At 44.3% G+C, this 537,346-nt stretch overlaps 6 protein-coding genes across 92 annotated transcripts; 3 read left to right on the forward strand and 3 right to left on the reverse strand.

Moving 5' to 3' along the window:
- Positions 1-2,586: 2,586 nt before the first annotated feature.
- On the reverse strand, positions 2,587-37,067 carry FBXO16 (F-box protein 16). Of its 5 annotated transcripts, none has more exons than XM_015859887.3 (9): positions 37,011-37,067; positions 30,035-30,174; positions 25,381-25,416; positions 18,930-19,136; positions 17,483-17,647; positions 16,424-16,626; positions 10,405-10,510; positions 5,847-6,072; positions 2,587-3,617 (listed from the first exon to the last, which is right to left on the reverse strand). In XM_015859887.3, exons 2-9 carry the CDS (start codon positions 30,128-30,130, stop codon positions 3,469-3,471), a joined length of 1,188 nt encoding a protein of 395 aa, XP_015715373.2. In that variant the 5' UTR covers positions 30,131-30,174; positions 37,011-37,067; the 3' UTR covers positions 2,587-3,468. The 5 variants fall into 5 exon arrangements, with proteins under 5 accessions (XP_015715373.2, XP_085398406.1, XP_015715371.2 ...); XM_085542280.1 differs by having other exon boundaries at positions 16,430-16,626; positions 30,035-30,177; XM_015859885.3 differs by having other exon boundaries at positions 30,035-30,177.
- Positions 37,068-37,225: 158 nt separating this feature from the next.
- Positions 37,226-78,890, forward strand: FZD3 (frizzled class receptor 3). Of its 3 annotated transcripts, none has more exons than XM_015859822.3 (7): positions 37,226-37,324; positions 42,428-42,933; positions 59,480-59,676; positions 60,549-61,566; positions 74,489-74,637; positions 75,336-75,569; positions 75,828-78,890. In XM_015859822.3, exons 2-7 carry the CDS (start codon positions 42,745-42,747, stop codon positions 76,039-76,041), a joined length of 2,001 nt encoding a protein of 666 aa, XP_015715308.1. In that variant the 5' UTR covers positions 37,226-37,324; positions 42,428-42,744; the 3' UTR covers positions 76,042-78,890. The 3 variants fall into 3 exon arrangements, with proteins under 3 accessions (XP_015715308.1, XP_015715309.1, XP_015715310.1); XM_015859823.3 differs by having other exon boundaries at positions 37,226-37,300; XM_015859824.3 differs by having other exon boundaries at positions 37,226-37,274.
- A 2,159-nt stretch (positions 78,891-81,049) lies between these two features.
- EXTL3 (exostosin like glycosyltransferase 3) lies at positions 81,050-184,926 on the forward strand. 21 transcript variants are annotated; one of them, XM_085542282.1, is made up of 11 exons: positions 93,553-93,761; positions 97,867-98,088; positions 98,334-98,444; positions 111,428-111,494; positions 144,086-144,186; positions 158,564-158,687; positions 162,340-164,901; positions 177,454-177,581; positions 180,211-180,355; positions 181,183-181,311; positions 182,318-184,926. In XM_085542282.1, the coding sequence occupies exons 7-11, from the start codon at positions 162,736-162,738 to the stop codon at positions 182,525-182,527; spliced, it is 2,778 nt and encodes a 925-aa protein (XP_085398408.1). In that variant the 5' UTR covers positions 93,553-93,761; positions 97,867-98,088; positions 98,334-98,444; positions 111,428-111,494; positions 144,086-144,186; positions 158,564-158,687; positions 162,340-162,735; the 3' UTR covers positions 182,528-184,926. The 21 variants fall into 21 exon arrangements, with proteins under 21 accessions (XP_085398414.1, XP_015715165.2, XP_085398409.1 ...); XM_085542288.1 differs by lacking the exons at positions 93,553-93,761; positions 144,086-144,186 and adding an exon at positions 81,050-81,109; XM_015859679.3 differs by lacking the exons at positions 93,553-93,761; positions 98,334-98,444 and adding an exon at positions 81,050-81,109.
- A 1,326-nt stretch (positions 184,927-186,252) lies between these two features.
- INTS9 (integrator complex subunit 9) lies at positions 186,253-250,944 on the reverse strand. 3 transcript variants are annotated; one of them, XM_015859691.3, is made up of 17 exons: positions 250,897-250,944; positions 246,080-246,207; positions 241,410-241,470; positions 239,331-239,393; positions 235,996-236,135; positions 234,286-234,372; positions 229,900-230,020; positions 227,764-227,898; positions 222,765-222,876; positions 215,625-215,805; positions 213,791-213,851; positions 206,067-206,238; positions 201,370-201,494; positions 199,917-200,084; positions 190,303-190,401; positions 188,121-188,258; positions 186,253-187,627 (listed from the first exon to the last, which is right to left on the reverse strand). In XM_015859691.3, the coding sequence occupies exons 1-17, from the start codon at positions 250,903-250,905 to the stop codon at positions 187,451-187,453; spliced, it is 1,977 nt and encodes a 658-aa protein (XP_015715177.1). In that variant the 5' UTR covers positions 250,906-250,944; the 3' UTR covers positions 186,253-187,450. The 3 variants fall into 3 exon arrangements, with proteins under 3 accessions (XP_015715177.1, XP_085398420.1, XP_085398421.1); XM_085542294.1 differs by lacking the exon at positions 250,897-250,944 and adding an exon at positions 247,740-247,800; XM_085542295.1 differs by lacking the exon at positions 190,303-190,401.
- A 273-nt stretch (positions 250,945-251,217) lies between these two features.
- On the forward strand, positions 251,218-352,598 carry HMBOX1 (homeobox containing 1). 50 transcript variants are annotated; one of them, XM_085544224.1, is made up of 12 exons: positions 251,218-251,510; positions 293,072-293,155; positions 304,908-305,387; positions 307,342-307,427; positions 315,991-316,101; positions 323,454-323,607; positions 343,702-343,784; positions 345,276-345,371; positions 347,060-347,154; positions 347,360-347,491; positions 348,135-348,215; positions 350,793-351,156. In XM_085544224.1, the coding sequence occupies exons 2-11, from the start codon at positions 293,133-293,135 to the stop codon at positions 348,177-348,179; spliced, it is 1,305 nt and encodes a 434-aa protein (XP_085400350.1). In that variant the 5' UTR covers positions 251,218-251,510; positions 293,072-293,132; the 3' UTR covers positions 348,180-348,215; positions 350,793-351,156. The 50 variants fall into 50 exon arrangements, 49 of the variants coding, with proteins under 49 accessions (XP_085400350.1, XP_085400357.1, XP_085400370.1 ...); XM_085544231.1 differs by having other exon boundaries at positions 347,360-347,461; XM_085544244.1 differs by having other exon boundaries at positions 347,360-347,428.
- A 16,221-nt stretch (positions 352,599-368,819) lies between these two features.
- Positions 368,820-480,868, reverse strand: KIF13B (kinesin family member 13B). 10 transcript variants are annotated; one of them, XM_085544198.1, is made up of 43 exons: positions 480,763-480,868; positions 479,980-480,062; positions 470,634-470,727; positions 439,845-439,860; positions 437,729-437,789; positions 436,283-436,375; positions 435,435-435,615; positions 434,812-434,899; positions 433,578-433,712; positions 432,192-432,304; positions 431,660-431,771; positions 429,494-429,706; positions 426,724-426,834; positions 423,824-423,958; positions 421,973-422,103; positions 420,718-420,804; positions 419,170-419,360; positions 417,970-418,180; positions 416,908-417,070; positions 415,794-415,940; positions 415,167-415,316; positions 414,377-414,505; positions 412,918-413,088; positions 411,671-411,828; positions 410,200-410,332; positions 409,222-409,368; positions 407,693-407,722; positions 405,952-406,051; positions 405,520-405,646; positions 403,843-403,898; positions 402,556-402,680; positions 400,580-400,756; positions 398,940-399,032; positions 397,803-397,955; positions 396,670-396,747; positions 396,022-396,075; positions 395,088-395,108; positions 389,448-389,565; positions 388,474-388,607; positions 383,948-384,016; positions 377,998-378,060; positions 375,450-376,473; positions 368,820-373,196 (listed from the first exon to the last, which is right to left on the reverse strand). In XM_085544198.1, the coding sequence occupies exons 5-43, from the start codon at positions 437,757-437,759 to the stop codon at positions 372,901-372,903; spliced, it is 5,748 nt and encodes a 1,915-aa protein (XP_085400324.1). In that variant the 5' UTR covers positions 437,760-437,789; positions 439,845-439,860; positions 470,634-470,727; positions 479,980-480,062; positions 480,763-480,868; the 3' UTR covers positions 368,820-372,900. The 10 variants fall into 10 exon arrangements, with proteins under 10 accessions (XP_085400324.1, XP_015715198.2, XP_015715197.2 ...); XM_015859712.3 differs by lacking the exon at positions 479,980-480,062 and having other exon boundaries at positions 439,845-439,857; XM_015859711.3 differs by lacking the exon at positions 479,980-480,062.
- Between the last annotated feature and the right edge of the window lie 56,478 nt (positions 480,869-537,346).

Below are 537,346 nucleotides of genomic sequence, written 5' to 3' on the forward strand. Positions count from 1 at the left end.
CATTCTGTGATTCTGTGATTCTGTGACATTTCAGGTGTGATAATGTCGTGAAAGCAAGTCCTTCCTAAAAACTACTTGTTGGTGCACACACTACAGCATTTAGAAGACAGCATAGGATGTCTCTTGTTCAAGAGGCCATGGACACACAACAGGTAGGATGTCTGTGCTATACAAACAGTAAGGTGATCAGCTTAACCATGCTGGCAGGGACAAGGGGATTGATTTCAAACTGACTCTCATAGTCTTCTCCCTTCTGTTAGCTCACAGAGCGACCGACACAACTCCAGCTGCTCACCTCCCCATCCTCTTGGTACGTGGAAGGAGAAGAGGTTTTAAACTAAAAGAAATTAGGTTAATTGTTAGGCGTAAATGTGCACAGGCTGCCCAGAAAACCTGTGGATGACTTGTCCCTGCCAGGCTGGATGGGGTCCTGGGCAGCCTGAGCTGGTATGGGGCAACCAGCCCATGGTAGTGGTTGGGACTGGGTGGGCTTTAAGGTCCCTTCTGACCCTACCACTCTGTGATTCTATGACATGTGAAGGGAGCTGCATTCTGCATCTGATACCAGCTTCATCCACGTATTACAGCAACTTTTAATCATGCCATTACCTGCTATCAGCAGCTGCTTTCCATTCACCCTGAGGTCTCCATGCTTTCTGTAGCCATCTCTCAGCCTGTTAGAGCCCCATTGCTGCTGCTGAGACTCAACTGTCTGGTCATGTTCACTCGTCTTCAGCTTTGGGGTCCACCACACAAATGGGATATTTCCAGAATCCTCAGTTTCAATCTGACTGTGCTCCCACCTGCAGCTCCCATCACTTCCAGCTGCACAGATTCCTCCTCCCAAAAAAAGTTGTTTCTTTATCTCGGATGAGCAAAAATTAGGAAAGCTTTGTTTTGGCAACAAAACCAAACTACAAGTACCAAATGCTGCCATTGCTCCCAGCAAAGAGCATGAGGTTAATTCAGGTGGAGTTTCTGGCAGGAATGGATGGTAAGGCTTGGGTAAGAGGAGGTTGGCATGTTTGGGTTTGTTCCCCACATCTGAGCAGGGCCTAAGGCTCACATTCTGATCTTGCTTATACTGGTGGCATTCAACGCTGATTCATTGGCCTCTAGGGTTTAAAAGGTACTTTCAATTCTTTAATCAAACACTGTGGCTAATAAGAGTGCTACCGGATCTGGAAATACCCATCAGTGCAGGGAAATGTGCATCTACAAGGAAGGGCAGAGGCATAACAGCTTTCCTCTGTTCTTGTTTAGCAATTCTTTATCAGCATATCTTGAAACACATTATAAAGGGGGTAATACCATCTGCCTGTGCAGATCTGCAGCCCAGGGCACGGAAGGTGATGGGGCTGCCTGAGGCCAGGCAGCAGCACAGCCGCACAGGCAGGTGGAGAACGCTTTCTCTTTTCTATCCATGTCAGAACCTCACCTATTCTGCCTCCTCAGGGATGTTTATACAGTATGTTGTAAGTACATACATTGCTTATAGTACATATATGCTTATAGTGAGCACTCAAGATGTGCGACTTGCTGCAGCAATGCTTGAGCATTCAGCTCTAAGACTTGTCAGACCCTGGGAACATTACATTTCCAATGAGTGTGCTCACTGGTGAGAAAAGAAACGCCACTGATGGAGGTTTACATCATTTCCTTGCATGGCCATTTGCCGTTTGTAACAAAGCAACTGCTGCCTTCACAGTGCCTGAGACAAACAGGGAGCTGGTATTACTGTTTGGACTTAAATAGCCATAAACATCTGTGAAGCAGCACATGATTTGGTTTTCTGTGAGAAAAGACTTGTCAGGAGAGATCTGCAATACCAGCAAATGGCTGACGAATGCTTTGGGTGGGATTTACTCCACCTAATATCACATACCCAAAAGTTACCTGTCTGAATCTAAGTTAGGCACTCTGGTCTCTTGCATAATTGATGATATAAGAGCTGATTGCCACCTGCATGTTCATATTTCAGCTAATCATTTCCGAGGTGAAGAGCTTAAACTGAATAAGCTCTTAGGCTGTTGATTTGATTGAGATGAATTGCCTCTTTCAAGCACACAGGGCAAAACTAGAAACACAAAATAACATCAGGGAGAGGGAGATGTGCTAAATTAGCCAATCTGTGACTGGGGATTTTGATCAAGTGCCCCAGTAGGCAGATTCTGTCCCTTCATTTAAACCCTATGGTGCGTGTGCTTGGACGTAACAATGGCCAATGTCTCTTGTGACAAAAACCTTGAAGCCCTCGAGTGACACAGTATGGGATAATCTGTTCACAGAGTGGAAGTCTTCCCCTAATCCTTGTCACAAAGTGGCTGGCATTTTCTCCAGGACATGATTTCTAGTCTATAAATGCTGAGGATTCATGGGTATGCTGTGGCCCTTCCTAATGTGTGTGAAGTTTCAGTTCTGTTTCAGCTCTGCCTGGGTTATGATAAGGCAGTAAGTTACGGTTGGTATGCACTTAGTCCCCTTATTGTTAAAAGCTGTTATTTGCTACATTTCCTTAATTGTGGAAAATAATGCTGTAAATAATTAAACCCAGTTTAATTAATTTAGCCAGTTCCCCACACAGTGCCCTGTGCAATGCTGTAATCCACAGGGTGGGATTGGATTTAATAGAATCATAGAATCACAAGGTTGGAAAGGACCTACAAGATCATCTAATCCAACCACCCTCCCATTATCGTAGCTACAGCAAACCACTAAACCAGGTCTCGTAGCTGTTTCACTCTCACTAACATGACTGAAATGATAGACTTGCCCTGTACACCATAAGAAAGGAGTTCTGACTTCCATACAGCACTGAGTAGCCCAAGCCTCCTTTCTCCTGCATATTAAAGGCTTTTTCCTTGGATGCTGTGGTACTTTCTTCAGTCCAGATGTTTTGGATGGGGCTGCAGGTTACAACTAACTGAGCACATTAATATTAGTTGTAAACCACTCCCTTTGTGAGGGGATACAGTTTACATCACCCAGGTGGCCAGTAGTCCTCACTTGTCCTCCACAATCCCCTCACTGCCCACAGACAGCTTCTGTAATTCACTGAGTGAGCAACACAAAGCAGCTCAGGCCATAGGACGTGCTCCACAATGCCCTGTGACACACATGCAAGCTTCATGTCCAGCAGCTCTAATAGACACCTGCAAAAGGGTTATCAAAGGCCTAGGTGAGTTCTGCAGAAACAACATACCCCAAAGAACATGAGAATTATGGCACCAGCAACATGAAGCCAGGGTGAAAAGCACATCAGGTAAGTATTTGACTTTGCTGCAGCTTGGACTAGGAGACCTAAAGGCAGGCAGGAGTACCAGCTACTGTAGTTCCAAATAAGTGCTAAGCCATTGTTCCAATATCAAAACTGGCAGCAAGGCAGTCAAGTTTTCTTTCGGAGAGATAAGTAAGACTTGCATGTCTATTTGTTTGCATGGTATAGTGAGGTAAATGAAAGTCTATATCTTAGGCTACATTGCTGTTGTCTCCCCCATCCAGGCAGGTAAGCTTCTGCTCCGGTGAGACGTGAGGTGCTCCAGATCCTTCCTTAGCCTGTACCAGATCGTTATTTGATGGAGGAATGAGCGCAGGCTGAGCCTCACGTTGTGGAGTGGCTAGATGAAGGAGAAAAAACATGAGAATCAGTCTTTAATTTAACCATACATTTCAGATCTAAAACATATTTAAGTACACAATCCAAACCTTGGGATTTCAGTAGCATTTAATATCTCAAATACTTCTACAAATCTGGACTGAATGGACTGTTTTCCTTTGTCATCTCATTACAGAGAAAATAATCAGGTCAAAACATCTTTACTTTTCCAGCCCGCCTTTCTGACAACCTGCACATGGGAGAACCTCCTCATATAAACCATTGACCAAGTCCGGGATGAGGAGTGGATCCAGCCACACCTATGCTCCTTACCTCTGTGGTTCAAGGAGTTTAGAAAGAAAGAGGTTCCACTCTAAACTTTGTGACTCAAGGGAAGGGTCTCTGTATATGTGTTTAACTCTTCCCTCTGTGCAGTCAATAATCAAATGTAACCAGCCATCTCAAGTCTTGTTGCTATTAAATCACTATATTGTATCTATATAATATCAATAAATATATTCCTGTTTCTCCCTTATGAGTGAAGTGTAAAATGTAGCCATTTCTATCCGCAACTAGTATGGCCTAACAAATTCTTTGTAATCCAATGCAATCCCTCAGGTTCATTTACCCCAGTAGTGTCTATACTACAACAATGGTGTTTATTAAGGAGCTTGCATTTTTGCCTGCTCCCTAATACCCAAAGCCCTTCCCTCATGCCCAGTTTTAACATTTCTTATCACATAGAAGACACAGAGATCAGGCAGGATGCCGCACATCCCTACGTGCTCCGTTCTCCACTCATCTGGAATCCTTAAGAATCACTGGGTAGCCACATCCCTGAAGCAGTTCCCCATACTTCATGCCCCACATCCTTTCTGACAACAGTAAACCACATCTTAGCAGTTGCAGATACCCTCCTGGAATGCAGGGTAGAAGCCAATAACACAGCCAAGGCCCAGACCTATGCTTAGCTCTTAACTTGCCCCCAGTCCTGTGTGAAGTCTTCCTAAGGCTCTGTTCATGCAGTACTACTTCAGGATGAAGGGTCTGAAGACCCTAGTTAATATGAAAGTTGTATTGCTATGGAAGCTTCATACGAGGGACTGCAACATTCTAGCCTAAGCTTTATGAGTTCTTCCCTATATGGAGATGCTGGGTATATTGAAAGATGAGGTCTCAGCAAATAACTGCCCAAGTGAAACCTAGACTGAAATGGCATGAAACTCGTTTTGACAGTGTCAGTGTGCCTCCTTATTTTTGGAAGGCCTTTGTAGACCAGCTGCATTCTCAGCTGTTGTTCCTCTGGAGTTGACTGTTTTATCCCCTAATTTTCTAAATGCTCAGTACCAGTTCTTTTTGGCATCTCTCCAGGGCATGGCAGAGTTCATGGACTCTGTACTGAGCTCACTGCCATTGATGCTGTAAGATCTCTTGCTTTGTTATTGAATATCGGTGAGTTAAACCCATGCGAAGTCAGAGACAGCTCATGTTCAGCAGCATCAACCAACACCCCCAGGTCCCTTTCCTCTTCATAGTCATCCAGCCACTCTACCCCAAGCCCATAGCGCTGCATGGGTTATTGTGGCCAAAGTGCAGGATCCGACACTTGGCCTTGTTGAACCTCACCCCATTAACCTCAGTCCAGAATTCCAGCATATCTAGATCCCTATGAAGGGCCTCCCTACCCTTCATCAACACCATCTCTCAACTTGGTGTCATCTGCAAACTTACTGGTTGTACACTCAATCTCCTCATCTAGGTCATCAATAAAGATATTAAACAAGATGGGCCCCAGTACCAACCCCTGGCAGTCACCACTTGTAACAGGTTGCCAGCTGGACTTAACTCCATTAACCACTTCTCACTGGGCATGACCCTCCAGCCAGTTCCTTACCCAAAGAAGGGTATACTTGTCCAGGCCATGGGCAGCCAGTTTCCCAAGAAGAATAGTGTGAGAGACTGTGTCAAAGGCTTTGCTGAAGTATAGGTAGACTACATCAACTGCCTTTCCCTCATCTATCAGTCTGATCACCCAGTCATAGAAGGAGATGAGGTTGGTCAAGCACGACCTGCCTTTCATGAACCCGTGCTTTCTGGGTCTGATCCCCTGGATGCCACACATGTGCCATGTGAGCTCACCCAAGATGATTTGCTCCATAACTTTCCCTGCTACTGAGATCAGGCTGACAGGCCTGTCCTGTCCTTATCAACCTCTGCAATAGCTTTCACAGAGCACGCATAGCATACTGACATGGAGACATGGTCGTCGTCTCTGTGAAGTCTTTCTTCTCTCTTGCGCGTGGTTTTGTCACTGGAGCTTGAACAGGTGCTGGTCGTATCCTAGCGCTGCACTGGGAGCTCTGGGCGAAGGTCTTTGCTGTTTCTCTGCAGGGCAGGTTCCCGGTGGACTGGGGAGTGTCCCAGCTGGTGCAAGCTGGTGGTTTTTGAGCTGACCCAAGATCTTCAGTAAGTGATAGCTAGGAAGAGAAGACAGAAAGTATCCTAACAGAGGGGCTGAAAACATTGGAGTCTGTTGAAAGCTCTAAACTACAAATGATACTCATAATGATGATACAAGCATAACACTGCAGTGACATGTGTTCTTATCTAAGTTTACCTTCAGGAGAAAAGGATCCGATTAGAAATTGATGCTAGTAAAGCCAAACCTACATTAATTAATTCTCCACATCGACTCGTTTCTTAATGCACAAATTCTGCCTCATGCTTATGGCTGTAACTAATCCCAGTCTTGCTTGCTGTTAGAAGTCTCACAGTGGAAAGGATGAAGTTTATTTTAACATGCTGCTCAATGAGCATTTCACTTAACACTATAAAAGTTAAGCAAAAAAAGAATCTTAGCAACACAGTTATTTTTTCATTGAAAAAGATCCCAAATATTCAAAAACAGTTGCTCAGACCAACAGTTTTGGCTTTTTAGATCTGATACAAATTATTTAGTACTGATAGCAAAACAACAGCAACAAAATCAAATGTTTACACTCAAACTCATTAGAAAGCAATATGCAGTAGTGTAGAGTGAGAACTTAGTGTCCACAGCAAAATGGTTTTAAAATGGAAAAGTTCTGCAGTTCCTGCCCCCCTGTTTCCCCTTTCCACTGTTTGGATTGGCAGCAGCAGCAATACATGGCACTTCATTCCTAATGGTCTGACAATAAATAAACAATCCAGAAACTTTTGGATATCAGCTCAAAGAAAGACAGGTATACAACTGTCTAAGGTGGCCCAGGTCTCAGCAGTTCTTAATATGTAACAGAGACAGTGTGATACAAACTGCTGCAGTTTTTCTGTCCTAGTGAGGGAAGCACAATACCAAAGAAGCAGTAGCAGTTGCAGCACAGATCTGACCATATCTTGCTATTCAGCTCTTGTGTCCTGTGTGGTTCTGTTTTAGAGTTAAAAGGGATAAATGGACAAAGAGTATCAAAGCCAAGCCATGCCTTCAAATTAGAGTGACATATGTAAGCTGAGCTTCAATTTCCAAAGTATTTTCACACTCAGGAGTAGTAACAAGTGGTACAGCAGGGTTTCTTGGATGAATTAATAACACTTGAAATGAGGTTTGCAGAATACGGCTGATATAAATATACACTGGACAGAACTGTGTCACAGCGCCAAGAGCCCTGGACCTTCATGTGCGATATACCCACATAGCATATACATGTGATCCATCCTCCAAACACCAATTCCCAGTGTATCTGTCATTGGATAATTTATTCCTGACTTCACATGCTGCAATCTTATTACCTCAGGCAGTGAGGCAAGAATGACTGATCCTGTCAAAAAGATGTTATTTTGTAAGCGCTAAAAATAAGTCAGTAATTCAAGAACAGCTGGGAGGGTGGAGCAGTCTCCCAAACAGAAACAAGCAGGCAGCCTGAAAGGCAAAACCAGCCTCTAATTGCTGACATTGCAGTCATTTGCAAAGCTGTCACGAGCATCAATATGATGGATTTTTACCTTCCTAATAAAGTATCTGTGCTTTTTGACATCTAGAGAGGATTTGGCATGACCTGTTTTGCTGAAAGCTGCAGAAAACTCCTTATTGGAAGTCCTTCAGGGAAGAGCCCCTTGCTGTGTAAAGGACACTGACGTGGCAGCAGTGACACCTGTGAGGGGACCTGTAGGGTCAGAGCTGGGGAATCACAGCAGGGCAGCACAGCTCCACATCAGAAAGAACAGGAGGGATGAAACAGTGGCCCCAAAACAAGGGGATCTGGTTTCCATGCCCAGCCTGCCAAAAGCTCAGCTGAGTCACTGAGCCTTTCTTCACTTTGCTTTGTACAATACTGGGCAGTAGCTGCTCAAGGTGGTGTAGACAAGCCACAAAGCCTTGATCCAGCAAAGTGCTGAAAGAGATGATTAACAATGAAACTATACTTGTCTTTCGTGTAAGGCATTTCCCTCCATAAAGATAGAGCAGGCATTCCCCTCCCACTGTAGAGATACAGTGGTTGCATGCATTCTCATAAGAAGGAAAGCAGCCCTTATTTCGGAGACCTAATTAACTTAATTTATTGTAACGCGTTATTTAAAGTAATTTAGATAATTCACTTTAATTTATTGTAAATTAAGTGTGAGCCTGGTCACGTTTTATGCCACCATTTCCATGATTACTAATAAACTCCAAAACACCACAAGTTTACGAGGAGGAGACCTGATTCACACCATGCAAAGTTGGAGCCAGCAGATTCAGGTCATCACTTTAATTACATGTTTCTTCTATTTTAGTGTATTGCTGTTCAGCCTCCTGAGCTCAGCACTCCATATAATGGCCCTTTTCACATCTTCATTGTTGGCTGTAATATACTTTATTCTCATCTGCTTTCTACACTTGAATCATTGATCTATTTAAGAGCTTCGCTTTAATTTGACTTGATGTTTGCTTGCTTGGGGCACTTATTCTTTCATCATATTCTGTTCTTCTTCCAAGGATTTACTAAAAGGTTTGAATATTAAGCTTCTTTATTTGGAATTGATTAACTAAGAGTCTTTTCACAGGTCTTAATTTCAACAAGATTTCCCTAATAATAAATGGAAATTAATTCTGGATGATTCCTAGTGAGCTATATGTTCTTTTTCCTACGCATTAGCCTACTGTAACCTAACCTTTGTTGTCATGTAGCTCTGTAGTCACTAATGGTCAGTGAAACAGCAGGATTATACACTGCAATACCAAAAGAGGATGAGAAACACAGCACTTTTGCTGAAATTTGTACTTCTTGAAACAAGTACAAGTTGATTTTCAATGTAAAGACCTAGGAAAGAGGGACACAGCATGGACCGCCACAGATGTTAACACAAAAAGAAGATAGTGCTACCAAGACTGCTTAATATGAGCACACAGGGCTCTGTTCTGGGTTCATGTCATAGAGCTGTGACCACCAGAGCTGTAGTTAGGCTGTCCTAACTCACTATGAGGCACCAAGGGAGGATGGTGGACCTCGCAGGCCTTGATAGCATGAACGGCTTTAAGAATCTTCCCAGAGCTTTTTGTGGGCAGAGAATTTAATACCCCTACTTAGTGTCAGCTAAACACTTTCTGGTGACTACTTGCTATGGGAGAATTAATGCCTCTAAAGCTATGAAGAGCCAACAGAAAGTGACACGGGCATAAGCACAACTTGACCTTGTACAGCTGCAATTTATAGCAAAAACTGATTATGAGTTTATGAAAGAGGGTTTGCATTTTACGCTGTGACTCCAATAGGTGTTTGTACTTTCTAGCTTTGGTCTGCAGGTTAAGTAACTTAGAACAAGTTCCTAAACTCTAGGGAAAGAAAAAAAAATTAGTCACCTCTTTCTACTCTAAACTAAAATTCTTTCACCTCTGCGCTGACAATAAAACAGCTTTAAATCTGAAACGAGAAGCCACAGAAGAATGAAACTGTAAGGTCTCTCTGATCTAAAAGCTACAGAGGAATCCTTCAAAGCATGGAAATTATAAGACACACGTTGAATAACTTAAATAATATTCCTCTTCTTTAAGCTCACTGAATCTATTTCCTGGCAAACAGGCTGTATTTGGGTCAGGAGAATGCCTCTCAATCTCCAGAGACAATGACTCTTTTTTATGTAAACCTTCTTTGGCTCAACTCAAACGCTGTTCCCTGGCTTTCATTGCTTGGGAAACATGCTTCCAGGTTTGCAAAAAGCCCTGATACGCTTGCAAGCACATCTTTCTACTGGCAGTTTCTTGCTGCCCTATCTACAAAAGCTAAACCCATGATGCTTTCTTGAAGCCTGACTTCCCAAGACTCCTTTCATGTGAGGATGGCCTATTTTACCAGCGATAAGCACAATGAATCCTCAGTATTAAGACCTTAGGGCTGCTTGCCCAGGCTCAATGCAATGAACAAAGCAATAAAAGAACTTCAAACTGCAATAATCAAAAGTTGTGGGAATGGAAGAGCAGCTTTGGGGAAAGATGCAAATGTCATGAGAGAGCTGATCCAGTGGAAACTGGCTGTCAGGATACCATGCAGTGTACAAAGTGAAGGAGGAGCAGATAACAGGATCGCTGTCTACACACAGACTGTTGCTGTCCCCTTTTCCCACTGCAGGCAGATGGGCTATGTCTGGGCTGCAGTGAGAAACTGCCCCTGGAGCAGGCAGATGTGGCATGATTTGTGTCCTCCTTATGGTCTCATTGCTACTGGCCGGATAGGCAGCCTGCTTGTAGTCAGGAGCAAAATTTCACCATTGCCTAAGTTAAGTAAATGCTCTGAGCTAAAATATTCCTGGGTGCAATTGACACTGGACTAACATAATTATAAAACAGTGATACTCACCAGTGATTTTGATTTCTGGAGTTTCTTAGATGCACAACCTGCTTTCTTTTTTTTCTCAGCTGCCTGCCAGCTAAGGTCTGGGGTCTTCCCTCCTCCTTTCTTTCTCCTGCAGAGTAGAATGGAAGATTATTAACAAGAGCTAAGAAGTTGGATCCCTGGGGTGGAGAAGAAGAAAATTCTTTATGATAAGCAACCCGAAATGACATGGTTTGAGCTCATACATTTTATCTTGCACCTGGGGCAGACCAAGGGTACACAATCAGTTCTGTGGCTCAGAAGAGCTTGCTATTTTTTAAATGGTAATAACTTCATAGCATTCAAATGCATGTGCTTGCCTTGATGCTTATGGAGATATAAACACATCACTGGGTAAACACATAACTGGTGCTACACCAGCTTAAGGGAATTCACAGAAAGGGAAGTTTAGCTAAATAACGTTTGCATTTTTGGTTTAGTCCATGTAACTTGCAACATAAATAGGGTCAGCAGAGTTCCCCTTAAACAAGTTATTCATTTTTACTACAGCCAAGTAGACTTCCTTTCAAATACACATGATTTTATTTGCAGTTATAATTAAAGTTAATATGATAGCAAGCAGAACAGGAACATTGCAGAGAGTGAAAATGAAGTGAATATGGCCAGTTGTCACATTGCTCCGATATCAGGATTAAAATTAGTACTACAAGAAGGTTTTTTTCAGGACTGGGACAGGTTCATAAACACATTTGGTCTGCAAATGTTCATTCCCTTTCCACATTCACATTGTGGCACACTCATTGTTACACCTGGGAGTGCTCTAAGAGAATAAGGAGTGGCTCTGACTCCATTCCTTATAGTCCAGTGGCAGCACTGGAATAAGCCCATCCACTAAGAAAACAAACACACTGATCCACTTAGACAAGGAAAAAATACCAATATCCTGTCAAAACTGGGTTTATGGTCTCAAATTAAGGTTTTAAGTTCTACTGCTATATTCTAAAGTCCATGTTCCTGGTGTCAGAGCATCCCTCTGCAGCAGGGCATCGCCATCTCACCCCACAGTAAGGACAAAGAGCAGTGGGGATGGAAAGGAAGATGCTACAAAGGAAGATGGCATCAGAGCCATCTGGCTCCAGTGCTGAACCCTGTGCTTCTCACCCTGCTTTTCTCTCCTGAGGAGTGTTTTAAATTCTCACAAGACTTACAGGCAGGGAGTATAGAGCTGTCTATTCAGAAACATGAAAAGCAGGAGATGGGCATTAGGATGCAGAGGACCAGCGAAATACCATGTCCTTCTCACACAGCCCAGCCCCTTTTTGTCAGAAACTGGGCCTAGGCTGTTGACAGAACAATTACTGAAAGTAATTATTTTCTCACTGGGTAAACACTTCAGCACAATATGCAACTGTTTTTAGAGCCTGCCTATGTCCATAAATTATCTAACTGAAGTAGTGCTAGAAGGCAGGGCTGGCTGGGGGGGAAGGAGCTTTCATTTTGGCTGAACTGTTGTCATGAGAAGTAGCTGGGCTCATTCTAGAGGCACAAGCACACAGCCTTGGCAGGGGTCCAGTGCTCTGCTAGAATCAGGGTTCATTAGTCGTGATAAAGTGGGAGGCAGATCTTTTGATTTATTGGCACCAAGCAGCACCATCACCAGATGCCTTCCAGCAGAACTGCATGAGCACAGCCTGAAAGGAACGCCCCTCCTGCTCAGAATCCCAGGGAAAATTTGCTAATGTGGTCCCGGGTTTTAGATAAAAATGCTTCATTTCACCTTTGTGGTATCGCTTCGTGCTCCCAAAGAGACAACTCCATCCTCGTTGGTCTCTGCGTGCAATTTTAAAAGCTACCTGGATAATTTAGGCAGAAAACAAAACAGACCCAACAGAAATCGCCCTTGTGATATATTGCTCACAGACGTGCAGCAGCACTGAAAGCCACCACTATAATTCTAGCAAGTGATTTTGATAAGGCCTCCAGGCAATTTGTAACTCTACCCCTGTCTGTATCTCTCCTCTATCTCCTCGCCACTCCCTCAACCACGCATCTGCTCATCGCTGCTGTTGATTTCACTGCTCAGGGACTGAGCTTTTCCCACACTTTCCCATCTGAACCAAGAAACATGTACTGATCATACTCCAGGATCACTGTCCCGGCTCCTCTAAAGCTGCAGGGATGTTTGTCACTGAGGTTCTTGGGTGCCCTTTTTGATGCTTTCCTGAGCAAGCAGTAAAAAAAATCAAAGCATCAGAAAAAAAAAAAGAATACAAAACCAAAACAAAACAAACCTGTCAACACTCAATTATCATCCAGATTGCAAATTAACCTCATTCTACCATCTTTCAAGCACAATCTGGCAGCAGCACAGTGTTACAGTTTCTCCTCCCACTGACACGAAGCGCCAGCACTGACCAGGAGAGACTCCCACCAAAGTGTTCTACAGAAATGTGTTTATTTACTTATTCTAAAGTAAATACCCAATTATGGTCTCATAGACCAAAGTCCATGTTTTGTTTTACATCTCTTAGGACTCTGAAAGATTTAGACTAGATACTGGGAAGAAATTCTTTACTGTGAAGGTGGTGAGACACTGAGCAGGTTGCCAACGATGCTGTGGATGCCGCCTCCATGGAAGCACTCAAGGCCAGGCTGGATGGGGCTGTGAGCAACCTGGGCTAGAGGGAGGTGTCCCTGCCTACAGCAGGAGGTTGGAACTACATGAGCTTAAACGTGCCTTCCAACCCAAACCATTCTGTGATTCTATGACTCCCTTTGACTCTACTCAGCTATATGAGTGGGAATTGGCTGCTGCTTGTTGCACTTCCATGTTCAGTTTTTGGCTAAGCAAGGAATTCTCTGCTATGAGTAGTCAGCAGTGTGGTGTGGTGCTAAAACAGAGGAAGAGAGTTCATAGCTAAGGGCTCCTCTGCAAAGACCAACAAAGAAACGGGATGGTTCCGCCATTTAAATGACTATCCTGGATGCAGAGTTGACACCCTGTTATGGTGCCCAGAAGAGTTCTCTCTTCTTTTTGGACCAGAAGCCAAGCATACAGAAGATTTTTTCTCAGTTCCAGGAGTTAGGAAAATCTTTAGGCTTTTTGTTACCTCTTAAATTCTGCAAGATTTAACCCAACATTAGGCAGATTGACTTTGATTTAAAGAAGTAGCCAGTGACTAGTCTCACACACCTCTTTAATGATGGCGTCAGGTGTTCCTTTGATGTAATTTTCTACAAGTTCTGCTTTTCTCAACACAGCAGAACACAGATGGAAAGAATGCTGTATTTGTTCTCCATCACCTCTTTGGCTGTCTGCTGTGTTTCTGCTAGTCCTGCTGCACCTTTTCACCCATGCTTATAATCTGCCTCAAGAAAATACTTGCTTCTCTCTGTATGCATTCAGACTGCAGCAAAACTCATTACCTCTGTCAGACTACCACTGCAAAACCCTGTATTTTAGGAAATCACTCCTATTGTTTTCAGAATCTCATTTTACATAGATTTCATTACTTCTGACATATAGTCTACACAAAGAGTGGATGTTACGCCCCTGAGCTCCAAGCATTCATCTAATCTGAAAAATAACTATACCTAACACAGCCTAGAGGGTCAGAGATCTCTATCTCATTTCTCTGTTCTACATTACAACCGTGTACAGTGGTCAGGCAGGGTCTGTCTGAGCCTGTAGGCTGCAGTATGATAGATCAGCTTGCACAGCACTCACATTACCTTCCCTTGCCCAGGAGTCTAGATGCTCACTGAGTGCAACCTTCATCAGCAGTATAGAACAAAGGCTGGCATAACAGAAAGGCACTGAACACTTTACCATTTTGTGTCTACTTGGATCTCTCACCAAGCTGCCTACTTGCTGTCATTATCGCCATCGTAGGAGGAAAACACAGGCATGGAATGGGGTGTCCCACCAGTTCTGCTGCAGATAAGGAGCAAGTGAGGTGCAGGAGAGCAGGTCCCCATGCAGCAGAAAGGGTGAGGGATGCAATACAGAGCCTTAGTGGGAGGATCTCTGGGAAGGGGCTGCAGAGGGGACACTGTCTGCAGAAACATCATTACATGAGCAGGTAGCTGGGTCAGCACCTGAAACAACACACCTGTATTGCTAAATAAGAGTCATTACAGGCAAGACTACACACTAGCAATTACTTTCAGCTTAAGTGATATTAAAGGAAGATCCTTGAAAAACAAGTAAATCTCTTAGAATTCATTTTTCTCCTTGCTATAATCCTCTGTAATTACGGATAAAAGCCAGATTTGCTAGATCGCTAGGCATTAAAATATCCTCCATTGCACAAATGGATAGAGGCTCGAATCTTACTTAGGAGAAGAAAACAGTCAGTGTGCTTTCTGTATGATTAGCAACTCAAATCATTTGCATCTGGTTGTCAGCTGCATCTACAGCTCAGTGCCGGAACAAGTAACTTCTAAACTCTTTGAACAGGACCTGTCCCATTTTTGACACTGATTCATGACCAGCACATGGGAACCCTAAACCTCACATAAGTCTTTGGAACAGGCTATGTAGGAACGCTTCACAACTGACAAATAATATTGAAACAATTATTTGCAACAAGAGGCATTTTGTCAAAATATTTAGTTAAAAGCATCAGAGAACTCTACCTAAAATGCTAGAATTTGGAAACACACCACAGAAAGAGGGTGAGGTGGAAGCTGGAATGCTCTTTGAAGTAGTGCACTATCCCAGGACTAGGGGACGCGGATTAAAAAATGATTCATAAAAGGCTTTTGCTCAGACACTGAGAACTTTGTGGAACACCCCGGAGGAGCGGTGGGTCCAGCAAAGTTAATCACACTGAGAAAGAACCTATGCAAGTGCGCTTCTGCTTAGCCAAATAATCACTAGGTTAGGGTAATTCATGGCTTGATTGTTCCTATGCACAGTGCTTGTCTCAGCAATATCAGTTATTTAATTAATGTACAACCTGGCTACATTCATTGTGGATTAGGTGGTTCCCAAGGTTTTTGTTGGCAAAGGGAAGAGGAATATCCTCCTTTGTGCACTTTTGGTTGGGTGAGAATGTGCAGTACTTTTCACAGGGACTCACATATGAAGGAGGCAATGGTCAAGTTAGTCAACGACATCTACAGCAGGCTCAGACTAATGATAATGTTACCACAGTTTCACAAGTTACTGCATATCAGCTGAATGGAGGTAACTGCTGAGAGCATGTCCATGAAAAAAAGGAAAGGTGACAGAACCTTAAATGGGAAATGGACAAATTCCTTTACATAACTACTGCAGCCTCCTCGCTATTGCTCCTACCAGTGTTTGCTGAAATCTGACCACAAACCTGAGACTCTGAAAATATCCTATGCCAGATATGTCAAAGGAAAGAAGTCAATGTGCAAGACTTTGCTCTGGGTTGCAGAAATGCTTTCTTTTGTCAGCTGATGACCAGGTAATTCTAGGTGCCTATGAACTGATGAATCTAAGCACTCCATCCCAGGTAGTGTAGACACAAATCTTACTCTTACTTACATATCATATCAAACATATACACACATTCATACTCTAATACCTGCACTCTCATTTGAACATCTAAATCTATTTTCAGCCAGAAGATCTTTGAACTGATAGAACTATATTTCACCATCATTCATTCTTTTTTCTTTTGTGCAGAAATTGCACATTCCTCTCAACTTTGTAGTTTAGAAAACTACAAGCCTATTAAAAAATTCTTGAACAAACTCTTGATCTAATTCTTCCTCTTCCAACTGTGTAAATTCCCCAGGAGCTACAGCCTATTTTATAGGCAGACACTAACAAGATCTACCAATGCACAGTGCTGAAAGGATGCAAAGCAGTGAAGCTGCAACCAGAAGAGGATCAAGACCAATATCAGCAAAGGCAAAAGGGTAGCACAGTGTGCTAGCTTGGGTTTGCAGCCAGGCTGGAGAACTACAAGGCTTCCAGGAAGCATGAAGCACAGGCAGAGGGAACTTGCAAAGGAAACGGACATACTCAGTTAACACAGAAAAAGCAAAAAGGCAGAGAGCCTCTTACGCCTGCCTAGCCTGTTCAATGGGATCGTAGTTGTTGAGGCAGTTGAATCGCATGGTGTCTTTAGGGTGCCTGTCTGATGAACGCCATGGTGGGATTTCTTTTTTCTTCTTTCTAGTCTTCTCTGGTGCTGAAAGCTTTGCCTCTGGAGTGTTGCTTCTCATCTTTTGCACTCTGGTAACTACAGACTCATCCTTCGAATCAGTCTAATGAGAGACATTAAAAGAAGAAAATTAATTTCTTAAAAGATTAATTTTATCCTTCAGTGAAAATTTGACTCATTTTACCTAACCTCAGATTTGTAAGAACTAGGTATTAACTTAATGGACAGAAAAAGGCACTCTGGCAATGCAAGTCCCATTGCGCAGTGCACTTAGATGAGCTGAGTTGCATTGGCTTCATGCACTGGCCTCAGACAGCCTATGAGAGAGTTTGGCTAGATTTAGAGGCCTGAGTTTTGAATTCAAGGCAGAAGATTCTCGCCTTCACAGTCCCACAAACAAGGGATCTGGATCAGTGAATCTCAAGACAAACCGGTTGCTTTGGAGTAATGCTCCACTTCCCAAAATGGCCCTGCCACTTTTGAAGAAGACAGAATGAGATAACACCAAGGCCTATAAAAGGCAGAATGTGTGAGTTTCTTTTAGCTTTCTACCAGCTAGACTGACTCTGAAACTTCAGCAGGGTCAATGCTGGGCTCCCCACTCCTGCTTATCAGATAGAGGCAGGCTATCATATTCCCTGTGACCTGGAGAAGAGAGGGGAACAGTCCGGAGTTCTGAAGAGAGAAATTTAGAGGATTATTCCAGAATCTGAAGAGAGGATGGGAGGAGAGGGAGACCTTGGTGGCTGCTTCCCTCCTAACCTCTGAGATTTTCATTCCCCTTCACCCCTACCAGGGATGGATGAGGGAAAGCAGACCACACAGCAACACATGAGTTTAAAATTACATATATTCCTTCTTATTAGTGGGAGAACATAGTTAGTTTACAAGTTAGGGACTCTACTAGCCCAGACTATTATAACTGGCATAGAACATTTCCAGAGGTGTTAGGTATATACCTTTGGTCTTGTAACATGGAGCTCATTCACCATTTCAATGTAATGTCTCTTCCAGATTCCTTGCTCAAAGGGGGTTGGAACGAAGTTGATGTACCAGCCAAAACGCAGGCACTTCTTCATCCAGAGCTGATCCAGTTCAGACAGGTTCTTCCAGTGCCAGCTCACCTGTGGATGACCAGTAAACCACATATAAGAGTAGATCAACATCTTGGGGTTTCAGATATCTCAGGTTACAGCTGGAGGTTTATCTCCCGTGGATGCAGTTCCCCTACGTCCTTAAACTAACACAGTACTTCAGCGCTGTTTGCACTCCACATAAACCCAAATTTCCTCATGATTTGCTCATTGTTTGTTGGCTGATCTCCAGTGCAGGGTGAAATGCTCTAAAAATCACTAGCCAAAAGGAAAGACTTCAGCTTATTGAGGGCAATGTCCTACATTTCTACCCAGTAAGTGCATAGGAGTTGGAATAAACCCTTTATTTCATTTTGATGTCAAAAACAGGAAAATAACCCCTCCTGGTCTGATAGACATATTCTGTTTTCTCCCTACTCATGTTCTGCTTTTATAGTCCATTGCACAGTCACCTTGCATACAATACTTCTTCCAGCCTAAGGGCAAGCATAATTAGTTTGCACAGTTGTGCTTGTAACAGCAACTATTCAAAGATATGACAGAAGTAGCACTGTAAGGACCTTCCTTTCTCATATCCTAATCTATTTTCTCTCTGTCTGTGCATGAATATCTGTGGATCATCTACATAAAAAATGAACTGTTGGAGATACTAGAGAAAGCTTTAAACAACCTGAGATTTTGATGTATTAGCAGTAATATACGGAGTACTATGTTTGTAAGTGCAGTAATCGTGTCACCCATATTTGAGTTTATTCATTCAGAAGTAGCTTTGGGATCACTTCAAGCCATAAAAACATATCAGCAGACTGAATCCTTAGACAGTGTGCTCAAAAACACATCGATAACTTCTCTGCTTCTGCACATCCAGCACTTCTTCTTTTTTTTTTTCTTATTTTTCTATTCTATTTTTCTTAAAGCAATGTATGCGCTTCTTTGCAACTACCATGGGCTGATACGTCTTAAAGCAATTAATGATTCTGCATGTTGTACAAGGTACTTCAAAGAACATGGTTTTCAGAAAGCACCAGGCCTCCTTCTTGAGAACAGTCAGCCTTGTAAAGTGTCACTTGTTAAATGGCTTAGAGCAGAGCTCCCAGAGTTACTCTTTGCTTTCATAAACATTGACTTGATTTGATTTAATTTAGGATCTAGGGAAGTGTTGTGTTCTATCTCATACAAGTGTCACTAACCATATAGCACCAGGGTGCCAGGTCAGAAGGCATTCTTGCTTTTCTTCAACTTTATCGTAACCTACTGCTATTTCCTTTTTTTCCTTTCTTGACCTGACTTTGAATCTAGTTGTTGTTTTCACCTGTGCACATCGACAGAGGCTCCGTGGGTCCAGGAAGGAGAAGATGTATAAGGTCAGCACTCTAGGAAGCTTCATGGTAAAATCTAGAGCTTCGATGGGAATTCGATCCTGTAGCTGCTTGGCACAGAACTTCTGCAGTGACAGGGAGCAAAGATCCAACTGGTCCACCAGGATCTTCTGCCTCTGACCATCTGTCCACTTGATAAACTGAAGAAAAGAGTTCCAGGTTTTGAGAAACCAGAGATTCAGCTTGCTAAAATAAATCACACACGCAAGGCAAGGGAAAGTGCCCAAACAGCAGCTTTTGGTGACTCACTCAATACCAAAGCACGTAGGAACTGGGAACAAATGGAGAGGCTACATTAAAAGAAACTCTGAAGCCACATAATATATGATTTATAATCCTCAAAGGATCCAGGATGACCTTGTCCAGGACACAGTCATCCTCACAAGACTCTCAGAACCTAGGATCAGTTTGGAAACGTGGCTTCAGTCATGAAAAGGAAACTCAGGTGTGTGTTTACAGGATTAAGTCCTAAATTGACTGCTGCTTCCTCACCTACCCTGACCCATATATGGCCCCCAAAACTGCAGTGTTTGAGTGCCTCACAGTTTGTGAAGTATTTATTCCCAAGATCTGCACAAGAGAGAAATCCCCATTGCCTTGCAAAGAAGCAAAGAGAAACTACATCAGTTGCCTGCATCTCCCAAGGAAAATGTGACACAGATCTGGCAGCACAGTCACAGATTTTTCATGGCAATTCAGTGCTTATGACAGATATCTAAAGAGGAGGAGGAAAACAGTTGGACCTCACTGTGGGAAGAAATGAGCACTTAACCACATAAGCACTTATCGCTTGATAAAACAGCAACAACAGCGCTGCACTGAGCAGAGTTGGGGAGAGCTGTGTAAACAGGGTGGGAGCAATGCGGCCGTACCTGGTGTTTAGCCTGTGTTGATAGCAGGGAATGGAAAGGGCCCTGTCAGCAGGAATCTCCTGGGAGGAGACTGACCTCATCGCCACAATCTGTGCAATCTGTCTCAAAACCTGCAGGAGCAGTCCTGGCTGCGAGGGCAGCACGGAGTGCCAGCAGGGAGGACGTGGCAGAGGACCATTTAGTCAGCGCCAACAGGAATCCCCAGTGGGAACCGCTGGCAGCAGAATGGTACAGAGAATGGTGGACTTCAAGAGGCAGAGTGCAGATTCCTAGCACAGCGAGAGCAGCTGTGAAACCAATTCCCCTTCCTTACAAAGGGCAAGTTCTTAAAGAACTGGGTCTGTCTGGGGAATGTTGCCTCCCCCTGCTTCTTTCTTTCTCACGCATTGGCCATACCTTTAACACACGTTCCTCTTTCTGTTTCCTAAAGTCAGCTTTCTATAGATGACAACTTGCCCTCCATGGGTCAAATCACAGCAGAGTTATTTCTGCATTTAACCCCAGGGGCATTTGAAGAACTTATTTAAACATGGTCTCCACAAATTAAAATCAGCTGTAAGAAAAAAACCCGTACAACTCTTCATATATATACATACACACACACATATGTATGCATTTTCATATATAGATGCACATATATAGAATCATAGAATCAGAAGTATAGAATCATATACATGTGTTTATGAAGAGCTGGGTAGATGCAATGCCCAATTCCCTTCCTTTCCCTTCTCTTTCAAAATAAAATGGATTACAAATTTAATCTTCTTTTTCTCTCTGTTTCCACACCAAAAAATGATGGTGAACTGGAGGACCAGCAGAATTATGGTCTAAAATAGACTGTGCAGATGAGCTGTAACTGAGAGGTAATTTCTTCATAGATCACCTTACAGAACTTTTTGTTTCTTTCTTTATTTTTACCCAGATGCATTTAATTCCAGAATAGGACAATAAGCCGCGAGCAGTAAATAGGTCTGCTCCTTCTTACAGACACCTTTACAAGACCTTCATGTAGGTCAGCAAGGACAAGAAGGGCTGGAACCATTCCTGAGAACCCAGACAAAAAGCCAAAGAAAGCTCCCAAATGTCCCAGTCTTTTCATACACAAACAGACAGCGAATTAAGGAATACACCCTTTCCCTCCCCTCCCTACTTTGCATACAACTTTCACCTGTAATGGAGTTTAGCAATAAGCAAAAACTGAAGCAGGACTTTGGCAGTCAGCACTTAGAAATGTGTGCTCTAAGAATCCAGATTCAGGTGAAGATGCACTGCAGGGGGGCAGAGGAGTTTTTGCCTGTGACTTCCTCACTTTCAGTTTGATGTCAAAGGTTTTTTTCTGTCTTGTGGTTGAGAGGGAAGAGCTTCTGCTGCACAGACTCCTTATTCATGATCACAGCTGCATCCTTTTCTCATTAAAACGATCTGCAATCATCTATTAAATAAGGTAAATTTCTCTCAAGTTCCAGAGACAAGGGAGTAACTGGCTCCTTCCCTTCCACACCAAGAGACTGAGTGAACTGATCAAAGGAAAAACAGATTCTCTTTCAGAGAGACAGAATATTTGAGTCCATTTAACTCTTCCCATTCTGCCACAGCTTTGCAATGGAGCAATTCCTTCCAGCATCCTCAGCCTGAGCTTACACCGCATGGGAGACTCCACTAAATCAGTGTCATCCTTTCAGGAGCATGGGAACACATAGCTTCTTCTCCACTGCATTCAGCAGCAGCCAAGTATTTAAGTAGGCATAATTTGTCTCTTTTCCAGTATTAACAAGCATGTCCCCATCCCACATTTGGCCGCCTTTCTTCGCAGTTCCTCCCCTTGCATGTGATTACAGCAACCCAACCAGTCAGACCGGATTCCCCTTTTCAAGGGACTGCACCTTCTCAATCCGCAGCCAGGAACATTTTTCCTTTTCAGTGTCTTTCCCCAAGCCCTGGAGAACAATGTCTCCCCGGGGACTGTGTGACATAAGGCTACCGACTGTTGCACCAGGGAATGCAGAGTGCCCAGCCTGTACTGCGATCAGTTTACGATTAATCCATGAGTGCACACACACAAATAATGCAGCCTGACACCAAGGGGAGAGCCCAGGACCTCAGTGCTGAAGAACAGAAGCTCTGCCGCTTAACCTAAAGAGGCCCCTCTCCGCTCTAACAGGCAGGTTGTTTTACTAACTTCAACTAGCCACTGAATTGGGACATAATCCTCGCCTCCAGCCCAGCATATTGACGTGAGTTCAAAGGGTTACAATCACACGCAGGCAGCCCTGTGCTCTGCAAACATAGCACAGAACTCCCAAGTCAATACTGCCCTTCTGGAACATATTAAGGTAGAATAACTTGCAAGTAGATGGATGGTTCAGCTCAGTAGAAGCAATTTTTGCCTCCTCAACCACCTTCTCCCAGCCCCAAAGCAGTGATCTACTTGGAAGCATGAGTTAGAAGAGAAGGGATGAAGGAGGCAGCACCTGATGTCCATACATAGAATCACAGAATTGTTTGAGTTGGAGGGCACCTTTAAAGGCCACCTGTCCCATCCCTGCAATGAGCAGGGAAACTCACAGCTCCATCGGTGCTCACAGCCCCATCCAGCCTGATGTGGGTATGTCCAAGGATGCCACCTCTCTGGCAATCCATTCCAGTGCTTCATTGCCTCTTATCAAAAAAGACCTTCTCCTCATATGAAATCTAAATCTCCCCTCTTTTATTTCAAAACCATTTTCCCCTTATCCTATCACAACAGATGCTGCTAAAGAGCCTGTCCCCTTCCTTCTTACAGGCCCCTTTAGTACTGAAAGGCCACTCTCAGGTCTCCCCAGAGCCTTGGCTCCTCTCAAGTGGTTTCTTGCCATGAATTAACTGGAACCCCGACAAGATGTAACCCATGAGATGAGCTGAATCATTGTTTGGGTTCCCTGATTTGTCCACATCTCATTTGGCTACAGCAGAATCTGAGACGCTCTGATCACATGGAAACACTTGTGTCTTAATAGACAAGTTCAACCCTAGCTTCATTGATTCCTTACTAACCTGCATGTCAGCATGATGGCATTGAGTGTTAAGGTAAAGCAAAATGATTTTGTGTTTTTTAGATTAATGGGAGGAATTTTTGGCTTGCAGTATTGAGAACACATCAGAAAGGGAAGCTGAGAGGGAGTACATCAAGGTATCTGCCCCAGGTGCAATATAGAATAGCAACTAGAAGAAAACAAAGAGAAACTGAGAAATGTTAACCCTTTCCCAGGAGTGTTTCACCTGAAAGACAGCAGCAGAGTTTATCTTATGTATGTATTCATGTATGTATGTTCCACCCCTTAGCCTCCAAGGCAAGCTATCGCAGCAGTGAATTAGCTGTAAATTTTACTGGTGTCTAAATTGTATCTCCATAATTGAGATACAAGCCCATTATTTCTTATCCCATCCAACATGAACACAGAGATCAGATCATTCCCTTCTTTTTGGTGTGCTTTAATCTGTTATTGTAAAGATGTTATGACACCTTTTCTTCGTCTTCCATAGAGTAAACAGATGGTTTTCAAATTTCCTGGACCTGAGACCATCCTCAGAAGCACCTCACAATGCATGGTACAACACCAGCAATGGCTCTGCCTATGGGATATTTCAGTTTCCCATAGTTTCACAATAAGCCATTTGTAACTACACTCAGTGTGGATTCCCAGCCGTACAAACCCAATCTGCAGCAGTTTCATCTAGTCCATACTTCCTGAGTGCACATTGAGAGGACTGTGTGAATCAGTGTAACAAGCCCTGCCAAAGCACTGCGATTTCTTGATAAAGTTTCTCCCGAACTCAGGGTGCCCTAGGCTTTGCATACCACGTAATTCCAAAGGCTTTGAAGGGAGTTAAGAACAGCTTTTGTGCTTTCCACACCCTTTTCATTGGTATGATGGATGACAGAAGCACAAGGAGAATTAACTCCCAAGGAGCACGATGAGAAGTACTAATCAAGAGTCAGATGAGGGTCAGGTATTTAACCTTTCAGAAGACGATTAAACTCTTGTGTTGTGTTTGGGGGAGGTTATTTCCACATTCTGGCTCTTTCAGCGAGGGTTCCAGCAACATTTTTTACCAGCATACATACCACAGACATATTAAAACACACAGCAGTTTTCAAGCAATAGATTTGCAGTCTATCAGTTACAGGCTCTCATGTTAAAAGGTGAACAATCATCCAGTTATTTTGTTCTCCTGGTTTTTGTTTAAACCCTTGTTATCAAAAGGCACACAAATCAACGAGGTATGGGTGGTGTATTTACTATAAAGATGAATAATCTGCATGAACTTAAAATCAAAATGCTTGTCTGTAAGAAACAGTTCATATGCAAAAAGCTTCCACACAAACGCCCTATTAGGCATAAAGAATAAGCATCATAGTTCACACAAAGTTACTGTGCAAATATCCTTTCTCAAAGAGCATTATTTTCACATTTCATTTTAGCCTGAGTGCCATATGTAACAATGTACCTGGTTCTGTGGTTCCATTTATAAAGATGTGCATAGGGCTCAGCCATACAGTCACTGCTTTAATACATCCACTCATTTATTGCAATAAAATCATTGAGTCTGCACTCCTCTTTGCATAGGAGACTGAGCAGATTACAGCTACTTTCCCATAATTATATAGGTTTTTACTCATAAAAGACTAAGGACAATGTAATATTTCAGGTGTTGTAGATATTTTGCCATCACATGCTGTGCCATCTGCTTCCAGGGTAAGTCACTTAGAGTTGCACTCCTTTAAAGCTGCCAGCTATGACTCCCTTCATAGGCTACAGAAACAGGCATCTCTAGAGGGCTGCTCTTTCATCCTACATTAAGTGAGATGAATTACCCTCTGGAAGCACTGCTTTCTTTCTATTGATTGTACACTGAGCATATGATGACCGGACCAGTCAGGCTGAAATCCCTATGTTTCAGTCATACACACTCAGCCAGAGAAACCCTATCCTGCAAACCTATATTTCAGTCATCTCTGGCTGGGGCACAAAATTCTGTCTTAAGGCTCTATATACCTCATTTTTGCATCAAAAACAGGATGACAGCACTTTCCTGTCTCGTACACAAGTTATGAAGATATTAATGGCATAATACTGTGAGATGTTCAGTGATTACATCATTAGGAGCCCTATGTGTGCTCTCAGTAGATATCATTTATTACCAGCTTTAAAGACTTTCTAGCAGGTAAAGACAATATCTAAACACCCAGTATCCTTTCTGAAGACTTCACAGGCTTTTTGAGGGCTTCTTATCCTATTACAGAACGTTTTGTGAAAAGAATGCAATTACCCAAGTTCAAAACGTACAGACATGAGGCACCAAGAAGAATGTATACCTTTGCCTTCATCAAAAGCAGAGCTCACTTTCACATATCTATCAGGAAGATTAACCCCTTTTTCAAAGTAGGATGTTATACATTCCCATTACAGTAATCTCTTGATAAGTTCAGAAACCCAACTGTATCTAAATACATATAAAAGGAAAAGTTTACCCATTTTTTGAACAGGGCTCTTCTTTCTTCAAATACCTGTAAAACATACACAATTAAAAATGAATACTTTAAGGAGATTCAGTGTTTGCTAAGAAAAAAATATACTTTGAAAAAAAAAAATCTATGAAACCTGGAAAATAGAAACAGTATCACAAAATGGGTGAAGTTGGAATGGAGAATGGTTAAGTCCCAAGTCCCTGGTAGGGTCAACCCAGTATGTTGCTTAGGGCCCCATCCAGCTGGATTTTTAATATCTTCTTGGATGAAAACTCTGCAGTCTCTCTGAGCAACTTGTGTGTGACCACCCTCATGGCAAAAATGCTTTTTTCTTATGGTCAGTGGAATTTCCTGCATTTCGGTTTGCGGCCATTGTCTCTTGGCATTTCCCTGGATTCTAGCAAGAAAAGTCTGGCTCTGTGTTCTTTACCTCCTCCCATCAGGTACCCAAATACACTGAGAAGATCTGTATCTGAGCCTTTCTTTTCCAGGCTGAACAATCCCATACCTCTTAACTCTTCCCTATGTGTCAGATATTCCAATTTCCTGATCATTTCTATGATACTTCACTGGGCTTGTTCCAGTCAGTCTTTGTCTTTCTTGTATGGGGGAGTCCAGAATCAGACACATCCCCAACCAATCCTTCCTTGTTTATAAGAATGAGGACCAGCAGAGCATCTTCCCTTGGTGGCTCCTCAATGACCTGTGTCATCAAAGTGCTCCTTAAGCCTCCTGGGTTGCTTACATTATACTGTGTTGCACTTCATAGATCTTTCTTTATTCTTTCTTTATTTTTTCAATAGGTTTCAGTTCTTCTGAGTTGGAAATACTGGGTAACTGAATGGATACAACATGGGTAGCTATCACAGAGCTCTGGCAATGGCTTAATAAGGCCAGTTGTTGTGGCTCATGCTGTCCCTAGGTTCTTTACAGTGACAACTAACAAGAAGGATGAGTGGTATCGAAATACAGTGGAGGATTTGTGATGTTGACCTTATCCTTAGGGAGCTAGATATGAAAGCACTAGCACGTGGCTTTCCACTACCACAAAACTGCCTTTATGCTCAGGACTGTGACCTGGCAAGTGAGGAAATGCTATAGATGCATTCCTTTTTTGTTTCTTTTTTTCAGAAGATAGATGAAGGAGAAAGCCCAGTTTATAACTGTACATAAAAACAGCTATTAAACACAACTAGGAAAACATGCTTGATCATTATAAACTCCAAACATGTCATTGCTTTGACAGCCTGCAAAGAAGGTTCCTGCAGAGAAAGACATTATCAGTGCTGATGTCTGGTACAGCAGTTGTCAGCATTAGCTCTGTCTCTCTCAGCAGGAGCGTCTCGTGAGGGGTGAAAAGTGACATTTCTTTTATTTGTATGTTGACAGTTATTATTTGCGTTATTTGCATGTGGGACACTTGGCAAAGTGAAAAAAAAACACAAAAGCCCGAACAAGCTGAACTTGGAAAGGGATTTGCCACAAGCAAATGATGAATAGTCAAAGATCTAAGTTTTGAGTTGGATAATTCAAGTGAGGCAGGGAGCTATTTATGTAACTGAATGCAATTTAATGGTCTTTGATCAAAGAAAGACACATATTTGCTTTCAGCATTCTTGGAGATACAACTAAGCCAACTCAGTTAGAAAGTTCTGCCTATTCCAGGCACTTGGAAGCATTAATTAGCAACAAAATAGCCCTAGATTGGAATAATCATCCACTGAGTTAATCAAATCTGTGTTTACTGTCTTATCCTCCAAGGCCTTCAAGTTTTTCCTATCTCCTACCTAGGTTGGCTGGCCTGGGATTCAGCTCAAAGCCGAGGTTGCTTCTGAGAACTGCCATCTCACACCTGTGTTCTTAGATAGTTTTAAACAAGCTCCAGTTCAGGGCCGTCTGGCAAATCCCTCCAGTCTGCTGCAAATGCCACTGGGGCTCTTCCATCCCAGTGCAGAATTCTGACTAACTGAAGGCAAATAATCTCTCGATTTCCAGTCCTTGCTTAAAGGCAGCACCTCCTCTGCTTTTCTGAATGTGAGTATTGCTTAATTCAAGGTTTCCTAATTTTTGCCTTATTATTTTTGGTCTGCTCCTGCTGGAGATTCTGGATTCAAAGCAAATGACTGCCCATGGCCCAGTGGTAACATCACAGATGAGTTCTGACAGCTGCAGGGAGGGCAAAACAATAAAGATGAAGGCTACAAGATTCAGGATATACAATGAGCAGGAGGCATCTTGAGTCCCGACATCAATGCAGACAAGTGCATTCGTGAGCATATGTGAAAATACAGGGAAATCTGCAGGAACCACAAAAGGAGGAAGTAACAGCCTGAGCGTAGGAAGGCCCTACAGAGGACAGGCAGGATAGCCGGGCTTAGGCCAGTGGGATGAAGCAAGTACTGCACTCTGGCCACCACAACCCCAGGCAATGCTACAGCTGTGGGGCAGAATGGCTGGAAGACTGTGCAGAGAAAAAGTATCTGAGGGTGTCTGTTGACACTTGGCTGAGAAAGACAAGACATTAAGGCCCTGGAGCATGTCCAGAGAAGAGCAATGCAGCTGTGAGGGCTCTGAAGCACATGTGTTATGGGGAGCAGCTGGGGAAACTCCAGTTTTTCAGCCTGGAGGAGGCTCTGGGGAGTCCTCATCGCTTCCTACAACTGCCAGGAAGAAGGTTGTAGTGAGATGGGGGTTGGCCTCTTCTTCCAGGTAACTAGCAAAGGGAAAAGAAGAGGTGGCCTCAGGTCAAACCAGGGGTAGTTCAGGATGGATATTAGGAAACATTTCTGCTCTGAAAGAGTGCTGATGCATTGGAACAGTCTGTCCAGGGTGGAGTCACAATCCCTGGAGGTGTTTAAGGAAAGGGTAGATGTAGTAATTAGGGACATGATGCAGAGGGCAATACTGGTGGTAGGTGGACAGTTGGACTAGATGATATTTGAGGTCTTTCCCGACCTTGGTGATTCTATGATTCTATGATCCTAAGGGCAAGAGTACACAACTGTCCAATTTGAGCTCCTACGAGTTTTGCTGTAGCACAATGCAGCATCACATTGCCCGAAGAGTGGAGGAGTAAAAAGATGAGGAAGGTTTTTTTTTTACCCACTCACTGCTAGTCAGATCACACTTTATTACCGAGTGATGTGTGTCTGTAAAAATGTGTTATAAAGAGTGTAGGAAGCAGACATTAAAATGATGCAAAGGCTGGAGAATCTGCCAAACTGAAAGAACTTCAAAGGGCTCAATCTGTTTAGTTTATCAAAAAAAAAGATCAAGTGTTGGCTTGAAGCAGAGTAAAAGTACTTCCACGATGAAAAAAATAACCCTTATTACAAAAGAGTTTAATAAGCTAGCAGAGGAAGATTTAGATGATGGAAGCTAATGCTAGAGGGATTCAGACAAGAGATGAGGTTTAATCTTTTAATGGTGTAGAAGATTAGCCAAGAAAAAAAAAATTGTTAGCAAAGTGATGCAATTTTCATTTCTTGATAATCCCTAAGGAAGTCTGTATGCTTTTGTGGAAGGTACATTATAGCCAAATTCTAGGTACTGAGATCAAGACACAGAGAGCTGTGTGAAACAAGGGCCTGAGAAATCCAGGAAGTCACACGGTGTAATGTAATGGCCCACTCTGGATTAAATTCAATGAATCATCAGTAGATACTTAAACTGAATTCTGAGGGAGGAATGTTCTCCTGATGATGCATGAGATAAAAAAATACCTTCCTTGCGTTAGCAGAACCCAGATTTATCCTGCAGAGTGGGAGACCAGGAAATGCATCTTGTTATTTATAAATACAGTGCATCACTTCAACTAACAAAATATCAACCCAGCCTCACCATGGCCAGGCTTAGCAAAGGAGTCAGGGCATGGGTACCAAGGTCCCTCCTGCAAACTGACGTGGAGCACTGGCCACTCAGAAACTCATACTGACAATGGGTTTGCTCTGGGGCTAAGTCTGCCTTAAAGGCAGGAAAATAATGGCTACTTTCTCTAAGAAATGAATACATATTTTTGTTTTAAAATGGTTTAATTAGCAAAATAAAAATACTTCAACTAGATGCTTATATGCTTTAAACAGCACACGTCAGAACTTTCAGATTTTATGCAACGGATTTTACACATGTATATCTCATAAAGACTATGTGCTTGATATATATACATTTATTCCTAATATTAAACAAATGATCAAAGTTCTGATTCCATTACTCATGACTTACACAGCCAGAAGGATAAGTTATTTTTTTCCTGAAACTTGAGAATTGGTGAAATGAAACTGAGAATTTGCTTTAAGTCTTGTGAATACTCAAAAGCCAACTGGACTGGATCATGAGCAAATCCTCAAGCTGACTTTACCTTGGAGAGTTAGACTAGATTAACACCAGAAGTCCTTTTCAAACCCAACAGTTCCGTGATTCCATGAATTTCACAGAATCACAGAATTATCAAGGTTGGAAAAGACCTAGAAGATCATCCAGTCCAACCATTACCAATACTTCCCAGCTAAATCATATCCCTCAACACAACATCCAAACGTTTCTTGAACACTCCCATGGTCGGTGACTCCACCACCTCCCTGGGCAGTGCATTCCAATGCCTGACTACCCTTTCCAAGTAGAAGTAGCTCCGAATTTAACCCATTTACACAGAACTTACCTTCTCATTCATGAGTTGGTTGCACAGTGGTGTCCATGTGCTCATCTTGACTTGTAGCTTGGGGCTATCCGTGTTTTTAGAAGTTGCAGATGCCATCGATAGGTGAGATGGTGAATCTACCAATGTCTTGTAAGCACCAACTGCTACAACAACCAAACAGAACAAAGACCAGCATTATCTTTGTGCAACTCCATCACTGCGTGTTAGTGAAAAGCAAATCATAGAGTCATAGAATCATAGAATCACAAGGTTGGAAAGGACCTACAAGATCATCTTGTCCAACCATCCTCCCTTTACCATACCTACAGAAAACCCCTAAACCATATCTCCTAGCTCCCTATCCAGATGCTTCTTGAACACTGCCAGGGATGGCGACTCCACCATCTCCCTGGGCAGGCTATAATCGCTGCAGATTGCAATTCAGTGACTTCATAGCATAGCAGTGATACAAGTAAAATTATCAGAAGGTCAGTTAGGGTAAGGCCTTCTTTTTATTTTATGCACTCATAGTAAGTTGACAGCAAAGCCCAGATTTTCCAATGGAAACCTCTGTGTGCCAACAAATTATCAATAATTAATAACTAAGGAAGTCTTTCCCATCACAAATGTTATTGAACGTGCCTTTGATTTTTGCTGCATAAGTAATCACAAGAGGGTATTTGCAGTGAACTAGAAAGCACATGAAATTTCTTCCTGTTTGCTGGCACTGAAAACTGGAGATTGCCTGTGCATCTAGCTAAGTGGCATTAGATAGATTTTTTACAGATTTTGATGGGCATATAATGCCAGGCTTCAAAGGGCCCATTTGTTTCTATCACACTTAACTGAAAGTAATCAAAATGGTTCAGAATCAACTGAAGTTTCTCAGCATCCTGTCTTCAGGCAGATTGGTTTGGATGGTTTATATTGACTGCGCTGCTCTTTGAAACAAACATTCCTACATGAAGTAAACAGGGCATTGAACATAAATTATCCCTTCCCTTTTGTGAGATCCAAAACTGGACTTTGTTCAGGAATTCCATTTCTTCATAGACCTTTGCCCAAAAAGGTCCTTTTTTTTCCTTTATCCTCTATCCCTCAGATGGATTCAGCAGGATAATGTCGCTGCTCACCTCAGAGATCCAATTTCCACACTGAAGCTTTAAACTGCAGCAGCCTGAAAACCAAAGCACTTATTTCTAACATTAAAAAATACATAAATCTCTACTTCTTTCATACAGTTATTAGGTAATGGTTCTGCAAACACTTCAAACTGCTTAGAAGCTTCATGATGGCAAAGTGGACTTTAGGAATGAAAGAAAAGGAAACTCAGCACTAAGTGAATGCAACATCGCGTTGCCAGCCTACCGTGTATCCAAGCACCTCCGACTCCATACAACAAACACCTTTATAGATAATGCAGCTCTAAGGCTCACAAAATACATCTTCCTGAAAGCCCAGTCCTTCTTTCCTTACCGAGACAATGTTCCCGTCTATAATAATGGAAGATTAATCTTTAACAACCCAGCGGTGTGAGTTCTTTCTTTCTTTTGGTAGAGATGCTCAAATAACTTATGATATGCCCAGGAATTTAAACTTCCCACAGAGAAGCTGTTAAAAGGCTTCCAAAGGCTTCAAATCCTCGTATTCAGTAGTTGGCAAATGTTAGAAGCTTCTTGTGCAACTCACTGGTTGCATTATGGATCTGCATTACAATCACTTTCCGTGTTGTTTTGTTTCTCTATAGAGCCCCTGCCCTTTTCAACACACAGAAATACAACATTACGAGTTAGAGAAATAGCTGCTCTGCCAAAAAAAACCAGGTTCTGGCAACCATGTCCTGTTTTTCAGGGACAACCTTCTACATTAGTCACAAAGCCATCAGTTGTCACCGCAGCACACTCCCAAGCCAGGATTCATGCTCCCATTTGCCTCTCCTATGCAGGCAGCGCTTTTTTGGTGTTGGAACAGCTGCAATTCAGAAAACATCTCACCGAGCTGGCACATGAACAAGCCCATAGCCCAAAGAAACAGCAGTGCCTTTGGACCCTCTTGTGCTGCTTATGTGCCAAAAATGTGGCTCTCAACACAATTGGCTGAAGTGACGTCCCCTGCTGTATATGCCATAAACCTGTTTGTTGGAATTGCAGTTGGTATTTGAATCCAATGTGTAAACAGGCCTGCAAAGGCAGGTACCATCAGGCAAAAAGATGAGCATAGCCAAATGGATAACCTATTAGTGCACAGCACACTACCATGCTATCCCTCCTTATCTCCCTTTGTTTTCGAGAGGAAAACCAGTAGCTCTTGTCTTCACCTTAACCCCCCCCCAGCCCTAGTAGGATTAACAGCTAATTCTGCTCCTACAACAGTGTAGAGTAACTCTGAGCAGAGTTAATCTGTGATATGATGCCGAGGTGGCTGCAGCAGGCGGTTCGCTGAGCACAGCAGAGCAGTTGGTGCACTCTGGTTGCAGACCTGTGGGTGTCAAGGTGTTTAGCTCAGGCCCCATGTTTCTTCTGCAATGGTCCTTATCTTTGGACTGGTTGCCCAAAATAACATTCCAGAGATTGTTCTAGCTTGTTCTTCACGTATCCTGGGATGAAATGAATCATGATCAGCTGATCTGGAAATGTCCAACCGGCAAAGGATATGAGATGATGTTAATGAGAAACTAGGCTTTAAATATACGTATGGAAAGTGTTCATTGCCCAGAGAGGGGCAGCTATTGATGCATAAGGTTAAACATACAAAAATCCTTCTAACAAGAAAAGTAAAAAGGCAATGAGGAGTGGGTGGCAGATGTAAGTACCAGTGCAAATGAGATTTGAGGGCAGAAGGACAAAGGACGAAGTTGTGTGAGCATACACAATGTTTTCATGTTGGCTGTGTTTGACTAACTTCACACCACCAGGTTTGGGGATCTCCAGCTGTTGCAAAGTAATTGTGTTGCACAACCTGCAGAAAGCAGGTAAGCCTGGTAGAGCTCAAATGTCAAAAAGGGAGAAGACCTGCAGGAGAAATGAGCATTGGACACCTCATCTCCAACTCCTGAACAAAGCTTCTGAAGCAAATAATTTAACTACAGCCCTATGTAATAAGCAGGGGACCAAGAATCAAGCTTTATTTGTCAAGAAAAACCATGTAAATCAATCTGATCTTCTACTACAATGGGTTAATAAACCCTGAGAGCATGGAAATTAATAATATATCTTAGCTTCTTTAGAGCTTTTGATGAGAATTGAGTGCAGCCCTACCAAAAAGGACTTACAGAAAGGGTAGTTAGGTACTGGAATAGGCTCCCCAGGGGGGTGGTTGAATCGCCATCCCTGGTTGTGTTTAAGAGCCCTTTGGATGTGGTACTCAGGGATATGATTTAGTGTAGAGTTGTTAGAGTTAGGGTACTGGTTAGGCTGCAGTTGGACTTGATGATCTTCAAGGTCTTTTCCAACCTGGGTAGTTCTATGATTCTATGATTCTTATGGGTACTGGTGGAGCTGGCTGGACACAAGGCAGCACTTAAGGGTCCCTTCAAACACAAAAGGTACAATGATTCCATGATAGCTTCACTTGCTGTCTTCACAAGCATGCAAAGAAAACAAGGGTTTGATGATACTTCTTCATGGGTTACTACAGCCGGAGAGTACCTAGGAATGGTTAAAATGCGAGTCTGAATAAAGGGATAAACTGAGAGGGCATCCAAGAGGTTTGTGCTTTTTGTTATGTCTGAAGGTGGCATATATGAGTTTGATAGGGAAGGAAACGTGAGCGGCATTGCCTAAAATAGCCAAATAGTTTCAAGACTGATCAAAATCCAGCTGAAGCCAACAGAAATACTTGCACTGATTTCACTACAAGTTTGGTCAAGCCGTCGATTGAAAAAAGCCTAATTGTATTCAGGAAAGATTAGCAATACATAATGATCATATCATATTAACTAAGGGCATTGGAATCATTCCCTGTAGCAGGATTAACCCTATTGAATGGCATTCCAAAGCTTTGTACAAACCATACTTAAGCCTTTCAGAAGCAGACCCATTTTACTAATGTTTTTGACCACATCTCTATAGCAATAAGCCTTTGGAGTTCAATACAGCCTGGTGCACTCAATGCCTTTCTTATCTAATCACATTAATTGATGTGATGACAATGGTGAAGTTGTATTTAGCTTTGAATACATAGATTTCTGCATGAATCTAAAGCTCAGACAAGTAAGTCATTTTTAATGTAAATTAGTTTATCACCAATAAACAATGCACTGATTAATGTCATGGATAAAATAAGTCTAAAAGGCAGTAACAGAAAGCTGAGCTGGAATACAGGCCAAACCATAGGGATTTCAACACAGAATAAAACTCAAAAGGATAGGCCTGGAGAGAAGAATTAAAGTGAAACAGGTACTTATCTGATGGGGACACAGAGAAGGACGGCAAGAGAAGGGCAGCAGGCTAACTGCTTATTTGCAATGATTTCCAAATGATTTACAATGGAGAGGTTCTCCTTGATCAGCCCCCAAGCCCCTCGTGATCCTTCACACCATTGCCAGCAGGCTTGCTGCATTGCTTTAACTTCCATACCCAATCCCCTCTTTCCCATTCAGCCCAAAGCACTGGTACCTTTCCTGGTCTCTAGTGCTCCAATAAGCTCAGTGATCTCCACTCACTGCTGGCATCTGTATCTGACCGCTTTTCTCTTTGTCTGCATCACAGAGGTCATGGAATGACGTAATCATTCGAGTTGGAAGGGACCCTCCAGGGCCACCTGGTCCAAATCCCTTGCAATAAACTGGGACACCTTCAGCTCCATCAGAAACTCAGAGCCCCATCCAGCCTGACCTGGGTGTCTCCAGAGATGGGGTATCCATCATGAGCCTGGGCAACCTGTGCCAGTGCCTCAACACCCTCACTGTAAAAAACATTAAGACTCTAACATCCAATCTAAATCTCCCTTCTTTTAGTTTGAAACCATTTATTCTCTTCTTATCACAACAGACCCTGCTAAAGAGCCTGTCCCCTTACTTCTTGCAGCCCCCCTCTAGCAATTAAAAGGCCAATTTTAGGTCTCTCAAGCACCTTCTCTTCTCTGGGCTGCACAGCACCAGCTCTCTCAACCTGTCCTGTGTTCCATCCCTGAGATCATTTCTGTGGCTCTCTTCTGGACACACTCCATGAGGCCCATGTCTCTCTTGTACTGAGGACTCCATACCTGGACACAGCACTCCAGGTAAGGCCTCATAGCACAGAGCACTACCCTAACAGGGCAGGATCACCTCCCTCGCCCTACTGGCCACGCTGCTTTGGATGCAGCCCAGGACACAACTGGCCTTCTGAGCTGTGAGGACAGTTGCCATCCACCAGTACCAATAAATCCTTTTTGGCAAGACTGTGCTCACAGCTGGGACTTCCTTGACCGAAGTGCAATGTGCACATGGCCTCATTAAACCCCATCAGCTTTTCATGGGCCCACCTTTAGAGCTTGCCCAGCTCCCTCTGGATGGCATCCTTCATTACTACTGTGTTAACTGCACTATCTGCCAGGTGTCACCTGTGAATGTGCTGAGGGTGCACTCAATCCCACCGTCCATGTCATTGATAAGGGTGTTGAAGAGCACTGGTCCCAAGATCACAGAATCACAGAATTATCAAGGTTGGAAAAGACCTAGAAGATCATCTAGTCCAACCATTCCCAATACTTCCCAGCTAAATCATATTCCTCAACACCACATCCAAGCGTTCCTTGAACACTCCCATGGTCGGTGACTCCACCACCTCCCTGGGCAGTGCATTCCAATGCCTGACTACCCTTTCCAAGAAGTAATACTTCCTAATGTTCAGCCTGAATCTCCCCTGACACAGCTTACAACCATTCCCTCTAGTTCTATCACTGATTACACGAGAGAAGAGGCCAACCCCCAGCTCACTACAACCTCCCCTCAGGAAGTTATAGAGAGCTATAAGGTCTCCCCTGAGCCTCCTCTTCTCCAGGCTGAACAATCCCAGCTCCCTCAGCCGCTCCTCGTAAGGCCTGTGCTCCAGACCCCTCACCAGCTTTGTAGCCCTCCTCTGAACACGTTCCAGGGCCGCAATGTCTTTCTTGCAGTGAGGGGCCCAAAACTGAACACAGAACTCAAGGTGCGGCCGCACCAGTGATGGGTACAGGGGGACAATTACCTCCCTGTTCCTGCTAGTAACACTGTTTTTGATGCAAACCAGGATGCCGTTGGCCTTCTTGGCCACCCGGGCACACTGTCGGCTCATGTTCAGCCGAGCATCAATCAGTACCCCCAGGTCCGTTTCCTCAACACAATCCTCCAGCCACTCTGCCCCAAGCCTATAGCGCTGCCCGGGGTTGTTGTGGCCAAAGTGCAGAACCCGGCATTTGGTCTTGTTGAACCTCATCCCGTTGGCTTCGGCCCAGCTCTCCATCCTATCCAGATCTGTCTGCAGGGTCTCTCTACCCTCAGGCAGATCCACACTCCCTGCCAATTTGGTGTCATCCGCGAACTTACTGAGGGTGCACTCAATGCCCTCATCCAAGTCATCAATAAAGATGTTGAAGAGGACAGGTCCAGCACCAATAGACCCCTGGGGAACACCACTCATGACTGGTCTCCAACTGGATTTAACTCCATTTACCACCACTCTCTGGGCCCGGCCCTCCAGCCAGCTCCTTACCCAGCCGAGAGTGTATCCATCCAAGCCACGGGCTGCCAGATGGATCCCTAAGAGACACCATTAGTGACCAGTGGACACGGCGCCATTACAACACCCCTCTGGATGTGCTCATCCCCCCAATTCTTCACCCACATCCCTTTACACACGACAATTTCTGAGCACTTTGGGACCCAAAAGCATCACACCCCCCATCAGCAGCCCCCATCAGTGTCTCCCTACTATGAGCACCACCACACCCCACAACATTTATCCCCTCATACCCCACTTCATTTACGCACTACTGCCTTCATAGCCACCCCCCACCGCGTTGTACGCTCACTTGCCTCCTCCCCTCCCTCGAGCAGCACCTCCTGCTCCTCCCGCTATGGCAACCGCTGCCCGGGAGGTCATCAGCCAATCACATCCCTCCAACGGGCGGGAGGGGGTGTTTTACCTAGCAACCAGCCTGACTTCGCTCTGATTGGTTCGCGAGGGGGTGAGTGGGCGGGGCCGGGGTTGGGCGTTGCGGCGGAGTCGGGCGGGAGGAGGCGCGGCCGCCACCTGAGGGAGGGAACGAGCGGAGCCGAGCGGCGGGAGCCGGCGCTGAGGTAAAACGGCGGGAGCCGGCGCTGAGGTAACGTTGGGAGCCGGCGCTGAGGTAACAACGGGCTGCAGGGCTGGGCGGAGCGGTTGGGGTTTCTCGTTGAGGATGCGGCGTTTTCTGCCCTTCCATCGCTCGCAAAGGGCAGGGACGCTCGGTAGGGGGGGCTGCCATGAGGCGGAGGGACGAGCTGAGGGGCTGCGTTGGCGCTGCGCATCCCCCGGGGTCGGGAGGTGCTGCTTCATCCCCCGCTTCGAGGGTGGCGGCCCTTGGTTCCCTCAGCGCTGCCCTGAGGAGCAGCAATGGGGGCCACGGCACCTGCCTCTTCCCTTCCCGGCTGTGGAGCCTCGTCCTGTGGTGCAGCGGAGAGACAGAAGGAGGGAGAGCTGCTTGAGTGCGGCAATGCCGGGAGGATGCGTTCTGCCTTCTGCCTTGAGAGCACGGCGAGGATCCGAGCGGATGGATGGAGGATCCCGGCGCTGCAGCACCCCGACCATAGGGTGATAGAATAGCCCAGGCTGGGAGGCACTAGAAGGGTAGAACCGTAGAATGGCATGAGTTGGAAGGGACCCTTAGAGGCCATTTGGTCCCATTCCCTGCACTGAACAGGGACACCCACAGCTCCATCAGTGCTCACAGCTCATCCAGCCTGACCAGCCTGATCCACCACAGAATCACAGAACCACCTCTCTGTGTGGCTTGTTACAGTGCTTCGCTCTCCTCACTGTAAAAAAACCCCTTATATCCCATCTAAATCTCCCCTCTTTTACTTTGAAACCGTTTCCTATATTAGTATAATATCAAAAAATGGAAGGGAGCCCCAAACATCATCACATTCAACACTTGGCTCCCCACAGGTCCACTCATAATAGTGTGAGGGTTGGCCTCTTTTCCCAGCTGACTAGTGATAGGATGAGAGGGGAACCCTGAGCATCATCACGTCCGACTCTTGGCTCCCCACAGGTCCACTCGTAATAGTGTGAGGGTTGACCTCTTTTCCCAGTGATAGGACGAGAGCTTAGACCTGAGAGGTCTTTTCCAACCTGAATGATTTTATGGGCGTTCAGACCCAATGGTTGAGGGCAGGAAGGATTGATTCTGGATCTCAGGGACCAAAGAAACCATGGGGAGAGGTGGCAACACATGTGCCTTGTGGCTTCCTCATTGGAATAGAGGTTGTGGGGATTACGCTGTGTTTCTCCCTTAATCCCTATAACCCAAATGAAACAAGGGGGAGCTCAGTGCTGGAGTTTCCTTCCCGCTGCCTAATTAAAATGGAGTGACGAGCATAATGTATGCAGCTTTTGTGCCTTCATGTGGGTGGGAATGGCTTGGGGAAACTGCCAGTGCTTGTGTGCAATGTGCCGCTTGCTTTTCTATCTTCATGCTCAGAACTGGCTGGGGAATGGCCAGGGTGATGTTTTCTCCTCATCCTCCCATTTGTGCAGGGAAAATCTAGTTTCCTATATGGTCTCACATCTTTAGAAGGGACAACCATTAATGTGTTCACCTACAGCATGTCCTTAGATCTGGTTTATTTTACCCCTCATTGCTCCCCCTTGCTGCCCTCTCTATTCACTCCGAAATGTATTTTGGGGGAGAAAATGTGGTATTCAATCCTTTCACATCGTGACTTTTCACTATCATTATCTTCCCTGCGTGTCTTAATGTATCTTTTACAGCAGGAATTAGATGGCTTTGCATGATTATAAATAATGTATAACTGTGCAACCACACTAACAAACGGGTTATTTCCTTCCCCTTTTGCCCACAGTTTCTTTTGCAGCCCCTTAGGGAATGCCTGCCTTCCTACCCCCCTACTTGGGTGTCACCAAAAGTGTTTTGTTTTGTTTTTATCTACATATAAAAATAACCACAGGATTCCATATGCAGAGACTTAACAAAGAACATACAGATCTGTGGTATTAAATTATCTTAACACTGAAGATTTCTTGTTTCAGCATTCATCTGTCTGCACCAATTAATAGGTCACCTATATGTTCACCTCCTGTTGCAATAACGTGCTGGTCTTTTTTTCTCTATTTCACTTATGTCCCTTGATGGCAAAGAAAGAAGCTGATTAGGCTCTGTAGACTTTCTTTTCAGGCTCTAGTGAAGGTTTTCTTTATGGTAGTATGTGATGGTTGGTGTATGTTGCTTCAGCACCTCTCTTAGGAGCTGTTGTCTTCTGATTGCTGCTGGGTTGGCATCTGAATTATAGGGTCCACACTAGCAGGGCAGTAGTTCATCCTTGCTGTGAGTTCACTCAGCTGAAGTTGTTAGATGGAATCTTCTTCCAGAATCCCCCAGGGGTCTGTACTGGGTCCGGTCTTGTTCAACATCTTCATCAACAACCTTGATGAGGGGATAGTGACCACCCTCAGCAAGTTTGTGATGACACGAAGTTGGGAGGATTGGCTGACACGCCTGAAGGCTGTGCTGCCATTCAGAGAGACCTGGACAGGCTGGAGAGCTGGGCAGTAAGAAACCGGATGAGGTTTAACAAAAGCAAGTGTAGAGTCTTGCACCTGGGTAGAAATAATTGCATGCACCAGTACAGGCTGGGGGAAGAGCTGCTGGAGAGGAGCTCTGCTGAGAGGGACCTGGGCGTCCTGGTGGACACAGATTGATCATGAGCCAGCAGTGTGCCCTTGTAGCCAAAAAAGCCAATGGCATCCTGGGGTGTATTAAAAAGAGAGTGTCCAGCAGGTCGAAGGAGGTGATCCTCCCCCTCTACTCTGCCCTGGTGAGGCCTCATCTGGAATATTGTGTCCAGTTCTGGGCTCCCCAGTACAAAAAAGACAGGGATCTCTTGGAAAGAGTCCAGTGGAGGGACACTAAGATGGTGAAGGGCCTGGAGCATCTCCCCTATGAGGAGAGACTTAGGGAACTAGGTCTGTTTAACCTTGAGAAAAGAAGGCTGAGAGGGGACTTGATCCAGGTTTATAAATACCTGAGGTGTGGGAGCCATAGTGGTGAGGCTGGTCTCTTTTCAGTAGTGCGTGGGGACAGGACAAGGGGTAATGGGATGAAAGCACAGCATAGGAAGTTCCTTTTCACAGTGAGGGTGACGGAGCACTGGAACAGGCTGCCCAGGGAGGTGGTGGAGTCTCCTTCTCTGGAGATATTCAAGACCTGCCTGGATGTCTACCTGTGTGACATGGTGTAGGGAGCTGGTTTGGCAGGGGGTTTGGACTCGATGATCTCTGGAGGTCCCTTCCAACCCCTACAATTCTGTGATTCTTGAGTCGGTGCCCGAAGTCTTGAAACATCCATTTCTTGAAGGTCGGAGGGATGAAGCTTTTCAAGGCCATTTGAGCTTGGAGTTGGGCACCAATGAGGTGTGGTTAGATACAGCACGTCTTAAATACTGTGGTGAATTTTAGTCTTTTAAATTCAGTGTGTTGGCTGCTCTTATATCCATGCTTGCTTTGCTATGAAAGAAGAGACTTTGATCTGAGCTGTGTTGGCTGATTCTCCTCCTTATCTTAGGGTTCAGCTAGTTCACTTTCCAGCTCTTTATTTTTGGTCGTGTTACCTTTTCTGTACTTTGGAACAATTTTACTCTTTGTGTACTTTTACATTCTAAAGTGTGGCTTCCAACACGGATTTCCTGTCAGTAGCTGCAAAGAGAGTAGGCAGCCTGTGGGAGAGAGCTGTCAATGAACTGAATTTCATGCGGTTGTGTTGAACGCTTTGGTCTTTTTACTATTTGCCTGTTTGTTTTGCCGACCTGCCTCGAACAGCTGCAGCCAAACCCATCACCTCACATGATCTCAGAGAGAAGCATTGAATTGTTGAGGTTGGAAGGAACCTCTGGAGACATTATCTAGCCCAGCCCTCAAGGTTTATGAGGTCATATTATTCTGACCATAAGATGGGCCCATGTAAACACATGTACATCTCTACAACTTCTTTTGGCCAGCTGATACCAGCTGAAGGCTGATGCTTAACTCGTATCTCTCACTAAGTTTGCATAGGGAGAAAGGAAAACCTTCTGTCTTTTGGACTTGTTTGGGACGAGCCCTGAATTCTCCATCTGAGAAGAAGATCATTGAGCTCTAGATTGATTTGTGCTCTGATTTGTGATGCCTCCACCCGGGAATGCTGATGCAGCACTTTGGGTTTCCTGGTTCAAACAGTATTTCTAGATTTCTGTTACCTTTCATTACGAACCATAATTCTTTTAAAAGCACTTGGCTGGAGACTGGATATTACAAATCCATCGCTGTAAAACAAAATTGCTCTAAGAAAAAAAGACTTTTATGGCTCTGTCAGCTTTTTCCAAGCTTTAGCCTCCAGTTGCAGCATTTTCCTGCAGCAGATGGATGCAATATGCTGAATCCCTCTTCTGTTTGTTCCACTCCAGCCCCTTAGTGCTGAGAAAATGTGGGCCCAGCCCTGGGAATGAGTGCTGTTTAATTTGGCTCTATGGGCAGAGTGGAGCTGGCAGAACAGCACTATTTAGCTACCTGTGCGTTTTCCATCTCTTGGAGTGTGTGGAGAAAGGGATGGGCACAGAATGCTGTCTACTGGCTGATACGTGGCTGTAATGATGATTTCTGGTGTGCAAGATACAAGAAGTGTGTCTCAGATGGGTTAGAGACCATAAGAGTTGGCAACAGCTGGACTAAAACTACAGCTGTGAGCCCAGCTAACTAAGGTGTGAGTGCAGCTTGTTGGGCAGAGCAGAAGTCCTCAGTAGTGCAGGTTGGGACTTGTGTGTTGGTGGCAGTGACTGTTTTGTTTTTGTTTTGTTATTCAGCAGAAGCTTCGTGGCGGTGCAAGTAAAGATGCTATCGCTGAGAATGTGCTGGTGGAGCTTGAGTCATAAGGAGCTTGGTTTCAGTGTGGTCAGTGCTTGTAGTGCTCACGTGGCTGTAAGTTAAAGCGCAGGGGTTCTCTAAAGGTATTTTATTCCTGGTAAATAGATTTCTGCCTTTCCACCATCATTTTCAAGTGGAGTTTTACAACATGCCTCCTTTCCTTTTCTCCCACCAGAAGGTCTGGAACCAAAGGTTAGAGGATCCCCTGACCAGTTTTAGTCTTTCATGCCAGAATTTTTAAGCAACTTGTCTGCTGGTGTTTTTGAAATTAAAACTGTAGTCAATGAGAGAGCTGTTTTTAATAAATTCTGTTGTGTTTTCTTTTTGTCTTAAGCCACCTGACAGAGGAAGAATGTAACCCGGCTGCTGTTCTATCAGGATGGAGTCAATTGTGTGGGAATGTGGCTAAACATCCTAATACCGTACCCTACCTAATGCATGGTGGTCAAGCAGGATGCCTCATAGGTCTGGCTCAAATGCGTCATCTTCAGGACTGAGTGAACAATGCTGAACACTGAGAGCTTCCCAGTATTGAAGAGCCTACACCAGGACTGCACATACTGCTGTTGAAGCAAAATCAAGAGGCAGGAGAAGAGCTGAAAGAGTTTTCTGGCTGGGCTCAGGAACCGGCCCCATTGACAGCGTGGAAGGATGGCTGTGAGCTGGATGTTGTGCTGCTTTTGGCTATTGGATGTTCTGGTGGGCTGCACAAGAGGGCACAGTTTATTTTCTTGTGAGCCCATCATCCTGAGGATGTGCCAGGATCTGCCTTACAACACCACCTTCATGCCTAACCTTCTGAATCACTACGACCAGCAGACAGCAGCGTTAGCAATGGAGGTAAGGCTACATGTTTTATATCAGCGGATGTGATTTTGGCCTTTAATTTGACAGATGGTTTGTGACACGAACTAAGAAGATACTTACATTAGAATTAAAAGATGAAAAACATCCATACAGTTACATATAGAAACAAACACTACTTGCAAACCATTTATTCTAATATGTACTAAAATATTCTATGACTATGAAGTTTGCTTTTTTGGTATAAATGGAATGAAATAGACCGGATGTGTTATATGTTACTTTAAATGTTTAATCCGAGAATGTGTATTTTGGATGGTCTGCCAGCTAAATTAATGCCAGGGCAATGGTGTGTGAGCAGAATGGAGTTGTGGAGACTTTGAGTTTGTAGAACTTGGCCTTTTCTTACTTGAAATCTGGTGTGAAACAATGAGACCATGAAAATAATGGAAATGGCTGATTTATTAGTTCTGCTTTCTTCAGCGACAAGGAAATCTATTGTCTTCTAGACACTTTAATTAACCTGTTTCTGTTCCGTATCCAGGCAGAGAAGCTTTTCTACTTGCACTTTATGTGTTACAATGGTACCTTACTACTGCTACCATTATCCCCCCAAATCTGTCTTGGGTTTACACTTAATCACTTTCCCTTAAAGAAATAATAACATAAAATTCTCTTTATATTGTCTAACATTTCTTTGGAGAAGTTTCCTGATGAGGCTTCAACCACGTGTTTTCTCTCTTTTTCTCTATGATGTGGTTTATACAAGACTTACAAGTTCACTTCAGTCTGTTCCCTCTGCTGCTGTTGCCTGTGCTTAAGGAGTTTCCTTGTTTGCTGTTCTGTGTAATGGAAAATAGAACCGAAGGGCTTATAGAACGTGAGGCATGTCTTGCTTTCAAACAGCCTATCAAATATAAGGAAAGGAAGTTTAAGGAAGGTAAGGAAGTTTAAAATGGCGTATCACTAGTTGTTGACACTTTGTTAGCAGAGTTCATTTCCTTACTGAAAACTGGAAGTTAGGATGTTAAAGGAGCTGGTGAAACCAAGAGGATCGAGGCCTTCTGAGACTGACTTGTAGTGATGTTGATCTCATTGCAGCCTTTCAATACCTGAAGGGAACCTACACCCAGGAAGGGAGTAAACTCTTGGAAAGGGCTGACAATAGCAGGACTAGGGGAAATGGTTTTAAGTTAAAAGAGGGAAGATTTAGGTTGGATGTTAGGGGGAAGTTCTTCACTAGGAGAGTGGTTAGGCCCTGGAACAGGCTGCCCAGGGAGGTTGAGGATGCCCCGTCCTTGGAGGTGTTCAAGGCCAGGTTGGACGGGGCCAAGGGCAACCTGATCTAGTAAAGGTGTATGTTTGGTGGCCCTGCCAGGCAGGGGGGTTGGAACTACATGATCCTTGAGGTCCCTTCCAACCCGGGTCGTTCTGTGATTCTGTGATGTGCTGATAGTGGGTTTGTGTTGTTGCTGAGTGGTGGTAGAATTACATGGCCACAAGTCAGATAGGAAATAAGCAACAGTATCAACAGGCTGACTTAAAGCTAAACTAGAATGGAGAACTGTGAAGAACTTGATTACATTTGAGCTGCGCTGAGATGCAGAATGGTGGAGGAAATTGAAAGTGATAAGTGTGTACTGGGTGGAAGAACATTCATCACATTAGTGGTGTGGTGGTCAGCTTGTTTTCTTGACTAACAGTGATTTGTGCATTGAAATTTTAGCTGAAAGCCTGTCAGAACAGTAAGGGAGCAAAAAGGGAAATCAGGCAGCTAGAATAATTCAGCAAATAATAGAGCAGCCTCATGGTGGTGGGCTGTGATGCTGTCATTCCCTGATAGCTGGGGTGCTGTGTGAAGTTCAAAATATCACTTTTGCTTTCCCTAATGGTCTCTTTACAGCCACTACTGGAAGTAGAGCAGTAGGTTATAGGGGCCGCACAGGCTGAACCAGAATTGCTGTTGTAATTGCCCTTATCTTCATAAAATAGCTTTCTGCTAAGGAGAATGAAACAGTTGAGAATTGAAAGTTACTTCTCCGCAATCTCCCACTGAAAGCTCAACTTCAGAGCATAAATTAGCTTGAATTAAATACTGTGTTGCAGCAATTCAGATACAATGAATGCCACAGCCATTCTTAAGCTTAGCATGGAGTATTGAGTATTGTGGCTCTGTATAGCACTACATTCTGCCAGTGCTGGAATTCCTTTACTCTTTAGGTGCCGGGTTTTGTTGTTTTGTTTCTTGCTTTCTATAATCAGAGTTTACAAGGACTTCTACTACAGTAACAACTGTTGTCTATGATACTTTCATCATACTTTTCTTCCCTTGCCATCAGTTGCCTTTTGGAGGTTCCTTTCAAACCTTACGGATACTTCTTAAATAAACACAAAAATCAATACCTTTCCTTTTGAAGTCTTTATGCTAATCTGATTCCTTAATTAGAATAAAGATTAAGTCACTCCACGGACTCTTGTTCTATTGCAGCATTACAGGGGATGGAGAGGAGATGATGGTGTGTGTTGGGAGCTGTCCTGCCCCACAGTACTGCATGGCAGGGCTCCATGCAGCCCTTCCTTGTCTGCTCTGTGCTGCCACGTAAGGTGTTGGAAGTTACTCTGACAGCGTTCTGTAATCTGTAAGGCAGTGATTTTCTTCCAGTAGTTATCCAGCACAGTCTGACTGCTGCATAGTAATGATACTATAGAATAGTAAGCTGTATTTTTTTTTAGCTGCGTTAACACAATTTTTTTTGGTGGTCACTTTTTTAATGGAGAGCATGTAACTGTTGGTAATTTGGAAGTTGGGAGTATTTGTTAGCAATGAAAAGAAGCAATTGAATGTGATGATTGCCAGCCACTTTGCAGTTAAATTCACCACCAGCGCTTCCTTCTCCTTAGCCTGATTTTAGGGAGACCTCACAGATACTCCTAGGGATTAAAGAGGCTTTAAAGGATGGAAGCAGATAGAGATGAGGCCTAAATGGGCCCCTGTGGGTGTGTGCAGAAGCTTTGTCTTCTGGGATTATACTGGATGTGGAATGCTCCAGAAGTGCAACGATGCAGTCACCATCTGGGCAGAGGAGATAACACGCTGTTACTTTGTGCTCTCTCACAACTTCCATTCCCATTTTGCATATCAAAAAAGCAGCAGTAGGGGTAGCTTAGGGATGCATTATGGCCGGGCTCACTGGTGTGTGGGTGAGAGGTGCAAGGGGGAAATGGAGAAATAGCAATACTCTGCAGCTGATTCACTTGTCTGCAGTGTGAGGGAGGTAGTCAGAAGGGCAGAGCAATAACACTGAGCAGAGGCTGCCACAAGATTCGCATGCCCTTGCTGGCTGCATTTCTGTTTGTATCACAAAGGGGTTTTTGTGGCAGTATTGTTTTTTATTTGGGTTTTTTCTTTGTGTCTCTTCACTATGATGACATTTGGAGTCCTAGAAATCGTGTTTTTTTGTTGGCTTTTTTTTTCACCTTTGAGAAATAGATCCCAAGAACACCTCAAGTGGAATGAACAGTAGTGGCTGGCTGTGTTCTCATCCTGCTCAGCACCTGGGATAGGAGGGAGCATTCTTCCAGTATATCAAGTTTTCAGTGATTCATTGTATTTCTCAAGTAGTTTTTCTATCAGACATACATTACTACAGAATTCAGGCAGCAGAATTTGGTCTCAACAAGAGCTATTGTCTCTCAGTGTTTGACTTTCATAAGAGCCATAGAGAAGCGTGCAGAATTCACTGTCGTTATATATGTGCCTGATGGCTGCCTGCTCTGAAGCTGAGAGTTAGTGCTGCCCTGTTTCTCTTCTTGCATTTCAGAGTGAATTTTATTTCCCACTAAGCAGCACTGGGAAGAATACTGGGGTCCCCAGTACAGGAAGGACATGGAGCTCTTGCAGCAGGTCCAAAGGAGGCCACTAAGATGATCAAAGGGCTGGAGCACCACTCCTATGAGGAGAGGTGGAGGGAACTGGACCTGTTTAGCTTGGAGAAGAGAAGGCTCTGGGGACACCTCGTTGTGGCCTTCCAGTAATTGAAGAGAGCATATAAACAGGAGGGGGAATGGCTCCTTACAGGAGTGGACAGTGGTAGGACAAAGGGGAATGGTTTTAAACTGAGACAGGGCAGGTTCAGGTTGGAGCTTAGGAGGAAGAGCACTGGAACAGGTTGCCCAAGGAGGCTGTGGATGCCCCATCCCTGCAGGCATTCAAGGCCAGGCTGGATGTGGCTCTGGGCAGCCTGGGCTGCTGGTTGAATAGGATGAATATAGGATGGAAGATCCTTAACATCTTCCCCCCTGAACTCCATCTTTATTCCTTATTTTCTTTTGCCTTGCCCGTGTGCTCTCCCCTCCTAAATCTCAGCGTTTTTCATTAGCTTTCTTTTGTCTTCAGCTCTGCACTCCAAACATGGAGAAGTATAAGAATGCAAAGCTAATGGAAAAGTAGATTTTAATTAGCGACTGTTGTGTAAGCATCCTAATCTTAGACTTTAATTTGCAGAAAGGATTAATCTTCTCTTTAGTGTGTAAGATTATGATGCCTACAGAACAATGGAGTTGTGCATGATCATAAGAAGGCAAGCTGTGCAGCAGTTCATGAAACCCGACTCTTTCATTAACTGTAGATTTTCCTACTCTAGATTTCTACCTTAGAAATAGCCATGTAATTTCAGATTACTGTATTGTTAAGCAAGAATGTTGAGTCTCAAAGATGACCTTGTAGAGTGCAGGCAGAGCGTGTGTTTGGATAGAAGTCCTTTGGGTTTTAGGAACTTGGACACCAGCAGAATCATAGAATCATAGAATCACAAGGTTGGAAAGGACCTATAAGATCATCTAGTCCAACCATCCTCCCTTCATCATACCTACAGAAAACCCCTAAACCATATCTCCTAGCTCCCTATCCAGATGCTTCTTGAACACTGCCAGGGATGTCGTATCCAGAGTAATATTCAGGAGTAGATTTCATTATTCAGGCAAGAGATGGAGGTTTTGCAGTGCTGTGTTTCACAGAGCAGCATGAACAGAGTACCAGAGAGAACTTCCTTTAGTACGAGGGTTAAAGCTTCTGCAGTGCAGTTGATTGGACTGTGATTGATGCTCACACAGCAGAGCCAGGCAGCAGGTGTTACCAACCCTTCCTTTCTTTGCCTGGCTAACAGGCTTTCTCCAGAGAATAATTTCAGAAATGAAGTTTTCTAGTCTTTCATGTTTGTTAATGAGAACAAAATGCCGCGTGATTATTTTCCAAATCTGGACTAATAGAGAGAAAAATAGAGAGTTGTTGTTGTTCCACTGATAAAGTACTGCTTGTGTGTGGCAGATGAGCTCTCCCCATCTTCATGTTTCCTTAACGATGAATTCTGAACAACGATCCAAGCAGAAATATGGAAACAAAGTTTAGCCTTGATAGCTGAATAGAAGCATATTGTAAAATAGCATTATTTCATGTAATGATCCAGTTTAAAGTGAAGGATCTACATTGTAATCAACATGTATTCACAGTGGGCTTGTTGCAGGGTCGTGAAGGCAGATGGCTCTCCGTTGTGGCTAATAATTCTGTAGCATCTGGTGGAGCTTAAAGAGGAATTACCAGGAAGGGCAGAACACATGAATTTAGTTTGGGTAGTTAAACGACAGTGTATTTTGTCTTCAGTTGTAGCTTTGTATCTACAAGTATAAACTCAAACAAAAGAGAGCTGTGCCAGAACGTAAAGGGAATGTTGGTCTTTTCATTCATCACCTCTCTCCAAGTGTAGCCATTCATTTTTCTTAATCAAAATCTACCAGCTGATCCCATGGCACTTGCCTCTAATGGAACAAAACCCATGTTTATATTGTATGCTGTAATAGTACGGGTTAGTAGTTGTTAGTGACAAGATTTAGCCTTACATCTAGTAATATGTGCAGCTCAGACAAGGAGGTCTGTGTTCAAGAAGCATCTGGATAAGGAACTAGGAGATATGGCTTAGGGGTTTTCTGTAGGTATGGTGGAGGGAGGACGGTTGGACTAGATGATCTTATAGGTCCTTTCCAACCTTGTGATTCTGTATGTGTGGTGCATTAGCCCTGCATTAGCTGCCTTGTGTTCTGCATGTGTTGGACTCCATCCCTCATGGGGCAGAGGTTTAACAGTGCCCCCTCTAGAACTGAACCATCGCTTCTGTCTGAGTTCCTAGGAGCTCTTTCCATTCCCCTTTTACATTCTTTGACACTGGGGTTCTTTAGCTGTCTCAAGTCTACGTTGAAAGCTCTTGGGTTTTCTGTCCTTTTGACTCATACAATGCATTTTTCCTGCAAGAAGGTGGCAGTGATTAAAAGTAATTGCAGACTTCTGCCAAGGTAGGCATGTGGTTTGGTGATAGTGTACTCCTTGTTTTACTGGTCACTTGGAAGTGATGCTTTTCTTCTTATTTTCTCCATTTGATGGTGTTCATTCCAACTGTATGACAATTGGATTCTGAAGGAAAGCCACAGCAGACCCATAGGAGAATAAAATAAATGCCAAAGAAACAAGATGAGCATTGTGGTCCTTTACAACCCAGGCCGTTCTATGGTTCTATGAAGGGTTTGTGACTTCTGGAGTGAAACTGCTCTGGTGTGGCACAAAGTAGAGGAGAGAAATGTTCCTGGGCTGCAAACCATCTTTAATGATAGAGGAAAGCAGTGCTGGTGAATTGAGTTTATACTTCGATCTACCAACGTTGTAGGCTTGCAACACAGTAACGGGTTGGTGATATGTCGTTGGAAAGAACGTATTTACTGAAGGAAACAGTCTAGGAAAGGTGAAGTTGGAGGAGGTGGATACATGTGAGAACCTCCACGTGGCCATTGCGACCTTTGGAGACCCGCTCCATCCGCATCCTGCCGTTGTCTCTTCCATCACAGGACACACCGGCACTCCCGGCCGCCTCGGTACCGCAGTGAGTGCCGTCCCAGCAGCTCCCCACGCCGTGCCCCCGGCCCCGCCGTGACAAAGGCTGCATCTGCCGCCCTCCGCCTCCCCCTCCGCGCTCTCGTTCTCGCCTGTCGGCGGCCGGGTACCCATAGCAACGGGGAAGGAAATTTGAAAAGAGGAGTGGGGAGAATGGAAGCACAAAGGATCGGCTCATTTGAATGTGAACGAGGGAGGAAGGCTCCTTCCAGTCCATCTTTGTGCTCCGGAGAAGCCTGAAATGTAGCTTCTGGAAGTTGCTTCCAATTTGTAAACTTGTTTATGTTCATGAATGGCTGTTCATGAGCATGGAAGTGATAAGACAAGGGGGAATGGTTTGAAACTGAGACAGGGGAGGTTTAGGTTGGATCTTAGGAGGAGGTTTTTCACCCAGGGGGTGGTGACGCACTGGAACAGGTTGCCCAAGGAGGCTGTGGATGCCCCATCCCTGCAGGCATTCAAGGCCAGGCTGGATGTGGCTCTGGGCAGCCTGGGCTGCTGGTTGGTGACCCTGCACACAGCAGGGGGTTGGAACCAGATGGTCATTGTGGTCCTTTTCAACCCAGGCCGTTCTATGAGTACGGGTCTGAACTGAAGTTTTTCCTCCAGCTGCGCTTCTACAGAATCCAGCAGCAAAAATGCTGACACACCTTCAGACTCTAAACGACACCCAGATATTTTCCCTATCCTTCCTTTTGAAATCACAGGCACATTTTTCTTGTTGCGTTGTTTTACCTTCATTAAGTGGCATCACAGAAAGGCAACTTAATTCTTTCGATCCATCCGTTACTTTCTCTGACACAATGGGAGGCTGTTGCTTTTGTCTGCAGAGAAGAAGCTTCCAGGCTTTTAAAATTGGGGCTTTGGTACCCCTCCCACTTGGGACTGGTTGCTGTTGGTAGCCAGGGTCACAGAGGGGACTTGGGAAAGGGGGACTGAATGGAAGGCAGGGCTAGAAGAGCCCCGCAGCTGGCTGTTCTCCTGCAGGGACGGCTGATTGCGCTTCTGTAACCTGTTGTGCCCATCAAAGAGGAGTCGGTTTTGATCTGTGTGGTGCCAGGTCTCATTCTGAAGTGGGAGGCAGCAGGGGCCAAGTATGAGTGAAACCAGCACAAAGCTACTGGGCAGAACTCATCATAGGGTACTAACAAATGCATGTACAATAGAAGCTGCTCTCTGCTCTCCTGTCCCTATCCTGCTTCTTTTGAGGTTGAAGGGACAAAGGGATCTGTGAATCCTGCTCTGCCCTATGAACTCTGTGTGGTTCTATGGGGCAGAAATGCCTTCTGACAGCTCTGAGTGCTACCAGGTGAGCCCTGCTGTGGCAAATTGAATGGGGCTCCCCTGCATCATAGCCCCACATCTGGATTTCACTCCAGTCATTTTTTTTACCCATCCTTTTGCATATATTTATTTATAAAAGGCATTTTTGTAGTGTAGGCAATGATTCAAACAGGCAATCAGTGGAAAAACACACTTACCCCCTCTTGTCTCATGCATCAGCCTCAATCGCTCGCATCTCTAAGCAATTTAATGCAGTCTTTCCTATTCATCTAACCTTCTCTTTTATGGCTTGATCCCACTTACTCCATTCTGCCTGTTCTTTAGTTGCAAACATCCCTGCAGTGTGTTCCATGCAGAGCCTGACACATGGAATACATTTCCAGCATGTGTGTGTGTAATTTACTGTTGCAGAGACACCTTTGGAAGGTGCACTTTTCCAGCAGCCACCTGCTGATATTTACCTTTCTTCATTCTATTTCTTTAGCTGACAAAGAGTTCGGGTCTAAACCCCTGTGTCAGGGGCTCATGTGTAGCCACAGAATCTTGTTCTCTTCCCTTGTTTCCTTCCAGCTGTGTCCCCTTTCTCCTCCCACTGTCTCTTGTTAATCCCGCTATTGTGCTGGGACCTGCCCTGCTTGCCTGTAGTGTTTCAAAGACATGCAGCTCAGGAGCAGCAGCGTATCCCAAAAGTACATCAGCAGTACAAAGAACTGGGCACAAACTTCTGTCCTTGCTATGAAGAAACACCTGAACCTTTGAGGGCAAAACATTGTTTAATGTCTTTAAAAAGAAGCGAGCACGCTTTTTAGGATGCCGCCGAAACAAATAAGCAGAGGCACTGTGGGAATTCCTGTCAAATATTTATCTTGTGAATTATTAACTGCAAGGAAGGAAAACCAACTTCAGGAGCTTGGTTTGTTTCTTCATTTGAGAGTTCTGTTGAGTCTTTCCAAACTGGACGTTTGGATGCTTTTTTGTACCAGCTTTTTGTCCAGTAGAAGATTGTGCGAGTGCAATTAGTGTTTTTAATTCTCCTTCCCTGTCCTCCCCCGTGGAGTTCATTTGTGACCTCATTAACACAGCGCTGAATAGGAGGGGCTGGATCCCCTAAAGAATCTTCCATTTTAATTTGCAGCTGCTGCGCTCTGCTATGTTTTCTAAAAAAGTAGTTAATTATTAAAATTAAATTCAGCAACTAATTATCTTAAGCTTTCTATTTTGATCAGAAATCAGTTTTAATATCTCAGAGTACACTGTGAGTTCCTTGGTCCTTCTATCTTACAGTGTGCTGAAGCAAAAGGCCCATTTAGCAGCCCTCGTGCTGTTCTATAGAATCATAGAAGAATCCCCTATGAAGCCTTTCAGCCCACATGCTCAGGATGTGGAGCTGCTGTATGAGGGAGAGGGTGACCCAACAGCTCAGCTGGAGGAGCTTGCTGAGATGGAGCAGAAGCTGCTGCTCTGCTGGCACTGGGATGCTGCAGCCTCATCTGAGTTGGATCCTGTGCTAATAAATGCACGCAGGGGACAGCAGGGCTGTGGGGTTTGTCCATAAAATCCACCCTGCATTATTCATGTATGTGAAACAACCTGCTGAGTTTTACAATTATCTGCATCAAAACCAGGCTTAGTGTTGTACTAGATTAATAGCGTAGCCTTTCTGGAAATTAATCGTGAAGGAGAGAAATAGTTGACAAGTAGTAGACAAGTAACGCTCTGTGAATACCCTCGTTATGAGGCCTGAAGATGCAAATCTCCCCTTCTATTGAACTGGGCATGTGCCTGTGTGCAGGGTCACCAACCAGCAGCCCAGGCTTCCCAGAGCCACATCCAGCCTGGCCTTGAATGCCTGCAGGGATGGGGCATCCACAGCCTCCTTGGGCAACCTGTTCCAGTGCGTCACCACCCTCTGGGTGAAAAACTTCCTCCTAAAATCCAGCCTGAACCTCCCCTGTCTCAGTTTAAAACCATTCCCCCTTGTCCTATCACTGTCCACCCTCACAAACAACCATTCCCCCTCCTGTTTATACGCTCCCTTCAAGTACTGGAAGGCCACAGTGGGTCTCCCCAGAGCCATCTCTTCTCTAAGCTGAACAAGCTCACTTCCGTCAACCCTTCCTCATAGAAGAGGTGCCCAGCAGGGTCTGTTCTTACTTTATTGTGGACCTTCATAGGAGCAAAATGTGGCCATGTAACCTATCCCCAAGGAGATGCTGCTCATAACATCACTAACTGAGGTGTGAGGGATTTTGAATGGCAGTTGCTGCTTTCACAGAGCACTGAGTTCACAGCTCAATCCATAATGTTATTCACAATGAATCTGCTGTTAAATTCTTATATGTGAAACCAGGTGTTTGGCTCGTGAGCGCATTTTCCCAGCAGCCTGGCTTCCAGGGAAGCAGCAAATGGCTTCCTGAATTCATTTGTGTGTTTCCCAAAGGCCTTCTGTCTGCAGAAGGTTGTGCTCCTGGCCTTTAGCAGCTCCATTGTGCATTCTCTGTCCTAGCAAGAAGTCTTTGTCTTCTGTCTTGTGCAGCTAACGCTCTAAAACTCAAGAGTTTGGCTTAAACGTGTGCTTGTAATATATTCTGCATGTGGCTGGCTCCAGGGCTGTCGAATTGTGGCAGGGGTGTTTGCTGAAACTCACTGTAAGCTTACTGGGATGCAACGCCTGCAAAAACCTTAGACAAAATGAATTGACTGACCTTATAAAGTTGTGTGCAGAGCCGACAGGAAGAATATTTAGATTCCGACACTTAAAGGTCACATCATTCAGGATCTTGTCCTGGCTGTTTACGCTGCTGCTGCTCCAAAGCCAGTGCGTGTAGCTTTGCGGTGAGTTTTGTGGATGGTTTAAGTCAGGCTTTAATCCAGACCAATGTGAAGTAAGCTAGTGGCAGGGGAAAGGGCAGGGGCCCATTAACGTAGGCTTGCTGTGAACCTGCAGTCTGAAGTGTCTGAGATGACAACTTAAATTAGTCCTTAATTCACAGTCATACAGGAGACTGACAGTGACAGCTCCACAGCGCACATTCTAAGGGAGGTGACACACTTGTTAATCTGTCAGGATGAAGAAAACATAAGTTTCCCTCCTTTCTCATCCCAGTGGTTTGCACTGCCTTGTAATGTTGAGCTCTTAGGTTTTCTGCTGTGTTAGATGTGTAAGAAACTGTTGCTGTTGGACAAGGAGTAGCCATCAAGGCTGTGTGGGACTAAAGTAGAAGTATTCAATATCCCTTACGTAATATTGTAGAAATCCAACTTGTCTGCTTTTATCCTGCAGGGCGGCATTATGTTGTTTATTATGTGGCAGACGCTGTCATTCTGTCTGATGGAAGGAAAATCAAAAAGGCAAAACTACACTGCTGGGGGTTTTGAAGCTTGGCTGCGTCTTAACCGTATCTTTTCTCATACTTCTTATTTTTAGAAATTCCCTTTTTTTAAGCTCTGTAGAACTTGATCTGGCTGCCGACTCCATCCTGTGCTCTCAAGATAGTGTCAAGTCTTCTAACAAATCTTCACACCAAATGTTTTTCCTCCTTCACTCAAGCAAGATAAGTTTTTGAGCGCTGTGCCAGCAGTGGATTTTTATACTCTTCACTCCTCGTCAAGGAAGACAGACCTCCCTCGAGTTGGCAGAAATAGTCCTCCGGTCCCTGACGCACAGATCAGGCTGCGATGGCGGAGCTGAGGGAAAGGTTGTTATCGCTAACGTTCCACTTCTCTTAATGGGTATCTCTCTCCTTCCCACAGTGACAGCAGCACTTGGAGTGTGTTTCGACAGTAGTCAAAGCATCCGCCGTGCTCGGTTCATACTTGAAAGGTTGTCTTTTTGACCACGGGATATAGAAATGTGTTACTTAAATTAAAATGATGCTTCTGTCAAGACTTACGACTCCTGCTGTGTAGTCTCTTGTTTGTCTGGGCAGGCGTGCTTTACAGTGTCTTAACTTAATGGTGTCTAAAATACCGGCCAAAGGGCTGCGTGTTTATTTCTCTGTAATACCTTGGAATCCTCCCAAGCCCATCACAGCAGGCATATGGAGAGGAAGGAGGAAGTCCAAGCAGTCTCAGCTGTCTTATAAAAACTAACACTTCTCGCGAATGGAATTTGTTACCAGGGCCACCCATCTGCATCCGTCAGTTCTTCAAATGTAAAGATCGTGTTGAGGAAAAGTGCAGTTTGACAGATGGACGCCATCTTCTCAGTGTCTTCCAAGGGAACTTTGGAATTTAAAATGAGGAGGAGACCTCTTTAAAGAACAAGAGCAGATGGCTTTGCCTTTTAGTCATACAGACAGAGATAGATGTCATTTAACGTCTTTTAACTACTTTTATCCTACTTCGCTTCTCCTGTGGTTGAGAAATGATCCCCATCAGATGCCATCGCTTACGTGGCAATGGGGTGCTGTCCAACTCAAGGCACAACTGAAGGATAAGAAAGAGCTTTTGTCACATCCCCTGTGCTTTCTGAAGAGGCAGATGCCCTCACTCACTGCTCCTTGTATGCCGCTGCTCTGTGCTGTTTGTGTGCACCTCTCGTTTTTAGAAAGTACCCGTTAGGTTTGGTCAGGGCTCTGAAGCCGGACCTCACTTGAAGCTGGCATCGGCAGTTTAAGCACTGCAGCCATTGTTCAGCTCAGAGCATCAACTTAGAGCAGCTCACTGCTAATGTCAGGTTACATTTGTGTACCAGCATGACTGCAGGGTAAATGCTCCGGGAAACCCAGCGAGATTGAGGAGCGTTCAGGTCAGAACCATCAGAGAACAAATTGCCACTATCTCAAGAAAACCAATTCTGCCTGAAACAGTCTCGGGAGAGCATTCACAGGAGCTGCTGTGCTGTCAGAGCCGTGCCAGCTCCTCCGGATGAGAAGTGTAGTTACTGAAAGCAGGAGGCAATAGCACGTTTGCTCTCTAACTAGCAGTTATCTGAAGACAGAAATCTAACTGCAGCATCTGTGATTCTCCTGGGGACGTGGCCTGGAAAGCAATGCTGCCTGGGTGCTTTGAGATACGGCTTAAGGCTTTTCCTAATAAACAGCAAGTTGAATTCAAACAACCGGCAGCATGGGCCAGAAGGAGCAGCCGTGTGGCTGGGCTGAGACAGGATGCGCCCCGAGGCACTTGCTTCCACCAGAGGATGCAGCAGTAATTGATAGTCAGAGCATCGCTCCTTTCCCTCCAGCCTGGGGGGAGAAAACTTCCCTTCTTCCTTCTGTGCATTCTGAGAATGCTTCCTGTTTGGTTTTTACACCGAGAGAAAGGAGCATCTAGCCAAAAAGAATGGCGAGAGGTCGCCAGCAGAATTCTGTTTCCAGCTTCCCAGCAAGGCAGCTCAATGGCTACTGCTGTGTAAAATGGAGGGTAGAGTGGGTTATTATCCCTCAGTAATGAGAGAGACCTGAAACTGTGCCACAGCTCTGGGATGCAGTTATAGCTGCCATTGATGCTCTTGCTTTGTAAGCACAAGTGAGAATTTGCTAAATATATAAATTTTGGAGGAAAACCTGACACCCGTCTTTGTGGTTCTGCTTTGCCCTTCATCTCCTCCTGAAAAACAAAAGAAGAAAGGTGGGAGATGGCCATTAGAGCATTGGCAGGGTTTGTCCTTTCAGCAGGTGGGAGCTGTAGGGAGGGAAGGAGCTGGGGCCGCTCCGATGGAGTTGGGGTATTTCTTAAAGCAACTTTGCAAAGAGAATTCTGGGAAGGAGGGAAAGAAGAGATAGATAAGGTTGTAGTGCAAGTTGGGCTGCTCTGAGGAAAGCAGTGATACGTGAATGTGGCATGTTACTTGATACACAACACCTGCATGGCAGTGCACAGGAGGGATGCAAGCGCTGACTCAATCTGAAAGCAGCCCGGCTGGGAGTGCTGTTGTTATCATGGGGCTAGAGGGAATTTGTGTGGTCACAAAGGTTTTTCTCAGACTTAGAAGGTCCACTGAGTGTGCAGCTTCAACTGTGCTGCTCGCTTATGTGACCTGGCGTATTTTAAATGCTTAAGTGCCTTCAGGAGCAGCACAAGTTTTCATCTCATCTTAAACATTAATTTCTTCACTTTCTTGGATTTCCCTGGGCTTGGCCTGAACTGCTGAGATTTGTTTGGCTTTTGCATCTCCTCTTCCATTTTCCTCTGTGTGTTGAGTTGTTCCACGTGCATTCTTCAAAAGCTCGGCTCATTTGAACAGAGAGCCTTTTGTCAGGCACCAAAGCGGGGTAGGGCTGGATGTTACAACTTGCATTGCTTCCCTGGGCAAGATCACATTAAAAATGTCTCTTAATCTTCATGGCTTTATTTTTAACAGTGAAAAACATAATATTTAGTCTGGAAATGACTTTTCATCCTGGGAGCTGCAAAGAAGGAGTAAGATCATTTTAGAGTTAGGCTGCTTACAGACAAGTTGGTATGAGAGAGATCTGGAGCTGCTGAGAAACCTACAGCCAGCTGCAATGGAGCAGTCCAATTAAATTATACCTATTTAGGTAGATTTCATTCATCTTGCTTGGCCTTAGTTTGTCTGTACTGTCTTTTGAGGAGATTGCCAAGACCGTACTCAAAACCAGACTTGTTCTTTGCAGCGATAAAGAACCTTAAGCACAGCTGAAGTACCCTCTAGGGCACAAGGAACTTTGCCAGTGGAGATTCAATTATATCAGTGTTATTTCAGATGTTCTAGTGTCTTCTACCCAACTTCCAGCTGCCTGATGGGAGCAAGTTTCTGCACGGAGCCTGCATGCTGTCTGCTGTGCCCATCAGGGGATGGATCTTGTGTCAGACTGTCCAGGTGCACATGGATGTCCCCACCTTAAGATAGTCTGATAATGACAGGACAGGAGGGAATGGTTTTAAACTGAGACAGGAAAGGTTCAGGTTGGATCTTAGGAGGAAGTTTTTCACCCAGAGGGTGGTGACGCACTGGAACAGGTTGCCCAAGGAGGCTGTGGATGCCCCATCCCTGCAGGCATTCAAGGCCAGGCTGGATGTGGCTCTGGGCAGCCTGGGCTGCTGGTTGGTGACCCTGCACACAGCAGGGGGTTGGAACCAGATGGTCATTGTGGTCCTTTTCAACCCAGACCATTCTATAGTTCTGTGATCTTTTTAAATGGTAGAATTTCATACGTGTCAGCCAAAACCAAACAGGTCTTTTAATGAAGGTGGGGTAATAGAAAAAGAGAAAGCTCCTCAATATCTTACTGTTGTGGAATTTGTGTCAGAGGAGAGTATTAGAGCACTTACCAGAACCTGGAATTTGAGGGTGTTAGTAATAACAGTAAGAAGGGCCATGTGATAGTAAGGAGGTGGCACAGTTTATCAACATGCATCGATTTTCATTATTCTATGAATCCCTGCTCTGTTTCTTTCCTTATATTTCACCTTTCAAAATGCTTAATTACAGCTGCACGTTGGCTAATTGTGATAGATTTTCCCTCAGTGCTTCCAAGGAGCTCTCACCATTATCTCTGCTACTTGAACCTGTTAGCAGACAAAAAGTAGCATAAGATACCCCTTATTTCTCTGATTAGTTTTGTTCAAGCTTTCATTTCCCGATGCTTTCTGGTTAGGTAAAGACAGATATACTTGCTGTAGCTTCACTGTGCTCACAGCTGTATTCTTGATGCCTGTGAGTGTGTGTGACTGAGGGAGCACACACACTGGGGTTGTTTTCTGCCTGCAGATACGCCCTGCTGATAGAAGTGAGATTTTAATAGAAGACAAGATGATGAGGAAAGAATGTAATGGAAGTTTTTCTGTGTTTGCATTTTGGAGAAACAATCAAAATGAAGAGCCTAACCCTCCTGGAAATAATGGAAGAAATAGATGATTTTCAGCTGATCTAATCAGTAAATCGTGTTTTATAAAATCACACTGTTTTATTTCTGTTCTGTGAAGGGGTTTTGCATTATCCAGTATTTCTCAGATTGGGATCTCATCAGTTGGATGTGAGTTCTTCATGTTATCCTTCTAAATAAGCAGCTAACAATTCACGGTACCTCTGTCATTTAAACATACAATGTAAAGAAGTTTGTATGATGTTTATTGGAGAATATTAGCCTAAGCTTGAATCCTCAGAGGTGTTTAGCTATCAGATTCCCATTGATTTTGGTGCAGATTGCATTTGTAAGTGTCCCTTGTGAGTCTTTGCTCTTGTCCCCAGGCTTTTTGATTGCCTGTCTTCCTAAAAAACATAAGTGCTGTGATATGATGATCACATCCTCCGAGAGGCATTGTTCAGGGAAAGAAGGTTATGGTTGTGGTTGTGAAAGCCCTGACACCTCATGAATCAACTTACAGCTTCCTGATGACGTGGTCTATAAAACTGCTATCTGAATCTCCTGAATTCTCCCCTTTCTTTTGCAGCCATTTCATCCGATGGTGAATTTGGAATGTTCCAGAGATTTTCGACCATTTCTTTGTGCCCTCTACGCTCCCGTGTGCATGGAGTATGGCCGTGTCACTTTGCCATGTCGCAGGCTCTGTCAAAGAGCGTACAGTGAATGCTCCAAACTCATGGAGATGTTTGGAGTCTCTTGGCCTGAGGATATGGAGTGTACAAGGTGAGCGAACCTGTTCTTTCACAATCCCGGAGTGAAATTTTAGTACCTTCTGGGATATTTATGATGTGAAACAGATATTGTTCTTTACCAAGAGAGTGGTGAGGTGCTGGAACAGCTGCCCAAAGGGGCTGTGGATGCCCCGTCCATCCCTGGAGGTGTTCAAGACCAGGTTGGATGGGGCCCTGGGCAGCCTGAGCTGCTATTAAATGTGGAGGTTGGTGGCGGGGAGGGGTTTGGAGCTTCGTGATGCTTGATGTCCCTTCCAACTCAGCCAATCTGTGAGGAAACTGGATTCATATTTTTGTCATCTACCCAAGAGATTAATTGAAAATTTAGATAGGCAGTTACTGTAAGCAGTACATACATATTCTCATTCTAATGAATGAATATACCTATTTTCTTCATCATGTATGCAGACCTGGCTTTGTCTGGATTACCAAAGTAGAAAACAAAGTGCTAAATTCTTCTGAGATGCATGCAAAGCTATATATGCATGGAGATGAAGGGTCAGTTTTCAGAGCTGTCTGGTTTCAACGAGCATCTAAAATCTTGGAGCTCTGTTTTCAGAGTCTGCCTCATGTTGTATGGAAAGATGTTTTCAGCTTTGCATTACAGAAATGATGTTATAGCACAGTATTCTATGATGTTCTAATTTTCACACAGATTTTATAGTTTCGACATCCGCTGTAGTCTGGGACAATAAGTTCGAAAGCTTGTTTATGTATGGTGAGGTATTTTGCGGATTGCCTGTTATGTGGATTGTCTCTGTTCTCTTTCAGTTGCTGTGTCTAAAGTCAGACATATAAACAAGGCTAGTAGTCTTTGCACATTACACTTGTATTTCTTGTAAATCATTCTTTCTTACTTTCTAGATTCCCGGATTGTGATGAGCCGTATCCTCGTCTTGTTGACCTCAGTTTGGGTGGGGAGCCCACAGAAGAGGCCCCTATGGCAGTACAGAGGGATTATGGTTTTTGGTGTCCTCGAGAGTTGAAAATAGACCCTGATCTGGGTTACTCTTTCCTGAGGGTACGGGACTGTTCCCCTCCTTGCCCAAATATGTACTTCCGACGTGAAGAGCTCTCCTTTGCTCGCTACTTCATCGGAGTGATCTCCATCGTCTGCCTTTCTGCTACCTTGTTTACTTTTTTAACTTTCCTGATCGATGTCACAAGATTCCGCTATCCCGAAAGACCGATAATATTTTACGCCGTCTGTTACATGATGGTGTCGTTAATCTTCTTCATTGGCTTTCTGCTTGAAGACCGAGTAGCGTGTAATGCATCTAGTCCTGCCCAGTACAAGGCTTCTACGGTGACACAGGGCTCGCACAACAAAGCCTGTACCATGCTTTTCATGGTGCTCTATTTCTTTACCATGGCTGGAAGTGTTTGGTGGGTCATCCTGACCATCACGTGGTTCTTGGCAGCTGTGCCAAAATGGGGCAGCGAAGCAATCGAGAAGAAAGCGTTGCTCTTCCACGCCAGTGCCTGGGGCATTCCAGGAACTCTAACCATCGTCCTCTTAGCAATGAATAAAATTGAAGGTGACAATATTAGCGGCGTATGTTTTGTTGGCCTCTATGATGTGGATGCATTAAGATACTTTGTACTTGCACCCCTCTGCCTGTATGTTGTTGTTGGAGTTTCCCTTCTGCTAGCTGGCATTATCTCTCTCAATCGGGTTCGCATTGAAATCCCATTAGAAAAAGAGAACCAGGACAAGCTAGTGAAGTTCATGATCCGGATTGGCGTGTTCAGTGTTCTGTACCTCGTGCCACTGTTGGTTGTAATTGGCTGCTATTTCTATGAGCAGGCTTATCGAGGTGTGTGGGAGACGACGTGGATTCAAGAACGCTGCAGGGAATATCACATCCCGTGTCCCTACCAGGTGAGGAAATCAATATCAAGTGTTGAAGTGTGTTCAGCAGCGCAGAAACTGGATGTTGCGAGGCTATGTTAACACTTTACTGTCATCCTTAATTGAAAGTGGTGCTGTTCCTACAGGGGAAGTTGTTGCCCTATTCAAGTTACTGGGATAAAGTCTTAGGCCTTCTGGAAGACTAAGTATTATTGGACAACTGGAGCTTTGCACCAGCTGCTTGGTACTTCTTTGTTATAGATAATGCCTTTGGAGTTTCTTGGCTGTATAGAATCTGCACAGGCTCTAAAGATGCTGTCTTAAACCAACTTGACGAACAGATCTTAGTTTATTTTCGGTCTCTGGAGATGTGGTAGGAGTATTGGCATTGAAGCTGAGCTGTAATCAGCCTCCTTACTGCTTTTTCTAGATTGTGTTGGTCTTCCCTAGCAGTTTTGTTGTGTCGATCAGCCGACACGTTCTGTGCTTGTTTTAGAGCAATCCATGCTCATGTCAGAAACAACGATGTAAAATCTGACTTAAAACTTCTCCTGAATAAAACCAGAGCTTACAGCTCTTCAGTTCTGTCTGTACAGAACATTACATGTACCTGCTCGCTGTTTAATTGAGCTATCACAGGGACAGAAGGCAGTTAAGAGCATTAGGTATCAAGCTGTCCACCATTTACTTCATTATTACGCTGTTATAGTTGCAGAGTAAGCATTGTGTTAATTACTCAAATCCTACTTTGCTCTTTTTTGAGCCAAAGTGGTGAATAGGATTTGCAGTGATTTTTCTTCTGCAACTTACTTGAAAGCAGCTGTAATTCAAAGGGGCTGTACAGCAGCCATCTATTACACGGTGGTATAAGTATTTTAAAGAAGGCTGTATTTTGGCTCAAAAGCAGTTGAAACACCAGCTGGATCATCAAAGCTCACATTTTAATGCAGTAAAATATCACTTAGAGGTTTGGCTTAGTTTATGTAGCTCGATAATAATCCTTTTATTACCTTTTAACCCGTTTTCTTGTTTTCTCTGTTACGTTTTATTAGGGTGTGACTCTGCCCTCCCATCCAATGTGTGAGCATTTTTATGGCAGGAAATATCTGTCAGTGGGTGTGTTCAGTTGCATTTGCTTGATTGACTCTTCAGTGCTGCAGCTTTTAATATGTTAAATTGATTAATGCATACAAAGAGAGAAAGAGAGAGACGTGTTTTTCACTCAATTGTTTTCAAATGCCCTTCCACGTGTCTGTCTAAAACGTGTATTGCTTTCTCCTAACACAGGACAAAAACTGTTTTAAACGTTGAATCTTCTGATGTCTCAGGACCTGAATCCTGGCTTGTAGAATGGTGAAAAAACATGGAGTAAAACGCTGCTCAAGTCTCTAGAAAACCATTAACATAATGGCTCAGCAGGAGTCAAAAGAACAATAATGCCTTCATTCATGTCAAATTGGGTTGAAGGACCCATAGACCCTGGGGAGTGTTAGAAAGGCTTTTCTTCTAACCCATTCCACTTTTTTTTCTGAAGCTGAACATGCTTCTCCATTTAAACTATCCAGACACATAACTGAAGCAGACGAACAAAGCAGTGGGGAGAAATCATTTTATACTTAGTTCGTGCAAGAGAAATAAGTTATTAAATTAGAGGAAACTTAAAGCTTTCTAGAGAGCGTCACTCACAAATAAGGTGCTATTTCTTTCAGCTTTAATGTTTCAAATATTTGAATTTCAATTCTTTCATGTTTGAAGAAAAGTTTACCCTAAACTGAGTTGATTCCACAGTAAGTGTAGGGGCTTTTGTGCTTAACTTAGCTGGGTTTGTAGCTGGATTTTGCTGCTTGTGTAGTTGTGCTTTGTCCAACACCGGCAAATCCGAGGTTAAAATTCATTGGTCTGTTCAGCCGTTGCTTCAGCTTTGTCATCACAGGATGATGCCATGGTAAATCACCCTGGAAAACCACTAAATGGGGGGTTGGAATATGCAGCTGATATCAGCACGGCTCTGCTGGGTGGCTGCCTTGTGCAGGAGATAATCGTGCTGCAGATGCTCCTGGCTGCTGCCAAGCCAGAGAGAGGCTCAGTAAATGGGGTTTGAGTGAAAAATGAGCATATTTCTTTGCCTAACTAAAATGGGCAAAATAGTTCCTGAAAGATGCTGAAGTAGAGAAAGCAAATAGAGCCCGTTGATGGTTTTTTTCTGGCTATCTGTGTGCTTCTTGGGTCAAGCTGGCTGCTTATCACTGTTATGTGTAGGATCTAGGAGGCACCTGCTGCTTACCTTGCAAAAAGTTTAGCTCTTCTACCTGCTCTCTGGCCTGACAGAATTCGATCTGTGTCATTCCTGCTATTTCTGTTAATCTGAGCAGTGTAAATCTTGTGCGTATCAGTGAAAGTTGTTTTGGGGGGGTTTTCTTGCCACAAAGGTATGAAAATATTCCAATATTCCATCTCTTTGAGGAGGAGATGCGGGACAAACTGGAGTTAATGTTACCTTAACTTGCCCTCACTCTGCACTCCCAGTTTCTGGGAGAGACAAGGAAGCACCTTGCCCTATGATATGTTTTTATCATATCAGGGGCTTTCTTGACCCAGGTGGAACACCTTGCATGTGGCCTTGTTGAGCCTCATTGTGCACTTAGGCAGGTTTTGGGGAGTGAACCGCTCAGGCAGTTTAGTATCAGCCTGGAGAAATGTCTTAATTTAACTTAAAATACTAAGGCTTCTATAACAGTTCATCCTTCTATCAATATGAATGATGACAAACTGAATAAGCTATTACCAGAAATAATTACTTCATGCTAGAAGGACCATTCACAGTCATCACAGGGATGTAAATGGTTTCCAGTGAGGATCACTCCTCTGAGATACCTCCTTACAGCAGCCTAACAGTGTCTTAACTTGTTCCCCTCCATTCTCAGCATGGCTGGGACGTTCTTCTTGTTCTTGAGGGGCAAACGATGTCTTTGTAATCTACTTTCAACACATCGATATTCAAAGGAGCGGCTGAGTTTTATGCTGATACCACAGTTTCTATTCATGGCCATAAAAAAGGAATATCTGCATGGCCTCAGAAAATAGGTGGATGTTTTTTTCTGGAAGGAGTAGTCATGCAGTGGAATATAGAATTTGTTTGCACAGCCACTGGGCCTCGTACTGCCATCATGACCATGTAGCATTTGAGCTGGGCTGTGTGCATTCATAAATACTGAGGCAAATCTGTCTCCAAGGTTGATTCAACTCTTTGAAAGGGTAGATAACAGCAGGACAAGGGGAAATGGCTTTAAGTTGAAGGAGGGAAGATTTAGGTTGGATATCAGGGGAAAGTTGTTTACTGTGAGAGTGGTGAGGTGCTGGAACAGCTGCCCAGAGAGGCTGTGGATGCCCCGTCCATCCCTGGAGGTGTTCAAGGCCAGGTTGGATGGGGCCCTGGGCAGCCTGGGCTGGTATTAAATGTGGAGGTTGGTGGCCCTGCCTGTGGTGGGGGGTTGTAGCTTCATGATCCTTGAGGTCCCTTCCAACCTGAGTCATTCTGTGATTCTATGATTGGTTGCTATGTATGTTCCTCTCATGAAAAGCCAGCATTCAAATGGTCAGTATGGCTTTGCTCTATTGGAATGGCAGATCATGATGTTAAAAGCTTTTACCTCTTTTGTTACTCCAATAGTTGAACTGTGCAACGTGGTTTATGCCTGAAAAGGTTGATTGGACTGATCCACAACATCAGGTATTCTGCAAAATAGGAAAGGTCTTGAGTTACGTATTCCTGTTAGATCTCAGCATATCCAGACTCCCCACAGCCTTCTCGAATGCCTCAGGGCTGGGCTGGGCACTGTGCTGGTGGGAAAGACATCTAATTTAGATGTTAAAGAGAAGCAAGAGGAAAAAAAACTATTTCAAAGGCATTTGCTATCCCAGTGAGTCTTTGAGCAACGAAACCAAGTGCTATGGATGATCTTTGTTTGTGATCTGATATTCACAACTTGCCCAACCACATGGGCAAAAAATCTCATTGGGTTGAAACACTTTGGTACTTAACTTGCTGAGAGTAAACACAGCGCTCCCTGCTCATCTTATAGCTGTTATTTAGGAGGGTGGAAGGAGGCGTGAGTTGCACATTTGATTCACTGTAGATGGGAAGGACTTGCTGGCAGATAAGTTCAGCATGGACTGCACAGTCTGGTTTTGTATTGGAAACTCACTTTCTTTTTAGTTTTCTATTAGGAACTCGGTTTTGTGCTGGGTGCTGAATATCCAACAGATTTGACCTCAGAGCAGCTTTTAAACGCTTTCTAGATCCTGAAAGAAACTGTTTTTCCACACAAATGATGAGCACAGCACAGCTGTTGTTGCTGGTGTCCTTCAGACCGAGGTGTTGGAGCAGTTCCTGTGCCTTGCCCGTCTCCTGAAGTCTCTTCTATTCTCCTTGTGATCTTAGCTTTAAAAAATTCCAACCACCACCATATTTTTAAGTAATTAACCATTAAGAGAGACGCTTTAAGAAGATGTAAAGCCAGCTGTCATTTCCAGCAGCAACACAAATAGTCCCTCCTGACTTCTTCTTCCCCCTCTGCTTGATCTGTTTCGTTCCCAGCCCCAGCCTTGCTCTGCAGCCCTGTCAGATGGGTTTTTACTGAAGATGGCAATTCTCACTCACTCACTTCTGCTTATTGCTGGTGTCAGGGAGAAAAGAGAGGATTAATGGTGGTTACCTAAGATACCAAGAGCTTAAAAAGAAGGAATGTTTTGTTAAGGGAGCCTCTTCTCTGTCAGTGGCAGTTCTGTGTATTTGGTACAGACACAAAGGAAGCCAAGTACAGGCTTGCTAACAGGTATCTGTTAATATTTAAATCATCCTGCATTATAGATTGTTGCTAATGCATTAATTGACAGTTAACTTCGGAGAGCTGGATTTTAATACTAGCGGTTATCGCAGCTTTAGGATCAGCAATTAGTCGGGTTTCCTTCCCCTTTTTCCTAAATACACTTTTTGATCCGATCCTTTTTGTTTTACTGTGAATTTCCAAGGTGGTTTTAGACATGTCCAAATGAACTCCTGAGATGAGATCAATATCTCTTCTTTTCAGGCTCCTGGTTGGCCAGCAGTTATAAGGTGTTTTACCTGCTTGGTTTGCATCCCTCTGTAGAGCTGCCCACGTAACGGGGGCGGGGGTACCATTTTGAAGTGCTTTTAATTCCCACTTGGCACGGGTTGGTCCTTGCTTTGCTTTCTGCCTGGTGCCCTGAGCACACACTGCAGGAGCGCTGAAACTGGAAGCCATGCTCGGCTTCTTGCAGAACCCTTTCAACACAGGGAAGCTCTCTTACAAGCAGGTGCCAACTGAGAAGCGACGCTGGTGGTAAAGCACTGGTGGGCTGTGAGCCAAGTGATGGGAGTGTGCACCCATCCTCCTTCATTCCCTCGCTGCTGAACGGTGTTCAGCACAGATGTGCTGCTCGACATTTCAGCCCAGGTTTTGCAACCCGTGTTTGGATTTGGTTCTTCCATACACAGCACAGACTTTACCCACCCCGCCCCCCAGAATTACTGTTGGGCATTTGAATGCCTGCTGGGGATTTTAAGCGGTGTGATGGTAAAGCCGAGTTGCGTGCGGCTCCGAAGCGCTCCCGTAGCAGAATGCCTTTTCCCATGGCTGCGCGGTGGGTGCAGGGTAACCCTTGTTGACACAGGCTTTATTTTCACGCACAAGTGCTTGAGGACAATTGCACAGGCAGACCAAAGAGAAGAAAAGATGGGGCTTGCAGGCATCTTAGCAAAAACAGTGACAAGAAGTCATTGTTGAGATGTAGGCTCTGCTTCTTTGGGCGTGCAGATGAAGCTGAGCAGTTTCCCATTAGAGTTTGCAGCAGTACAGTGCATTTTCCGGGTTTTGTTGTTTCCTCCACTGATCGGGGGGGTTTTGCCCTGATATTTTAAATACAAAATCTCAGCTGTTTCACCATCTGTGTTACAATGGGCAGAAACATGCGGGGATTGCACTAAGCTGGATAAAGAAAAGAGGCTTTGTTAAGAGATGTCTTAGAACCGCTTGTGCATGGCACGGGCATAAGGAGAATAGATTTAGAGATGTCTATAAATCTTCATTTCTCCTCCCTCTTTTTCATTAGTTGTTTAGAATTCCTCTTAGAAGAGGTAATGGATTTGCTTCAATCTGCCCTAAGGAACTGCTGCTCGTTGAATCCAATTGTTCTGCCCTCAGAAAAAGGAGGTGAGATAAAAACATCTTTTCCTTATTGCTGTTTACTCAGAAGAGACGGAGCAAATGGGAATGATGAGCTACACTTCTCTTCAAAAACAAATAAATGCCAGCTCTGAAAAGCAGCATTCAGCCCAGTGTTGCTCTGTGTCCTCATGGTGCTTTGAGTAATTCCTCCTGCCTTAAATGCCCAGAAACAATAATATATTCCATCTGATTTCCTGGAGTTCTCTTTAGCTTTAGCAATATCAGTGCTGTCTCTGTGCACATCTAGGACTGATTAATCCTACAGGCTACGCACTGTCTTCTCTTATCTCACCTTCACATGCATATAATTTCCAGCGCATTAACATATTGAGTGAAAGCAATCATTTCATCCATGTGAGTCATTTCTGTCTGGTCTTTTTTCTTCCTAATTGGATTGACTGACCTAGAGACAAAGGGAAGTGCTGATTTCTCAACCATTATCTTTAGGCAGGCAGAGTGGCCCATGTACCTCTGTGTGACTGCTCAAGGTCGCCTTTTCTTCCTGTTTTCTTTTTGTTCCCTACTTTGCTGGAGGTGAATTGTCAAAGGAGGTCAGATCTTGCTATTTTTGAGCTCTCGATTTCACTCCGTTCTCATTTTAATAAGCAGCTTTCATATCTAGAACAGCCTTTCATTCTGATTATCAAGGAAGCACTCTTTTTTTTTCATTGAGTTTTCACTGCTATTAAAAGGATAGGAAAAATGTGGAGATTGGAGCTCTGATTTCACACAACCACAAAATCTTAAGGGATCACGGAGTCCAACCCCCTATGGTGGGTGGCACAGGTTGGTGCCCAGGCATTCACTGATGATTCTGACTCTTTTCACTGCGTTTCCAAGTTGCTTTGAGGTCTTGGGCAGCCATGCCAAAATGGCTGTTGGCCAGCTGGCAAGTATCATAGAACCACAGAATGGCCTGGGTTGAAAAGGACCACAGTGACCATCTGGTTCCAACCCCCTGCTGTGTGCAGGGTCACCAACTACCAGCCCAGGCTGCCCAGAGCCACATCCAGCCTGGCCTTGAATGCCTGCAGGGATGGGGCATCCACAACCCCTGTGGGCTGAATGTCTTTGCTTTGGTGTGCATGTACATTTCTGCCAAAATCTCAGCAAATGCTGAACCCCGGTGTTTGTAACCCTCATTGTTTTGCCTCGCAGTGAGTTCCAGTTGGGTGGCTGTCCTTGTGCTCCATGGTGTTCCTTGACAGTTGTAGGGTTGGTCCTATCAGCTCAGAGATGCTAAGTGGCGTTTCTGCCTTTCTTCCTTTTCTCACTTGTGTTTCCCTGATATTGTTAATTTTAAGGCACTTTTAAAACTTCAGTCTCAGAAGAGTTCTTGCATTGAAGTGGACAGTTCTGATGGTTGCACCACGGACAGCGGCTCCTTTGGCTTTGTGGGAAATTGTAATTCCTGACCCTGTATCTGTGGTGCCACAGGGCACAATGTGTGCAACGACGTCCAGCTCCCACCGTGAGCGCTCTGAGAGGCTGCTTGGTGGTGTCATGGGATGAAGTTCAGGATAGCCTGTAAGTAGAAAGGAACTTAATAGGAAGATAACAGAGATATAGAGAGCTTTCCTAAATCATAGGTGGTGCTTTGTACTCACAGTGTTGCTGCTCACGTCTGAAGTTTGGGACCTGTCTTTCTAAAAATGCATTATTGTGCATGCTCAGCCTGGGCTGCTGGTTGGCGACCCCTGCACACAGCAGAGGGTTGGAACTGGATGATCATTGTGGTCCTTTTCAACCCAGGCCATTCTGTGATTCTCAACTTTAATACACGAAAATACTTTCATCCCTAATCCTGGAGCAGCTGCTTTGAGAGAGAACTCAGGGCAGTTTTTAGGGAGAGGTGTGACATGAATAACTCTGTGTTGCATGCTCTTGTTTGAGCATGGCATCATGTAGCCAAGCCTTGTGGTCAAAGCATGGGGCTTTCCAAAGGAAACCCAAGCAGGATGTATGGGTGTGCATAGCCTGGTAAAGGGTAGGAAGGGATGCAGTTAGTTTTAGAAACGTGTAAGGAACACTGAAAATAGCTGCTAAAGTCTGGGGCAGTGCTGGCAGGTTGGTAATGTGCTCACACATGAAGCACAATTGGAAATGGGAGAGTTATGCAGCAAACTGAAGGCTGAGGCTGGAGCTGCAGGATGGAGCGGGCTCATGTGCCACTGGTGGCTGCTGCAGCAAGGGTTGAATATGTCCAAGAGGAAGAATGTAACGCCAAAGTGGGTGCTAATGCTGCAGAGATTTCAATCCAAACGCGGTGCCAGCAGCGAGGATGACAGGAATCACATTTTCTGATTCATTTGACTTTTTGTTTCTTCTCTGGACTCGCTGTTCAGTGCCAAGTGAAGTGCTGATAGCTGAAGTCGAGGAGCTGTACTTTTCTGGGTGGCAGCAGGAGCTTCTGCTACAAATCAGAACGCAGGCGCTTGCAGTCTCTCTAATTACAACCATTGCTAGTGCTTTAAAAAATCAGTTGCTGCAATTGAACAAACACTGCCTTTCGGTTCAAGGTAAAGCCACCAACTGCGTGAGATTCCAACTGCTTCACTGAGACCCAGCTTTCCCTTGGCCTGTTCTCCCAGCAGTTGTTTCCTGACGCTGCAGATCAGCACGTCCCAGGACTAGCACACAACAGCTGCAGGAACTGGTGCAGGCAGGAGCAGCCAGCAGCGCGCCTGCTAACAGCAGCTCCTGGTTGGCACTGTGAGTAACCGCAGGGCCTGAAGGACGGATGTGTTGGAGATGAGGTGTTAGGCTGCAGCCACGAGTCATGGCCTTTCTGCTTGTCCTGTGGGAGCCCTTTTCAAGGAGGTGGATGATGAGAAGCCTGCAGCCCTGTGGCAGGCTGCTCCGCTGCTGCGTTACCCAAAGCTGTTCTTCTGGCTCCGATGCAGACAAAAGTCTTGTACTGGAAACCACTGCTGATCTTCTGTGAATCACAGAATGGCCTGGGTTGAAAAGGACCACAATGATCATCCAGTTCCAACCCCCTGCTATGTGCAGGGTCACCAACCAGCAGCCCAGGCTGCCCAGAGCCACATCCAGCCTGGCCCTGAATGCCTGCAGGGATGGGGCATCCACAGCCTCCTATGGACTGAATAATTTCATCATTCCAAAGAAACTCAAGTGAAATCCTTCTCAACTGTATTGCATTGTATCTCAGAGGTACTGCAGAGGCAGTTCTCATAAGGATGGATTTCATGGGCAGGCAGTTTGAATTATTGGGTTAAAAAAAGAAGTGCTTTGGATGCATTTGGTGCTGTGAGACAGATGTGCAGTGCTGGAGCCAACACCTGACATCTCTGGAAATGTTTCCTCCAGAGTGGCCTCCAGCCTATCGAGCTGGTCATCTCAATGCTTCTATTGCACTTCTTTATTTATTCTTAGCTCGGGTCAGGTTGGCCCAAGTTGCACAGACTGAACACGCCGCTTGAGTTTCCACTCTGAGCACACAGCAACGGGGTAGTTATTAAGTCATTCTGGAGAATATTTGCTAATGTTTTCTCATAATTGTTCTAACAATTGCTTTTCTGTGGGCAAAGTGAATGGATGGAGCTTTCGTGTCCCTGCAGTAAGCAGGAAAGTGCAACTGAGAGCAAGAAACAAGAGGCATCAGTGTTCTTGTGTGCCAGCTCTCGGCCTTTCTGCCATGCAGGACCTGAATGTTGGTGTTTATTCTGCTCAGCATAGCGTTGCCATGTGGCTTCTGGCAGTTAGAGCCAGAACAGCTTCCTTTCGCTGCTGAAGGATGGGCTGCCTTCTTGACCAGCTCTTACAGCAGGGCTACATTAGGTTGGTCGTTCCCAGCTGTGTGGGTGCTTGGAGTTGCTTGGTTCTTCAGCTTGTGCTGCCCCGCAGCCAGGGAGGTTGCATGGATCCTCCTTTGCTTGTGGAGTAAAACAGGCAAGATTTTAATGAACTGAAAAAACAATTTGATTTTATGGAGAGAAATGTGACTGTGTTTTGCTGGGAGATGAGCAGCACGTGTATAATATTCTAAATTTCATAGCAGTGACAGTGATGGAAATGGTAATGAAAGTGAGACCGGCGGATCAGATTCCCTTTGGTCTTTCCCCGCTTCCTCTGCTTTCAACAAAAGGATGAGTTAATTTGAATTTCATTGCTTTTCATCCGTAGGGAAATATCAGATGATCGGCCTTATTGTGGAACCGTGCCCCCAAGGAGGGGGACAGGTGTTGGGTTTGTGCTTTCACTCCACGTGTGCAGCAAGCTCATTAATTTGTGATTTCATACGTTGCAGCAGGAAGAGGCCGCCGGTCTCTGTCACTAAAAAGCAGCCGTGATTGATCGTTCAGGGGCAGAAGGGGAAGATATCCAGAAATTAGTTATATAAGCATCTTAAATGAACAGTGTGCCTACAAAGAGGCGTTGTTTTTCCCCAGAGGAATGCTGAAATGGATGTTTTTAACCTCCTCGCTGAACACCTGCTACTGTGGGTTCGCACTGATGTCTTTCTGTGCTCAGCAAGGGAAGTGTTTCACACCCTGCACCAGCCCAGCTGCAGCACCAGCCCGGCAGATGGGAGCAGGGGTGGGTTGTGAAGCGTTGCTATCACGTATGCAATCTTTGTAGCTGATAGAACTTGTTTGCTGGTCTTTGCTCGGCAAAGCATTGGTACCTGTGCTGCTGGCGGGACGTGCCTGAGCAGCGCAGAGCAGAATGGAGCAGAGCAGAGCACACCACCTGTACTGCAGCTCCATCTCAGCCCATTCCCCTGCTAGCTGAGTGACTCTGAAGGCCTAGAGCAAACATGGAGGTCCCCTGGATTTCAATAGCAAGAATCCAAGGGTAAGCACAAGGGAGCTGCTGTGTGGTTTTACTGCTATTAAAAACCATGCAATCATTTCTTTGTCTTAATGAAAGAAAATGGCAGCGTTTGGGGTTTGGAATTACATCAGTGCTGCACTTTTTGGAGATGAGCTGGGAGGCTTTAGGTTGGAGCACCTGAGAGTTACAGTTTTATATTCCCAGAGCAGTGATTATGAGTCTTGTTTTTCCTTTGTTAATTGCAATTAATGTCTCCTAATCCATATATATGTTGTTAAAAGCAGGTGCAGTCACTTCAGTGTTAATGATTAGGGAGCCCACCATGTGCTCCTGCTCAGCTCGCTGGCTTCGTGCAATGAAGCTCATGGTTGAGGAATGCACACGCTGATGGTTAACAGCTTGTTTGCCCAGAGAGCAGAGTGCTCCTCTTTTCACACAGAGGTGTTTGGTGAATTGATTTCAACTTTTGCTTGGCATGATTTGCAACACCCCGCAGAAATGTGTGGACCCCAAAGCTTTGATATCAAATGATTCAATGCAGCGTCTCCATGGAAGTGATGTTTGCTCCTCTGTGGGATAAGGATGCGTGCTGTATGCACCACCTCGTTTCTGTTGGCTGTAGCATAAGGCAATCTGACTCAATCCAGGACATAAAAACGCCCTTCCACAGCACCTCATCACACGCTGGGCTTCAGCGCTCCAGCTCTCATTTTGTTTTCAACACCAGAATGGGAATCGCACTCACCTGAGGCAGGCAGCTCTGCCATGAGAGCTGGGCCAGCAGGCAGCACCGGCTGGAAACACAAGGATTTACCCAAGCATTGCCTTCATTAAATGATGAATTTCACCACTTATTCCACTTCATGCCACATTTGCACATAATGAAATGAGGTAATCAGGTTAATTTCTGAGAGCTTAATTTTGCTGGATGGGTTTTTATTGGGTCACCGAATAGAACATATTAATTAATATATTGATTTCTTTTTCTTGGGTGAAACCTCACAGGATGGCTCCAAAGCCACCCAGAAGACTTGTGTTGCATGGTTACATGCATGCGAGGGCTGGGAGGTCTGCAGACTGATGTAAAACACATTGAGCAGTGCTGAGGAGTGAACTCACCTGGGAAGAGCCTCGATCCCATTTCGTGCAGAGATGAACTCTGAGAAGTAGAATTATGTGATGCTTCTAAATTAAATCCTCAGCTCTTCACAAATGGCCCTTGGCAGCTCATATTTTGTGTTGTGTTGTTGACTCCAGAGAGGGCCTCGATGCTTGTTTGTTCTGAAGCGGCATGGCAGACCTATCTGGAAATGACCTCTTTGGATTTTCTTCTAACAGCTCCTTTTTGGATGAACGTTTGCAAAAATACGCACAAATGTGTACAAAAATTCATCTGGTTGAATAAATGCGAGGAGGTCAGAGTTGGCAGTAAGCAGGTCATCATACCTTGGTGATGCCTCGCGTTCCCAAGGGAAGGAGAGCAAGGGCAAAGCCCTCTGTGAATGGCAGGGAATAAGGGGTCAGCGCTGAGCATCCCGTGAAGCCTTTCATTGGGATTTTTCCCAACAGCGAATGTAACACCTGGTTCAATGTCGGTTAGTTCTGTCAAAGAAACGAGTCTTTATAACTTGCAGACTAGAAAATATTTCACAGTTATTCAGGGCGCAGACAAAAGACCAGAAGTACAAATAAAGGCCGGGACCTCACAGCGGTTGGGGCTTTTGTTTTACTCCACAGTGGATCGTGCGTCGCATTCAGTCACGCTCTCCAGAGCTGTGAAACAAAGGAACCCTGTTGATGTTTACTTTGGCTCAAGGCACAGACAGTTATTTTAAATGAGTTAATAAGAGGAGAAGCGAGCTATGATGGTGTGTATGATGTTCTTTTTGGTCTCTTTCTCTCTGCAGGTCACTCAGATGAGTCGTCCAGATCTGATCCTGTTTCTCATGAAATATCTCATGGCTTTGGTAGTTGGGATACCCTCTGTCTTCTGGGTTGGAAGCAAGAAGACCTGTTTTGAGTGGGCCAGCTTCTTCCATGGGCGCAGGAAAAAAGAGTGAGTATTGAGAGAGAGCAACTACTGAGTACTGGAGTGGAACTGAGGGCTATCATTTGTGAAGGTGCCTGCCTGGTATCTAGCCCATGGAATTACATCCTTACATGGAAATTAAACCTGAACTGTTTTCACCACGATTGCAGTTAAAAGCAATTGTCTGTGTTTAATTTTCCCATAGGCTTCTGACCATAAAGCCGAGTGGTCTGATAAAATTACAATAAGATTGTGTTGTGGCTTCCTTTAGGCCAACATTAATTTGGGCTGAGATATGATATAAATGGTTTCGTTACCATAAATATTGTCTCATAAGTGGCTGTTTCAAAATAGATCAGCAAACACAGCAAGCCTTTATGTGACTGCCCCACGGCGTTGGCTCTGCCGTCCATAGCAGAACTGGCCCTCTGCTGAACTTCAAGTAAAATAACTTCTGTAGTTGGAGCAAATGTTGAGCTATCCAAAAGAGAACCTTGTAGGACACAACACATGGCTAACAACACTTAATACATCGGGTACAGGGTGTGATGGAGTCATGAATATGAACTTTGCTGAGATACCCAAATTCTAAATGCTTTAGAATTACGCAAACAAAGCCATTGTAATGTAAGTTCTGCTTGTAAAATACTTGTGGTGCTGTCACCGTGATCATCACATTCCTCTTATTGTAATAATTAACTCTTCAAACCTCGTGCTTTGTTCAGAGTTGTCAACGAGAGCCGTCAGGTGCTGCAAGAGCCGGATTTCGCTCAGTCTCTTCTGCGGGATCCCAACACACCCATCATCCGCAAGTCCAGGGGCACCTCCACCCAGGGCACCTCCACCCACGCCTCCTCCACCCAGCTGGCCATGCTGGACGACCAGAGGAGCAAGGCAGGCAGCGTCCACAGCAAAGTGAGCAGCTACCACGGCAGCCTGCACCGCTCACGCGACGGCCGGTGCGTTTCCTTCTCTTACGTGTTGTGTGTGAAGTGGGCCGGTGGTGGGGTCACCATGCCTGGAGGTGTTCTGGAACCACGGGGATGTGCACTGGGGGATGTGGGCAGCGGGTGTGGGGGGTGGGCTGGGGTTGGACTGGGTGACCTTTGAGGTCTTTTCCAACCTGAATAGCTCCAATTCTGTGCTCTGACCACATGGGAAAACAGAGCTCTCCCAGTCTGCCCTGCTGACAACAATCCGCCCTGTTTGCACACCAGATACACCCCCTGCAGCTACAGAGGCATCGAGGAGAGGCTCCCTCACGGCAGCATGTCCCGGCTCACAGACCACTCCCGGCACAGCAGCTCCCATCGGCTCAATGAGCAGTCACGCCACAGCAGCATCAGGGACCTGAGCAGCAACCCCCTGACACACATCACACACGGCACCAGCATGAACCGCGTCATCGAGGAGGACGGGACCAGTGCGTGACCCGTGCCATGCTGCTCAGTTCTGCCGCGCCTCTGGGCAGCTCCTGCTTTCGTGCATCAGGAAGCCGAGGCCGGCTTCTCTGTGTGAAGCCACCGTTCTCATGCCTGCATCAGAGCTGGCGCTCAGCAAGCTTGAGTCACTGAGCACCAAGCTGCTCGCCTCGTTTGGGCCTCCCTGTAGGTAATTATTTATTTGATAACTGTTACTTACCCATCAGCCATCACTGCTCAATTCCTTACTCTTGAAGAAGAGCCTTCCCCTCCCTCCGATGTGTCTTCACATCAGCAGGTGCCACCACGGACGGCTCGCTGGCAGTCACACCGACGTGTTTTCTAATGGGCATAAGGAAACCCTTGGATATTGAAGGAATCTCTCCATGTCTCTGAGCCCATAACAAAGCGATCCTTGATTTCACAGAGGGAGGGGCCCAGACTCAGTGCTGCACAAAGGACGGCGGGGAGATCGCGGCAGTTTGTAACAGATAACACTGGAAATGCAACAGAGGAACAGCTTTGGGAGCAGGCAGGAGATGGCTGAGGGTCGCCAGCTCCTCCCAGGGCTGCTCAGGCTCAGCTGTGGGGATGGGTGGAGGGGGGAGGAAAGGAGGCAAGGAAGGGCTCTTTTTGTATAACTTGCATTGTCCTTGCTGGTTGGTTTTGTTTTTGTTTTTTTTTTTACAAAATACTATTTAAATTTTCTACTTGTTTACAATTCATGTAGGAAGAGAGGAATTTTAAAAGCAGTTATCTAGATAATATTCAGCCACTTATGTTTAGATTAATGTACAAAAGCTGAGATCGTCCGTTCCCGATCTATTTAAAAAGGGAAAGAGCCGAATTTGTCCCCCCACAGTAGGCTGGGCAGCCTTGTCACCAACAGAACAAACCCCACTGACCGACCCACAGAGCAGCTGAGAGCTGAAATGGCTGCAAGGGCTCCCTCAGGGCTGGGCTGTGTTCCCGGGGCCTGGCTCTGACACTGGGGCACAGCACTGAGCCCAACCCTCCTTGCTGCTGGAGGAGCAGGCAGGTATCCATGCTTTCCCAATCAACCTCTACTCCAGGTTGTTTTCATTCCCTACCATAGGTTCGCAGCAGAGAATTCCCAGTTTGGGCTTTCATGGTGTGTGAATGGTTTGTGGGTACAGCAGGTCTGTGCTGGCACAGCAGGCAGAGGTCAGGGTGCCTTCCTGATGGCACAGCTGATCTTTGGAGGCGTTTGCTGTCAGATCCACTCAGCACGAGCAGCACTGGCTGCACCTAAACCTACCTCAGTAATGACTGCAGATCACTGCTGGGATACCAATGCCTGTTTTTCATTGTCCTTACATAATTCCCTCCTTCTCCTGCTTGAGGCACTTGAAAAGCCTCCATAACATGTTTAGATGGCACAGCCTGGAGGGCAGCAGTAGGGCACCAAGCACAGTGCAGAGATGGAGCAGCGCTGCCATGACTCACCTAATTGCAGCTGATGACACAACAGCAGAGCAGTGGCCGTGCACTCTGTCATGGGCTGCTCTGGGACTCTTGGTGGCTTTTAGAAATACACTTTAACTCCTTGCTTCAAAGGGAGGATGGGTTTTGGAATCCGAATCTGCAAAAGAAGCCAAATATCAGAGTTGTCGTAAACGCTGAACTGCTGAAGGTCAAGTGTTAATGTTGATCTCCTTGGCTGAATTTCCAGTACTCCTTTCTTGTTAATTGCAGCAGTGCTTTGACTTGCTTAGAGGCAGGGAGGGGATTGGGGGAGGTCTGAAGTACCTCCTCCCTTCATAACTGATCTGTGAGGTTGAATCCCCACGTTGTTTCCAGGTATTCAGGCAGTCCCTTGCTCATGTATCACATGCACATGGATGGAGAGTGCTCTCATCACCCAGAAAAGGGACTAAGATGGGAAAACTTGGGCTTTTTGTCACCCTTATCTCTATCACCTTGAGCCCTTTCTTTTATCTTCCTAACCTGCGTCAACCTGTGCAGCATTCCGGGACTCACAGACCTTCTTCCCAACAGCGTGTCAGGGGGAAGATGGCCTCACCCTGGATGCACTCGCAGGGCTGGGGCTGCCAGACCTTTTGCATCTCAGGGAGTGGAAGATTTCTGGGTGACCTGGGCACGTTTAGGTGGCACTTCCTTGCTGGCACCCCCCACTCCCATCATGGAATTGTGAGTCAGTGCTGTGCTTGTGCTGCATGGAAAGGCAGTGTGGATCCCCCGCCCTATTGGGGTAATCCTTTGGGGAGCCTAAAAGCCAAACTGCAGCAGAAAGCCTCAGTTGTCTGTAAAGCCTTCTGCTCTCATGTGCTCTGCATTTTCTTAGCCCCCAGACCTCAGTTTAACAGCACAGGCTTCAGCTGCCGGCTGTACAAACAGGACAGATGAGCAGCACCTGCTGCATCGCTGCCTGTGCTAAACCCAGATGGAAGCAGGGCGTGCAGTGCCAGGGGCTGCAGGAGGAGCCCACAGCTCAGCACCCCAAAGCAGCAGCGATGGGAAGCAGGCACCCGGGCTGCAGAGCATCCCCGCGTGCTTCAGCCCTAAGGACCGAATGTAGACTTGAATGTGAAATTCCCCTCCTATGCCAATGTTTTATGAGCAGATCGGGGTTCGTCGTGGCACACGGCGGGATGTTCTGTGTGCACTGTGCCCACCTTGCTTACATCGGGGCTGTACCTTCATTTCTGCTGCTGTGCTCAGCTCGCCGTGGGCTCGGATCCGGTTGTCCCGTGTCGCTTTGGTAACGTTTGATTTTTAGCACTTTACCTGTGAGTGTACAGACTGGTTCTACTGTAGTGGGTGTACATTTTCATTTTAGACCTTTCCGAGTTTTTAATAAAACCATGTAAAAATCCCGCTCCTCTGGTCCAACACTGCTCCGTGTCTGAACCCCCCCATCCCCAAGGAGGGTCCTGCAGGGGGAGGTGCGGAGCTGAGCTGGGCAGCACCCGAGGAAATGTTTTTAGCGCTCACGACTTCAAATGGGAACTTTTATTTCTTCGTGTTTTCCCTCAGAAGGCACAAAACAGCCTTTGTTCTCCTCCTGCGGGCGTTGCATCCCCCTCGTTCCTGCCCTGTCGGCCCCACCACGCAGCGCAGGGCTCGGCTGTGCTGAGAAATCCCCCCAGGCCCCGCATTGCAGCACAGCCCTGCACATCCCACCTGGAGCTGTCAGCAGCAGCCAGCCCCAACATACCTCCGCCGGCTCCTGCGCTGCCTTCAAAGCTCTCTGCTCTCCCCCGTTCCAGCGCTGCGATCAGATAAGGAGCTGCCTCTGCCAAGAGAAGCCAAACCTCCTGCTCGGCTGCGGGAAAATGGGAGCAGACAGAAGTTAACTTTGCTCGTAGTTTTGATTTGTGGGGAGGCAGCCGCTCCTGGCCCGGTTCACCCTTGGAGGGGGGGGGGGAGATGGAGAGATGGTGCTTTGCCATGAGGAAATGGAGGCTGCTGGCTGGGGTAGTTGGAGGGAGGAAGGGATGTTCAGTGGGCAGGAAGGATGCTGATCTCTTTCACCCAGAGGGTGGTGACGCACTGGAACAGGTTGCCCAAGGAGGCTGTGGATGCCCCATCCCTGCAGGCATTCAAGGCCAGGCTGGATGTGGCTCTGGGCAGCCTGGGCTGCTGGTTGGTGACCCTGCACATAGCGGGGGGTTGGAATCAGGTGATCATTGCGGTCCTTTTCAACCCAGGCCATTCTGAGATTCTTATAAGGAGGGAGGGATGCCCACAGGGATGAATGGAAGCTCATGGGACCGGCAGGGGCTGTGGCAACCGAGAGCACGATCCTTGGTCTGCTCTGATTCCTGACACAACAGCGCCACCCCGTGAGCGGCAGCGCCCGGCAGCGGGGCGAGCCCGGCACCAAGCCGCACTAATTACCCCACCTGCCCTAATTAACCCCCAGTAATTACCCCCACATACACTAACGACACCACTGCGCTAATTACTCCTCCTGGTTGCATTAATTACATCCCCAGCTTCACTAGTTCACCTACACCAATTACCCTACAGCCCTAATTACCCCTACACATGCACTAATTACCCCACTGCACTATTTCCCCCCACAGCATTCATTACTCCAGCTGCATTATTTACCGATCCCAGCTGCAGTTACTGCCCCAGTTGCATTACTTACCACCCCCCCCAATGCACTAATTAATTACCCACCCCACACACCCACATTACCCAACCTCAGCTGCACTAATTTCCTACTCCACATTCCCCTACTGCCCTCTAGCTGCGCTAATTACTCCAATTACCCCCCCAGCTAATTACTCATCTTCAGCAACTACCCCTCAGCTGCATTAATTACCCACCCCACACACCCTTACCACCCCCTGACAAACTAATTACCCCACACGGCCCCTTTACCCACACCACAAGCCCTCACTGCCCCTCAGCCACACTCATTACCCCTCAGCTGCTCTAATTACCCCTCAGCTGCTCTAATTACCCCTCAGCTGCTCTAATTACCCCTCAGCTGCACTACTGACCCTACAGCCCTCACTGCCCCTCAGCCACACTCATTACCCCTCAGCTGCACTAATTACCCCTCAGCTTCTCTAATTACCCCTCAGCTGCTCTAATTACCCCTCAGCTGCACTAATTACCCTCCCACACATCCTTACTGCCCTCAGCCTCACTAATTACTCCTCGGCCACACTAATTACCTCTCAGCCGCACTACTGACCCTACAGCCCTCACTGCCCCTCAGCCACACTCATTACCCCTCCCATATGTCCTCATCGTCCCTCAGCCGCACTAATTACCCCTCGGCCGCACTAATGACCCCCCGTACCCGCTCACCTCTCCGTTCAGCCGCACTGTTACCCCACACACCGCCCTTCCTGCCCGTTATGGGCACTAATTCCCCTCACTCTCACACACTCCATCCTCTCCACAGCCGTTTTCCCGCCCGCCGTTTCCCGCCCACTCTCACAGCTCCCCGTCCCGCCGCCCGGTGTCGCTGCGCTCCCGCCTCAGCCCGCTCCCACAATGCAGTGAGCGCAGCCCCCGCTCCGCCCCGCTCTGGGCAGCGGCCGCGGCAGCGCGGGTCCGGGCCGGGCGCTCCTCAGGTAACGGGGCGGGATGGGGTCGGAGCCGGGAGCCGGGCCGGGCTGTATCACTGCTTCCTTTCCTCACTGTGCGCCTCTCATTGCTTTTTATCATTGATTTTTGTCCCTTCACCCATTAAAACATCTTTTTCTTAAGTTCTGTCTTTTTCTTTTTCCCATTTTATTTTCCCCGCTCCTTCCTCATATTTATCCATTTCTTCCATTTCATTTTCCCTCCCTGACTCCACTCCTTTCCTCCCCCCTCATTCCCTCCCTTCCCCATTACATCCCCCCTCCATCTCCCTTTGCCCCCTCCCCACACCCAGCCCAGCAGCAGCCCCCTCTGGGTTATCCCCCATGTTCCTGGAGCCCTTTAGCGTTTCTTCCTGCCCGTTGGGTTGGAGGCGTTGGGTTTTAAGCCCTAAAAAGGGGGAAGCACCTTTGGTTGCACAGTGATGCTGCGATGTACGGCGGTGCGGAGCGGCTCCTGGAATAGGAGGAGGCGAAAGTTGCAGCTGAGTTCAGTCCATGCAGGGCTGTGGGGATGATGCTGCTGGCACCGTGTGAGCTGAGGCTGTGGTGATATTGGGGTGTGCAGGAGCTCCTGGGATGGGGATGTGGGTGCTGGGATGTGGCATTGGGTGTTGGAGTGAGGATGGTGGGGGATGTGGATGTTATTGGGGGATGCAGATGTTGGGGGTGTCAGTGATGTTGGGATGCGGATGCTGGGGGTGCAGGTGATGTAGGGTTTGAGGTGTTGGGTTGTGTCGGTGTTGGGATGCAGGATGTGGAGGTTATTGGGGGGTGCAGATGATGTTGGGATGCTGATGTTTGGTGTTGGTGAATGCTAATGTTATTAGGGATACAGATGATGTTGGGGTGCTGATGTTGTTGGGGTACAGGTTATGTTGGGGTGAAGATGTGGGGGAATGCGGATGTTGTTTGGGGATGGAGCTGTTGCAGGTTGGCCATGTCGGTGGTGGGGGTGCACATGATGGGGCTGATGTTGGGGTGCAGATATTGGGATGCTCGTCTGCACCGCCGGTATCAACTGCTTGTTTAAATGCAGGGCTTTGCGTACAGCCCTCAGCGCTGAGGAAGTGACTGCTGGAGGGGGGACTGGCTGCAAAAGCAAATCGACAGGTTGGGTCTGAACTTGCCCTGTTTTACTGCAAAATCTTCACCCATTTGGACTGTGCTTTAATGTAAAGGCTTTTGAGATACTGGGGTTTGGAACTGGATGATCTTTAAGGTCGCTTTTAAGCTAAAGCGTTCTACATTATGCTTTCCCCTAAAGGATAGTGTTGGTGTGTGGGACTCTCACCGGGTTGTGCTGATGGCTGGGGGATGGCTCTCTTCGTGTGAGTTAATGAAATGTCTGTCATAGGAAATGAATAGGACAAGGCTCACAGAGATGAAATCAATCAATAGATGCTAACGAGCGCTTGCAGCCCCGTCCCTGGGGCTGTACCTGGGTGAGCTCTGCAGGAGCGGCAGTGAGCGATTCCAGCTCCGTGCAGTGGGTCTGGCCGGGAGGTGGAAGCCAAGAGTGGGAAGGTTCTGTGTATATCTGTGCAAATGAGCCGTGTGTGTGAATGGCCCCAAAGGTGAGTGTGTGTGTGGGGATTCCTGCAGCGAGATGCCACGGACCTGCCTGGGATGCCACAGACCTGCCAGCTGCTCAGGCTGGCTTTGCATCTCCATCAATTGCAGCATATTTTCTCTTACTTGGCTGTTGTTACAGGGAGATTTTGAAGCTGAAAAAGAGAAAACTGGAAGAAAACCAAACCAACACAAAAAAAAAAAACCCTCCAAGCAATTCATTTTCCCCCAGGTTTCATTTTGCAGTTCACCTTTCTTTCTGGACTTGTAATTTCTGCTGGGGCTTCTGGCTTCCTAAAGAAGGCTGGAAAAGTAAAAAAGCAAGCAGGCGTTGAATAATAGATCACAAATGAGATGAAGCAGTAAGTCAGCCCTGCCCCCAAAAAGCAACCAAATAAATTGCAAATTGCCCTGAAAAAGGGGAGTCGAAACAGCGAAGATCAAACCCAATGTTAAGAATAGATGAGGTATTGATATTTTATTTAATGGCTGTACATTGCCACCGTCACCCAAACCATCCTATGGCTCTGTGAAAAGCTGCCCTGCCTTGAATGGCTGTTTGTGATGAATAAAGCAGCAGAGCTGAAGTGGAATGGGTGAGACTCAGCAGGTACTGAGCGCTGCAGGTGGATGCGGTGCTGGTCACTTATGGGTGATGTTGGGTGGCTTCCAAAATGCACAGCACCTCTTGCTGCTGTCTGTCTGATGGTTTTTGAACCACGTTTGGTGGAACAGGAGGGAAGGAAACCCCACAGACTGTGCAGAATGGGCAGAAATGTTGAGTGAGCTCATGGCTGGTTACTCAGCAAAGGAGTCTCTCGGCATGTCTCAGCCTGGAAGAGCGTTCGATCAAGGCAGCTGCGTGATGAGACACGAATCTCCTTGGAAGGGAGGCTTCAGCCTGGCACCAGGTGTTGAGGCCTCCAGCCCCAGGTTTGTTCTTGTTGCTGTGAACCTGCTGGCTCCTCTGGGCCTCGGTTTTTGGACCCTGGTTTTGGTGATGCTGTTGCTGCCTCTTCACTGCCGTTGTCCTGGCTTATTCCAAAGACCTCCAGAGCCCACATGGACAAGGTGCGGGTTGACTATGTGGTCCAAGGGAATCTCATAGGGCTCTCGCACTGTCCCTACAGACAGAAGAAGGAGTTTCATTCTGCTCCAGATTGGCCGTTCCTGAGGTCTTGTTTGCCCCCATAACCAGCAAAATATCATCCAGGACATGAGGTACAGCCAAACCTCTCTGATATCATCCCTGCCAGCACAACGAATGGATTGACATGATGGGGCTGCAGCCAAACATTGGGTTGATGGTTGGACAAGATGATTATAGTGGTCTTTTCTAACCCTAATGATTCTGTGAATCCAGCCTCGGTTCCACCGTGGAGATAAAGATGTTCGTGTACAGCTGTAGAGCTTTTCCTTGCTAAATAGCCCCATATTAAATTCAGATGGTCTCACAGCCCCTGTGGCCAAAGTGGTGGAGCTTTGTCCATCACAGCCGGGGTGGTACAGGTATGGCAGGAGGCAGCTGGGATGTTTTATTAAAGTTGCTTTGCCAACTTTGTGCTGGGCTGAAAACCTCAGCTTGGTGGACGCGGGATGGAGGCAGGGCCGCCCTTCTGTTATCTGTAATCGGTCTGGTTTTACTGCTGATGCCTTGAGGCAAAACAGCAAAGTGAGGCCGTGTTGCCCGCTGTGTGCAGCTTTGAAGAGCTCTCTCCCCCCATATCCCTTTTCCAAGGACAAGATCAGAACAGAAATCCGTGGTTGAGTCAGCAATGCAGATACCATCAAATGGCTGCTTTGTTCCAGTGTATGAATTGGAGGGCTGAGTGTCAGAGCCTCCTCTCCTGCATCACCTGATAACAGTGCACTTACCTCCGAGGGAACAACACATGGAAGAATCCCAAATCCTGGCTGCTGTGAGCACTTATAACTCATTGGCAACAACAGGCCTGATTTTATTGCAACTCTTGCAATAGTGGGTGTGGATTTCTTTTTTAAACCTTGCAGACTGTAGGCAAATTTGCAGAAGTGATCCAGCATGTGTGTGCACACATACATGAGTGTATAAATAGGGCTGTTTTGTGGAGCACACGCCGTTTTTAACCCCTGCTAAACCAGTGAGGGTCACATGTGCCACCAGTGTGGGTACTGACTGCTCATCCTGCGGGCTGTTTAATGTTATGGGGATGAAGAATATTAGTGGGGTTCCCCACCTGTAGATTGGAGGCAGCACCATGTCAAATGCCCTCTGCTACATTACAGATCTCGCTGCAGAGATGCAGAGGGCAGACAGCAGTAATTAGGGATTGCACAACCAAGTGCTGGAATGTCTCACACGTGACTGATGTCTCACACACAGCTGATGCTGTGCACAGATCCGTGTGAAAGTTCTGTGCAGGCTGGAGAAGGTTGCGCTCCCATCTGAGCCTTCATAAGAGAAGAAAGTGGGGAGGAAGAACCATAGAACCATAGAATTACCCAGGTTGGAAAAGACCTTGAAGATCATCAAGTCCAATCGCAGCCTAACGAGTACCCTAACTCTAAAAACCCTACACTAAATCATATCCCTGAGCACCAAAACCATATTGCATCCCAAGAGGCTTTGTATTCTGTAAGGCTCAAACCTGGGGACTGTAAGGTGCCCCCTATTACACAGTGTGTGTATAAGGGAATGATGCACATTAATGGTTATTTTTTCTCTGCTTCCCTCTTCTTCAAAGCCAAGTTGCCTCCTTGGCTCCTCCTAACATGAAAAAGAAGTAAACTGGGCTGTGATGGAGGGTGAGAGATGTCTGTTCCTTGGGGTCTGAGTCCCTGTGGTCTGATGGTCAGAGCTCTGGGCCGTGGGATGATAAATGCCACCTCTCAGCTGCTTGTTCACACTACAGCGAATGCATGCACGGGGTGTAGGCATCTCCCAGGGACAAAGTTCTTACCAGCTCTTAGGTGAATGTTCTGCACTTTTTCAGATGCAGTTAAAAACAGTCGGAGGGCTGGTGGGATTTTGAACAGCCACCTCGGTGGAAATGATGACCTTGGGATCTATTCAATCAAATATTATAAAGATTAAGGGTGAAAATAGCCGAGCTTGTCAGCCACGAGGAATTGTCGTGCAGCCCTGGCTCAGATCCATCACCTGAAATCAGGAGCTGTGGCAGGTGCTCCTCATTCATCAGCAGGAGGCATCGCAGCGACATCATTTCTCTGCAGCTCATCAGTTTGCGCAGCTTGTTGATGGAGCAGGGCTGGGACAGAGGCACAAGGTGGGGAAGGTGCCCAGTAACTGTGCACAGGCAACTGTTGCATGAACACATACAGTTTTCACCCTGCAACTGTTAACAAGGTAGTTTACATGATATTGAATATGATTTTTAAGTGCAGAGTGGTTTATTAGCTGAGTATAGGCTGTGTTTGCTACCGAATTCCACTCCCTTGTTCTGCCTTTGCAATCCGCATCCTTGTTGTTTTCTTACTAAGTTACACTCCATCTCATCCAATCTCAGCACACACGTTTGCACCACCCCTAAACCTGTTGGAAGATTTCAGCCAAGCCTGACAAAGAGAGACAGATTTGCAGGGCTAATTAAGGTTGCACAAGGCAGAGGGACAGCCCAGGTGCTCACTGAGCCTGGTGTGAGCAGACACTGGGCAGGAAGATTCAGCTGGAACCAGGTGTAGCCCCTCGTTGCCTGTGGGTGGTTGGTCTTCATTGACAGCAGAAATTGTTCTGTGTTTCATTGGGGTGGTGGTTTGGAAGAACTGGCCCTAGAAGAAACGTGTGGCTCTGTTGTCTTTTCCAACTCTGATGGTTGTGTGGTTCTCTGATTCTATGACATTAAATTCAAATTGTCTCGTGCTGTCCCTTGCACACGTGCACCAGGCGCCTTCTCCTCATCCACTGTAAACCACGTTGAAAGAGACTATACAAATGGGGATGGAGGGAAATAAAGCTGATGAGTCAGCTGTAATCCTGCCTATCTGCACCCAGGGAGGCCTGCCTGGCTCTCCTGACAGAGCCTTGCAGAGCAGATAATGCATCAGACTGATGACAGCCCTGAGATATACTGCAAGCGGTCTGAAAATTGCCGGTAGGTACTTGAATGTCACTGTCTGCACGGAGTGAATTGTAGGTTGAGTCGCAACAATTTCCCTAAAGCTGTGTATATTAGCATACAAATACCAAAGATGTGTAATCTTTGAATTTTTATCTGTTTCGGCTTGAGAGGCAAATAGGCGCATTATCAAAGTGCCATCCATTTGAGTCAATTGTCATTGCTGCATGGTGAAAAGGATGCAGCTGGGTTTATTGATAACAGCGTTAAGGTGCTTAAAAACATGAGTGTGCTGGGTTTATTCTCCCTTCAGGAACATATTGTTGTACCTAGTGGTTTTTAAAGCCATTTTTTCAGTTCTCATCTCCTCTGTAGCAGGCACGTGCTGCATCTCCACATTGCCTTCCCTCCAAGAATTTGTTGTAAGCCTGAACTTGTTTCATGGCTTTCTTGAAACCTGCAAGGAAATTCCATTTGCTGGAGGACAAACTGGGCTATGGGCTAATGAGGAGGCTCTGCTGCTCTCTGCCTTTTTTATTTTCCCTTGGTTAAAGCCCAGCTGAAATGCAGTGAGTGGCCAAAGCTTTCTGCTGATCTCCGTCGTGCTATCGCTGTGCCCAGTTTATTTCCTGAGCTGCTCTGCCCGTCGGGTTTGTACCCACTTAAGAGTTTAATTTCATAAATGAGGATCTGGGTTTTGGGGGAAATACTTGAGGTTGTGGGCACCTCCCAGCACCAGAGAGCTGCAGAGGAAGCCGTGCCTTGTGACTGAGAGCTCTGCATTCCTGCCTTCTGCCGAGCTGATTTTAAACGTTCCCTTTTAGGAGCTGTGCCCAATGACTTCAGCGTTTTACCTTTGTTCAGATCTTCAAGCAGTCCCTGCGCCCCAGGAGGTAGTTGTGAGGTTTAGTTGTTGGTTTCGGAGCTCTTTGAAGATGGAGAACGGTGTGTAACTGCTCAGTGTTTATTAATAGTGGAGCTTAATATGGTGAGTAGGAAGTTCAGATCTGCAGGGATGGATCCTCAGCCATTGAAATGGGCATTCGCTGGGCTGCCTGGCTGAGCTGTTGGTGCCCCCCAATATCTGCATGTCCGAGTTGCATCCCACCAAAGTCCTGGCTGCTCCTGCAGTGAGCTCTCCTCCTCCTGGCCTCCTGCCACACCATACGCCAAGTTAAATCTGCTTCTGTGTTTTTGGCTTCATTCCTTCTAAATGTTTTCAGTGTTGTTGGCTTTAACTGATCCCAGTGGCGTCTTCATACGATGCTCTGTGTTCTGCTGCTTCTGCTGCTTCAAGTATAATGACTCTTCTAAAGTTTAACCAGATTTTTAATTACCAAAAAAAGGACAGAAAGCACGGTGTTGTTCTATCACACTATTAAAAAAGAAAAGGATTTTCCTTAATCTCGAGCTGGGCTCGCTGATCCCTGTGGGTCCCTTCTGACTCAGGATGTTCTGTGATTTTGTGGTCTTTAAATCTGAATGAATCCAAAATTCAGCATAGTGGTTTGTGAGGAGCATTGCTGTAATTGGAAGGGCAGCTTATTCTTTTTGCTTGCTCGCTTGGGATTCGTATTGATTAAAGAGGAGCGTTGCTGTCTGTTGGGTGATCTCAGGGTTTCTGATGATCTCCGGGCCATAAGACTGCCCCAAAACTGCCCCAAAAGAATCAAGTGCTCCTGCTTTGCCCAGCATTTAAGACAGGAGTGCACTCAGCAGCCCTGCTCTGCCCACCTACCTTTGCTTGCTGGTGCTCTTCCTTTGATCTCTTAACAGAATCGTTGGTAACAACACCCGGTGTGTAACTGGGGGCTGGAAGTGACCAGGGTTAAAAAGAAAGAGTTGAGTGGAAGAGTTTTGGCCATGTTCATTTTATTCTCGGACCAGCTTGTCCTTTGTGCGAGAACTGAAATGAATTTTGTTTCCAGTTCTGAAAACCTGAAGACGCGCTGAATGGATGAAACTGTTTCTGTTTATAGGCTGCAGAATTCCTTTGTACAATAAAAGTGTTCCGGTTTAAACTATGGATTCAGCACATTTAGCTTAATTGTATTTAACTGCAAGTCTTACATGCTGTTTTCCTGCATTCTAATTGTTTTTTTAAGTTTGTGGCATAAATCCTATGTACAATTAAAAAGTCAGGCTGCTCATTAAGAAACTTCACTTAGAATTTTTAACATAAAATGCGTTTACTTGCACAGTTTATTAATTCATACAAATGCCCCGCTGTAGAAGTAGGACAGCTTTCCCGCTATCCAGAGGCCTGATTTACAGAGAAATGAGCCTTTGTTGATCTGTAGCAGCAAAAGGCAGACTTTAATTAAGGGGAAAAAAGATGAAAAATACAAAGCAAGACAAGTGAAATCAATCACTTAGGAGCAAAGTATTGCGTTGCATCCATAAATCTTGTCATCGCGGAGGAAAAGGTAGGATGGCCGAGAAAGGATTGGTGGACAAGTTAGCAGCAGTGTTGCTCAAGGACTGGTCTCAGGACTGCTGGTAAGCATTGTATTAACAAATGGAAGAGCAGAAATGAACATTTTGAGGTTTCATCAAGCCAGGAATGATATGATCATAGACCCTTTAAAGTTGGAAAAGACCTCTGAGATCTCCAAGCCCAACCCCAGCCCATCACACCCACTGCCCACATCCCTCAGTGCCACATCCCCATGGTTCTGGAACCCCTCCATGGATGGTGACCCCACCACCTCCTTGTCAGCTGTGCCACTGCAGCACTGCTCTTTCGGGGCAACTTGTCCTAATATCCAACCTGAGCCTCCTCTGGCACATCTTAAGGCCTTTACTTCTTGTCCTATTACATTACCTGGGAGAACAGACTGACTGCTGCTTCACTACAGTCTCCTTTCAGGGAATTGTAGAGTGAGATACCATGGAAGAAGATGGAATGGCTTCAGGACTATTTGCTTGTAAGGGAAAATAGCGTAAGCTCAGATACAGTGTCAGGTTCCCTATACTGGAATTGGAATTTGTTTCTCAAGCATTGCATGGTTCCTTGGTGACAAGGATGCATGCTAGGATTGTGAGCAGAGAACAGAATGAAAAGGAGCTGGGGTGGTAAGACAGTGGTAAAAACAGGGGAAGAAAAATGATATTCCTGCTCTATAAATACACTGGTGTGAACGCCAGAGAGGGAGAAGAGTTACTTAAGTTAAATGAGAGCTTGGGCACGAGAACAAATGGCTCTGGCTGGAAATGAGCAGAGTGGCTTCAAACCAAGAGATCCTTGATGAGCTTTCTAATGGGCACTGTGTGATGGGTTAACAACCCGATAGCTATGAAGACGAAGCACGATAAAGCGTATTAATGGGGTTACGCAACGTGGTTTACTTCAAAAGCATGGAAGGTTTTCATTTAAAGAAATATTTTCATAATGATTCACCTTTGAGTTGGTTTCTCTATTTCTAACGCACTAACAATGGAACTGCGTGAGCTGTGGAGAGAAGAAAGTTTCCTTTCTGCGCTGAGAAAGGCACAGTTGGCAACCGCTGCCCTATTTTAGTGGTCGATTTTGGCAGCAGGCCTGTACTGCCTGGATATATATAGATCTATAGATATTCCCATTTAAATCATTTTGGTGCATTATAGTATCTTTAGGCCTCGAAATAGATTGTGCTTAAAATGGTGGCAATTACTTATTATTATTTAAGTTTGTAAGGACGCTTTTATAGGAGCCTGCAGCACTTAATGCGCAGTAGCGTTTATTATCGATCTCACCCTTCTCTTTATCGATTCCTGTTTCCCCCCTTTGCTAATAACTCCCCAGATTTTGTGTTGCTTTGCTAAAATCCCAATAAATAAGACTGACTGCCCTTCTGTCAATGGAGACCAGTTATTTTTTCAAAGGCAGGTGCTGAGTTATTTTAACACCATGTAACGTGGATCCGATGGTGCACTTTACACTCTGCATTTCCACACCTGTTATGTTTCAGTTCAAACTCTGGCCTCATGTTCTGCGTGAAGTTGATGCCACGACTTCCCTGAGCGCTGCCTCCTCTCCTGGAGCAGAGATATGCTCCATAGAGTCCTCTGCAATAAGGGAGCTGCTGGTGGAGGTGGGCTGCTGTCGATGGTGTGCTGTGCTGCTGCTGCTTGAGAGTGTCAAACACACATCGGCTCTCTCAAATGCAGGCTGGGGAGGTACATCCCAGCACTTCTTAACTTGTGAATATCATCCCAGCACTTCTAAGCTTGTGAGCAGTTCTGAATTTCAGCTAAGGTTTTGTGTAAAAGAGGAAATCTGTCAGCTATTAAAGCCAGGACTTAGGGCCCCACTGTTACTATTTGGTCTTCCTTCTAGATCTGGAATTTAAGACTCCCTTATGAACCAGCTCCTAGGAGTACGTCTTTCTGTCTCTAGTCCCTTTAAAATGCTCTCTGCACACATTCACATCCAGGTCCGATGGTGTGGTCTCCACTGGACCTCGAGCACAATCTCGGCAGACAGCCTTATACAGCCTGTTCCCAAAGTGACTTTAATCCAGAGCGATGGTTTCATGCGTGCTATCGCTTTGCATTTCCAGCCAGCACAAATGATTCCCTCAGCTCACAGAAAGAATTGCAGAGCGTTGTCCCAAAAGATTATTAAAGTGGAGTTTGGGGAGCGCACATCTGGGGCTGTGTGTGCAGTGTACGTGCTCAGGTCTGCCTTTGGTTTGGGGTTTTGAGGGTGCTTTCTTTTCTAACCATGTGTATATGTGTTTATTAACCTTCTTTAATGTATTCTGACAACAATTTCTAGCCGTTTTTTTCTAGCAGTTGAGTATTATTTGGTATTTTTGGGTGGTCCTGGGTGGAGCCGGGAGTTGGACTCAGTGATCCCTGTGGGTCCCTTCCAACAGGGCTGTTCTATGATGCAGAAAAAAGAAGTGCTTTTGGTAGGCAAGAGTGCCATGGCCGAGCTGCACTGCAGTCACAGTGTGGAGGTGTTTAGGGATTATGTTATATACAAGTGAAATGATTGCTTCTTTTTAACTCCTCGTTTAAATATAGTTCAAATGATGGAATATTTAGTAGAAATAAGCTGTGGCTTGCCAGCTTTTTCATACCAGTGGTTACCAGATGTTTGAAACCTCACCATCTGTTCCAGGGTGGAGTTTGGGGGTATTTGGATGTGTCTTCTTTCTTGGGTGTCTCTGGAAGACTTCAAAGCATCTCCACTGTGATCTGAAATCGCTTTGCTGGTAGTTTTGGGGCTGAGCAGAACCATATTTGGGTCAATAAACTGCTTGTGGAAAGCAGTCAGCGCTAGTAACAGCTTTCAGTCGCTAATGATCTGGGACACGCTGGGGGAGGAGGAAAGCCGCGTGTCTCATTACCCATCCTCAGAGCCATCTGGTCTCACGGTTTATTTGTAACCACTGTCCTAATCTCTCTTAACTACATTGTCGCTGAAATACTGACATAACGTATCGTTCCATAAACAAAGCGTAATGCAATCAGTTAATGAATTTGTCTAGAGTGTTTATTCCCAGTAGAACGTGTGGCAGTGCAGCTTGACTGAGTGTGATCCATAATATTACGTCTTCAAACCTTCTACCCCGTTTCTTTCCTTCTCATGCCTGTGAAATCTGATAGGACTGTCTGAGGTTGGGAGTGTGGTCTGAAAAACATTCCACAAGGTTTGTGGAGTCTGCAGGTGGTCAGGACTTGGTGCTGTGGAAGGGAGGAGAAAGAGCTTAAAAAAAGTTTTGCCAGAGGGACTGTAGCCTTCTGGCAGGGAAAAGATGAAAGTTTGGTCCTCCCCTTAGACTGTTATTGCCTTGAAGAGGAACGGATGTTTTTCTGAGGTTTATTTCAGGCCATGGCAGTACGCCATAGGTGTACATGACTGTTAAAAGAGTGCAGAGAGGTGGAAAAGTGGTTTCTCGCCGTTTTGAAGTTCTCATGTTTTATTAAAGCGGAGATTCCTGGAGATAGGCCACAGTTGCCACCCCCCCCGCTCCTATGGAGATAAACCTGTTTCTTATCTCACATCCCCCATCCTCCACAAGTTGCCAGGTTTTGTGTTTTGGGGTGAGACTTGGTATATGAAGGCCGTTATGGGACCCTAATATATATGTAAAACGAAAGTTCATAAAGTAATAAGAAGTACTGAAGCTGCTGGAGTTGGCTTTCTTGTAGGATGATGGCAGCCACCATTCCCTGCCTTTGTTCTCCCTTTTATTTCCCCATTGCTTTGTTGTTGTTTTTCCTAATTCCTTTGCTTTAATCCCCATCTTTTGCATTCTATGTTTGGTACTTGTCTGCATGAATGTGATGTGGCTGCTCCTACCAGTGCTGTTGGCAATGTCAATGCTGCTAAGAAGTTAACACCAGAAATGGTATTTTACATCACTTTTGTCCAGACTGACAATTTGTAGTATTGATCCAAAATGTCCAGCTTGGATCTTGAAGCAACTTGGTAACGGAATCCCATCTGTGGTGGTGTGGCAGTACTCGTAAGACAACTCGGTGTGCTGTGGCTGTGTTTACCCACACAAGGGCTGTGTGGAGCGCTGACAGGACACAGACCCATCATGGCGGCTCCTCGCTGAGGGGGCTGCATGTGCCCACCTTTAGGCGGGAAAAGCGCCTCCCCGTAGTGCGCATGCGCATTGTCCGGCGGGCCCCTCCGCCTCCCGCGGCACTTCGGCAATTCTCGGTAATTTCCGGAGAGCCGTCTCCTCCTTCGCCGTGCCGTCCCCCGCCCCTTCATCTTTTCGGCTCTTTCCGTCAGCGGTTCGGCTCTTTCCGCTCAACCTTCGGAACGGGCCGTTAAGTTCCGCCGTCACTTCGGCAACTTCCGCCAGTTCGGTCGGAAATGGCCGAAGACGTGAGAGATCCAGCGGTTTAGGGTAGAAAGACCGGCCGGCTTTTGGGAACAAACCAACTGCGCCCGGACCTGGGGGGGGGGGAGCAGGGGAGGGCAGCCGGAGGGGGAGGACAAGGCAGAGGCTGTGGCTCCCCCCCCAGCCACACGCGGCTCCGCCGGGAGGGTGAAGCGAGGGCGCCCAGAGGTAGGATGGATTGTACCACGGGGCGGGGGGAGCTCGGGGGGCCGAGGGGGTGGTACGGCCCGGGGGGAGCCCACTCGGGTTCCATATGGGGGGGAAGGCTGGGTGGGGGCTTTGAATGAGGTGGGGGTCCCGTGGGGGCCGGGACCTCGGTGCTGGGGGGGCTGCGAGGGGCCCTAAAACAGCCCCTGGTCCCGCTGTGCCTCCCAGCAGCTCCCACCCGCTGCCCACGTCCCGTGGTGGGTCTGGGGGCTCGAGGCCTAGCGAGGCTCAGCTCCTCCCCTTGTGTTTATGCTAAAGTTGATCTTTATGCTGCTTTCACCCGCCAATCTAATGTTTTTTCAACGCTCCCCTCTGCTTTCGACCTTAAAAACATTGGCTTCCTTCCTTAAGGAAGCCCACTTCCACTGTGGGTAACACATTAGTGGCCCGACCCCCCGGTTATGCCTTAAAGCCAAACGATTTTACAGCTGGAAGTCATTCAGTGGGTGTTGAGGATGCACAGAGGAGCAGAGCATCCGCTATAGTTACTGCATGTCAGAAGCCAAGCGCTGAGCGCATCTCCCGGCTTGGTTTCTGGTCTCTGGTTGCTTATTCATGCATCTGATAAGTGCCTCGATCCCCTGATGCGATAGCTTGGCTTAAACATCTCTGGGTTTCCGTGTGGCAGGTCTGGTATCTGTAAGAAGGAGATTAAATAACTTTGTTTCCTGAGCCGGGTGTCATCTGATGGGTGTTTCTGCTTCTGTGGAGAAATCTGTGTGAGATGTCGGTGTCTGATGCACGCGTTGCAGATGTGTTTTGGTTGATGCTTCTGTTGTAATGGAGATAATAGAGCTCTTGGCACATCAGGTGTGTTTTCAGGGTTTTCTATGCAAAGGCGGCATCAGAAGTGAACCACAGGCTGGATTTGGGGTGATGGAGAAGCGTTCCTCCCTGTGGCTTCTCATACCATCTGAGGGTCCCGCTGTTACACGTGGCTTTACCCGTGTTCACTTCATGGCTTTGTGAAGTCTCTTTTCATTCCAGAAACCAGAGTTTGCACCAGTTCAGCTCAGCATTAAGAGATTCTGGAGCAGGGTAATGGGCTGCCTTCATCGCAGTGTGGCACAGCCCGATTCTTCTGGCAGCTCAGCTGGGGGCACTGACAGTTCCTGAACTTCTTGTTGTCTCTTTGCAGAAGGGGAATCCAGAACAGTTGTCTGATATTCTCTCGTTTTGCAATTGCAGGCTGTTAGCTCTCGTCTTTGTTTGCACGCGAGGATGGCTTTGGGCAGTTGTTAAATCAGAGCAAGAGCAGCAAATGTGCAAAACAAGAAAGCCGCAGTTGTTGAAATGCTGTTGTTTAGGCTGCTTCTCAGCGGTACGCGGCAACATTGGAAGGTTGGTTGTGTGCTGTTAAGGTGGGATGGGGAAGATCATCTTCCCCTGGGTGTTTGTAGCACGTCGCTGTTCGGACAAGGGTTTGAATGTTGTTTGATGTATCACTAGGGCTTGCTTGCGTGTGGCGAGCCAGAGGCCACCTCAAATCTGCTATCTATGGTTATTAAGCTTTGAAATCCCACAGTATCGTCATCTTAATGTTTTTAGAGTTTACCTTCCTTTTTCCTTCTGACTCTGTGTATTAGTTCTCTCTCCCTCACCGTCTCTGCTGCCTGATTTTCCTCCCTGCTGTTTGACTCCTGTCACCTTCCCCTGTTTCCTCAGGCCATTCCTTCCCCTTCCCATACCAATCCCAGCAGGGTGGGAGGTGCAGCCAACCAGATGTGCCAGCGATTTGAAACCAAGATCATAGTGGTCAAATCTCAATTGGTTCCTGGTCCAGAGGTAGTTTTTCTACTTAGGAAACCCCACGAAACACAGAACTGGGAAGGACCACCCTTCCATCACTGGATACCCATGTGCATACCCATGTGTTAGCTGTACCCCTGCTGGATTGCAGCTGCTGGGGTAGCGTTTGCATGGGATTTGAGGCACACAGACAGTTGTCTGCACAACCCCTGTTGTTCTTGCTGGGCTACGGCTGCCATGTGTGTGTGCTTGCAGCACTGTGGTTGCAATTTAGACCTATCCTCAAAAGCAGAGCCCGCAATTTTCTGCTGGGGTAGACTTTAAAGTGCTGTTTACTGGTGATTGTCGTGGTTGAGTTGGCTCCTGCAGCTGCGATGTCTGATTCTCAGATGTAAATAAGGTGGATGTTGCCTGAGAAGAGGTGCAAAGCCAGTTTGAGGTTTTGGGGTTTGGTAAGAAGGATGAAGACAGGAGCACATAGAGCTCTATGGCTCACAGCTAACTGATCACTATCTGGCCTGGGGTGTAGGAAGCCCTGAGTGCTGGCCGGCCAGTAAATAGGTGTTATTACACAGCAATTACAGGCCCGGTGCTGAAGCCAAAGACTTCCACTAATGACAGTGACCTAATAACCTCGTCCTAATGACTTAGGACAAGGGGGAATGGTTTGAAACTGAGACAGGGGAGGTTGAGGTTGGATCTTAGGAGGAAGTTTTTCACCCAGAGGGTGGTGATGCTCTGGAACAGGTTGCCCAAGGAGGCTGTGGATGCCCCATCCCTGCAGGCATTCAAGGCCAGGCTGGATGTGGCTCTGGGCAGCCTGGGCTGCTGGTTGGTGACCCTGCATGTAACTGTCATACCAAGGGCAGTATGAGAACATGGGGTTAACCCATGAATGCAGGAAACCCTCTCAAGTTCCTTGTAATACAAACTGCTCATAACATTTCTCTCTGTACAGGTAACACTTTTTTTCCTGCATAGTTTCCAGCTGGTTAACCTTTCACCTGTCTCGTTTCATAAAATGCCTTCGCCATGATTCAGAACACTCAGAGGTATCTTCTTATCTGACATTCTTCTCGAGGATGCTGGCAGCACACGTAGCCTGAGGATCGTTCCCTTTCCCATTGCGTTTTGGTGAGAGCAGTGCTGTGCTGGAGCACGTCCTGACATCTGGCTCTGCAGGATGAGCTCTCATATTGCTTTGTACTACTTTGTGTCACATAAAGGGGCTGTGGAGCTGTGTAGTCATTTCAGATCTCCGCCAGTAGGTCGGTCATCTCTGAATTAGTTTGAAAGCGAATTCTATGTGTTGGAATGCCAGAATGTCATCTAGCAGGAAACAAGGCGTTTCGCGTGTGTGTGGTTTCCCTTAGGGGACACTTTATGACAGGTTGAGTAGTTTCTAAGGCCAGGCAAAGAGAAGATGAATTCACTTGGCCACTCAGTGTGGAAACCGGACCCTTTGCTTATATAAAGGCAGCACATTTAAAGCCACCAACACCCTCTGTTACATCATGCCATCAACACATCCCAACTGCTTTGCTTTCCCTCTTCTCATATATGTCTGTACCACGCCTTGGGTCCGGATTTGGATGTGATGGAATAAAACACACCACTGAATGTGGGGAGGATTATCCTCTCCCTCCTTGATTAAATGCCTTCGCATCGTGTGTAATGCCAAAGCGTGTGGGGATGGGATTTGTACTCGTCTTTTAGGGCTTCTGTTATGGGCATGAGGAAGTAATTATACTGCAGGTTTGCTGTATGCAGGCACTTAGTGGGCAGTGATGTGTTCCGGACTGTGTTGGTGCTGCTGTGTAGTACTGCTGACATGCAGATGACTCCTGGAACAGGTTGGCATGAAAGCACTGGAGCTTGTGACAGGAAGAGCTGCCGAACAAGTGGGAGCTGAGAGCTGAGAGCAGAGCCCAGGTCTGTGCAGAGCTGCTCTGTGGGTTCCTTCTGGGGAGTCCATAAGGCCTTTGTGTCTGCAGGGGAACTTGCAGGGGTCTGGAAATAAAACAGACTGAAACTCTTTGGTGTAAGTGGATCAGTAACGTCACAGCCAAGATGTGTGAGCAGCAGGTGGGCAGGAGGCAGCACAATCCTGCCTTCCTCCTTTAGAAGCAAGTTGCTGGCTGGATACCTGCAGTGTGGGTGCCCGTCATCTAGAAATGCACTGTACATCTACTTGATGTCAGCGGACACATTAACGTCTTCCTCAGATTATTAATGAAGATAGCAGTCACATAACAGATGGTTTAAAAAACCAACAAACCAAGCAGGCATTGTTTAGGTAAGATATGTCTTTCTTTAGGCATCTCTTCTGGGAAGCCCTTGGTAAATGAATGTACCGCCTACCTTGTGTGCCTTGATTTTAATGTGGGCATTGAGGAGGAGCCAGCCATCAGAACCGTGGCCAGAGATGGATGTGTTGGGAAGCTGCCACTAATTACTGTGGTGTCTGACAATTCGCTGCTGTTAAACCTTCCCTTGCAAGTTCTCAGCCCTGGAAATAAAGACAGAGGTGTGGAAAAAGGTGAGAGGGAGCCTGGTGGTGGAGGGAGGGAACCTTGCCATGGTCCTGGTGCTTCTTTTGCTGCCCTTCCTAAAATAGGAGCACACAGAACCTCTTGGATTTAACGCTGCTGGGCTGCATTGAAACACACTGCTGTGCGTTGTTATTGATGTAAATCTCAGGGTTATTAACACGAATTAAGACTTGATGCAAATAATAAAAGATGGAAAGGAATCTTGCCACCGCTTTCTCCCGTTTGCCTCCAGGCTTTGCTGACTTTGTTTTTACTTCGTGGCAGTGAAGAATAGCACCGAGTCTCCTGCAAGTGTCTCAAGGGTGCAGTTAGTTGGGAGCAGCCGTTGAGCCGGAGCTGACAGGTATCTCAGGGCTTTTGCACTGAAGCTGACTCTTTTTCCTTAGGAATCAGCCCTGCTTTTATTCTGCAAAAGACTCTTAAAAATACAAGGATGACAGACTTGATTAGAAAGGCCAAAGCATGCAATTATTTCTTCCTCGTGAAAGGAGGTGTCAGGGAGGAAGATGTTTTTCTCTCCGTTGTCTGCCTGCCTTGCTCAGCTCGTGTTTCAGGTGAAGTCACTCAGGCTGCAACGCCCAGAGCATCGTTTGGAGCAGTTCATACAGGTACAGCCTGGGCTCTGCGCTGACATGCAACCTGGTATCATTCCATTGACGTGGAGGAGCGACACGTAATCTCCAGACAGATCTCAAGTCTGTTCTCATATGCATCTCTGATACATAATACATGTGCAGCCGCAGCGATCCTCTGGTTACTGCTGAATGTGGCTTTATTGGGCGGACAAATGTAATGGAGTAGGTTGTATAAAAAGAACCGAAGTGAATTTCCTCTTCCTACAACTGATTGAAGCAGAAGCAGCACCACAAGTACTTCTTGTGAGCTTCGTGCTGCTACGCAGGGCTGTTTGATTTGGATGCATTGCTGTTCCTCTGCCTATTCTTAGCCTGGTTTACCGAAGGCTCGTGTGAGCACATTGAGGCAGCGCAATGCTCAGTTATCATACTGTGTTTGTATTGGCTCTATGCTTGTGTGGGGCCTTCTGGGGCAAGACAGGATCATACCAAACCCTTTTGGCACCTTCCCTTTGTTCCAAGCTTCATTTGGTCAAGAGGTTCTCATTCCCACCACATCCCAGTGCTGGAGTTAGGGAGGTGCTGGGTGGGAGCTGGACTGTTCCTCAAAGGGCACAAAGCTTGAGGCAGCACAGAGATGAGCTGGGTTTGTTTCTCCTTTGCTGCTGAATAGGAGAGTAGAGATGGGTGCCTGGGAGAGCAGTGCCTGTATGTGCTTGGGCTCTTCTGGCAGCAGCAGAAGGATCTGAGCACTGCAAAGCATGGGCAGGTGGAGAACAGGTATTGAGGTCATACTGGTGTCGGGGTTTGCTCCCGGCCTCTTTTATCCTAATTGCAAATCCTGAGCCTGCTCGGAACCACGGAGGGTAATTTAGTGAATCTGTGGGACTCGTTATAAATGAACATGCTGAATGGACAAGAATGGCTCAGTGTTGTGTATGCCGGTGAAGGTCACTGGAATAGGATGCTCATTTTTCAGTTCCTGTGTGCTGCTGGGCAAAAGTTTAGTGCTGACGCACGCAGTCCCTGTTAATGGGGACTGAAATCGCACTGAAAGAAGAAAATGCCCCATTCTGAAGCTGCTTGGCAGGGAGACAGCTGGGAAGACGTGTGCTATTGGTGCACAGCTTTGAGATGTGAGCTCTTCTTTTTATTGCCTGACTTTTTTTATCCCCAAGCCTCCTTACCGTGTCTTCTGCTCTTCTATTATGAGAAGTGAAATTAATAACCTCCGTTATTTCCCATACATGGCAAGGAATGTCTTCGTTCTGGCCTGAGTTTAACAGCGGATCAGATCTGTTTTGGGAACTGCAGTTGGCAAAAGCAGAGGGAGAAGAGGAAGCGAACACTTGTGCAGCCTCCTCACTTTGAAACACAGCTTTAATGGTTCCTGGTATTTGCACAATGACTGAACGTGGCTGCGTAATCCTTGATGTTGTTACTCCTTCCATGTAATAACTAAAGCTGGAAAGATATCTTGTTAAATTGAGAAAAAGCACAGGCATATGTTGCATTTAGTCTCGCGTTGTAGTAATTGTTTGCAGTGACCTTTTGCTATCTCAGAGTGAAAATTTGTTTGCTCGACATTCTCCCAAATCAGCTCCTGGCTCCCTCCATATGGAACAGAGCAGAGTGGTTTTGTTGTTAGTTTCTTCTTTTAATTACATCCTGACAGCAGAGCCCGTTCTCTGTTTATTACAGTTCTGGCTGTTTCAAAGGGTAATTTACCTTTGACAGGACTTCCACAGATGGAGCTTTCCTACACTTTGTTGATTTTTCCTTTCTGTTTTATTCTTTGAGCCCCCATTGCTTGTCCATTATTCAAAATAACCCATTAATAGTTTATAAATCTAAAACAGAATTTCTCACTGTACTCTTGGATACCTAAAGGCACAATGGTGATAGAGCTGTATTCCAAACGCACGCCAGTTTTAGGTAAAGAATCTTTCTTTTACGGAGTTTTGGTTGGTGTAAATTTTGTTCCTTGCTTGGATGCCCTGCCTTGTGGTCACTGGCCAACACAGGTTGGTACAGATGAAAATGCCAAATGTATCAGAGAGCCTCAATCCACACAAGCTGTGTATGTGTGTGTAAAACCTTCTCTTCTGAGGGATCACAGAATCACAGAATGACCCAGGTTGGAAGGGACCTCAAGTATCATGTAGTTCTAACCCCCCTGCCTGGCAGGGCCACCAAACATACACATTTACTAGATCAGGTTGCCCAGGGCCCCGTCCAACCTGGTCTTGAACACCTCCAAGGACGGGGCATCCACAACCTCCCTGGGCAGCCTGTTCCAGGGCCTAACCACTCTCCTAGTGAAGAAAATGGGATGATCCCAATGGTTCCTCCTTGAGCTGTTCTGAAATGCTTTGCCTGCCATTCTTCCACTTTCTGACATCTGACAGTTCTGGAGTTTGAAGAGCTGCATCACCAGCTTGTGTGAAACCTCTCGGATCAACAGGGTGCTTTGGTTTTCCAGTGAGAGCCCATTGCATCATGGTTTCCAAAGCTGCACCGAGTGAGTCTGTGCGAGCCTGGCGCTTCAGATTCGCCAAAGAAAGTTCTGAGAAACAAGTGTTGAAAAGCAGGTGCTGCAAAAATCGGGTTCTGCCAAGTTCTGAGAAACAAGATTGCGCCAACAGATGTGTGGGGATCGAGGGAAAGCAAGTCCACGGGTTGAACAACAAAACAGGCACTGGCGATGCCTCCAGCAGCTCAGTTTGCAGCTGATCCTTCTCTACTTTTCAGTGTGGCCCATTAAGGCGCTGTGGCACCATTGGAATCTGCAGCTGTTATGGTAGGTGGCAGAAAGGGAAGGAAGGATCAGGTGGGTCCCCCCACCACCCATCTCATCACATCGGTGTCGGGCAGAGCTGGGTGAGTTCAGCCCCCAGTCCATGATCCCTGTGGGTCCCATCCAACTCGGGATGTTCTTTGATTCTGTTCTGTGATTCCATTATTTTGCACAGCAGAACTTGGAAAAAAACGGGCTTTTCATCCTTGAATGTGAATAGATGGGCCTGAAGGGGCACTCACTATTTCCTGCTAAATTCTAGATAAAATCTTCCACTGTTTGAACTTGCAGAGCAGTTTCGGTGTGTGCTTCCCTGCAAGGAGCTGGATCCACCCCTTCGTTTTGTTGAGTCTGGTAGGAAGAAACGAAACGATGTTTTTTAAGCTGTGAACACAATAGTTCAGCTTGGGGAAAAAAACAGAAATCCTTTCAAATAGATGATGTAATGCCTCGTATTTCAGCAGTAGCTCATTTGCCACAGGATAAACTGGGTTAAATCTGTCGGCCTTTCCAGTTCCCACATTCAGCAGAGCTTTGCTCTTTGTGCTTTCCAATGCTCCATACGTATGTGTGTGTCCACTGCTGTCACTGTGATTTCCTTCAGCTTCTCCAGCTGCGGTACATCTAGAGGTGCAAGAAAAGTTCTGCTAATTAGTTGCTGTATCCTTTTATATCTCTTGAGGTTTTACACGGTGATGGGGCACAAAGCTGCCTGAACTGCAGCACTACGAAAAGGGGGTTCTTTGGGTTTGGAATTCTTGTGGGTGCATTTATTTTTGCCAGGTGAGCTCAGCTCCCTGCAGCACTGCTGGGTGGGAGGCTGCGTGTGGATGGGCAGACAAATAGGAACCATAGAATGGCCTGGGTTAAAAAGGACCACAATGACCATCTGGTTCCAAACCCCTGCTATGTGCAGGGTCACCAACCAGCAGCCCAGGCTGCCCAGAGCCACATCCAGCCTGGCCTTGAATGCCTGCAGGGATGGGGCATCCACAGCCTCCTTGGGCAACCTGTTCCAGTGCGTCACCACCCTCTGCATGAAAAACTTCCTCCTAAGATCCAACCTCTGCCTCTGGTTGAAATGGCCCCTGACTTCCTAACTTGAGAGCAGTCTCCACTGTTGGAGACAGTTGGAGAGGATCTACAAGCACATGGGTTGTTTTCCAAATGAAGCCGCTAACAAACAGCACAGAAAACCAAACCTGTTACTACAGTTCACTCTTGCTCAGGTTTGTTCCTGTGCTCACATCTGCCCTTCTCCCTGCTTTTTCCTTTCCCTGCTTTGTCAGGGACCTGAGCCTGTTTCCTGTTTATTTACTGGGTGTTTGGACTCCTCTCCCAGACTGTTAAATACAATGCAGGGAATGTTTAGTTCACACACACATCGCTTTGTTTGCAGCCTTCTCTGCTGGTGGCAGCTCTGTCTTGGTGGTGCAGAGAGGGAGGTTTGATCCAAACACTGTTTATTTTTCATTCTTGTCCCCCTGTGATGCTCCGTTTGTTGGGATTTTTCACTGACCTGTTCCTTTTACTCTTCAGTTTTGGCACCGCTCCCAGGGGCTCATGTAAATAAGAACTTTGCCAGCCAGTGGGAAGAGCTCACACATGGAACAGGGTTAGAGAGATCCAGAAGCTTTTGTATTGCTCTTTAACCACAGAGGAAGTGGAGAATTTGCTCTTGGTTCTATTTCATCTACATTTTTATGTTGAAATGGGACGTATGTTGATCTTATTCATATGGAAGCTGATATAATTTGGGGTGAACCTATTTCTTTGCTATGTCGTTAAACCCATTTGGCATGCTGGGTGGTGTCAGCAGTCTTTATTCTGGCCTGTGCTGGCACAAAGCTCAGAGCTGCACCATCTTGCAGAGCAGAGGGGCTGCGAAGGCAATCCAACTAAATGTCTGTCATCTGTACCAGCCTACAGCTTCAACACATCCCATTAATGCCAGCTGTGGGGCAGCTCAGTTCATATCACAGAATCACAGAATGACCCAGGTTGGAAGGGACCTCAAGGATCATGTAGTTCCAACCCCCCTGCCTGGCAGGGCCACCAAACATACACCTTTACTAGATCAGGTTGCCCATGGCCCCGTCCAACCTGGCCTTGAACACCTCCAAGGACGGGGCATCCACAACCTCCCTGGGCAGCCTGTTCCAGGGCCTAACCACTCTCCTAGTGAAGAACTTCCCCCTAACATCCAACCTAAATCTTCCCTCTTTTAACTTAAAACCATTTCCCCGTGTCCTGCTATTGTCAGCCCTTTCCAAGAGTTTACTCCCCTCCTGGGAGTAAGTTCCCTTCAGGTATTGAAAGGCTGCAATGAGGTCACCCCACAACCTTCTCTTCTCTAGGCTGAACAAACCCGACTCCCTCAGCCTGTCCTCATAGAGGAGGTGCTCCAGCCCCCTGATCATCTTCGTGGCCCTCCTCTGGACCATAGACAGTCTTGGTTTTCAACAGAAACTGGGAAAAAAGATGGGATGTCTTTACTCACGCAGAGCATTGCCCCCAGGAAAGCTGGTTGTTCCTCATGAGGTTTGGAAGGCTGAGCTCAGGTCCTGCTTTTCCCTCATCTTCTATTTGGGCCAACATGAGGAATCCAGCTAAAAGAATTCTGTGCTTACAAAGCGGTGAGTTTTTGTCCTCCAGATCCCAAGCAGCGTGTCCTGTTGTCTCTCATCCTCTGCTAAATCCGCTCTTGTGGGCACGATGCGCTGATTTGAAATAAATTCTAGTCCTTGCTAAATATCTGTCAAATATTGACTTAGTCTGTGGTGTGAGCTGACTAAGCTGAAGTTAATGGTGTAATTTGTGCTTGTTTTGCATGTGCGTATAGGCAGCTTCAATGCGGATGAGCAGGAGTGGAAATGAAGATGTTGCCTTGAATCTATTTCAAGGGGTGGAAAGAGGAGCCTGAGGCCTCCAGCGTCAGTAATGGAAGTAGAGAGGTTGCTAGTAAAGGTGTTGTGTGAGGGTGATTAAAAAACCTATCTTCCTAATGAATGAGGCCATGAGACAAAATAGAGGAGAGGCTGTTAATTGTGTGCTATTACAGATGTCTTGAAATGATCTCCTGCACTCTGGTTGGTCGCCATACCCCTGGGATAATCTTTCTTAATCTGCTGAAAATGAGATTGAAAAAACAAGAGACTGGTTGGGATTTCTGTGTATGTCAGCAGACGCAGTGCAGGTATCCGCTGGTTTCATTTATTTTGTGGAAGATAAGAAGATCCAGAAGGGCTCCAAGGCCTCTCCTGCCCATGGGCGTTCCCCAGGTTCTGGAACAGCTCTATGGACAGTGGCCTTTCATTCTAAAACAAGCTGTCCTTGGCACATGCTCTTTGAGATACGGGCTTGGATCCTCCATAGGCCAGTGCAGAGAAGATACTTGTCAGCCATGAGGCGGGCTGGGATCTGCCTGCCTGAAGCTGAAGCCTGAAGATGAAGCATCAGTTGGCAAATGGCTGCAGGACTGCCAGGAACCTTCCCAATGCTTTCAAAGGTGCGTGGCTTTTCAAGCCTTTTCAAGCCTTGCTGAAGGGGCCCTATATGGCACAGCGCACTTCACTGGCCCAGTTGTACACAGTCCTGATGTCTGGCTAGTGTTACTCAGCCAGCTGCTTCTCAGTTCTTTCTCATAATGGAACACAGAATATCTGAAGTTGGAAGGCATCCATGAGGATCCTCAAGTCCAGTGATAATGCCATGGCTTAGGGGAAGTTTAGGTTAGATGTAGGGGAGATTTAAGTTAGATATTAGGAAGTTCTTCACCCAGAGAGTGGTGACGCGCTGGAACAGGTTGCCCAAGGAGGCTGTGGATGCCCCATCCCTGCAGGCATTCAAGGCCAGGCTGGATGTGGCTCTGGGCAGCCTGGGCTGCTGGTTGGTGACCCTGCACACAGCAGGGGGTTGGAACCAGATGGTCATTGTGGTCCTTTTCAACCCAGGCCATTCTGTGGTTCTGTGATTCTATGACTTGAAGCAGCACTTAAATGGCTGAAGAGTGTTTTGGAGATAGGTGTTGTGAATATGGATTAAATGAAGCTGTTTATTATTAATGTTGCATTTCAAGCCTCGCTGTCTGTGCTAGCAGTATTCAAGTCTTCCTGGCTTCTCATGGCATGTGATGAAGTGCTTGCTGCCTGTCTGCCTGTGATCCTCACTGTGGTCGATGGGGACTCATTCATCTGCCAGGCACTGGCTGCTGGCACACACATTTGTCACCTGTGGCCACTCTCCTCACTGCACCCCGAGTTTTGCTCATTGGAGGCGAGCACTGCTCAGCATCACAAGTGAGCTCTCTGCCTGAGTGCCCATTTCAGGCAGCTGCACGAGGTTCAGCAGCTTTGCCACCGTCAGACAGATCTCTAGATAATCCAGCAAATCTCTTCATTACGAGGGTGGGAAATAATGTGCTTTGATTTACAGATGTTGCCGTACAAAAAGTGCTTATGTGCAGTCTCTGAATGGCAGTATCTGGGTGTGTTTGGCATCCTTAATTTGAGTACTTCCCTTTTCTGAACACAGCCTGCATTTCTGTGCACTCTTCTGGACAGAGCCCTCGTTGCATCTGTAATGTGAATGGCCATTTACAGACCAGCAGATGATGGATAATTTTTCAGCAGTGTTTCAGGCCAACTTGAGGGATTTCTCTGGGTGAAGAGTCCTTGGGAAGAAACACAAAACAAGCACTTCATCTCTATGCTGGCTGTATGGTCAGCTGGATCGGTAAATGATTGCATTGAAACTATTGGCAGCAAAGCTTAAATATAACCGTGGTGTGCTGTGTAGGTAAGCCACGCTTTTGCTGGGACAAGTGCAGGGAGGGAGAGAAACGATGATGGAGTAGGAAGGCTCTTGCAGGCTGAGCCTGGTTTGAAGAGCTAATGAACTTAGGGTATTAGTTTCTTTACTGTTTAAGATGAGGAGGGCATTTGAATGGGAGGCATTTAGGTCTTTTGTACAGATGTAGCTGTCTGTAGCTAAGCTGTTTCTTTTCTTTCCCTGAGCTCTGCTTTATAGTCAATGGAGAAAAGCAGCCGTTTGTGCAGGACAATTCATCTTGTCCTAAGTAGACATCTTGAACCAATCAAGTTTTATGTGCCCTAGAAGTGCCTGCTTCTTTTGCCAGCTATAGAGAGCCAGATCAGCTCGTTCACATGCAGCAGTAATTGTTCATGGCCAACCACATCGCACTGAATGAGAAGTGACGTGCACAAGGCCGGGATGGGAAGCTGGAGAGGCTGTGTGAGCTGTTCTGAGCTGCAGCTTCCCCCCTTTGGAAATAACAAAGAGGTGATGTGATGGCTGGATCCAGCTGTGCTGGATGGTGGCAGGTGGGGCTGTATCTTCCCATTTCAAGGAGGATCATGGTACAATGATAGATTGCTGTGAGGAAGTTCAAGGGTTTTTCCCCCAGTCTCCTGATCCTGGAAAGATGGACTGGTTTGCCCAGCTAGGAATGATCCAGCTGGATGGGGAGGTGTCTTTGGATTGCTTAGAAATGGACTTGTACTATCACAGGAGGAAGGGGACGCCATGAAGGGCTTTTCCCAGTGATTTTTGTATCTCTGCTCAGATGTTACTGGAGGAAATCACGCTGCAAATGTTTTAACTCTCTGATTTGAGCTGAGACCGTACAAAGCAAACCCTGTGAGCCTGCAAGGGGGGTTTTGTTACAGGAATCAGGCTTATTGTCAGCTGCGGTGTTCAGACCCTTGGGAAATGGTGACCATTGTCTGAGCTATTATTGCTTAATAAAAGCTTTGCATTTGCTCATTCAGAGGCTCAGAAATCTGCTTCTCTGCTTTCAAAAATAACTCGGTGTGAGCCACAATTGGGAGCATTCGGAGGAAATAAAGCCTTCCTTGAGGTGCTTCTACCAGTCAGCAGAGAGTGACCGTGTCCGAGTTGTGCTTCATTCCCTGGATGAAATGTGGTGAGACCTTGCTTCTGTCCTGCCTGGGGTTGGTTTGCAGCAGCATTGGAGGATTTGCTGGGGAGCCCTGATGCTGGGACAGGTGACAGCAGTGGAAGCCTCCTGCTGGTGGCTGGGTGTCTGCAGGTGATGGGACAGCTGCAACTGGTGCCTTTGGCTTTGAGGCTGCCCCAAGAGGCAAAATCCTGTGCCACGTGGGCACCAAAGGATGTGCAGCACTTAGGGCACCCATTGTGTGGGAATAGTTACATTGCTTGTTTCTTACGCTCTGGTTTTGAAGAGGAGGAAGAACGTATCCAGGCCCAGAATATAAGTGCCCCCCCTTCTCTTTTTTTTATTTAACTCTTGTTTTTTTTTCTTTTTACCACTGGCGTCTAAATACATCCAATAAAAACGCAGCCTGGGGCTCTTTAATGAGGCAATAAGTCATTGCTGCTCCTTCTCTTTTGCAGAAGAAACCACCTCACACACTGGTTTCTCTTTGTGTGAACTCCTGCTTTGCATTTCCACCCATTCATCGTAGCGTGAAGCCTCGCACAAAAGGCAGCAAGAAAAGACTCTGCTGCAAAGCTGAACTCTTGCAAAGGGAAGCGGCGAGTCCATGGGTCGGGGTGAGCGTCTCTGAGTTTTGAACCTTTAATTTCTGGGAGGAAATGGCTCCAGGAACAGCTCTGCTTTTCAAGCGCGCTGCTGTAGCAAATGGGCCGCGGTTGTGGTTTGGTTTGACAGCTGAAGTCAGGAGCTGCCTGTGAAATCAGATGATGGTGGTGGCTGTGCGTGAAATCTCGGGTGGCTGAGCAGCGCTGTCCTCGATGCACCGTGCTCCTGGAGCTGCATTCCCTCAGTGGCTGTGCCTGCTGGCTGCACAGTGCTGCTGCTTTCACCAGGACATCTGTTGCAGGGGTGGGCTGTGGTCTGCAGCACTAAGGTGTGTGAATGGGGGAAGAAGAGATGCGTTTATTTCGGAAGGGCTCTTTCCCTTTTTATTTATTTTTTCCTATTTTTCCTATTCCCCCCCAGCTCGCAGTTGGCACGTGGCAACCTCCTGGGGTTCAACAAAGCCAAGTGCAGAGTCTGCGTATGAAGTCACAGCAGCCCCTGCTATCAATACGAGCTGGGGGTGTAAGGATAGAGAGCAGCCTTGTTGGAAAGGACCTGGGGGTAATGATGGATGGCAGCTGGCTTATGAGCCAGCACTGTGCCCTGGCTGCCCACAATGCCTGCAGTATCCTGGGCTGCATCTAAAGAAGCGTGGCCAGCAGGGCAATGGGGTGATCCTGCCATTCTGTACAGTTCTAGCGAGGCCTGACCTGGATTGCTGCATCCAGATGTGGAGTCCTGAGTACAGGAGAGACACGGAGCTGTTGGAGTGTATCCAGAGGATGGGCCACAAAAATGATCCGTGGAATGGGATGCCTTTTATAGTTTGCAGCCTGGAGAAGAGAAGGCTGTGAGGTGACCTGAGAGCAGCTTTTTGGTACCTGAGAGGGGGTTGTAGGAAAGGAAGGGACAGGCTCTATCAGGGTCTGTTGTGATAGGACAAGGGGAAATAGTTTCAAGCTGAAAGAGAGGAGATTTAGGTTGGATTTAAGGACGAAGATTTTTACAATAGGGGTGGTGAGGCACCGGCCCATGTTGCCCATAGAGGGGGTGGGTGCCTGGTCCCCTGCAGACAGCCAAGGTCAGGCTGGACGGGGCTGTGAGCTGACCCTGCTCATCGCTGGCAGTGGCACAAGATGGTTTTTAGGTGTTCTTTTTAACCCAGACAATTCTGAGATGAGTCTGAGTTGCCCTCAATGGGGTGACAAGCCATAAGCTGGGGCTCCTTTTTCCAAAGCTGGATTGGGAAGCTCTGCTCCTTCTCCATGGCTTTGGAGCAAGAGGAGGAGGGAGCCTTTGCAGCTCTGTGCTGTGATGGAGGACTGAAAGTCTGTGTCGTGTTTTAGTGCAGAATACAATGGGTCTGTGAGTAATTGTTTCACCACGAGCTGTGTCAAAGCAGCTGTGGAAGAAGAGGAGCTGACTGAGCTTTCAGAGATGCCAATCTTCATGAGAAGCTTCTGGGGGCCGGCAGGCAGTGCTGGGGTTTGGAATGTAATACCTCTTTTGATGGGCAGTCAAACCCCAGCAGTCAGATAGAGCTGGGCCGCGCATTTACAGACTGTGCGTTCATTTGTTCGTGCTCATTGAGGCCCGTGGATAAATCATTAACTGCAATAGTAGAGCAGAAGCCAGGTGCCCGCTGAGCCGCTTTCTCTCTCCGCTCCCCAGCGCTGTGTTTCCTCTGGCTGCCTAATCCACAAAATCCAGCTGTTTGCAGAAGCGGCCTCTCAGTTATTAACGTTAATTAGCCAAGTTCTGCTCTACGAATATCCCTGCGATACGCTCTTCCAAAACATACAAAGCACTAAGCCCGTGTAACGAGCACGTCTGGAGCCATCGCTAATTGGCTGCATCCCTCTGAGGACACATCCACCTCTTGGGAATGGGAGCTTTGCTGTTGTGCTGCTGGGAGCTGCTCCCCTCTGGGCCCTCTCACAGACCTTTGCAGTAGTTGTGTTGTTAGATTTCTGGCCTTCGCTTTAATCATTAGTTTCTCTTCTGTGCGTTCTGCTTAATAACCAGCTCCGTTCTTAATGTTATTTATTACCGCATTTGTCATTAGTGCGTTATTGTAATCAGCGCAGACGAAGCGCCGTGTTTGATCTATCCTCCAGGTGGGGGGTTGTGATTTAAGTGCTCTTCTGAAAAGCTTTTATGCCATGAGAGAGGCTCTAAATCTCTGCCTCCCAATCCCCATCCCACAGCACCACCTCCTCCTTCCAGCTCTGTGCCAAGGAGAGTCACTTCCCCTGCAAACAGTGCTCTGTGCTCTGTAGGTAACAGCAGGGCTGCAAAGGAGAATCGACTTAGGCTTGAGTTTTCATGTCTGTTTGGGTTGAAGAAGCAGGTGTTGTGTATGTACGATAAGGAGGGCTGTTCTCCAAGTACATGCTTTGTCCTTAATGTAAAACGTTTGGTCTCATCCAGTAAACTCGTGGTTTTGCCATTTGATTATAATTTGCATTTAGATTGGCTGCCTGAAGGGGAGATGGGGCTGAGTCCTGTGCAGGTCTGACTGAGAGTAATGGCATTTACATAAAAACCATTAGCTCTGTTATTGAGAAACATGAAAAACACCCATTTGGAGTAATTTTCTGATGAGGAGTTTTTAATATAAGCACACAATAGTGCAACATTAGTCCCTCTCCTGCCCCTCATCCCTCCTCACTGACCCCTTGTTGTTTTAAGTTTGGATTGAGATTTTATTGGCAGGGAGATGAGGAGGTTCCTATTTTCCTATTCCATTCCTGTGAAGTCATCTCTGTGCATGGTAGGGAATTATTGAATGCCCATCTTAAGAGGGGTCGATTAATTGAATGTGGATTTAATGTCTCTCTGAAGCACACTTGGTGTGTGAGTGATGTATATTAACGCATATGGCTAGTGATGCGTTTTGCTTTTCTTTGTATCAGAACACCACACCATGGGTAATCTGCTTAATCACAGTGGGGTTAAGCAGCAGTTGAGCAGCTCCTTATTACAGGGGTAAAGTTTGTTGAACCACCGTGTCTGTGTGTGCTGGATCACAGCCCTTCTGATCCTTCTGGGTTGCATCTTGCAAAGGGAATTCTTATTTCCCCATGTAATAGGCAGAGCACACGTGTGATGGTGCTTTTGGTGGTCAATGTGTGTCACAAACAGATGTGGTTCTCTGTAGCAACCAAACTTTGTACCTTTGGTGCTGCTCTATTAAATAAATACCTTGCTTTACGCTAGGATGAGGCTGGGCCTTGTTGAGAGCCTCTGGAGGCAAGCAGTGCCACAGCTGATTTCAGGCATTGCAGCAGTGCCCTGGGCTGTGCCAGCATCTGTAATGTTACAGAGGGTCTGCATGGCTTTCCTCAGCTAATCTACTTCTTGGATCTGTCACTTTGTTTGTACTTAGAGCTTTTTTTCCTCTGTGATAGGATCCAGGTGAATGAGTGGACAGCTGGCTGCAGAGGAGAGACAGATTCTGTTTGATCACCTTCTCCAGTAAGTACCCTTATGTTTCTAGGATGGGACTTATATTGCCTACTGCTGTGACGCTGTGTGATGTCTTCAGGATGACTTCACTGGAGAGGAGCATTAACTCTGCTTATTTGGACAACACTGCCATAGAAATACCAACTCCTTTGGCTTAACTCTTGTTTTGCTTTGGGAGAAGCGGTAATTAATGGGTCTAGCTCCTTTTATCCCAAGTGCTACATTCTGCCCGTGCCCCTCTTCCAGCAGAACAAAGAGCCAATACGGTTGTGCCTTGTACCTGTTGGAGGCTGTGGGAAATCTATGCTGAAGGCGTTGCCACATAATTTAATCATGTGTCATGTGTGGTTTCCTGTGCTGCAGAGCAGAAGAGGCCCTGGGGTCAGGAGAGCAACAGTTCACCTGCTCTGTTCCAGCCTTGCTGAACTCAATGAGGAGGGAGGATGAGGAACCTGCTCAGATGCAGGGGTTACTCTTAGAGGCATGCTGTGAAATCAGTTAAATGAGGCTTGGCTTGACTTATGGGATGGAAAGAGTATGAAGAAAGCACTGGAGAGTGTTGCCTAGAATGGGGTGAGGATGTTTTTTGTTTGTTTGTTTTTTTCTCTCTGGAAGTAAAGGAGAAAATTCATATTTCATGGGGACTTTTTACACATTAAAATATCTTGCACACGCGCTAATGGGCTGGAGTAACAAGCCTGTGCTTTATGAGGTGTCTACAAATAGTGTTAAACTTGTCACTGTGAGGGACTTCAGTTAATACATACTGGTTAAGTGGAACGTCTTGGCCCATCTGGTGCATAGCCAGGCTGAAGGAGTTAACTGCCTCCTGTAGGCATCTGCAGGCTGACCTCAGCTTTGGGATGTAAAATGCAGGCACAGACACAGCAGGTGAGCGTGGGAGCTGCGATGGCTGAGACGGCTGCGCAGTTAATTGCATTCTAATGACCCTGGCAGGCCTCTCACCTCAGGATAACATGAGGAATTTCAGAACTGAAGGTGTTCATGAACCAAAGACAAGGGGAAACTGGATGGACAGGTCTAATCCTGAGCGTGTTTAGAGTCAAATCTGCTGACTTCAGTAGCTAAAATGAGTCAATATCATTGAATTCTCTTTCTCCTTGCGTATCGTAAAGAGAGCACTGTAAGTTGTAGCCTGACAGCTGTGCAATTTGCACAAGGCCACAAGGCTTCCCCAGGGCATGATTTGGCTGCAGAACACTTAGACAGTGCTGTGTGTGGCAGGCTCAGCACTGACCTTCAGAACCAGGTATGCTATTGTGGGCCTGATGAAGAACAGAAGTAGGGGACAAAGGTTTGAGGCCTAAAGTCCCTTTGTAGGGCAGAAGATTGTGATTAAAGCAAGAAGTCTGCATATGTGAATTCAGATCAGCAGGAGGTGGCAGAGGGGTGGAACAGAGGAGATGTTGGAAGCAAGTTCTGTCTTTGATTGCCATAGATCGGAATGGGAAAAGAAACTGTTTCATAGAAGTCCTTAACAAGTCATCGTTTCTTAAGACTGTACCCTAAATGTCTAAATATCTGGGCTGGGGTTGTAGTATTAGGAAGCTTCTCTTCAAGCATCGCATGAGGCTTCGTGACTTGGCAGGAAAGCTACATGCTGGGGGAGGCTGTATTGCAGGGCTCATGCTTTAAATGGATGTGGTTGATGCTTCCAGTATTCCAGACTGACAGATCCAAAGCTGATTCAGCTGTCCTCATTACGGGTGATGTTCAGTGACTTTGACCTCTTGGCTGCTCTTCTGCCTTCTCCTTCTGACAAGAAATCTGGTCGTGGTGCATATCTAGGTTTTCCTCTCTTGAATGTTCTTGAAATCCTACTTGTTAGAAGCCTGAAAGAGCCATTTGGTTTGGGACTCGGGCCTTTAGTTTCAGTGCTGTGTTTATAACCCTGGAAAAGAGGCCAGGAATGTTGTGTGCTCCACATAATAATAAGCCATAGATATGTGGTTGTTTTTTTTTTTTCTAAAAGGCAGAAATTTGTGCCTAATGTAAAGTCTGTATCAGAAAAGCTATGAATAAACCTGATGCATTCCAGTGCACTGAGTCACTAGGACAATATGGTATTTAACAAAGAGCCCTGGCAGATATTGTGTGCCTTTGTGCCGATGCTGTCAGCCGGGATATGTGACGTATCTTTGTATCCTGCAGCAATTTCAGGAAACTAAATGGCTGTTTGCATGCACCACCTCTTCTAAATGGGGACACAAAGTGCTTCGGATGTTAAAGCTTCTCCCACCCTCCATTGGTTAAGAGGGGAAGTTGGATCAAAAAAAGGAGAGTAGTTCTTATCTGGCAAAACACAGAACTGTGTCATCTAACAGGTATTAATCCTGCCAGGGAGAGACACGCTCCTCCATCCCCTGTGCTTTGCATAAGCGCTGTTTATTTTATTAGCGCTGTGACTTCCCCAAAGTAAAACTGAAATACAACACGATTAAACTCTTAGCGTTGTAGTCCCACGTCTGCGATGATGGTCTGCAAACTGACGTGCCTGGGGCTGAGCCAGCTCTGTGGTTTTGTATTTCAGCCCTGACTCACATGTATGGCTTTTGTGCTACTCTACGGTGAATCACAGCTCCCTCGAGTGTGGTTAAGGTCCTGCCCTGTGGTCAGGCTGAGAAGCCAGGTTCTCAAGTCACAGTTTTCTTCCTCAGCACTGAGTCACAGCTCTGTGACTGATCTAGTGAAGTGTTTCCCTGTGTTCAGTGTGAATCTCCACGGCCTTGGGCACCTTGTACATCCCTTGGACAGGGGATGTACATGGCACGAGGAGCAGGAGAGATGCGTATAGAAGCCGTGGGATGATCAGGACTCTGTCACTACTCAAAGTGTTCCAGTGATGGACCCTCAGCCTGAGATTTTACATTCTTTCCTCTCCCTCTTCTTGTATATACCAGTTCTTTCTCATTGTTCTTTATACATATGTGAAGTTACATGCAGCTGGCTCACTAACCTTCAGGCAGCCTACAGTGACAATTTCAGGTATAGTTTAGTAAGATAGTAAATGGAGAGTAATATTTAATGTGGTTAGGATCCAAACAGCCAAATAACTGTTTCTCTTGTAGGGTTCAATGTTATTTTTGGCTAGGAAGTCCTTACAGGGTGCAAGTGTGCCAGACATCCATCTCTACAACAGATCAGCTCTTCCTGGACAGCACTGGAACACTCTATTTGTCCTGGTATAGTACAGTGGCTGAATAACATGGCCAGCATGGCAAGGGCTTGTAACATGCTGAGTTTGCACAGGAAAAAAGCTCACGATGGAGCCACTCCATATAGTTTTAGTCCTCATTCTGCTTGGAGCGAAGGACAGTTTGGTGTGCTTGCTGGGATCCCTGCTCTGAATGGGGAGCTCGAGGAAACTGACTTACACCATCACCCAATTTCTTTTTCGTTTAATACAGCCGCTGAACTTTGGGCTTGAGGCTGCATGGGACAATGCTGTAATGGTGGAGTGGTAACAGGGAGCCTTTGTGCCACATTGACAAAGCCAGCTGTATGTGCTGAAGTGCTTCTGCTTGCTAAGCCTGGAATATCAGTCCCAGTTCTGTTCTCCTCCCTTTCCCTGCAGGAATTGGTTTGTACTTAGGTAGAATAAATCACTGTTTGTGTGTTTATTTCTTTTCTGCTTACAGTTCTCATTGAATCCCACAGTGGGTAAGAGAGGGAGAGCTCAAGTCAGGCTAAAATCATCATGTTATGAACAAATTTGCAGTTCTCCATCCTTCCTATCCTCTTGGCATTAGGTTTTCTTCCCCCAGCATTAAAGCACAATGCTCAGCTCTTCCTCAGTTGTCTTCTTCAGGCTGTTCCCTGGGCTGAGCTGCTCCTGGGGCAGTGTCTGAGCAGGTTCTCCAGCCATATTTGCCGTGCTGTCTCTGCTACAGCTGTGCAGGGATGGTCTCATAGAGAAGAAATGAAGTATGTGAGCATGGATAAATGTGGGATGACACGAGGCTTTCCCTGCAAACTGAAGAATACCTTGGCTCCAGCCTTCATCCTGACCAGGTAAATCAGTCCAGATTACCTCCAGATTTGCCAGAGGGATGTTATGTGTGGGTAATAGATGATCTTGAATGCTGTATGGAGGCCAAGGAGCTGACCCAGCAGTGATCCTCCTTGTAGCTGCTTTGCTTTGCTCTCTTGTCTTCCATAAAGCCCCACAGGAACCGTAGCAGCGACGTATGGTTCTTTGGCTTCCCTCAGTGCCTCCTGAGTGCAATATTACTCATGTATCCAAGACTGATTGGAAGTAATTGAGGTATGTCTGGACTTTGGCACCTGGGATTGGAGCGGTGTTGCAGACTGTTAACAAGACTAGAAAGTACAAAACCTGAAAACAGACCATAACTTGCCTGTGATAGGAGAATGTTCCAGTGGTTATTTAATAACAAAGCTATTTCAGAGTGGTTAAAAAAGTATTAAAGGGGCTCTCCAGGGGTCTCACATTACTATAGGAACAACTGGGAGGCAGGGAACAAGTTAAATAATGTTTGCCAGTGGTACTAATTTGCTTCTGCGAGTAAAATCTATAGACAGCTGGAGGTAAACACTTCATGAATAGCCTCGGACTTGATGAAAGACTGAGCAGTGGAGTTTCAGTTTGGATAAAAGTACATCATCTCGTGTTGTCAGCTGGAGCCATTGCTGCACTGCGGGTTTGCAGGGAAGTTTGGAGCAAGGCCCTAGGAATGATTGGAGAAGCACGAGTGAAATCCTCCTTTTGTGTGACTGAGGATGTTTCCAGTGCAATTTGATCACAGAAGGCCTCAATATGAAAAGGATTTGCTTTGTGGAATTGTTCTGTCATTACTCAGCAGGGTAATTGACTTCTGATGAGGAAGAAAATAAAGCTGAATGTGTGTGTTTGAGGTTATAAAGTCCTCTTCAAAAGGCAGAGCTCTTAAACAGCGACAGCTCAGACAAGAACAGGATGCTTGTGACTCCTTTATGCCGGCGTTGATGGAACAGCTGTTGTTGTTTAAACTTGTTTCTCCTTTCTTCTTGCTCCTTCCTCCTCCTGTTGTAAATCAAAGGATGAAGAGTGGGAATAAATGTTGTTAGCTTATAAAAAGACAAGGTTATGAAATGTTTCACTTTTGGAAATGGTTTTGTCCTGTGAATCATAGAATGGCCTGGGTTAAAAAGGACCACAATGACCATCTGGTTCCAACCCCCTGCTGTGTGCAGGGTCACCAACCAGCAGCCCAGGCTGCCCAGAGCCACATCCAGCCTGGCCTTGAATGCCTGCAGGGATGGGGCATCCACAGCCTCCTTGGGCAACCTGTGCCAGTGCCTCACCACCCTTACTGTAAAGAAACTTCTCCTTACATTCAAACTAAATCTCTGCTCTTTTATTTTGAAATGATTTCCTTTCACCCCATCACAGCAGACTCTGCTAAGGACTCTGTGCCCTTCTTTCTTGTTGCCTCCCTTTACTGAAGTTTCATTTCTGTTTCTATGTGCAAGCTTCAGCCTGGACCTGTTTTAGACATTGCTGCAGGAAAAATTACCTGGAAACCTGAATCTTTAATAGTTGGCACTGAAGAGTCAGGTTATGACCCTGCCTGTTAGTGTTTCCACTTCTGAAAAGAGACAGGATGTGGGTGGCTGACCTGGAATGGGTTCAGCAGCATTGCACAGTGCCTCAACCCTCTGTGCAAACATCCAGCTGTGGCTGCTGCTCTGGATGATGCAGATCTTACAGGTGTACTTCAAGTCTTACAAGGGCACTCTCAGAATAGAGCTTTAAGTTGGGAGAAGTGGAAGATGAACGCTTTGCTGCTTTGAAACCGCCCCTTAGGAGGGGAAAATGCTCTTCTTCCCATTCCTCCTGAATCCTCTGCTTCATCTTGTGCTGATCTGGCTGCTCTCTTTCCCTGTAGATGGGTTTAGTGCCCTTTTAATTCTGCCTAGAGCCCTTACTGTGGGGCAGTGCAGAGCTGATGCCTTTGAGAGGGATAGTAAGCCTACTTTAGGTCTCTGGGGAACTAATTTATAGGATACTCTTGGGTTTGCCATTCAAGCGTGTCTTTGTTGCTGTACGCTTCTACCTTTGAGATGCAGTGAGGTGGTTCATCAGGTCTGCTGCTGGCTGTGGGACTGTAAGCACAGTTCTTGATCTGTCAGATTTTGCTCCTGGTTAACAGTGATAGGACGAGACATATTTGCCTCAAGTTGTGCCAGTGGAGGTTCAGGTTGGATATTAGGATATTATTTCTGCTCTCAAAGGGTGATGATGCAGTGGCACAGCTGCCCAGGGAGGTGGTGGGCTCACCGTCTGTTCCCAAACTGTGGGGATGTGGCACTGAGGGATATGAGCACTGGTGGGTTGGGGTTGGTGGTTGGCCCTGGTGATCTTAGAGGTCTTTTCCAACCCGAATGATTCTATAAATTGACAAAATATTTGTCCTGAAATCGGATGGTTCAGTAATTCTGGTCCAAGTTAGATTTTGTTATTCTTTCTCAGCACATTGTGGATTCAGCCCTCAACCTTTTGACAGAGGAACTTTTATATATTATTAGCAGTAGTTTTATTTTCCAAGTGACACCAACAGACTGGGATGTGTGGGAACAGAGTAACTTTGCTCTTGCCAGCACTGATAGCACTGATGTATTATTGTCTGAAGTTGGATTTTATTTCCATACAGCAAGAAGTCCTTGCATATTTAAAGTGTTTATAGCTGCATATTGTTTTTCAAACTATAGTAAGGAAAAAATAAAGGGACAGAGGTTGGCTTCTTGCTGCTGAAGCAGAATGTCTGAAATAGAAGCGTGTCTGCATCTACCACGAACATGGAGTTCACACGCTCTAGAAACCTCTTAAAGTGGAGCAAAGCCTGAATGGGAAAAGCTCTTTAAAAGCTCTGTGGGAAATCCCAGACCAACAGGGGGTAGATGGAAATATCAACAGGAGGAAGCAGCTATGTCTTCTGCCCACACAGCATAGAGTCTGTGCTCAGAGAGGCTTTCTGCTTGAGGAGAAGGTGAAGATGCAGAGTGGCTGAGGGAGGTGAGTGGTGAAACCCAACGCGTGATGCCGTCACTGAGTGGTACTCATGGGCAAATGGAGGCTGTGCTGCCTGAGATGGATGATAAGTGAATAGGCCGAGAGCAGTGTAGGTCACAACCTGTCAAGTGACTCTTGGAAGCAGTAATGAGCAGCAGCCCGAGCCCAGGTAAAGTCATCTTTAGTTTTTTTCCCTTTCCTCCTAAACCTGTGATCGTTCCTCTCCTCGGGCAACCTGTCCTTCACCACCATTAGCTTTGTCTCCGTTTTTTTCTACCTTCACAAACGGAACCACTTTAATGACAATTGATGTCTGCTCCTGTGGGGTGGAGAGCACTGTGGTGATATCAAAGCATTTATAATAGAATAGCTCGTCCTTGTGTTGGGAGGGGAATAATGGATGTGAGATACGGCTTTATAGTTAGAAAGCTATCTAAATTTAGAGTGCACTTGTGCATTGTAGCTGAACTGATACATTGTCAAGCCAGTGCTGCAAAAGAAGGTTCAGCTCCCAGCGTTGTGCTCCCACTGATCTTTTTGTGCTGCTGTGTGCCTGATTCCTCCCAGCCCAACTCCCCGAATCAGCTCACTGAGGACAGCCTGGAAGCAGGGGAAGACATCTCTTTTCTGCAGCAAGATGGCATTAGATCTGCTGAGCTACGATGCAAAACCACATCCTAAGTGAAGTCCCACATGTTAGTGTTTGAAAGGGATTTGCAGTTGTTCAGCTTCCTCTCACAGAATTGTTATGGTTGGAATAGGCCTCCAAAGTCACTAACGCCAACCCTCAGTCCATCACCACCACTGCCCACATCCCTCAGTGCCACATCTCCATGGATCTGCAACACCTACAGGGTTGGTGATCCCACCACCTCCCCATGAGAAGCGATGTGTGGGGCAACCATCAGAAAAGCAGTGCTTTTGTATTATGGTGCTTTCCCAAATCAGTTGACTCCCCTGGAAATGGTCATGTTCGCTTACAGCCACCTTGCTCCAAAAAACAGTGCAGGAATTGTGGGCAGGTTGTTTATGCAGCATATGCTCTGTGATGTGTTCTGTGCTAGAGCCAACTTGGAAAGAGAATGAAAAAAAAAAAGGTTTTTTTTGCTCGTTCTTGCTGGATACTTAATGGAGCTCATTGGCAGCAGAGTGTTCCCTCCCCAGGGATATTTCTAGAGTCATTAGGCTCAGTGAAGGATGATCTGGAAGAGTCTGCCTGTAAGAAACTGCTGCTTCTCTGAAGTGTGAAACGTTTCCTGGCTGTAGGAGCTGTCAGCCACCCCTGAGCAGCTGCAAAGAGATAACAGAGGAGCTGGGAAGGGCAGGCTGAGAGGTTAGTACCTGTCTGTGAATATATAATATATAGGGGCCAAAAATCCTTCAACTTAAGATAGTGCTGCACCTGCCAAGGGAGGTGGGCAGGAATTTGCTGCTGTATGTTGTGCTGCAGGGTCCTCACAGGGAGATGGATGTCCCAGCTGAGCCCCAAAGCCATAAGCATTCATTGGAAGGACCCCAGGACAGCAGCCAGGTACAGTCAGTGCAGCTGCATCACATTGCAGCGTGTTAAAATGGAGCAGCAGTTCTTGTCTGGAGGTGCCTTGGTTGGAAGGTGTCATCAAGGTGAGGTGTACTGCAAAGGAATAGATTTCTGCAGGACTTGTTTGCTGTGCAGCGGATGCATTTAATAATGTCACAGTATTTACTCATTTATTTAGAAGCCAATGGCATAGGTGAGATTTCAAGCCAAAAAACCATAAAAATAAAAGACACTGTCACTAAAAATGCAGTTGAGATGCATTATCTTAACTCCTGTGTTACCTCCGTCCTCAGTGAGCAGATTGGAGAAGCAGCAGAGAGCTGGATGGCGAAGGAAACAACCTTCAGCACGGGAAGAGCTGGTGTTGGGTCTGGGAGCAATGGTCATATCTGGGTTACCACAAAGGCAGGAGGTCCTCACCTCCTGTGCTGCAGGCAGGGAAACGTGTCTGGAATGATGCTGAACCTGAGTAAAATATTCTAGACGGTGAGACTGGATGGTTTGAATGGCAGCTCGTATCCCTGAGCTCCTATTTCTTGACAGGTATTTTAGTTGGAAGAATGCTTTGACTCTGTGTGCTCACCGCATAGTAAGCCCCATAGGTGCACTGGTAATTGCTGCTGAGCTGGTACGTACAAGGGATTTGAGATGGACTCTGCTTCACCTGGGCATTAGTTGTCTCTATAGCAAGAGCAAGACCTGTGTTTGTCTGGCCTGAGGGCAATGGGCATCACTCAGCAGCTGCTGCATGTGCAGCACTGTAAGGCACGTGGGGGCTTTATCAAGTGTTAAAGAAGAAATTAAAATGAAAACAAGGTTTTAAGCTATATATTTTACACTGTGCTCATTTCCCATCTTCTCCCAGGCTGTGCGTATGTTGAAATGAAATGTTTTAAAAGTAGTTGATTTTATGGCTTTTGCTATCTAAAGTCTTTGGATGTGCTCCACTTATTCTTGGGTTCCCTTTCCATTTGCATCATTAGATGCATTTCCATATGAGATACATATGTAATCAGCCGTCTGAAGGGCATTTTCAGATGGGGAAGAACTCCAAATATTCATATTCTCATGGTAAGACTGCAAGGCTGTGTATTTTAGTTCACACAGTGTGTTTATGCATATTCTTCCCGTCCCTGCAGATGTTCCCAGCTTCCCTTTATAGATCCCAAGCACTGACCCTTCTCTTGAATACAAAATTCTCCATGTCAGTTGAGCTAATAACTGCTTTGGGTTTTGTTAGATGTCAGCTCTATTCTGCAGAAGACGGGAATGTGGGTGTCTCGAATTCTTCATGCCTCTCCTTGATAAATATTTCACCAGCCTTTCTTCCTCCCTGCTCTCACTCAGGACACTGGATGACATTTGCACTAACAGCGTTTTGTTTTATCGTGCTGAAGAGCAGCGCATAGATATCAGCACATGGAATAGGCAGCTCCTTTGGATCGGTGGCAGTTGCTGTTGATGGCTAGGCATAAAGCCACCTTCAGATACTTGGTGTGCCGATACAACGCGTAATTAGAGGGAGGATGGATGAAACTTGTTTGCTGCTGGATTCACAGGCACTTGCCTGGGGCTCAGCGAGGAGGAACTCAGCCAAAGCTGAGGCTCCAGTCCCTGATTGGAGCATCGCGTGGGGGAGATGAGGAAGCATTCCTCCTCTAACAGCACAGCAGAGCTGCTGTGACGACAAGACTGGGCTGACAAGGATATTTTTCCCTCCCTGCTGTGGAGCTCTTGAACTGGTAACGCATGATCTGAGTGTAGGTGAGTGGCCTGAGAGCGTGGGATGGGCTGTGACCGTACGGCGGGTGGCTGGAAAGCAATGCTGGGAAGCAGCAGAATCACAAGGAATGGAGCAGAAGTGAGGGAGGCATTTCACAGCGGGAAGCCCTGTAGTCTCTCAAGGCTGAATCACTGTGATAAAGAAAACTCAAAGGAAGAGCAGTTGCTTGTTGTTGTTGTTGTTTTTAACAAATCATAAAGGGGCGGTATTGCTTTACAGCCCATCTGCAGTATTTGTGTTCACCTCTGCTGTTGATCTGCACAGCCAGAGCTGTCTTGTTACCTTGTGAAGTCAAGATTTCTGCTGGGGGAAAACAGAATCATCATCAGCTCTGCCCTGGCAATATGCTGGGGACAGCTGCTGGTCTGGGAAGGGTGATGTGCGCTTTTGATGCTGTGTGTATCTATGGGGCATTTCATAAGTAGAAAGAGCAGATACCTGATGTGAAAAGCACCAGAGATGTTCATTCCCTTCTGTACAAAATCAGGATAAATACTTCTTGATCTGCCAAAGTGGGCTGTGTGGATTTAATTAACGTTAGCAAAATGCTCGTGGATAGCATCTTTCATCTGAGCATGTAAAGGCAAAATATATTCTAGGCATTCTCACTCAGCTTTGCAATTACTCCTCCAGCTGTCGCGAGCTGTGCCAACAAAAACTACTCTCCTGTCATCAAGGGATTGTTGATGCCTTGTGACTTGTTTTGATTTTGGTGTTCTCTCCCCCAGCTCATTCTCCATGTTCTCTATGCAGAATACAGCATGCTCTCCGAATCTGGGGGAGAGAATAAAGCCTTTTCTGCCACAAACTACTTGTATCTCATGTCTTCCTTGCCCTCCTCCTCTGCTCTCTGCCCTTGGAGAGGATTTCTTTTTCTAATTATTAATTTTTATATTATCAAGTTCCTGTGATAGTTAATCTGGATAATTAAGACCTACAGCTTTGCTCTTCCAAACGCTAAGTTTATTGCTAGCAATACTTTATGAAGGTCGCCCTATAAAAGTCAGTGCTACTCAAATTTAGTTTATTTACGGCTTCCGAGAGAATAACATGAAGCCTATCAGGTTTTAGATTAAGAAATAAGAAGTTCAGCTCAGGTTTCGCCTCAGCTTCCTTGAAGGACCCCGAGCAGATGTAAAATGGGAAGAGCAGAATCATAGAATCGTGAATGTTGGAAAAGCCCACTAAGATAAAGTTCAATTCTCAACCCATCACCGTTGTGCTCGCTAAACCGTGTCCCTCCAATGGAGCACCTCCATTCCCAAATAGGTTCACTGCTGTTGGTCCTTCCTTTGGGACTGGGTCCTTGCGCAGCTTCTCCATCCAGCTGCGTAATGGCCACCTCCATCAGCCCATGTGTTGACGTTGGATCTTGTTGTTTCCTTATTAAACCTTTGCTCCTGTTTGTCCTTCAGACAGAGTATTGTTCTGGGAGAGCAGCCTGTCCCACTGCACACATCTGCTGGGCACTGAGTTCTTATTGGCAGAGGCTTAAGAAACAGAAGAATGAAATACAATGTGATAACTTCATTTTCACTCGTTGGATCCCAAGTGATACACTGCAGAGCACACAGCAGGATGTGGTTGGTTGGTTGCTGATGCTTCTGGCTCGAGGGATTTGATGCTCCAAATTGAACTGAATATCTCTGGCTCGCACTGAGGGGTGTGGGAGCTGTGTGACTTCATGATTTGTGTCCATGTTTGTCCGTGTGAACTTTGTTATGAGCTCAGAGTTGTCCGACTCCCACATAAAACGTAGCTTCTCCTGGGAAGAGAATGCTGAATTCTGCCAAGTGTGTCGGTAATTGTTTGGAAAACAATAAATCTCAGCATGGTGCAAGAGCTTCAGTCCTTGCTGGAATCTGTGATGTTTGTTGGGTGAGGACAGCAGTAGCAGAGGCACAACCCAGCGCTGCCTCCCTGCGCTTTGATGCCTTAAGAGGGAATGGAAGGTTATTGAGTGAACGATAACTTAACAAACAAGTCTGATGAGAACAAGAGATGAGCTCATCCGAGCATCGTAATAATTACTTGCTCCTTTATGCAACTGTGGAGGTTTGAGCTTGTCACCACGTTTCCAGCTGTGCTTGGGCTGCTTATTCTCCATCATGGAAGTGTTGCGCTGAGAGCGATGGTCACAGTGCTGGTAATGTGCTCATGGGTGACATGGGTAAACAGGAGGCTGTCAGGCTGCATCCCTGGGTTAGGAGCTCAGCTCCTCTCCATTGGGCATCATCCTGTGGCTTTAGTGCTGAAAAATGGGACTCCTTCTCCTGATCTCATGGGACTTTTTGATATTCTGGCTGAGTTTCGTTATCTGAAGATGGTTCAAAAGACACAGGGAGCCATCGCCACGTGTTTCTGTCTCTCAGCTGCCTATTAGCTACTTCTAGCTCTGGGGCTCTTCTGTTCCTGGATCAGCAGAGATCACCAAATGAGTTTGTCCTTATTTGTTTCCTTCTGCATGTCTTAATTATGGCATTTAGAAGGGGACTTTGCCCCTTTCTGTCTCGTTTACTTGATCTTGTTGGAGGTCCTCCCTTTTGGCTTGAATGTAATTGCTGAATTGTATCTCAGGAACTTCAGCCACCCCTCGCTTTAAAAGCTGGGTGGAAGTCCATTCCTTCTGCTTGACCTCTGTTGCCTTTTTGATTTCCCCAGCAGATCTGCTTTTCCGAAGCTGTTTTCCCTAAAATGCTGTGCTTCGTTCCATTCTTGCCCTCTGAGCAGCCTTTTTCGCTCGATAGAGTTGATGGCAATGAAACGAACTTGGAAGATTAATTTGTTATTCTCTAATATTTCCCAATAATTCCCCAACCTCCCATTTCTTTTTTTTTTTTAACAGCAACCTCCCACTGAGCTCTTTTGGAAGAGCTTTGTTTCTCAACTTTGCTCTTAAAGGCTGGCTTCTGGGCTACAGCACAAGTATAATAGCCTTAAGTGTCCTATAATGCTTTCCATTTGCAGGCTCTCTGAGCTTTAGACCACTATATGCTCACAAGCTCTAAGGGAATACAGCTGTATGGGAGACTGAAAGATGGTTATCAGATAGAACCATGTGGGTCTCTTCCAACCTTGGTGATTCTGTGATTCTCTGATAGGAAGAAGGCCTTCCAGAGGATGGTTCCCAAATTGGTTTGAAGATCTGGAACACTACTCCCAATAAGGGATGAAACACGTTGGGGGCATTTATCTGTAGGACAGGGGATAAATGGCTTTGAAATAAAAGAGGGTTGGTTTGCACTGGGTATTATAAGGAAATTTTTAACACTGAGAGCAGTGCTGAAGGCCAGGCTGGATGGGGCCGTGGTCAACTTAGAAAACCTTCTTTTATGCTTTTAGGAAATTGCAGTTTTTGTTTCTGTGTCTTCTGAAATCTACGAGGACGGAAAGTGAACGTTTGTATGAATGTAAAGGTTTTGAAGATGCCCCAACAATACTCAGAGCTGAATGAAAGGTTGAGTGCTTCACTATCTGCTTCCTCCTGGAAAATGGCTTTTATTTTGTGAACTGAAGGCTGAGTAATCGTGTTTAGGACTTGGTTCTCAGTTCTCTGGGCAGGTTGGCTTTGAACCTCTTCAATCTCCACGCATCATTCATCCTTCCTGGCGAGTGCTCCCATCTTGGTGCTCCTTGTGAAATCAATAGGTGGAGATAAAGGAGAAAAGCAAGTGCGGGGATCTTTGAGTGAAGGGCAGAGCTGCTGCCTTTGCGAGCACTCGGAAGAAATGAAATTGGAGCAATTTTCCTCTTCTCAAGCTGCTGTTCTTTTTCTCTGTATTGACTTTTAAAATGTTGTTGCTCGTTGTCCTGTTTGTGCTGGGAGGGGAGCACTTGTACTGCAGCTGAACTCCAGCAGATGGCTGTTAGGTAAGTGCGTGATCCTGAGAGACAGACCTACAATTTCACTCAAGCATCACAGATTAAATAACATTTATCTCTATAAAAAGCTCATATGCATTCTCTTAATGTTAGACCTGGTGTATTTGATTGTGAAGCAGTCTCACCTACTGAGACATGTTACAAAACTTTTAACAGATTATCTCCTCAGATTGTGGACGATTGAGCTGAGACTTTCTGTGCCTCTGATCCCTATGGACAACTGTGGTTTGCATCAGGAATTGTTGTCTCAGCATTGGTTTGAGGCAGTGAGTAGATATGTGAAGCTCGTGAGTTGCCTGGCCATTGTATGTGGTTACCAGCTGTCACAGAAGTGATAATGCTCTTTTGTCATGAGGATTAAAATTATTCCGCTCCCTTCCCTAATGAGTTCGTTATTTAATTATTAGATAAAGGTTAAATGAGTGTATTAAATGTGGTTTAATCAGCCTGGTGATTCAGTTTGATCTGAACCCAGCTTTTGAATTGTAAATGTTTCATGTGCTGCACCACGAGCATTTTAAAACAAAGGGACTTAACGTGGTAGATGAGAGGATGGACAGTGTTCTGGTTCCTAATGCTCTGGGTTGGCTTCAGAGCATTTCGGGGAAGAAGAGAAGCATTCACTTCATTTTTTCCCCCTCTTATTTTCTTCAAGCCAGTCCTGTCTAATCCCACAAAGAGCAGTTACTGCCCACAAAGGGAGTGTGTGAAGCAGCTTCTTACTCACTCTTACAGGGAATTTGTGTATTTCTTGTCAGTGTGATGTGAGCAAGTGCTCAAAAAGCTGAAGTGTATTTGGAAGATGGAAGTATTTATCTGCACATCGTCTCCTAGGATGAGAGGTAATGGCCATGGAGTGGCCAAGCATTGGACCAGGCTGCCCAGGGGGTTTGTGGAGTCACTGTCCTGAGAGTTGTTCAAGAACTATGGAGATGTGGGGGACGTGTTTTAGTGATGGGTTGGCAGATGGACTTGGGGATCTTGGAGGTCTTTTCCAACCTTACTGATTTTACAATGCCTCCACTTCCATCCACAGGCACTTCTTGCTGGGCAGTTCACCTGAAAGTCCCTTATATAGGGCTAGCTGAACAGTGGGAAGCTCTATGATCTCTATTGGACAGCCTGAAGGCTGTTCAAGGGCTCTTGCGGGTGAGAAGGGTCATTTCATAGAGTTGTTTGAGTTGGAAGGGACCTTTAATGGTCATCAAGTCCACTTAAAGGTCATAAAGTTCAACTCCATCAGGTCCCCAGCCTGTGCCATTCTCCTCCTCTTATTGTGGGGCTGTCTGGACCAGCTCTGTCCGTTATAGTTTCTCTTGTTGGGTTTATTACAGAGGTACTACTTTGCCTTCCTTCATTAGAAAACTGCTCTGTAACCCGTCTGCAGCCTTAAAACTCTATTTTTGTGTTGGCTTTGCCCATCACAGGGCAGATTCTTTCCCTGTCTACATCTCCAAATATTGATGTAATCCTGGCAAATTCCATCCCTGCATTCTGTGCATAAGGTGAAATGAAAACATGGGGAATCCAAACAGACTGGTTCACCAGAGAACTTAAACTGCAAGTCCTGGTCGTTAGGCAGCCTCAGTGTCTTCATACATTGTGGCTGGAACTTGAAGACTTGACAAAAAATGTTGGTTTTCTGCTTGTTTTGTTGGTTGTGTTTCTTGTTTATGGAGGGAATCTTTTGTTTTTTTACTGTTTTTCTGTCTTTTTCTGTTTGGTTTGGTTTGTTTTTCTGAAGTACGTGACAATGAAACTTGTTCACGTGCCTCAGACATGAATGGCAAACATGTTGTGTTAGCAGAACCAGGCGCAGCTGAGACTAACAGCTAAAACGTGTGAACAGTGAGTATTTTTATTCCCCTTACTGTTGAATAGGAGCTTCCCATGGAAGTCTGGATATTCAGTTTCCATTTGCAAACACGGTTTGATCTCCTTGTTGGCTCAGATCCACATGATAATACAGTATTTCCAGCCTCCACGTGCACCTTTCTTGGATGTGATTTCTTCTTTAACACTGCAGATTGAAAGCAGGTTTGGCTTTACTCCCTTCAATGCTTCTTCATGGTCTGTGCAGTCCGGAGAGCTTCTCTCACTGGCATCTAAATAAAATCAGGAGAGATCTGAGACTTCAGCCTCGTGGTTCTTCTTTGCAACCGCTGGGTGCTTATCGGAGATGTGCACAATGGAAAGGATGTCTCAGATAGCAAAAGTTAAAAGCCACCAGCTTTTATCTGTGTGACCAGCGTGTGCTGATTGCTCGAGGTACTGCGAGTTGCAGAGTTGTGTGAAATTACCAAGAAATTACCATTATTTAGGTCATTTTGATATCTTGGAGTTGCCTTTCATATATGTGCATTTCTTGTTACACCCATAATTAATAAAAAAAACCATCATGGCTGAAGGAGCAAACTGCTACAGACAGCATTTGTGTACCAGGGCCCTGTGGCACTGTGAGGGAGTGACTGCATGGAGCAGCTGTGCATGGAGAGAAGTATTTGTGTGTAATATTCAGCAAGTGTTGTGTGCAGATCTTCTGTCTGTCCTGGCCAGCCCACCCCATTGATTGTCAGTGGAGGTGTTGATACTAAAAACTAAACCCTACCAAAACTCAGTGTTTTGCATAGGAGTCAAGTCATGAGGGTTATTTGTTAGGAATCAAAGTGGAGTCTGGATTTGGATTTGTTGTCCTCAGTTTGGATGAATGTGAAGACTGGGCTTAGACCAAGGAATGGGCCAGTGTGCATCGAACCTGAACAAATGGCTCATTTGCACGGTTAGTTCATGTGTTTGCAAAGTCTATTTCATGCTATAAAGCACTGGGCTTCATTTCTGACGAGCAGGTGTTGTGCACGTGAGGACACATCACACCAACAGCTGGGGCAGAGGAGGAATCTGCTACTGGACTGTTGAATCAGAAGTCATGGCTGGTGTTCGGAAACTTTGCTTTGATGCAATAGGAATTCTGTTGGCAGAGGTTCTTGGCTTGCAAATGGGAAAAGACAACCCTGCTGGGCTTCCTGGGCTTAGAAGTGGTGCTGTGCAGGATCTGTTCCTAGAGAGTTTGTAAATTGTGACAGAGGAATGGTGGGCATCCTGGGCTGCTCTGTACATTAATCAGGTATCACCCAGCCTTTAGCAAAATCTGACTTCATACTGAACTTCTGAATTTGACTCCAAGCCAGAAGTGTTAAAAACAAAACCCAAACAACAGATGAGGGCCGACCTTCACTTCACACCTCCCTTAGATGGGGAGCCAGGTGTTGGGGTGACTTTAGGGATTCCCTAAGCTCCCCCTTGTTCCAGCTCTGCCCTCACCAAATCCAGAGGCAACAATACCAATTATTATTGTAGCAGAAGCTGGGGCGGTCTTGGAAAGCCCCAGCGATGCTGTATTCTTAACAATGAATTTCTCAGAGACATTTCAGAGCTGTGGGAGTTGTACACAGCAGGAGCCCAGGAGGAGATGGTGTCGGATGCTGTACAGCATTGCCAAGTGGTATTTGTGATGCCCTAGAAGCAAAGCATATCTTTGTCTGTTCTCTGACTGCTGCAGTGCTGTGCTCTGCCTTCAGACTGGTGTGTGATGGTTGAAATGAGCACGAAGCATCGCGCTGCTGCCTTTCTTCCAGGGACCTGGCAAAGCTCTGAGGTGTGAATCCTGTAACACAAACATACTGAGTAACTCGTTGGATTGCTGTGCTGCAGGTGGGTTTGGATACATAAAGTGAGATGGGAGCGTATATACTGACAGTGGCTTTCCACTTCTGCTGCATCTTTTCTTTCTAGATTACCTCGAAGATGAGCTAGGAGAAGGTGCCCAGTGCTTGGATATGTTCAACTCTAACAGAATTTCAAATGCCAGAGCTGCATTGCCAGAGTACAAGAAATAAACATCCCTCTCCTCCTTCCTTTTATTCTTTTCTTCTTCTTGAACTGTGCAGTTTGGGTCTGATGGAAGAAGAGAAGCCAGGAGGGTTTCACAAACAGTTCTTGTGTGCTCCTGGCATGTCCCACTTCCACACTCAGGTTTTATTTAGGAGTTTGAAAGCTATGAAACAATTTAAGCCAGACCAGCAAGAGATGCTGGATTATTATTGTTGCTTTTTCATGTCTCCTAAGTCATCAGTTCAGGTTGTCAAGAGAAATAAGTTCCTAAATAAGTTCCGTGATACTGTGGGTCTATGGGCATGGCTTGGCACGAGTGTCTCCTTGAATTCCTATCCAAGTGGGATGGTTGAGGGCACCAGATGGATCAACTCAGTGTAATTAAATCCTTTGGTCTTGTTACAGGCAAATTTGTAAGATGCTTTACATCCTGCTGAACAGGAAGTTGCTCTTGATTGCATTCCTAGGCTCGGTTGCTATTTGTAGCATTCTATTGAGATCCCCTGTGAGTTCCTGAGGAATGCTGCAAACCGGAGCAGATGAAGCGAATTCCCTGAGGTTGTACAGAAGGTCTGAGACACAGCTGGGAATAAAGCCCCGGCCACCCGACACCCCTCGCTGGAACTGCTGCGCAGGAATTTCCTCCTAGTGTGCTTCTAATAGAAACCGCGGGGCCAAAATTAAGTGGGCAGATTGCGATCGCTGCTGCTGAGCTATCCCAGCTGTAGAATTACTGCAGCCCTGTGCTCTTTGCTACTCATTTGGGAAGTTTGCTGGCTTTTTTCCCTCCAGTGCTCCACCTTGCTGCATTCCAGGCTCCTCCTTGTGGGAAAAGAGCTTCAAATGACCATGAAGAGCCCAGATGTTGTGTCTGGGGGGCAGGAAGCACGAGGCAGCTACCCCTGGTTTGCAGAGCTGAGAACAAGGAGAGCATTAATGTCCACCTCCATTCAGCTTGGTGGGCAGATGAAGGGGGCACACAGAGCAGGCAGCTTGCTGGATTTATTTCTCAGTGTTTCCCTTTGTTATTTGCCTTACAGGAGTGCCTGCAGGCCTGAGGGGAGTTCAGGCCCCTGTTAGAACATGGGCTGGGCATGAAGGGAATGTGAGATTCCAGTTGCTATAGGTGAATATGAGATGAAGCTGATATGGGGAGCGATAGGAAGGAAGGCAGCAGCTGTGTGACATAGGCCAGCAATAAACAGTTCTGTGAAGTTGGGATTGTGCCAGGAGTTTTGTTGTTATCTACTCCTGGCACAGTGATTTCAAGTCAGCAGTAGTGAGTGGGAGATCACATGTGGGCTGCTGGGGGGCTGGAGAGTGTCTGGATGCCAATGTCTCTCATTATGGGAGGGTTGGAGAGGGTACAGAACAACATGATCAAAGTACCTTTTGTTCCCTGCAGTGTAGATGATAGTAATGTTGCTATGGTCACAAATCTTCCTCAAATTGCTTCAGCCAATTCATGAATTTCCTTTTTTTATTACATCCTAATGTTGAAAATGAGCCAGGCTGCCAGAAACCTCTCCCAAGGAAAGCTCTGCTGTTGGGGATGTCGAGAGCTGCACCCGAGCTGAGGGCAGGTAATGAGAGTTACTGTGTGAGGGAGATGCTGGAAGGAGAATCTCTTGCTGGTATGATTTTGGGATGCGTTTGAGGCTGAAGTAATTAAATTAATCCTAACTATCTAACTGCTCACTGACATCCCATGACTGCCTATTAATTATTTACTCTTGTCTCCGAGGTATTTGGAATACCAGGATACCTGAGCTGTAGGCACTCTGATCCTGTAAGCGTATCCCGCTCTGCTCTGCTCCCTGCGGTGCTTTCTCCGGAAGCCTTGGGGCCAGGCGGATTCCTCATCCCATGCACAACAGCAGGGTTTCCAGAGCTGGGCTGTGACATCTCTGCCAATGCCTCCTGCTGCCGCAGTGCCTGCAAGGCTTTATTTTATCCTTCTGTCTGCAGCTTTGCTCGCTCACAAAGGAGCTTGTACTGTACAGCATGTCTCAGGCAGCCCGGCCAAACAAGTGACCCTTCAGCAGCCTTCAGTTCTTTGAGACCTGAGCGCCAGGGGGTGAGGGACTTGTGTTTGCTTTTCTGCCTGTTCTCAGTCGACCATTCGTTCCATCTCTCCTGAAATCACTCAGCCAGCAAAACTCCTCCTGGCTGGAAAGGAGCGGGGAGAAAGTTGGCCTTGGCTGCTCCACAGCTTTCCCCACTGGTGGTTTGGAGATGCTCCTGTTTTGGGATGCTGGTGCTTTGTCTGACAGCACCTGAACTCATCTCTGGGGTTGCATTAGGACTTTGAGCTGTAAAGAGACGCCTAAATGTCACCCATTCCCCTGTCACTGACTGCTTCCAGTGGCTCTGGGCAAATGGTTTAGCTCTTTCTTGCCTTAATTTACCTAATTACTGCTTCTTGATATGCAGTGGTTCAGGTAATCTGTGTTGTACATTAAGGTAGTGATGGTGAAGCTCTCTTGTCTTACAGCAAAGTAAACAGCAACACCCCTGTCTGCCATGTTTAATGTGGCAGCTCACAGGTGAGGACTCATCCGTTTCAGCACAGATGCAGCATGTGGTTCTGGTTTAACCATCTTGCCTTGAAATTAAACTATGTCATTTAGGTAAGTTTATCAGTTTGGTGCCCGTTGAAACGTATTCTTGGTGCTTGCTCTCTTCTGAATCACGGTGATGGGAGGGAGAGGACCAAGGCTAGAGCAGCTGCATGAGGAATGGAGGTGGAAGCAGAGGAAGAGGAGGCCAGATGAGGGATGACAGATGAGACAGATTCCATTGTAGGTGGAGGTTGTGTGCCACAATCCATTGCGCTTTCTTTGTTTTTACTTCCTTCTCCTGCTCCTTGTGCTGACATTGTGAGTTAATGGCTAAGAAAAGAAAAAAACAAACCCGACAACTTAAACTGCTTTTGTAGCTTCAAAAGCAGGAAATCCTCGTTAACTGCAGTGCAGCTTTATCAGCCCATTCTCACGCTGGCGGTCTGAGCTTTACCTCCCTTTTTCTTCTCAGAAAGAGGGTCTCTGCATTGGAACAGGCTGCCCAGGGAAGTGATGGAGTCACCATCCCTGGAGGTGTTTAAGAAAGGGCAGATGAGCTACTTAGGGGTGTATTTTAGTGGGTAATACCAGTGGTAGGTGGACAGTTGGACTAGAGGATCTTAGGGGTCTTTTTCAGGCTTATTGGTTCTGTGATTGAATACCTGTTACTGTGTCCCAGCAGGTTGGTCAGCCTTATGGTAACCCCTGGGAGCTGCAGGAGTGGCTGGAAGAGACAAGGCTGTGCTGGGCAGGGTGAGAGCACTCCAGCAGCATCTGGGCTCAGCAGTGCACAGGTCTTTTGTCCCACATCCAGGACGAGTTCTTTCATTCACCCAACAAAGCATTAGCGTTCTACTGGATTTGACAGAGGAAATTTATGTCTGGAAGAAGTCATAAAGAACCCCTTCCCCCACAGCTGACTTCCTAATTGACTTCTCTTTTTCCCCTGCCTGACATTTTTCTTGCCATTATACAAAACTATGCATATGAAGTGTCACAAATGCACGTTGAGAAAGACCACCTCAGCGCCCTGCTGCCACTAAATCATCTTCAGGGCTGCAGCACGTGGTTTTGCTCAGTATTTTTCATAAAGATTTTTTATTCTGTATTTCAACCCTATCACTGTTACCTTGATTGTTCTGAAATAGAAATGATTGGTTTGAAAGGGACCTCGAGGATCGTGAAGCTCCAACCCCCCACCACAGGCAGGGTCACCAACCTCCACATTGAATACCAGCTCAGGCTGCCCAGGGCCCCATCCAACCTGGCCTTGAACACCTCCAGGGATGGACGGGGCATCCACAGCCTCTCTGGGCAGCTGTAATAAACATTTGTAATCACTTTATAAAGAGATCAGTGAGTACAGGGAAGAGAGACCCACCAGGAAGGTGGACCAGGAACACAGGTTTGGAGAGTAATCTGAGGAACAAACAGATGTGGATAAGGTGGTGTTTCTACTTCTGTCTGTGCTGCCTGAAACCCTTTGGAAAAGGGAAAACTTCTCCAGCATGGTGGGTCCTGCTTGTGTTGACAGCACAGTTTTCACTCCATTAGGAGATCTTGTTACAGTGAAAACTATTCTTTTCCCTTCTGGCCTCTCTAGTATGGCCAAGGCGGTTTTCCCTTCCATCAGGCAGAGTGAAAGCTCTTGTAATGGTTACTGACAGTGTCGTGGGCTTTGATGAGCTGTGGCATAACTTGATCCTCCCTTAATGCAAAGCGCAGGCAGTGTTGTAGTGATCAGCTGGAACAGGATCTCTGCACCCAGCAGAAACTCTAATGGAGATTGGGAGTGGGTGTTGGCAATGACACCAAAGAGAAAGGAGGAGGGGGGGGAGAGGGCTTGGGAAGGAGCCAGGAATCAGAGTAAGGGCAGCATTAGGAATAGGATGAGAAGTGCCCGGGGAAGGAACGAGGACAGGTGGCTGTAGCTGCCTGGTGAAGGGAAGGTGACCTGTGAGACCATCCCTGCGGTCCTGTAGGTGAAACTAGTTCTGCATTTGTCCTTAACAAATTAGGAATGTGTGTCATCTCTGCAAGGTACGGAAGGTGCCGATGGAGCCAGGTGCTGGCTGCACTTCTGCCATTGCATGTTCTCAGAAGTAAGCAAAGAACCTGCTTTCATCTCCCATATCTCCTCCAATTCTGTGCATTTGCAAGTGCTTGACTAAAATACTCTGTTCTTTGTTGCCTTTCCAGCACCAGAATAAGCATGAAGGGATGAGCCAGACTATTGTCTGCGTTAAGCATTGATGATGCAAATTAAAAGCTACATTCAAGCTTTAGACATTGCTTCCTGGGAAAAAAGCTGTGACTTGGAAAGTGTATTAGAGCCACGTTACGTCTATATGGGACACTTCAGAACTGCAATAATCAATTTGCAGCAGCAAGCTGTTTAGTTCAGAGTCACTGGATTAGCACACTGTGAGCAAGGGAATACGTTTCCATCCCCAGCTGCCTGTGTAGATGCCTGGAGCTTTGTAAGGAAATTTTCCACAGTCTGATGCACGCATTGTAGAAATAAAGGCAAACTTTGCTGCTGTTCTGAAATGAACTTTTCCTTCTTATTTCAATGTTGGACCAAAAAAAGGTGTCGAGGTTTGTGCCATCACCCCTGAGTCTTCTCTGAGCAGTGCAAGGAGCTGCCAGCCTTTCTGTGGGCTCAGATTTAGAGAAGCTTTACATGTTTTTAACAACAACAGCAACAGAGTATTGTTAAGGTTGAAGTTGCAGCGGTGCAGCTTCCATCTGGGAACTGTTTTAGTTTTAATTTGGAAAAACATACTATAAAACGTCCCATAAAAGCAGATTGGCCTTCGCAATGTACTGGCAAATGATCCTCATCAGCCTCTTCAGGCTCCCTGCTTTCATGTGTTTAAGCTCCGTGGTATGTTCAGGGAGAGAGTTACTGTGGTTTTCAATAGAGGGTCATACATAAATTCCTACAATGGATCACTTGGGGAAGATTAATACGAAGAATGTGTTAATAACAACGAATTGGAAGTCCTTGTAGATCTTGCAGCACTTGCTATGCACAGGTAGCTTAGTGACCGTAAAGTTGCTGTCTGGTTTTGCTTGTAAATGGGATGTACTCAGAGGGCCTCCTTATAACTTGGGAAGCTGTAGATGAGCACAGATGCTCCCACCTTCCTGTGGAAGGGCTGCTGGCACACAAGTGTTGGCCCTGAGCTAACAGGGCTGCAGACTGACTCTCCATCCTCTCTTGCTGTTGCCTTGCAGTTGGAGCTACAGGGCTGTGTGCCAGGAGCTCACCAGTAGCTTGCTGCTGTCCAAATGCATTGGTCAGATTAATGCATGCCAGCTTTTGTTCCCTGATTTTGTTTTGCTGGTCTTCATTGCATCTTCATCTCCTCACAGCACAACTGAGTTTGTGGTAGAGTCAGGACTTAGCACTTCAAGAATTGACCAGGACATTTTCCAAAGGGCATCGTGGATTCCTCAGGCTTTGATTTGATGTTCTTATTCCTGAGCCCTTCAGAGCCCCCACTTCTCCATCACACCTCAGGAAGATCACTTGCTTGAGTCATTTCTTTTGGATGGGACCTCGTGGAGACCCCTGCTGCCAAAAGGAAGGAGCCCAAAGGACCAGCAGTGTCAGGTTGTATCTGCATCCTTCACAGAGCTCTCCATCTCCTCATTATATGCTGCTCTCAGTGTGTTTAGCTCAGCTGGGGTTTGTGCAATATGGGATTTCATGGGCTGTGGATACGGAGCGGCAGATATAGACAGCAAGGTGTCTGGGAGTGTCTCCCTGCTGTTTTTCATCGGCCCCTGAGATACCACAGGGTATCCAGCTGCTTACCATCTCCTTTGTCCCAAGCTGTACCTGTTTTGGGGATTGCTGGAGACTCTGAGGAAAAGAAATGACTGCTTTTGGGCAACATGAAATCCTGATTATGGAAATACCACAGCAAGTGCTTCTGCTCGCTCAGAAATCTTGCTGTGAGGGATCCATGCATGAACACAAGGATGTTTAAAGAGAATTGTGCTTAAATGCACTTGTTGGGATGCTCATGTGAAACTGGTACCTTCGTGGCTAAAATCAGTGGTTTTGCTTGCAAAGCAGCATCTGTGTGCTGAGTAACTACTATGGGTGAGCAAGATGTTGAGGTCTTGATCCAAAGGAACACATGTCCTTAATTAGACAAAGCAATAAAACAAAATGCAGATTACGGTAGGTAATGAGAGAAAGGGGATCAGTGCAGGTTTCATCTGGGAGAGGTAAATGGTGACGTTCCTAAGCATCTTCCAGCCACTATTTCCCTATGGGAATAGATGGTTATTGGTGCAAAACCTCTCTGCAGTTTGACCAGCAGTTCAATGATGGGTGGAAATAGTGGTTATTAAAAGCTTGCCAGGTGCTCTGTGTTTAAAAACCGCATTTTCAGTCGCTTATATTTTGTCAAACTTGGTTTCATTGTCTGCAAAAAGGATGTGCTTGTTGGGAGCGCTCCAGTGAAAACAACTCGGCTGTTGTGGAGAACGAGGCTGAGAAAATACCCAGTTCTTACACTGAAAAAAAGAAAGCTGAGAGCACACTGACCAGTTTTTCCCTTCTGAGCTGCCTTGTCCCCGCTCTTGGGAGCCACAACTTGATGGTTGGCAGATGTTTCTATTGTAATTCCCATGCAAACGCACCAAAGTTGGGCCAATTTGGAAATGTGCTGGGGAATAAGGGCAGGGAGTTGGAGCAGGAGAGAGAAAAGCTGTGTTACTTAAGCATCGCTGAATGCCTCCCTCGAGTTGGATCCTGTCCTTGCTGCTGTTACAATGCATGTGATTTTGGGAAGCTGCTGGAAGCACATTTCAGGAGCATCATCGTCAAAGCACTGTGTGCTTTTTGGAGACCCTGTATCTAGTTGTGCAAGGTTAGTGGGGCTTGTGCTCTGTGTGTATGGGGATATATATATATATATTTGTATGTTGGTGAAGGCAGTAACATGGATATCTATGTGGGTACTGAAGCATCCCTCTGTTAGCAGAAGCTGCTGTTCCCAGTCCTCACATATAAGGCTGAGAGAACCCCTTCTCAAAATCTAACACTTAGATTGGCCACTTTTCTAAGTTAATCTGGTTTGATGGTCAGTAGACAGTCGGATGTATCTTTAAGGATGATTTTCCCACTCAATTCGTTTTTTCGTGGTGAAAAGAAACGGGCTGTAGGATCTTGTGCTTTTAGGTGGGAGTTTGGGTGCTTTCTGTGAACTGGTGGCATATCGCAGCTGTGAACAAGTTCAGTATTGGGTGGCTGGGCCGTGTCAGAGCTGTTGAAGGCAGTGGAAGCCCTCAGCTCTGCTCATTTCTTCACCAGGGTGAGAAATGAAAGTCACATCAAGGCTGTGATAAAGCTGCAGCGCTGCAAATGTGATCGCAGTAGTTCATACTGAGTTTGAACGTAGTAATTCTTAGTGCTAACTTCATCTTGGCTACTCTGGTGATTTTCATCAAGTGCAGAATTGGTGCTGAGAAAATCTGTGGGCTTCAGAAAACCCATGGAGCCATAAAACATTATTAGAATATGATAAATGGCTCGGGGTAATGCAGATGACTTTATGAACCACCACCCCACAAGTGGTATGTGAAGCATTCCAGGACAAAGGCTTTGCCTGGAGAGATGTGGGCACTTGGAAGGGGTTGGGGGCTTGTCCCAGCTCACCAGGCTGCTCCAATTCCCAGAGTGGTGGTACAGCAGTGAGTAATGCCAGCTATGGATGCACAGCTTGGGGATAGGGAGAAAGGATGTTTTTACTGTTTCCATGGGAATACTAGTGAAGTAGCTTACATAGCTCTGATATCCGTACGTTTAAAATAGACGTGGGAAAAGCTAAAGAACTTGTGCAAAGAGCAGCAGGGCAGGGGAAAAGGGGGAGGAACATCTGGACTTGAACTTCTTATATCTCCCACTGGGTCAAGAACAAACAAAACCAAACTCCCTTGCTTGGGTAGAGAGTGCTGGGTACTGCCAGGTCTGCTCCAGGTGATGAGTTTTAAGTCAAAAGAGGGAAGATTTAGGTTGGATGTTAGGGGGAAGTTCTTTACTAGGAGAGTGGTTAGGCCCTGGAACAGGCTGCCCAGGGAGGTTGTGGATGCCCCGTCCTTGGAGGTGTTCAAGGCCAGGTTGGACGGGGCCCTTGGCAACCTGATCTATGGGGTCTCTATGGGGATCTATGGGGTCTCCTGGGCAACCTGATCTAGTAAATGTGTATGTTTGGTGGCCCTGCCAGGCAGGGGGTTGGAACTACATGATCCTTGAGGTCCCTTCCAACCTGGGTCATTCTGTGATTCTGTGTGTCAGTCCAGTGTCACAGCACAGGACATGTCAGGAGGTGGCTTCTGAACATCTTGTGCCAGCACAGTTCTGCACAGTGACACTGCAAAGGCAGTTTCTGTTCCTTTTTTCTGGGGGCAGAATCCCTTTAGCATCGTTTCTGCTGTGAAAGCAAAATGCTGTAGCGAGAGTGATTTTGCACAGGAGAATGCTGGAAGTTCTTGCTTGGACCGCTTCCTTTTGAATAAATTTCCACAGCTGACGGCAAGCTTAGGAAATGTTCTCAAAGGGAAGTGCTGCTCCATCTATGTGCTTTGCTGCATTATCTGTCTGCAGCGCAGGGAAGGACTCATGTGCTGGAACAGGCTCTAATGTGCCTCTTGCTTTTCTTTGAAGCAGTTAATATCCCCCTGCTGAGCATCCCTCTGCTTGCATGCTAATTGTTCATGCCACCCAACTGCTCTAATGTGAAAAGGATGTGTAATATTTCCAACAGGGGGTTGGATGACTTTGGGTAAAGCAGCACAAGCCAACCACAGAGGACTTTCTTTTGAAGGTCCAATATTCATCCCTAAATGTCTTCTTGAACATAAGCAGTGTGTTCAAAATGGCTCCTATCTGCAAGTTCTTTTCTCCTGTGTTACAAAGACATTTTTCCTTGGCTGTGTTTTTCTTCTTCAAAAGTAAATCCTGGCACTGTTTTGCTCCTGATCCGCCTTATTTCTGCATTGAGCATCCTTGTGTTTTGCTCGTACCAAGGCCTACTCTATGCAAAGCTCTCATCATAGCAGCTCAATTGGCTGAGTTGGGGACGTGGAAGGAATGTAGGGATTTTTTGGAGGTCTTTGTCACTGTGGGGTTTCAGCAGTCACTGGGTCATCTAAAGGCACGTGATCAAGGGTTGTCTCCCTGTGCCTCATCATCATCCTGGCATAACAACAGGCATCCCAAATGCTCCCTCATTTCTAGCTCTATTCTACACATTCTTTCCCAAACTATTAATATGCCGGGTAGTCTGCGTGCTCAAACGAGGCATAAACAATTCAGACAGCAAATGCTGTACACCGAGTGTAGCTAATGGACCCAGATGGTGAGGTTGCCTGTTTTATGTGACGTTCCCTGCATTAGCCTGGAAAACTTTCAGCTCTTAAATATCAAAGAGCTCTATTTCATGTTTTGCGTTGTCCAAACTTCCAGTGGACTTTAGCATCTCTTTAATAGCATTTAGTGCAGCAGAAGCTGGAGGATCTGCTGCAGGCTCAACAGAAATATTCATCCACCCGAGTGCAGGAGAATGGGCTTAAATAACCATCCTGAAAGCGGGTTTTAGATACATAATGGCATGTGGGACAATGTGGAAAATAATAATGGTCAGGCAGGTGAGTGAGGTAAAAAAAAAAGCAGCGTGAATGAAAGCCTTGAAAGAAAATAGGGAAGCAAGTGGATGTAATTGTCAGGAGAGGATGAGATGAAAGCACATTGTGATGGTTTTGGTACCGAGGGATAAAAGGAAAAGTTTTTCAGTGGATGCTGAAAGGAGAAGTAAAAGGAAATGGATGCATTTAGCAAAACGCAGAAGATAGGAGGTCAGAGGAGAGCACTGATACATCCAAATATCCCACAGTGCCATTAGGTTTCTGGCTTTGCTTTCCCTGGCTCCTGGTAAGCAGATTGATCACAGCCACCTGGGACTGCAGATTCTCCATCCTCGGTTCCTTCTGGATGGAAGGTGAGCTCAGCTGGGTCTGCATCTGAGGTGCTGGCTTTAATTTGCAGAAGGATGTAGATCTTATTTGTTTGTATTGGAGTTTCCCAACTCCAACACCTGTTACAATCACAAAATCTTAAAGATTTGAAAAGACCTCACAGATCCCCAACCCCAGCCCACAGCCCACGTCCCTCAGTGCCACATCCCCACAGTTCTGAACCACCTCCAGGGATGACCCCACCACCTCCCTGGGCAGCTGTACCACTGCATCACTGCTCTTTGAGGAACTAATTTCTTCCTGATATCAAGCTGTTTGCTTAGCAAAATAAATGAGGATTAAAGACTGAAATGCAGTTTAATTCACATGTATTTTTTTAACAACAAAAACTCGTGTTTCAAGGAATGGGGAGTGGGGGTCGCTATCCATTAAGTGTATATTTCTGTGCAGATTGTTGTTATCTTCAAAGACCTTTAGGAGCTCCAGCTCACCGAAGGCCAGCACATCAAAGAAGCGTCTGTGGGATTTGGAGTACAAACATGCAGTGTACAGATGGCACAGGCGTTCACGAGGCTCTGAGCCCATGGGTAAGGAGCAGATACTGCCTTACTGAGGCACCATCTGACAGCTGCCTCCTTGTAGGTCTCTCTGCATCAAAGGTGACCTGAAGCTCTTACTTTTAATGCAGTAAAAAACAGCTCCGAAGCTTAAAAAATCATGAAATCCCATGTCTGGTTGCAAGAACCATCTCTGCTTAAAGAGCTCATGCTTCACAAAGCACGGTCTGTTTGTTCCCACAGATTTAAAGGCGTGCTTGCCTGGCACAGGGGCATCTTCAGCTCTTGCTCTGGGCAACATAGAGCTCTCTTGGTGCTTTGTCTGCATGTGCAGAGAGTGATATAGAGGGACCTGGTGCAAGCGAGCTGCTGACAAGAAGCCATTTTCCCATAGGCAGCAGCATTGTGGTTGGGGTCATGGTGAGGGGGGTTGGCTGGTTTCATCTTGGAGTTGCTGAAGCTGTTGATGTGGGAATTTCTTGTGGTTGAAAACTGCTGAAGCTTCTGGCTCTGCAGGTGAAGTAAATTATCTATACAACATAGGTTACTGCAGAAAGCTTCACCTTCAAAACAGGGACGCTTTGGAGGCACCAAATAAAGCTGCCTTTTGCCTTAGGATGTGTGTGCAGCAGAGCTGGATAGGGCTGAAGATCAACATCCCTTCCAGCTCCAAGCACTTGAGTTGCTGCATAGCAACAAGTTGAAGGGATAACTGATGCAAATTAAATCATTTCTTGATTGTCAGTAGTGAATAGTCCAGCAGAACCCCCACATGGTGCCTGGACAAAAAGCAGCTGCCTGCTGTCACGGGAATCTTTAAGGCATTTCTGTTTGTGCCAGTGCTGTTTGAGTCCTTCCTGGCCTAGGTCCGAGCCAATCATGCTGTTATCCAGCCCTCCACCCTCTCCTCTGGAGACTGGCAGTCAGGGAAGTGGCATGACCAGCACCTGAGTGATAGGGCAGTAGTGGGCAGGACACAGCAAACCCAATTACAGCCTGGTCCATCCAATGGACAGCCCATCACACCCCTCGGCACATCCCACACTTCATTTGTAGGGCTGCAGAAATCAGTGTTTCCCATGAGCTGTGGAACCACCTCCCCTTATGTCAAGCATCTCGGAAGGCACATCCCACAGGGGGCACATCCCACAGGGGGCACATCCCACAGGGGGCACTTTGGCAGCGATGTGCAGTTGTTGATTCTTGTTCTGTGGGTCCGGCCAGTGCTGTAAAGGTGCTGGTGGCACTTCTTTAGTATTATTTTTATTAAATGGCAGCTTGCTGAGGGCCAGATATTGTGACAGTACCTCTCATGTCCTTAAACTGCTTGAATCACTCCAAGGAACCAAGCAATAAAAGAGCGAGAGGAAAATGTATCCCACAGTGTCCTTCACTTCTGCTGACAACTGCAGTTTAAATTCCTGATGCAACCTTTTAGCATAGTTATCTTGTGAGAACTAATAAAAACTAAAGTGTAGCCGCAACAGCTCCTTGCCACTGCATCTCTGATGGGGAGTAGGGAGAGAAACAGCCTTTCTATTAGGGTGAGCTGGTGATAGTGTAATATTGCTGCTGTTAATATTGGCCTCTGATGGCTGTCGTTAATATATCTTGTAATTTTTACATTGTGTGGTATACGGAGTTTGTTAGAGAAGAGGCATTGCTTTTATTGCGAGGTGCTTCATCCCATGAGCACCTTTGTGTTAGAATCGTGCTCGAAAGACTCAGGAGAGTGATTAGTTTGGATGATGTAAGTCTGAGCATCCCATTGAGCAGTGGGTTACAATGTACTTGCTATTTGTCCTCACTCTGAGGTCCTTCGCTCTAGGAGCTGCATGTCTTGCATTTCATGGACCCAGAATAAACAATGACTTAAAGAATTAACCTATATATATTTTATATTGTGAACTGTATGCATTCAAAGCTTGCACTGAAGCCCTGCCAGCTAGCACAGCGTGCAGATGCTGGGCTTGTGTCCTGTTGCTCATGGGTTTTGCAGTACTTGTTGAAATAAAGTGCTTGTTGAGTAACACCATCACTTGTGGTTTCTGAGGAACTCAGGGAGGAGCTGGGATTGGAGGGGCCGTGGCTATTAGTTCCTATTTCTGCAGACATCTCGTAGTCTTTTGCAGATGGAAACATGCCATCCCTCGCAGCTTGCAAGAGAGAAGAGCTCCCTTTGCAGCGTGTTTATTTCTTCTCAACTCCGAGATTCAGGAGCTCAGGAAGCGTTTTGCCAGCTGAACAGAAGGGGATGGAGGAGCTTTTATAGGCAGCTGCCAACCTTGATGCCAGAGCCCAGCAGCAGCCACCAAAGCTCCATTCTTGTCCCTGACAGCTGAGCTTAGGCGGTGAGCATGGAACGTGTTAGTAACAGTAAGGGTGGGAAGAGGGAGACTTGGGATGTGCTGCTTGTGCTGGCTGCCAGAGCTGTGTAGGAGTACGAAGGCAGGATGGGGATGGCCCTGATCTGCAGCACTTCTGTTCTAAAACAAAAGGGTGTGCCACGTGCAGCACAGACATCGGCTGCTGAGCAGCAGTCCTGCATCCTCAAGCTCTGGTTAGCAAAAGGTACTTTGTTTTGTTTCAGTTTTCTGTATGTTTAAATGATGATTTGCAGCAGAAGTGTGTCTGGAGTGGGCTTTGAGCTAGGGAAAAAGGATGAGGAATTACTGGGTGTTACTGGGCTTGAATGTGGATCTGGTGATACAGTTCTTGGGGTGTTGTGGAACAGGGCAGGGACTTGTGGTGCTCCCCTTGGCACCAAAGGAGTGAAGTAGCTGCCTTTCTTTGGTGGGAAATGGTTGAGTGTGTGTACTCCAAAGCTGCTGGCTGCCAAGTGCTGTCATGGAAGTGTTATATGCTAAGGGAGCTGAGAACACTTTGGATATTAGGAACAGTTTCTTCTCCGAAAGAGTAATAATGCATTGGCACAGGATGCCCAGGGTGGTGGTGTTGGCACCGTCCCTGGAGGTGTTTGCTGCAAGCTGGCTGTGTGCTGATGGAGCACAGAGCTGGTGACCTTCATCTCCTGCCATAGCTATGAAAGGCTTGAAATATCCCTTCTTTCTTGTTAAGAACCTGATATTGGTGAAACGTGCTGGTTGCTTCTCACTGCGTATCTGTGGCTGTTCCTCCTGACCTGGGGCATCGTGGCACGCAAGGTGTCCCTTTGCTGTATTCCTGTTGCCTCCAACCCAGTTCAGCCCTATGGGAGCATTGGTGCTTCACGAATCTCTTTTGGAATGCGTGTTTTTAGCCAACATGCTAATAGACAGCATCTCTTGCACAATGCCTCTAGGCAATGGGTAATGTGTTTCTTAAGTACATATGGTTCTGTTTGTTTTTTGTATTAAAGTGGAGAAGCACCCCTGAGATCAACGCTAAAAGAAAGAAGAAAAGTAGTGAAGGATTGATGTGTGATGCAGGACAGCTCTGAGCCAAGAAGCGGTGCAGCAGGTAAGGCACAGCCAAGCTCTGCACTACCTGTTTGCTCCACACCTGCCATGAAATCGGTGCTTCCTGGCTGGATTTTAACCATCTACCAGAACATCTCTGTGATTTTCCAGCTCTGTTTTCCCTTCTCACCATCCACATTACAGTAATGGTAACAGATGGGGAAAGCTGGACAGCACCACTGCGGTGTCACTCACAGAATCTGAGTCGAGGCCTTTATATGCCTGGCCACCCACTCTTTCATTTAATCACTTGCAATTTGCTGGAAGCCGTAGCCAACTTCACTTGGCAGCGCTGCAGGCGAAGAAATGATGTTTCACAAGATTCTGGTTTCAGCAGTTTAAATCCTGTGTTTTTAAAGAAGCACTGATTGTCATGAACGGGCTGAACTTGCTTGCGTGCTGAGGATCCCAATCCTGGCACACAGCTCTGCAGGGGAGGTTGGGCTTTGAAATGATGTGCGTGATCTGAACATTTCTATCGTACCTCAAGAAACTTCATAGGCAAGGTAGGCTCGCCATGTATGATGAGTCCATGGGCTGCTGATGCACAGCTACTGTGGGGGTGTGTGATTGACGGGAGCATGGGCAATCTCACTGCAGAGGCTGGAGGCTGCTGCCAGCAGCACATTTCTTCTTCCCCAACTTTTCTGTCACTCCTGTAATGAAGGCAAAGGGTGGGAATTTGTGCTCATGGCTGGTGAAACTGCTGGTGAATCTGGGCTTGAACCAGGAGCCAAAGGTGCAAGGGCACTAAAGGGCTGTTGTATCCCAAGCGAATCTGTTGAGGCAGCAGGGGTTTTGTGGTGCAAATAGCACGAGTTGTTACTGGGAACACAGTTATTTAAGGCTGCCAGATCCATCTCCTGCTCCTAGGAAAGCTCTGATGAAATGCAATGGTCTGTGACATAGCAAGAAGCAGACTGGGTGCTCTCGGGGTCCCATCTGCCCTCCAATTCTGCTAATCTCTGAGAAATCACAGCTGCATCTGTAATGCTGCATGAGCAGTTCAAGCCCCTGTTTTGACTTGCTGTCCACAGAGCTGTCCAGGAGTGCTGTGTCCTTGTGTCGAGTTCAGAGCATCTGCTCCACATGCACTCGGGTTGAACTGCTTCCAGCTGACTTAGCAACTGTGCTGGTGACTTCCCCCAGGGAATCCAGGCACGCAGGTAGCGTTTAGCTTACAGGATCATGGCAATCAAGCCATAATGGCACTCCTATAAGTTGTCTTTTCTTGCTTTTTCATTTTTTCCCCCCCTTTTTTTCCCCCTGAACCTACTAACTATCTTCCAATCCCCAGCTGAAAATCTGTACATCTAGGGGATTCTTTTTCTGCCTTGTTTGAGTGAAAGAGTAAATCCTTTTTGATTTATTCCAGAGCAGCCCCTGAGCTCAGCTCCTGTGAGAGCCTGCTGACTTGGAGTTCAAAAGATCTCACTTCTTTGACGAAGGCTGTGGTCCTCCGTCTTGCCTCAAAGTTAAGCTGAAAGAGAAAATTCTTTCTTGTTTTTTTTTGTTTCTTTTTCCTTTAGAAGGAGAGAAAATAAGCATGCTGTGTATGGGAAGCAGTTATACGTGCGGCAGAAGAGAATGGCACTGTGCAGAATTTCAGGTTACAATCCAGTTGTTAGTGTAGGCTTTATTTTCTGGCACCCACCGTGTTGTTCAGTAAGTGTTTTGTTGAGATAAAGGCTTCCTTTTAACGCAGTGCTGTCCGCTGGCTGAGATCCAGCCTGTGATCCTTCATTAAAACATCTTTGGTGTTGAAACCCCTGCATTACATTGGTGGCTGGAAATGGAAGTTCTAGCTCTGATTTCCTGCAGAACTGCTGATACAAGGCTCGGGCTGAATTCTGCACACGCTGACTACCAGATTTCAACTTTACACGCAGCAGTGCTGCTCATAGTCATAACCTTATTGCCTTGTAGGTAAGAACAGCAAAAAGGCCGAGGATGTCTGAGGTGGACATCAGGTCTAACATCTCTCCTAGTCTCTGCATTGTTTATCTTGCTGCTCTGTTGTAGGTCTCTGGAGGTGAAAGCTGAGCTACCCAAACGTGAGCCCTAGCACACACGTGGCTTCTCTTCAATGTGCTTTCTGATGCTTGGCTTCTAATGCCATCCCATGGAGCAATATCAGTTACAGCCAGCAGTTATTTGTATCCGCTGATGTCTTCACACTGCAGAGGGACCTGGGAGGTGTAGGTGCCTTTGGATACCTCTTATGCTGGACTCTGGCTATGAATATGAGTGATGCCCCATGCTGACGATGAGCTGTGCACCTTGAGAGGAGGTGCATACAGCTGTTTGTGGTGTGCATATATAGGTATATATGGGTAGTGCTATGTCAGAGCTGTTATGTGCTAGTTGTTTCCTGTCAGGACCTTCCAGTCTGTATTTATGTGGTTGTTGCTACAGCTGTGTGTTAGGGCGGGGATAATAGATGGAAGATGTTCAATATATGTGGACCTTGCTTTTAAAAAACCAACTTCCCGAGCAAGGTGACCTTGGCTCTGCCTCTAACGTGCAGCCAGCAGTGGAGGGGGAGCTGGTGCTGAGCAATGCAGCAAAGGCTCAGTTGGATGTCAGCAGGAGATAACACAGCTCGGGTTGGTCTGGGGTTTAAGTGCAAGTGAGGGGAGAAAAACAGCTTTCTTGCCTGCCTCCAAGGAACACAGTGATTTGCTGGTTTGTGCCAGAGCAACAGCTAAGCCGGCCTTTGCATGCATAGAGAAAGCCTTGAGTGATGCTTTTCAAGCCATTTTCATCAAAGTTAACATTTTCAGGAACTATTTCCAGGTTCTGCAGTGTGTGGAAGGTAGGAGTGTGTGTGAAAGCACTGCGGTGCTGCTTCTCCCTTTTCAGGACAAAATGCATCTCAAAAGCCAGCTGCATTTGCAGTCACTTTCTGGCATGTTAATATACAGTAAATCTGCTCAGCTTGGGTCGCGGTACAAGGACAGGCAATGGGCTGCCTGACTCTCTCCTTTAGTGCTGTCACCACTTCTCCTGCTCTCACTTCAGCAGAAAAAAACCCCGCATCGACTTTCTCCCACAGACCCGTGCTACGAGCCAGCAGAAGTAGGAAAATGTGTTGTTTTTTTTCCCCCAAATCTAATTTGAAACATGATGACTGGTCCGTTCTTAAACAGCTTCCAACTTAACAATAAAGAAACTTCACCGAGTGCTTGGCAGGAGCCTCTCTATGTAATTTAGATCATAATCAGATGCATTAACACATTTTATATGGATCTCATGGGGGCCAAGAAGACGAGGTGTGCTGGGTAATTTCTTTCCAGATTTCTTTACCTGATTGTTTATTACTCTCAGGGACTTCATTTGTGGTCCAAATGTCACCGGCAGAATCCTACTGCTTCATGTGGCTGCATTTAGAGCAGCCACGGGCAAGGCTTCAAATCACCTCATTGGCATTATCATCACTCTTTCCATCAAAGGGAGGGTGGGGGAGTGAGGGTGGCAGGGGAGCAAAAGCAGGGACCCAGCTCTGCAGGTTGCTGACCCTGAGCTCGGTGGGAGGGCAGGGAGAATGCTCAGCGTGCCTCCTGCTGAGTGCTGTCACCACAGCTGCATAGGGAAAGCTCCCTCCCCACATTTACACTGTAGCTGTTAGATGTAAGTAGCTTCAATTTTATAAAGCTTCTGAAAGCTTTCGGCAGTCTGTGCAAAGAAACAATCATGTATCATTCACGTTGCTTCATTGTTTTGTCAGGAATCCACCCATGCCAAAAGCATCTTTGTTGTGAAATCTTGCCTTTGACAGAAAATTCTGTTGCTGCTTTGATAAATGATGTTTTGCGTTTTCTTTCTGCTCTGTTGGTTCATATTATACTCTCAAGAGGTGGGATGTGAAGTTCCTTGACACTTCAGCATCTCCTTTGTGCATCTTCCCACGTCTTTCATGGGCATGTACTTATGATGAAGGGATGCACTGGTGTGGGCGCAGTACCAGGTGGCACATCCAAACCCACATTGTCCCTCTTCTCCTTTTTTTCCAGTGATGCTGGGAAGTGGGGCCTGGTTGGAGAGTGCTGAGCCGTGGCAGTGACAATTGACCTCTGCTGGCACTGATACAAGCCTCAAAGGGTTTATGCAGCAAGGCAGGCAGGCGTGCATCAGAGGCAGAAAATGCCCCTAGTCCTTGACTATTTGTAGCCAGCTCACAAGCATTCTGCTTGCTTACAGAGCCCAAGTTACTCACTGTGACTGATGTATTCTCCTTAGGTCTGCAGCACACAGTGACCAACTTGTCCCTACAAGTGTAGGGTGATGGGTTCACCTGACACAGCTTGCTGGGCTTCAGCTGAGCAGGATGTGCTCTCTTGGTTGGGCTGCAGAAGGGGATCTGAGCTTGCTGGGGTGATGAAGGAAAATGAGTGCTTTGTTTTCCATTTTCTTAAGATCTCCTTGAGCCGGACTTAAGAATTATTGATTTTCAACCTTTGTACCAGAACACTGTGACTGTTCAAACAATTGCTCAGCTGAAACTATTGGATTACCTCTCGCTAAAGCATAATTTGATTTGGTTTGCTGTTTTGTCAAGGCTCTGAAGATAATAGCTTGCTTTAGCCTTTCATCTCCAGACAGCATGGAAGAAACTGCTGTCTGGGGGGGGCTGCACTGCTGCCTTCTGCAAGTTGTTTGGCACAGGGCCTACATGGCCTTCACTTTCCTTTTTCCTTCATGTCCTGCCTGTATTGCCTAGCTGGGTAAGGTTTGTTTGTTTGTTTGAAGGCATGCTAGGTGCTGATCTGCTTGTACTTCGTTATATTCTGAAATATAAGGTGGAAAGCATTGGTTTTCTGATGGGTGGTTTGCTTGTCAGGCATGGCTGGTCCTCCTGTGTTGTAGAAGAGCAGAACTATTTAGCATGGGGCCTGGAGGAATGTAGATTCTGCAGCCTAATTTCAAGTGAATATACTCTGCATGTCCGTGGGATGCTGCTCAAGTGTCCTGAGGAAGGGCACGGACTTAAATAACACAGGATGGGAAACACTGAAACTCTTCTGATGAATGGGAATGGGAAAAAAAAGTGTATTTTTGTATCTGTATCAGGCAGTGGGATGCTGGCTGTTGTGTACGCGTGTGACTGCCCTCCACTGGTTGAAATGAAGATGACCTTCCTTTATCAGAGCCTTTTATTTTTCCCCCTAAGGTTGGTGTGTGTCTTCAGATTGACTTTAGAGAGAGGTGTGAGCATTCAAGTTGCGGGGCTGAGTCATCCAGAAGTGGTGACTGTGATGGATCACCCTAAGGCAAGAAGGAGCTTTGAGCTGGGAAGGTCTGGCAACCTGTGGGGCACTCGTACCTCAATAAGGAGCAGCACAGGAATCCTTAAAATGGCCTTCAATGCTGATCCAGCCCATTTAAACTCAGTGTCACTGTCATATCACCTCCTACAGGTATTAAGTCTGATCCAAGTCACCACTGAAGCAACTTGAGTTTTAATATGCAAGTGGTGTTTCTGTGTCTTAATTGACTGTGTGCATTCCTCTGTTAACCTTGAGGCAGATGGAGGAGACTTCCTCCCATCTCCAGGTCACCAAATTATAATGAAGAGTTTCTGAAAAGTTTGGTTTTTTTTAAACTATGTGTTGGAGCTTTATCCATTTCATTTACCTCCAGGAATGACTTCCAACTTCCCTTTGATATGTGTCTGAATATAAAACAAAGCACACTGGGAGGGATCTCTGGAGGGCTTTAATCCAGTGTCAAAGTAAAGCTGACCATGAAGGTAGTTGAGGTTGCTTGGGGCTTTGTCTAGTTGAGGTTTGACCCTTGTTGGAGCTGAAGGGTTGGCCGCATCTCAGGCTCCTGTTCCAGTGATTTGGTTTTGACCTATATACCCATTTCTTGGGACGCTATGGCAAAAACCTTGTTGAAGATCAAGGCGGTCGATAGTGTCTCCACTCACCTATCAAGCAGATTGCTTTGTTGTATGGGGCCAGTGAATTGGTGAGGTGCACTTTGCCCATGTACATCTGTGCTGTTCCCAGTTCCCCTTTCAGGCCATGGAAAGGGCTTCCAGGAGGATTCATTGCATCCATCCTTGCCTGCAGGCTTTTGCTTCCATGTAGGGGCTGGACAAGGTGAGTGCAGCAACTTGTATCAGCTAAATGGGCCATAACTCCTGGTGAGCAGTGCTGAGCTCTCCTGCACTGATTTACTGGTGCCAGGCAGTTGTAGCAATTACCCGGGCTCCATATAGAATCAACAGAGAGGGGTTCTAGGGCACGGATACGAGGAGGTGCATCAGGAGTGCCTGCCCTTTAAACACGTTACTGCTTGATTTTATTGATGATTCTGGGTATTTTAACCTTTCCGTGCCTCTGTTTCCCTGCCTATAAATTACTTGTCTTCCTTTTGTGTTATTGAGGATTGCTTAGCCATAATGTTGTCAAGGTGGGGTGCCATGTGAATACAGAACTATTTTATTTTTAGTGCCTTTTGAATTCTTGGACTTTTTTGTTCTCCCTTTTATCTGTTTCTCTTTTTAATCGTACGAAATGGAAAGAAACCCAATCACAGCTGTTGCTGGAGCAGAGTCATTAGGCTCATCCAGCTGGCTCTCCTGGGGCCAATACGGGTTGTGTGGAGTGATGAGGGGTCTTTCACTTCTGACAGCTCTCTTCATTGATCCAAGTAGGAAGGGCTATTTTAGGTAAATGGACATCAGGCGATGCTGAAAGAGAGCTGGGTTATATTTAGAAGCCCATCAGCAACAGTTTTGGCGGGTCCTAATGCAAGTGTTTGCCTCTGGTTGGGCTGTCTCACTTTGTAGGCTCAGTTTCCAAGGACGTGGGGGTGATTTGTTGAGCCGTTCTGAGGTCTGAATCTGGGGGATTAATTCCCAGTAAACCAAGTGGTGACAGAGCTGGAGATCTTGGGGCAGAGGATGAAACTCCACGTGTGGAGTCTGCCTGGAGTTGGGGTAATCCCATAGAGATGCCCTCATGAAGGGATGTGAGAAGACGGTGCTGGTAGTGGCCATGCTGCAGGGTTGAGTGTGCACTACCCCTTCCTTCAGTGGATTGCAGAACCATGATGGCATCTTCTCCGTTTTCCTCAACCTTTTTCTGAAGGGTTTTGGGACAGCTCCTGTCTCATGCTGACTTGGTGCCCAGAGCTTGCCTATGTCATGCAGGTACAGGTGGGAGCATGGGGGGCAATGGCCACGTCTGTGCCTTTGTTACTCAGACAGCTGGAAAAGCCCAAGCAGAAAACACTGTGAATGTGATTTAGTAGCACATTACCTGCCTTCTCTCAGCCTAATTTCAGAGGTCAGAACATGCTCTCACCTGAATTTTCCAGGCCTTTCATACAGCATGTGAAGGCCATTACATGAAATTAGCTTGCTGCTTGGGGAAGGCTGGTATTAGCTCTGTGTTAGGACTCTTTTCAAAGCTCTCAGTGATCATTTACGTGATGGGCTCCTGTTGAAACTCGTGGGTACGAGGTAGAAAATGGAAGCAAATAGCATCTGATGCTGCTTCCTGACAGAGGTGAAAAATCGAGTGGGCTTTTTGGCAGAATTCCTGCTCTCCTGCAGTGTTTTTTTTGGTGATGTTTCTTTTCTTTCCTTACCCTTATGGATCTCTAATGGCACTTTCATAGCTATGGCCACAGAGTGCCTGTAGAGTGGGACCGATGTTTAATTTCCCCAAAGTTCCTGATGATCCAGCGCTGGGAAGAGAAACGTGATTCTGAAGCAGGCTTAAATTGCAAAGCACATTCAGATCTGCTAAGCAACAGCATCGACACGTTTAAATAAATCTGCTGTTGAGTAATACAGAGTGACATATTGAGAGCAATTAGAAAAAAACCAAAACCATCACAAATTTGGGAAACGACTGGAATGGAAACAGAGCATAGAGGACGATGGATAAAGGAGAGAGGGGGCTACTACACAAGAGGAGTGTGATGGAGAACAAGAAGCAGTTGGCAGTTTGAAGCAGCTGCCCCACTCTGCAGTGGATGAACAGCTAAAGCATTTGGACGCTGTATGATTAGATTGAACAAATTGTCTCAAAGCCACAAGATGTTCAGCTGGACGGCTTGTTCGATAACAGTTAATAAGGATTCCTTTGAAAAGGCATTATTGCTTAGCACTGCATTCTTTAATCTTGTTACAGCGTTCTAATAAAATAGGACTTCGCTATCTACTTCTGTGTCTTCCAGGAACTTTTGAACCCATCGACTGTTTTCACTTGGATTAGGAGAATACAGCTCACCAAAGCATTAACTCCTTATAAATGCCCTGGAAACAGGAAAGTGAAGTTCTCTGCAGGTTTTTGGAGAGCCCCATGAAAGCCTGAAGGCGTCAATCAGTAAGAACTGAGGGTCCATTTGTGCTGGTGTTCCCAGAAGAACTTGTTAGGGGCCGCCCTCAGACAACAGATGATCTTTTTTCTCCCAGCGCATTGCTGTGCATTGCAGGATGTGTTAGAAAGTGCCAGAGCACATTAATCATCATTCCAGCTGTTTCTCTAGCAAGCTACCAGAGCACAGTTAGGTTCAGGAGTGCAGCTGGGAAGTTCCTTTGGCCCAGGCTGTATGCGTGGCAGGTTTTGGGTTTCAAAGGCAGAGGATTTAAAAACAAAATCCAAAATCTCACACAAAGAGTCGTGCTTTGGTGCGTTGGCCTGCAAGGCAGCGTCGAAGCTAAAAGCTCCATTAGTGGGTTTCAACTTACCCAGCTTAAATCCTTCCCCGAGGATTGCTCATGTTCTGCAGGGTTTGGCGTGATAATGTTTTCCCCTTCACTTCTTTCTTTTTCACTTTCTTTTTTTCTTTCTTTTTCTCATAGTTTGAACAGTCAAAACAGCAGCAAAGCTTGAGGGCTGGCATGGGAATCACAGCTCTGTTAGAGCAAGTGTGGGCAGTCCCTGGTGCAAGGTGCTCTCACAGGTTAAATATTAAGATGATTCTCCTAAAGAGCAGTGATGCAGCTGCCCAGGGAGGTGCTGGGGTCACTGTCCATGGGGGTGTTCCAGAGCCATGGGGATGTGACATCAAGTGGGGTGGGCTGGGGTTGAACTTGGGGTTCTTAGAGCTCTTTTCCAACCTGAATGATTCTCTGATTCTGTTTAAGAACGTGGTTAGTGGACATGGTGGGTTGATGGTTGGACTCTGGGATCCTGTTGGTGTTTATCAGCCTTCATCATTCTGAAGGGGTGAGTGGTGCTGACAGGCTTTGGAAGCGATGGATGGCAATAGAGGAACGAGGTGCCCTGCGCCTGCCTGCAAGCTGCTGGCTGTTTGCTACCCTGCAGGAAGCTGGAGGTAGGGGCATGGAGGACAGGTGAGCCAAATATATGAGAGTGCTGAGCTGTGTGGGGTGTAGGAGGAGCAGTGGGGAGGCAGAGATTTGAGAGAGGGAACATCAGAGGTGCTGAAGTAGGGAAGGTGGGATCCAGCCAGCAGCAGAGTGAAGGTGGTCGGAGGCAGGCAATGAAAGTGATGTCGGCAGCTGCATTTCGTGCGGCTACTCCTGGATCCTGCAGCTGTTCATTAGAAATTCTGTTTATGCCACAGGGAGTTTTGGAGTCTCTGAAGCTGACACAGTTTTAATAGACAAAGACATTTTGAGTGCAGCACATCTGCTCTGGGATGCTAAGGAACAGCCTTCCATTCTGCAGTGCCATTGGTGGAAGCTTTTCATCATACTGCTTTTATTTTAAGACCTCTCCTCGCTTTTATCCTAAAAAGTAATTTTTGAGGTCAAAAGAAGTGCTGCGTCTGCTCATTAGGTTTGCAGCCTTTCAGCAGTCCTGTCTCACTGCTCCTGATATCCCTGAGTTCCCAGCTTTGAGAGTGTGCAGAATCACCTTCACTCTGAAGGATCCCAAAGCGTTCCAGAGAAGGGGCCCAGCTCAGAGGCACAGGAGTTCGGTAGGGAATGTGTACTGTAATAAATGGGGATGGAGAACATCTCAGTGTGAGTGGGGGATCACATTTGTGCTCCTGGGGTCTGGTGGGGCCTCTTGAGCTCCAGACATAAGCTGGGAGCCACAGGAGTCCAAATAACACATCAGAGTTACGTATGGCAGGAATTAGGTAAAGCTGTTTTACCATTAAGGAGTTGTTTTTTCTTTTTCTCACCAAAACAAAAAAACTTTTCAGTTTCAGGTATGAAGAAAAGCTTAAAGAGCAGCGGGGAAACTGCAGGGAGAAGGGAACCCCACTGGGAACCTCAGCACAGGCTGCAGGGTGCACTGATACAGAGCCGCATTATTAAAAAGGTGGCGAGTTGGTTAGATTTGATTTAGCAATTTATTTCTGGGCAGACTCCATCTAACCTTTAGCTCAACGTTCATGACCTGTGGCTTGCCAAAGCCCATCTCATCTCGTTCAGTGATTGAACCTCGCTGTGCAGGAGTAAAGTTAATTCCTTCCTTCACCTCCAGTGATGGCCAAGTTCCTTCCATCGTTCTTCCCCTGATCTTTCTTAGGCCTTCGTTAGGCAGAACAGCTGCACAACTGGGCTGCAACAGCCCTTACTGCACATGCCCCCCAGTGTTCCTTTTCTTACCTGTACTGTCCATTATGGCAGCAGTCCTTGCTTTTCCCCAAGTGCACAGCAAAGTGGGATGTCTTCCATCCTTCCCCTTTTGGGGTCTGAGTGGTAGCATCCTCCAAACACACAGCTTGATTTGAGACTAGCCTTGCTGCTTGTGCTTCTTGCAAGCAACGCAATGGGCACCACCAACAGACCAGCATGCAGCAGGCATCAAATTAGGCAGCATTACAAACCCAGGCAACAACTCTGTTCTGTAAAAATTTAATTATCGTTCATTCTGCTAGTGCTTTTCTTCCATCGTACACTTTTCTGCTGTTAATAACCTTGTTATACACTCCCACAAGCTTCAGGCACCATGTTTGTTCTTCGCTTATTTTTAACTTTCACATCTGCACATCCTACCCTGGATACGCACTGCCTGGGCTTACACTGGTTGGGCTGTTAACATCTGCTCTGCAGGGATGCAGCAAGCTGAGCGGTGCAGTCGATACATTGGAAGGAAGGGGAGCCATCCAGGGCTTTATTTCAGCCTTTATTTCAGTTGGGGGGTCCATCTGGCATTGCACTGTTTTTACAGCAGGAAGCTGCTTTCAGCCAGCACTTGGGTACCTTGCTCCAGAGGCACGACTGGGGATGTTGCACATCCATTCTCATATCTGAACGAATCTACGTGGGTATTTGTGATCCCAGGTCTACCCATGCAAAAGTTCCACCGGTGTGACAAAGACAGCTCAAGGAGGAAAGGTTTAGATTGGATATCAGAGGGAAGTTCTTTACTGTGAGAATGGTGAGGTGCTGGAACAGATGCCCAGAGAGGCTGTGGATGCCCCATCCATCCCTGGAGGTGTTCAAGGCCAGGTTGGATGGGACCCTGGGCTGCCTGGGCTGGTATTCAATGTGGAGGTTGGTGGCCCTGCCTGTGGCAGCGGTGTTGGAACTTGATGATCCTTGGGTTCCCTTTCAAACCAAGGCATTCTGTGATCCTAAGGCAGCATAGCTGGGATGCTGGCAGAGTTCAAACAAGCCCAGTGGAAGATATCTCACTCCTTGGACCGCTGATTTTGCTGCATTATCCACCTGTGAGCGCAGTAGAAAGACATTTAATGTCCCTTCCTTAATAGGGAATTTGTGACTGGAGCGTCTGGTATTGAGAGACGGGTTTGTTACCCACAGGGACCCTATTTGAATCGAGTTCAAATTAATAGAGTGCTGGCAATAGTTGTGTTTGTGCATCTGAATTTCTCGTTTGCCTTGTAATGAACTGTGTCGGATAAGAATCCGCCTGCTGTATAAATATGGGTGATTACAGCGCGTCGGGTAATTTAGTTATTTGGCATGATTGATCAGGCTGCCTGAAACCGAGCGGCCTCTACTTCGAATGGCAATGAAACATCCTCCACAAAGTGCCTAAGGCTGTCAGCTCACTGCTGGGCTGCCCACCCTGTGCATCAGAGGCCTCTCTGGGAGGAAGGAAAAGCTGCTGTGAGGTGGATATGGTGGCACAGATAGAAGTGGGAAGACCTCCATCAGAGCCCCTCTGTGGAGATGCTGCCTCCAGCCTGAGTGCAAGAAGTTCCCTTTGGGATGGGATGTGGCCCTGCCTGCCAAATGAGGTGATGATAACGCTGCGTTTCTGTGCTGTTCAGGCAATATTGCTGTTCTCTTATAACTTAACCAGGATGAAGAAGTTGAAAATTGTGCTTGATTACAACTGGAAGCATCTGTCTGAGATCAGGAGCCTGAAGTCCTCTGTGTGTTTGTTTGCTGCCAAGGAGGCAGTGCTGGTGGTGTTCAGGGAGGTGAGAGAGGTTTGTATTTTAGCCCTGGGGAAAATAATGTGCCACAGCTACCTGGGGCTCCAAGCCACAGTGAATCCCGAGTGCTGGAGCTGCCTCACAGTCAGCATTGGGAACAGCGGCCCATTCCTCCTGGCTGGAGCTCACCTCTGTGTGCTTCTCTCTGAAGCGCCCGGCTCTTTGCTGTGGTTTTACCTCCAGACGGTTCCTGTTCATTAATTGCTTTAAAGTAAAAGCAGAAATAGGCTTCTTCTCCTCCTACACCTAATTTTTCCCTTTCAGCAGCAAACAAAACAGCAGCCATGCACCTACTCCTCATGCATATTATGCACGTGATGGAGGTAGATAGCTCCATCCAGCTGCTTCCTCAGTTTGCTTCCCAAGCACCCCAAAATCTTTAGGACTATATAAATGGGAGCACAGAGAGCAGTATGACAGCAGCCACTCCGACTGTCTGTCTTTACCAGGTTCCTTGTAAAGCTCTGCCCTGTGATTTCTTGCTCAGAGACTGGGAGGCTGAAGAGCTTTGTGTTCAGGTTGTCGTGCCGTTCAGTGCTGCAGAACATAAAAGGATTCACTTGTAAGCTGCGTGCTTCTTTGTAGAGAGAGGTGCTCGTGTGCAGCCTGCAAGAATAAATAAAACAATGCTCCTGCTTTATTACCGGAAAACAACACTAAATAATAAATTTAAGAACTAAAAGCTCTGTATGTAAAGTAGATTGCAGGATGTATTATGCAAAAAGCAGGAAGGTACTGGAGAAGGAAAGCCCTGGAAGACAACTTATCCCAACTCTCCTTCTCTTCATTTCCTTCCTGTGATGATGAGGCAACTTGACCTTGCGACAGCAATACTTGGTTTTACTTACGTGTCTTGTTCTCTTCTGGGGTTCATTTTCCCCATTCATCCGTCATAAGATCTCAAAAGCAATAGCAGAAGTACAAGCCAAGCTACTTCATGGGGACTTTCCTTGAGGTTAGTTGGCTGTTGATCCTTCTTCCAGATGTCCTTGCCCTTCAGAAACAGAAATTGCTTTTGGAGAAGTCTGATCCTGAGCCTGGAGCTCCACAACCAGCGTCAAGGAGTTCTTTCTATACAGGGTTACAAAGCTGCTCTCTGGTGATTTTTGTCCTTGAGTGCAAATTCTGAACTACTCCAAATACCTCTGTCTAAATCCCTGTGCTTTCTGTGTAGGTTGCATTTCTTTCCCTTATCCAGATCAACTGCAGGGTCTCTTTCTGCCTCCAGACACTGCCACGTCTCCAAACACCCTGTAAGAACCTGGTGAAGTGTCTGAGCTACAATCCAGCATCCAGGAGCCTGTGGTCTGGCTTCCCTTTTGTGAATATAAGAGGAATACAACAAGTTATTACTGATTACTTCCTGGAGAGAGGATGCTGAAGGTGCTCTCTGGGAGTATTTGCCCAGTACCACTTACAGTGAGCATGGCTGGCAGCAGGTTTGGCTCCACACGGAGGCAGGAACTTTTCTTGCATGGGATAAAGGCTTTATAAAGCAGAGGGTGCAGTTTATCCTCTAAACATAGAGATTACAAGATCTTTTACTGGTTATGTGTTGCAGTGCTGATCTTTGCCTAGGAGTATTTCTCTGTACCTGTGAGCTCCGGAGATGCTACAAATCCCCAGTGATGATCCCTTAGGCTGCGGCACGCAAAGCATTTCAGAGTGAATTTTCCATCTGCTGCTTGTAAAGATCTGCTCTCAAACATACCTTAAAGCACACACCTAATAGATTTACTTTCCTTGTTCGATTTCAGGAGGAAAATCCTCTAAATGCTCCTGTTCCAAAAGTGATTGGAGACTTAGAGTGTAATCCTATTCTTTATGAGAATTAGGAAGTTGAAAGTTATCATTGCTGGAGGGCTGTTTTGTGTTCATTTCTTTACCGTTCCACTGCAAACGCTCTTCCTTGTTGCCAAGAAAGGAGGGTGGCAATGTGTTGTATCTTCGTGCTTTAGCAGAAAGATAATGGTTTACCCTTTTTACTGCTGTAAAAAATAAATGTGATTTTTCTTTGATTTCATTTTTAGTGCTGGTGAAAAAGAGATTCGACAATAGGAACTGTCTGCTCAGGACAGAAGAGAGAAGCAAAGAAGCCACTAACACGGCGCCCTGACTTTCACAGTTCATCAGGAGGGAGCCTGCATGACACAGGTGGGTACCGAGGTTCATCCTCAGAGTTCCAGCACAGGAGGATGTTTCTGGTGACAGCGCTGCAGTGATAACTCTGCAAGCTTATCAGCTGGGACAGTAGGAGACTATGGATGGGTAGAGGTTCACACAGAGTCTGGAAGCTCTAATTAAACAGATGTAGGATCCCTGTAGATTTTCCTCCTGCATTGCTCGTTGCAGTCATTTGCACCGATGTCACCATACTCTGCATGGTGATCTACCTCTAAGTATGCTCTGGAGGACCGTGAGTTTAAAGTTTCCACTCTTCTCAGAGATGCCGACAAGGAGACAATACTTCATATTATACGGAGAGATGGACAGACAGGAGGCCTGGCTCTTTCTGCTAGAAATGCAAAAAGCAGGAGAACCCCATGTATTCCTGTAACTATATTGGCACAGAGAACACCCACTGGGGGGAAAGCTGGGAAAATATGCCTGGCTTTGAACAGAGATGTGGCAACGTGCGTGAACAGCAATTTAGTTTTGCAGCCCTGTGCTGTGGGAGAAGGAACTGTAGTGTGTAAGCATGTCATACCAGACAAGTCGGTCAGATTGGCATTTGGGAAGAGGCTGTGGTAATTATTGAGCTTCTCATTTCCCAAGAGTTTTTCTTTGCCTATATTTTATGTGTATGTAATTAGGTCTGTAAGGCAGCAACGTCATGTTAAAATGCCAGCAGGAGTTTCTTAGCGTGGGACTCAGCTGGGACTATGTGGTGCTTGGGGGGGAGAGCCCAGCAACTGATATCTTTCTCTTTGTCCCAAACTTCTTTTTGGGAGCTATTGAAATCAGCAATCTTTTTCACCAGGGCAGCTTATTCCTTTTAAATAAAACACTGAAATCTCCCTTGGTAAAGCAGCAGACTGGGTTTTTACTTTGTTATTAGGACTTAAAAAATTAAAAGCACTGTGTTACAACCTCAGGCTCTGTCTAGTTGATGAGGAATAAAGTCTTAGTAATGAAGAACAGTCAGGAAGAGTGTCTAAAGTGCTTTCTTTATCACCAGCACATATTTCACGCTGATAGTCAATACTTCTAACTGATCCCAAGCCATGCATGTTGCATTTCATACCCCTCCTCAGCCTCCTCCACTCTCCTGTGTGGCTTTTTCTGAGCTACAGCAGAGTTCATTTGTCAGCTTCAGGTTTCCAAGCACACAGATTGTTTTAATTCACAGCCTTCGTTTTTAGGCCAGGAGGATAATGTTTGTTGTATGCTGAAGGAGCAGGAGCAGAGGAGTCACTGGAAGGATTAGATGGCAGAACAGCTGCAGAGGATCATGTGTGGGGCAATGGCCTGGATTTAGCTTTCCAAGGACACCAGTTGCCATTTTAAGGAGTCCACTTTGCCACTTCATCACTGTTTGGAGCTCATAAATAGGCAGAGCTGCTAAACTGGAACAAGGTTTAGATGCAGTCTAAACTGATGGTTTTTAGGGCTGCCTTTACTGCCCGTGGAGCTGCAGTTTTCTCCGGCCAGTCAGAAGCTGCACATGCACACACCACCTCTACCATTTTCTGATCCCATTTGTGTTCCCTTGTTCCCATATAGTCTCAGCACCTTATAGGATTTAACTGTGTTCACCCCAGTGGCATCCCCAAAGAAGAAACAGCAGACCTTGTTTTCCCGTGCTCACCTTGAAGTGGAGCTGTGTCTTAGCTCTGCAGGTGTTCCAGTGAGCATGTGCTTTGGCATTTCTCTCAGAAGCATTAATAGAGCAACTCTTATCTCCTGGCCAGCTGTTTGCAGACAAGTGTTTGCAATTCTAGGATCCTTGTAGCCCCCTGAGACAGCGTTGAAATTGTGGGGACTGACCAACTGTGCATGCACGGACAATACCAGCATGAGCTTCCCTTCCTGTGGGGAGAGCTTAAAAATAAAATACAGGCTTTAAAAGCTTTCTTTTTTTTTCCCTTTGCCTCCCTCAGTCAGCTGCTTTGTACACTGGTGCATGCTAAAACCCTTCTGCTGTATAGCGGCGGTCCCAGCGGCACAATGCAAGCACGCTGCTACTGCCAGGGCTTCCCGTGTCTGACTGACAGCCTCGTGCAGAAGAGCTGGGGATTTACATTCATCACCAGCCTCTCTCAGCCCAGGCAAATGGAGGCTGCTGTACAGAGAAGAGCATTAAAATGTTCTGCCAAGAGATCCCAAGCCTCCCCCATCTGCCCACACTGGCCGTGCTGCCAAGGTCTGAGAAAGCTGATTTTGCCTTTTCCTGACTTTTTAGCCTTTTTATCCTCCTGGCTTTCTGAGATTTACACCGGTGTCATTTGCCAGGCAATCTTGTGAATTTAAAAGCTGCTTTGGTTTTTAAGTGCTGTGCATCTCCCAGTTGCAGGTCCAGTTTTGGGGAGGATTCTCATTTTGTCTACAGCATTACCTTACCACCAACAAATAGCCTTGCAACAGAAGAGACCTAGGAGCTGTGCACTATTACTTCTCTTGCTTCCCTTCAGTTACATATTTTTTTTCTGCTTAAAATCAAATGTTCACTTCATTTTTTTGACATGTTTGTGTACTACACTGAAAGTTACTCATCCTCTGCTCCTTTTAGGTGAGCTCCTGTTTTGCTTTGGCCCTCTTGTAGCTGCAGTCTGCTTCCCCACCTTCTTTATGGCAATGCTCAATGAGTAAATGAGAGGACTATGAAATAGGTTTAGTGAAAAATGAGCATCAGCAGAGTAGATGACTTTCCTCTAATTAAAAATTGAAGCGGAAATGAATAAGCTTCTCGTGAGGAATTGACACTGAGCCCAGGACTGTATTCATTGGTGATGTGGGAAGTCCCATATATGAAAGAATATCCAGAAACGTGGGTACCTTGAATGATGCTAATTAAAAGGCACAGAGAGTTTCTTATAGCAGCATGTGCGTCAGGCTGAGCTCTGAATTTGTCACATCTCTGTGTTTTAAGGCCGTGGTGGGTTTTATGTCCTTGCTGCCAGTTGGGAGCCTTCGCCAGGCACTGTAGACAGGCACCTTTTTCCAGTTTTGGGCAGAAGGTTTCTCCCATGTACAGTGAGGCTACAGAGCTGTCATAGCCAACACCGACCATGTGGTCTTTAAAATTTCTGTTGCAATCCATCAAAATTTTCCTGCAGGAAAGGAAAGGAAAACCATTTGACTAAAAATTCCTTATCAGCTCTAGTCATTAGACCAGAACAAGAGCGATTACTCTCAGTTATGCAGCATGAATCTACATCTCTGCTGTGTCTCAAAATCACAACGTGCCGTTAAAAGGGGGGTGGAGAGAGCAGGGGTGCGTTAATATCACCACTTAGTACAGGGAAAGGGGACAGGGACCTGCAGATGTTAGGCAGCTTCTCCAAGGCTTCACAGCAAGACAGTGGCTGAAATAAGAAACCAGATCCAGGGGCTGTGATTTTCTGGTCTGACCACTGAAGCATGCAACCCTAATGAAAAGCAGAGTGCTCAGAGAAGGCCACGTGTCCGGATCTAATGAATCCCTTCTCTTTCTCAGGTTTACTGCTGTTAGCCCCAGAGGTGCTAAACATGCACAAAGGTTGCTCTTTTGTAGAGAGGACAGCTGGTTTTAAAATCTAGCAGCGTCTCAGGTCACTGCGGGGTCGTTTTGTTTGCATTGTCTGAATATGTGATTGTTCTCTTGTAGGAACAGTGGAGCATCAGCCACACAGCAGCGATGAGCCCGGCGTTGGAACGAGTCTCTTCTGGCTCATTCTCCACAATGGCTGGTGCCTCTGCATATTCACTGGATGATAATGCAGGATGTCGAGAGCAGCGGTAGAGTTTGCCTTGATCCCATCGTGCTTTTCCTCTGCTGGTGGAGTCTTTGAATCGCCATGAGAACGCTGTGACACTTCCAGCAGGTTACCTGCTGTGGGCAGAGTGTGGGCAAGGTCAGGTCCAACCGAGGAGCCATCGTCACAACAAGATGAAATTCCCGTTCTATTGGCTTCTCATTAAGCAGGCACAGTAACGTTTCTTCGTGGAGACTTGCTATACAAACTCTTTTGGTTATGGCTACTGATCCAACGTGACTGGGCGCATGGTGACTGTTGAACTCATGACTGGATATACGATGTTGCGGAATGGGGGAGTGGGGAACGGAGGCCAGCCGTGGTTGTTGAGGTGGTCCAGTCGGATCCGGCTTACCTGGCTGAGTTTCATCCTCTTTGTCATCCTCGTCTTTTTTCCCCTTATTGGGCACTACTACCTGACGACCATCGATGACGCAGACGATGCCGGCAAGCGCATCTTTGGCCCTCGGACTGGCAATGAGCTGTGTGAGGTGAAGCATGTGCAAGACCTGTGCCGCATCCGCGAGTCGGTTAGCGAGGAGCTGCTGCAGCTGGAGGCCAAGCGGCAAGAGCTCAACAGTGAGATTGCCAAGCTCAACTTGAAGATTGAGGCTTGCAAAAAGAGCATCGAGAATGCCAAGCAGGACCTGCTGCAGCTGAAGAACGTTATCAGCCAGACTGAGCATTCCTACAAAGAACTGATGGCTCAGAACCAGCCAAAGCTCTCCTTGCCAATCCGGCTGCTGCCAGACAAAGACGATGCGACCTTCCCCCTGCCAAAATCCAATCGGAACTGCAGGCTGCACAATTGTTTTGACTACTCGCGATGCCCGCTGACATCTGGCTTTCCAGTCTATGTCTACAACAGTGACGATTACCCTTTTGGTAGTTCCTTAGACCCTTTAATTAAACAAGCCTTTGAGGCGACTGTCAGAACTAACGTGTATGTTACTGAGAATGCAAATATTGCTTGTGTGTATATAATTTTAGTGGGGGAAATGCAAGAGCCCGTAATGCCAAAACCTACTGAACTAGAGCAACAGTTGCACTCTTTGCCATATTGGAGGACTGATGGACATAACCATCTCATCATCAATTTGTCAAGGAAATCAGAAACTCAGAACTTTCTTTACAACATCAGCACGGGGCGTGCCATGCTTGCCCAGTCTACGTTTTATGATGTGCAGTATCGACCGGGGTTTGATATTGTGGTATCACCTCTGGTCCATGCTATGTCTGAACCTAACTTCCTAGAAATCCCACCCCAGGTGCCAGTCAAACGTAAATATCTGTTTAGTTTCCAGGGGGAGAAGATTGAGTCTCTCAGATCTAGCTTGCAAGAAGTTCGCTCTTTCGAAGAGGAGATAGAAGGCAATGCCCCGGCTGACTATGATGATCGCATTATCACCACCCTGAAGGCTGTTCAGGACAGTAAGCTGGACTTTGTTTTAGTGGAGTTCACATGTAAGAACCAGCCTAAGGCGAGTCTGCCCACCGAGTGGGCTCTGTGTGGAGAAAGGGACGACAGACTAGAGCTACTGAAGCTATCTACTTTTGCACTGATAATCACCCCCGGGGACACCCGGTTAGTGATCTCTGCTGGGTGTGCCATGAGACTGTTTGAGGCTCTGGAAGTCGGAGCCATCCCGGTGGTTCTTGGAGAGCAAGTCCAGCTACCCTACAACGACGTGATCCGGTGGAACGAGGCAGCCTTAATCATACCAAAGCCACGTATCACAGAAGTGCACTTTCTTCTGAGAAGCATTTCTGACAACGATCTCCTTGCCATGAGGAGGCAGGGCCGCTTCTTGTGGGAGACCTACTTCTCCACCTCCGATAACGTGTTCAGCACAGTCTTAGCTATCATAAGGACTCGAATCCAAATCCCAGCAGCTCCTATCCGAGAGGAAACTGCAGTGGAGATTCCCCATCGATCTGGCAAAGCTGCTGGTACAGACCCCAACATGGCAGACAACGGTGACCTGGACTTGGGGCCTGTGGAAACAGAACCACCCTATGCATCTCCCAAATATCTGCGCAACTTCACCCTCACTGCAATGGACATCTACAGGAATTGGAATTCCGCTCCGGGGCCTTTTCACCTCTTTCCCTATACTCCCTTTGACCCCGTTTTGCCATCAGAAGCGAAGTTTTTAGGGTCTGGGACTGGATTTCGACCAATAGGTGGAGGAGCAGGCGGCTCTGGGAAGGAGTTCCAGGCCGCTTTGGGTGGCAACGTCCCCCGCGAGCAGTTCACAGTGGTGATGCTGACTTATGAGCGGGAGGAAGTGCTGATGAACTCCCTAGAAAGACTCAATGGTCTCCCGTACTTAAATAAAGTTGTGGTAGTGTGGAACTCTCCCAAGCTTCCCTCTGAGGATCTCTTATGGCCAGACATTGGTGTCCCGATCATGGTAAGAAAGATGTTGATATTATGGGCTCGCTTCCTGGTGGGGTTTGTGCATTCACGTTGGCTGTGGCAGCTCTGAAGTGCGTCAGTGCGGCTTAGTCATCTGGGACAGCGTTCATCTCACAGCCTTGGAGATGTCTGTACCTGATCTGGCCTCTTTATCAGTGGCAGAAAACAGGGAGATGAAAGGCGTGACTCATCTGGCCCATTTAGGTGTTTGCATGAGAATGCTTTGGCTTGTCATCTCCACATGCCAGTTTGAAATACAGGTGAGATGAACTGCTGTCATGAGAAATCAGTCTGCAGCCTTCTGCTTGTGCAGTTCGGGAGCTGATAGGTAGGAGTCTACCTGGTAAAAAACCGGGGTCTTTGCAGGTGCTGGGTATGTGGTGCTGCTCTTGAAGCAATCAGTGTGTGAATGGAGCCTGATAGGAATCTCAGGGCTTCAAGCCTTTTTATTGAAAATCTTTGCTTAGGCGTTGAAGTATCACACTGTGAGGACAGGTGGCACCTTATAAATAGCTAAATAAGGACTGTCTCTCTGCTTTTCCTGGTAAATCTTTCATGAAAACAAGAGAAGGACCCACTGAAGCTGTGCTGTGCAGGTGTTAAGGGCCTCAACAGACATCTATCACTTTGTATTACAAGGGGTGGGGGAACACGTAAAGCCAAGGCCAGTGTGACTGTGAGTGTCTGCTCTCTGGAGGCTGCAGTGGCTTTGGGCTGGTTGGGCTGATTGCTTTGCCAGCCACACTGATGAAGCAACAGCTTTAAAGGCTGATGTCCCTCCTGGTGCCCAGCTACTCACTTGCATATTGGTGCTGTTCCTTCCTAATATTAATTTCTTTATTTTAGGGCTTCTCTGTTATCTCAGCATAACTTTCAGCACTGTTATTGGTTGGTATTAAGTGTAAATCTCCAACTGCACTCTGAGACAGAAGCAACATTGTGGTGCTTGAATCCAGTCGTGTTTGGAGGACAAATGGAAGGATAATGCATTAGGAATGAGGGAAGGGAAAAATCAAAGGGGAAGATGGTATTGAAGTATGCAGACCGCATGTGCTTTGTGTGACAGGATGCTGCTAAACTTAATAGCAACGTGAGCTTTGTGCTTCACGCAAAGAGATTCATTGATTTCATATTTTGTTTTATTATTATTGTGATGAATAAATCCTTCCGCTCGCGTTTTAATAACCCTTATGGGCCAGGGACAATGAGGAGAGAAAATTGCTTGGATAATTGCAAAGTAATCTTTCACATTAGTCCTGTTGAATGCTTGAATTCTGTGAAGTCTTTGCTTGCAAACTGCGTGTTCCTTCAGAGCTGAAGCACAGGGATTGTTCTCTTTGGAGGAGCTAATGGGTGCTGTTTGTGAAAGGAAGATATGTTTGGTGATGGACATTAATGCTTTGCTTTTTTTTTTACCCCCTCTGCTCTCATCTGTACATAATAGTGTTGGTGTCCCACTTGATTTTCGGGGACTTGGTCGCACAGAATGGCTGTGTGCTTTGGTTTGTGTGCAGCCAGCAATGGTTCAGTGCTGTTTGGCTCAAGAGAAGGAGATGTCTCCACAAATGTCTATTCTGGGGTTCTGGATGGTAACTGTGCATTTGTTACCAGGTTCTGGGACTTGGCTGGAGCACAGCAAGCTTTGGTCGGGTCCTTACAGAGTGAGCAATATTGCCCTGATGACAGGTGTGTTTTTTCTTCAATTTTTCTAAATGCCAGGTTTTTGGGTCTCTGATAAGAGCTTTGACCCTTTGCAGCTACCAGACATCCATCTCACTGACGTGTATATCCACTTCCAGACTGGCTGCTTAAATCACACTAGGAGCCTGCAAGTACTTACCTAGATGGTGTTGTAGAGTCATGGAATCACAGGGTGGTTTGTACTGGTAGGGGGCTCAGAGCCCACCCAGCCCCAACCCCTGCCATAGGGACACCTCCCATAGACCAGGCTGCTGATGCTGAGAGGAGCTGCAGAGCTGTGGCAGGGAAAAAGTGTCTTTGGATGGGGAATATCCAGTTCTCTCAGATCTTGAAGCAATGCTTCGTCCTTGTGTAACAACTACACACCAGAGATTTCTGGGTGCAAGGAATTGCCCTGAGCTTAATCACAAAGAGAGCTGTTTAGAAGGAAGCCTTGAATGCCTGCAGGGATGGGGCATCCACAGCCTCCTTGGGCAACCTGTTCCAGTGCATTACCACCCTCTGAGTGAAAGATGAGATTATCAGGGCTGCAGAATACATCTGTTCCCTTCAGTTTTACCTTTAATTTAAGTATAGATTTCTTCTGACGACATCAGTTTCTGGGTGAGATTCCTGAGCACGTGGGGAGCCTGTGATTAAAAGATTCTGGCTCTGTACTGGGCTTGAAGTGACAGGGTGCAAATGTAATTTAATGTAAAGATGTGTGTGTAGTCATTCAAGGTTGCCCTTGGAACAGGTGTAGGCGGATTGCCCTCCAATTTGAAGTGCCTTTGTGCTATGCAAATTGTTCCCATCTCATGTTAAACAGCGCCGCAGCAGAAAAACACAAAGGTTCCGAGTGAGTATTCTGTTTGTGCAGGTTTAAAAGCTTCCTTTCTGCAAGTGTTTGCATCCGTAGCACTTCATTAGGAGAACTTAGGCAAACAGAGGAGCCTGCAGAGCATCACCACCACTCAGTTGCCCCTCCTGGCAGCACTGACACCGCAGTGATGTAGTTTGCTTGTCCCTCGAGTTGTCTGCTCATCTGAGACAGTCACAATATCCTCCAGGAATGAAAACCTGCCCATGTCACCTGCTGGGTGGGATGGCAGTGCTGAAGTTGCCGATGTGCACCTTGCCTGGGAGCTGTGTTCCTGGAGCAAGGTAAGAGGGAAAAGGGATTTGCATTAAATCTCTGCTCTGAACGGGTGGAAGGACTGCACTGGGGTCTGGGTGAGATGGTGTGCACACACAGTAATCTCAGAAGGATTTCCAGCAGCAGGACAAAGAACGAGTCATGAAGGAGACCTGGTTCAGGCGTGGGATGGAGACTTCAGCCTCTTCTTTCAGCCTCTCCACGTTCAGGGTTTCTAACTGACCTCCAGGTGATGACAGCAGAACCTCTCTCGTTGCTGTGCTATTCTCTGGCAGCATTTTCACCCACATGAATAAAAGCTAAAGGAAACAAATGAAGCAAAACACCATGTAAGCCACACATCCAGCCCACACACAACAGAAAGCTGCACCCAAGATTCAGACCTTGCTGCGTTCTGCTCTGGTGCTGATGTGCTGATGTTGCAGGGCATCTGCATGTGCTTCTTCACAACTGTAGCACAGCAGTTCACCCAGTCCTGATGCTTAATGGAGCCAGTGCATGGTTGGAGCAGCTCTTAGATCCTCCAGAGGCAGCTCACTGCTTGTCTTCCTGTGGCTCTGAGCAGGACATGGGTTGTGGTAGAGGGACAGGATTCTTGTTTCTGGTCTGATTTTAATCCTACAACCCTAAATCAAAGAGCTGAGGTTGGACAGCCAGAGGTACCTGAAGAGAATTTATTTTAACGTACTTAATATGTATTTCAGAAGGCTACCAGTGCTGCAGGTGTTCAGCAGAGAAAACACAAAGCTCCAGACAGCGAGGTGATTAAACTCTGCAGCATCTTGCACTCAAAACAGCCACGGATTCTCCAATGCAGCAATTAAATTCTCCATTTCCCATTGAGAAACTTGCCTAAAAGCCCCCCAGGACTGCAGCCTGAAGCAGCAAAGCCATTGGAGCACTCCGCCTCCCTTCGCTCTTCCACACATGCTTTTTTCTCCTTGTGTTTCTCACAAAACACAAGGAGGGGATTGGGAAAGAGAGAACTCAGCTCACAAGGGCCCTAAATTTGGTTTTAATTTCAAACAAGCAAGCAAATAAAATAGACTTGGGTCCTGTCTGTGCACCTCCATCCATCCCGCTCCAGCATCTTGGTTTGTGTGTCTCTCAAGCTGAGCGAAGATGCATTTTTAGCACTTTATGTGCTGTCTTCAGTCCATAGGAAGGTCTCTTAGTTTCTCAGCCCTTAGGGAGAGATTTGGGGCTCCAAGGGCTTTGTGCCGTAGTGCAGCCACATGCATCCCTGTTAGCCAAAGGGCTCTGAGCAACCCCAGAAAAGACAGAAGATGAAAGACTTGATGAGGATTATGAGGCTTCATGCATCACTTACAGTAGTGTGTCTGCCACGCACTGTGATTTCCAGGCTGTGTTGCCTTTTATTTCTCTTGTCCTTTTTTGCTCTTGGCTCAGTGCTGACAGTCCTATTCTCATACCCTTTGGTTTGGATGCATAGATGGGAGAGTTGGCAACACCTGGAAGCTTGGGGAGACTCACAGCCTGGGTCTCTGACTTTCATTTTTGTGGTCCATCAGCCATGGAGCCGGGGCTGGAAGAGCCCTGCAGCAGTTTGCTTTCTCCTTTTCCTCGGGGTTAGGAGGTGTGTGCTTGCAGGCATTTATGAGCTATTTGACTGGGTTCACTGCCAAGGCCAGCTACTGTGGCTGTTGGCAATGACTAATCCTTTCCTTAGAGCTTTGTTGCAGAATAAGCAGCAAGCTTTGATCTCTGCAGCCTGTCCCGGTGGCGTCACGTCCTTTTCTGCTGGCTTGGTGGCCGGCTGGGAAAGCTTATTCAATTTAGCAGCTTGTTTAAGAAGGAATAATCTTTGGGAAGAATTCAAATCCAAAAGCATTGATGCCTTGCAGACCTGTTGGGTTGGACTGGCTCTTGAGTTGCCCCAGTGAATCAAGAACTGGGGGGAAATGGTGCCGGGTCCTTTTGCTTCGTGGGAGCTTTGCAACAAGGCTGCAAGGACCCTGTGGGTCCCTTCCTGCTGGTGACCTGCTGTGGCTCTTGCACAGAGCAGACTTGCATGGCAGCTGTGTGGTTGCTGGCTGTGTCTGCGCTGCAGCTGGGCATGTAGCACCACCTGCTGCCTGCCTGAGGAGCCGGGTGAGCCTTCAGATCTCCAGCAGTTTGCTGTCTCCCCTTGTACTTGCACCATATCCCAGCAACAAATGGGCTGCGTAGTTTACCTGTGCTGCTAAAACCCAGATGCTTGTCACTCTGGGGCCGAAGCAGGGAGTGCAGCGAGGCATGACCGTGTGCTGATAATGTAACAAGCAGCTCCGGCTTCTCGGGGATTTGCACACTGAATATTAACTCAGGCAGCTTTGCAGTCTGCCGCTGCTATTGCCTCAACCCAGGGCTTAGCTCTCCTGTGTGCATTTCCATAGACAGAATGTTACAGCAACCTGCCTTGGGATTCCCTTGGTTTAGGATGCAGCAAATGGGGTTGGTAGCCAGGAGAAAGGAGCTGCTTTGGGGCATCAGGAAGGAAAACCAAGGAAGGGAAACATCGCTGGAGATGACTGTGTGTGTAACCGGGTGCTTCTTACATGTGGAGCTTGTCAATGTTATAAAGGAGGTTATAAAGAGTAAGCTGACTCCTGGACACAATGTTAGAGAAAGAGATGAGGAGCAAAAGAGAGGTTTTCATCACTCTGCTTGTTCTTACGTGGCTGTTGTGGGTTGGTGGTGGTGGTTATAGTTGCCTGCATTTATCCCAACCATCTATTTCTAAGTAATGCATTCACAGCCTCTTGATGAAAGCCTTTGTTTCCCCCCTGATTTTCTTTCATGCTTTAATTGAAGTTTAGGGAAGAAGGGGTGGTGCTGCTACTGCCTTCTGCTTGTCTGCACAGGGGCGTGTAGCTGGAGAATCAGCAGCCAGCCCTGCAGATGAGCAAGGGGGGAACCTTCCAAACAAGCATCCTGTTGGCCACAGCTGGCCCTGCCACGTCAGTGAGATAGCACTTGTCTCAGCAATGGCCTAAAAGGGGAGATTGATGTTGGATCTTAGGAGGAAGTTTTTCACCCAGAGGGTGGTGACGCACTGGAACAGGTTGCCCAAGGAGGCTGTGGATGCCCCATCCCTGCAGGCATTCAAGGCCAGGCTGGTTATTGCTCCTAGTAGCCTGGTCTGCTGGTTGGCAACCCTGCACATAGCAGGAGGTTGGAACCAGATGATCATTGTGGTCCTTTTCAACCCAGGCCATTCTATGATTCTGTGACGTGTGAGCTGATGGAAATTGCTTTTGTCCATGAGCTGTGCTCATTCCAGAGAAAAATGAGAGATAAAAATGCTGATGAAGGAATCATGGTACGGATTTGCTAGTTCTTTTCTTCTATCATTGTACGGAAGAGCTCTCACCTCTGGGGACTGCATTTGAGGCTGCCTGCCAGCAGAAAGCTGTCTTTATTTCATCCACAGCCATCAGAACTGATCAGTGAGATCTCAACTTGATAATCTCTGCAGAAGACTTCTCAACAAGTGGAGCTGTGTGACTGAGTGTTCTTCATCCTTCCTGCTCCCACCAGTGTAGCCATAATATGTCCTCTGTCCTTCCCTCATCAAAAATAACCTACCTGAAACTTGATGGTATCGTGCCTTTGCTTATAGACCAAGTTCATATACCAGCATTTTAGTAACTGCTCTCTAAGTTGTGAGTAGTGTGTCCACATTCCCTCCTCCATTAATTGAGATGTAATGTTCACTTTGAGGGCCCAGATAGGAATGTCAGCATTAGAAGCCTTCAAGGATGGGACGCAGCCAGTTCTAAACGCTGAGCAGCATCGTCAAGCACCATTAACCATCGTGTGTTCGAGCTGGCAAGATGTACAGATTTTATTAAATGAAAAAATAATTGCACCTGCTCTTCTGGGCTTCGTTTTTTTTTTACACTGTTGTAACGGAAATCCTGCTTGACAGATTGGTGGAAAGAGAAGGAACCTGCTGAAGAAGTATCTGCACAACTACACTGAAGAAAGTCTCTGTTAATTCCAGCAGCTGAGCTATCGGCCGAAGGGCAGAGTGTGGAAAGATAAGTGCGGCCTCACTTGGTGAAGAGAAAAAAGATGTTTCCAGTAATCCTCCAGGACAGCATCCCTTGTGTTTCCACCACTGTCTTCTTCCACTGGAGATGCTCTGGTTTTCCGTTGTGTACTTATTTATCCTTAAAGTGGCTGTTTCTTTCTTTCCTTCCCTTCAATGCTGATGACCTGATACTGGCATGAAGAGGATCCCTCAAAGCTGGTAACAGCCCTGCCTCATGCATCACTGTGCTGCACGGCTCAATGCCAGGGTCACCGTGATCCCCAAAATGAATGGGAGCCTGATGTGCTTGTGTTGCTTCTTCACTTAATTGGTGCTGTGCTGTCAGGCATTTTGTGAGGTTTGTTGATTTTCATCGCTCAGAGCCTGAAAGGGCAGCATTCCCATTACATAGGACTGACCTTTGAAAATCCCCTTAACAACTTATTTCCATCCAAAGCCCTTTGAGTCGTTAGCAAATGTCCATTGATCTCACGGCTGCCCTGTGAGATTAGGAAAAGATAGACGGTGCAGGCTTGTTGAAACACAGCTTGGTTTGGTATCGTTACAGGGTTTGCCAAGTGAGAGCAAGTTGCTGATGTTTGCCCTGCTTAGAAGAGCACTGATAAAGAAACCATTCACCTGCATGCGGGGACTTCATGCATTCAGATATTGCTGGTTTAGTTGTAAGAATTCAGGATGATGAGTATGGAAACCCAGCAAGGCTTCCCTGCTCCCATGGCTTCATCTCAGTGCAGGGCAGTGATCTGTTAACCTGCAGTCCCAGAAGTGCCCATGGCAGTCAGTTGTAGAGCCTTGCTGTTCCGTGCCCCACAGTTCTTAATGTGAAATACAGGTCAGAGCTTCAGAAAGCTGAGAAAGGAACCAGGTGAAAGCAGGGGAGAATACACAGGAGGTGTCTGAAAGCCTTGACCACAAGTGACAGTGATCCCTACCACAGGGACAGGTATCTCTGTACCCTTCCAGTGAAGCTCTGGTGCCTCTGGAGATGAGTTTGTAAATAGTCTCTAAATCCTTTTCATTCCAATTCTGAAAGCTCCTCCAAAGAAGCTGCAGTGGAGCGTTGGGGCCTGGAGCCTGGCTGGGTGTGGGGCATGGAGGGAGAGCGACTGCTCGGAGGTGAAGAAGAAAGCAGTGAGTCTGGAGCAGCAGGATAATTAATACACAAGAAAGGGGATAATGGTCACTTTGAAATCCATCTTTACAAGAGAAGATTAAAGGGAAGGAAAAAAAGAAATCAAAGATGAAGGCTACTGGAGAAGAATCTTATTGCTGAGCATCACTTCAGAGCCCGTATCTCTGGTGTGAATGCTGCTGAATGGAGCAACAGAGCAGGTGAAAGCACAGGAGGTCAGTGGGAGCTGCTGTGGGAGAGCAGCTGCCTTGTTTTGCTGCACTGGAAAGAAGCTGGGAACCAGCCCAGTTGCAAACTGCATCCCCAAGTTTGTTAAACATCAGTTTGCAGCATGCTGAATCTCCCTTGGACATCCCAGACCTCGTAGTTTCTGTGGCTGCTCAGTGCAAACCTCTTGTGATGGCCACACACCCCCAAAATTACTCAGCTTTGCAAATGCAGAGGAGCAAATGTCAGTCTGATCTGTCATGTTGGCTTCAACAGGGGCAGGGGATGGAGCCAGCCCTGGTAAATAGCTGAGATGTATCCTGCTTGTGTGCTCCCAAATCCTTGCGCACACACAGCACCTATGATAAGGAAGCCCTTTCTGCCTTGTAAATCACCTTCCAACTCAGCATTTGTCATTTGGTCCACCCAGTAGCCAGCAGGTCTTAAGGACTGAGCTGGACACGTTGCTTTATTGGGATATCTGGATTTTGTTCAGTCTGTGGACTGAAAGTAAGAGTCCTGATTACAGAATCATTTCAGGTAAGGACAAAGGGGTTCTACCTACTCCTTGTTGGTCCCTCTCTGCTGGAGTTTGGATCTCCCAAAGTCCACGATTGCTTTCTTTACCTGGGCTAGGGCACTCCTTCCTGCAAACCAGTGACTTGTTTCTCCAGGTCCTACTAAGAACTGCAGGAGATGGTGCCAAGATAGAGGGACTGATAGCGCTGTACATCTGCATTGTCCCCTGAGGCTGTGCTGGCAGGAGCTCTCTGCTTTTCCTTCCAAGTATAGATAGAGGTCAAGTCTTTGGACAGGGCAGGGAGATGTGTTGGGCTCCTGCATCTTCAGCGCTGTCATTTTCAGCTGTGCAGTGCATGGGAGCTTGTGGTGTCCTCAGCCTGGCTCTGGCTGCAATGATATTTCCCCCCATTTGACTTGGCACAGATTTGGGAAGGATGGAAGAGAATCCTTTTCCCTAAGCTTGTTCTTAGTCTCCCCAAATTATTGCAGCTCCCCTAAGGCCGTTCTTTTGTGGGTTGTTTCTCTGTGGGTCTTTTTTCGGATGAAGGCCTGACGTGAGCATGGAGCTCCCCAGTTCTGTGCCCAGTTTGCTCAGTCCAGTCGTTGAGCTGTCGGAATTTCTGCAAGGCCGTAAACATTCTTCATGTTTTCACTGTCAAATTATATGTGACACTTAATTTAAAGCTGCAGCGTCAAGCCTCACCAGTAAGGAGATTGCTGGAAGATATTGATTTTACTGCATCTTTGTATTTATGTATAAAACCGGTGCAGAAATCTTGGTGTTGGTTGGGGCATCGTTGCTGGGCAGGCCATCGATTTATGCTTTGTTTTCTCATGTTTCTAAGATCTGTTTGGCCAACGTGACTGTGAACAGCAGCAGGAGCAAAGGGGTGCATTGAACAGCTTTGCACTGAATGCTGCGGCTTTGTGCTCACGTTGTGCCTTGTGATGAGTCTCACAGAGACAAGTATAGGACCAGAGAATCATAGAATTGCTCAGGTTGGAAAAGACCTTAAAGGTCATTGAGTCCAACCGCAACCTGACCATCACATGCGATGTGTGGGTGCCTCCTGTGGCCTCAGATCCCAGAGATCAGAGCATACTGTGCCTCCTGTGTGTGTATAGAGATGGGCACCACTCGGCACTTTGTGATAAAGTCATAGAAAAACTGTTACATCTCAACCTTATGCCCTATGAAGGTGAGGGTTGAACTTGCTTTATACATGGCTGGTGTAATAACCCTTCTTTTTTCACCCAGCCTAATAAGCCACAGAGTGCTTTTGTGCCCCAAACATCCATTTCATGCCTGACAAATCTGCTGTTTTCTGGGGCCCACTGAAACACAAAAACTTGAGAAGAGTGGTTCAAGTCCTTGATTCAGAGGCTCTCCCCATTGCCCCCAAACTGTTTTTACAAGGTTAGCTGCTTGCATTAAAGAAGAGTTACCCAGAGTTTCACTTCTGTCTTTCTCAAGAATGAGATTTCCTTTCTATTAAGTGATGCCCTTATTTCTATGGCTCAGGTGCAGGGTGTGCGTCCCAGTTCTGCCTGGGGAGCAGCAGCAGGCTCTGCAGTGAGCTCCTAGGAATGAGAGGGAGGATTGGAATCTCAGGCATCTTCATCATCTTCATCATCATCATCATCTCTCACTTATCACTGCCTGCAGGTCCCCAGCTGCTTCCTTGGAGCAGCTGCCCAGCGGTTAGAGGAGGACTTTACAGAAGCAGCTGACTAAAAGTTGGATGGCGATCAGCCGCATCCTGGAAATGCTGTAAGATGGGACAGGTGCTTTGAAAAGGATCCATCAAAGGCGCTTCCTTTACATTGCTTCTACCTTCTGATTGTGCTGATGTAATGATCTGAATGTGCTCATTGTGTCTTGGCATCACCTGGCTGCTCTGTAGCCTGTGTCCCTTTGGGGAAGAGCTTAATTCGATGCTCTGATCTTTCTCTCCCCTCTGGGACCCCAACTTCAGACATTCCAGGATGGATCCACTTCACTTTCTCAATTGGCAATAGCTGCATCTTGGGCAGAGAGTTACAGGAAAGCAAGAAGTCAATCAATAAGGTTTACCAGGTGTTTCCTTGGGGTCCATCGATTTACAAGCTGCTTTAATCTTAAATGCTGCCCATTGAAAGGCAGCACCTTGTTCAGCAGGAGCACACCTATTTTCTGTGCAGAGCACAAAGCGAGCGCTGACTGTGCAGATGTGCAGAGCTTCCCAAAATGCACCCATGGCACCTGGGGCCACTTTTATTTCCTGCCCAGAGCTTTACAGCACAAGAACATGCGATGTCCGGGGTGAAAAACTGAGGTCGTAGGACCTCTCAGCTGGGCATCACGTCTTTACCTCTCCCTTGAGAGCAAATGGCAGCCAGAGCACAGATCTGGCCCTGGGCAGTGGTTGTGGCTGCTCACAGAGCTTGCAAAGTGGCCTGGGAACAGAATCCAGGAGGGTGCTGTCAGCAAAACTTCTTTGTCCATGTATCTTCGGCTGGCTGGGTGTGATCTGCAGGCAGGACCTTGCCTGGAAAGCATTAAATCAGTTTGCAATGGACCGGGTCCAGCTTCTGCTAATCCTGAGTCAGCCACCCACGGGTTTCAATGAGGTCAGGCTTGTTGAGGAAATCCCATTGTAAGAGCAGAGTGTGTGCCCTTAAGCAGGAGAAATGGTGCATCAGTGCTGGCTTTAATACATTTCAAACCTACTAGAGGGCAAGGACAATGAAGGTGGTTGTTCAGGAATCATTGGGCACAGATTTCAGCAGGAGGAACATCCAGCAGCGCTGTGACACCCAGGCAGGACTGAGACCCACGTGGTCACCGTGCTGCACTGATGGCCAGGTCTGCACGTGGGCTGCAGTTTGCTGCAGGGCACCCTGCCCATGTCAGTGGGCACGAAGGTGCTCCAGACCTCCTGGATTTGGGGTTCCTGCCTCTCCCGAATTGCTCTCCCGTGCTGCACCTCCTCATTGCCATTCCCACCCCGACCCACTGTGGCTTAGAGCTGCAGAATTTGTCACCTCCCTACAATAGTGTCCGTGCTTTTGATGGCTCTTCAATGGGATATTTTAATGCATTCTTGTCAAATGCTCCATTTTTTTGTCCCCCAGTAGCTACTGACAGATGAAAGCACTAACACTGGCTTTACACGGGAGTTTAATGGTACCAGCTGTCACGCAGATCCCCAATACAAATATTTTCCGCTGTTAATGGTTTCGGTGTGAGCTTTTTTATGTGATCAAATGTAATCTTATTTAATGGAGTTTTATTGCCACGATGCCTTATTCTTTTCAGCGGGCTGGGCTTTATTTTTAAAGCAAGAGTTGATTGTTCAGCAGAGAGCCAGAAAAGCAGGGCTGAGATGTTCTCAGAGGGAGGTATTGCAAATGGGTCACATCCGAGGGACAAAGCAGGGATGTCTGGTGAAACAGCTCCCTTTGGGGTGAGTTGAAGCAATGCTATGAGGGCTGCTTTGCTGGCAGCTGCTGTGTTTCCCCTCTGGCAGCCGTGTGGTTATGCAGAGCCATGTCACAAAGGCAGCACTTGCAGCTGGTACCCGGTGTGTGGCTCCTGGCAGGCCTGCAGGGCAGGCAGCAGGTAGAAGGCTGGATAGAGCTGGTGCCTTCTGCTTAGAAACCATTGATCTGTCACAGGGGCTGCGATGCAGTGCCAAAATGCGACAGCCAGAACGCGGTAGCCAAAGGACTGCAGCTGGAGCATGTCAGCCTGCCCCTACATCTCTCTATCACCTGTACACACACCGTGACTGCAGTGTTGTTTGTCCTGTAGGTTGTGCGCACAGAGAAGAACAGCCTGAACAACCGCTTCCTGCCGTGGGATGAGATCGAGACGGAAGCCATCCTGTCCATTGACGACGACGCTCACCTCCGCCACGACGAGATCATGTTTGGGTTTCGGTGAGTGGCACGGGGTGCAGTTTATCTGTGCGGTGTGGCCATTGTGGTTAAAACAAGGGCCTGACCAAAGGATGAGCACATCCCTTCCCATGGCTTCACAGTTCAGACTCTTGGAGGAATAGCATGTGTTAATGAATTGTTTAATTCATTACATGTTAATGAGTTGCAGGCAGGTGGGCTGATTCTGGGTTGTCCAGGCAACCTGATTCTCCAATGTCTTAACCTCAGCTCTTTGGCTCTTGCAGTTCTGATAGCGTTCCCTTGATGTTGTTGGCACTATGTGCTTTCCTTGCCTGTTGAGGAAGAAAACTGGAAAACCAACCCAGGGCTTTTGCAGTCCATGTTTTGTGTTCCATCAGCGAGGCCATGACATTCACTGCAGGGCTTCATTGCTCACATGCTCACAGTGGGCTGTTGTCCATCCTCTGTGGGATGTGACAGCTGTTGTAACATCTCTCTCTGCAGAGCATGGAGAAAAGAGATGTTGCACAGAGTGCTGGTTGCTCTCACCCCTACTCTTCTGCTCCAACACCTGCAATTTCCCTCGCTGTTGCCCTGGCACAGAGCTCCCTGATGATGAGCCCAGGGGACAAAGCAGTTCTAGAGGTTGTTTCCCCAGGCTGCTGCTGCTGCTCACCCTCGCTTGGCTGCAGCTTGTCAGCCTGGTGTGGGGCTGACTGCAAACCCAAGAGTTCCTGACAGCTGTCAGGGGGTGGAGGCGGGCAGCATCTCTCCTCTCCCTCCCAGATGGGTTGGCTCTTGCTTCAGAAGACAGAAAGGCACAGAATGCCTGGAAAGCACTCTCCCTGAGGGGTGAGAAATGAGGTGTTAAGTGACTACAGCAGGCACTGGGACTCCTGGCTTCCTTCTGTGCCCCATTGCAGGCTCTTTTTCTTGACTTGGCCATTTTCTCCCCTTCTTTGGTCTCTGTCATTGCTCATCTGCATTGCCTGGCTGAGGTTGCTCTGATCAGCCCCGGAGCACCTTGCATGGAGGTCGTTTGCTGGGAGCAAACCTTTCCAAGGAGTGTGTCCAAAATGCTCTGCTGGAGGAACTCTGGGTTTTGCTGCAGAGCTGGGAAGGAAATGTCACATTCATGTGGATGTGGGAGAAGTGAGTGGCTTCCGCTGCAGCTTTTCAGAACAGTCGTATTGGATTGATAGAAACCCTCAGCACGCAAACAACTTGCTGGGAGGATGGTGCCAGGAAAGCTGTGGGCAGCGCTAATTGCTCGGTTTTCATTACCAGGTTATACTGGAGTTTCCTTAATTTGACTTGAGGATGTAACAGCAAACCTATCTTTGCTGTTTGCAGTGTTAAATAGCATAATGAATTCCCAGAGCCCTCAGGAACTTTGTTTTGTCAGCAGCCCACAGTTGCCCTGCAGCCGTCACTGGTGAAGCTCAGCAGGAAAGAAACTGAGAGAGGAGGAACCAGGAGCTCCATGAGTGCTAGGAAAATAGGAGAAGGCCGCCTGCTGTCTGGTGTGGTGTCTGGGGAGAAGGGAAAAGCCTTCCAGGCTCCCACCTGGGGCTCGTTCCTTGTAGGCACTGAGTGTGGAGGTGCAGCTGGGACCATTAGTGAGATCAGACTGGTGAATCTGAAGGAAGCCATCAGCCCGATGTGGAAGATGGATTTAGTTCCCAGGTTAGACATTTAGCACTGACGTTTCTCTTAATTACTCCTGACAGCATTGCAGCTGTCCTGTGGGATTTCTCTGGAGGAGAGCAAGCTTCAGATGAGAGCAGAATGTTAAATGAGCCCACACTCTCACATGTGAACCCCATGATTAATTCCCTGTGCAACATTTCGAGTGTGCATTGGGGTGAAGGGTGCTGGGGAGGCTGCTGGGTGCAGGTTGGGATGGAAGCGGGCAGGTGACCACTGCAGTGCCTGTAAATAGGGACAGGTAGTGGAGCTTGGTGCCTTGAATCTTGGCCATCTCTGCTGCTTTCCTAAAGGGAGCTGTGTTGTCTTTGCTGTACGGAGAAAGAAACAGAGCTGCTGGGAGATATACACTAGCTTTCCCTGCCTCTTTCTCTGCCTTTTCACCTGAGATCATAGCTTTCCTTGCTCTGTGTAGTTCAGAAATGAATTATGGGCTATCAGCCCATATAGATATTCTTATTTTCTTTTAAACACGCAGCACAACCCTTTTAGTGAGACAAAGCAACTTGAAGAGAACCACCATAAGAAGCCCAGCAGTGCTGCTCTGCACTCACAGCTGCGTGTGGCAGAGCTGAGTAATGGATGCCCTGCTTTACACTCAACACTGAGAACAGGAGAAGCTCAACAAATTCTGTGTCCCTGTCAAAGCCATGATTTCTGCATCCAGCCCCTTCCTGCAGTACAGCGTGGCACTACTCCATCAGCTCACCATCATCAAGACCCATGTGCCAAGTAGTTGCACATTTTCACAATGATTATTCTTCTTGTCAAGCAGCCAGCCATTACCAAGCTTAAATGCTCACGTTTCCATCACGTGCAGCCCTTCCTTGGAGCTGCTCTGTTGGTGTTGAGGCCACAGTCCTACCCTGTGTGTGTGGCTGGGATCAGCCAGAGCTGTGCTGACCTCCAGATGTGCTGCCCAGGTTGGTGTCTGATGGAAAACCTCTGTTTCTGTTTGCAGTGTTTGGAGGGAGGCGAGGGACCGCATCGTTGGCTTCCCAGGGCGCTACCACGCGTGGGACATCCCCCATCAGTCCTGGCTCTACAATTCCAACTACTCTTGTGAGCTCTCGATGGTGCTCACTGGTGCTGCCTTCTTCCATAAGGTGAGATATCATGGGATCACAGAATATCCCAAGTGGGAAGGAGCCCATAAAGATCATCAAGCCCACAGTTGCTCCTCCACAGTCAGCTTGGTGCTTTCCCTTCCTTCCCTGACTAACTGGAGCTCATGTGGTTGTGGGGCATTTAATTGTAAAGAACAAACTGCAGCGCACTGCTCCTTTTCCCTGGCTCCTTCCAAACAGAAGCTCTAACAAAACATGTCCACTGCCCAGAGGCACATAACAGCAAAACACCGATTCTGCAAGCTAGAAACACCCAGATGCCCCCTCATTTGTGGTCGCAGGGATGGGCTGATGGTTGGGTTAGATGATCTTAGTGGTCTTTCCAGCCTTAATGAGCCTATGAATGGGAGGTGTGATTCGGATTCCCTGTGTCATATTTAAAGCTTGAGTCTCCCAGAGCTCTTCTGTGGGAGCTGATAACGACCTTTCTGTAGTGCCTTTAGTATTACAGAGTCCAAGCACTGCAATGTGCAGCTGCAGGGCAAGTCATGTTCTTTTGTAGCTGCCTGGTGTGCAGAGCTTGTGGGAGGTGGGTAGTTTGTGTTGGGAGGGAACAGTGCAGCTCTGTGGCACGTGTTCCTTCCACGAGAAAGCCAATAGGTGGCAAGTGGGCCTCTAGAAACAGACAGGCTCTTTTCCTACAGGGGTTGTCCTGAGCTGTCTCAGCAAGGTGGGAAGGTAATCCACCCGCTGCTGGGGAAGCACTCACTGCACAGCAGCAAAGACAGCAGGAGCTGAGGGGGCTGGGGCAGCACTCGCTGCTTGGGGCCTCCTGAGCATTGTTAGAACTTTCTTTTCCCTGCCAGTACTACGCCTACCTGTACTCCTACGTGATGCCGCAGGCCATCCGCGACATGGTGGATGAGTACATCAACTGCGAGGACATCGCCATGAACTTCCTGGTTTCACACCTCACAAGGAAACCTCCCATCAAGGTAAGGCACCAGGCAGGGCTTGGGTGATTTGATGGATGTCTTAAATGTGCAGCGGTGTGTGGAGCGCAGCTTGGAGGCTGCTTGACTTGGGAAGTCCAGCTGGTGCCCTCCCTCACCACGCTGTGACTGCAGTGCATCTCCAAAGGGCTGTGCTGTGAGCGTGACCTGCTGGGAGCTGCTAACACGTCCCTTGCATCCCCAAGAAGGTGCAGTGTGTGTTCAAAAAGGTGTGAAAGCTCAATACAGCCCTTAGAAGCAGCCACTGTGACAAGCAGGATGAGGAGGGGTTCGACTCACACTGCAGCTCAGAGCAGAGGGTTTCTGGGTGAGCAGAGGCCCTGCAGGGCAGCTGAGTCCCAAAAGCCAAATGTTCTGCTTCTGTGGTGTACAGCACAAGTAGGAGTTATTTCCTCACTGGTTTTGTGTAGCGTTGTGGAGGCATTTGGGCTCACGGGAGGCTGTTGGTGCAAACACTGCGGCCCAGCTGAAGTCTCTCTGCCCCATCGTGACAAAAGACTGTCACAGTTCTGAGCATGAATTTCAGATGTGTATCAGTCTTCTCTATGGCTGCTGGCAGTGCTCATACAGCCCCACATGTGTCTCGCCGTCACAGGCTGCCTGCCCTGGAGATGGGCCTGGGCCACGAATGTGACAGGTGGGCTCTTCTGCATGGTGCTCTTCCCATCTGGAGCTGCTGTAAAGGGGAGGTTGTGGAGCTCAGTGCCCAGTTTGAGAGAATCTGACCCAAATCAGGGGGCATTGCAGTGGGATGGCCACGTCCAGACCAGTGATGGTGTTGAGCAGCTCCTGAAAGCTGGAGCCCCCTCGAAACATCTCTCTCTGGGTGCCTGAAGCATGAGGTGAATTACTCACTCTAAAAATCCACCTGCGGTTCTGCAGCACTGAAACAAATTCATTTTTAAGGTCTCTTAAACCCCAAGCAATGAGAAAGTCAGCAGGAGCCGCTTGTTGTTCCCTTTCTAAGGCTCTGTCCCTCCCTTCACAGGTGACCTCCCGCTGGACTTTCCGCTGCCCTGGCTGCCCCCAGGCGCTTTCACACGACGACTCTCACTTCCACGAGCGGCACAAGTGCATCAATTTCTTTGTCAAGGTGTACGGGTACATGCCCCTGCTCTACACACAGTTCCGAGTGGACTCGGTCCTCTTCAAGACCCGCCTGCCCCACGACAAGACAAAATGCTTCAAATTCATCTAAAAGCAGGAGGGAGCAGAGCACCCCCAGCTACCGAACTCCATGTGGAGGTGGGTGAGGCAGAGGGGGGCTCTGCAGCCGGGCTTCGATGCTTGACGCCTCCTGCCATGGACTCCGTCCTCCTCCCACGGAGCACGAGGGACATCAGGGATCTCATGGTTCTGTAAAGATGCTCCCTAGGATCGTACACTGAGGAATGGAGCGTTGGCTAGTGGATCTGCCCCTTTACTAGCCAAGGGCGACCATTCTTTTTAATTATAATTATTGTTATTTAAAATGAAAGTGTTTTAGATTTGCCGCGTGAGGCTTTTCTTTTTTCCCTACCCACCCCGTTTTCCCCTCTTGATCCATCACAGCGAGGCCAGCTCGGAGCTGCTGGGCTGCACAGGTTTCTCCCTGCATCGAGGCAGCTCAGGTGACCTTGCTGGCCCCATCCCTTCCCACCCGTCTCACACACTGTCTCATCTCACAGCCACAACTGAGGACTCCAGCTTTCATCCATCCAGGAGCACATTGCTGCTGGGCTCACTGTGTGCATCCATCCCAAGAGGGGTGAATGAGGAAGAAGTTGGTCCCATTGGGTCTGTACTTGGCTCCCAGCAGCAGGCCAGGTGCTGCAGTCACTGTGGTCTTATTCCTGGTGCCCTGTGCTGCAACCATAGGGAAACCAAGCTGCCCCGTGTGCTCCCAGCTGGCCTGTTGGTGTTGCTGGAATGGGAGGTGAGGAATCAGTCAATTCGAGATCATTTAATGCTTCACAGGGTGGGGAAAGGAGATGGGCATCCTCCTTTGTGCTGGCCAAGCAGTGCCAAAGCAAAGCACCAGCGCTGGGGTCCCACGCTGTATCATCCCCATTGCAAAGCCACGTGTGTGCCCAGGGTGGATTTACCTGCCTTAAACCCTCATCCTTCCTGCACACACACGTGGCTCTGGGCTGCGTTTGAAGGTTAATCCCACAAAGACCTTCCATTCATGTGGGCTGGGGAGCATAACTGGGGTTGTGGCCACTGAGCCGGGTTTGGAGCTGGTTCCTCCCCTACCCAGCAGATGCCGTCAGCTCAATGCACTGCTCTGCTTGGCTGTGGTCCTGTGGGAGGAGGAAGGACATGGCTGCTCTCCTGAACGTACCTTCAGCAGCACCACAGAGCACAGGGAAATAATGAGAAGCATCCAGTTCTCTGTGTGTTGTTTCTCCTTTATGTTTTAACATCAGGTGCTGGAAACAGAGCACGAAGGTTCAGTCCCTTTAAATAGAGGACTGGAACATGGGCGGCAGCCAGGGTGGGGGCAGCTGTGGATTGCACTTTATATAAATAGAGATACACACTTCCCATCAGCTTATTTTCAGAAGTCTTATGGGGAAATGTTCTTATTTTGGTGAGACTGTAACATATGGAGCTTGGGAGATGCGGACGTGACGTGAAGTGTTTGTGTTGCCATTTGCATTGCGGGGTCCGGTTGCTGAGCCTCTGTGCATGGCAGCGGGCAGACACCCACCTGTACCCAAAACCCAGACCTGTGCAGGCCCTCAGTCCCAAGGCTGGGTGGGCTCTTCCTTCCCATCATGGCTTCTCATTCACAGGCCAGAAAAAACAGTGATGGAAAGTCACGTTGTTCTTCCAAGCTCTCAGCGCTCTCATCCCTTACTCAGCCTGTTGGCTTTTTTGGACGTGCCTGGCACCATGGTTGTTATGGGGCGCCTGTGGGGTGGGATCGAGCTGCAGGGTGGTTTCCTGTTTGCTGAACCCCAAAGGGATTTGGGGTGAGGGTGGGTGGGTGCTGGTGGCAAGGAGGGACGGGGCCATGGGGCCGTGCAGGGCTGTCTGCATCCCCACCCTCAGTTTTCTGTTGCTAGGAAGATTGCCCTGCTCTGCCCAGCAGGCACCAGGACCCTTCCAGAGCTTGGATCTGTGATTCATGCCCAACCTTCTGCTCCAGTGACATCCCGCAGGCTTCCCTTGTTGTAGGGGAGGAGAGAGGGAACCCTGAGAACATCCTGGCCTTTGCCACTGTCCCCATCATCCTCATGACCAGCATCATCTCTGCAGCGGGTTTTGTGACGGTCCCAGGGTAATGCTGAAGCTCAGGTCGGGTTGTGGGGCTCATCTCAGTGAGGGTCCCTCGGTGGCTGCTCCTTTCCCAAGGTGGGGCTTCTTCCCTTTTTGGATGTTTCTGCTGCTTCATCCCAGGCCTGAGGCTGCAGCTGGGTGTGCACTGAGGTTCTGTCCCGTTCACTGTAAATAGCATCGCCAGTGGTGCCGCCCTGCCCTGTGCCAGCTGCCCCGCGGGCACCGGGTTCAAAGAAGAATGGAGGAAAAAAGGAACAGTCCTTCGACACGAGCACAATATTCATATGTTGAGTTTTTTGTAAAAGGATCCAATAAATGGAGAGTTTAACTTGAGCGTGGCTCCGTGCTTTGCTGGGGGCTGTGAGAAAAGGTTTGGGACTGGGATGGGATGCGCAGCAACTTCGTTTTGGGGCACCCCAAAACCAACATCTCCCAGCCCTGCCTTTCCCTGGGCAGAGCCATGAATGGGCTCACAATGGACTGCAGGTGCTGGGCTGCATGTGATGGGTAAATGGGGACCATTCCACATGGCTTAGCTTCCCCAGGGTGAGCCCAGTGCAAATGGACAAAACCAAAGCCCCATTTCATGCCCTTGGTTCATCCTGCCCATGTCCCTGAGGAAGGGACACTGACGTGGCCTTGGGGCTGACCCATGAACCTGGGCACGGTGTGGGAGACAGCAAGCCTGGAATGTAATCACTTGCTCCAGCTGTTTTTATTAAGGCTCTTATTAATAGAATAAAAGCATAATAGACTTCTTTCCACCTCAGAGTATCTGCTACCAGCTGCAAATGTATTAAAGTCACTTGTGCACAGGGCCATGGCACAACAAACATCACACTGTGGGCAGGATGTTTCCCTCCTGGAAGGAAGGTGATACCAAACCCTTTGCTGCCGTCTACCCATTAAAGCGTGTCTCTGGTTAAAATGTATTTGGCATCCATCTAATCCCAGCCCCTCCATTCTCATCCCTCCCAGGCTGCCATGGTTACCTCTGCAGCGCTGACCCAGCCATGAGAAATGCCATTTATTTCTCTTCCTCTGTGCGGAACGAACAAGAGCTGGTTTTGTGAGTTTAATTAAAACCTTTCACTAAAGGATCCCTTTGGTACGTTTAATTTTCCAGCAGACACAACCCGGCTGGTTCTAAGAAAGAAACAAACCGTTCTTCAGATGCTGGACTGGAGCAGTGAGATGTTCTGCCCAAAACAAGAGTTAAAACGTGAACACTTGAACACTTCCCCATTGAATAATCCTTATACAGGTTGAATTGCGATGTGAGATATGCCCAGTTCCTTTATTCTATTTGCTACTGATGATAAAGAAGCTGAACCACCACAGACGCTGGAAAGTCTCATTGGGATTCACGCTTCTGCAACCAGGTTTTTACCTCCCTAAGGACATCGCTGCTCTCAGGCCCCTGATACACACACAGAGCCACGATACAGGTGTACAACCAATCAAGCAGGAGCCCTTAACGTGTAGGAAATATGATGTGCAAACTGCAACAGCAAACAGTTTATATTACAGAGCTGTTCTCCCACCGCCTTCATCTCCCCAAGGCCGTAAACTGGCGCTGCCTTATTTTATAGATATGTATATTTACACACTTGCGGATGTGGAGATGCTTTTATAAACCACTGAATGCTGCTTCTCCTCGCCATTCTTACTACGCTTTTTATTTTTAACACCAAATAAATACAAAACAATCCCATTAAAAAGGAAAAAAAAAAGAAGAAAACAGCAGTAAATCCAAGGAATCGATCAGCTACTTCTAAAAGCAGTGCTGTTAAACTAAGATCAGGCTCCAAATACACAACATAGAAAGGGAAAAGCCCCCCTGGGTCTGCAGTATGGATGGCTTTGTATAAAGGGCTGCTGGAATTTCAACCAACGTGGGGGCTGAAAGATTTTGGGGAGGTAGAAATGAGAGGCACTTAAATCTCAACATGTTTTTCATGAGCAGGGGGAGCTGATCTGCTTTAATGTACTTCAGAAAGTCTCCTGTCCCAGGTGGGCTTCTGAGCGCCAGATTGGTGCTGCTTGGCCTCATGCACCCAATGGACACCCCTGAGATGGGAATGGGGCTGTCTCAGCACCGAGACAACAGACAAATAGGGCACAAAAGGGCACCTAGTCATTCTGCTTGCAATTGCAATCCCTCACGTTGGTACTTCTCCCACTGATGATGGAGGAGCGCAGCATCTCGATGGGCAAATGTGGTCCTTGGAGGTGAGGTGAACATCAGTGCCAACGCTTCACCAAACTCCCTCTGCTCTTGCCGGGAATGAACGGGCTCTGGGCGCTCTGAAGCTATTGGCCATGCCCAGCAGAGCCCCCTTTTTCTATCCTTGTTTTTATGATCTCTGTGTTTCCAGCTCCCCCAGCCCCTCTTTGTACCACACCCAGGGGAACACACACAGCACTGAAGACATGACGGGGAGAAAAAACAACATCTGAGGCCACTGTTCCAATGTTCTCGCAGAGTTTTGTTGGACAAAGGGCTGGGGAACACGCTGCTGACTGACTGCATCACACAGAGAATATCTGCGCCTGTGTGTGGCTTCACCCCCACCTTGTAAATATACACCCTATTTATTTACTCTGCAATCTGTATCTCCTTTAAGATCCCAGAAAGGAATTTTACAGCACAGGAATCCCCTCTGAAGTATATCAAAACTGGCTAAAAATTAAATAAAATATAAATATCTAGATATTAAAAAATACTTCTTTGCTTCTGAACGAAGAACTGGTGGTTTCTGGTCTCTGAATTAAGAAATCCTCTCTCTTTGGGGTCACCCTCTAACAGCTCTTTGCTCTGAGGGCTCTCCCTGCAGAGCAGCGTGATGCCCATGGGCTAAAACTTCTGCAGGAATTTGAGAACCAGGTCACGCAGCTTCACCCTGAGAGGTTCGTCGTTGTCGCAGATGATGTGTGTGGAGTCCTCCTCGATCTGAATGAGGGTTTCTGCCTCCTGGAGGAGCACAATGTGGCCCTTGGCTGTGTCTTCCACCTTCACGTCACTGAAGCCGTGCTGGATATAGCAGTGGGGAGGGAGTAAAAGAGAGAGATGTTACAGCAACGTAAGTAACACTTACCTGGGCTCTACAGAGCAGCAATGTGCAATGCCTGTGAGTTCAGCCACCAGAACCCTGTCCTGCAGCTCTCCAGCAAGTCTCTCCATCATAAGGCAATGGAACCTGATGATCCCTGGGGTCCCTTCCAACCCAAACCATTCTATGAGTCTACAATTCTGTGCCTGGAGGCTTTTCTCCTTAAGCCAGGCTTTCCAGAGGAAACCAGGAGGAAACGACTGACACGAAGCACTTACACCAAGCCATTTTCACGGGGAAATATTTCCTCTGCTCTCACTGCAGGGATACAGACTGTGGCAATACTTTGACGGCTCATTAGCCTCCCTCTATTTCAAGCCACACTAAAATGATTTCCCTCTCTGCTAGTAAAGGAGCAGATTTCTCAGCTCTAGAGAACCCCTTGAACCTGGCTTGCCACCAAAGACTTATTACCTTCTCGAGTGTCTGCACAAACTGATCCACAGGAATGGAGCCACTCAGCAACGGCTTCAGAGCTTTACACTCCGGCACGTCGTCACTCACTCGTTTTCTCTTCTTGCTGGTGGGGGGTTGTGGTGGTTTTGGAGGGAGCTAATGGACAAAAAGGCACAGGATAATGCAGTGAATTACATCAGCGTATTGTAATTTAGATGGAGTAACAGGCACATGAGAGAGAGAAGATGTGGATGCCCCATCAATGGAGGTGTTCGAGGTCAGGTTGGATGGGGCCCTGATCTGGTGCCTGATGTAGTGGGTGGCAGCCCTGTCCATGGCAGGAGGGCTGGAATGAGATGATCTTTAAGTTCCCTTCTCACCCAAACTGTCCTATGATTCTATGAAAATCACAGACTAAAAGCTGCTGTGCTGGGGAACAGGCAAATTCAGAGCAAAGCAGCTACTTGGAGAATGAGGAAAATGGGTTAATTCTCACTGGCCTTGGAAAAATGAGACATTAGGAAAAAAAAACCTGAATCCAGACAGGCACAAGAGATGCTGCATTGCCTGAAAAATCACTGCAGTGTGATGTGGGAATGACTTTGAGGTTCCTCAGGAAGCGATCTGCTTTAACTCATCCCTGAGAGACTCCTCTGTTAACAGAGAGATTGGGGGGGGGGAGGGAAGATAACCTGGCACTGTGTGCTGCTGTGCATGCAGGCATGGAGGATCAGTGCCTTACTGAGCACTGATCATTCTGTGGAGATGAGAAATAGATTCCTGAATAGGAGCAGTGAGGAAATGACTTTGTAAGATAAGTCCACGTGTTATGTTAGTTATGTCGAGGATGTATCAGCACTTGGCTTTCCCAGTGACCCAGCAACTCAGTCCTTAAGAAAAAGGTGATAGAAAAACTTTCTCTATAATGTTGGCAAGATCATCTGCCAAAGAAGTGTCTGTACACCACAGTGAATCTGCCTGAGGCAGCCCTGGTGCCTTTGCTGTGCTCTGTACACTTCAGGTGACAGACTGGGCTCCTCTCAACTCCACATCTCTCCCATTGTGCAGCACCACGTCTGAACCTGCTGTTGCGATTTCCATCTGCTTCTTTCAGCAGGAAAGGAAGGGTGTTTTTCAGCCCTGGGAAAGAAACGCTGCCTGCTCAGGCTGTGGTTCCACAGACAGGGAGTCACTGCACAAGAACAACCACTTACCCTGAAGTCTGATGAACTGAGGTGCAGGCAGGATGTTATTTAAGCACCAGTCACTGGCATGGCTCTGTGCTGATCGATGGAGGTTTTTGGAGCCTGTCAGCACAGGTTCGGTAACTCCGAGAGCTCTCAGGCTCAGATGCTGCTTACCTGAAGTGTGTGCCTACCTCTATGTTAATTTGGCATCAGGAATCAGAGAATCATAGAATCATGGAATTGCTCAGGTTGAAAAAGACCATAAAAATCATCCAGTCCAACCACCACCTGACCATCCCACCCTAACCAACAACCCTCTGCTAAATCACGTCCCTGAGCACCACATCCAAAATGCTTTTGAACACATCCAGGGATGGTGACTCAGCCCTGGGCGAATGAACAGAACATAAAGGAGAAAGCATTAAAAGTGACCGGGCATCTCCTGCTCAACAGCTCCACCAGGCACCATCCTCCTGTACAGCACTAATGCCAGGAACTGCAGTAGCAGTGTAAAGGAGATAGCAGAAAAAGAGGGATTTTCTCCTCACTTAATCTTTGGAGTTCACTCCAAAGGATGTGCTATCTGATTCCTGGGGAACAGGGCAACTTAAAGGACACAGACCCTTCAAGTGTCTAATCTTTCAGATCATCCTTCCTATCTGACCCTCAGCTCTAAGTCTGTGAGAAGCTGAGCGATGCTGATGCTGGTGTACAGGTTATAGAAGACAGCAGCCATGATCTGTAGCCTCTCTTCATGAATAATCTCACTTCCCCTTTTATCTTAGCTGGGCACACGGCCAATGGAAATAGGGTAGGGAGATTTATATGCACCACACTCTCTCCCTCCAAGTGTAATTCCTCACTTGCACATGCCAGGACAAAGCATCTGACAAGAATGCTGCCCTAGTGAGGGAAGTGTTGTTAGAAGGGTTGTCTCGTGAGAACAGCTGGGGCCCCAGATGGCAGGAAACCCTGTGCAAGGAGATTTGTCTCCCTCTCCCATTATACCGTACCTGCAGAACATGCTTGTTGTCTTTAGTATGCAACATGGCAGAAACTGTTGCTAAGGAAATACCAGGCTTAATCTCCAAGGGCACAAGCGAATCTGCAAGCTAAAGCAAAAGAAGGATTTTATTCAGCGAGTGATAATCTCAGAACTTGTATGAATCCAGCTGTGATTTAAATTGGCAGGAGGATATTTTTAAACACGGACTAATGAACTGTAAACACAAACCCACTGGTACAAAGATCGAGGGCTGCTCTTACCTGGTTATCCCTCCTTCTGGATCTCAAGTTACTGAATGTTATCAGAGCAACGAGGGGCTTTCAGCAACTAGGGCAAGTCTCCCACAACAAGGCAATTAGAGAGAAAGCTCATTTAAATAGACCTCAACTGCTTTATTAATAATTCTGAGCAGTAGAACTCAATCCAACTCAGCAGCATTTCTTATTTCTGTTACCTCGATGTACAACATTCATCAGTGCAGTTTCCTTTCAGCTCCTCAGTGCCGCAGCGTTCAGGCTGCACAACAGTTGGAAGAAGAGTTTGTCCTAAAAACACACCGGCTCTGTTGACTGGTTTAACAGTTTTCCCTACAGCACTGCATAAGAACTCTTCCACTGCCTTCTGTATAAAGAAAATTCAGGCTTTGGGTTGTCAATGGCAGCCTTCCAAGATCCTCAGCACTGAGGGGGCTGGCAGTGCATGTGGAGTGGGCAGGATGGCACCTATAGAGATATGCAGAAGTTGGGCAGCTGGGCAGCACCTCTTCCAGTCATTCTTCCTAAGGAACTCTGCAGAAAATGGTGTTCATGAACATGGAAAATGATGTTCTTTTCTTGGAAGGCCTTGTAGTTGAATACTCAGTGGATACCATGTGCCCTGTAGTGCTGGCTATGCAGCCAGGATCTAGTCCTAAACAAACAGTTATCAATCTGCAGGGCCAGCAGCCCAAGCAGTTTCCAAGCATCGCTCCCAGTGAAGCATGCTCCTATTATCTGCAGACCTAAAGTCAAAGACAACTGAAGTGTGCTCTGTGTCTCTGAGGAAACACTGCAGGTGCCTCATGAAACAAAAATGGTTAAGTTGGCTCACACTTTACACCACTTGGGTGGGAGGACTTTTCAGTTGTGAAGACAGTTAACAAGCAAAGAGTGTTGGCTATTCTCCCCAAACCCCCCAGACCATCATCCTACCTCTTGCAGAAAGAGCCTCTACAAGAGACTTTTTGAGAGCACCTCCCTAAAATAGAGCAGCTTAGAATCAAGGGCCTCTTTTGGCCCTGAAATAGTTTGGTATTAACATCTATGCACATCTGAACCACACGGTTAGTAAAGCAGCGACACTTTAACAGTCAAAAAGACAGTAAGACAAGACATCCAATTTTATCTCCTCTAAGCCACTGCCTTATCTCATAGCCCTCTCCATGTTGTGGCCAATCCCTTTGTTATAGAAATTCACTGACCCAAACCAAAAAGGTCATTTAATCACTCCCAGCCATTCACCTACTAACACCAGGCAGCGCTGCTGTACTCCTTTCAACTGATCTCAAATCACAGACCTCTTCCAAAACGCTGGATTAAAGAAACCTTTTTCAGAGAGATAGCAAATCTTGTCTGCGTTCCAAGCAGTGGCAACTCCACCAGTTCCTCTTGCAAGCTGTTCCAAACTTTAATTTTCCTTGCATCCAGGAAACCATGTCTTATTTCAAGGTTGAATTTGTCCAACTTTCAGTAGCTGGCTCTTGTTATGCCGTTGTCTGTAAGACTGAAAAGCCCCCCACTACGCAGGAATAAGTGCTTCTTCATTGCAGTCATCACAAGTCTGATGCCACATACTGGCATCGGGAAAGTCACGAAAGCAGAGCTGCATGGCGCTGAGCACTAACAGCACATTAATCAGTCCATGCATATGGATGAGCACTTGGACTGCCTTCAGATAAACTCGTGCGTTATGTGTATTATGTGTTTCAATTTTTACATCATCTCCTGTTAAGCAAAGATTAAAGCAGAGACAAACCAAAAAGCACAAGTCAATAACACTCACTTGTAAGAAACTGCAAGTGTTGGTCACGAGTTGATCATGAACCTTGGACAGCCAAGGTAAGTTCTCCATGACCAGAGCTCCCCATCTACATCCCTACAGGAAAAACACATTCTTACCATAAACTGCACCTGAAACTTTCCTGTAGGATTACATTACCCACAAGGAAATGAGATCTGATGTGTATTACATGAGACTGAAGACTGCAGCTGGCCAAAGTACGGTTGTTCATACGGAAGGACCACGCACACAGACCAGGTCACACTCTGAAGTCTCTACTAAAGCCTTCCTCAAGGACACCTCCCCCTGGACTGCTGTGCAGGCACCATCTTTGGTCACCAGCTGAAGTCTCCCAACGGCAACGAAGAGGTAACAATGACTGATGACTGGATGTGAAACTCCTACTGTTAAAAACAAATTGAGGCTGAATAGCTGGGAGAGATGAGATGGATCTTCACCCTCCAGAACTACAGCGAAGGGAAATCAGCAGGAACAGCGTTACCAGTAATTAGAATCCCTGCAAGTTTTAAGACTTGAAATGCACCGATGTGTGCAATAGATGATAGCACGCACATTTAGAAAGGGGCACAGCTGATTCTTTTTACGTCAGCATTAAATGAGCTATTTACCAGATCTGCTCTGCATCAGAAGCAGCACCAAGAGTTGCAACTCTGGATCGAAACAGACAAAGACATGAAATAGAGCTGTGATACCACTGGGTGGGACAGACACATTATAAACTCAGTACCCTGCAAATCTTTGGACTTGTTCTTATAAAAGAATAAAGTTGTCATATGTTCCTTGGCTGCAGTTTGCCCCTCACAATGCTCTGGGCAGAGCACTACATAGAACTGTGGATTCCTACAACAGCCCTGAGATGGAGAAAGTTAAAGAAAAGGTATCAACTACTGGGCTGGTGCTGTAACTTCTCAAGGGCCAGTATCCAGCTTTTACTTATGACCTTACTACAGAACAAAGAGAGTGTTCAGTACTTTGCAGAGGGACCCTTCACTGGAAAGAAAGGTGAGGTTATCATAGAGGGAGAGTTGGGTGACCTCAAGAATTCAACTCAGAAAACCAAGATGAAACTCAGTAGCATGAAACGCAAGGCTGTGGTCAAGGCTAATGCAGGGAATTTTGGTTGTGAGCTGTCAGCTGCTGGAAATGACAGAGGTGAAGGGTCCACATTTATTAATGCATCCCAAGAGAACAGAGTCACAGGAGTGACACAGTCATGAAAAAGCAAAAAGCACCTCAGCATTATCAGGTAATATCAGGTAATTCTAACAAGGATGAGCTTTTGTTATTATATTGGACTCAGCAAGATCTCATCTGAACTACTTGTAAATTTCAGGTAATTTAAGCTCAAGCAATGTATACCAAAAAATAGATCAGGACAGGAGAAACTGCTCAGTAAGAAGAAACTAAATGATATCAGTTTGTTTAGCCTAGTTAAGAGAAAATCCAAAAGAAATCCAAAAGCAGAATTTGATTATTGCACATACACACTACAGGGAAAACACCAACAAAAGAGAAAATCCATTTATGCTAAAACATGATGTTGACAGTAAGTAAGTGTAGACCAGCCATGAATATGTGTAGGCTTAGAAATTAGAATGTTTTTAGCCAGCAGAGACTGTGGAGTTTTGAATAGCATTCTAGTGGGAACAGCAGGGGCACAAGTGTTCATAATTGGAAGCTGGTGCCTGCCTTTTCATGAGGTACATCTTAAATACTATTAAAAACTGTAGTTGGGCTCTGGCCACATATCCCATGAAGGTACATCTAGGTGGAAATGGTTGCTTACAATCCTGGAGGTGTGAAGAGATTCCTATCTAGATCACAGTCCCTAAAAAGAATGCAGTTCATACAAGAAAGAAAAGTATCCTTCCAGGAATGGAAAAATCCTTCCAAGGAAAGAAAAAAGCATGGTCTTCATGTTGTCACTCTGTCTTATTTGGAAGGCAGTGTCAGTAAAGGAAGACAATCTACCTCGCCTCCTACCTCTCTGCCTTTTCTTATCCCTTCACGACTGAAGTGCCAGAAGCTCTGCTGTCAAATCACTTGAAACCAGACAGAGAAATGCACAAGAGATTACACTGTGGGCCAGCGTATCACACAGACTCAGCCTTGGTTTTGTACCATCTGCTAAACCAGGCAGAGACTGAGTGCAGGAAGTCTGCAAGTATCAGATCCTGCAGAGGAAACAAAAAGATACCTGGTTTTACACATGCACCAAAGGGGAAAGGTCTAGAGATTTAAATATACCTGTGAACCAGCTGGCATATTAAACAGGGCAACATGCCGTAAGCCACAGGGCAGCAGAACAGAAATTACTTGGGGAATCTTTCTAACAAGACTTAAAGAAACAAGGGCATTTCCAACAAAGAAGAGCAAACATCCTACAACTAATAGCACATCTATGTAATAATTAGTGCGTTATCAGCGTCATGTCTTGTTGAGGTTTCTGCCTCAGATCTTATGCGATTCGAGTGCTTTAAATGAGGTGACTGGGTTGCTAAACTAACCTGAACCCTTTCCATCCTGTGGGTATGCGACAGATCTCTGCAGCACATTGTAAAGTCTCATTAACCTCAATGAATGAAGGATCATGCCATAAATACATAAAGTTGTTGATATTGTTTGCACAAGTCTCTATCTTAGATTTAGCCTTCCATAGAGTCAAAATCTGGTAGAGAAATAAAGTGAAGCTGAAGGGATATTCCTGTGTGTTTGAACAATCAAACAAACCCCCTCCTTTTCCACGTACAAAGACGAGGCAGTTCTCTATCTCTGCTTCTTGCACTTATGCACTATTGGGAAGTCCGACTAATGGACCACGACTCCAGATCAACATGATGAACCCAACTCCCAGGCCACAGAGACAAAAACAGAAAGACACAGACCAACCATTGGGAAACAATCCTGGGTGGGATTGTGGGTATAAAATGTCACAGCATAATAGCTAACCTCCAGCTTTTTGCTTATGCTGCACCAAAAGACAGTTTTAAGGAGGCATTTAAAAAGTATAATGAAGTAGATTTATGGTTGTTTAATGAAGCTCTTCATCAGTATGCTGCATAGGCTGGAAGCAGGCAGGAAACAATTGTCTGAGGCACTTACAAAAGGATAGTAGAAGCTGGAAATATTAGAAGAAGAAATTAGCCCCAAACGTGAATGAAAAATGACATGTAGGCAAGCAAGGATGCAAAATACCTTCAAAGCAAAGGTAAGTAGCTTATAGATGCAAAAGATGAGTCATCTGAAAGATAAAAAAGGGCATCAATCAAAACACTTACAATATAGTAACCAGTTTGTAGGTCAGAATGTGACATTGTTGAAGATTATTGGAAAAAAAGAGGAGAGTACCTCATTAAAAAAGACTGTTACATTACAGCCAGACATCAAAAATGCAGAAACAAACCTAGATATTAATGTGGGCAGGCAAAACCAGGTTGGGAGTAGAAAAGCAGATTTGAGTTTCATTTGATCTAAATAAAACGCTCTGTAGATGAGGGAAAAAGATGCAGTAAAAACAAACAAAAACAAACCAAGGAAATGAGGGACAACATTCAAAGCACATTTACTTATTGTAAGTGAGACTGCAGCATCCTTATACAAGTAGGAAAAGCTGGGGGAAAAGGAATGGAGAGGTCAGGAGACTTGATAAAGTGAGGCCACCAAAACAAGTTGAGGTTTTGCAAAAAGCCAGAAATCAAAGTTTTAAGTGCCTGGAACAGGAAGTTGGAGACGTAAGATGCGCCTGGAACAGGAAGATGGAAGCCATGCTTTCACCACTCATTCTCTTAAATAGGAATTGGCCAGATCGTGTGTGGAAAGAGAAGGCAGGACAGCAGGAGACGGAATGAAAGCTACATAACCACAATGGGCTGCCAAGCGCCTGTTTTCTCTGCAATAGTTCCATGTAATTTCACTTCATGTTGGAATGTGCGTTGCACATTCACTCTCCTGTACTGGCCTGAAGAACTTACAAATAGAATGTTTCAAAAACACAGCCCTCACTGAAGACAGTCTGCTACTGAAATCAAGTGATCCGCACCATTGTTCAGCTCTAATTAACCTGGAGGCACGTTATTTGCTCAAACACTACTGCTTAATTTATCTGTTTGCTCCAGAAGGTGTTTTCTATTTTCCCATAGTTCTCCCATGAACAGACAATACCCACCAATTGCCAGGAAGCAGTCTTTTTCTAAAAAAAACCCTATTTTTTAAAGTGAAAAGCAAATGCTAAGAAGAACAAATTAGTTAAAGTGTAAAGGCTTCTGTAACACCTCTGAGAGCCATTTCAGCCTGGTGCCTTGGGACTGTTAAAACCACTCTCTAAACAAAAGCTGCTCTGAAAGTAAATCTCATTAACACGCAGCAGCCCTGCTTTGACCTGACTGCTCTTTGGTGAAGTCACTGAAACATAGACAAGCTCCAGCCCTATCAGTACATTTACAGGAGTCTGGAAGGCCGGAATCTGAACCACTGAAATAGCTCTGGTAAGGAAATTTCATACTACCGCACTGACGGTCTGCAGTGACTGAAACCATGCTGAGCCAACTGTTTGGTTGGCTCTAAAAACTGAGTCATAGGCTTGAATGCATCTCCATTTCTGAAAAAGGACTGAGGATGTTAGGAGAGGGCCCTGGTCAGCACTTCCACTTTTGGCTTCGATGTTTATGACAAATAACAAACCTTCACAGTATTTGCTGGGAGCCCTGATGTGTCATTTCCAGCCGCCACCTAAGCCTTCACAACCTCAGAGCTGGTGGCAGCCCACGTGAAACAGATGCCCTTTCCTTGCAGTGGAGAAAATCTATGTATTCAGGCACCCTTAAAGAGGTTTTCCTGGATGAAACTACAGAAAAAAAGAACTTAAAGCAGTAAATACACTCCACTGGGGAACATCATTGATCATATTTTCAACCCTGCCTTGCACAACCTGCCCAGCAGATAGGGAAGTTACAGCTAACTTTTTTTGCCACCACTATACAAACCCTGCCTGAAAGTAACAGCCAACCTATATCAGCCTCTAAAAACCAATATCCTAATGATCCCACTGCACAAAGGGACAGACAAACAGGGCCTTTCTGCTGGAAGAGAAAACGAGGCAAGCCTAGCACATGGCACAAAATATTATTCAGGGGGTAGGAATGTACCGCTGTTTGTTTAGGTGGTAAGCATCAAAGATAAAGCAGGCAATGAAAATAGACATCCTTCTCCTTCTCTTGTTAACTTGAAAATCACCAATCCTTTAGGACTGACTGCTGCATAGAATAGGAGAGATTATGTAGTTAAACTTCCCAGCAGTTTTCAGCTATGCTGCTGAGATTGAGACCAAAATGAGAAAGGGTGGGAGACGACATGCCAACCCTCCTCTGCCTTATCAACTCACTGCAGGTCAAGCTGGAAGCAAAAATCAGCCTCAAACAGGGATGTCATGAACACCTGCTGAAAAAAAAGATTGTTCAGGTACAGTCTGTGATCACCACAAATTCGGCATGACTGGTCCTCTAACAAGTTCCCTTGGAAAGAATGACCAAGATCTCTTTTTGAGGATGATCTGCATACCTCGGTGCTGGGGAATGGTATCCTATCAGCAGCCCTGAATCACTGTCTTGCTCTCATCGCAAACATTCTAACTCTCAAAGAACACCCCAAGAGAAGGAAGTACTTCCCTTCCCTTCCTCTGTGCCCCAGTGTGGCAAGACAACAGCCTTCTGATCTATTTTTGTATCATCTTAACCTTTTCAGGAGAGCCATTATACACCAAGCAGCTTGTTGCACTGAGTTGAGAAGACCAGCTTTGGAACCCAGGGAGAATACCTGGATGTGGAAAATCACAAGAGATGTTTCCACTCCCTGAGTGGACAGATAGCTTTGAAACTAGGACTCCTGCATGAATGTATATTTGACAGAGGAGAAAAGAGGCAGTTTCTGTCAATATTCTTACATATGTATCTTTCTGCTTGAACACTCTGAGTTAAAGTGAATGCAGTAGAAACTGCTTTTCTTTTCTGCAGGCTTTTTGATAACCATTCCCAACTTGGTGAATGCCACACTGTCTACCACGCACCCTCCCTCCGACATCCCAGCAGTTTTGGGAAATGCTATTATTTCCACGTACCATTTTTGAAATGAATCCTTTCACTTCAGAGAGATGGCACATAACAGCCAATGGAGATCTGGAGTTGAGAAATTGAAGGCATGTTCTTACTGGTGCCAAATCCACAAAGCCTGCTAAGCCTCAAGTGCAAGGGATCTTGTTGCAAACAGCCAGCCCAGCAAAAGAACCACTGACTCATTTTCTGATGCACTTTAGCCCCATGAGCATAGCAGTGCCTTTGGACTAATAAACTCTGCCCAGAAACTCTGCAGTACTCAGTGCCTTTGTGCTCACCCTTTCCACTTTCAGTTGCATTTTATATTTAGTCTTGTGCAAATCATCAAGGAGGTCTCCAACAGAGCACAAAAGCCATGCACCAGCCTGGCTATGATTGAGACAACCCTCTCCTCTATTAAGAACATCACAATGCATGAGAGTTGGCAAATACTCATTTGTAGCATATGTGCAGATTTGCATTCTGTTTGCAAGAGAAGCTGGTATCCATCCTCTTCACAGGGCTGACAAGGGATAGGCTCACATACAAAGCCTCACTCACAACCTCAGAGTTTAAGGAAAAAACCATGGCTTCAGAGGAAGCAAACCAGCAGGTAGGCTGCATGCTGGCTCTCTGATGAAAAGCACGCTTGTATATTCAATATCCAGAGGGCAGTAACACCTTCTTGGTAAATGCCACTGTCAGCTTTGATCCAAGGACGCCTTTGTGCTGACTGCATTGTTAAAAAAACATATTTAATATCATATCTGCTAGAATATGGATCACTCTTTGTATTACGAGCACATTTGTATAAAATGTATGGGCTTAATAAATTATTAATGAATGGTGCAGCCATAAACAGTCCACATTATAGATGGCTACAAGCAACTCATTACCTGTTGGACTTCAGGAGTCCATAGGAATTAACCATTTATTGAAACTGTTCTAACACAAATGAGCCATTTTACTGCAGCGTCTTTAACATTCTGCTGAATACTGCTCCTGAAGGGAAAGGGTATTTCTCATAGCAGGTACAGCTGGGGAAGGAGAGAGACAAGTCCTGGCTACTAACTTCCAATCTCTCTCAATCCCTTCCATGGCTCTGTACTACTATTTCAAACTGCAGTGCCTCTGCATATTCACATTTAAGGCGGCACTGACTGGTTTTCTTCACAGCTGGCCAGCAGAGATAACTCTTTCTTCTGTAGATGGAGACATGATGTGTCCTTGCAGAGGACAATTAACCTGAAGACACCTTTTACTTGCCCATCACATTCCGCTTTTCTCCAATTCTTGATTTACAGAATGAAATTCCCTTCAAAAATGCTTTCTTAACACTCTATTTGACGAAAACTGATGTGTGTTCATAATCAACAGCAAGTCACAGATGCAGGATATGTCTAGTCAAATTGGCTACTGCAATGCTGCTCGAAGTATGAGCAGAAGCCACATCTTTTCCCCACCTTTTGTTACTTACTTCTGGCATGATTTCAATCTTCTCGTAGCGTCGCTTATAGGGAAGAGTCAGGACCTCAGCTCTGCGGTAGGACATTGGTGGAGGCTGACAGTCTATCATCAAATCTGTCCGGTGAGACTGGGAGGGTGGTGGCTGAGTGTACTGCTCCGGGCAAACTACATGGAGAGGCTGGAAAAGAGGACTATGATGATTTACAGAAATGCCTGGTTGATTCTGCACACTGCCCTACATTGGTAATGGTTGCCATAAGGAGGTCTGTGGATTGACGTTAGCAAGCTAACTTAACTGTATGAAAACAACATCAAAAAGATGAAATCCAGAAGATTCAATCAGGATTGAAACCAACTGTCCAAGGAACAAGCAGTATTTGCTTTGCATACAGATGATGCCCACAGTAACAAGGCCTAAATTTATATCTGTAATCACTACATCAATATCAGCAGTCATGTTAGCTGCCATAAGGAGAGAAATAAATCAAAATGCTCAATAGCATTCTCATCCAAACGCTTGTCATCTAAATTGGAAGCAAATACAGCAGTGGTGCAGACCATCACAAAATGGCACTGAGGCAAACGTGTCAAAACACAAGACTGCAAAAACATTAGCAAAATAGGCAACTCTGAGTTTTCACGACCTGTCAGCAATGCATTAACAAAGCATAAACAAGCTGATTACCACGGGGATCACCACAGGATTTAAGGAAGCCACAGGATATGACAGAGTTTCTGCCAGATGCTTTGGAAACAGCATATTTCAGTAGTTACATGGAGGAAGAAAAACAGGCAATGTAATTTTCACCAGTTGTGCAGTGACAAGCCAGGTCACAGAATGAGCAGATAAGATGATCCAGACATTGTTAAGAGGTTTGGAAGAACATGCATTTCTGCATATGATGAGCTGAAGACAAATCCAAGGGAAAAGCTCAGCCAGAAAAAAATATGGGGTGTTAATTTAATGCTGCCACGAGTCAGAAACCAAATTTCAGTAGAAACAAATAGGATGGATAAGGAGAAGCCACAAAGAAAAAAAAAAAGCCTGAAAGCTCAGCCTTTCTTCCTAGACAAAAAAGGAAAGACTGTGCAAATGGAACGAGGAAAGCTGTCAACTTGCAAGCAATATGTGAGTGGGACTCCAAAGCAGTGAGGCCAGAATCAAGGCAAGGATCAAGTGCAGGATTCAGTTACAGGCGTGGGGGAGATGGTTAAAGCTGAGGGCACAGAGGATGTTCTACACTTGGTACATCTTACATTAAGACTGTATCAGACACAGAGACACTAATTTAAACAAGCAGGGGAAAGAATAACAGGAAAGTGTCATTCTGTGTCTCTCTTACAGAGAAAGAATGTGTGTATTATCTTATTTTGCCATTATTTAATATAACAGTCACAATCAACTTATTTATTTCAGACAAATGTGTGAAGAAAAACAAGAAAAGGCAACGAGAATTCATTACCTGGACTTCTTTGAGCAATTTAGACACCTGAATAAAATTCAGTCTTGTGTCAATGGGGCAGTAAACACATTTCATGGCCAAGGGTTGATAAGGAGCCAGAGCATCCAGATAGGAGAAATCTGGTTCTGAAAAGAGAAATGTTGAAAATACAGAATGCTACTGAGAATAAAGGTGGTCCGGCTCCTCTCTCATTCCACATTCCAGTCTAGACAAGCGATCTTATAGTAAAGTTAATTCTGCTATAGATTTCTTTTCCCTCCTTCCTTCCCCCACCTGGTATTTTCAGTTAATCTGATGAAAATTAACCCCTCAATTAGACTTACCTTAATCAAGCTACAGAGCAATACTATTTCATCTGAACACATTACTGCATGACTTTTATAACAAATTTAATCAAGGCAAAACCATTATCTCTTATTTTTAATCAGAACCTGTAAAAGAAGGCAAGATGTCTAAGTTTTTGGTATTACAAGGTAACCCAAATGTCAGCTTGTTTTTCACTGTGGTAGGGTGCACAGTGCACAGGAACCAGAGGGGCTGTGCACTTGGGGATCTTCCAAAGCCCCTGGTCATGGTGCTGGGCACCCTGCTCTGTGTGGCCTGGTTGGGGCAGGGTGGCAATGAGAGAAGGGCTGACCAAATTTGTCATGCAGACAGCAAAAAATAACGACCTTAACATTTTACTAATGGAAGTAGAGCATCCATCATGGTATTCAACACTCCGTGCTGGAGCTCATTGGACTGGTAAAGCTAATTGCTAGCCTAAAAATCTGATACATCTAAGTATCAGTCATTGGTCATGATGTGGATATCTTGTGAGAACAGAAAATAATATCAGCTAATGATACACATGTTAGGAACTGTCAAGGGGGCGATTTAACTGAGTCTAAAGCAAGTGTCAGTGTAGCTGCCTGGGAATATCTAAGTGAGAAATATTAACAAAAAATGATACTTGTATAAGAATATCTTGTTGGATGCTTCAAAAGTCATGAATTGCCAAACATGAAACAAAACTCACAGTGGGCAAGAAGCCATGCTAGTTAAAAGAACATGTGCCAGTGCCATTGAATCAAAGCCCAGAAACAGTAATGCAAAAAGAGGCAATAAATAGCAATGAATAATTAGAATACTGAGCGAGTAGCTAGTTGAAGAATGATCAGTAGTCAAATAGGATCAAACCAGAGGACATTTTAAAATATGTTGGGGTAAAAAACAAAGAAAACTTAAGTCAACCACTCTGCTAGAGCTGCACAACGAAACTGCACAACAGTAAATTAAAAAGCTATTAGAAGAGATTTTTTCCATCCCATCTGGCCGTGTGGATGACACAGATTTGACTGTTTGTTTCTGAAAATGTCATGAGGATGCAACTACTCAAACTACGTATTTTTGAATCAATAGGTTCATATAATTTACACACACATATATACATGTACATACATATATATACATATACATTACATATATATACACCCACATATATATGTAATCTACACATGTATTTCTTGCTCTAAGTATCCAAAATGGCACCAAATCTACAGCAACTAATGAGGACATAAGTAGGCACAGAAAAGTGAAAAATTCCAATACCCAAATCCTAAGGTTGAAATTGTAAGTCTAAGACAGGACTTCCAACATTTAAAACACGTGAAAATATAACTGAAGCTAGTCTTAACATGAACTTGTGATATAATGCAATTGCTGCGTTGAAGATTCAAAAAAACCCCAGAATTCAACGGCACGATGAAAGACAGTACTCGTCAAGGACTCATTTTCTGAGAGTTACAGGTCTTCAGCTTTTTCCCTAAGACATCTGATTTACAACTGTGTGACACAGTTATAAAATCTTCCACTGTACAGCATGAATGTGGCACGCGTGAACTGTTTTAAGATCTCCTAGGGAGTTAGTTTTTAACACACTGATGTTATTATAGTGAGGGCAAGAAGTGGACTATTTCTACTGTGCTTTCTTCTAGAGCTTCTTTGTGGCTCAGTGGAATTCAATATGTTCAATCAATAATCTATTCAATGCTGCTTCAGTGGTAACATATGCAGATGACACAAGCAAGCAGAGCAGCTCCATACCTCACTCACAGCTGCTGTTCTGTCTTGGCTGCAACTGCTGTGCTAGTCTGTATTCTCTTATAGTTGTTTTTCACATTACAAATCGGAAAGATGGAGACTACCTAGCTCCTCTGGACTAAAGAAGCACTATCATAATTAGTAAGTGTGACTGCCTTGTTGAAAGGTCCTAACTACTAGAAACAATGAGCCTTCAACAGGAAATCTTAGAACACAATCTGCTGTCACATACTTCTTCATTGGACCACATTTCTCCCGTAACTCCAGGCAATCTTACCTGAACAGGAAAAGCTAGATAATTTAATAATAAAAATCCTAGATCTCAATGAAGTGGTCCAGGTTTCTGCTGGAGATACTAAGACCAGGAGAATTTAATCTGCTAGGAATTTCTGTAGACAAAGAAGTATTTGTTCCAGCTGAGACAACCATAATGAAGTAGGAACATTCTGCTGAGTATATAGGCCCGTGGACAGAGACAGACACTGAAGACAAAAAGCCACAAACAAATTAAAGGAACAAACCACAAGAAGTGCCTGGAATCACTGGGTACTCAAAGGTCACTACAACCAACATAAATGCCAATGGGAGATTTACTTGAAGTATAGACTGGGTATGAATTTTAAAGACCATAACCTAAAGTATCCATGAGTCATTATGTCCTCCATTTGGACACCTTAACAACTTGCCAGAGCCAAGTTCTAATAGAAGCCTGTTCTATTTCCTCATTTCGTGCAAGGATTAGCTTGATATGGAAAGATAATTATCTCTTCCTACAAGAAGCCACAGAATGTTTTGCCATTAAAGACCGGTTTCTGACATCCTCACTGACGGTGGGTAGCACTTGCACAACATGATTAATGTCACTGATTTCCTGAAAGTTCACAAAACACAGAACCCAGCAGAGGGTGTACGTGTTCTAATTTTAATTGAAGTCCCAGATGGAGTAAGAATGTCTGTTTCCAAGATAACGTATATCTGTACTGCTTTTTTACTGTTTACTCTAATTAGGGCATATTTCCTGACATTACCCCAAAGGGCAAGAGTGGTGGGTACCATAACATCTATGAAGTTGGTGCTGTTGTATCATGCATCATTTCCCAACATACGCACAGTCTTGAGACTGAAGTTTCTAATCTGCTCAGCAGGGACTCCTTTGTATCTTCCTTCCTATTGCAGGAGGGAAGCATGTACTAATTACATACTGCTTTAAATCTACCACTAACCTTTCCTTTCTAAGCCAGTACAACAGTGTCGTGATATTGTGACATGTTTTCATACCAACACTGTAAAAGAGTCAGAAGGACTTGCCTATCACTAGCCTAAAACCTACAGTTGAGAGAAAAAGATGGAAAGAAAGAACTCTTTTCCAAATCCATTTGCTTTAGGAGGTTACGTGCTTCCCAGCAGTCCTATTCACTAAGAAGAGAGGGAAAATAAGCTTAACAGTGGGACTCCACCATGCACTTGCTGTGGGAGTAGGTTTGATCAATTACTCAGTCTTCTCCTCCCCATTTCTAATTATTTTTTTCCTAGTCCAAAATTCACAACATTTTTATCTGACTGAGAGTTATATTTAACACTTCTCCTATTTGTGATAGAGTTCTTTCCACATAAACCTGCAGCAATGGCTTTAATGATCACGTCTGAACAGTGCCCACTGTAGAGTTCTGTCTGGATGACATATTGGGAATAAAGAGAGGCACTCAGAACGTCAGTTTAAGGGAAGGTGCTGATGTATTACTAAAGAAGATCAAACTGTAGGAGGCAGTTTCCCTTTTGCTAGATCTCCCAGAAGCTTAATGTTCTCTTTTAAATACTTTGTCTTGCCATTAATGACTGGCACAGTCCTGGGATGCAGCTGCCCTCAGGATCAGAGACCACAGTTCACTCTGGGGTAGACAGCACTTGATTCATTAAATCCATTAAAATTAGAAACATACTGGGACAAGTGGAGGAACTTCAAAGGTGGAGCTGTTGTGCCCCTGGCAGCCTGAGTCATTGAGAAACAGCTCCCCAGGTTCTTAGTTGGAACTGTAACTTCAGCTTCAGACACAGATGTGTCCGTCAGCTAAAAGGAGTCTGAAAAACAAAGTTCAACCAAAAGACAGCAGTGGCATAAACCACCGCTGCTAGGTCTGCATGGGGTGAACACTTACTGACCAGCAGACAGTACAGGAATACCTTCAGAAACAGACTGGTTGTATTAAGGAGTCGACTAGCAGTCTGACGTTGTGATGAAAGGGCAGGAGAAGGTGTGAGGAAAGGTTGATGACAATATGGAGACAGGTCTTGCCTGAGCTTAACTTGCAGCCAGCTGCTTTTAATCCAACAATTAATTTCCTGTAGGCATTTTACTGCTGTGCACAACAAAGGTTTTGCTTAGAAATGGCAAGGATCGACTCTGCATGGCAAAGGTTGGCACTGCAGGGCTAAAATGAATTAAATGGCACAATAATTACACTCATCACTACTCTCAATCCTGGGGTCTTAATTTAAAAGAGCTCCTACTGGAGTCAGAAACTTCTGCTCCAGAACAAATGAGTAAAGGATGTAGCCACACTTCACCAGAGCACAACTTATTACTAATTTGGTAATGATAACTGCATTTTACTTACCTGTGAAGATAACAGTGTTCAAGCTAGATTTTCCCCATAACTCCATGAAATGAACCACATCCCCAAATCTTAGAGAGGGATGCCCAGTAAAAATGACACATGGCTGCTTGAAGTCATTGCTGAAGTCTCCATGGATGCTGGGGTAATGTTTTAATTTGTTTGTCTGAATCAGCTGAAACAAAAACAGAAATTCAGACATTACAAACTTCTCTGTGCCCTGTAATTCCAAGTGTTTACTTACATACAATTATAAATATTCTACAGGTTATTTGTATTTCATCATAGAGCCCCTTGCTGCATATTCCTTAGATTTTCCAGTAAATTTAGTCATTACCATCCTAAATGTTATGATGGGGCCAGGTGCCTCCAAGTCCTTGTTCTCATTTCTTTGGTACCAGCAAAGAAACTGAGAGGAAACTGCAAACACTCCCTACTTAGAGTTTCCTGGAGTGAACAGAGTGCTCAGCTGCCAAACTCAAAACAAGCTACTTTTTCCTATTTGCCATGACCTCAGAGTACTGACATTTAACCTGGTGTTCTTGCATCCCAGAAATACCAGGCAGTTTTGCCCTCAGCAGTGCACTGTTGTGAGTTTCATCCATGTAACGGGTTCAAACAAAGCCAAATCCTCTGGAACAGCACAAGAAAGAACAGACCATCTCCTCCTCTCTATCACTGAAATGAGTAATAACAATGAACAGTAGGAAGTACTGGAGGAGGCAAACAGAGTGTAACATACACGCATGCCCTGTGCATGCAGAACAGATTTCTTTATAAGATAAGAAAGTTTAGTTATCCAGGCACTCTCTGAAAGCAAATTTTGCTTTATATCACCTGCTTCTGTTTTCTGATCTGTAAAGCAACTTTTAACATAAAAGCAATACAGTTGAGCAGTGTGTTGTGCACTTCCACATAATATTACTCAAGTATTTTCTTGGCAGACATAAGTTCCCAACCCCATATGAAAATAAAGCACCCATCATCTCTTTCTAGCTCCAACTCTTTCCCTTGAGATGTTTCTCTTCATTGTAACATATTTGGACACAGCCTGTTCTTGTCATGGGGACCCTTCGGTCATTAAGGAGGAAGCTGGGCCACAACACTCTGCAGCTTAGTAGTAAGATCAGAGTAGTATTCAGTCTTCAGAAGGCAAAACTGAAAATACATCCAATAGCTGCTCTGGCAGTTAATATGCACTCCATCTTGCAAACATTCTCGCAATTAAGGCTGGTAAAGATTTCCGATTAACACATCTGGAGTGCGATATTTAGAATCTAAACTTGGCTCCAGTCACAAAAACTGCAGGTTGGCAGACAATGGGCAAAACAACTTTGATGCCACAAAAAGACACTGCCATTTAGAAGAACAGGGAGGAAATGAACCCATGAATTTTTTCCTTTGCCAAAAGGGGAAATCAGAAGTGCCAAATCAAAGTTGCAAAAGCATTTTCAATTGGGTAAAGAAGGGGGCAATTTCTATTCCAAATAACAAATGGGATATGTGACATTCCAGGTCAAATCTTAAGTCAGGGACCAGCAGTGACATGAAAGACATCTTCACAGCTTCCATTTACATAACGTTTCTGAAAGTCTCAAGCTGTTCCTCCAGCATCCTGACCCTCAGCTTCCTCAGCATCACACGTATTTACACACAGCAGCACTCAGATCTTGCTAACACGTGAGACCCACTTCACTGCTGCACCCATACAAATGTCCACTGTATGTTTATAGACACAAAAAGCTGCAGTTACCAAAGCATTGCGGCAGCTTCAAGTTCTTTCCTAATACTTTGACCTAACCATAGTACCCTAACTCTAACAACCCTCTGCTAAATCACATCTCTGAGCACCACATCCAAATGGCTCTTGATCACATCCAGGGATGGCAACTCAACCACCTCGCTGGGGAGCCCATTCCAGTGTTTAACTACCCGATTTTCTTTTATAAGTCTAAGCAATAAAACACTGAGCACAACGTTGTGGTGCCCTGCTTCTAACTGGGGTGCTAAATCCAGAGGAAAAATGGATGTGATGGATCCTTAGCACCACTTCCTGAGGTGAGGTGACTTTTTACCTTTCTTTTAGTGGTTAACCCACTGAAGCTCCATACCATAGCTCACAATCTCCACCTCTCACGGTTGGACACAGCAGGGGTGAAAGGCTACATAAGCAAGTTTAGAGACATACTACTCACTTCAGTGATAAAGCAGCTGGTAGATTTCATTATCGAGAGCAAAATCCTTCCTAATTACCTTATCAAAAAATATATGGAGCTGAACTTGCAAAACAAGTCCAACAAAACTTCACAAATCATTAAGGGGACTAAAACTGTAATGATCCGCATTGGTCTTTTACACCTACAGATGAGACGGGCTGCATAAGCACAACTGTCATTACTGTGCCCCATTCAGAACTCCAACCAAGCCTGGGCCAGGGCCAATATCTGCCATACAGTCAGTCCATATTATTTAAGCAGGACTGGTTTCTGTAAACAACATTCAGAACAGTTTTTTTGTACATAAAGAACATTTATTGACTGAAAGCTTAAGAGATAGAGGATGGTAAAGCACTGAACCGAGACAAAGGACTGCTGTGTTTTTTTTTAATCCCAAATGGTTATTATTCCCTTCAAAGCAGTACGCTTGATTTACAGGGTCAGCAACTGCCGCTATAAACAGGATACATCTCTAGAGCCTTCATGCACCTTTACTGAAGTCAGCCAAAATACACTATTTACTCCGTGTGCTTTTGTGAGTGTGTTCTGTATCCAGAAGTTTGAAGAGATGTGGTTCTTATCAATGAATGAGGGATGTGCGGATGACTTTGTCTCCCTCACTCCCTTCATAAGACCCTTGCCAGAAGGGGCCCAATTCTGTACAGTGCTAAACAAAATAGAATGTATATGATCATTTAGTTCCAGATATTCACTGCTTTGAATGCAATGTGCAGGAACTGGTACATGGAAGAGGGAAGCAAAGACAAAGAAGATAAATGCCAGTATTTAAGACCACAGAATCAATATTACTCTAACTTCCTGGCTCTTTTCAGTCAGAAAAACAGGCTTTTCCTCGCCATTTCTCCTTGATGTTGCAAACAGATGCTAAGTAAGAGGACAGTAAACTCAAACTCTTCCTCTACCAGCAAATTTTGATCAATATAAATCACTTTGCAAATATTTCTGTTGCAGCCATTTAGAGAAGTATTGTTAAGTCTGGATTCACTTATCTCATAGTCTGGAATCAGCTACGTAAACACTGAGCAGTAAGGAAAATGAGTGAAAGCTTCTCACTGTGCCTTGTGAGAACAATTCTGCTATTCACTTATATAGCTTCTGCTTGCACAAAAGGGACAGTGCAGAATGTAAAAACCATGGATCTGCTGTTCCTGTTAAAATGGTCAGGGACGTGGCTAATTCAGTGGACATGGTGGTGACAGATTGATGATCTAGATGATCTTAGCAGTCTTAGCAGTCCAATCTTAATGATCATAGAATTACAGAATGTCCTGGGTTGAAAAGGACCACAATGACCATCTGGTTCCAACCCCCTGCTGTGTGCAGGGTCACCAACCAGCAGCCCAGGCTGCCCAGAGCCACATCCAGCCTGGCCTTGAATGCCTGCAGGGATGGGGCATCCACAGCCTCCTTGGGCAACCTGTTCCAGTGCGTCACCACCCTCTGGGTGAAAAGCTTCCTTCTGATATCCAACCTAAACCTTCCTTGTCATTTCTACGATTCTAATTCCTTATCTGTGTCTATGCTGGGATGGGATATTCCCATGCTCTCCTGGGATGTGGCGAAGCACCATGAGCTGGTTTTGGAATACCAGAATAACATAATAACGTTTCTAAACAAAATAAATTACTGATTTAAGTTCCACTGCACTCCATTCAGGTATTGTGTTAAGTTTGGAGCTCCTCTTCCCCATCATCTGATTATCCCCATCTATGATAATCAATTACTGGAAAAAACTGAACTGCCACTATTTTGTAAGAACAGAGGTGAGCCATCCACAGAGATCCATCTCTTTGACTGTTTTTCCATTATATTTCTTCAGTTTTTCTTCTGAGAAATCACTGGCTGGAATGTAGTTTAACTCCAGATCCTAAAATCCCTCCAACAGCGTCACAGCAAATCCCACCCCAGCGATCACAGGGAAATGCCTTCATAAAGCAGTCCTTTTAGCAGTGCACCAACTAAACTGGCTGCAGCTGAGACTTCAAAAGCTTGTGTGAGAATCCAGATACCCTGTTCATACTAACTTCAATAAGAATTGATGTTCAAATTCCACCTACATCGCTGAAGCACTTTAGCCCACATTCCTTGCTCACTACAGAGGGAAAGCATATTCCCTGTTCACTCAGAATGGATGCTAGGAAACAAATTGCCACCCCAAAGAATCATAAATTTCGCACTGTGATTGTGTGGGAGGAGATATGTTGAACATCTACTACTCCATTAACGAGTAAGTAACCTGGAGGGAATAGAAGTGTTTTGGGTTCTCTGCAGAGTCGAACAGTGTGTCTGGTTTTGTTCACTACAGCAGAACAAGGAATGAGTTCAGAGCAGGTAACATAAATCACAAACCTGGAAATCTTCCATGCAAAGGGAATGAAAAGCTTTAAAAGGCTCAGTACAGAGAGAAGAATAAGATGCTCTTTCATGCTATGCATGAGGCACCACTGGAACTCGTTGCTGCAAAAGACTAACAGCAGCTCGGAGGATTCTTTTCCTTGTTTGCTTTTAAATTTTGTTTGTACATCTAAATAAGAACATCAAATTTCAGGACTAGACAGCATGCTGGGCTGGACCTGTTCCGTGGATAATTAGAAGCCTGTTTCCTGGCCTGTCCCTCTCTGATGCATCATGCCAGACACATTATTAATGCTTGCTAGTAACTGAAAGGCACGTTTGAGTAATTCCTTATTTTCTTCCAACAAGTGAGTAGCAAAGCAAATCTTTTCATGATGGACAATTTCCACAGAGTTTACACAGCACAAGCTCACCATTAATTTGAAAAATGTGAGGCAATTCTGCACTAACAACCTATCCAGTAGACATGATCGCTCACTGTCTCTTTCTGGTACTCATTAAAAATTTCCTTGAGTGTTAGAAATCAAAGCTGATCACTTTGAGTTTGTGGAGTCACAGATTATGAAACGGTGTTTACCTACAACGAAAAGGGCTGACTGCTGGTTCAGCCTCCAGCCTAGTAACAGGAAGCCATGAGTCCAAGCCTTTGCTTCCTCCTAGACTGACGATATGGCCACAGCCATCTCCTTGGAAGCAGTAAGACAGCATTAAACCACTAATGGCTGTGGGTCTCACTGTAATGCAACCTAAAGCACTTGAGAACCAACGGAGGAAAAGGTTGATGGTAGCTGTCCACTGCAGGGCAGCAACAAAGAATCAAAAGCTTCAGGTGAGCACCGCTTACCTGACACGGCCATCTTGGTGCTGCACTGATGAGTAGGGCTGTGTTTGGTGTCAGTCATCTACTATGTATAGTATGTATATCTCACAATGTTTTGACTGCTTAAAACCAACTCGTGCATCTCACAGAACAGAAAGGAGCAATCTGACCCAGTGCTCTCAAGCGTGTCTAAACTTCAGTGATGTATGACCTCAAAATGGAATAGCAGGCTCAGTCCTCCTTTGCCTGGGTATTCACTTCCTTTGCTTTTGCTGCTAGGCAAGTTTCTGGAAGTGTTGCTGTGTGCCTATGGCCACTGCCTGCTAACACACAAACTGGTTTTGCAAAACAAGCAACATGTAACAGGAATGAAAAACTAAGAGAACTATTAGGTCAGTCAGATCATCACAGGGCAGGAGAGGGTCAATGCAGGTTGTTTCACTTTCAAGTGTTTATACAGCAGCTGTAAGCAACCTGTAAGCATGATCAAAATGATAATCTCAGTTGTGTTAGATGACTTGCTGTGAAATGTAGAATACTTCAGACAGCAGCTCAGCACTGAAATGCCAAAGGGTGTGTAATAGTTTAATAATTTAAAGGCATTTAACAGTCGTTTAATTGTTTGGGAGCCACAAGGGTGTGGATGCACACTATTGTGTTGTTTAAGCAAAAATTTAGGAAGCCTTAGGCTGGCTTCCTAGCAATTACACCCATGGTTCCAGATAAAGTTATTTGTGCATTACATACAATCATTGGCCTGGGTTGAAAATGACCATCTGGTTTCAACTCCCCTGTTATATGCAGGGTCACCAACCAGCAGCCCAGGCTGCCCAGAGCCACATCCAGCCTGGCCTTGAATGCCTGCAGGGATGGGGCATCCACAGCCTCCTTGGGTGACCTGTCCCAGTGCGTCACCACCCTCTGGGTGAAAAACTTCCTCCTAAGATCCAACCTCAACATCCCCTGTCTCAGTTTAAAACCATTCCCCCTGTCCACCCTCACAAAATGTCCCTAGCTTTGTGGGTCATAGCATGATTTGGCCTCATCAAGCAAAGCCTGTACAAGTGATAGTCACATTATTCTCTCTATGCACTTTGTTTTATCAGGAGGAAACTGATCCATTATCCACTGCTGTGAGTCCTTTCCTAGATAATTACCACAATATACACGTAGCACTGAGCATTCAGCAGCTAAACAATAATTTGGCAAAATCTCATTATCAAAAAGCCTCAGGAGCACATAAAATGTCCTAAAAATTAAAGGACATAGTTATCACTCTATAAACACAAAGACCCATCATTTAAGATGGCTTAGGGCTTCTCATTTTTGGAAGGATCTTCACTTAAATCTGCCAGTTCCACTGCATACTGTGAATTCAAATTTTGAAGCAGTGTCTTAAGAAAAATGTAGGAGTTAGCAAGCCAAAGACTGTGGATCAGCAAGGATTTCTGAGTTCACACACCCTAAGGGGTTCACTGTCTCACAAGACCAGATAGGAATTAGCTAAAATCCCACCTCTTCCTCACCCAGTTGCTTCTCATTTACTTCAGTCACAAATCTACTTGTTCCCAGTGGATGAAATAGGAGATTTTCTTCCTTGGCAGGTGAGATAAGTGAAGGTATGAGTTGTGCTGTGTTAATTTAAATGTCCATCAAACTATATATTTTGATGCAGAAATGATGTTTCCACAATGTACTGCAGGGAAGATCCTCTTTAAAGACAGGAACCTTACTTCTCTTTTCTTCAGTAAGATGGTAGCTCAGGTAACTTCCCTTAAAAATTGCCAGTAGCAGCACTGCTCAGTGCTACAAGCTTCAACTTTCTTATATCAACTCCCTGTTTCAAGATATCATTTCTCCTGCAGCAGACATCATGGTGCCTGTTTCAGCTGAAAGGGTGGGAGCTGGGATGACTAAGCTGTCTCTGATAACAAGCTCTTAGTTTTACAGACTCAGAAATAAACTGCTTGGACAAAGGGAATATTGGTGGTTGCAGTGTGATAAGAGCAAACATCGATCCATGTGAATGCCACACAGCCTTCTGCGGGCGGAAAAGAGATACAGGCAAGCATACATAAGTCATATGCTGAAATAAATATCATGGTAATTATTTTGAGTTGAGGGAACACCATCATTCATTCCGCCCCCATGCTCCTAAATTAATCACAGAAAGAAGAGAGAAAAAAACTTGGATGAATAAGGACACAAAGCTCAGAAATAACGCTCCCCATAAAAACAACAGCCACGAGAAACTGCGTTCCTGTTACATGCTCACTCTCAGATCTTAACAGACAGTGAAACTATGGTTTACTTACCTCAGCATGAGGAAAAGGAGGTTCTGGAAGATACACCTTTGTTTGTTTGTTATGACACAACCTTCACAAGAAAAGGAAAACGAGCAGGGTTAGAGAGCTGCACACATCCTGCAGTATCTGCTGCCACCTACTGTTTAACTATTGCTGGAGAAAGCCATCTCTCGTCTGTGCCATCAGGAGCAAAGTCACTAATTTGATTTGCTGCTTCCTGTCTTTCTGTTTACATGGCCAACACCTACCGGACACAATGACTCAGTCACAGCCAGATCACTTGGAGAAGGCACAAAGCAGCTGAAAATATTATGCAACAGAGCCCAACTACTGCTGGAAACAAACTTGTAACTAACAGCTAATTTTCCAAAGCCCAATTATACTTCAACAGAGAAATTCCACTTGCCTCGTCCTGCATCTCAGCAATGATTCAGTCCTGTCATTCATTAAAATCTAATTCCCCTATGCATTTTATTATTGCAGATATGATGTTGGCAAAGTGCCCTTCATCCTGGCATAACATGCACTGTTCCCTGCTATTTTCCATCAATCTTTTGTTTTTAAATAGTGAATATTGAAAGTTGTTGAGCAGCTCCAGCCAGAGCCTCAATTCACCCTATTATAGAGGACAAAGATTTCTGTCAGAGGTCTGTGTGATGTTACAATTATCTGCAGTGACACCAGAAGTCCTGGTGACTTTTTCCAGGAAACACTGCCCTTTTCTCATATATTCTTCAATTTATTATAAACTAAATTTAATCAAGACTAAGAGATATTAAGAATGGGAAATTTCTTTTAAATGACTACACAGTAGAATTGAAAGGCTGGAATCCCTGAAAATCAGCCCCTGTTCTGACCTCAAATTGGAGTAATCTCAAGTGGCTGAGTTCTCTTTTTCACAGCTCAGAATCACAGACTAACTGAGATTGGAAGGGATCACTTTGAGATCATCTTTCTAACCTTCTGCTCAACTACATTCAGTTCTTGTCCAGGACTGCAACCAACAAGATCTGCTATCTCCATAAACGGAGATGACACAAATCTCTAAGCAGTCTGTTCTACTGTTTAACCACTCACTGCATGGATCAAAAAAGAGTGTTTCTTTTGTTCAGATGGAATTTCACGTGTTTTAATTCATGTCCGTTACTTCCTCTTCTCTCAGTGGGCACTACTAAGAAGAATACAGCTCCTTAGCTCCCTCCCATCAGGTATTTCTAATCACTGAAAATACTCCTCTGAGCCTTCAGTTCTCCAGACTGAAGAGTCCCAGCTCTCTCAGCCTCTACATATACGAAAGAACACCTTTGTTACCCTGAGGTGGACTCACTCCAGTACAACCATATCTTTTTTGTAGCGAGGAACTCAGAACTAAACACAGCATTCCATAAGTATTCTCATGGGAGCTGAGCAGAGAAGTTATCACCTCTCCTGATCTCCTGGCAATGCTCTGTATAATGCAGCCCGGGATAGTGTTGGCCTTTTTTTACACAGAAACATTAAGTTGGCTCAACAAAATTAAGTTGGAAAAATCTATTTTCCTTATATGAGAGACCATGGTATCATCTTGGGAGTAATGGATGAGACTTGCAACCAGGCACATTTAAAAGTCACTACTGCAAGTACTAAAAAGCACACAGAATTTGAGTTTGCTTGTTCTACATGAAACAAGGCTTCCCTAATTATAGAAGACCTACTCACATGAGCACATACACACTTGTAAACATGTTCACGGTTCTAATGAAGTATAAATTAGAACACGTCAAGTAGACACAATCTACGTGTATCTATTTACCATAGTTATGTGTGTGAACTGAGCCTGATAAAGCAGCCCTTTAATACCTACCACTCAGCAAAGATCTGGGAGAATTCAAGTGAGCTGTTGGCAACAGGTGAGATGAAATAAAAAGGGACATTTGAGAGTCCAGCAGAGTCAATATACTGATACAGGCACTCCAGCAGATCGTATATTACTCCAGAGGGGTAACAAGGAACCAACACATTTCCTCCATTCCGGACAGTCATAGCTAAAGGAGAGAGAAAAACAATTAACAGGGTTCAAATTTAAACTTTGAGGTCCTTTACAACAACATATAGAAAAAGTACCTTTAACATAAAGTATAGAAAAAGAAACTACTGTATAAATTAGCACAACATGTTATGCATATGAACCGAGGGAACACTTCTGATTGCTAAGTACAATTATTTACTGCCTTCTCCAGGCTTAGCAGAGTGAATGATTATAATACTCTGTTAGTGGGGGGCACACACCAAACTGAGCAGATGAAGAACTGACACAAGAGGGCAGACTTGCACTGGTACATGAAGACAAATCGCCACTGTGACATGAAACAACTCACCATCAAAATAAACCCTGCTCCATCTATTACCTGTGCACCAGACGTAAAGGACAACAGTTCACAGGGCTCACCTGAAAGCACTAAAGATTGTAAACTGTTCTGTGCTCAGTTTTCATTGTGCTAGATGAAGGTAGGGGTATTACAAACAGCCCTCAGAGCTGGAAGTGGGTGAGGGGAGGGCTTCACCTTTCTAGAAGTTCTAAGTATTTTCAACATAAGAATAATTTTAAACCCCAATGAGCTGTAGACAGCATTGAGAAAAAGAGAGGAAAAGAAAATCTCTGTAATTGAGATTCATCTACGTATAAATGCAAGTACAGAGCAAATATTTCGGGTTTTAGCAAAATGAATTACAGAAATGCTGCACCTTATGGGAAAGAGGAAATACTTGGTCCAGCAATAGCTGCCTCACTAGATTTCATCTGTGGTCATGGGGCAAAACCATCTACTGATGTTAATTGCATTGCAGCAGCAGGAACATTATGCGTCAAGGCATTACACAAAAAGCTGTGAAAGAGCCTGAAAATGCACATATTAAATCTCACTGTAATCACTTCCTTGATTTCAGTTATTGACAAGCTTTGATGGGGTACGGATCTCGCACATTAAGGGTCTTTTTGCACCACCTATGTGTTCAAAGATGATTTTTATGGCTGAATGTTTAAAGGTTTTATGGAGTCTAGGGAAATGTACAGACTCCAAAGTGAAATTTTTTACATGCATTTAGGTGCTCAACTTCTTTTAGGAGCCAGTGCCTATTACAGGTTGCTCTCAACAACTGTGGCTAAAGTCATCTCCTGTACCGAAGCTGTATTATACAACATTATCTGCAGTGTACTGGATTTATTGCTCGGGTCTTCTCCAAACCACATACAAACTCTACCACCAAAATAATTGTGAATATGAAAAGCCATGCTTTACATTTTCCTAGAACTTGGGAAGTTACAAAACATCCCAGCAATGCGTTATATTATCCCTCTTACATGCGCAAGTCTGAACAATCCCATCTATAAACAGGATGTGAAGAGAGGAATGAGGAGATTAAGAATGATATTTTCAAAGCCATCAGGGCTGAAAGTTAAGCCTCTGGCTCCAGAAGCAGAATTCACATTGCTTCATTACGCACCCAAAAATCCACAAAAGGGAAATATAAGTACCCATATCCGCAGTAGTAAGAACACAGCATGGACAGAAAGGGGATGCAAAGTGATCAGTAGAAAATGCCTATGTTTGCACTTCTGCCCTGAATGAGGATTCTGCCTCAAACAACAAGGTACGTGTATCCTGGGGAGGCACTGGCACAGGCTGCCCAAAGGAGCTGCGGATGCTTCACATCCCCAGAGGTGCTGCATGGGCAGCCTGATTTTGTGATGGGGTAACCAACTCACAACATGAGGTTAAAGAACGAAGACGTGGTGTAGGGAGCCTGCTTTGGCAGGGGGGTTGGACTTGATGATCTCTAGAGGTCCCTTCCAACCCCTACAATTCTGTGATTCTGTGATCTATAAGGTCTCTTCCAACCTAAGTGATTCTATGATGAACCTTGGGGAAGGTACCTTCTACTTTCACTCAGGCACCCATTCACCCAGTTAAGACTTAAGATTTGACCTCCTCAATTTCAATAGGCAGCAGGAAGATTTCATCTAATAATGACCGGTTAAAGAATTTGTGTAGGCTATGAAAAATGTGGGTTTCATTATTAAGCCACAGAGTTTGAATTTGCAGCTCTCCCTTCCCTGCAGCCACTGGTTTGCTATGGGAAACTCAAGTTTCTCCTGCTGAAAACCAGACGTTCAAGATTCCTGGGGCCAAAGAGAAAATAATAGAGGATAAGGCCTTTGAGCAGATGCCAACTTGAACATCAGTTCCCAGGAAAATTACAGATGGTTAGTGTTTTATACCAAACAAAATCACAACCTAGGGAGTAAAATACTCTTCCATCCACAGATGAGCCCACCAACCCAGGCCTGATAGCCCCTTGAATCTCATATTCCTGGCCACATAGCAATGCACTTTTGAAAGTGGCCTGGTGAATGCTCCTAGTCCTCTGGACAGGGGAAGGAAGCAACACAACTCTCCCACACTACCAAGGTTGTGTGCAAACCTTTTGGCTTAATATACTAGTCAGTCCCTTGGTGCAACTTTGTCTTCATTCACCACGGATAGAGGGCACTAATTCTTGAGGGTGTCCCTTGTGGTTTTGTAAAGGGCAACCTTCCAGCTTCTCCAATACAGAGATAACACCTGTACAAGCACACTGCTTTCCATGCAAGCAGCAGGTCCAATCTGGCTCTCTGGACAACTTCCTACAGTTGTCAGTAAGAGGACACGTATATTTGAAAGCTGTTTGAAGCCCAATTTATCTCTGTGACTGATGGATGCAGTCTCTTGAAAGAAGTTGTATAATAATCTTGGCATTTCAAATTTAGTCTCCTTCAGTAGCTCCATAACAAGTTGTTCAATTTACAGCTTACAATGAGATACTTGCTTTTCAAACAGCTGCCACTGCAAGGTCAAGTTGGCACCTAAAAAGCAAACTGTGCTCTTTTCTGCTTTATATAAACATGCACACACACAGAAAGGCATGGCTGAACACACACGCTAAACGTCCTAAAACTGCCCTCACCAATAGTCTGGTAATTTTGCTGATGATGCCCAAAGCAATGTAAAAATACAACTGCTTTTCTCAAGCTGCAGAGTGCTGGTATGGCAGCGCTGTACCATAAAAAGGGGGTTGGGGCTTAAGTTGGTGACAAGACAAAGTGTATTTTGGTGCAGCACACGCAATGTGGAGAGCAGATCATGCATGTGACTCAGTAACAGCGGGATTCAGCTCTACAACTCCACGTGCTGGGATGGAAACAGAGACCAAGGCAAAATTTTCACACTTCCATTTCTGTGCTTAGCAATGCTCACTCACACACCGACATTAATTTAAGATACACATTTTTGGTTAATTTCCAATGACTATCTTTTTAACCAACTGTATTTTGAGCTTCTTGTGAAGTTTCACAAACACTCTGAGAAGGAGAAAACATGAGATCTATGGTGCTCAGCTTGCCTACGCTACTGCTTTTCACAGTAACAGATTGGTTTTTGGACTTCTTGGATGGTGTGAACCAGACAATCTTAAAAGGTCTTGTCCAACCTCAATGGTTCTATGATTCTTTACTCACTTACAAGAAACTGGATCTGCTGTTTTCTTCTCTTGATGTTGGGGTAGATATGTAAGTAGCACTGGGAAGAGACTGCTCTATCACTGCATCCTTCATAGAATTACTACCTGTATTTCTCCGACACCTTTGGCATGGTCCCCCACCACATCCTTCTATTTAAACTGGAGAGATGGATTTGACTATTTGGTAGGTGAGGAATTGTTGGAAGGTCACAGGGTTGTGGTCAACAGCTCTATGTAACGAGCAGCATCCCCTGTCTGGGAACTAGTACTCTATAACATCCTTATCAATAACAGATGATAGGATGTGGAGTGCACCCTCAGCAAGTTTGCTGAGGACTCACCAAGCTGAGCAGTGCAGTTGATACAGCACATGGAAGGGATGCCATCCAAAGACACCTTGGAGTTTATCAAAGGCGGGCACCTGTGAACCTAATGAGGTTCAACACAGCAAAGGACAAAGTCTTGTACTTCAGTTGAGGTAATCCCAATATGCATACAGACTGGGAGAACTCCTTGAGAGCAGCCCTGCTGAGAAGGACTTAGGGGTCCTGGTGGATGAAAAACTTATAATGAGCCAGCAGTGTGTGCTTGCAGCCCAGAAGGCCAGTGGTATCCTGGGCTCCATCAGAAGAGGGGTGACAAGCAGGAAAGATATAGAGCTTTTGGAGAGTCCAGACAGGCTGAAGGAACCAGGCTTGTTCAGCCTAGAAAAGTGGAAGGCTGTAATGAGGTCTCCCCATGGCCTTCAGTATTTAAATGGAGTTTATAACTATGAGGGAAACCAACTCCTTACATGAGTAGATAGTGACAGGACAAAGGGGTATGGTTTTAAACCAAAGGAGTGGAAACTTAGTAAAAAAAAACCAACTTCCCTCAACATCTAACCTGAGAGAGCAGTGAGGTGCTAGAACAGCTTGCCCACACAGGTTGTGGATGCTCCGTCCCCGGAGGCGTTTAAGGCCAGGTTGAATGGGGCCCTGAGCAGTCTAATCTAGTACCTGATCTAGCAATTGGCAACCCTGCCTTTAACAGTGGGGCACAGAACCTGATGATTCTTGAGGTCCATTCCAACCCAGTCATTCTATGATTTCTATGACTACGACTTCTATGACTTCTTCGTGTCAGTGCATTGGTTTTTTTGCAAGTACTACAAATTCTGGATTCTTTTTTAAGCTCTCTTCCTTCCATGTTCAATTGTTTCCTAATTTCTCTGCACTGATCTCTTTCAAGATAGAATTTGGCTCAAAGATACTCCGCAAAATCCTCAAAATAGTTCAGAATGTTTCTGGAAACCAGAACTTGCTTAGATAAAAACCCACCTGTATCTACACATGTAACACACATTTATATGCATTTATCTTTTAGATTTTGCTTTGGCCCAAACTACAGCTTTAATATTTTAAAAGCATTTTAATAAACAACAGCCTCACTATGGTTTACTTAGCAAAACAGCTGCTGCAGTTTAAGGCACTAGTGACCACCAAGCTTTTTGCCAAGACACACAATTTGGTGGATACCTTGCAGAAGAGCTGGCAATAAGGCAAACACTCCTCAGCCTCTCCTGTAGAAAAACTAACACTGATGCTCAGCCTCTCCTTGGTGGTTCAGGACGATAAAAGTGATCATGTTACCATCTGTCAGCGGGACAATAACCCCCATGAAGGTCCAGAAAAGACAGAGAAGCGCAGCACATCTGCATGTAGCACAAGGTCACCAAAGCTTATCTGCCACAGCTTGTAATAAAATTAACAAAGCTTATAAACAATGAGAACACAGCCTCAACGCGCACACGTGTATACATAAACATAGGCATCACTTAGGAGAGGAAGTCACAGGTGTTAAGAATTTACAGAGTTTCAAGACGAGGTCAAACAAGTTCCTGGAAATGAAACCCGCTGAGCATTACTAACTGCACAAAAAGCCATGTCTGATTGAGGAAATTCCTGAAACAAAAATAGTTCAAGGCTAAGAGATCACGAGGGGAATATCATATCATATCATACTTAATCATATCATCACACCTAGTCTTCCACTATTCTCTACATATCTGCTTATAATCCCTGTTGCAGCCAGGATGTTGACAAACAGGGTATCTGGTATAACACAAAATCATCATCTTTATAAAATGCCAAAATGCACCCCAGTAACAGGTATTTATACCACAAGTAACCATCCTGACCCCATCGTTCATTTTTTCCCCACACAAACAAAACCCACATCATTTCACCCTGTACTTCTCACATTAGGACCTGACTTCTGTTTGAATCGAAACAAAACTTAATTAGGGATATTTGATTTTGATTTGGAGAAGGCAGGTGATGGAGTAGGCAGATGACAGAGTAATCAACCACATCCCTTTTATTATTTCCCTTCCACTACTGCGGCAGTCCCATACTGAGCCTCTGATATATTATGATGATATTCAGCACCTGTGAATATGCAGAAGGATTTAAAAACAGAAAAGCAAAGTAACGTGGTCTTTGTTTATTCTCCAAAGGTACATTTAGTTTTTAAAAGATTAAGAACTATTTACACTTCAGCTCATTCTCATCTTTATCCTGTAACCTTGGGTAAGTCATCTAAATTCGACAGCTCAAATTCCTCTCAGTTGTGCTATGGGGACCAGAACACTTGCTTGCAGGGAAGATCGCCTGATTTAGACTTCTAATGCCTTTTAATAATCTTTTTAATAGTTCTCCTGTAGTGGATGTTTTAGTTCTCTTGAGAAAGACAACACATGGCAAGACAGACATGACAAAGTGGCCTTGTGACAGAAGGGTGAGAGCGCGGAAGAACTGAGGGAGGGAAGGGGAGAAAGGGAGAGAACTGAACTGGATGTGACATTCTGAACAGGCTGGAAAATGCTGCCATTCACACTGATATCACAGCTTTGCAATTATCAGCTTTTCCAGCTGTGAAAGCGTCTGATTAGGTTTTGTATTTCTGGAGTCTATAAATATATCTTGATATACTTTTTTAAGCAGAGATTGTGCTATTTGCTTTTGATATATTTAAAAATCAGGTGTAAGAAGGGAAGCAGATGTGCTTGTTTTCAAAACTGAATGTCACAAAAAAGCATGCAAAGCTTTTATACTGTCTGATGCAGAGGAAGGAAATAGCAGTATTTCAGATGGGAACAATCTTCAGTACCTATGTAACTTGCAGTCTGTTAGCAGCTAAGTGACATACTTAGCAAACCAAGAGCAGCAAATGATAAAATCTTGTAATACCTGCTCCATTCCAAAACATTTTAGGTACAACCTGCGTCTCTCTAAGCACTTACTGTATTAATGACATCAGGAGCACATCGTAAAATCTAAACAGCTAGTTTTATGCCAGAAGATATGGCTGGACAACTTATTCATTTCCAGGAATCTGAGAATTATTTCCCACCCAAAGCAATGAGTAAGATGATAAAATACGCACAAGACTTCATTCAATGACCTACCCAAGTTGCTGCAGAACTCTCCTACCATGCCGTCTGGGTTAGCAGTTGGGATTTGTGTAAGACCCGTCAGGATGAGAACATCGCTGTTTTTCAGAGAAGCCTGGTCCATGGGCTGAAACAGAGTACAGTGAAATAAAATAAGTAACGTGACAGTCATCACATAGACTTCTCTGCTTTGCACCAAGAGTAATGCAGTGTGTAACAGATACAGTGATCAGCAAGGAAAAGACACTGAACACTTTAAACCAGCGATCCCTTTATCTGTGAATTTAATAAAAACTGTTTACCTGCATATTTACAGTACAAAAGCAGCAATGGAACTGTAACTGGATTCAAAGCAGTATTCTCTATAGACTAATCATTTCATGGCCTTATGAGTTGAACAACTGAAAAGACAATCATCTGTTGAGGATGTGGCACTGCAGTCAGGAAGGGTTTCACTCTTGTGCTCATATCGTGGCTGCACTAGCTTCCAGTCAGCTTCCTTTTGCTAATCGCAGTGTCAGCTTTGATTTCCAATGCTCACTGTCTTGTTGTGCGCAGCTGTATTTTCCCCAGCAATTCAGTAGATTTCCTTTGAAAGAGGTGAAATGCAAAGGACCTGAAGGCTTGAAGCTCTCCATTTTGCACATCGACCTCAGTTCAGGAAAGGGTCTTCCTCTAACTTTTGAATCCTGCTTTTCCACACACAGCATTACAATCATGCTCATTTAAGACTGTGCAAGCCTTGTCAGAAGATGGCTTTGGTGAAATGGGAAACAGCTACTGCTGGTAGAAACAATACATTGGTTTGTCTCTATGAGAAAACATACACTAAAAGTTCAGAAATTATTCTTGTGTCACCTGATACTGAGTTACATATATTCTTGATTCTCAACATTTTTCAATACTGAAGAGCCAAAATCCACATGCAAAGTATGGCTATGGGGAAAAGTTAAATTTTAGCCTCCCTCTGGGCTGGGATACATCTCCCATAGCTACTATTCAAGCAAAGGAAGGCGACTGCAGCCACCTGCATGGCATTTTATGGTTACCTATTCTTGATGGACTCTCGCTGGTCTCACCAACCAGGAAAGATTTCTACCCTTCTACCAGAAAAGACTGACAAAAATATCCCCTCTGCTGAACTCAAAAGATCACGGCAGTTAGTTGCCTTGCTCATTGTTCCTCAACACCATTCTTAATTAATTAAGATCTTGCTCTCATGAGCATGCAGGGGAACTTCATATCAATTCCAAAGGAATTTTACACTGTGTACCACCTTGCTGGATCAGACCAACTACATAAGATTTATCGCAGTCTTTGACACTCCATAGCGTGTCCATGAAAATGAAATGCCAATAATGCAATAAAAATAATATTGAATCTGCTTGTGATAATGTACATAACGATTATGCCGTATTAGATACACATAATTTCAGCTGCTATTGCACTGAGAGGGCCTGCATCGATTTTTTGTGGGTTAATGTAAAGAATATGCCTTAAAAGGCTTTTAGTGACATGTCTGAACCTGTGCTGTCAACTCCAGTTCTCCACATCGGTGCCAGCAGGCAATGGTGTCAATTCTAGACTCAGCAGACGGCAACACTTCCAATAGAGACCATTTGCCAGAACACAGAAGTAAAGGGAACAATTAATGGTGTCAGACCTAACTCTCAAACACAACATAACTCTGTAGATTATAGATATAATCTATACGTAACTTAAAACTTCAAGAAAACTCTAAGTTGTAATTTATACAAAAAAGGCAATCCCATTCCCCCCCCATGACATCTAATTCCTGCTTGTGCTGCTAACACCAGCATGACAACACTTAAATCCAAGTGCTGGCAAGAGGGAGGACATAGGGGAAGGATGGTGGGGTCCTAGGCTGTTTCCTTCAAGTGAGATTAACCTCATCTGCATACTGATAGAAGGAAATGCTTTCTAGGCTACTACTGCGTATAATAGACAAGGTGTAAGAAGGAAGAAGCTTTGTCCCATTAGAATGCCCAAGTAAGCTGTGTCCTCCCATCCTAAACAAACTACTGATGAAAGCCTGTTCTCATTACACTAATTTTTAATAACTATGGAGGGAGTTCCAGATGACTGGAAATGCGCTAAGACTTCAGTGTTACTCAAAAAGTCAGGATATGTTTTTAATCAGCATGCCTATGTAAAGGGGTATCCTTAAAAAAGCAAAGCTGACAACAAAATGCAGTGACTGCATTCAGACACTCACAGCTCACCATGATTCTATAGAGGTCAGACAAACAACTTTTCATTTTGAGGAAAAACCACTGGATTGGTGAACCCAATTTAGGCTTTGTGCCAACCAAGATAGTGTTATCGCTATATATTATCTGTTAAACATATCAAACTGACAAAGAGCCATTTGGCGTGTCTCAGAAACTACTAGTCATTATAGAATCATCACATTGTAGAAGCTCATAGTGGTGTTTATGGGGATTAACATTAGGTCAAAATCTATCCGCTGTTTTCAATAGCCATCTGGAAGAACATATATAACAACGATACCTGATATGCAAATGATCACGGAATCATCACAGAATCTCAGAATGACCTGGGTTGGAAGGGACCTCAAGGATCATGAAGCTCCAACCCCCCTGCCTGGCATAGAATAGTCTGAGTTGGAAGGAACCCTTCAAGGTTATTTAGTCCAACTCCCCTGCAACGAATAGGGAAATCTGCTAGATTAGATTGCTCAGGGCCCTATCCAACCTACCCTGAATGTCTCCAAGGATGGGGCACCCATCACCTCTCACCACACTTCCTGTATAAAATTTCTTCCTTATATCCAACCTAAATCTTCTCTCTTTAAACCATTTCTCCTTGTCCTACGACAATAGATCCTACTAAAAAGTCTGTTCCCCTCTTTCTTATAGCCCCCCTTTAGGCACTGAAAGGTCACCCTGTCTCCCTACAGCTTTCTTTTCTCTAGGCTGCACAGCCTCTGCTCTTTCAGCCTGTTCTCACAAGGGAGGTGTTCCATCCCTGGATTCATGTCAACCACACCACTCAGCTTTGTGTCATCTGCAAACTTGAGTGCACTTGATCTTACTGTCAATGTCATTGATGAAGATGTTAAAGAGCACTTGCCCCAGTACTGACCCCTGAGGGACACCACTTGTCACTAATGTCTATCTGGACATTGAGCCATTGACCACCACTCTCTGGGTACAAAAGTGATCTGATACCTAATAATACTTGTGATGTGGTGAATAACAAGAAAAGAACAATCTGAATGCACACTCAATAACTTCATAAGCTACTCCTTCAAATTACATGTTAGTAAAAAGTAGTGCAAAATGAAATGGACTGTATGCTAAAAAAAAAGATAATTAAAAAATGAGGCTCTGATCCACCATTTGGTGTAAGAAACAGCATTGGTACAATGAACAGTCCAATCCAAACCACTTCCTACAGAACCACAGAGTCACAGAATCACCAAGGTTGGAAAAGACCTTTAAGATCACCCAGCCCAACCATCCACCTATCACCATTATTTCCCACTAAATCATGTCCCTGTAGCATTGCCTGGAGTTGTTGTGGCCAAAGTCCATGACCCGGCTCTTGGTCTTGTTTAACTTCAGTCCTCAGTCCAGCTATCCAGCCTGTCCAGGTCCCCCTGCAGGGTGCTCCTACCCCCAGGCAGATCGACCCTTCCTCCTGACCTCATCTGCAAATTTACTGAGGATGTACTCAGCACCCTCATCCAGGTCACTGATAAAAACATCGGACAAGACAGGTCTCAATACCAAACCCTGGGGAGCAGCACTTGTGACCACACACCAGCTGGATTTGACTCCACCACCACTCTCTGGGCCCGGCACTCCAGCCAGTCCCTTACCCAGCAAAGGGTGTACTTGTCCAAGCCACAGGCTGCCGCTTCTCCAGCAGAATACTGTGGGAGACAGTGTTGAAGGCTTTGCTGAAGTCCAGGTAGATAATATCAACAGCCTTTCCCTTATCTGCCAGGCAGGTCACTCAGTCATAGGAAGAGATGAGGTTGGTCAAGCAAGACTTGCCCTTCATGAACCCATGCTGGCTGGGCCTGATCCCCTGGTTGTCCCTCAAAGTTACTCCTAACACAAGTGTTACATTCATGCCTCATTAAATATTGCTGGTGTTCCTTCACAAAAGAACGTAATCCAGGCCAGGATGAGGCAGAGGATGTAAAAAAAGAGAGACTCAGACACACTGCATGCAGGTAAGTACAGACACTTTCTATTGTAGTTGTTCAATTCTTGAGATCAAGCTTTTAAACAAAGGATGCTCAGAAGCAATGCTTTTAGAAGATACTCACCTTGGGGGAAGTTACTTACTGATCATGAACCTGACACATTTACTAAATAATTTTTTAACACCTCACGCTAATATTGTTTTCAACTATTTTGACAACTTCTGAAGCACACAGTACTGCAAACTTCAAGCTATTCTTCATGCGAAGAATTTATGGATCTAGAGAGAATTAATTTACTGGAAATTACATCCATAGCACTATAAAGACTTTGCCCTCAGCAGAGCAGGGTGGAAATGTTGGCAGCCAGTAAGCTATCATTTCTCCCAAGGAAGGATGTTTCAGAAGTGATATAGAAGCAGTCTGTGAACTGTCTGTAAAGACTCTCAGTAAAATATGGATTCTTTTTTAAGAAGTCACTAATGGTCTATTGTTTAACTCCGCTGAAATTTTCCTACTTAAGGTGATGGACAGTTTCACAGCAGAGAGTAGGTTAACACCAAGTAATGGATAATAAAGAATTTTAGTTGTTCTTCCCTAGTAACGTGTCCACTTACCAGGGTGGTAAGTCTTCTTAATGCCATTCAAAATCCAGCCAATTACTAACAGAGCTACATCTGTACAGTTTCCACACTATACCTGATCCCAGCTGGGTGAGCCCTTCTGTCCTTCTGTTGGTTTTTCTCTGTTGTTTGTTTGATTTGGTTTGTTTTTTTTGGCAAAGACACCCTTATAGAAGTCCGAACAAAATTGTTGTACCTGAGGATGTGTTGTAAGCAGAGAAGATCCTGAAACATAGGAAACCTTCTCATAGTGTGACTGGATAATCCAATTGGAACTTCCAAGAGCGTAGCCCGAGCTGAGAGGGGTGACCTGCACAGCACCAAACAACTCCTGAAACACACAGGAAGAGAAATTAACTTGGGAGAGCCTGAGAGAAATGAGAATAGGTTGTTTTATCATCAGTGATAACAACTTAAGCTAGTTATGCTATTGAAGGCCTTTATGAAGCTGGTATTTGTCTTATGCCTGCTGTTTTAATTTCCCCAGGTCTAACAGAACACAAGATCTGAGAAAAACTCCTGAGGTAGAGCCTTCATCAGGTCTCTCTTCCATGTTAATCCTCCAGTAGCTGAGTTCACACTGCAACATATTTCTCACTAAAGGAACTAATTGTGGTCCATCTGGCTTTAATATACTGAGGAACTTTGTAGGAGCTTTAGATCTTTGAAAACTCTACACTCCCCTGGGCAAATTTTATCAGTACAGACCAGCAGGAGAGAAGGAAGGACAACACAACAAGTTGTTATGTACTGAAATAAAATTCTGTTTGACTCACAGATTTTGCTGTAGAAAATGTATACTTGAAAGCAAACTCACTTTACAACTTTACCAATCACTTACCTAAAATACTCTTATTTTTTTTAAATGCTATGTACTGGCAATTTAAGAACAACTCTCTTCAAACTCAATCCAAATTTCAGTTTCAGCTCCAAGCACAAGCAACTCATCAGTTGTCTCATTTCCAGCTGTTATTAAAAAGTGTACTGCTTTCTGTATGCAGCAGTGTGTTATAATTGTTTGGAGAAAGGAAAATAAGCCTCCATCTATACCTCACTAATGTTGTACTTTCTGGTTACTGAATAATAGAACACGCATTCATGCAGTACTAATATTTTTCTAGTATCTCAATACATATTTGGATGCCTCTCAAAACAAGGTCTCCATTCCTCTGAGCTCATAAGCGATAGAAAATGAACAACAAACCATTCTTGATGTTTCCACATTTGGGGTGAGCTGACTAATTAAGCTTTCATTGTTTTAAAAGTTGTCTTTGGGAAGAGATGATAGAAGCTCTAGGAATGTCTGTTCCCTCCCCTCCCCCCATCCTTTTCCCAGTAACTATAAAAGAATGATTGGCTCATAGGTACAGACCTAAAACTTGGTGAAGTTCACCTACACTGTGAGGACAATCAAAAGTGAAGAGTAATTACCTACTGATACCAAGGAATTCCAAGTACACTCAACCTGTCTGGTTGCTAGACAAAACTGCAGCTGTTATTTACATCAGCACCCACATTAGTGATAGCTCAAGGTCTTTTTTCACCAGCTGTAATACAGCACTACACAAACCCACAATATTTAGTTCCTAGCTGCACATAAGAAAAGAAAAAGTAAAGTTTTCTGTAAAGAAAAGGAAGTAAACAAATATGGGTATACAACTTATTATAATTCACCTTTTTACCTCTTATGTTGGTGTGCAGCAATAGCAGGCACCATGGCACACACGCTGCCCATAAGAATGTACTGCAAACTACTGAATTGTCGATTCAGTTCATTCTACAAACTACACTGGACTGTATGTAATGGCATCAGATACAACATACCTTAGTTGAGAAACTTGGGGAAGGAGCGTTAGAAGTTCAGGTTGAACCATTAGATTTTGTTTACAATCCCTAATTTGCTCTATAAAAGAAAGCGGAGGCTGAAGCACTCAAAAGATTCCCAGAAGTGAGATACAGTAACTCAGAAGGGGATGTGGCTTACAGACAGAGAGGATACATTCATTTGGTACATCCTCCAGGCTCTCAGTGGGCTAGACTTCAATTCTAAATTCACAGGTATGCCTTAAAATTGGCCTCCCCTGAGGAACAGGAGAGACAAATGGATATTCCTGATTTTCAACAAACAACAACCCTTCCTGGGAGGCAGAACAGGGTGCATTTCAATAATGTACAGTCTTGCCTTACTTTCTCAGGTCAGAGTTTCTAGATCTTACACAGGATCTAGAAGAAAAGCAGAAAAGGAAGGGTATTTCTCAGGCTTTTATAGGGCAAAAGATGGAAAGCAGTGAGCTGTTAATGTTGGCCCGAGGAAAGTTCTGCTGATACTCACAATTTTCTGGGAATATCCCACCAGCTGGATCTTACTGAGAGCAGCATTCACTTCAGGCATGGTGTAGCACTTCCTCCACATTGACACCTCCACTGCATCTTTCAGAGGGGCTGGCAGCAATCTGCAATGGTCAAAAGGGCATTTTCAGAACTTCCTGATGGATCACTATTCCCATTCATATCCTTAGATATTCAATTTTCTCTTTTTCCTCCTTTGTCTTTTAAATACGCTCAATGCTTTAAAGTGAGGAGCAAGACTTTCTGCACGTTGAGAGGTAGAATCACAGTGTCCATTTTGCCTCATCTTAAAGACTGCTTTCCTTCAGCTTCCTTACTGTTGATCCTATCCAGCTTTCTTCAGAACAGATATGGTGAAGGTGTTTTAACAACTCCAGTGTTATTTTTGCCACTAATGAAGGATGTCAACATGAAATGCACTACTAGATTTGGTAGAGATTACTTCCATCAGTGTCTGCTCTGCATAACCCAGTTCTAAAACTCCAAGTTTGAAAATAAAAAGTAAGCTCCAAACTTGTGATTCAAATACCAGTACCAGAGCATGAATGAACACTGGCTCTGCTCTCAGCTCTGACACCACTGTCCTACAGGAGCATGTGTCCCTGCACTTCAAATACTTTGCCTTCAACTCGGATACCCCGCTCACTCTCAGAGTGTACAGGCAACAATACATTAGCTGACAGTGCAGAGCACTTTGAGATCCCCTACACGGAAGTATTTAAGATGTTTTACACCAAAGGAAAAAAATCCATCCATTCTGCTCTTCACAGACACTGCAAGTGAGCCGGACAGCGTTGTCAAGGGAAGAAGTGAACTGTAATGTCACGGGCTGTAAGAGAGATGGCTAACTTCTGGGAAATAAATCTTCCTTAGCAACATGAACTGAGGCAGGAAGCAGCACAGCTGCCAAATGCCTAAGAAGAATAGGATTATTTTTTTTTTTTTGGTATATTAAACCAATGCTAAATCAAAGGCTAATTCCAACTAATTTCCAAAGATTTATGGAAATTGGTGAAGTTTCTTTGATCAATTTGTTTAAAAGAATTTAATTTATTGTTATATCTACCAGGTCACTGAACTCCTCCATAATTTAAGACAGTGAAGAAAGGATTAAGACCAGCTCTTGCCAAGCCCGCTGTACAGGTCTAGTGTGATAAGTGTAATTCCAGCACTTGCTGGCTGAAAGCATACTGCGCTTAAGGAAACAAACAAAGCCCTCAAGGTCTTTTTTGGGAAGTCATAAGCAACAAAAGGCCAAACAACATGGATAGTTGTCCACCACTGCACTGAAGCAAATTGCCTGTAAAAGCCTTTAACCTACCATAAGAAGCATTTAATGCTGGATGCTTTCAGGAGCTTCTCTTCTGGGAAGTGGAGAATATATCTCCAGGTAATGGAGAAAAGTGGGGAATTGTCCTTGGCGATAGAAGCAAGTTCCTATTAGCCTTGACTCTGTGGCTCTACTGTAAATATGCTCTGATTCCTTACAGAGACCAGTGGGACCAGTCTCCAGTTGTTTCATTCTTTCCTGGTTCCTCAGATGTGCCCCTGCTCACATACAACCTGTCACCTCATTTCTAAAACGTATACCCATTCCCAGAGGATATTTTAAAGCAGTGAGTGAAGCTACTAACACTACAGTAACATCCTGTCCAGATCACCTCGTAATAACTGGATGTATGTGTGTAGATTCAGGGACAGTCAACCTACAGCCATGAACAGGGAGGTATTGTGAAGCAGCACAATCTGGTCATTAGTGTAAAAAATGAAATGCATGCTTAAATAGCTCAGGGCCTTGTATTCTTAACTGGGCATCTGCAAAGATCAGAAGAGTGCCCTTGTTGCCTGCTACCCTCTTTCAGTAATACTCTGTTCCAGACACCTATGGAAAGATATAAGAGAATATCAAGCAAGTAGTCACCAAAGTGTCTTTCATAAGGCAAGACTCCTGTTTAGCCCCTTGAATCATAATCAGCACCACAAATAACCTGTCTGAGCATGTCGAAAGCTTCCACCAGACTGCTCATTTCAAACAAAAAACAATGGCAACAGAACTTGCTAAGCAATTAGTTTAGACTGGATCAGATAATGGCTAAATGTAAGCTGCTACAATGAACTTATTATATTTTACACAGCATTTGCATTTAAAATGCTTCAATGCTTAATCTAATGAAGATGATAATACTTTGTGTTTTATACTAACCATTCAGAGTAGAACTAGCTGAACTGTAAAGCAGTAATGATGATTGATCAGCCTGAAAATTCACAGTTAGGCTCAGAAATAATAAGAACTCTGTTCAAACAACAGACAAGAATTAAAAAATACACCAGAGATCACATTTTCTTAAACAATGGATGTCAGTCTAACCCTGCACGTGCAATTAGCCAGGTATTTATTTGTGGATCTGTGGATGTTTGCTCGTGTGCTATAATAGTTAGTTCTATTCACACTTGCACAACACTTGCCACCAGGAATCTCAAAACATCTTGCAAACATTAATGAAGCCCTTGTTAGCCATTATGGTGGGTAGGATGTCCATTTTACAGAGGCACAGGGAGGTGAAGAGGGGAAACTCAAGAGTACAGGCAGGGCTCAAAGGGAAAGAGAATTTAGATCTATCCTGTTCTAGCTCACAGGATCCACTGGTTCATACCAGCCTCAAGGCTGGGTTTAGAACAGGAAGATTTATAGCAGCTGCAGGGCCGCCAGTTACTGTACATTTTACCCCTAAAAGTTAGAGGACCTGACATCGGATGGAGGTTCTCTGCAAGGACATCTACTGTGGGCAGCGCTACGCGATCAGCAGAAGTCCTGTAAGTGGCACAGGATGGTTGGCCCAGTCTCTCCTAGAGGGAGGGCTCTTGTATTTCCTTCCCACCTCAACTGGAACCTCATTATAACAGCTACTTGACAGCAGAAAGGAGGAACTGTGGATGTTAGAGTACTTCCCAAGCAAAGGGAGACTAAAAAAAATACTTCTGCAGCAGCTGAATCAGAACAAAGATCACATCTCCGAGTTCACTTGTGGAATAGTCAACAGCGTGTAAAGTGCTAGCCAGCACTTTTTCTAAAATACGACCACCAGGAAAGTGACATTAAATGAGCTCTAAGATATATGATCCTCCTTTAAGCCATGCATACAAAACACAGGCACTGGTGTGACGAGAATAATGGCTCCAGCCCTCTTTCATCACACAACCGTAAGCCCCAGGAGTCGTTCTACTCAGGCCAGCGGAGTTCAAAATTAAAAGACACCACTCTGATGAGAACAACATACCCCACCCAGCACAAAATCCTCATCAACCTTATCACCTTCAGTTTTGTTTTACATCTTTGTTTGCATTGCCTCCTTCAGGGATGCGAGTTACTCTGCTGAAATACGACTGCTCCTATGCTCAGTAGGGGAGTACACTATATAGCCAAACATGCGTTACTTTGGATTTTTAATTTCCTTGCTTTGTGATATTGAAAGATGACAATGCTGCTTTTACAACTTAGGAAATAATTCATTTTTAGTAAACTCTTAAATCAAGCCACATTAAGACTTAAGAATAGAAAATGAGAGATCATTTAAAATGCACAAAGCAGCATTTAAAAATAACTTTCTTTAACCACGTCTGTACTTAAAATGTGCTAGCAACAAAACTATTTCCTCTGTAGAACATACCGTGCACATAAAGTTATCTCCACTTCCAAGAAAAGCATCAGCTGCTATTAAAAACTATTAGGAAAAGTCTTGGATTACAAACACTTCCATAATTCTAGAGAGAGAATTTTAAACACCTCAAATCTCAATTTTGAGCATCCTGGTTTCATACACAGATGCAGTAACAGAGCTTGAGTTTTCAATTAACCTTTTTTATTAAGCTTCAATTTGTTTCTAAACTTTAAAACAGTGAGGAAAAAAGAAACAGCAACAAAAACCTTTCTGTTGTTCAAGTGTGAAAGAGGCTGCAGTCTGGGAATAAAGATGGCACTGCACTGTGGTTTGCTCCCAGTCACTTCCAATAGTTCCTTGTCCTGACTTCCTTAGTATCATTTTAAATTAATACTATTCCAACACAACACTGCTAAGTTTTACCAGCTTGCTAATTTCATCAACTTTTTATGATGCTCCATTTTTATCTACCATCATGGTGCTACACTATGTGAGGGAAGACAGGGGAGGCACGTGCCTTACAAAGTCTTCTACCAAGAATCAAGATTGTGTTGGTTCTATACACCACTTAATTGTTCTTGCTGCTTAGTGGCATTAGCAAATCAAATCTCAAATGGTGGCAGTTGACCAATCTTTACACTTAATGCTAAAGTTGCTTAGAGTTTTAGTGTTTCAGGACAGTCACCCTTCCCAGATGGCTTGTTCCTTACCTCTGTACCTCCTTGTTCTTCCACATGGAGGCAGACTGAGCCTTTGGCACACGTTCAATGGAATTCACCAGTTCTTCCATGAGAAGCCTGAAAAGACACGATAACTAAGTTATTGGAATGTGGTCTTTCAGGTAAGACATAACCTGGAAAGATTTGTCCCAAATCATTCCAAAATATCACACAAATTATAACGCTGTCAAACTATTTTAAAGAGCTCTTCTTCCTCCAGAAGCATTGCAGCAATTATTAGCGCTACACCTGTTTCCCTGCTGTGTACATCAAATTTCAGCTAGTCCAATTCTAACTGACTGTGACAGTAAAAGGATCTGGCCTGCTGGGTTATGGGATATTGGGAAGGGAGAAGGGCAAGAGGAACTCCCAAATCATTCCTGCTATGCAAGATGATCTCTACATTACTGCCTTCTTGCCATAAGGACTGAGATAAAATATATTAAGAAAACCTGTCAGCTGATGTCTGTCTGTTCACCACTTTGAGAAGTCAAGCACACTGTCAGAGGGAACCTTCCTCATCTGCACATGCACAGTACAGCATTTGATGCAGAAGAATGTCAGTCATTACAAACTGTTAATATAAATTTCCCTGCCCAAAACTAGACAACTGTACGCACACTTTCCTTTGAAGGCGGGAGGAAATGAGAGATTTAACTGCAGCAGAACAGTATCCTGAATTACTTAGGATGGTGAGAGTCATACCAGAGTCTACCCTCCAACAAGACTATGCTTGTTCTCTTCAGCTATGGGCCAGCAGAGCCCAGAGATCTATTACTAGTTCATATTTACATAACTCCTTTCTCTTTCAAGAGCCTTTAGTTTTTGTTTTTAAACAAAGGAAGAATTATTCTTGTGTGGAAAGTTTGTATAGGACCTCTAACAGACAAAGGTTCCTGCCCTAAAGTGCTTACAGCAGAAGTTCAGAAACCACAGCCTAATCTGATTTCTAATTATTGAACATGGCAGCTGCTCTGCATGAGAAATGCACACAGCACAACTCCAGTTAGACACATCCAGGAAGAAACCTACAGCCTTTACTTGCTGGGATTGACCTATTCAATGAACAAACTTCGGAAGAAAGTACTACCAAATTAAATGACCAAATGCTGAGTTTCTGACAGCACTGGAACACCTTACATTTTCTACTTGTTTGTCTCATATTTCTGCCATTTTTCTCTCTGTTTCTCCTTAGCATTAAGAGCTTATGAGAGAATCTCAACTGTCATTTGAAATGAAGCCAGCTCGAATTCCCTTCCACGGCGCGGAGACTGGTTGGAATCTCAAATGCTGAAAAACTGCAAGGCAATAATCTTAAAAGCATTTAATAAAATATTGGTGACTTCTCTTTTGTTTAAGGAGAACAGAGAAGGTCAGGAAAGATCTTTGATTCATGGTTCTTGAAGGTTTGAAGCAGGCTGTACAATAACTGCTGCTCAAAGTATCTCAGCCCACCCAAGATCTACCGTACCACAGCTGCCTGGACACAACACAAAACATCTGCTGTAAATGACAGGCAGTTCCAGAGTTTGGGAAACACTGAGTTAACACCTTTTCAGCGCTAAGGACTTGGCTGGTATTCAGCTACTGCCTAAGAGCCTCTTTGGAGCATTAGACACCACTCCTCTATCCGTATTATCCTTTACACCTTTTCCTTAGCAGTGATGAAAGAAGAGCAGAGAATATCAAGGAGCTTTTTACCTGCCAATTTGAACAGTGGGCTCAGTGGCATACACCGTTCCAGTGAATCCTGTGTACTCTGTGATATAGGGCAGTGCCATCATGCAGTGATAGTTTGAGATCAAGATTACATCCACCGTGGAGAGGTCAAGCAGCTCAGTCTGAAAACAGAGGAAAGAGATAAGCAACGTAGAACTCTTTCACACAGTTTAAGCAATGACAGGAGAACATAGAGAGACTTTTAGTAAATCCAAAATGATTCCCTTTTCAGATCTAAAGAGGAAACCATGTAACAAAATGGCTGCTGCTAGGAGAAGCATCATGACTAGGCTTTTATCAAAGAACTGATGGGTGCACTTCCTTACTGAGGAATGGTGGCTGTCCAACCACTGTCACTTCCAGACTAACAATTAATCAGTGGGTCTCATGCTTTTTATGCTGCATATGGTACAGTACCCCAGGAGAGAAATGAATGTACACTGCATTTATTCATATGCTTACAATAATTTATATATATTTTCCCAGACAAAATGCTTGGCAGCTTCACCATCCCCATTTTTTTTACAGCTAGAGATTAAGCCCACTCATACGATGCCACAAAACAAATGGGTGGGTCCAATCTGTTTTGATGTGGCAGTTAAGACAGCAGTTCAGAGAGTGGAAGGAGAAGATTTCACACATTGTTAAAGGAATTTTAATTAGAAATATTTACTGGTAATGCTATAACACAAATGGTGTCAAGCCAGAAATTTACAAGATATATGACCTCTAACTCAGTTATTATAGAGCAGCTAATGGAATTCAACACTCATCAAGCACATATTATCTGATTACAAGGCTTGGTCCAGCAATTTGAATAAAAATGGCAGGAAAGTAGGTCACTTGTCTTTTCAGAGGGCTGACACTGTGCTGGTGACGAGCTGCTTAACTCACAACTAAGCATTCAAGGTTTCAATCCGTGATCACAGCTGATTTTAGAGCCATGATCTCCAATCTAAGTACAGTAGGTAAACACCGTCCTCCAATTTATTACAGGACACCTTTTATTTTACAGAGCTTGCTGGGCAGAAATACACTACATGGTATCAAAGAGCCTGCTGCTGCCTGCTCCAAGCTGGTCCTTCATGGTTTGGTTTTCAGCTGCATCTAGACTACACAGAATCAAATGGGAGTCACTCCAGGCCTGAGCTGAATCCCAGCCCAGCAAGTCTCGAGGAGGCAGAGGATACAGACTATCATTTTCCAAGCTTAAGTGTTCCACATCTCAGCATCCTAGAAGCATTTACTAATAGGATGAAAAGGGTGTCAAAACCAAAACAAAGTAAAATCTTCCCTGGGATTCACAGCAATCTCAGTCAAAGTGCCTATGAAGAGACTTTTAAAATGTTTCTTGAATGTGAAGTGAGAGAGATCAGAAGGTTGCCAAGCAAAGAAAGGGCAGCACTCTGCACTCTGACATGTGGAAGCACATTCTGCTGCTCAGACAGCCTCTTATCACCTTGTGGCTTCTGGACTATGTTCAAAATTCGGCTTTCTTTGGCAGTGGTGTTCCTGGAAGCGATAGTGTGATTCTGAAACTAACTACTTTTGCAGACAACTTTCTTCAAAAGTAGTGGTGTGGAACGAGAAAGAGACAAAGCCTTTTTCACACAAGCTCCTCCTTATTCTGTGTTGCCCAACACCAGAAACATTTCTATTATACTGATGTGCCTGCAGGCCATGCTCCTGCAGACAAGGGAGCACGTAAAGCTAAAGAAGTGTGCTGTGTATCACTATCTGATCCATTCCCAGTGCTTGAAGAGAAAACTTGGCATCTGCTGGGAACCTGGGGAACTGGAGCATTTGAAAGGATATTTGGACAGCCCCTAGAATGTTCACATGTGCAGCTGGTTGCCATCTTCTGGTTACAAGGACTGCTGGAAAACAGTTACATTCAGTAATGGCACCGGCATAATGGAGCTGCAGCTCCCCAGCAGCCATTTTTGAGCTACAGATGGGGCTATTTTCCAGCCTAATCAAGTAATCAGAAAGGTGAGCTGAAACACTTTGAATCCCAGCAGGTAATTCTGTGTATGGCCTCAATTCCAAAGGGAATTCAGAAACTGCACTCTATCTTCCCAAAGTCTGGAACACAATGGCACGTTCTGCCCACACAGATGCTTCCTAGATTAAAGCTTTTCTCACAGGAACGCAGAACTGAGAGGGCTTCCATCCCCTCTCCCCCAGTTTGTTTCATTTTGGGTTGTTTTAGTGAGTGAATTGTATTTCTTCCTGCTGGGGGAAACAGCAGTTGCACAGAGACCTGCTGATACTGTTCCCCAAAAACAGTATCTGAGTTGCCACCTTACCTTGAAGAATCAAGATTATAAGAGCCAGAAGCTCCAAGAGGTGGGTTTCATGGTATCAATGGGCACAAACAGCACTGCTAGTACCATAGCAAGCTGACAGCAATCTTCCAAGGCAGACTTGCAGTTCATGTCAACAAAACCAGGAAGAAAGGGAAAAAAAAATATCCCTGCCCAAAAGCAATCCCAACATGAAATGAAAGAACCAATGTTATCACAGCCTGAACACAGCTGAGGAAAGAGGATACTATTCTCAGACTATTCACCATCATTCATCCTCCCCACTCTCAGCTCACCTTTCTATTCTTTCAGCTCTCCTGCAGAGAGGTGAACCGAGTTAATTCAAGCACTTTCAATAGCCTTGCTTTTCTTTCCTTTTTCTTTTGGTAAAACGACACATATTCTTGGCCAAACCAACAGAAGCAGCAGCAGCTTGCACAGCTATGTCTACGTGGATATGAAGGTACGGTTCTTTGCCTGAAGTGGCACTGATGAATAGCACAAAATACAGCGGAACTTTGTAACCCAAATTTGGGGCAGGCAGAACAGCAGCACTGAGGGCAGCCCAGCAGCTTCAAACAGCAGCTTAACCACAGGCTCCTCAGGGGAGCTCCATAAGGCAGGCCTTGCTTCTCTGGCTGGAGACTTCCTTGGTCTTCATTCACTGCCCTTATCTAGATCAGCATGTGTTTTCTGACATAATCAGGTCCAGGCACAGTTATACTGCCTTTAAAGGGCAGAAAACAAAGGACAGTTAAGCCTTTCTTTTGTTTTGGTGAGATGTGGATCTGCTCAAGACCTTTCAGATCACACCAAACCACTGTTGAAAAGGGCAGTTTCCATCCTTTTTCCCTTGTCACAGATACCAGTGGTACCTTAACTTGACCACAGGGGTTATAGTATTATCATTTACAGAGCACCAACAAATTAGCAGGAATCTGCTAATAACAATAATTAAGCAAATTTCTCCCACACTGACTGATTTTTAAGTAAGGCTTTGAATTAACTCACCTCTGGCAAACAGAACTCTGGCACAGAATCCACAAACACATGGCCAGAGCACTCCTTCAGCTCCTGTGAGAAAAGCACAGCAACAGAAAAGACAAAAATACAACACAGTGTTACTCCAGTACAGTGAATTATAGACTTCCAAAACCTTCTCTTTATCATAGGCAATTTCCAACCCTTTCCTATACTGTATTTATTCCCCTTCTACACCATCATCCATTGCAAGCAAATCTTCTGCAGTTGGTTTTGTGGGAGATGAATCCCTATCTTAGGGCACTTGATGAAACTCCTACCAACGATCCAAGTTCCACATGGCACTTCTGTTCTATTTGCCTTCATTGGATCTCTAACCCTCTATTTTCTCTTTTTCCAGTGGTGACATTAGCAGCTTTTGTCAAATGAAAAGTGACATTCTTCACCAATATGCATAGAAAAGAGCAAACAAAATTATTCTCAACTCTAATCCTAGCCTACCTCGTGGGGCAGCGACCTCCCACACCATTCTTTCTCTCATAGATGCTTCTTTTGCTTGTCCCAGCGAGTGGTCTAAGCCAGCTTCAGACTGGGAGAATTAAAAACTGAATCCAATTCTCAATAATTACAGTGCACCTGCCAACTAATAACGAATGAGCAATTACATCTAGTGGCAGAAGTCTCCTAACCTCATCTCAAGGGAGTTCAAAATGATTAAAACTAGATCGCAGCAAATTTCAGTGCCTCTCCAAGACGTAAGTTTTATAACTGTCATCCGGGGAGTGCTATAACAGAATGTCCACCCGACATGATAAAACATCCGCCTTTGACTCCTTCCCTTGCCTTTTTCCAGCATGGGTCAAAGTATTTACCATTCCAAGCAGTTACAATAGTCAAGGTGAAGGTAAGAAATGCAGCCTTTGAATTTTTAACACGTTTTCCATTCACACTATGAAGATTCTCCAGAGCACACAATGCAGGAGCACCAAAGAAATGTAAATACCTCACTTACAAAATATACTGATGGCCTGTTTGTTCTTCAGATAGAACAGAATCCAAAGGCTCTGAGACTAAAGATGGAGTTCAGGAGAAGCAAATTTAAACTGGGTAAACTCCATTCCTGCCACAGAGCATCCATAACTCTGTGATTCTCAGCCAGCATATGCTCTGAATAGAACTAATACTGTTTTACTTACAGAAGTACTGCCTATATAGTTTCTTTTGTCCCCAATGAGAAGAAAACTAAGGTCTTAAATCTATGATCTTCAGCTTTCTTGTCTGTAGGAATCAGATCAGCCCAGAAGTCCCCTACAAAAGGAGCTATTATTACCATTTTCCCTTTAATGTTCATGTAGTTGAAGAACAATCTATTAAAAAACTATTTTCTCTACCAGTATCTATTGCTGAACACATCTGAAAAGTATCTGCCTATTTTACTAGCACCTGACATATTGCTGTGTTCATTGTTCCCCTATGGCAGATCCAGCTGGATGCTGCAGTGCCCAGTTTCGGTTGAAGCCCAGAAAAACGCTCATTATAAAACTACTGTAATGAAAAGAAGGGGAGAAAAAATAAATGTCTCTCATAGTTGAGTCAGTTCTGCGTCTTAGAACTAGGAGGCTGGAGATGAAATCCTCCCTGCTACGTCCAGTAGCAGAACACACATGAAGCCAAAGCTCTTCCTCTTAAGAGACCTCCCATAGGCAAACCGTTGTAGTTTTCCTGACTAAAAAAGGGGGATGATATCAACCTCATTTACAAATTAGCTATGAAGTTTTATTGTCATAAAAGCGAGGCTGTCGAATAACTCTCCAAGTTAAAGTAGTGTTATTTATGTAGCTCAGTGAAACAGGAAAACATTCAAACTGATGATTTCTGAATTTTAAAAGGGTATTTTAGGAAGGCAGGCTACCTCTGAAGACTGAAAGCCTCAGAGTTGCAGCTAACATTCTGTTTGAAAATGTTCTGCTCTCCATCATGGCCGGTAACAGTACACACAGAAACCTTGGCGATGAGTCAGCATGATAAGTATTGTTCCTGTAGTGCAATCCCCTGATCTGTCCGTTGGCTTTTTGCATGGCAAGAAAATTCTAACCAGCAGTACAGTACCTTGTCCAGAAACGTGCTTCCATCTTTCAAAACTAATCCAGGAAGTTTGGCCAGCCTGGGGCTGCAGAAGGAGAGAAGAAAATATATTGAAATATGAATTCTTCCATTGTCACTCACTGAGCACAGATCTGCTGTTTGTCGTCAGACAGGAAAAGAACACTGCCTCAGTTTCAGGGAACTAACAACCTCAATAAAACAGTTTCACAGTGTTTAAGTGCTCACTGAAATGACTTTTACAAATCATCATTATGACACTTACACATTAAAAAAAATAAAGCGGATGACACAAGCAGGGAGTTTGATTTCAGTCCTTTATGATGAGAATTTCAAAAAGGCTCAGTGCTATTGAAGTTGCCTTAGGTGAAACGGCTGTATGAATGGAAGAAAGATTAAGGCAGCAGCAAACTTTATGTCTGAAACAGTACAAAAGCACTGTAAAACTGAATCTGCTTTGGGACAGAAGATGACAAATGGTCACACTAGCAATGGAAGGCAAAGATCAACACCAGGGCCTCAGTCACTGATGGACACAGAGGGTGTGATTTTATAGCCCTGTAAACCATGATTTCGTGCCTTGAAGAACCACACCAACATCTGTACAGTGCTTGTATCTGTGTTGGAGGGAGAGAGGAGCAAGCAGACTTGTTGGCTGTCTGTTGCCTGCCAACATAAAACATGCAGTTACAGCAACAGCAGCCCCAGCCACCCCCCTTTTCTTTTTAATATTTGTTGTTTTCAATGCTAATAAGAGAACTTCAAGGATAACAGTGTAATTCTGAGTTCACAGTAGGAATTGCCTCAGCATTCCACACACCCCTGCTTCACAGTTACACCTGGTTTGTGTGAGCCTATAACTTAGTTCTGAAGCTACTGCTGACCCAGATTCAAGAACCTCTACAGAAATCCAGAAAAGCTGAGAGGAGACACTAAAACCTGCCTGGAACCAAGGCCTGCAAAGACCTCAGATTCAGGCAGAACTTGAGAGCCTGGCTGCAGTGAAACGTGCAAGTGCTTAGCACTGAACTGTGAAGAGAGGAATGCTTATGCATTATAAGGGCTTTTGAATTTAAGTTCTTGAAAATAGGAAGTGACTCAATGGTTCAGAGTAATCTTGTGTTTAAACTAACATCAGTATAAAAGAACTGATCCTAACTGGTACTCCAGTAAGGAAAAGGGGGAAATAAAGATTCAAGGAGTCAAGGCAAAAGGTGAGAGGAGAGAGCAGAAGGGTGTCATCAAGAAGCAGTAGGAGAAGCTACACCAGAGAAGCATGACCCCCTTCTGAGGATAAGGAGCAGTGCTGAAGAAGCCTAATGATATAAAAGGTGTCTAAATGTACTCCCAATAGAGCTCCTCAAAAGCACAGATTGAGTTCTGTATTTCAGAGATGGGTGGGGAAAGCTGTGGGGAGAGCAAATGATCCAAAGGGAAAAGCTGGGAGAAAGCAAGAACAAACCACACTGCTAAGCAGCAAATGCAGCAGGTAAGGAAGGAGAGGGCAAAACCATTAGTTGGAGGGACCATGGGCAGGTCTCTCAGAGCCAGCCCTAGACCAGGGCAGTCACAACTTTGTTTTGCTGCAACATGCAAATCCCAGAAGGACAAGATTCCAGAGAGTCTCTGGGAATGGTTTAAAGTGTGAGACTAAGAGAAACTTCATCATTGAGATGCTAATGTCCAATCCAAGGTTCTAAAGTAGCAATCCATGACTACTTGCCCCCCACCCCCAGCACTGTCACCCAAGAAGAGTTTAACCATTCTTTGTACTGTCCTTTCAGGTAGATGAAAGGTAGATGAGTGCTAGGAGCTCCTCCTTCAGCCTCCTTGCTGCTGGATCAAGTAAGCAAACCTTCAACCTCTTGGTACAGTCATGGGCTCTAAAACCCAATCATCTTGGAACCCTCCTTGAAGACCCTCTCAAGTCTCTCAGCACCCTCCTTCAGGTCCAAACTGGGATCCATTTGTGCTTTCTTCAGCATGAGGCCAAGAGGAATAAACTTTTCTTGACCTGCTGGCCATGCCCCTTCTAATTTAGCCTTGTATGTGATTTTGTCTTATTCATGAATGAGCACAAACAACTTGTAAACCTGGCATCCACTGAAGAGAATAGAATCTTGTTAAGAGACAAAATTAGTAGATGGGTCCTGTGTGTGGGGAGGGGGGGGGGACACGGAAGTAAAAGTGGAATAAGCAACGCAGGACAGAAAGGACTTTTACCTTGAAGCCAAGAAGAAACACAGTTCCTGCCGACATAGTTCTGACATTGTAATAGAGTGATTGATTAATCCAAAATAGCTAGAACTGTCACATAAATAATGTGAGCAAGTGTGTCATGGTTAGACAGGAAAGGTTAAGAGCTTCCCACATGTTCACCTTGCAGTTTTGCATTTGACTTTGGTACAGGGGAGAAAATCCCAGTTGACAAACTTCCCTTAAAGAATGGGAACTGGCTTGGAGTGTTTGACAACCGCTGCACTTTGTGCACGCTCCATGTGCTGGTGAGAACAAGGCCTGCCATTTCCAGGGTGGAATCTCCATATCTTTTGATGGGCTGCTTCTGAAGAAGAAAGAACTCTAAAAAATGTCCAGTTCTTTTAAAGAGACAAACACTACAGCACTTTCTCACAGATTAAAGCACAGGCTCTCAAAGTGTTTGCTCAAGGAGGGTCTTGTAAGAGGTAGGACACAGGCTCTAGCTGCATAGCAAAGACCTACTGTAATATCAGAGGTAACTATTAGGGCACTGCTGCAGATCACGTACAAAGACTTGCAGAGCCCAATTGGTTCACAGACCTTACTCCCATGGATCAATGGATCCTACTCTGGCTTAAAGACAGCAGAGAGAGGCATAGCTCCCCTCTGGTCATGGTTTCATGTGGGTCTGTCTCAGCCTAGAGGCAAGAAGCATTCCTAATTGTAAGAGGAAATACAGCTGGTAATAACCTGAGGTCTGACCAACATATTACAAAATTCTGCTCTGCTACAAGCATTATGAAAGATCTCAGTCAGGCCTTCTTATAGTCTGTCATCTGGAAAATGATAATAACGTCAGCTCTCTATCACCTACCCACATTATGCTGATAATACACATTTGAGTTTCAGAGGTATTCAGACATCCTGGTTACGGTGACCAGATATATAATGTTTCTACCTCATTCCCACAACTCCCTGCAGGACATCTGTTTTGTAGAATACTGAAGAGATCAATTACTTGCCCAAGTCCATGTACTTAGGACAATCCTTGCTGTAAGGGGTGTTCAATCACCTTACCGACATGATTGATTGGATTTAAATCCAACTGTTTGCTCGGATTCCTCTGGGCCATCAGGGGTCAAATCTGACATCCTTTCTTATTGAGTTTGAGTCATTTTAGTACAGACATTCTGGAGGTACTTGGGGAATTCCAGGTTGTGACCTGCAATTTGGCTGTTCATTCCCAGGGTCTGCCATCAGTAGACAAAGCTGGCATATCCCAGGGGAGCACTGATGCCTGCAGTTCTAAGAACCTCATAAGCCTTTGTTCAACCACCCAATTTTGCTACTTGTCCCCCTTCCAATTTCTTTATTCTGAAGCTAATGCAAGGCAGTTCTGTCTGGAGCTGAATTCCCCCCCACACCCCTTTAGTTCTTTCAAAATCTACTACTGCTCCTAAACATTGTAGTTAACAAAAATACCACACAGATCTGCCTTTAGGTATCTGCTGCTCACTGCACAGACCTTGGAACTCCACATCCTTGCAGACTAATGTCTATGTTGTCTATGCTTCTCCTCTCCAAGAAATAGCAAATCATACAAAGTGCTGGTCATCTGCTTTAACCTCATTAGGTCACTTACAAAACTCCCTTCCTGGTCATACTCTACCCCTATCAACCCAGCCTCCCCCATCTCACTTCTTCCCTTTTGGACCAAAGTTAAGAAAAGCCTTTTGTGAAAACTCCTGCTAGCTTCACACCACCAGGAGCTCCTCATTCCCACCTTCCCAAACTAGAGTTGTTGTCATCTGTTCCACTTAATACAAGACACAAGTCACAGCGAATGTCCAAATCCATTTGCAAATCCAGGAAAAGGCCACTTTGTGAAGTCAGAGCACGGAAGGAAGAGTCTTGAACTCAGGATTCTCTTCTGAACTACTTTTGCTTCGCTGCTGTTTCATTCCCGTGCGCACTGCACTTTTATTTATTTAAATTTTAAAAGGGAACAATTATGCCATGCAGTCAACTAAGGAGGACGGTTAAGTGCTATTTTTCTTTGCATTAGCCCACGCTCTGACAAAAAGCCTGAGAAGATGGTGGTTAAACAGTACTTGCTGGGCTCCCTGCACTCCATCTTAGTTACCCATTTATCTCATCTTGCATGAAGAAGCCAGAAAGATGACAGATATGTGACCTCACTTGTGCTGAGCAGTTGCAGCAATACCTTACTGAAGCTTAGAATAAATTATCTAGAAAAACCAATCAATAAATCCATAAAATGTCTTCCGTCTACTGAGCCAAAGGACGTTATTTTGATAAAGAGAATTTTTAAGTGAACAAAGTCTATTTATGATATCAGATGATGCAGTTCATTTGTACTCATCCCCTCTCTCCTTCCAATATACCATTTCATGCAGAGCACTCAAACTGCAACCCAAGAAGACACAAACTAAGCGCTCACAGGCTGCAGAACATACCTCTGAACCAGTGGTAACGGCAGGAAATTGAGGGTAGATGTCATATCCAGTCCACAATCCAGCATGATGGTGGTGGACTTGAACTTGAGCACGTTGCATGGTAAGGTTGGATGTCCTGACAGGCAGTACTGAAAGCAGAACATGAAGGTGAGTTCCTCAACACCTTTACCAATAGACTGAAGCCCCCTGAAAATTGACCTTTTCCTCCTCATTTTTAAACACATAGTTTCACGCATGCCAGAATGAAACTCTTGGTTTAACATGAATTATTATCTCAAAACTATCCATCCATTGGGATTTCCCCATGTTAGGGCATTAAGATGCAGATTTTCTTCCCACAAGGTTTTCTGATCACAAAGGACAAATGGATAGAGTAGCACCTCCCCCTAATTTCTGACACATACAGAACCTCTTTCTTCCACAACCACCCAAAGATCCTGGACAGTCGGTGTCCTTAAAACTCAGTCCTACGGGCAAAACTTGGCTGAAACAGGTGTGCAAATGTGAGAATGACTCGAGGGTGGAAACAGAACTCCTGCAGGAGCACAAATCCTATTTCCCTAAGGAACTAAACTCAATAACGAAGCAAGGTGCAGGGCACACCTGGGGCTTCTCAGCACTGCTGGGCAGAGGAAGCTGTAGTGCACTGAGCAGCAGCTCCGGGGCATGCTCTCACCTGCTTTTTGTCTTGCTAAATGCAAACAGGAAACAGTAGGGAACGGACCACCATACCTGAATGGAACAGTTTGTGTACTGAGAAATCACAGTGCTTTGCAGGGTTAATGAGCCAGTAAGCAGGTTATGTACTGGGCACCCCAGCGTCATTGAGATGCAGCCACCTCCTCTATGGGAGTGGCAAACATTTAACAAGGCACAGGAGCAGCTGAAGCTTTGAATAAGGAGAGGTGAATAAAAAATGCTACCTTTAAAAGCGAGATTAGAAACTGAAATGTCTGAATATAGGACAATGGTCCTTCAAAGACTGCAGGAAGAAGAGATGTTGCCGGCATCTCCTAACACAACAACTCTCAGGTGGTCAGGCAGCTTTTAAACTCGAGTTTTGGTCAATGAAGATGAAAAGTATCAACTTGTCGTTCATGCACTACACAAAAAATTAGTCAGTCATTTTCTAAGGTATTTATTCCTTATGCTTGCTTTCCAGAAGTGAAAGGAAGGTATATTAATCATTTCATTCTCTGCCTCCGCTCACAATATGTGAACACAGGACTGCAACTGTTTGAATTAACAACTCCCAAGGAGGCTGTTCACATACATTCATCACAAAACTGTTTTAGGTTATATTTAAATATTAAAACCCGCTAACATTTAAATATTAAATTAACAGCATCACAGCCCGTTCATAAAGTGTTCAGTTCATAAAGTCTTAATTATTAAGGAGCAACGTTATGTTTTGTCTGCTGTTACCAAAGTTTAAGAAAGCTTGATAAACCAAACTGGTGAAAAGCCAGTGTACAAACAAGGAATTCAGATGGCCGTCAACCTGCAGTAAGTGGATCCCTAGGAGCCAATGGACTCTTCTCTATCACATTGACTTAAAGTGACATAAGGCAAAGCAAACTGCACTTACACAGTACAGATATTTGCATGTGATACTTCCAGGGCTGTATCTCTGTTACAGTTTTACATTAGGAATCCATACCTGCACTATTACACCTCTATATGAACTACATTTGATTTCTTCCTCCCAGTCCACACTTCATCCCATCTAAAACAGATCCAGAGACCCCAGTTAATAATATCCCTGACTGGATTGAAGTGTAAGTCCTTTTTTGCTCTTAGATCCATTTCCTTTCATCTCTTTCCCCCTTCTGACCAAAGGTCGAAGCAGCTAATGCAATGGGCTCCTTACCTCTTCATTAGAAACCAGTTATGGAAAAAAACCAACCCAAAACATAAACAAAGGACTACAAGTGTGCCCATCTCAGTGCACAGCTCCCTTGACTTGCTCTGTAAACTGAATGGCAGTTTGGCAGAGCAGGGTGCAGAGATGAAGGCGAGGGGCTGAAGCCCTCACACAGGCTGGCTCTCAGCAGACATCTGGCTCACGCTGAGCGCTCACCAGCTTGGAGAGTTGCTGGTGAGCTCATATATGGCAAAGTGACAGAAAGAGAGACGACATCTCGCTAGCAGCTCCAAAACATTCCAATTTTTGTAAGCTGAACTGAAGCCAACAAATAACTGCAGCGCTTTGTGCCAGTGTTATCACACAGATCCAGTTATCTCAACTGGATTTACCTGGGTTGGAGTACACTGAAGTTGTGGAAGTTTGAGTTTTTCATCGGATTCCAACCCCCCTGCCTGGCAGGGACACCAAACATACACCTTTACTAGATCAGGTTGCCCAGGGCCCCGTCCAACCTGGCCTTGAACACCTCCAAGGTCGGGGCATCCACAACCTGCCTGGGCAGCCTGTTCCAGGGCCTAACCACTCTCCTAGTGAAGAACTTCCCCCTAACATCCAACCTAAATCCTCCCTCTTTCAACTTAAAACCGTTTCCCCTTGTCTTACTATTATCAGCCCTATCAAAGAGTTTACTCCCCTCCTGCATATAGGTTCCCTTCAGGTGCTGAAAGGCTGCAATGAGGTCACCCCCAGCCTACCCTTGTACAACACTCTACAATGAGGATCCCCATATTTCCACCACAGTCTTCATTTAAAGATTTCTCAGTTTGCTTTTCCCCCTGTGCTACAACATCAGCCTCTACGTCCACAAACACTTTCCCAGTTTCTCCAACCAGAAGCATTCAGAAAATCATTCAGGTGGGAAAAGACCTCTGAGATCTCCAAGTCCAACCCACCCCATCACTGTGGTGCCCACTGTGTCCCTCAGTGCCCCATCCCCACAGCTCTGGAACACCTCCATGGATGCTGACCCCACCACCTCTCTGGGCAGCTGTACCAGTGCAAGGCCAAACTTTCTGAGAGGAACCGTTTCCTAATATCCAGGGGATCCTGGATATCCTGGATCAAGTCCCCTCTCATCCTTTTTTTCTCAAGGCTAAACAGACCCAGTTCCCTAAGTCTCTCCTCATAGGGGAGATGCTCCAGGCCCTTCACCATCTTAGTGTCCCTCCGCTGGACTCTTTCCAAGAGATCCCTGTCTTTTTTGTACTGGGGGAGCCCAGAACTGGACACAATATTCCAGATGAGGCCTCAGCAGGGCAGAGTAGAGGGGGAGGATCACCTCCCTCGACCTGCTGGACACACTCTTTTTAATACACCCCAGTATGCCATTGGCTTTTTTGGCTACAAGGGCACACTGCTGGCTCATGGTCAACCTGTCGTCCATCAGGTCCCTCTCAGCAGAGCTCCTCTCCAGCAGCTCATCCATTTGTCCCCCAGACCCTCACAGCTTTTTGCCCCTCTCTGATCACACTCCACAATCCCCATCCACACACTGAGCCTTCACCTCATAACTCCCATCACATGGCACCGAGCTCTTCAGCCACCTGCTGAACTAAGTGCAGTCGAACCAAAAATGTGACGATCTTTAAGCCTCAAAATAAGCCCAGAATCCCAGTGCACTCCCACACAGCCTCAACCCCCTGACTCAACGTTATGCCTGACATTGAGTTGAAGGCACCAGGTGTGTAATAATCACAGACTGACCCAGGTTGGAAGGGACCTCAAGGATCATGTAGTTCCAACCCCCCTGCCTGGCAGGGCAACCAAACATACACATTTACTAGATCAGGTTGCCCAGGAGACCCCATAGATCCCCATAGAGACCCCACAGACCCCCATAGAGACCCCATAGATCAGGTTGCCCAGGGCCCCGTCCAACCTGGCCTTGAACACCTCCAAGGACGGGGCATCCACAACCTCCCTGGGCAGCCTGTTCCAGGGCCTAACCACTCTCCTAGTGAATAACACAGTGCTGTGTCCTCAGCTACGCGTATTAACACTAAAGCAGCAGCTATTTCCACGCCGAACCATTGGGGATGCTCCTATGGGACAGCCCGATGTGCTATGGGCCCAAACCCACCGCCTGCCCCTCACCCAACCCCCGAGGGTGATCCCAGCGCAGGGAACACCACCCAGCTCCCCCCATAGCCCCCCACAGTCCCCCATAGCCCCCAACAGCCTCCCAGCAGCCCCCCATAGCCCCCAGCAACCCCCCAGTAGCCTCCCATACATCCCAATAGCCCCCCATAGCCCCCAACAGCCTCCCATAGCCCCCAACAGCCCCCAGTAGCCTCCCATGGCCCCCAATAGCCTCCCATGGCCCCCCATACATCCCAATAGCCTCCCATAGCCCCCAATAGCCCCCCATAGCCTTCCATGGCCCCCAACAGCCCCCCATACGCCCCCAACAGCCTCCAGCAGCCTCCCATAGCTCCCCGTAGCCCCCAATAGCCTCCCATAGCCCCCCACACACCCCAATAGCCTCCCATGGCCCCCAGTAGCCCCCAGCAGCCTCCCATAGCCCCCCATACATCCCAATAGCCTCCCATAGCCCCCAATAGCCCCCCATAGCCTCCCATGGGCCCCAACAGCTCCCAGCAGCCTCCCATAGCCCCCCATACGCCCCAATAGCCTCCCATAGCCCCCAACAGCTCCCAGTAGCCTCCCATAGCCCCCCATACATCCCAATAGCCTCCCATAGCCCCCCATACATCCCAATAGCCTCCCATGGCCCCCAACAGCCTCTCACAGCCCCCCATGGCCCCCAACAGCCCCCCACACACCCCAATAACCTCCCATGGCCCCCAATAGCCTCCCATGGCCTCCCACAGCCCCCCATACACCCCAATAGCCTCCCATAGCCCCCAATAGCCCCATAGTCCCCACTCACCAGCTTCATGCTGCCCGGCTCTATTTACAGGCACAATCCTGCCCCCCCACTTCCGGCTCGCTCCCCCTTCCCGCCGCAAAGCATCACGGGATTTGTAGTCCCCTCGTGATGACGTCATGCCACCCCCTCCATATCACCTTGCCGTCCCGTTGCATGCTGGGAGCCGTAGTCCGCGCTCCGCTTCGCCCCGCGCTCCCGTGGCGGCGCCGCGCCGCAAGGCACGCTGGGAGTTGTAGTCCACGATCGGCCGAGCTCCCCGTCACCCTGGGGAGGGGGGAACTACAAGTCCCAGGGTCTCACAGCTGCAGCAGGTGGGAGCTCGGATGTTGATATCAACATGGCGCTTGTCAGACAGACAAAGACAGTCGGTCTGGTGTGAGCGAGCCGGGGTGGGGGGGGGAGAAATAAAAACCACCACCACAAAAAAATAAAGCCCAACAGAGAGAAAAGGAGCAGAGGGGGCAGAGAGGGGAGGGGGGGGCTGTTATCCTCGGGGGGCTCCGGCAGCACAGCGCTATTGTTGTCCACGTTCATCTCCCCTCATTGCAGGGGGGGGGTCCCCGGCGGGGGCGGCCCGTTCAATGGTGAAGCGGAGGAACCGCCGGCACCGGGAGGTGAGTGAGTGAGTGGGGGGGGAACGGGGCGGGCGGGTGGGTGGGCTGCCAGGAGGGAGGGTGGGAGGGTGGGTGGGAGGGGGAAGGGCCCCCCCGGCTGTGTCTGAGCCTGGGAGGGATTCGAGGCGTGAGGAGATCCGAGGGTGCGTGAGGAGGGGGACGGAAAGGTGCCCCCGGATAACAGGGAGATCGCTCTGCTGCTGCTGCTGCTTCGGCTTTTTATTCTGTTTTGTGTTTTCACCCCTTCATCCCCCCTCTTCACCCCCCCATCCACTCCCGGGTGTGGGGAGGACGAAGTCGCGGCGGCGGAGTCCCCTCAGGTTGGGTGGGTGCTGGTTCTTTCGTTTATTTCTTTATTCTTCTTTATTTTTCCGCTTGTTTCGGTGCTGGGACCGCGAACCCCGAGCGGAGCTGGGGGGGGCTCCCCTCCCTCATCCCTCTTTCCCCCTTCCCTCCCCATACCCCCCCCCATATCTCTCAGCCCTTTATCCCCCTCTTTTCTCCTCATTCCTTTCCGGGATCCGACCCTTGAGGGAGCGATCACTCATTCCGGGGTGAACCCAACTGTTTTCCTACGGTTATGTGGGGGGAAAAGGGCATTCCGCCTCCCCCCCCGAGCTGTGCCGCTGCCGGGGCTTTGCGGGAGGGCGAAGGCGTCGAACCGAAGGGATTCGTTTGTGCGGGATGGGGTGAAGGAGCCGGCGACAAATCGGTCCTAAAACGTGTGAGGAGGGTTTGGGCGGGGTGTCAGCCGCTTGTTTATTCCCTACTTCACGGGGAGAGAAGCTGCGACGCTTCGCTGTCTGTGCCCGGGTTCGTTCTGGGGACCCTCATGCCCCCTTGAGAGCCCGGCATGGCAGGGGATGCTGCCCACCCACCCTGCCCCGCTCCTGGGCTGACCCTACCCGAGTTCGGTGCTGTTTATCAGCTCAGATCGCACATATGAAGCAGGTTGGGCTGAGTTCTTCCACCTCTGGTGGGTTTTTCAGTTGTTTTGCGAAGTACTTCTTTGGAATGTCGTGTTTTTTGTTGTGGTTTTTATTTTACCCTTTTCGGTGGGTCTGAAAAAAGCTGTGGGTGTTCGGTGATGTGCGGGGGTCAAAATGCTTCTTTGGGGGGGGTGGGGAGGGAAGAAGGAAGAGGAAAATCAAGGCTGTAAGCAGACAGCGGAGTGGGGTGTAGCTTAATTTGTTCTCATTGGGACTGGAGATAAGTGGCTTTAAGTACAGAACAGCACGTGAGCTGGAGCTGGGAAGGTTGAAACTTTGTAGGGAGGAAAGTGTTAACGTGACAGCCAGGGCTTGGCGGTGTGGGAGCGGATCTGCTGGATGCCGTGTGCCCCTGATCCAACTATATAGGGATGGAGGGGAAGGAAACTGGGGGGAAAGCTACAATTTGCCTGTAAGACAGCACGTAAATACAGGGAAGGGGAAACTGGTGGGGAAAGGCTTGGTGCTGTAGTGCCTGCTTGCATCCCAGCTCATTGCTGCAGGGTTCATCAGGTACATTGCTTTCTTCCTGGGATGGTGTGGCTGCTATTTGATTTCTTCCCTGGATGGGAGAGGAGGAGTCCTGTGCAGTTCTTCTCCCCGAGCTGATTGCATTTGCTTTGGCCTTGCTGTACCCTACCTCATTAGTAGGAACTGCATCTATATTTATTTACCATTACATCGGGTCCCTCGGGATGCTGGGTGTAGTTTGGAGTAGGTATATATGGATTTATCGCTCTCAATATGTTTTTTTCCTCTTGTCATGCTACGGCCAAATCGTTCGAGAACAGGGAACGAACTTCATTTCTTTCTGTGTTTAGCATCAACCTTTTTGCCATTTCTCTTCCGAATCGTTAAGAAAACATTTCTGAGGCACAGGTGGGGGAGGAGAGATGGGAGATAGCAGTGCAGGGATGTGTTTGTTAGCTGCCTATTCTGAGACCTCTGAGTGGTGCTTGATGCTATATCAGCTAACGGGGGTTTGGGATTGTTTTTTCCCCCCTATGTGAAGATTATTCCTTAGCCCCATGACCGCCACAACTTTTCTGTATGGTTGATGGGATTGTCTGACGAGCCTGGGCGTGAGATGTGGAACGGAGGAGGAACAAGGAACTTGTGTCTCGTTCAGCTCTGCCTCGTTCTTCCTCCTATCGTTCCTTCAGCACAGCGCAGGCACCCGAACAGCCATCAGCATTTTTACTCCTGTGTCATCCAACTCTGTTCAGAGCAGGTCTAGACGACATTGTGCTATGCAGACTGCCAGCTGTGTTACAGGAATGCTACCAGAGGTGAAACGGCAGGTTATTTAAAGAATGGTAAGGAAGCCTTCAAGGAAATACTGCGTGGATGAGGCCTGCTTATCTCTAGAACTACTTTATTAAGCGGTCTTGAGCAATTCTTTTCTATTTTATTGACCTTTCTAGAAAACACACATCCCTCCAGTGCTGTGATACGGTGATTCAACAGAACTAGGAGCAGTGTCTGCTGCACAAAGCTCACTGCTACTTCTGAGGCTGTTTCTATGCTGGTCTTATGGGTCCCTTTTAAAGTGAAATTAGAAGTTCACGGCAGCCCAGTGTTTGGAAATTGAATGTATAATGAAGCGTTTACTTTATAGTGATGATCCGCGGTTCGTGGAAGTGTTTGATGTGTGTTTTCCTTGGTCTGTGGAGTTGGGAGAATGGGGGCTGCTGACATTGGCTTTTAAAACGGCTTTTATTTTTAATAAAATTAATTTCCATTAAGCGTCAATTTCCAGGTGTTTCCTGTCATGTTGCAGAGGTGGAATTTGGGCTTTTAGGATACGGGGTTTGGGAGAGGAGTTGGAAAATGAATGAAACCAAAGCATGAGCAATAAAAAACCCGGCACTGTCCGCTTCCTTAAGGCATCTCTGAAGGTGTTTGGTTGTGTGCAGTAGGAAATGAACGGATTTGTATCAGACAAACAGCACATTTGAATCTGAAAAAAGCAACTTGTGTTTTACTGTGATGTCTGTGCGGAGCCTTTAAGGGCACTACAGAAACACATGTAGCAGCACTGGAGTCTGTGGCCAGTATTTCTTATCTCATATGAAGTTTAGGATTTCAGTGGAGCTCTTGGAGGGGTGCTGAGGAGCCTGTCTTCCCTTCTCCCCTTCCTTTGTGCAGCTTTGATGCTTCTGAAGTCGATTTCACTTGATGCTGATTTTAATGGAGCAGGAGTTGGATCTGCATGTGAGCCCTCGTGGGATTGCCCCTTTAATTATACCTATGCTGATAATATTATCTTGCGTATGATCAACGGAGTGAGACCAATGGCACGATTATAGTGGGATTTTTAGGAGGTAATGAGGAGAAATGGAATTTTTTTTGGTCAGCTCCCATCCTGAGAGCTGTTTTTATATATGATATTATTAATAAGCTGTATTTTAGCATTCTAGTGTTCCTCTATCAACTAAAACTCCTTTCTGATGTGTACAGAGATTAGAGCAGCTGGGCAGCCAAGTATACTAAGAGTTCACATTTAAGCACTCAGTCATGCAGACTGATTGTGTGTTAGCCATGAATGCTGTTTGTGTTCATGCTAAAGATGAGTGTTGGGACAAGTGCTTATAAATTGGGGGAAACAAAACAAGCAGGAATAACAAGGTATGAAAAGAAAGCGTTAGTTTGGGTTTCACAGGTGACAAACCAGGGCGTAGAGGGATTGAGATGTTCAGGTTCCTGCATGGAGCCTGTGGCTGTGATCAGTCCTCGATCTCCAGAGTTTGTCAGGGTTTTACTTGCAGTGTTTCCTCCTCCCCTGGTTAACTGGCTGACTTCCACCTTTTAAAAATAACGTCTAGAGATTCTTTTCCTTTCTTCCAGTTTCAAACCGTATCGCCTGAAGTTTTGTTCTTTTTCAGCTGAGCCTTGCAAAGAAAGGGTTGGAAAGCTTCGTCTAAAACAGCACCTCCCTGACATCTGATACTATCTCGGAGCAGCCTCTGACAAGTGAACCCTCTCATTGAAATCATGTGAGGAATTTTGTTACTCAACACTGAAGATCTTCTGGGGGAAAGGAGGTTGCAAACTATTAACTATGTGGTCTTCTTTGCAAGCTGGCACAAAAAACGTTCTTATGCATTGAGGCGGTCATGTGGCCCGCAGAGAGGAGCAGAGAATGGGCTCTGTAGTTGCCGGCCAAGTGAAAATTTCATCTTGCCGCTGTGAGAAATGCATTTCTTTCTGTGCTGTGCCTGCTGCAAAGAGATAGAAATGCTTCAATTCTGGTCTTTCTTAAAAAGTGCATTGTTTGATTTCCTTCCCCTCTCCTCCCACTCGGCTAGGTTAGCCTGCGGCCGTGAAAGCAAACGGAGAAGCTTTTATGGCTGAGAACCTTAAGAATCATATATTGTGTTTGGGATGCTTCTGCTCTGCGCTGGTTCAGTCAGGTTGGCCAAAAAGGTCGTCGTTCAGGAGGGCTTCCTGCATAATGTGCTGCTGAGCAAAGTGCTCGTTTCACAGTTATGAAATTGCTGCCATCATAATTACTGCATCGTAAAGCCTAACCTAATCAGAAGGGATCGATTTATGGCCACAACTTGTGCGGTGCACTGCTGGAGGAGGACTCTGATGGCTCAGGTTGGATTCATTGTGGCCGAGCCGCTGTCCTCCTTTACTGCTCCCTGATAAAGTAATACTTTGTACCTTTGTCTGTGAATCGTTACGTACTTTACGAAGGTGCCAGTATTTCAAAAGTAGAGAAACTGAGGCATGAAAGCCAAGTGAGTCACTCAGAGCCACACATTGAGTCCATGACAGCTGTGCACAGCTGCCTCAGCTCCCCAGCTGCTGCACATTGACACCTGTGATACCCTGATATGCTATCAATACATGGAATTCCATGGCCAGTCTTGTAATGCACTCAGTACAAATGCCTGAGCCAGCGAGGTTTATTTATCTATTTTACAGCCACAGGAAAATTTCTCATCTTTTATTGACTTCTGTGGTCTGACACTCGTCATCCTCATTTATCCTCTTAATTTTATTGCTTTTAAAGGTGTTAGGTATTTTTTTTTTCCCTTTCCATCAGAGCAAAAGAACCATTGGGATAAGTTTTCTTATAAGTCTATAAGGGACGTTTGGATGTTGTGTTGATGAATATGATTTAGCTGGGAAGTATTGGTAATGGTTGGACTAGATGATCTTCTAGGTCTTTTCCACCCTTAATAATTCTGTGATTCTGTGATGCACCTTTTTCTTGCGTGGATTTTCTTTTCCTACTTTGTTTAATAGAAATTTTTCAGCATTGGACTTCAGATCTGTTTTAAGAATGCACACGTGTGATTGTTCCAGTTTTGATTCAGCGCCATGTTCACCTGGACACCAAAATATTGCACGGGGTCTGGTTTGATGTGCTTCTAAATGCATTGAATAATGTAGGGCTGGTTATTCTACTTGTCTGTGTGCAGATTTCCCTTTCCCAGTTCTTAACCAAAGCTGCATTTTAAAGTTAAAGACTGCTCTTAAAACTGGGATCTGCTATAGGGGAGTGCTTCTGACAAGGTTAATTCTGCTCCATCTTTCCATACAGCCCCAGAGCGTGTGGAAGGTCGGTTAACTCTTCCTCCTGCAGAATTTCCATAGGTACGTTTACTTCATTTCATGGTGGTTTTAAGTGCAGTTACTGTCCTGAAACATATCAGCAGGTGTAGCTAATCAGGTTTTATATACAGGTATGTACCAAAGGGATTCTGTGGTCAGGCTGGACAGGGACCTAGCTTTGCTTGTGTGTCTGCAGCATGTCAGCACTGCTTTCTTCCAGTGACTATTTGCCTTGTGAGTTGGGCCTTGCTTTCAGATCTATGGAAGAAGTTTTTGCAGCCGGGGGAAAACAGATTTTATTATGTGCTTCATAGATGGAAGGGCTTTCTTTTGTTCTCCATATGTATAAGGAATCTATGGAGGTTAGATTAAATTTATACAAATCCCATTCACTGCTGTGGTCGTAGATGAGGTATTAATATTGGACTAAGGAAGTAATTTGCGAGCCAGGCATGCAAAATATATTAATTATGTTTGGTTCTGAATACTTCCATCTCAGTCTCTCTTGCCTTGAATTCCTGCCTTTGGTTTCCTCTCCACTTTTGAACTTAGTAGTTCAGAAACCTTTTTTTCTTTTCACTTTCTGAAGTTCGTCAATAAAACAACTCCCAGTGAAACAATACTGTGGGCTGTTCTTGCAGTGAGCGTTGTGAGCAGCTGGTTTTATTCTTCTGATAAGCTATGTCCTATCAATTAGGAAGTGTAGCATATAGTCATTTCCTGCATTTGGAACTGCCCGTTTCTTATGCTCTCTGAAGCGAGCTCTGAATCTGCTTTTTGTTCTTCCAGCGGTACTGCAGTACTAATGGAAGCAGAAAGCATTTAGTTAGTTCATAAAACACAAGCGCCGTTTCTACTTGGGTATTTATTCTGACCTTTATTTTGGACACTTTCTCTGCCATGATCAGATTCTCTGGTTACAATGTCAGCGTTCACTAGAGAAGTCTCTTTGTGATTTCGCTGGCGGGGCTTTGGAGTTGGGGCTGCTGGGTGTGCAGCGGCTCTGACATGTAAGTAGTGCTCAAAGGTTGAAAGGGAAAGTTCTTCTGGCAGTGGGATGTCAGCGGGCTCTCTCGTTTCTAGGCTCTGCTGTAATGACGCGGGGTAAACTTCTTGACTCGCCTGTGTACCGCCGTGTAGTATGAATACAATCCTTTCAGGGCTGTTGAGATGTTTGCATGTTCCTAAAGTATTTGAGGATTCTTGGCTGGGTGGTGGTGCGTGCTGCTCTTGGTAATATAAACATGAATGACATAAGTGTATTTACACAGAATAAGAAGTAGTTATTTAAGCTAATACTGATTTTTTTCATGCCACAGATGGGAGAGGTAAGCAGTTGATCACTGGTTTTCTTGGCCCAGTTGTTTTACGTATTGTTTCCAGACCTCACGCTTGTTTTTGCTCTGACTGTTTGCGTTTCGCAGGGGCTCCATCTGCTTGATGGAGCAGTGCTGTGTAGCGATAAGGACAGCGATCTGAAAAAGGAGGAACTTACTGAACTTGAAACTTATCCCTCCCTCTTTCATTTCCTTACCCTTAGAAGTAGAATGATGTTAACATATTGGAGATTCATAAAATTTAAGGTGAGAACAGACAATTAAATCACCTCGATTGATATATTTTATATGCTTTTATGTCACAAGTCTTTAAATTTTAATCACTGACTCTGAAGCTGAGACCAGTAACTGATGTTTGGCAAATAACACACACTTGGACAGCTTTCCAGCCTGGAGTGTCCACCTCCAGTAATTTCAGACTCCTCACTTCTCCTGGTAGCGTGTGCCATCTCACTGCTACAAGTAAGTGGCTGATTCCTAATTTGAATTTGTCTAACTTCTGCTGCTGGTCCTTGTTACTGACTTTCCTGACAAGATTAGAGCCCTTTAGTACCCAGTGCTTTCTTGCCATGGAGGTACTTACACTCTGTAATCACGTTAGTCAATTGATAAGGAAACAGAGTTGAGCTTTTAAGTCTCACTCTGAGGCATTTTCTCCAGCACTCAGATCATCCGGTGATTCTTCATGGTCTCCATTTATTTTTAACATAGTGGAAACGAAACATGGTAAATGTTCCAGTCTGCCTCTTATCCACGCATACTATCAAGGTGCAGTGACCCTTTATACTGTGCAGCTGTTTAAATGGTTTGTAGGACCCCTTTGGCATAGGGAAATCCTGTTCTGACCCTGAGGTTCTTCTTAGCAAGGTCTGCCACTTAGCAGCTATGGTTTGCATTTCTTAGTTTACAGATTTCCCTTTGTTTTCAGATACATTTTGCTTTTCTGGGCACGGTTAAAGCAGATATTCAGATCTCTTTCTTTTGCTGCCCTTTCCTCATAGTGATGCACTGTTCCCATAGGCATGGTTATGGACACAGATCTGCAGTGAAAAATGTTGAACGGCATCAGCCTTTAAATTTAGTGACAAAAAGAACCGATGTGGTGCAGTAGCAGGGAGTACACGAAGAACACTACCAGGCAGCTCTCAGAAAGCACCAGTCAATATGGAGCAGCTGACGTGGTTCTCCACTAGAACCAAAGTACGCTCTGTGCACATAATTCATTCTGTTTGACTACGTTTGTAATCTCGAGGAATGAAGTTAGCCTTTTATCAAGGCATTTTTTCCACTAGTACATGCTGACTGGCATTACTGCTGTCCCTGTTCTCTCATTCTTTAGCAGGATAATCTTTTTTGCTGTTGACTTGCCTGGGCTGGCACACCGCTGGCCACTGCACAGCACTCTGGGTTTGCTCCATCCCCTTTTTGAACATTAGTATAACATGAGCATCCATCCTGAATGCTGGGTTCCAGGGAATCCCTCAGTTAAGAAAACTGGGTTGGTAAGAGGAACATCCTATCATGTTTTATTGCTGGATGTCCACAAGTACAGAGGTGGAGTGCTTTTGGGGAGGCCACGGTGCATCTCTGACAGATTGCACTGCTGGGTGGAAGCTCAGAACTTCCTAACCCTTACAGGTGCCTACACTGGGAGACACTTTTAAATAGCCCTCAGTTCATTCCATGGGCAGAATTCTGTTCAATATTGATGTCACTTTGTCACACTCAATTCTGTTTTCTTCGTAGCTTTGTGCCTTGTTACTTTTTGTTAACAACGCAGCTGCCTTCACTTGGCCGTTCCTTTATATTCCTTCTTCCTATGCCAAACTGATTTAGCCTTTACTCCCTCCATGTTGCAGCTGTAATCAGCCCTGTGCATGAACGTCTCTTTCTGGCAGTATTTATGTTGTTGCTTTTTAGGACAGTGGATCATAAGGGCATCCTGAAACCAAACCTGATTTAAATACCATTGTCAGTAACAAGTGATGTAGGCAGCTTTGTTGTTGTTGGCTTTACTTTTTCTTTTTTCTTTAGAGGTATGTGAAAGGACTTGCTCCATTGAAAAGCAGCTGTTTGGAAACCTGCAGTCCAGTCAGCTAAAACACAGTGAGGTCAGGCACATATATCTGAAGTTTGGGATGGCTGCTTCCTCTCTGGTGATGGGTGGGAAACCTTCCAGAGAGAGAGGATTTGCAAAAAGGTTTGGAAGGGGCACGAGAGAGAGGAGAACTGAGGCACAGCGTTTTGGAGGCTGGAAAAGGTACTTTAAAAGTGCTGTTCTATTGCTTGAAATCTGAGGTGTGGCCCAGTGGAGGTTTAAGACAAGTAACAGAGACTCAAAAATGTGTGCTGTATTGTGGGACATAAATATTTCTTACAGCGCGAGCCACTGAGCTCAGCCAGCGGCTTTCCTGCCTCCTCACTAACTCGCTATCTGATTTTTCTGTTCCTCTGCTGTCTTCTTGCAGGAATTGTTTATTGACTGAAATTGTTTCCATATGGCTGCAATGTAGAGCTTGATTACATTAAACGTGGCGCTTTCCTGTGGCATTGCAGTGCTATGAGAAGCTCATCCCTCTTTTTTTCTCCTTCCAATCTCTCCTCCTTCCATAGAATTTAGTTTCAGGAATGTGGAACTCGCTAGGTGTTATCTCTTCCCTGCTCTGAGGCTTGTATAACTGGAAAGCTGGGATCCAGTTCTTTTTTCGGTCTTCATACTTGATTGCTTAGGTGGGTTAAGCTTGCTCATAAATTGCTGATAAAATACTTAAGTTGAAGATTACAGTGACGTGATTGTGGTTTGAGAGCATTACTGGAGCTGGGCCCTGAGGTGCTAAGCACTGTACAAGTATGCAGACAGGAGATAGCTCTGGAGGTAAAGACTTAGTGCCCATCAAGGCTCTCCATTTAGGTTGTGTTTGCTTACTCTGATGATCGGTTTAAATACTGCTCCAAGAAGGTGTTAAAATTCCAGTGCTCAGACACTTCATGGCCCTGAAGGGCCAAATTCACCACTTATCAGGAGTCTGGAAACTCTGTCTAGTTGGCAGACAGCAGATCCATTTAATAGCAGATGGATGCAGGTATCTTTGATAAGAACGAAAGCAGGTTGTTGGGTAAGTTAGCTAATAGAACTGCAGTTAGCTGAAAAAAAACAGCATCTCCACTCTCTGTAATGTTATTTGCTTTCTTTCAGACTTGTGGTTATAACCTGGATTCAAAATCGTCTTTTTAATTAAAATAATGAAGTATATATATATAAATATATATATATATATATATATTTAAGTACCTTTTCTTAACCACATATATTACTGACATCTAACGTAATGCCTATGTTTCTTGCAGTGGATTTGAACAGCATCTAGGCAGTGTAGTTTTACTTTGGGTATCAGATAAAGTGAAGGCAGTGGCGTGATGGGAGTCACTGTTGGCTGAGCACGTGGAACCAGAATGTGATGAAGCAGTAAGCCACATTTTCACACTAGTATCTTCTCTCGCATGTGCATTGAGAATATTTTCTTCATTTCGGTGTATTCAGATAGTTGAGATCACAGGCTATTTAATTCCATACTGAGAAACCATTTGGGAGCTATAAATGCAAAAATGCTTTTTTCCCTCTCTTAACATAAGGTGGAAAAAGAATTCAGAGTGAGGTTGACTAATACAAAACTCTTTCAGTAGAGGACACAACAAGGTTCAGTTCATTTAATAAAGATAATTCTTGTGTTTTCACTAAAGCATTTTAAAATGCAAACCGTGTTTCTTTAACCTTTTGATGCATCTATTACACGGGGTATCATTCCAAATTATTAAAACTCTTAATACACAAAGGTGACATTTTAAAATTGTTCTGTAAACAAGGTGGCTGATGGCTGAGGGTGCCAGCTGCAGTGCTGCTCCTGCTCCATTTTCAGGTGCTGCAGTGGGAAGTTCTCTCCAACCTTTTCAATTCAATGTAAAATGTGAGTTTCAGGAGGAGAAGCTTTGCTACAAATGGTATCTCAGGTGGGATAGGAGCTTTGAGTGTCTTTGAGACTGGTTCAGGCTTCAGATGATTTAGATATGCCTCGTAAATATGCCTTGCCATTTAGTTTAGTAGCAGGTATAAGAAGGGCAGTGGCCATGAAGCACTCGTGGCTGCCTTCTCTGCTTCTCCTGTTCCTAAAGGACCTGCTGCTTGCAACCTCACTCCAGCAACGGTGTTATAAGCCTTAATACGATGGAGCTGCCTACTTTCAGCCCCACAGAAAGGTGCTTCCATGGAAAGGTGGGTTTAAAGCCTTTAATTCCCCTTTATCTTTCATTTATTCTACTTCAGATGGCTCCCTGTCCAAGATGCTGTTTATGTGGATCCCTTTATCAATGGCTTGTACACACTGTGAGGGAAAGACATTTTCTGAAAGGCCATGGATCTTCCAGCCATTACAGGGTGCCTACAAATCCAGATTTTACTTAAAGGTTTTGCTACCCCTGTGTTTCAGAACAGTGTGGGAAAGGTAGGCAGGACGAAATGTACTAGGAGGTGGGAGCAGGAATGGAGTTTAAGGTGTGTTTAGTTTCCATTGTTGACATTTGCATGGAAAAGGAGACGCAAGAGCTGAAGGGGGGACTGCCACCACCCTCGCCTCTTGTACCTCTTGCACATCAGAACTGTGTCCTGCCTCTTTCCCAATGGATAACAAAATAAAACTTTCCCCTTTAAGGCCCTCCAGTGCCTCCTTCAAGGAGCTCCTTTGCACTAACAAAGGTTAGTAAGCAGTTTACTTTTCTGTGTTAAAACATGAGTTGATGAAGGCTCTCGTGTTTTATGTGAGTTCAGATATTTAAGTGTGAAATAAATAGTGCAGAATACCTTTAATTTCCATTAAGTTTCAGTGCTTTTTTGGTGCGTGAGTCTTTAGAACAAGATATAACACATGTTTAGAGGTAGTAGAAGTGCACTCTGGGTTTCACAATAACTAAACTGGAACTCTATTAAGGAAATTTCCTATTTTAATTAACAAGTGATCACAGAGCTCTAAGACCTTTCATACTTAGTCGTAATTAATTCTCTATTGTTTTTGCTTTTGACAGGCTTACTGTCCACTTTCCAAAGGAGACATTGGCCCTTCCTCCAATTATTTGTTGAAACAATTTACTTTTCAACCTTCCCCACCCCCTCCCTTCATAGTAGGGACTGTTTGGAAATCTGCTTCAGGTGCCCTTTTGGATGCTGCCTCCCAACTCTGCCATATAGTTGCTGTATCTTTGGTATAGAAGACTGCATAGTGCTGGATTGAAATGCTTTTTCTTTTCCTTGCCCTCTTCAGAAATTCAAGTCTGTAGCGTGGACCTTCTTATAAACAGTATGTGTTAAATGTCCTGCAGGCAGCTGTATGAGCAGAATGGTCCTTCGGTCTTCTGATAAGAAATACTTTGAAAAAAGAACACAGGCTCAGGGCCATGCTGTCTTTGCCGTGTTATCAGCACATCTCGCCTGCAAATGCTGTTTAGTTTTTAAATGTTAAAGAGTGGAGCTATGACTTCTGAGGTACGACTTTGTGGAGATGTGACTTGGACAGTCCTGAGCCCTCCTGCTTTGTTTTGGATGTGCTGGGGCTGAGCTCTGTGCATTCAGAGCATTAAGGAGAGTCTTGTCCGTGCCTGGTGTTCACAGAACCCAGTTAAGCTGCAATTAATATTTCTCCTGTTGTATCTTGATTCTTACATACCCCTTTTCCCATCTCCTAAGGACAGTCTTTTTCATACTTGTTCCAGTGCTTTTTGCAGTTACTTTCCAGTATACAAGCAAAGCTCAAAACCCATTTAACTCCTGCTTTCATCAGCCACAGAACAAAATTGATTTAGTGATGTTCTCAGGTTCCTGAAGCCACTAGACCAAAATGTGCATTTCTACCTCATAGTCCTTAGAGAGGTCGTTGTCATAGGGGAAGAAATGTCTTTGTAGTCCATGTGTTGCACCACTACCAACAGAATCCATGTGCATCATTGTGTGCATTCACATTGACTTCTTAGAGCAAGTTGCACTGGAAGATTGCATGGTCAGGGGATGAGGTGCAGTCCAACCTGAGCAGTTCAGTGCTGTGCTGGGGATCTCAGCAAAATGGAGAAATGACTATAATTGTTTTGTATAGATAAACCCTCTCATTTTTCATCCTGTCCCCTATTCTTTCCCTTTTCCTGTTTTGGGCCTTCTGAAATGTATTTGTCCTGCTGATTTAATGCCAGGCACAGGGGAATTAAAGGCAGTTGTTTAAATGGAGTTTTATGTGGCAGATTTCTGTGGATTGTGAGGTTCCTGCTTTGCTGCATTGGTGTGTGCACCTAAAAATAAGGGTATGTGTTGTATGTCTTGAAAATACAGCTTTAAGTTAGACCTTGATCTACAGTAAGGACAGCGCTGTGCTAACTTGAACCTCTGCATATAGGTGCATGAGCATCATAACATTTACTTCAGAGGTGCACGTGACAATGTGGAGTCTAAGCTGGGTTAAAATCAGGTTTAATAAATGGAAGGCAGTGCTGGTCAGGTCAGAAGTTTGCACAGTGCAGCTGTGGATGCTGAGGAAAGACTCTAAGGACAGGGTGAACACTGATACCAGTATATGCTTGAAGATATCCACACAGCCTGGTTCAGGCTTTCAGTATAGCTTTTGTATCCCATCTACTCCAGTCAAAGAAGGGTCTATGCAAGTTAAATCCTTAATAGAGCCTTTGTCTAGACAAGCTGCCATTCCCAGCTGTGACCATAGCAGCGTTCACCTATTCAGTGTTGCATACCTGGAGGCTGGCTACCTTTGTGGAGAGAGATTTTCATAGTTAGTTCTTGTGAGCAAATGCCTTTAAGTCACTTCTTTTTCTTTTCTCTCTGATCTCTCAATTCAGTCCTGTCTTATTCCACCACTTAAAGCATAAACAAATACTGTCTTTTAAGTCACCCCTGCTGGACTGTAAGCAATCTCTCCCCACTTCCCCCCCCTCCTGAAGTTGCCATTCTCACTGGTCTCCTTGTTCACACGAAGTTGGTTGGGATAATACAGACCTGAGCACAGCTTCACGTCTGCTCTGGCCCAGGCAGTTTCTGCCCACAGTGACATGGGCAGCACTCACACAAGCTGCTGCCAGGGCTGCAGGGCTCCTGAGGGGCTGTGGAGAGGTGTGCACAGCCCAGCTTGTCTTTGGCACGTGTGGGTCTAGGGGAGATGCATCTGTCTGTGTTCAAAGGAACAAGAGCGTTACAGAATGACAGCAGCAAGTCTCTGCGTTTTAGGTTATCTGCAAACATCTATAGGACTCTCAGTTACTGTTTAACTCCTGTTCTGTGTACTCTTTGTACGTAAGAACTGAGCCTGCTGTCCTTTAGAAAACAGAGTTTGTTTTCTGACCTGTTGGTGCCTTTTTGTTGTGGTGTGAGTGCTGTTTGTCATTTCCCTCCCTCATAAGCTGTCTGCAGTGTATACACCTTTATACCTTGTTGGATCATGCTCTGTCTCAATACTGTATTTTCTGAAACCCCTTTTTTCTGTAAAAATGCGATGGTGTGAGCCTATTTTCTTGGCTACAGTGGTCTTTCTAAGAGAGTTTCTAGTCTTGAGTAAGGATATTCACCAAGGATATTCACCTTTCCTCCCCTCCCAGTATGTATTTGACAGTCTCAGAGCTTTGGAGCATGGCTGCCTCTCAGTTTACCCAAGGCATCGCTTCTATACAGGATATGTGCAAACACACAGTTTCTAACACAGTACAGCAGTGCTGACTCTTTAACTGAGGGAAAAGGAACCAGAAACTGCTGGGAATTATATTTGCATCCCTGTTTGCGTGAGGCTGCTAACGGTTCTAATAGAAATGTATTGGAAATGGATTTTCTTAACCCAAAATGAGCAGCTTGCTTGAGTTAACTCATAGAATAACTCATAGGATCACACAAGGTTGGTAAGGACCTACAAGATCATCTAGTCCAACCGTCCTCCCTTTCCCATACCTACAGAAAACCACTAAGCCATCTCTCCTAGCTCCCTATCCAGACACTAGAGTTCTGCTACTGCTGCTGATTTCTATCCAAAGGTTTCTGTTTTACAGCTGTGGTATTAAAAATTCATGGGGCAGCTTGAGATCAAAGCAAATATATATTCTCTTTACTGTGTAAGCTGGGACATATGCATTGCACCAATTTGTTTTATGTAGGTGTTGTTCTCCTAGCGGAGGCAGGCAGCCTTTAGGTTATCTGTGACCTGAGATGTGGGGTGTATCCCAGTGGTTGCTGATGGGCTGCTTCTCTGTTGCCTTCCTTAGGTCAAATCTTCAACGCTGCAATTCATGTTTCTTGGTTAGTTTGGTGTGTTTTTTTGCATGCTCCTTCAGTGTGTATGTGTTCCACATAAAAGGAGCTCCCAATGGTGTGCTGGAGCACTGCCTTGCGCTTCAGGTTAGGCCTGAGAACATGGCTATTTTAACCTGCCTTGCAGTTAGGGCTTCAGGCTGGAGGCTGTTTCCAGGAAGGGGATGGTCTGTCTGTGTGTGTTTGCTCATTGCTGAGAACAAAGCAGCCCTGCTCTAGGTATTACAGGAGCAATCTCCTGATAAGGGCCTTCTGTTCATTCATATTTCTTTGCTCAATAACTTCCTCTTGCCTTCCTTTCCCACCTTGCCACACGTACTTCAGAGCACATGAAAGAAAGCAAACTGTCAATACCAGAATCTTCTTTTCAAACCCTTAGGTGTTTTTTTCCTTTCTGTCAGTTTTAAGAATCGTTGGATAATATGTTGATTTCCTTTCCCACCTTGCCAACACAGAGGATCTCACTTTTGCAGAGAAAACCATATGGATGTGAACCTTGACTGCCCTGGTTCAATAACACAGCAAAATACCTTGCAGTCCCATGGTTTCTGAAGGGTGGTGCTTGCTCGATTTGAGGTATCTCTTTGAGATCCATTCATACCAGTTTTATTCCACTTCCAACGTGCCCTGGTGGGCTGGTTTTTATGCGCTCTGTTGCCTTTGGTCTGTGGGGTTTGTGTTGTGCATGTCCTGGGTATAGCTGAGCCCAGTGTGCTGTTACTTTAAACCACTGATAAAAGGAAGGGGGAGGGAGGGGAGGCAAAAATCTGAAAAGCTGCTAGATCTTAAAGATTAATCAGCCCGGCTTAAATAGCAGGCAGGGCTACAATCATTCTTTTCTACACATTGTTTCCTTTCATTCTGCTCTTGCAATGTTGTTTCTCCAGGGGAAGATTTCAAGCTGCATAAGACTGTTCTTGTATTAATGTCAGGATGGAGGCTGAGATTATTTGTGTGAATATGTATGAACAGTTACATTACCTGGAGTTAGTCCCATTCTTTCTTGCTGGGTGGAATTGTGGCTTTATGTGGTACAATTCTTTATCTATTTCTCTGTTTCTACACATCTGTGTGTGTATTTACAGTCTCTTACTTGTGCATTTGAGCTTCCATCCCAAATGAAAGAGTGATAGGGACTCGCTGGCCTGTGTACATGAAAAGAACAGTCCTACTTGTAAATATTCTGGAGAATATGCAATAGTACAGCAAGTCCTTTCCTAATGTTGATGCAGTTATCTAACTGGTTAGCATTGGCTTTTTTTTCCCATGTAAATAGTGTATGTTGCTATGCCCGAGGTCTGCTTCTTACACACTTATAATGCACGAACAACTCCTTCAGCTTTTGCAGCGACAAAAGAAATTATGTGGGTAACCTGGAAGATGGGCAAGGAATAGTGTAAAGAAGAGGCACTTCCTATGGCAGGTCGGTCCCCTGGCAAGGGCTTCACTTGTAGATCTATTTCCTACCAGCTGCTCATCCTCATCTTCACTCTCCGCATGGTTTCCTCTGTTCATGTGCAGTCTTCTTAATATTTTGAATTAAGAATAACTTTTACTGAAAGAGTTAATGGTTTTATGACTCTAAATTCATGCAGGTGGTTGAGGGTTACAAGGTGGCCCATGGTTTTGCCTTGAGAAAGCTGGATTGTTTTATCTTAGGGTTAAGAAAGATGAACTTAAACCATTATAGGCCAAAGGAAAGGCTGTGGATAGCAGGCAGGTTTTGTAGCACTTTGTAGGCAGCTGGCAGATCTCTTTGGGTGCAGCCTTGGTGTCTCTATCTGTAAGGAATGGCTTTTGCCACCACCCAGGGCTGTAATGAGAATTGATAGCTTTCCTTGAGCTCTATTGCTTGGAATAATATATGTGTGACTTGTAACTGAGAATGCGTGTTCATTTATTGAATAGTGTTTGATACCAGATCAGAGCTTTCGTGTAGGGAAGCCAATAGCTTCTTCTTTGTCTTTTTTAATCTCACACCATCAGAAGTGAATGTGGTGAAACGTTGGGGAGGTGAGGAGCAGTGGGTGGAGTTGGTTGGTGGTGTTTGGGGCTTTGTTCAAACAGTTTGACTGCTGGGAAGGGTTCAATTCCTGGTCATTACAAGGTGGTTATTAGATCAACTGCAAAGCAAGGGATGATATGTAAGAAGGAAAAACCTGCTTTTCCAGCATCTACTGTCCTGTTGCTTCCCTAGCTGTGATTTTTGGGGGTACCATTTCTTTCTCTCTCTGTATTTTTGCTGAACAGCTCCAGGCATCATGTGGAACAATTAGTGCTTCTCTTCTCATGCCTAACATCTTAAAGAGACTGTCTTAAAGGCAACAATAAATGCTCTGGTAATAATGCAGACTAAACTGTACTTAAAAGAAGTCTGTATCCATCACTCTGATATACTGAAATAGCAATCTGCTGATTTGATGTCAGGATGATGAATTATGACCTTTTTATTATTTATTTTAAGGTTTGGTTGCAGACTTTATAAAAACAAAGTGTGTCTGGTTCTGGCTGCAAGGTTTATCGAATGGTCGGGAGAAGCATTTTAGATGTGGAGCACAATTGGTGATTTGTGCATATAAATATGCAAACAAATGCATTTACATCTACTTACAATTTATATTTGTCTACATAGGGAACGTACAATGTATAAAATTACTGCCAGGTGTAAATCACTCTTATATCTTATTGATGTGCATGGTACTGGCTGGAGGTCAAGACATGGTTGGCACCTTGTTGTATATGGCAGCTCCTGCAGGTAGAAGGACAAGTTTAAGTTGGTGGGAGGCAATTTGGGTTGCTGGTGGAACAGCACTGGTCATGTCAGCTTGCAGGAACTACAGGTTCATATGGAAGCAGATCTGGATGAGAAAGTTGCACATCACTGGTCATTTGTTTTAAACTAAACTCAGGGAAATGACTCTTTGATTGGCCAAAGTTCGAGTTAGTCATCTGCTCTGTTTGACCCTATGGGTGCTCAATAGCTTTGGTGCTCTAGGTTGGCTTGTGGTGGTGTTGATGGCTTATCTTGGTGTCTTGATTGGCTCAAGGTCTGATATAAAATACCATCAATTGCCTTCTCTTATTCCCCATTCAGGCTAAAACTTCCCGTCACTGAGTAAATGTTTCCCTAAAACTATTGATGCTGCGTTTGCAGCTTCCTAGAATGGCAGTAATCATCTCTGCCTGATCAAAGCCTGGTTTAATTCTTAGAAACAACTTACTAGAACTGGCTGAGCATTTCCTCCATGTCCTGTGTGATACAAGAATGTGGTCTGGTTGTTGTTGTTTGTTCCTTCATAAAGGATGAGTGCTTTTGTTTGTTTGAATTTGTATCTCATAGAAAGAGATTTTAACCTCTGTAAAGCCTTCACTAGGAGAGTGGTTAGGCCCTGGAACAGGCTGCCCAGGGAGGTTGTGGATGCCCCGTCCTTGGAGGTGTTCAAGGCCAGGTTGGATGGGGCCCTGGGCAGCAGGGGCTGGTATTAAATGTGGAGGTTGGTGGCCCTGCCTGTGGCGGGGGGTTGGAGCTTCATGATCTTTGAGGTCCCTTCCAACCTGGGCCATTCTGCGATGAGGCAGGCAGTGCCTTTGTGTTGGAATCCCTGGAGAGTTAATTGTGGCAGACCTGTTGTGTGTAGGTGTAAATATTCATAACCTGTTTGTCTGATCTGTTATGTTCCTCCAAGCCATTGTGCTGCCCTATAAGTGTGTCACACAGGGGTGTATCAACCCAAGGATGGCTTTGAAGGATGCTGTTTGTACCAGTGTGTCAATTGTCACAGCTAGCACTGTGGCACAGGGATCGATTTAAATCAAAGTGGCTTAAATAGCAGGCTGCAAACTTTGGGTTGAATAACTGAACTTAGTTTTGCACATGTATTTCTTGCTTATTGTAAAAGAAGAGTAGAGTTGTGTTGATAACTTCCAGTTCCCTGGCAGGTGTTACAAAAACCCAACCGACTGCATTACCTCCCATACACTTACTACATGCTGAATTAGAAAGCAGTTAGTTCTCCTCATATTTCCCAGCTGACTTTTATGTAGCAATCATGTCAAGTTACATTTGGATGGAAATTGGGGTTCAGTTGACAGCGCAGTTTTGCTTGGCTTTATGGCTATTGTGTCAAAATACAGATTTTCTTTAAAAATCAACTCATTAAATGCAGTGAGTTTTGACTGCGAAAGGTAAATTTCACTTAATTTCTTGTTACCTTGCCCTTCAGAAACACAGAGCTGGCAGAGCTCATCAGCTCGCTTTTAAATGAGGAATAAAAATAAAACGAGAAACTGTTTTTCCTGCTTTTTGAATTCCCAACTGGTGTCTCAACTTTGAAATCTGGGCTCATTGAACTGCGCTAAATAAGCAAAGTTAAAAAGAAAATGTTTGTTCTTTTGTACTCTCAGGCAAGGATACTGCTTGAAAGATGGGCTGGCATTCAATCAAACACTAGTTCTGGTGCTTACCAAGTGACTTCCACCAGTTCACCGGCTTGATATTCCTTTTCCTTTGTGAAATGTTTGCAAAACGTGTATCCTACTCGCTTTGTTAATGCGTTTAATATCGGACTCCTTGGTTACGTGGTGCTGTGCTCCATGGGAGAGGATCTACATCGGGGAGTCTGGTGACTGGGCCAACTGGTAACGGCTTTGAGGGTGGGTTTAGACTAGATATTAAGAAGCAACTCTTCATTATGAGGGCAGTGAGGACTGACTGAAGCTACATGGAGAGCTGTGGGTGCTCCATTGCTGGCAGTGACTGAGGCCGTGGGTGGCCATGGGCTGGGGGAGCTGACCCTGCCCACAGCAGGGGTTGGGACTGGGCAGGATTTGAAGTCCCTTCTAACTCAGTCTGTTCTGGGATTCCATGGTGGATACATCCCCTGTTGTGCGGCATTGTCAGGCCTTTGGGAGAAGGCACTGCACCCAAGGGTTCATATTTGTGACCTAGGAGTTGACCCAGAAAAGAGCACATAACAGGCAACACACTGAGGAGAGTGCTCTTAAGATAGCGTCTATGTGAAGTCCTTCAGCTGTTTTAATGATAGCATTTTGTTTGTTTTCTTCTCTTGTGCCTACCCTGTACGGATGAATGTCAGTGAAGGAACTGCTTAACTTGCCTCTGTGGAAGGTTCATGGCCGGATGCTGGCCGGGGAGCAGGGCTCTCTGCCTGCTATTTTCAGCTTGTTTATCTTTTCAGATAATGCTTGCCCTGGCATCATTCATAGTGCTCCTTTAACTTCTAAAGGCTTTAAATGCAAGGTAAACATAGAGCATCTCCTCCTACTGACTCCTTTCTAGCTCACGTGGGCTATTTAAGATGGCAGCGGTGGATCCTTTTACTGACAAAGCAGTGGGTCTTGAGTGGATGGAGAAGCTGCAGCAAGGAAGTGCTAAAATTGGAACTAGTGCACAGCATAAGAAATGGTTTGAGCTCCGCTGAAGGCAAGATAGGAAAGTCGCCCTGCAATTGCTGGAGCAGGAGCTCAGTTTGCAAAATAAGCATTCTTAACAGATGCAACTTCTGTGCAGAAGTTAAAAATAAATTGGAAGGAATAGGGAGGAAAAAACAACAACACAAATTTGGGCAACAAATCCAGGTATCTGTTTGTGGCGGCTCAGTTTGTGAGTGTGCTGAAGAACGAGGTTCTGAAATGTTGAAGCAGGAAATGTCTATGTGCCACGATAGTTTCATTTTATCTCCTCTTAAAATATTAACTTTTCTACTCCTGTGTCTGGACTGTTTTCCTTCCTAAAATGATTAAGCTTCGTCTGCTTCTTACAATGCTCAGGGTGAAAAATGGCGGTCTGTTATCTACAGGGATTTGAGGGTACACAGATGTAGGGAGAGCTCTGTTTAGTGACTGTGTATTGGGGATATCGCTTAAGCAGTGATACCCAGAACACTGCAGTGTGCTGGTAATGCTGCTAAATCCACTGACTGCTGAGTGGGAGAGCCCACCTGGGGCCCTGCATTCTCAGACGCAGAGCTGTTGTAGAGCTGTGCCATCACACAGAATCACAGAATGACCCGGGTTGGAAGGGACCTTAAGGATCATGTAGTTCCAACCCCCCTGCCTGGCAGGGCCACCAAACATACACCTTTACTAGATCAGGTTGCCTAGGGCCCCGTCCAACCTGGCCTTGAACACCTCCAAGGACGGGGCATCCACAACCTCACTGGGCAGCCTGTTCCAGGGCCTAACCACTCTCCTAGTGATGATCTTTGAAGTGAAGTACTGCAATGTTTGAAGCGAACATATATTGAAATCAGATCAAAATGACCACGTTAGTTATTAGCTTTGGGCTTCACAATGTGGTTTTAAAAGAGTAGTAATCTTCATACTCTGAATATTATCTTGTTTTTCTGTATACACATAGAAAAGCACTCAATGTTTACTCTTCATTTTTGAGAGTTGTATGTTGTGTGAAGCGTTAGGCATGGACAGCATCTTCTGAGTTCTTGGTTGCAGATTGCTCTGCTGTCCCGGCACACTTGATCAGTCTTAAATAGAACTTGTAAATCATGAGATCCAAGTTCCCTGAACGTCCTCATCTCATTCCAGTTTCTCCAACATTTCCTTTTCCTGAATGCGAGGATGCAGGAAGAAGGCGAAAGCATGGAGGTATTTTGAAGGGCAGTTTGCAAGAGAATTGAGGCAGTATCAGAATCACCTGGAAGGTCACATACAGGGGTAGGGGGAAGCGAAGCAAAATTATTGCAGCTGGTGTTGATCTATGAGCATTTTGGACAAAGCTCTCACACACAGGCTGCTTTTTGGGCAGAGCTGTGAGTTGGACTCGGTGATCCTTGAGGGTCTCTTCTATCTCAGGATATCCTGTGACATCAGAAATACTGAGTATAGGCAACGCTGAACTAAGTCAGGTTGAACTGGAGGGTGAAACCTTCCCCGAGCACAGGCACTGGGAGGTGGTAGCTAATGATTCAGTTGCCTTTAGAAAAGGCGGTTTTTCTTTAATGAAGCGGACCCTACGCTATGTTAATCCATGCTTTGCTCCAGTGATCAATGCAGGAAAACAGCATGCTGTGAAAATTTACCACTGTAGATCAATAGCCCCTCGCTACCCAACTGTATTAAAGATAATTGATGGGCTGAGGGGATCTTGTAAACACTTGTTTGTCCTATCAGCAGGTTTGCTTATGTGTTTGACAGGAAGGATGGCTGCAGAGCTGCTGTCAGCTGGAAACGTATGTCTGGTTTTACTGCAGAATGTGCCTTTATTTGTCTTTCAGGCCACTTCGAATGTGATAAGACATCAGTAATGAAATGAAGCAGTTGATAACAGATTTTATATATTTTTTTTTAGAATAAAAACAACCAAAAAAGCCACCCTTATTAATATTGGGTGAATCAAGATTTGAAGAAACATCCAACTGGCTTTGGCTCCAAGATGGTGTTTTAAGGGATAAACGATCAAGGTTATGCAAATGAGTGAATTGATCAAAACTGGTGATTTAAATCACTGATTTACATCTGCGAGAGGGAGCTTTGATTTAAATCATCGATTTTCATCTTGTTTTAGGATTGTACTTTCATTATTTTCCTAAAGACAGGTTGATTTCCATTGGCTGGTAACTATTTGAGGCAGGTTTATTTGCAAACAAGCCAAGCTCTTAAGTTAATTTCTTAATTTTTTGCTTTGGGCAGGAGGGGGAATGCTTGACTAACAGGGTAAGTGGGGCAGGAATGTGTCTTTAGGCAGGAACATAATTGAACTAATCCTTATTTAAGTTCCTAGTTCTTATATTTTCCAGAAATGGCAAACAAACTGTACAGATAAGGATTGACACTGGAAGTGAAAAACCAAACCTCGCTGCTCTGCAATTTGTGTTTAAATGTAGCTGTCTTAAAATGCCAGTTAAAAACAAAAAGGAGGAAAACATCTTAAAAATGTTTAACGCTTTAAAACCGATTCATTAGACAAAGAAAGCATTATGTACAGCTAATGAACTGAACTGTTTCTGGATACTGTGTCCTTCAAGGTTTCAAAGTGAATACAGATATTTTCAGAGCAGTTTTTCATTGGTGAATGCAATCTAGTTTGGTAATTGAGGTGGAAGGTGTGTTAAGCTGCCTTTCAGCATGGAATACAGACTGAATTTCTTTTCCCCCCCACTCTGAAGGACTTCACCTTTTCTATTTTTGTTGTTGTGGGTTGGGTTTGTTTTGTTTCTAATGTAGTGTCTGCCCATTGCAGACAACGGGGGCCCCCAGCACAGGAAGGACACAGAGCTTTTGGAATGGATCCAGAGGAGGGCCACTAAGATGGTCAGAGGGCTGGAGCACCTCTCCTATGAGGAAAGGTTGAGGGAACTGGGATTGTTCAGATTGGAGAAGGCTGTGGGGAGACCTCATTGTGGCCTTCCAGCACTTGAAGGGAGCGTATGAACAGGAGGAGAAATGGCTGTTTATGAGGGTGGGCAGGACAAGGGGGAATAGTTTGAAACTGAGACAGGGGAGGTTTAGGTTGGATCTTAGGAGGAAGTTTTTCCCCCAGAGGGTGGTGACGCACTGGAACAGGTTGCCCAAGGAGGCTGTGGATGCCCCATCCCTGCAGGCATTCAAGGCCAGGCTGAATGTGGCTCTGGGCAGCCTGGGCTGCTGGTTGGAGACCCTGCACACAGCAGGGGGTTGAAAGTGGATGATCATTGTGGTCCTTTTTAACCCATAGAATAATCATTCTATGTGATTCTATGATTCTATGAGAGGCTGAAGTGCTTTTGTCACTGTTGAAGTTCACAAGGTGAAGGATGCAAGCAGACACAGCTTCAGTCTTCTCTGTGACTGCAAACAAAGGGCTTTCACACTTCTGTGTTCTGTCCCTAAGTCAGACGACTTATTATTGAAGCCCTCGAGCAATTATAATGAAGATGAAATAAGAATAGATGAGAGATTCTATTATATTTATTTCATTAAAATTGATGGTACGATGACAGTTTGGTCTCAGTTCTAAAGAGCACCTTAATTCCTTTGGTAATTAACTGTTTGCTTATTGCACTGCATCCTCAGGCACTGCATAAAATTCACGGCTAGGATGAAAGACTGCAGTTGTGAAGCTCCTGATGCCTTCCCATCTTCCTGTGCAGCACCAGGCCTGCTCTGATGCTTCTTACAGAGCAGCACACTTACACTGCTGAAGGACCAGATCCGTGTTTGAAGCTACGGAGCAGGGCCTTGCTTTTTCCTTGGCAAAAATACATTCTTCAGAATGTATTCTCCTTTCGTACCACCTTAAAACAAATGCCTTCCCGTGTTGATTTAGCTGCATTCTGTTGTAAGGTGTGCTGTACTGTAAATCAAGGAGAAAAGTGAAGTCTCAACGTCGTGTCACTCAGTTTTGCCTGAGTTCTGCATTGTCAGGTCATTCATCTGCTGCTGTTGGTGATGCTGTGATAAATACCCTCCATCGTTCAGGTGACTTGCTGCTGGAAGTGAAAAGAATAATACCCTCACCAGGCGTTCCTTACGTGTTAAGCTTTGTTTAATAAGCTAGAAAATACTTGCTGTTTCTGGTGGAATAAATGACATGAGTGCGAAGTGCTGTTGCTGTTTGGTTCTGTAAGGTGGTAGGAGGAAGCAATGGGGTGTATGGTCTTAGGATCAACTGGAAACATCTGTTCCTACATCCTTGGGTACTTCGCTTGCCAAGAGATGTTCAAACCCAATGTGAAAGTTTGCCGTTAGGAGTTCGTTTTCTGTGTGTACTGTAGGGACTACAATCAGTGGTTGAGCTAAATTTCAGCAACAAATGAATGGGAAGCAAGTAATTTCTAGCTGTGCTGGAGTTTTAGAATAACTCTTTTGCAGAGTCTTAATATTCTGGTTGCTCTTCCCTGAGTTGATGTCGGCTTTTCCTGCCAGTAGCTTCATCTCAATGCAGCAATAGTTATCTGTGAGTCAAAGTGATCCTGCAATAAAAGAGCCTTCTTAATCAAAGATGGTAAAGTCGGAGACAGTCAGTGCTTTCAGCGTTGGCATCCTGTTCTGCTAAGGCAATCCCACGTAGGAGGAAGACAGACACAAAAAGTGATTTGGCTGTAATGCAGCAAAACAAATTCTGGCCAAATTGTGGACTTGGAGTTAATGGGTACACAGTGTTACTCTGCAAGCCTCTGTAAGCCTGACTGGAAATCATGGTGAGCATTGTAGTCTGTTAACTACTTAGACTGTTTCGTTATTTCATGTTTGACTTCAGCTAGTGAAAAATGGGGCACTTTCACGTCTTATATTTCAAAAATAAAAACATTTTAAGAATATTAGAAGTAAATCTCGCTAGATTGCTTTAGAGCAGCCATAAGGCTGTGATCTAATCCATTTATATGTATGCATGTGTCATCCCCTCTCTTCCTCAGCCAACTGGATGTTGACTTACGGTGTCAGTTTTCTCCTTGCAGATGTAGAGCTGAGGCTGTTCTGCCGTAACTTGTTTTACAATACATTCACGCGCTCTGCCTCATGGAATGGCCGTACATAAATTGTGCCCAGGCCATTTAAGAACATAATATCCTTGCTGGGTCAGACTGACGGTCAGACCAGCCTGGTATCCGATCTCTGATTACCGTAACAGTGCTGCCTGCAGAAATTCAGCCCATTCCCTGCAGCTGAAGGGGGTTTGATACTGCAGGCAGAACCTGCTCATGGCTTCAGCATTATGGCTTATGACTGATGAAGTTCAGGCTGTCAGATGTCCCATTTCTGCCCTTCCTGCCTCTCTCTCTGGTCTGAGTTTTCTCTCTGAGCCTCCTTTGCCTGACCTGGTTTTCTGCAGCCCATCTGCTGGTCTGCTCTTCTCAGCAAGGCCTCGTGCTGGTTCTGTCACAGCTAAGAGTGGCTCCAAACTCCACGAGTTAGCAGACTCCATACCTAACCAGGTTGGTATTTTTGGTTTGTTCATTTGTGGCCAAGAGAGTTATAATCCTAAGTCCTAGTTTAACGTGTACAAGGCATGAGTAGTCATTGAAAACTAACTGGTGTTTGTTGTTTCCATCCACAAACATACAAAAATAAAAGAAGAATTAGGGTAAGAATTAAACCACAATTTAACGTAGCAAATGAGTTGATTCTGCATTAAGGCTATGGGATACATTTATTCACTTTTCTTTTCTCAGCTTTTCTTCTGCTCTCTATTATTTGACTCGAGGAACTGGAGCTTAAAGAAAAGCAAATGCTAACTGTGACTGTGAGGGCAGTGAGAGGATCGCTGAGATGTTTTACTTTCTGATTTGGCTGCTAAAGAAAGACTTTAAAAGACTCCAAACTGTCAAAGTTATCTCACTTCCATTTTTCTTTTTCACATCCTTAAATGGTTCAGTTGTCACAAGTCTGTGGTGTGAGCTGCAGGGAGTCAACCAGCTCTTAAACTCCTTCTGTGATCCAGGTATTGACCCTGAAGGGAAAAAGCACAACCTCCTTCAACTTCTGGAGGCAGTTTGCTACACACAGCTTTGATAAAGTGTGTAGTGCAGTCCACCAAGTGGGGACAGGGTGACAGTGTGGTCTTCACATTCTGGTCTGGTTATTGGGCTGGCTTTATATATTGAGCTGCACTGATGGAGGGGAAGGACAGCTTCTACTGACACAGTAATATTGCACAGGAGACAGTGTTGACATAGTGAAGTAAGAAATCCTTCTCTGTTCTTGTTCTCCGGTTTCTGTAGAAGTAGCAATAAAAGCACCTTTATGTTACCATAAAGTAACAGGGAGGAGGTTATACTAATATAATATAATGTAATTTTCTAGAGCAAAGAGTCCCGAGTTTGAGGCTTAGGTAACATTGGGCCATAACTTCTCTCACTCCATTTGCTTGCTAAGATCTTAAAAGAGTTTTGTGAGGTTTCCAAATGAGTGTCATCTTATCCCTACTGCTGTCACCGTGTGTGCAGTGTGACATGGTGTGCACTAAGCTCTCTGCTTTGTTGTTTTTAATACAAAGTGAATTCATTTTGATGGCAGATGGTTCATAGCTGCTGCATCCAGTACATTTGCATTCACTTACATCCCAAAAAAGGTTAAGAAAAGTGGAAAGCGAAGAAGACTTGGAGAAGTTCATGGTCTCTAAGCAGCCTCAGAGGCTGCTGATTGGTTTTCTTCTCTAGAGGATCATGCAGCACTTTGCTGCTGGAATTGTGGAAAGCCTTTCAGGAGTTCTTTCAATTATGTGACTAACTCAGTTATGGGAATCTATCCCTTTACAGCGGTAAGCCAGGCTCAAGTGTGGGGTTAAAATGGCTTAAGACATGGTATCCTTGTGCAGACAGAGGCAGGCTTTGATGTAGCTGGTAAGTCTGCAGTACATTATCAACGGGATGTAAAGAATCATGAAGGTTTGCCTAAAAAATTGACATTAAAAGTATTCCTTTATGTAAACCGGTATTTTGGATAATATTCTTAGAACGAACTGTAAAAAGAGAGAAAAAAAAATAATCATCCTACTGTCTCCTGTGCTTGGCAGCAGAATTGTTAGTCAGCAAGAATGTGCAGAACTTTGTGAAAAATTGTTTTTTAGATAATTGCTTGTTGCAGACTGTCTAGAGGAACTCACATTTTATTTTTGGCATATTGCATTAAACAGTAGCTTTTATATTTTAGGACTGATGCGTTGATTTATGTATCCTCCAGTCCTCTGGTGGAGGTCCAATTTTCCAAGCTTGAATGCTCATGTTGAGTAACTTGTTTCCAAACTTCCAGTTCTTAGATGAGAAGATATTACCTTTGCATCTCAAAGCAGAAGGGTAAGATGAGCCTGGGGGGCCTGAAAGCCTTCATCGGAATAGCCCCTCATCTATTGTGAGGCCCCATCTGCAGTACTGAGTCCAGGCCTGGGGCCTGCAGTGCAAGAAAGACACAGAGCTCTTAAAATTGATTCAGAAGAGGCTGGTAAGGTGATCAGAGGGGCTGGAGCAGCTCTACTGTGAGGAAAGCTCGAGGGAATTGGGAGTGTTCAGCTTGGAGAAGAGAAGGCTCTGGGGAGACCTCATTGTGGCCTTCCAGCATTTGAAGGGAGTGTATAAACAGGAGGGGGAACAGCTGTTTGTGAGGTTGGGCAGTGATAGGACAAGGGGGAATGGTTTGAAACTGAGACGGGAGGTTTAGGTTGGATCTTAGGAGGAAGCTTTTCACGCAGAGGGTGGTGACGCACTGGAACAGGTTGCCCAAGGAGGCTGTGGATGCCCCATCCCTGCAGGCATTCAAGGCCAGGCTGGATGTGGCTCTGGGCAGCCTGGGCTGCTGGTTGGTGGCCCTGCACACAGCAGGGGGTTGGAACCAGATGATCATTGTGGTTTTTCAATCATTTCAATCCAGGCCGTTCTATGATTCTGTGAATGACTTAATGTTAATTCCCCTTTGGATTTTGGTGTGTATACCTTTGTGTGGATTAAATTTACATCTGAGGAACACGCGCACTTAGGGAAGGCCATCTAAATTCTCATCATCAAATTCCAAATAATGCGTGAATTAAGAGCCCCTTTTTCTTTTGTTGTTCTTAAAACTATAGGCTAAAAGAGCAGCTTACTGCTGGCGTTGCCATTTGTTGATATCACCAGCACATGGTCAGTCATCTCAGGGGCCTTTCTGAATTTCTACTGTTAGAAACCATCTAAGCAATTCATCTTGCAACAGCCCTTTGCTGAAAGCAGAAGGACAGGAGGGGGAAGGTGTAGTTCCCACCTGTGATAACCAAACTATGCCTCTTAACGCATTTTTGGGAGGGCTCTGCCTCACCATCAGGTGGACCACAGCTGGCAATAGAGAAGGCAGAATTATAACAGAAAATGTTATGACTTTTTTAATCAATAACCACCTGAGCGTTAATTCATGCCTGAATTACACAAGTGTGTGGAGCTGTGAGGATACTGGGTTTGGTTTTTTTTCTAACAGCTCTTTTTTGAGTGGGGGGGCTGAATGGAATGAGGTGAATAGACTCCGTATAGTTCAGGTTTAAAATAACTTGTGTTTACACAAAAATATTTAAATATAAATAAAGGAAACCTCTGGAAATCTGCATGTTGAGTTATAAAGTCTCTGCCCTGATCCTTGAAAATATGGTTGTAGCCTGGAGAGGGAGCAGCAGAAAGAAGCGTCTAGAAATGATGAAAGTCAGGGATGGAATAATTCTTCAGCTGGTTTCTGTTCCTTGTGTTATCGCTGTGCAACAGCGTGGTCTGCAGCTTTGAAGGCAAGTCAGCCCTGCTCTGGGTTAATGCCTTTTGAGCTGCTGTGTGAGCTGGTGGGTGCCTGACCCATTTGGAAGGGAGCGAGTGGATACGTTGAGAGACCATGTGTGTGGGGAGCTGGGTTCAACTCCAAGAAAACACTTGTGTAAATGGTTTAGGAAATAAGTAGTGTTGTGTCAGGTAGCTCTTTAACTAAGGGGGGCTGTAGGTTGACAAGAAAGGATTCACACAAACCGTGGTTGTGCTGTCTGGGGAGCAAAGGAGGGAATGTGAACAGTGAATGAAAGTTTAACCTGCTAGATAGATTTTGCCATTCCATGCTGCTTCCCCTGGCTTCAGACTGGCCACCGGGTTTGGACTAAGAATAACTGTGGCTTGGTTCAGAAACTACAGCAGATTAAACATTTTCTGCTTATTTCTGCAAAAGGAAAAGCTCCACGATCAATCAACTGCAAGAATAAATTGATGGCAACCCTGCCTGTCTTCAATATGATTTCTGTCTGATTCCCCCCACCTCTCTGCTCGCTGTGTCTCTCAGTTAACAAGTTTCCTCCAGAAGTTGCATGTATTCTCTTGCATGATGCTTGAAGAAAGAAGCAAGTGCAAATGGCGTACGTAATGGTAGCCATAACTGCAGCCTTTGCTGCCAGTGACAGCTATAGTTATATATGGGACACATACATTCTAGCAGATGCTTCCCGTTTAAACCACACTGGTTTCAGCACAGACCAAATTTAGGATCTAAGCACGGTGACCATAGCACTCAAAATCTCTAATTCCATCTTCTGCCATTTGCTGTCTTTCTCAAATGCTCAGCGAGACTTTTTTTTTTCTAGTCGTTCTATGGAACAGCTTTGATTTTTCTCACTTTGTGGTTATTTTAAGCTTCAGAAAACAATACGAACGTACTCTTCTTTCCTTCCCCTCCTCTTTCCTCTGCGCTTTTATGGAAGCGGAATCTGTGTAGATAAAGCACAGTTGATCTGTTAGGGATTACTGTTTCTCAGTTATTCTTTTGCTCTTGCATATCACGCCTTTATGTAGAAGAATATTTAAAGGTGCCGTGTAGAACAGTGAGATGAAAGCTGCTTTGTGCATTGAAGAATTCTGGTGTCGCAGGAGTCCACTTGTTCTCCCGTAACTTCTTTTTTTTTTTTTTTAAGCTAAAGTTTATTTAAAGTGAATTTTAGTGCTTATAAAAGCTGCTGGCTTTTGACAGCCTTGAAGGCTGAAAGGCCGTCCCCACAGGTGGCGGCAGCAGCACTGTGCCCTGGTATTCAGGGCACAAGTGTAGGGATCAGAAGATCCACGTTCTGTTCTCATCTTTATCACAGGTGACCTTGAGCCAAGTAGCGTGTTGCTGCGGCTCACTTATCTTGGAGGATATTACCCCAGCTCGTAAGGACGTTGTAAAGATTCGCTTCTCTCTTAGGAAAGATAATACAAGGATAAAAACTTCTTGCTTTGTCATCAAGGCACTGAGCTCGGTTCGAGTCTCCCAGAGGTGAGAGTAAATGGTTTTCATGAGATGATATTACCAGCACCCTGCTGAATGTCTCAGAATAACTGATAGTGCTTTTGACCAAAACTATACTGGAACTGGTTTTATACAGGCCCAAGAGGACCATAGGATGCTCTTGGTGTATCCTACATGAAATCACAGCCACATTCCTGGAGAGTCGAGCTGGGTCTTTCTGGAGACTCACTTAATGTGGGGTTGTATGTCAAGCAGTGGTCAGTATTAGACAATTAACACACCTATCCAACTTGCAAAGCTATTCATGTAATTAAGCACAAGAGGAGTTTTCTTTTTGACCCTTTCAGGCTATCAGCTTGATTCCCAGAAGCTTCAGATTTAATTACCCGTATCATCACAACATGCATAGCCACAGATTTTATTAATGACTCTCAAGTTATCAAATCCTCTTTGAAGCGGAGGCGATTCCCAGCCAGCAGGTCCTTTCACACATCAGCTCCAGGAGCAGCGAATCCCACAGGTTGGTGCTGCACCTCTTGTGTCCTTTTTTTGGATGGCAGGCCTGGCTCATCCATCTTGCTGCACCCAATTTTCCTGCTCATTTACCAGCCTGCAGAAATACTCTGTAGCTCTGTCATCAGATTCAGGTCTTCTTGCCTTTAAGACAGCAGCTGAGCTGAAGTTTTGCCATTCGCTGAGCCTGTTTTTATGACCTTTACACCTGTTTCAGACTCCTCCTGCTCACTGGCTCACTTTGGTTCCTGTCCCTGCAATGTTCTTTAATCCATTTCAGTTCCTTTTCTCTGGATGATGCTTTACGACTTTGTAAATCAGTCTGAGTGATACAAAATCAAATGCTTTCCTGAGATACTGATAACTTATGTCCACTGTTTCACTCTTGTCTAACCTAACGATTTGGTCGTATAATAAAAAGGATTTCAGCAGATTTGTCAGGCATGACCTTCCTTTTATGAATCTGTACTGGATGTCCTCTACTAAATTATGCATTTCTAAATGTTCTGCAATTTTGGCTTTTATCAACACTTCCAATATATCCCCACAGCTGAAGCTGGATTTCCTGCTCTAGGAGAATTCAGCAGAACTGTCACAGCCCAGCAGAGCTGATTCACTTGTCAGTGTTAGATTCTTGGTATTAGATTCTTGATATTGGGACTAGCATTCTGTTTGGTATAGCTCTGCGAACACTGTGCTTTCTGGATATGACCAGCTCCCTGTTTACAGCTCACATGTGAAATGAATTGCCAATTCCCAGCCTGGTCACAGGTAAAGAGGCTTTAGAGCAGTGCCTTGGTCATGATTTGGTTCCAAGCTTGCTGAATAATTTCGTTCAAGATTGTGGAGGTTAGTTCACCTCTCTGTGCACCTGTTTGGTTTTCTGGCCTGTTTCCTAAAGAGTATTTCACATTGCAGGCTTGCATTGTATTTTTGTCTGAATATATATGTGGGGGGAGAAGAGGCAACGAGAAAGAAAGGAGACTCAAATCCTTCAAGTGTTCTTCCTTAAAGCCCTTACGCTTTTTACCTCCTTTGAACGTATAGCTTGCCACTTGGGCTATGGTTCCAAATATGGATTTCTCTTGGAGGTATGTTCTGACCCACCTACTTTGCACTGCAGATATATTTAGAAAAGTTTTGCTGTAATAAACCTACAGAGCTGTCCCAAAGCTTCCTATGTCATCTGTGCTTCTGCCTACCTCCTTCCCAGTTACCTTGCGTGCGTCACCAGCCACCTGCCAGAGTTCTGCATCTGTGGTCAAGGCTTTCTTTCACTGACATGCTTCAGTTTCAGGACTAGGTTGAGCACAGAGGCTAAACGGCCCCGTCTGCACTGTGTGATGCTCTGGTGAGTGCAGCTTGCCTAAACCTGGGTTAATTCCTCTGTGTCTGCAGCAAAGCTCCTGAGTTTCAGGAGAAGATTGCATCAGTTCAATTGGAGACATTCAGGGCCTCAAGGTAAGGGGATTTTGTGTTTTTAAGCAAAATGCACAAGCATCTACATACTGCTTTCCATCAAGCCTGGCTAGTGCCAGACAAAGGTACTTCTCAGCTGGGTTAGATTGAGAGCAGCACAAGAGGTTCCTATGTTGCATTGTGGTGATGCAGCAAACCTTCTTGGGGTATGTCTCAAAGTCCACTTTTTTGACCTAAGCCAAGCCTTGAGTGCAAGAAGTGCCAGGATACTGGTTGGGTATGGGTAAGGGTCTGCCCATATCTGCTGCTTATTGCAGGAGGGAATTGCCAAGCTAAAGGGATGTTTAAGTTACAACAAAATGACTGGAGGTGCTGCGTTTAATGGGCTGGATTTTCTTTAGAAGGCCAGATTCTGTCTCCCTCCTCTGTTCTTCCTGTAAGATGTCATTCAGGATGGCTTCAAAGTGCAAAAAATAAATAAATAAAGCAAGTAAACCTGCGTCGAGTGAATCATTTGCACTAAATTTAAACCACTTATTATGGGGAGGGAAAAAAAAACCTGACATGGATTACAGGTTTAGCAAGCATGAGCACATATTTCAGCATGTATTGCTGTATTTATTGTTGCCAAACTACTGATTTCTTGGAATTCTGCTGTTATCACTGTTAAGCAGCGTTCCAGACAGTCACTCATATAAATCCCTGTTAATGTGTTAAGCAGAAGGAGGTCTTTGCAAAAATAATATTTAACCAACAAATGATCCTAATTTTGGTGATGCTCTCCCAGCTAGGGAGGAAATGTGTTTGCTGCCAGGGTATCCTGCTGGAGCATTGGGCTGATGTTTGCCTGGATGTTGTTGATATGGTCAGTACAAGTATCTGATCAGCAGATAAACTTCTGGTTGCTTTGGTTAGGTTGGCAGCTGGGGTGTAGGTTCTTCAGGTGAATATACAAGCATCTTGCTTTGAGCATTTTATGTATTCCTGTTGGATCCTGTAGTAGCAGTTTTCTGTGCCTGCCAAGCAGATTTGGGCACCTCAGGTTGTCCAATATACCGTGGAGTAATTCATTTCAGCAGGCCCGTGTGCTGGGGTGCTTTGTTGTGGCATTGTTATGGACATTACCATAACCACAGAAGTATGGGCTGCAGGTGAGTGTGGTGAAGAGCCTTGGTAAGCAGAAGCAACTCACACGGGACAATCAGTATCCAGCAATGGAGGGGTCCTTGCACTGTGCAGACATTGCTTGGCAATACAGGAGCTCGTTTAGGTCGGTGTATCCATCGCTACTACATCACTGTGTTCACAGCAGAAATCTGTTAAGGTAATTAGTGTTAACTGAGATCTTTTTTTGAATGAACCCCTTATTTATTGGATGCTTGGCCCAGACTTGGACTTAAATTTGGCAATTCCCCATCCACAGTGTTGTCCAGATTAACGTATATAACTGTATGTATCCAAAGAGTTCAAGATATAATCCGCACTGTTGGCATGCAAGATGCTTTAAATCTTGATTGTACGTTAGGATATGTCTTGCTCACTGGAGATTTATAGGAACTAGCTGGGTTTGGATTGCTCCTGTGCCTCTTTGTTCTTGCTTGCTGCCTTTCACCATGTAGTTACTGATTCTATGACAGCTTCTAATCTGTTGCAGACTGAAAGACCTTGGAACCGTTCTACTGAGAGCTGCCTCTCCTTAAGTTTTTCTGTCTTGATTGACCATCTCACTCATCCTCATCCATTTCAGAGCTCAGTTGAATTGCTCCAAAGGGATCAGTGATCTGTTTGGCCATTGAGACAGCAGTCTTTGTAGCAGCAGTTGGATGTGACAGACATGAGACTGTGGCGTTGTCACTCTCCTGCTATACAGATTGACTCCTCATTGTGACAGCAAGGCCAATTCATTTCTGATCCGTGATTCCAGACAAGTTTTATGATGTGCTTGGAGGGGGTAAAATACAGAAATTCGGTGTAGGTGCGTGGGACAAGAAGTTCTGAAACTCATTTATAAGCAATAATGAAAATGAAACCTGAGGTTCTCTGCTGGAATGTGTCTGGAGATGTATCTTGACACAGTTTCTGTTTCCAGCTGCCACTGAGGACAAAGCAACACTAAACTAGGCCTTTCTGCTGCAACTGCATTGCTTCTAATGCATCTATAAGTATTGTGGAATAGCTCGGGGTCCTTTCCAATGGGATACAGACCAACTCCTCTGTGTTCCTGGCAGCCTTGGGGGTGTTCAGAAAACTGTGGTTTTGTTACTCCAGTCTCTAGGGGGAGAAGATCATTGACTAATTTGCTTTGAAATGGAGCCTGGCCTCCGGCTTGCCATCTAGGCAATCCCACTCTGTTTGGTTAAGGGTTCTTTTCTTATGTGGGATTGGGAAGGGAAAAGGAAAAAGAAATACTGGCCTTTTGTTTTGTGGAGATCAACTACAGGGCATTTTGTGGAAGCAGTGGTTTACTTTCTTTTTTAAGTGCACCAACTGTTGCTTTCTTTATCACAAGATCGAGGCATGTGTTTTCTAAAGGGGAAAAGGCTTGTTTTGGTGGTTTCCCTTCAGTTAGCAGTCTGAGGAAGAAGAGGATCACATCAAAATTCTTTACAGTAAACCGGCACGGTGCTGCTCTTTTCCCTCACCATAATCTCCAAATAGTATTTGCTCTTACATAGCGTAGTGTAAAGGATTTGTTAAACCAACTCAGCCACAATTGCCCAGAGAGGTGGTGGAATTTCTCTTCTTGAAGAGAGAATTCAGAATCCATCTGGGGATGGTCCTGCGCACCCAGCTGTAGGTAGGGCTGCTGGAGCAGGGTAAGGTTGGAGGTGACCTCCTTGAGTCCCTTCCAACCTCAACCATCCTGTGGTTAGAGTGGCACAGGCTGTTCCTTAAGATAATGACTCTGCCATGGCATTTTGTGCCACGTTACTGTGTCAGAAGCCAATGTCCTCTGTGTAAGCTTGCAGCTTGAGGTAACCCAGAAGGAAACTGCAGCAGATGCAGCGGCTGCTGCGTTCAGCAATGGTTCTTGGCCACAGCTAATTGTGCACATACTTCCAGACCTGCCTCAGACTTTGCTCAGGATACAAATGACTGCGCTGACTAATCTAAAGTGATAATATTGAAGTAAATTCGAGCCTAGAGGCCTGAAAGACAACCCTTCATGTTGCAGTGCAGTGACCATGTGAAGCAGAATGCTGCACACTGCCAAGCCACAGTGCACGCTCAGGAGGTGACGGGTCTCAAAGAAGGTTCTTAACCTTGGCTTTCCAGGGCACAAATGTAACACGTCTTTGAGTCATATGGCAGAGTGTATTTTTTTCCTAATAGGCCTATTTTTGGAAAATGGGCTAGAGAGTCCTAGATTAGCTTTAGTATTTTGGATGCTAGTCCTACTTTTGTGCATGCACCCAGATGAATTTTCAGTTTTGATACAAATACGGTACGTGAAGTTTTAAAAGCATTGGATAAACAACAGCCTGTCTGAACATCTCCCAAAAGTAAAGGGCTCAGTGCTAGAAAAAAGGCTTAACAGGAGCTATTATCTGGAATCTGAAGCAATACATGTTCAAAGTAGACATCAAGTGAATGTTATTAATGGAGAGAGTGATGATCAACCATTAGAATGAACTGCTGAGAGCGATGGCTTCTTGGTCTCTTGCTGTCTGTGAGCAAGATGGCAAGTTGACTTTTGGACATAGTGAAGCCAGTAACAAATTTGTTGTTCTTTACACTGGCTTTAGGATAGAGAAAGTGAAGCAACTTGAATGCAATGGTCCATGCTTATAGACACGTATGTATGCATGTGTGCAGACATGTGTGGTAGACCCGACAGTTCCTACTATCTGTCTTCTAAGTAAAGGATTTCAATTTTGACATTTCCTTTTATGTCTAGGTGAGGGATGGTTTGCAACCATACACAGCATTTGGAATCTGCCTTTAGTATGAGCTTAGAAGTGAGGCTGAATTTGCTCCTTTTCTTTCACCATGCGGCAAACCAGGTGTATGAATAGGTTGAAACTGGTTGTCCAGCATTTCAATAGCAGGTAGCACAGTGGCATGGGGCCTGTGTCCTCAGGCAGACATCTCTGATACTATCTGTGGTTGGGAGCCAAGAATTTAGGCCCTCTGCTCATGTTTTATTTGTGACAAAATGGTGGTGTCCCCCTTTCTCAAGGACAGAAAGCTTTTAATTTATTTGTAACGCTCTTTTTAAGAACTTACCAAGGAAGGTATTAGTGAAATACAAAGTGCTGGTGTTATTTTTTACTATGTGACTCACTCCGAAATTAAAAAGGAAAATCAATTGCTTTTCCAAATAGGTTACATGAGCCTCATCTTTACCAAGTGACTTCCTCCTTGCTTCTGCAGAGTGCTGTGGATGAGGGTGAACTGTACTTCAAAACATCTAATTGCATACAGTGAGGAACGAAGAAAACTGAAGTGGATCCCAAGAATATATTAAAAATCTAAACTAAAATGAGAATGATTTCATGTCAAGTGAGACAAATGCAGAGTTGATACTCCACTGCTTCACACATCCACTTGTCCTTGGCACTGAGAAAATGAGATTTTTAATATCTGAAAAACAGAATGCCACTAAGGCTCATCCATTGTAAATTTAAGCTTCCTTTATAGCAACTTAAGCCAGGGACAAGATTGTTCATTACATCTGATTCTACAACTGTGGCCATGATTTCCATATTAATATTGAATTTTTTATTATTTGTTCCAGAAAGGAATGGAACTGGTAGTGTTTTCCCTGTGTTAGCAGATAAATTATTTAATGAATAATGCGAAAAGGGCAAAGGTTTGTGAGTTCTTACTTGCATATCAACTACAGCTTGTGGTGACACCTGTTCTGCTGCTGTGTGTTGTTGCTTTGGTTTGTGCTGAAGGAGGTAAAGAGAGAGTGATAATTTGAAGAACATTGCTTGCAGTTGCCCTGCTCTAGGATGAATTTTTCCCTAAAATTATAGGTGATGGGTTGCTTGTTATTTGTCTGATGAACCCTGAATCAGAAAACCATTTCAGCAATCTTTATGTGGGTGCAGGGGAGGGAGAGTGCTTCAGTGCCACTGAACTTCAGACCAAAGACTGTAACCCTTCTCAGTAGCTGTCATTCTGTTCTGGCATCAGACATAGGAAACACTGGTTTCCTCTCCTCTCTCTTTAACCCCATTTGCTTTCACAACTCCAGCTGCCAAGGCAGACCTTGGGGCTCCCTGACTATAGAATCATAGAATGGTTTGGGTTTGGAAGGAACCTTTAAGTTCATCCAGTTCCAATCCCCTGCTATCGCCAGGGACACCTCCCTCTAGCCCAGGTTGCTCATCCAGCCTGGCCTGGGATGCCTTGAGGGTAGGGGGAGCATCCACAGCCAACTTGTCAAACTGACCTAAATTATAATCTGGCTTTGCTGTGACAATTTGTGATTGCAGCCACACTGTAGCACTGCTGCCTCAAACAAAGCAAAAACTGAGAGTTTCTTTTATTTACTTGTGAACACTCTTATTGTTTATTTCTGCTCTATCATCCCCTTTATCTGCACTTAGAGATCTGGAGTATCTTGGAAAAGTTCCTTCTCCCTCCTCCATTCACATCCCAAATCTGGGCTGCATCCTAAAAGCTTTTCATTTATAACATCTGAAGCCTGCACCACTTTTTTTCCTCTTCCATTAGTATCACTAAAATCATTGTCCTGCCTTTGTCATCTCACACCTGAATTACTGCAGCCTTTTCTTTGGCTCTGTCGTGTTCCAGTTTTAATTCTGCGTTTCATGGTGATGGAAAGTGATCTTTTTTTCCTTTGTGAGTTTTTTTGCCTTTGGTTCTTCCACACTCCTCACCCTCAAAGCGAGTCTTTCTCTGAAGGATTCAGTTCTCTATCGCGAGCCTCTCCGACCTTCAGAAAGTTTGTATCTATTTAAATTTAATTTCTTCCTCTTTGGAAAACAAACCAGTTCTCTCTATTAAACTCAACATTTGGCAATAAGTCAACTGCATGATCTCATATTTTTCTGTGACTGCTTCACAGAAAATGCTTTAAATGCTGCTAAGAGATTTAATGGAGAAGTGTCTAGTGGTGCTGAGCCGTCTTGAAAGGTTTGGGGGTGACTGACTTTAGGGACCTGCCAGTTTGTCTTTTCCATCCATCAATTCTCCAGTAATGTGGTTTCTTTCTGAGGCCGTGCACAGCATGACCTGTGGTCTGCTGGAATTGTCCATCACATCTGATATTGCTCTTGGCATCTTGCTCTTATGGAGGAGGAATAAGGCAACTCAAAACCTAGATGTGGGCCAAGGGAATTGCAGTTGCCACCAAAAAAGGGCAAAGACTATTAGTAATCGGGGACTCCTTCCTGGAAGGCACTGAGGGCCCCATTTTCCACCCAATTAACATCCTAGAGAGGTCTGCTGTCTTCCAAGGGCATGTATCAGAGATGTTAAGAAGACTATCACACCTGATGAAACAAGGTGACTACTGTCTGCTTGTTGTCATTCAGGCAGGGCTATGAGAGACTCCAGTGGGGAAACTACATAATATTAAAAGGGACTTTGCATCCCTTGGAAAAATGCTAAAGAGATTGGGAGCACACGTAGTGTTGTTGTCTGTCCTCTTAACCGGTGGCTGGGTCCTGGTGGTACATTATGGGTTTTGGGTTGAGGGGATGGAGTCGGGATCAAGGTTTTAGGTACTATGATCTGGAGCAGGATGTTGAGAGACCAGATGTGTGGGCATTGGATGGAATGCAGCTGAGTGTTCTGAGGAGCAAGCAGGCTGCATTGATTACTGGAGCTTTAAACTAGATTCAGTGAGGGAAAGGGATGGAGTTTCTTGTGACAGAGCAGGGCCTGGTAATAGCTGCTTTTTTAGTAATCTGTGGAGAAAAGCCTCTCAGTTGTCGAATTGGATCTTGCAAGGACTTCTCAGAGAGGAAATAATTGCCAAAAGCCCAGCTTAAGCCTTCCTGCATCCTCTAGAGATACCTGCATCCTCTGCTTCCCTAAAGTGTTTTATACCAATGCATGCAGCATGGAAATAAACAAAAACAACTAGAGATCTGCACACAGCCATGGGGCTGTGATCTCACTGCGATCTCAGAGACATGGTGGGACAGCTTACATGACTGGAATGCTGTCATGGATGGCCATGGCCTCTTTAGGAAGGACAGGCTGGCGAGGTGAGGTGGTGAAGATGCTCTTTATGTGAGAGAGCAACTAGAATGTATTGAGCTCCACTTGGGGGTGAATCAGGGATCTCCTTGGAGTCCAGTAGAGGGCCACAAAGATGATGAAGGGCCTGGAGCGTCTCCGTGTGAGGGAAGACTGAGTAACCTGGGTCTGTTCAGCATGGGGAAAAGAAGACTGAGGGAGAGATCTGATCATATAAATATCTGAAGGGAGGTGGGAGGCAAATGGATGAGGCCAGGCTTTTCACAGTCTATATTTGTGCAGTGAGCTCTTGTCTAGAATAGGTGCAGATCTTCCCCAAAGCTGTTAGCAAATCGTGTGGTGCGGCAGAGGAAGAGCCATGCTGTAGCATCTAGACCATGCTTAACAATGAGAGCAGCCAACATGTATTCATCCACAAATCCTGGGTGCTGATATTACGGACAATTACAGAGCAGAATAAATTATTCAGTGTACTTCCCCTTATTGCTCAAGTCACTTGCTTTCTATTCCAGCTCACATTCACCTGTAGTCTGAAGTGTAAATATTTTCTCATGTTCTTCCTACGTCTACCTGGATGTAACATCCTCCCTTTTTCTTTCCTAATGGTTAATACTTTGACTTCTGAAGTACTTTTCAGTCTGTTAGTTTATGAAGAAAGACGTCAGCAGCGCTAGCTGAAGAAACTTCTATTAGGTCATTCCTTTTCAGAACATAGTACCTGTCTTCTAAGCTCTTGGCGGATGTTAGCCAAATAATCCTTTTAATAGCTTTTGTGAGTTAAAAGGGTAGGTAACTGTCATAAGGCTAAATGATTGCTCAGATTAATTTACTTGTGGCAAAAAGAAATCAATTGTAATTTAAATTTTTGCCTGTGAACTGATTATGCTACCAGACGTCAACTTTCTCCTTAGGAATCTACCTGCAGTCTGCATTGGAGCGTGTCTGTGATAGTACGGATTATGTGGATCTGAATTAGTTACAGATTATGGAGAGTAATGGGAATCAGCATGTGCAGCTTTTAATCTGTTTGGTATACACAAGCTCAGATTATTCAGCTGATTGGGCTTGTTTAGATCTTTAAAGCATTCATTTATAGCAGAAGTCATCCATGGGGTGCTTGGATGCAAAGGATTATTTCTTAGACTTTAAGTCCTTTACAAACCATGTCAATTCTCTCACTTGAGGCAAAGAGAAGAAAGACGGTGAGGCTTTAACAGGTCACACAATAAAACATAAAAATTGGAAGTGGGTAGAAGAAAACGCAGTAGTTTGAGGGAACATTTTTCTTAGCTGTGATTATATATAGTGATTGATACCCTTCCCTTTTAATAGAGGATGGATTAGGTGCTCAAAAAGAATCCTGAAGGGGCCTGCGTATTTTTCCTAATGGCATGTGGTTTGGGGCTGCTGCCTGGTAAAACTACCAGAATGTTGCCCTTTATAAGCTGGTTGTGTAATTGTAAGCCAGGCAACAAGAAATCAGAATGAATTTGCCTTTCATTAAAATATCTAAAGCTTTTGTTATCTTTTAATTGTGTCTTACAGAATGGTGAATAACACTGAAGACCCCCGAGAGGCTTTATAACGTTCCATCCCCATGTAAAGTATGCTCAGAACTTTTCCAGTAGTGTAAGTACAAGCAAAATAAAAACCAAACAATGACACAGCTACAAAAAGATGCCATCTTGAGCATTGTATTTTTTCTGTTCTACCTGAAAGATGCAGAGAAATGATTACACTGATGACCAACAGTTTGCTAAACTGGGGAGTTCCACTGGTTTGGCATTTGCTAAGCATTTAAACTGGGAAACAGTGGTATATAGTTCTTCTCTTGGTCTGGCTGATAGTGTCTCTGAAAGAGAAATTAATGAAGTGCTTAGAAACAACCTTGATCAGAGGAGGTGTGCTGTTAAAAGCTGGAGTACTCCATACATCCCCATGGCGTAGCAGAAGGATACCACAACTGTAAGTGTTTAGCACCAATGTGGACCTGGTGAAAGGAGATGAGTACACAGAAGTGTAGCACTGTATATCAAAGGCAGAAAACTTAGCATAGCTAACATGGGTAATGAATATGCTGATTCAAGCCACAACTGCTGAATCATGAGTCCCAGCACAAAGGAAAGTTATCTAAATCTTATGTTTGAATTTGAGCCTTTTAGTTTGCTCTTTTAAGTGACCTCAGTTACAAGTCTTCAGTGTAATTGATATCCAGTCTGTTTTCCTCAATAAATGAGCAAATGAATTCAAAGCTTGAAGCTTGTAAGGCTGAAAAGAGTAACTGTCCTGTATTGTGCTGTCCTGCATCCCTCTCAAGGTTCCAGTCCTGTATTAGTGTTCTGTGTACCTCTTGCAGGCATGACCAAACGTCTAATGGCAAACAGATTCTTGAGGTGTTTTGACCCCTGAGCTTCTGATTGTACCTACTGTCTGACCGCATTACAAAGAGAAATCCTGTCCATAGCAGGTTGGAAGTGGGATGCTGTGAACACAGTCAGATTCATCCAAGATAGATTATTTCTGGGTTGAAGATTATTCAGGTAGTGCATGGACACTCATAGCTCAAGTGGCAATGTAAGCACAGACTTCTTTGTAGAGAGTGATAGTAAAGAGTAGCAGCTGACAAGAGAAGCAGCTATGTGTTGGAAATTAAACTACCAATATTCTTCAAATAGGCTTCTTGATAGGACCATTAACTAGTTATTTTCCTTTGGTGTCTTAGTCTTCCATTCAAAACTAATGGTTCTTACCCTTCTGACACTCCCCTGTGTTGCTTCCTGTTCTTTGTTTTAGCTGCAAATATGTTGGATTTCAGTATTAAATAGTCACCACTTGAAATTGCAGAGATCTAGTTCACAGCAGGGAAGAAATCTGGAGTTAAGGCCACGCTGCCCTGTGCATCTTTATTATGCCAGTAATGCAGAGTTTGCAGACTGATCCTACAGTTCTTCTGTGCTTTGTGTGAGCACAAGGACAGCCTGTCAGCCTTAACTTTGAATCAGACTTATAACATAAATTTCCAAGCAGTGAATTATATAGTCTTAATTTCCTGTGCTTCAGCCAGATTTCAGACGTGTCCTGCCTCTGTGCAGTTTTAGTTGGATATCGTGTTCTGCTGCTTCTCGGGATCACTGTGGCATGTTGATGTGTGGTATTAATCAGCTGCCACCCTTCATCACAAAAGCAGTCACTTTTTCCATTGATTCCAGTGTGTGTACAGTTAATACAGTCATTGAGAATACAATAAAATTATAGATGAATGATTTTCGCCTGGGTGAAAGCTGGGATGAAACTATTTAGACAGGGTTAGAGAGCTTTAAATCACAAGAAACAGTCCAAGATGATGCATTGGGTGTAAGGTTTCTGGATTGAACCATAGATAACTTTTTGAATAGGTAAATGGACATCAGAAAGGAAAAGAAGTGAAAAAAAAAACCAGTTCAAAATAATAATAATAATAAAGCAGTTTGACAGCCCACGACCTGAGATTTATTGTGAAATCATGACTCATCTTGTGTGTATGTTTATAATAACTTCTTAAAAATAAGAAGTATGCCTTGACGTACTTCACTGGGCAGGTAAAGAAGGTTGTAAAGCAGTATCTTTATAGTAGCAGTATTCAATTTTCAGGTCAGGATTTTAAAACAAGCTTGAAAGTAAGGTTGGTTTGCGTTAATAAATCTCTTAAAGCTGCCATGGTTAAAGAGTAGTTTGGTTATCCCAGCCATGGGGCAGCATCCTCTGTCTGAAAAGCAAGGGAGGCAATTACCATTTCACGTACCTTAGTTTTATCTGCAGTTAGATGAGAGTGAGTACTTGAGAGGAGTTTTCTGCCTTGTGTGAACACGAGACTTGATTTTGGTGTCACAAGAGTTAGCTGTTTGTCTGAAACCAAGTCCTTCTATAGCCAACATGAATATATATCTACTGGTTTCTTCATAAATATAATGGAAGCAATTACTTGTACTTCACAGGATCGCAATAGTATTGATTAATTAATGTGTGAGGTATGACCATTGGTATTTATGTAGCATTTTCAAACTCTCGGGTATGTTTTTTTATGGAACTGGACAGTTTCAACATTGCCAATTAAGGTTTACCTGAATTACATCAGGTCTGTGTGTATGGATCTAACTGCCAGCTATGACAGAGATGTCTCTGGAGTAAATAAAAGCCTGCTGAGTGGAAAGGAAATCAGTGTGAGTAATGCAGATGGAGAATGAAGACCAAAGTCTTGTTATCATTTATGAAAAACAATGGAAAGAAAGGAAAAAGTATGTGAATGGTACCAGAATCAGCGCATTGAAAAACAGCCATTGGATTATGGCGGCTTGGAAAGTCACCATATGGCTAAGCTGCCTTAACTGTCCAGCTTCCCTGAAATGTGATTCAAAACACTTCAATTGAACCTTGGTGAAGGAGGCTTCAGCTATCGTGTAAATGGCTGGTGGCTGTAGAAATGTTCAGTGGACATTTTAAGCTTTTATAACTGAAGCATTGTCTGAGCCTTTACTTTTACTCTAAAATAAACCAGATGAGTTAATCCATGATTCACAGGTAGTCTAAAGGGGCCTAAAAGAAATCTTGTTCCCTGTGTGCTTCTTGTGCCTTTCTCTGTTTTTAGCCAAATTGGCCTGGCCCATCTGTTGGGCTGGTAATAGCAATGACTGCAGCCTTCTCTAAGCTAACACAGCTCACTAACCCAGGCAAAGCAAAGTAGCTAAGGATGGGTTGGTTTGTTTATTTTCCTGACGTGTTGAACTGAGCTGATTTGTTGGGATTCCCACAGATCTCTACAGGAGGGCAGAAGAGCAGGAAGGACCCAGCCCCAACTGCAGGAATGACAGAGCCATAAAACACCCTGAGTCAAAAGGGATCCTCCACTCTTGTTGTTGGGTGCTCTTAGGTCAGCTCACACACCCTCAGGCATCCTCGCTGCAGGACTTGCATCTCAAATTGTTCTCTCCTTCTACTCTGAGTAGCAAAAAGAGTTTGCATTTACCCCGAGGATGCAAACTGGGTCTTCTCTGTGTCACACAAGAGGAAATCTCCCTAAATGGAATCTAGGCTTCTTGAGACTTGTGTTACTTTAAGAGCATGAATAAGATGTGTATTTCTTTTTGAAATGCTTTTAAATAAAATAAAACTTTAATATGGAAACAGCCCACGTTTTTGCCATTATGATTTATATTCTTCAAGGAGCTCCTGTTATCTATTTTGGAGTTGTTCTCCAGATATAACATCTGTCTTCACCAAGACAGTGTGCCAACAGCACTAGAATAGATCTAATCCCACAGGCTGTTTTCTAGCAGGGGTAAAAAAATTGCTTTCTTCTTGAACATAGAATTGGTGATAGGTACAATTTTGTTACTTGGTGATTTTTGATTTTAGTTTTCTGAACTAACCAATTTCTCCTTTATGAAAGTGGTTACTATTGGTGAGAGAACCTGAGGAAGAATGTAGGTTTCCGTCATGAGTACTAAAGAACACCATTCTCCTTACGTGTGGAAAAGAGGTGGTAGAAATCCCGCTGATGACATCCTACTAAAGCATGTTGTACAATGCCATGCCTGGTGCCGTAGCCTTGTAGGACAGTGAGAAGATGTTCAAATTTTGGTCAAGCAGTTGGTTTCCACACTTTCAAAATGCCTCTGTGGTTCTGAACAAGCCGTATTAGCTTGTTTGAGGGTTAGTCCCTTTCTGTGAGCTCTTAGATTCAAACTTTTCTGCCACACAGGATTGTTCTGTAGAAAGATGTGTTTCCAACATTTAGGTATTCCAGTGAGCAGATGTGGAAATGTTGACCTGAGATTCTGTCTTGATTTTAACTTATAAGGGAGCCTGTAAACATGAGAGGAGTCAATTCTTTGAACATCAGGACAACGGGAAATGGCTTTAAGTTGAAGGAGGGAAGATTTAGGTTGGATGTCAGGGGGAAGGTCTTTAACTATGAAAGTGGTGAGGTGCTGGAACAGCTGCCCTGAGAGGCTGTGGATGCCCCGTCCATCCCTTGAGGTGTTCAAGGCCAGGTTGGATGGGGCCCTGGGCAGCCTGGGCTGGTATTCAATGTGGAGGTTGGTGGCCCTGCCTGTGGTGGAGGGTTGGAGCTTCATGATCCTTGGGGTCCCTTCCAACCTGGGCCATTCTGCAATTCTGTAATTGGTCAAATTCTGCAGCTTTCTAGAGGAAGGAGAAGATAATGTTGTTTGTACCCCTCTAATTTTTACATCTGGAAAAATATGATTGACCCGTTTACGTCTAGGTTAGGCCCATGTCTCCTTTGTTTTTGTCACAATAGCTGTTTCTTTGTGTGGGCTGAGGAAAATATGTCAGTGTGTTGCAGGGACTGGTGTAACTGGAATTCAAACACAGGAATTCTGCCCTGGCTCTGTTACAGACTTTATGTATATGCAGTTTTGTCTTTGGCTCCCAGATAGAAGAGCTCCTCCTTTGCTCTTTTGTCACAGCTTTGGGTCTCAGTTCTGCACTCAGTTGCCACTCTGGTTTTTCTCTTTGTGTCAGTTCTTCTCATTCCTCGCTCTACCCTTGAATCCAGCTTCAGAGTTTGAATTCCTGCCTTGCTGCTGTAGAACTGCAACAACAGTTGGGAGCCCTGATTTTAGGAGTAAGGAACATTAGGGTTAGACAGATAAGGTGTCGGTGTGAATCAGTCTGCGCCTGGAGTAGAATTCAGAAGTACCTGGCTCCCAGCCCTATGCTTAGTCAGAGGTCAGTCTTTTTTGTAAGGCTTGGATTATGGCAATAATTGGCATTTTTATTATATTTTCCCCTTGTAAGATTGATCTTGAGCTCTCTTTCTTTTCCAAAGATGTAAAGTGGATACTATAAAGGGCAGTAAGTTACTCACCGATGTGGAATCAGTGGCAAAACTGCTGGGGTTTGCTTGCTGCCAGTGTGTCAGCACCCAGTAAAAAACTATTGTATCAGCAGTGAAGAATACTGAAAGCTGAGTGGAAAAACAGCTTAAATAGAAAAAGCGAGTCTGGGTTCTTTAACTAGCTGAAAATCTTGAAGCTTCCTGAAGAAATGCGATGTTGATATTCTGCTCTCAGCTTGCCTCCCATAATTTGTGTAGCGGTGAGTATTTGATTACGTTGGATTTATTTTCAGAAGTTTCAGGCTGCTCTTATTAACTGTCACCATTTTGATCGAAAGCATATGGCAGTGTTCTGCATTCATAAGGCGGCGTTTTGCATTCATAAACAGAACTGGTGACGTTTAACCTCGATAGATCAGCTTGTAGTCTGATTCCACTCCTTGCTGCAAAGTGAGCTTTCCGTTTGCCTCGGATGAGAGCAGTCATTATACAAGCATTTCATTTTGTTTGTGAATCAGGATGAATGGGAGTAGAGTCCTCTTTGAAAATCAGAACCAAGAGATGCAAACTGCAGGAGATAATTATGCTAACGTATGGGTGAGGATGGCTCTGTGTTCGTTGACATGATGAGCACTTGAGCCCTGATTTTTTAATTTTTTATATATATTTTTCCCCTCTCCTGAAAACTGGTACAACTCCACCAAAAATACCGGAGTTGCAACTGATGAGCATAAGTGTTGGCTCAGATGAGTCACATCCTTAATCCTCTTTTGCGCTCCAGAATTCATAGCATCAACTACTGTTTTGAAGGCAGCTTTGCTTAATATGGTACAAAGCTTTGGGCGTTTCTGAAGCGCTTAAATTGGCTGTGAATAAAAGGAGATGCACTTGTTAAGCGAGAAAAGAAAAGGCCAGTTGCTTGAATTTCAGACAGCAAGACAGAGCTTTGCCCTTAATGTCCCAGCTGTGTTCCAGCAGGGTCATAAGGCACTTGGTGGTCTCACAGTCGTAGCCTCTGAGCTTGGCATGTGGTGTGCAGTATTTACTTTGTGTGCTGCACGTCAACCATTGTGTTTGCCACCCAAACCCTATGGCTGAGAGCAGTGTCTCAATGCTCCCTGAGCTCCAGCAGCTCCGGGCTGTGCCCCCTGCCCTTGGGAACAGGCCCTTTCTGTAACTCTCCCCCTCGCCCTCCCCTGACACTGCTCAGGGCCCAGCCCTGTCAGCAGCCTGTGCCATATATCAGAGGAGGGTGGAAGTTGATGTCGCTCCCCATCCTGTTTGCCACGGTCAATGCAACTTTATCAGAATCATTGTTAAATCAATTACCAGACCTGGGATCCTGTTCTGAACACTTTGGCTCTAACCCATATCCATATTATGCAAGTTATATCAAAGATAGGTCTCATATTAAAAAGCACAACTGGTTTTGTAAGTGTCTTGAGCTTTCCAGAGGCTATTAGATAAAGCAGTGAATTGTAATGAAGATTTCAAGAGGGATCTCAGCAGAAAAGGATCTATCCAGTGTTGTTGGAGCATTTCCTATTGATATACACCAAGTAGAAGAGAGAAAAACATGATCCCTTCTGATCTTTAAGGAGTCCAGAGCTATTTTCTCAACTGCTAAAGGTGTTAAGGCCAGTGTTCTGGCCTTATTCCCAAATGGGTAATTGAATTACTTCTACAAGTTCAGTTGGACTTAGAGTTCTCCACTTTCTGCTCTTGGTTGTTTTAATGGGATCATTCTGTCGGATTCGATGCCTGCAAAGCTCACGCTGAGTAGATGATTCCTGAATGGGTGTGGGCTTGGGTTGTGGTAGTGGGTGAGGAAAGCCAGTGTGTCTGGTTATGTATCCTATGCTCAAGGTCAGTGCTTTCAAAATGGGGAGAAAGCCCCATATTTACAGGGAGGACTTCATACAAAATAAGCTTGAATATTCTTGGTATGAGAGGGAAAAAGGTACTGAGAATAGTGTCCTAACACAAGCGGCCTTCAGTTCTCAAAGTTGTGTTAGTTGCGTAAATGGGTGATGCTGCATCTGACTGCTTGGGAACTACTGGGTATTTTAGTGGCAAAAGAGCTTTTTTACTTTTTATTTATAGGTCTCCCTTCAGTCTGATATTTAGGCACGTCAGGTTCCTTTTGGATGAGCCACAAAAGATAAGCAGGAAGCTTTAATGCTTTACAGATACCAAGAGGCAGTAAGTGGAATTGGGCCATCTTACATGGGGCATGACTGCCAGCTCAATGTGAGAAATGTAAATAAGTTAGATATTTTGAGCTATATTTTTTTTCCTGTCAGAGTCTAAATAAGCTTGATCCTTTTTAAGGACCGGGTTCACTTGTTAGAAAGTTGGTTAATTTTAGTTTTGACTTTAATTAGTTCTTTATAAAAAGCCTTAATTTTGGATTTCACGGAGATGAACGCATGGCGATTCTTCCTTGGTTGGCACCTTTTCATCGGCTCTCTCTATGGGGAAATCTGTCACCTTGTCAGGGCTGGTGAGAGATTTGGTAAGCCAAGCTATGTCAGTGCTGAGGATATTTTGCTAAGTTGGCAGGAAAGTTTGCTCAAGTTTGATCACAGCAAAGCAGCCCATCACAGTATTATTCTCAGGAACAATATTTGCTGCTTTGATTTTCTTCTGGACACCTCCGGTCATTCTTCTGTCTCTACCTTACTTTGCTTCTTGTTACTTCTGCAGTTGATTGTATTTCCCAAGGAAAGAAGAGGGGGAAAAGAAGCTGAATTAGAGCTAGCTAGAGGAGCTCAGGAGGATACGAGGCTCTTAAAGCAGTATGGGTGGGGAGAGGGGAAAGTAGAGGATATCCATTAATTAATGAGGTGAATGGAATTTTGATGATTCTAAAATGGTTGATTTACTCAACTGTGCTGTAAATCGATCTTCAAACAGCATTAAGTTTATTAAAAATGTTTTGAAAGTGGAAAATAACAGAGGCTTTGTTAGAGCAACATTTCTAAATAATCTTAGCATAGTTATTCATTAAAAGAGGGTAGATAGCTCGTAATGTTGGAACATGTTCAGTAATACGACGTTTTGCAATATTTGTTTTGTGTTTTTAATGGAAAATTCCCAGTTCCTGAAGTTGTTTTCAATACACAAAGCTGACTCAGAAGCATTTCTTCTGAATCTTATGATTATATAGGAAAGCACATGGAAATGTGAATGAGAATTCAGGATCAGTAAGTATCTGTGTCAGATGCAGTATGTGCTGTGTTTGGAGCTATAAGCACAGGAGTTTTTAAATCAGTCTTTGACATGGGTGAGATCAGTGAGATGCTGTGGATGACTTTGGTGTTTATTTGTTGTGTTTTTTTTTCCCCCTGAGTGTTGAGAAGTTACGTAGTGTAGAAATTGTGTAGGTTGGAGGGCTAGAAGAATACCTTGCATGGACATCCTTAGCAGTGACTGTTAATTACAGTATGATGGATTCAGTCTGGCAGCGGATTTGCTGCTCCTCACTTACTTACTGCAGCTGTTTCAGAAGCAGTCCAGAGATTAGCGCTACCCTGTGGGCCTCAAGTTGGATATCATCGAATATATGGCAGAGAATGGCCGTGTCCAGCAGCCCGTGCATCCCTGTGTGCATCACCGTGCCTGCACAGCGAATCCTCCCTGCACCAACACTGGACAAGCTGGAAGCCACATCGCTTTCCTATGTACAGCTTTGTACCACTGAAAGTAAAATATTTATCTAGTTCTAGAAGCTGAGCTCCAACATTTTAGATAAATTAGTGATCGCAGCCAAATTCTAAAGGCGGTGACTGACTGCAGGTGGTGTTAGGTTCTTCATATTACTTGATATTTCTGAAGCCATCTTGTGCTTTTGTCAGATTAGGTTTTTGGTTCATGGGGCTAGAAGAGCAAAAGTTTTGAGTTTCTGGGTCCACGACAAACTGAAGATTAACCTAGATAATCTAAGATATGGTCTAGTATTAAATCTTGAAGAGTCAGTGGAGGAGGAATTTTGAGTGGAGGTAGTTGTGGGAGGAGTCTCAGGTTCATTAAATCCTCCAGTTCAGTAAAGTACTTGAGGACGTGGTGTTGACAGATAAATTCAGGAAATGACGATCTTAGAAATACAGGTAAGAAAAGACAAAGGTGAGTTTATCTCTAACGAAGGGTGAGCTGGCACATCAGATGAAAGCAATCTCAAAGCCAGATGTTTAATTACAGATTTTCCTATTTGAAAAACATGCCACTTAGTGTTGACATTGTGAGCTTTCTTACTGCACAGGAGCTGGTGATGTGAGTCAGGCGGCATAGCACCCTTAGCAAGGTTTGGGCAAAAGGGCTGAGCATCTCTGCTCCCCTAAATACAGAGGGCAGACGTAGAATGCAACGTCAGTTTCCAAGTGCTCTTTGTCAAGTCCAGAACAATTCTAATTGCAGTGTGATTTCCAGATCTTAGTTGTTACAGTTCCAGTCAGACTGGACTACTGCTGCAGCCACACTCCAGGCTACTGCTGCACCGGCTGCTGTGCCCTCCTTTTAATAAAATAGTCCAGGTGCTTGTCTTTTAAAATTGAGAATGGCATTTACATTTTCAGTAATTAATTGTCCCAAAGGACAGAGCATTCCTGTTGGACCGAAGCACTCATATGAATGTAGTCTGTCTTTTCACACAGTCATTTTCTTGGATGGGAGTCATCCCCTTGCATTGTCCTCCTGCTTTCTTTTCCTGCAAACATGCTTCTAATGTTAAAACCATGAAGGAGGTTCAGTATTTGCTGTAGGAAAACAAGGATAGGAGCTTCTTTCCAGCCTGCATGTGCTGCTTTCATGGGTGTATGCATGTTGGTTTGGTATACCTTACCTATGGCTACGCTCTAACTACAGCTCAACTAAACAAAGAAGTTCTCAAGGCTGTTCTTTAGTCCTAAGGCCACTGGGCCACATCCGTTCCACAGGACTAGCCTTGAAAAGTGAGTGGGTAGCTGTATCCAAACTCCTTGCTTGTGGTTTCTGGTCTATGCAAAATCCTGTATAATGTCTGCAAATTGGTCACGACTGTAATAGCTTTGTTGAGCCAAAACTGCCAAAACAGAGCAATGTAATAATCTTGTAGATAACCGTGTGGGTACTGTCGTGCTTCTTCCTTGGCACTGTTTATTTTTACGAGTACTGATATAGCCATACGCTCTGACTTGAGGATATACCTTATCTATTCCCTTACCTAGTCAGATCTGTGTTGGGAGATGTTTCAAGTTTGAATAGATTTTATCACCATACCCCCAAAACCTACTGGCTTTGTTTAGATTTCTGTGATGCATGTACCTGAAGGAAGTCCCTGCAAAGCCTACTGTAATCCCAAAAGCTGTTATTCCTCTTTTGGTTTTCATACGGTCCTTGTAATTCTTGCTTGATTTTTCATCTGCCCTTGTTTGTAGGGATTCTACAATTAGCTCTGCCACATGTCATGGAGTTTGAGTGATTTCTTTACCGTGTTGCCCTGCAGGAATTGTAAAAACTCTTGACTCTTCGAGAAGATTCACAAAAAGGTTGGAAAATACCCTGATCTCTTTGCCGAGCTCTGTCTGCCCTTTATCTGCTGTCCCTTCTCAAGATCCTGAGTTCCGAAGGAGCGATCTTGTCATTTGTATGCCGTTTGGCTCTGCTGTAAGGAGACTTAGGAAGGAAAAGCAATTAAGGGAGCTCACTTTGCTTTTTCCAGTTCCATTCTTTTCTTCGCAGCAAATTCATAGGACAGTCATTGTTCTGGTACCTTTGGAAGTTTAGTAGTTAAAAAAAGCTTTTGATGAGCCACCATGTTGATGGAATTACACCAAAAGGTGCCTTTGGAGGCAAGAAAGCAGCAGACATTTCTTTAAATGAAAGCCTGTAGTAATTGGATGTGCTGCACTTTCCTTCTTAGGGCAGGCGATCTGTGACAACATTCCAGGTTCAAAAGTTGCTAACTTCAGAAATCAGACTTCAGTCAAATCAGCTTTGGTCCCACAGGCCACTAGAATTTCCGCTAGGTATGTTTTTATCTTCTTTTTTTCAAGGTAGCAACAAAAAGTTAGGGCAACTTGTACTGCAGTTGTGATTCATAGATCTTATGTCATAACTGGTTAAAAGTTCTCCACAAAAACTCAACCTCTGGCCTTGAATGAACTGGTCGGTTTGGGAATCTGGGATTTCTGTTTGCTGGATAGTTGGCAATGAGGAACATTTGGTGTGAGTTACTGAACAGCCTTCCTCCCTCTGTAACGGGTTTATCAAAAACAAAAGAGTAGTAACTGCTGGTTCACTGTAGCTGCAGTAAAAGAAGGAGAGAGAAATGCTATTTGAAAAGTTGGTAGAAGATGAGCCTTTCTGCCAGGTAACAAGAGGTGCTGTTCATGAGAGGCTGAATGCTCAGTTTAATTGGAGGTGGAGTGTTGGGCTGCCATCTGTCATAACCATGGCTTAAAGTGTTGGACTAGGATTGATCTTTTCTCTTGCAAGATATTTTCCATGTATCACAGAGAAGTGTTGAACTGAAGTATTTGCTTTTCCATTTCACCTTATTTTCAGCCTGCTGGAAACCATGTCTCACTACACAGACGAACCAAGATTTACTATAGAGCAGATAGACCTGCTTCAGCGCCTGAGACGTACGGGAATGACCAGACATGAAATCCTCCATGCGCTGGAAACCTTGGATCGTCTTGACCAAGAGCATAGTGACAAGTTTGGCAGAAGGTCTAGCTATGGAGGGGGTTCCTACAGCAACAGTACCAACAACGTCCCAGCATCTTCCTCGACAGCCACAGCTTCAACACAGACCCAGCATTCTGGGATGTCCCCATCACCAAGCAACAGTTACGACACCTCCCCACAGCCTTGCACTACTAATCAGAACGGGAGGGAGAGTAACGAGAGGTTGTCTGCATTCAATGGGAAGATGTCACCCACCCGCTACCCACTAGCAAACAGCTTGGCTCAAAGGTCTTACAGTTTTGAAGCTTCCGAAGAAGACTTGGACATCGATGACAAAGTAGAGGAACTGATGAGGTCAGTAGAAGTCTTTGTAAGTTTGGAAAGTCAGGGTGAGAATCTCCAGCATGCAGACTCCTCCTGTGGGACTGCTTTAGTAGTGACACGTGTTACTAAGAAAGCAGGAATTGCTTTAGACAGTTATTCCCCTGCTAGTTTCTTGGTGGTCAGTAACTCAATACCAGATATATCAGGGGCTGTTTTACTGTTGAAACATTTTTTTCCACGCTGTGTACCAAAGACTGAAATTCATGCTTATTCACCAAATTTCCACCCTCCTCTTGTTCGGAAGACTTCTGACTGAGTCTCACTTCACATGAGTCTTCCTCCACTGATGTGTACCAGTTGAATTTCCTTCCATATATAGGCAGAGTGGGGAAGCTGCTTGGTTAATGCTTTCCGCTGTGATCTGCAGTGCATGTACGTTATCTGTTTATAGTTTGTGGCAGGGGCTGGCTCCCTCTTGGAGTTGCACAGTCTGCAGATTGGTGCAGGAAAACAAAACAAAAAAGAAGCAGAAGTCTTTAATGAGGGCCAGTTGTTTTTTTGGTTTGGTTTTATTTTATTTTGATGTTTGTTTCCTAGATTGACCTTCCTTTTCTTTTGGCTGCATCCTTTTCAGCATTATGGCAAAGATTAAAAGAGGGGATTATTCCACTGAAGATGAAAGACTGAGTCAGTGGGCTTGACAGCAAAAAGAAATACAGAGAAAGGGCAAAAAATCTCAAAACTGTTTTAGTTGTCATTTCAGAATGGTTTTTTTTCCTTGAAGCTGCAACAAATCAGAAGTACCTGTGGGAGGGAGAACTAGGGCCTGTAATCTCCAGAATGGAAATAGGTTTGGAGATTTAGGGGAAAAGTGTGGCTGGAGAATATTAGAGATGAGCAGTAAGAAAAGCCAATCAGCCTCGTTTTACTGTCAGCTGCAGGGTAATGGAATGATGCAGGAAGGCGGTGAATATAGCAGCATGCAGGAGTTCCCATGGCTGAAATTTTAATAGTTCCTTTGAGTTTTTGGTTCCTATAAGTCTCAAGTAAACTGAAGCTACATTTATTTTCCGGCATATGGAAGGTAATTCAATATGGAAGTAAAAATGAACCCACAGCATGGCGTTTAGTTTCCATTTTGCAGGATTGTCTGCCTTGAGAGCTGCTGAGGCAGGAGAGGAGAAGGGGAAGAGAGATTAGTAAATAGCAAAGCCTAACAAAGATTGGTTTTACTTCTCTGCACCTTTCAGGGAGGAAGAGGAGGGAAAAGTATTTTCAGCAATTGAGATTTGTTGTGTATCCCAATCCTTACGTAACCACAAAATTATTTACCTTTTAGCACAGTGCCTATTGAATTATCTCAGTATACCTTAATACCCACAGCAGGGGAGGTTGGAGCCTGATAATCTTTAAGGTCTCTTCCAACCGAAGCCATTCTATGATACTACCTTTTCAATCATACAAAGCATTGATGCTTTTCATTCAGTGCAAGCTATGGGTTAGGGAAGTAGCAGTGGAGGAATAGAGGTTGCAAAATCTTTTCCTCTGGATCTTTGCCTTGGATAGCTGGGGCACGTTTGTGTTTATATGTTCAATTGTGCAGCTAACCACGCAGACCCTGCTATCCTTTATTTTTGTGCCTTATTTTTATGACTGAGGATTTTATGCTGGTACAAGAGATTTATTCATCCCCGTGTAATGAAACTTTGCACATTCCATATGGCAGCGCTGCACCTAATATGAATTATATAGGACGTGAGCCATCCATTCTCCTACTCGGGTACTTTGATCAAACGTGACACTTGTTAAAAGAAGTGTCCACTGGTGAGGCACTTGGACTATTTTAATGCCTGCCTTCCCCGCTTCTTGTCCCCTAAATAAAGAAAATGAAGCCATTTTGCATCTTCAAAGTGCACTTTGGTCTGTCTGTCTGGGTTTGGTTTTTTTCCTTCTTTTTTTGTGCTCTCGTTTTTTGTTTTGGTAGGAGGGACAGCAGTGTGATAAAGGAGGAAATCAAAGCCTTCCTAGCCAATCGGAGGATTTCCCAAGCAGTTGTTGCACAGGTAACAGGTAAGAGCTGGGGGAGTCCTTTCTTCATCTGGGGAAACTGTGTCTAACTGCCTATGTGTGCGTGGTGCAGATGTTGGAATATTGCTTGGCTTTCTGCATTGCAGTGCAGTTCTGTCAGCTTAGTCATGATAATGTATGCCTTTGATTTAAGACCCATTGTCCCGCACATCATGGAACTTCCCCAATGAATCACTTGTTCTTTTTTTTCTTTTTTTTTCATGCCTTGTGCTAGCAGATTTTATTTTACAGCGTTATAATAAGCCCAAAGTTTTTATCTTTAAAATGAAACCATTTTCCTTAATTCTTAAATTGTTTGTTGAATGTGGTAAATAGATACATATCTGCATCTCCGTGTGCGGAGATATGAATAATACATATTTGTATTATAAAATGCATATGAAAAATATGGAGACACAGCTATAAGTGATATCGCCACATTCAGCAGTCATTTTGTGATAGTTTTGAAGGTTTTCAATTGCTTGTCTTTGAGTCACAAAAAGTGAAAATGAGTTGTGAGACTGAGGGGCAAGTATTATAGTTTACATTTGACTAGAAGGAGAAGGAAGGTGTTTTGGGCCTTTTTGGGCTGTTGTAACCTCCTGCTTTTACATTCTCTCTTTTGCGTTCAGGACAAGTAAGCATTGATATCACATTGATTGTAGTTGTGTGTTATCAGTTCTTCTTTATGATTAAATTGATCAATCCCATATTATGTCTATCACGTCTATTCATTTTTTAAAACCAAACTGGATTAAAGATCTTGGAATGGATCCTTTTTAAGGTTCCTTGCTAACCAGGAATGCCAAACCAACAGGAGGGAAGTTGTTCTTTTATGATATTTCCAGTGTTTGAAATGCCGTGAGAACCCATCTGCCTGGGAGATCTGGGTTTGCAGACGCTGTGTTTGCTAGCAGTTGAGGTGGGCAGGCAGAAATGGGTGCTGGAGCCATGGAGCCAGGAATTCCTCCCGCATCTGTGATCTTGGGCAAATTACTTGTACAAAATTAGCATTCTGTATCACTCTGAGGAATGCTACTAACCTTACCAGATGTTAGCGTTAGTACTTCAGATATGTAATGCCAAGTCTTCTTACTCGAATTGGAGCTGAACTGTGGGCACCTTGTGGGTCAGCCCCATACCTCTGCGAAGTCCTTGCCTGAATATGGTATTGGGATGACTCATTTCTCAGTTAATTTCCTGTATAGTTTATTATGAGGGCAAGCAACAGAAAAACTCCTGACTCTGGGACAGAGCCTCTGAGCCTGAGCAGGTCAGACTTACCCTCCTTCTTTAATAGAACTGTTGCAAAGAGGAAAGAAAATGTGGCAGGAGGGAATTTCCAAAACAAAGTAGTGTTGTTTTTTTTTTGTCAGTTAGAATATTGCATGCCATTAAATAAGAATTTCTGTGCCAAATCTGAGGTAGTCTGTATTAGTAGAAGGAGCTGATCTGTTTGCCTACGTCTCAGTGCATGTCTCAGAACCCAGGCAGGCTGTAGCAAAGTCAAGATGGATCTCTTCTGTCCCAGTCATTTTGGTTCTTCCATCCTCATCTTGCACTCTTTCTTATTGCTAGATGTCTTATCCTGCCAGTGGGACAGAAGAGACTGACCTAATGGCATTACGATGCCTTGTTTTCACATGAAATCAATGGGACCCCAGGTAGCTTTAAAGGCTGAATGGCTATATTTTCTTGCAGGTGACCGATTGACCTTTCAAATAAGAAAATAAAGTGGTATTTTGTACTTGATGCACTTCCTTAAGCAAAGATAACTGTGAGACCTTTGCTGTGCTGCTACGCACAGATTTTCCTCCTGCTGCCTTATGCAGCTGAGCAGTGTTTTCTTCCTGGTCTTACTGGGAAGGTCATTAGGAGTTAGTTCATTTTAGAAGTAACCCTTAGCCTTGTGTATGCAGATGTGTAGCACTTACATGCCACTTTTAAGTACATAGCTTTGGCTTATCTGAAAGAAATAGTCTCAAGGAGTTTGAAGGGACTGGATTAAAGTGTGTACTCAGCAGTAACAGGGGAAACGTCAGCTTCCTTTCAAAGGCACGGGACAGTGAAGAGTGGCTGAAAATATCCCAGGACAGAGACCCAGAGTGGAAAGCATGTGTCCCAGGGCTCTCATTTCCAGACTGGTCTTAGACCTGATGAATGCTAGTTGACTTTAGTGCTCTTCAGAGCTATCCACCGTCCTTTCCCATTCAGCAATCTCCCAAGGAAGGTTTGGAAACCACTTTTGGTTCTTCAGAAAAGGAATTTGGGTATATTAGGATAATGCTTTGCAGAATGTATCGTCCCAAATGTTGGGACTATATCCAAATGTATGGTCCAATCTCAGTGTTTACAGACTTAGTCTTACTGTTAGAACTGTTCTGCTAATCGTTCAGTAAACAAGAGAAAAATAAATAAATACAATTCAGAAAGTGGTCAGTAACAGATGGCATAGGGGAGGGCTGTAGGAAGTGGCACCTCTTCAGAATGCTGCCCAGTCTGGGTGATCGCACTCCTTTCCAGCCCCAGGCATCATTCATCACCATTTATTTAAATACAAACATAGCTGCAATTCGCATGTTGGGTGTATTTGACTTGCGCAGCAACTGGTTGCCACCCTCCATCAGCTGGAAATCGTTTACCACTTGAAATGAATATGAAATACTATGGCCTCAGCTTTTACCATTCATCTCTTCTGCCTTGAGAAGAAAGGCAAGAAACAAATGAAATGATAAATCCATGGCTGGCCCTGTCCAGAAGGACTTGTTTGACCCAGCTGTGGTCTCACTCCTGTTCCTGTGCAATTGAAAAAATCCTGCTTATTTGTGTAACGGGAGGGGAGAATGGTGTGGAAGAGAGAAACAAGTAACTGATCAGCGATGTTAGACCTCAAGTTAGGAACCAGAAACCTTACTTTTTCTTAATTATGACTGGGTATGATATTGTCTTAATTGGACACGTAAGTGATAGGCAGTTGTTAAAGCAGTGTGTTTGTATGTCTTTGAATTGCAGGTCGTGAACTAGCTCGTGAGCTGCTGAATTGCTTACCCTGTGCTTACAATCCTGTTTGTACCCATTCTATCTTGTCATCTTTCTGTCCTTGGAGCAGGAACCTCCAGTGCAACCTCTGCAAACTTTGCTTTTCCCTGATTTCATAAATCCTGCAAGGCTCTTAAGATCTCATTCAAAAAAAAAACCCTTTCTTTTTCTCATCTTAATTCAAGTATTGCAGTCCGCTTATAGGATATGCATTCCTATATCAACCACAGTCTTAACACTGAGGACTACTACTGAGCAGGCTTTCAATTGCAGCCACTGCAATGGTAAACTGCTTTTCCTTTTGTTTTTCTTGTGCTGCATTGAGGGGGTTGGGAAGTGATGGAGGCCAAGGGTAAGTAAGAGGGAGATGCAGAGCTGAAGGTTAAATTCAGCTGTTGCAGTGGAACCATTTTTTAGGCTCTCTTAGTCTTTATAAAATTAGAAGAAACTTTTCAAGTCATTTAGATAATGAATCTGACAAGGAAAATTAAACCTGGAAGACATTCTGCAGGGCTGCCTTGTGTACTGAGAGGAGAGAGCAGATTGGAAAGTAGTAACATCAGAATATTAAATGGTGACTTGGAAATAAAGAAATGATTGATAAGAAGCAAAAACTTAGCATAACACTTATTAGTGCTGGTCCTAAATACAGGAGCTGCTTTTTATAGAAACTTTTTTAATGGTGTCTGTAATAAGATAAACAAGAAGCACTTGGGTTGGGCTCTGTATAAATAATCTCCTACTGATAAGAAAAATGACAGTATAAACAGGAGCTAATAATAGTTCCTGCTGAATTTCCTATCTTGTTTTTTGAAGCTCCTTTTAACATAGCTGCAGCTCACTCAGGGTGGGTATTTAGCCCTACATGTGGCAGGTGAGGTGCCAGATTTTTATAAACAATAATTTGAAGTCATGCAGTGTAATTTGTTTTAGTTATCATCGGAACTGTTTCTGGGCACGAAGTAGGAAGTCAAATGCTTGTTTGGAGATGCTGTCTCTTGATGTAGGCTCCAAATGTAGATGGAGAGCGAGGGAAGTGTTTTCAGAAACTGATGCCTTTCCGTTGGGTACCGCAGCAAAGGACGGAGGGAGGAGTATTCATAGATGAGCCCTTTGCAGCCAACCCAAATGCTTTGATGGATGATGCCTCCGCAAGGTTTGGAAGTGTTGACTTTTCCATTTCTTACACGCAGAGAGCAATGAAGGACCAGAAATCCATGCTTTCCTGAGGTCATGGTGGAAGCAGTCAGGGCTAGAGTTCTTAGTCAGTCTCCGTTCTTAGATTAGTGCCATAAAAGCCAAACTATCATCTAATAATAATTAATAATAATAAATGCAGAGGTCAGGTGTTGATGTATTTTTATTTATTTATTTTTTAAATATACCACAAATTGAGCTTTCCAGTGTGTGGTTCTGCTGACCTTCCTGATTCTTCTGCGCGCGTAATCCAGCCTTGTCCTTCTGTCTCTGTCTTAATTGATATGAGATGTCCGGGACTTTGCTTTGTGTTGTGCTAAATATACAGAGCACCTAGAGCAGTGGAGAGCAGCCTCTGACATCTCCTAAGGTTTGGAACCTACGCTTAGGGGTGCCAAGCAATTTATGGATACAGACCGAGTGTAATTGAACTAGTTCAGTTATGAAGAAATCTAAGGAAGTTACTGATCATCTGAGGTGGTAAGAAACTGGCATTTCTTGTTATTGCTTTAATACTCCTGACAACACAGGGAAAGATTTGTTTTTATATGGTTTTGATCATTGCAGATTCCCTGTAAAGAAGCATTGGCTAATCTATGAAATTGATAGATGTCCTTTGTAAGCTTTCACTGTGTGAGTGTAGGATTTTGCTTGAGAACAGGAGAATAAAGACACTGCCAGTTACTGCCTCTCCAAATCTGATGTGTTCCAGGTGCTTCTAAATATCTACCCTGAAAGAAGCATTAAAGAAATGCAAAGTAGAGTCACTGAACAAATCTGTATGTGAAGGTGAAAAGCAGTTACTTTAAAGGCTTGATGAGCAGTTGTGAGCGTTACTGGCGGATTTGTGCTGCAGGTATCAGTTGCCTTCTCTGAATGACACATTTTGCCATTTCTTTTAAGTACATGGAAGGAAAAATTCCTCCGTATATGATTTCTTTAGGAGGTAACGGGGATGTCCAGAGGATCGTGCTTGTATTGTTATCTCCATTTAGTTTATAATTACGAATTGTAACCTGCTGTGGGAAGGAGTGATGTGTGACGCAAGAGATCATCATTTGATTTGCTGTAATCCTTTGTGACCACCACGTCTTCCCTCACTCTGTTCAGTGAGTGAGCTGGTTGTGCCTGTTACAGAGTGTTCTTGTCCCTGCTGATCCTGAGCCCAGAGGATGTCAGTCTTCCTTGAGATCCATGGTTCTCTTTGAGAGTGAATTTCCTCCAGACAGCTGGATTTTCAGTTCTCCAGAGATCTTCTTTCATTAATCTGCTTCTGGCAGCACGATGATTTCTTTTTTCCTGCCAGTGCAATTTCCTAAAGTAGCGTGATTACAGCCTATGTGACAGGATGGCGCTGGTGCTGGTACTAGTCACTGTCCCTATGAGTCAACTGTGCAAAATCTATTTGAGATGCAAGAAATTCTAATGTGACTTTTTTTTTAATTGAAAAGGGTGAAGGATGGGTTTGTGATTAAGACACTGTGCTAAGATCTAGGAGACAGTCTGCATCAATTCTTCTGTTACTGACTTTGCAAATGACCTTGAATCACTGACCATTGGCATGTATGATTGTGGAGCCTCTAGACCGACCTGATGAACAAATGAAAAATAGCCCAGAAACACAGAATGGCTCAGGTTGGAAGGGACCTCAAGGATCATGAAGCTCCAGCCCCCCCCACCACAGGCAGGTCCACCAGCCTCCACATTTAATACCAGACCAGGCTGCCCAGAGCCCCATCCAACCTGGCCTTGAACAGCTCCAGGATCAGGGTCTTATATATAATATTTATATACATATATTTATTATATAAAATATTTTGTCTTAGAGAGAGAGAGGAGTGCTGTAGGTAGAGGGAACCTTTAAGGAGCTCGGCTTTCATTCTGTTTCTGAAACAGGGAAAGAGAATAAATAAATAAAACCGGAAAAGAGTGATAGAAAATGGAATCTGAAGGGACTTGGATAGGTCTGCATTCCTATGAACAGAAGTAAGATCAGCTGCCTAAGCCACACCTCATGCATGTGATCTGAGTTTGCAGCATTGCTATGGAAGTCTCCTAGCCAAAGAAGAAAATGGGTGATGAGCTTTTCACTAATGCAAGAAATGCTACGGCCTGCAGTGCCATCAGTGAGATCCTATAGTTAATAATGATTGAGCATTTATAGTGCGGTCTCTGAAATCATGCATCTCAATGCCCTGTATAAAGCTCTGTTTTACAGGAAGGACTTCAGAAAGAGAGAGGACTCACGAGGAGTCAGATGTGAGCATAGCTGTGCACAGCTTGAATCATTTGGCTCCTGCTCCTTTGCTTTGCCTGCAGTGCCTCATATCTGTACCACCTCGTGGCGGTGCCAGGGAAGCTCTGGGGCCGAATTTGGATTTTTCCACTTCTTTTGAAGACACTTAATCTCAATTTATAATTTTTATCTTATGCCTTATGTTGTTATGCAAACATTCCACAGACACTAATTCATTGCAACGAGTGTAAGTGGACTGTGGTAAACAAGTAAATTAATGGCGCTTCAACCCATTGATTAATGGGAGCCATGCATCCAGAAGCAATGAGACACAACCGTTTGTGTCCTACAGCGCTGTGTTAAGGAAATGGCTTTTATAAATCGTAACAATAGATGAGAAGCTGCAGATTTTCAAAGCTTGGGCCTTTAACTGACAGTCAGGCATCTAGATTTCATTTTGGGCCAGAGAGCTTTACCAATTGGTATGTATTTAGTATTCAGATTGGCATATGTGCTTCTGTAGCGAGCTGGTGGAATAGTAGTTTGTGGTAGGTTGAGTAATTCCACTTCTCTGCTAGTATAAACCCAGTTATACACCTAATGTGTGCTCTGGGGATAATCAGCTTTTGACCATGCTACTTGTCAGAGCTCTTTCAGACACGGGGCATGGATGTGGGTGTTAAGATCATCAGTAGATGTACAGGAAACCAAACCTAACCAGGATATGTTTGTGGGCAGACTTCTGTTGAATGACAGTAAGCTTCTGTACTCAAAACAAACCTATCCCTTTTCCATAGGGCAATTTAAACTCCATAGGCTCAGGGCTTCTGTCTAACAAAGAACAGTTAAGAGAGTAAGCCCTGAGATTGTGAAAAACTGATTGGACTAAAGCTGCTCAAAATACGACACCTATGATTTGAGTTAAATCATTCTCAAGTTAGCTCAACTCCAAGCTCAGTGCAAAGGAAGCATAATAAAGACCCCTTATTAGAGGTGAAACTGCAGGGGGTTGTTTTCATGAGTTCAGTATGATAGATCTTCTACAACCTGAATGTGTCTCATGAGAGGTAGTTGGATTTCAGTGTGAAAGCCAGCTTTCTACCTGCCTGCGTGTTATCGCCAAGCAGGTGTTGGTGCAGGTGGAGTGCAGCAGTGTGTTGTTACTTGGAGCACCTCCTGAACGCTGAGTTTTGGGAGAGTCTCTGTGTTGTTAACCCTTCCTGTTAGTCAGAGAACACAAGGAATCCCACCAGCAGTTACTGCCTCAGCCATTTGGCAAGTTGGTTTGTTATTTTCAAATGAACAAGCGGTTCCCCTCATACTGCACCGTTAAACCTCTTCCTGTATTTGATGCCTCTCCTTCTAGTGACCGCTTTTCCCTTTCTGCATTGATCCTTCATTCAGTGTCACACTTTGGAAATAATGGTATTAATTTCCAGGTGTTGTTTTTTGGGTTTTTTTTTGCCTTTTACTACTTTCTTAGAAGTCTTTTTGTTCCTAATCCTTCCTGGGTACATACAGGCCTGAGTCCTGCTTTGCTTTGCTTTGCTTTGCTGATAGGCAGCTGCTCTTTCTGTTTTGTTTCCTTGCTGTTGTTATAGCAGCTGATAGCTGGCTTGCTGCAATTCTGGGGTGATTTGATCTATATCACATAAACTGTTTCTGTGTTTATCTCCCTTTTTATTCAAGCCTTGAATGATAATGATCTCCTAAGTACCATCTCCTATATGTAATAGTGGGTAAGGGACTTGTTCCCATTTCACAGATGAAGAAATTTAAGAACCAAGGAAGCTGTGGTTCAGAATGGGACAGTTCAGCAAGCAGTAGATTTGGCTTCCCTGTGTGTGCCTTTCTTGCTTATAGACTGATTGTGCTGATTCCAGGGTGTATCTTGAGTAAGGCTGCAAATAACAAGAAGGTAAAGCAGCTAGGGGTAGGGTGAGAAGCTCAAACTCTCTCTGTTTTCTGTGATTGAAATATTAGCATCAAATGTCCAGGCTTTGTAAGACAACACCTTTTATTAGTATATAAACCACTTGAAATATTTTAAAAGAACAAGTTTTCTCTTCTTCTTTTTGTTTTTGTTTTCTACAGGTATCAGTCAGAGCCGGATCTCACATTGGCTTTTGCAGCAGGGATCAGACTTGAGTGAACAAAAGAAAAGGGCATTTTACAGATGGTACCAGCTTGAGAAGACAAATCCTGGTAAACACATCTAGCCTAAACATCTCCTACCATTTGGTGTATGAAAAAAGCCTTTTGTCACTGGTTTGGATTATCACTGGTCATTCACTTGGTGGTGTACTCATGAGGTATTTCCTCTGTTTGGTTTCTTAAGAATAGGTCTATGTTTCATTTGCAGCAATAGTTGTAGGACCAGCTCACCCATAGCTGTCTGTCCAGCTTCTCAGCTGTGGTTACTTGCCCTGACTCTAGCTCTGGGAATGAAAAGTGCACTCAGTGAAGTTGTAATCAGATGACATAAAATAGATGCTTGAGGCTCTTCAGAGCGAACAAGGAGGAAACGCTAATAATGGCTGTGTAATACAAAGTTAGAGCAACTACATACATTTTATCTGAGAGGAACTGGGATGACTTCAGGGGTTTTGAGTTGTAGCTGAAGCTCATGGGTGAGGTGTGTGGACAGTTACAGTGATTAAATGGAGATGTCTCCCTCAAATTCTACCTCCTCCTTCAAATCTCAAAACAGATCATAAATATATAATGAGAAATAAAGCTCTTCATTGTCTTTAACAAACAATCTTTAAAATCACAGTTAAATGCATTTCCTTGCATTGTTTTTCTCTACAGGTTTTGTTTGACTACAGTTCTCATTTTCCCTTCAGTAGTCTTATTGTAAGGTTCGAAATATTTACATTTAATTGCCTTTTTTGATTCGTTTGTTTTGGTATGATTAAATTAACTGTGTAATTGTTCAAGAAATTTGAAATGTAGCCTCTCTAATATGAACTTGGCTTCAACATCCAAAATTCTATTGAGAAGAATTCCAACAAAAAACAGACCCTCAAAACTTGTGCTTTGTGTGCGTGCTGTGAATCAGGAGGCTCTGGCTGTCAATTGGTCTGAGAATATTTTAGCTGTAAGTTGGATGAGTTCAAAGCTAGAGCCAAGCCTGTCTTTTCTGCTGAGAATCTAGAAGTGTTTTATGGAATGAATGTACCAAGGGTTTGAGGTTCTATTGAGCTGCAGGGATCCCCGAGCGAACTTGATTTTTCATAGAATTTGAAGTTGTGTTACAGAGGGTCAGCAAAGGTGTTGGATGCAGCCTGTAACTACCAGCTTCTTTGGAAGCCTCACGTTGTATCATGTGATACACTCAGCCATTTATTTCCCTTTGAAGGAAGATATTACCTACAAAACAGCAGAGAAAGCCATAGGTTTTTGTTTTTTGTTTTTTGGATGGTGCGCTTAAAGAGGAGGAAGTAATTAAGAAAAAAATGCCTCTCTTAGCAATGAAAACTACTGCATGGATTTTTCTGTCCTTGCATCTTTTCTTTCCAGTGTCATTTGGAGCTGTGTAGGAAATAGTACTCTGGTATTCTGTGCCAGGATAAGAGTTGTCAAACTTGGTACTAATACTTTCTCCCTTTTTATCCACAAGCTCATATCTTTTTGTCCTTTCAGGCTAGAGAAGTGTAGCTTAAATATAATGGAACTGATGTTAACTAATGTGTTACTGATGCACGGTGCGGCTGAGTTCTTGTTCGCTTTTCTTTATGCACACATGGGAAAATTTAAGAGTGGTTGTTTGCGTTTAACCTTTTTTTTTTCAAATACGAGATCTTGTACAGCATTTTCAAGAAGTGTAAAAGGCAGAACGCCTCCTCTGCCTATGCCAGGAGACTATTTGGCTGCATTTAAATTCCCTTCAGAACCAGATAACGTTTGTTTTATTTTTAGAGGTTGAGGTAAGGGGCGGGGAAGCTTAGTTTTCCTGTGGCTGTTGGAAGAGTCTGCTTGAGGAAGATGTGATTGTATTTCTTTATTTTGGGATCATCTACTTCTTTCTGTTATTGCCATCTACTAGATTGCAGGTCAGACTGGTCAGGCAAGAGATAATTAGCGTGCATATGTGCAAGTGTATACAGTGTATTAAGAAAGATAACCAACCTTGTCCAAAGCATCCTGGATTTAAATTACTATTAATAGAACCAATTTGGAGCTGAAGTTTGGACACTGATACAGTATCCTGTAATTCCCATTCAGCTGCTTTCATTAGAACCTGAAAAGGAGAAAATCATTGCCATATTTGCATAGAAGTGGTCACAGCAGCCCTAGTCACTCTTGGCAAGAGTGCCCTCCTCTGATAAAAACTGAAGTCATTAAATGTGTGGCATGAGCTTTTTTACTATTTGTTGTCTCATGAAGAAGTGAAATTGGCTTTCTATTATCTCATTTTCTATGGTTGCAGCTGCTGAGAACAAAATCTTGGACCTTCTTCTCTGAGCAATAGATTTGGGTCCCTCTGCACGGGAGCACATTTGTGTTTGAGTTACCAATGGGCAAAGAGAGGTCTTTGGGATCGTTTCGTTTATTAGTTCTTATTAATCCTCATTTTTAACACTGGGAGTCTCCAAACTAAGTTCATTTTTTGACTGAGTTCATTAGTGTAGTAAAAGGAAGATAATTTTCACTTACAGTTGAAACAGTTTTGAAGCACCCAGGGCACCCAAATACATCAGTTTGTGAACTATAAAGAAAGAAAAGCTGCTTTCTAAGGGAAGGACTAGAGATCACTTGGCAGACCTGCAATCTTTCCTTGGCTCTGCTAGTTTGCTGTACAACTTGTGATTCTGCCTTTGCTCCTAATTCCCACCTGCCAGCTAAAGATGAGATTGTTCTCAAGGCGTGAGTTGCTTGCATTCCCTTAAGTCCCTCACAAAAGGGACTGTCTTGTACTTTGCTTATATACTGCATGCAGCCAGGAATTTCAAATACAAGAAACAAGGAGTAAGTTGTAAATGCATTGTTTTCATTTTTCAAGTATGTGACAGTAGTACACGATGCTTCAAATCATCCACAAATAGTCTCGCATCTCCTAACCTGAGAAATTTGTATTGTGGAGCATCATGGTGATTTTTGAGACACCAGTGCCACTGAAACGTGGCTAGATGTTGCTCCTATACCTAAACGGCTAAGCAATTCCATCAATTCTGTTACTTGCCAGTTTGTTTAGACACTGACAGGCAGCTCTCAGGTCACCTCACAGCCTTCTCTTCTCCAGGCTGCACAGCCCCAGCTCTCTCAGCCTGTCCTCATAGGAGAGCTGTTCCATCCCTGGGATCATTTTTATGGCCTTCCTCTGGATGCACTGCAACAGGTCCATGTCTCCTGTACTGAATCTGAATGCAGTACTCCAGGTGAGGCCTCTCCAGTACAGAGCAGCTGCTGGCCATGCTGGCCACCCTTGTTTGGATGCAGCCCAGGATACAGCTGGCTTTTTCTGGGCTGCAAAGGCACATTGCTGTCTCATGTCCAGCTTGCCATCTACCAGTCTTTTTACATGGCTGTGCTCTATCCTTGCATCTCCCAGCTTGTACTGACAGTTTGAGCTGACATGACTCAGGTGCAAAACCTTAGATTTATAGAACCTCAAGATGTTCACCTGGGCCCACTGCTCAGCTTGTATAGGTCTCTTTGGATGGCATCCCATCCCTTGGGCATCTTGACTGTACCACACACCATGGTGTCATCTGCAGACTGGCTGAGAGTGCACTCAATCAGTTGATGTCACTGATGAATATATTAAAGAGCACCGTTCAGGCAACAGCAGATAGGAATGCTGCAGATGCTCAAAGATCATAAAACCTTTCTGCTCTATGCAGTAATCTTGCTTAAAAACTTCTCAACTTCTTGATCAATGTTTTCCTGGTATGAGTAATGTCAAACTTAATAGCGTAGCTGCGCGCTTCGATGTATTAGTGACTGTAATTTCTTCTGGAAGCAGTTGCCAATTAGGGTGAAAGGCAGTTTTTTTGTTGAGGGGAAGAAGTCAATGCTAAATACTAGTGTTTGAAAGGACTTTAAACCAATTAATAGGGATACTTTCCATTTAGATACGGAGTTTTTTGGACAGGCACCACGTCTCTTGTATTTTGTAGAGGGCCGCGAGCATTTTGGCAGCAGATAAATAATATACGCTGCAGAAGCCAGCATATGAGTGCATTGAGTCCTATAATGTTCTGATTATTTTTTTAGAGCCCCTGGCTTTTAAATAAGTAAGTACTTCTTTTTCATGCTGATAGTTAGCTTGATTAGTTTGGCTGGCACTGGGTCTTGAGCAACACGGAAGGCTTGTTGTGGAGCAACTTGAGCATTTCTTTTGCCTCTGTGCGCTGTAACCTGAAGCTGTGTCCTAGAAATGATGTGTTGGAGTTGCGGATGGTTACAGAATGACTCCAGTTAGCCTTGGTGCTTTATTCCAGCTAGTCCTCAAGGCAGCTGTGGTCACCTTGTGCTTTTCCTCCCTGAGCAAAAGGGAAAAAGAAAGGTAGTTATTACTAGGGTATAACATCTCTTGTGTTACTCCCATAGTAGCTCTTCTTTAGCTGTATCAGAAAAAAAATATGAAAAGAAACTAAGCAACCAAACACCCAACCAAAGCAGCAGAGGCTGGATATCCCATGAGATTCATACTCGAAACGTTTTGTTGGTGATTTACTGTTTTACAGAGCTTCAACAGTCCTGCTCTGATCCTTCCCAGCCAAGCAATGAGCCCTGTAAGGAACGTTTTGGTGTGCAGGCTGCTGATTCAAATCTAGCTTGGCTCAGGAGTAACTGGAAGGTGTTTATTATGTGCTCTCAGGTCAGTCTGGCTTAAAATGAAGCATGACATCTCTTCTTATCAGTGTAATATATGGTAGGTACTTGTTGCAGAGACTTGCTGGTAAATGATTTCTTGGAGCTAGGAGATGCCCTGAGGCTGGCTCCAGCCATTCTGTGCCTCACCCTCGTACTGCAGGGCCTCTGTGAGAGATGGGATGTGGATCAGCAATTGTATGTGGTGCTTTTAAGAGCAGCTCTCTTTCATCAGGGTAGTGTTTGGGACATACCGAGAGAAGCAAGGCCTTTGTCACAAGAAGCTTTCAGTACAGAGGTAGCTCTGTGTTGCTGCAAAAAGTGCTCAGTGTTGGCAAGTAGTGAGATGGCACTTTTCCCTTTTCTCCCTGAGAGGAGTTCTTCCCAGATGATGATTCACCTCTACACCACTTACAGGTTCTTGCTTTTGGATGCGTATACCAAGACAGAAATTTCATCCATTTACTCTGCTTGTTCTGCAGAAGAGAGAAGCTTCTCTTCTTAGAAGCTGTTTGAGGAGCTTGTAAAAAGAATCTGAAATGGCAGCTGGGATGGGAAATAAGTTGTAAAGAAGTGAAGCTGGTCTGAGAGAAGATTGCGGTGAAGCTTTGGAACAGCAGAATAAATGGGATCCCAAAGTGCTCTCTTAATTACAGGAGATGAAACAAAGCTCAAGTTTTCTTATCAAGTACAGGAGCAGTGCACGTATCCACCACTTTCACTCTCACAGATCCCAGCACATCTTGTGCCTCTGCATGCATTCAGGTGCTTCTGTCTTTCTTCATGTGCAAAAACAGGGGTTGTATACTTGCTTGCAATGCACACTGTGCTTCTCCCATATCAGCAGCTGATATTGATGTTACCCTGTAGAAAAGAGTAATGGGTAAATTGATAGGAAGGCTTCTAAACAAAAAAAAAACAACACATGTAAATGAAAATTCAGTAAGTGAACATGGCAGCAGCAGGAGTAAATTTATGCTTTAAATGCTGATGTTTTTTTTCAGCCTTTGTCTGCAAAATTTGATATAATTACTCTGCATCACTGATATTTCCATATTTCCCTTTTTCTTGAGAACACACAGATTAAATCCTTAGGTGGGGACAATACATTACTAAGACGGTGCTGGGAAAGCTAATTCCTGTCCCATCCTCCCCAGACTCTTTTAAATAAATGAATAATATTTATATTTTAATTGTGGAGAAGTATCTAAAGCCTAGAAACCTGATACTGTGATACTGACCCAGACCTCAATTCATGCAGAGATTAGAGAGCAGATAAGGAACTCTCCTTGCAATGGCCTCCAAAAGAATTGGCAACATAGGAAACATTTCATGTGTCAATAAAAGGAAGTAATAGGGAATTGGCAAGAATTGCTGTCCTTGTACTCACAAGGCAGAGGTGGTGGGGTTCACTTCCTCTAGACTTCTCCTGGGGAAAGTCTGTAAATGTTGCTGGGCTCTGCTCCTTCTGCCAGTAAGGAAAATACTCACTGGGCATTTCTGCAGAGAAGCATGGCCAAATGCATGCTCATTCCTTGGTTTTTACTGTAGGAATTTGCTTATTGGTTAAACTCTAAGTTCCCTTAACCCCTATAAATGAAATGAGCAGTGTTGTTTCACTAACACAGTATGGGTTTGTGATTAAATCACAATCTTTCTGAGCAATTTGTGGACACAGAAGCCTCTCCTGTCCCAGCCCTGCTTTTACATGCACACAGTAGCATACTCCTCGTGTGAGCAGTGCCTCTTGTTGTTCTTGAGGGGGGAAAAAAACCATACGGGTGTTAGAATGCATGAAATCCAGTGCTTGTGGGGTATGGGTGATGGTCTAGGTTTTCATATGAGAAATATATATATCTATATATTATTTTTTTCTCTGTGTAAGAGCAGCTGTTTCTTCCTTCCCTCCAGGGGTAGCTGCTGAGCACAAGTCCCTCAGAGCATCCCCTGTTTCACATAGAAAAGCCCCTCACCCAGGTCTTTATGAAAGATTGGCCTCCCAGTGTTTTGCTTTATCTTGATTTATTAACTGAGAGGCTGTTGTGGAGGGATTCGGGTAAGTTTCAAAGGGCTTTTCCTGAAGGCACTGTGCCAGGTCCCATCTCTCTCTTGATGCTTTCCAGCTCAAGCTTCTTGAAAGGAGAAATATATCCATAGATGGGGGACTGAAGAGGAAAGATGTGATGTTAATCTGCTTTCAGTGGCTTGTTCAGTCAGGCTGGCCCTCAGGATCCCGTGTTTGCCCAGGTTACTGAGTGCTTTTATCTGTGGAGCTATTTCAAGTATTTACTTGGCTCTTCAGCCACATCAAAATACCTTTGGGTATAAACTTGCGCTGTGCTTTCTGAGACTGCTGTACAATTAATTATTTCCCCTTTCATGGCCTAAGTGGTAGCAATGCAGCCTAAATAAAGGTCATGTGGGGCACAGCTCCTCCCTGCTTTATGACACTTGATGAAGACAAGACAGCATTTCCAAAGTGGCTTCAGCAAAGGCAACAAGCTCACTTCTGTCGTCCTTAGGTTTTTGTGGTCACCTGGTATTTCTCTGGCTTGGAGGCTTGGAATGGGAACTCTTAACTGGCTTTGTATGTCTTTAAGGTGTCTTTTTTTGATGATGCTTTACTATTTAGTTTGAATGGTTTCATCATCTGTCTTGTGTTTTTTTTCCACGAGCAGGAGTGAGGAAATGGGTGCGATTTTTAGTCCACTAGGAAACGCGATGTTTATTATCCCTAGGGGCTACATTAAGCATGCGACCCGCTCCCATCCCAATAGAAGAACCAGAATGGAGACAGACGCCTCCCCCAGTCACAGCTACCTCTGGGACCTTCAGACTACGGCGAGGCAGTCGGTTCACGTGGAGAAAGGAATGCCTGGCGGTTATGGAGAGGTAAGTCATTTTGGGGTTCTGGAGAGGGGACACTTAAAGCCAATGTGAGTATCCTTTTTTCCAGCTAACTTCGTTTTCATGGATGTACTTTAGTATCACACGTGCCAATAAGTGTTAACATAATTCCACATGATAGATTAGGAGGAGCTATTTCAGCACATCTGTTGTTTAAGAAGAAATTATGTTGTACTTCTCTAGATACTATCATATTTTGTAGCTGCTAAAGTGTGTTTTCCTTTGCTCAGTCTGAGAGCATCGATGTCCATTCAGCTTGTCCTTTTCTTTAGCAGAAACCTTTCCATCCAGTCTAATCCTGACTCTCACTTGGTGGAGTTCTGCACACTCTTTGTACCCTACATTTCTCCCTCCCTCTTCCTGGTTTATTCTCTTAACGTTTCAAGTTATTTCATATCCGATACTGGCATTTCAGCAGCACTATAATTGTACAGGATGCAGAACTTTGCCTTAACAAGCAATATATCTCCTATCCAAAAAGGCTCTTACAACCTTTTTACGCAAGCTGGGAACAGTACAGAGCAAAGTAGATCTTTCAAATACATATGCAGAGTGGTAGGTGATCATTAGAGCTCCCTACTCTTCACTCCTGCAGAGAAGAAGCACTCTCTGAGCCTGATCTCCTTGCTGCCTCTGTGCTTTTCCCTTCTGGTTCCTTACAATACTCTCTCTTTTATGGGTAACACCATATAAAATAATGAAGGTCTGGTGAACTCAAGCATAGTTGAGAGATGAATGTTTAATTCTGATAAAGGTTAAGTGGCTGGGAGGAGTTTTCTTCTTTCCAGGAGCATAAGGAACCCCCTTTCTATGAAAGCACTAGATGATGTTCTTTACACACTACATTCCACCCCAGTTTGCAAATCCATTGAATCCTTGGCCATTGGGCTTTTAGGATGTGCTTTTGCCATTTCATTACTGCTACTCCTTCCTCTTATTTGCATGAGGGCTTTTGGAAATGTTTCGAAGCAGGAGAGTGTCTGCATCTGCCTTGCCTAATATCAAAATACTGAGTTCAACATGTGTGGGTGAGGCTGCAGGCCATCAAAGCAGCTTTGCAGGGCTGAGGCCAATAACTCTTTCCTTATTCTGTGCTGGCACTGTACTGCACAGCTTTGACTGAATATTTTAACATAGGAATAATGTAAACGTTTAAAATCAATTCTGCTTTGCAGGACCCATCTTGTATAATGTCCTGATAGCACAGTGGTTTGCATTTACCTGGTGTGTCGCCCTCTGCATTGAATGATGTGCAGTGTGGGAACAACATCCAGTCTCTGCTGTGACACTCTTGAAGTCAGATGAGCTGTAGTGGGTTGGTATGCATCTGTTAGAAAGGTTTCCTTTTGTGTACCGAGGGAAGCAAGTCAGCACTGACATTGGAAACCATCGAGTACTGTATGCAGATATGTAATCACCTGATCTAATTTCTTATTACTCTCTTTCTGCTTTTAGCCACTCTTGGTTTTGTTTGGTGTCTTGTTTTGTGCTCTGTAAGATCTCTACTGCAGGAGTTTGGGGGGTTTTTTGGTTAATTAAATGGAGACTTCTGCCATGTTCCCTTCATCCTGGCTTTAAAAATAATTTGCAGAACCCTTGTTAGGTCACTCCAAAACGTGAATTTCCCAACCTTATGCATGGGTGCTGGAAAGCATGGCCTAGAGTTGTACCTAGAGGCAAGAATACAGCAAACACAAGCTGTGGTAAAAGCTTTGTGTGGCAACAAAACACAGGCAAGATTGGAATATGGTTGTTTATCTGTTAGGTGCTCATTGGCCTAGTTGAGCTGTAAAGATGTTTTGTGTGACAAGTTTGAAATGATGGGAGAGAAACACTCACTTGGGAGCCCTATGAAGAGGCAGACTAACTTCACTTCCAAGTCACTAAAGTCCTCCAGGCTCTTCATAATATGGTTCAAAGCACCAGGCAGCATGAGGGTAACCAGACTCCAGCTGTCTCGCCCAAGCAGATCAGGTTTGCTTGGTGCTGTAGGGTCAGGAATCATCATTTGGCCCACAAGCCAGTGTTTGGCACTGAGTGTGGACTGGGGCCATTCAGCTGGTCATTTGCATTTTCCTCTAAAGGATTAAGTTTTGACTGTGAGCAAAGGCGTCTTACTCACTTTAATGGACTATATTCCTTAATTAAATGCATGTTTCATTGTGCTGCATTTGTTTGTCCTGCAGCATCTTAATGTGCTGTTGGTGAGTGCAAGGATTTAGGCACCTAGTTCTGAGCTTCTTTTTTGGGTATCTCAGTAAAGTGTTTGTTCATCTGGGCTTTATGCAAGTCAGCAATGAGAAGTAGGGATCCAGAAGGCAACTCCATCACACTGACGCAGCTCATGAAGAATATGTGCATCTTTCTCCCTAGCTGCAAGAAAGGTCTTTAAGTGATTTATTTAAATGCCTAACAAGAAGAGGGCTGAATCTAGACATTAATTGGAACTGTTGTGTAGGTGATGCAAAGCTACTTTTTCTTTGTACACTTTTGAAATGTTGCTGTGAAGCAGCAAAACAGGCTTTTGGTGAGGATCAAAGTCTCGGGCTGCTGTGTGAGTTAATTGTGGCCTGTGCTATTGGCTTGGAGTCGGTTGGTATGAAATGCAGGTGCTAAAAGTCAGCGTATCAAAGCTGAGAGCACTTCAAGGAGAGAATCTGAATTTGATTGTAAAAATGAGAAGTGCTCCCCAGCCAAAAACGCACAGAACCAGTCAGGATTTGTCCCATGTACTGAGTGAGAAAGATGAGGACTTTTTAACATGCAAATCTACAATAATTCCAATGCAGTTAATTGTATCATGTTGGCAGCAATATCATAATTAAGATTACAGTCAGACCAGCACATATATTAAAGTATCTGATGTGCATAAGTGTCTTTTGTGGGGTGCGTGTATTAAAGAACCTAATTGGTTTACACTGGATTTCCAGAATAGTGCTTGCGGTCTCTGTAATTCAATTCTCTGGTCTTTACAGCTCTTTTGGAAGTTCTCCCAGGGTAGTTTATTACTCGCTGGGCTTTCATTTTGGACGATACATCCAGAAGGTCTTGTTCTCCCTCTCTGTCTTTTTGTTGTGTGTGTTCTTTTTTCCCCCCCCTCAAATATTGCTCTGAATATTTATGTTCTGAAGGTGAAGAGGAGCAATAGTTCCAGAAAGTAAAGTTCTATATTTAACTTCAGACTAGGTGTGGTTCAGACAACTGCAGTGCAAGCTCCCTCTCACTGCTGTGCCGGTGATATCAACCTTGACCTGTTCTCTTCTTGAGCCTCCTACTCATGAAATATGCTGAGTTTTGTGAGCGGTGATGTTGTCGTGTGGCTTCACCCTCCTTTGGGAATAGAGCTGAGACTTCAGCAGTCCTTTCTGTTCAAACCTGAGGTTAAACTTGAAAGTCTGTTTCTGGTTCAGTTTCATGTTGTTCTGCATTACATCTTGTCCATAGGATTTTCTTTTCCTCTGCTTTACCTCTTTTCAACCCCTCTCGTTAGATCTATTAAATTGAAAATCCCCTTCGGGCTTTTTTTCTTCTTTTAACGAAGCTGTGTCATCTTGTCTGTCTTTTTGCTTTAAGTTGTTTGTGCTTCTCTAATCGTGTGTTGCAGCTGAAGTTTATCTTTTCTTTCAGGCAGATTGTTACTGATGGATGATCTAAGATCAGCAGCAGGATCGATGGCAATACACCCATTTTTAGGCACTCTTGTTAAGCACCACTAAATACTGATGGGATGGAGGGCATGAATATTGTTTGTTGTTTTTTTCTTTTAAAGTATATGCTTTATCCAAAAGTTAAAATAACTGTAAATTGTGCTCTAGACAACATGAATAATCCATTAGTTGAGGTATTTCAGTTTATCTATAAAGGAGAGGCTTTTCTTTCTGGATGAAGGTTATTTGCTTTGATTGTGTGTTTTTAATTGTAACACTCTACTTTGCTCTTAAAGCATCCTTTGGTGAAGATATATTTAAATTAAAGGCAGTCAGATGATACTGATACCTATTATCCCCATTTCATAGATGGCAAAATGGAGTCAGGTGCTTCACTTGGCTTTGTGATCCAAGGCAGCTTTATTCACAAGAGAAATGAGTCTAGATTTCCTAAGATACAGAGGGTATGGTTTCGTGATATAGCTGAGCTGCATTAACAGTTTGTCACCATCTCATCCTTTAGGTCTTATCCTGTCTCATCACCCTTCTCAGTTCCTCCTCCTCAGTTTCCTTGCTCCTGCCATCCTGCCTTGTGCCAGATGTATTTCTTGTTGGATGGAAATACCCGCCAATTCAGCTTGGTTCAGGAAAAAACTGCATTTCTGTGAATTAATTCAGCTTTCTGTGCGATGAGGGTATGCCAGAACTGGTCCAGGGCAAGTGACACGTATGCATGACTGAGAGCACCAGGAAGGGAAGGCTTAGCAAAAGAAAACTTACAAAGGTTCTTTGTAAGAGATTCTTTTTGTTTGCATGTCAGGTTTGTCTTACGGTTTGACTTAGATGAATTCCTGCTTCAGCTCGGAGCACGGTCATGCTGGCAGTTGCACTGGTATTGTTGAAGGTGTGTCCTTTGATTTTTGCTGTCCATCCTTCTGAAGAAGCAACTTCTGCAGCGGTCCCAGCAAGCTGGCAGAGCCCTGTGCATGGTTCTGGCTCTGAGTGATATCAGCTCTGACATGCGCTATTAGAAATTCTTCCGATTGTGAAAGCACTATTACTGCAGCTCTCCTGAGCGCCGGGGCTTCCACAGCTTCCCTGGGGAAAATGAGAGCTCTATTAGCTCCTGAAATTCAGTTAGGAAATTTTCTTAGTTAATTTCATCCCATTACTCTTAGTTATGTCTTCTAGCAGAACCTTAATACCAGCCCCATAGGGGATCTAAGTTTCCTGTGCGAGGCTTTGGAGGAGATGTAAGTTTTGGATTCATTGTGTTTCTCCCTCTTCAAGCTGACAACAGAGCAGGAAGTAATGTCTTTTGGTCTCTTCCATTAGGCTTGTATATTGTTAGAAACAGAACATCAGTTTCTCATCAATATAACAGCGTCCATCAGCGGGCTTGGAAATTCTGCTTGCTCTTCTTGGGCTTTTCTGAGCCAGTGGTGAGAGGTGGGGAGTGCTGAGAGTTATGTGTTGCTGCATGTGTGACCCTCGGATATCATTGAACTTGCCTGTGACTCAGTGATCTCAACTGTAAAACACCTACTGCCCATTTGGGAGACCGAGCCAAACCAAAGGAGGAGGGGTGAGCCAGGAGGTCAAAGCCCACAACTTCCATCTTACCAAGGAGGATTTGTTAGGTGTTAGGCAAAACTTCCTAGCTTTATGGATGATTGAGTACTGATGTTATCTATAAAAACTGTGGAATTTTTCTCTGGAACAAATTAGCTAAAACCTTTTTCTGATACACGTGATCTCAGTACAGAGGGGAGTGCTGGATGACTTCTTCACATTACTTTCCATTTCTTTCCAAGGTGTTTGTTAGTCAGGAGGTCGCAGTGGGAGCTTTAACTGCCTTAAGTCCTCTGAGATCTAAGGAAGGAATTCTATTTTTTTTAGGATCTGTTCATACCTGTGAAGTGCTTTGAGATCCATGGATACAGGCACTTCTGCAAAGGCATTCGGTGAATTTCACTTTACAACTTAGACACAGGCAACATCATTTTGTTGTCTGAAAGTTCAAGTGGTTCAACTCAGGGTCATTGCTGTATGTCTTCATAAAATGCAAGAGCAGCCATTTTCTGCTTGCTACACAGTCAGTATTTCTTATTTTGCATTAGATCAAGCTACATTCCCTCTTAGATATGCATAATATGCAAGCTTCCTATTTTAATCAGCTGTAAGCAAATCCCGGTTGTGTGGCAGATAGCACACAGCAAAATGTAGTACTAGGATAACTGTCCAAAGTGCTCACCAGGCACTGCTGTCTGGAAGGATCCGGCAGCAAATGAGTTAATTTTCTTCAGGGAGCTCAGGTGCTTTTTGTATCTTTGTTTTGGCTCTTTTTACTATTAAAAAGAGAGATCTGTGGGAGGGGCAATTCCTTGCAGCAGACTCCAGATATTTTCATTTCTTTATTTATTTTGCCAAGGTCAAAATAACTGAAATCAACATTTGCAAAGGGAGCCTTGTCAGTCTGACCTGTAACAGCACTATCTCGTGTGGCAAGCCCCTATTTTAAGGGTGGGAGTGCTTCCCTAGTCCAGATATTGTGCGTTTCTTCAGAGCCAGTAGTTGCTTCAGTATTATTAGGAAGAACTTCTTTACAGAAAGGGTAGTTAGGTACTGGAATAGGCTCCCCAGGGAGGTGGTTGAATCGCCATCCCTGGTTGTGTTTAAGAGCAGTTTGGATGTGGTACTTAGGGATATGATTTAGTGTAGGGTTTTTAGAGTTAGGGTTCTGGTTAGGCTGCGGTTGGACTTGATGATCTTCAAGGTCTTTTCCAAGCTGGGTAATTCTATGATTATGTCTCCTGCTCATGAAGGTGGAAAGCAGGATTTCATCCTAAGGTATCCAGTGTCTTCTCATAGAATCATGGCAGTTCTCATGCAACTGGCACCAGAGATCTGTTTGTACCCAGATGCTTTGAGTGAAGATGTCCAGAGGTATGATTGATATTTATCATGCTGGCTAATGTCATTTTTGCTGGCTCTGATAGCACCAATATATCAGAAGATCTCTGAGGTCTCTTAACATGTTGCTTTTGAAAGCATCGATTGGCTCCTTTTGGGACAAATTCAGAGTGTACCTCTGGATTCTTAACAGGCGCAGCACCCAGCTGTTTGTTTTGCACTTGCATTGATTTCATGTGACCAGTTTGTAGATCTGTGTCAGGGCACTGCGTAGGTAGGGGTGGCGTACAGGCAACCTCAATTCAACCTGAATTCCTTCTGGGAAAGCATGAGTATGTGATAGAATGTTTGATGATCACTGAATGATGGGCTGCTTAAATCAGCCCAGGTCAGACTCGTTAAAGAGCAGCCATGTTGTCCTTGTGAAGCTTTTCCAGCTCTACCTTTTCTCTCTGGCACAAGAGGTCCCTGTACTGCACCTACCAGTGTGGACTTCTGGCTCATCTGAAGCTTAGAGGCTCAGCAATAACACAGGTGGTGATGATGATAGTGTTTGTCATTCTCTCTTACCTTCCTCTCTGGTCAGTGGCTAATTCACATGTGGCTACAACTCATATAGCTGTGGACAAAAGCTCCCTTATCCTGATTTTTCTGAATATCCTGCTGTTGCAGCTGTGGGCATTCTTATTATTCACATAAATATGTAATAATTCCTTCTAAGTCCTGCAAAGGTCTTTTGGGTACCTTGGGAGAGCTAATTATACCTAGTTTAATTCTATATGCTAAAATGTGCTTAAAAAGTAGGAGATCCCTTTTGCCCAAGTATCTGTGAAAGAATAAAAACATGGCATTTACCTTCCCATGATCATTCATCTTACACACTATTGTCAGTGTACTATCTACCTCCTTCCTGAGCTAAATGTTCTTTCTCTTAACTGTTCTCGAATGAGAAGTCTTTTTATTTGCCTCTAGTAACGTGTATTACCACTCTTCTCTGGACCAGTTCTGTTTTTGCTGGACAACCTGCTCTCAGTGACCCTGCTTAAGCAGCAAGGTTAGATCAGGTGACCTCCAGAGGTGTCTTCCAACCTCAACAACTCTGAACTCCCGTGATTCTGCATGTTAATTTTCAGCTGTCTGGGTTAGGTGAGAAGGGGCCGGAGCAGCACTGATTACCATATTTCCAGAGTGATGTTACCACTGATTGGAAAATGGAAACACAACCCCTGTTTTTAAAAAGGGAAGACCCAGGGAACTACAAACCAGTCAGTCTCACCTGTCTGCCTAGCAACATCACTGAGCAGATCTACCTGGAAACTATGCTAAGACATACGATACACGGAGAGGTGATTGGTGACAGCCAGCATGGCTTTCACTAAGGGCAAATCATGCCTGAAAACTGTGGGGGTCTTTTGTAATGGGGTTATAGATCTGGTTTATAAAGGAAGAACAATTGACAACATCTACCTGGGCTCGTGCAAAGCATTTGATAATGTCTTGAACAACATCCTTGTCTCTTAATTGAAGAGATTTGTGTTTGATGGATGGACCACTTAGTGAATAAGGAGCTGGTTTGGCCGGTCACACTCAGAGAGTTGTGATTATTGTTGCAGTGTCCAAGTGAAGACCAGTGATGAGCGGTCTTCCTCAGGATTCACTGCTGGGACTGGTACTATTCAATATCTTTGTTGGTGACACAGATAGTGAGATTGAGTGCTGAATGGTGCAGTTGATGCACTGGATGGAAGGGATCTGCTATCCAGAAGGATCTTGACGGGCTGGAAGCGTGGGCCTGCACAAACCTCATGCAGTTAAACAGAGGCAAGTACAAGGTTCTGCAGCTGGGTCAGAGCAATCCCAAGCACAATTACAGAGTGAGAGGAGACCTTTCTCCACTTCTGGTGTGTTGGCCCATTAAGAACAGTCCTGAGCGGGAATTGGGTGTTGTGTGGAATGAGAAGCTCAACAAGAGTCTACGATATGTGTTTGTGCTCCAGAAAGCCAACCATATCCTGGGCTGCATCTAAAGTAGTGTGACCAGCGGGTCAGGGTGGTGATTGATTCCCTCTGTGTTGCCCTTGGGAAATCCATCGTGGAATACTGCATTCAGCGTGGGGCACTCAACATGGGAAAGGCGTGGATCTGTTGGAGTGAGTCCCAAAGAGCCCGCAAGGATGCTCAGAGGCCTGAATACCTCTCCTGTGGATACAGCTGAGAGCTGGCATTCAGCATGGAGAAGGTTTTGGGGCAGACGTCATAGCAGCCTTCCAGTACCTAAAAAAGGGCCAACAGGAATGATGGTGAAGTACTTCTTACAAGGGCATGCGCTGGATAGACAAGAGATAATGATTTTAAACTAAAAGGATAGATTAGATATAAGGAATAAATTCACTTTGAGTGTGTTGAGGCCCTGGCACAGGCTGCTCAGAGAAGACGTGGATAGTTTATTCCTGGCAGTGCTCAGAGCCAGGCTGGATGGGGCTCTGGGCAACCTGTGCTGCTAGGAGGTGCATTGGCCCATAGCTGGGTGGGCTTTAAGGCCTCTTTCAACCCAAACCATTGTAAGATTCTGTGATCTGAAGATTATACAGGCAGAAGAATCAGATTTGTGTTGTTCCCTGATCCCAGCTGAACATCTGGTTTTGCTGATTGTTTGTATATTGATTGCAGGTATGTTTTCTTTGAATAGTCCACAATGATGTGTGTTTTTCCTGAATGATTACAACTAATTTAGAACTACTCATGGTGCACATAAGTAGTTTGAATGTATTCCTTTCTGTGTGCATTACTCTGATATTTGCAAAGATATCCCATGAATTTCAGTTGTGTGGGAGTGTTTAGGTATGTCTGAATTTCACAGCACTGATCTGCGTTATTTGTATCTAAAATAAATCATTTACTTTCCAGAACGTTATTTAATGCAACTGTTAACGCCAGTCTTTTTAGGTCATTACTTCTTTGAGTAAAATCTTGTATTGTGTGGAATCTGCTCAGTGGTCTGCGTGCAGTTATGTTGAGATCTCTAGGTGCTGCTTCCCATGAAGCTGTGGGTAATCTTTCTATGGCTTTCTTCTATCCCAGCATTATATTTACTGGAACTCTTGGCATTCTTCTTCCTATGATTGTTCTGTTTTAAGTACAGAGGATCCAGGGGCATCCACAGCCTCCTTGGGCAACCTGTTCCAGTGTGTCACCACCCTCCATGTGAAAAACTTCCTCCTAAGATCCAACCTAAACCTCCCCTGTCTCAGTTTCAAACCATTCCCCCTTGTCCTATCAACTGAGACAGTACTGGGGAGTATACTCAGCTCTTTGGCAGCAAAATTCTGTGGAGTTCAGCAGATAGTGCCCAGAGAGATGTTTGCTATTGCATTAACAAACACAAGTGATCATAAAGCTCTGATCCTTTGGCTTTTTTTTTCAGTTTACTTAAATTGCTGAGAATGAACTAGGCAAACCCTGACCTGCTGAGGGGGGTCGTTCCTGGTCCAAGCTCACCTGAAAGAAGAGATAGCTATCACTCAGTGAGATTTATCTGACCTGTATGTAATGTTATCCACGGAGTAAACCCACTTAAGTGAATTACAGAATTAACATCTTGAGCACTCTGGAAAGAACGAGGAAGGGATTAGCACTCAGGTTGGCACCTCGTCACTTCTCTCTTTGATGCAGCCAGCTTGCAGCACGGGGTGTGTGTGAGCACTGCCCAGCTCAGCACACTGTTGGATGTGCGCATTTATGGTTTCAAGAAGTATGCACAGTATTTGTGCTGACTCTCACTGCAGTGATTCTCTGAACAAGGTCCAAACCTACCTCAGTGAAAGGAAATTCAGTGCAATCTAGTAACAGATGTGAGGTCTTTGTACAAGTAATAAACAGAGCAATTACAAGGAGAAACGAGGGAGCAAAATTCCTAAGTAAAACTCTTAAAATATGTTACATCATGTATTTATGGGATCTTGGTTAGCCTGTGGAGTGTTTTAAACAGACTAAAAAGAATGCTTTATCAGAGAACCATATGGGCTTTAACCACAAAATACGCTACCACATCCTAGGTTCTTTTTTATCCTTTCAGTTTTGTAGACAAGGATTGCACAATTGACCTTTTTTGTTAGATTTTCCTTTGGATTATGCCTAAGTTTTAATGCCTTGAATTCTGTGCTGTTTGTAAGGAACTTGGTCAACAAAACAGGAGGCGTGGAACTATTCCAAAAAGCTTTTTTGATATAATTTCCTCATAAACAAAAAAAGAATAAGATAATAGGATACATAAGTACAAAACGTACAGAAAAGGTCATTTGATTTGTTGCTTATTATCTATGTAAGCCAGTGCTCTTTCAGTTTCTGAATGTTCCTTGATATTCTCTTAATCCCAGGAGCATTGGTCTGGGACTTCCTGTTCATGCCCAGCTTCTTGTTGCAGTCAACCTTTATTATATCCTCTTAAGAAACTGATTAAATTCTCTACTGCAGGCAGATATAGCTGAGGGTACAAAAGCCTATTGGGAGACTTCTACCCAGCAGGCTCTTATTGCTCCAGCAATCAGTGTTCCTGGGATTGTTTGTGACCAGCACGTACCTGTCCTTCCTCAAGCAGTATCACTGTTTAACTGAATAGATGCTGTCTTCCATCTCTTTTCTTCACTGCTGATCACCTTCATGTTTTTATGGTAAAACATCATCTCATCTCAGCTTTGAGGTTTGTTCAGGTAAAACAACCTGTACCTCTTGCAAGATAAGCTTTCCATTTCTCTGTTACTCTGAGTTCTCTCTTAGCTGTTCGGTTTTAAATTCTAGGAAGACCAAGGATGTACATCATTCAGGTGTGGTCTTGTTCAGCTATTTTAATAGAGTGGTCTAACAGCCAGTGATCTCCTTATTATAGATGATGATACTTCTGTGAATAGAAGAAGCTGCTCTTGTTCCCAAAGTACATGATCTTGCATGCTGCACTCTTACATTTCCATTTCTTGCCCTTAGGTTTGTCTATTGCTTTTTATGATACCCCAGTTCCCTGCATTGGCGTGGCTTCTGACTTTCTCACCAGCAGATTTCATCACCTCGTTGAGACTTTGTGTTAAGATCATTAAGTGTTTTCATTCTTAAGATACTCCAAAGATTGTACCTGAGGTCATTGATGAGCTCCTTCCAGGCCATTATTTTCAATCTTTAGCCCAGTTCCTAGGGTAACTGTCTCATAATTGTACTAATCTGTGTCCTTTCTGAAATTATTAATGTTTTCCCATTTGTCACTACATTGAATGGTTTACTGAAGTCCAAAAGTGCTAAGATTAATTTTCTTTGGCATAGAGAGAGAGTCAAGAACTCTTCAATTGCTTTTAGAGTATTACTACCGGTAATGTTTTAGTCATACCTCCTCAGAGAAGAAGATGAGACCATTCCCCAGGAGCACGGCTTTCCTGAACAGAAGTAGCATTGATATTTAGGAGGAAGCATATGACAAAAATCACAACTCATGATATGGAGCACAGGTATAGGAGTCAGGAGCTGTAGCTTCATTTCACTGCTTTGTAGCTGTTATTTGGTCTGCATCTCTTAATGCTGCCGTTCTCTTACACTTAAATTCTTACATTAATATCTAATATTCAAATAAATTCTTTTTTCTGCTTTATGTCTGTGTAATGCTTAATGCAGTAGAAGTTCTGGTCCAGACCTTAAAGGTACCAGCCATTAGAAAAAAAATACATATAATGAACCTAAAATCAGTAGCTTTGATCCTGAGCCTCTTGACTTAATGCAAGAATTGACCTGACCTAGTCTTCTGGATTCTGTAGGATCCTTTAATTAATTTAATCAGTTCTGATTTCCTGAAAATGCAGCAGCAGGGATGGCTGTCTGTGCCCTCCTAAGCTAAGCTGAGTCAGGTCCAGTACTGGAAACTGTGAATAAAGACTTGTGGATCATTGGGGGAGGGGTAAGGTAGTGATTTAATAGCATGCAGGAAGTTGTCAGCTCATCTTTAACTTTATCTCAAGTGTCACAAGTAGCATTTTTCTCTCCTACAGGACAAGGGGAGACTTGAAAAGCTTCATAGCCACAAGGACTATAAAATTACGAAACACATAACCTTTGGGGGATTTAATTAGGAAAAGCCTGGGGGGATCTTGGTGCTTACACTTTGCGCATTCTATACATATATATGTACATATATGCATTTATTTCTGTGACCCTGTTCTGAACTTACTATTCAAGCAGAATTTTGAGATGAGGAAGGGCTGTGGTTGTAGAAATAATTTACTTTTAGGTGAGCAGCAAACTCAGGTTTTAACTCTGAGTTAAGCATTTTGTGAAAGAGAATAAAGTGAAGTTTGGGGTTGAGTAATGTGCAGTTCAATTAATACACTTTGTTGCTTGTTTGTGTTGCCAAATAGAACCTTGGAATCCTCTGTTGTTTTGCAAATAGTGTCTGTAATAACCCCAATGCTGATTATGATACATCACTCTACAGAGTTGGGTTTACTGAGCAGCACTTACTGAAGAGCTAGGGATGATTTCTGCAGAGCTTCATCACTCCTTGGTGATGTAAGTGCATGAACTGACTTAGCTGACTTTGCCAGAGCTGGGTACAACTTCATAACTTTTCCCCTGTACAAAGTTCAAAACTGTAGATGAGACGTTTGCTTTGCAGATATCTTCACAAAGGTCTTGTTTATCATGGGGTTAAGCCCAAGGGATTAAACACACATGAATATCCTTGTAGTGCATAGGTCTCCATTTAAAGGTTGCAAGTAAATGAAGCAGAGCAGGGCTCATGCTATTATTCATGCTTAGGTATCTGGTTAGGAAGAGCTTTGAAGGTACTCTATGCTCATACCAACTGGCTGTTGAAATATTACAGAATAATTCTCACTTTATCATGTCTTGGTGCAGTAGTGGCTACCTTTAAAACAAATCTACTTTTTCCATTTTTATTTTGTGAACAATTTAGCTCTTGTTAGTTGGGATGCCATTGAGCTTAGGGATAGTTGTACAATTTCAGCCATTGTGTGCTGTCAGTGTCTTTGAGGTGCCTTAAGCAGATACTACCTATGTGTTTCAAACTGCTAAAAATGTGAAGTCTTTCTACTTGTAAGACAGCTGTTTTGTAATTTCAAATACATTCTTATCACTAAATCCAATTACAAGGAAGAGTAAATCGCTACCTCCGATGTCTTAACTATTCTTATTTTAATTGTTAATTATCTCAACAGTAGGGTGCTATAGATTAGGAGGCATAGATTATCTTCTGCAAGTATGAGGCTTTAGGAACCATTATCAATTAATTCTGTTTTTAAAGAATTTTTAGGATAATTTTAATAGCTTGATAGAATTGTATTGGTGCTTGAAACTGCTGTCAAAATATCATGAAAATGACTTTAAAAAAAATCAGGAGCTTCTTGATGTTGTAGTAGCTTTGAAGGTCGTGCTGTCCTACACACTCCAGTGCAAGGTGTATTTTTGATGTTTTAATCTCTACTGCAGAGTAGATTCCTGCTAAGAAACATCAGTAAAACGATTCCTTGTCTTTAGCCGCTGATTTGTACAAATAAGATAAGGAGCCATACCTTGTGTTTGAGGTTTATAACATAACCTGCACAACCATTTCAGTACAGGTACACAAAGAGATAGTGCCATGCAAAATAACAATTAGAATTTACATGTCTGGTGCTGTAAGTAACGAGATCCTGTTGAGATCTTTCCTCCTGATTTGCACCTTTTATGAAGAGAAGTACAAGAATAAAACCACTCTTACAGTCAGTGATTTAAACTCATCTCTCCTTAGAAGGAAGCCTTGGGATTATCTTTCACTTGGCTAGAAAGCCCAGCTGAGATTAAGGAGTGCTTAGACTCGAGTTCACTTGCATCCCAAGAGCCGTTGTACTTGTCCTTAGCTGATCTAAGGTACAGGGGTGCTCACCAGGTGTTTCCTGTAGCATCTGAACTGTTTGGGTACGTTCTGTTTCTTGAGGAAGGAGAAGTTAGTGACTTTGGTGCATTCTGCTCTCCACCAGAGAGGGTGTTTATCTTGAGAAACAAAACCTTTGAGCTTTTGGACAGGACTCTGGGCAACCTGATCTAGTAAATGTGTATGTTTGGTGGCCCTGCTAGGCAGGGGGGTTGGAACTACATGATCCTTGAGGTCCCTTCCAACCCGGGTCATTCTGTGATTCTGTGTGATTTTCTTTTGCTGTCTGTATTGTGGGGTTCACTGTTTGGTTGACGTTATTGCCATTATTGTAGGATCTGTAGAAATAGCAGTAGATAACATGGATGGTGCTGTCTTTTGACCCTACCAAAATGGTAGTGATATTCTTGGCCAGTATTTAGTGGGAAATGAACTAATGATTACAATTTCCAATGAGATTATGCTTTGAATGTCACTTCTTTGACAGTCTGCTTCATGCCACGCAGAGATAAGATCTCAGGCACAGATGACAGTCTAACTTCAGGAATATTTCCATTGCTTTGACAGCCTGAATGATAGCTCTGTTAAAAGCCACAAAGACTGAAACAGTGACCTCTTGCCACTGGGTGATACTGTGTTGATAAATATACTAATGAGAGATAAAGGAGGTAACTATATTCAAGTGTTTTATGTAACCTGTCAGTGGGAAGCAGAGGTACTGTTTGAAGGGAAACTAGATAGGGAGCTGAAATTACAGGCAGTCTTATCAGAGGCAAAAGAGCAGCTTGCATTCTCGTGTATTTTGAGACGTCAGAGTGTTTGGCAGCCAGCTCAGTCCCTGGTGGCAGGAAGATCTTCTGTTCATCAACAGGGGTCAGATGGGAACTGTGGAAAATGGTCAGTTCTATTTTTTCCTGCACATCCCTTGGCCAGTCCACAACCTCAGCACTCAGGCTTAGCTTTTAGCATCAGCTTAAGAGGATATGTGTGAGCTGCCACTGATGGAGCTGCTTCCAGATGTATGTTTCTGCCGTCTCCTCCCTGCGTCCTTTGGCTGTGCAAACACTGCTCCTGGCATAGGTGGAAAGGCAGACCAGTCAGGCAGAAAGTGTTCCTGCAAAAAGGGAATGAAGGAAAGGGTAAGGCCCATCCCTTTCAGCCTGCACTTAAGCAGGTCTGCAGCCTTGAGTCTGGAGAAAATGGTCTTCGGTGGAAGAGTCAGAGCCCCAGCAGGAGTGCTGGGATGCTTTGCTCTCAAGCTCCTTCCTGATTAATAGAAGTGGGAACCCAGAGATGCAAACACAAAGTTAAGTGAGGGAGTGAACTTGCAGACTGTCAGCTGTTTTTCAATAAATATCCATCTGCGTGTTCTTGCCTCCTGCTAATTGCAAGGTAAATTATCCTTCTTTCAGTAAGACTGCTCTCAAGTATATGCGCATACCTGAATTACCTCACCTTAAGCATAGTTCATTCTCCAGCAGCTGACCCACAGTTAATTGTTACCCTGCAATGTATTTCAGCATAGCTTTAACCATTATGTCATGCTGGAAACTCAGCTCTTCCTCAGCTTTGGGGTCTTTAAGCAGCTCTGGATTTTATCCCCTTAAGTCTAATATCCAGCCCTATGAAAATGCCCCTAATGTGGCCATCCTGCTGCTCTGTGACTTGGATTGTTTCAAACAGTTCCCTGGCAGATGCAGAGCTGATAGAGAGCAGCAGAATTTCCACTGTGGATTATCAGGAGCACTACTGAGGCATTGCTTAATGCATCTGATATCTAAGCCTGGATAACAAGAGCCATACAGCTGAGAAAAAAGATTGGCAACTATTGCAGGAATTTGGATAGGGGCACCTTGGTAAAGAGGGGAGGAATTGCATTAACTTCTATTACAGAACCCAGGGCTGAGATAGATTCCCTCTCTGTCATTGTCCTAAGCACATTATCCCTGAAAGAAAGAAGGTTTCTCTGAATCTGCAATTTTTCTAGGCTCCAGTGTTATTGAAATGAAACTGCTTCAAGGATATCTACATTCTTTACCATCATATGGATTCTCATCTCATGTAAATTATTTGGCCACTTTTCATTTTAATCCTCCACTGTCATTTTCTACAAAAGAGATCATTTGGTTTCTTCATTGAAGGTATTCAGCTGACAGCTGCCCTTTGTCTAGAAAGCAGCGTGCTTTTGCAGGATTTACTTGTGCCTGTTATTTTTCTTTTTTTCTTTGAACTTCATACTGCTGCTTATTTTTCATCTGTAGTTTTCATGGACTTTCAGAATGGAAAGAGAAATTCAGATATCCTGAATTCTTTCCCTGTCCCTTAGCAGGGATGTACCTGGATATACCTGGCTGAGAAGATACAAACATAGAGAATTTTTGTTCAGGAGAAACAGATGTGCAATTTTAGGAGGCATAAGTTGGACAAGTTCATGGGCAGCCTGAATGCATGAGGGAAGGAGGAGGTGTGTCACGAAACTGGAAGAGGAATAAGTCTGCAGGTGGAAGGAAAGAAAGGCGGTTCTTTTGCAGCTCCCTTCTGGTGCCCACTGAGCTTTCTGGTCTTTGTGAAAGCATCTTGATTACCAGAAGAGCTGCCCAAAAACTTCTCAATTTTTTGGTATTTATCTCATAAACCATTTTATCAGGATTAATGTCATTTCAGACTTTCAAATGGGGATCAACTTTGTTGCAGAAGCTTTCAGATATTTACACTGCAAGTTTTTTGAAGAAAGTATTTTCACGATGTTGGAAAAATACGTTTTGATCCAATAAAGTAAAAACACTTTTAGTTTATTCAATCTTAATATGTGTGTAGGTATACATTACTGTTTCAGTCAATCACAGAAATGAGTGGAATACACAAAGAAAACGGTTTGCTGTAAGAGGTGTTTCATTCATCCATCAAGATTTCCCATTTCCATTGCACATTGTAGTTTTTAAGGTTTGCTTTTAATAAATGTGACCTTTATATTATTTGTGCCAACAAAAGCATACGGCACTGAGTGGTTTGCTAATAGCTTAGTGTTTATCTCCCTACCAAGAGGAGGGGCACCAATGTCCCTTGCATTGTCTTGTCTTAATTAATTAGTGTCTGGTTTTTTGTATCAAAATAAAAATGGGCAGTTCAAATATATACCATTTGCTGAATTTTACGTCTTTTATCATTTCTTCAATAAAGTTAGGCATTGTGTAGCATCTTTGTGACCACAGACTAGCTATAAATCGTAAATCATAGAATCCTTGGATTTGGAAAGGATCTCTGAAGGCCACCTGGTCCAACTCCCTTGCAGTGATCAAGGACACCACAGCTACATCAGGTTGTCCAAGGCCTGCTCCAGCCTTGCCTTGAAAGTCTCCAGGGACAGGGCATCAACCACATCTCTGGGCAACCAGTTCCAGTTCCTCTCCGCCCTCACTCTAAAAGACTTTTTGCTTATCTCCAACCTAAATCTGCCCTCTCTAAGCTTGAAACCATTTCCTCTTGTTCTATCAATGCAGACCCTGCTAAAGAGTCTGTCCCCTTCTTTTCTGTCACTCCCCTTTAGATACCACTCTCAGGTCTCTCCCCAGCCTTCCTTTCTCCAGGCTGCACAGCCCCTGATATCATAGGAAGTGGCTTGGCGACTACATCAGCCATTTCCCTTAGGACTCTTTCATGCATCTCATTGGGACCCATAGACTTGTGAATGTTCAAGTTCCTCGGGTGATCACAAACCTGATCTTCACTTACAGTGGGAGGGATGCTGCTTCCCCAAACTCCTCCTACCAAACCAAATATTTGAGGGCTGTGCAATGAGCAGTTAGCCAAGAAAAATAAGGCAAAAAAGTTAAGAACCTCAGCCTTCTCCTTGTCTATTTCTACCAGCTTGCCTGTGTCACTCGCTGGGGTGGTTACAACCTCCTGGACTTCCCTTTCCTGGTTGAGGTACCTGTAGAAGCCTTGTTCATCTTGGCATCCCTTGACAAGTTCATTTCAAGCTGGGCTGTGGCTTTTCTGACCCCAACCCTACATGGACTGGCAGCTTCCTTATACTCTTCCTGTGATGCTTGTCCCTGTTTTCACTGCCTTTATATTTTCTTCTTGCTCTTCAAGTTGACCATAGAAGCAACTCTGAAAGTTCTAGGAAGAAGTAGATGTTTGTACATAGATATCAGCATTATAGACCATTTCTTTTAGTGAAGATGGAGTTGTTTCTGTGGCTTTCTTTGTTTTCTAAGCTGCCAAATCAAGTGGTGGTACATTAATAGTGCAACTAACTGCGCTGATGTGATTTATTTTAGTCAATGAGCAGCATTGTAGAAATAGGACTGCATTTGTGGGCGTAGCTGTGACTGCAAATAGGACTGAGAACAATGGGATGTAGTAATAGTACATGGAATTCAAACTGAGTGTCCAAAATGTGTATTTGCGGTGGATTGATTTGAGCTGGGAGTGAAAGAGTGAAATCTGTGTTAGCACCACTTGTTCAAAAAAAGATTGGGAGGAAAAATTGCTATGTGGAACAAAATGCATGTTTCCATTGAGAGCAACTGTGCTGGGGCCAATCCACCAAAGCAGAAATACAACCACGGAAAATAATAAGCACCATAATAAGTGCCTTCTAAGGCCTAGCTCTCCTAGTAGTAAATGGTCTACAATTAAAGGAAAATGTATTCTTTTCAAATATAGAGCAGCTGTCCAACATCTGAACCTGCCGCTGATCAAAGCTGATCAAAGAATTCTTAAGATTCTACATTATGGACAATCTACAGAAAAACATAGTAGTCCCTGCTTATGGCTTGCTTATCGGAGTCCACTGAAGTAAACAGGACTCCTTTTGTTGTTTTTAATGCAGATCTGATAAGATCTGTAGAATGTAAATCAGTTCATTAAAATTTTTTAAGCGCTTAAACAAAGTAAAGGAAAAAAAAAACAGTTTAACTTTTATAGGATGTTTGTGGCTATAAAGTACAATAAAATCATAATTATTTAGAAGGAAATTGTTAAAATATGCTGTACTCAGAGTGTGTCGTGTTAGGCTGGATTTAAACTGATTCAATTGTGAATTCAAAAGAATAGTCTGACCGTAGACATTTTACTCTTTCATTGTGTGGTTTTGTCTGCACCATATGAGTAGTCTGTCTAAACCCACAGTGTTTGTGTGCAGTAGATGTGTGTGTGTATATAATAACCCAACAATCAGAATAAATACGGAACATCTCTTGTAGGACATTGCCTCAGGGGCACGCAGGGGAAGAAGGTAACTGGTAATTAAAGAAGCAGAGTCATGGCCTGGGATGTCTTATAAGAATGTGTTTCACTTGACAGCAATAACTCTGATACTCATAACACTGCCTGTTTTGCTGCATCTCCTACTGTGATATTCTGAATGCCAAGGTGACGCTGCAAATGCTGGGATAACATTCGGTTATCTGAGGTGTTTGGGAACTTTCCAAAGAGTAACTGTGTATAGGAGTACACGCTGTTATTATTTTATGCATATACAGGTTGACAGAAAATGTGTCTGTATCATTGCTGTAGGAGTGTGCATAAGCTGGCAGCTGACACCTTCTAGTGAAGCTGTGTTGGAATGTTTCTGAAAAAAACTTTCTTATTCTCTCGTTCTTGCAGTTACTTCAATGAGAATCAATATCCTGACGAGGCAAAGAGAGAAGAAATTGCCAACGCCTGTAATGCAGTTATACAAAAGCCAGGTGAGGAGCTGATCGCGATGTCCTTTCCAAAGGCAATTACAATTAGATTTGAGCATCTCCTGCTAAATTCAGTAAATGTAATTTTATGGCTATTAGTAATAATTCAGCACTCTCAACTAGTTGTAGGTTTCTTCTCAAGCCTGCTTAGCCTCGTGTTCTTCAGAGCTGCCGATACTTGGATGAACACGAAAGTCAGTGCCATTTTCAAACCAAAATACCTGTATCTGAAACTCAAATTTCTACCAGTTGAAATATGAAATACAAGATGCGTATTTCATGTATGCAGCTTTGTAAATGACGTTGCTAAGAAAATAAACATGCCGTGAAAGGCTTTCATTCCTTTAAGGTCGGGTCACTTATTTCAAAGTATTTCTGCAAGCACTTAGGAACGATCTGGAAATGTCATTACACTCCCTGAAAGGGAATTTTACTTGGTTCTGTTTCACAGATGGGAGATCTTAGGTAACAGACTGAAGTTTGATGGAGATCATAATGAAACCACAGCTTTCCCACCTTTCAGGGGTTTTTTGCAACTTCTAAACAGGAGTGTTGTGTTAGAATCTGAGAGTTAATGGGAGAACTTGTATTTGAATCAACAAGTTGCATTTTCCCTTTTCACAGAGCAATTATACTTGGTAGAGCAGCATGAATTCTCAGTTTAGTATTAGTAAGCCCAGATTAGTGGACACAGAAGCACACAGTGAGGGTCTCATCCTTGTATAGGCTGCAGGGAACCGGAGATGCAGCTACATCAGCCACCTCAGGTAGTCTTATAGCCAACAGAAGAGGTTTCCATCATGTCCCTGCAATGCTGATTCCCCTGTCTTCCCTTCTTAGGCCAGTCATCAGGCAGAGGAGTTATTTGCTGTAGCTGGGTGGTTGTTATTAGGTTTATTTGTTTTGCTGGTTTAAGTGTAACACTCCAGTGGTCTGGTTTCCAACATCCCCAAAAGATAAGAAGTGTCCTGGCAGAATGGAAAGGCTGTGATGAGTGCTGTGGGAGTTTGATAGCTGCTGTTGGTGGAGAAAAAGGAAAGCAGACTGAGGAGGGACAAAATTCCTTCATTCATTTTGCTGCTACCAAAGAAAACACATCATTGAACTGCACCCTTGCGGCACATAGTAAGAGAGATAGCCCAAGGGTATGGGATTTATGGCAGGGCTGTGAATTGAATTTGAGTTTTTGAATCTCAGTTTTGTGCTTGAACTAGAAAAGGAGCTCTCTATTCTCCCACGGCTCAGGATTTGGTTGATTGAAGCTGCAAAGAAATTCTTGTATTTCAGATTTTACAAATAGAAGAAAGGCTACTTTGTTTTTAGGGAGATATTTGGCATTTATTACTATAGCATCTGGGCACGGTACTGGTTCACATAAAATTTTCTTCATTCTCAGTTCTAAAAGCTTTTCAGTGCTGTTTATACTACAGGAGTTTGTCACTTGTACAAGGTTAGTCTGCCTATCTTTTTCCCCCCTACCCATTGTTTTCATAGGAAAAAAGTTATCAGATCTGGAGCGAGTTACCTCCCTTAAAGTGTACAACTGGTTTGCCAACAGAAGAAAGGAAATCAAGAGACGAGCCAATATCGGTAATGTATCAGAGAGCCTGCTTTCAAGGTTCAGTACATTGACTTGCTCAGGAGAGATAAAAATTGCACAGGATCACATTACTGAAAATACGGGAGGTTCTGATAATCTTAATTGAAGCGTGGGGCAATTTTTAAAAGATTTGCTATTCCAGATTTTGTCTCAAATACGGGTAGGAGTTCAGTGTCTGGAATTCCATCATCGGTGCAGGAAAAATGAGGCAAAGTTTTACTGGGAGATGAGTTTTAAAAATCCACACAAGAATTGAGTTTGCCGAGGGAGAATCGCATTCCCTGCACTCAGAATCACCTGGTCATTCCAGATAAAATCTGACATTAAACCTGAAAATGTCTGCATTGAAAATAAGGGAAATTGAGACTATTGCGAGTTCAGAACCTTAGTGTATTGATTAAATGACAAGTGGCTGTAGTGAGGAGCTTTTATATGGCTGTAAGTTTCCTTGTGTCTGTGTCCCATTGAAATGCACTTCTTTTTAATACTGAAACCCAGGGTTGTCTTTTACTGCCATCCCTCAGACCACACTGGGATCTGAGAGACCAGATGAGTTGTTTTACCTCTCAGATTCGGCCACTGGGACCAAAGGTTCCATAATCTAGCTTCTTATTCACATTACACCTGTGCTCCCTACTGCTTTCTATAGGGTTGCACAGCACTGGCTGTCTGGAGCAAGGTGATATTTTTCCTTGATCATCAGGATAAAACAACAACTAGCCCTGCAAGCCTTTTGTGCATGATTACCTCATCATAAGGAAATAAGAAGTGATGCTGAACTTATAAGAAATAGACCTTCTCGTATGGATAAATGCAAGATGTTCTGATGAGAGTAAACTCACCTTAGCAGCCAGGACCCAGCAAACTTCAGCTGTTTGGGCATAGTTTTATGCACAAGTCCAAGTACTGGTGCAGGACTGACTTTGCAACATGTAGGCAAGACAAGGCCCATATCTGCATGTTTAATGGTATTTTTGCAAATGTTGGCAGTGTTATACAGTCTTGCTGCTTTTTCTCATATCTGTGAAGATGAAAAAGTTATTTGTACAAAATGTAGCATGTTACTGAAGGTTAATCTACGTTTACTTTTCAAAAATGAAACCTGTCTGTCTTAAGTCAGGGGGGAGGGGGAGAACAAAGCAAAGATAGTCCAAGGTGGGTGGTGTTATGGCTTTATGTGTACTGTATGTTATGTGTACTGTATGGGGAGGAGGGTTGGAAGGAGATTAAAAAGAACTAAAGGAAGCTTTAGATGCATGGATCCTTCTGGAAGATGAAGATGTATTGTTTTTAAATCCCTTAAGTGCTTTTAAAAATTTCTCCATCTATTTTCAGACACTCCCCGCCCCCCTCAAGTCCTGCCAGTCCAAACTATGTGGGAAGATCTACAGGGAATGCCTTTGCCACTCCAGTGCATTAGAAATTAAGCTAATTTCTAATAGGACTGGCTGGAAAACGAGGATTCTTACTCGCAAACAAGTCTGTTAGTTGACAGGGAAGGATTTCAGGCAAACCAGTATCTGTTCATGTGCTACCTTCCCAAATACTGGAGAGTGAAGAGGAAGAGGCTAAGAACTAACTCTGTTCTTCCAGTTTTTCTAACTTCTTGAAAAAATAGTTAACTTTTGATTACTCTAATGCATCAGATAAATTAGGGATCCATTTGCTTTTTTCGAAGAAGCAGCAATCCTGGAGAGCCATGGAATAGATGTACAGAGTCCGGGAGGTCATTCAAACAGCGACGACGTTGATGGCAATGACTACTCAGAGCAGGTGAGTGTCATGGCTGAGCCATGTGTACCCAAATGAGAGAGTGCAGTGACACATGCAGAGGCCCTCTGCCTCGCAAGTCAGATGTCTCTCATTCTTGTTTTGCTTTGATGTAATTGTAAAGGGGAAAGTGGAAGAGCACAGCTCCCCTGTTTGAATGTGTTGAGCAACAAGCGTTCACCCACATGGATTTATTGTCATACAACAGGACACTTGGCAAGTACGCAATGGGGAGGAGGAGGGAAGATGTTCAGAGGGAGGCAGAGAAGCAGAGAAGGTAGAAGAAGACAGGAGGATCTGCTCCAAACAAGCAAGTTACACCATTCACGCCACACGCAATGTATGAAAAATGTTAGGAGAGTGTTACCCAGTGCACCGTGCATAACTTGAGCTTTCCTCAGCCCTGGCACTGTGCTAGTAATCCACCCTCAAGAAAGGATGTACAGGTCTTTAACAATTGCTCTGATATATCAGGCACCAACTTGCTTCCCCACAAAACTAGGCATGTGTGTCCCTCTCTCACCTTTTGTTTCTTTATGCAAGAAATGTCTCTGTGATAGCCTGTGGTACAGCTGTTGTGAGTTGCTTATCTGGCACCCAGATGAGTACAGCAGTAAGCCCCTGCCCGGTACACTTTATCATAATCCCTTTTGTCAACCCTGCTCAGCAAGATGCTGAGCACCCTCCTGTGAGGTGCTGAGCTCCTTCTGCATATCCCTGGGAGCACTTTTCAGGGTGGCTCAGGATCACTCCCTAAGATGCTGACAGACAAAGGGAGAAGGGGTGGGGGGAGGATGTGATTAACTAAAGCTTGACATTTATTTGGCCCTGTACCTGCTTCTCATTGTTCTGCCACGGTGTGCCACTATTTGGGTTGTTTACATATTATCTTTTTTTCTTTTTGCATTTTAACTCTTGCCTATTCTCTATTTTTCTTGATTATTTTTAACCCTTGACAGCAACTTCTTTTTTAAATTCTCCAGCAAAAGAATACCCCTTCCCGCACTCTGAGCCCTCACCTACCCTAAAGTTGGTGACCCTTCCTTCACACACCTTCCTGACAGGTATTGCATCCGCTTCCCAATTTTCCCTCAGGTGTCAGTGTTGGCCAAAACCCATCATGGATGTGTGTGCTTGGCACCAGGGGACTTGTAGAACAGTTCATTTGCTTGGTTCTGACTTTGGTATTAGCTCTGTTCCATTCTACACCCAACATCTGGGGTTGGCAGATCATTTTTAATTGACTCATTTAGGAGAAATAGTTATGTCTCCCTATCTAAAGGAGTGCTGTAGCAATGGAAAGCCCTGGAATGAGTCCCTAGCAGGCTTGGCTGTCGCCCAGTGTGACAGATCTCTGGCAGAGGGATTCCCAGTCACTTTGCTTCTGATGGACATTAAGGCCCCTTTTATAGGTCATCACCAGTAGATTTGGTGGAACCAGCTTTGCTAGCTCTAGATAATGAGGATCAGTTCTGTGACAGTTCTAGAATATTTTGAAACTCCTGTTGAGTGCAGTTAAATCCTTTTCAGTCAGATACAAAAACTGAATACAAGAGTTAGCTAGACTCTCAAACTATATTTTTCTGGTGTGTTATCCAAAATGCTTTGAAAAGGTGAATAAACTGGATAGAAAATGTAAAGATTTTTGTTTAGAGTCCTTAAAACCTGCATTTCTCAATAATCTGACTGGGCTTGTCCATGAAGTATAATTAGGCATTGTCAGTGAAGCAGAATAAATGGCAGGTTCTCCTGATGACCATTTGACATCCCTTAGTGGTTAAAACCATAAATTCTGCTTTCCACAATGACACTTAAACTTCACAGTTCATCCAAATACAAGTGAGATGACTAAGACTGCAAAACTCAGGTCTCTGCTTTGTGTTTCTTATCCCAGTAAACATTGCTGAGGTGGCATCACAACATTTGCTCTCTGTTTGTTGTAAATGAGTGCATTCCTTCAAGTAACTCAGATTTTACCAAATCTCGCCTTTTTTGTCTCCCTCAGCATTTGTCACCCTCATCTTAATTTCCAGGTGCTTAAAGATACATACTAACAAGAAAATTTTGCATGTTCATCACTTATCAGCTGTTGAAGACTGATAATTATCATTTCTTTTCTGTAAAACTAATGGCAAAATCGTCATGTGGTCTCTATTAGTGCCAAGTTTTAAGGAGAGGAAAATGCCTTGATTTTGCCCAACATCTCAGCACAATTTTTTTGACAGCTGAGTTTTATTTGGATGTTGTTGTTTCTCATTCCTGTTATTTTAAACCAAGCCCTATTTCTAATGTAGACTAAGAAGCATGCACACTTCACCATAACATCACACTAGAATAGTCAAACATTTGATCTGACATTGTATGGCCATTATCTGCCTAAGAAGGTAACCCTTTTTTTCCTTGATTTTGTAAGTTTCACTGCAGGCCTGCAGCATTAGTTTCCCTTTATTAGTTTTGCCTGTCAAGCATCATAGCAATCAGCACAGTGGTCCTCCTACAGCTGAGAGACCTTGCTCTTTAGAAAATAAGCAAGTAGGAATATATAGCACTTAGCTCAGCAGACTGGAGAACTCAGCAGAGGTTTGCCTGGATACTTGAATTATGGTAGTTCCAGTCCCATGAAGTCACTGCACTATTTTCCTCAACCATCTAGAAGCTTTTCACCACCTTTTTCCCAGTACCTTTGTGAATTCAGTTTCTTCACATAGGACAGCGGCTCAGCCCAAAGGTCTGGGTGAGGTCAATACCACTGTTTCAGGAAGAGTATTTTTAAAGAATAGGGTAATTATAGAGTGATTTTATTATATTACCGTCCAGCTTCTGGAAGGCAGGAGTCTTGAGAGACTTCCTGAGCCAGGCGGTGTATCCACTTTCTTTTTAATAGTTATAGTAGACTAATTTTCCATGAACTTGTCTAACCTCCCCTTTTTAGAGGCATATTTACTTTTGTCTAATCTAAAAATCAGTGGATCCTACAACTGAACAGTGATAAGAGAAGAGCTGCTTCCTGTTTTTGCTTTGGAACGTATTATCTCATCATTTCAGTGAGCACCCTTGCTTATTAGATCATCAGAAGTAGCGAACAGTTGTTCTCTGTTTACTGATTATTTGTAATAAGCATTTACCATATCAACCATCAGCCATTTCTTTTCCAAGCCGAGGAAACTGAGCCTCTTTAGTCCCTCCTTGTAGAGAAGCCAGCCCCTGACTCTTTCTCCTGATTGCCACTCTCACTGTTTTTCCTACTTCTATTACGTCCCGTTTAAATGGGATGAGCAGAACTGAATTCAGTATTCAGAATGTAAGCACAGCATGAATTTGTGCAGTGGATAATGATCCCTACCTTAGCTTGGTTTCCTGACGTGTGTTGTGTATTGCTTTTATCTTTATGATTTCCTGTTTTCCTCAAGATATTCCCTCTGCTTAAATTTTTCTCTTGAAAATCGGGTACACCACTCCTTACCCCTCTTACCTTTGTCTGCACATTGAGGGAAATCAGTTGTATAAATTCCTTTCATGTTGTACCCCTGTAACAGATGTGCAATTTGCTGCCCCTAGGCCATTATTTTATACACTATTGTACACTGGTTTTCTACTTGTGTAGTAACCGTACTTCTCTCTTCTCCTTTCTGCCTGTGCAGGATGACAGCACTAGCCATAGTGACCATCAAGACCCCATTTCATTAGCCGTGGAAATGGCAGCGGTAAACCACACCATCTTGGCATTGGCCCGGCAAGGAGCCAACGAGATCAAGACAGAGGCTCTAGACGACGACTGATATAAAGAAGGGGGAGGGTCGAAGCAAGAAGTAACTTAGTTTTAGACGTAGCACCTTAGCAGACTTTCCTCGGTCCTTAATATGTGTTCTTACAGTATAACTTTGCAGTTTCTTGTACGTCAGTTAGCTGTTAGGGTCTTGTTCTGTGAAGATGGCATGGTGCCCTCAGCCTTTGCGTATACTCTCTCAGTATTAATTCCCAATAAATAATCAATCAACCAACCAACCTCCCTCTCCCAGCCCCAGTGGCTAGAAAAATCTTGCTGCTCTATCTTAGCATTCAAAGTGCTTCCAGGTATTTTAGACAGTCCTCAATTACAAGTCTTAGGCTACACTTAAAATCTTGGATACCTTTAGAGATTGTGTAAAAATAGTCTGTACGCTTTTCCTTCTCTGAGACTGAAAGGATGCAAGCTGAGGTAGTGGCACAGGGTCGATGGACACCAGACTGGGAGTATCAACAGAGAGTAAAAAGAACACTAGAAACCCCGCTTCAGCTGATTCAGATTTCCAGCTGCAATAAGCTGTGCCTCACTGGTCATACAGTGACTTGATATACTTTTGGGTGCTGTGCTGAGAATGTCCATTGGAAACACATTCACATATTTCAGTTGATGGTCACATATTCAACACAGACATCCTCTACTCACAAGCTGCGTGGCTTAGTGGATAAGTACTGCCTTCTGCCTCTGGGACCATGATTGAAGCCCAGCCTGGGATCATATGAAAAATGAGCTGAATGTCTAATGGACAACAGTCCACCTCTCAAAACCACTATTCATTATTTGGCGTGGCTTGTAGTGCCTGCTCAGAAGAGGTCTAGACTCTATTGAATCTGTCACTAACAATTTCACTTTTTATTCTTCCTCTTCCGTCCCCGCCCTGTTCCCCTCTCCACTTTGCCACTTTCAAAAGCAATGTTTTCCAAGAAGGTTTTAAGGTCATGAAACGGGTGAGTGATTTTTTTTTACGTGTCTGTGTAACTAATGCCTACATCTAGCCCGAAAGGTTATCCGAGAACTTTGACATCTGACCTTTGCTAGTTGACATCATAGCGTGAATAGTCTCCTAAATAAGAACTTTTGTCTTTGCTTAAAGGCGGGAGGATCTCTTACCAGAGAAATGGGGTGTGAATGTTTTGTGTTCTCTTTACTCTGTCCTTGTTAAGATGTGAGAAAGCTATACTGCTACGAGCAATTTAATTAATAATTGGAAGCCATACTGATAATGGATGTGGTAATATTTGTAAAACAAACCTACTTTAAGTAGCAGAAACTAATGGAATTGTTTTCCTTGATCATATGTAGCACTTTTGTTACTTTTTTCTTAAAGATATTTATATTTGATAAGTCTTTTTTTTATCATTTGAGAATTCAAAATGCCAAACAGCAAGCTCGCATTACAGAGTCGCCCTGCGATCGCCTTGTCATCTAGTATCTAAATGATGAACTGTGTGCACATCTAAGAAAATTACATCTGCTGGCATTGTGTGGAAACGATCTCCTGGCATCCTGATAAGATGATGTGTTGCTGCCGGTAAGAGGAAACATCTCAATGCAAACAGCCCGGGAAGTGTTAGAGACAGGCAGGACTGTGGTATGTTTAAAAAATAATAATAATAATGCAAAAAAAAAAAAAAAGAAAAAAAAAAAAGGAAAAAAAGAAAAATGACAAAAATTAAAGCTATGTAAATTTTTGTATATAGATATATAAAAATTTTCATAGTATTTCCAAAACATTCCATTTGTGTCTTCCCCATTTACGTGGGAATAGCTGAAGAGGGGAAAATAGCTTAATTCTGAAGGATGGGCTTCCTTCTTCTCTTGTCCACTTCTGAAGGTGGAGGGGATGAAGGGAAGTCACAGTTACGTGGTTCGTTCTCATCCTCCCTCCCCCCTCCCTCATGCACAGATATCAGATAGCATCGTGAGCTCCCAATTCGTGGCTCCTCAGCAGGTCTTTAGGCAGCCTAAACCCATTCAGGGTGTAGGCTATCTTAGGTCATCCTCACATCTGTTAATGTCACCAAAATTGCTTGGGTAAGTGCAGAGATTTTGTGCTTTCAGAAGGCACAGAGCTGGCACCTCTTTGTCTCTGTAACTTCGAAGATAAATAGGTAGGGCTTGGCCTCGTCTTTCGTTTATGGATTTCATTGGAAAATGTATGTGCTTTCCTTAGGTGTAGATCACTGAAGCAGAATGAAGCCATCTTTTTTCCGTTTTATTGCATTTCTTGAGTAGGCAAATTTGTAAGTAGCATCGGGGCAGACTCGGGGAAAACACAGAATTGGATCAAGCTGCCGTTGCACCATTGCGGTTTATTTCTTAATGTGTGTGTGAATGTTTTGGTACTAAGGAGTGAAAGGACAGGGAGAGCTTTTTTCCCCCTATTTTTTGCACAGCAGAATGATGAAGCAAACTGTCGCCTTAGTGGAATGTTACCTTCTTATTCATACTGCAGTCACACACCAAGCTGACAAGCAACATCCACGATTTATAGGGAGGAGATTTTAATAATCGATGGCCTCTTTATGTTGGGATTGCCACCACCATTTGTCCTGGCTGTTTCATTTTAAAAAGAACAGATTCAAACTGCTGGACAGCTGCAATTTTAGAAGAAATATTGCTTACTGTAGCATCTTGAGGGGAAAAAAAAAAGTCATTGTTTCAAGCATCGCCTTTTTAAAGCAATAGGGAAGAATAAAAACCCATTTTTGGTTCGTGTGATGCAGGATCAAAGTAACTGTATGTCCAGACCATCTGATGTAGAATAATCTGACCATAATTCTATCTGTCAGTGTCAGGTAGCTGCTGGTCTCATCAGGCCTCGATATCCAGTATGAAGGTTAATCAGATAAACCACTTGTGAACAGCTGGAGATTGCCAGATCCTCCTTGTCTGTAGCTTTTAAGGTAAATACCAGTTTGCTGCTCTCTCATGTCACCTCACCAGAGCAAACAACAAATTACTTAAGCAAGGAATCAGTCGTGCTGAAAGAAAAAACAAGAGAAAAAAAAAGACATTTGGTGCGTTTCAAGTTTGTGTCACCTTGGTTTGCACGAGGAGTGAGGAAAGAGGAGGACTTCAGCCTGTTTCCTTTATTAGGGAAGTTCATAGCAGACAGTTTGCAGATGATTAACAGCTTTCTGCTTTGACTGGAATTAGCTTAAATGGAATAGATGCTGGTGCAACGATGTCAGAAGAGCTGCACCTGATGTAGAGTAGTTGAAGGGCTTGGTGGAGAGCATGGCCTGTGCTTCAGACTTTTTTCCTAGGTTGTCTGCTGCAGTGTGGGATGTTGTTTGTGTCTTTTTGTCTGTGAATTTTCTTGAAAATTATCTTTTTGGTGGTGCTGGGTTTGGGTTGTTTGGATGCAGTTCAGTGGCTATTCTATTGTAGTCAGCCTGGAGCTACTGCAGTCTGTTCTTGCGTGGGTTTCCTTGAACCAGGTCTGGTGGCAGACTAGATCTACCTTTTTGTTCTGAATAAATAGAGAATAAATAATTCAAGATGGGCAGCCTGGTCTGGTGGTTGGCAGCCCTGCATATTGTGGGCTGGGGGTTGAAACTGGATGGTCATTGTGGTCCTTTCCAACCCAGGCCATTCCATGATTCTATGTTCCTCTTCTGTGATGGGCACAGATTGCTTTTAACTTTGTAGAGTAAATTCTGACTGTTATTTTGTGGCTCATACAGCTCCTATACTTGAGTTCTTGTCTCTTAACAGTCTTCTTAAAACAACAATTTCTACCTCTACTTGTTCTTTTGTTTTTGTTTTGAATTCTCTGTGTCTTTTTCCTGAAGTCTGAAATCCCGGATAGTTACAAAAGCATTATGAGTTGATAAAGGAAATAATAACATAGCAGCAAGCAGACATTACTCATTGATGGCCTTGAGTTGTAGAGACATCTAATACACTACAAGCATAGATATTGTTATAGCATAATCCCATTACTCATATGTTGGACATGAGCGGGTTGGTCCTGAGTCAGCAGTGCACCCTTGTTGTGATAAAGGAATTTCATTAGGAAGAGCCATCGGCAGAGCAAGGAAAGCAATAAGTCCCCTCTGCTCTTCACTTCTGGGAGCCTATCTGGAGTATTGTGGTCAGTTTTGGACAGGGGTAAATCCATCATACAGCTGCTGAGATGAGAAGGTTGGAGCACATGTAACGTGGTGGGAGTTTGAGAGAGCTGGGATTGTTTGGATTGGCTCTGGGGAGATCTTATTTTGCTCTTTAATTGTTCTAATCAGCAGTGAATACAGTATAGTGAATACAGAGCCAGGCTCTTCTCAGAGGTACATAGAAAAAGACTGAGAGCAATGGGCTCAAATTGCATTAAGGAAAATTCCAGATGGAATTTTCAGAGGAATATTTTCATGCTGAGGGTGGTAAGAAAGGGGCCAAGAAGGGCAGTGGAAAAAGCCGTCCTTGGGGATATCCAAAACTCAACTGGACAAGACCTGGGGTTGGATCAGAGACCTCCAGAGGTTTCTTCCGACCCAAATTATTCTTTATGTGTTGTTCCAAAAGTAATGCCTCCTGTTTATTTTCATGGAAACTACAACAGAGACGAAGAGCACAATAACACTGTTTGATAGAGAAAATCCTCTGCTACAAAACAGTGTTTTTTCAGCATAGCCACCACCATTAGCTATGTCTTTTTGACAGTGATGAATAAGAGCCTCAATGCTGCACTTGTAAAAATCAGTACCAGTGGAGGTGGTCCCCTGTTTCACAGCTGCTGTGATGGGATTGTTATCAGGAAATTGTTACCCATGCAGTCCATCTTTCATCAGCCAGAAGAGATGGAAGTTAGAAGGTGCCAAATCTGGACTGTGCAGGGTGCCATTGGATAGGCCAACCAAGAATGGCTGTGTGCTCCATGGTCTTCGAACTAATATGGATCCTGGCATTATCATATTGCAAGAAAATGTCATCTTCTCTGGCCTGACTCTGGAAGTTCAAGCCTTCAGCTTAGTCAGTGTTGTGACGTAACCGTCTGAGTTGATCATTTATCCAGGTTCCAGGAAATCCAGAACGATCCCCTTTCCTATCCCAATGGCTGTGCACAGCACTTCACCCTCTGAGAGCTGTGGCCTGAAAGTTTTTCTTCAGTGGGAAATTCACATGTCACCAGCCCATGTGCTGCCATTTGACTCGGTCTCACGGTGATGATACCATTGCCTGACGCCTCACTGTGCTTACAGCCACTGTTTTATCTCCATTAATGTTCAGCAAGCTTTGATGAGTGTCATTGGGTGCTGTTTTATTGTCACCCATGTTGTGGGCCATCATCATAAAATAGGAGGCATTATTTTTGGAGCAGGCTTTGTGTGATTCTTTACAAACCTGCTCAGGTTGGGGAGTTTCTCAGTTCTCAGCTGTACATGTTCATTTGTTTAAAGAAATTCTGTTATTTTGCCTACTGTTAAGAAGTTCTGTCTTTCCCTAATATAGATGAGCTTTATTTGTAGAGTCTGGCTCCAGGTTCTAATCAAGCCATAAGGAATAAGTCTCATTAATTATTTGCTCTGTTTACACAGTTCTTCAGGGATATTTGAATTAGTTTGTTTCATTCAATGGCTAACACTGAGCTTGTAAGCTCTCCGTGTTTTAATAACATTTGTGCTGTAGATGCGTTTTTGCCTTTGAGAGGAACTTTCATTGTCTTGCTGCTGTGAGTGTAGACTTGAAGAATTTCACATACCTGAACGTATCAGAGGAGAAATTATGCTCAAATGAAGCCCACTGTTGACTGCTGTGATATGCTAACATTTTTTGGTTCAGGAAATCTTCACATGATGATTGTCAGAAGGTTTAGTTTGGTAGCCTAGATCTTCTGCACTCCCTTGGAGCCTCATGTTATTTCCTTACGTGTTGGCTGTTGGCTGTTGCTAGACAAAAATAATAATAATAGAAAAACATACAAAGACAGATCACGATGGTGTTCACTAATATGGAACAGCGTGGAGTCACTATCCCAAGTGTCACTCCTGTCTTTAAGGTGCAGGGAACGTGCGGATGAGTTCAAGATTCTCAGATCCCCTCTGTGGGGAGATGCTGCTTGCAGAGAAGTAGAATGCAAGCTTTGTGCTGGTAGGACAATGTGGTAGCAATGGTAATGGGAGGATGGTTGCACTAGGTGATCTGGCAGGTCATTTCCAACCTTGTGATTCTATGATTGCGTGATTCTGCTGCATCCACCAGGTCGCTGAGTCACGCAGAGATACGTGGTGCTGGGAGCAGGATTTCACATAGATAAAACTGCCAAACCAGAGCTGGTATAAGAGCTGCAACTCGAAATGGCAGCCTCTAAAATGGCGGGGTTCTTTTTCACTGTGTGTAATATCGGATCTGGATTCAGGCATTTCACTGTAAATTATGAAGGTTCAATACTGAGCTGTGGGTGGTTAGTAGGGGAACTTTTTTTCCCCCCTTTATGCCTGGAATTCTTCTCATTTCAGATAATAAATTTCTTACCAGAAGTTTTCTGTTCCTCCGCCTGTTCCAGCTACATCAATGTGTAGCCCTCATTCCCCTGGGTCCATCAGCTTCTTTCAAGTTCATTGAATAATTACCAGCAAATTTTAGTGTCAAAATAAGCTTTGCTCTTATGTTAGACAGGGCTTCCCACCCAAGTAGCTCTTGAACTCTTTGAAGTTCTTTGACTTGGTAAGATTATTTTGAGCAAAATTTTCAGCTTGTAGGCAATAATGTTGAGTTTCATGTAGCATTTCTCATTTGGCAGGAATCTTTATTGGCAGGATTGGTCTTGAAAAAACTCGCTTTGTGTTACTGACCTAACGTATGCTTGTTATTAGACAGCTGCAGGTCTTGTGTGTTTAAATGCCTCTTAGTAGGAGTAATTGGGATCATATCACAATCCTGGCTAATTGAATGGAAGTTTGAGGAGTAACTTCTTCACTGTGACTTCTTGGGAGGGAAGGTAGATGGCCTGACCAGAGGTACCGCCCAGTTCCCAAGGAGAAGAGTTGCAGAGAAAGTCCACAATAAAGCTTTCCCCTTTTTGCAGCTGGGATTTTTACTCAGGATCTTGAAGCAGCTACTGGCCAACGGGCATTTGGCAAGCTGAAAAGCATCGCCCCAAACCCCTCATTTTAGTGTCTATTCATGTTGTCTAATAAATGGGATTAGAGCTGTCCAATTAAAGATATTGCACATTGAAGAAAAAAAAAAGGAAAAGAGGCATTGTAGGGGCGACAGCTATAAATTCAAATTTAAAATTGACTAAAGATATTTTTCTCCATTGTGAGAATTGTGTTGTAACTAAAAAAGTGGATGAGATGATCTTGAGGACTGTCAGCAAGGGGACAGCGTTTTGATGTTGGTTTTTGTCCAGCAAATTTAAATAAGATTAAATACATGAAATTATTCTCTGTTGCACCAGTGGAACAAATCTAGGGAGAAAAATTCTAACCTCCCAAGAGTTGTTCGTTGCTAACCTTGGCCTTAGGTTTTGTCTCTTAAAAATAGCTTGGAATTGTTTGTTCACGCCTGTTTTCATGTCGCCGTCCATTTGGCAGAGGTGATGCAGTAGCGACGATGGCATTGACATAGTTATGACAATCAGTACAAACTGTACTCGTTTTGTTAAGGTCCCTCTGTCACATGCTCCTTATGAGAATACAGATCATTCCCTAGCTCGTACTTGCTGGAACAAGTAAACCATTTTTTATTATTACTTTGAGACTCAGTCTGTGATGTTTAAGGTGTGCGTATCAGTGTAGTATTTGGGTGATATGTCATAGAGGATTCTCCATCTTAGGTGTGTGTGGGGGGGAAAACTCATAATACATTTAGCCACGCTGATCAAGAAAACTGGCTGATTGGTTTGACTACTGCAGTGCTGTGCTCTGCCCTGTTCTTTGCAGAGAGCTTTGGAGTGCTCCAGCCAATGGCTTCATCATGAGTGAACCCAACTCATGAAAGTGGAGCGAGCTGTGTAATGGCCCCTGATGCTCTGTATGTACAGTGCATCCCACTCTCAGCTGGCTTGGCACAAGGCTGTCTGCACCATTTATCCCCTATTCTTATAAATGGAAGCGGGTGCATTCTGATCAAAACATCCAGCATGCTTCTGCCGAGTCCTTTCAGAATACAGGCAGGGTAATTGGGATGGGTAGATAAATGTGTAAGAGTATGGCAGGAAAAGTAATGGCAGCTCTTTGGAATGGCTGGGTGTCCTCCTGACATGTAATTAGCTGCTTTAGAAAGATGTGGATTGGCATGGTCATAATTAAAAGGATTTCTGTCTTTCTGTGATTGAAAACAGGAGATCTTCCGCCCCCTAATTTTCTTTAGTACCAGCATTACTGGGTGACATTTGGAACAGCTATACTTCGTAAACTTTAATAATGACCTGGTCCTAATGGTAACTTCTAGCAGCAGGGGCTGAAACAGAGTTTGGTTTTCTATGCAAAACTACTTCTCTTCCTTTTATGCTTTTGGGTATTTATTTCTTCTTAATGGGTTTTAGAAGTAAAGTTAACATTTAATTGTTTGGCTGTGTGATTACAGATCACCCTGCGTTCTGGTTTAGTTCTTCTTGATTTGTCACCTGGTTGTGGAGATGGTAAAGCAGTTTAGCCGTAGTCTGGGACTCCACTGATTTTCTCATGCTATTTTCACCGTGCCCACAGGTGGAGAATGCCAGTTGCAGTTAGCCTTCAGTTTCCAAGTTGGAGCCTGTATCTGGCTCTTCTGTGTCAGCACGTCTTCTGTATGCTCTCAGTGTGGAAGCCTTGCCAGTGGTTGTTGCTAAGGGTATAGCTGCATTGTCCTGAAGTTGTCTGCAGTGTCCTGACCTGACGGATGGCAGAAAGTTGGAACTAGATGGTCTGTAAGGTCCCTTCTAACCCAAGCCATTCCATGATTCTGTGGTATGATATGGTCTGGCATTACAAGCTAACTCACCTTTTCCTTAAGAAATCTCAAAAGAGCTGCAGCTGGGTACTTGGCTGGACATTATCCTGCTATACTGCAGGAGAGGAGCTGTGCTGGTGACCTACACGAACATCATAATGTTGCCATGATACACTGCCAGATTCTGCAAAAGCATTTGTCATGGAGTGTTGTGTGCCTTTCTGTTCTGTTCTTTGTGAAAAACAGTATCTGTGGATCTGCCTTTAGCCCTGCAGAGCTTGTGCTCCATGTTTGCCTGTCAACTTCTTGACCATATTCCATTGTGATAAAGTACTGCTGTAGCCACTTATGAGATGAGTTTCTGAAGCTTTTTGGTGTGTAAAGATGCATATATGGAGTTAGTAAAATTTAGGAAAGATAGCAGGTTCCTAACTTAACAGATTTGCAAAGAAATTAGGATCTTAACTTATTTAGGCTCTTACCTAAATCCTTCGGTTACTTTTCAGCTTCTTTATGGAGTTACATCTGCAAATCTCATCCATTGTCACTGTGGTTCAGAACAGACCTATGGGTCTTGGGTACTTAGTTCTTCCAGTACCATCCCCTCTGGTGGTACTTACACTCACAGTAGCAATGGTAGGAATTTCTTTCCTAGGACAGGAATTTTTAGACACTAACTTGCTGCTGCTACTGGCCTCAATTCATCTTCCTTCCTTCTCTCCCATCTCTTCTCCTTAAGTAATTAAAGTCTTCCATGTTATGGCAAGATGGCATATGTAGCTTAAATAAACCACCTCTGTAATTAAGAGGTTGGCACCAGCCTTCTGAGATGGCTGGTCATTTGAGATTTAAAAACACATTTTACTGACAAATTTTATCCATCAAATCACTGACAAAGACATAATTAAATTATCAATTAATATTTCTCACCCAATATATTCCAGAAATGATATCGAGCATATATTGTATTCCTCAAAGTATGTTTGACTTTGCATTTTTTTAGTTATTATTGTATTTTAAGTCTGTTTGCTGGTAACGTTGCTGCTATCTGTCTCTAGCAGTGCTGTGGTGACGGTGCTGAAAATGTCCTTCAGGAGCTAACCAGAGCCAAGAACTCAGAATATCAACTCTTTGACCAGTTTTTTTCCATACCAGGGTGCAAATTTATACTTCATGGCAAGTAAGCAGATCTTTTCAAGGCCAAATGACAGAGAGTCTCCATTGGCAGGCACATTTGAGCTGCCATGTGTTCAGAAGGTTTGGTAAGATTTTGGCATGAAAAGTAGCCATGGGAGCATTCCACCTGTCTGCATCCTTCGAGTGATCTGAGTTTAGATAGACCTAGATGAGTTCCGAATGGCTGGATGAAGCAGAATGGAGTTTGTGTCAGGCATGGAAGCTCATGTAATGTGCAGGGTCTCCTTTTAGTTGGTAGATCGGTCCCTTCTGGCCTTAATTGCTAAACTATGATTCCAAAGAGGTAGACTTCTACTCTTACAGCTATAACTTGTTCATAGTATTTAATAATTCGTTGAGATTTGAGTAGTAGAGTGGTTCTCTACAGTAAGAACTCTTTTAAAATGTATGACTTTCCATCAGAGGAAAAGTTGTGCCTTATGTTTCTAAACCACATCAAGTTCCACTTATGTATGTTAAAAACCTTTTTACCCTTTGTATTTCTGCCATGATGAGAATCAGACAAACGTTTTGATAGAAGGTGGTTTATTGTATGCTGCCGTATTACTTAGATTTGCTTCAGTTTCTTACAAATTCTGCTCATCTGTCCTACTGAAACAGCAATGCATACTTCCATACCCGTCAATGTTCAGCAGCTATGGTAGCTCTGGAACATCATTCTTTTCAACCATTATTTCCACTTCTTATATACAAACAAAGAAGACTCCAACCAAAATCCAGAGCAGGTCGATCTGAATTTCTAATCCTAAATTCACTGTATGAGCATCTGGGTGCACGAATCTCAGTCGTGACACTTTTTACTGCTACCCAGGTACATTCCACCTCACATTATTGCACATGAAAAAGTGTTGATTGGTCGTGACTGTTTCCTGTAGCTGCAGTGCCTCAAGGAACTGTTGATACGAATGCTTTTATCTGTTGCCAGAGTGCTTCAAAAATATCACAGCCACCAGAAGTCTTCTTGCTAAACTCATCTCTCCTCTTGAAATGATTTCCTATCCTGAGCCTCTGTTTCCTTGAGGGAATTCCAGACAAGTATTTGAGCTATACTTCCTTCAGCTGCTCTGAGCCTCTCACTTTCCTCTGAAGCTGATACTTGCTGGTACCGAATTTGTCACACATTACCGTCCCAAACTGTTGTTGTGTTTCTTTTGTCTTTCATCCAAGCTCTTTCACACCCCAATAATCCTATTTTACCTGTTTTACGGATGGTTTTCTTACACAGACTTGCTCTGACCTGAGCTTGGTGTTTGTCTGGTCTCCAGCTAAGCAATGGATGTGATTTCCATGCTGATAACAAACCAGTCTGGCACAATACCGAAGTTGAGGTTTTTGAACTCCTTTGAGCTGTTCACTCGCTGAAGGACCCGGGGCGTTTTCAGCACGGCGACTTGGCAGCACTCCTCCCTTTCCTCTCTTCACTTTTGATGCTTAGATTGCCAAAGCAGGGTAACAGTAACTTCTAAGTAAGTATGATTTTTTTTAATTAATATTTGGACTGTCTTCTTGGCTTTTTTTTTTTTTTTGCTTTTTTTTTTTTTTCCTTTTTTAACTGGGAAGACTGGTAGTATTGGGCCTTGCACTTCAGTAGCTACTCCGTGATATTCTAGCAAATAGCTTGGGGAAATGCAGGTGTGTCACAGATACAGCTGTTCTTAACAAACTAATTTGATGTTTCTTGCACATGATTTCGGTGCTCAGGTTTACCTTTCTGATTAGTTCTATGTTCTTTGGTGTCTGTTGCCTCTCCCCCTCCTGGTAGGAAGAACTTGTTGCTTTCTGTTCCCTTTATCCATCTTCCGTGACTTCTGCCATTTTAATTTCATTCTTACCATTTCTCATTCTTGTCTTTTTTCTCTACAGGCACTTTATTACCTTCACACTTCAAGCAGTGTATTTATAGATAGGTGTTTTCTAATTCCTTTAACGCTTCCATCCAAGTTGACACAGATTCATCTTTCCTTTTGCCTATTAGATGGCACTGTATCAGTTGCCTACTTGAAGTTCAGATATATATTGTCCACAGTAAAGTATAACTATGAAACAATCTCCAGAGTTCACTCTGACCATTTAAAACAGACAAATAGAGCTCATAAATTCAGTCCTTTTGCAGCAGGTTATTCATCGCAGCCTCCCATGTGAAATGGTTTGTTTGCAAGTGTTGGACCACAGTCAGCAGAGGGACAAGGCAGTAACGTTGCTTTTCTTTGCTGTTTTGCTTGCACTTAATACTGGAAGCAGTATGAATGGATGCAGTTGTTTTCCCTGGTTAGCATGTTGCCACCTTTTTTTTTTTTTTTAAGTTGTTTTACATTTGAAGGTGATTTAAAAGAAAAAAACTTGAACTGAAAGGACTTCTCTAAATAGATATGGTAATGAAAATGGATTGGATTTTGAAGTTCCCATCTTTCAGCATTATCCACTAAACTTTCATCCTTTTTGGCTTGTGCACGAATTCGTGTTGAGACTTGAAGCTTTTGACTTATTTCCCGGATCTCTGGGGCCAGAGCCCTGCGTGTTCTTTGGAGAGGGGTCGTGTTGCATTTCATCCCCATTGCCATACAAACCATGAAGCAGAAATCCTTCTGTGCTGGGACCCTGCCGTAGCATTAGCAGCGCCATTCCAAATGCAGTAGCAGCAGCTCCTCCCTCCTGCACCATCAAGGTGGCTCCTGGGGCTGAGGGCTCTCACTGGGAGAGAAGATGGAAGTCAGGCATTGCACCCTGCATGACAGAGTGCTGTCATCGTGGGCACAAGGACAGGCTTCTACCTTAGGGATGGTGCGGGAGTGACAGATTCAAACCAGGTTTAGTTCAACAGCAGTTCTGTCAAAGGGTGGCAATTAGAAGTGGGTTATGTCCACGGGGAGCACTGTTTTTTTGACAGATGGCCTTGGCTGTCTCCCCCTTGGTCTCTGTGATCTTCCCAAGGCTCGTAAAAGCCCGGGAAGTGTGAAATATGTGCAGTACTTTTAAAATTATTATTTTTTTTTTTTCTTAGCGTCGATTTAAAAAGTGCCTAAGTGAGTAACAGGACTCCAGAGTGAGCTGGAGAAATAGGATTAGACCTCATTCCCTCCTAAGAACAGAGCCCTCGCTGCGCTCCCTCCGGAGGAGCAGTGGGAGTCTGCAGCCCTGCAGAATCCAGCAGGGAAGAAATCCCTTTCCTCGTGCTGCTCCCCTCATTCTCCAACCTAAAACTTGTCGGTGGGGAACTTCTTAACAGCCAAACCGTGGCAATCTCTGCTTTAGGGTGGGTGGGAGGGAGGGGGAAGCTTGGGCAGAATTTAGTAGGAAACTGCTTGTGGGATTCCAGATGCAAATGGCTTCGTGCATTCATCTCCTATCTGGATAGCCCTACATCTGAGGTTCTGGGTGGCAGTGGCTGATATCCATAATAACCCCTTCTTGGAATCACAGAGGTGGTTTCTTCCTTTATTCTTAATCATTTCTAGGCTTGTTAGAGTGGCACCTGCTAAACATTTTGTCAGAATAATGTAATGATTGGCAGGTGGTAACAAGCCTTGTAAAAATGAGGATTTTAAGTGGGTAAAACAAGAGATCAATACTAATTTGAAGAATTGCATTGAAGAATTTCTTGTGAACATAGCGAAAGGAAATACAATAAGGGAAGGCTGGTAAGATGTGTTGGTACCACTGGAGGGTTCCAAAAATGAAAGCAACCCATACGTAGATGTTTTATTTTTCATGAGTAACAAAGCATTGTTTTCACCTTGACAACTTAATTACATGTGAGTTGGGAAAGCCCAGGAAATGCTGTTGGCAAGAGAAGCCGTGAGGACATCTCTTGTGCAGAGAACAGAATGGGAGCTTGTAGGATGTTGATGGGTGTTGGTAAAAGCAGTGATCAAAGGAGAATCCATTGCTGGGGCGCTGATGAGAACAAAGTTCTGGTGGAGCCCATAGCACACACAGACGGTTGGATGTAGTGCTGTCCCCCTGCTCCAGAGATGCCTTTTTTTTCTGTTAACTGTGATTTTTTTCCTAAACAAAGTGATTGTCGATAGTGGTGGCCGTAATTGAAAGGAGCCTAGCAGCGAGTGTGTCCGACCCAGAAGTGAAAAGGCAGCGGAACAGTACGGGGGGCACAGAAAGAGAATGAGAAAAGCCAAGTCCCCGGGCTCTCTGTGACATGCTGGGGGTTGGGATTTCCATTTGGGGGTTTTGTGCACCCCCGTTTTGTTCCGCTGTCGCGTTGGGATGGGAGTGCCAGGCTGGTAGTGCGCCTCAGAACACTCTGGTGAATGCAAGTAGTTGTGGTCTCATGCGTGCGGGGCAGCTGCAGCCCCCTGCAGTTCCTCCCCACGTCTCCAAACGCATCGATAAGTCGGGATGAGCTGCTCCAGCTCTGCTGGTCCCGTGGCTCCCAGCGCTCCCGCAGGTCCGTCCCTTTGCCGCCGCCTCTACCCATGTCCTTCCCCATGCTGCGTGCCCTGCCGCGAGTCGCCCCTGTGTCTCATCTGCTGTTGGTGTTGTGCCTACCTCAAGAGGTAAACACGGTATCCTGGAGTCACACCTTCACTCTGTTCTGTTTTACATGAGCACTGGCGCGCGCACACACTGGAATGTATATTCCCCCCATCCCCAAATAACCCCGTGACCCGATCCTTGCTGTAGCCACCACCAACTCCTCTTGCAAATTGGATGCTGCTTTACATGTGAAAACAAATGTTCAAGAAGCTATAAAACCTGAATGAAAGCTAAAGCTGAATTTATAAAGCCTTGTTGCGTATGAGCCAAAAGTGCAAAAAGCTCTATATAATGAACTAACCTGCCACTCATATAAATATAAATATATATAAATATATTAAAATCAGACTGTTCTACAAAATTGTGTATTTGTATTTTTGTGTACGTACAATTTTCTGCTAAGCAGAAGGAGGATGTAGTATAGGATGATGTGAGAAGAGATTTTGTTTAATCATATTTCTTCGTTACTTATTTTTGTTAACATCCAGATGCCTGTCTTTGTCTTCTGTGTATGACACTGTTCCAAAGGTGCAGTATCCCTCTCCCGCCGCATCCCACCCCTCTCCTGTCTCACTGGGTGATGCTCTTCACCGCGGCTGGCCCGCTCAGCCCACAGGGTACGTACATCCCTGGCGTTCAGTGGGTGCGCCGTGCGTTCCTGTTTGCCACCCGTTCTCTGCAGTATCTTTGCTGTGGTCCTCAGCCTGGAATTTCAGGGAAGAAACGAGCAGCAGCGCAGACTGGGAGGGAGGATGAGCAGTAAACAGGCAGTCGAGGCGGGGGAGCGGTGCCATGTGTCACAGGGAACGAATCTCAGGTACCACCAGCGAGCTGCAGTGCAATGCTGTGCAGCACCACCATCCCCACAGCTGGGTTTGCTGTAGGGAGGGTGGATGGGCAGCAGTGCTGGTGGGGCTCTGGTGCGAGCTGCGTGCGTTGCAGCGGGTGGTGGAGCAGCCGTGGCGTCCCTGTCCTGACGGCTCGGCGCCCTTCCAGTGAAGGTGCTGATGTTCAGGAAGAGTTTTTTCTGAGGTCTTCTCTCAGTCTCTGCGTTTAGCTGCCAGATGCTGATCCAGCCCTGGGTGTGCTTAAAAGCCTTTTGGATGCGGCGCTCAGGGACGTGGTTTAGTGGAGGGTCATTGGTTAGGGCAGGATGGTTGGATTGTGGTTGGACACGATGATCTTGAAGGTCTTTTCCAACCTGAGCAATTCTGTGAGTGAATCTGCTCCGTGTTTTGCTGCAAGGAGAGAGGAGAGTCGTTTTGTCACTTGGTGTTGGTCCTTATGAGTTCAAAGTGGAGAACTGCAGGCAGAGCTGTGTAGATCAGGCTGTGGTGGAGAACAACACAAAGCTCTGCAGTTTGGGTGATCTCAATTTCCCTTCTCCTTCCTTGCTGCAAACCTTGGAGGCAAATAATGGGTCCTTTCTGTGTGCTCCCCTCCACAGAAGGAAGGTGACGGTTCATGTTGGTCCCATCTTCCTCAGGCAGGAGGTGCTGCAGAAGTATCGGCTCCTTCCCTCGTGCCCTTTGTGCTCTTTTTGGTTTTGTTTCAATTTCTGACATTGTCTGAACCGAATTCTGGCCCAGGGAGAGCGATGCTGCACCTTTCCACGTTGGGCTCATATTTATAACAGTGTGTAATGACTGTAGCAAAAGTCCTTGTTTCTGTATGTGAATGGACAAGAGAAACAAGTGCTCTATTGTATTGATTAAACTAGTTAAAATGAGTCCTGTATCATTGTATCTCCTATTCTGGATTAGTGCCTTTTGGACAGTAGACTGTTCTGTAATTAAAATGTAGTATAACTGCTTTTTTGTACAGTTTTGTTTTAATAAAACTTTTTTTTAATTTGTGTTTATTTTAGTATTGTACCTCTTAGAAAATAAAAATGTATAACTCAACAAGGACGGCTGGCTCCGATGGTGCTTTTTGTCTGAGGGGGGTGGCAGCCCTGGAGCAACAGAAAACATCCCTACAGCTTCAAAAAGGGGGAAATGAACTCGTGGGAGGATGAGCGACGGCCTCCAATTCCTGGGTTTTCCACTTTGTTTCTTGGAGAAGATGGGGAACACTGGATAGTGATGGGACAAGGGGGAATGGTTTTGAACTGAGACAGGGGAGGCTGAGGTTGTATATTAGGAGGACGTTTTTCACCAAGAGGTTGGTGACGCACTGGAACAGGTTGCCCAAGGAGGCTGTGGATGCCCCATCCCTGCAGGCATTCAAGGCCAGGCTGGATGTGGCTCTGGGCAGCCTGGGCTGCTGGTTGGTGACCCTGCACACAGCAGGGGGTTGGAACCGGATGATCATTGTGTTCCTTTTCAACCCAGGCCATCCTATGATTCTATGATACGCTTCTATGAATGTGTGGGGACCCAAAGGTGTGGGGCTGTTTGTGTCCTGCCCCAAACTGCCATTTCCAGCTGGCATTTGGCAGTTCCATTCTGACAAAGAGCACGGGGACAGGTGAGGGCCGTGAGAGCGCTGCTAATTGGCGGGAGGCAGTGGAGGAGGCAATTCTTTGTGGGGCGTTTGTTCCCCCCGCTCGTTTTGCTGGCTGCCTTCTGAAGGCAGCTCTGGCTGCAGAACACAGAGCAGCGCGGTGCTGCTGCGGGAACCACCTTTGGGAAGAGCGGTTCTCAAAGTACCGGCACTTCAAAAGGCGCCCGTCCTCCAGCACAAGGTTGGTGTTTCTTCCTTTTTCTGAAGGTACGACATGAAAGGAGATTGACGTTAGGAAAAAAAACAAACCCAACAGGCAGCTGCATTTCTGTGCACTGATTGCAAGGCACCGATAAAAATATCCTCTGCTGAACGACTTTCGGTAAGGAATTGTAGAAACAAACAGGCGAGAGCTGGGCCCAAAGGCTGCTGCTTGTTAGCAATGGTAATAAAAGGGGATGAGTGCCAAAGATTGCACTGCATGCTGCTGGGGTGCTGGGTGTAGTGGTGGGAGCCCAACATGGGGCTGTGAAGATGCCATTGGGAACCTGGAGCAGGAAGGGGACTCCACATTGAGGAGCAAAGGGAAAAGTGAACTGACTGCTGTGACCAAGGGCAGGATGGGCACCAACAGCCCCAGTGCCTCCAGAAGGGCTGATGCCTGAAACCTCAAAGAGGAGGGAGGTGAGGGGCCAGCTGTGCTGTGTGTATCAATGGGGAGACCCCTGCACAGCAAGGAACAAGGCAAGAGACCTGTGTGAGATTACAGCGATGTATCTCATCACCCTCAAACATCAGCACTCACATCGTGATGCCCCGAATGCATCTGAAAGTTTTGGTGATGCTCACAAGATAACAAAGTGTAGGCTTATAGGTTCCAAAGAAGAGGTTTATTTAGGTACTGCAGGCTGCATTGCATATATAACACAATATTACAATTTAGTATTGTACAGAAATAATTAAAAACTTTACAGCTCATTACAAAGTGTCTTTGGATTTTAGCTCATTTAAAGTACACCAATCAACACGTAACGACACCGCAGGGTAAATAGCCACTCCTTATATACACAGCCACTACATTTACAAAAGAAATCAACAGAAAGATGAGCTGGGAGAGGCTCCCAAGACACGACGGGCGTTAGTGGGGGTGGAAAAGGGAAACCCCCGGTGCCCTGTAGGTGAGAACTGCCAGGAGGGCACAGAGCGAGAACCCAAAGCAGGGAGGGCTGAAGGGGATGTAGGAGCGCAACACTGACTGCGACTCCTGCTCGAGGGGAGCATAACTCGTCTGCGCCTTGGTGTAGCATCACTTCCTACAAGCTACGCAGACTCCAGGTCAGGCTGAGCCCACCGTGTTGTTTTATTACTTGCTGACCCAGGGATAAGGCACTGCAAACACTGAACCTGTTGTGCAAAGAACTGCCAGTACCAGAGTAAGGACAACACGCGTGTCAGGACAGGAAGGACTCTTGGACAGCTCCCTGGCGGTGTGAGCAGCGCTTTGTGACGCCCGGGATGGTTTTGGATGGGTTTGGGTTTTGATGACCAGTGAGACAGAACGAGGTGGGGTTCTCAGCTTGTAGCAGAGCACAGTGATGCTGAGCCTCTGAGGCTGAGCAGCAGGGGAAGAGACACAGGGCAAAGCCTTCTATGATTCTATGATTCTTTCTTAAGGATATGGGCAATATTGCCATGCAGGAATCATTTCTATCTTCCTCAACTAAAGTACACTGCTGACAAGCAAAGAGCCAAGGCCCTTCAACTGAGCAGGTATTACCTGGGACAAGATCAGAACACCAGGAGAGTCAGGAGCACCATACAGTACAAAGTCTTGGCTTGGCTGGAGAAAACTCACAGTACATCCTTCCCAAAGCACAACCTGGGCTGCCTGCAGCAAATGCCACCGTGTGCCTCAATCCCACTGCTGCATCTCAGACCCACACACAGCTCTGCTCCCAGATTCCATATGAGCTCACAGAACTGAGCAAACACAGCAGATGAGAAACTCGAATCACAACGAATCACAGTTCCTGCTTTAAAATATTCTCCCTCCCTGTATATAAAGTGCATGAAAAACCTTGGGAAATATGCATAGCTATTAACGTGCCAGCCTCAGCCGCTGGGCTATTCCAGTTAAGAGCACCTCCTCCTTTATGCTGAGGGTAGAGTTATTCTAATGCTAATTGTCAGTTAAAAAAATAAAACCAAATTCATCTCCTTGTGGTTTAAAAGGCCGTTCTCTGGTTATCTGGTGCTCTGAGCAGAGAGATGAGCGCTCACTGTGCCCAAACTTGGATTACCAGCAGGAGGAGAGGGCAGGAAGTTGGGGCGAGCAAGAAGGAGATGAAGAAGTCCTCCAGGAGAGTCCTCATGGCCCCATGTGGATGTGCCTGGCTTTGTGGACCTGACCCATGGGGCAGGTTTTTGGGGGCAGGTGGAATTAATGTGAGGAGGTTTCATTCAAAGCTCAGAAAGAAAGTACAGAGCAAAAGAGAAGAATCCTCCCTCTGCCAAAGTCAATGTGGTGCTCCTAACAGAGCAGCTCTACCCCCCTTATCACACACCAGTGTTTGCAGACACCCCAACCACAGCCATATTTAAGACTGCCCAGCTGCTTGGGCTGCACCTTTACTGCTTCCTATCCGCCCTGGAGATGTGCAGTCCTCAGCGGAGCAATGGGGTGTGGGAGGACCCAGACAGCTTCTTCCCTTCGTATCCCCCCAGAGGGGACACCAAATACCAGCACGCTGTGAAGGTAACCCTGACAACTCCTGCAATGAAATGCTGAGACTACAAACACCCGTAGGCTGGGGCTGCCTCCCGTGGGCTACCTCTGTGTAGCGCATCGGAGCAGAGTGCGGCCAGGAAAACATCACAGGTGGATTTCAGAAGGCAGGCAGGGCGGTGTGAGAGGCGTCACATGAAGCAGCGGGCGGTTTGTCTGTCTATCTGCCAGGTTCATCACGCCCCAAAGCAAAATGCCATTTGGTTGCATGGACCGTGCCCATTAAAACCAGGAATTTGAGCATTTGAACTCCTCATTACTGAGTTCCTCCCATCACCTCGGCTTGCATGGACGGGAGCTTCGTGCAAAGGAAAAGGAGAAAAAACTGTACGGTAGAAACGCCTTTAAAAGCTGCTATAAACATTTCATATTAGGATTTCTTTACAAAACTCCAGGAAGGAGTGAAACTAACAGAAGCTGAGAGGAGATACAAATCCCTGGCCGTACTGCAACCCATCCCACTTATTTCAGCTACAGATTAGTTTCTATTTTAATTTTATTCCTTCTGCATAAACGATATTAATTACAGTAAACCAGCATAATTATCTCCTTCACTAAGCATCCCTGTCTCCTCTGATGACAATGTATCTCTCCCTTGGACCTCTGAACCAGATGGCTAAGGCACTTTGATACCCACGTGCAGCACGGACAGAGACTGGATACGTATTAAAGTTTAATCACTAATTCAGCACCCCAAATATTCCCCAAGTAGATAAAACCTCTATTGCTCAAGCTGTCCAATCCCCCCCTGATTCCTTAAACAAGATATAAACAGCTCAGAATATAAAAGCCTGTGGCCTTTGTTAGAAAAATGAGTGTACGTAGATATGTGCACAAGTATATACAGGTATGAAATCTGTGCCACAGGGTGTTAAAAACTAGTAAGATTTACCAAAAATAAAATCAAGTTTGATAAAAGCCAGGCCAACCCTCCTCCTCTGGGTGGGGTTGGTTTGGGGAAGACTCTTTCATGGGTTTATTTCCATGTCACTGAGCTGGGCCTCTCTCAGCACTGCGCTCCTCAGAGCAATGCTGGGTGGTGGATGATTGTAAAGCGCAACCTTTGCTCAGTTCAACACAATAAATACAAATAAATAGACTGGATTCATCCTGTCACAAGAGCAGCAAGCCTCTGCTTCGAAAAGCTGGGTGAAAACCAAAGGCTGGGCGGAAACCCAAAGGTTGAGTGAAGACAAAAAGGCTGGGTGAAGACACAAAGGTTGGGTGAAGACAAAAAGGTTGAGCAAAGTCCCAAAGGCTGGGTGAAAATCCAAAGGCTAGATGAAAACTCACAGGTTGGGTGAAGACCCAAAGGCTGGGCAAGATGCTGCATCGAGCAGCAGGCAAGACCCAACAAAGGGCTGTGGACATGGGAGCACTTCAGCACCATCTCTGCCGAAATTCTCCTAACCCAAAAGACAGAGCAAACGGGAAGGTCTTGTGAGTGAGAGGAGCACAGCATGGTGAGAGCACACATTAAATGGATCAGAGATGGAAAATGTGTTTGACTCCCCTCCCTTTCCTGTAAAAAGAAGGGATCAAAAAATATATCAGAGCAGGTCATGGGCCTGCTCTCATTCCCATCAGCAATAAAGTTTGTGCTGATTTACACAGAAGGACAACGGAAAAGAAACCAAACCAGGCACTGATGCTGGGCCACACAACCAGAGGGCTGCTGTTTTTTTAAATGAAACGAGTTTTGAGGGTTTCCCCATTTCCAGATTAGGTTTTATGTTCGCTGTCTTCCCATCTGGGATCGTTATCTTGCCCTTTCACCATGATAAACATGATAAAGCTCTCACAAAATTACACAGAATTGGTTCTTTTGGGGACCTGAGCTCAGAGAAGCACTGAGGTGTGCATGGGGCTTTGTAGCCACTGGAAGTCATGCCTTAATTTGAACAACTCACATCTCCTCTGGGAGGTGGAGGAGAGCAGAGCTCACAGTCACCCCTACACCCCAGCATCACAACAGGTAACAGGAAACTATGGCTGCAGACCCAGCACCACGACAAGGCAAGGAATGATCATGCCAGTCACCCAAAGCAGAGGAAAAACCCTTCATTAGTGTTTGCCACAAACCACAAGTTCACGGGGCTGCTTTTAGCCACCCGAGGCTAAAAGACGGGTCCGCAGCCGCAGGGCTGTTTTGCAGCAGGCCGTTCTCTCAGCTCGCCCAGGATTTCCTGTTCTCTGCGTTTTTCTGGCTCTTCTCCATGCGAATTGTGGGTCCTCCTTCTGACTTGGCAGCCAGGGCTGTGAGTGAAGCCAGGCTGGATGCTGAAGCAGAGAAGTTGCCGCTCCTCCTGTTCTCGTTGGATGCCGCTCCCTGCAACCTCACTCCGGTGCTCCGTCGCCTTGCTGGTCCTACAGCCTTTTTGACTCTGCCTGGTTTCACAAGCAATCCGTAGCCTGGGTTGCACCTGAAGTACTGCTTTCCTCCAATGGAGCCGTCATTCTTCCCTTTGAAAAGAAACAGAGATCACAGAACCATCAACGTTGGAAAATACCTCTAAGATCCCCAAGTCCAACCCCAGCACACCACACCATGCCCACCAACCAAACTCAGTGCCTCAACCCACAGCTCTGGAAAACCTCTAGGCATGGTGACCCCACCACCTCCCTGGGCAGCTGTGCCAATGCTGCGTGAAATGGCTTTTGCACTGTGCATATGGTGTGCTGCCACCCATCACTCAAGGAAACTCACATGGGGTCCTGGGGTATCTAGCATGAATTTTTTCACCCAGAGGGTGGTGACGCACTGGAACAGGTTGCCCAAGGAGGCTGTGGATGCCCCATCCCTGCAGGCATTCAAGGCCAGGCTGGATGTGGCTCTGGGCAGCCTGGGCTGCTGGTTGGTGACCCTGCACACAGCAGGAGGTTGGAACCAGATGGTCACTGTGGGCCTTTTCAACCCAGGCCATTCTATGATCCTGTGATCCTCTGATTATCAGCAGCAGGGACAGGGATGGGGGTTTAACTGAGCTGACATTCCAGGGATTTAACTGGGCTGATTCTGCCTCAGCTGAAGGTTGAGTCACGGTTACAAAATACTTAAAGACATCTTGGAGGAATGAACAAACATGATGACTGAGAACAATATAACGCCAGAAGGCTATGCTAATTATAGTTTTTGTCAGACTAAATGGATAGGGTTTTCTTTTGTTTTTAAAGTTAAAAACAATGCATAAATCTCCTGGCTGAGCTGCTCGGTAACAGCTCTGTGCAGAGCCATGCAGGTTATTACAGAAGTAGAGGAGTGGCTGGATAAAGGAGCAACCAGAGCAGCCTGTGCTGAAAGATATTGCCATGCTGCAGGGAAGAAGACTTTCATTGAAAATAAAAGCTAATATGATGATGACAGACTTAGAAACTATTATACAGGAGGACAGGGGAAGCACTTTGTTCCTGCAGAACAAAAAGCTGTGTTCCCTCTAAATAGGTAAACAAGCAGGAAAGCAAGCACCATCTGTACAAAGCTTGTATGAGAGCAAAGGAGAGCTCGTGATCAATGAACTCGGCAGAGAAAGAAGTCTCCAGAGGAGTAGATAAGTGGGAAAAGCCTTCCTTGAGGAATGCATAAGATAAAAAAAAAAAAAAGCATCAGCTGTTTTTATATCTGGATGGATAAAATCATAGGGAGCAGCTGCAGCGGAGCTGGCCTTGGTTCATCCCTGCCCATGGCAGGGCTTGGGGACTGGATGGGCTTTAAGGTCCCTCCCAACCCAAAGACACCACCAGCTTGTGACCGTGTTTGCCAAGGGAAGTTAGAAGACAGCTGTGCTCCAACAAATCATGCCCCATCTCTGGAGGTGCCCAAGGCCAGGCTGGATGGGGCCCTGATCAGCCTGAGCTGGTGGGTGGCAACCAGCCCATGGCAGGCGTTGGGGCTGTGTGGGCTTTAAGGTCCCATCCAACTCAAGCCATTCTATGGCTTTATGAAATCAGTGACCTAAATCTTTGTGGAAACAAAAGAATTAATAATAATTAATAATGTTAATAATTTAAATAAGGAGCTTTGAGTGCCCTTCGTCTAATGTCACAATGCCATTTAATGGTCACTTCCTAAGAAACACTTCTTCTCTGTAAGAGTGGTGAGGTGTTGGAACAGGCTGCCCAGGAGGTGGTGGAGTCACCGTCCCTGGAGGTGTGCAAGAAATGTTTAGATGTGATCCTAAGGGACAACAGTCCCAATAGTGGGCAATACTGGTGGTAGGCAGATGGTCGGACTGGATGATCTTAGAGGTCTTTTCTAACCTTGGTGATTCTATGATTCTATCATTCTCCCAAGCCTTCCACTGGCACATCCTGCCTGCTCTTAGATAACAGGGAAAATGAGTGCTATGGAAGCCGACGTGAACCTGCGAAGGAAAGGAACTGTGAAGCCTGGGGCTCCAGCAGAGAACAAATGCCAGCTATCACCTCCTTTCCTCTCATCTCTGCAGTTTTGAAGTGCTTCTGCTCAAGTCATTCCTTTTGTGCATCACGCTCCAGTGACACATGGGAGCAAATCCTCTCCAAGAACGGTACCCTAGTTTCTAAAAATTATTTGTTATATGAAATCTGAGAAGCCTAAAAAGTAGGAGTCGGGCAGGAATGACAAAAGAAACTGAACAAAACCTTTAACCACTTCTTTTTCCCACTGACCAACATTAAAACAAATGCTGCAAACTCTGAAATGCTGCCCGGTTGCACCCAATCTAGAGCATGTCTTACCTGAAGGTAAATCCAGTTCAACACCAACCCATGTTCCCTCTTGGAAATCTGTGGGCCCAACGTATCTAACGATGCCTGTTTTGTTTGTGCCAACGGTGACATATTCTCCCTCTTTCAGCCACTCGGGAACTTCATTGGCATCTTCAGAGTCAGAAACTACTTCCAGTTTCTCTTCTGCCATCTCTGACCCATTATGGCTCAGTCCATGGGCTGCAGATGTGCTCTTTTCTCCTTCTTGCTGCTCCTCTTCTGTGTTTAGAGAACATGAAGGATCAGTCCCCAACATGCTGGTAAAGGACTTGAGCTCTGAAGTCTTGACTTTCTGGATTTTGAAGGGGGAGGCGGCAACGCTGGGCTGGGGAAATTTGTTGTCCTGAACCTGTGGTTTGGGAACCCCCAGTTCATAAGCCCCAGAAGTTGTTTCCTTTCTCCTGGCAGCCTGTCCTTCTGACTCCATTGATTGTTTAGACGACTCCATCCTTAGAGCAGAGGTAGAAATAAAGGTTTTTGCATCAGTAGCTACAGAGGCATCATTTGCCTGCTCACTATAAGTCACAGGAGATGCAGAAGATTTTGATTTTAAAGCATCATTCCCATTCACTTCAGTGCTGTCTTTTGATCTTGTGTGAGCACTTGGAAGGCTGGGGGTGGGTAGACTCTCCCCTTTATTGTTGAGACAGCTTTCTGAAGGACTGTCTGAGTGCCCTGGCATGTCCGAAGATCCCTGAGCCACAGTAGGAGCTGGGAAGTCACATAGGGCAGGCGTTGGTCCCCCTGGCTGAACCACAGCATCACTTCCTGCTGTGAGGGCTTCAGAGAGGGTGGCTGTTGATACACTGTGGGAAAAGTACCCGCTGGAGGCTTCGCTCAGAGGACTTGGAGGCCCTTCCTGGGAGTCCTGTGCCTGGGCATCTCCTGTGGGCTGCTGCAAAGGCACTTTGGGCATCTTTTCAGGACTCTTTTCCACCTCTGACATCCGTAAAGCAGCTTCAAATGGTCGTTTCCCTGCTGCCTCTTGGTTCAGCTGAAACAGAAGGGGACAGTGACCATGGAGCTCCGATATCCAAACAGTCTGGGTCAAAACGGCAGATTTAAGGCCTCTGGGAAGCTCTAAGGCCTCCAGCATTTCTACACCCCCACGTAGCCACAGTCTCCAGAAGATGCAAGTTGATCTGAAGTCAGCTTTACAAACCTGGTAGGACTGTCAGCTCATTTCTTCCATTAATAAGAAAAGCACTGACTAAAAGAAATACGTTCCCCAATATTTACTGAAAAATTATTTATATTGCAGGAATGGTCATTTGCTGTTTGAATAGCAGGATTTATATGAAATGTGAAACAGCCATGATCTATAAGCCTCTCTCGGTTATTTGGCTTAACATTCAGGACTGATAAATCACAGCTTTCCAGCTAAACTGTCACTTATGTCCCCGTTCCCAAATGCCATTCCCACCTCACTGCCACCAGCACCGCACACTTTCAGGGTATGAAATTAACTGCACCTCATGAGATTAACAGCCCATTTTAGTGATGTATTTCTTGGCTGTAAAGTTTACTAAATCTGATAGATCGATATCTTTTGCCAGCACATGTACTCTAAAAGATTAGGATGTCTCTAAATCTCTTTGGGAGGGGAGGAGGTGGCTGTTAATACGAAGAAGAAAAAGTGGTTGGAGGAAAGCAGACATGTACATATCCTACCTGTTAACTCTCAAGTGCACATACTTGTTTATTGTTCAAAATGTTGTGTTCTTCCCATTTGATATTAAAGTGTCCCAAACAACAGGACTTGCACCTTGTTCTGAAATGTTGTTCTCACTGGGAACTTAAGTGGCATTCGATGGAAGAGGGATTTGATTGAATTACAAGAGCTTCAGAAGCCAAAGCTATTGCTAAGTGAGATATAATACAGAAAAGTTTTATGGAATGTTGCAGTGCATTGAAAACACTTTCAGCTTCTCCATGGAGCGGGTGCTGTAGATGTGAACTATGAAGGTCTGTTCTTTCTTTGGGCTTTCCCTTTTAAGCTGTGTTCAGATAACACACATTTCACTAAGACAATAAAAGGACAGTGGGAGAAAGCTGATTTGCTATTCACAAGACTGAAGTTCTGCTGAACTGTGGGAGATCGTAGGGTCTATTTTCTCTCCTGCTTACAAGAGCCTTTTTTCATGCCGATATCATGAATTGGCTCGAAATGTGAAATCAAGAATTAAGCTCAGCGCTCAGAATAACAGACTCGTTCTGTTTATAGAAAGCATCAGTGCAAAGCAATTTGTCTTTTAAAGCAGCAAAACAGCTACATTTTAGCTAGTTAACTGCAAATACAATCATATGATTAGCCAGGCTTTTAAATATAGAAGAATAGCCAGCAGCAGAAGGGGAGACTTTAGCAAGACCTAAGAAAACACAGCAACGCATACTGCATTTAATTGTCTGACCATGAAGTGCCAGTCAAAGCGCAACAGGTTTAAGTGGCTTCTGCTGCCTCTGGTTTTCAGTGATGTGAATATAGAAACTGTTTCTTAACGTGCTATGGTGTGCTTACCTGCTTTATCTTTGCAGCACTGGCATCAAGACTGGCAGATTGAACCATGATCCGTGGGACAGCCTGCAGGAATGAAATACAGAGCATCACTCATTAAAGGGTTACGTGTTGTCCTGCTGGTAAACATCAAAACTGACATCTGCAACTTTGGGATTATCAAAAAGGACCAAGCATTACTATCCTAATGTGTTCTGCTGACATACTCTGAAGGGGCAAATGAATGCATTCACCAAAGCAACAGAGATATCTCTGAACTTCAGCATAATAACAGCTATAAGCACAAATTCATAGCACAGACATTTCTTTTACGGTGCAGTAAAAGGCAAAGCACTGAGCAACCAGATGGCAAAGAGGTCTGAGGTCACTGCTCGGTGAAATCCTCAGCTTCAGTCCCTCCCCACAACTTTCTCCTTCTCCAGTATCTCAAGCCAGTTAAGATTTTAGCCATGTTTACTAATTTGCTAATGACAACATATTGGTCCCGTGCCAGAAGGGCCGCTTCTGTGTTCCCACTGCATCCTCTCTTTGTCAGCTGAGCTTTGACTTTAAGGCTTTGACTACAAATGTTGCTCCCAATTCAGTGTTTGGTACTTTGGTTTTTTGAAGGTTTGAAATAATCACTTGAAGGCATCTCCTGAAGCTGCAGCAGCCAACTGTGACACACAGCCATAACTCTGTTACTTGACTCTCACTGCCATGCACTGCTGTCACAGGAGGGAATGGGACCACAAGCCAATGGGGGGCCTTGGGAGTGGGACACAGGAAGATAAGGGAGGATAAAAAAGGCCAAAACATTTCTTCGGCAACATGCTGCAATTGCAGGTTCATACTTAAGGGAAAGAATTCTTTAAGGGCAACATATATAAATAGGGAACTGTCTGCTTCTTTCCTTTTCTTCTTCTCCTCCTCTTTCCGAGGCACTTGAGAACTCCTTCTGTAGTAACACACAGGCAGTGCCCATCTCCAAGGCACACTTCCAGAATCCAATTTACAGAACTGGAACTTTCCAACTGAAGAGTGAGGTACTCTTTCCTCTTTTCCTTGCATCCTTTCTAAGCAAAGTGGAGCAGGAATATGACTAATCCTTCCCCAGAAAGAAAAAAACAACCATGGGGGACGAGAGCAGCTCTTATTTACGCAGAGATTGCCAGGCGTTAAACAAAACCACAGTTGTTCAAAGTCAAACTAAAGACAAAAGACAGACAAAAACCCAACAACTTCACAGTGGATCAAAATAACTTTTTTCTTTTTGGTAGAGACATTAAAGCTTCAGCTCGGTAAGCGAAAGCAGGAGGAGGGGGCTGCTCATCTTTACACTTGCTAATTGGAAGTGCACACTGAAGCAGGGCTCAGAGCATGCTGCTTCTATTTGGGATGAATGAGGAAGGAGTGGTGTGTGACTTGAGCTAGAAGCAGAGGGCAACCAGCATCAAAGCAAGCAATGAAGCCCCAAAATAAACACAAATTCAGGACTCATCACCCAGTGGTGTTTGAGGTCAGAATTTTAGATTCCTCTGGCATTGATCATAGAATCATGAAGGTTGGAAAAGACCACTAATATCATAGTCTAACTGCCAACCTACTGCCATGATCCCCAAAGTAAGGTGGCAATCTTGTAAGACAAAAGCAAGAACCTGAAAACTGTGACACTGCTTTGCACCTGATCTCAGAGACAGCTCAGAGCAATGAGGTTCAGAGAGTACTCTGACATGCACAGAAGAACCAACTTGGACATGCAAGGATTAACTGCCATTACAGAGAAGTGTTTCACTTGACATAGACAAGAGAGGAGAGGGATTCACTTTCTTCTAATACACTGCAAGTTCTAGTTGTAACAGAGGCTTATCACTGTGTTAAAGCAGCGGGAGTACTTGGCAGAACACTTATGCTCTCCTCTTTAGCTGTCTTTGAACCATGGTTGGTCCATCTTGGAAAGCAGCACAAAGCCAAGCTGTTAAATATCACATTCTAATTAAAAGAAATCGTTAGGCACAAGGCATTAGGGCTAATCCCTAGGCAGGCACTTCCACAGCACTTCAGATCTTTTACAGAGGGGCACCTGAACCTCAGCAACGAGCCAAGGCCCTCGAGTTCAGATAATCCCTCTTAAATACCTCTGCAGCCCAACACACAACACGCTATTTCCTGGCACCTCAGAAAGGTTGTGAAAAGAAAAATCACTGTTCTTGTTGCTTCTACACTACTGTGTGTCATGTGATACAGAAGGGGAATGATATAGAAGGGGAATTTGGAGACACAGACAAGGAGCTGCTGGAGCACATCCAGAGCAGGGCCACAAAAATGATCCCAAGGATGGAACAGCTCTCCTATGAGGACAGGCTGAGAGAGCTGGGGCTGTGCAGGCTGAAGAAGAGAAGGCTGAAAGGTGACCTGAGAGCTGCCTGTCAGTGTCTAAAGGAGGGCTGTAAGAAAGGGGACAGACTCTTTATCAGGGTCTGCTGTAGTAGGACAAGAGGACAAGGGGAAATGGTTTCAGACCAGAAGAGGTAAAGATTTAGTTTGGATATAAGGAAGAAGCTGTTTACAATAAGGGTGGTGAGGTACTGGCAGAGGTTGCACAGTGAGGCAGTGGTGCCCCATCCCTGCAGACAGCCAAGAACAGGCTGGATGGGTTCTGAGCACTGATGGAGCTGTGGGTGTCTCTGTTCAGTGCAGGAAATGGGACCAGATGGCCTTGAAAGGTTCCTTCCAACTCAAACCATTCTATGATCCCATGATTCTGTAACGGGCACCAGGAACCAAAGCCAGCTCTCATGCTGGTACCACAAAGGAAATCCCTTCCTCTGCCCCGTTTTGTCTCAGTATGTGCATGTGCCACCTCCCAGGAAATGCATCATTATGAGAGACTCAGAACTGAAATAAGAAGCAGCATTTAACGATAATTCTCAGTGCCTTTGATTTCTTTTCCTCCCTTGAAAACAAACAAATAAACAGAGCAAAGCGTTGTTTTCTTGTGGTTGGGTTTTCTTGTTTGTTTTTTATCTCTCAAACACCTTAAGTCTTGCAGCATGTAAATCCACGCAATCTAAAAAGTAAATACACCCGTTACACTTTAATCATTCCTCATCAATCGCTAAGATGATGCTCTCCTTCTGAAAGGATGACAAATCTCCAAACTCCTATGTTAACTTTGCCAGGCAATGTTTAAAAAAACATGGAGAAAAAAGCAATTATGAAAAGTGGCACTTGCCCAACTTTGGTGTTGACAAGAAACAGATGGGCAGAAACACCCTCACAAGGGGAGCAAAGGTTCTAAAACAAATCTTTGCTAAGAAATGTAGTGAAGTTACTGGGGGGGGGGGGGATATTCCAAACAACGTGTCTGACTATCTGTGAAGGCATTTACTGGATGCAAAATATTTCTGAACTGAGAGCCAAATTTTGTCATTAAACGTGTGCAGATATTGACTGTGAAAGCAGACACATTTATGCAAAGGCAAAACATGACCCTTTTACCGCGATAATTCTTGGCACAGTTTCTTCAACTGAGCTGACAAAACATGGAGTACGAGAAGACATGAAAGCAATACACTTTAAAGCATCTTTGAACCTCCATGGAATAAAAATTGTCTTTTTCCTGTGAGCTGCTTCTTTGTACTGTGGGTTTAGAAGGATTTCTCAGTGTGTTTGCACAATATTTTCTGGTCAGATTGGAGGCCAAAGTGAACGTGCTTTGGGATAACCAAAAGCCACATCATTATCAGTGATGAGAGAAGTTTGATGACACCAAGCTATGTGGTGTGGTCAGTGCACCAGAGCAATGGGATGCCATCCAGAGAGACACAAACAGGCTGAGCAGTGGGCCCAGGTGAACCTCATGAGGTTCAACAAATCCAAATGTAAGGTCTGCACCTAGGTTCAGGCAACCTTCACTACCAATACGTAATGGCTTCAAGCTCTAAGAGAGGAGATTTAGGTTAGATACAAGGAAAAAATATTTTACAGTGAGGGTGGTGAGGCACTGGCACAGGTTGCCCAGAGATGTGGTTAGTGCCCCATCCTTGGAGCCTTTCAAGGTTAGGCTGGATCAACCCCTGGGCAACCTGATTTACCTGAGCACGTCCCTGTTCACTGCAGGGGAGCTGGACTGGGTGACCTCAAAAGATCTCTTTCAACACTAGGGATTCTATGATTCTATGAAATCTAGAGACCAGTTTGGTACGTTGGTGAGCTTGAAAAGCAAACTTGTATCTCACTCCACTTGCATTAAAATTAACCCTAAATTGACTTTTTCATCCTATATAGTACATACATATAATGCAACCTCTTCAAAGGACTCAGAAAAATACATTTGGTCTTTCACCATCATTAAAGATTTTGTAAAACGATTGTGATGACAGTGGCTGACGGATTCAGTGCAGAGCCCTTTGCCTCAATTTTACCAGTTGAAAACCATTCATTGTTAATAAGCAATATGCAGTAAGCAGTGGATCAGTGCTTCCAATTATCCATCAGAGAAGGCCACCAGGTTGGTCAAGCATGATTTCCCCTTGGTGAAATGGACATTTTTCCATGTTGACTACTCCTGATGACCTTCTTATCTTTCAATTGTTTGGAGATGGCATCCAGAACAAGTTGTTCCATCACCTTTCCAGGGATGGAAGTGAGGCTGATTGGCCCGTAGCTTCCCAGATCATCCTCCTTGCCCTTCTTGAAGACAGGTGTGACTATCTTGGCTATCCTTCAGTCTTCAGGCACCTCTCCCGTTCTCCAAGGCCAGCCAAGGTTATAACTGATGCAGTCCTATAAGGATATCATCAGAAGAGTCCGCCGCTGCTGTCTCTGCCTTACCATCTGCTGACTGAGCTCAAGGACTGTCAGTCTGACAGTATTACATACACATCACCATTTAAAACCAGCTATTGGAAATTTCTCCAGCAGGGCATGACAGTTGCTTCATTAAATGTGGATTTGATTCAGTTTTGAGCAGTCAGGATAAAATCCTGGCAAAACAAACAGCAATTCAGTAAGAATTCTGAACAAAGCCAACAAAGTGGAGGTGTTCAAGGCCAGGTTGGATGGATGGGGCCCTGGGCAGCCTGGTCTGGTATTAAATGTGGAGGTTGGCAGTCCTGCCTGTGGTACAGAGGGGAGGTTGGAGCTTCATGATCCTTGAGGTCCCTTCCAACTCAAGCCTGATTCTGTGATAAAGATCCACCCAGGCCCAATATTCCTACTTAACTGCCTAATTTAAAATCACTTTAAAGTCATCAGTCATCCAAGTACAAAACCTGCAATCCACAAGGAGATCCAAAATTCAGAAGTTGTATTTGCCAGTTTGTTTGCTATTTTTCCTAAAGAAACTATATTTAAATATCAACTAAAACCTTTTTGTTTCACCTTCCTAACATGGAACATTTCAGCCTGTAATAATACTTTCGAATTCCACATTTCTAATGTACTTTGTGCAAAATTAAACATACATCATTTCCTATGCAGTTATTTCCAGGCAAAAAGATTAAAAGGGCAATTTGTTACCATTTTCAAGTTAGTTCACAAGGAAGTTCCAGAGGTTTTCACTAAGCAGTTTAAAAAGCTAGTTTTCCATACTCATTCTCATTAAAAGCTATGTGAAAGAGGATGATAGGGAAAACTGAACTTAGAAAGAAATCAAAACACGAATAGCTCAGTCACGAGATCTAAACACACACGAGCCCAGCCAGGCAGATAAGGTCTGTTGAAATATGCTGATTATAGCATCCCAATGGCTCTTTATGTGAAAAAAGCCTTCTAGATTTTAAAGAAGGTTCTCCAAGGCCACGTTATTTACATTTGCTTAACGAAAGTACGTTCTAGCAATTATATGATGCACCATATACAGCCATGAAACTACTGCCAGTTTTTAATCCACTGCCAGAAAAAGTCTTTTGTCAATTCAGGAAGCTTTTCATTAACTGCATTACATTATTTATTTTTTTAGATTAATTACCATGTCTGTACCAGAAGGTGAAAGAACAAATTGAGAGCTGTCCTCTCCCCGTGTCACAAGTCTGGGTTTCTATACCACAAAACAAAAGTGAATTAGATTAGTGCATGGAAATTCAAAGGGTTTATTTATTCCTTTAAAGAGATCTGTGACTCCAGATCTCTCTTTGAAGCCATGTGCCAACAAAGATGTTTGACCATCCAACAAGGACTGTATGAAGGTGACCACTTATCACACGCACATTGGTCAGAAGAGTTTGCTTTAGCCACAGCAATGTCACAAAGCAGAAAGTGAAATACAATATGTACATTTTTAATGTCAGAACCCAACAGTGCCCTAAAATGTAATTATACAGGCAGTTCCTGGAGATCATCAGGGTCATAAGGTAAGGAGCACCAATTCTGCTTGGTGCACACTACGAAAGCCTCAGCATCTTAATAAAAGAGACAGGTGTCGAGAGCGTGCACATAATGTAATCATGCACAGATAGACAAACCTCTGATTCTCCATCCACCTGCATATTTCAATATTCTAAACTTTTCCTGATCAGCAACAAGGAGTGGTAAGGCTTTACATCATGCACACTGTGCCACTAAGCTTTTTAAAGAATAGACTAGAAAAATAAAAAGCAGTTGCAGTAATCCCAAAAAGGTTTAAATTGTTGGGGTTTTTTATATTTTTTTTTTACTTACAGAATACTGGCAATTAATTGAAAGGCGGCAGATAACTGATAAAATAGGCATTTTCTAACTTAAAAGTATATAAACAGCTTCATCAGAAACCAATCTTTTAGGTACATAAACAGCTTCATCGGAAGCTGTTCTGCTAGTTACATAAAGAATCCTATTATGCCAAATTAATTCAATCTAACTAATTAGAGAGCAGGAAGTTCTTTCAATTATTTTATGTGCTGTCTGAGAAACACACTTGAATACGAGAGCAGATTTCATTAATTGCGGTTCATTATTCTCCAGATTAGTTACTAAACTTGCATCAGAAGGTCAAAGACAGCAATTTTGTTAGCTGCCACCACCTTGCCTGGAATGGCTCTGCCTTTCTGAAACTACAAACAAAAGCAGCACTGGGAAAGACCACCTCAACAAGATGTTATGATAACTTATGTGTACTTGGTGGAGGTGCTGAAGATCCACAGGGATGTGGCACTGAGGGACATGATGAGTGGGCACAGCGAGGATTGGACTAGATGATCTTAGAGGTCTCTTCCAACCTTAGTGATATTGTGATTCTATGATTTAAGATAGATCAAAAGTAACAGCATGCGATTGAAATAAGTTGCTAAAATAACAGGATTAGATGTGTAATTTCAAAACAAGTGTTAACAACTCCATCTTCTGTTTTCTTGTATGGGATGAGATTTGGTAACACATCCACTTGGACAGCTGCTTGGTCACGATGAACTGAGCCACACTTAGAAAGCTGCAGAAATAATTAAGAGCTGCTCACTTTGAAATGATGCTCTAAAGCACTACGGTCAGCTGGGAGACTCAGCCTACAAGATGCATCTCCGTGCAGACATGCACAGGGACCTAACCCTGACAGCTGAACTGTAACATATCAGGGATTTAATAGCACAGCAGGGCAGCCACCCAGTTCAACATGGGTCAGCAGCACTTTTATGGAGCAGTTTTCATGACAATAGATACTCTCAAATGCTGTGACAGATTCGCACTGAAAAGAGAGCTTGAAAAGAACTCAAGAAATTCTTTGAGTTGTTTGATGAACTTGGAGAAAGGAACCAACTTGACCCACTTGGCTTCTTGGTATTTATGTTCAAAAATCTGCCACCACCCATCTGCTCATTTGCATGTAGCCAGGTAACAATGATTTAGATCTTTCCATTTTCCTTTAGTCACCTCCAGCTCTCTGAATGTGTTGTTTACTGACACAGAAATCCAGCAATTCCCTTTTAAAGGGGTCAGATTCCTTTGAAACTGCAGTTGAAATCTCCTTTTGGCTTCATCTCCCTGTTATGCTTTTTGTAGTTCACTGCCTACTCTCCTCCTGCACACTCAGTTATGTCCCCTGCTGCTCTGTATCAAAGTGCTATTCTTCCACAGAACTAAGCTGCACTGTTCCGTATTTTCTGACATACAGCAATATCATTTCTGTGCCCTCCTCACTCTGCACTATGGCACAGCCATGCAGGAATTACCAGCGTGCTGTCTTACACAGACAGGTTAGCGATAAGGTGTTAGAGCTGACTGCCAAACACTGACCCCATCGCAGGCCCCTGAGTACACAGCCATTTGTCACTGCCACCACTGGAATTATGGCCAGTTTTTAATGCTTGTGACCACCTTTACATCCCCAAGCAGTTAAAAGGAAGCAGCAAGAAGGATTACCAACCCTTCTACTTTGTGGCACTGAGGGATGTGGTTAGTGGGCATGGTGGGATGGGTTGGGGTTGGAATGGACGATCTTAGAGGTCTTCTCCAACCCTAATGATTCGAAGAGTCTGTGATGTTCAAGCCAGTCTCACTACATGCATGCACACATCATCATGCATTCACTTCTTGCGCAGCCTGGAGGAAGGTAATTCTGGAACAGTTCCTTCAGTTTCTGTTCTTTTGTGCACTGTGATTTCTAACAGGAGTGAAGAAGCCGTGTGCTGACTGAGAGAGCTTTGAAGAATATCTATATGGCTCTGGAATCAGTGAGGTGTGTTTGACTTGTTTTGTTACAAAACTACAAGCAACAACTAACACTGAGATTTAATTCTGTTATACTGATTCAGTGGTCATAGAAAACTTCAGGCTGCCCTGTAATGTGTTGAAACATCACTCACTCATATTTATAAACGAGCTTTTCTTCCTTAAAACAAATCAGAAATAGCATTCCTGCCTACTTAAAACTCACTGCGATCGTGACCTGAGTGAGTTTCCATAGTAATCCATAATATAAATTAACATTCCCTAAAGCAGATAGCTTTGTAGTATAAAAATTGACTTCAAGGCAAAGAACTGTAAGACTGATCTTGAACAGAAGGAAGAAGTTGGAACAGGTGGTTAGAGTAGAGGAAGGAAATTGGGCCTCACTTCTCAGCTCAGCTCTCATTGATTCAGCAAGAATTCAAGCAGTGGTGAAAGGCTCTCAGTGCAACTTAAAGAGCACCTATTTGCATTTTCTAATACCCAAATACCTTTAAGAAAGTCACCGTCTTCATTTTAATCAGCTACATTTCTTAGCTGAGTTAGGTTTCATGATCCTAGATTCTACACTGACTTTGTTGTAAGTAAACAGCCACATGAAAAATTGAAATGCAAAGTTAGCTGTGATTTGGGAGTAAAATTTGCTCATTCTGCTTTGTAGAGAATAACAGATGGTCGAACTCAGAATATTCTAAATTGGCTTTATTTTTATTTGTACTACGTCCATCCTAAGTTCCACCAGAACTGAACTGGTTTTTTAAGCCTTTGATTTTGGCTTATTTACCTTCTTACTATTTCACTGTACTTCTGACATGACAAAACAACTCCTTGTAATCGCAGAATCACAAAGGTTGGAAAAGACCACTCTGATCATCTGGCCCTACCATGTATGCATACCCCTTAGCTGTTCCTCAGCTGTAGCAACCAATGGAACTGATTTCCTGGGTCCAACCACAAAAAGGAGTTGCTTGGGGATTATTTTTTTGTAGTTTTGTCTAACACACTTGTCTGCACGTGAAGAGGTGGGAAAGGTCCACGTTAACAAAAAACGTGCCTCCAAAGCTACAGATGAAGAATTAGCTGAATGCTCAGCAAGGCACAGACCACGTGGGCTTCCATATGCTTTTATAAGTGAGATCTGGCTCCAGATTTATTCTCATAATGGTTTTTAAGCATTCCAGGTTTACACAGAGGAAGGCTTTTTCTTTATAAACAAATGACAGCCTCTCAAATTAGGAAGAAAGTATCATTTATAATGGGATTCTGTTATTTCATCTGCTTTCTTTAGGAGACAGTAGGGTTTTGCAGTCAGCTTGACCATGCAGTCAGCTACCTTTCACTGCACAGAAGTCACATACGGAGCATTGAAGTTTTGCAGCACAGAATAAAAATTAAAAATAAAAGAAATCAAGGGCATCTCTGGAATGTGGAGGAAATGAGAAAATGAACAAAAGCAACAGTACACAGCAGAAGGTAGAAAAGGGTGACACGAGCTGGGGCAGGGGAGAAGGAAGATGGTAAATGAAATAAAGAACTGAAATTAGAATTACATTTTCCACTTGGCAGTACACAAACAACACTAAGTGCACTTCATAAATTTTACTATTGTTGCTGCAAACGGTATTACCATAAATCATTGCTGGTAGTGTACTTGGCACTTCTAAAAAGCCAAGTGGGCTGAGTGTATCAATAAGTTTAACAGCTCCACTATCTCTGGACAGAATGGAGGGGAAATGCATCAAAAGGCTTTAAGACTAAGAGTTGGGTTTGCACTCCAACAACAAATAAAATAGCACTCTGTTGCAAGTCTAACAGCACTCATCAATATTACTGCGTAGCCAATTTCATTTAAAATTTTACCTGCTGTACAAGAGGTGAGGTCTGCCTGCCCTTCTTCTCATCTCTAACAGGAAAGAGAGACTTGAGCAGCTTTGGCATCTGAGGCACGAATGACTTGACAGGATTCAGGTAAGAAGCAGCAAGGCTACCCAGACCTGTTAGAAAAATGGAATAGTGTGAACAGATATGCTTTTGGAGACAAAAAAAGGTTATCATTTTAATTCTAGAACTACATCTTTCAGTAGCCAGTGCATTAGACAAAGAAAAGCAGTGAGTGTTTGCTCCTCCCTAGAGCAGGATATATGAATTTGTGTAATGTTTAACCCTTGGCACCAACACACAGAAAGTCTTTCTCATCACAGGGTGTGAAAAAGTTTGCTGTTTGCCATTAGAAACATACAACTGTTTAAAACTTGCAGAAGCAAAGTGAAAAGCAACAACAAAACAACCTGGAAGCAAAACTGAAAAAAGATGCTGGCACAACACAGAATTCTGCTGATAATTACAAAACTTACTGAGGGGGAAACATGAGGAAATCCAAATTAAAAAGAAAGAAGTTAGGGACATTCAGCTCTTCTTGCTAGTACTGCTGCTTTTATTACCCTACTCTCCCTTCAGAAAACCTAGACAGACAGAGAAAACCTCCCTCTGTATCACTGCACTCTCAGAGCACACCTACTGCAAAATAGACCTCCGACTCCAGGGCTGTTTTCCAAAACATTAGTAAGCTTCTAGTCTTGGCTGTTCTAATCACCTAAGAGACACACGTTCTGAGTCTAGATAACTTCAGACTTTAGAAACTGAGCTTCTGAGATGAAGACTGCATCTTCAGAAATCAAAACCAACTTGAAACATGCCTATCACAGAGAGGGAGCTGCACGGGCATTGCGTTGGAGGAGAAATCTGTATCTCTGAATGCTGATCAGCTCTGACAATGATGGGGTGACTTCACTCCGTATTTACGAGAGCTGCCTTATCTGTAGGAAAGCCCTTACCTGCATCAGGGGAGTGGTTCTGCTGCCCAGGGCCTGGCAAAGAGGATCGAGTTGGACTAATGCCCCTACTGGAGTTTGTGACACCTTGGGATATATCTTGCTGACTTTCCCATCGGCCCTAGGGAGGTAAAATAAACAAAAAAAAAGTTGTATTTTTCAAAGTTAGCACAGCACCAGCAACACTTACACACCATGCCAGCTTGCACAGCGCCTTCAACAAGTTAAGAACATGCAGAGCTGAGGAAAGACCCTTCCCAAAGGCACTTTTAGTTGAAACACCCAGTCCTGCAAAGCACCCTCAGCTCCCATCTGCACCAAGGCACAGGAAGAATCTACCTAGAGACCCTACATCTACAATATTACACTGAACTGTGCGGCTGTTTTGGGATTGACTGTGGTACAACCAGGTGATAATACAACAGTTTTGTTGGCCCCAAATTCCTAAATATTTTGTGTATCTGATCAGGAAGCATTCATGAGCGAAGTCTGGATGAAGTGTCAGGGAAAAGGGGTGAGGACAGACAGAGCTCGGAATAAGAAAATAAATATGACCCTAGACCTGAAGGCTGGATTTTAGTGCCTAAGGTCAGATATGGCTCAGGGGAGCTTCAGGTTGGATATTAAGAAAAAAATATTCTCAGAAAGAGTGGTGAGGTATTGGAACAGGCTGCCCAGGGAGGTGGTAGGGTCACCATCCCAGAACCATGGGGATATGGCACTGAGGGACGTGGGCAGTGGGCATGGTGGGTGGGTTGAGGTTGGATTTAGTAATCTTAGAGGTATTTTATGACCTTAATGATTCTATGACTCTATTTCTTCCGCCCCAACCTTATGAGTGACAACCAGTGACCAGTTTCTCAGCAAATGGAAAGAATCTCCAAGATATCACCTCGCAAAAGTGCATGAATTTCAAGAATCTAAATGGCAAAATCATATTTTCCTATCTCTATCATGTGGTAATATTAGAAAAACTTTCACTTCTTTTTCCAAACAAAAAGTTGTTAAGACAGGATGGTTTTAAGGCAACCAAACTGATATAAACTGAACTCTTATCACTCTTCAGCTATAAAGTTATGCTATGGTTTCTACTTCTCTGTATTATAGGGTGCCTGTATCTGAATCGTTCTTGTAAATGCTTGCACAATGAGATGGTACAGTGAACTTAATAGAAAGGATGCACTGCGGGTGGAGAGACCTGCTGCGCTTGTGACCAGAAATTTTATGTATTTTTCTGGATGGAAGAGAAGGGAAATACACCATTTCAAGAAGCTTCACAGCGCTGAACAAAAGGAAATAATCTGACCTTGAAACAGAAAAATGACAGGCAGCTAAACTAATCTCAACTGTAACTTGAAGTCATGAATGTTTCACAAATACTACGTAAGCCAGGATAGAAGGAATAGATTTCTCCAATGGGTTGAAGGTCACACTGAGCAGCCCAGAGCAAAAATCGTTTCCATTTGGATCTATAAGCTAGTCCCAAAGAAGCTGTCCTGCTTTGAATAGCAAGTAATGTACACTTTTGCAGTGCAGCACTTCACACCTTGAGTAGCTGTTTTATTAGACGTAGAGACAACAGGCTCCGTCTCTGTGAAGTAACATTTGGGATAACCAAAGGGTAATGGATGTTTGAGTTGACTGGAGGCAGTCACCCGGGATGTCAGAACTGATGTAACCCAGGCTGGGAGTAGCAGCAATACCAGGGTTTGTTTAGTCTTGCATTTTTGAGGACTTCGGAGTTTAAGCCCTTCTTGAAAGCTTCCTGCTCTACCATTGTAGATGACAGAGATCTTCTACCCGTACCTTAACCCCCAACTTAAGTGTTATCGCTGACCTGCAGCTCTTACATCTTACACACATCAAAAACTCATGCCTATGTCTGGGAAATTCTTTCCACAAAAAGCTACTATGGAACAGTCTCTCCTGTTGCACTTCACATAATCAATTAGGGCTCTACCACCTTGCATTTCAATTGGATCAGATTTCTTTTAGGTGATCTTACTATGCTGTCTTGGTTTCAGCTGACACAGTGTTAACAGCACATTGATAAGCTGGTTGCTGCTGAGTGATGGGTGTATACCCAGAGCGCGTCCATTTGGTGCCCAATATAGGACTCAGAGGGTTGAGATAACAACAGATTTGATCAGAGTGTGTTAAAACAAAATTGTTCTAAGTGGTAGAACAGCTTGATATCATAATGTTATTTCTTCCTTTTTCCAGAGATCGTTCAGAGTTTTTCCATGGAACCGTATTACTCAATACCTTACTTGTTATATATGTTCTCTGTTGTGCTATTTACCATTTTTGGGGTCAGGATTGAGGTTATCATCTTTCTACATGCTGTAACACTAATCAGAAGACTAACCTGGTATTTGTATTTGATATTGCAATCATCTTCGTACTTTGGGAACCATATCTTGGACACTTAATAATTTCACACTTCACTTTGTCTCCTTGGGGAACCAGGTTATGGGGGAGACAAATGGGAATGTTCAAACCACCACGTTCCTATCTGTATCCTGACTGAATATGTTTCAGGGTTGTTTTTTTTTTAAGGTTAAACAATTATTTATGAATATCCCCCAAGGCTGGATAGTGGCAGAGAATGTGGAATGGCATGAGCAGGTACCTTGAACAGTGGGCACCCTCAGTGGTTTAGAAGTCCTGCTGTAGGTGTTTAAAGCCAGAGTGGAAATTTCCAGTGATTTTACACTATGCTCCAAGTCTTCCTTTTTGGGATGTAGAGTTTTTCCTTAAGTCTACTCTGCTGTCTCCCACTGATGGATTAGTTTGAAGGAGAGCCATAATTCCCAAATGAGGAAAATCTCCACATATCTCCACAATCTCCTGTCATGCACCAGCTTAGTGACTCTGAAGTTTACAGAAAGTAGAATATTTGGTGGGATATGGTCACAAGATTAAATGAATCTTGAAAAAAAACATTTGGTTTCGTTACTTTTAGGACTGGTAATGACATTAGCCTGGTAATGTGGGTGTTAGGAAAAGGGGAAAGCACCTGAAGGCTTCTTTTTGGACAAACATAGCTTTTTCTTTTTTCTTTTGCTGATGACGACCCACTTACTAAAGACAAATGGACAAAGGTGGCAGGTCCTAGTCATTTTCTATCCACAGACCATGTCTAAAGGGCTTCTGGACATCACAGAGATATCAAAAATAGACTATGTGGGAAAAGCTTGCTAACTTACTAGAACACTGACTCAATGTAGGTAAGGAGCAACTGAATCATTCTGTGAATCATGATTTATTGAGTCACAAGTGCCCTTCCTTGACTGTTCCAAGAGAAATCATTCAGGCAAGTACGTCGTCTTTCTAGACCTGTTTGAAGAGTGATTCAAAAAAATGAGAGTAGATATGAAACAGAGCAAAACACTTCCAAAGGATTCATCCTGTACAAAAAGCATGGCAAGATGTAATGGCTTTTTTCCTTAGGAAAACAAGCACACACTTATTTTCCTTAGGATCTTTAAGAAATTTTACTTCAGTCTTGACATTATAGATGACTACATTTCCTGCATAATGTTAAGTATTTTACCAAACTACATAAAATGCAGGCCCTATAAACAGGAATGTGCACTTGAAAATAGGATTTGTCTGGCCAGGTACTTAAAACATGTTGGGTTTTGAAATTAGAAATAATCTTAGAGAAGAAATATTATCATCTTTGAAGGTCACCTATGTTTAGAGACAATGAGACACTCAACTCTGAGCTGACTTATATATAGATTTACCATTAGGTAAATCATGGCAGCATACAGAGAAACATATCTGTAAAAGAAAATAATAGGGACAACTGAAAGGGTCAACCATTGTGCTAAAAATGTAGAGAGGTAAAAGGTAGTTGATGAACGAAAGATCCTACTGAGTTGGTTTGAAAGATAACCCATCTCAATCCCTCAAAAGAAAAGTAAGAATTATTAACAGTTTCAGATATGTACGCCATATAGCACTCTTATTGCTTTGTGTGTTCAACTAACTGAAACACCTAAACTTTAAGTCTAAGCCTTTGGGAGCTCTCTGTGGTGTCAATACACTGAGACATCCCTTATTTTTTTTTCAGAATGTGTCACATCACACCTCTCCTCCAGACCTAGAAAGAGGTTTTTCAGGCTTTTCATGGGAGCGTGACCACATGTAGCAAGAAAAATTCAGCTATGACTGCATGATGAGTCCAGGTCATAATTCTGGTCTACCTACTTTAGTTGCACCTACATCACTGTTCCATTTTATGCTAACCCTTTTTTAATATATTTTGTTTTACAGGCAAATGAGTTCTGCCCATTCATATTGCTGAAAACTGAAGCAGAATCCACTTTCACAACTTTCCCAGTATCAACAGTGCTTTACATACAGAAATGAGAGTGTCCTTCCTATGTAGCTTAGGATCCACAGTAAAGGCAGCAGCAATGCCAGGAATAATAACATAAGATTGGAGAGGGAAATTAAGTAATGGAATAAAAATTTAAGAGATGAAGACTGTGTAAGGTTGTCCACTAATATTAACTTATACAGGCTGGACAGGTAAGTCCTGTATCCAATTCAGTATGCAATTACTCTACTGGGACTGGCATTTCTTATGATACAATAAACCACTTCTTTGTAAACAAAAATTCCTGGGAGAGTAATGATTCATCAGTGCTGGAGAAGACTTTTTTTTCCACTGAATTGCTCTCCAAGTGACAAAATGCAACCTAACTTAGCTAAAAATGAAGTCATTTGTGGATCCTTAGGTCTAAAATACATGAGATGCTATCACTAGCGTGCTTTACATGTGCTATAGGAACATTTAAGAATATGATTAACATTTCACTGTGGTTACAAAAGCTTCCATTCACCCTATACATGCTTCTATCGACCCAATGAAGCACTCTACCAACCTGCATCAGTCCCCGTTATCATCCTGAGCAATGGATGCCTTAAAAATAAGTACTCTGCAAGCAAGGAGAGAAGCTGCAGCCCCACATCACAGTGGTAAAGCGCATGACAGCAGCCACCCTAAATGAGGCAAAGAGCTGCAAAACCCCATGCAAACCACTAGCAAAATCAATTCTGTTTAACCAAAGCTTGGTACAGTCAAAGGGACATACAGTTATCCTTCTGACAGGAGATAAGAAGACTAAATATGGTTTTCCACTGTCCATATATATATAACTTCAAGTCAATCTTTCATAGCAATCAAGAGTTGTTAGCACTGAAGCTAGACAACCTGAGTAAGACGTGGAAGAAATGCTCACTCACTGTTCATCTCATTTCCAGGCTGTACACCACCAGCACATATTTGTTTGCTTTTATATAAATTTTTTCAGTTGTTAAAGGAAAGATGGGTCATTTCTGAAATACCTGCACCCTGTCCAAAGAGCTCTTAGAAATGCCATCTAAGTAGCTGCAGAATGTAACAAACCATAAGATGGCCCCAAGAAGCAGAATCTTCCTTGCACCAGTTCCACACAGCGTTAATGACAGGCTTTTCAATAGAAAAATCTCATTTGCTGTCTACTATGCAAATGAGACACCAACAGCAGCATCTTCAAAGCAGGAAGTAAAAGCGTTTAAGTGAGCAAAATAAACTTTATAGTGAGATAAAATTATTATCCCACTCATTAGGTGGACCTAATGCATTACCTCTGCTGGGACCTTTGGACTCTGAAACATGCAGTGAGGGAAATCGTTGAGGAGAGGAGAAAAACAAAAAATGTAAGTATTCTTGACTTTAATTTCTGCTTTAAAAACCTACAATATTGAGACATTCCACAGTTCTCTCTGAGCAGAAGTTGCTGTAAGCACTTGATTGCCTGCATATCTTTTAGCATTCTCTACATGGATCAGATGTAGCAGATTGAGCAACCAATGCTAGAGCACTACATCAAAATCCTATTATTCCGTGCAACTGCATTATGCATTAAAATGTCTTGTCACCACTAGATTCTCCCTTTTAAAATGACTACATGCTCATTGGGCAGAATACCTAACAGGAGAGAGCCCTTTAGTTTATCTAGGCTTTGGAAAATATGTTTAAATTTAATCTTTCTCTTTTTAAAGAAACACTTTTGATCTATGCCATTATTTCTAAGGAGTGTAATGGAGTGAATTATCGAATCACCCACTGCAAGGTTTCCCCCTGAAAGGCACAGACTAGATGCATTCTATTCTATACTAAAGGTGAACCTGAATTTAGACATGAACTCATATTATCCCCTTACACAAAAGGTTTGCATCCATTCAACTGAAAGCTCTGGAAGATAGACAGTGAGATTTCCCTTAAAAAATGCACCCCCAAGTGATGGACATCTGTGTTTAACCTGGTCTGTTTGACATAGGCCTGCCAATGCACATCCCACAGCTGTGGCTGATGAAAGCATGGAAGCCTTCCCAGGGATGTCTGGTGTTGCACAAAGGACGTATGTCCAATAAGCAGCCTCGAGGGTACAAGGAACATGTGGGTGTGCCTCATCTTTCAAGGATACTTCCCAAATATGCCCCTGCACCTGGTGTAATACAGTCATGGTAACTACTCCTTTTCAATAGAAAATTTCCCAGGAGAGCTTCAGAGACTTACCCGATTACTGCTCAGGTTATAAGGAGGAGCTAAATCTTGGCGGCTTGCAGAAAGCTGAAATGGTCAAGGCAAGCTGAATTACTTCTTAACAAAAATTCCAAAATACACAACTTGACAAACACAAGGAAGGGTGAAAGTAAAGTCTTCAGCTAAAGCAGAACTGAAAGTCAAGAGATGCAAGGTGAAATCCCACTTAGTGACTTAAAAGGGGCCAAAATTTGACTTGTTTTCATTATCAGCTCTACCAAAGCATTTCAATTAAAATGTTGGAAAGCAGAAATGTTCCTTTCTTCTTATGCTCTGATCAAGAAAAAGGAAAATGCTTCTACAATACAAAATTAAAATCGGTAGATATTTTTAACTTGCTTTCATAACTTCTAGAGAAAAAGTTGATAGATGAAAAACCTTCAGCGTTCTGCTTTTTCCAATGATGTGGATTTATGCAGGTACTCTAAAGCACACTAATCTGTGTGGTGAAAGTATGAATACATGCAGATCTTGTCTACCCACAGCGATTTACATGATGACAAATAGCACAGACAAACAGAAGAGTCAAGCAAAAGGAAATTTATTGCTATATTCGATCGGTAATTGAAAGATGCACTTGCTGCCCTCAATCTGCTGCAGACTCCAGCATGGAATACTCACCCGATTCACATTGGGAGAGCTCAGGCTCCTCCGGTAGAGTTTTCCTTTTCCCATTAGCTGCTCTTTGACTGCAACTTCCTGCAAATCACACAGAAGCAAAGGATAGAAAATACTACGCATGTTTTGTCAGAATCCAAGCTCCAATCATCCCATCTTTGTCTATACAAGAAAAATGTTATTAAACAGCTGTATAGCACTGGCTCCCATCTGTGAAGTTCAGTCTAATCTAAAAATTGTAAGTAACATAGCTAGAAGTGCAAGAGTGGAGAAACATTCAGTTTTTTGCTGATTGGCACACATAGGACTTTACAGCTAATTCTGATTCTAGGAGATGACTGCTACAGATGTGAAGACAGGCTCCTTTTCGTAGCTGAGCTCCTATTTTAATCCCTTAAACTAATTACATATGACAGGGACCTTGCTTTCAATACTTCCGAGTGCGTTGCACTTCACCATTAATTTATAGCGGGCAGGCACACACTCTGGCTTGCTTTGCATAACTTTCTTTTATGCTTGCATAATTTATATCCAGAAGAACAATTTTCAATATATGTTTTTCTCTTCCATATTTTCCCTGGTACACGGATCAAGCTCCAGTGTTTAAGATTAACCCAATCAATGTCTTACATACTCAAGAAAACAGGTTTGGTTGCTCCAAAGCAGAATATGAGCATACGGACTAGATGATCCTGGAGCTCTTTTCCAGTTATGATGATTCTATGATTGTGTGATTCAAAATGACATGAGCTCTACTAGCAACTTGGAAAATCTGTACTAAATCCTAACCTACAGAAAGCAAAAGCTCACATTGACCCTAACTGCTTTTTCTGATACATAATCAGCAATACATGGTCTAAAAACCTACCAAGGATAAGAGATAGTGCATGTAATACAAAAGTCTCAGTCCCCTTCACCCATCTTGCAGATAGTCGAGTGAGAACATCTTTGTAAAGTGAGCTACATTTGCCTCTTTGGACTTCTGCCACAGACACACTTTGTAAAGCTGATATATGCACTGAAGTGGGGGTCATGGTTTGCCAGCCATTGTACGCACTTATGAAAACATCTGCATTGTCATATACTGTATTGAGTAAGTACACAACCTGCTGTGTGTTATAGCCCTAAACTCAGACCTGGCGCAGACGATCCAAGGTGAGAATGTTCTCCACAGCCAGCACACTTCGCAAGTACTTCTCTATATAGGCTTCAGAGTCAGCCGAAGCTGCGTCTTCAACATTTGCTGCCATTCTGGCCAGTGCTTCCCGCTCTTCAGCTCCTTGGGCATCCTGGAAAGAAGAAAAGCAGCAGCATTCCTTTAGAATGAAAGCCCCCTCCATCAGTCCTGAAGAAAATGCACTTTTAAAAATATGCAGGACAGATTAAACACTGTTTTCCCTTGAATACAGGGGGAGATTCATATGCCTTGTTGGACTTCTCTAAATATGCCATATCATATTCAGAAATTATCACCATCACCTCAAGTTACATATGGTTCTTGGTGGTGGTTTTTATTTCCCTTTTCTTGTGGTTTTTTTTTTCTTTTTCTTGAGAGAGCCTCACAGTAAGACATTGCCATTGATTAGCTAAAGGGCTGTATTCAGATATCTTGTAATTATAAAGTACTCAAACACGTTTATGGCATTATCGACTCTGTGAAGGAAACAAAATTTCAAGTGAATTGCAGAAGGGAAAAAAAAAATGGGCATAGCTTGAGAAACATTTCAAAAGGGTGTTAAATACATCAGAACATAAAAGAGAGCCAGGCAGCAATCAGCCCTTTGGCTCTTCATGTGTTAATGCTTTACAAGTGCTCTGATAGAGCATCTGTCTGGAAGGAAGGGATTAGCATCCAACTATGAACATACTCAGGAATCAAGGATTACATTAAGACATAGAAGAATTTAGGGTGTGTGTGGGGGGGGTGGGGGTGGGGTTAATATTTTGTTAGTTTGTATATTTGGTTTTGTTTGCTTTTCCAACATATTTTCACATTCCCATCAGGTATTTCAACTACCTGTATTTATTCCTCTTTCCTTTAAAATGTTTCTTCAAGGACTTAAGCAAATGGATGCTCACTCAACAAAATACACGGTGACATTGACAAGACACACGCTGCTGCTAATTCTAAACATGTAAATAAATTTGCTTAATCTTTTGTAAGAACCATTCTTCATGATTCCAGCAGCAAGATCAAGTGTGCTTAAAATAAAGGAACTTTCAGGAAATCAGAGAATCTCAGCCAATTTCAGATAATTTGAATTCTTATTCACCTCTGGAATATTTGAGACTATCTCAAAAGTGACACCACAGCCAGGAATGGAACTTCGGTGTGACATTCTTCGGAGGAAGCTTTGTGCAAAGCCCTGTGGGGAGACAGAAAGGAAATATTCCTTGCTTAAAGGAAAAAACTTTAACACACTCAAGTGAAGTAAGTACAGCTGACAGAGAGAGAAGCCCAAACCAAAAGACTACCCAACAAATACTTAAGATTCAAAGCTTTTGACTTGGAGACAATTTATTTGCTCGTCTGCATTTAAGATACAGAGAAAGAATTGCCTTCCTTCACTGCAAGGTGACTGTTAAACCAGCATGCAATACATCTGCTAGTTCTAGATTTTTATTTTTTTTTTTTTTTTGTGGAGCCCTAGGTGACTTGTCTTGAATATTGACAAGTACAGGCATTAAATTCTTGACCAAAGAGATCGTTATGAAGGATGATTTAAGGGGGAATGGTCATTGTTTATGCTGACTTGGCGCCTCGCAGGGTTAAGAACTGGACTGTTGAATTAATGCAGAGATGAGTCATTCAAAGATGCTGCTGAGACAAACGCCCGGGAAAGGTTATCGATGAGGATTTTTCAGAAAGCTAGCAAGAAAGTTAGCCAGAAAGCTAGCAAGAAAGATTTGGTATTGGATAACAGTAAGGAGAAATAATTGACGGAATCTGCAGAAAACAGAATTGATGAAGACTTCACAGTTATAACTATAGACAGGCTCAAACTACTGAGCAAACTCCTCCCATTGTGCATTGTTTAAAAATCCCTGATCCCTTTCTGAGAAATGGCTGTTGCCTGAGAGCTGTAGTTCTTATATTTTTAACAGTAAAAGCAGTTTACAGTGGCCTGCAGGGTTCCTGGGTGCGACCACACCTCTTCTGCTCTTGCTTCAGATTTTAACTACAGAAGTGCAAACAGAATAACAATTCGGGCTCCTTGCTTTGTCATCATCATTGCTAAGGGAAGCTGGATTCTGAGGCAATGCTGAACAAAATCTTCCTCACCACCTTAAGATATTTGTCACAATGTGTTGCTACAAATAGAAAAACAAACTTCTGCTTTCTACATAGGAAGCATCCTACTCTAAACTACACAGAAATACAACACAGCTGGAAAACACAGAAGACCAAGAGTGATTAACTTGGAGATATTACACAAAAGGATCTCTGCTCCAGCTATTCCTTGCTTACCTCTGAATATCTGAATGAATACATAGAAACAGCACTGGTAAGTGAATATACTATAGGAGCAGGGAAACACACAAGTCTATTTGAATGCAATTTTTTGTAAATTAGGAACTCCAAGCTCAGGACAAGTTAGCTTCTTCTACTTTACTCAATGAACGGCGATAAAGCATGGCGGTAGCTAACAAAATAATACTGAGTCTCCCATTTACTAAGTTGCCATTAAGCCTTTAAAAATGCTGTATTACCGTCCACAATATAAAAAACACTATGAAAACCACATGGCAGCCTACATCCTCCTGCAAGCTGCTACTATGATGCTTCTGTTCTGGCACAAGTGAAAGAGAACAGCCACAGCAGAGTCTTGTTGCACAAACCACAGCCTTCCCCTCCTGAAGCAGCGATAAGCACAGGGCAGAGTGAACACATGAAGGATTACAGAAGATATACCTGTCTGCCATAAACATTGACGCAGATGCGTTTGCGCAACACCAACTGCATCTCTGCAGGATGGCTGAGCTGCACAGTGGCTCTCACAATAAGGTAGACTCTTTCATCTGCTGCTGTTCCTTTACTGAGTTGGATGCAGTCGTGGACTGTGGAATCCCAGGAGGCTTCTACTTTCACCTGCAAAGGGGAAAAAAAAAATGTATCCTCTAATAAGCATAATTAGGTGTATAATTAACTGTAATTAATTAAGCATAATTAAGAAAAATACATAATACATAAATTTTGAGAGTCAGCTTCTACATTTCAATCCCTATGAAGAAAAATCCCTGCTCTTTAGAAGAGGCCATTTAAGAAATCAAGATTGGTTTGCCAAATGAAGATGCAGGGATTAAAAATGCCAACTTGCTCAAACTCTGGAACATTTCCTCTTAATAAGAAGACCTTTGAATACCCAAGATCACCGCAAATAAATTTTGAAACATGCAAAACTGCAGGACTAATTGGCCTAATTTATTAAGATAAACCAGACAGCAACTGGGATTGCAGTGGAAATCTTCCATCTCACTGTACAACCTCTGCACTCAGTATTTGAGATCTCAAATATTTGGAATACAGAGTTGCCTCACTTTGTTGAAACACTTCGATCAGTACAGCAAAAGCTGGGTTTTCTCTCCTTGACAGACAAAATATAAAACATTAGAATCATAGATTGGAAAATACCACAAAAAAACAAGTCCAACCACCAACTCATCACCATTACGCCCACAAAACCACATCCCTAAATGATTACTTAATAATTTCATAATAATGATTACTGAAGTTTTAAATGCTTTTTTCTTGAAATCACAAGAAAAATAGTTTAGTAGCCATCCTTCCAGGCTTTTAAAACAGAGGAGTACAACAACAGACAATAAAACCAATCAAAATCATCAAGAATAATAAACATAAAAGAACGTAGAAGACTAAGGTAAAAAACCACATCCAATTATTCTAAACCTTGTAGCAGAAATTATCCACCAAGGGTTGTGAAGTTGTAAAGCAATGAGCTATGTGGTAAAATGAGGACATAATGCACAGTTAAATAAGTTAACCATAACCTTAGTTAAGATTGCTTGCTTTTTCAGCTGAAAGCTTCCATGCTCTAATTGGCTGGGATTTAGATGAAGGAAGATTCATGAATTTTATTTTTCAAAACGTGGTTCAGCTCTTAGCAAATATTCCTTGCAAACAAAGGTTTGCAAAAAGGACCACCCTTTGAAGAGAGGCTGAAAGAACCAGGCACGTTTAGCTTGGAGAATAGAAGGCTCCGGGGAGATCTCATTGTGGCCTTCCAATATTTGAAGGGAGCATATAAACAGGAGGGGCAATGGCTGTTTGTGAGGGTAGGCAGTGATAGGACAAGGGGGAATGGTTTTAAACTGAGACAGGGGAGGTTTAGGTTAGAGATTAGGTGGAATTTTTTCACCCAGAGAGTGGTGACGCACTGGAACAGGTTGCCCAAGGAGGCTGTGGATGCCCCATCCCTGCAGGCATTCAAGGCCAGGCTGGATGTGGCTCTGGGCAGCCTGGGCTGCTGGTTGGTGACCCTGCACACATCAGGGGGCTGAAACTGAATGATTGTTGTGGTCCTTTTCAACCCTGGCCATTCTGTGATATGATATTATATATGACTTCTGTGATATCTTAAAAGATGGGTATGAAAAGGCAATGCCGCATCCATTTTTTAAGATGGACAGAGGAGGCTACCCATCTTAACCACAGAGCTGTTAGCTTCATACCTGTGCCAGGGAAGATCATGAAGCAGATTATCCTGGAAACTATGCTAAGGCACATAGAAGAGATGGGTGTAGTATGAGACAAGCAGTATGGATTTATCAAGGGCAAGTCCTGCCTGACCACCCTAGCGACCTTCTACGTATAAAGGAAACATACAAAAGGCTTCTGAACTAAATATGCTAATCTGTATCTCTGCTTACCTCACTATCATGATGTTTTACAATCTGCAGTTCAAAGAATTCCTCCTCTTCTTCAGCAACAAGAGTCGCATCCCACCCACCTGCTTCTGGGTCATCAAGGTTATCTTGGGAGCTGAAGTCATCAGCTAGAAGCAATGGTGAATGCAGAAGGGAGAGAAGCTAAAACAATTTTCCTTTTAAAAACACCCAACAAGTTATTAATTCATATTTTATTTCCACATAGAAACTGCGCAAAAAAATGTGGGAACACAAAGTGAGCCTTACAAAGTACTCTCTTGTGCAGGAAAATCCTCTGGTTGTAAATATCCCTTCGCTTCCTTTTTATTCCTTAAATATCCTCTGTTCTATTTTGAGCATTGCTTCTCAGTTACACCAAGTACATTGCTTGGTTTTATCAGCTAGGTGATTTTTTTTTTCTTTCTTTTTTTAAATAAAGAAGAACTGTTGTTTGGAGAAGTACGGTACATTTAGACCATGATTAAATCTTTAGCATGGTTTTCAGGAACACACTCAACCTGCTTAAGTCCTCCACCATTAATGAATTATTAACTCGCTCCTCTCTGAAGCCCTTCGATATTTCAATGTGCTTTTTGAGGTAAATAAGCCCTAATGCAAACAGCACTGCAGCAAAAACCTCATCCCCACAGGCAGAATGCCACCTCTCCACTCTTACCTGATGCTTTTAACCCAAGCACAAACCCTCATCTAAACATCATGAAAAGGATTTGTTCAACCAATCAAGCACGGCTGACTCCCTGGTCTATTTGGGCTTGTCCATTTCTTGTCTGTGATTTCCCCACCTCTCATAACACTATCTAAATAAGTGCATCACATTGAATCTTGTATTTGAATTCTCAAGGCATTTATTTTTGTTATGCAGACATTACTAATGGCGACTTCCTATTTTCTGCCAAGCACCTGATAGAGACTTAATACAGCACCCCTATAATAACCTTGCAAGGCCTCGGAGCATTCCCAGCAATTACTTTTTCCATGACATCATGTATTGCTGTTCGTCCTGCTGGATACACACATTTTACTATTTCCTTTATACTGATCGAACATGTGCAGAGTAGAAGGGTTGTTAAAATGCACGGTCCCTTCCATACACAAAACACTGTGTGTTTTGAAACATTAAGCAAAATGTATCAGTGAAGAATGTGTCATTTCAAATTGATCTACCTGATGTTCCAGGCATTTCATCACTTTCTTAGCTTTAAATTCTACCACATCACTGGTTGTATAAAGTTTGTTTCAAAGTACTCTGTCCTTTTAAGAGCCACTTACCATTCAAGTCAAGGAAAATAACAGGAATGTGAGTTTCCATACCAGGCACGGGAGTCCTAAAATGTAAGACAGTGACAATGGCGGCATTTAAATTACAGCAGATTTACCCAGCACACGTACTTTATGATAAAAGCTCACAGAATATTACATTTAGTACAACTGCAATTCCAAGTCAGACCAATGATAACCTTGCCAAACAGCTTTATTTTAATTTACTGTTGCAGATTCAGAGTCTCAACTAAATTGGTACTTCTTTTCTACCAGCTCTCTTAGTATTATTATATTCTTTGACCTCTGCTTTCAGAAATGTCTTCTCCCTCTAAAATGCTAATAGCAAAATTAAGTTTACTTTCTCTGACGTACACATTTATGAAATGCAAACCCCTCTGCATTATTGATGTCAGCGAAGACAGCGGAGTTGGTTGGAAAATCCAGCAGCAAAGTTCTCAAGCTACTGATGCTGCCACAGAACAGTTGCTTCTCTGTCTTGTAAAACACATCTGTCCCAGAGCCCAGGCAGCCACAAGAGGCATGTTTTTCACAGTGTGTATTAAGGGATAACACACGTTGTGCTGTTTGTTTTAAAGCTACAACATAAATGATGTGCTGAAACATAGTATGAAGCATCAAAAACATTTTAAAAGACACCTAGCTGCAGCTGCAGCTGTAGAAGGGCTGTAGCCATCTCATGACAAACCTGGACATAATGATTTTATGGTGAATAAGAACGGGCTGGATTTTTATGTGATGTATAAAGCACACTGAACACTTCCTTTGCAGAAAATGTGTTCAAAATAGATTCTTCCCCAAGGAATTTTCCTGATGCTCCACTGTTTTCAAACCTAGCCCAATACTTCAATGTCAAAGACAACTGTCCTCCAATAAAGCTTGAGACATCTTTATGTTTCAGAAGCACCAATTTGGCTCTGGGCAGCCTGGTCGAATGGTTGGCAACCCTGCCTGTGGCAGAGAGGTTGAAACTAAATGATCTTTGAGGTCCTTTTCGACCCAGGCCATTCTATGATTCTATGATTCTAATTTTAACAAATCTCCATTTAAAACTCGATGACAGTCAATTCCATCAATAAATACCCTCAGAGTTTTGCTCAAAAAAACACTGCAGAAAGTTGAAAGCAACCAATGCTGAGGTTTGAGGCAAAGCAGCCTTGCTTCCTTATCTGCAGTTGTTACTCACAGCTGCTACAGCATGGCAAGCTCAGTGTAGTGTAATTTACTATTTTTAATGTTTAGAAAATTACATGGAACACTTGCTGACTAAACAAACTTTGCGCTTCAACCAGGAGCGCAACAAAATGCTCCTGTAGATGCAGTTTTATTATGACAGAGCAGCCTTTTAAGTGAATGAACTAGGTAATTAACATATTAGCTAATTTTTTAAAACGGTAAGTGCAGTGGTAATAAATATTGATTCCGCTTCTTCAGAAGGTCATAATTACTCTCTGATCAATAGCGGTTTCGTTTACTAAATAGCATTTCTGGATTTCAGATACACAGCCTAATAAAATAATATAAGCAAGAGCCCTAATTTTAACAACTTTCCTCATGCAGTGTAAAGTCTAGATTACAGAAAGCAACAAAATGGCAATGATTCAAGTCAGGAATAAGCCATGCATCATTTTTACATTCACTCTTGCATATGGCAATGCATGTTCATACCACTCTGCTGGAGCTCCAGGGATCCCACTGCCTGCAGAAGGCACCATTACAGCGTTCCTTTCTTCAGTGAGCGTTAGCCTCATCTCCAGAAGCTGTGCCTCCCGATCAGCATCGTCCTCTGTTTTATCTGGGAAAGCAGTATGTCAGTAAGGACAACAGAGAGCATTTCTGACTCAGTGCTATCACCGTGTGTTGAAGTTATACCATCTTCATAGAATCAAACCCACTTTGTTCAGAAGTTCAGCACACAAAGAAGCTCACAGGGTTGAAAACAACTGAATTTTGTACAGGCTTCTCTAACTTCTGTTTCACTGTGGTGGATACAGAGATTCAACATTTCACTACCTTCTTTTCTAGATATTACAATGCATTAAGAGTGCCTGTGTGAGTCTCAGCCTCCCACTGTTGTTATCTCAAGTGCATTTTGCTTACCAGGCTTCCCAACAAGTTTCTGCAATTGCTGATCAAGGTATTCCTGACGCTTTGTTAAGGCACACAGCCACTTCCGACGGAGCCTCTCCAGATCCCTATCCTGTACAGAGGAAAGAAATCATGCTAATTATTGACTCAGGAAAGCCAATATTTCCTATTTGTGGCTTAAATGTTCCCTCAACCCTATTGCTCATCTTATACACAAGAAGCAGATAAAAAAGAGCAGGCCTCTGCTGAATCACTTCACTCTTTTCTGCTCTCTTCTTTTTTAGAGGACAGCTTAAAGAGCAATGCAGAACAGCTGAGGATGGAAGGGAGGCTGCCCAACCCAGCCCTGCTCTGTGCTCAGAGCAGGTTCAGTTTGCAGTAGCCTGCTTGGGATTGTGTCCAGTTGGGATCTGGGCATCCCCAAGAATGGAAACTCCAGAACATCTCTGGGTAACCTGTTACAGTGTTGGACTACCACTAAGGTGAAAAAGCTTTCTTAGCATTATAGCTTGCCAGCTTAAGGCATTGCTTTTTTCCAGCTGTTATTTTCTGCTGCCCAGTGCTCAGCTGAGCATACTTCACTTTATCCACCTTCTTTGCTCAAACCTAATCTAAAACCTGGCAGCTGTGACCTTGTAGAAGAGCTGGAAACTCCAGCTCATATTCATGACTCACCACTTGTGCTCACTGTTTAGCAGCCTTATATTAGGAATCCATTCCTAACCCATATCGTGCCATTAGCCCTCGCTATGCCATTTGCACTCGATCCTTTGAAAATATTTTTAAGTGCTCAGGTCCTTCAAAAAATACCTGTGTATCTGCAAGAACACTCAGTTCATTTGTCTCCAACAGAAATCTCAGAATTGATGTATGATACTCTACATGCAGCATGTTGGGTGCCACACAAATGAGCTATCCACTCTGGGATGCCTTTAGAAAGCTTCTTTTAAGGCAGTAACAGCTCGCTTTCATTCCAAAACAAGCTACAACAAATAGTTTGTCAAGAAAAACGAGTGGATGCAAGATTATAAACTACATTTTTATTAGTCACCTGCAGACCCCTGCAAGTATGCAGGAATCTGTCAGGGAGCATTAAACCTAGATATCTTGTTGCTCACGTTATACTAAGTTGAGATCCACGGTGATGATGAAGTGTTTTTGCTTAAGTTATTCAGAAGAAGGTGAAACATACATCACAGATATTGTACCTCATCAGTTCTCCTGTAAGGTTCACGTTACAGTGACCTTACATATACTGAAGAAGAAATCAAACCATTACCATGCAAATTTCACTATTTATTTCACTGCCATCTCAGGGTTCTATGAACAGAACCCCTCTTGCATGTGCAGGGGTTGATTACTCAGTATTTTATTCCAGGTCTCACACATACATCCATAACATAAAACAGTATGAAGTATTTTGATTGCATTTTCAACACCACTGGGCTTACTCTCTGTCTACATTAGGAACATTTCAACCATATTTGTCAAAATGAAGACTCCTTTCTTCACTCAAAACAGCAAATGAAAAGCAACCGGACCGTGCTTTGGAAATACAGGTTAAGATATCTCTTTCTTCTGTTTCTACCTCTCTAATCCACCACACAGCTTTGTAGCATAACAACCTATGCAAGTCTCAGTTTCTTACTGTCTTCAGAGGGAAAGTTTTTGATGCAGCAACGATAAAATGCTGACCTTCCTTCATTATATTTTAATCTGAAAATACCCAAGTCTGTAATAAGAGAAATTTTACCTGGTAACTGTCCATTTCATCCTCTTCTTCCTAAGTCAAAACATGCAAAACCACATCAGTAATGATTTTTGACAGCAGGAAACACATTTAATGCAAAGGGTACTCCTACTTTAAGCAATGTTAACCATCATCTGTAGAAGTCTGAGTTTAGCAGTGACTATAGAATTAAACAGCAATGTCCCAAAGATTTGCTGCTATCAGCAGCTTGTGTCTGAACACAATTGAAAATAAATGTGAATTTCACATGAACACAGCTACTAGCGTTCATCATATATGGAAGAAAGAGGAATACTTAAGTAGCCCTAAGAAAGAACAAAGTGTTAAAGCAGTAACAACTCGAAACCTACTGATCCTGGATAGCAAAGAAAAGTATGAATTTTACAACATCTGACATAAAGGATTCAAGGCAACTTTGCTGTAGCATATAGAGGAAAAAAATGCAAGCATTTAAGTCAGTTGCTGAGGAGGTGGAATAACCGTCTGCCACACCAGCAGCCACGAGGTAGACTTCAGATGTTTTGATTGCCATTATTTTCTGATGGGAGACACCACCTTTTGTTCTTAGTGTGCATCACAAGCAGACCTGTTTGCACTGAGAGCAGGCACAGCTGCCATTGCTGCACAGGGAATGGAACAGCAGCAATGTCTCCAATCCTAAGCGATTACTTATCTATTTAAGTAACAACAAGCCACTGGAGCCTACTTTTGTATCTTAGTAATGAAAGCAAAACTCTAGCTAAGCTAAAATTAAAAAGCCATATAGAAGAGGCATTTGTTTAGTTCAAATTCTTTAGAAAATCTTTCACATTCCACAGATACTGATTTAGTTGAGATACAGAAATGCTAATGGGGGGACTAAAAATCCAGATGTTCAAGTCAGAGAGCTATTGTAAGCAGCAGAACTAATATAACGTGGTTTTCAACAGCTCTTTTCCATGTGGGTTATCAGCATCAGAGGCAGCTCAGGCTCTTCCTCAAGGGAAGCTTAAGTTCTTCCTCTTGAAAGAACTGACTATTTTGTGCTTTGCCAGTTCTGTTTTATATGGCACATTGTCGTGCCTAATATTTGAAGTAAAATCTACTGGACAAACTCCTAAAGAATTTTAGAAGCTTTGCTTTTTCTTTCCTTTCTTGAATAGTGTGCCAAGGGTGTTTCCCATCCTTTAAAGCAGCACAGCCCTGAACAGAGCCAGAAGGTAGCATTCCAAACAACATTTTTGCCACAGAAAATGATTTCTGATTAAGAGGAATGCTTTCTACAACACTTTCTGAAAGACGTGCACTTAGATTATCCTTCATAATTCATAGTATCACCTGTCAAAACCACTCTGACAATTCTTTTTGTTGCTTTATAGACATACATAAATCTTCTTAGTAGATTAATAACAGCTTCCCTATTCCTGCTGCAAATCAACCAAAACTCAAAAGCAGCACAGTTGCCTCCAGCTGTAACAAACTTGGGGCATAACCTTAAGCTTTTACATGTCTTGAAAATACAAGTAGCTTATAAGACATATTCAGACTCTTACCTGATAAATTTCAGGTGCTTTTTGTGACTTAGCGTGTTTTATTTGCACACAGCCAATTCCAACAGATAGTATTGACTCCTCCATCAGTGGCAAGGTCCCAGATTCCTGCACAGATCTGACTTCAACCTGAATTCTTCGAGATTGCCCCTGTCCAAGAGAATAATGTGAAACCCATGTTAACAACAACAACAGAGTATAAAATGCTCAAAGAGAGACCTCTACCGGCAGTCATTTGCAAGCAGCACTTTATTAAGCTCTAGTGAGTGCTGTAATCTCAGTGACTCCCCTGTACAGGAGATACACTTTCTGTTGCAAGCATTTATGTTTACAGGATTCAGGTATTCATGGGGAAAACATTCAGCAACTCAGTTCACTTGTTTTGAAAATTCTTCAGAACATGTAGCTATAGGATTTTTAATGCTTCTGAAGGCAGCAAGTCGGATCTCTTACCTATTTGACTGTTAGAAAACAGTCTTATTTGGCGAGCTACTGAAGCTTAAGTGACCTTTTTCTGACTTTGGCTTCCCCGACTTTAAATTCTTGCCTACCTGCTGATGCTATCAATAGTGTTCCTCAATAAAATCCATAGGAAAAATCAAAGCAGTTGAGGAGCTCAGAAGTACAGCCTGTATCTAACTTTCACTAATTCCTGGTGTTACTTTGGCAATAGCTTGTCACCTAAAAATGTTAAGTGCTCAGCACGTACAACTCAGAAGAAAATGAACAGTTGGCTGAGAGCATCAAATAAGGGGGAAGAGTGGACTTCAAAAAGTTTCAGGTAAGCCTCTGATCATCTTTACATAAGAACTTACACATACTGAGTTTCACAGAACACAGAATGACTCCACTTACACAATATCATACTCAATGTCTAGGCTTTAGAGCAACTTGGACACCATCCCTCTATCCACACAAAACAGAGCCCTCTCAGCTTCCCAGTCTCTATTCACAACTGAAATTCTGCACGTGCCACTTTACCTGTCTGAGCTGAAAGATGCCTCCAGTGCAAACATCCTTGGCAGGAGTCACCTCAACGGGGCAGTATTCCCCATTCTCATTCAGCTCTAGAATTTGAACCCAGAGCTCTACTTTTCGGGTTACTTCACTCCACCTGCAAAATACATCAAATGCCGTTTCTTTCTTTCTTTCTTTTTCTGCCAAAAGAAAAAGAGAAGGAAAGAAAAAGAGAGAAAGGAAAAAGAAAAAAAAAGAAGAAAGCCCAACTATTGCCCCTGACCACAGACTGGTGAAGTGAAAGAATGCTCCCATAGATGCTGTGTTTGATGGCACAGGGTTTTAAATAAATTTAAAAAATAATAAATTTTACAGACAGCCCTTTTAGTCAAACATCAGAAATGAGCCTTTTCTTCACTGTGCTACAAAAACCAGTTCTATTGCATTCTAACATTGAAGCTCTGGTCTCAACTACTGGATCTATAGAGATCCAGGGTTGCTGATGGCAATCAAATCATAGAGAAGACAGCCAAACGAAAATGACATTGTCTCACAAGCTTTCAAGACCGAAGGCATCTTTCTGACCCATATCATACCACTGCCTTCTCTCAAATTCTTGCAAAAGCTTAAATTCTTACTGCTACTTTTTAGTAGCTCAAAATTAAGAAGGAGGGAGGTACTGCTCAGCTACGAAACGTAACTACTTCATAACACACAGCTTCTTTTTGCCATATTGTCCTGATTTTTCTCTTAAATTTTCCCACATATGCCCTAATATTCAACATGTTCAGCGAATTCTTAGGCTGGGAATAAATAAAAAGAGAAATAACTTTCAATAAATTAAATTTCAGAGCTGTATTCCAGTAGGAGGAGCAAAACAACTTATGTTTAAGAAAATGCTACCAAGCTTAGTTTAGGGATGACAAGTGGTTGCCAGTAAAGAAATACACAGCCCTTCACACAGCACTGTATTACTGCAATATTTACCCTAACTGAAGCAATTAGTCATACAGCTCTTTCAGTGGAAGTATTACAGAGATAACACTTCACGTCCAAAAACAAACAGGAGTCTAACCCTGAATAAATACATCACTGTACAGTCAGAACAACCATCTTGCTGCTCTAGACATGATAGCTCTTTCCGGCTCAGATCAGCATAACAATATAACAAAAATTAATCAGCTTCTTATTTTCTGCTCCTTTCTAAAACATTACCAATGTACATGGGTTTTTTTAAATAAAAGGGACTTCCAAGTCTTTTGAGTTTGGCCATTTCTAATTTAGAACAGAGATGAGCATTTCTCCTCTTTCAGTTTTTAAAACCTACTGACACATCACATGATGTTCTCCCAATAGTCTATTTCTAATTGTCTCAAACACCTTTTTTTTTGTGCTTCAAAATTTCACTACTTATATTAAATCTGCTTCAAAATTAAGCCTTTCAGACAGCGATTTTTCCAAATTTTTAAAACACAAATCTACTTTCTGCATTTACCGGTCTCGAAGGCTCCGTGTTTTGGCCTGAATGATTCCCAAATCCCACAGGGTTGGATTTTTGCGGTCCCCACTCTGCTTGTGCCCATATACTTCAATTGCCAGAGCACCATCATAGAGATGTTCCATGAAGTCTTCAGAAATATTTACAGAAAACTCCTGCAAGCAACAAACAGGTTAACAACGACTGTCACCACACAGCGCTGACTTAAGCTTAGAGACTTACTGTCTTGACTTTAATATAAGGATGTAGTAAAGTTACCCTAGTTCCCAAGACACAATGTGAAGGAAAGGAAGAACTGTTATCTTGATTTGTAAAATCAGCAGGCAAGGCTTGCTTAAAACAAGCTGTAAGATGACTGCATCCAGTTCCAAGTCCTGATCCAAACTCTAAAACATATCTTATATTCTAAAACTTAGAATTAAACTCCAAACTCATCAGATGGCTCAATATCTGCTTTACAAATGAATGGAATTAACTGTTCAGTGTAATAACAAATGAGAGGAAGAACAAGAAGAAAACTCAGGTGATTGCCTGGGATTAAACTAACTTGATTTCTGACATCTCAGAAAGGGTTGTTAAGCACTGGAATAGGATCCCAGGGAGGTGGTTGAGTCACCATCCCTGGATGTGTATAAAAACCATTTGGATGTGGCACTCAGGGACATGATTTAGCAGAGAGCTGTTAGAGTTAGGGTAGGATGGTCAGGTTCTGGTTGGATTTGATGATCTTGAAGGTCTTTCCCAACATGAACTGTTCTATGATTCTAAGATCACCTACTGTGGATGCCTCCACTTAGTTGCTCTGAAGTGAAAAGAAGAAACAGCCTGTTCTAATATACACTGTACTTCAACAACTTAGAGATGAAAGGCAGCAAGTCCCAGTACTGCCCATGTCTCTTCACTGATGTCAACGGAGAACAATGAGGTCAGATGTAGGCATATACTTAGAAGGGCATCATACTTCCACTCATAGCCAGCTGCCTTTTTACTCTGGGTAAACTAATATAAGTCTCTGCCAAACAGACTGCCTTCCTTCATTAATCTACCTCACCATCTTCAGTAATTTTCGTACAAATGAATTGTGTATTACAAGGACAAGTTCTTACAAAAAATAGCATTAGAGTATCAGCCTCACAAAGTACAGTAGTGAGAGCAAACATGCAACCAACAGTACTATGCAAGCATAAGCCTGGTTTACCTGCCCATAATTCCGGTAATAAAGTAGAAAAAATATATATACTTACGTTGCAATGATCAAAGACAACCATGCACCGTGGCTCCTTGCTGATGGGGGATAAAGAAGGATCCACTTCAGGTGCAACATTAACTGGATCCAGCTGATCCCAGAATGTATAATTGCAGAACACAAAGTTGGAGAGGTGCTGTGGCAAACCTGTTGCCTGGAGTATTTTAATCTAGAGAAAAGACAAGAACCAAAGGAAAAGAACTTATCCATCAGGATTAAATTCTCTTGATAGAATTTGGAGGTTCATTTGGTAGAACAATCTTCTTCTGTTCCCCTACAACGGATAACTGAGAAGGTTTATTGGGAATTAAAGCTTGCTAACGATGCATTTCTGCACTGATAATCCACTGTATTTTGAGTGCATCACCTGGAAACCGCCACTAGATGTCAGCAATCGCATATTTTTGGGAGTAAAAACCAGCACAGTGAATTTTAGAAATACACCAAATTATTTCAGTTTCTTTTGATGGAGAGCTGCAGCTAAAGTTATAATTCAAGAATATAAGACTGATCATATACTTCTACCAAAGTGAGCTCCCTTATTCTGACAGTTCCTTCTTTGAAGATATTTTTGTCCTTATGTTGGAAATAATATTAGAACAGCGCTGACAACAGGAAAGTAAGGCGCGTTTCCCCACCCATTCCCTTCTTTAATGAACAAATAAACCCACAATGTTGTGAATACATCTGCTCTAAACAAAACCAATGCATCAGCCACATTTCAAGCAATACATTTCTATTTACCTCTCTGTCATATTAAGGTCAAATACGTCAGACTCCCTTTAGTGCTTTTTGCGTCCTTTATTTATTCCTAACTGAAGCTTGGCCTAAGTTGCATTTTACTACCACAGAGAATGCCCAGTAGGTCCTCCTTGCTCACTTGCTTTTTATTATTAATAATCAAAGCACAGATGTATATATTTCACAAAATATTAAATATTTAGTAAGAGAAGAATGGAGAGAATGGTTCACAGAACAAAGGAAGTTTATCAGATTCTTTGGCTGCTTTTGAATTAGATATTACGGCTCCAATCCCAGCACACAAATCTTCCATGTTTTCTAAAAGTACAATAAAACCATCTGGGTTAAGATCGTACACACTTGTATATAAATACAGTTTAATGAATACCTTCAGACTTCAAAAAATCATGGAGAACTAAGGGAACAAAGACCATGAAAACAAATACAGCCGAAGCACTGAACGCTGTCCATATCACACAGCTAAATGACTGTCACTTTTTTATTAACCCTGTAACATCAGTACCATTTCATATTATTTATCAACAAGTTTAGAGCCAGAACTCTCCCTCTGTAGCTGAATACTGGAACTGAACATTACACACAAGGTTACACAGAGATATCTAATGCCCAGAAGTCACTGCACCAGGGATTTTGTTATTTTAAGATGGGATGAAAAGACAGGTTACTCACGAGGTTGGGGTATATCTGGAACTCACCCTGCAGACAAGTTTTCTCTCCTGAGTGTCATTTTCATTGAGACTATCAGGACTATCCTCACCACCAACCAGCCTTTCGTCTATCTCTCCGCTCACTCGAACAACTTCAACGTGGAGACGACCAGATACCTGATGAAAAAGGAGCACAAATGATGCATGTGCCAGAGAGCAATGACAAATCCATCCCTTTTCAGATAACTACCACTGACGTCTCCAGTCTGCCAGCAGACATTTTCTTCCTTTCTATTGTCTTTCAATGCTCATTTGTAGCAGCAGATAAAGAAAGCTTGGAGCAAAGACTGTTGCTGTAAAGGAGTTTTCTTTTCTAAAAATCATCAGGCACTAGAGAGACTTTGGGAACAGTATGCTGCAATTTCACTCATCATCCCATCAGTCTCTGGAGAGTCTGCAAAGTGCGTATGCAAGGCACAGAGTGCACATAGAACGCTTGCTCTAGCTGTCTTTGAAGATTTTCTATTGTATTGTATTTAACAGCCTTTTATGAGCAATAGTCAGTGAAAGACCGTAGACCTACAGCTTATACTGGTTCTAATGTGTACTTTGGGCTGCTTCACTTTGGAGGGTACACACAAAGCTTTTGTATTTCAACATCACTGTGATGGGATCTAAAGCCTCAACAACCCAAGTAAGGCATGACGGGACTTGCACAATCTGTTAGTAGAGATCTTGTGCATAAGAAACTGGAAAATATCTAGGACATACTGATATTAACATCCACAGACTGTAAATAAGCAGATGAGTAAGGACAGATTATGGAAAAATGACAAACCTCTCCCTTCTGATTGATGATTGGCACAGCATATTGTAGCTTCACATCATAGAACAGGCACTCAAGAAAGACATTGGCTACTCCGATAAGGCTGTGGTTCTCCTGCTCATCGTAGAATGGATCAGCTCGTCTGAAGTAAGCTCTCATCACCTTAAACCAAAAGCAGAAAATAAGAAAAACAAACTTTTCATGACAGTTTTCCAAGTGCTGCAAAACGAGTCTAACAGGAAAAAGGGACACAAGCAAGAAGCCAGATCAGGACACGAGAAGAATGCAAACATGATTTTAACTTTGGACAGAGTATCAAGGCATGTACTCAACATGTTCTCCAACACCATCAGATTCAGAGAAGTCAGCATAAGCCCCAGCTCTGGTTATGTCTCCTTACTGCATTGAGCTATGCATGCAAACAAGCATCAAAGTGACAAGGGTTAATGAAATGTTGAAGATTGCTTCTGTACTAGGAAAATAAAGGCTAAGACAAACTGTTACCTCTGCCTTTTCCCTCCCTCTCTCCACACCATTCCTCCTGAACCAGAAGATCTACTTAACCAAACATCTACTTAACCAAAAAAATGAATAGGAAAATAATTCTACTGGCACAGTACTGGAGTAATTCTTACTTACAGGGTTGTCTTCCTCACAGTCTTTCCACTCCTGGTAAAGATCCCTCATGTCTACTAATCGATTCTCCAGCTTTTCCAGTGACCAGATCTGTTTGCCTTTCCCTTTCCTTCTCACCTGAATAGCAGGCTCGCTGAGAATTGCACCTCTCTGAGAAACAATTAAAGAGAGATCAATGCAGAACCTATGTCACAGTAATGAAAAATAGTCTACAAACAACAAAAAAACCGAGAACACTTTTGCAAAGTTTGGACTATTTTTTTTAAACACAGCTTAATGATTCCAGTTTAAGCATGACAGCCTGAATTTGGCTGTCACAGCACATTCACGTGCCATCTAACTGCCATGTCTCATCCCAGCCACAGGCAGCAGTTTGTGTGGATGTTCGCCTTAGATAACTGTTACAAATAGGACTAGTTAGGCATTTCACAAATATCCTCAAGTTACAGCAGCCTGAAGTTCTAGCTAAGGCAAAATTCAACTCCTGAAAACACTTTACGGGGGGGGAAATGCATCACAAGGCTTTACTAATGTAATGTTTCTGGGTGTGCCACAAGACTGCAAGAAAATAAGTAAACGAGAGAAACTTCTAAAGGAACTCAGAACAATTCTAATCTTGGGTTAAAATATATCTACTTTACTGATGAGGATGACTTTATTATCTCTAAAATTTTGAGCTGGCTTCAATACCAGAAAGGATAAGACAGCTTAGGTCGCCAGACTGCAACAGAGAAGTCTGGGTTTGGTTCCTTCCTTTCAAAATGTTTAAGATATCTGGAAGGAATCATCCAAATCCCCTCAGCTCCAGCTCCTCCCTGTACAATGAGGATGTCAGCAATTTCTCATCTCAGTACCATGATGCAAAGGCAGATAGATGCCTATAAGGTGACAGTAAACACATTTAGTAGATGGATTCTACATGATTTTATCACCCTGATGGATTTTATCACAATCCACATGGTATCTATCTACATGGACTCTGTCACTCTGAAACAGAAGCAAATGTGAACTCCAACATCAATGGAAACTATCTAGACCATTAGTCAGAAAAAATGAAAATGAATTCCAAGGGGCAAACTACATGAACAATGTTTTAGTTCCATTATGGTTACATTACCTTACTGTTGGCATTAAGGCTTGAAGCTGGGATCTGGAGGGTGACTTTATACTCTGTCCTCTTGTCCAATTCTTCTCCAATAAAATTGGCTTCTCTCACATACAAATTGGCTTTAACAATTTGTTCTCGCAGCTTTCTCAGGCTGTGGGTCAACATTTCTTCTCTAAAAGGCAATTTGTTGCAGTGAAAGACAGAAGAAAATGGCATTTAAGTATTGGAACTGACTGCAAAGCACAGGATCACTTGACAGGGAAAAAGTCAATACTTGGCTTTTTAACACAAAAATTAGGCAAATTAAATGACATTTCCTCTTGGAAAAGAAGAGGTTGTCTGTATGAATTTAGTAGTATGGACATCAGCATACTGCCAGCTTTGGAGACTTCTCCATGCATCTGCTGAACAGTCAGTACTCACACGGCTTATCCCAGAGCTTTCCCAGCACAGATGTGGATGCTCCATCTTACAGAGGCAGATATGTTCAGACATCACAACCCACTTGCTCACTTGCCTCCCTGGCAAATGTATTAGAGCACCAACTGTGTAGTGCAGGAATCCAGCACCACAGAATATTCAAGACAGACAGCTAACACCTTGTTGGACTGCCTCAAGTCCTTTGAATTTCAAAGGACACTCCTTAAATTAGATTTGTGTTTCTTCATTGTATCTTTTACCATACTCATTGTTTTAGGGAAAGTTTCATCTTCCTCCTGCAGCTGCTCCTTTTGTCAGTAACGCTGGCAAAGACCATTCAGAGGAAGAAGATAATATACTCAGTGCAACTGTCTATGAAGAGGTAGAGGCCTGTGGCTCTTCTGTGATTGTTACACAGCTCCTGCAGTGCTCTGGATCTAAATTTTTTGCATCACCCTCTTAACTCTCTTTTCTTTCTGCAATCTTCTGGTTACCAGAGCCTGCCCAGGTCGGATACAAGTTAGGAGTGAGAACAATCTTCCAGCAGCTGTCATGAATTTACAATGTGTAATGCAATTTAAACCTTGCAAAATTCATTAGCACTAAGGAACTTGAAATGAACAATCCTGCTGGTCAGATATGATTACCCACCTCTCCTCTGCCCACTGCCGTAAACGCTGTTGAGCACTGGGAGAATGAAAGGAGAACCTGTCCATGCTGCGGAAATGCTGCTTCTCTGGAGACAATCGCCTTCGTAACTGTTCCAGTTCATGCTCATACATAAGTCTCTGCCGTTCAAGTGCAGATCTCTTCTCCTCTTCGTGCTGCTGCTCCAGGCTTTGCAAGATGGACTGCATAGGATCTAGGTAGGCATTGAAAAATAAAGAAACTAGAACTTCTGGGGTTGAATATCTGGTAAGCATGAAGTTAAATTGAGGGAGTCAAGTAATGAATATATGGCAGAGCGGAGACTTCGAAATACGAGCTCTGACCCAGGTTCTGTACAGATGTTCTGTACTGCCTTGGGCAAGGCACAAACTACCTTGCCTTCATAGTTCACTTCATATAGGCCTACAGATATCCATGCCAGGAGCTAAAGTGGCCAGTGAGATCCACTGTGAAGAATGTACTAGACAGTAAACATAGTACTATGTCACATAAAAGAAGGAAGAGTTTGTATTTCTTTGTAAGGCACATTTAAAAAATGCTGCTGAACTATGGAGCAAAATAAAGACCCAAAGAACAGAGTGGGTGAATGATTTAAGAGAGCTTGGAAAAGATCAGTCCTTAAAAACACTACTTCTGTCCCAAAATAATGCCAATCCAGGGCAGCTATGTAAGACCACAAAAACTAAAGAATATAATTGCAGAGACAAGAATCACTGCAGTTAATGCCTGTGCGAGACATAACACATGAAAAACAAACAGCAAAGCAAAAACATTCTGATTTGAGGCTGCAGTTCCACCAGCATTCCAGTTTCAGCTTTTTCCTCACCAAGAGCTGCCAAACAAAATATTTTGTGGCGGTGTTTTTCCCCTCCAGTGCAAAAAAGGCTACAATGAGTCATTCATAAGAAAAATTCTCCAGTAGGATGCTACAAGGGAAAAAGCTGGTGCTAAACATTCCCTGACATTATAACCTCATATTCACAGAATCATAGAATGGCTTGAATTGGAAGGAAACTCAAAGGTCATTTGGTTCCAACATCCCTGCAACAGGCAGGGTTGCCAACCATTCAGTCAGGCACCAGATGAGGTTGCTCAGGGCTCCATTCAACCTGGCCTTGAACACCCCCAGGAATGAGGCATCCATCTCTGTGCATATTTCTAATAACTTCTGTTGCTTCTTACCATTACTACCAAGTGCCTTCATAGTGACTTCCATCTGGGCGTATTCATAGCTGAAGTTAATCTCACTGGACACTTCACTAGAATTGTCTCCATCTACATCCAGCTGCTCAACGCTATTACTGCACTTCATAGAGTTCTCTCGCTCCTCATCCTCATGATCTGCTTTCTTTTTCTTCTTTGGCAAATTCAGCCTTTAGAAACAGGGAGAAAATCTTAAACTAAAACATGGTCATCTTCGAAACAAAGGGTTGCTTAAAAAACACATTTTAATTAAGCAGGTTATCCAAATCAGTAGATTTTTCCCTTTTGAAATCTGTTGATCTTGTCTGTTGATTGCAGCCATAATTTTCCCCATAGTAAACAAGGGACTTCAAGGCAAACTAAATTACATTACACTCTGATAATGCAGAGTACCCAAAACCATTAATCACATAGCTTATATAGCTGTATATAAGCTTATATATTACTGTTCTTATATATTACTTATATATTACTGTTTTTTCCCACACCAAAATAATTTACAGGAAATAAAGAGCAGAAATAAATGTTTTTTAGTACATAAATGTTTTTAAGTACATATTACTCTTATCATATTCTTGAGTATTATAACATACAAAATATGAAAAACAAATAAAAATATATAAAAATATAAATATAAAAAATATATATATTAATGAAATAGAGGCAAGTGTAAAAGAAAAGAACTATGTTTTACACAGAATCACAGAATTGTAGGGGTTGGAAGGGACCTCTAGAGATCATCGAGTCCAACCCCCCTGCCAAAGCAGCTCCCTACACCATGTCACACAGGTAGGTGTCCAGGTGGGTCTTAAATATGTCCAGAGAAGGAGACTCCACCACCTCCCTGGGCAGCCTGTTCCAGTGCTCTGTCACCCCTCAATTATTTTAGATTATCATTTAAATCCCCTGATTTTAAGGTACTTCAGACCAGCCACAGAGGGTCTCACACACACAATCCTACACAGAAAACCTCTGCCAGTGCTCCTGTCTGACACAGGAAGGTCTGAGATATGGCTGGAGCTGGAATGCCAGAGAACAGAGAACATAATGACCTTGTAAGACTGAGATCACTGTATAACACAGGCATGAAATTGATGTCAAATCCAAAAGGCAAACTATTCAACTCAAGCCTTAGGTGTGATACATTCATCAGAGAAAATACTTAGTATTAACATTATGCCAAAATGTGGAACACTCTTAGTTACTGAAACAAATTAAAGTTAACATCCCAAGAATTAAATCTCCGCAGTGAGAGAACATTACTGATAATGAATAGCAAAGTCTTCATCAGCAAGGTTACAGTCCCTTGAAAATGCAAGAAGTCAACCTACTGTTCTGCAATTAAAATTATGCACAGTTGCTATGACATCCAGCATTCAAGAATACTCAGTCACCAACATTGCTTTCATAACCCCAATAAAGAAGAAATCACCCTCCTCTGTAGCCTGCATGCTCCATTCACATTTTTACCATAAGGTGAAGAAGTAACCTGGTTGAAACTTGCAATTTATTTCATTTCTTTTCTACCTGAAAAAGTGGTTGTTTCCCCATAGTATTCTGTCTCCATGATGTAGCTGGATAGGACCCGTAACAGCAGAACCATTCACAAATGTTCTGTGAAAAGATGAAAAGCTGAAGTAAAACCATAACAAAACCACAATAGGAAGCATATTCTTATTCTGGTACTGCTTGCTTTAATGTAGCTTGTTAGAGCAGGAAAACAGGCTCGTGGATTACAATCTATTACAATCCTATGGCAGGGACACCTCCCACCAGCCCTGGTTGCCCAAAGCCCTGTCCAGCCTGGCCTTGGGCACTGCCAGGGATGGGGCACCCACATATTCTCTGTACCAGGGCCTCACCCCCCTAAAGGTAAAGAATTTCTTTCTTATATCTAAAGAAACTTTACTCATCTACCCTGTGTCTTCTTTTGATTGTTTAAACTGCAGAATTCACTACTTTTGGACAGATCTTATGACATTTATTTCTCAAGACATGGGCTTAAAAATGAGAAAGCAGGAGATAAATCTAACTGGAAGTGAATACTTCTCTAACTACTTTGAAATACAGACATATCTTTGAATAAGCCTTTGGAGAACTTTGGTACATAAACAGTTTAAAGATAATACGCAAATTAGAGAAACTACCTCTATTTCAGAGTCAGATTAACACTGAAAATACTACCTCTCAAAATAGGACAACAAATCTGAAGGGAATCTCAGGATGTCATCTCGTGCCATCTCACAGCAGGATCAAATACGACCCAGGATAGAAGTGAAATTCTTTAATTTTGTGACTCTCGCAATAAATTACTGGAGGTGCTGACACTGCATGTCATTCTGTGATCAGTTTGAATATACCACCTGCTTTTCAAGTACTGCTACTTAATCAAATAAAGCAACAAATGCTTCAGCTGCTCTTTGCATATCAACAGATTTCCTAGAAAATTAATTCAAATTTTGATAGAGTTAAATCTACACAGCTGCAAATCAGTGTGTATCTACTTGCTGAAAGCATAAGCAATTCACACATCCTCTCTTTGAAAACTTAGATTATAAATGCCATCACTGAAAGAAATCTCTTCAGAATGAAATATGTGAGCTGACAGAAGAGTAGATAATAATTCAAACGAAACCTCAAGCAAAATACAAGAGACAGAATTTTCTTACTTCCTCCCAACTGGAAGAGTGAGTCTTTTCGATTATCTTTTTGCCCACTAATAACAAAATACTAGATAAAACTGCAATTAATACACAGCAAGATCTGTGCCTTGTTCCTTTACCTTGTGTTTTTTTGAGGTGTTAACATAACCTGCCCTTCTGGGGTGATGTCTATGATGCAGTGTTCAGGAAGAATTCCCATTCCACATAGCTGGATATCTTGAGAGTTGTCCGATCCTATTAATGTGTGCTCCTGGGAAAATTAATTCAGACGTTAGCAATGGGTTGCAAAGTTTCATTAGTGCTAACACAGCCATCCTCCTTCTGGCTATAGCTTCAAAATTAACTTCCAAAATCTGAAAGCTGTTCAATACTTCCTGCAAAGGGAAAAAGGGGAATGAAACACTGCACACAAATCCTCACTATTTCTTATAGCAACAAGTAGGGAGCGCACAGGAAATTTCACAGCTAACAGATACATCCAAAGATGAAGAAGTTTCTATAATTAAACCATAGAATTCAGTGCCTCGGGATGTTGAGTAAGCCAAAAGAATAAAGGATTTCAAAGAGGAATTAAGGCAGGTTCACAGTGGTTAGACCCAGGGCTATTACACAGGTTCCATTTAGATCATCCCCTGGCTTAGTAAATCCCTAAGTACTCGAGGGACAAGGAACTTGGCAGAGGAAGGAACAATCTACATGTGCTCCAGTTCATCTATTTCTTTTGGAGGCATCTCTAAGCATCTGTAAGCAATTGCTGAAGAGTAGATAAAACAGATAAGTGAGGCTAAGTTCTTATTCGGAGCTTTCATAAGAATGAACACATCAAAGAGAACGTGGGCAAGACACTTAAGAAGTCTTCAGTGTGTTCTTGTTATGTGTTCTCAACAAACACCACAGAGGTCGGCTCTGCTTCAGTAGTGGTCAGTGTTGAGGCTGATTTAGCAGCCTGAATCACACTCCAGACACCTACAGGCAAAACACCTACAGTTCCTCTCCCAAAATCTCAGCTCAGCTATTTTTTCTTTTCTTTTTTTTTTTTTTTTTTAAGCAGAGAACACAATGAAAAAGTTTTGCTTTGCTCTCACTGAGATACCACAGAGCAACGATAAGATGACTGATAGGAAAGAGGATCACAGACAGACTGAAACAAAACCATCTTCCAGCCCCACTGCTAATGTGTGGCTGCTTTGAGAGTTGCACACAGCACTTCAAAGAGAACGATTTAATGTGAAGCTCAAACTGCCAGAGTTTTTGTGCTGCCGGATTAGTAGAACTTGTGTTCTAAATGTGACTTTAAAAGAGCTGCCTCTCGTTTCTCCTCCTGCCTCCAGATCATGTCTATGTGGTTTGTTAAAGTAGAACAAACTGCCCAGTTGTCATAGTGCAGAGTCCAAAAGCCATGTTATACACTTCCTGTTTAACATCAGTAATGGGCACTGTACATCAGTGCACAGAAGTGCAAAGGCAGAACAGAACCTGACTTTCACTCCTGGTGAGCTGCAAGAAAAGGAATAAAAATACATCTGGTAAGCTGAAATCACTACTGAGAATTTACGTGTGGCAGCAAGCTGACTACCGACATGGCCAATCTCCATACTAATCACTTCTCTGAGTAAAATTTTGTGACATTTGACAAATGGAAGATAATTTGTAAAACAGAACATCTCTACGTTTCTTTAAATACATAAATATCTCCAGACTGAGACTCAATGATTCATACTAGTCCCTGATATTCCATGATTCTATGAATATATATATATATATATACATATATGTAAATCCCAAACCCTCTTCTGCGACAGAGAACTGCATTTGAAGTAAAGAGGTCATATTAATACTATTTTAAATGAACCACTGTATAGCACATACTGATTCAGATATGAAATATTATAACACACACTGTGCATCTGTGTCAATGGCACTGAAGTCCTTCTGTTAGAAAAAAACAATACATCAATATTTATTTTTACCTTTAAGTAGTAGACCAGGAGTTCATTGAGAGCTGGGTCTGCATTCAAATTAACCAGGAAGCACTTGTTATCCCCAACTTTTATTCCAGAAGATTGAAGCGATATGCCAAGGCTTTCCAACTGTTTCTGACGCTCCTGTAAGAGAGTAGCCATAAAAAAAAAATCAGGCTGATTGATGTCCAGTCCCTAGGAAACACATTCCTACCTGCCAAAAATGACAAGGCAAAACAAAGAGCAGCTCCTCCTGAAAAAGGCAGCTCTTCCTTCTGCAATAGATGAGACGCAGAAGCCTGAGTTGTATCAAACTTTAAAGCAGGATGTCTGTAATTTCTCTGGTCCTTCTGCCTCTGGACTCGGAGTGCTACGTGCTGTGGTCTCACACTGTTGCATCCTCTCAGTGCAAAATGACAACAGCTGAAGGCAGCACACTGTTGTACTGTAGGAGCTTCTCCATGACCTCACTGAACAGCAAGCACTACCACAAAGCCATCTCTTCAGCCCTTTATTTTCTCCGTTGAGCTAAAAGGCTCAAAGTTAAGTCAAGTCCCTGCCAAATCAAGCTCCATGTCTATCTTTTATTCCTCAGAAATCAAAATGACCAAAACCTGACAACCTTCTATTTAAGTGATGCAAATAACACTTCCTGCTGAACAAGAACAGTACCATTTTGGATGATGTTTTGTTCTTGTCAATGGACTTCATAGAATTCCACAACAAAGCATTACTGTGCAAAAAAGTACATCTTTCAAAGGGAAGTGGTAGGGTGAAGACTACAGCAGGGAAACAGGAACATTAAGCATTTCTGTCTTACAGAGAAAACAGAACAGAAAGGGATTCTTGTACAAAAAAGAAAAAGAGAAATGAATACTGAGAATAGATCCAAGGATCATATAGAAACCGAAAGTGGAATGAGACTCCCTGTCCACAACAGCAAACAAAATAAAAACATGGGAGGTCCCTCAGGGAATTACCAAGTGAAATCAAAAATGGGAGAATAAAACAAATAAGTAAAAAACATGAGAGACTCACAACAGCTTTATTTGTGCCAATGAGACTTGATGAAAAAATATATATATATTTAGAAGAGATTATACAGGAATGATGGAGGGAAGTTCATTATGACCCTGAAATTTACTTACGAGCTGGCAAAAATTTATCATGTCATTATTTGGAGTATAATTCTCTGTTCAACATCAGAGCTTTATCTGGTATAACCAAGATTAAAATTGCAAAGAATGGCAAGCGCAACTCCCTCTTCATTTTCTCTACCCTGTCTTCCCACAAACTATGAAACCAACAGTGTCCTTGAAAGGAAAATTCATGTGTGTTTGTGAGAGAGAGCAAAACAAAGAACAGAGGAAAACTGCAATGTGATGTCAAAGCCCTCTCTTCTGTCACCAGTGCCAGGCTCTGATGTTTACATCATTCCGTACCATCTACAGTCACAGATAAAGAAAGGAGACCTTGGCCCATGGTCTAAAACTCACAGGGTTCACTTACAGAAAATGAGCCAGTTTCCATTAACTTTTGACCTTGTGTTGAGTAACTGAAGAATCAGAAGTATGTCAAATACTCTGTGAAGATGTGAAAAAATTGCCTTGTCTTTAAGGCTTTGAACCCTTATTGTCCCTCCATCTCTATGAAGCGCCTCTTCAGCAGTTCTTATTCTTCATGAGGAATCATCCTTCTCAAAGATTTATGATTACCTCTACATTCTACCACTAAAATTTGTCAGGCAGGTGGTGGTGGAAGCTGGATAGGAATAAAAACACATGACAAGCCATAATAGAAATGCATTTAGCCTTGGGTTCATGTATGCCTGATGATGATGTGAGAAAGTTCCTTCCACTGGCTTTCAAGTGGAGCTGTAACTGCACAAACACTGGTCTTCATCCTCTCTCAGAACAAGCCTCACTTCTTCTACAGCTGCAAGGCTCAGAGCAGGTTGAGAATTTGGATAAAGAAGAGTGCCAAAGCAAGTAGCTGTATGCAAACATCAAGGCAGATTTATTCTGGAGCGTTGATCTCATTACTTTGATTCATCAACCTCCTTGCATATTCAGGGTTTCTACGCCTACAAACTACTGTGTAAGATGAGATCAGAATTATCATTATTATTAGATTTCACCCTTTATACAGAGGGTGCTCCATGGTATGATTTTGCTCTGAAAGCCAGGAAGCCCTCTTATATGAAGGAACATTTCTTACAATAGATCCTTAAAACTCAAGTCAAAGCCTATTCTGATCGTGCCATCTACAATAAGGGCTTTGTATTGGAGGCTCAGTTTTCTTACAAGCTATTCATCACCTTTCAATAGTTCTCCCCCTTCAGTGTTCCCTACTGCAAATATATACATCAGCATTTGTGTGGTAAGAATTGGAAGTGTCATGCAATAATCCTCGTGTCCTGCACAATTTTTCAGCGTAGCTATCATCTTCAATTATGTTCTGAGGCATTAAATAGGGGTGTAAGAGGTATTAAAACAAACAGGAATTCAAACATTCTATTTTTTAATATCCAGCATGATCTTTGCCTTTGGTACTAATGCAGTCTGTACATAACCTTGCATTTAACATTCTCAGTGCTCCATCCTTCATCAGAAACAACAATTTTGCTGTCTGAAGAATACAAAATCCCTATAATCCTCTCATCCATGGATTCTGGTTTTTTTCCAAATAACCTCTTAATTTGCATAGAATGACAATTTATTATTGTCACTCTAGAATTGTAATCTGGGAAACAGCCAGCAGCTATCACAGGATTTAAATGAAGTTTTTCCACAAGGGCGGTAAGCTTGACCTACTTACCCATAACCGCGAGAGATTCAGACAAACAAAGGAAGCAAACCTATTGTTTATAAGCATTACAAACAGATATAGAAAAAGAAAAATCAGCAAACCTGTGCAATCTCTTCAGTTTTTCTTAACTTTTCTTCCCAAGTCACAGTCATTTCCTGAATCAACTTTTCTGACTCCTCCAGTCGTTCTTTTAATTCTGGTGATTTCATAGCCTGCAGAAATAAAAGCAAAGGGAACAAGAAAGCTTATTGTGCTTTGTTTTTTTCATGTCACTCTCACACAGATGGGGCAAAAAGGAAACATATCATTACTCATCTCACAATGCATACTCAATCAGTAAGTAAAGGGTTGTTTTAAATATATATTGCATGTAAATGCAGAATCCATCAAAAAGTTAGTTTAATTAGCTTCAAATACAGATGCTAAAGGGAAGTTTATATACTTTAATGCAAACCAATTACACAATACTGGCAAATTTGCATAAGGATATTCAAACACAAGCTAATCTCATTTCTGTACCAATGAGAGCCTCCAGAAAGACTCATATCTGAAACAATCTGTTTCCTGCATAACGCTGAACTGGATAAGCACAACCTCTAAATCGTAGCTAACATCTCAGTCCCTTTAACAGCCATGCCACCGTAATATTTTTATTGTCTGTTTTGATATCACCTGATTTGGGATGCATGTTTTTTTTCTTTCTATTGGAAAAAAACAGTAAGATGTCGCCATATATGCATTTTACAAAGCTGATACAAAAGAAAGCAATGTTTTTACACTACATCTACTTCTGCCAGTCTCAGTACTTCTCTTTCTGCACTATCCTGAACAGGAATCTTCCTAACATCATTATTTCACCACAACAATATGGAAGTGTTTGGATAGTAGGTATTTATGCAATGCCCATCAACCCATCATTCTTCATTAATTCCAACAAGAAAAGATCAAAATGAGCGCACTTAAAAAGAAAAGGGGAAAAGAGGATAATGTCTTATTCTTCAGGGGAAAAAAAAAGTCAACTGTCAAGTTCTGTTCTGCCATGGCTCCTTAGGAAACAAAAAGGACAGCGACATAAAAAGGAAGAAAAAAACCCTACTTACTGACCTCTATATTTAGAAATGAGCTTTGAAAAGGCAACTCCACTATCATAATGAAGCAGTGCTTTTGTTCGTTTTAAAAATGAACCATTATGCACCATTTCTGTAAGAACAATTCGATGGGCAGCAAATGAGACAAACTGAAAGGAGAACAAGAACATGTGCTTTTTGACCTTCAATGCGTAGCCTCTTGATAGCAAACTAAACAATTTTTTCCATGCTCTTTGTCAGTGCTGCTCAGATGACAAGTGGGGTGGGATCTGAGCACTTAGCAATGGAAATATTTATTACTTCATATTTAGGAAACACTACTTCATTGCTTTGGACAGCTGCCATTATTTTGGCATTAATGCTCACAGATGAAACAAATAGGGAGTACTTGCGTTTTTCAAGAGTCCATTGTTCAGATTTTAGAGGAAATCTTAAGTCTTTAACATGAGATATCCTAAAGAAACTGATGCTCGCTTATTGGATGCTTTGCGCATTTGTTAGCTCAAATGAGAACAATCCAAAATTCATTAGAGATTTGTAATATCACAACCAGCATTCCCTGCAAATCTCTAGAGGCAAATACTGCACAATGCAGAAAAAAATGTGATTACAACAGTCAGATTATATCAGCATTGCTTTGCAACTTTTGAGAACAGAACTCAGAATTATTCTAGTTCTTGGCCTTCATGGAATCACAGAATCATAGAATGGCCTGGGTTGAAAAGGACCACAGTGACCATCTGGTTCCAACCCCCTGCTGTGTGCAGGGTCACCAACCAGCAGCCCAGGCTGCCCAGAGCCACATCCAGCCTGGCCTTGAATGCCTGCAGGGATGGGGCATCCACAGCCTCCTTGGGCAACCTGTTCCAGTGTGTCACCACCCACTGAGTGAAAAACTTCCTCCTAAGACCCAACCTAAACCTCCCAGTTTCAAACCATTCCCCCTTGTCCTATCACTGCCCACCCTCGTAAACAGCCATTCCCCCTCCTGTTTATATGCTCCCTTTAAGTACTGGAAGGCCACAATGAGGTCTCCCCGCAGCTTTCTCTTCTCCAAGCTAAATGAGCCCAACTTCCTCAACCCTTCCTCATAGGAGAGGTTCTCCAGCCAGCTGATCATCTTAGTGGCCTCCTCTGGACCCATTCCAAGAGCTCCATGTCCTTCCTGTACTGTGGGCCCCAGGCCTAGATGCAATACTGCAGAGGGAGCCTCCCAAGAGCTGAGTAGAGGGGACAATCACCTCACTCTCCCTGCTGTCCCGAACACAGCTGGCCTTTTGGGCTGCAAAAACATACTGTACTTGCATTTAATCCATGCTGCCTTCATAATTTCATGGAGGAATCTATGCAAATACCCATAATATTGTCTAACGCCTGCAAAAGGTTCAGTTTAGAATGGTAAAAGCTTGTAAGCAAGCAAACAAGTATTATTAAAGTCAACTCACATTTTGCAGGAATTAGCTACAGTGAATTCTTAAAAGGCACAGGCAAAGCTCTACCCATAAATGGCACAATCTTTAGACCCCATCCCTACTCCTCCCTCTTCATCCTGCTTTTCTGATCTAATAAAAGGTCAACTGAGTGTTTGAAGGGAACCTGTTATCTCAAGTTATCACCCATATTTCAGCATCGACCTCAAGCAAACTGGAAGCGGCACAAAGGGAGATTTCTCATAGGTATCACGTGCCAACTTTCTGTGGCTTTTGCTTTCAGAAGCTCAATAAGTAAGTTCTGAAAACGAGGTCTACAGGGCTTGGACACTACCCAAAGCAAACATTTGTACCTCTGCTTTTGTGAGCTGTTCTCGCAGCTTCTCCACCTCCTCACGCAGCTCCCGAATAATGCGAGCATTGGGGTCTTCATTCACCACGGCGTGATTAACGATATTCTTGGCCCGGTCTGCGTACCTGAGTGTCGAAAGGGTCTCATCGTAGTTGTCTGCTGCTGGGCTTACTGTTGCTACCATGGCAGTCTTGCTGTTGCCACCAAGGCTGTCCTGGAACGTGGTCATAGTTATGAAGTTAAAACAGGAAGTTTGTTTGGATTTTGGTTTTATTCAACCTGTCAATGAACTTCAGCAGTAAATGATGGTTGCAAGTGGAGTGGAGCAACCAGTAAAAGCAATGTACTTCTCAGAGCTCCTCAGCTGAGCTCCTCATTTCAGCATTAATATTTTAAGCCCTGTACATCAAGTAACGTTTTTATTTTCAATTCTCTTTTTTTCCATAGCACACTTACAAGATATCACACTCAAGGAGCTCAGGAATGATCATAACAAATTTCAGGATTTCAATACATGCTTTATTTAAATTACTTAAAGATCTCTTAAACACTACAGTTGATTTTATTTCTGTCACCATTTCAGATCAGACCCTTCCACCCTACTCACACAGCTCGCAAATCAGAACCCAGTTATGTCAGAAATTGCCCTTTTGGAATCTAGTTGTCAGAAGAAGGGCGTGAAACCACATTCCTGCGAGGCAGTGTGTCAGGATGTGGGGGAAGGAAAGACACATTCCATTTATGTACTGACTGCAAAATCATGTTTTACGTCTTGGCCAGTCCAAAAACTAAAATGTTTCATTTTAAATTTTGTAGCAAATCTGCTGTTCTTGTATTTTCCTTTTTCTACTCGATAACCCTTTCTGAGAAGAACCACGCTACTAACTTTCATCTTTAATAACCCATGAAAGCTAGGTCATGCACTGTCATTACAGCAATGCGACTACATTAACTTGCTTGTCTGACCATTTCAATTACAAAGCATACACACACAGCTTTTCCTAGCAATCATTAAAACACCCCTTTATGTATTTCATTAAGACACTTTTTTGCTGCATGATATCTAAAATCATCTGTCAGCAGCCTGGCTGCTTCAGTGGTCAGATAAGCATTGGCCACATGCAGCTGGTGCTGCTTCCCTGCTTCACTGCTAGAACTCTGCTGCCTCTGCTCATGGAAAGGGGCTATGACCTCTTTGGGGAGGGAGCACAAATCCATTTGCATTGTGTTCAGCACAGTGACTACACTGGCATGTCTAGGACTTACAGGTAATGATATTTATAGAGAGGTCAAGCAGAAAGAACAGCCTTCTGGCTGCTTCCCACATTTTTTGCATCTGAGGAGCAGCCACTGTTTATTTCAACTTATTTCTATTTACATGCCTTGCAGGGATCTACTCCGTAACACAGAAATGTTTTTCCAAAGCATCTACCAAAAAGTTTAAAAAGCCTAACAAGAACACAAGTCATTCAATGGGATTTCTCTCTGTCCAGAATCCAGGACTTATCTCCAACAGCTTCCGAAGACTAGAAGTGGTCTTTTAAGGCCAACTGGAAGTTGGAAGAAGAACAAAAAAGAGCTTGCTCTTTAATTTGACATAGAGAAAATTTATATTTAACAATTCCATTTTTCATAAATAATTTTCCCCCCAAATTATCAAACAGTCCTACAAAGCAAGAGAAATCAATGACCATTTTGGATGAATATATTGGCAAAATCCTCCTGACCTGTTCCTCAGACTAAGTGGGATAATGCTCTGCAATTACACTCTTCTGACAAAAGTGGAGTATATTAGTAAATATATTAGACAATGAAGAAAAAGCAAATAGTTATAATCAAAACCTTCAAAGCTAACCATGCCAGTATGTAAAATTCAGTTACATGTGGCAGTAACCCAAATTAAATCAGCCCCAAGGTTCTGAGTGAAGTTGTACATGAAGTGACCCAGAAAAGATAAATTCCTTCTTCTCTAGGCCATAACACATCAACAGAAGACAAGAAATTCAGTCTGTGGAGGTAGCAATGGCTTCTATCCAGCTACTTTTCCAAAGACGAGTATAATTAAAATAAAAAACAGAAAGTAAGGCAACAGAACAGTGTTTTATTTCACTGAATGGGACTCTTCTCTCTTTTATTTCTCTTTTTAAAAACAGATGGAAGTACTTACTTTAAGTAACCAAGTGAGCACAGAATCACGATAAGGAACAAATTTATTCTTGTTCTTGCCAGCAGCCTGATCTGCCAAGGCAGAAATAACCAGTCCAAGAGTTGTAAGGGATCTGCACCAAAAACACAAGCAGCCATTAATGAGTGTAAATATTCATAGGGCGAATGCATATTTAGACTGCCCCTTTCTCTCAAAAAATGAGTTCCAATGGGAAAACTTCTCATACAGTTTCAACCCTTCTTTTCTCACAGAAGCTCAACTGCTCATTTTCAATACATGTTTGCAGCCTTAATAGTCATGCAATTATGTGGCAGTTGCAGGAACACAAGAACAGAAAGACAGATGCCAGATCTTTTAAATAGGCAGAGACCTCATTCAACATCTAAGAGTCCTGAATATAAGATGGAAGAGGAGAGAGAGGGGAAGAAGTAAAAAGGCTATAAAAGCTGACACTGATTTTATCCTGTTTCAGATACTACATTTAGCAGTCACAATCACAAAGGTGAAAGAAGAAATAATGACCAACTCTTACTTGTTAATGTTGCTCCCTTCTTTCAGCCTGTCTCCTGCAGCACCAGTCTTAGTTGCTCTTTCACTACCTGCTAAATCCACCAGACTCAGCTTGCCCACCTTCTCACCTGATGTCTGCAGAAAGAACCAGAGAACAGCTATCATTTGTTCACTACTAAAATCAAGTTACATAGTATGACATACTTTTAAGCAAATATCAAGCTTCATTTCTCAGTGTAGACTAGCTACAGCTTGAACAATATTGTGTGTTAACTCACTAGCTCAGAAAACAGGAGGGTATGAAGTCAGATACACTGCTACCTTCCAGACATCTCCAAAGGGCACATCAGTCAAACGTTAAAGAAAGAGCAAGTGCAGAGAGAATGCGGGCCAAGGAACCACATCTAAAGCATCTATGAGTCTCTGCCTCTGATTGTGAAAACAACTTCCATAAAATCTTGGATTCCAAATCAAGTTTCATCCCTGATTTTCAGTGAGTAGGAATGAACATGACAATTAGCATAATGTCTGAAAATGATTATAATTGCAGAAGCCTCCTATATCCTTAACAGCATCTGAGTTAACACATAGCATCTGCTATGTTTCAATTTCGTGACAGATTTTGTTATAAATCCCTGTTATTCCTTATCATTCTTGCTAATTATCTCATTTGACCCAAAATGGCATTCTGAAACACTCCATAAATTTCATGTAACAATTTACAGTCAAAGAGCTAACGTGGTCTTTGAGAACCACTTGGTTACATCATCTCCTTCTCAGGATCTATTACTGAAGTACCTCAGTATCACGGTTGCGAAGTACTACACTTCGCTAAATGAACAGGGTAATTACAATCAATATGCTTTCAAAAACATTACTCTGAGCCTTTCAAAATACAATGTAAACATCAGGTCATACTGAAATGGTCATTTCCAGGACTGAAATAGCCAGCAGACAAGACCAACGTGCATCCAAGCTGTATTCCTGTCTTCCATCTAAATGCTATGCATTTACTTTCTCCTCTAAGCCTGTACTGCAAACTGCTGCTTAAAAGCAAGTTTCTTTAGTTTAGATTCATTCTAAGATTAGGAGATGCTTCCTCCACCCTCCAGCATGTGTGCTCCAACTCTGGACGTGTGTTTCTTCTTTCCATTTCAATAACCACATTTCACTTATCTATTAAAACTGATTTCCCTACACTTGATTGCCAGCACGTGAGCAGTACAAGGACTTTGCCAGACATGGTCACAGCTAATCTAGCCCAGTGCTAACACTGAGAATGGGAGACTACAGCTAAAGACCTTCAGAGACCTTTTCCACCCAACATTTCCATAGTCCACGAAATACACTAAAGCACAAGACGCGCATCCAGACTTAACATTTGGACTTTATAACATGTTTTACTTACCCCTGATTGCACATCATAGAGTGTGTGGGTGAGGATAATCTTGAAGACTGCGTGGGACCGACTGCTCTCCTCGTTCATGTTGGTTGCAGCCACCGTGCGAGACTTGTTGCCCTCAGACATCAAGGACTCGATGTCCTAGATATAATTTTCACAGCCATAAGCATACCTGCATTATCATTCTTTTCAATTATCTACCAAAGCAATCTCATTCTGGTGAAATCTAGCAAACATCTTCCACCACGATTCCCACGGTTTATTCATACAATGTGAGAATCAAACATTTTTATCTTCCCTTTATAGTCTAGAAATTAAACAGTGTTGTGAAATTCAGCTGCTGTGATACTTGAGAAATACGTAGCTCCCCTAGTTCAGTGTTTTAGAATGCTCTTGTAAAATAGCTCTTCAGAGCTTTTATTTACCTACCTACATGGATGATGCTAAAGAAAACCAAAACCAGTTAAAACAAAAGCACATCACAGAACACTCTGACTCGGTATGCTGAATTATGCAAAGCTGCTGGGCAACATAAAACGGAAATGCATGCAACAAGTCCTTTATAAACGCAAAGTGCCAAGGAGAAGTAAATAAATACATGGAGAGACTACAACAGCAAGGACTTCACTATTCTTGTGTTTTGCTAAAATGGTAGAATTCCATCTCTTATTTTTTAGTGATGGGACAAGGGGGAATGATTTTAAACTGAGACAGGAGAGGTTTAGTTTGGATCTTAGGAGGAAGTTCTTCACCATCAGTGGTGATGCTTGCTGTTCAATTAGTTTAATACTGCCCAATAGGAAAGTTTCAGGCAATGTTGATGAGTATTTGTTTTGTAAATAACCATTTGTTTGTATTTCCAGTGCGCCTGCATGTTACTTATAAGTGACAAAAAGCAGCAAGGAGTGATACTGAAAGCCTGTCTACTCTAGCTGCTGGTTATGTAATTAATCACTCAACAGCTCTCATTAATACATGCTAGACTCAAATTTGGGAGGAAAGCTGTTACATTACATAGTTCAATGACCTTCAGAGTAACTGAATAGTATGGGATGAAAATGAGTTTCTGCTATTGACTCTGGTTTCCCCAGTGATCACAGAACAACAGTTGTACAGCTCTTCTGCTCTAAAATCCACATTACCACCATGGCGATTAGGAGTATGTCAATAATTTTGCTTATGGGACAGTACTTTCATGTACAGGATACCAACACAAGCCTTTCATAAAACTGATCCTTACCTTGTAGCTAGCAACAGCTAGTTTGGATAGTCCATCTACATAAGGGCCATAAACACTGTGTTCTCTAACTTTTAATGACTGTCGGCTTCTGGTTGGGAAAAAAAAAGTTATTTATAAGCACATGCGTGACGTAAGACATTTACAGACAATCTGCTTCTCAATGATACCTCTCAAACATGGTGGTCTTACAGTTACCAAAATAAATCACAGAACAAGGACTGTAAAGCAAACTAAGAAGCCTTATGCCTACACATACAATACTGACACAGACATTTATGTCACGTCCTAGAAGCTAGCATTAGAGTGACTTTACTCCAAGCTTTTAGTCTTTCTGATTTATTTTTATTTAAAATAAGAATACTCTGACATGAAAATCACTCAGCCCAAACGCCTTAGTGGTGTTCCATTAAGACAGTCCCTGGATGCATCCAAGGCCAGGCTGAATGTGGCTCTGGGCAGCCTGGTCTTGTGGTTGGTGACCCTGCACATAGCAGGGGGTTGGAACGAAATGAGCAATGTGGTCCTTTTCAACCCAGGCCATTCTGTGATTCTATTAATGTGGTATGTTGAAAGAAAGAGTGTATGGCAACATCCTACAGCGTTCACACACACACATTACCTACCCTTTTGGGTCAAGAAGATCCCTGACTTTCTCATTGTATATCTCCATGTAGGATACTTCCACTTTAAAACTCTGCTCTTCATTTTCCTCCTTCTGTGCTCTTTCAAAGAGACCACTGCAAAGTCTAGGGATTAATCCAGGTTGGTCAGCAGTACCCATCATTGTGTATGATTTTCCAGATCCTGTGTGATTGAATGTATAATTAGTGAACGTGCAATGCTGTGGTTTTTGCTGCGAGGAAAGGAAATATGGAGAAGAGGTACCAAAAAAAATAGTAATATAAACCTGGCATTTTAGTGAAAGGCATTTGGGCTGTTTTCTATTTCAAAGCAACCAGAACATCATTCAGACAAAAACTATGCAATTGAAAAGAAAAGGAAAACAAGAAATTTAGTTCAAACTGACAGAGAAGACTTTCAGACAGATAGTTCTGCCATAGAGGACAACCTGCTAATACCCACATGCATGTCACAACGAAAAAAATCAGCTGGCTAAGCATATTCATTTTTACATATTGCATTTAAAATGATTATTAAAGCTTATTCTGGCTGCAGAGGCAGAAAATAAGGGTGATGTACTGAACTCAAGGACAGTCGCGATCAAAGATAACAATCCAAAGTGTCAGAAATAAGGGTAGCCAGCAACAGATACAAGCATTTCTCATCCTGTCCACATCAATCTAAGGTTAGAAAGGAGAAAATACATTTTCTGATGTTTGCTCTACATAAAAGATGCCTGTGTTGTAAGGCATTTCTCCTGAAAGAACATCACTGTAACCATGGAAAGTCTCCACTCAGAACATTGACGACTTGCGTGTCAATCTTTTACATATATTCTGAAGGGGCTTACCTGTTTGTCCATAGGCAAAGATGCAAGCGTTATAGCCTTCAAAGGCATTCTGAAGAATATTCTCTCCAAGGCACTTGAAAACAACATCTTGACCTAAGAAAGAAAGCATACATGCTAGCACTGTAACAAGGTGGGAGAACAGCAGCATGGACATCAGCTGGTAGATATGCTCCAGATGTGTGCTACTACAAAACGCAGGATCTATGATTATTGTGCATATATGTGTATGTGCTTACAACAGCATGCTAGCAATCTTCAAGCTCACGGGTTTTATCAGCAGAAAATCTTCTACCAGCTGCATGAATTCACCCATTGCTAAATGACAGCACCTCGACATATCCTCAACCCATGCATTTTAACAATTGCCAAATGTGATTTTGCAGAGACATCACCTCTGTGTGGGAGATAATACACAACAAGATGTATGCATCAGCAAAACGAAGGGTTATCACTTGAAGAAGTGATGGAACAGGTTGCCCAGAGATCTGGTTGATACCCCATTCCTGCAGACCTTCAAGGCCAGACTGGAACAGGCCCTGGGCAACCTGATGTAGCTGGGGTACCCTGTTCATTGCAGGGAGCTTGGATGGCCTTTAAAGGTCCCTTCCAACTCTAAGGATTCTATGATCCTATGAATTTCATATACTGAAAAAAGTCCTTTCTCTGATGCATGAACACACTCAAGACTTGACGCATACAAACTCCCCCATCAGAACTACAAATAGGTGTGCCAAGTGAAATGGTTTGGGTCAAATACACCCAACATGATATCACACTCAGTTCCTTACTAAACTACTACTCATTAGGGAAATTATAAATATTGGGATCTTTTATTTATTTGTTTCTAAATCTGTGGAAACAAGCTAAACAAAATACACTTTTTAAAAGATAACAAGTATGAAAAAAGGAAAAGATCACCAACTGTTAAGTCCTAACATATTTCAGATTTTACCAAATCCGTTTGCCAAAATATGCCAATTATACCCCAAAATCTCTTAATCAAATACTCCTACATTACATCAGTCTTTTTTAATACTCCAGTTATTAAGTTCTAAAACGATGCTCCCATCAGAACTGGAAAACAAACAGGTATATTATAGCAATATTCCTCATATCCTGCAAAGAAACTGATTCAATGCTTTTAAAACGATGCACTTAGAACAGTATTCAAAATATAAATGTAAATATGAGTAACCCATTATTGTGATGGATTTCTCAATTTCCTGCACTGCAGATGGGTAGCAATGCCTATTGCTATCCTAATCATCATCTTTAGAAAAGAAAAACAGGAATGATTTAAGATTTTCCTTTTTCTTTTGACAACAAGCAGTCATAGCAAGGAAAGATATTCCATGCCATATGGTCTGTGCCCTTTAGCAAATACTGCATTATAATTAGACCATTTGTTCTCAGAGACAACACGCGCAATGCTACAGCAAATATTACCTGCATATTTTTCTTTGACAGATTCATCCATAGACCAAAAGCAGTGATCGTAAGCAAACACCTGTAGAAAAATAACCAGGAGGGCACTTTATAGAAACCACTGCCAAATCAAACACGTTACCCCAGTTGTGACAGTGCTGGATTATGTTGGCTAACATTGTGCTACCTGGGCCCATTCTGAACACAATGTGCATGCATGAAGCATTATTTATTTCCTATGAATTCAGTATCTGAACACAAACCCATCATCTTCCTACATAAAAGCCTGTTCCTTGGTTGCGCTTTTCCCTTGCTTTAATTTCTTCCTTTCTGCTGTGTGAATCCTCATTGATGTTCTCCAACAGCTCTCCATGAGGCAAACAAGTGGATGTCAAGGAGCTCTCCTTATCCTTCCTCAATCCCATCCCTACAATTCATTGCTCACAGGACCTGCTATTCTATAAACTGACAGATGTCCCCCTGGCTGCTTCTGCCTACCACCTCCCAGTTCTTTCTGTCTGCATAAATTAATAACACGCCTTAGGGCAGGAACCCTTCTGTACATGAGCAGTGTGTATTTATATACTGCTGACAAACAGAAGCAGCCATCACCAAAGTCCACAAGCAAATGAGCTGTACCACTAGAATAGTGCTGACACCTTTTCAAATATAGAAAAGTTTCAGTTTTGCAGTGAACCCATTTAAAGGCATCTTTCATTGTGACATCTGAACCCCAGTAGGGCAGTGCCTACTACAGGATCCCAGGCTGCAAAAATAGATGTTTGCAAAACAGTGCCTCTGGCTATGCATTTGTAGCAAAAAAAAACCCTAAGAAACCAGGATAGGAGCTGGTCTACTTTCAAACAGGGAAAATCCATTCTGAAGGATATAGGAAAAGGAAAGTGCCATGGGTTGCACTTTGCCTGTTTACTCCCCATCTAAGTTTAATTAAGGCTGCTCTTCTTCCTTTAGACATTCGTTACAGCTACAGAGCTGATGTCTGCAGCACTTCACATCACATTAGCAGAGCAAGTGCACTCCGCCAACATCTCAAATTCACCTTCTGAATGCCAGTCTGATTATTTCTGAAACTCTGTTCAAACATTTCCCTGTTCAGCTTCAGTGAAGTCTGTGGTCCATGCTAAAGGCACCAACCATGCAGCAGTATATACACAGGAAACCCACACTAACATTTTTCATGTAGTAAAGGCCGTAGGAGCAAAATATGTTGCATCATACCTACATTAATAATAGAAAAACCCTCCAGAGAACTATTGCTTCTGTAGGGACTGACCTCAGTTATACCATTCCCTAATGAACCATATCATATGATCTGAAGAAATCATTTAAGGATTCACAAAGCAGTAAAGAGAATCTCTCTCTAGTGTTTATGCTGATTAAAATAGTTAGAAAAACTATCAAAAAGTTGAAAATCTGGACTACCAACACAACCAGCGCTACTTAGATCTGAGAAAATGTTTAGTGCAGCAAAATGCTTCAGATCTGAACAACTTCCCTTCAACAATGCATTCCTTTTTTTGACACCCTCCCCCTTTTTCATAGAGTAAATTGATGCTGCAGCATCGTGTAAAACAAAAGAGTTTATTTTGCAGCCTCTAAATTAACGAGCTGCTCTTACCCCGATTGAAATTACGTTGTTTTTTGTTTGTTTGTTTTTTGTTTGTTTTGGTTCTTTGAAATTATTAAACAATTACGCACATTACTACAGCAATCCCAAGACATCATTGGATATATGACCGCAGCAATAAAGCTGAATTCCAGTGTGCCAGGATAAAGATAGATATCAGCATGCCAAGTACAAAGTCATGGGACCACAAGCCGGACCAACAAAATGAGTTTGCTACAACACAAATGCCAGAAAATGCTTAAAAAAAACCCCACAGACAACAAGCAGTCTCCCATTCACAGCCTGTAATGCTGAGTATGTATGTTCTCATTTGTTCCCGTGACTCATCCTTTGGCAAAGGCTACACAGTGTTCTTCTGCAGCAAGGAAATGCTTTGAGTTTCTTACTCAACAGCTGACCAGCTGCAGGGCTGTTTTTCTGAAATGCTTTCAATATTTGGCTTACACACAAACAACTGAAGCACAAGCAATGAGCAATAAGGGTCCTTACCTTCGGCTGGGTCCTGCTGCTCCCAGAAGCAGCAGCAGCAGCAAGGATATGGTACAGCACATGGGGTAAGAAAAAGACAAAAGAAGAAGATGGTTAGCTACAGGGACTTCAGCTTCATTGCTCTGCTGTTAACAACTCATTTTGGAGCACTGTATTTGAAAAGTTTGTTTCTTTCCTCCGACCTCTCCTCAAATGAACAGCGAAGAGCAATTCCTTTACTTTGTTGTATGCACAGCTGAAAACTTTCTGACAGAGCACACTGAGCACCAGAGCAGTCTTTAAGACAGCAGCACAGCAGCAGTCAGTGCACCAATGATTCAGACACTGGCACCAGGTTGTGCAGCATTTTCTCATGCAGAGGGTTGGAGAAGCCCTGCAAACACAAGCACAAGGAAGTGATGCTCTCTTTGCCCTGGGCCTTGCAAATGGCATCGGTAAGCTCCTACCATCAGCAAAGCCTTGCAGCAAGCATACCCGATTTCTTTCTTCTGACAGAGCAGGAGCTGTGTACCATCACTTCACGCTGCCCACATGGGTTGGGAAGATACTGAAGAATTGTAATGTCAGCACAGTCTCTCAAAAGTTATTACTTACAAATCAAGTCCATCATTTCTTTCTGCTTAGGCTTGAATTTGATATGAATATAACTCACCAACCAGAACTACGCAGCACTTTGGCTAGCAGTGGCAGAACAGTTATTTCAGCCAATGTTACCCTGCAGCAGCCACGTCACAGGGTCATTCAAATGAGCAGGGTAGCTCCTGTTTGTGAGGAAGGTTTATTCCTATTCCTACAGGGTAGATCACTCTTCCTATAGAGCAAGGCAAACACGGAACCTGGGCTCAGTGCGTGAGTTCAGCACACAGAGATACCGCCCTGATTCAGACCAGCAGCTCTGCTGTGTCCCAGCCCAGTTCCCAGCAGGATTATCCTGTGACAGCACACTTGACTTTTCCAGCCCTCGGTACAGCACATATGACTGAGCATCTGGATTAAAGCAGCAATAAGGATGTAATCTGAAAAATCCTATCACATACTTAAGAGGATGGATTACACTAGGTTATGTATCAGGCTTAGTTTAGACTGAAGGTCTTAAAACGAGTATCTCATTTTCTAAAGGTGCGCACATACACGTGGAAACACATTATGCTTCTATGTTTAATGCAAGCACATGAAAGGAATCCTTACATCAAGGACATCAGTATTTAGGATACAGATAGCTGCCCTCTTGGACTAAAAAAGAGCAAATCTGACTAATGTTTCCCAAAGGAAAGAATGGAGGGTGCACACTGTACCACACAGAAGGATGCTGTGCACAGCCTGACCCATCATCCCACAGCTGGGCCCAGCAAGCTATGAAATGATTTTCAGCCCAACTGGAAACCCCATGGGAAGTAAACAGATGGGAAGAAGCAGCACCCAGACTGCTGAGTGTTCCCAGGAGGCTCCTTGCCCCACTACAGTGTGTTGTGATCATCTGGCCAAGAGGTGACAGAAAGACAAATACCAATGGCAGACACAGCATCCTACATCAAGCACTGCCAGTCATGAGGTACGCAACCAACGCTGCCTATTGTTAAGGCTGAGGCAAGAAACAAAACCCCAGAGCATCCCAATAGCTCTTAAGCTGTACAAGCTGCAGGACCAAGATGCACTGACAAGACACGTGCATATTTAGGCAAATTTAGTGGGGAAAACAACACAAAAAATGAGATGAAAGATGAGTGAGGAAAAGCAAGGACAACTCAGACCTTATCTTTCTGTGTAGCTTAAAGATAGCAGCCAGCTGATGTCAGCACATGCTCTGCGTCAGTCACAACACATCCTGCTTCTTGCTGCTTACCATCAGCTCATTTGTTAATGCCCCTGAATTACAGCCCCTGTTATACCACGATAACATGGACTGCATGCTACGAACATCTAAGAAATTCAAATCTCACGTTCACAGAACCTCCCCATCTGGCCACAAAAAGCCAGTGATGTGGGTTCTGTTTGAAAAGCAATGGATTAAAAGTTAATGGCTTAGTGGGCTGAAGGGTTCTTCAGGAATTGGATCCTTCAAACAAGACTTCTGAGTGTGAGCCGTACCTCTGAGGGTAAATACTGGATGCAGATGAAGCTGAATACCAAAAGGACCTCTGTATTGCTCATGCTGTCTGGACAGGGAGGCAGGATTTAACACCAATTTTTGCAGTCTTGTATTCTGGAATAGCCAAGCTTATGATTTTCAAGTTTACCATCTCCACGAAGAAGCAAATAAATCCTCTGTTGTACTGCAAGAGCCTCCTAGCATGAAGAAGCTGATAAAGTGAAGGCGCTATTGAAGAGCTCTGGCATCAGCGAGCCACAAGACAGACAACTCCATGTTCAAAGCTTGGGAGCCTGCCTATCTTTCTCAAGCAGATTCCTGAACTGGAAGCATATTTCTAACTGACTCAGAATGAGGTTTTCTGACATTGAAACGTTGTGACTTTTGCTCTCTAAATTTCAGCCCCAGAATCTCTTTCCTAAAGCCGGCTATTGGCAAAATCACATTTGGTAACGTAATGGATTGTCAAACAGAGACATAACTGAAATACAGTAGTACGGCAACAGATAAGAAAATGCAGAATTCACTGAGAAGCTGTTTCCTGATCTTCCACATATCACACGGATACAATTGCAAAGCTTTTTTTTCCACATACAATAAGAGGAAATGTCTACTAAATCAGGTTTCAATCACTCCAGGCTCCCGTATCTCACAATACCTAGAAATCCACTTTCCAGAATATATCAGAAAACAAACTGCTTGAGGTTGTTGTCCTTATGCCTATAAAAACTCTTCCCCCATCTCTTAACATAGACCAAGTCCTATTAAAACACTGTGTACCGCGAGATTGCTCCAATTTCCAGATGATAACCAACTAATACAGCTCTTACAGAGTTTCAGTTTTCCCTCCCCACCCACACCGACCTTCGGCAGAAAACCACGCTGCCCTATTCAAGAAAACAGAACCTGCCAGCAGACGTGCTCCCTTTAAAACAAAGTCCCCAAATACGTCAATGTAAAAGAGCATAGATTGCTCAGAGCTCAGATTTGTGTAGCTAAAAGGAACAAAAGTGATCACTGTTACTTAGAAAATTCCTCTGGTGCTGCAGGCATTCCAAGCATAGTTGGCGGTTACTTCGTTTCTACTGACAAAACTCATTTTTGCCAGCTCACTCAAGAAAAGATAAAAAAGGCTTGAAAAACAAGGATTTGGGCAGCACAGGAGCAATGTGGGTTTGGGGTATTTTCTTGTTGAAGTTAAATTTCCTGTATTGTTGGTCTCCCCGCATTCAAGTGGTGCACGTATCCCATAAAGTTATAGTATGACAAGGGGATTACAACTTCATTCTTTTGTTTGTATACATTTAGATGCTGGGATGCTATTGTGCTCCAAGAGAATGTTTGGGGAGCATGCAGTACCCAGACTTTCAATTACTATTGTGCACTGGAATACTTTTTAATAAAGCCTGATGCCTCGTCTGGTATTAAATGTGCAGGTTGGTGGCTCTGCCTGTGGCAGTGGGTTGGAGATTCACGATCCCTGAGGTCCCTTCCAACCTGGGCCATTCTGTGATGGTGTAATGCTTTCTAATCATTGGAGAGGGTAGCAGGAGAAGTATCTTACAGTTTGGCAGCCTTTCAACTCCACAGAGAGATCTCCAGATGGACACACCAAGGTCCCAGCCTGGGATGTGGCAGTAAAAACCTTCTGCCTCTGGGAAAGCCACATGAGTGGCTTCCATCCCAAGCAATCAGCCCTGGAGCGGTGTGATGAGCTCCTGGAGAGGCAAAGAGCTCGGGGTGTGCATACATACATGTATAGGTGCATGGAAACACTGCTCATGTGGCAATCTTGTTCAACCGCATCACAGCATCAGCGCAAACACAGGGATCACATTCAGCACAACCTTGAGCAGAAGGCAAAGGGCTAAAAAACTAAGTCAGTGATCTACATGGTTAATCCTAAAATAAGATATGGTATGCTATGCAAAGTAAGCAGGTTAGACTAAAAAACATCACTAAAATGTCCATGCAAGCCACAGAAATAAAGGATACATCTCAATTGGATAAACTGAAAAAACAGCAGTACCACGGGCTAACAAATTAGAGGAAAAACTCTACATCCAATAGACTTGCTAGTGGGATGTTTGTGTAGACAAGCTTTCCTGACATGGACATAATTACATGTTGTAAAGATACTTCAATAACAGTATTTTACGGGAAGGGGGAAGGCCAGCCTGTATTTTTACAAGGCTTCTTCAGTGGCACAACGGAGCCTGCACAAACAGCAGTTGTAGGGGAGGTAACACTGCCATTAGAATTACTTCATCCTACTGCAAACAGGAGGAAAAAACTAACAAGACCCAACCCTGTGACCGTCTGACTGCTACTGGAATCCTTCAGGCGTTTCATAAGAACTGCCTGAAATGCTGCAGCACCCAACTAGGCTGTTTCCTGAAGGCATATATATGCTGAACTTCTCATTCAGCTGTCAAGGTGCTTTTTGTTGGTTTTGAAAATCATTTTATTTCCCTTTTTTATTTTAATTTACTTTTTTTTTTTTTTTTTAAATACAAAATACAAGTTCCATCACGGTGGCAGTAAGTTTTTTCCTTGTAGATTTTCAACCTATCCTTTTCACCCTCCCCAGATCACAAGCTCTCATTTCTAAGGATCCAAGACTTCCAGTTCCAAGTTCTGTTCATGCCTTTAGCCCTAGTTCCTGCCAATATTCAGAATGAATGTGCAATGAATGCAGAAACCACATAACAAAGCCCCAGTCCACCATCCTGAGGCTTTTTAGTTTAGATTGTTGTGAGCAAGTCAACAAGTCACCAGCAAACACCGCAACCTTACACAAAGGTAAACTGTGAATCGAGAGCTAAACTTGTACATCCCTGACCTCTTGGTTTAAGATTTAAGATGCCTACTTCAAAGTTGTGGGTTTCCCCTTTTAGAGTAAGAAACAATTTTTCCTTGGGTGGCAGGTGGGATCTACAAGAGCTCAAACAGACGACTGTGAAAGTTTGAGTTCTATATCAGCAATTTTATTCAACGCTGAAACTCAATACACTGAGAATATTCAAACAGTGAGAAAACAGGTCAAGCAGAAAGAACATTTTCACCATAAATTTAATACAGAATATTTACTTCTTTACAGAAACATACTCCTACTCCTCTCTCCTTGGAGGCTTTGAGCTCAGTGTGTGTGAGCCCACAGTCTGAGACCACAGGGCAGCGGTCCCAGCACTGGCTCTGCTGGGGAACATCTTTCCAGGCAACTTTCCCAGTGTCTGTTTCCAGCCACCTACAGCAGCCTGGCGCTACACTTTGGAAAGACTGGCCTTGCTCTTCTCACTTCAGATTTATTTCAAAGCCTAACATGACTCCTAAGCAAGATGGTTATTCTTATGAACACAGCAGAAGGGTGGAAGTTTGGAGCAAACCAAAGCAATGCCTGCATCTCCTCCACCAATAAATGAAATGTGCACGAAGTAACTTCTACCCTGCTCTTGTGCATGGTGTGAGAAGAGTCAGCACTAATCCTCCAGGAAGAAAAACTTGCTGACATCCACAGAAATTTCTAAGGGGAGTCTGCTGGTAACTTGAAGTAGAACGAAAATAAATAAAGAAAAATAAATACTAAACATTGTCTGCTGTCAAGTCCAAATCCCCAAAGAACTTACACTTATCCGACAAATACCCATGTAATTTGTATTTCAGCCACTAAAACTCCAACTGAGGAAACACCTGCTGGCTTGGTGGCCAAATCAACAAGTCAAACTGCCTCCTTCCGCTTGTTTTCTGGTTCCACAAATGTGCCTTCTTGTCTTTAAGCCAAGAGTAACATCCCCTTGAAGGGGATGCCAATCTGAGGAGACACCTGGACTCAGTTCTCCACCTCCTTCAGCACATCCTCTAGCCACTAAGCAAGCAGGTAACATGTGAAATGGGTGTAGTTGAAGAGAAAACATTATTATGGTAGCCTTTTGTACTAACTGAATCTTGGTGCACACACAATGTGTTTATAACATTGGACATACCACTGGATACACTGTCCAGTTCCTGAATCACGGTGCAGTTTCAGCATCACTGGGTGTCTAGCTGTTCAGATGGGCTGCTCTGGCCATAGGCATAGCATACAAGTTCATAACTCAGAGCCATTTTGGATGCCTCCTGAACTAAGCAGCTGAGATGCAAAGGGTTATTTTCAAATGGCAAGACTATACATAGCATACTTTGGATCCAGCTCCATGCTAGAGACTCAAGTAGTATTTAAAACTATACACACATGGGAAAGCATAAATGACACTGATCTAGTTGTGCAGGGGATGAATATAAGAGCTGTAGGCAGAAAGGTTTGGTCATTAGCATAGAAGACATTAGTCTTGCTTCCATGGTTCAGTAGCCACTTGAATTTCCCTATGTCAGCCCATATGCATTCCATGATCTCAGTGATAAGTGAGAGGCTGTTGCACAACATCTGTGTATTATCAACTTTAACCTCCCAGTGACATCCAAGGAGCCTGGAAGGTACAAGCACAGCACAACACGTCTGAACCACTCAAGTAAAATACAGTCTGCCAACAGCAGCTTGTCAATACACCGGCATCTTAAAAACAGCACTTAAAAAATATCTTCATGCATTTAAAGGTCTTAAACATTTTGGCTATATAGTGAAATGACAGTGGTTGATATCTTTCACAATAAGGAAAAGTGGTAATTCTGTCTTTTCTCTACAGCATGGACTACACACCTGACTTCCTCTCTGATCAACTCTTTCTGTAGTGTCTGTATTTCTTCAGTCCATTTTAGCAAGCTGATAACAATACCTACTTAGACATTCAATGTCAGCTAAATGTCAGCAATGTGAAGTATTTGGCACACATTTTATATGTTACCCTTCCTTTATGAAGATTTCAAACCTTTTCACCCAGCACCTTATGTAAATTCACACAAACAGTTGAGCAGCTTCAAAATCAAAGTTCTGCCACAAAAGATGTTAAAAAAGATGTTTAGAAGAGATTGCTTTCCTCACCTGCCCATATCCCCACTACCAAGAACAAGAGTTATTTGCTGTTGATGTTGTTCCAGTACAGTATGCTCTCAGGACTGGAATCAAGTTACTAGAGTACATGGCATAGGAAAATAAATAAAATCTTGCCTGCTTTTCAGGGTAAAATGTACCAAGCTGCTCTGTTGACTGACCTAGAAAAGAAATCCTCATCCTCAGTGTGTCATTTGAATCAGCTGCTCTTTTCCCAGCACATGGGTGGGAAGCCTATGGAGGGAATAAGCTATAATTGACCTGTTTGCTGAAAAGCAAAGGGAAAATACAGCATATTATGAAAATTACAGGCAAGCCTTCACCATGACAGCTCAGCTCCTGTGCCCTGTATACGCCTTGCTAATAGCTGGGGACTGCTGACAAGACGTCACAGTGTTGTAGGCAAACACCCCATTCCGTTTAAACCTAGAATTACACAAAACCATACAGATGTACATAATGAATTTGTTTCACAAACAAAACCCACCTTTGGAGTAAAAAGGAGAGACAAACCCATGCAAAGGATACAAGGTAATGCCTTGCAGGCTCACAATGCATACAGCACACACAAAGAGCAGATGAATGTATGGCCACAGCACTGGCAGTGCCTGAAGCTGCTGCAGTTCTGAGCAGGACTAGAACAGTGCAAGTGTATTCAGTGCCTTTATTTCCTTCTACTCGTAAAACAGCTCTTTCTTTAGTATTTGTGGGGAGAAGCCCAAACTATTTCTAAGTAAGCAATACCAATTCACCGTAGCATTTCCCCGTGCCCTTAAATTTCCTAAATTCAGCTTTTGTCTGCAAGAAGAACTTACGCATCTGCTTTGTCTATTCTTCTTCCTCCCACCTTAGCAAATCGCTGTGGTCATTTCTAAGTGTAGGAACTATTTGTGAACTATTCTTGACTCACCACACCACAGAACTATTTCAAAGCACTGCAGTTCTCTCACGCCCATTGTGTTCCAGCCGAGCGCTCTCATTTGGGGAATCAGATAATCCTGAAGTATTTCATGGGGAAGGTCATTTTGAACACTCTTTCATTCTGTACTTCTTGTTCCAGTCATCTTTCTTTATTCTTGCATATGACAGATCTTTCACTGAACACTTGTACCAGCACCCATCACCTTCAAAAACACATTGGGCAGCTGCTCAAGGGCTTGTACTTTACTGTCAGTAATTTATTCATGATGGGAAAACACAATAAAAACAAAAACCAGGAAGAAGGATTGGAATAGATGCGTGACTAGTAGTACCAACTGCAGATAGTATCATGCATCTGGCTACAACTTAATTAGAAGTGACCTAGCTGGAACAGCCATTGTAACTGAGGTCGGTAAAGCTCTATGTACATTTTGGCTGACAAAACATTGTTCCAGAGGCTATGGCCTGCAGCACTGAAAGAAGCAATCAAGGATTAAGTTATCATTTCACTGCCTTGGCAAGAGAATTCAGCTACACAGCAAGGTGAAACATGCACTGTACACCATCAGTTATTCCTTTTACCCAAACAAATTGTGTCAGACTAAATCCCACTGTGTAGTTCCATGCCAACCGATCTCCTGGGCTCTGGACTCTGTCCAACAGCCCCTTGGCTCTCAGCAGCTCTCGTGTTGTACTGCTGCAGGGTGAGGAGCTGCTTGCAAGGATGACGCAGTTCCCACCCCAGGGCAACATCATTCCCATTGCTCTCAAAGGCATCTAAAAGTGCCAACAGCAATCCTCAAACATCTCATCAACTTGTAACACCTATACCAAAAAAATAATCAGAATATGGTTTAGTGGGTACGGTGGTGACAGGGTGACAGCTGAAATAAATGACCTTAGTGGTGTTTTCTAACCGTAATGATTCTATGGGATATGGGGCTTTCACATGAGCAATTGCATGAGGACCTTCCCTGAAGCTTTCCAGCAAAGCCTACAGCAAACCTCTCCTCCCCAGCAGCCTGAAGGCACCTCTAGGCCAAGGTCAGGCTGAGCTGAATGCACAGCAGCTGCCAGTCAGATTTCCTCCTTCCTCACTCTTATCGCTAATTACTTCTAAGAGCTTCCCACAAGCAACACCATCTCTTTGCTTCCTGCACTGCTCTTAAGCAGAGCTGTTTATCAACCCAGCATGCCTTGGCTTTTGAAACCCCTTTCAACACCTCTCCCTGCAAAAATAATCATCAGCCTGAAAAGGAGCCTTCATCCCTTTCACAACCACTTCCCAAGAAAGAAACTGTTCATAAAATCATAGAATTTAGGTTGGACGGGACCCTAAAGATCATCTAGTTACAATTGTTTGGCTTTTCAGGAAACTTGGTTGTAATACAATAGCTTTACATGAAGAGAGTAATCAATCACCTAGAAACTGTGCTGGTTCCCACTGCCAGGAATGATTAATATGAAACACACATGCAGGCAGTACAGAAAACACAGTAATAGCTCACATCTCACTGCTGACACTGTGCTGTGGCCTTGTAAAATATTAATTTGTTAAAACTGCCGCTGCTGTATAAGAGGGAGGAATTTACTCTTGGAATAGCTTCTGGCCTCAGAGTACAGGAGTAGTTTTCACATCCTTCAAAAAACCTATAGAAAAATAAGCTTTTGTAATCTGCCAATTCTGCACTAACTCTGTAATTAAAGATCAGAAAGAACTCAGCAGTTCAGAGAATCCATCACATTTCCTTGCTGTATCCTGGTATAATTTGTTGCTCAATACTTCTGATTCTCCCTCCAGGTATCATAGAATCCTTAAAGGCCACCTGGTCCCACTGTCCTTGCACTGAACAGGGATACCCAGAGCTCCATCAGTGCCCAGAGTCCCATCTAGCCTGACCATGTGCATCTCCAGGGACAGGGTATCCACCTCACCTCTGGGCAACCTGTACCAGTGCCTCACCACCCTTATTGTAAAAGACTTTTTCTCATAACCAGTCTAAATAGTTTCAGTTTGAAACCATTTCCCCTTGCCCTATCACAAAAAAACCTGCTAAAGAATCTGTTCCCTTATACACAACACTTCTAATGTTACTAAAAGGCTGGAGTTGTAAACAAATGCTGTGTAATTTCTTTATGAAGTAAATGCATGTGTAGCATATGTTTGCGCTGGCTCCTGTTATATTTTGGGCACACTACGCTACAAAAAGTTTGAATTCTAGTAGTCAAAAACCCTCAAACATGATGAAGAAAACTTCAACTCTAACCTCAACTGTGAACTCATGCTTACCTCCATGCCCTGCTCTTCTCTTCCACAGCAGCCTCCAGCACTAGATCCTTGCCAGCAGCAATCAGCTGGTTTCACTTAAGCTTCTCTTTTCCTTTTCCAGCTCTCTGTTTAGGATACAGAGTGTGGTATGTGCCGCGTGGAAAAGTGTTTAATATTTTGTGGTCTCTGTGATTATTTCCAAAACAATACAATAATCCATTTGTCTCACCTACATTGCTGAGACATTTCTTCTCCTAAAACTCACCTTAAGGTGTTATCAAACTTGTCAGTTCCTGATGCCAAGTCTGCGTTGTGAAGAAGCTATTTTAAGCCTGCAAGTGAAGGCTACAACCAGCTGCTGGTATTCATAAAGAGTAACAAGATGTAAGGCTTTAATATGCACTGAGGGGCCAAATGATGGCTTCTCCTGAGTTCTTACTTTGAACTTTGAGATTCCCTGCTGGCTGTCTTGACAAACTTTTGCTTTTTGATGCAATTTGTAGCCTGCTTAACTGCGATTCATATGGGACAGCATATGCAAAAGTACTTTATATCGCACAATCATGATTTAGCACTATACACAGCAGTGTCTCCACAAACAATAATAAAAGCAGATGTTCCTCCCCATATCTCTAGTACCACTTTAATTAAACACAAATATCACCAAGGAAAGCATTAGTTTTGCTAAAGCTAAACCAAATTTAGAGATTACAAACATTCTACATGATACCTGCAGTTCATTTTGAATTACAAAGAGCAGTGGCACAGGTTGGCAGGAGGAGTCCCATCCCTGGAGGCATTCAAGGTCAGGCAGGATGGAACCCTGGGCTGTCTGATCCAGTGGGTGGCAACCAGCCCACGGTAGGACCTGAAACTAGATGGGCTTTAAGGCTCATTCCAATCAAAGCCATTCTGTGACTGCATGATCTATGTCAAAGAATAGGCAGCTATTGGAATTTCAATGGATGAAGGAGATCTACTTCTGTTCAGTTTGAAAGAGTTCGCCTAATCATCCATACTTTGTTTTCCTAAATCAAGGAGACACCAGACCAGTCTGAGCAGCTAGTAGCCAAACACCAAGTTTTCTCCTAGCTTGAAACTGCACAAAGCAGCTAATGCTTAACCCACAATACTTGTATGAAGTGACAAAACAAGAACCATTAATCACATATGCACATCTGAAAATGCCACTGCTGGACTCCACGGCTACTGGATCACCCCTGAGAACTCACAAAGCAGCTTCCTAGTTATATTGGAAAACCCCATCAAACTGGCTGGGAGAATAACATGGAATTTGAGAGTCAGCTGTTCCCCTTTCAATTTGTATCATTACTGGATAAAATGTTTTGCAATAAGAAACAGTTTGTAACCAAAAACATAACATCCCTCACAGGGAAGGAAAGAAACAGCCTTCAAGCTTGCATGCTACACAGTGCAAGCAGAGGAAAACAAAAAGTCAGCAGTTGTAAAAGACCACTAAGATCATCCAGTCCAACCCTCAACCCATTACCACCATTCCCACTACATCACCTTTAAATGGATTCCAGTTTACTTTCCTTCTTCTGCACACCCTTCATTACCTGTGTGTGATACTTACGCCCACTTCTCACCATCAGTCCTAACAACACAGGTTGAAAACAGCTCATCATTTGGATGTGCTTCTCTCTCCCTCCTCCTGCCTGCAGGAAACACGGAGGAAGCAGCAGTTTGCGGGCAGGTGAGGAGATTACCCGAGGTCACCTGCCCTAGAAGAAAGCCTGTATTCCAAAAGGAATGAGTTGTTAGCAGTTGTTTCCCCCAAAACATGGCCCTGAAAGCAGTGGATAAGACTCCCATTCCAGCATTTTTTTGCAAAGGAAAAGCACCTAGTAGCTCGCTTTGATAAAAACCACTCAGCACATGTGAAATTAGTATCAGACGTTCAGATAAAAGCCAGTGGACATCACAGGAACTAAATATAACAGATGACAAAGTATATAAGAGGAAAGAGGAGCAAAGGGAAATTCATATCAAGATCACATGTTCCAGCTGAGTAAGTCCCCGTAAAATCAGACTGCAGCACATTGCCTTGTTGTCCTTAGCTACTGCTTGATTTTAACAGATAAGCTGTCATACCCAATTTGGGGGTTACTTAACCAGTATTTCCTTTGTCAGAAGCACCTTCAGCTATGAGGCATTAAGGCATCAAATTCTCAGCTACGTACACACGATTATTTTTCTTCACAGACAAATACAGCCTTGGGAGAGCTGTGCATCTCTCCTGCATACAGTCAGCAAAGCACAAAGAAAAGGCAATGACCTGTCTGGCAAAGTCAGTGAGAAGCAAACCTCAAAACCACTTTATTTTCTAGATCAAAGACTGTTATAGGAGAATAGAACAGAAAAGGATCAAGGTCACTTTAAAACATAGACTGAATATCAAGCAAATATCAAGTTATTTGACAGCGTTTAAGAAAGGAATGAACTCAAGAAGCACTTGGAAAATGCTGTCAGACACAGGATTTGATTTTTGGGTGGTCCTGTGTTAGCAAGGAGTCGGACTCAATGATCCTTGTTGGGTCCTTTCCAACTTGGGATATTCTGTTTCTTTCACGTGACTTCTTCATCTGGCTTCCATACCAGGCCACACATTTCTGCCATTCTGCCTGCCTCTAAAAGACATGAAACTAAACATATACAGAAAGGACATACTAAAATCCATGTACTTAAATACAGAGAGGAGAATGATGGCAGCTTTTAGGTAAGTCACTTCTGTTCCATAATCAACTTGACAGTATTCCTTTAACCTCATTACTGCTCTGCAGCCAGTATAACAAAACAGACAAGACGTCTAATTACCATAATTTGGTGACTCTGGCTTAGAAAATCCTTAAATGTTCACTCATGCAGCTGATTGAATGAGTTTGCCCAAGCATAACCACAAACACAGAAAAAATGATGAATATTCAATTTTGTCATTTGCTGCTACAAAAACAGGACACTCCAATAATATTCCCTTCTACAGGTAACTGTTATCACCGTACTAGAAGCGTCCCTGCTCTCAGAATATATAATCCATGGTTTCTTACAATGGTTTGAGTTGGTAGGAGCCATAAAGGCCATCTGTCCCACTCTCTGCACTGAGCAGGGACACCTACAGCTCCATCAGTGCTCAGAGCCCCATCCAGCCTGACCTTGGCTGTGTGCAGGGATGGGGCACCACTGCCTCTCAGGGCAACCCACAAGGACGTACGGATGCAGACACTTAAGGGGTTGGTTTAAGAACAACGATGGATAAAGGAAATGTAAAGAAGTGGATCCTCATGAAGTCATCACAGCCAGTTTCTTTTGTGTAATTAACAATCGATTGCAGCTTCTTCTCATACCTCACTTAACAGCAGTGCAAAGTGGAGTTTGCCACCCTATTTCCCTGTTCACAGGACTTGGGTTACCAACATGAGCTGCTGCTGCCAGATCAGGTATGGGATGAGAAGAGTGTTTTTCTCTTTGCCACCAAACTCTGGCTATCGCACTGTGGGAGAGAATGGAAGACAGAAATGCACTGCTGATATCGTGCTGGTTAATAGAAGTGCAAAGAGCCTTACCTAAATACTGCCAATATAAATCAAAAGGTCCACAGCATTCAAGCCATAAATGAACATTTATGCAAGGCTGGAGCAGCATGAAGATATGCAGGTTCACTTTCTTGGCTGATATCACCATGCAGTGCCAGGTGTGAGCATGATACTAAAAGCAGAAAGGCTTTGAAGCATTCAGAAGTCTGCACAGAAGGAATTCAGACAGATACTTGGCACACACAGGAGAGCTTCCAACCCCACTGCTGATGTTTGGCTGGCTGGTAAAAGCAAGCACCTGAAGAAACTTTCCCTTGCCTGTCTCTCCCTCCTTATACCTTTATTTTTTCCCTTGAACTTTGATTTTCCCATCAGCAATTGGATGACTGAATGCTCCCAGAGGAAAAGTTGGACTGTGCAATACCAAACATGTAAGTTTCCATTTATTGTTCCACAGAATAAGAGGAAAATACAGCCTCTCCAAGTACAACATTGTGTTTTAAACATCACATTTGCCTTCCAGAGTTGAAAGGGAAAGAAATCTGGTTAAAGCATGACTTGCAAAAAGAAAGGAAGGGAAAATATGTTACAGGCATAAAGCTGCATTGTAAGAGATTGCTTGAAAGGCTGCCAACGCTGCGATTCCCCACAGCTTCTTTGTAAGAAATACACTCTGCAAACTTGAGGAATACCTATGAAATACCTACAAACTTTCAGGAATACCTGAAAGGAATACGTAATACTATGATTTTTAGCCACCATACAGTTTCAAATAGGATTCTGATACCAAAGGTTTTTAAAACCCTGAAGCTCTTCTGTAAGATCTGCTAAGCTTGTGGCAAGTCCAGTGCTCCCTTCAGAAACCAGATCATTCACTTTGCCCAAAATCACTGAGCAAACCCAACAGAGATTAGCAGCAACAAAAGTCAGATCTCTTCCCATCCTCACCAAGTTATTTTGTTCCAATGGGGATGGTCTCATAGTCTCGTGCGGGTTGGTCTTCAAGTTCAAGTGCTAAGCTCTACATCAGGGTTTTATAAAGCCTGGGTTTGTGGGTGTATCTGTCACCTGGCTCAGCAGCATTAGCTCAGGTACCTGTTTTATCAAAAACCACACAGCTGACTCACAATGGTAGGATTTGAATGGGATGCTTCTCTTGCTTTTTTTCTATTTGAAATAACAGAAAAGCATTGAGAGTCTCTTGAAGGCTCCGGCATTGTTCACCACTGAACGGATTTGATAAAGGGGAATGGTAACTCATCCAAGGCTGCATTTGTTGGCAGCAGACAGAGCTCAGAGGCCTCCTTTATCTCCCTCCCTGCTGCACAGTTTATTGCCTGTCATGCCAGTCTCAGGCAGAGGCTTTCACAACACAAGTCATTTTGTCTTCCATTAAGAGCTCTAAAAAGAAGGCAAGAGTAGGGAGGCTTTATTTCTTAGGACCTGTAACTGCGCACTGCCTAACACCAGAGCAAGCCCCTCTTCCAGCCAAACTGATGTAAAGGAACATTAAAACTGAATCAGTTCAATGCACCATTTACCTTCTGTATCTGTACTACAAGCACACAGCACCGTAAAATTATTACCTATCATATCCTTGCCATATTCAGAGATGTTAATGCTAGACAGGCACTAAAGCGAGGCAGATTAAGCTGACCATTTAACACTAGCTGCATCATCACATCCCCAGCTTGTGCTGGGCCACCAAAGCTCCCTGTAAAAAGGGCATTGCTCCAATAGTTTGCACCCGCTATTAAAAAAGGTATGCATCGTTCCTATTTAGTATTTCATAGAAGCACAGAGTGGCTTGAATTGGAAGGGATGGGACCTTAAAGCCCATCCAGCCCCAACTCCTGCCATGGGCTGGTTGCCCCCACCAGCTCAGGCTGCCCAGGGCCCATCCATGGCCTTGGGCACCTCCAGGGATGGGGCACCCACTGTTCTGGGCAGCAGTGCCCAGGACCCTTAAAGGTCATGTAGTCAAACACCCCTACAATGAATAGAGACACCTATAGCTCCATCAGGTGCTCACAGCATCCACCACCTCCTTCCACCACAATAAGCAGCCTGCGAAGAGCAACAATAAAGTTTCTATCTAAATGAGCTCCTCAACCACTACTGATTCAAATCCTCATAAAGCAAAGTAGATAAAGCAGTGATTCATGAGATAAGCATATAACTTGGGTTGGTTCTGTGTGCAAGGCCTACCTTTAATTACCAGAAATAAGAAGCTATAGAGCCAACAAACAGGAAAACAATTCAGCCTATCATGCTTTCTCAGCATATGGGAAGATGAATTTTGGTTTCTCTATGAGTGAAGAAAAGCACAGCCAAGGAGGATCACAAACACCTTCGAACTCCTCAGCACAGCATTAAGAGGTGCTTCTAAATAGAGGCACTTTGAAAAAGAAGGAATCTGAGCCATGAAAAGCGAGTGTTTACAGGAAGGAACCTGCTCTGCCTGGATCTCACTGCTGTTGAAGCAAAGCCCCTTTGAAGTTCTCGGTGCCTGCATTGTTCCAACTGTTAAATGGTAAAACAAACTTTCCAGGGGGGTAAAATACAACGCCAAGACTTACAGCTACGTAGTAGCTCCAGGGAGAAAAGGCAGCCAGCAGGCAGGGGTGTCACGTACTCACTTCCCTCTGCTGATTCCATGAAATATTCTGAGTTATTGGTGAAGTAACTCCAATTATAAAAACAACAGCATCTGTGGTCACATTAGGTATGTGCATCAGCCAGAGAAACTGTCCCCAAAAAGGGAGAGCCACCCAAGATGACAGAAGATGCTGTTGTGTAATTCCCGGGTAGTGTTAAAGGTTGGGGTTGGCCTTCTGTAACTTAAGTAGGCACCATCTATTTGGACATTCAGTGGTGGAAAGGTGCTATACAGATGTGCTTCAGAGGTACAAGTACAGGTAGCAGAAGCTTATGTCCATCACATCTACAGGATACACAACGTGATGCACTGGCACAGGTTGCTGAGGTGGTGGATACCCCGTCCCCGAAGGTTATAAACACTGGTTAAGCGTTTCAGGTTATAAAGCATTCAGAAAACAACCACACTGCACAGAAAAGAATCATAGAGTCATCAAGGTTGGTAAAGACCTCTGAGATCCCCAAACCCAACCCCAGCCCACCCCACCATGCCCACATCCCTCAGTGCCACATCCCCATGGTTCTGGAACACCTCCAGGGATGGTGACCCCACCACCTCCCTGGGCAGCTGTGCCACTGCATCACACATATGCGTGCTCCACTTGTCTTAAGCCTAATGAAAATACATTCTGCACATATAACATCAGTGGTACAAAACAGAAGTGGTATCAAAACGAGAGCTGTCTGGAGGCCCTTCCACCAGTTCCCATGCCTTTAAAAGGATGAATAACTTGGATTTATGTACTAGCAGCAAAAAGAAATACCTCTTCCACTGATGAAGCCAACAGTTTGCTTTCTCATGTCTGCACAACATGTCGGCTGGATGAAAAGAAACACGATGACTGGGCAGAGGAAAAGAGGTACCTCCTGAACCAGCCTCCACATTGCACATGCAGAATCCATTTAGAAATGGGTCCTGTTTCACTCTCAGGGATGACTACAAGCACACAGAACACACAGCAACAAGTAATTCTGTCAGGTTTGCTTTGTGTTAAGAGCATCTCAGTCATTTGGTCAATGATAACGCCATGGCAAAAGCACACGGTCTAAGGTGAAGTTCTGAGGATATTTTGGGATCGCATCTATTACACAAACACCTTAAACGGGGAAAATCCTCTTTCTTCAGCATTCATATGCACCACAGCTATGATTCTTGCAATGTTTAGCACATATTATGAGAAAAAAGCAATGAAGCTATGAAGCAAAGTACTGCAAAAGAGAAGCTATAATTTGAGTATATTCACTTGGTTTAGCACTGAAATGATTCCCTACAAGCAAAAGACTCACAAAAGAACAGGCTACAGCAGATTGGAATTCAAAGAATTAAACAGAGGTCTCCTTTTAAAACAGCATTCAAAAGGATCTGAATTTCAAACTAAATGTTAGCTCTTTGAATGGTATGCTCTAAATCACAATTAAAGTATATTTAGCGATTGCTTCAGTGTATGATTTCTGGTCCTTTCCCAGTCTGCATAAATAGATCATGTTTGAGCCCAAATGCAAATTCATTCTATTTCATTTCATATTCCTGTGCAAACACACTAATTAAAAATGTGCTCAAAACCTTCAGTCACAATCTAAATCACAACCACTTGCAAAACAGCAAAGAGGGTTAAGTTATGGCCACTTCATTCATCTCTGTGCATTTATTTCTAACCAACTGCATACATACAGGGAGGACAGCAAGAGACATCATGTTTCATGATGCTTCCCAAGCTGAGTTTCCAGAGCACGGAAGTGCTGGATCTTTGCCACACAAGAAATTTGTCGTAAGATACACAAATGAAATACCAAAGGATCTCCTATCTCCAGTGCTGAGGGAGGCTGAAACCTCCGCCTGCCTTCAAAGCTTGTCTGTGTGGGGGTCAGTGCAGTCACAGCTATGAGACAAGAAACAAACATAACTGAGGGAAAAGCATTCAGCTTGGGATTTCTTCAGGTCCCATTCCACATGGATGCATCAGCTGAGTTTTAAATGAAAAACAAAACACAACAATGTCAACATCTCAAAACCATGACTTGCTTTGTAGTCTCTGGATGGATGTTCTATTAAATATAGTTTATCAAAAGGTTAAGACCTGCATCTTTATAATAACGTCTTTCAAATTATGTTACAATTACCTGCTGACATCACTACAGCCATGAAAATGAACCTGTCTCAGTTTCCACATAATTACGGATACAATTATACAGTGACAGCAGGTATTTATATAGAGCGCCGTCGGCTCAGTTACCACATCTCAGTAAGGCAGGTGTTTTCCAACGTCTACCACTCTGAATAAGCTCACTCAAAAGCACACAAACAACTTATGGTGGTGGGTTTTTTAATTTCTTTTTATGTACAGAGCAACAAATTACCCTTGAGTGCTTCAAAAGCCACTTGGACATGATCCTGGATAACCAGCTCTAGGAGGCCCTGCCTCACTAAGGCAATTGGAACTGGAGACTTCAAAGGTCTCTGCCACCCTCAACCAATTGTAAGCAGTAACCTCCACCTTCTGGAAGGGAGTTGGTGGCATGGCCTTACCTGGGAGAGCACCACCCTAGAAATCTCGGCACAGAGAACGAAAGTAAAGGTATGAGGAAACACCTGATCACAAAGCATACAATATTTACTTCAAGAGCTGTCATGTTTAACCCAATGGCAGAAACAGGTTCCCCAGGGAAGAGGCCACAGCACCAAGCTTGCCAGAATTCAAGTGCCTGGACAACAGATCTTTGTGTGGTCCTGCATAGTCAGGAGTCATGGACTTGATGATCCTTATGGGTTTCTTCCAACTTGGGACATCCTATGATTCTATGGTTCTGGCTGGGACAGAGTTAATTTTCTTCCTAAGGGCTCATGAGATGATGCATTTAGATTTCTGATGAGAAGAATGTTGATAACACATCAGTGTTTTAGTTGTTGCTCAGCAGTGCAGAGCAAAGGACTTCTACTCATGCTGGCTGTCCAGCAAGGAGCCAGCAAGGAGGGGACACAGCCAGGACAGCTGATCCCGGCTGACCAAAGGCTATTTCATACTATATGACAATGTACTTAACAATGAAACCTGGGATGAGGGGAGGGGATTGTTGGGAGTGATGACATTTGTCTTCCCAAAGAACTATGACATGATGAACCCTGCTTTCCTGGCAGCAGCAGAACATCTGCATGCCAACAGGAAGCAATGAATGAGTTTCTTGTTTTGCTTTCCTTGTGATCTTAACTCATTAAGTTCTTGCACTTTTACCTTTCTGATCCTGTCTTCACATGTATGCCTCACTACACAAGCACAAGACTGTTTGTCATCACCAGAGACTGGGTCTACTCCCAAAACAATGACAGAGTGCTGCAGCAATGATTCAGCGTGCAGAAACGCACTTACCCTGGATTGCTCACACTACTGTAGCTATGATTGCTAACCCAGTGTTGGGCATGCTGCAAAGCGCTGTTTCTGCTATTAGATTAAACTCTTAGCAGCAGCAAAGAAGGTATTTAAGTACTGCATGCAATAGCCTTGCAGACAGCAGTTGCATGCTGGGGCAAAGCAAGGATGTAAGGTTTTAGCATGAAATTACCGCGTGACTTACTCGCTCCTGTGGGCTGTATAGTATGGAGGCGGTAGGGATGCTTCTAAGCCTCAGCTGGCATCAAAGTGGTTTCAGTAAATTAGCAAATCAACCAGATAACTGCTTCCTCCCAGATCCATCCCTATTTCTCTCTGCCACAAAATTTGCATGTGCTTATTCTATTTTTTTTTTCTCCACACCTACAAAGTGTTTCATCTTTCTGCTCCGCACACTATATATAATCTTCCTTCCTGTGGTACCACGGTTGCAAAGTCATCTCTCACTGAATCTTCACAAAGAAACCAAAACTATCAGATGGAGCCTTGCTGGAGAAACGCCAAGGAATTCAGAAGAGCAGAGAGCCTTCATATCAGGAAAGGAATAAGAAAACTGACATGGCACCTTTTAATCAGAGTTATTCATATTCAAGTTGTTGATTTTTAAAGTACATTTTTAGCAAGTATAAATAAAATTCGTATCTTAAATGTTTAAATAATGCTTTAAAAAAATCAAAGCTGGAAACTGTTCATTCCTGAAGGGCTATTCAGATAAAAGCTGGGGGGATATCCTGTTTCTTCATTTCACTAATCTGATCAGCACAGCAGAGCTACTTCTGCTGAAGAGCAGAACAAAATGCTGGCAGAAGTTTATGAACCCCGAGGAGAAAGAAATAAAATGTATTATGCTCTGCAAAGGGCTAAAAATGAAAGTATGTGCAACTTCCCTACTGTAGGGTTTCTTTTTGTCACTCCAACAATACAGAGGCGCCAAGTTCTGGCCCAACTGTGCTATGTGACCTAATTTAAACCTTCTTACTTTAGATACCAGCCAAAAAAAAAAAACAACAACACAACAATCCAGATTCAAGGGGCTGCAAATGGAGACAGAAAAAAACACAAAACAGAAACAACTCTATGGTGACTTCTTTCAGTCAAGTAAGAAGTGCATTGCAGAGCTGAGACAAACCCCAAATCCCCCCCAGCAGCCCCTGCCCTTACCAGACGTCCATTCCTTTTCTTCCCAGACACACATAAGTGTCAGCTCTTTTCCTTTGCATTCATTTAGCTATAAACATCACAACTTAACCTGATTGCTTCTCTCCTTGAAGGGATGTTCATTGGACTGTTACGCTTTGCATTTCTGCAACGTGGTATATCCTTATCAAAGCTGTCAAGAGTTAAATGCACTGATTGAAATTATATTATTCAATACCACACATTCCATGGATATTCAACCTTTTGGTTTGCCTCGGCCACAGAGTGAAGAGGAACTATCTTCGGCCTCATATAGGCAGGTCACTCTGAAAGGAATGCCACCTTCCTACAACTGATAACATTGTTTGACAGAGCAAATTCTCACTACGAAACACAATTTTTTAACATAATCATCACCATTAGCTCTGCATTTTCTTCAGCAACGAACAAGAGCCTGCATGCTGTGCTCATAAAAACCTGAACTAGTGGAAGTGACCCACTATCACTGTCACCACTGCTGAAACACACCACCCACTGCCTCACTATGCTCACACCCACAGCTTGGTCTCCATCAAAGCTCTGCAAGTGTCGATGAATGTCAGCGGGTGCCTTTTTTTTCCTGCATGGAGGAATTCAGTGACACACCTTTGCTTCACCTGCACCTCCAGGTCAGATGCCATTGTGTCAGAATGCCCCTCCACTGCCATCTGTCACACTGCAACACAACATGATGAGCTATTGGTGGGATGGCTCAGCTTCTACAGCCATACTACCAACCCTACTAACCCTACCTGGGCTGATGTTAAGGGCCAACATAGTAAAATAGGAGGCCTTACCTTCAGAGCAGCCCTCATAAACTATGTAATATAATTAATAATATAATTCATATACATAAGCAACAAAAGATTTTAATTCTTAGTATTTTTTATCAGAAAATCAAAAAGAGAGCAAAAAAAACAATAAAAACAGTGGAATATTTGACCTTTTTAATGAAGCTTATGAACCAGTTTGGTTCAGTGGCAGTGGTTTCAATTCTGACTGAGTTCTCAAAGTGCTTGTCAGAGATTTTTGATGAAATTCTACTTTTCCTGTTATTCACCATTGAGAAAATCTGTTCACAAATGTATGTACTGTCAAAAAGTGGTGGCATAAATAAGTCCAGACTATGGACGGAGGGATATTTCTCACTGCTACAGCATGGCTTATAAAAAGTCCAATATAGAGACATGATCAGATTTCTGAGTTGAATGTCTAAATGCATGAATGTTCCATTTGAAAATCTGCAGTTCGTGTATTTAGGCTACATGAAAATGGAGTCTCAAATATATATATATATATAAAAAAAAGAAGATAATTATTTAGCAATCATGAAACCCGTTCTCAAATTCCTTCACCAAAACAGAACACAAGGCATAGTTTTATCTGTTCACAGAGTGTGCTTAGCCAATGTATCAAAATGCATACAACTACTTGCCATAACTTGAGTTAGCCCTGTGCCTCTCTGTGCCCTGGCTTCAGCCCAGGTAGGGTTAGTAGCACACTCACGTTTGGTCAGTGCTGAGTGATGGCTGCACTGAATGCTGAACTCATACCATAACAGCACAAGAGAAGCCAGCTTTATTCTGCCCCAAGTGTCCAAAAGAATGGACGAGTTATTATAAGGTAAATTAGAACCAGAGGAGGATTGTTTAGTATCTCTTAAATAAATAAAAATGCAACAACAACAAACATTTAGGGTGCCTCTAAGAGGAAGCCACAAAAGCCATATTGCTGTAGCATTTCCAGGAAGAGCAGCCATTCCAACCCATAAGGAAGGGTGCTGCCCATGCACCAGCAGCAGGTGCTGCATTCCTGCAGGCCTAGCTCATGGAAAACAAAAACGATACCTACAAGATGTTGATTGTTGATTTCTCCTCACAGGAGGAGGTGAGAAAACTGCCTCTCTGTCTTTACCATCTGAAATTAAAATAGGTAAAAGAGTATTAAGTAGTAAAGCAAATCTTGAGGTGTGAAGGTAATTGCAACTTTCCCTTCCCTTACTGTAAAAACTTCAAATTGAAGATAAAGAGAAATCATCCTCTCTGCATTCAAAACTGTTAATTCCAGTTTTACAGTGTTATAAGATGTTGGCAGAGCCAGGCTAAGTGCTTTAAAGGTAACTGACCACCAATTGTGTCAGCTTTTGAACTTCCAACTCTAAAATTGCCACCCTTACAACAAAGAAAATAATCAGAAGTAACCTCAAACAGATGCAAACAGCTCCAAATACTTGATCAAAGTTCTTTAGGTTCAAGACAATAACACAGTAAAAGGTACAAGGTCTCTCCTTTTGTTTGCTTCCCATAACAAGACAATAAATAGTTTAAAAAGCTAAGCCTGGCAGTTTTCATATTCCACTTTCCAAAACTTAAGGAGTTGGGGAGAGTGTATATGATACTGCTTAGATGTGCAGGATATGCTGTAAAAGCTTTGCTGAACTACCAGCTCCAAAATAATCCTGCAGGGGCATGATTCTGACCACTAAACCCATTTTACAGCCTTACCTCATGAAGAGCTGAGAATTAAGATGGAATCATTCCACAGATGTGCTCACAGCCACAGCATCCATTCACAGCACTGAGGGAGGCCTTGGGGTTGCCCTCCTACCCTTGTTCACGTCTCAATGCAGTTTGCAGCCACTGGGCCACGCTCCTATCTGAATTGAATCTATTTGCTTTAAACAGGAAATACACTTTAGCGCCTTTAAGTCTTGTGCTCAGTTATCAGATTAACGTGAAAAATAAGTACTTCAAACCTGGAGCTCAGCTTTCATTGTCTATCCTGTGTTTTGTTCTGCTTATGCTATCGGAACACAATTTGTTGGTTTCACTTCCTTATTTTCATACATTTGGCCAGTTTTCTATATGCCACGATATGCCATGTATATTTATTTATTTATTTTTAACACAGGGAACTGACCCTCACTACTGGTAGAAAGTCACAATGGGAAGGAGCTGCAAATTGGTTTCTATTTGCAGCACGACTCCTCTCTCCTTAAATAACTCACAGTCAGAAGCCTTTGCCAACTCCAGAGAAGTTTATGTGGAGGACAAGCTGCTTAGTAACTATCAGCATCCACTTCCAAACACTGTCTGCAGGCAGGTCAACACTGCTAAGGCTACTCCAGAACTTGCTGCTTGACTACATGGCCTTTTAGTTTAGCAAAGAATTAAGGCTACAGGTACTCTGTAGATGCACTAAGTTCATAGAAAAAGCCAGAAGTTAGGAAGCCAGGAAACAGAAGTTGAAGGCTACATTTCTGTGTCACATGGCATGTGATTCAAATTAATTCTTCATCTGTTACCTTAAGTCTTCATTGCTGGATCTGCAACAACTGGGTAAAGCTTCTCTCATATAAGCAATATAAGCAAGGGATGATTGCTAGCAGTGTTGTGGTTGCTTAATTCTCCCCTCAAGAGGACACAGCTCAGGTTAAAAAGAGCTTTCACTTACAGCATGAGCGCAGAGTTTATAAACAACAGATAATCCCAATTTGCTACAGCTACATTGGCCATAACGGGGTAGAAATAAGTGAGCGTGATCCAACTGGAGGGCAAGGAACAGTCTTTAAAACAGCTGTCAACACAGTCTCACTGTTTAATTTCCTTGAACAATATAAAACAGGATCAAGTTCTTTTTTAAGCACACTGAGACACACGCATGCTAGAAGAACAGTTAAAGTTCTGTTAACGTTTCTGTTTACATTGGGAATTTGTGGATGGTTTCTACCTTGTATTTTGCAATTCAACATAGATGGCAGCTGAACGTAGTCCAGCTTTAAACCTTATGAAGAGCAATGTGCTCCACAGTCTAGTTTTATATGACATCCTACACTATAAAGTGATAATACACTGAAAAAGTAATGGTTTTACCTGAATTCTTTCAACAATTTAAGGCCTTCCCTCACCAGCTCTCTTCAGTAACCTGCAGCAATACTGACTTGCGGTAGATCACCACAAAAAAAGTCATCGTTTTAAAGAATAACACCATGCATGAAATGAAAGTTGCATGCACAGATGCAACTGAACTGCACAGAGTCAGCAATATAGGAAATCTCAGCACCTCTTTCGCAAACATTCGTTTCCTCCGAGCTGTCATGCACTCACAAACCACCACTATGGGTGCTGGGAAAGGCAGGCTTCCCTTCCTTCTGCATGTCAGCTATCAGTCTGGGGAATACAAGCACACCCTCTCCCTCCCCCACAACTTCCTGGAACATTTCTGCATTATGAAACATCGCAGAGATGTGTCCTCTGTGAGACAAAGCTGAACTAACATCTAACCCCAAAATTTCAGTCTCAATTATCATAGAATCATAAAATCGTTTGAGTAGGAAAGGATCTTTAAAGGTCATCCAGTCCAACCCCTGTGATGAAGAGGAATATTTAACGCAAGCCTGTAGCTGCATGGCAAACAACTCTTTCTTAGCTTAAGGGGGTAACACAGCCAACTCTGCCACTAATGTAGCCTCTATGCATTCACATCCCAAGCTGATTTGTTCCAATCCCATGCAGTTTAACACAGCAGGAATTAACACAATGCCAGGAATGATGCAGAGGCCAAGGAGCATGCAGCACAATGAGCTGTCAACCGTCTTCAAATGCAATAATGTTTCTCCATTTAAACAGCCTTGCTGTCAAACAGCAACCACACCACATCGTGCAAATACTCCACCAAGCTCAATATTCAACTTCTGGTTACATCCAACAGCTGATCCTTCTAAGTACAATGTGTGAACAGCTGCGGACCTTTACATAAAACACTGCCTAAGATGAGGCAGCTCTTCAAGTGGTTCCAACCTACCATCAGGCATAGTTCTGGTGTGTTTTTAAAGGTGTATGTTTGGTGGCCCTGCTAGGCAGGGGGGTTGGAACTACATGATCCTTGAGGTCCCTTCCAACCCGGGTCATTCTGTGATTCTGTGATGTATTTTTCCAGTGATGCATACCAATAATTGCCTCTCGCTGCTTTTGTATGGGTAAGGAGTTTTGCAGGTTCACTCTGTGTATAGCTCACACACTTTCCTCGTTTACTGATTAGGCACATCCTTTCCAAAGGCAGAACAACTGCATCCCTAAGCACTCCTGTAACCACAGATTAGTTTTAAAAGTCAAAGTGTTCCCATTACTTCTAGCGGTCAGCTTTTCCAGTCTGTATTTATAAATAAACACATGAACACATATATAATCATGCCAACATTTCCTCCCTGGGCATCATGGATATCTCCCTGCTGTTCCAGAGGTTACTGAAAGAAACACTTAATTGCACCAATACAATCAAACGCTGCAGCCCAGACAAAAAGGATCGCTGTATTTCCCACTTTAGCTAAGTCTTCTATTGCAGTTCTTGCCTACCATGCTGCGTATATCAAAATGATGTGCTGCAGTGGCACAGCTGCCCAGGGATGTGGTGGGGTCACTTTCCATGGAGGTGTTCAAGAAACACAGAGATGTGGCACCGAGGATCACAGATTAGTGGGCACAGTGGGGCAGGGTTGATAGTTGGATGTGATGAACTTAGAGGTCTTTTTCAACCTTAATTATCCTACAATTCTCTGTGCAAGCTTTACCACATCACTATCCAGGCATTTCCCACATGACTTGCTACATTGAGATTAGCATTTTCCATAGTTTCCAGGAGAGCACACCATCAGCAGTAAGGCAGAGTGACCACCCCAGGCTGACCGCAGCAGAGGGACCCGCAAGTGCCACCTTCTAGCAGCTGAGCAAAGAATAGGTGAAAGTACACTCTGATAAGATCTTGTTTAGTTCTAAATAGACTTTCTGAGCTTGGCAAAAGCTCCGTGCATTGTAGCCATTATTTAGCATTGCTTGTAGGCATTTTATAAACTTTCCAGTTCGATTACAATGCAAAGCTTGGCTCAACAGATGGATTCTAATTTTCACTGCAGGACCACAGCAGTAGTGTTTGACAACTGATAAGCCCTCACAATCCTTCTTATTTTTTTTTCTTTTCCTTTTTTTTTTAATTTAGAGGTTGCATACATTCACAGCTATTCATCCAAGTGCATGCTTGACGCTTCAAAATGAATGAACAGATGGCACTTGGTCCTTGAGACTCCCTGATTCTTGTATTCCAGTTCCATTTTTCAACTCCTAGGTCTTGGACAGAATTGTTTCGCTTGGTCCTAATCTTCACTTCTTCAAAAGGCTTAAAGGGCTCTTTAGCTTTTAAGAGGAAAAAACTCTTCAGTCCAAAGCTGAAAGATTTAACACACTTAGCTGTTATTCCAACCCAAATGCTGTCTCAACTCTGGAACTGCTCTGTTGCATAGAAGTAAAGCATCTACAGTAAAAAGTAAAGCAACTGCAAACCACAAATTAAGACAAGAGTACACGGAAGTCAGCATTCCTTTAGTCTTTTTCATAGCATATTCACTTAATAAAAAGGCTCAAAGATGGTTTGTCGGGAAGATTAATGCTTTGTTTTACAGATAGCACAACTCACGCACAGGCACGTGGCAGACGGATACACAACCAATTTCAGAGCATTTCTCAATTACACACCAATTACAGCTGCACTTGCAGTATATAATACAGTCCTTCTTCTCATTCCTCAAAATAACTCTTTTTTCTTAGTCTTTTTAATAGGTCTTCTTTGGAAAGTTAACAATTACAGCATGAGCAAATAATTAAAAGAAAGGTAAATTGCAGAACCTAAAGAAATGTTTTTCAAAAGGATTCACACAGGCATTCCAATTGTGTTGTAGGACTTACCTACTCTTTTCAATCTGAATCAGTTCACACTCTCTTTCAAGCCCTAGCCTCTAAATGATAATATCCTGAGCAATCCTTGCAGTGCACAGTAAATCCGGTGTTGATGAACCTGAACCCTGACATTTGCAACAGAGAGAACAGACAGCTACATAAGGTAAAAGAAAAATAAAAGTAGTGGTCAAGTCGTGCTGATGGTGCTGCTCATTTAGACTGACTCCCTGGAGGTTCATATAACCTCGAAAGAGGAGATGTTGATTTAAGGAGGTCATCTGGGGAAACTTGTGACAAAACTCCAGGCTCTGCAGCAAATAATGTTAGAAAAGCAACCCAAGAAAGGCTGATCACTTCAGTACAAGAATCCACCACTCAACCAACCCAACCTCAATATTCCAAGGGTAGGAACATGGCCCACTCAGCATGGAGGTCATCCAATTCCACAACTGATCCTTTGTACAAGATCAAATTACTGAAACCAGTGCAGCACTAATTAGAATCACTCCATGAAAGAAATGGATTCACTTCTCTGTCTCAAGAAAGGTCGTTTCTTGGTGAAGGAAAACCAACAAGACACAAGATTTATGAAGCTGTACAAAAACTTGCTTCCTTTTTTTGCAACCAAGTGTTTTATATGCATTTGTTAATCAATCCTCAAGTCCCCAGAGAAATGTGAAAACGTTAGATTCAGTTTGTAGACACAGAAGAAAGTGAGGCTGACCAGCTGCCACCTGGATTTTCAAACAGTTCCTTAAGTTTTAATGGAAAACCTGAAGAAGCCAGATTCTTTTTCTCAAGACCTGAAATGGTTCCAGCAGCATTTGCATCAACACCATTTGCTACGTCCAAAAGTCAGGTCTCACACCTCAAGTTAGGGATCTTCAAAATACATGAGATAGGGAGATAGGGAGAAGGCTTTTCTGACATTATTTGCAGATGGACAGACATATTACAAAGAACTCTTTAGCCTGCAAGAAGTGCTCTGGGGAGATGGGACAAACAGACACAACCGTGGCCCTGGATGTTTTGCTTACTAAGCTTGCTATTTATGCACCTACCCATCTCTCAAGCTTGGTCTCTACTGGAGAGGATGGAAGTGGGAAAACATGTCATGTTTCCAAAAGTCACAGGCTGTTTTTACAATTTTAGCTCGCAGCCAGAGCACAGCTGAGTCATACACAAGCATGGATGGGACAGCACAGATTTCTATCTCTGCAATCCTATCCACAGTTCCCAAACTGACCATGGCATCTTAATGAGAAATTAAGATAAGCTGTTAAGTTTTCTTTCAAACGTATCCTGCTTGCATTGCACGCCCTTATGGAGTTTATTTACAATACTACTTTTCTTAAGCCAAAAACAAATACAAACTAACCCTTGATATGCTACTTAAGATATCTCTGATGGAGCTGCACAAAGACAATTTAGTGGGTGCCCATCTGAAGGGTATCACATTATGGGTAAGACTGATCTATATCCTCACTACTCCAGTTATGCTTCTGAGACTTGTTGTCACAGTGTTTGTAGTCACATCTTCCACGCACTTAATGGGCCTCCACTTTTCTCTCTTTTATTAATCACCCCATATAAATTTACTGTGCTTGCTGCTTAGATTAGCAATGGGTATTTGTGAAAATGCAAATGAGCCATTCTTCAGCCTGGCATGCCAGTTTCTCACACAGGACTCACCATCTTGTCTGGGAAGTCCACGCCATTGCCAAATGATTCCTCCCTTGCCAGGGGGCACAATTTGCATGACGTATTCTCTCCTGACTACACTATGAACATTTTATATCTGTAACAACGAACTACGCAGCACTTGCTTGGTCATCGTGCTTTAGAGAAGCTCTGAATAACATTCTTCATACCACTAAAATGGCCTTTGAGAATCTCATTTACCTATCATTTTTTTGTGGCTTGAAAGGCTCACATCAACACAGGTATTTGTCAGCTGAACAAAGCACGTGTTTCTGGAGGAGGCAGATATTAATGCCAACAAAAACACTCCACCCCACACAGCCATTTTTAGGTACCTTCTTAAAGCTCCAACCCCACTGTCTATAGCAAGTTGTTTGGCTACTGTCATTAAAGCATCTATTGCCCTCAATTTTTGCTTTTCCATGTATTACCACTTGAGGTTTATAAAGTTTAAATTAGCAGAATACTTTCACTAATCACTGGCATGCTGTGTAGCTTCACATGACAAAACTATGATATGCTGCATTTAAACAAAGCTCTTTTGTGTGTTTAACTGAATTTCTCACTTCTGTCACCCTTAGCACCACATCCCCCCTATTTTTCCTCCCAGAAAAGAGACCATGATTGATTATACAAGCCCAGCAATGGGATCTGCCTTTTCCTGGACCCCTGTTACTTTGTTTCACACGTACATTCTTCACATTTCCTCCCCTTGCAAACAAGCAATAAATTAATTGGTCCCAACCTTAACCCTAACAAACATTACAGGACGTCTCACAGTAGTTTAACAAATTGATGCCAGTTCCTACACAAACTAGTCCCTGCCCTCAGCCACCTCTCCAAGTATTGTGATGCATGCAGTGTCTCGCTGGCAAGACCCTCCTAGAGCTACACCTCTCCATCACGTTTCTATTCCCCTTCTCACACACTGAATACAAGCCCACTATGAGAAAATTAACCGTCAAGTTTTATTTCATTCCAAATTGACGAAACCCTGCCCAAATTATTTTTGCAGATTTAAATATCTTCAGTCCCATAATAGCATTTGAGAACAAATGAAACAGTTCACAGACCAATTAATTGCCAGCACATTGTTCATAGCAGGAAGCAAACATTCGTTTTTAAAATGAAGCAAGTACTTGGTTATCAAAGCATCTTGCCAGTACAGTAAAGTCAGCCTTACTTTACAGATGATGTTAAGTACATAGCAGAAAGAATATACACATGTAATTTACTTAAACTGAAAGCCCTCTATCAAAGCTTCGGTTGTTTGCCTCATTTAATTTACGAAACCTGACCTTCCTCATTCAAAAATCTTACCTGGCATCTCCTTTTGAAAGGTTGGTGTTTACAGGATGAAGAATAACCTTGTTTGCATCCACATCCACCACACATTTTGTATGCAGATCGAGCTCTATAAAGAAATGAGAAAGTGTCAAGTGCCGCTCTTAAAGCACTAGGATTATACACACCATTACTTCCTCCAGACACCAAATTTATTCATGCAGCCTGACAGCCACCCATCAGCTAGAGAATAGAAACAGGACTATTGCCAAATTCCACTTCTAGAGATATTCTACCGGGATGGATTTTGTCCAGCTTTAAAGCATGCACTCTTTTGAAAACAAGAAAGAGCACTTGGGTTTTTCTGAAGGACAATCAGCACATACAAGGCAGTATGAAATTTCTTCTGGGGAAAGAACCATTAGGCACGGTACCACTCTGACAGCTCTTCTCATTGCTGTCTCAATGCCTCCCGCTCGGAGGAAAGGCTGCCCCTGCCATCTGCAGCACGTTTCCCTGGCCACTCTTATGCTGCTGCAGCACACCATGCCAGCTGTCAGACCCGGGGCACCTGCTCACTGAAATTCAAGTCCCATCAAAAATAATTTAGGTATGAGTGTGGAGAAAAGGGCTTATCCTTCCCAACGGGCTGCAAGCCAGCTGGAAAGCCCAGCTCTTCCAAATGATGCTAAGCAATGGGATGTATCCTGTGAGTATGAAGAATAGCTGGAATGGATGAGAATTCTTAGCTGTAGAGGCAAGGGAAACAAAATAAAAGCTTCACATAACACTGACAACTGCCCAAGGCATCCACCCAATGACAAATGGAGTTAGATATAAAAGAACAAACAGCCGCTGGAAACCAAAATCACTTCCTACAGACATAGGTCTGAGCACAAGGAATCCACTCCTATCTTCTAAGGTTCCAATACAGAACTTGGAAAGTGCACCCAAATGTTCATGCCTACAATCACAACCCATGAATCACACCCAGCGAATGCCCAATGTTCTCACGTGCTGTGATAAAGGGAGGCTACGCACAATAACCTCCGTAGGGAGTTCAACACCCCACCTCAATCACCAAAATATGCATGTCTAATTACATTAATTATAATCCTGTTCCTCCTTCACCTCTACTCTTTCCTTCTGTGTGACCTCTACATGCTCATTCACCTTACAGTACCTTATAAACTCAGATGGCAAATCTCTCACACAGAGACCACACAGATCTTAATTTATTGTATGGCACTTTGCTGGCTTCTCACTACTGTTAAATGACATAGGAAGAGGTAGTTTCTCTCATTGGCTTTTTGTTGTAAGAGATGTTACAGGTCTTCCACTATTTGAATGATAACAAAGAAAGCCAAAGCTCAAGCTTACCAGTCACATGAAACTCCACTTCTCTCTGAACTACTCTGTTATTACACTCTGCTTTTGTGGAAGGAAGAGTCAGACAAGTTTCAGAAGCTGATGTTTATTTTAATGTCTCTCCACACCCTGAAAGTCGATTTACCTATCATTAGTATGTAATACACGCTTCCTTAGTTCAAAGTATATTCTTCATACATCCCAGATCCGACACACCACTATCTCGGTCTGGCTGGTTAGTGATTAACATTCCGTATTGCAGTGACCTGCTTTTCCTCAGCCATAGAAGAAGGCTTTTACATGCTACTTCCCTTATGGAAAGCACAAGGCACGTTCACTCTGTATACAAGTCCTGTACTCCAGGAGGTTTAGAGATGAATCTGACAACAGCCACTACCGCAAACTCTATCGTAATTTCCACCTCGTTAAGTCTTCATCGTTACTAAAGCAAGTTAGACTCACAGACAGATTATCTTCCTCTTCTCCTATGAGCACACAGGTACCCCACCCTTACTTTTACTAGTTTCAGTATCTCCTAGGTAAGGAGCGCACTTTCTGCCCCTGAACAACAAGGAAAAGAAGGATGTGCCAAGGTAAGAAGATAAGCAGACACATCCAAAACCCACTGATGAGTTCATCTTGCAGCAAGGACTCGTTTGTCAGGGTTGGGCAGTATTGTTTCTTTCCACTGCAGACACAGATAAGGCAGCCTGGAATTCAGAAGAAGTGAAAAGATGACAGAGATGGCTCACAAAGTCAAACTTCAGACATTTATCACAGACCCTGCAGCTCTATGTTCTCATCCTTATACCAACAAGACTTAAAATCTCACCCATCATTACTGCTAACCTTCTTCTACCTTCAGTCATCACCAAGCAAACACAATCAACTACTCGTCTGCTTCATCCAATCAAGAAACCAATCAGCTAATTGCTACTGGAAAAATGGAAACTAAAACTCATCTCAAGAAACGTGTAGTGCAGGAAAAGTCTGTCAGAGCTTCGGCATAAGAGAATTGTGACATCCATAGTAAAAAGGTTTTATCTTCATCACTTTTCCACAGTTACATTTCAGAGCTGTGGAAGCATTAAGCACAGCCAGGCTAAGTGCAAGACTAACATCTGGATGTTGTGTTGGGGGATATGATTTAGCTGGGAAGTATTGGTGATGGTTGGACTGGATGATCTTCTAGGTCTTTTCCAACCTTGATAATTCTGTGATTCTGTAATTGTTAAGCCATGGGCATCCAAGCTACTCGCAGAGTCTCCCCACTGACTTTGTATTTCACTTATCAGAAAGAGGGTCTCCTTCAAACCCCAGCTTTTCTCTTGACCACTTCTCTTGATTTTTCAGCTCCTCACAAAAATGACAATAAAAATTCAAGCAGTGCAGATCTTAAAGTGAAACCCCACACATGCAAATCTTAAATGACTATGATAACCCTGAGTGCCTGCGATAAGCCTCACAGGCGTTGCAAAACAACCTACCACCAACAAAAACACCACCACGCCATCCGTGTCCTCTGTAGTTCTTCACTAGCCTAAGAAACTTCACGTGCATCAGACAAGGAAGAAAAATGAGAAAGGGAGAGAGCAGGAAAAGCAGACCCTGGAGCAATGTACCACCGTAACTAATGGTGGATTCAGCAGGCAGGCAACGTGATGGTGCACTCCCAGCGACAGGTAGGAGTTTCCATTCCTTCTCTAATAGCAGTCACGCCTCTGGTAATCATAAACTCAGCACAGCACATTTTCCACTGCAGTGTCAAGAAACATGAGCAGAGGTAGAACTTTAAAATGTACTGAAATAGGCCTGGGGCAGAGACAAAGAGTGTATGTGAATCCTGGAGGACAGGGAGAGGAGAAATACTTTGGAAAATCCTGGGTATTTTCTACTCTAGAAATTCTCCTCTTTCATTTTCAGATCAATCAGAGAACTCTCTTCGTAAATGGGCTGCAAAGAACAATGACATTGGTTGGAAATTGAGGTTCCCAACTCACTCCCTCTGGTACAGGTCTGGAATCAAACCCAGTGCACGCTGAAACCCCCTGCACTGCCCTGAGGTCATACTGGAGGTATTTCACCACTACCTCAAGAAATCATCTCACAGCCATGGCCAGCAAAGCAAATGATCCCAGCTGATAGCCCTTCCCCAAGTCATCAAGGGCCGTCATTTCCATATCACCTTCTCCATCAGATTTCAATTGAAGAATCTCCTGTTTCTGAGGACAGATTTTTCAGCCCTCTTTTTGACCCCAGAAACAAAGATGCAAACCTGGCACTATAAGGCAGGTTGAATAAACTTGAAGCAGAACTCTCCTGGTCCCACTGCCAGATGTGTGGGGCAGCTGCACCCGCACTGACACCTCTGTTATCTCAGACACAGCACTGACGTACAGAAAGGAAACCATGAAAGGCTTAAAGAGCACATAGTAAGCTCATAAGTCAAAACTGGTCCTAAATGCAACAGCTCAATATAATCTCCTGTAGAGACAGAGACAATAGAAATTTTACTTTTTAAATTGCCAGTAGATTTTCAGGAGCTTAACATTCCCTTGAAGGCCAGACATGGATGACTGCAGTATGAATCTTCAAGCTGCGCTGAATAAGGAATTGCACTCAGTTCCTTTTGCCTTTTCCAGTCTGAAAAAAGCAAACAGGAAGATCACTCGAAAATGTTTAAATACTAATTTAAAAATATTTAAGGGTTTAATTTATCATACACTAAGTGAAAGCCAACTAAAAAAGAAAACAGAGGCCTTTGTTTTTGTTGTTGTTTTCTCAGCAAGCTGAAAGCTGGCTCAAACACAACAGGTCCTCACATCTCCCTGCCAGTGTTTGTTGCGTTAGAGTGACTTCTCTCTTTGCCCTTTGCTATTCAGAAGCCAACATAAATAAAGGCAAAACTAACTGACCACACAACAGAGAGTGAAAATAACTTAGATCTAAATGACCCTGCTAAGAGCTGAAAAGATGCTGTCAGCCTAAAAGCACTCTTAGGGCAGTCATTATGAGCTGTACTGACTTATGAGTTTGGGACAAAAATGCAGTAATTTGAGTCGTCCCTAATGCTTCCCAACACCAAGTCAAAGGAGGTGCCTTTCAAGCTGCTCTGCTATACATTCACTGAGCAAATATCATTCATGAAATTTTCAGTTTGCGGCAATTAGAAGTCATCAAATATGCATGAGTACATCTGGAAGGGCACACAATACTATCTTGATGATGAGGTTGAAGTCAACTCAAACACAAGAGCACACTGAATGCAAGCGAGCTCACCTCAGTTGTTAACGCTACCTCGTCCAAATGGTAACGAGTTTATTTCACCTTCTGCTGTTGCATTTTCTACACGAGGAGACCTTGCCCAATAGCTGTGCTGAAGGCACAACGTGTATGTGGTCATTCACCTTACCCACAGGCAGTGCTGCTGCTGCACAGCGCGTGATGACTGAGGACATACAGCAGTTGGGTGACTCTGAGATGCAGCAGAGCTCGGAGGAAGCTCAGCACATAACTCTGGGCTGCTTTGTTTCAGGCTTCAAAGTGAATGAAATGCAATAACGTTTGCTCTGGCACTAAAAGCCAAGGTAAAATTATTCACAGTGAGCATATCTGATCCTTTGTCGGCTTAGTGAAGATGAAGCAAACGTGAAACCAGAGCAGAAATGTAATCTCATACTGCACTTAAGGCTAGCTCTAAAGATGTAATTAGCACAAGAATTGCTTGCCTTAGTGGCATCCCCATTTGCCTGTGTGGTAGCCCCACCGGTTCTTCAGCAGTGGGGAATAAACTCATAACACCTGAGGAGTCCTTAAAATACAATTGCCTGCCTGAGGAATGCGGGGTGAAACACGAACTCTGCCTGCTTTTCCCATTTGTCACCCTGTCTCCAGGGTGCTCCTACCACAAACATTATTTCATAGGTTATCAGCAGCGAGCAGGAAATACTAAAAAGCCCAGGTGCCTGTTTATCACAAGGACAATGGGGAAGAAATGCCTGGTGCTCATATATTGCCATCAGGATATAACAGGTGCCATTTCATGTACTCTAATGCCATAATTAATCTTTTAAGACTGCTTGCACAAACTCCAATTTATAGATAGAATGTTGCTGTTGTAATCTTCACTGGGAAAACAAACACAGACCAACCTCTGCTTCCTTCCCCCAAAACAAACACATGCGTCAAGTGACTGAGAGTGCAATCTCCAAAGAGTAGGGCAGAAAATTAGCACCTAGCACCGCAGTCAGAGGCTTACACAGATAGAGAAGCAAATTCCTTCCTGACAAGCACTGGAGACAGATGCTTTATCATCAAAGCACAAAGGATCCCTGTCTGCACACAGAAACTAGTCCAGATGAATATGCACATTTGCATAATAGATACCTGAGTGTCCATTTACAAGCCATCTAGCTATCTATGCTGGAAGCCATAGGCCACAAGCCTCCAAAAGCAGTGTTCTCAGATAGCACTGCCAGGAGCAGGGCTGGGTGCACACAGCTCAGATCCAGGTAGGTATGAGCACCCTACCTGAGCTCCCTGTAGCCTCCTGCCTGCACCGTGCTGCCAGTGCTCCTCCAGGATGCCTTTCCAAGCACTACAAAACACAAAGGGCAGATGTCACACTGAGTGACACAGGCTAGTAGGCACGGTGCTGACAGGTGGGTGGTTGAATTGGATGATCTTAGAATCATAGAATGGTTTGGGTTGGAAGGAACCTTTAAGCTCATGTAGTTCCAACCCCCTGCTGTAGGCAGGGACACCTCCCTCTAGCCCAGGTTGCTCACAGCCCCATCCAATGCTTCCAGGGAGGAGACATCCACAGCCTCACTGGGCAACCTGTTCGCAGCGTCTCACCACCCTCACTGTAAAGAATTCCTTCCTAATATCTAATCTAAATCTGCCCTCTTCCAGTTTAAAGCCATTTCCCCTCATCCTGTCACTACACACCCTTATAAAAAGTCCCTCCACATCTTTCCTGTAGGCCCCCCACCTTAATAATTCTATGACTCTGTGACCTTCGTTGCATTTGCTTTCTGATTCATTTGAGAAGCATTAACTCAACAGAGGTGCAGCAACATTAAGCAGGGATGGTCTTCTCCAACCTGAGTGATTCCATAATAGCAGTTGCTTACGCTGGCTTAAGGTGTCATTGACCACATCTTTCAGGGTAACTCATAGAATCCTTAGAGCTGGAACGGTTCATGGTATGACTTGAGCTCTGCACATAAACAGGAGGTGGATCGACTGTTTAATAGGGTTGATAGCGACAGGGCAAGGGGGAATGGTTTGAAACTGAGACAGGGGACATTTAGGTTGGATCTTAGGAGGAAGTTTTTCACCCAGAGGGTGGTGACACACTGGAACAGGTTGCCCAAGGAGGCTGTGGATGCCCCATCCCTGCAGGCATTCAAGGCCAGGCTGGATGTGGCTCTGGGCAGCCTGGGCTGCTGGTTGGTGACCCTGAATATAGCAGGGGGTTGGAACCAGATGGTCATTGTGGGCCTTTTCAACCCAGGCCGTTCTATGGTTCTATGACACATGAAGTCAGTGCCAATATTCATAAAGGAAAATCCAAGAACAGCAAAAGAAGCCACTGGTTATTATGAATAAATAGAACAAGTGGTACACTAAGAAATATTTTAGTGAACGACATATTACAACAAAACCAAGAAAGACTTTAAATGAAACAGTGCAAAGCTCTCTATTTCATAAAAGCTGAGATCTTTATGCAAAGTATTGTTTCAAACTAAAAGAGGGGAAGATTTAGACTGGACGTAAGGAAAAGGAGACTTTTACAATAAGGGTGGTGAGGCGCCGGCATAGGCTGCTCTGAAAGATGGTGGTGCCCCATCCCTGCAGACAGCCAAGGTCGGGCTGGATGGGCTGTGAGCACTGATGGAGCTGTGGGTGTCCCTGTTCACCTAATCTAAAGTATAATGCAAAAACTAACAGATCTGAAAAAGCCATTCAAGTACAGTTAGGAATATTTCCTCTTGCTGCTACGAATTAGTACTACAAGCTTACTTTATAGACTGCCACTTCACACAAGACTGGAGCTGGACCCTCACCTGAAATGCAGTACCACAAGCAACTATATGATGCAGAAATCCCTTTGACGTGCACGCAGACCTTATTATACTTTTATGAGCTGCATAAATTAGTAATGGTTAAACATACCACTTTTATTAACCTAATAAACCCTCGCCTTAAGAAATTCATAATTCAAACACTGAAGACAACCACTACCACCACATGTAAACACCAGGAACGTTTCAAAGCTTCAATTCCTCCAGTTGCAGCCATCTGACAGGTTTGTAGTTTTAAGCCCTTTGGTGCAGAGGGAAGGAAAGAACATTCCTCGTGACCCTGAAGAAAACAAATACTTGCTTCACGTCCAAAGTCCCAGAACTTCGTACAAATGTTATTTAGAACAAAGCGCATACTGAAGAGTTTCCAAGAAAACCTCAAAGCTTATTAAAAAAAAGCAAAGCCACAGAAGTTTAACAACTAGATGAATCTTAAGAAAAGCAGTTACACAAATGCTTCAATTTAACATCATGGAGGTAAGAAAATATGAAGCTTATCTCTATTTCTGTAAGTTCTAGGAACATCAGAAACATCACTTGACTGTAACATCTGGACTGTGACAAATAACCCACTCAGAAATAAAACAAATAACAACAACAAACAATTCCAGGAAATCTTGCATGGGGTAGGGAAAGGAATTCTATCTTTTAGGCTGGATATACACAAACCTAAGGTCCCCTCCAAACCAAGCCACACGGTGATACTGTGAATTCACGTACTGCTTGCAAAATTACAGGGCACTTAATAGCTACAAAGCAGTGCTTACAGAGAGGAGGTACAACCCAACTGCCAAGCTATGTGTAGGATAAGTACTATTTCTTCCCCCGAACAGGGAGTATTAGATCGTGTCCCTGGAGATAGTGAATGCCAGGCTGGACGGGGCTCTGAGCAGCTGATGGAACTGTAGGTGTTCATCGCTGTGGAGCTGGACCAAATGATCTTCAAAGGTCCCTTCCAACTCATACAATTCTATGGTTCTATCCCTGAAACAAGGCACCACCTTCCAGGTCCACTCCACGCAGCTCCCATCTCCCTGTCCCTGAATCTTCTCCCACCATCTCTCCACAGGGATGCACTGTCCGTCAATTTTGCACATTGATGAAGTTTAAAAAAAAAAAGAGGCAGATTTTTGGTCAAAATACCCTCAACTGACGTAACCCACCTGCTTAATTGCATCTCCTTTACTTCACTTGTGAGGATTAAAAGTTCTGATGAACTTAGTCTGATATTTCACAGCATCATAGAACTGAGTTGGAAGGGACCCCTAAGGGCCATCAGGTCTCACTCACTGCACTGAACAGGGACACCCACATATATATCAGTGCTCACAGCCCATCCAGCCTGACCTTGGCTGTCTGCAGGGATGGGGCACCACCACCTCTCTGGGCAACCTGTGCCAGTGCCTCACCACCCTAATTGTAAGCAACTCTTTCCTTATATCCAGTATTAATCTCTCCATTTTTTGTTTAAATCTATTTTCCCTTGTCCTGTCACAGCAGACAGTGCTGAAGAGTCTGCCCCTTCCTTATAAATCCCCTATAGACACTGACAGGCTGCTCTCAGGTCACCTCACAGCCCTTCTCTTCTCCAGGCTGCACAGCCCCAGCTCTCTCAGCCTGTCCTCATAGTAGAGCTGTTCCATCCCTGGGATCATTTCTGTAGCCCTCCTCTGGATGTGCTCCAACAGGTCTATGTCACTCCTGTAGCGAAGACTCCACATCTGGACACCTCCATTTCAAAAGGCACGGAAATACCTGACGCAGCAACATTAACTTTTATCCTTCCTATTTACCAAAACAAACTAGAAGCGTTATTTTGTTTCAGATCACTGGCTGTAGCTATTAAACCGCCTTCACTCGATCCCTCTCCCCCCCAAGGAATTATTGGCATACTTCTGTGAGAATGTGGGAAAACAAAACCTTACACGTTTCTTGGATCCCTGCCTTCTTCTTCACCTCCTCACACTCCCTGGCTGCAGTTCCCTTTTCATGCTTGCTTCCTCATCATCTAGAGCAAGTTTTTCTAATTAAGACGAGTCATAAACATTTAAACAGATGCCCAGACCGCGGTGTGATTAACAAAACCCTCGGGCAAGTTTCGTTGAGGGGGGGAAAAAAAAAACACATTAATAAGAAGGGGGGGGGGGGGAAAGCCCATAAACCAAAACACCACCAAAACCTCTCCTCAATTCATGCTTCCTCTTCCATGTTTTTGTGTTTGTTGTCATGTGTTTCCCTCACACTTCACCCCGTTAACCCATTCCCACTCACTGAGGGCAAAGCGGAGGGGTTACCCCAATGGAAGCGCAGGATAAAGGCAGAAATAGTGTTATTTCCCCCCCAAGGAGCAGGAAGAAGGAAGAAATCTCCAGCACAGGGCAGGGCCTGGCTATAAAACAGGTGCAGGAGGTGTGGGCTGGGGTGTACGCACACAAAAAAAGACCCACCATAAAACGGGGTGAGATGAAGGGGGGGAGAAAAAAAGAGGTTTTGAAGCAGAGAGGTGTCAGGAGTGAAGACAGCCGCTCCAAGGGGGCTTCACCCACCCGACAGACACAAACACATCCATCCCTGCTCCCGCACATACAGGGGAACAGCTCCACTTCCACACACAGACCCGGACGGACACGGACAGACCCGCCGCCCTCAGGGCCGCTCACACCGCGGGCCGGGCCGGGTTGAGGGGTGCTAAAGGAGGAGGTTCTCACCTCGCCGGTTCATAGGGCGGACACGCACCGCCACCTTCACTTTGGAATCCCCCATCGCGCTGCTCCGACCTCCCCGACTCACTCGTTCCCTCCTCGGCTTCCGTCTACCGAGGTACAACCGCCGGCGGCGCGGGGAGGAGCGCGGAGCGGGGCGGGGGGCCGAGGCCGGGCGGCAGTGGGAGGGAGGTGCCGCTCCGGACCAACGTCCGGCGGGACTACAACTCCCAGCGTGCAGCGCGGTGTGGAGCACTGATGGGAGCTGTAGTTCCGCCCGCAGCACAGGGCCGGAGCGAGAGCAATGCATTCTGGGATATGTAGTCCTCAAGTGAGCGCCTGCAGGGTGGGTTCCCTCAGGCCTTGCTGCTGGATGAGGTTATGTCACAGCTCAGCTCCCAGCAGTAAATGGTAAATCTGAGGGTCATAAGATTTCCCACATTGAACAGGCAGCGTTTTGGTGTTAAATGTATTTTCCCTGCTCGCTTTCCAAACTCTTTACCCATTGCATATAGCAGAACTGCAGCTTTGGTCATGGGACTAAGCCATACTGAACAAAAAAGCTCAAAAATATGTGTAAGAAACACCCACAAAAGTAATATTTTCTCTCATATTTGAGTTCTGTGTGTGAGGATGGGCCTATCGGAGTGTTATGAGAAGTGATAACCAGTAATGCACGTGAAAACTAGGTGATCTTAGTGGGCTTTTCCAACCTTAGTGGTTGTGTCATAACATTATGTTCACTGGGAGAGCTCACAGCAATGAAGATGCAACACCCAAGCCTGAAAAAGAACCATCTGGAGTTATCTAATGCTTTGGGGTGTACACTGTGAGGAGACTGCGTTGAGACCAAATATCACCTCTCTGCATGGCTGACTCTACACATAAAGAAGCACCACGGCCTTGTTTTGTTGCTCTGTGGGACTTCTGGATAACAGAAGTCACATAAAGATCATAGAACCATAGAGTCATTCAGGTTGGAAAAGACCTCTGAGATCTTCCAGTCAGAGCCCAGCCCATCTCACCATGCCCACTGCCCACATTCCTCAGTGCCATATCTCCACATTCCTTCATGTCCCCTTAACCTCTATGGATGGTGACCTCCCTGTCTCCCTGGGCAGCTGTGCCACTGCATCACTCCTTTTTTCTGAGAAGAAATGTTTCCTAATATCCAAACTGAACCTCCCTTGGCACAGCTTGAGGTCATTACCTCTCATCCTATCATCATTACTTCAGAACAGAGGCCAACCCCCACCTCACCACAACCTCCTTTCAGGTCATTAACCACAGCTTTATTAGAAAAGGCAGTTGAGTAAAATAACTTAATAATCAGAAGTGGTTTGAACAATATTACAGTTTCTTCCCCTTGTATGGCCCAACTGCTCAACCACAGCCACTGCTTACAAAGACCAACAGCGAAACCCTAATGCAAAGATGCATAATCTCATTTAAATGGTCACGCTTGAAAAACCTTGTCACTGCGATTTTAGTTCAAAACAAGGGCTCTCTCTGTGTTATTTTGAAAGGCCAGATTTCAGCAAGGACAGAGAAAAATGATTCGGGATTGTAATCCTCTGGCTCATCAACATTGAGGATGGGGACAGGGCTTTGTGATGGTGACAGAAATAAATAACACAGCTCCAAGAGGTTTTGATATAAGATTTCAGGAGGTAGCACTTCATGCTCAGAAGAATTGCTCTCAATATATACCATGTCAAGCCTGATTGACCTGAAGAGTATCTTGTCAAGGTAGGGAGAATACCAGTACTAAGCTGGCATTTAACTGGCACAGGGATTAATGCCCATGGTTCTAGCAGGAGCACCAGACTATTCTAAGTGCATGCAAAGATTAGCAAGCTATCTTGAGAGCAAATAATAACAATAATATCAACAATAATAATTACCACAACAATAATCCCACCAGCAGCACCAGGTTGGACCAACTGGCCAAAGTTTTGAAACAGCAATAGAAATTTTGTAGATGGGATGCATCAATGCATCAATAACCCTGTCCACAGCCATGCATTGGAATGGGGTGATCATTAAGGTCTCTTCCAACAGACTTCATCCTATGATCCTGTGGTCTTTAAGGTCCCTTCCAATCCAGTTCAACCTATGATTCTGTGGTCTCTGAGGTCCCTTCCAATCCAAATCAATCTATGATTCTGTGGTCTTTACGGTCCCTTGCAATCCAATTCATCCTATGATCCTATGGTCTTTAACATCCCTTCCAACACAATTCATCCTATGATCCTGTGGCGTTTAAGGTCCCTTCCAATCCAATTCATCCTATGATTCTGTGGTCTTTAAGGTCCCTTCCAATCCAGTTCAATCTATGATTCTGTGGTCTTTAAGGTCCCTTCCAACACAATTCATTCTATGATTGTGTGGTCTTTAAGGTCCCTTCCAATCCAATTCAATCTCTGATTCTCTGATTCTAACTCCTTGGCATGCCATGCTCAGTCCAGTGCTGCGTGCAGTTTCTTGCTGGGAGCTGGGTGTTCCGCTTTCAGCCTGCACAGTTGGTTCTTGCACTTGTGAACTTGAGGATCCGATTACAGGATGAAACCGGGCTTTGAACTTCTTGTGGTATTTTCCAGCTGGGGCCTCAGCAAACCACACTGATGTCTTCTGAAACTGAGTGTTTTGTGATGGAGACAAATATAATCCTGGCTTTACAGCTGGGACGGTGAGCAGAGAGTGGAGGGTTTTTGCATAGGGTTGAGTCACCTGGAGTCTGATTTGAATAAATGAGATGAAACCAGCCAGATGTGCAGACTGCTGTGTGTAGGAGGTGTGACCCAAATCCAGCCTGTGCCTTTGCCATGCATCTTCTCCTCTGGTATTAGCTCCCTACCACTGATCCCTGCTATGCATACAATCAAACAGTAAGTAATTTGGGGGAAAGGATTGTATATGTCTTTCTATTTCTTAGGAAAAAACACCAGCATGATTTTAGTGCTGTGTACATGGACAAGAACAAATGCAAGTGTAATGTTTTTGCAAGCTTCGCTCTGTTTTTCTGCACGGAATGAGGAATTTACCATAAATTGCAAAAAATCTCCCCATTAGCAGCATTTCAGGTTTGAATACGAGAGAGAAACTTCAGGTTCATACATCTTTTAGGCAGTCATCACTACTTGCTCAAAGTCCGTGAGATATCCTGAGAGCCCATCCACAGCTTGGAACAAGTCTTATGGGGGCTCTGGAGCAATAACTTCTCATGTCTCTCTGCAGTTATGCCTGTGGACATTTCCTTTACACTGCTGCCGTCTCCTGCAATGAATTGCAGTAATGCAACTTATCTTGCAATGGCACAGACTACCCCTGTGTAATTACCCCACAGTGAATTCCTCCACTAGCCCTTTCCCTGGCTCAGCGTTTCACAATCTGTGGGAAGCATCTCCCTGGAGGGGCACAGCTTGGAGGGAGGATATTGTTTCCATTCACAGCACTGGAACATGCTAATTATACTGGGAGAAAGAAGGAGGGGGGATGGCAGCATTCACTTGGGAGGGACAGGCCTGGCAAATAGTTTGTGAAACGCCAACTTAACCCGGTCTTGTAGGGAATTGTCTGGAACTCTTTTCCACCTTCTTAGTTACTGTAATGAGGGGCTGACTTCCCAGATTTGCTCTGGCTATTTAAATGCTAATTTAATTAACAAAACATCCTTGGGGGGGAGGCATTGCTAGTCCCTCCCATTCATTTGTCGAGTTTCTGAATGCAACACTATTTTCATCAGATTGAAGAGCCGGAGTTATTGCTATACCACCTGGGTATAGCAGGGATTAAAGCAGTAATGTGGAGAAGACAAAGGGAATGGGAGAGGGAGAGGGAGAGGGAGAGGGAGAGGGAGAGGGAGAGGGAAAGGGAAAGGGAAAGGGAAAGGGAAAGGGAAAGGGAAAGGGAAAGGGAAAGGGAAAGGGAAAGGGAAAGGGAAAGGGAAAGGGAAAGGGAAAGGGAAAGGGAAAGGGAAAGGGAAAGGGAAAGGGAAAGGGAAAGGGAAAGGGAAGAGAGAAGATTAGGATCAGGGTCCTGCATCTTACTACTTTATAAGCAGCTAAGAATATTTTAGGGGCAACAAAATCATAGGGGTTCCTTTCACAAGACAGTAATGCCTGGAGTGTGCATACAACAGGGATGCAATGGAAAAGATTGGCTTTCGTTTTTATCTAGATGAAGGTATGAACAGATCTCAGATCACCTAGATTAATTATATCTCAAGGCAAGCAAAAAACTGTGGCAGACTTTTAGATGTCTCTTCTTCTAAACGATAACAAGCAACAAATCAAGCATATTTTAAATCAATTTCTTCATCTGCAAGATGGTGTATCAGAAGAGACACATCAATTATGAATTTGCTGGAGACCTAGTTTCTACCCATAAATGATTCAGGCTTTGGGAAACTAAAACAGAAGGTTTCATTGGTATTGGGTTATTCATATGGAAGTTCTGAAATGTTGCTGCCATTCACTTTTGCAGGAAGCTGAACACTGTTAGGGTGGTCCCACCTCTTTCCTTCCTTCCTTCCTTCCTTCCTTCCTTCCTTCCTTCCTTCCTTCCTTCCTTCCTTCCTTCCTTCCTTCCTTCCTTCCTTCCTTCCTTCCTTCCTTCCTTCCTTCCTTCCTTCCTTCCTTCCTTCCTTCCTTCCTTCCTTCCTTCCTTCCTTCCTTCCTTCCTTCCTTCCTTCCTTCCTTCCTTCCTTCCTTCCTTCCTTCCTTCCTTCCTTCCTTCCTTCCTTCCTTCCTTCCTTCCTTCCTTCCTTCCTTCCTTCCTTCCTTCCTTCCTTCCTTCCTTCCTTCCTTCCTTCCTTCCTTCCTTCCTTCCTTCCTTCCTTCCTTCCTTCCTTCCTTCCTTCCTTCCTTCCTTCCTTCCTTCCTTCCTTCCTTCCTTCCTTCCTTCCTTCCTTCCTTCCTTCCCTCCTTCCTTCCCTCCTTCCTTCCTTCCCTCCTTCCCTCCTTCCCTCCTTCCCTCCTTCCCTCCCTCCCTCCCTCCCTCCTTATGCAATGCAGTTTATACAAATTTGCAAGTTCAGAAGTCATTACTTTTAGCAAATTACTTGCTCTACTTGATTATTTTAAAGGTACCTTTGTAAAACCAATGGATATGTAATTACCAGTCATGGATAGCTGATTTTTACTGACCCTGGGCTTAGTGTGAGAGCATCCACATGCAAATAAATAGGCTCTTGAAGTCTTCGTGCTGTAGTAGGTGGCAATGCAGGGTAAAACATGTAAAAAACTTCATAGATCACTTACCTCCATTTCAATTTTTTCTTCTTTATTCCAAAGTTCAAAGTTCTGGTCATAAATTCTATGCCATTAAAGGACATGACATTCCTTCCTCTATTGCCAGTGGGGATCCTGAGTTAATAGCCAAGCCCTGATGTCTCCACAAAACCTGGAAGTGAGATTTCCCATAGCCATGCTTGAATGCACACACAGAGTGAGATTTCAGCACATATACCTCCAATAGCAAAACAAGGCCATGTAATATCAGCAATTTGTGGGCTTGTTGGATGAGGCCCTGATGAGAATTTTCTCTATGCTATTGACTACAAACCTTTATTGTTCTTATCAGCTCTTGGGTTTGCTGATACCGAGTGATTCAAAGCGACTGGTTTTACCAGCCCTGTGGCATTTTATTTGAGCTCTCCTCAGATAAAGATTTGACACTGCATTTCATTTGTTTGAAAAGAAAATGGATCCAAAGAACTCAAAAGATACCAAATTAGCAGAAGAATGTAGCAGTTGCAAGACAAGCGTGTAATGAAAACAATAATGCTAATAATAAAAAGCCAGCACAATGACAATCTCTGGTACACCACAAAATGCGTATTTACAGAGTTGTGTAATGTTTGCGGCACTTATCTCTTGGAACCTCCAAGACACATGAGCAGTGAGAGCTGAGCTGCCGTGGCTTCAAGGGCTGGAGTACGCAATAGCTTCATCTGCTGAATCATGGTGCTCCTGCTCTGCTTCTGCATTGAAGAGACCCCCAGATCCGCTGATTTTTGCTCCATTCTTTCTCTCTGCTTGAGCATCCCTCCCTGCAGGGGCTGCACAGACTCCAGACAAGTAATGGAGAGCCAGACACCCTTGACACAAATGGAGCTACTAATCCAAACCCAGATCTGAATTTCCCAGCTGCATTTACACTCATAATAACAGGGGGGAAAAAAAAACACCAACCATTTTAATGTGTTTTGCCTGTGTTTGGCAAGTAGCACTGCAGGCTAAAATGTCAGCTCCAGATACCCCCAAATTTAATAAGGCAGTGATTTGATATTGTAACCTGGGAAAGTGTGATAAATGGGGATGCTGCTGTCACCACTGGCAGCAGCAGAATTTATTCATGAGATAGAATTTTAACGGAGACCAAAAATGCCTTCTGACTCCATAGACAAGAGTGACACCCCGTGGCTAAAGAGCAAAATAAATCAGGTCTAATTGTGATATATCCCTTTTCTTATCCCCGTTAACTATGTTTGAGAAGGATGCTTTATACCCCCGACAGCATCCACTGCCTGGTGGCAATGGTAGTACACATTCCTTAAGGTACCTATTGGCATCTCAGCGTGTTCTAGATGGAACCCAGCTTGAAGTTTGAGTCTAAGCATTTTGATTCATTTTACTGGGAAACTGGAGCCCATCTCTGCCACTTGAATCTTGCTGCTGCCTCTGCTTCCAGCCCTCCACCTCTCTGGCACCAGTGATGTTTAGATTTGGGGCTCAGCACTGTGAGCAGAGAAGCAAGGAACAATGAGCAGCTACCAGAAGGACAAAGCCAGTCAGCTCCAAGGCTTGTCCCTGTATCCCTCTGGTTCAGTTATACAGCGCTTGCCCTAGCACTTGTTTCATAAGAAACTCTTACACAGTCAAATAGAACCGTTTGAATGGGAAGGGACCCTTAAAGGCCATCTGGTCCAACCCCCCTGCAATAAACAGGGACACTCACAGCTCCATCAGTGTTCAAAGCCCATCCAGCCTGACCTTTTCTATCTGCAGGAACGAGGCACCCAGCACCTCTCTGGGCAACCTGCGACAGTAACATAATGTAATGTCATTGCTAATATTCAAGCTTATTCTTATTGAATAAGAATTTGCATCTGGAATATGTGACTCCAAAACAAAATCATCCCCCAGATTTGAAGTGTGGTAGATGGCCCTGTGGCTTTTCTAATCACTCATTTCCCTGCCTCCATCTCTCTTTTCATTAGGTTTCAGTAGTGGATATGGAGCAAAAGATGAGTCTTCAAGGTCTTTATCTCAGGTGTACACAGCCCTGAGGTCATGCAGAAATCCCTGCTCACACTCAATACACAACCGCAGCTCTTTGACTTTCCAGTTTGTTTCTCTCCCTTGCAAAGCTACAGTGATAAAAAGCCAAATAAAGGCATTAGAATGTAAAGCATCAGGAAAAAACCATCCAGTTAATGAATCCTGGGGTTGGTGTAGATGTTTTGTGACAGCTGTGTTTGGGCACTCCCATTGAAATGATGTGTGCGGGACTTTGCCAGCCCTTATGGCCTTGAACAACTTGTGAGATATGGAATCACAGAATCATTTGAGTCAGAAGGGACCCTAAAAGGCCACTTGGTCCTACTTCCCTGCACTGAACAGGGACAGTCACAGCTCCATCAGGTGCTCAGTGCCCCACCTGATGTGTTCCAGCCATACATCATGTAGAGTTCCACTCTAGAAGTCATCTGAGTTCACACAAATACCTGAGGCAGGACTTGGATTCTAATAGGCACCTGCACATTGAATATTCACATGGCTTAGAATAACAAATCACTCCACGCAGGAAGCACACTCTTATGAATTTGTAGCAGAACTAGAAATGCTGGAGTGATTGCTTGCAGCACACCTTGATATGTCCCGTATCATAATTTGCCTTTAAAGATAAATCCTTCATTCAGGACAGAGCCCTCTGACCCTTCTGCATTACATGTACCAGGTATTTGCACACTGATTGATTCCCCAAACCTTCAGTTCCTTCTGCAAGTAGAGCTGCTGGAGCTTTGTCTTCTCTGTTTGGACAGGGAAGAGTTGGGACCTTCATTTCTCACTCTTTCATAGGATCAGAGAATCACTTGAGTTGGATTGATCTTTAAAGGTAATCTGGTCCCTCTGCCTGCACTGAACAGGGACACCCACAGCTCCATCAGCGCTCAGAGCCCCATCCACCCTGACCTTGCCTGTCTGCAGAGACGGGGCTTTCACCTCATTTCTGAACAACCTGTGCCTGTGCCTCACCACCCTTATTTTACCTTTATGTACCTTATTCAGCTCTTAAAGCTTCAACATCCAATTAGCAGTAGTTATCCAGCCTGTCTTTGCAGAGAGAAGCACCTAGAGTGCAATTTTCCTTTCCTATAGCAGGTCTCAAAGTGAGATGGGATAAATCAACCTTTTGCTTGTTTCCGGAGGTAAGAGGGATAAGAAGAGCTAAGCTGCCCAGTGAAGACCTAACTTATAACTTGAGACAAGGGAAACACCTCATACCCTAAAGGTCTTGGTCCCTTTCCATTTATATGACTGCTTATCTGACACATCCTCTGCTGCTGTCTGTTTGCAGAGCTTGGTGGAGTTGCTTCTCCTCTGCCCCAGCAGCACTAATAGGATTAACAACCACTGTGGCTCTGGGAGTGCATTGCTCTGCTTCTCAGAGGCACTCAGCACTCTTCCCTTTGTATTTCACAGCAACTGTCAGTCCTTGGCATTCATCCTGGCCCCGCTTTTTCATGCACTGATGTTCTGAGGCAGAAGGGGGAGCCCATACATTATGTTTCGTGTGCCATCCTACCAAGTGAGATAAAGCCATCAAAGGAGTAAGGGCTTTACATGAGATCTTCTGCTTAGCTGATGTTACAGACACATCCAACTGGGGGAAAACAGAGTCACAGAGCCCAGATTGCTGTTATCTCTTCCTTTACAACAAAGAGAAATCAAGGAAGATTTGAATTCTAAACAACTATATCATGTGTCATCATGTTAGTTCAAATGCTAGAAAGAATTTAATCAAGAACTCATTAAACAAACAAAAACACGGAGTGAAAACAGGCCTTTCAGAAATGGGATAAGTCATAGCCGCGTGATGTTTATTTTTGCTGATTTACTTATCCACTGGGAAACCAAATAAGTAATCTATATGTTATTCTTATGGTTATTCATATTGAAGCAGCACGTCAGATGCTTCCCAAAGATCCATGTGAATGCCAAGCTGTTAAACAGGTTTGGGCTTTGCTGGGTTCTTCCATCAGGATGAGAACACAAATAAAAGCTACAGTGCAGATTTTTGATGCCTTCTTTTTTTAATCTGTGCTCGAATTCCCCTTCAAATCTGTTCTCAGCACTGAAGTTGAGGGCATGTCCCTGCTGTCAGCTGTGTGCCAGGCAGCTCTTTTCATCCAGTCTCAGTTTCTTCTGCTCCATACAGCCAATGTATTGCTCCATGTATGAGCATCCAAGGAAACCTGGATGTCCATTTAATCTCTGAGCAGGTCTTTGGTGCATCACCTGAAGTAGGTTTTCTGTTAGGAAATTAAGAGGTTATATAGACCTCTGACTCCTGGCATTCATGACACCTCTTAGCTGCATTACCCACTTGCTGGCTACCATTAATACTTCTGAGAATGGCACAGGTAAAGATTTTCACCCACAAATGGTGAACATGTGAAGTTATGAGAGCTGAAGATAGACTTAATCCATAACGTACGTATGAGTGTTCTCTTTTTTTCTGCCTGGTTAATTGAAGCTGTGTTGGATTTGGCGCATACTGTGTGGTTTTGCCTTCTCAGATGTGATGTGTTGGCCAGAACTGCACTCTGGACTCTTCAGTCCTTGCAGAAGACACACAGAATCATTAAGGTTGGAAAAGACCTCTGAGATCACCCAGTCCAACCCCAGCCCATTCCCCATGCCCGCTGCCCACATCCCTCAGTGCCACATGCCCACAGTTCTGGAACACCTCCATGAATGGTGACCCCACCACCTCCCTGGGCAGCTGTGCCACTGCATCACTGCTCCTTATGAGAAGAAATGTTAGGATGGATGAAGGAATCTGAGACCGTAGTGGGAGCTGGAGCTGGAAATCTGAGTTACAGGCCGGCAGGAGGTCATTTAAGAAGACATTTGCAGAAGGATTCAGCCTAAATGCTGTCCTTCAGACTGACTTAGTAAAGCAGCCGCAAGAAAAACCATTCTGCAAAAGCTGTTTTAATGAAAAACCCAAGAAACATACATACGCGGCATATGGGAGGGGAGATTTTTGCAGGCGTTGTAGGCTTGATGTCTGATGGCTGCAGTACTGCTGTGAATACAAATGGAATTCTCATTCCATGCAAGTTGGATGTAGGAGATAAATTAACTTTCATTTGAAACTGCAATGAAAGCTTTGACAAGCAAAACCTCTTCCTGTTGAGCAGGTTTCAGGGCATGCAGAAGAGAAAGCCTTCCTGGAGCTGGTGGCTCCGTGCTTGATGTAAAGATAAACTCAGAAAGATAAACTGTAATTATTGCAAGAAATGGTGTCTGTTCAAAGGCTGAAAATCTGTCAGATTGTCGCATTGATAAAGTCTGTGTGCAAGGGAACAGGAATTCAAGGGGATAGAAAGTGAAAACACATAAATAAAAGGAGCAACTACTTGGGAGTACAGAAGGAGAGACGGAAAGGCAGCATTTCCAATGGACTAGTGACACAGATGTAAAATTAGGATACAGAACTTTACTATGTGACAGCGCAGTACTACACCAAACACTGGGAATGTGGTCCCAGAAAATACACCTGCATTGGTCTGATGGGAAGAAAAACAGATTATCCCGTAAGAACTGATGTAGTCGAACAGTTTAGATGCACAGGGCTGTTATACCACAGCTTAAAGCTGTTCCCACCCAAACCCCACCTCTAAACAAAGGTGTTTATGGAAGTGTTGGTGTGATGCTTCAATAATATGCTACTGAACTGCTTCAAATGTATTGGAGACAACTGCATTTATGCAGTCATTTTCATACAAACCAACATGCTACGATGACCACAACTACCAAAGAATGGCATTCATGGGAATAATTTGCCCCTAGAATGGGCAGGACCCCAGGAGTGAAATGTTGGCGATGCCCACCCCAGTTTACAGCTTTAGCATCCTAAACACGTGGCTGACACGGCCGCTCTCCTTTGCTGAGGCTCCTCTTTTTCCATAGAAAGCACAAAGCTGAACTGCAGAGAGTAGTCACGGCCATTTACGGCAGCTTTGTTTCGAAAGCAGCAAATTCTCGCTGTGTTACTCCGCTTTGAAAACCTGCTTTTGGGTGTTGTTGTGGTGGTTTTTTTCCTTGTCACGATCTTTTCAGTGTTAAGAGGGGTATTGCTTGCTGCAAAGGTACGCAAGGATAATTAACAACTGGATATATTGCCCAGAGACAGCGGGAGGCTGAGCCATATGGGTGCTTTGCTTTACCTCGCCTGTGGTTTCCTGCATGTTTCGCTTCCTTACAAGTCTCTTTCATGCTGGTTTTGAGTTGCTCCTTCCCAGAACCTGCAGGGATTTCCCTGGTCTCAATCCTGGACTGTATTCCTGAGCAGCACTGAGCCCTCCCTCTAGTGGCTGCTGTCCTGAGATGCTGAGATACCAGCTGCAAATTTCAGCTGGTCTCTGGGAGGCGGTACCAAAATCACATTATCCGCTAAGGATCCATGCTTCCTACAAGATGGGGTGTTGGACCCTTAGCACAGCTTCTACTTGCCTTGTGCCCACAGTGCAGCTCCTGGTGTTCATGCATTTAGATGGGATTTGTGGGATTTGTCCTCCTGAGCTGGCAGAGCTCAGATATATATGTGGATGTATGTATGTGGATGTGGAGAGATGCACGAGGCTCCCCATTTGAGAGATGCACCATGCATCTGCTCACGGGTTTTGTACTGCTAACATTTTGGGTTCATCCAGAGCAGGCATGCCAGGGTAAAAGCTGGCTTTAGTTTTAATCTCATTACTGCTCCTCTGTGTTTCATCATCCTGCAGGCACGCTCACACTGCAGCATCACTCCTCACTGCAGGAGGAATTGCAGCACAACTCCATGGCTTTTGGGAAGGGAGGAATGCTGCTGTGGTGTAGGATCCCCACCAGCACCTCCACCTCTTCTCCATCAGCATGCAGCTCAGCCAGTGTAACTCTAAGCACGTTGTAGGCTTGTACAAGGCGGTGTACTGGCCTGTTTTCTGGCCAACTGGAAGATGTTGGGAGAATGGGGCTGATGCAGGGGTGCAAGGCAGCACCTCCTCCTTGAGTTCAACCACACAGAATGTCTGGGTCTGCTGGAGCCTAGATGGAGCTGGCAGTGTTGGATCACTCATCCCTGCAGGTTGTGCATTCAGACCTCTCAAAGCAGTCCCAGCATCCAAAACCCGACAATTTCAATGTGAACACCGCTAAACCTTCTGTCGATCGCTTTCACAAAACCCCTCCAGATTGAATGGAGCAATCAGTCTTGGTTTCCAGCCACATCGCCACTCTCCCGACAAGCAGAACATGTGGCCTTGCTGGTAAGTGCCAAGAATGATTTCTGAGTGCTGAAAACTTTTGTCCTACTTGTCTTGCATGATCTCGGATCTGCCTTGGATGAATCCTGTTCCAATTTCGGCCCTAGGAGCGTTCCCCTGGCTAATTAAAGGACAACTGCTTGTAACTACTGACCGCATTTCTCCAGCAGTAATCAAGTTATTTTACATTTTGCTCAGCTTGACTATTAAAACAAACCAGAGGGTTTCCAGTTATGGCTGATTCTCAGGCACCAGCACAAAGCTGTGCTCGTGTCTCTTGCTGCAGGGAACACATCCATTCTTAAAAACATTGCCTCCCTGCTGTTTCTTATGAGAGATTTCTCTCTTTAGCATTAAGGAAACAATTCTGTTCAAAATGAGCTAGAGTTATGCACGCCTGGTGCATTGCACCAAGCAGGTAAGGTGAAGCCCCATGTGCTGGAAACATCCCCTCTAAAGCCACATCTGTGCTACTGAGAATGAACCAGAAGACTAATCAGTGTGGGGGTAAGGTTGTTAAATGCTTCCCCCTCTTGTCCCTGCATCCCAGTTGTCTATTGGGAACCATCCCATTGCTATGCTGTCCCTGTCCTTGTATGAGGATTTTCCATATGAAAAGGACTTCCCTTTGATTTCCCTTCTACTGCTTGTTTGTGGAGTGTTTATTGCATCTCCCAGCCCTTCCCTGCTGTGGTGGTGGATGGAAACTTAAGAAAAAGAAAGAAGCAGAGATCATCCCTGGGGTCCCAGGGCTGGGGCTTTGACGTTATGCACCCTATCATTGCAGAGACATCTCCATTGAGACTGAAGGAGAGCACCATGGTCCTTGCCTAGTGCAGAGGGTAATGGAGGGCTGGGAGCCACAATTGCTCTCTGGATCTGCTGATGTGCCCTTGTGTGTACCATGTTAATATACGAAGTTGTAACTGACGCTACAGCATCTGCTGCAGGCTGGGGTGATTCCAGGATCATGGTATTTTGGGTATGATACAAACCATGAATATCAAAAGTTCAGATTAAATTAAAAAAAAAAAAAAAAAGCTTTATCCTAACACTTACATGTATTAATAACAGTCCATTGTGCTCACAGAGCCAGCCTTTCTTCACACTCTCCCACCACTGAGACCACTGGTGTTGTTTGGCATTGGCAAGGGAAAGGGAAATGATCACACAAATGGAGCCAAAGCCCCTCCTAGATGTGCTGCTCCATGCTGGGAAGTGAAGATGCCATTTTGGTGCATCTGGTGGAAATCTCTGCCCTGTTGTCCCTCTGGAAGGTCACTGGGGGCATTTAAGGGATAGAGAATAGCTGCTTTTATGCCGTGTGAGATATTGATACAGATAAGGACTGCCTGTCACTGGGAAGCTGCCCAAGGTTTAATGATTTAATTGCCGTTTCCTGTATGCTCCTCTCTCTGGTGTTCATCACAAATGACAATGGTGATATCGTGTCCTTGGTGCTGGGCTGGGCCTCGCAAGAATCTCAGCTCCCTGTGGTGTTCTCCTGGATGCCTCCAGGTATGTCCTTGAGGTTTTGTCCCAGCGAAGATCAATCCAGTGGGCTAATTTCCTAGCAGAAACTCCTCCAAGATGGTCTTGGTCCTTTATGTAATCTTGAAGGCATGAGTGATAGAGGGCATTTTGGGCATCCTTGTGATAACCCCACAACTGTGCACAGTGGGGTGAGACCAGGATGGAGGCAGTGCAAAACAAAGCCAAGGGGAGGGCTGGAAATTGAGTATGTTTTGGGTTCCTTGGCATGCACCTGTGGTACCACAAAGCTGCATTAGAGTAAAGCAGGGCACAATTAGACCTTTTAAGACTTGCATCTGCTTGCAGATAAATACACCATTTGCTCCACCCTGGTATTGATCCTGAAATGAAAACATGCTGCCCTCTGCTCCCAGCTCCATTATCTCCAACCCCAAACAGCCAGAAATCACAGCCAGAAGTCCTCGTCTCCCAAAATTGCCTCGAAGTTCTCAATCATATTTTTAGTGCTCTTTCTAATGTGCTTCAAATTTGCCTTCTGGGTTTTTTTTTAGAGGCTACAGTAAACCCAGCTCATCCCTGGAAACTCCAGAAAATTGAGGTTTTGAAAAAGAGACCTGAAGATTTAGGAAAAATGACATATATGTCATGCATATGTATTCCTAAATGGATTTATACCTACGTTAAATGAGTTGCATAAAAACATGAGTTGGCATCTCTTCGAATATCCTACAAGCCACCCATACCCACAGCTGTTCCACGTCTTCCTAGGACTGAGATGAGAGGGCAGACTTTGGCTCAGCCACATTGCCCTCTGTGTCCCACCTCATGGCTTTTACGTGTGTGTCCTTTTCCCTTGCCCCAAGACATCCAGATCCATTGCTGAATGCAGACTGGGTTAGGGCCAAGGGCTTTAGATCACAGAGATCTCTGCCGAGCCTTCAAGGCTGATCCAGTGCTGAAGTTGTGCCAAGATGAGTTTTATCAGTGATAGGGGTGAGAAGTGACTCAAATATTATAAATCTTTCAGAGCTTACAGAAAAAAAGAAGTTTATTTTCTCATGGATTTTTTAACAAAGAGAGATGTCCTGGGCTGGAATTGGTGACCACCACTCAGCTCCTTGTGCCGCTGCTTAATTCATCCCTTGGTGAATTCATCCCTTGGCATTTTGTCCTTCTAAGATGTTATCAGGACTGTAGATACAATGGGGAGAGCTGCTGGCAAGGCTGGGTGTGTGGGGACAGGGCCACCCTCACCACAGGCACTGCCAGCCCATGGGGTGTGTGCCCGGGGGACAACTGGCAGCACTGGGACCACTGCTGGGCATCACAAGGCTCTGAGCTGTCAAGTTCAGTGCATGGGAAGCACAGGGTTGACTTTTTAAATAGGGAATGAATCACAGAATCACAGAATGGTTTGGGTTGGTAAGGATCTTAAAGCCCATCCAGTTACAACCCCTGCTGTGGGCTGAAACTCCACCAGGCTGGAGGTGGGGGTTATTGGGGTTCATAATTCTCATTTAATTGTAGGGTTGCAAGTGCTTTAAAATCTGCAGTCTGGTCTCCAGATTGGTGGCAGTTGTCAGTGGGACCAACATGGGGCTGGGGTTGGTGGAGAACCTATTGCTTATAGCAGGTTCACATCTGCTCAGTCATAGCAGGGGTAGATTCAAGCTCTCCTTCAGCTTCCCCATCCTTCATACAAAGATCAAGATACATTCATTAAATTCCACTTTTACACCACTATGTTTTGTTCTTTAAGAATGGGAGTCTGGAGATGCGCTCTGATGGGCAAGAAGTTTCTCCTGTGATGAACATGAGTGATCTCCCCTCTACCTTGCAGGACTGACCAGCAGCTTGGAGCTCTACTTGCACCAACTGACTTCAATGCATTCAAAACAGGATCAGCACTTCAGACGTGGGAAACATGTTGCCCTTTCCTCTCTGGATGTTTCCATTTTTCATAATTTTAAATAGAAACCCTTGAACCAAGACCAGGTTGGATGTGGCTCTGGGCAGCCTGGTCTGATGGTTGCCAACCCTGCACATAGCAGAGGGGGTTGAAACTAAATGATCATTGTGGTCCTTTTCAATCCAGGCCATTCTATCGTTCTATGAATCACATCCAATGCATTCAGACTAGCCGTTTTTAACCCCTGACCCAAGGACAGCTCCTGGTCTGAGCTGTGCCACAAACCAGATCTTGATAAGCTGATGTCTACAACCCCATGCACACAAGGCAAGGAGACAAGAGACGGGAATTAGGAGTTGATTTTATGGGCGTTTCAGGTGTAGTGGAAAGTGTCTTTTGGCAACTGAGCAAAAAGAGCCTTTGGGTTTTTGATGCTAGTTTGCACTTCAGATAGACTTGTGGAAAAACACAGGTTGGGGTGGGATCTTTAGATGCCACTTGGTCCAGCCCTAGAAATTTTGATGACCCTTAAACTTTGATGATCTCTAAAACCACATAATGTTTTTGTTTTTTTCCAAGGTATGTTGGGAAATAGTGGATCTAACCTTTGTCCCAAGGCAGGGTGAAATTTGCACTCCAGTCTTCCTAAGCTGATATAAAGTCCTCCATGAGCAGAGATCCCAACCCTGCTGCAGGCAATGCATCCCCGTGCTGCATTAACTCAAGAGAGCAAACTATCCTGATAACAGGATGAGAAAAACACAGTATCAGCTGAATTTATTGACTGGAGAGGTTGCCTTCTCTCCAGCAAAACCAGACCAGCCAAATCCCTTGCTATATGGCACATCCCAAAGTAGAAGGGGAAAGGAGAACAAATGCAATCTAACAGGCCATGATATAGTGCTGCTTATAAGTAGTTTACCAGGAAAGGTATGAGACTGGTATTTTGAACAAATCCCCAGCCACTGTTTTAATAAAGTGCCTTTAGTATATCACTCTGCCGTGTTTAAATCTAATTCCAGTTGTCAGTCAAATGGCTGCATGTTATTAACCTATGGGCATAATTGCCTATTCCAAGTCTGCAGCTCTAAGAAGCTTTATGCACGACTGTAATAAATGAAATAACTTTTATGATTCCTACACACAGTTGAGCACATTGACATTGAAAATTACACACGCGTACGCATTACTTTTGTCTTCTCTGTATAAGATATTATCAGTTTGAAGTCTGCAGAGGAAGACCCGTGTTCACGGGGAAATTGCTGAGCTTTGTATTAGCTCATCTCTACAGCTGCTGCCACGTGGAAGCACTTCAGCACATCTTGGTTTAAAATCAAAACGTCTCCATACAAATAAGCAAATGTCCATAAAATTGAATTAAACAACAAAGAAAAAAATAAAAGGAGAGATCCTCATATGTCACTGTGGCCAGGGGATTTGTATCAGGTCTGCGCACTGATGGCTGCTCTCTCTCCATCCCCAGCCTCCTCCCTCCCCAGCCATTTGCCTTTACCCATGTGGATATGCTCTGTGCTGTGCTTTGTGCCTGGGTGTGGAGGGGATGCTGAGGGGGAGGTGGGCTCTTGGTTTACTTTTGATTTGTCATCAGTGGGGCAAAGCGAGCACAAAGCATTGGCTGGGCAAAAGCAGCATTTTCCAGCCTTTGTGTGCTGCTGAAAGCCTTAACACATTTGGGAAGGCAGCAATGGGTCACCAAAAGATGTGGGTGCATCAATATGGGTTGGGTTGGAAAGGCCCATAATGTCTAACCTAAATCTCACACTTTGGATGAAACGATCCCAACAGACCATGGGAGCGACCCAGACTGACATGGAAATACTGCCTTCTTGCTGTGGGTTGAGAAGGGTTCAGGATCCTCCTAATACGACCTTTAGTGCTGGGATGGTGCCGTGCCCTAAAATCATTACATTTACGTGGTGAGAAGATGGATATTTTAGGGATCGGGGTTTCTGGGGCAGGTATAAATGTGTGCCGTGATGTACAGGTTCACACGAGGAGTGCTGATTCCATTCATACCCTTCCAAGTACTGATAGCAATTAAAGATTTGTACATCTCGCATCGTGTCCCCATTAAAACTCTGGATGAGGGCAAAAATCTCTTGAACTCTTCTTGTGCAGCACTTGTCCTCTAACCCATGTAATTCCATTGAGGAGGTCAGGATGTGTCTGTGACTGTAACAGGGAGCCATGGGAGTCCCTCTTCCTTCCTCACCCCCCAGCAGATTCATCCCCTCTTGCAGAGCAGCCTCATTCCCAACCCGGGACCACAACAGTGCTGACTCCTGGTTCCCTTTCCCCTCTGAGCACTGATTTTCAGCCCTGTTCCCTGGCTGTGAAGCATAGTGTGTGAAAAGCCCCATAGACATAGGGATGCCATAGCAGCATCACCACCCCATTATCGCTGCACGGCTCGGGACTGTGCACACACATGCACAACTCTGCAAGTGCCATGAAAACAGAGCATCCTGCATCCTCAGCAGAGGACCACCTTCCAGCTCCTCTCCTCCCACACCCACAGTGGGCAAAGCCTGTAGGTTTTCCTCCTTTGATCGCTCATCACCCAAATGAGCTTGGAGCAAACCTTGTCTCTTGGGTCCCCATGGTCCTGATTGGGATTAGTCTCATTATTGGCCCAATTCTGGGCCTTTTGGATGTAGGGAAACATATTTTTAGGGGATGCCTTGTTTGGAGATGTTTTAACAACCGGGATGGGGTGGTATGTGGGAGCATTGCCACTGTGCCATGCTTGGCCATTCCTACTTGTCAGGGTACTGCACACAGCTTCACTGCCTGACCCCATAATGTGATAATGTCACCAAGATCCATGCTTATGATCTCATCATCAGGCTAAATTTAGGGCAATGGAGGTGATTGTTGGCCCTGCTCCTGGGAGGTGTGTGGCTGGGAATGAACTGCAGATCCCAGAAAAATGGTCCTGGAAAAAAAGCAGGACTGTTGGTCCTTTTTATAGCCTAGGCAATTGAATCGAGCTCATTGCTTAGATGAGACATTTGGAAAGGATTTTCCCCTCGAATCCTGATTAGATTTCCCAATGAAACGCCCACTTGGACTGCTGCTGCTAGGAGATGCGTTGGGTTGCTGCTCAAGGAGGCATCCAGCATAAAAATAAACCCAGGAAAGAAGCTGAATGCTCCAGGGATGTGGAGGAGAAAACTTTGCTGTGTGAAACCCACTGTCTTGCATGGGCACGGGTGGATTGATGCGCTGCCTGGGGCCATTAGCCAAGCTGGGACTCGATGGAGGCCAGGGAAATGAAGAAAAGAGAAATTTCCAACATCAGGTCGAAGAGGTTGGCCATGGGGAGGGGGGGGCTAAAAATTACACAGCACTGCAGGTGGATGCAGCTGCGCACCTCGGATCCCTGCTCCACCACTGCCCCATCCCTGTCCCCTTCAGGTGCCTGACCTTGGGGATGGATGTCCATGAGTTACCCAGGGGCATTGCTGCAGTGATGGCGCTGCTTCGTCTCCCTTTATTCCAGGAGGATTCAGGGCTGCAGGTTTGAATCGCTGTGTTTACATCGGACTGCGGGCGGAGGGAGGAAGGAGGGGACGTAGAGAGCTGACGTGCTCAGAATAAACCCGTGCCACCTCCTCCTCCGCCTCACAGCAAAAAAAAACCTTAACGCATCTGCCTCCCCCACCCCACGCCATTCCCATACCCAAAGAGTCCACCCTAGAGAGGAGGGGCCACCTTATAGCTCATCCCAGGGGCAAAGGCCTCGGAGAAACCCCGACCTGATTTATTCTGGACACTGTAATAATTGTGAGGATTGATATTAATAAGAGCTCTCCTTCCTCGGCAGCTCCTGGTGGGACCCCAGTGTGGTCCCAGGCCTTTGGGTTGGAGCACCTCGTGTCTCTTCATCCCAGTCCTTTTGCAAGGGATAAATGGGTTATTTTTTGCAGGGAGGGGAGGTTATTTTGATAGCATTTCCTTCTTCCACACTCAGTAATAGAAAAGCGGCTTGGCTGGCTCACCGGCACCAGAGGGGTGAGGCCGTCTGCAGAGATGCTCAGTGCGCAGAGAATGAAGAGAAAGGACTCCAAATGAAAAGGATTTCACATAGAAGGGATCCCAAATGAAGGGACCTCAGATGGAAAGGTCTCCAGATAGAAGAGACTCCAAATGGAAGGAACCCCAAACAGGAGGGATCCTGAATAGAAGGGACCCCAAATGGAAGAGACTTCAAATCTCTTCTATTCTCTCTGTTACTCCTTAAACAGGAGCTTGGGTTCTCTTGGAGGTCGAGGGTGAGGATGAGATCTTGTAGGGTTGAGCAGGCGACTGTGGGCTGCCCAATTTTTGTTTAGGTTTTTATTTTGGGGTGGCTTTTGGTATTTATTTGCCCCCCATCTGGACCTTGGTGGGGAAACCAAGGCTGCAAAGAGAAGAGCGAGAAACCTCCGCGAACAAAGGAGAGGATGCGGGAACCCTTAGCGAAAAGAGCTTTATTGGCACGGCGCAACCCGATGGGATCCTTGCGGCATCCGCAGCGCGCCCAATAGGGCTGTCCCCAAATACCTGCAGCACCCCTTGGGGGGTTTAAGGAGCTGTCCCAGGGACCCCGAGCCACCATCTCTGCTCCCATCCCAGAGGCAAGAGTCTGCTCACAGAGCTGCAAAGAGATTTGGGGGCCTGAGGCTATGGGGTGAGAGGAACCTCCAGTAAGGGAGTGATGGGAACACTGCTGGGGACACTGGGCCAGCTGTGGGATGAGAGAAAGGATGGGAAGAAGAAGGTTGGGAGAGGAAATGGAAGGGGAGTGGAAGGGATGGGAAAAAGGAATGGGGAAAAGAGACAGGAAAAGGAATTGGACAGGGGATGGGAAAGGGATGGGAGAAGAATGGGAAAAGGAATGGGTTAAAGGAATGGGGGAAAGAGATGAGAAGAAGGGATGGGTGAAGGAATGGGAGAACGATGAGAAAAGGAATGGGGAAAAGGAAGGGAAAAGGATGGAAAAAGAGGATGGAAAAAAGGATGTTAGAAAGAGATGGGGCAAAGGCTCAGGGGAAGGGGTAGAAAAAGGAATGGAGAAGAGATGGGAAAGGGGATGGGAAAATGGGAAAGAGAAGGAGCTTGGGAGAAAAGGATGGGAAAGGGGATTGGAGAAGGGATGGGAGAAGGGCCCCAGTGGGATGCAGGGTAGGCTGTCAGGCACCTGTCTGCCTACAAGAGGAGGAAAAAAAGGGGGGGAGGGGAAAAAATATAAAAGAGGGATAAAAAAAAAAAAAAGGTGGAGGGAGTAAAAAAAAAGTGATAAAAAAGGAGGAGGAATATAAGAAGGTGGGGGTGGCGGTGGAGCAGCGCGGGGCTGCAGGGGCACCGCTCAGCGTTAGGCCTCGGGGTCGCAGTCCCCTCCACCTCCCTCCCTTCTGCAGTTTCTTGAATTTTATTTTATTTTATTTTATTTTTGCATTTTCTGAATAATTCAGGTGCTGCCACCCCCTCCTCTCCCCCAGCCCTCCCTTCCACCCCTCGCACACGCCTCTGTGTTAGGGGTATAATGAGGCAGCCGATGGGTAATTGGGATCTTTTGTAGGGAGGATGTATGGCCGGGGCAGCTGCTGGGGGGTGAAGGAAAGGGGGGGGGGGCATCTGCGGGAGTGGGGGGGACGCATTACCATACAAAGGGAACAAATGACATGTTTATCCCTTCGAGAGATTTACGCCCGGCCTCGCCCTGCAGACACAGCGCTCCCCCCAGCTGCATCCCCGACACTTTTGATTTAAATTATAAGGATTAAAGGAAAGAGGAGGGAGGGGGGTAGAGGGGAGACGCATAAACAGCCACCGGAAAAATAGCGGTAATCAGAAGGAAGGGTTAAAGTGGGGAAATGGTAATAAAAAAGTGGCTTTGCCTCAACCTCCTCCCATCTGGAGGGGAAGCGCTGACCCCAAGGGCTGCCCTTGGTTTTAGGGGGGGGGGGGGGGGGATGACGAGGAATGATTAAGAGAAAGGGGAAATATATATATATATATATATATATATATATATATATATATATGTATATGTATATGTATATGTATATGTATATATGAAAAATGGGGGCAATGGGGATGAAAGGGGGGAATAAAAAGGAGAAATGGGTAGAAGAAAAGGGATGAATGGGCAGAATAAAAAGGGAGAAAAGGGTGGGGAAAACAAAAAGGAGAAAAAGGGCAAAGAAAAAAACAGACGAAGGGGGGGGGGGAAAGGAGAAAAGGGCAAAAGAAAAAAAAAAAAAAAGGCAAAATAGTAATAAAAACAAAAAAGCGCAAAGCACAAAGCGGCCGCTCCAGCCCAGCCCCGGGGCTCCCCCGTGGGTCACCCCCGAGTGACAGCTCCGCGGGTAGGGCCCCCCCGGGGACCCCCTTCACCCCCCCCTCCCGTCTTCGCTATCCCAAAGCTCTCCCCCCACCTCCATCCCCCCCAGCCCCCCCTACCGCGCTCACCCCCCTCCCCGCAGTGTTGCGGGTGCCACCTGCCCGGGTGCGCAACGCGGCGCAAAGTTGCGCTCCCCGCCGCCGGGGTTCGGGGCAGCGCAAGGGGGTGCGGAAAAGCCGCGGAACGACCTCCGGGCCTCGGCTCGATGCTGGTCAGCCTCGTTCTTGGCATTCACCGCGTGCCTTAATTGTATGGACATTTAAATCAAGGTCCGCTGTGAACACGGAGAGAGGGGCCTTTCCTCAAGGAAAAGATGAAATGAAAATCAAAAGGAAAAAATAAGAGGAAAACAAAATATGTCTTGGGGGGGGGAGGGGGGAAGGGAAAAAATAAAAAGATCAAAGCAGAAAAGAAAAATAAGAATAATTAAAAAAAAAAAAAAAGCCAAAAACCAAAAAAAAAAAAAACCAAACGGGGGAGGGATGGGGGAAAAAAAAAAAGGAGAGAGAGGGGACGCGCTGCCCGCCGCCCCCGCGCAGCACAGCCTTTGTTCTGCCCATGGGCAGGGAGGGGGAAATCCAAATAAACCCCCAGCTCCCCCCCTATATACCACCCCCCCACCCCCCGCCTTCTCATCCTGCCCTCCCCATCGCCGCATCCCGGGTACGACCCGCACGGAGGCGGCGGGTGGGGGTGTTGGGGGGGGGCTGTGCGTTACCTGCAGCCCGAGCCCCGCTGCGCTGCGCTGCTGCTGCTGCTCTAAAAAGGGTCTGGAGGAGCGCGAGGAGCCTTCCCCAGTCCGCCTGTGCTGCTGTGCTGCTACTGCAGTCAAATCCTTTTCGCTCGGATCCCAAGTGGTGCAAAAAAAAAAAAAAAAAAAAAAAAAAGAGGGGAAAAAAAAAAGGAAAAAAAAAAAAAAGGAAAAAAAAGGGGGAAAAAAAAAGGAGAGGGAAAAGAAAAAAAAAAAAAAGGCAGGGGAAAAAAAAAAAAAAGAGAGGAGAGGGGCCCATCTGGCTTCTCATCAGCTTTGTCAAGTCTTGCATACGCTAAAATGCTAATGACCTAGATAGCTCATGCAAAATGCAGCAGAGAGAGGAGGGAGCAGCGAGGGAGGGGAGGAGGGAGGGGGAAAGCAGAGGGAGGGGGAGAGCCCGGCTGCGGCGCCCTCTCCCCTCCGCCCCCCCCAACCCCCCCACCGCCCGCTGCCCCGATGCACCTTGCTGGGGACGAGAGGGCTTTGATGGGAAAGGTCACCCGGGTGGGGGGCGGGGGGGCGGCAAACAGCCCCGCATCCCCCTCCATCCCTATTCCCATCCCTATTCCCATCCCTCCGGGGGTTTGGGGGGGGGGGGGGTGAGGGGAAGCTCTTGCCCGCAACGCATCCCGACCCCGCAGCGAGCCCCCAACCCTCCCACCCCAAATCCCGGTAAAAAGAAGGAAAATACCCCCTGCTCCGGTCCCTCGATGCGGCGTAATCCCGAGGAAAGCGATTTTGGAGCGAAGGTGGGGAGGGGGGTGGTGTTTAAATTGGAGCCCCCCCCCCCTGCGCTCTGCGCGCTACGCGGAGGTGAAAATTACAAAAGAAAAAAAAAAAAGGAAAGAAAAAAAAAGATAATAATAAAAATAATAATAAGAGATTAAAATGGAGAAGAGATGGGAGGAGGGGAGAGAAGCGGCGGTCGCGGGTGCGGGCGGAGGTGCGCACGGAGCGCGCAGCGCGGAGCTGCCGGGCGGGAGCCGCGGAGAGAGGAGCTGTCAGCGGCGCCTTCTCATTTATCATTAGCCAGCCCTAATCTTGCTCGCTGTCCTCCTTCGGTGATGTTGATCCACTTTCCCTCCCTCCTCCCCCAAGCCCCCCCTTCCCCCCCCCCCCCTCCTTCCCCGCTCCCCGCGCACCCCCTCCCCGAAAGGATTATTCAGCCAAAAAAAAAAAAAAAAATCCCAGCTGCTGACTCTGTGCGCCGAAAACAAGGGGCGGCTGCACCCCCCGGCCCCGCTCCCGCTGAGATGCTCCGGGTGTTGTCCGCAGCAATGCCGCCTTTTAAAACAAGGAGCGACCCCGCCGGGAGAGAGCCCGCAGCCCTGCCCAGCATCCCCCCACCTCCTCCCAACCTCCCCTTCCAACCCCCCCCCCCTCCTTTCGCACTGCCCTGCGCCCTCTGCCCGGGGATGGATGGATGGATGGATGGATGGATGGATGGATGGATGGATGGATGGATGGATGGATGGATGGATGGGGAGGGTGTGATGTGGGGAAGCCCCCTTCTCGCTGTACCCCCCTTGGCCTTCACCCGGCCCCTCTGCGGAGAGAAGATGCTGCTGCAGAGCTGGGTGCAGCCCTACAAAAAAAAAATAATAATAGGAAAATAGGTCCTTTCCTCAAAAAAACCTCTCCCCATCTACCTTCCAACCCCCACCCCCCCTCCCAACATCCCCCCCCCCCCCGATGGTTTCATGGCTACGCTACTGTAATTATGAATTCTTCTTCTTGCGACTCGTGCGTGTGCGAGGGGCTGGGGGTGGAAGCGGCTGTGTTGTGCGGCTGACATCACTGCAGTGGCGTGGGGCTGAGCTCCCAGGGCTGCAGCGGGCTGCAGTGCCTCCCCAGCTGCTGCCTCCTTGTTATTTCTTCCTTATTTTGGCTTTTATTATTATTATTATTATTATTACTGTTTTTTATTTTTCTTTATTTTTCTTTCTTTTTATTGTTTTTTTGCAGCCACTTTGCTGATGGCGGCTGGGGAAATTAATAATAATAATAATAATAATAATGATAATGAAGCCCATCCCGTCTCACTGTGTTCAAGGTGAATTTCAAGGAGAAGAGTGTGTGGGTTTTGTCTATGGGGAGGTATATGCATGGTATGGGTGTCCATAGCCCTATAGAGAGGGAGTAGGTATCTATCCATTCATAGAGAGGGGTGAAACGCGTGGTTCGGGTATCCATGTACTTCTATGGAGGGGTGGAACATATGGTTTGTGTATCTGTGCATGGATATAGAGGGATGGAAGGCAGATTGGGTATCTATACATTTGTATAGAGGGATGGAACACATGGTTTGGGTCTATATATTGATACAGGGGAATGAAGTGCGTGAAATGGGCATCTCTACATTTATAGAAAGGGACAAAGCACATGGATTGGGTGTTTATGCATGTATATAGAGATGGAACGCATGCTTTGTGCGTCAATATATTTATATAGAGGGAGGAAAATCACGGGTTGGGTCCCTGCTTTTATACAGAGGGATGAAATACACAGTGTGGGTATCTGTGTGTTTATACAGAGGGATGAAGCACACGGCTGCGTATCCACCTGTTCTAAGCACTCAGTGCCCCCCCAGCATCTCCGCTCACACCCATCGCACCCCATCCCCACCTCAGGGCACTGCACAGCATAACCCAGGCTCAGTCCCTAAGGCAGAGACAGGAAATCCTTTTTTCCCTGCTCAGTTCTTTCCTACCAAGGGCATGTGCCCTCTGTGGGATAGCAGCGCAGGCGGCCGCACCGCACTGCTGAGATCATTTGGGCCACGCACGGCGCTGCGCCGCGCGCATATTCCTTCTGACTGCATAAAGAGAAACGCTTTGCTGATTTTCTTTCTATTTTTTTTTTCTTATTCCTAAGGCCTAGGAGCTGCTGGGAAAAATCCGCATGGCAGCACCCCCCTCCCCTCCCTCCCCTCCCCATCATGTGCTGGGAATGTCGGTGCTGTGAGCCGCGGCCCTTTCTCCTTTGCGCCACTCCGCTCTGTGTCCATTACGTTAATGGTATTTCATCCCGGTGCACATAACTGGAGGAGTTTTCAAGGAAATACTCAAAATCAGATGGCGAGGTCCCTTCCAACCCAAGCAATTCTATGATTATGTGATTTTATGAACATTGCTGGGGAGTTTTAGCAGCCCCCAAACCCATCAGCTTGCCCTTCGCAATGAGAAATATGACACAATATCACTCAAGGCTAAAAAAAAAACCCACCAACATAATCCATATTTACCCGTATTTTCCATATTCTTGCTTTAAACCCTTTGCAATTCAAATAGGAATGGGGATGTTCAAGGTCTGGCTGACAGCAGCCGGCAGCAGAGCATCCCTTTGGAGCCATGGGGCTGGGGCTGTGCTCTGCCTGATGGATCTCCTTGGTTTTCTGTTGTCTTAGAGGTTTATGAAGAGCAAATAAATTTGTGTGGCACTTGGAGGGGGAAAGTTGTGATGTTGGTGCCTACTGAAATCATTTTCTGCTTTATTTTTTAATTTTATGTATCCCTCCTTAACATCTTCCCTGCCATGATCCCATTTCAGAGTTCTGCAGGAGCGCAGACCCCAAGGAAGGGCTTTCCACCAATGGGGAAACTGAGGATCAGGGGTTCAGGGATCCTTTTGGGGTCCCCTGAAGAGCCAAAGTGTGGAGACGAAGCCTCACCTGAACACCTCAGGGTGTTTTTCCCCCCAACCAGGGGGTGAAATCTCATGTATTTGGGTTTGTGAATTTTCAGCTGGGATTTCAGACATGGGGAATGCATGATCGCCCCCAAGGCTCTTTCTGGGTCTTTTCTGTCTCATTCTCTTGCATTCTTCCCATCAAGTTTGCTGACATGGTTAAAAGCCCACCCCGACCTGCTTGAAAATCCATTACACTCCCTCAAAAAACACAAATCCTTGGGCTTATCCGGCCACCCATCCCCTCCCTTTGCACTATTAGCACATTAAGAAATTAAACGATAAAACTCCTAAAGATCCGATTGACCAGGAGCATGGAGCTCCATATGGCACGGCATATGTGCGCAGCCCTGCTCGGCAGCCTGGGATGGGGAAGGGATGAGAGGAGAATTCGGCTCAGCTTGTAGATGCCTTTTCTTTTTCCCCATTTTCACCCTCCTCTCCTCCACGGTGGAAGGATCCCAAGCCTCATCCCTAGAATAACACTGTGGCAACAGATGAGGCCAATGCCTCTTTTCTGCCCCAAGTTTTCCTTGCTGTGGGGGCTCTCCATGCAATGACCGCAAGGTTCCCAAAGCTTTGGGGAAGGTGGATGCTTCTTTCTGGAGTGTTGTGTCCATCCTTGTATGCAGTACTGCCAGACAAATGGACAGAACCCACCCCAAAAACTTCAGCTTTAACTTGCTTAGCTGGAAAGTACTGCAAAGGAAAGGATTAACCCCCCTTGTTCCCATCCAAGAGCACCAAATTCCACTACCTCCGCACCTTGAGGACGGGAAACCCCACATTTACAGCCCCCCAAAATAAGGACCAGGCACATTTAGGGGCAGATTCCAAACAAAAATCTCAGCACCTCACTGGGAGAACATCCTGATAATTTCCATGGGAAATACTGGCTTAACTGCTCGGGGTTGCTGAAGGTCAAATGCATCCTGCCACTGCCGCAGCCACCTATGGCTGTCTGCCTGCAGGACTGCTTGTTGGGAACCCAAACCCCATTTGGGCTTTGTTGGGAACATCTCCCTTGTCCCAGCTCCCTCAGCGTAATTTTCTCTGAAGCCAGAGAGTAGCTCCTGAGGCCATAGGCTGAAACAGGGCAAAATAACGGGGAAAAAGAAGCTGTTGGGGATAACAGCAGAGAAATAATGCTGTTATCTATGGTAACAGGCTGGAGGTCGATTTCTGCAGTATATAAATAGATCTTGCCTTGCGCAGAAGCAGCTTTTCCCCCTTTCCTGGCTCGGCTTAATGTGGAAATTCCCCCTCCGTGGGGCAGTTTGGGCAGCATTCATGGGGATCGCCATAGGAAATGGGCTCAAACTTTGTCCCCCTGGAGCCATTGGATGAAAACCCTCCCGTGGCCCTCTCCATCTTAATGAACCCCCCCAGAGCATCCCTCTGCAAGCCCGCAGCCATCACTGCTTTGTGTTGTTGTGGATGGGAGCTGGCGGACCGTAGACCACTTCTACGCTATGAGTAATATTTCATCTGCTGGATAGAGGCTGAGAGGCAAACAAAAAAGCAACGCTAAACCCAAAAACCCCCAAACCAACCCCCCCCAAAGCCCTCCCACCCCACATCTCTCATACTCAGTGATGTATTTCTGAATCCTCCTCGAGGGGGAAAAATAATCATCCAAAGCTCTCTGAGCTGAGGGTTTAACGTAATGCATTCTATTTAAGCAAGTGGAAGGGAATAGAAGGGCAGACATCCTTTGGAGCATTTTGAGCACAACATATATTTTAGGGAAAACGATTCTGGGGGTGGTTATGAGATTTTGGTGTCTCCCAGATACACCTGCAGGAATCTGTGAGCCCGCTGCTCTCTCTGTCCTCCCCACATCCGCGTTATGACCATTTGCAAAGCAGATTACGTTCAGAACTCGCCTCGCCTTGCTGGAATTTGCTCTTTCTTTCTGAGCCGCTCTCAGTATGGCAGCTCGTGGCCTTGAAATCCCTCTGCTTCCTAGTGACATCCCCATGTGTGTCCATTATCTATAGGGTAGGAGGGAGCCCTGATGCAGGTAGGAGTGTTTCCCTATTTCCTTTTGTCCCTGCACACTGCTGACCCATGGAGCAGATGGCCCAGGTAGCGGATGGAGCAGCAACGGTGCCAAGCATACCTCTGCTGTCCCCTACATCCATCCCATAGCTTTGTAGGGCTTTTCTCCCTTCAGCTGTCAAAACAAAAAGGAAAAATAAAAAAGAAGATGAAGAAAAGGAAACGGAAAATAAAACCAAACCTAGACCTGCAATACCTTCCCAGTCGGTATTTACACAAGTCAATATTTTTTATGTATATACAGCCATTATGAAATGATTTTTAATGAATTCTCCGCCAGTGAAAGCAGCTCTGTAAATCAGCAGGGCTGCAGGCAATTTTTACCATATGTCGGCTTGCATTTGTGTCACAGAATTTGTTTTCGTGAGGACAGAATCGCTGCTTTCCTTCCCTTGCTTCTGTGCAGGAAGCAGGAGCTGCATCGCTGGATGCGTGCGGGCAGGAATGCATTCTGCTGTGACGGGGCTGCTATTAACGCCCAGGGGATCGTGCCCTGCTCTGTGGGGTGGTAGGAGAAGCAGAACCATTTTGAAATCCCCACTTTTTCCTCCTTCCCAACCTTGTAGCGGGAGGATTGTGCCTGCAAAGCAGCGACCTGCGTGGCGTGAAATCTGCAGCGTAGCACCACGCATCCTTCCCTGCCCCCTCCTCAACGCAGCGCCTGAATCCCTAATGGCAATGGGGGTGAATTGCTCAGTGTATGGAGGGGGTGTTCGGGTTGAACACCCGCTTTGTGATAATGCTGAGCTTTATTACTGCTGTGTTTAGCAGTATAAGAGCAAAGCTTGCCCTGTGCGTTATTCTGCATGGCAGAAGCAAAGCCTGAAATGAGAACTTGCCACTGTAGAAGCTGCAGAATGATGGCTTGAAGTTCTTAGCAATCCAGGTTAGGAGCAAATCGCTGCCCTAAATTCTGCTACAACACTGAGATGAAGAGTGACCGAGGGGAAAAACACTCCAAAAAAAGCCCTGAAATACATTGCTATGGAGATCACTTATCCCTGAACTCTGGAGGATTTTATTCCCAAGCTGAGGAAATATTTCAGTGATTTTTGGAAAATATTGCTGCATTTAAAAGAAAACAGTTCTAAGAAGAAATAGAAAAGCCGTACTCTGGCGATGTATGGGGCACCTCATGCGGGCCATGTGGAGGAGAAGGCCTTTGGTGGTGGCAGCCCCAGACAAAGAGAAGTTGCCTGTTGTGACCATTGATGCATGGAATGCTCAGTGCTATGGGAATCACAGGATCATAGAACTGCCTGGGTTGAAAAGGACCACAGTGACCATCTGGTTCCAACCCCCTGCTGTGTGCAGGGTCACCAACCAGCAGCCCAGGCTGCCCAGAGCCACATCCAGCCTGGCCTTGAATGCCTGCAGGGATGGGGCATCCACAGCCTCCTTGGGCAACCTGTTCCAGTGCGTCACCACCCTCTGGGTGAAAAACTTCCTCCTAAGATCCAACCGAAACCTCCCTGTCTCAGTTTAAGCATTCCATTCATCAATGGGAAGGGGAAGGGAACATTTGCGTGAATATTAGGGATAATTCACCAAAGAGTGGGTAACAATAGAACTAAAAGCCATAATAAAATCCCAATTCCTTCTCCTCTGCCCCTGCTCCATCCCCTCCTCTTCCTGCAGACAGAGGCAACTACAGGAGAAAGTAATGCTGAGAGGAAAACCGTCGTCGTCATTTGTCACCAAATGCCCCACGCACCACAACGGAGGAAACAGTGCGAGACTGACAGGGCTGATGAAAAACACCACTTAAGATAATTTTTGCTGCGAAACTCTGTTGTGTGCTATGCAAATATGATTGCGAAAGTGGGGCATTATCAACACTTTAACGCTAGTTAACTTCCCGAGATGATGCTCGGAGCAATCAACACAGACTTAGCGTACAGTCACTGAAATCACAAAAGCATTTCAGCGTGTGGCTGGGGCCGGAGTAGGGTGGGGTGATGGACTGCAGTGTGCCTGTGACCCAGATTAAAAATGCATCACTTCAGATCACTTGTGGCAGTGTTGAAGGGGAGCTGGTTTAAAACCAGAATAGCAATAATAGCAATGAGGGAATAATCTAGCCTGAGTCATCTTACCTGCTAGCAGTTATTGATTATTAATTGGATAATATTTGCTCTCTTGCCCTTAAATACATGGCCCTTAAATATGTGGCCCTTAGGTACATCAGCCTCTCAAACAGTTTGTTTTTTCCCAAAAGGTTCAGTCTCTAAGATGTCCCTGTTCAGTGCAAGGGAGTTGAAATAACGGAATCATGGAATGGTTTGAGTTGGAAGGAAGCCTTAAAGGCCATCTGTCCCACTGCCTGCACTGAACAGGGACACCCACAGCTCCATCAGCGCTCAGAGCCCATCCAGCCTGACCTTGGCTGTCTGCAGGGATGGAGCACCACTGCCTCACTGAGCAACCTGAGCCAGCACCTCACTACCCTTAGTGCACAGCAAATATTATAGACTGGCAGAACAAATAGCCCCTTTTCCAAAATTTAGGTGTGCCAGCCTCTGCGGCTGATGTGGGAGTAGAGAAATGATCAGGCCATCAGTCTGCCATGGGAGGTCTGACAAAGGAAACAAGTATACCCAAGAAAAAGTCTTTCTCCTTGTCTCAAGGCTTGGTAGGTTTTTCCCTGTTGACTCTATGGCACATTTTGGGTGCAGAAACCTGGAAGGACCCTACTGGACATGGAGTATGGGCCACGTCTAGTGCTGCAAGAAGAGAATCCCCTATCTAGACCATCCAGTATGACTTTGTTCATAAAAAAGGTAATAAAAGATGCTTCAGACCCTTGATGGGTGGGAAAAACAAGCTTAAACACTTGTCCCCAAGTCCTCTGCTCACAGCAGAGTGCAACTTGTCTCTCCAGACTTGAGCTATCAATTGTCCAGTATTGAGAACTGCTCTGATGTAGCTCTGAAGATGGCAGTTCTTTGGGTTCACCAAAGAAAGTCTCTAACTGCACACATATGCCATGGTCACAGCCACCTCACCCCAAAGACATGGCCTCATGGATGAGGAAAGAGGCTCTGGAACAGGTTTATTTATTAATAAACACATAATTAATCACCAAGGGCCTCCGCATCTGCTCTGGGCCCAGCTAGGGTGAACGAGAGATGGGAAATAGTGGTCCAACATTTTGGGTTGGGGATGTGTTATTTCTGGTTCATCAGCCTGTCTTGATGTAGCAGCCCAGCTTGATTCTTCATTCTGTAACAGCTCTCTATGCTCTGTATGAAGTGCATTACCTAGGTGGTCAACATAGCTTGGGTCTTGCATCCCCAAGGTGCCACTAAGATGGGTGCATGCCCAAGGACTCCCTGAACTTTGCCTAATGGCAGATACACACCTCCAAAGGGAGGGTTGACCTTAGGAAGTAAGGGGAAACCATTTTACCATGGCAAAAAGCCTTCATCTGTAGCTGTGGCTGCTCTGGAGGGCAGCTGAGTTCATCCAGCACGCTGCTGTTTGATTAGAGATCTCTCCTCGTTCTCACCCAATGCAAAAGCACTTCACCACTGAATTTCTGAAGCTGTTACAATTCCAGTTCCAGTCCCTGGCTGCCTCTCAGGGCCATCAGCATGTCCTGGAGTGAGAGCATAAATGCACTTGTTCTTCCTGCCTGAGTGCAGGGAAACTGTCTTGACAAAGAAGATAAAATATTTCTCATGGCTTTCTGTAAATGAAGGAAGAGAAAGCAGGGCAGACAGCAGCTACTTGAACCTCTCCACCTGGCCATTTGTGGCCTACAAGAGCTTTTCAGGACCGCTAGGACAAGACTTTGCTGGTGCGGATGAACCTGTTTCTTTAGTATTTTTACCCAGATTCCCCTTTTCTTCTCTTTCATCTCCTGGTTTTGTGATAAATAGGAGTCATGGCTGTACAGGGCAGCAAGAACAGCCCTCGGTGCTACTCTTCATAATACCCCCAAATCCTCATCCTTCTCTTCAGTGGTTTCTTCTGATGACCACAGCAGCAGAGTGCAGCAGGACTGTGACGGTCATCAGTGCTAACCTCAAACAATGGTAACTGCATTATTGGGGTTTCCTCTGATCCCACTTTCAGTAAGGCAGAGACTTGGACATGACATACTGACATCTAACCTAAGGAACCTCCTCCAGAGTCCCTCCCTGCACCTGTAATGGAGGTCAAGGAAAAGTCCCAGTTGCCCTCATATTGTCTGAAATTGCCTCTGTAATTTTCTTCTCTTCCAACAACCAGAACCGGTTCTCACCCCGTGCTTTATTCATGGTCAGCAAGAGGCAGTGCTTTGATAACAGAGCAGGAGGACATCCAATTATACTGGCAAACAATATTACATTTTCCTATTACTTCATGGAGAACATCCTGACTGGTAGAGAGATGCCCAGAGGTCATAGAAATTTTAAGGATTTCTTTTTCAAACTCTTCCACGGATGAATCTGTGATCGCAAATTGAACCATCCCGTACCTGCTGCAGGGCTGTTTGTTGTTAGGTGCCACTGGCCATGGTGCTGCCAGAAAGGCCTGGCCAGGACACATTCAAACGAATTCAAGGTTAAAGGTAGTAATGTTTAAACTATAATCTCTTCTTTCTTGAAGATATTTTTACACACATGTATCCCAAAAAGAAAACTCAGAAGAATAGTGTTTCCAAATGTGACCTGAAGAAAGTCACAGGGAACAAGGCAATGTATTCTGTAATGAATTCGTTTAAGCAGCTCAGGTGATACTGTTGATTTGCTGCTCCCTGGACTGTAATTTATTAGAAATTGCTTCTGATGTTTACAGGGTGCAAAAAGAGAAATTCAATGTAAATAAGGTGCTGCTGAATGTTTAAATGTCCCTTCTGGTGAATTAAATAACTTTGCAAAAAGACTTCTTGCATATATTTATTCCTCTTCCCACTTGAATGTCATCTTGGCTCAGCTAACTGGAGGAGAAAAACCATGAATGTTTTCCCATTCCTGACAGCCCCACATTCTGATATAACCTAGAAAGCTCCACATCACTTCGTTCTCACCCCTTAGCCTCTTGCTTGAGGGACTGAGTGCTGTATTCTGGTGGGGTGGGATGCCATGTTGTGCAGCAGGAACAAAGGCCATCTGTCTCACTTCCTGCACTGAATAGGGACACCCACAGCTCCACCAGTGCTCAGAGCCCCGTCCATCCCTGACCTCAGCAGGGATGGGGCATCCATCTCTAGGCATTCATTTGCCTCACCACCCTTACCATAATAAACATTTTTCCTTATAACCAATCTGAATCTTCCCTGTTCTTGTTTAAAACTGTTTCCCCTTGTTCTGCCAGAACAGACCCTGCTAAAGAGCCTGTCCTCTTATTTCTTCTAGCTCCTCTTGATTTCCACTTAATAGATCCCCAATTTATCAGACAAAGTTTGTGTAATTGAAGCTAATCAGAAGGTGTTGCAATGCAGATTCCTTTAAGCATCCTAAAACTAATAGTAGGATCTATCCCTAAGGTATATTTTTTGATTGGGAGTCATACAGATGTAACTTAGCAGGATTGAACACTCTAATCTCAGATTTACATGATTGGAAATGCTTTCCTTTCCTGTAATCTTTTATTGAGGCACAAGACAGAGCTCTGAAGTGTCCAGCCTTGGTGTGAGGGATATCTATACTTACTAATGGCATCATCCCTCTGCCATTTGTTTGTGGAGCAGGACTTTGTTTTATACCCCTTGTAAACAAATACAACTTATTTCACTGATTTCAAGCCAAACTTTAAGTAGACATTTTAACTTAGAGAAGAGAAAGCTCTGGGGAGATCTTATAAAAGCTTTGCAGTACTTGTAAGAAAGAAGAGGACAGACCCTTTAGGAAGGCCTCTTCTGATAGCACAGTGGGAAATCGTTACAGACTCAAAGAGGGGAGATTTACACTGGACATAAGGAAGAAGTGTTTTACAATAAGGGCAGTGAGACACTGGGACAGGATGAGAGAGAGGCAATGATCCCACATCCCTGCAGATGGCCAAGGTCATGCTGGATAGGCTCTGAACAGTGATGGAGCTGTGGGTGTCCCTGCTCACAGCAGGGAGTGGGACAGGTGGCCTTGAAGGGTTCTTTCCAACTCAAAGGATTTTATGGTTCTGTGACTGGGGCCTACAGACCTATACCAGCTCTGCTTGAGTGTGGTGATCCCCATGATGCCTTCTTCTCAGCCCAAGGTTCAGCCTTACAGCCCATCTGATCATCAGGACATACATTTGTGTAGGAAGTACATGTTTCTCTTCTATGTGGGACTAGATTTGGTGCTTGCTTGCAAGGCGACCATTAAGCCCCTCAGGTCTGTGGCTCTGAGTGCTACTTGGTGGTGCTGTTGAGTCTCCCAGCACACATTGACTTTGGAATGTCTGTGTTTTCAAAACAAGCATTGGAACCTCACTATGAGTGCTGGGTGGTCAGAGCAGTGCTGCTCACTCTCCCCACTCATAGAAGTACATGACATGGCTGCGGGCTCCGTGAGCTTTCCTGCAAGACTTTCATCTACTTTTGAAGCTACAGCTTCCTGTCCTCCCTTCCTAGCAGCTTTTTCTCTGAGCAGGTTGGTGATGTGGGAGCAGCTGGTCGGAGCGGAGCATCGTGTGCAGAGCACTGTGGCAAAGCAAATGTTCCTTAGCTCCAGGCTTCTGTACATGATGAGAGAAAACACAATCATTTCCTCCCTGTTAGTAGTTGCAGCCAAAGCAAATTTTGTTCTGATCTGTCCTCACAAAGGTATTACAGAGGAGCTGCATGGATGCAATGGGGGGGGGGGGGGGGGTCCTATAAATTCAGGTTTGACAGTCTGAATGCAGAACAGCCTCCACAATCAGTGCTTGGGACTTTGCTTTGGATTCAGTATAACAATGTAAAGTGGTTTAATTCAGTAAAAAAAGCTCCAAAATCCATCCTACTTATGCAAATTAAAATTTCTTTGGTATCTCAGGTTCCTTGCTGAGAAGGGCAGTGGAGCTGTGAGGGGTCTGGAGCACAAGTATTATGGGGAGCAGCTGAGGGCACTGGAATGTGTCAGACTGGAGCAGAGGAGCTCAGGGGAGACCTCATCACTCTCTAGAACTCCCAAATAGTGGTTGTAGTGAGCTGGGGGTTTCCATCTGCTTCCATGTAGTAGAGAGAATGGCAATAAAGCTGTGTGTGCCCTGTGCAGGGGTGGACATATTTGTGGGTGATATGCTTTGAGTTTGCTTTGGATTTGCTGTGGGCTCACAACAGGTTAAGAGCAGGTGGATGAGCATTTCTCCCTGCTCCATCAGTTGGATGCATTCATTGTACTGGCGGAGGCTGATCATGTCACTGTTTAAAATGATGCTGAAAAAGACATCTTGGGGTTTCCAGGTGATTGTCCTGTGTACTGAGCTGAATTTCACAAAGCCTCCTTAGAACTACAAGTCTTTAAACTTCAGGTCATCTGAAAATCAAAATCTCTTTCTGCATCTTCCATCCTCTGTGGTCATACTCTGGGTTTGGCTCTCAGACTCAAATTGCTGGTGATGATACCCAAATAGAAGAGAATCCCCACTCTGTATCTATGTTTATGGATGTTTGCACTACAAGCTGAATTAGAATCACTTATTCATGTTTTCATTACTCCAAGCGGAGCTATAGTCCCACTTAGGTTCAACTTTGCATTGTTTGGTGGTCATATTGACCTGGGCTCTTGAAGAAGTCATGGATGGTATCTGGTAGCATGTGGTTAATACTGGACGGTTGGACTAGATGGTCTTAGAGGTTTTTCCCAACCTTAACGATTCAATGATTTTGGGAGACATTCACAATACACATACACTGTCTGAAAAATACAAGATGTATCGCTAACATGAAGCCAGTTCTTCTGGTGCCTGTGTTGGCTCAAAACATGAGCAGGGGTTGCCTCCAACCAAGGAAGGATCACGCTCATAAGCAACATTGTGCTTGTGGAAGAGGGAATGCCAAAGTCGATCATGTGTGATATGAAGAAAGAGGAAGGATGGCACTTGCCACTGTTGATGCTAATGAGCTTACACAACCTCATTCATCTGAAATTAGTGCTCCTTTGTGACTCTGTAAATGATCTGCACGGACACAGAAAGGAAGAGTGGTGCTATCCCAGCAGGATGAGGAGCTGCTTTTGGACCTTGTTTATCCAGATCCTCATCCACAGCATGCAGCACTTCTGCTAATGAAGAGATGTTTAATGGCACGTAGCAAACTACATTTTTTTTGGCGGCTCATGTGCCCGTAGGTTTGGCTTTTCTGGGTTCTCTGGTGGGACAGGAGAGAAGAAAGCAGCAAGGAGATTAGAGGGGGAAGGATCTCATCAGCAGACAGAGTATTCTTGCTCTCTCTTTTCTAAATCCTGATGAATGCCACAGACTGGAGAAGAAAATCAGGAATTGGATCTCAGAGAGCTGTCAGTAGCATGGCATTACGTGCATACCCTGCATCCCTCAGATGAACAGTGGCACCACAGAGTGTGGACCTGCACATGAAGGCTCCCCTCTATGCTGCATTGGTTCAGCTGAGTTTAATCTGCCAGCAGGCAGCATGGGATTTTAATATTTATAGCATGTTTTGACCAGAAATATATTCAGCCTATTTTTATGCTATATGGCTCTGCATGGAGGGACATTTCACATCTCTGAGCCCTACAGAAGCCTTTGCTTTTGGTGTCTACACCTCAAGAAGGTTTCCAGTCTTGCTTTGGTTTTATGGCAGCTAGGAGAAGACCAAGGTCTGGGCTGGGGTATTGCATGCTTCATGTGTGGCAAGGGAGGCATGGCATGGCCAAATAAATATCAAATCAAGGTTTCACAGATGGGAATCATTTTCCAGCAGAGACAAACTGGTTAAAATCTGGGTTCTAAAGAGTGGCCAGAAGGAAAATCTATAACAAGAGGAGATGAATTTAATCTTGTTTGGATTATGTGATTCGAAGTTCTACTATTTTCAGTGCCGCTAATCTGAAAACGTAAGCAATGTCAGCAGAAAATTGGTCAATGTGGGAGGAAAGTTTGGTGAGTATTCCGGGTTTTATTTCCCTCATTGGAAACCAGATGTTAGTTGAAAAACAGACAAGAAAAATCAGGCAGTCTGTGTTTCACTTCTTCAGTTGCAGGCAGAGCCCAAGTGGCATTTTGGAAGGGAATTTGAGTGGGACATGGATTCAGTCCCTTTCACACAAATCCCAACAGGTCCAGGAGCAGGCTCCTCAGTGAATGTGTTGAGCAGGGCCTAAAGCAGAGCCTGGGGATTTAGGCTTTATCTTAGAAATAGTATTTGAGTGCATCACCCCAAATGAACCGCCAGCAAGGCAGCAAAACTCAGGGACAGGTGAAAGACTGGGCAGAGCTTGGAGCATCGGTCAGCTTGAGTTTTAAAATAACAGTGCTTGTAATTGGATTAAAGAGCACCCACCAATACGGGAGAAGGCTTGAAGAGATTACATCAGACATGAGAGAGGAAGGATTAGTGGGAGATACAGCAAAAATGGAAGCCAGGAGAGAGCACTTGGAGCTAAGGACAAGCTATGCCACGTGCTTAGGTTTAAGCTCTCCACCTTCAGTCCTTTTGCCACACAAACATGAGGCCGTTCTATGTGGCTTCAAGCCTTATCAAGCATTGCTTGTTTCCTGCAGAAGATGAGGGCCTGTGCTGTTGGAAAAGACATGGCGGGTCATTCCGTGATAGTGTGATATGGCAGGAATCAGAGGATTCTTTCAGCCTTAGAGACCAGACTGGCTGGTCTCTAATGATGGAGGACTCCTCTTCATGTCTCCAAAGGTGCCTCTCCAGCATCCTTGGGGCTGTCAGGGCAGTTTGGCTGCACCCTTCTATACTCACTGTGCATCCGATCCTCTCAAATACGTACTTGTAATATTTCCCTTTACTGACCTAAATGTATACTATGTTCACTGGGATTTTATTGGTGACAAGACTGCAAAGCAGATGGCCAACTCTTGACATGCAAAATAATGAGTGCATGCATTGGAATACCTCTCTTCGTTAATAGCACTAGCAGCGGTGTTGGTACGTGTCAATACTTTACGTGAGAACTTTCAATGACTGATAGATGAATGCTCTGTAACACGGGGTCTTGGACCTGATCTGTATTCACCAAAGAGGGATGCTAAGCTGAGACATGCATTCATATGTGCAAATGTTTTTATAGATCTGTTGTATGTGTTGGTCCCTGCTGTGACTGCCCTTTGATGTTTCCCCTTTATTGCCACTTACAGTGGAAAATGGAATAGCTACATTTGCAAGGGACCTTGGTGTAAATAAAGATGCAATGGTAATTTACATGGAGTAGTTACCCCTATTTTGGAATCCATGAGGCCACTTGGCAAACCTACATTTGCTGTGCAGTGTGCCATGGGCACTGGAAGTACACCCAAGGGATCCTGCAGACTAGTTGTTGGCCAAGTTGTGCTTGAGCTGATGGGCTCCAGTCCTGAAGGGAGCTGCATCTTTAGCTCCTTTTACTAAATCCATGATCTCTCATGCTATTCCTGTGGCAGGCAGCCTGCCTGCTGCACCTAAGGCAGCTTTATGGATCTGCTGAGGTTGTAGCTGAGCACCCTGAGTAATCTTCTTTGGGGCACTGAGTGATGGAGAAGTGCTTGCAACTCTTGGTAAACTGCTGCAAGGACCAATTACTATTGCTTAAGAAGTAGATCTGAATGTAAAACCTCACCTTGACATGCAAACTAAGCAAGACTGAGTCAGCCAAAGTGCTATCACTAAGATTGTACTTAGTGTATGAATACATGAGATTAATGATGTAGGGCAAATATCCAAAAGCAACAATCCTATTCTTCAAAGAAGAGACTGGGGGAAAAGGGAAAGAGAAACTGTCTGCGAAGAAATTAAATAAATCCATGTTTTTGTTTTTGTTACTATAAATAAAGCCTTGAATATCCAATGATATGGGTCATTTAAAATTATGGTTTGGTTTTGTTTTTATTTAACTAATATTTGTTTCCATTTAAAATAGCTTTGGAAATACCCCTTTGAGCATCTCTGCTAAGAAATTTAACATCTCAAACTAAAGCTGAAGTAGGTCATCTATAGAGGTGTGGGATATGACAGGATTCCTTAGCCTAGATCCCATTTTTTCTTTCTTTCTTTCTTTCTTTCTTTCTTTCTTTCTTTCTTTTCTTTTCTCTTTTTCTTTCTTTCTTTCTTTCTTTCTTTCTTTCTTTCTTTTCTCTTCTTTCTTTCTTTCTTTCCTTCCTTCCTTCTCTTCCTTCCTTCCTTCCTTCCTTCCTTCCTTCCTTCCTTCCTTCCTTCCTTCCTTCCTTTCCTTCCTTCCTTCCTTCCTTCCTTCCTTCCTTCCTTCCTTCCTTCCTTCCTTTCCTTCCTTCCTTCCTTCCTTCCTTCCTTCCTTCCTTCCTTCCTTCCTTCCTTCCTTCCTTCCTTCCTTCCTTCCTTCCTTCCTTCCTTCCTTCCTTCCTTCCTTCCTTCCTTCCTTCCTTCCTTCCTTCCTTCCTTCCTTCCTTCCTTCCTTCCTTCCTTCCTTCCTTCCTTCTTCCTTCCTTCCTTCCTTCTTCTTCCTTCCTTCCTTCCTTCCTTCCTTCCTTCCTTCCTTCCTTCCTTCCTTCCTTCCTTCCTTCCTTCCTTCCTTCCTTCCTTCCTTCCTCCTCCTCCCTCCCTCCCTCCCTCCCTCCCTCCCTCCCTCCCCCCTCCCTCCCTCCCTCCCTCCCTCCCTCCCTCCCTCCCTCCCTCCCTCCCTCCCTCCCTCCCTCCCTCCCTCCCTCCCTCCCTCCCTCCCTCCCTCCCTCCCTCCTCCCTCCCTCCCTCCTCCCTCCCTCCCTCCTCCCTCCCTCCCTCCCTCCCTCCCTCCCTTCCTTCCTTCCTTCCTTCCTTCCTTCCTTCCTTCCTTCCTTCCTTCCTTCCTTCCTTCCTTCCTTCCTTCCTTCCTTCCTTCCTTCCTTCCTTCCTTCCTTCCTTCCTTCCTTCCTTCCTTCCTTCCTTCCTTCCTTCCTTCCTTCCTTCCTTCCTTCCTTCCTTCCTTCCTTCCTTCCTTCCTTCCTTCCTTCCTTCCTTCCTTCCTTCCTTCCTTCCTTCCTTCCTTCCTTCCTTCCTTCCTTCCTTCCTTCCTTCCTTCCTTCCTTCCTTCCTTCCTTCCTTCCTTCCTTCCTTCCTTCCTTCCTTCCTTCCTTCCTTCCTTCCTTTCTTTTTTTTTTCTTTTTTTTCTTCAGCTAATAGAATGAGATTCCTGTGGTGAGCCATTAATACAATTTGTGAGTTTCAGTCTGGTTCTGAACAGGAGCTGAATATCACTTCAAGAAGCAGAGATCGTCCTCCCATAACAGTCACAACAACTCATATTCCTCCTAACACATTTTTAACATCTCGTGGAAAGTAACTTACTCAAACTGTTTTCTGCCAACCCACTCCTCCCTCTGAATCCAGTCAGGAGTCACAAGATGATGTACTCAAATCTCAGGTAGACACATAATGCTGATGAGCTGTGGGAGGTGATGATGAAGTGGAGTGATACCCATAGGAGGTACATTGCAGAGGTGGGTGCTGGATCTGGCTGGTTGCTCCTTAAGGCCTCTTCTGCTCTGTCACTTTTGGGGATAAAAGGCCCTTATGAAGGACCTTATGAAGGTTAACATTGGTTTTCTTCCAAAGGATGTGTTCAAAAGTATCAATTAGAGGGATAGGAAGATGAGGACATCTCAAGAGGACAGAACTGGCTTTTGGAAACTCCTGTTTGACTGAGGCCCACCCCTGAATGTCCTAAACACATCCAATATGGGGAGCAGGGGTTTTCTCCCTGACCTAAATGACAGCACAACCATAGACCACATCCTGGCCTTGTTTACTACAAGGAAATAGGATATCTGCTTCAAGTGGGTCTCCAGGTTCTGGAATGGGCTGGGGACCACTTATGGTCTGCAGCTCTTATTGCTCATGACTGTGCTGAGTTTCAGAGGTTGATTTCTCCAAGCGCTTCTTGTCCGTGGCTGAATTTTCCTTGCAGACTATTAGAAAGGGAAAACCTGTAACAAATAACGAGACCTTAATGCAGTCTGAAGGGCAGTCACATTTCTACTGATGCTTACTTAAATTTAATTTACTCAGTACTGCATGTCCCATAAGTGAGCAGCTTATTTTTGACCAAGTCTGGGTTTTAGACAGAGAGTTAAGGAGTGGGCCTGTATGACTGGTGGGGCTGATGACTCTGGTGGACTTCTGCCATACTGAGAGCATCCCATGGCTGCTGATGATGTGTGGGCCATTGCACGTGGTTGCAGTGAGAAGCTTATCCGTGCTCCTAAAGCCGGCTCTCACATAAGCTCTTTGGCTACTTGGGTCAAGGGGCATGAGATGTCACGCAACCCTACGCTGCTCCAGGAGCCTTGTCTGCAAATTGGCTGAACGTGGATGCAGCTGATGAGCTCTGTGAGCTGTGAGTTATTTTGCAAAGCTGAGCCATGGGAAAATACCGTAGATTTGTTCTGATCACTGCGACTGTACCTTGTTGGCCTCAACAAGTTCTGCTACAAATTACCCCCACTGCACAATGGTGTTTTTCATAGTTTTTCTCTTGCTTAAAGCCTCACAGAAGCAACTCATCCTGCTCCACGCTAGGTGCAAGGTTCCTATACACATCTGAGCAGCCTGGTAGCTGTTTTCCAGCAGATTTATTCATGTAGCCACCCAGCACAAGACCTTTTCTACCTCTCCTTAAGATGTGCAACACAACTGATATGTCTGGGAACCTCCTCTGAGATCAGAGCTTTGTGTAGAGCTCTATCCTCAGTCCTCAGTAGCCCTGAAGCATCCCATCTCTACACTGCTGTGCAATCCAAGTTGACCGCTGAAGGTTTCTGCAGCGCACACTCCATGTGACTTCAGCCTCTCTGTATAGCTGCACATCTCCAAAGGTCGGTACAGCAAAAGGTAGAGAAAAAAGATCTGTGAAGGTACGCATCTCTCAATGAATGCAAAAACCTTTCTAGAGGACTGCAGTTGATTTTTTTTTTGTATAGTATAGAGGCATTCCTTTGGGACCTGCACTTGGTACAAACCTATGCTGATGTGATCTAACATCTGAAATAAATCTAAAGGTGAGGTAATACTTTCAAGCTCGATTTTATAAAGCACATAATTCCATCTCCACTTGGAATGACTGTGTTTCTTTATTCTAATTCTGGGTGCGCTGAAGGATCCTACTGACCTTTTATATATGGCTGAACACTGTGTTCCCATCTTCATGCTGCTCCTGCTGTGAACTTTGAAGGTGGCTTTGACACTTTTTTATAACCTCTTATGAGAAACGCAGGCTACAAGCTCTCTCTTAACATCCTCTTCTTATCAATAAACACATTTCTCTTGCAAAATTCCCTTGAAACATGGCAAGTAAAGTACTTTCACCTGTTTAGTGAAGTGTGTATCATATTATCCATATCAACATTAGGATATAACTTACATATAGTAAAAACCTCTCAACATATATCAAGGGTTTTCTCAGCGCCTTCTGTAACAGTCAAATGAGCCTTAGCACATTTTCAAGTGGAAAGGCCTTATCAGCCTAAATGTTAATGCTTGTGTTTCTCCACAAAGCAGCCCAACTGAGTTCCGTGCCACTTGACTCTGCTCTCCCCTTGCCCTCGGGTTCACGTGGGTATGGTGCCTCCATCTTCATTGCCTTCCACCTCAGTGACTCACAGATTGGATGCAAGACCCAAATGTCACATCCCTGAGGAACAACATTTGTATCACAGGAGGGTCTGTCCAAATCAGTGAATTTAATGGGTGCTGGAACCCAGTGGTCATTGATAGCACATCCTTCACATGGTTTTGACCTGGGGCAAGTAGCACTGACCTAAACAATCCCCAATCCAAGATAATCATAGAATCACAAAGCAACACAGAATCATAGAATATCCCAAGTCAGAAAGGATTCATATGGATCATCGAGTCCAACTCCTGGCTCAATATTAGTTTTGGTTAGATGTTATTCTTAATAATTTTCCTGGGCATAATCACCCTGCCTGGGGGGATAGAGGGGCTCAGAAGAGCTGCATTTCTCCAGCTGTGTTGGGGTTGGGGCAGTCCCTAGCAGTCCTTGTTTTACCAGGATAAATGCAGCCCTAGCACCACTGTTACATGTGCTGGCATCTCAGCCTGTTATTAGAGTAGCCATCTTCCAGTGCTATTGTGCATTTATTTTGTGATGGGCTTTGGCTGCGTTTTCTAAAGCTGTGTTGTGAGAAAGTTGTAATTGGACTCTTGAAATTTAATTTAATGGTTGCATGGTTGTCGGGTGGTTTTTCTGCCCATTGTATGCCAGATGTAATCATATTCCATCAGAGGCAGAATAAGCCAGTACGTCCTGTACTACTAAAGTGTATCAGGATTTTGTTGCCTGCTGGTTCCCTTGTCTTGTTTTTTTTTTTTTCTTTTTCCCTTGACATGCCATAGAATCATAGAACAGTTTGGGTTGGAAGAGACCTTTAAGATCATTTAGTTCCAATGCCCTGCTGTAAGCAGGGGCACCTCCCTCTAGAACAGGTTGCTCACAGCCCCATCCAGCCTGGCCTGAAATGCTTCCATGGAGGGGTCTTCCAGGGTGGGGCCACTCGCCCAGGAGGGCTGGGAACATGGCAGCCCTGCTCAAAGAGGGACATGGTCACCTCCCCTCCCCACACCAGGGCATAGCTGGGCTCCTGCCTGTTTCACATCTGCTTGGAGCCATGGTGGATGTACGTATCTGCACCCAATTCTATCCAAACATCCATAGAAACCCCACTAAACCATACAGTGAATTTACCTGAGCTAAACTGCATTTTCCAAATTGACAGCGGAAGGGCAACACCAAATGTAGTCTGTTTCTGTTTTTGCTAAGTGTTCTGTGGCTTTGCACTCATGGAAGGTGTCATGGGTTTTGTCAGAATCTGAATCCAAGCTTCTTCCAAGCTTAGGTCAGACTCCCTAGTAGCATCTTAGTGAGTAATCACTGCTTAAATGATGTGTGTCGTTGCTTCATAATTTCAGCAGCCATTAATAACTTTCAGTTGTATATTCAGATTTTGACAAAACCCATGACACCTTCCATGAGTGCAAAGAATCTCTGCTTGCTGTGGTCAGCACTGTAACATCACACGGAGATGTTCCTGGCTGAAGGACTGCTGGGAAGCCAGTGGAACGCATCCAGATCCCTTGGAAAAGCTCAGCTGTGGTCCCCTAGCATCTGTTTGCTCCTCACAGTGGTTCTCATGGATGCCTTCTGCTGGGCTTTGCCTCTGGATGCTTCTCGCTCCAATCTGTGCTTCCCATTGGAAGCCCTCTCCTTCTGGCAGCCTGGTGACTTTATTGGGGTTGTCCCCAGTGGCTGAGCTGCCATCTGTTCCCCCACCATTGGCACAACCCAAAGGCATCATCACTACGGGATGTGTTTCCCAAATGCTCCCAGGAGCCTGTTTTCTCCATTACAACTGCTGGGTAGAGAAAACGACAGTCTTAGTGGCATGCAAGGATCTGCAAACCATGCCCAGACATGGGAAAGCCAAGTGTCCTGCCCATTTAATACATGTCATAACTATTTAACTCCCCTTTGCTGAAGGTTCCACTCCATTCTGTTATAAAAATAGCCTGTTCCAGAACAATACCCTCCCAGGAGGGAGCGGAAGACCAAATCTCCTGCTTCCTCTTCTGGCTTCATCTTTATCTATCCCCGTGGCTTTTATATCCCCTGCCTGCTGCTCATCAGCATCCCTTGCAAAGAGCAGCTGTTAGTCTGCTGGGGGTGCTTGGTGCCTGTGGAGGGCGGGGATGTTTGTAGTGAAGAAGCAACACTCTTCACTTCATCTCTTACATGGGCTCCTTCAACCCCCAAGAGGATTTCTCCCAAGCTTGATACCGCCATGGTAAAAACAGATTCAGTTTGGTGCACCCAGGCCCACCTCTAACAGAAAAGCCATTTTGTAGCACTTGCATTCTAGGTAGAAAAGAAATAATGTATTTGCATGTGTGTACGCATGTTTGTGTGTGAGCGCCTGTGTGTATGTAAATACATATATATATATTTTCCCCTCTGAAACAACTTGCTTCCCCTCGGGAATAAAGGAGATCTTTAAAAATGCAAAAAAAAAATCTTTCCAGACAGTTTGTCATGTCTTACTAGAAACAGCCAACCCTATTAGCAATTTAAATGATGTATCTCATTAACATAATTTTTAATGAAGCTGAGCCACGTGTTTCACATTTGTGTTTCCACTGCAGTGGGGAGGGGGGTCTCGGACACTCAATGAACACCAGAGAAACCGGCTCTGGGAACATAAGGAGTGATGCCAATGGCCTTGAGTTGATTTTGAAGGTGACCCAAGCTGGTGCTGTGAAATATAGCACTGAGGTGGGGTGAACAGTGCCGTGCTCATGCCCATATGGCCAACATAGGGTATATCTGTCTATGGACAGCTCACCTTGATTTGGTGTAGCACCAGGTAGACGCTTAATAGCAAGATCCGCATTGAGTGCTGTTGACTTTCTTGCATGGTTTCCAAGTCCTGGCTGTGGCTTATTTCACATAGTTCTCCATCAAGAGGTACGTGCTGATATTTTAAGCATGCAGAAAAGTTTGCTGTCCAATATGCAGAGGGAAAGATTAGTTTTCATGTATGCATTTTTTTATCTCCCAGAATCTTTGGATTCGTAGGATGTTTCCCTGCTGCCATTGATAAAAACTTTGGTAGACCTTAAGCACAAGCCTGAAGCTCACCCAGAGCTTTGCCTTAGAAGCCACGCTGTGATTGCAGCCCAAAGTCCTCCCCACAAAATCCCAGACAGACCGGTGGCAATAAATGCTGTATAAAAATCACTTAGAATCATAGAAGAGCTTGGATTGGGAGGGACCTCAAAGATTGTCAGGTTCCAATCCCCAGTTGCCACCCCAGATCCGTTGCCACAGTTTTAAGCTCTTATCTGCTTTACAGTACCCTTGTGGCTGTGCACAGGAAGGGAATGCCAATGGGTTTTCAACTGGATCAAACTTCAGATAAAGCAGGGCTTTCTGGGGAGCTAAAAACCAATACGATTTCTCCAAGGTGAAGTAGTAGCTGAACTTTGCCCATCTTTTTCTCTCTTTGGTTTTGCTGCATTTTCCCATCTCTCTCTGCTGCAATGCTGATCCCTTGCACTATGCCAGGTCCTCACGCACGAGCCATTTGCGACGTTAGAAGGGAAATTGTGCGTGGGTGTGAAATCTTGTGTGCACACATGTTCCACATTTTGTTTGCTTAAAAGCCCATGCAAAGCTTTTTTTTTTTTTTCTCTCTTTTTCCCCCCCCTTCCCTTAATGGGAAAATCCTCCTGGGAGCTGAAGTTACACAGGCAATAGCACGTCATGCAAACCAGTAACTGATCTCTCATACAGAAGACAGAAAGGCCGCTGTGTGGGGCAACCCTTTGGGACAGCAGGAGGTCACTTGGTCCACCCGCCCCACGTGCCATCCTCCTCCGCTTGAGCACAAGCGGTCTGCCGCCATACGGAAACATCCTCATTAGGATAACAGGCAGATTTCCAGGATCCACTTCTGATTCCCTCGTCCTGGAACGATCCCAAATGTCACAGATGTTTTGCCGGCTCTCCCAGAGGGCGGCAGCAGCTCGTGCTCCACTTTCGGCATGCTGTGCCCTGGCATTCCGTGAGCTGCCGCCTGCTGCTGCCTCGCTCTGTGCTGGGGACATTGGCCATCCTGGGACCCCCATGCCTTCAGCTTGGCCCCGGGTGTGAGGACAGCACCCATCTGGGTTCTCCAAAGCCCCGCGTCATCCTGGAGACACTGCCTCCATACTACAGTAGCTCCAGGAGGAAAATGTGTGTTTTTAGGACATTTATTATTAGAGAGCATCCAAAGGAGGGCTATGAAGATGGGAAAGGGTTTATAGGGTAAGGTGAGTAAGGGGTGACTGAGGTCACTTGCATTGTTAGTCCAAGCTTCCAGAACTCTCAGACACTGGGTTTGGATTTTGGGTGGTGTTGTGTGAAGCCAGGAGTTAGATTCAAAGTCTCACGTGGGTTCCCTCCCCATTTTCTATGATTGCGTGAGTCTATGATGCTAGGTCAATGTCTTCTTTCCAATGGCCAGGAAATTACGTAAAGGAAGCAAAGACCTGACTTGCAATAAATATAGGTTTAGCATTAGGGGAAAAACAGAATAAATTTTCACTGCGAAGGTGGCCCTCAGCAAGCAGATGACGTTCCTCAGTCCACCCTTGTGCTGTGCAAACACATGCTTGATTTTCATGCTGGTTCCCATCTTGTCATCTAGAGGATGGAATGGTGAGTCAAGAGATGTATAACTATATCTCAGTCTTTTAGATAACCTCAAAAAAATTATTACCATTCCACCTTCTTTTGTATCATGCCCACCTGCCACGGAAGAGGCTGTGAAGCATATTTCATTCTGGCTTGCAAAGTGCTTGGGAAAGTTCAAGTGAAAGACAGCATGAAGCTATTACTGTTGCTGATGTTTTATTTTTGTCTGCCAGTCAATTAAGGTGGAAAACCTGACAATCAAAAGTTATTCACTGCGCTATATAACAGCCTCTTGTAGGGTATATCTTCCTTGGGAAGGAAACAAGAGCTGCCTGCTTATGAGAATACTGGAAAATATCAGACAATAAAAGAGTGTCTGTGCATTGCCAGCCTGGCTTGTCTCCCACCTGGTGCCCTCACTCGCTCAAAGCGATTGCAAAGTGGGTGCAAAGTACTGTTCTGGAAGGATAGTGATGCAGCACTGATGGCAACATGATGATGAGTCAGACCCCAACCAGAAAACATGGGGATAATCCGCACCTATGAGGGAGCTCAGGCGGGACAGAGGGATGTTTCAAGGTCCTCAGATTCCAGCCTAAAAGCACAGTGCTGGGAAAGGGGGAAAATGCATCTTGTGCTGCTGTAGTGATACAGGGCTTGTCATGGCTCTCGTCTGAGCAGCGGAGATGGAGATTATGTTCATCTTTGTTTTCCCCATTAATTGGAAAGGAGTTTTAAAGAAAAATATGGTTCCACTTATTGCTGCTGCACTTGATTGACTGACCAATGAGACACCTGCAGATTTTGTGGCGTGGAAATGCACTGAAAGCTCAAGGTACAAACAACAGATAACTGAGAGAATAACCATCCGCAGTGCTGTGCACCTCCTACCCTTTCTGTGCCTTTATTCAAAGCCCTTCACAAATATTAGTCAAATAAAGTGCATTGAAGTACACAGTGGATGAGGTTAGGGAGATCAGGGCTGCATCTCTAACGCCTGCGGAGCACTCTCAGGCCGCATCTCTTTGTTCCTACAGGACAGTACGTCCCTGGGGCAGTCCCTGGAGTGACTCCGGTGATGTTCCTGGGGAGACACTTGCTTGGCCCTCAGGTTGTCCTCTCCCCTATGCTCTCATTTCTCCTGGACCTCAAGCAAGTCCTCAGGGAGCTGGTGTTTCATTTATTGACTTGAAAAGTGATGTGTTAGACAGCACGGGCACAGGCATAAAGACTCATTGCTACCTTGGGGCTAAAGTGTAGCTCTTTGCCTGCGTACTCAATGTAGCTTTTTGCTTTGAAAGAGTTCTTTTTTTCCCCCCTATAATTCTGTAGTTATTCATAATGGTGGAGAGTTAGCCATGGACATAATGAGCTGGAATCTCAAATGCTCCAGAAGAAGGAGAGCTCCATTCATAGTGCACTTTAATTATTCAAGTTAGAGCCCGGCCAGAGTGTTGGAATCAATTCTGATCATCAGAACATGTGTTCTGGCACCATAGCTGGTCACAAATGATTAGAAGCTGAGCTTGATATCTGCTCAATGTGATGTTGCCATGAGCAGCACAGATCTACCCAGGATTGCTCAACATTCAGTGCCAGCACATCCAACAAGTGCAGCCTGATGGCATGTCTGAATTCCCTCGTGCTTCTTAGAAGGCAAGTTGTCCTGAATGGATATGGCTCTGGACAACAGAGGGATCTCTGAATGTACTTGCAGAAACTAAGGACTTTACATGGTACACTGACCAAAAAAGGATCCCTAAATGGGAATTATGATATTCATAATGCTACCTCAGTAATGGCACTGCTTACTGACTATGTGGGTAAAAATGAATGGTAAGAATTAGCAAACTACTGAAAATGGGACGGATCCTTTCTTCACATTCCACTGGGAATGGCACACCAAGATTAGCACCCTGCTCAGCCACAAGCTCCCAAGAGGGCTATGGTGATGTGCTTGGGTACAGTAGAGTAGTGGCTGTGGAGGTGACAGTAGCAGTGCTCACACTGTCTAGCTGCAATAAATACACTGATAATCGGAGTGTTAGCTCCAAGTGTTCTGGAAGAACTCAGTGGCTGAGGATACATCACACTGCTTGTGCCTCCTGGTCCTGCATATCCAAGGATCTGTCGACCCTCCTGCAAGGTCTGGCACAGTGAAGAGGCTGACTTTCCTTCCATAGAAGCTGGGCAGGATTTTTATCCCTGTTAGGCTCTCTGTCATCCCCCATTGCTTGCAGTGCTTTGGGGAGATAAGTGTATTGAGAGCTGAAGTGAATGCCATTGATTTTATTGTCCTCATCTTATCTGTTGGGTGGAGGTCAAGAGGACATATTCCATTTTATTTTGAATTTTAATTTAGGAATATCTGAGCTATCTTATCTGATTGAAGTCAACCTCAGCAAAATGCTGCCTGCTTCAGATAAAAGATGCAAGGAGTCCACCAGTAGATGAGGATGAAATTTCTTGGCTGTCAGAAAAGATTTTGTGAACCTCTTGATCTGAGCTTATCATACAGATGAATGATTACTTAGGTGGGGACTGTAACTAGTGTTAGTGGTACTAGAATACATTTGTCCTACTGTTATGTTCCCCCAGTCGCTCTCTTCTCTCTCCCAGTTTGTTGCTCCTGCTGTTCTATGCTGTCATCTGAAAAGCAAAATTATGGCAATTATCCTTTTAATAACACCAGCACATGGTCCAGTATGACCAAGCAGCCGAATTCATTTGAGCCCCTAACACTTTATTGTTATGCAGTCCTCCAGAAAATTAATAGCTGTCACTGTTAGTGGTAACTCAGACTCTTAAAGATGAGTTTCTCTTCCCGATTTTAGTAATAAACTTACTGGAAGAGGGGTTGCTTTGTGATTTATGTTTGCATTTTGAGAGATGCTGAGTAGTCTGGCACCTAAGTGGTAGTGCAGTTTAAAAAGTCATGTTTCAGGAAACAAGATGAAATTTGCACTAAAAAATATTGGTGTAAATGAGAGTTTAACTTCAAAGGCTGAAAACAGAGGTTTTGATGTGAGCTTTCCTTCCTTCCACCCAGTGGCCATCCATCCATCCATCCATCCATCCATCCATCCATCCATCCATCCATCCATCCATCCATCCATCCATTCATCCATCCATCCAACCATTCATCCATCCATCCATCCATCCATCCATCCATCCATCCATCCATCCATCCATCCATCCATCCATCCACTCACCCAACTATTTGTTCATCCATCCATCTGTCCGTCTGTCCATCCTTCTGTCCATTCACAAAAGCCAAGCTTCCCTTAAAGGACTACAGGAGACCTCAAACCAACCTCTGCCATTTTCTTGTTAGCACTGATGCTGTGTAGTTTCAGAGGAGACCCCTCACAGTGTGTAGATCCAGCATGTAGGTTTCATAGGGGGCAGTTTGTTCAATGCATATGGAATGCCTTTTCAAATGTGCTACAGAGTAAATGCTTTTTTCCTGCTCATTTGTTGCTAGGCTAATGTTGTGAAACAGTAGTATAGGTCATTTGCAATTGTAATGCTGAGCAGTCAAGCACAAGCATGTTAGCATCTACTGCTGGCTGCAGTGCCTGCAGATTGGTAACTGGTACTTTAGGTACAGTTTCTTAAACTGCTTGGTGTCACAGTTATGGGAAGCTGTGCCTATCAGTTGCTCTGCTGAGATTAATTGGCATGTCTTTGTGGAAACGCAGACTTTGATCCAAGCTGTATGCAATCTTGCCATCTTCACAAAGTATTCTGAAAGGACTTTGTAATTAGTAAACTAATTATGTTATAAATCCCTATTTTTGATATCTCTTGTATGGTTATCAAAAGAGGAAAAGTGTGGCTCAGGACATCCCTGTAGATCCAGAACTTCAAACCTCCCTGACACAACCTCAGATTCAGAGTCAGGTTGATAGGAATGAAAATCAGCAGTGAAAAGTCATAATTGAACAAAACAGGAGAGAAGAGCTGGTGAAGAACCACAGCCTCCTCTCAAGGAGTTGTAGAGAACAGTGAGGTCTCTCCTGAGCTCCTTTTCTGTTTGTTTCCCTCATTCCACTTTCCTATGGCCCATGAAGAGAAGACACACGGAGTTCTCACAAAGCTTACAACCCCAGCACTGTGGTTTTTGCCAAGCAATGGGAAGGCTCAGCAGCCTCATTTGAAGCTCCTGTGCTGTTCAAAGGGGACACAGCACTTGTATTTATTGTCCTGCGCAAGCTGCTTGGCAGGAGCATTGCTTCTCCCTGCACCAGGAAGGTGGGAGGCACATCGTCTTTCTCTCCATGTAGTCACTGGCGAAGCTGTGAAATTAATTTGGCCATATGGAAGTAGGCTGCTGATCTTGACTGTCTGTCACACACCAGTTTCCCAAATGATGCTCCTGACGAAGTGCAGCCATAGGCTGCTCCAAACCCAAGGCTCATGGCAAAAGGACAATGTTCTTCCTCTATCTCAGCCAAAGTACTCTTAGGAGTGAAAGGTGATTCCTAACTCCTGTTGTTCTGGCCCTGAATTTGCTGTGGAAGACATTTTATTTTCTGTTTGTTCATCCTAACTTGAAGTGAATCAACTTCTGAGCTCGCATCTTGTGATGGTGGCACTGGAGCACGTGTTCTCTGTGCCAGGAGAAAGTATCCAGGCAACTAGACCAGATGTCAGTATCTTGTCAGATTTTTCCCACCCGGTATTTTGCCTGTTTTGCAGCCCTCATTACCACTGAATTTAAGAACCTGTGATCTCTAATGAATTTCAACTCACAGCTGCGTCTTGCAGGCAGATCAGTGCCTTCGTTCTGCAGAGATCAGAGGCATGGAGAGCTGTGTAGGGAACACTCCTGGAGCTGGGACTGGAGTGGGATGTCCCAACTGGCACCAATGACGCAGTTGTTTGAAGGTGTGAGCAGATTGCAGTGTGAAGGGATCGACTCAAGAAAAGGAAGATTAATGAAGTGTCATTCTCTTGCTGGACCATGGGAGGATTTGAGCTGGAAGCAGTTCCAGAAGGTCTCTAGTCCAAACTCCTGCTCCAAGAGTTAGAAGTAAGGTTGGGTGTACTCCGTAAAGGCAATTAACCTACACCTATCATAGAGTCACAGAACATCCCAAGCTGGAAGGTACCATAAGAACCACCGAGTTCAACCTATGGTTTGTTCCTGTTCCCAAACAAATGCACACGTGTTACTTGCTCAGGGCAGACAGGCAGGTGCTCTGAAGGCCTCCATAAGAAGATCTTTCAACGGTCCTCTCTGTCACCTATTCCTTGGCAGAAAAAAAACCCCACATCTATTCACCTGTCATTTTAATTACTCCTCTGCGAGTGAGAAGCAAAAGACGAATTCTACGGTGTTAAATTTCCCTTCTTATCTTTTTATTCCTGTTTTTTGTTTGGCACTTCATTGTCAAGAGGACAAATTGAGGAAGACAGGCATCATTTCCTCTATGACCAAACAGCCAGAATGAAAATAGAATGCCTTTTCCCCCTAGTAGTTAGGAACACGGACTTTGTCATGGCACAATGGTGGCTGAATATGAAGTTAAATCATACTTTCCATAACCATAGAGTTCTGAGAGCTGAGAATTGCCTATTAAGTTGCAGAGATTCATCCCCCTCTCCTGCCTTAATAAGGAAAGTATAAAGTTTCTTGTGTTTTGAGTTTAAAACTGCTGTTGATGACCTGACAATCTCGAAATATTTCCTAGGGAATAAAATCAGGAAAATCATATGCATTTTTAATTCCTTGTCACTTCAGTTTAATGTCCTAAGGTTTTATTTCTTAGGCAGTTCTTCTTAAATGTGCTTATTACAAAGGCTACGTCCTAATTAAAAAGCACAATACCCCGAAATAAGAGATGGCATGCATGAATGTCCTAAATAAAGAGAAATAAATAAAGAAATGACTTGTTAAATTTTCTACATAATGTCCATGAATGAGGCAGAATCCTCCTCTTCCCTTTTAACCAATAGATATCATTAGTATGGACTGTTCCAGCACAATGAACTGGAAAGAATGCTAATATTTTTAATTTCCTCTCCTTGGTAGAAAATGTTGCTCTACTGTATTAATGTCCACATGGGTAATACACTGATTTCTGGATGACATGAAGTGGGACTTTATCTTATGGATTTTATTCGTGTGTCAGAATAGAGTCTGATTAACCTCATGAAACAATTTTAATGCTGCAAATTCTAATGAGTCTTCCAGAGACGACTCACGGCATCTCTTCTCAAGTGACCCCAAGGAAAAACAGCACAAAATTCCCACAGGAATTCCCACAGGCCACTTTCTTTGCAGAAAGCTGCCACATACTTAAGCAAATTGGCAGTTGTCTCTATTTTGTATCAGGAGTATGACTAAGAAAAAGTTTTTTACAGTAAGGGTGGTGAGACACTGGCACAGGTTGCTCAGAGATGTGGTGGTGTCTCATCCCTGCAGACAGCCAAGGTCAGGCTGGATGGGCTGTGAGCACTGATGGAGCTGTGGGTGTCTCTGCTCAGTGCAGGCAGTAGAACTGATGGCCTTTAAGGGTCCCTTTCAACTCAAACCTTTCTACGGTTCTATGACTTTGCAGCAAACTAAAGGTGTAGTTCAGCACTCATGAGCTGGACCACAAACCCAACTTTCTCCTGGTTTGTTGTGGTTTTCCCCAAGAATAGCTCACAGAAGACTGTGTCTTTGTGCCCACACTTGCTCAGCAGTGTTCTCTTGGCCAAGAATGCCAATGGTGTCCTGGGGTGCAATAAAAAGTGTGTCCCCCTCTCGTCTGCCCTGGGAACCACTGTGTCCAGTTCTGGGCTCAGTTTAAAAAAGACAGGGGTCTTCTGGAAGGAGGCAAGTGCAGGGCCACAATGATGATAAAGAGCATCTCCCATATGAGGAAAGGCAGAGTAACATGGGTCTGTTCAGCTTGGGGAAAAGAAGACTGAGAGGGGACCTGATTAATTTTTATAAATATCTGAAGGGAGGTGGGAGGCAAATGGTTGAGGCCAGGTTTTTCTTGGTGACATGTAGTGATAGGTTAAGGAGAAATGGCCTAGAACTTGAACTTGAAGTTCAGTAGTAATATATGGAAGAACTTCTTTACAGTCAGGATGACGGAGCAGTGGCACAGACTGCCCGGAGAGGTGGTGGACTCTCCTTCTGTGGAGATATTCAAGACCTGTCTGGATGCTGACCTGTGTGACCTATTGTAGGGAGCTGCTTTAGCAGAGGGGTAGGATTGAGTGATCTCTTGAGGTCCTTTCCAACCCCTGCGATTCTGTGATTCTGTGACTGTGATACCAGTGCGGTAGAAATCAGTTATTCAGCTGCTTTTTATTGGCTGGAAACTCCACAGCAAGACAACAGCTAAAGGTGTGAAGTAAAGTGGTTTCAGGAGTTTGCAAGGGAACTTAACCATCCTCTTAGTGCAGCTCTTATCCTTCCATTTTCCTGCCCAAATTACTTTGTTAATGATCTCACCAAAGACACAAAAGAATAACAGCAAGATCAATAATCCTTTTCCTTTTAGTTATCTGACTAAAAGAAGCCGATCTGTTATCTCTGCACTTTGTCTTTTCAAAACAGAAAAGGAAAATAGTCATACCTGGAGTTTAGTTCATATGCAGAAAGTCACGCTGCAAGTAACACATTGTGATCTTCAAGCCCCCACTGGAAATACTATTTTTGATCTTTCTTTGTAATAGTGAAAAAAATAATGAAGATTTATCCAACAAATTATGAAGGCAGAAGAAAGCCTTTTTCTGCCCTGCCATGGTTTAGTGGAGGAGAAAAAGCAGAGTAGCAAGAACATCACTACCATGCAAACCAAGATGGCAGATTCGTTGCAGGTTCCCAAAGGAGGAGCTGCTCAGCCCCATGTCCAGGCTGAGCACAGTGACATGTGTCACTCCAAAACATTATTTCTTTTTTTTCAAGGAGAGCCCTTTTGACTTGCAGGGTAAACCTCGTACGTCTAACAGGGCTCATGCCATGTTTCCACCATGTCCTGGCCACAGGTGATCACTTTCCTGTGGTTTAGTTCTGATATGTGGTGGGGACAGTCCTCAAGAGCCACAACTGGGTTGAAGTGAGCCAAACACATGTGGGGAGCAGGCTGAGCTACTTCATCTACTAATTTCAGGATGGATATCAGGAAAAATTCCCTAGAAAGAGCAGTGATGTAGTGGCACAGCTGCCCAGGGAGGTGGTGGAGTCATCATCTATGGAGGTGTTCCAGAGCTGTGGGGATGTGGCAATGAGGGACATGGTCGAGGTAGAATCATAGGATCATAGAATGGCCTGGGTTGAAAAGGACCACAATGACCATATGGATCCAACCCCCTGCTGTGTGCAGGGTCACCAACCAGCAGCCCAGGCTGCCCAGAGCCACATCCAGCCTGGCCTTGAATGCCTGCAGGGATGGGGCATCCACAGCCTCCTTGGGCAACCTGTTCCAGTGCGTCACCACCCTCTGGGGGAAAAACTTCC

The sequence above is a fragment of the Coturnix japonica genome, chromosome 3 (assembly GCF_054131305.1).
Source record: "Coturnix japonica strain WE chromosome 3, WE-NBRP24, whole genome shotgun sequence".
Lineage (NCBI taxonomy): Eukaryota > Metazoa > Chordata > Aves > Galliformes > Phasianidae > Coturnix > Coturnix japonica.

Coding starts and splice junctions, on each gene's coding strand:
- FBXO16 (XM_015859887.3), bottom strand. CDS start 30,130: ATGGCATCTGCAACTTCTAAAAACACGGATAGCCCCAAGCTACAAGTC. Junction 19,137..25,380: donor GAGCCCTGTTCAAAAAATGG/GTAAACTTTTCC, acceptor TCTTTTCTTCAG/TTTATCAAGTGGACAGATGG. Junction 16,627..17,482: donor TCCATGTTACAAGACCAAAG/GTATATACCTAA, acceptor GTCTCTCATTAG/ACTGATTCGAAGGATGAGTC.
- FZD3 (XM_015859822.3), top strand. CDS start 42,745: ATGGCTGTGAGCTGGATGTTGTGCTGCTTTTGGCTATTGGATGTTCTG. Junction 42,934..59,479: donor CAGCAGCGTTAGCAATGGAG/GTAAGGCTACAT, acceptor TTTCTTTTGCAG/CCATTTCATCCGATGGTGAA. Junction 75,570..75,827: donor CACCGCTCACGCGACGGCCG/GTGCGTTTCCTT, acceptor TTTGCACACCAG/ATACACCCCCTGCAGCTACA.
- EXTL3 (XM_085542283.1), top strand. CDS start 162,736: ATGGTGACTGTTGAACTCATGACTGGATATACGATGTTGCGGAATGGG. Junction 164,902..177,453: donor ACATTGGTGTCCCGATCATG/GTAAGAAAGATG, acceptor TTTGTCCTGTAG/GTTGTGCGCACAGAGAAGAA. Junction 177,582..180,210: donor GAGATCATGTTTGGGTTTCG/GTGAGTGGCACG, acceptor TTCTGTTTGCAG/TGTTTGGAGGGAGGCGAGGG.
- INTS9 (XM_015859691.3), bottom strand. Junction 236,136..239,330: donor CAGAGTTCTGTTTGCCAGAG/GTGAGTTAATTC, acceptor CTCTGTTTTCAG/ACTGAGCTGCTTGACCTCTC. Junction 201,495..206,066: donor GAACACTGTTATCTTCACAG/GTAAGTAAAATG, acceptor TTCTCTTTTCAG/AACCAGATTTCTCCTATCTG.
- HMBOX1 (XM_085544200.1), top strand. CDS start 293,133: ATGCTCAGAACTTTTCCAGTAGT. Junction 293,156..304,907: donor CTCAGAACTTTTCCAGTAGT/GTAAGTACAAGC, acceptor CCTTATTTTCAG/CCTGCTGGAAACCATGTCTC. Junction 347,155..347,359: donor GCAATGACTACTCAGAGCAG/GTGAGTGTCATG, acceptor GTCATACAACAG/GACACTTGGCAAGTACGCAA.
- KIF13B (XM_015859711.3), bottom strand. CDS start 480,817: ATGGGGGATTCCAAAGTGAAGGTGGCGGTGCGTGTCCGCCCTATGAAC. Junction 396,748..397,802: donor CCTTGGATCGTCTGCGCCAG/GTCTGAGTTTAG, acceptor TGTGATTTGCAG/GAAGTTGCAGTCAAAGAGCA. Junction 378,061..383,947: donor CACCTTCTGGTACAGACATG/GTAATTAATCTA, acceptor TCATTCCTGCAG/GCTGTCCCACGGATCATGGT.